This window comes from Triturus cristatus, chromosome 5_2, assembly GCF_964204655.1.
Source record: "Triturus cristatus chromosome 5_2, aTriCri1.1, whole genome shotgun sequence".
Classification (NCBI taxonomy): domain Eukaryota; kingdom Metazoa; phylum Chordata; class Amphibia; order Caudata; family Salamandridae; genus Triturus; species Triturus cristatus.
Genome location: NC_140588.1, coordinates 334,115,779 through 334,649,474, shown reverse-complemented (window position 1 = coordinate 334,649,474; position 533,696 = coordinate 334,115,779). Strand labels below are relative to the sequence as shown.

Sequence of the window (533,696 nt, the reverse complement as noted above, 5' to 3'; positions counted from 1 at the left end):
TAGTTAGTTCAGCTAAATATAACTCGCGCGACCGCAATCCACTGCTGATGACGTCACATATTACATCACTCATGACATCACTCATGACATCACTGATGACATTATCCAGTGAATATGTGTCTTTCTGAAAAATAAATATTTTTTATATATGTATATCTAAAGGTTAATGGAAGAATAAATGGGTAAATAAGTGTCGAAATGGATGTTTTTTTTGTAAAATTAATTGTATAACTGACTTATTAACAGTACCTTAGTGAATACAGTGATGTAATATGTGACATCATCAGCAGTGGATTGCGGTCGCGCGAGTTATATTTAGCTGAACTAACTATAACGGGGGAATTTCAATGGTTTTTTTACAAGTGAAATATCCAGCTAACTATAACATGTGTGAAACCTATGGTTTTTTCAGTGAATTTGCAAGGTTTTTAAAATGCTAATTCCTAACTATAACGTGTGTGAAACCTATGTTTTTTTAGTGAATTTGTAAGGTTTTTTAAATGCTAATTTATGTATGTATTATTATATTTTTTATATATTTATTTTACAATAAACTACCTATGTATATAGTTATAGATTGACTGTATCCTGTAATATGGAATGGCTTGTTTAAAATGTTTTTATTTTTTTCTAAGGGTTTTTCACCGTGCGCGCATCGAGCGCGCACCCCGCGATTTTTTGGAAAAAAGTTTTAAAAAAATTTCACCCTTCGGGGTCCTTCAGGGACCCCCTGACAAAGGCTAGGGGGTCAGGAACTCTCTACCCTGCCCCCTTTTCACGTTCTCCACCTTTGTTTTTCACTGCCACACACAAAATGGCGTCCGACACTTCCTGATTTCGACCGATTCGAATGTTGACTGACATCTAACCACCAATCAGAATTACGCTCGCGCACGGCACCGTGCACGCACGGTGCGAGCATATAGATATTTATGTACTTTTAACTGCAATTTTCTCAGGAACTACTGAACAGATTGACACCATATATGCAAAAGGCACATCCCTGACCTGAGGACTACCTCTTTGCCAAATGTCAAGTAATTCTGTTCAGCCGTTCGGGCTGTACCTTCGACTAAAGGTCATATGGAAAAATGCATGGGGAAAACGCGTTTTGGGACCCCCTTGACGAATCACCCCGAGCCCGAGACTTTCAGGGTAGGAGCTGAGCGGAGCGCCCCATTAGTTTCACGAAGATTAGTCAACCGGCGCCAAAGTTATTCAAAATAGAATTTTCAGATTTCCTATGGGAACTCGGTCCTAACTATAACTATCTACTGGCGACCGCCAGTAGATAATATATAAATATGTATGTATATATATATATATATACACACACACACACCCTCACTGGTCACTGTCACACACTCATGTATGCACTCTGAAAACACATACACCCATTAACATACCCCCTCACACACTTAATATCCAGTCACATACCCACTCAAATACTTATGCACTGACTCACATACCCATTCAGGTACTTATGCACCCACTTACAGACTCAGGGGCTGATTCCGATCCGGGTCGGAAGGGCACCGAACGCGATCCAGCCGGAAAAACTACGAGCCGTACGCGTGTTTCCGCCCAACTCGTACAGCTGTACGAGCGAGCAAGTACGATGCGAGCTAACCGTGGCGTGCAATGGATGTGATTCACGACCGAGCCAGTACGATGCACGCGTCAGACAGCCTGTGCAAGCCGGAGCCGCGCATTCAGCGGGTCTGCAGTGGCAGAGATAAAGAGACACTGCACGAAGGATGAGTCTGATCCACGGGTGTTTATTTGGTCTGCCTGACTACTCCTGACATACCCACTGGGGTAAGATTTAACATTTTAATGGAAACGGCGGAACCCACAGTAGTTTTATTCAAAGTGGACTGCAGAGACCAGCATGCAACCGTGTACACGCCCACTGGGGCGGGATATTTGAATGTACACAGGTGGTTCACTTACCGCCTCTTCCAGTTGCCAGTGATCAAGGGCGGTGGTTACGCCCGAAAAGCGTTTGGCTATGTATTTGTGCTGGGAGCATTGATGGACTGTACCCTTGGATTAAATGGGCAAACTCATCCTGTGTGGCTTCTTCATTTTGGGCATTTTGGGATTCCTGTTGTTGGTCCATAGCCGAGGCCCAGAAGATTCCAAGCCCCGAGGCCCCCAGTCATCACGGGGTGGTGCACGCCGCTACGGCCGGGCCAGCCGCATATAAATTCACGCTCCAACTTGCCCTCAGGCACGGCAGCACTCTCCAACAACACCCTCGGATAAAAGCTCAATTCACACTCTGTATTCTTTCTGTTCTCATGTCGACAATTACTGCCTGACGCGTTTCTGGGCATCCGCCCTCATCAGAGGCTTCGACAAACGAGATTGTGCATGTAGACACGCCCACCTTTATTCATAATTAACCGCCCATGGATGGGCTCACTCAGGTGAGTGAAACGCTTTGACTTGTGGGTCTTGTAGTGTCTATAAATTAGTTCCTTGATGGTTGCACAGATATTGTCCAAAATAAGGTCCTGAATGGGCCCCCAAAGTGTGAGTGAGCCATAGATTCCTGTTGTTGGTCCATAGCCGAGGCCCAGAAGATTCCAAGCCCCGAGGCCCCCAGTCATCACGGGGTGGTGCACGCCGCTACGGCCGGGCCGGCCGCATATAAATTCACGCTCCAACTTGCCCTCAGGCACGGCAGCACTCTCCAACAACACCCTCGGATAAAAGCTCAATTCACACTCTGTATTCTTTCTGTTCTCATGTCGACAATTACTGCCTGACGCGTTTCTGGGCATCCGCCCTCATCAGAGGCTTCGACAAACGAGATTGTGCATGTAGACACGCCCACCTTTATTCATAATTAACCGCCCATGGATGGGCTCACTCAGGTGAGTGAAACGCTTTGACTTGTGGGTCTTGTAGTGTCTATAAATTAGTTCCTTGATGGTTGCACAGATATTGTCCAAAATAAGGTCCTGAATGGGCCCCCAAAGTGTGAGTGAGCCATAGATTCCTGTTGTTGGTCCATAGCCGAGGCCCAGAAGATTCCAAGCCCCGAGGCCCCCAGTCATCACGGGGTGGTGCACGCCGCTACGGCCGGGCCGGCCGCATATAAATTCACGCTCCAACTTGCCCTCAGGCACGGCAGCACTCTCCAACAACACCCTCGGATAAAAGCTCAATTCACACTCTGTATTCTTTCTGTTCTCATGTCGACAATTACTGCCTGACGCGTTTCTGGGCATCCGCCCTCATCAGAGGCTTCGACAAACGAGATTGTGCATGTAGACACGCCCACCTTTATTCATAATTAACCGCCCATGGATGGGCTCACTCAGGTGAGTGAAACGCTTTGACTTGTGGGTCTTGTAGTGTCTATAAATTAGTTCCTTGATGGTTGCACAGATATTGTCCAAAATAAGGTCCTGAATGGGCCCCCAAAGTGTGAGTGAGCCATAGATTCCTGTTGTTGGTCCATAGCCGAGGCCCAGAAGATTCCAAGCCCCGAGGCCCCCAGTCATCACGGGGTGGTGCACGCCGCTACGGCCGGGCCGGCCGCATATAAATTCACGCTCCAACTTGCCCTCAGGCACGGCAGCACTCTCCAACAACACCCTCGGATAAAAGCTCAATTCACACTCTGTATTCTTTCTGTTCTCATGTCGACAATTACTGCCTGACGCGTTTCTGGGCATCCGCCCTCATCAGAGGCTTCGACAAACGAGATTGTGCATGTAGACACGCCCACCTTTATTCATAATTAACCGCCCATGGATGGGCTCACTCAGGTGAGTGAAACGCTTTGACTTGTGGGTCTTGTAGTGTCTATAAATTAGTTCCTTGATGGTTGCACAGATATTGTCCAAAATAAGGTCCTGAATGGGCCCCCAAAGTGTGAGTGAGCCATAGATTCCTGTTGTTGGTCCATAGCCGAGGCCCAGAAGATTCCAAGCCCCGAGGCCCCCAGTCATCACGGGGTGGTGCACGCCGCTACGGCCGGGCCGGCCGCATATAAATTCACGCTCCAACTTGCCCTCAGGCACGGCAGCACTCTCCAACAACACCCTCGGATAAAAGCTCAATTCACACTCTGTATTCTTTCTGTTCTCATGTCGACAATTACTGCCTGATGCGTTTCTGGGCATCCGCCCTCATCAGAGGCTTCGACAAACGAGATTGTGCATGTAGACACGCCCACCTTTATTCATAATTAACCGCCCATGGATGGGCTCACTCAGGTGAGTGAAACGCTTTGACTTGTGGGTCTTGTAGTGTCTATAAATTAGTTCCTTGATGGTTGCACAGATATTGTCCAAAATAAGGTCCTGAATGGGCCCCCAAAGTGTGAGTGAGCCATAGATTCCTGTTGTTGGTCCATAGCCGAGGCCCAGAAGATTCCAAGCCCCGAGGCCCCCAGTCATCACGGGGTGGTGCACGCCGCTACGGCCGGGCCGGCCGCATATAAATTCACGCTCCAACTTGCCCTCAGGCACGGCAGCACTCTCCAACAACACCCTCGGATAAAAGCTCAATTCACACTCTGTATTCTTTCTGTTCTCATGTCGACAATTACTGCCTGACGCGTTTCTGGGCATCCGCCCTCATCAGAGGCTTCGACAAACGAGATTGTGCATGTAGACACGCCCACCTTTATTCATAATTAACCGCCCATGGATGGGCTCACTCAGGTGAGTGAAACGCTTTGACTTGTGGGTCTTGTAGTGTCTATAAATTAGTTCCTTGATGGTTGCACAGATATTGTCCAAAATAAGGTCCTGAATGGGCCCCCAAAGTGTGAGTGAGCCATAGATTCCTGTTGTTGTTCCATAGCCGAGGCCCAGAAGATTCCAAGCCCCGAGGCCCCCAGTCATCACGGGGTGGTGCACGCCGCTACGGCCGGGCCGGCCGCATATAAATTCACGCTCCAACTTGCCCTCAGGCACGGCAGCACTCTCCAACAACACCCTCGGATAAAAGCTCAATTCACACTCTGTATTCTTTCTGTTCTCATGTCGACAATTACTGCCTGACGCGTTTCTGGGCATCCGCCCTCATCAGAGGCTTCGACAAACGAGATTGTGCATGTAGACACGCCCACCTTTATTCATAATTAACCGCCCATGGATGGGCTCACTCAGGTGAGTGAAACGCTTTGACTTGTGGGTCTTGTAGTGTCTATAAATTAGTTCCTTGATGGTTGCACAGATATTGTCCAAAATAAGGTCCTGAATGGGCCCCCAAAGTGTGAGTGAGCCATAGATTCCTGTTGTTGGTCCAACAACAGTAAAATCAATGTGGCTGACACGAACCACCTTTCCCATAAGACATTGCAAGGATTCACCTAGCAAAGCTCATCTGAGGGTGTTTAATTACTAAAGGTGTGGGCGTGTCCACCGCAACAATCTCATGTCGAGCCTCTGAAGAGGGCGGAAGCCCAGAAACGCGTCAGGCTCTACTATCGTTGACACGAGAACTGTAATCACAGAAGGACGCAGTGTTGACTTTACCCTGAAAATTGCTTCGAGAAATATGCTCGTAACAAGCTGCTGGGGAGTGCGGCCTTGCCTGAGGGCAACTTTGGAGCTTGAATATATATATATATATATTTATATTTATATAATATAAAGAATTCTTTGTACAGAACTTGTTGGGAGCTGTAATGGCTTCCGTCCAGAGAAGTGGGTGGGTTGCTTATGATAACGATCAGGATTATCTAGAAGAGAACTAGGATTACAGGTAAGCAATTTGTCCTTCTCTTCCAGGGGATCCTTATCAATAGTCATAAGCACTGAATAGAATAACAAGCCCATCCCACAGTGTGCAGACTCAGAAACAGAAAACAGCTGTAACCTTTAACCAAAAATATACATTAATGAAGACTTTCCTACTGCCTTAGCATCTGAATCGAGGCTGTAATGCCTAGTAAAGGTATGGGCAGATTTCCAGGTAGCGGCTTTACAGATTTCAGAAATTGGCACATTTCTCAACAGAGCTATTGTAGCAGCTTTTCCTCTGGTAGAGTGAGCTCTAGGCCTAGCTGGCAATGGACTTTTAGCTAACGGATAAGATAAGCCATCTGGAAATTGATTGTTTAGAGGAGGCTGGACTTGTGTGTACTGGACCATAGCCAACAAGTGATCTGATTTCCTGATGATTTGGTGTTGTCTAAGTAGAATTTCAAGACCCTCTGAACATCCAATGAATGCAAAGAGTATTCAGCTAAGTTTGCGGGATTATGAAGAAAGGGAGGTAGAGACATTGTCTGCTTGATGTGAAACTCTGAGACTACCTTTAGGAGAAAACTGTGGTGAGTCCTCATAATTACTCTATTAGAGTGAAAGACAGTATAGGGTAACTAAGCTGCTTTCCTGGTGAGATGCACAAAGAGGCTTTATGGATTGGCTCAAATGGAGGGCTGCCAATTTGTAAGGTACAATGTTGAGTTCCCATGGATGAGGGGGATTCCTGACTGGGGGAAACACCTTCTTAAGCCCGTCGAAAAAGTACTTTACAACTGGGATTTTGAAAACGGAAACTTGTGAGGAAGATTTCCGGTAAGCTGTAATACCTGCAAGGTGTGCTCTGTTGGAAGAGAACTGCAACCCTGATTTGGCCAAGTGAAAGAAATAGGAAATGAGTACATTTTTTTGGCAAGAAATTAGATAATTTTTATTTTGTGTGCACCAGAAATAAAACATTTTCCACTTAAAGGCCTACACCTAATGTCTAGTGGAAGGTTTCATAGCCTCCTTAAGAATGTCCATATGCTCCTTGGAAAGTCCTAAATGCCCATATTGGAGGAATTCAGGAACCATGCTGCCAAGTGCACGGGCAGAGGTTGGAATGTAGAGGCCTCTCCCAGAGATGTAGGAGGTCTGTGAACCACCATTGGCAAGGCCACTCTGGGGTTATGAGACTCATCCTGGTGTGAAACTGGTACAGCTTGAGCATCACAGTGGGAATTAAAAGGGATGTTGGTGGAAATGCATAGAGAAATTTCCCTCATCAACCTATCAAAAGGGCATTCCCCTCTCTTCCTGGTTTGGAGTATCTGGACGCGTAGTCATGGCACTTTTTGTTGTGGAAGTCTATCTGAGGATACCCCCACTCCGGAAATATTTCTTGCAAGACGACGTCGTTGAGAACCCAATCTTGGTGGTCTTGGAAATTGCGACTGAGGTGGTCTGCTTGCTCATTTTGAGTTCCTGGAAGATGGATGACCGCTATTGTAGGATTTCTGGCTAGTAGCCATTTCCAGATGGTCTGAGCCTCTTGGGAGAGAGGACAGGAGTGAGTTCCCCCTTGCTTCTTCTGTTAATGCATGGTAGTCATGTTGTCGGTTTTGACAAGAATGCTGATGGTCGTGAGTGTTGGAAAGAAAGACTTCAGAGCCAGGTGGACTGCTCTGAGTTTGTCTCAAAAAGAGGGGCCCCTTCTAAACCAAAGGGATAGGGCACTATACAGTAAGTCAAAGAAGTATCCTTTGGACTAAATAATTGAGTAAATGTCGAAATTATCACACACGTATCTTGACTCAAATCCAGTGCTCTCTTTCATTCATCCAAGCCCCAAGAGGATTGTGATACATGCAAACAAGAATGCATAAAACAGGACTATAAGCTGCTGAAAATCAGGCTAAAAAGATACATTTATTATTTATTCAACATATTGAAAGCAAATACATGATTACATAGAAATAATGATTAGTCATCAAACAATAAAAAACTGACAATAAAAATAAACAACCTAAGTTTATCACAATACAGGATGGCCTGCCCGAATTAAAAGAGGTACAGACCAACTACTGTGCCAGTTCTTGATGTTTTTTAATCACTTTATGAGAGTCATCAATTTCGTCTTGATAAAGATGGAAACATAATCAAACCATCGAAACGCGTCGACGCCTATTTTTCCTACACCAATCCGTTTACATGGGCGATTAATAACGAGTACTAAGTGTGAAAGTACCAGGTTTTACGTCCCACATACTGCTGTTACGGATGTGTAGTATCTTTGATGACAGAGTGTTTTTGTCTATATTAGTGACTCTCATTTTTTATGGCTTTTATGTTATTGTGATAAACTTAGGTCGTTTATTTTTATTGTCAGTTTTTTATTGTTTGATGACTAATCATTATTTCTATGTAATCATGTATTTGCTTTCAATATGTTGAAAAAATAATAAATGTATATTTTTAGCCTGATTTTCAGCAGCTTATAGTCCTGTTTTATGCATTCTTGTTTGCATGTATCATAATCCTCTTGGGGCTTGGATGAATGAAAGAGAGTACTGGATTTGAGTCAAGATACGTGTGTGATAATTTCGACATTTACTCAATTATTTAGTCCACAGGATACTTCTTTGACGGACTGCTCTGAGTTCCAGCATGTTGATGTGGTACATTTGTTCATTGCGTCTGAAGAGTACCCATGTGAGATCCTCATCCCTGAAAGGAGGCATCAGTAAACAGTGTTTGACTGGGTAGTTCCTGATGAATAAGCACCCCCACCATGAGACTGTTCCTCTGAGACCACCATGGAAGAGATTGCAATGCCGCTTGTGAGAGTGTAAGTTTGTCTTCCCAGCTGTTGGAAAGCTGCTTCCATTGAGCCTTCAACCACTGCTGTAGAGGTATCATGTGCAACCTTGCGTGGGAAACTATGAATATTGAAGAGGTCATGGACCCCAGAAGGATGCTATCTGCCTTGCAGAAGGATGAGGAGACTTCAGAAGAGTGCAACACCTCAGTGTGATGGATGATAGTCTCTCCTCCGAAGGATACTTTCTTACAGACTGAGTATTCAGTGTAGCCCCCGAGTAGTGTATAGTTTAGACTGGTTCGACTGTTGATTTCTGGAAATTGATGTGAAGACCCAGGTTTACCCAGTCGTTACACAAATACGAAAATGCTCCTTCGTTTGGTACAGAAAGGAGCTTTGTATTAGCCAGTCGTCGAGGTATGAGTAAATGAAGGTCTTTTGACTCCTTGGGAACACTGCAACGATGGGCATGCACTTTGAGAATGTTCGTGGCACAGATTTTAGGCTGAATAGTAGCACTTTGTATTGGTAGTGCTGAGATCCCACCGCAAAACGGAGGAATTTTCGATACTTGGTGCAGATTGAGATATGTAAGTATGCGTCCTGCAGATCGACCGCACATATCCAATCCCTTTGCTGTAGCTGTGGATATATTTGGTGTAGAGCCAGCATCTTAACTTTTCTCAGCATATGTATTTATTCAGCTCTCTTAAGCCTAGAATGGATCTGAACTCTTGTTTCCGGCCTTTCTTTTGCATCCTAAAGTAGCGGGGATAGATTCCCGATCCTCTCTGATGAAGAGGACCCTCCTCTTTTGCATTTAGGTGGTCACTTCTGATTGCAAAAGAGGCAGTTGGGATTGTGACGTTTGTGCCCAGGGAACTGACTATCAGGCAGTTTTATCGCTATGTGTGTAATAAAGGGTCACTACAGGCAAAACAGTAAATCACACTGACACTCCTATTATTGTACACTAACATTATAAGGCCTACCCCAGGTCAATATCTAATCTTGCAGAGTCCCCTCTTCACTAGACTACATGTGCGCAGTTACTGGGCTGCGCACAATAGTTGCCTCCCACGTGCAGCCCGCACTCATGTGCACATGCGAGTGTGAACATGTGCATGTGTAACCAGCCATGTGCCCCTTACGTTTACTGTGTCGCAGCAGCCTTATCTCAAAAGGCGGACATTGGTGGTGGTAAACACGTGCAGTCCATTTGTCATGTGGTTACCGGGAGTGAGACACAAGTAGTGACACTCACCCACAGTAAGCGGTCCAAAACAGGGTGGTCAAAAGAGCAAAAAAAATCCAGGGGTACTGAATGAGCAGAATCCAACTGCAACAGCAGCTGTCTGCCCTAATGCTAGTATAGAAAATAAAACACCATGCCCATTTTGTACAGTAAGACAGTCATAACTGTAATGCAGAGGGCTTCTCACACTCCTGGGCACCAGAGCCCCTGCATCTACTTCACTAATGAAAGCTATTGGTTTGCAAAGGGGGAAGTCTCCTCTGGCATTTGTTAAAAGCTAGGACCCCCTTCTTGCTTCATCCCCCTCGCTGCCATCTCTCTGATGCCCAGCTAAGGTGTCTCCTCTGGTTCAATTGTGCCAAACCTGGCACAGCAAAGGTACACTAGACCACAATGCGTGCATGGAAGGAGTGCAAAACAGCCATAATTGAGGTTTATTTGCTCCTGACCCTCTTGTCTCTAGTGGCCCTGCAACTGCAGAACCATTGGGACCTACAGCCTTGCGAAGCAGGCTGTATCATCTGCCCTTTCCACTGGGCCATCACTCCTAGGCAGGGCCTTCTCGGTGGGCCGGAGGGTGGGGGCTGGTTTTGGACCGGTGGGGTCCTTTTTTTTTTACTGGGGGGCTGTTTTGCAATATCGGCCCCTGTAACAAAAGCAGCAGCAGCAGTGTAGCGGCAGCAGGGTTTCCACCAGCTCCCTCCCTCCCCCCACCGGGGGGCCGGTTTGAGTAAATTGCCAGGGCTGGTTTGAACTCCCACTCCGGCAGTGCTCCTAGGACAGAGGCCCAACGCAGGCTTCCTGCTCCTATGTGTAAAAGAAAGCAGGAGAAAGACCCACATTTCCCCCCTGTTGCTTGGGCCTTGTTCCCAGCGCAGCAAAGGTGATCTAGGCCCTAATGCAAGCAATGTAAATGGGCCTAACCCCTTTTGCTAATTACACAGTCATAATTTGGATGTAGTGGCCCATCAAACCCTTGACTTCGGTGCCACTGCCCTGCTGCACTAATGGCAGTAATTTCTCTTTCAGAACGAATGCGGCCCAATATTCCATCACCTTCCTCGGGGCACCCCTCTGAGGAAGCAATCTCTGTCTATTTGTAAAAGAAAATTGCCCAACATAGCATCCACTCCTCTGGACCATCTTTTTAACTCGATGCATAGCTCTTGCTATTTACATCTTTCTACTGGGACATTACAATGAGGTCCCAGGAGTCCAGACTATCAGAGCTCTGGGTCTGAATGTCACTCTGTTGGTCTCCTCCCTGTCATCATTCCCCTCCATTCACCCCAAAGGACATCTGGACAGAGGTTGCAGTGGGTGAGATCTATTGGGAACCACATGCCCATGCTTTTTTGATTTTACAAAACCAGGTTGCATACTTTCTGCTAAAAATCAACCCTTAGTGGTTAATGTGGACCTTGAGATGTCTCTGTGTGAAAATAAATGGACGACGGGTGGTAGAGGGTTTGGGGGTGTCTAGTGCTGTGAAGCCGAATAAGGGACAGAGATCTAAAGGAAAAACAGGCCTTTTCACCAGAGTGCTTGCTACTTTAAAGAAATGTGTGCATTTTTTATTTAATCACCAAATGCAATGACTGCTTAGGACACAATGTAGGCTTTAATCAGTGGAGTGAGGTGAATTTATATGATGACAAATATATTTATATATCTTTGATAGTTAATGTAAGAGTGTTATCAGCTGAGTTCAGGAAATAATATTTTTGATGGACACTATAAAAATGTCTGCACTATGTACAGTTTACTTTTACTTAAATGTATACTTTAAAAGCATGTGTTTTTATCTTAAAGACTAAACCATTTTGTATTATATGCTGTGTGTAATACATTTTTAAAATAATGTCTTACATTTTCATAGTGCTTTTTGTTCCAAGGTGGGACCTCACAGCACTATAAACACACAAGTCAATATTCCCCACCTCACCAATCAGGATTCAGTAGTTTGGGTCTCTGACACTTACAGACATCTGCTGTGATTACAATAACCAACTGAGGTGTCATACTGTAAAAGAATGCATTTCCTACAGATTAGTTTAACTTGACTTTTTATTTTGCATTTAAGCTTTGTGTGTTTTCATATGCAGGTATCTGAAGGTGTAAATTCAATAAAACAGAATATTTTTAGGTAAGTCTTTGACCCCTGCCAGCATGGCATGGCCAAACAGTCCCGTGCACTTAGAGGAGTACAAACCACTCCTCCTCTACTCTGGTGTCAGGGTGCCAGCCCAGCCCGACTCCCAAAATAAAAAGAAAATGATAATAATGTCTTGCTATTATCATTTTCTTTTTCTTTTTTTCACTGCTGCAATAGCAGTGGGGCAACGCTCCTCTGCTTTCGCGGAGGAGCCGCCACTGATCCTTGGAAAGCTCTGAATAAACAAAGTTGCACTTCCAGGCCATCTTCATTTACAAGTATTTATAAAGGCATTTGCGCCCACCTGGGAATGTAGCCACAAACTCCCGAGGGGCACACTCCACAGTTTGAAGACTTCTATCTTATACTGTGTGTGATAGATTGACATACATATTCACATTGCGTTCTGTCACACTTCTAGCACTATAAATACACAACACAATTCACCAGTGCACCAACCAGGATTTACATTAGTAACTATCCAGCTACACACTTAGATATCTGACGTGATCGTATTAACCACCTGAGCTGTCTGCATGTATGCATTTTGCAAAAGATAAGTTTAACTTGCACTACATTTTCACTTAAGGTGTGTGCATTACATGTTATATGCAGTTTCCTGCAGGTAAAAGGCCCACAAAATATTACTGAATTTCTTGTTCTTTTTAGCTACATGTTCAACCCAGTCCCTAACCTCACTGAGCTGCCCCCCTTCTTTTAGGTACTACAGTTCCCATACTTTTTTTATGCACTTTCACCGCTGCTCACAAGTCAGTAAACTGCTCTAGCATTAAGGGCAAAGCAAACTTAACAGGATTAGAAGAATTGTTTTGATCTGTGCAGCATATTCCAGCTAAACACCTAGATATTCTACAAAGGCAAGACAAGTCAGGCACTGAGTCCTAGGGCTGTCCTCACTGACAATTTAACAGTGAGGGGAGGGGTCTTGCAAAGGGCATACTCCTCCTCCCTCCCAAGCTTGGCGCCCAGTGCAGCATCACTGGTCATAACGCCCTAATGGTCGCAATTGTATTTTTCTACTTCATAATTGCGCACCACAACTATGATTAATTACACAGCACTAAACCCTACGCAAGAGTCTGGGAGACTGGCGGGTCAAGGCATTAATTGTTTTGAGTGTTTGTGAATATCAAGGCTCAGTACGAAGCACTAGGGTGCAGTTCTCAAACCCACCCCTTCCCTTCTGCTATACCTTGCGAACAAGGTAGGAATAAGTTTCCTAGAATATGCTAAATGTAGATAAAAAAACGAGTTACTTACCTGTACACTATGGTTCTCCAGTATTATCTTTCATAGATTCACATGCTTGTATCTTCCCCGTTGTCATGGTGGGAGTCTCACGGTAACAGAATGACCACAGCAGTACTAGAAAAAACTGCATAGCAAAATCCCATATGGAATCATATTATTTGGTAACCAAACCCCATCATTATTTGGTCCAAAACTCAGCCAATCAGCTGCCAGCCCTGACATCACACTCCCCAGCAGAGCCATCCTACCTCAGATTTCCAGCCCCGAGTGAGAGACGAGGATATATCTAGAGATAAAGAGGTTCTAACTGAGAAATGGGGAGGTGGGCAGGCCGCATGTGAATCTATGAAAGATAATACTGGAGAACCATAGTGTACAGGTAAGTAACTAGTTTTTTCTCCAGTATTCAATCTTTCATAGATTCACATGCTTTTATCAGAATAGCGAGCAGTACTTATCCCAAACTGCATTTCCAGGATAGAACCCCAAATAGTCTGTGGGTTCTGCTCTTCTGTGTAGACCATTAACGTATATTACAGGTTCCAAAATATATCAGAAAATAATTTGTTGAGAAGACATATAAACATTTGTAATATGTGAACCAAAAAATTTACCTATATATATATATATATACATATATACCTATATATACATCCATATATATTTTAATAAATACCTTATTGAAATAGATGCCATAGAACTGCCTGTCCCACCGCTGCATCCTTTTTCCATGCTGCGTCTAGACAATAGTGTCTAGTGAAGGTGTGCGCATTTTTCCACGTCGCAGCCCTGCAAATGTCCGGCAACGACACTCCTGCAAATAGAGCTGTAGAAGTTGCTATCTTTCTTGTGGAATGCGCATGTACCTTGGCTTGTAAAGGTTTTCCAGCCTTGACATGACACCAGGAGATCGCCGAAGTTATCCACCTTGAAATACTGGATCTGGAGAGTGCTAAACCTTTCCTGGGACCAGAAAAGGCTACAAAGAGCTGGTTTGTTTTTCTGAAAGATTTTGTTTTATCAATGTAGAATTTCAGACATCATTTAATGCCTAAAGAGTGTAGTGCTCTTTCTGCAGATGATGAAGGATCTTTAAAAAACCACCGGTTCATTCAGATGAAAGTTGGAGGGGACCTTAGGAATGAACTTTGGATTCGTTCTCAGAATAACTCTATCTTGTCTAAATTGTAGAAATGGTTCTGCAATTGAGAAGGCTTGGATCTCGCTGACCCTTCTTGCCGACGTGAGAGCTAATAATAATGCCGTTTTCCATGAGATAAACTGTAAATCCGCCTGGTTCAAATGGCGGTTTCATGAGCTGTGCAAGAACCGTATTAAGCTGCCAAGTAACCACTGGTCTTTGTACTGGGGGAAACATCCATTAAAAGCCCTTTGAGAAATTCTTTAATAACTCTTTGAGACCATTGAGATGGGCGGTCAGGAACTCTTGTGTACCTTGAGATAGCGACCAAATGTACTTTTATGGACATATGAGAAAGTCCAGATTTGGCCAAATTTAATAGATATGGAAGAATTTGTTCCGAGGAGACGTGAAAAGGATGCAGATTTTTAGATGCACACCAATGACAAAATCTCTTCCATTTAGCCGAATATGTTTTATTTGTAGAGATTGCTCGAGATCGTGACAGAATCTCGCAGTATTCCTGAGGGCTATTCAAAAGTTGGAACTCATGTTCGTGAGGTTCCATGCCGACAAGTTCAGCGATTTCAAATTTGGATGCAGAATTTGACCGTTGTTCATAGTGATTAGATCCTGCACTAATGGAAACTGTATCCTGGGTGTCACTGATAATCTGAGAATTTCTGAGAACCACGCTTGTCTCGGCCATGCTGGGGCAACTAGAATCAAATGGCACGGCTCCGATTTCATCTTTCTCAAGACTTGATATTAGCGTGAAATGGCGGAAATGCATACGCAAACATCCCTGTCCAGCACATCTGCAGAGTATTGCCCCACGACCCTTTTTGTGCAAACCTGCTTGCAAAGTGTTTGCATTTTGAACTGTGGCGGTCCGTGAACAGATCTAGCGATGGAGTGCCCCATAGCTGGAATACTCTGATAAGCTGTCATTGGTCCAATTCCCACTCGTGAGAAACCTTGGACGATCTGCTCAGAACATCTGCTCTTGTGTTGTCCACTCCTGGAACGTGTTGGACTTGAAGTGATATGTTGTGATTCAGAAGCCACTTCCAAATTTCTTGCGCTTGCTTCGACAATATTTTTGATTTTGTACCCCCTTGTTTTAGAAGGTAAAGCATCGTTGTTGAGCTGTCTGTCTTGACAAGTACTGTCGAATCGTGAATCCTGGGGAGAAACGCTTTTAGACCCAAGAAAATTGGGTTTCAGCAAGTTGATGTGGAGCTGAGCTTCGCGCTTTGACCAGTGACCCTGAATTTCGAGCTCCTGGAGATGCGCTCCCCAACCTTATAGTGAAGCGTCCGTCATCATCACAAAACTGTAATTCTGTGGTTCGAAAGTCAGTCCTTCCGTTAAATGATCTCTGATCTTCCACCATGACAGGGCCTTTAGGATCTGAGGAGTGATAACTCTTCGATCTTCGAAGGGTCACTGAGACTGAATCCATTGCTTGTCTAGCAGTTCTTGAATAGGCCCCATGTGAAGTCTGCAATTGGAAAGTAGGGGAATACAGGAAGACATCATCCCCAGCAATGATTTGTAGATTCTCACTGAAACGTACTTTTTTATTTGCAAATGCGACGCCAGATTTATGATTTTTTGAATACGCTCCTCTGAAGGATAAGCTTCCATGCACACTTGTAGAGAATGTTGGGGTTACCTGAACGAAGGACCTTTTATGAGCCAATCGTCTAGATAAGGGAAAATTTGGTGACCTTGAAGTCTTAGATGTGCCGCTACTGACGCCATACATTTTGTAAAGATTCTTGGCGCCGACTTTAGACCGAAAGGCAATACTTTGAATTGATAATGGGGCCCCGCCACCATGAAACGAAGAAACTTTCTGTGATTTATATGAATTGGGACATGAAAATAAGCATCTAAGAGGTCCAGGGATGCCAAATAATCTCCCTTGCAGACCAGTAGCAGTATTTCCTGCAGGGATAACATTTGAAAAGATTTCTTTTTGATGAATTTGTTCAAACCTCTCAGGTCCATTACCTGCCTCTATTTTGATGTGTCTTTTTATTTATTAAGAAGAAATGCGAATAAAAGCCTTTCCCTCGTTGAAGGCGCGGAACTTCTTCTATTGCTTCCTTTTGTAGAAGAGATAAAATTTCCGCCTTGAGGGCTGAAAGGTGTTCTTGTCTCCTGCGTATAGGAGGATGATTTGGAGGCTTTTGTATGAACTCCAGGGTATGGCCTTGTTGAATCACATCCAAAACCCATCTGTCTGTTGTTATCAACAGCCAAGCTGGATAAAAGGAGGAAAGGTAATGATTGTTGATGTTTGAACATATGGCGGGCGCCTTGACAGAGTCACTGTTGTCTATTAGATTGTTGCGATTTACCTCTCGCAGATGATCTCCCTCTGGACTGTTGCTGGTATGTGTTTGAGGAACGAAATTGTTGATTACTGGAAAATTGGTGATACCCCTGCTGATTGTTCGGCTGATATCTATTGGATTGGAAAGAAGATCTTTGCATATATTGCCCTCTAGATCCTCTCCTCCGAAAGGACTGGATCCTGCCCTGCTGAAGAGACCCCAACGCACGCGCTGTATCCGTGTCAGTTTTGATACTTTGGAGGGCATCATCCACATGTTTTCCAAATAGGTTCTCTCCGTCAAACGGCATGTCCACTATTTTCGCTTGCACTTCTGGTCTAAAAGAAGTGGCCTTAAGCCATCCTTGCCTTCGTAGGGCCACTGCACCTGCCATTTGCTTGAACGCCACTGAAAACAAATCCATCGCAATGTCTATGGATTCCGAGGCCGCCCTAGCTCCATCCTGTAAAATGGCGGCCGCTTCCTCCTTTTTATCCTCTGGCAGATGAGCCAGTAAAGGTGCTATATCTGACCACATCTGCCTATTATATCTGCTAATGAGAGCTAACGCATTTGCGGCCTTTATGGAGGACGCTGCCATCACAGCAAAACGTTTCCCCGCACCATCCATTCGCCTCCCTTCCTTATCCGGGGGAGCAGCAGAAGTGGAAACTGGATTTTTGTAGTGTCTTTGAGCGGCTTGCATCACTACAGATTCCGGCCGCGGATGTCCAATTAAACAAGCAGGAGAAGATTCTGGGGCCCTATATTTCTTCTCTATCCGGGGCACCGAGGCAGCTACCGAAGCCGGGTTCCTCATTATTTTTAATCCTTTATCCCAAATGTGAGCAATAATTGGAATAGATCTAATGGATTTCCGTGAATCCTCTTTGAAATCATAGAGGAAACACTCAGCTTCTTGTACTGGAAGCGGAAGCTCAAATCTTCTTGAAGCTTTCTCCATGATATCATGGAAACCTCCAATATCTTGTGGCGGAGAGTTCGCCCGTGATGGAGATGGAGACGGAGTAGTTGGAAGAATGTATTGATCCCATTCATCCCCAACCTGAGAATCCTGAAGAAGTTCCCCTTCTTCCGGTTGATCTGCGTCACTCTCCTCTAAATCATCCCTAATTGTAACAATAGGGGGAGATTGTATTTTCTGAGTTGAAATTTTGGGAGAGGAATGAGGTGGTTGAACTTGAGCAGGCGTAGATGAAGTTTTAGAGGTCTGAGTGTTAGCGTCAGGAAAACGTCGATAATAATCGTTTATAATAAGCCATAAGTCTGTTACTAGAGAAATTGGCATTGAAATAGTGTCCTCTCTCAAATCAGATTGAGGTTCTTCCTCCTCCTTGTAGTCATATGACTGCTGAAACGACTCATATCTTTTTGATTCTTGTGCAGGACGATTCTGGAAAGAGAATACCTCCTGAACTTCCTGATATTCTTCATCGTCAGTCTCTTGGCTCTTTATTTGAAGTTGAGACGGACTATATGCCACTCCTGATGACTCTTCATCTTCTGACTGTAATTCCAGCAGATTAGATGGAGGAAGAGGAGAAATCTTTGTCCAGTCGGTAAAATCTGAAGATTTCTTCATCGTCGACGATGGAATAGATTTTAATGAAATTGTCGTCTTTGCCTTGGGAGACTTAAAAGATGCCGTCGACGGAGCTCCCATCGACGGAGTTCTCGTCGACGAGGAAAGATGAATTATCATCGACGAGGTGGTCGTCGACGAAGTCATCGTCGACGGAGTCGTCGTCGCTGTCGCTGACGATTAAGTCATCAACGAGGTCGTAACCGGCCTCCCCGTCGATGGGGTCGACGACGGGCCTTTCTTCGACGACGATGTCTTAGTCGTCGCCGCCTACGCAGTTGTCGTCGCCGATACGGTAGTCGTCTACGGAGTCGTCATCGACAGAGCTGTCGACGTTTTTATTGAAATCAATGTCGGCGACGCCCCAATTTTCGTCGACGGAGCTGAAGAAACTTCTCTGGACTCTGTAGATTTTTTAAGAGGAGTATGAGGAAGCAAAGACGAAGAAGCCTCTTTGTCTTTCGTTTTCTGCTTTTTAAGCTCTATCTTCTCCTCAGAAGCAGAAGATTTTCTCTTTATAGATGATTTGGATTCCTCTTCAGAGTCAGAATCTGAAGTGACCTTCTTCTTTTGAAGCCACAACAGTAGCCGTGCCTCCCTGTCACGCAGGGTTTTCACAGAAAAGGTTCTGCAATGCTTACAGTCCTTAGGCACATGTTTAGGGTGCAGACAATACAAGCAGTCCTTGTGAGGATCTTCAGAAAACAGTCTAGGTTTTCCACAGGATCTGCAGGGCCTGAAGAGCCTCTTTTTAGAGCTTCCAGCCATAGTAAGCAAAAATATGAAGCACAGTACCTCAAATCCAGTAAACAGAAAAAACTTCCAGTTGAACAAGAGGTCAAAAGTTCACACAGGAACAAAACTGAGCAAGGCTCAGGGAGACTCCTCCTCACATGAAGGCGGTTGGAAATCTGAGGTAGGATGGCTCTGCTGGGGAGTGTGATGTCAGGGCTGGCAGCTGATTGGCTGAGTTTTGGACCAAATAATGATGGGGTTTGGTTACCAACTAATATGATTCCCTATCGGATTTTGCTATGCAGTTTTTTCTAGTACTGCTGTGGTAATCTGTTACCGTGAGACTCCCACCATGACGACGGGGAAGATACAAGCATGTGAATCTATGAAAGATTGAATACTGGAGAATAATGGGGTAGAAGAGAGCAAATAAAATTCATATGTCAATGGACTCCAGCACACTTGTCACTGGCAAGGCTAAGCAGGTGGAAACTACATTTCAACCAGTGATGGCTCCTCCGCTAAGGCGGAGGAGCGTCGCCCCACTACTCAAAAGGAAAAGGAAAATGCTAATAATGCATCGTTATCATTTTATTTTTCCTGTTGAGTCAGTGGCACGTGGGACAGGGCTGGCCAGATCAGGTAGAGGAGTGGTTTATGCTCCTTAAGTGCTCTTGAATGCTTGGCCGGCCCTCTCGGGCTGGCCAAACAGTCCAGCGCACTTTGCATCTTCCCTACCAGGCTTGCTTTACACAGCCTGGTGAGGAACATGCAAAGCCACCCATTCCCGTCTGAGCCCCAATTTATGGCGCTCAGAGTAATCACAACGCTGCATTGCAGGCCAACCAGAGCCGCCATGTACCAAAACCCGGGGTACCGGACCCCTTGCAGCATGCTTGGTTCAATCCAGACTCCAACGCCTCAAAGACTGAGCAGCCGACGAGGGACGTCAGCACTGCAGAGGCCAGCACCAAGATTGGCCCAGCTGTACTGTTATGTCCCCCTTTGCAGGTCTAACTGAGATACGTGGATGCCTTTGATGCATGGGCATCAGCCGACCAAACCCCTCTGCACCCGAACTCCCCAGCCCGGGGCCATGACAATCAACGGTGCTCTCCTGCTCCTAGGACCCCAACAAACCGAGGCCCCCCATTGGGAGCTCTCTGACTTGTCTCCAAAGCCCCTTCTGAGTAATCTCTCACTCTGGCGATAAATCCAGGCCACTAGCCTCTTTCAACTCTTCAAACAGGTCATCAGACTCCATGAGCTCACCCTCTTCCATCTCCTCAACCTGGTACCTGTGCTCTTCCAGGACTCTTTGAGCTTCTCGCCTGGACCTAATCCTCAGGACCGGCGTCGGCGGCGCCGCAACTGACTCCGACGGCGCCGGAGCCGGCGTTGAACATGGGTCCGGAGGAGCAGCCGGAGTCGAGTGAGGTCGAGCTGGAGCCGGTGAAGATGGAAGTGGCATCGAGGTCCTCGGCGCCAGGAAATGCCAAGACGGCGTCGCCTGGAAAAAAGGCATAAATGGACCCTGAGCGTAGGCTTGAGGGACCCCCAAATTAAAAGCCAGTGGACCCATGGGACACGAAGGTGCTCCAGAGGGGTACATCGCTCTTGTGAAGACTCCATACATCGCATTCAAATAATGCGATGGATCTTGACCCGGGCCTGGAAAGGGGGGATATGGCTCAGACTGAGGCATAACCGGACTCGGGCCGATCAGCGTCGACGGTGGAGCCAACGGAGTCGAAGACTCATCAGGAGCCGGATCTTCTTTAACTGGAGCCAGAGAAAGAGCTGGCATTGGAGATGGAGCCGGAGCCGGAGAATGCTCCGGTGAAGCCGCAGGCGAGGTTAGGCCAACAAGAGAAGCAGGAATAGAGGCAGGAGAAGGAGACACAAAGTCCTTACGACGTCGAGTAGGCGAAGTTGATCTCGGAGCCGCTTCTTTATCCGAACGGTATCGAGAACCATGCCTCTTCTTCTTTTTGTGCTTCTTGGACTTCGAAGCATGCCCCGGAGTCGACTTTGACGCCGACCTCGACCTTGACCTCGATCTGGATCGTCTTCGACCTCTCTTCTCTTTTTTCATTCTAGCAATAAACAACTTGGCTTCTCTTTCTTTTAGGCCTTAGTTCTCATCTTTCGACAGCAAGAGCATCCCTCGACGTCGTGATCCGACGACAGGCACCAGACACAGTCCTCGTGCGGATCCGTGATAGACATGTGCTTACCGCACTCCCTGCACGGCTTGAATCCGGACGTCTTTGTCGACATCTTTAACAGGAAGCAAGAAGAAAGAGAGACACCAGCAGAAAAATAAAGTAACTAGCCAAAGCTACGGAGAGTCCCAGAAAACCGTTAGCGTCGACGGCGCGGAAAAAAGGGAACTGACGTCATCACGCCGACGAGGTCCTCTTATGGATCCAGTGACGTCAGCAGAGCCGCGAGCGGAGCCGTGCTTCTGTGACGTCATCCTCGTCGGCGTGGAGAGCTACAAAAGTTTCCGAATGTTGCTGGTGCAGGGGATATTCACAAGGTGTGGAATCCACTGGAAGATGTATCCATCAGAAACAACCTACATACTCTTGTGGTCTCGGTTTGTAGAGATACCGACGGAGAGAGCGGTGCCTCATGCCCTGAGTTGTTGCCACGTGAGGTGATGCGTTCACCCGTACACCACAGGTGACATCTGTATCCTTGTGATATCTCTACAAACCGAAACCACAAGAGTATGTAGGTTGTATTTGTTCCAACCATATATAAGTTTTTTTATTCAATGGCTTCAAACCCCTACCCTCCACCCAGACTTACGCTACAATTGGGTGTGGATATTGCTATGTCGTACCATCAAATCTATGCAAGAAAGCCTTCAACTCTTCGAACCATTGAGAAAAAACTCTCTTCAACTATAATGGGAGTTCACTGTGCCCAACCTACCAAAGAGAAAACATGAGACCAAGTCAGGAGTTGACCATAACTAGCAGCAGAGCGATTTTTGGGAAGAAGCGTAATACCTTCATCTGGACCACATTGGCATGAATGTCATTAGTAAGGCCATGTGACCTGCATCTCATTTTATTGACTATTTCATCTTTGTCAATAAAAGATTATAATTTCATTACAATGTGAACAAGAGTCTCTCTTCTATTTGTAGCGTGCTTCAAGTGCAGCCTTAGCACCAAACATCAGGACTCAGGAGTCCCCGCATTCCAGAGTCTATGTTCAGAAGCACAAGCTTCAGAAGTGCTTGAAAACAAATCAAACTTTTTGGGATGGTGGGCATCAATATAACCCGCTAGAAGACTTAGGGTAACTTCAGCAAAACTTTCCTGAGAGGTACCCCAAATAGCGGGCAAAATGTTGTTGGTGTCCCTGTCCCCTCTGGGGCACCACAGAAACCCAAAAATGCAAATGCTCAAGCTGATCGGACTCGGTGTACACTTTGATGTCGACGCAGGCTTCCCTTTTTGTTTTTATTTTATTTCTCACTCAAGTAGACTCGAACCACACTTTATATATGTTTTAAGTGGCAGCCTGGTTGGTGGGGTCCTGGGACTGTGCTGGGTTGGAGCCACGTGGGGAGCTCACTCCCACGAGGCCCTGTTGGCTCCCTGCCTGGCCAACACTGCTCTATGCTGACACAGAAGTCAGCATCTCGTCATTTTCCACCCATAGCTGAGCAGGCAGCATGGACGGCGTATTGTTGGAAGTGTGATCCCTGCTCCCCACAGAGACAAGCATGAAAAGCAGGGGAGGCACACCGCTTTGCTGCAGGAGTACTCCCTTTCAATTTAGGGTGACCAAATTTTGAGAAGCAAAACCGGGACAGGCCAGACATAAAAGTAGGATTACAGCTTTTAGTCTTACTTCTATATCTGGCCTGTCCCGTTTTTAGGTCGAGCATTCTAGACCTCTTAAATATACTTTAGTATATACTTATTATATTCTTATAAGTATATGTACTTTGTGGGCCCTGGAGATCAGCCTTAGGACTTGTCTGCTTCCGCTTAGGGACTTCTTTTCTGTTCAACTGCTTCTATTTAACTGTCTTGATAGAAAACGACCAGCAGAGGTCAGTAAAATACCAGAATTGCTTTCAGCTGAGGGACTTTCTTTTTTTTATTTTTCTGGCAACTGCCTCTATTTAACTTTCTTGATAGAAAACGACCAGCAGAGGTCTGTAAAATACCAGAATCACTTTAGCATTCTCTAGATTCTAGTCCATAGAAATTATCTTCCACAAGCATCTGTAGACAATAATATTTTTTCAAACCTTGTTTTTCAGAAATATGACCACCGAAGGTCCTGATTTTATATTAAAAACAGAGCTTTGGACTATCCCATTTCCCACTGAAAGGCAATATTTCTCTCCATGTGTTCCTACACCTGGTGTGTCACGCAGTTTGGTGCTTACTTTCCCTCCATGTTAAAGACCAGTAGATGTTTCAGCAGCCAGGCTAATGTGTTGCACAGCTAAATACATATAAGATCCCAAAGGCGAGACCGATTGCATTGCAAATGCTTGTTTGCATAGCCTTGCAAATAAGTGCGCATGCGTACATATACACACATAGGCTTGCAAATGTATGACTTTGTACATACATACATACATATATATATATATATATATATATATATATATATATATATATATATATATATATATATATATATATATATATATATATATATATATATATATATATATATAAAAATATATATATATATATATATATATATATATATGATGTGAACTCTGCTGCAAGGACACCTTCCTTCCATAGATACGGACACGGACCGAGTTAGGTGCTTCAGGAGTGTTTATTTACCCGTCGCCATTACGCGTTTCGGCTCCGAGGAGCCTTGATCACATGACATGGTTACAAGGGTTCGTGCAATATTTAAAGTGAACAGTGCCCACAATATGGATATCACATGATCATGGAAATAGACAACATTTATGTATACGCTCTGCAATTGTACCGGGCATTGTTTATGATACATCCAATTCTCAGTGTTTAGGAATCAATTAGATCAGCTTAAACTATTTTAAAATATTATAAAATTGCAGTGTTTTAAGAATTTCATGCTGGTAAAATACCTGTTAACTCCCATTTATAGAACGTATATCATAACATAATTTGCGGATAAATCCTAAATTCTCAGTATGCTGATGCTCCTTGGCTATGCTCATATCCTGATATGTGCTCTAAAATCTAACTAGTGCTTAAGTGTAAAGTGCAATGTGCTAAATCAAAAATTACTTCACAAATGTTTATCATAGTAGTTTCCGACATGATTTCACTTCTTACGTTTCAGACTGTCTAATTTCAACTGAAATATTTTGTTCCTGTTGTTACTGTGCAAATTTGGCTGATGTTTTGTCAGGCATGTGCAAATAATAGTCATAGTTGGATTCTGTGCAAATGGACAATATTCATAAATAATTTCAGGTTAATAAATACTTAAAACCCAAATATAAATACATAAATATGACTGTAAATGTAGACATAAATATATAAATATGTAAATAATATTGCCAATAAATATAAGTAAAATACTAAATATTCCATTGGTTATCATTACATATGTTTGTCATCTAGCAATTTGTTCCTTAACTATAAAAGCACATATCTTGATTAAATTCTCTATTTCCACCTTAAAAACATGAATGCTGTTGTCTTGAACCACTTGATTAAAAAAGCTGAGCTGTTTATCCCGAGCATGTATGCAGATCCTCAGTTGCATTAAGCCCCGATGGAAATTTAGAGTCTAGTGTAAAATATATCTTGTTTTCAACTTTCTAAGTTTGTTGACTCTATCTCCCCCACGTCTACTCGGTGGGACTGTATCTATTACAAAGTATTTGAGGTCTGTATTGTTAGACTTGTGCTTTTCTTTAAAATGGCGGGCCACAGGATAAGTATTATCTTGATTGGTGATGGCACGCAAATGCTGGAGGATGCGCTTGTGTACCTGCAGAACTTTGCTGCCTACGTATTGCAAAACGCAAGGGCATAGCAGCACATAGACAGCAAATTACGTTCTGCAGGTCAATAGTTTGGTGATCTTAAAATCTCTGTCACTAAAAAGGTGTTTTGAATGTGCTCTTATTTATACCATGCGAGGATGCCTTGCACGTTTTACATTAATAAAAACCTTTCCTCATATGTAACCAACTCCCACTCTCAATAACCTCAGGGCTTGTTCTGACTATCTTATCTCGTGTTGAGGGTGCTCAACTATACGTGATGGACACTCTCTGCGGGAGCAGGGGTCCAATCACTGGATCGCTGAATACCATGGCCCAATTGTTCTGTATGATTTTTTGTATGGGTCTGTATTGATTATTATATTTCATAATCATACGGAAAGTATTGGCATCCTGTCTTTTGGTTTCACCCTGTTTCTCTTTCAATGCTCTAATGACTTGCATGGATTTTGAGATGGCTTTGTCTATTTTTTTCACCTGATATCCTCTGTCTAGGAATCTTGTTTTGCAATTCTTTTAGCTATTGCTAGATCCCCTTCATTGCTGCAAATCTGCCTTAGTCGCAGCATCTCTCCATATGGTATGCGGTTCATAAGATGCTTAGGATGCATACTACTCGCATGGAGAGTCGAGTTCCCTGCTGTCATTTTCCTGAAAAGCCTTGTTTCCATCTTGTGATCTTTGATGTAGACTTGGGTATCTAGAAATTCGACTGAAGTAGAGCTGATAGTAGCAGTACATTTTAAATTGATGCTGTTCACATTCAGGGCATGCACAAAGTCAATAGCTTATTTCTCAGTCCCTTGCCACACTACAAAGAGATCATCTATGTAGCGTAGCCACTTTTTTACATTTTTCGTCATATATTGGTCATAGTCACCCATGAGGACTAGCTCCTCCCATCTGCCCATGTGCAGAGAAGCACAACTGGGTGAGAAGCTGGCCCCCATAGCAACTCCTCTAATCTGCTGGTAAAGCAAGATATTGAACATAAAAATTTTATTGTACAGACAGAATTTTATCACATATACACACACGCGCTAAGCTTGTAGCTGTACGTGCATATGTGTGTATGTGTGTGTGTGTATATTTATATATATATATATATATATATTACCTACTGGCGGTCGCCAGTAGGTAGTTATAGTTAGGACCCTGTTTCCATAGGAAAACCGCAACATTCTATTTTGAAAAACTAATGGGGCGCTACGCTCCGCTCCTACCCTGAAAGTCTCGGGGGGATTCGTCAAGCGGGGGCTGAGATAAAAGGGGGGTCCCAAAATGCGTTTTTCCCATGCATTTTTCCATAGGACCTTTAGACACAGCTACAGCCCGAACGGCTGAACAGAGTTCCTTGAAATTTGGCAGAGAGGTAGTCTACAGGTCAAGGAAGTGCCTTTTGTAGGTTTGGTGTAAATCTGTTCAGTAGATTCTGAGAAAATAGCCTTTAAATCAATATATATATCTGAGCCAGCTTACAGTGCGCTTACGGTAAGCTTACCGTACGCGTACGGTGACGTGCGCGAGCGCGATTCTGATTGGCTGTTAGATCTTAGTAAACATTCGAATCGTTCGAAACCAGGAAGCGGCGGCCGCCATTTTCTCTCTCGCACTCTTAAGGGGTGAGGAAAAACAAAGGGAAAAAACATGTAACGGGACTGTTTAGACAGCTCCTTACCACCTAGCCTTGATTAATGGGTCCCCACAGTTCCCCCATGGGCAAAAATCCATTTTTTTTTTTTACGAAAAATCGCCGATTACGCTTACCGTACGCGTACGGTAAAAAAAATAAAAAATAAAAAATAAAATTATCCCCACTCTCCCCACCCCGTGTGCAAATGGTTCCCCTAGGGGCACCATTTGTGCATGGCATATAACTCTAATGTCGAAAAAGTAAAAGCTTACTTTTCACAGCGAAGCGCATAATATGTCCTCCATGTGCGCACGGTGCGCGAAGCGCATCGTGCGTACATGGCCCATCCACGGCACTAACTGCGTAAAGTGGGCGCGCGGTGCGCGAAGCGCACCGCGTGCTCACTGTGCACGCACGGTGCGCGAAGTGCACCGTGCGCGCACGGAACAAACTGCGTTAAGTGGGCGCGCATGCCACAAATGGCGTAAAGTAACTTAGCATTTAAAAAAACGTACAAATTCACTGAAAAAACCATAGGTTTCACACACGTTATAGTTAGGAATTAGCATTTAAAAAACCTTGCAAATTCAGTGAAAAAACCATAGGTTTCACACATGTTATAGTTAGCTGGACATTTTACTGATAAAAAAACAATGAAATTCCCCCGTTATAGTTAGTACAGGCAACTATAACTCACGCGACCGCAATCCTCTGTTGATGACATATGTGTCTTTATGAAAAAAAAATATTTGTAATATATGTATAGCTAAAATTTAATGGAAGAAGACATGGGCAAATAAGTGTCTAAATACAGTATTAGCATCAGCAGAGGATTGCGGTCGCGTGAGTTATAGTTGCCTGCACTAACTATAACGGGGGAATTTCATTGGTTTTTTATCAGTAAAATGTCCAGCTAACTATAACATGTGTGAAACCTATGGTTTTTTCACTGAATTTGCAAGGTTTTTTAAATGCTAATTCCTAACTATAACGTGTGTGAAACCTATGGTTTTTTCAGTGAATATAGATATATATATATATATATATATATACATATATATATATATATATTCACTGAAAAAACCATAGGTTTCACACATGTTATAGTTAGCTGGACATTTTACTGATAAAAAACCAATGAAATTCCCCCGTTATAGTTAGTGCAGGCAACTATAACTCACGTGACCACAATCCTCTGCTGATGACATATGTGTCTTTATGAAAAAAAAATATTTGTAATATATGTATAGCTAAAATTTAATGGAAGAAGACATGGGCAAATAAGTGTCTAAATACAGTATTAGCATCAGCAGAGGATTGCGGTCACGTGGGTTATAGTTGCCTGCACTAACTATAACGGGGGAATTTCATTGGTTTTTTATCAGTAAAATGTCCAGCTAACTATAACATGTGTGAAACCTATGGTTTTTTCAGTGAATTTGCAAGGTTTTTTAAATGCTAATTCCTAACTATAACGTGTGTGAAACCTATGGTTTTTTCAGTGAATTTGTACGGTTTTTTAAATGCTAAGTTACTTTACGCCATTCGTGGCGTGCGCGCCCACTTAACGCAGTTTGTTCCGTGCACGCAGGGTGGGCACGCGGTGCGCTATGCGCACCGCGTGCCCACGTTACGCTGGATGGGCCATGTACGCACGATGCGCTTCGCGCACCGTGCGCACATGGAGGACATATTATGAGCTTCGTTGTGAAAGGTAATGTTTGATTTTTTGAAGTGCAATGGTTGGGAGATATATATATATATATATCTGTGGCAGGACCCCTCCACCCTGAGCTCCCCCGCCCTCCTCCACACTCTCTCTCTGCTGGGAGCAGCAAGTCATTCCCCTACGGAGCTGTCTGACATAAACAAATAACTTTCTGAAAACATTTCAGTGTTCAGAGGCGCCTGTGAATACAGCGTCTATCTTTACAGAATGGCCTTACCTTTGTCCCAAAAATGAGGACATTTTCCTAGAATTAAGAAAAGTATTGGGGGGGGGAGGAGCCTAGCGCGCAACCAAGATGGCCGCGTAGGTGCGAGGCTCCCGAGGACCTCCGCGACCTCCTACATATATCCTGACAATATCCTGTCCTAGATGAGGGGACTGTGTTGGTGAGCCCGAGCTGAGGTGGCACCCGCTTTCCGCTTCCAAATTGGACCTCGGACTCCGGCGGTAGCACCGATTGAGATTTCCGGCCTTCTCCACGCCGGACCCCGGATTGGAGTTGTGGGGTGATCCGGAGGCAAAGTCAACAACAGCGGCGGGCTGGGCGCGGCGGCTCGCGTACCCCGCACTTTCACTTTCGCTTTTGCACCCTCCTTGCTGTCTCGGCGAGGTTGGGTCGCGGGGCACTGTGAGGTAGTGTGGCCCCGTTGGGGTGCCCTGCCGGCCCGCCGGCTGTGACTTGCCCCGTGGCCCAGTGGTGACCCCCCCCCGGATCCCGTGAACCGGCTTGCCCGCCCTTTACGACGTGCCTGGCACGGCCGTGGGACTGGAACCATGTCCACAAAGCAAGATGGAGATCGGGCAAAGGTGAAATCGACCCGACGTGGCGCAGTCCACCAGTCTAACAGCATGGACCGCTATACCCTCCAGAAGGGATCTCCCGAGGTGCCGCGTAGGTCCCCTGAGGGCCCGACTGATGCTCCTGCTCTGCCCGCGGACCTGACCCTGCGAGACGTGATGGGCGCCATCGCTGAGATGAAGGCCTCGGTGGACCAGCGTTTTGATACACTGGCGCAGAAAATTGACTCGGTCCTTGTGGATGTTGGCCTGGTAAGGGCCGATTTATCCAAGACTAATGACCGGGTCGATTCGTTGGCCCACACCACATCGGGCCTCACGACGGATGTGGCAGCCCTCCAAAAGGAGGTGCGCCGGCTTGGCCAGGCGAGCGCGCTGATGGATCGTCGCCTGGAGGATTCTGAGGGTCGGGCCCGGAGGAACAATGTCCGTATTCTCGGGGTGCCTGAGGGACGGGAGGAGGCGGCGGCGGATCTATTCGTGGAGGACTTGATTCTCACCCACCTCCAGCCCCGGGGACTGAGTAAATTCTTCGCGGTGGAGCGGGCCCACAGGGTTCCCGGGGGAAGGCCCAAGGCCGGAGCCCCCCCGAGGCCTCTCATCGCCCGGATTTTCAACTTTCGGGACAGGGACGCTATCCTGCAATCCTCCAGACTACAGGGGCCGGTCAGACTCGACAATATGGACATAAATTTTTATTCTGACTTCACCCCAGCGGTCCAAAAGCAGAGACTAAGCTTTCTCGGAGTCAAACGTCGTCTATGGGACCTAAATCTCAAGTACGCTATGCTTTTCCCGGCTAAGCTGCGGGTGGAGCTGGATGGCCGTACGCACTTCTTTGATCGTCCCGAAGCAGCCGGGGACTGGTTAGATACCTTGCCTGGGGATCGGGATCGGGGGGGTGGGGGGGGAGCGGTGGGGGGAGAGGGCCCGCCGGATCAGGACTGAGGGACTAATATTATGCCTCGCTCTGGACAAAATTGATGTCACTTTTGACTGTTCGCCTGTTCGAGTAAGTCTCCTCCTGTGGAGGTCGTGTGGGGTCTCTTGGGGGTTCTCCCTCCTCCTCTGGGGGTTTAGTTAGTTTCACCATCTATGGGGCGACAGGCACACTGCACTTTGGGGGGGCTGTTTGGGCTCATGCAGGGGTGCAGGGAGGGGGGAGTTCTGTTGGGGGGGGGGAGTTGGGGTGGGGTGTTGTTGTTCGTTTTTACCACAAGGCAAACCCTTTTCTGTATTGTTTTTAAGGTGCTCTCCGGGGGACGATTGATGGCTCCTGTGTGTGATGGGGGGTAGGGAGTTGACTTTGTTGTCTTGGAACGTTAATGGACTGGGGGATAGGATCAAACGAGGTGTGGTCCTGCAGTATTTGAAACGAATTTCACCCGATGTAGTCTTCCTGCAGGAGACACACCTTATTGGAAACTCTTTTTGTGCCATGAATCGGCGTGGCTATCGTTTGGTGGCCCACTCGGGCTTCACATCGGGCTCACGGGGTGTGGGCATTATGGTGAAGAACTCGCTCCCGTTGGAGATTGATGAGGTGCGCCATGATGATAGGGGACGCTATGCTGTTTTAGTGGGGAGAATGGAAGGCAAAGTAGTGGTTTTTGTATCGGTATACGTCCCACCGGGGTTACAGGCGACCACTTTTGCAGACTTGGGGCGCCTCCTCCTGGGCCTTCCGGGGGGACTCCTAGTGGTTGGGGGGGATTTCAATGCGGTGGTTTCTGGGACTCTGGATCGTCACCCCCCTAGGGACCTCCCCCGGGCCCAGGCGTGGCTATCTGGCCTCTTGGATACACTGGGATTGGTGGACTGCTGGCGCTTAAAACATCCCACGCAGCAGCAGTACACTTTCCACTCGGGGGCACATGGTAGCCTCTCACGGCTTGATCATGTCCTTGTCCCGGCGGCCTATGCTGGGAGTGTGGGGGAGGTGCGCCATCTGGCGAGGGGTATCTCAGATCATTCCCCGCTCCTGTTCCACTTTGATGTCCTTCCGAGGGGTGAGGGCAGGGTAGTTCCCATCAATGCCTGGTACCTGCGCGACCCCACCATTCGCGCTGCTGTGATTAAATCCCTGCAGCGATACTTTGAGGAGAATGTGGGGTCCGTCCCTTCGGCTATCTCCTTGTGGGAAGCCTTCAAGACAGTTCTCAGAGGAGAGGCCCTGTCCCTCATTTCCCATGCCCGGAGGCGCGAGCGGGAGGAGGTTACCCGGGTGGAGGCCGAAATTGCTGAATTGGAGGGTGATTTAGAGGGCGGAGTGACGGATGCTGCACTGCATGTCCTACAACTTAAGCAGGCGGCCTACAGGGCCCTCGTTACGGAGGCGGCCAGGGGCCTCAGTAGGGAGCAGCAGGGGCGACTGTATGATGTGGGTGATAAGGCGGGCAAACTGATAGCGTGGTTGGATAAAAAGGAGAGAGTGAATCGTGTGGTCCCGCTGATTGAGAGGACGGATGGTGTGAGTGTCACCGAGCCAGAAGAAATTGTCTCCTGTTTCGCGGATTATTTCCGCGAGGTGTATTCTCCGGTCTCTCCTTGCTCGGAGGAGGACTCCCATTCCCTGCTTAGGGATATCGCGCTGCCCTCCCTCTCGGAGGAGGACAGGGTGTCGCTGGATGCCGCTCCTACATCCGACGAAATTGCCCTCGCCATACGTTCGGTTGCCTCTGGCAAGGCCATGGGCCCAAATGGCATCCCTATCGAGTTATATAAGTTGCGACCAGATGTACTGGCGCCCCACCTCCGCGCGATGTTCCTGGCGGCCCACTCGCTGGGCTCCCTCCCGCCGGACCAGCGTCTGGCTACTATCGTGGTGATCCACAAGGAGGGGAGGCCTCGGGACCGGGTCACATCCTATCGGCCTATCTCGCTTTTGAATGCGGAGCCCAAAATTCTCGCCAAGGTGCTGGCCAATCGGCTGGTCGGCGTGGTGGGCGACCTGGTTCACCAAGACCAGTCCGGCTTTATCCCCCATCGCAATACAGCCCTTAATCTGCGGCGCTTGCACGGGGTGCTCGCACGTGTCCCATTTGTGCGGGAGCCGGCCATTTTGGCGTCCTTAGACGCCACTATGGCGTTTGACACGCTTGAGTGGCCATACATTTGGGCGATGCTGGCGAAGTTTGGATTCGGCCCGGGCTTCATCAGTTGGGTCAAATTGTTGTATTCGGGCCCATTGGCGCAGGTGGTGGTGAATGGAAGAGTTTCGGCCCCATTCGAGCTGGGCCGGGGCACGCGACAGGGCTGCCCCTTGTCGCCGCTCCTGTTTGCGCTGGCCTTGGAGCCCCTGGCGGAGTGGCTGCGGTGGCCCCCCTCCATCCGTGGACTCCGTTGGACCCCCGAATATGAGGACCGTGTGTCCCTATACGCTGACGACATCCTTTTGTACCTAGCCTCCCCACGTAAGTCACTCATAGTCCTGGTTGATGTTTTACGTTCATTCGGCCGGAACTCAGGCCTTGTCATCAACTGGGCTAAATCATGCGTGTATGTGCTCTCTGGGGAGGCTCCTGTCCTTCCGCGGGGTTGTCCGATTCAGATTGCCTCTCAGGGGTTTCGATACCTGGGTGTCTACATTACTCTGGACCCAGAGGCTCGCTACGAGCGGAACTTGCTTCCCCCTCTCCAGCGCTTGAAGGAGGACGTCGTGCGCTGGCGGCGCCTGCCGCTTTCGCCGCTCGGCCGGGCGGCGTTGTTTAAGATGATGTCGTTGCCACGTTTCTTATACGCTCTCCAGAACACTATGGACCCAGTCCCGGCGCGCTACTTCCGTGAGGTGGAGAGTTTACAGCGCCGCCTGTTCTGGGACGGGAGGCCGCGCATTGCCCTGGCGAAGTTGACGCTCCCATGGTATGACGGGGGGATTGCCCTCCCGGACATTAAACGGTATTACTGGGCCTCCCAGCTAGCTGCAATTAACCATGGCCTCTATGGGCCCGCCTTGAACCCGGCGTTTGAGATGGACAAGATGCTACTGCCCGGTGGCGACTACAATCGAGTGCTCTACTCTGGCGCGCCCGACGCTCGCTTGACGGGACCTACGCGTGTCATGGTCAGAGTATGGCATGCGGCTAATGCAGCTATGGGGTGGAAGGACCGTTTGACCCGGGCGTCACCGCAGTATGCGTCTGAGAAGTTGGGCTCTCTCTGGACCTCGAAGGGCTTCGCGAAATGGGACATGATAGGCATCAGTAAAGTGGGGGATCTCTGGTCGAGGGGAGGATTGAAAACATTCGAGATGCTGCAGGCGGAGTTTCAGTTGCAGGGCAGTGAATACTTTCGATACCTGCAGATCCGTCATGCACTGGGCTCCGTCTTCCCAGACGTCGCCTCCATCCCGGAGTCTTCCCCCCTGGAGGATAGAGTGCTAGATGGCCACGTCCCAGACAGTACGATCTCCCTTATTTATAAAAAACTGATTAATGATCGATCGGGCTTGCTGATTGGCCTTCGCGAGGCTTGGGTTGCCGACGGTCTGGAATTGGACGATGAGGACTGGATCTCCGCGGTGGCCTCTCCGAAGGAGGTGGCTATACCGGCTCGCCTTCGCTTCGTCCAGCTCAAGATACTCCACCGGGTCTACATGACGGGGCCAAGGCTTCAGCGCATGGGCTATACTGTGGATGGATTGTGTAAGCGTGATTGTGGTGCCGTGGCGACCTTTCTGCATATCTTATGGGAATGCCCGAAGGTGGAGCGATTCTGGCGCGGTGTGCACGAGGTCCTGCGAGTGGTTACGCGTGTTGCGCTGCTGCCGGAAGCGAGGAGATGCCTGTTGAATGTGTGGGAACCAACTGACTACTCGGCTCCGCAAACGTGGTGGGTGACTCTGGGATATATGATTGCTAAGCGTGACATTGCGCAACTGTGGGGATCCCAGAACCCCCCGACGGTGTCGGCCTGGAAAGAGCACATGGACTGGTGCATGTTTCGAGAAAAGGTGGTGTATGTGGCAAGGGGGAAGCCTGGGACATGGGTGAAAGTGTGGGGCCCCTGGAACGCCTACCGTGGGAGTAATTGCGCGCCACCATTGCTGCCTGCTGCCTCACCAGCCCCGTCCCCTTAGCTGACCCCTTCCCCTAGCCCCGGGCACAGGGTTCCCCCAGTCCTCGCTCTGTTTCCCTTCCCCTCCTTGGACTCCTCTGATAGTTGGGGTTCCCCATTGGGGAGCACGTGCTGCTACTTTCTACTGTAGGGTAGCCTTGTGGGTGTTGTTTTCTTGTTGTTTGTATAAAATGCAACCGTACTGTGACGTATTATGGCTGTGGCCCATGATGTTGATGACTCCTGCTTATGCTCCTTTGTAACGCCAAGTGTTCTATGAACGTATGCCATTTTGTTTCTGCCATTCCTAGCGGCCGGCCGGAAGGTTGTGGGCCCATACTTGTATATTCTTGAGATTTGTAATAAACGGTTTTAAAAAAAAAAAAAAAAAAAGAAAAGTATTGGGACACCGGCATAGTCCTCTTAAAACCAGGACTGGTGGGGAAATCCGGGACTCTGGTTACCCTATCTTAATTGTACCCTGGGGAGATGGGAGGGATCCCCAGGACAGTTTTACGTGCATCACTCCCCAGTGGATGAGGTCCCTGGGGATAGAGGTCCTCTACACGGAGAGGACCCTAAGCATGTCCCCTCCCAGTTTATCATTGCTGCACCAAGCCCAGGGACCTTGGGCTTCCCCAGCGGTATTTGTAGAAAAAACAGCGAAGTGCTACGCACTTAATTTCCGCCAGGCCTTTCCAGGGGACTGAAATCATTGTGTTGTTTTCTTTGGCCCCATTGGGTCGATTTATACAACTCCGGTGTCGTTTTACTTCTGGTGACCAGCACTAGTCACCAGGAGTATCTTCTCAGGCCACCTGGTCTCTAAATTGTATATTTCTTCATAGTGCTTAGTTGCACTGCACCTGATACTGACACTGTCGTCTGTCTGGGCTCCTGGTGCCAGCCTTCATCCAGGTCCTTCCTCTGCAGCCTCTCTTAAGTCTGCCTGGCAGAATACCCTCCTTGTCACATTCACCTGGCCCCTCGGCTTTTGCCGTCTTGCAGGGCACCTGTGTGTCAGCAGTGCAGTCAGTACTGCCCTCCTGATGGAGGCCACCCATCTGCAAAACCAGTTCACAGAATATCCAGAGGAACCCTCCAGGGTCACCCCTAGCAGGGCGATCCTCAGAGGTTGTAAGGGGGGCAGCATTTCTGGCCCTGAAGAAACACTCCTAATCCCTGGGTGCCAATGAAGTCCAAATGTCCTTAAGCCCATCCTTGAACTGGAGTCAGGTGGCTTCTCCTTCAATGTGAGCAATCCTCTGGCAACTTCACACCCAGGCACAGAAAGTTGTCAACAGTCGCTCCCTTGCGCATGGGATTTTAAGTGGGGTTCGAAAGTTACCGATGGCACCTCCGCCCAATTTTATGGTGGCACATCATGACTCCTCTCCTGTCCCAACCCTCCTGCAAAGCATTATGGTACATTTCAACATGGCGGCTTGAAGAGGTCTGCTGAAAGCCCATTTTGAGAGTCTAATCTCTACCCCCAACTACCACAATTGCCTGATTCCTTCCCTCCAAAGCTTCAAATGGGAGCTCCTACTGTAACTGCCTTTAGAGGTCTGGCTGTCATCCTTTATTTCTGTAGGAGTGAGCCAAGATGCATTGTGAAAGGTAAATAGTTCATGTAGATACTGTCCTCACCCTTTCCTTTCTCAGGAAAAAGCCAAAACATCGTCAAATGTCTCTGTTGTGTGGAGAGGCCTTTGATCCTCCTGTTGGTCAGCAGAGTATTCAACTTGGCCCAGTAAAGAGGGCAAAGGCCTGAAATCTAATTATTAATTGAGCCAGGGAATTATGTGTCATGGTTCTATTCCAAACTCCCAGGACTGGTTCGATGCTCAAATGGGTCCACCTCTCAACCGTCACAATTCTGGTAGCTATAATAGCACAGAAGGTTGAGGAGATCAAGCGAGAGAAGGTAAGGAACGGAACAGCAGGGAGGGAGACCTATAAAACAAGACACACCATCAGAAACCATAACAAGTATTTCTAACACTATGAATAACACTCCTGTTATAGGTCTCTAAGTACCTGTAAAGAAAATATCTGTCCTGGGCATTTACTAGAAGAGAAGAGTACATTCTTTCATGTCCTGATGCTTCTCTTTCATATTCAAACTAAAATAACTCCTGAAAATAGGAAGAATTACTGATCTGTTCGCATTTTATATTTTCTTATTTATGAAAGGTGTACACATTCTTACCCACCAAATAAATCAGAAGGTAAAACATCACAGGGGGTGTGACCTAATTCACACTACAATGAAACCCCTGTTAAAAAGAAAGGAAAATATTATATGCAAAAATTATTGAATTTCAGATTCTGAATCTTTAACACTTATTAGAACCATAGCGTATATATTCCATATAGAAGAAGGAGTCTGACGTTAATCTCACATCAGATCATGAGTGGTAAGAACAATTCCTGTATCTCCTCATACTTAGTACTATGTAAACAAGATATGTAACAATAGTCCCAATTTCAACTGAAGTTTTAATCCAATCACGGAGAGCTCCATAAGCAACTGTGATATGTTTGGGTTTCCTCACAATACTCCTCTTCTTTAGATAAAAAAAATATTGTCAATCGCAAAACAATGAGCGATTCATGTAAACTCTCCCACAACGTGAAAAATCCAAATATCCCCAACAATTCTTTGAGGCAATTCCTATCTATGATAGGCCCTTCACAGCTGTTCAAGGTTCTTTGGAAAAAAACTAAAATGAAACAGAATAGAATGCAAGTGGTAAACTTGTCACCCTTACTGCCCCGCAGTTTAACAGGATTTGTAGCACGCGCTTGACTGAGCTGCTTAGAACAGAATAAGCAGCAAGGGACCGACATCGAAACCGCTTCTTTATTCCTTCCGGTTCACGCCATCAACTTGCGCATCAGTTGTACTCGCATTGTCTAAAATGAATTGTAGTCCCAATCGCACCGATCTCTCAGGAAGCTGTGTGCGACTCCAACTATTGCCGGATATCATTACAATGTACTCCTGTCAACTTATCGGTAAGTGCCTTCACAGAATCCGAGGATACCGCACACCACAGACAGCATTCACTAGTATCCAATGCAGGAAATTTGATCAAGGTGTAACAAACCTCTCAGTGCCATAAGAAGTAGAGATGTCACCAAAATTATGTTGGATCTACAATTTTTACATTTTTACCTTGGGATTGGTACCCCACCTGCATCTGTAAATTTAAGTATGCCGAACATGTACTTCGGCTCAGGTTTCATCCATAATGTATATTCAGTTAAGCACACAGACTTTTCAGTAATCACTACAGATCTTACACTGTAAATGTATACTCACTGGGACATGGTCAGGCAAGATGGCCGTTCAGACACTCTAAACCCGAGCTCCGCAGCCTCATGATTTAATCCTGTATAATCCTTCCTGTATAGGCAGGTAACAACCTCAAACTGGGTCGCCGAAATCCTGCTCTTTACCACTACCCGATGTAGTGTCCGGCTGGACACGTTCTAGTGTTTTGCCTAGTGCTAACCCACACTTTACACCCACCCACCACAGGCGTCACCGGTCAGGTGACCCTGTAAATAAAAGGAGCTGTGAGCACCTGTCCTGGGCCAAATTCCAGTACCATACAACTGAGTGTGCGTGCCTTTTTCTGCAAGCATGTGGGCCTAGGGCTCAACACACCACAATGGCGATGAGCGGGTTGATTCCCGTGTGTGTGCCGTCGGCTATTTCATGGTTCGTTGTAGGGGTGTAATGTCCAGTGTCTGCAGCACCTCCACACCTATTCCTAGGACAAAGCAACTGGCACCCAACTGCGGTGCCCTACAACGCCCACCTGCAGCCCATCTGTAGTGACCAGCCGGAGGCCAGTGATCCAGAGAAGAGGGTGGAACGCCGTGTCCGTGGTGCAGACGTCTACCCGGCAGACACAGACCGCAAGAGGCAGACCCCCCTGCCCCCAAAGTGTGTGTGAGGTTTACGGTGCCAATGCTGTAGCGGCCGCTGTGCGGGAAGGTGGGGGGAGCACTGATAGGTAATAAGAGTCACCCCTGACCCCTGCAGCTATCTACAAAGAGCCCGCGAACAAAAGGCATGGACCACAGCAGTAGGAGGGCTGCCGTGGCCCTCATCTGAAAGTAGCCGCACCTGCAATGAAGGAACACCACACGGGAGTCGTGGCCCGGTACAGGTGGTAACTGCCCCCAGAAAAGGAAGAGTATGGCTGTAGCCCTGCCACGCTAACCCCACAGAGCAGAACCGGCATAGTCAGTTCACCGTGAGGCCCGCAGCGTCATTAAAGCTGCCGCGGCCTCCTGAAATGACTCTACTGCCACCCAGCGATCGTGCGTGGGCACCACATCTAATTAATTGCCCCGGCAAGGCAGCCCCCATAAAAGAAAAATACATGACAAGCTGCCAGTATAAGAGCCAGTCTCACCTTGTTCTCGGGGTGTGCTGCTCCTCCTGTACCACGATCGGAGACTAAGAGGCACTGTGGGCCGTGACAAGACAGGGGACGAGGTGAGGCCGACCGGCATTGAATGCCTCTAGTGGCCACTTGCCTGCTATTTCATCGGGAGGAGAGACTTCTCATGGCAGTGCAGCTATCCGAGAGCTGCTATCCTATACAGGAGTCAGAAACGCGGTCCCTGCAATGTGCCGACCGTTGCACCTCCACCTCCCAACAGGAGGGAGCCCACAGCATGAGTAGTACCGCCGTACCCCCACCCCCCCTGACAAACCCAGTGGCGCCAAGTGGGCCTGCAACATTAGGTGAGCTGCTGAGCCTCTCTGAAATCACCTACGGTGCCACACAGTGATGATGAGCGGTACTGCACGCACAAAATAAAAAGAAAAGAAAAGCACTCCTACCGTGTACAAGCGTCCTCCCCATGAGGCAAGACGGCCATCAGTGCCCTTTTGCAAACAGTGTTTGAGCAGCTGAGGTGAAACACTTGCAAAAGAAAAAAAAGGAGCTAACCATACATCAAGTATAGGGTGCTGCCAACTCACCCTAGCACAAACTGGACTACACAGTGTTCCCAGCCCCCACACTGCGGCCAAAGACAGTCAGTCCCTGCCAGGGCCCCACTCCACAGGCCACCAGCCAGCAAAATAGACACGACCTCAGACATTTGAAACAGGTCCAATGGTGCAACAAAAGAAAAGACTGGCATCTAAGAGGCAGCGCCGATTACTGAAGGGAAAAGCCAGACAGCAGAGAGCATCCTGTGAGGACTGGGCCCACCAGAACTGCACACTGCCCCACGCCTGCATCATCACCCCAGCATGGCTCTGCAGTGGCAGTAAGCTGGCCCGGCACCTGAACAATAGCCACAGTGCCCTGAGTGGGGGTGTGTGACATGGCACCTCAACAAGCTGGCACCATGCTCGCGGCAGGAGGAAAGCTGCTGAGGATTAGTGAAGTCACCTGCACAGTCAGCGGAGTGAAAGCAGCATAGGAGAAGTAGTTGGCTGCAGTGCAAAGGCTTCCAAGCCCCAACAAAGACCCCAACAAGTCCAAAGCACCCCAGGACACAGACTGGCCGCTTTAGCCAGACGGTGACACCCACTGAAGCAGTACATGAAGTGCACTGTACAAGCACCCCGAGTGGCTGTCTGATGCCACCACAAGTGAACAAACAGTGACACCGGTCCCTGGTGGTGACCGGCCACCACCACAAGGTCAGAGGTGCACAGAAGGCCGCGCAGCTGAACTTGACAGTAAGGGCAGGTGCCTGGAAGATAGAGACATCTGCAAACTGGCGAAGCACTGCTGAACACAGCAAGGAGAGCATCCATGTCTCCACCACACCAGCGAAGCACCGCAGTGGGCCGAAGATAGCTGAGTGCCCCCCCTCCCATTGCCTCAAGACAGAGTCACCAGTGGCCCAAGAGACGCAAGAGGAGAGTCGCACACTCCACGTGGCAAGCCGCCACCGCAACATGTGCTCCAACAACAGACGACACGTGGCCGGACGCCACATCACACAGAAAGGAGCACATCACTCGAAGTGATCACCACCGCCAAGCATGCTTGAACGGATGCAGGATCAAGTGCCATGACGGCGCAGCCTCGAGGCACAAGCACGACGCCCTCAAGTGAAGAGAAGAGGAGCACCACAAAATCCCTGAGGAAGGGAAGGTGCCCGTGCAAGGCCCCCAACAGGAAGAAGCAAGTCCTTCTGACAGGACAGACCTGCAACAGGTCGGCACGACAGTGAAGACCGTCCAAAGAACTGGACGCGACCAGAGGGATGTCCATGTGGCGCAAACATGAGACATGTGGCAGGATGACTCATTCAAGTGAGGACCTGGTCGGCAAGAGGAAATGAGTGTAGCAGGACACCACTCTGCAAAGGGAGAAAGAACAGTGGCACAATGCCACAGGGCAGACAACCAGCACAGGTGCGCAGGAGAAAAAGGAGCAGAGCGACAGGACAGAGGACTCGTACCACCCCAAGATGAGCACACCCAGAGACACCAGACAGCCATCAAGCCAGACCGATGTCCCTGGAGACAGCCCAATGGGAGAACCAAATGTAAGCCGCAGCTAGCGCAAACCGCGTCTCTCTCCAACGCTTCCCAGTGCGACCGTCCAGTCCAGAAGCCAGGCCGACGTCCCTGGAGACAGCCCAATGGGAGAACCAAGTGTAAGCCGCAGCCAGCGCGAACCGAGTCTCTCTCCAACGCTTCCCAGTGCGACCGTCCAGTCCCAAGCATTGGTAGTCCAAGTCAGACGGTATCCCTGCTTCTCACCGCAGATGCCACGGGTGAAGAACACCCTCAGCAAGATGAAGACATGGGCTGCAAAGTCCCTCCAGTCCTCCCCACTCCCCGAGGTCACCTAAAGCCAGAGATTGCCACCTGTTTGCCCAACTGATAGAAAATAACTATGTTCATCATCCAGGTGCATCATCACCAAGGAGCATCGCACCACCAGAGTGGATCCCCGCACTCCAGACAACAGGAGTTCAACGAGGAGAGCCCCAGGAACCTTCTGTGTGCCACCGTCAACCTAAAGCCTGCCGAGGTAGAGCATACCCAACCATTGGAATATCAACCCTTGGGATTATACAAGACATGGCCGTGGCCCTGTTGGGAGTTCTGCAGCGACCCCTCAGTGCGGCCTACGAAAAGGCCCACACAGCCCACGCGGTCACGTGGCAGTCCAGGGACAAGGGCCTCAAAGGAGTTCCTGTGAGAGGGGAATCCGAATGGGAGAGATGCTTCGGCAGCTGCTCCACGACAGGCACGGGAAACATGGAGGTCACAGTCAAAGACTGGTCACCCAAAGACCATCAGAGGAAGGCCCAGAACCTGAGTCCTGATGGCGAGAACATCTCGACAGAAACACCACCCTCTGAGGCTACATGAGCGACTTGACTGTGAGTCCTGTTGGCAGTTCCTCATCGACGCCTTCGCGCAGCCTACATGAACCCCGCACAGTCCATGGCAGCCCGGCAGGAAGGCACTCCAGGAGGCTCCAGTGAGAGAGGAGTCTAGACGAGAGAGAGGCAAGTCTGAAGCTGCTCATCCGTCAGGAGCTAGAAAGACCATCAAGCATGTCGCCTCCAAGGAAAGGCCTCACGCACCAAGATCATCCCCAGCAGCTGTAGGTTTGTCGTCCACCGGAACCTGAGCGCCTGCAAGATCTCCAGAGTGGACTTCACCACCGCTCCAGATGCATTGATATTTGGACTTTGTAAATAGACTCCAACACCACGAGACCAGGCCGGTCTGAAATACATCATCAAGGCGGACAAAATCATCCTGAGCCTGCGGTCCAAAGCTCCAGCGCTGCCTGGCTGACAGCCTGAAGAGACTCATCTGGTGCTCTTTATTGTTTATTTGTTTTCTTACAGGTTGGACTTTTGTTTGTTTCTTTTCATTTAAGTTTGGGAGGGATGTAGTGTCCGGCTGGACACGTTCTAGTGTTTTGCCTAGTGCTAACCCACACTTTACACCCACCCACCACAGGCGTTACGGGTCAGGTGACCCTGTAAATAAAAGGGGCCGGGCGCACGTGCCCTGGGCCCAGTTCCAGTACCATTCAACTGAGTGTGCGTGCTTTATTCTGCAAGCATGTGGGCCTAGGGCCCAACACACCACACTCAACCCCATGAAATCGGAACTCTGAAGTTCGGTGGAGAGGCACTGCAGTCTGGAAGGGTGGGTGGAAGTGCGGAGAGACTACAATGCCTGGTGGTGAAGCGCAGTGGTGAGGCGGTGCAGACATAGTGCCAAATTACCTTACTAACTGGGGAGGGAGCCCCTTGAAGTGTCCACCGTACTAGGAAGAGAGCCCCGTTGGCAAGAAATGGGAATCGGCCACAGAGCCGGCTGGGGCCCTGCCTGTGAGATGGAGTGTCGGGACACCGAGGAGCAAGCTGAACCTCGCTGAAAATGAAGGAGGGAGAGGCCAACTAGGACTTTCCAGAGCGAGACGAATCATGTTGGGTCCCCGGGAGGAGTCTTTGGCCTGGAACAGCTGTGTGGGTGGCCCCGGGGAGTTTGCCAATTGGAACTGGCTTGGGCGCAAGAGGCCTCAGAAAGAGTAACATCCTCAGCCACAGAGCCGACCTAGGTCCTGACGGCAAGATGAGCTGCCTCAAGGCCATGGGGGCGGCCTGGTGCATGAGGCCTAGCTGGAAGGTGGAGAGGCAGAGGCTGGGGCACTAGCAGAGAGTGCCAGCCTTCCTTGGGACTGCTTTGTGGAGGCCACAGAACACAGTAGGAGAATAAACCAGTGAGCACACTGGAGGGCCTAGAAGGAGCAGGTGATTAGGGGTGGGCTAATGCCCTGCGAGGTGATTCCACACAGTCCAGCGGAATTGACGCGGATGTACAATCTGCAGATGAGTGGCAGTGGGGAAGCTACCTCGATGGTGAGACATCAGGCAGAAGAGAAGTGCACTGTCACACAGCATTAAGGGACCACTAAACGAACGGTCTGAACCTAACGGGGCAATGACATGAAAGGGGCCAGTGGCAGCGAAGACCTGGCACACTTGGAGATGGGGCATGCAGTGCTGAAGGAGTGAGGAGCAACAGGTGTGAATGCTCCAGGTCCTTGACCGTCGGGAGTTGACAGGAAGCAAATAAGGAGTGGTAACGTGTTGGTGTGCTGAGTGAGTGTCGCCTGCGGGAGAATTAATCAGACGGAGAAGCAGATCTGCAACCCCGATGCCGACATGGGGAAGGATAAGAAGGCCACCAAAACAACACCCTCATCCAATATGCCATGTCGCAGGGCCTGCCACCTCACAGAATGCACAAAATGGTGCTCCATTGCCAGAGCCAGAGGAGGAGCCAATGAGAGTGGCTATCCTTGAGGGAATCCGGGGGTCCTGCAGAGCCCTGGAGGGAAAGATAGACACTGTTAAACTAGAAGTTAGGAGGTCCAGCCGTAATATTCTGTGACTGATGGTATTCCTTGAGCGGGCAGAAACAGAATTGACTGAGAGTTTCCTTTAGGAATGGATCACCCTCAGAACAAAGGGCTTATCACTCATATTTTCGGTGGAGAGGGCACACGAGAACCTGGTGATGAGTCCTCCACCGGGGGTCCCCCAAGAGCTCTGATTGCACAGATCTTTAATGACAGAGACTGTATTTTTAGGGCGGCCTATGAGTCAGGGGCATTAAAATACAAAAATCATAATATTGCCAATTTCCCAGATTTCACCAGCAAAGTGCAATCACAAAGTCCTTTCTCGAAGTAAAGCAAAACCTTAGAAACATGGGACTGTCGTACATGTTGTTGTTTCCTGCACAGCTACATGGGAAAACAACATTTTTTTAGACACCCGAGTATGTGCGGGCATTGCTCGAGCAATGGAACCAAGTGCTGGGACGTGAACATAGAACACTGAGAACGAGCAGCGGGGGGCGATTCGGGAGACCCAGGAACGTCAGCCGCAGTAAATACCAGGACCCGTCTGTAGCCAAGAACCACCTCACATGACGAATTTTTGCACAGGGAGATGGCACGCTTGCCGATGAGCAGATGTACTGCACTGACTTAACTTGCACCCAGGGTGGGGCTAACATGAGAGACATCTGAACTCCCTAAGAGACCACCAGCATCCAATCTGAGGGAGAATGAACCCTGGACTTTTGAGGCTGCCGTGGCTTATAGAACTGGTGTGTGAGTACCTCTTGGAGAACAGGGGTTGGAGTGCAGTAGCAAATCAGAGGTGCCAGTGAAGGACATGCGACTTATGAAAGACATGTAATGTTATGGCCCAGAACTGTACTGCCATAGCTGAACTCTATGAGGGGATCTATAGGGTTTAGTAGGACACCCGGAGTGAGACCTGGTGTGATGGTCTGCCCTATTTAATCAGATATGGGCCCCAGGACTGAGTAAACACAGTGGTACTATCCTATGGTCCTTAGGTACCAGGATAGCGTTAGTAACGAGTGGTCAACGTGTTTCGTGCCATCTACACCCAACCGTCGGGCGGCACTTCTTCAGGACCTTAGTGATGCCCCCTATTGGGACGGGTGGTCTACCCGCTACTCAATTTGAGGTGGAAAACCTCACGGGCTCCCAAATAGGGGATACCAGCACATATAATTAGGCCATCCTCGAGTAGCGGGAGACCACCGCCCCAATAGGGGGCATCACTGATCATTAAGGTCCTAAAGAAGTGCCGCCAGACGGTATCTGATTAAATACTTTGCCTATGGGCTCTTGTGCCTATTTTAAGTCACTTTTTATACACTAGAACTCACCACTCATACTGCCCACCTGCACTCATCATTTAAGGCGTCCTCAGACAAAGAGTACTCCGCTAAAGCAGCCACCAGGCATTGCACCGACAGCTTGACAAGGAGCACTCAATGATGAAGCATAACACCCCAACAGGTGTGTGAGGGCATTACAATCTGAACTACAGATCTCTCAGCGACACATACTTCAGCCAAATAGCACAAATACGTGCTTCTGTCTGACAGAGGAAATACTTCTCATATCTGATAAGCCTGATATTAGTCCCTGGAGGAGCACAGGAGTAGGACCTCACTAAAGATACGCTCTTCCGTCCCCCCTTTTTTGATTTAATGTTCTTTATTTGGTGCACAATATTTTATATGAAGCTCGGACGGTTCACACCAAGCCAGAATGTTGGGGGGAGGGGCAGAATGGAGGTGCGGCCAGCCTTGAAGAGATGGGGGAAGGCAGGTGCATTAACTGAGTAGCTGCGGTCTTAGGAGCTAGTCACATGGAACATCAGAGGCCTGGTAAATTAGGTGAAACAACACATGGTATTCTCTTACCTGAGGCATACTGGAGTGAGCATAGCCTGTTTACAGGAAACCATACTCACGGAGGAAGGAACAGGTAAATTGAAGAGAAAATGGAGAGCCCAAATGATATTCTCCACATACTCATCCTGAGCTTGAAGTGAGGTGGCTTAGGTGGCACTTGGGGTGCCCTTTAAGATGACAAACTCAAACACAGATCCAGGTGGATGCTACGTCCTAGTGCAGGGGACTCTAGGTGGCATAGATATGACTATACTGAACATATATGCCCCCAATGTGGATGATAAGGATTTGTTTGCACGTCTGGAGGTGCTCGTGACTGATAATATGACAGAGCACTTGCTGTGGTTGAGGGATTACAATTGTGTCCTTGACGCAGAGATGGATAGATGGCCCCCGTGCATTCACCAAACCTGGTATGACACAGACACTGACATATCCATGCATAAACTAGAGTGTAGGGACATATGAAGGGAGATGTACCAGACCAAAAAAGAATATTCCTGTCATTCCGTTACACATGGCACATAAAGCAGGTCGGACCGAGGCCTGGGGACTGCAGAGATAAGAGACACAGGCAACAACCTGTCTGGACCAATCTCTGTCAAATCACTCGCCCCTCCTCATAGAATGGGGGGGAGCAGGGTTACAGAAGAGGCAGAGAAGCTGGCAGTTGCTGGCAGATGCCCTGCTAGATGGACCATTCAGTCAGATGCTGGGGAAGATGCTAACAGAATATTTAGCAGGCAATTTGGGTACCACGGGTATTGGAAGTAACAAATGGGAGGCACTGAAAGCTGTTCTAGGGGGGGAATGCACGGGCAAGGTAAATGGTATCAGACGGAAATTGCAGGGAGACCTTAGAGACATGAAGAAAAGGCTTGCAAATGCCCAACGACGAGAGATGGACACTTGGGATGCAGAGGAGACATTAGTGGCTCCTAGCGACAGCTGGGAGACATGTCGGACAGGCTCAACAGGCTAACACAGCGGGAATACAGACAGAGGTTACATTGTGAGGGCGTTAAACCAAGTAAATTGTTGCCTTGGTTGCTCAAACGTGAGATAAGCAGAGCACCCATGGTGGTACTTTGATGGCGGAATGGGATTCTTGTCACGTCCCAGCGGGCTATTAATGACACTCTGTGGAAACACCTGCAGGGGTTATATGGGAGGGTGAGGCTGTGGATTTTGCAATGGTGAAAAGATACCTGGAACAAGTTGACCTACCAGTCCTGCCTCGTCTGCTGAGAGATGAGGTAGAGGTGGACATCAATCTAGAAGAGTTGAAGGAGGTGTTGGGCAAGATGAACAGAGGGGAAACGCGGGTAGACAATAGTTTCCCGATGGAATTTTATCAGGCGTTTGTAGTGCTGTTGGCAGAACCACTGCTGGAAGTGTTCCGGGAGGCAAAGGGAGGGGGAATTCTTCCCCCAACCTTCAAAGAGAGAGTGATATGTATTATCCCATAACCATAGGGAGATGAGATGTTCAGGTCATCTTATAGACCTCTTACAATGCTCAATATGGACGCCAAAGTGCTTTGAAAGGTGCTGGCAAAACAACTGAGGGGCATGGTGGGATCACTGGTGCATGAAGACCAATGTGGCTTTATACCTGCTTGCAGCACGGCCCTCAATTTGTGGAAGCTTGCGCATGTGACGCACTCAGTATGACAGAGCAGGAAAGACTTAGTCCTGGGGATGATGAATATCACCAAAGCATTTAATAAACTTGAGTGGGCATACCTGATGCAAGTACTGGAGAGGATGGGTTTCGGATCCCCACTTCTGCAGCTGGGTGAGGCTGCTGTACACAGCCCCCAGGGCCAGAGTGTGGAATAGAGGGTTGATTTTGGCGGAATGGGAAGTGAGAAGATGTACAAGACAGGGCTGCCTGCTGCCCCCCCCACCCCCCTCCTCTCACACCTTATTTCCTTGCATGCAGACAACATGCTATTCTATCTATGGCGACCTACTGAGGAGGTTCCTGAGCTGCTGTCACAGCTGGGGGACTTTGGAGCTGAAGCAGGTTTGCCTATAAACAGGCGCAAGTCACTGCTAATGGGTCGGCGTATGGAACCTAAAATGTTCAGATGTCTTGGTGTTATTGACTCGCAGTTGAGCACAATGACGAAGTCAGTTCACTTCTGGAATACACTGCCGCTGTCCATGGCGGGGAGGATCGTGGTGGCAAAAATGGTGTGTCCCCCAGGTGTCTCAATATTATTCAGAATGCACTCTATGCCCTGCCTTGCAGCTTTCTTAAAACCCTGGATAGACTCATGACTTCATTGATGTGGGCTGGGAAGAAGAGCAGGGTGGTGTTGCCAATACTCAAGCTGGACGCCTTAGAGGGAGGCATGAGCCTCCCAGACTTGGAGCTTTATTATTATGCCTCTAAACTAAAACACACGACTCACTGGGCAGCGGAAGAGGACAACTGGGAGAGGAACTACTGCAGAGTACCTACGGCACACACTCATTACTGGCGCTGCTTATGCGAGGGTCAAGGACACAGAGGGATGTCCCATGTGTAATATGACAGGTTGCAGCGATGGGGGAAAAGGGTGGTGACCACGGTCTTGAATATGCTGCTCTTTGCTAGAGACTTTGTTGTTTGGACATTGCTGCCTTTTAGTCATATTAGTGCAGATATGTCGGTGGTATGCTGGAGAAGAGGAGGTTGTGAGATGTTGGGTGACCTCTACCAAGGGTGAGAAGTTCCTTACACTCATGGAGACAAAGGAGGCTTTTGCAGTGGTGGGCGACAGTTCTACAGTATGCTAAGTTAGCGAGCACTGCACAGGAAATCTGAATGGATTTCCCTAATACAGTCAAGCAGACGGATATCCCTCAAATGATGTTGACGGCCGGGACGGCGAGGCACCTGGTAACGCTTCTCTATGGAGCACTTAAAGCGGATAGGGTCAGGACTGAGCCCATGGCGCGTTGGGCATGGAGGGAGAAATATGCAGCACCCCTGACTGACAAAGAGTGGAGTGTGAGCTGTGAGTTGATGAAACAGGTCTCATGCAATGCCAGGTTTAAGCTGGTGCATTTTAACTATGTTCACCGCATGTGCCTAACACCAGTTAAACTCAGTAGGATGTATAGAGACAGGGGTGCAGATTGCCTGAGATGTGGGGGAGAGTGTGCGTTCTTCTTTCATATGGCATGGACCAGCACCAGAGTGCACACCTACTGGTCATCAGTGGTCATTCAGCTATCAATAGTGACAGTGATAGAAGTTGAGCTGACATCTCTAGTGTGTTTGCTAGGCATTGTTAAACAACCAAGAAGGGTGGAGATGCACTGGAAGTTCCTTCAGCTGGCCTTAGTCCTGGCCGAGAGGAGGTTGGCTATAGATGGTTAAGTACAAGAGCCTCTTTGACTATGATGTGGTATAAGACGTCACGTAGTGGGCACTTGCAGAGGAAGTGCACACGAAATAGACAGGATGACAAGCTACAAGATGATTAAGAGGTCTGGACAACACTGTTGGCGGCCATGCAGACTGGAGCGTCAGGGGGAAGTGAGCTGGGATTGCAATCACAGGGCACTGAACACTCTGTCCATACATACCGACTAATGCCGGAAGAGGGTGTGAGGCGGCTCAACCCTGAGGGGCCTTTAGTGGTGGAGGTAGATAATGGGAAACTGAGAGGAGCAGTCCTCTACAACACACAACCAGGGACTCCAATGTATACATGGCAATGGGCTAATGATGAACATAGTGGAGTATATGATGGGAGTGGGATGAAGGGTTGACACTGGAGGGGAATCCAATCCATTACAGCTGACTGAAACTGGGGGTTAAGTGAACTCTGAGCGATTATGAAATATGTTACTGTTTTGTATTTGCGTTGTAAGGACTCTTTGTTAAATGTGAAAATGGCAATAGGAATGTTCAGGAAAACAACGAATAAAAAGATATTCTAAAAAACAAAAATGAATGCCTTCTCGCATTATAAGGCCTACACCACGTCAGCATCAATCCCTGAAGGGTCCATTGTGCGACAGGCTATACCGGGCTGAGCTAGACTATAGTCTCACACACTCAACTCACACAAGTGCACAGGAGTGTACTCATGTGTTCACGTGCAACCAGCCCAGAGCCTCTTATCAAGCTGTGCAGCAGAAGACCTTATCTTAAAAGGAGTGCACTGGCATCTAGTACTCTCAGCCCATTTAAACAGAATTTACAGTGAGTGAGACTAATTGGGTGAAAAAAGCAAAAAAATACAGGAGGATTAAATGGATGGAACTAATTTGCTACAATAAACTAAACAAAACTTAATTAACTTATAATAATATTTACAGGGGTCTAAACCTAAAGCAATGCTACGCCTTTGGATGTCCTCAGTTTGTCACATCAAATACCCTTTGCAGGAGGAGCCTAGCGCGCACCCAAGATGGCCGCGTAGGTGCGAGGCTCCCGAGGACCTCCGCGACCTCCTGCATAAATCCTGACCGAATCCTGTCCTAGATGAGGGGACTGTGTTTGTGAACCCGGGTTGAGGTGACGCCCGTTTTCCGTTTTCAATTCGGACCTCGGACACCGGCGGGAGCACCGATTAAGGTTTGCGGCCTTCTCCACGCCGGCCCCCCGTACTGGAGTTGTGGGGCGATCCGGCGACAAAGTGAATAACAGCGGCGGGCAAGGCTGAGCGACTCGCGCACCCCGCACTTTCACTTTCGCTTTTGCGCCCTCCTTGCTGCCAGGCGAGGTAGGGTCGCGAAGCGGTGTGCGGTGGTGTGGCCTCGTTGGGGTGCCCTGCCGGCCCGCCGGCTGCGGTCCGTCCTGCGGAGCGGTGGTCGCCCCCCCCCGGAGCCCTTGAGCGGGATTGTCTACCCCCTTTTTGAGGAGATTGGCTCGATTTGGGACCGCGACCATGGCCACAAAACAAGATGGCGACCGGGCTAAGGTGAAGTCGACCCGTCGTGGCGCGGCCCAGCAATCCAACAATATGGACCGCTACACCCTCCAGAAGGGATCTCCAGAGGCGCTGCGTAGATCCCCCACGGGCCCGACTGACGCTCCTGCTCTGCCCACGGACCTTACCCTCCGAGACGTCATGGGCGCCATCGCCGAGATGAAGGCCTCGGTGGACCAGCGCTTTGACACTCTGGCGCAGAAGATCGACTCGGTCCTCGTGGACGTGGGCCTCGTGAGACCCGATCTCTCAAAAACAAATGACCGGGTCGATTCTTTGGCCCACTCTACTTCGGGCCTCACATCCGACGTGGCGGCCCTCCAACAGGAGGTGCGCAGGCTTGGCCAGGCGAGCGCCCTGATGCATCGTCGACTGGAGGATTCTGAGGGTCGGGCCCGGAGGAATAATGTCCGCATTATCGGGGTGCCGGAGGGACGTGAGGCAGAGGCAGCGGATCTGTTTGTGGAGGAATTGGTCCTCACCCATCTCCAGCCTCGGGGGCTGAGTAAATTTTTTGCTGTGGAACGTGCCCACAGGGTCCCCGGGGGTAGGCCTAAGGTCGGAGCCCCTCCGAGGCCTCTCATCGCCCGGATTTTCAATTTTCGGGACAGGGACGCTATCCTGCAGACCTCCAGGCTACAAGGGCCGGTCAGACTTGACAATATGGATATCAATTTCTATCCTGACTTTACTCCGGCGGTCCAAAAGCAGCGACTGAGTTTTCTCGGTGTCAAACGTCGCCTACGGGACCTGAATCTCAAATATGCGATGCTTTTTCCGGCTAAGCTGAGGGTGGAGGTGGATGGCCGCACGCACTTTTTTGATCGTCCCGAGGCGGCCGGGGACTGGCTGGACACTCTGCCCGGAGAGCGGGGCCGGGGAGGTGGGGGGGAGCGGTTGGTGGGGAGGGCCCGCCGGATCAGGACTGAGGGACTAATGGTAGGCCTTGCTCTGGACTGTGTTATTGTCACCATTGACTGTTAGGGTAAGTTCCCCTCCTGTGGAGGTCGTGTGGGGTCTCTTGGGGGATCTCCCTCCTCCTCTGGGGGACTAGTTAGTTTTCTTTCCATGGGGCGACAGGCACACTGCACTTTGGGGGGGCTGTTTGGGCTCATGCAGGGGTGCAGGGTGGGGGGAGTTCTGTTGGGATGGGTGGGTTGGGGTGGGGTGTGGTTCGTTTCTACCGCAAGGCAAACCCTTTATTGTATTGGTTTTTTTGTGATGCTCTCGGGGGGACAAATGATGGCTTCTGTATGTGATGGGGGGTAGGGACCTGACTTTGTTGTCCTGGAACGTTAACGGACTGGGTGATAGGATTAAGCGGGGTGTGGTCCTGCAATATCTGAAACGGATTTCGCCTGATGTGGTCTTTTTGCAGGAGACACACCTCATTGGTAACTCCTATTGTGCCATGAACCGACGTGGTTATCGTTTGGTGGCCCACTCGGGCTTCACATCGGGCTCGCGAGGGGTGGGCATTATGGTCAAGACCTCGCTCCCGCTAGAAATAGACGAGGTGCGCCATGATGAGAGGGGACGCTACACTGTCTTGGTGGGGAGAATGGAGGGCAAGGTAGTCGTCTTTGTCTCAGTGTACGTCCCACCGGGGTTACAGTCCACCACCTTTGCGGACCTGGGACGCCTCCTGCTTGACCTTCCGGGGGGGCTTCTGGTGGTTGGGGGGGACTTCAATGCGGTGGCTTCTGGGACTCTGGATCGTTATCCCCCTAGGGACCTCCCCCGGGCACAAGCGTGGCTGTCTGGCCTTTTGGACACGCTGGGATTGGTGGACTGTTGGCGTCTAAAGCATCCCGCTCAGCTGCAGTACACCTTCCATTCGGGGGCCCATGGTAGCCTTTCGCGGCTCGATTATGTCCTTGTCCCTGCGGCCTATGCCGGGAGAGTGGGGGAGGTGCGCCACCTGGCGCGGGGTATTTCAGATCATTCCCCACTCCTGTTGCACTTTGATGTCTTCCCGAGGGGGGAGGGCAGGGTAGCTCCAATCAATGCCTGGTACCTGCGCGACCCCACTATTCGTGCTGACTTGATCAAATCCTTGCAACGGTATTTTGAGGAGAATGTGGGGTCTGTCCCGTCTGCCATTTCCCTGTGGGAGGCTTTCAAGACTGTGCTTAGAGGGGAGGCCCTCTCCCTTATTTCCCATGCCCGGAGGCGCGCACAGGAGGAGGTGACCCGGTTGGAGGCCGAAATCACTGAACTGGAGGGTGGTCTGGGGAGTGGGGTGACTGACGCTGCGCTGCACGTTCTACACCTTAAGCAGGCGGCCTATAGGTCCCTCGTCACGGAGGCGGCCAGGGGCCTCAGCAGAGAGCAACAGGGGCGATTGTATGATGTGGGTGATAAGGCTGGTAAGTTGATTGCGTGGTTGGATAAGAAGGAGAGAGCCAGTCGTGTGGTCCCGCTGATTGAAAGAATGGATGGTGTACGTGTCACTGAGCCGGAAGGCATTGTCTCTTGCTTCGCGGATTATTTCCGCGAGGTATATTCCCCGGTTTCTCCCTGCCCGGAGGAGGATTCCCATGCCCTGCTGCGTGACATCGCGCTGCCCTCCCTCTCCATGGAGGACAGGGAGTTGATGGATGCCGCCCCCACCGCGGACGAAATTGCCCTCGCCATCCGCTCGGTCGCTTCTGGCAAGGCCATGGGCCCGAACGGCATTCCTATCGAGTTGTATAAATTGCGACCGGACGTACTGGCACCCCACCTCCGCGCTATGTTCCTTGCGGCTCACTCGCGGGGCTCCCTCCCGCCGGACCAGCGTCTGGCTACCATCGTGGTTATCCACAAGGAGGGCAGACCGCGGGACCGGGTTACATCCTACCGGCCTATCTCGCTCTTAAACGCGGAGCCTAAAATCCTCGCCAAGGTGCTCGCTAACCGGCTGGTCGGCGTGGTGGGCGATTTGGTCCACCAAGACCAGTCCGGCTTCATTCCCCATCGCAATACGGCCCTTAATCTGCGGCGCTTGCACGGGGTGCTCGCGCGTGTTCCGTTCGTGCGGGAGCCGGCCATCTTGGCGTCCCTGGACGCCACCATGGCGTTCGACACGCTCGAATGGCCCTACATCTGGGCGATGTTGGCGAAATTTGGATTTGGCCCGGGATTCATCAGTTAGGTCAAATTGTTGTACTCGGACCCATTGGCACAGGTGGTGGTGAATGGTCGAGTGTCGGCCCCATTCGTGCTGGGACGGGGCACGCGACAGGGTTGTCCCCTGTCGCCGCTCCTTTTTGCATTGGCCCTGGAACCCCTGGCGGAGTGGCTGCGGTGGCACCCTTCTATCCGAGGTCTCCGTTGGACCCCCGAGTATGAGGACCGCGTGTCCCTCTACGCTGACGATATCCTTTTGTACCTAGCCTCCCCGCGCAAATCACTGATTGTCCTGGTCGATGTTCTGCGCTCCTTTGGCCGTAATTCAGGCCTTGTCATCAACTGGGCTAAATCCTGTGTCTATGTGCTTTCCGGGGAGGCTCCTGTCCTCCCTCGGGGCTGTCCGATCCAGATTGCCTCGCAGGGATTTCGATACCTGGGGGTCTACATTACGCTGGACCCGGTGGCCCGCTACGAGCGAAACTTGCTTCCCCCCCTCCAGCGCTTGAAGGAGGACGTCGCGCGCTGGCGGCGCTTGCCGCTTTCGCCGCTCGGCCGGGCGGCATTGTTCAAGATGATGTCATTGCCGCGCTTTTTGTACGCTCTCCAGAACACTATGGACTTGGTCCCGGCGCGCTACTTCCGTGAGGTGGAAAGCTTACAGCGCCGTCTGTTTTGGGACGGGAGGCCGCGTATAGCCCTGGCAAAATTGACGCTCCCGTGGTACGACGGAGGGATTGCCCTCCCGGATATTAAGCGGTATTACTGGGCCTCCCAGTTAGCTGCAATTAATCACGGCTTCTATGGGCCCGCCCTAAACCCGGCATTTGAAATGGACAAAATGCTCCTGCCCGGTGGCGACTACAATCGAGCGCTCTACACTAGCGTGCCCGATTCCCGCTTGACGGGACCCACGCGTGTCATGGTGCGAGTATGGCACGCGGCTAATGCAGCTATGGGATGGAAGGACCGTTTGACCCGGGCGTCACCGTTGTATGCGTCGGAGAGGCTTGGCTCTTTGTGGACCTCGAAGGGCTTCGAGAGGTGGGACATGATAGGCATCAGTACAGTGGGAGATCTCTGGACGAGGGGAGGATTCAAGACATTCGAGACGCTGCAGGCGGAGTTTCAGCTGCAGGGCAGTGAATACTTTCGCTACCTGCAGGTCCGTCACGCACTGGGTTCCGTCTTCCCAGACGTGGCCTCCATCCCGGAGTCCTCCCCCCTGGAGGATAGAGTGCTAGATGGCCACGTTCCGGACAGCACGATCTCCCTCATCTATAAGAAATTGATAAATGACCGCTCGGGCTTACTGACTGGCCTCCGCGAGGCTTGGGTTGCCGATGGGCTGGAGTTGGACGACGAGGACTGGATTTCCGCGGTGGCCTCTCCGAAGGAGGTGGCCATCCCGGCTCGCCTTCGCTTCGTCCAGCTTAAGATACTCCACCGGGTGTACATGACGGGGCCAAGGCTTCTGCGTATGGGCTATGCCGAGGATGGATTGTGTAGGCGTGGGTGTGGTGCTTTGGCGACTTTTTTGCATATTCTGTGGGAATGTCCGAGGGTGGAGCGATTCTGGCGTGGTGTGCATGAGGTCCTGCGAGCGGTTACACATGTCGCGCTGTTGCCTGAAGCGAGGAGATGCTTGCTGAATGTGTGGGAACCGACTGATTACTCGGTTCCGCAGACGCGATGGGTGACTCTGGGATATATGATAGCTAAACGTGACATTGCTCAGCTGTGGGGGTCTCAGAGACCCCCGGCGGTGTCGGCTTGGAAAGAACATATGGATTGGTGCATGTTCCGAGAAAAGGTGGTATATGTGGCGCGGGGTAAGCCTGGGGCATGGGTGAAGATATGGGGCCCCTGGAACGCCTACCGCGGGGGTATTTGCGAGCCGCCGTTGTTGCCTCCCGCTTCACCAGCTCCATCCCCATAGTTGACCCCCTCCCTCAGCCCTGGGCACATTGTTCTCCCAGTCCTGGATCAGTTTCCCTCCCCCCCTCTGGATTTCTTTAGATGGTTGGGGTTCCCCACTTGAGGAGCACATGTCGTCATTTTTGATCGTGGGTTGCCTTGCGGGTGTGGTTTTATGTTGTTGTGTTGTAGAAAACGAAACCGTATTGTGGGTTCAGAGTTATGTGGCCCACGTTGTTGATACCTCCTGCTTTATCGTCTATGCAAAGCCAAGTGCCTTATCGTATGTATGTCATTTGCTTTTGTCACTTTAGCGGCCGGCCGGAAGGTTGTAGGCCCATACTTGTATATATTTGAGATTGCAATAAACGGTTTCAAAAAAAAAAAAAAAAAAAAAAAAAAAAAATACCCTTTGCACTTATTTCCATTTGAACATTTTGTTACAAAGGTTTACTTGCACTCCATGAGGCTGATTCACAAAGGTAAACTTACACTTTTGTGTAAGGTTACAATTTGTTTAGGTATTCACAAACTACAGGTGTAGTTTTATTTGTAGTTTCTTTACGACTGCAGAGAAATGGCCATCAGAATGGAGAACTCTGCACATATGCAAGAAGGCATGTCCTTGGCTTCTTTGGCAAGTCCTATCTTTTTATGTGTGGAGTTCTCCACCTCGACTGCTGAGCAGGGGCGTAGCTTGGACAGTAAGAATGAGGGGGAGGGGTGGATGGGTGAGCTTCAGATTTCCCTACCATCACTCTGGCACATAATGTTAAAATACATTATAGGACAAGCAGGGTGCATAAGCAGGGCCTAAGGGACAGTGGAAAGGGAGAGGAATGTGGATTGGTGGTGGTACTAAGTGAGAGAAAGCACATTATTTTGTGAAATAACCAACATTATTGAAGTCTTTCCAAACATAGTGAGGGAGAGAATGTGTGTGCATTTTTGTCTGTATGTAAAAATTCCTGGTGAAAACAGACAGACTGAAAGCACCTGTACCTAACTATTTATCACAAAATGCATTTCTTGGGGGGTGTAACTTCCCAAACACATCCCCTGAAGCTACGCCCCTGCTGCTGTGTCTCCGCGGTCGTAAAGATACTAAACGTAAAACTGCACTCATTGCTTGTGAATACTAAAAGAAATCGTAACCTTACACAAAAGTGTAAGTTTACTTTTGTGAATAAGCCGCCATGTGTTTTAAAATTGATCTGGAAAAACATTTTCTTTTAGTAGGAACATAAAATGAAACAAAATTCTGTTAGTAGCGCTGTACTGACTTTTGCCTAGGATATAACTTATTCAACCATACGGTTATAGTGTAATTCTTAGCTCGTCCCTTGTCTCTGATTAATCCGTAGTGTTTACAAGGTTCAGGCCTTAACTTTAATGTCCAATAGCGCCCAGCATAATATGACTTTTCGGGAACAAAAAACATGCAGAAGAAGTTGATTGTTAGTTAATTTTCTAAAGCAGATAAGAGCAAACCAGAAATGTTACCTACTAACACTCACTCCCCACCCTGGGACATTTGTCTATGTGTTCTCCAAAGGGGCCATCTGGTGCGTGGCGTCGCAGTAGGTTTTGGAATCCAACCATATCCATACACCATCAGACAGAGGAACAATCCAGAACTCTTATTTTGTTAATTTGTGATGATGTAAATTCGGGTAAGAGGACAAGCCTTTAACTTTTCACTGGAGGTCCTCTTTAAAATGTAAGTTGCTGCCATTCTAATTCTGCATTGAACAGAATCATCTACATTTTTGGAAACTCTTGAAAATGATTCTGGCTACTCATCCTGAAACTAAACGAAGGGCAGCCATGCACTTTTTAAGTTAAGTATAACTTAACATGATAAGTGAGTCCTTGCCATGTTTTTCATGATTTCTGTGACTTTGCTCAAAGGGAGCAGAATCTATAATAGTGACAATAGTGCAGCTGTGAAGTCACAAGTATATTGCTGACCATTTTAATCCGCTTGGCTGACACCAGAATATATCTGTATTTTTGCTATTTTGGACCCATAACACAAGGCTTTCTGCTATGCCACCTGAGCTAGAGATAGCATTATTCAGAAATTAAGGTTCTGTATTCACATTATGACCAAAGGTATATCTTATATTTATGAAGATGATTTACCGCAATTCAGCTGGTGACACTTTGGCCACCGCGCTCAATTTTTATCATGCAAGTATAATAATCACGTGTAATTTTTTTAGCCGTTTCAGTTTGTCGTACACATTTCTTCTCGGAGAGGTTAGAGTAGATAAACTCAAGCTGCAAGACATTTTCTCCTCAAACCAGTCTCATGAGAATTTTGCTGACAAAGTATCGCCTACCATTTTCAGACAAGATACCAGCCAAATGCATTTTGCATAATGCTTGCAATTTCTTGTATTTTGTGTGAAAATAAGACTATTATAGGAGGGAAACATGCCGTAATTTCACAAGCAGAAATGTTTATGGGTGAGTGCTTGGAAGGATTGCGTGTAGTGGGTTGCTATAATGGATCTTACTTTGAATTTAATGAGAGCTGTCACATACCCTGTGGGAGTATGCTTAGAACTTTTGCAAACTAAAATGCAACAATTCGAGTTGAAATGATTTTAACTAGTACTATGTTAAATTTTGTTTTGAGGAAGTATAAATGAATACCTGCAATAATAATTAAATTTTTTGGCAATAAAAACACTCCTATCAATACACAGCTCACTGTTACTGACTCCGTAGGCAATAATACCCAGTTAAAAATATGCAAACAAACCAAAATGTGCACTTCTTAAAAATAATGACAAGTAGGACACTGGGCCTATGAGTAGAATTTATCATAAAACTAATTTAGTTCCTTTTCTTCCCATGTTGCTATTGCCTCTTTATTTTCTTATTGCAAAACAAAGCAGATCTTAGATTTATTTTTATCGGGACTGAATATGTGTTTGTTCGCTTGTAAAGCTGATAGACTAAAGGTCTGTAAATGCAGATGTCCCCCTAGTTACAAGACTGAAATGTATTATCCCAGCTGGATTCAATATGATGAGTACTTCAGAATGCTACCCAGGAGGGAATCACCTTAAGGAATTCATAGTAGCATAATTACATGTTCTGTATGTATGAACAAAACACCAACTGAGGCCAATAGGTTGATAACAAGACACCTGCCTATTTTCTCGCTTAGAAAATTACATGATAATTAATAAGACGATTCTGGGAAGAGATTGTGCGGTTAAAATTATACGGGTCGAATTTCATACATTGAAAGGACGCAAATCAGGAGCCACACATGGTTGTGCAAATATGCATTTGAACTTTTCACTCTTTTCAGCAATAGTGCTCAACTGTGCAATCATCTCAAATGCAGCGGTTCATGATCACGAGAACAGCCACAGGAAAGACTGGTGTTTTGGTGTGAGTGGGTTAATTCCACAATCCACTGGTAAACAAGAGAGAAATAAACACAATTTAAAAGGCATTTTAATGTCAAACTTCCAGCGCTGCCATTATATACATAGCATATTAAAACACAACGCAAAGAACAACATAGGATTACAGCCCTTAACATTTTACATTGAAACCGTTGTTGGTAAACAGCACTATAAAAAGCAGCATGACTCTACCACATTTGGTCTCACAGTGGATTAAAAAAAGTCCAGGGTTAGGCCATGGAGAAAGACAAAACACATTGCGCTTCTGTTAGTCCTACCAATGCATGCAGCATATAACCTATATGCTTTTTTTCTCTCTTTTGTGCATGGGAAATTCATCAGAGTAAATCTTCTGTATCTATTCAAAACTATGATTTATCAAAGTCTGACAGCATTATCTAAAAACTAGCAGCACTGTGTTGTGCAAAAGGTAAAATAATGTGCAATGCAAAATTGACAGAGAGTTGATCACTGTTGATGTCATTGGCGGCGCTAGTACAAAAGTTTTTTTTTGTGACACTAAACCTTTACCCAGAACTCAAGGGTGAAGAAAAGTGGGGTGTTGCATTAAATTCCTACTCAAGGGACATTCTGCCATACAAATATATGTGTTCAGACAAACTCCCTTAGGTAAATCGCTTAAAATGTGTAATTTTGTGAAAACTGCACCAGTATCGCTTAGGAGGTCATGCAATTTATCTATTGCCTAGGGTTTGCACCTACTTTCACTTCGCAACAGGATTTCACGCAAAGCCAGGTCATGTTTGCTTAGTAGATGTGGTATTTCGTGGAATCCTAAGGTGCTTGCACTGTTGCTGCCCAGCTACAATGGGCGTCAATTCACCAAAATGCCAGGGGTAGCAGACAAGACATCAGACGCACTTAGACCGTCACTTCCTGCCACACACATATATTCACACATAAACACGCATTCACACATTCACACACTACACACAATATACAGTTAAAAGCATTTTGTTGCTCACCTCTGTTGCCAGGGAAGTTCATATTCCAGCTAATTGAACTCCATTTTTTATTACACAAATAGTGAATAATGTAATATTACTCGCTATTAGTGTAATAAAAAAGTTTGACTGAAGAGAGTAGAGCCCCACCGACATCCATAAGGACAAGCTGACAATGTGTTCTGCCACTGATTTTGCCATCTCTGAGTCCAGGGGTGGGAAAGGATAAGTCACTTACCTGTGATCCTAGTTTTCTTCCAGGGGTATACTCATCAAAATCATAAGCACTGAATAGTCCTGCGCGGGGACCCCAGAGCAATAACAAATGAAATGCATATATATATATATATATATATATATATATATATATATATATATATATATATATATATATATATTCACTGAAAAAAACATAGGTTTCACACATGTTAAAGTTAGCGGAAATTTTACTGATAAAAAACCAGTGAAATTCCCCCGTTATAGTTAGTGCAGGCAACTATAACTCACGCGACCGCAATCCTCTGCTGATGCTAATACTGTATTTAGACACTTATATGCCCATGTCTTCTTCCATACATTTTTAGCTATACATATATTACAAATATTTTTTTTTCATAAAGACACATATGTCATCAGCAGAAGATTGCGGTCGCGTGAGTTATAGTTGCCTGCACTAACTATAACGGGGGAATTTCACTGGTTTTTTATCAGTAAAATTTCCGCTAACTATAACATGTGTGAAACCTATGGTTTTTTCAGTGAATTTGCAAGGTTTTTTAAATGCTAATTCCTAACTATAACGTGTGTGAAACCTATGGTTTTGAACAAATCTGTTTCTGCTTTCCTCCGTGACTATGGTATGGGTGCCATTTACCACAACAACTTGCGTTATGACATGCAAGACATTTATAGAGGAGATGGTGTGCACTTCAATGATGAAGGGAACAGAGTCTTCCTCTTGAACCTTAGACTCTGCATCGGTACTTACTTGTAGGTACCACTAAAAAAATGACTTCATAAACACAACAGCTCTTTTTAGAGCTCCCTAATTTCTAAACTCTTAAATCTGCTTTTCATTTTTTTTTTTTTATTTTTTTTACCGTACGCTTACCGTAAGCTTACCGTACGCGTACCCCGTGATTTTTTTTAAAATCAATAAATGTTTTTTTTGTACTTTTCTGTCCTTCTTTGACCCCCTTACAAATGTTAGGGGGTCTGTAACTCTCCTCATTGCCCCCTTTCCTTGTTTTCTCTGTTTTTTTTCTGAGTGAAACACACAAAATGGCGGCCGCCGCTTCCTGGTTTCGGCCGATTCGAATGTTTACTAAGATCTATGGGCCAATCAGAATCTCCTTCGCGCACGCCATGTTTCTTCCGTACGCTTACCGTAAGCTTACCGTACGCGTACCCCGTGATTTTTTTTAAAAATCAATAACTGTTTGTTTTGTACTTTACAGTCCTTCTTTGACCCCCTCACAAATGTAAGGGGGTCTGTAACTCTCCTCATTGCCCCCTTTTCTTGTTTTCACTCTTTTTTTTTCAGAGTGAAACACAGAAAATGGCGGCCGCCGCTTCCTGGTTTCGGCCGATTCGAATGTTTACTAAGATCTAAGAGCCAATCAGAATCGCGCTCGCGCACGCCACCGTACGCTTACCGTAAGCGTACGGTAAGCGTACCGTAAGCGGGCTCAGATATATATATTGATTTAAAGGCTATTTTCTCAGAATCTACTGAACAGATTTACACCAAACCTACAAAAGGCACTTCCTTGACCTAGGGACTACCTCTCTGCCAAATTTTGAGTAATTCTGTTCAGCCGTTCGGGCTGTAGCTCGTTCTAAAGGTCCTATGGAAAAATGCATGGGAAAAACGCGTTTTGGGACCCCCCTTTTATCTCAGCCCCCGCTTGACGGATCCCCCCGAGACTGTCAGGGTAGGAGCAGAGCGTAGCGCCCCACCTATTTTGAGAAATTTGCGAGGATTCGTCGACCGGCGCCAAAGTTATTCAAAATAGAATGTTGAGGTTTTCCTATGGAAACGTGGTCCTAACTATAACTACCTACTGGCGACCGCCAGTAGGTAATATATATATATATATATATATACACATATATATATATATATATACTCATATAAAGGTAATATGCATATATATACGTATGCAGCGTAAAAAACATATTACTAGGCTCAAACATGCCCAAAATTGCATTGTAAATTTGTTTACATTTGAAATAACAAAGAAAACATACACCATGATATTTTCATAATACATAGAAGAAAACTGCTTTCAGTTTGCTTTGAAATCATAGCCTTTATTTTCAAAGGTAAAAGGCATGATCATAGAGGCAGCTTAGCCTAGAGAGGCTGCATATAGAACAGTTGGAAAAAACTAGCGCCGTGCCTTTAAGACCTCCAGGAACCTCCAGGCTCCCATCATGCCCCACAGGTGACAGTTAGTTCAGTTCTTTTGGACGGTGTACAGCAGTGTAAGCACAGCATGGGTAACAGATACATATTTATGGACCCTGGTATTCGTCCTGGGAGGAAGGAGGGTTGCATATGACTTTGATTAGTATACCCTTGGATGAGAATTAGGATTACAGGTAAGTAATTTATCCTTCTCTTCCAGGGGATACTCATCAATAGTCATAACCACTGAATAGAGTAGCAAGCCCATCCCCATACCCTGCGGATCAATACCAGCATATCATAACATGTAAACAAAACATATATTACCCAAACAAGTTTCTCAAGGATGCTTGTCCAAAACGAGCATCTGCTTGAGTGTCAGAATCAAGGCAATAATGGCGTGCGAAAGTGTGAACCGAACGCCATGTGGCTGCTTTACATATTTCCTGAAAAGGTACATTACTAAGCATCGCTATCGCAGCGGTTTTGCCCCTAGTAGAATGAGCTCTCAGTTTGCCCGGGAGCTGCTTGTGTGCCAGCTGATAGGATAACATCATACATGACACTATCCATCTAGCAATGGACCTTTTAGAGGCAGGAAAACCAGTGTTTAAAGCCGGTCTGCCTTTTGTACACTCTTCGTTTTATCTAGATAAAATTTTAACACTCTTTTCAGATCTAGATAGTGCATAGCTCTCTCAGCAGGAGTGACAGGGTTTGCAAAGAAAGTAGGAAGAGTGATTGACTGGTTGATGTGAAACTCCGAGACCACCTTAGGAAGGAACCTCGGGTGAGTTCTTAGCACCACTCTGTTCGCATGGAAAACGAGATAAGGTTTTGACGAGCACAAGGCTTGTATCTCACTCACCCTGCGAGCAGATGTGATTGACACGAGAAATGCAGTCTTCCACGAAAGATGTTGAAGGGAGGCTTTGTGGATAGGTTCGAATGGGGGACCCATTAAATTGGAGAGGACCACATTAAGCTCCCAGGAAGGAGATGGAGACCTGACGGGTGGGTAGACCTTTTTTAGACCCTCCAGGAAGCCCTTAACAACTGGCATCTGAAAGAAAGAGACTGAGTGGGGGACTTTCTATATGCTGTAATCGCTGCCAGGTGAACCTTTATGGAGGAATATTGCAAACCTGCTTTGGCCAAATACAGTAAGTAGGGTAACAGTGCCTGTTCCTGACCTCGAATAGGGTCATGACCCTCAGCAGTACACCACATGTAAAAGCGCTTCCACTTAAAAGCTTAAGACTTTCTCGTAGAAGGTCTCCTTGCCTCCTTCAAGATCTGCATGCAGTCTTGAGAGAGACCTAAATGTCCATATTGGATGAACTCAGGAGCCATGCTGCTAACCTTAGGGATGGCAGGTTGGGATGGAACACCTTGGTCAGCAGATCCGGATGACATGGTAACCTCCTGTGTGGTACTTTGGACAGATGAAGAAGGTCCGGGTACCACCACTGGCGAGGCCACTCTGGAGCAACCAGGATCATCTTCGTCTTGGATTCGTACAGTTTCCTGATCACCAGGGGAATGAGGGGAACTGGTGGAAAGGCGTAGAGTAATGTCTCTGACCAGTCTATCAACAGAGCATTCCCCTTGGAGCCTGGTTGCGGGTATCTGGAGGCGAAGACGCGGCATTTTGCGTTTTCTGCATCCGCGAAGATATCTATGTCTAGTGTTCCCCAGTTGTGAAAAATGTCTTGCACAACTTCTTGTTTCAGCACCCAGTTGTGCGCTTCTGCGAAATGCCTGCTTAGGCCGCCCGCTTGGACCTTGAGGATGCCTGGTAAGTGAATTGCGGAGATCTTCATGTCCCGTGCTAGAAGCCACTTCCAAATCTCTTGCGCTTCCAGAGACAGGGGTCTGGACCTGGTGCCCCCCTGCTTGTTCTGGTAATACATTGTTGTTGTATTGTCCGTCTGAACAAGCAAAGCAGTCGACTTGATGGAAGGAAAGAACGCCTTGAAAGCCAGATGCACCGTTCTGAGCTCCAGCATGTTTATGTGGAATAGCTGATCTCTTTCTGACCACATTCCTTGTATCTGCAGGGACCCCATGTGAGCGCACTATCCCTGAAGGGACGCGTCCGTCACCAGAGTCTGCTTGGGAAGCTCCTCGTGAAAGGGGACTCCTATCAGGAGATGAGGCCGCCGCATCCACCATCTGATGGAGAGCCAGACAGATAGAGGCAGGGTTATAGTGTCCTCCCAGCAATTGGAGATTTGAGATCATTGATCCTCCAGAGTTTGCTGCAGAGGTCTCTTGTGAAGTCTGGCGTGTGGGACCAGAAAAATGCACGAGGCCATCGAACCCAGTAGAGATGAAACCTGTCTGGCCATGGGATGAGGTATCTTCAGGAGGGTCTGACACTTGTGGAGAATGGATGATAGTCTCTCCTCCGAAGGATATGCTATTGCGTTTACTGTATACAGAGTTGCACCCAGGTAATGTATCCTCTGAGTTGGATTGAGGATGGATTTTTTTTAATTGACGTGCAGACCTAAATGATGCAGTAGCTGAATGCAGCAAGCTAGGCGTTTCTGCAAAAGAGTTGGAGACGCCCTCTTGAGTAGCCAATCGTCTAGGTAAGGGTAGACGAAGATTTGTTTCCTCCTCAAGAACGCAGCTACTACTGCCATGCATTTTGAGAATGTGCGAGGGGCCGACTTCAGTCCGAAAGGCAGGACCGTAAACTGGAAGTGGTCTAACTGAATCTGAAATCTTAGAAACGTCCGATGCTTTCGAGAGATTGGGATGTGGAAATAGGCATCTTGAAGATCTATAGAACACATCCAGTCCCCTTCATGTAAGTGAGGGATTATTTGATGTAAGGCCAGCATTCTGAACCTCTCTCTCAGAATGAACTTGTTGAGAAGCCTGAGATCTAGTATAGGCCTGAACTCCTTGTTTGGACCTTTCTTTGGGACCAATAAGTATCAGGAATAGACCCCCTGTCGACGTTGGTGCCAATGGCCTCCTTTAGGAGTAGACCGGATACCTCTTCTCTCAGAAGATTTATGCGATGGATGACAGTTTTTCAAGGAGGAATAGAAGGTGGAGGGGACTTGAACCTGATGGAATACCCATTCCTCACAATACTGAGCACCCACTTGTCCAGTGTAATTTTGGTCCACTCTTCCAAAACAAAAAGGATACTTCCCCCCACTGGAGTTGGTAACAGAGCTAGGGGAAGAAAGCACTCACTGCTTCTGTTGTTGCTTGGCAGCAGGTGTGGACTATCTAGAGATTCCTCCTCGTCCTCTACCGGGACGACGCTGGTTTGAATGGGATCTTCCCTGATGTTTTTGGGAATACCACTGTGGGGTTTGAACCGTCTGGTGGTATTGTCGTCGGTCATAGGGACGATAACGTCGTTTGAAGTCTTTCCTCTTTTCCAGACCAACCGCCTTCATTGGTGTCTAGTTCAGTCTTCATTCTAGACATTTCACCATCAGCATGAGCACCGAAGAGCGATGTCCCATTGAAGAGGAGATTGAGGATTCGATGTTGGTCCTCTGGCTTCAAACCCGTCAGTCTCAGCCAGGAAGAGCAGCGGGCACAGATCCCATGTGAATATCCATGGGCAGCGAAATCAGTGGCATCCGCTGCCGCACTGATGACTTGGTTGGACACTAGACCCCCATCCTGGAGGATCTCCTGGAAGTCCTGCCTGTCTTCCTTCGGTAGCTTCTCTGTGAAGCGTTAGAGAGAGTCCCACAGAGAACGGTCATATCGACCCAGTAATGCTGAGGCGCTGGCCACTTTCATATAGGATGCCGATGTATTACACATCCTCTTGCCGAAGGAGTCCATGGCCTTACTGTCTTTATCTGGAGGTACCGCAGATGATGCTGCAACCGTCTGGTTCTTCCGTGCTGCTGACACGATGACCGAGTCAGGAGGAGGGTCAGCTCTCAGAAACAGTGGGTCCTGCTCAGGAGCCTTGTACTTCTTGGTGATCCGCAACGGAGCTGCTCCCACCGACGCTGGAGTCAGGAATTTCTGAAGAGCAAGCTCTAGCAGACCCAGGACCAGGGGAAGCAGACGCCTAGATGGAGACCTGTGGGGAAGGGCTTCGAAGATGACCGATGTGGAAGGGACAGAGACAGGCATCTCGATATTAGGTTTTGCAGCCCCCCTACACAAGACCTCGTTGAAGGTCACAATGTCATCAATGGGCGATACCCTACTCGGTGACGAAGAAGAGAGGGTTGGAGAGTAGTCTGCTTTTGAAGGTCTGGAGTCTGATGACCACGAAGAAAATCTGTGGCTGCGGCTTCTAGGAGAGCGGTGGTGAGGTCTTGATGACCGACTCCTAGGAGATCTTGATCTACGCCTTCTCAAAGTTGGCGACCTTGGAGGCGTGGCACGCCACTCGCGTCCCTCAGACAAGTGAACGGATTGTATGATCGGAGACCTGGACCTGCTAGGAGTATGATCCGGCCTTGAAATTCTCAGAATCTTCCACTCTCTTATGCTCCCCAGCCATCTCAGAGGGATGTTAGTTGGAGGGGCTGCAGCCGTTGGCGAAGTTTCAGGAGTGACTTGCACTATCCGGAGATCCGGGGAAGAAGAAACGCTCCTGGAGGTTACCACCTGGACATCCTTCTGCGTTAATTTGTCCCTCGACGTCACCCTAGGTCTCTTGGCAGGAGGGGACCTGTGACTGGACTGTGACTTTCTCGACGTCGATCTGGACCGCGATGTTCTCCGCGGTGACTGTGTAGGCCCCGATGGCGATCCGCGTGATCTCGACGTCGACCTTCTCGGTTATGGATGCTTCGCGGTTGACCTCCTCGGTGATGGATGCTTTGCCGCCGACCTCCTCGGTGACAGATGCTTCGATGTCGGCCTCCTCGGTGACGGATGCTTTAACGCCAGGTGCCACAGCGGCGACTTCCTCGTAGGCGATGTCAACCTACTCGACGGCGATCGCCTGCTTTGATGGTCAGTTGAAGAATGACTGCGTCTTACCGGCATCGAGTTCCTCGGAGTCCGGCTCAACGTCGATGCTTGTACCACTCTTAATGTCAGTGGTGCCTTTGACGTCATCACAGGTCCACTTGGAGGTGGGCTGTACTGTCGACGTTGATATGTCGACATCGAGCGACTGCCTCCCACCGTCGTAGGCGAGCCAGAACTGGACCGCCTACGAGATGGTGTCAACGTCGGCCTGTGATGGGACTTCGTACCTGAAGTCGTTCGCTTCTCCAGCGAATGGGGCCTCGATGTCGACTTTGACGCTGAAGGGGAGCACAAGGGTACCCTCGATGCCGATCTGTCCCCCTAAGGTGTATGAGACCGGTGTTTTCTCTTCTCACCCTTTTCTTTGCGCTCCAACCTTTTTTGAGAGGAGGGCGTCTTCGAGAGATGTTCTTCTCGGCCACTTGCTGATTCCTTTCCTCTCTCCTGCATAGCATGCAGTTTGATTTTCTCCCTTTCTCTAAGGGTTCTTCTAGAAAACTTTTTGCAGTGGTAGCACTCATCTGGTCTTTGAAATGAAGGTAGACAAACAATACAGACCGATTTAGCCATCTTTTTTCCACAGGCCGGGCACTTATTAAATAAGGCCGGCATTTTGACAGGAAAAAATTGACCAAATTCAGAAAAACAGAAGATTTAGTACCCCAAGTACTAAAGACGTCGAGTGAAATCCAAAAAAATCACTTTAGACCAACAATTAGTGTGAAAACCCCACTAACTGACGAGCTCAATGCTCCAGGATCCTCACAGAAGGAGCCGGAAAAAAGAACTGACCTAACTGTCACCTGTGGGGCATAATGGGAGCCTGGAGGTTCCTGGAGGTCTTAAAGGCACGACACCAGTTTTTTCCAACTGTTCTATATGCAGCTTCTCTAGGCTAATCTGCCTCTATGCTCTTGCCTTTTACCTTTGAAAATAAAGGCTATGATTTCAAAGCAAACTAAAAGCAGTTTTCTTCTATGTATTATGAAAATATCATGGTGTATGTTTTCTTTGTTATTTCAAATGTAAACAAATTTACAATGCAATTTTGGGCATATTTGAGCCTAGTAATATGTTTTTTAGACTGCATATGTATATATATGCATATTACCTTTATATAAGTATATATATATATATATACACATGTGATCAAGCTCCCAGGAGGAGCGAAACACATCATGGAGGGCACTTTTCCAATATTATCTTTTGCTGAATAAATTTCACTGCTTTACCCACTAATGCTGTGTGGGAGTCCGTGATTTCTTCCTCGGAGTTGGGAGGTCCGTGCCTGTGTTTTCCGCCGCCAAGAATTGGGCGGACAGGAAGATAGATAGATAGATAGATAGATAGATAGATAGATAGATAGATAGATAGATAGATAGATAGATAGATAGATAGATAGATAGATAGATAGATAGATAGATAGATAGATAGATAGATAGATAGATAGATAGATAGATAGATAGATAGATAGATAGATAGATAGATAGATGCATATAATTTGTTATTGCTCCGGGGTCTCCGCACGTTGGCGGGACTATTCAGTGCTTATGGCTTTGATGAGTATCCCCTGTAAGAGAAGGGTCACAAGGGGCAAGCCAGGGGTTGCATTTGTGACTCATAAATGAGGTGTGCAATGGCTGCTGCTGCCTCTTTGTACACATTAAAAGCAGGGGACAGCTTAGTCAGTGTGATTCCGATGAGGTGTGAATATCAAATCTCCCTACTAAAAAAGTAGTGGGCTGCAGATTTGAGGGATACCAAGGATCGGGATGGACTGTTTCCATGAGGAATAGGGTCAGCACTGGGGGTGGCACAGTGGGAGTAAAACCAATGGGCTTGAATGCCATCCCAAGCCATTGCCACTAGTTAGACTATTTTCAAGCATTCATCACATCACATTCTGGGTGTTTGATTACTACTGCCAATGTTTGTGATTTCCAAAAAGTATTAAATTTGCACCCATTGTAGGAGAACTTCTATGGGTGCAAATGTACTATTTTTTTGACAAACAAGTTACTATATGCATTTAAGTTTCCGCTCTAAAAAATGAGTACTTTAAATCTCTTAGCGAAACGAGAACCACAAGAAAAACCAACACAGATATAGTAGACCCGACTTAGGTCCCCCAGGCCCAACTACCAAGACAAGAATGCATTTATTTAGGAGGTTTCCCACCTGAGAAACTGCCCGAAGTACTTTTTACTGCAATAAACTTTAGAGCGCAAATGTTGATCGATGCTTTCATTTATACCGCTATGCGTAGCGCGAACAACAGGGGTAAAAGAATAGTTAATCTGGATTAAAGTATTTTTCCCAAGATCTTGATTACACACAAGCTGCTCCGGCCTATGTTGAAAACGTACGCTTAGGAAATTAGCTTCTCATGTGCAAGTCGAGCTCATGAAGACACTCCAAGAAACAAACTTAGAGATGCATGATCTTAAGGGCCTAAGTGGGGGAGGCCAAGAACCAAACAGCGACGGCTCCTCCACTATGGCAGAGGAGCATCGCCCCCCTGCCAGCAACCTTAAAAGTGAGAAAAATAAAACTATAATACAGCAGGTTTAAAACCCGTTTTAATATTGTTTTATTTTTCTTGTGACGAGTCTTGGGGTCAGGGTGATGACAGGCTTGAGGGGGAGTGTTGAGCACTGCCTTAACTGCGCATGTGGGTCTAGCCAACTGTCTCAGGCTTGCCAAACCCACATGCGCAGTGAAGCTCTCTCCAACTCAGCTGCATGCTGGGGATGGAGAGAGCAGGCACAGGCTCCCAGTCTGTCGTGGAGCGCAAATCGTCAGGCCAATCCTGTAACTGCTCATGGATGAGAACAGCTTCAGGATTGGCCGCAGGGCAGTCTGGGAGCCTGTGCCTGCCTGCAGTGAAGAGGAGTGGAGCAAAAGAGCGCTACGCGATGCTGGAGGTTGGCAGGTAAGTTATTTTTAATTTTTTGTGTTGGTCTCCCACGTCCCCCATCTGCCCCGCCTCTTTTCCCTGATACAAGCCGTTTCTGGAACCAAAGGTGGAGACTGAGAGAAGGTCATAAGCGATTGAGTCCTTTCTATTAGAAATAAACATACTTTTAGGTATTGTTGCCACCATGATTAGGAATGACTTTAGTACCCAGAGAATAAGCTGTCAATAGTGCTTGTGATATAAAATGTCACGAAAGGTCCCAGCCTCTCATACAGGCTGTGTGAAAGGTCCAGTGAAGCGGATTACTACGCATGCACTATAGACACCCATCTGCCTTTCCGTGAACAAACCCATGATTTGTCTGAGGCATGATGAAACACATGTTGCCAACGTACCTCTTGAAACACAGCAATTGATTCTGGGATGATTGCCTGTACTATAACGGTCAAAGAAAAAAATACAATTAAATAAACTTTATATATGAAAAAGTATCAAGGCTGTTATTACTTACGAAGGATAATTATTAAATGTAACAATTGAAATGGTATCTACCACCTTTTTTTGCGAGAACCCACCCTCCTCGCTGAACCATCACCCAAGAAAAAGGGGTAAATATAAATCACTTTCATATTATTCGTGGCAGATCACAGATACTGCATTACAGGACTGGTCATATGACAGGTACTCAAAACATACATACCTTCAAAAAACAAAAGTGAAGTTTCCTGAAATGTAACATGGCTTTCAATTTGTTCAAGAAGCTGGCAATGGCCGTAAGCAATGGGATGAAATGCCCTTCTGGGATTACGCATTCTCTGAAACACTCCCTCCACCTAGCACTGAAAATTGACCGACTTGAGGCATAGGGGATCACTGTTGTCACAAATATTAGCATTCCCACCATATGGGTTGGTCGTCCATAAAATAACGCGATTTATACTAAACATAGAGACTACATGCAATGAGTGGCACTGATCTAGAGAGTGCCCTAGGCAAGAACGCGATTATAGTGAAATGTTGTTATATTGAATTATCCACCAATGCACGTTTAGCTGCATTTATGGAAAACCGTTCATGTCTAAATTACAGCATTACAAATGTGACACCTCCTGAAATGCATAGCACATTGACCCTTATGATGCTCTGAAAGGCAAAGAGAAACGTAAAGGCAAGAAAATATTTCTCATAATTAGAGGCGGACCATAGGCTACCCATGCACACAGCCTGAGCAAGGGTGTAAGGGTTCAGGCAAGGTTCCCGTACTGCCCACCTAAAGCATGAAGCACACCTGCGGCTGCCTTTCCATATTTTGACAATTAAAAAGGCACACCATCAGAGGAGTACCCCAAAAAATGTATACTCCCCACTTTGAACCACATACACCGAGTGAAATAATCATGTGATTATGACCCATACTTGGAAGGTCAGCTGGAATACTATCAGCAGCAGGTCTTCTTGGTATTCTTCTTTGTGCATTGGAACGGCATACTATCTCCAAAACCAACGGCAAACACCAGATTGTAACTGGGATTGTAATATTGCTCCAGAAATAATATGCAGCAGGAAGGAAAAAACAAAAGACCAGAAAAACCTTCCAGCTCACTCTGCCAGGCAGCAAGGCAAAGAGCAAGAATGACAAACAGAAACTGGAGAAGGCGAAAAATCCACAGAGTTCAATGTGCAAGCAATCTAGCAGGAACAATTGCGATGCAACTGGACCCAAATTGCATCCCCCACCCCTTATATGGTGGTAAAAGAAGATGTTTGGACTTTAGAATGATTCAGCCATTTAAGATTGGGAATCAAATACTGATTAAATAAAACAGTATGGATTAAATATATGATAAAAAGACTCAAGAATATTAAACATATGAAAAGCGTCAATGAATACTTAAGCAACAGGTAATATGGCTCCTCAGAATGCTGTAATAGCAGTGACATCCTCCTGCTCCTTGTCAGGCTTGCCGATCAGACGTGCTCAGATTCTATTACAGGACCGGAGGCTTCGTATTATGCTTCTCTTTCTCATTTATTGCTACTCACAGCAGCCAATGAAAACTTATATTATGTTAAACAAACTACATTTCCCATGATGCATGCACCACATCACTTCCTGCAGAGCCCCATAAGAGCCAGCAATACCGGAACCTGTCCTCTTTCTTTGCTGCTCACGCAGAAAGTTAAGTTGCTGACATCGTTCTTCCTTTTACATCGCTAATTGATATGTAATGTAATGGATATCTTTATTACAAGCTTCACGACGCATTGTTTATGCTTAATTTATGCCTAGAGCCGCTTTGCTGTGTAATGTTTATTTGGTGTTTGACTTCCGTACTTAGCCGTGTACGCGTGTTGGTTACGCGCCCTTGGCGCTGGGAGCGGCAACGTTTGGCGGCATTAGCGACCCTGAATTTTCAAGTTTGGCGGCATTAGCGACCCTGAATTTTCAAGATCGGCGCTCGATGCGAGTGCATCACGCTCCTTGCTCGGAAGACGCGTTCAGCGCTTCCTCTAACAGACACAAAGGTACCGCTTCGGCGGACTATAATTAAATGCAGAAATAAGCGCAGAGGCTCCCCTCATTAGCCGTGCGCTGGGAGCCTGTCACTTTTGCTTTCTGTTATGTTCCCACGTGCGTAGGACAAGGAGGTGCGCAACAGACTGCGGTCTGAATGTCCCTGGCCGGATCTCTCGGACAAGGTGGCCGAAACGCCTGAAATTGATTCCAGCCTATTAACTTTCCTTAAAAAGTTTGCTAAGGACCCTAAGAAGGGTATAGATCGCGCCTGGCGAGGGTGTCAAGACAAGCTTCTTGATGTGGTCGGTCCTTTGGCCAAGATCTTGGAGATGGCTCTGGTGGCGTAGGAATCGGGAACCACCATTGACTCCCATGTGTTGGCGGACTGGACCCAGCGGGCCATCTGCCTCTTAGGTAATGCCAACTGCGCAATTTCCACGGAGCGCCGAAAGTCCATTCTTATGCGCATGGACTCGAATCTAACGGAGTTGACGGCGGCAGAGCCTGGGCCATTGGCGGACGGAAACCTTTTTGGAGACCGTTTCGTCAAAGATGTGGCGAAATACGTGGGCACTTTCCCAACCCTGGATAAAACACAGGCAGGAATCAAACGTGTGTTTCAAGCTGGGGTTTTCAACAGGGCCGGACGAGGTCGGAGACGCTCGTTTGGCCGCCAGTTCTCCCAAGGTCCTCAGCGAGGAGACTTCGGTCGTGGCAGTGGAGAGTGGGACTCTACCCACGGCGGCACCTTCTACCCCACCAGGCAGCGCTTCAACAAGCGACGCTTTAACAAAGGCTCCTATCGGGGAGGATTCCAGAACACCGAGTCTTCAGGTGAGAGCTCCAGACTTATTCCTTCTTACATTGGGGGGACGTATTCAGCAGTTTTATCACAATTGGGTTCAAATATCGCAGGATGCCTGGGTTTTGCAGACAGTTCAGGGGTTTCATCTAGATTTCTTCCAGACTCCTTATCAGGGTCATCGGCCCAGACAGCTTTCTTTTTCCCGATTAGAGGGCGATTTCATAGATTCAGAAATAGAAGGATTGCTGCAGAAACACGCGATAGCACCTTGCGACGAGGGCCCTCGCGGTTTCGGCAGCAATATTTTTCTGGTACAGAAGAAAGGCGGTGGTTACAGGTTGGTACTCAATTTGAAGGATTTCAACCAGTACATGACTTACAAGCACTTCCAGATGGAGGGCATCCATCTGTTGGCAGACCTCCTGAAGCAGGGGGACTGGTTGGTCCGTCTGAACCTGAAGGACGCCTATCTGTCCATCCCCATATTTCGCCCACATCGCCGATTCCTTCAATTTCAATGGCGGAACCGGTGGTACGAATATTTGGTCCTTCCTTTCGGACTTTCTTCAGCACCGTGGTGCTTCGCCAAGGTTCTGAAACCTGTAGTAGCTTACCTCAGGGAACAAGGGGTTCGCATGATTGTCTATCTAGACGACATGCTCATCATGGCGCAGTGCCCGACGTTAGCGGTTCAGCATTTGCGCATGACCATTCGTATCTTGCAGAACCTGGGGTTTGTGATCAATGAACCGAAGTTGATTCTGTGCCCCACGCAGACGATAGATTTTCTGGGGTTCGTCATAAACTCTCAGATGGCCCAGCTCAGTCTTCCACGTTCCAAACTTCGGGATATCAAAAAGGAGCTTCGCTCCCTCCTAACCAAACAAATGGTTTCTCTCAGGGTGATTGCCCGGATAGTGGGACTTCTTGCGTCATCCATTCAAGCAATATTTCCAGGACCCCTACACTACAGGGCCCTTCAACAACTCAAAATTCAACACTTGCAGAAGGGTCTTTCCTACACGGACTTAGACCCTCTTTCCCCGGAAGTGCGGGAGGAGATTCAGTGGTGGCTTGCCCACGTGGAAGCGTAGGGAGCAATTTTCGGCTCCCTACCGGAAGTGGTCATAGAATCCGACGCCATTCGTTGGGGCTGGGGAGCGCGCTGCGCAAATATTTCCACAGGGGGACGTTGGTCCCTGGAAGAGTTAAATCTACACATAAATTGTCTAGAACTCCTTGCAGGGTCATTTGCGATCAGGACCCTATCTCCCAGACAGGTCTCATGTTGCATCCTTCTTCGGATGGACAACATATCGGCGGTACGGTACATCGACAAACTGGGGGGCACGAGGTCCTCAATGCTGGTAGAGATAGCGAAGGACTTTTGGCATTATTGCCTGAGTCATCAGATTTCGGTCATAGCCGAATACATTCCGGGTCAGTCGAATGTAGTAGTGGATTGGAACTCACGCCATCTCAAGGACTACAGCGACTGGCAACTTCTCCCACGGGTGGTTCAGTGGTTGCAGGAGATATGGGGTCTTTGCGAGATCGACCTGTTTGCCTCCAGACTGAATCGTCAAATGACTAAGTTTTTCAGCTGGAGGCCGGACCCATTGGCTCTAGTGACGGATGCCTTTGCACAGGATTGGACCTCGACTTTGAATTATGCGTTTCCACCCTTCATTCTCATTCCTCGCGTATTCACACATGTGATGCGCCAGAAAGCGGAGGTGATATTGGTGACTCCCTTGTGGAAGTCGCAGCCTTGGTTCCCGTTACTGCTGGAGGCGAGTTGCGACTTCCCCAGGAGGATCCCATGGTCCTCGACAATGCTCCAGGACCCTCATGGAGAGATGCACCCGATGGTACTATCGGGGCAGCTGTCTCTGATGGCCTGGAGACTTTCCCGCAGCGTTGGCAAATGCCAGGTTTTTTGGAGCAAGCTTCAGGCTTCTTCAATAAAGCGTGGGCCCCCTCTACCAGGAAGCGATATTCTTCAGCCTGGGGGTGCCGAGTTCGTTGGTGCATGGGACAACATGTGGATCCCGTGGGGGCAGTATTACCCTTTATTGTAAACTTCCTGTCCAAAAAAGCGTCTGAAGGTTTAGCGTATCGCTCTGTTAATAATTTCCGTTCAGCCATCTCGGCGGGCCACTCTCAGATTGAGGGCAAACCTGTCGGGATGCATCCCTTAATATGCAAACTCTTAAAGGGTCTCAGAGTAGCTAATCCACCCAAACCAAAATATTCTTCCTTGTGGGATGTCTCGCTAGTTCTTTCCCTGTTTACCAGATAGCCCAACAACAATATGTTGTCCAGGAAACAATTATCGGCCAAACTGGCCATGTTGCTATGTCTGGCGGCTTGTAGACGTTCTTCGGATGTTAAGGCTCTAGATATTACAGGTAGAGTATTTACTCCGGAGGGAGTTTCGTTTAATATTACGTCTAGAACTAAAACCATGTCACGCAGCGGAAACTATCATGCTTTTCCTGACAATGCTAAACTCTATGTGGTTCAATGTCTTAAGGCTTAAGAAGAATGTACCAGGCCTACCAGGCCTGATGGTGTGGTACAATTATTGATTGCTTTGCAGAAACCGTACAAACCTGTTACTGCGGCTATTATAGCCAGATGGTTAAAAAATGTTATGCCGGAAGCAGGTATTGATACTCAGGTCTTTGGTGCACATTCTGTTCGAGGCGCTATGGCCTCTAAGACCTTCATGTTGGGTTCTACTGTTCAAGATATCATGCATTCTGCGGATTGGTCTTCTGAGTCAACATTTAAACAGTTTTATTATAAACGGGTGGATGACATATCCTCTGTAGTTTTTAATCAGCGTTAAACTAGCATAATACGAAGCCTGTAATAGAATAAAATAAAAAATTATCTAGCATTCGCGCCAAGAATTTTCAATACTATTAAGGACACGGAGGCGAGGATTATCCCACCCGGTTAAATTACAGTATTGTAATTATTGCCCACCCGTTTGCATATATATTCTGGTTATACAGAAGTTACGGGTTGTTCTATCTCTGCTTTTTTCAGGATCCGAAAAGAAGATGGATTAGTCGTAATCCTGCTTGAAGTTGACGTTCCTCCCAGCTAGTCTGGTTCTTCCAAGTTGGAAGATGTTGTTGGACTTTTTGTTTATATTAATGGACTTTAATGTTCGGAGCAAAGAAAGAGGACAGGTTCCGGTATTGCTGGCTCTTATGGGGCTCTGCAGGAAGTGATGTGGTGCATGCATCATGGGAAATGTAGTTTGTTTTACATAATATAAGTTTTCATTGGCTGCTGTGAGTAGCAATAAATGAGAAAGAGAAGCATAATCCTCGCCTCCGTGTCCTTAATAGAATTGAAAATTCTTGGCGCGAATGCTAGCTAATTTTTTATTCCCATCAAACTACCAAAATGGCCGGCCCGCTAGCATGCATGCGCGCGAGCTGGCGGGGGCAGTTAAAGGCTCTCTGATCCCGAGCGGTAATGCTCCGCGTCCTGCTATGGAAAACAAGCACTCTTCTTCCGGGCAAATTCTGTCACTTCCGGTTCGTCTGTTGGCGTACCCTTACTGAGTCGGGTCTTCGTTTCTGCATTGGGTGGCCACTTCTCCTGCAGTCTCGCTTTCTGCTACTTCCAGTCCCCCAGGTAGATTCTTCCTACCGCCAAGTATACAAAAAGAGAAAAGAAAGCCTGTTTTACTCACTCACGGGAACAGCGTAGCTGTGCTGATATAATTACGTATAATTTGAATAGTTTAATTTACTTATTTGACATGGGCTTCGAGTCTATGGAAGTCTGCTGCTGAGAATATTTTGATTTCCCTTTAGATTCCTTAAATGCAAGGAAATAGCTAGATCTGCCTAAATGTAAGGTGGATTATACCTTGCACAAAAAATAGTGTCTCAGAATACCTTATAGTACAACTTCCTCCACTATTTATACATCTTTAGGTGGGTTTCTGTACAGTTTTATTTTACAAGTTTTCCTAGTCATTGTTCTACTATTCAGAACACCTTATTTTTGTACTTTTCTTCATTGTAGGTTAACCACCCCTTTGCTTACACCTGTCTTCCAGAAAGTAAGGAAGAAGGGAATTATCCAGGTAGTTACATACGCACATAGAACAGACTAGATTATAGGATTAGAATCATATTACATACCTACCCCGTTTTTCTGTCTTATCTTTTAACAGAGAGTTCTCTTGGCTGACGGGTTTTTATTCCAGAGTGTGGTGCAACGTGGGACCTTTTGTTTTCCTCCTTGTTTTTCTCCCTTCTTTCCCTGGTTACTGTTGGTACTTTGACTTGGTTGGGTGCAATAGGTGACCAGGTGAGGTTGAGGACCTTTCATCATTTGCATGACGCTCCTGCGGAAACATGAGTAGAACCTGACACTCCTTGTGTTTTTGTTCTTTGCAGGGTTTAGCATTTGGCAGTCTATTAACATGTTTGGCTCCTTTGCCTGCATGTTGGCTATCCAATCCAAAGCAGTCTAATGGTATCTTCATTCATGCTGTGTTATTTATTAGTTTATGTTCGATCTTGTGGCCTGCGAGTCACAGATCAAAGTTAAGAAGGGCCATTATGAACTATTCAATTGGTCCAGTTGTACCCCCACTGAAGTTGGTATAGCCGGTGCTTTCCTTCGCCTTTGAGCTTCGTCTGTCACGGCAATGACAATTAAATGTTTGAATATTGTCAGCAAGTTTGGCCCCCTGAAGCCCCCACATAAAGAGCAGTCTTGCAGCAACTCCGTCACTGCAGGATTAAACCCCCCCTCTCCCTTATAATATCCTACATTTGCCCTCGAAGACGAATTTTCAATGTTTTGTGATCTGATTTTAAATTATTTGAAAGTCTGGCTGCAGCATGGATGTTGCCATGAGAGTGAGTCAACCAGAGCTCCCCAGTGCCTAATTTGAGCCGGTGGTTTCCGGTGCTCGGCACCAGTGCTTAATTGTCAACACCTATGATGGTCTGCAACATGGTGGCACTGTTTATCTTATTTAGAGATGAGTACAACCATAGCTGTTTATAAATTCAATATACATTGGAAATTACAAATACCGTCTGCCTAAGCCATACTTTTAACTTAGGGGGCTGGAATAGGGTCAATTGTCGCACTTGTAGAAGTGAGATAGCTAGTAGTTGTGTTTGTACTGTCATTGTCAGTGCTGGAAGGAGCAATGGGTGGTGCGAGTTGAAGTGGCCTCCTGACGAGGGACCCTGGCACTTATGTTTTTTTTTTTTTACAAATTAAGCACTGGGGCTCCCCTGGGGAAGCAGCGGGGGTGGTACATGCTTTGAGCTTATTCTGTCTCTTATGGTTGCTGCTCATATTTCTGAGATCGAAATAGAAACAATTAGGTTTGACTCAAATAACACAATAGTCCTGTAGTCCTTAATGCTTACAATGAGCATAAAACAGCCCATTAATCTGCACAGCAGAATAGCTGATGCTTAGATGCATAATGTTAAGTCCTCTTTAACAGCATACGTTTTACAAACTAAGGGCACTATTTGCTAATTGTGGGTCGCATCCTAGATCTTTGACCAGTATATGCAATGTGAACTGAGATTATTCTTGTGCTGCGACAGCGGTACTAATCTGTGACAGCACAAAAATGGCATTCAGTACTTTTTACAGAGTCCCTGAAATATTAATACTAACACGTGGATAGAGTCCTGCGAGAGACTGCAGACCCCCATTCTTGCAGTCGCATTTACAATGTTTTGCAGCTCACTACAGAAAGCATTGTAATTAATAGTGCAATGCATACTTGGAACGAGCAGGTTACTCACCAGTGATCTTCATTACTCTGTGTATATATCTTCCTGTCACAGTCCTTACACAGTGAGCAGTTCCCCTGCTTCACGGAACACCATTTCCAAGCCTAATAAAAGAAAAGTTCCTCCAATATGGCTCTCATACAAATAATGCAGGAATGGAGAAACTGGATATGACCACTGCCTGATGTTAGGAAGCTGAAAAGAAATCAAGATTAATCGCCACTCCCACAGGGGGGGGGGCTCAGGACTGTGACAGGAAGACCTGGACTCTGAGTAACGAAGGTTAACATAACTAACCAGGTCATTAGCTCCACTTCCGTCTTTCTGTACCAGTACTTACAGAATGACCCACTACCCATGCTGGCGACGTTTGATCAAGACATATAAAATAAAAAAAGCACACAAAACATAACATTGATGCTGCACCCGTGAGTTTGAAAAAGATGTACAAGAAATGAATGGTCATGACAATACATGAACACCAAATTCTGACAATGCTCTGCTCCCGAACTGACATCTATAATGCACCATGAAAGTTTAAGGAGAGGCCCATGTAGCTGTGTTGCAAATGTTGCCCATTATGAATTTGTACCTTGAGTAAAGTTAGGTTGCACAGGATAAGGTAATACTACTTTAGGTGCCTAACAGGGGTTAATTATTGCCAGCTTTGTGGGCACTAGAAAGCCCAGCAGCAAGATGGCGGCCACATAGTGAGGCTCCGCAGGTCGGAATACCTAATCCGGCTTTTATCCTACTTTGGGCAGAGCATCTGGGTGCAAGTCTTTTGGGATAAGTCTCTGACACCTCGCTGCATAACTGGACAGGCTTTGGTCCCATCCTGATGCCAAGAATGCCGCTGCCCGCGTCCCAAGCAGTGGGACATCAGCAGGGCAGCATTCTAGTGGCCGCCCGTCGGAGCCTTCCCCCTTGCTGCCTCGCGCGCGAGGCTACGCCCGCTAGGGTTATGACCTCCAATAGTGTGGAGCTGGAGGCAGGCCGTTGGGGGCGGGGGGGCGCGGCTTGCCCCCCCTACTTAGGAGGCCCCCTCGCCCAGTTCCTCCTCTGTTCCCTGCGCGCCGCTCCAGCCTGGACACGCGTGATGGCTCCGTTTAATCTTTCGGTGCAGTTTTCAGTGCAGGCCGTCGAGTTACGCGTTGTTAGAGGATCGGCGCGTGGTCTTTGATGGACGGTAGCTGAGGGATAGCAGGACTGCGGGTTAAGGAAGTGGAGAGCGGCGGCGTTCCCGTAGAGCCGGAAGTGCGGCGCAGCCTAGAAGGAGGTGATTTGGTGGTGTACTTGTGAACGGAGGTAAACAGTGCGGGGTTTCTTCGGTTGAGGGCAGGGCGGTTGCGGAGGTAGCCTTAAATTGTTTCGTGGTAAACGGGGTGCCCCCCCTTTCACGCCGATTGTCCCAGCGGCTGCCCAGTGCGCGATTGATTAAGATAACGCGCGTGGAAAGGATTGTTTGCTTTGGTCACCCTGCACCCTAGTTACCGATCGTTTGCCGTAAATGCGGCGGGGTAGGGTGCAGGGGACGCCGAGTGTGGGTGCGAGGCAGGGGGGGGGGTCTTTGTGGTGCAGGGCTTTCATGCCGCTGGTTTCCTGTGCCGCGCGAGTTCCTGTGCCCCTGCCTCCTGGTCTGGCGTCGGTCACGCGGTTTGTGCCCTTGGTCTGGCGCTGTGTTCATTGGGGAGTGCAGGGCAGTGCCGTCTCCCGTCTTTCCCCATACTATGTGGCGCTAGGCCCCAATTTTGGCAGTGTGTGTGTTGTAGGGGTTGAAGGCCCGCGATCGGGCACTGCCTTTGTGGTGTCTTTGGGGATCTCACACTCATGGTCACCAATCAGAGACGAGATTTCACTCTCAAATTTAGCCTCCTTTAGACTTGCCTGTAGATCATATTTTTCATCAATGCTTTGGGCCAACTGTGTGCTTGAATTAACCGTTTGATAGATATGAGATGCTATGTTAGAAAATTCAGACGATATTCCCACCAATTGTCTCAAAACGTGTGACCGTGGGCACCCAGAAGTTTCTCACAAGCCCGAGCCAGCTGACAACATCCAAGTGTATGGCTTTACCATCCCCCAACAGAAAATAAACCCCTTTCGCAAGAGGCCAGCATCCCCTCGATGACAGAATATCTTGCACAGCACTATTTACTCACAGGCACGCTGCCCACACGGGGAGTTTAATATGGGGGCGGGAGGTATCCGTCCAGCTATGTTGCTTTAATGTTTGTGCAGTGGCCTGCTCCCTTCAGGGCCCTTTCTGCCTCGATCCAAGACCAGCAAAGGCACACGCGGCGGGTACACAGTGTCCCTTTCACTTTGCTGACGTTGAGCTGCGGTGACTCCGTCAGTCGGATGTAACTGAGCTCCCGAATGGCATCAGAGATCACCATTAACGAGCAGGCAGAGACGGGAGATTTTAATCTTGAACGACAGCAGCCACGGCGGTAAGGGGAACTTAAGAGGAATTTGTAGGTCTCATTGCTAACTTACAGCTAACTTTAGCTGTGTGGCGCGAGCTCAGGTCATCACACAAGGGCGGTACTTCTTGCCGTTGGAGGTTCCATGCACGGTTGGGAGTGGTGGGACGTGCTTTGTCCCCGGCCCAGCTTTGTGTATCGCTATGCTATTATAATTTTGTTGTGGTGTAATGAGCGTCGGGTTGCTGGGCCCTATTGCATTTTCGATGCTTGTTGCAAATGTTTTGGTCGAGACTTGCTGTGCTCTGTATTATTGAGGAAATTGTGGAGCATCAGTCATGACTTCAAGAGAGGCTTTTAAAATGGTAATCTGAGGTCACTGCGTCGTTCAGGCAGGAGTGTGCGTCGGTCACTGAAGGAGATGATGCGGGCGCAGGAGGTTATGCTTCGGGCGTTGGAACGCCGTAGTCACATGACCCCTCGGTACACCTCTCCTCAGGGCCGGCTTTAGGGCGGTGCGACCGGTGCCCCCGCACCGGGTGTTGGCTTCCTGGGGGCGCCGTGTTTGAACGTTTATTAAGCTTTTTAAGCACCTGCTGCAGCGCTTCTTTCCCCCGGCAATTGTCAGGCCTCACATAATGTCAAGATAACTCCTGCGGTGAATTATCTTTCTGGAGAGAGATCAGCATTTTGGATAGTTGAGGTTTTGACTTAGGTGAAGTTAGTGCAGAGGGTTAATATGCCTGCTGCAAAGAACGTGTGCTAAGTAGATTACAGAGTGCATATGATGTAAACAGATCAGCCGGTTACTGCTTTCAAAAGGGACATCTGGTTACTTGCAATTTATAACTTAAAGTCCTAATATAGGATAGTGAGCTATCAACTTTCATCCTAGAACTGCATACACAATGCAAAGTATACATTATTAGAACATTGATCAGTGTTGCAAAAAGGGTTAATTTGGCTAGGAATCGATTCTTATTATAAAACAGAACTCCCAACTGTGCTGTTTCTTTTTAGACTCTGAGTTTGTGCTTCTCCATACCAAGCAGCCTTAAACTATACTGCCTGCCAGTAGGGATGACATGAGTCTCCTACACTTTGAGTCCTTTGGCTCAGGTAACATTTCCTGTACACAGATTCACATGCATATGATTGATTGGCCCGGCGGTTTTTTTGTGTGAGATGCAAAGTTCTCAGACACCCTACACGTGTATTCCAATGTGGTTTGGTTTGTCCATAAGGGCGCGTCTGCGCAAACCATTAGTATATTTAGAGGATGATTTAACAGCAACGGTACAAGCACCACTTCCATCAGGGTGGTCAGCCCATTCTACGGTACAAGCTTCTTTTACGCATATGCGTGTATGCGAGCTCTCTCTCTCTCAAGCAGCAGTGCAACCGTGAGGAGGGGCGGCAGTAGTGCAAGCAATATCAGATAATATTCCACTAAAACATCCTATGACACACCTACTATATCACTTTGTTGCATTATTTTCTAGGATGATTTACATGCCTGTAGTTGCTCTAATGCTTTTAAAATGGAGAAGATACGGCCTATCGGCTTGAGCTACGCTGCGCAGAAGGGGACACTATTTGCATAGGAAGGAGTCTCAATAGCATAGCTTGGAGCAGGAAGGAGTCTCAGTAACATACCTTGGTATAAACTACGCTTATCCTCGCCAGGCGAAGACTTCGTATCGGAATGTTGTCAGTTTTTGGCCCCAGGGCAAGATTGCTAGGCATGGTAATAAAGACACTTGTCTCTCTGCTCCGGACGTATCCTTGTTGAATTGCAATCGGTTTTCTCATTGGGGAATGGCATTCCATAATTAGATCCAATTTCGTTACAGTATCACATGTCCGTTTGATAGTTGATTGGCTCATTGAGATTCACATTTACATTCCATGTTCCGATACACCCTGCTAAAAAAATCCTTTATACAGAGTAGTGTTTAATCTTCAGCTAGTGACTGCAAGTGGGGCATACCGGAATACCCTTCTGGAGACATGACTATAAAGAAAGCAGGAACAATGTAGGTGCCGCTGGCAAAACAGTCGGATGTGCGGCGTTCCGGCCAGGCTGCTTTCACCTTAGGCTAGTCCAGAGCTTTGCAATTCAGTCCGTCCTGCAGCCATAACGTTCTCAGCTCATATGCCTTCCGGCAAGCTGTGAGGTGCCGACTGGGAGCGGTATGCCAGGTTCGAGTGCGCCGCCCGTTTGCGACATTGTTCAGGTCCAGCTTTCGAGGTTTTGGAGCGCGGTGGGTGCTCTGGGCGAACCGGTTGATATGCCTGGCGAGCATTCAGTTTGTATCCTAACTACAAAACGTAATAGGCAGAGGAAATAAAGCAATAACGATTGGTCACTCTAGTTTATGCTTTTATGGGGAAAAAAAGAGTGTGAGGATATATTGTACTTTGGAGCGTTTAAGTAGTCCCTGATACTTTCAATAAAAGCATTAACTTGGAGGTGGAATAATCCACCGAGCAGCCAGTAACATGATGTGAGTAACGCTGCTCTGGGGGAACCAACATTTTATCCCATTCCGAATTTTGAAGCATTTGTAGCTATAGGGTTATAAGAAAAATGCCCTGTCAAGCCAGATATCAAAAGGGCAAGAACCAGGGGCGGTCAATGAACATATTGGCCTTGAGCGTATAGTATAAGCAATCCACCCGTATTTATTCATAATTCCTTCCGTGTGAACCCCTCAACATATATTTTCTCGTGTTTGGAAATGGGGGACATATTTACTTTCTAAATCTCAGACTGCCACAACTCCTACAACAAATGCCGCTTCTCAAATAAGTTCACTCACTCTAGATGTGTTTTAAACACAAGTGGTGCTAGGAAAACCCATAATATCTAATCACATATAAGCGTGTTTTCATTATGTGGAAAGGCAATCGAACAACTCTGGTGTGATGCCTCTAGACAACTGTTGATTTGCATAAGAATAGAGAAGTCTCAGCGCCTTATCAATATGCAGTGATTCTGGAAAATCACTTAATCTCCCCGTGCCTAATAAGAAAAGTGTGTGTCCCTGGGGTGGCGTTAGTTGATGTGCAGGTAAAGCGCGCAAACACTCGATACCTTGCTGGTCGTGCAGCACTACCATACACTTTAAAAATTTACCTTGGAGGCTGTTTTCATTCCTGAAAGCCGTGAACCAGATGCCCCTTCACTATTCACACCATCGCCCCCAAGCTTTCCTCCGATTCCTGTCTGCATGTTGAACATACATGTCTTTGATATTGCGAACGTACCCCTTGCCAGCCACCCGCGATTTATTAAGGAAGTAGGCCTGGCTGATGGTGGATAAGATAGTCACATGAGATCGGGTAGTGGTTAAAATGTTTGGTCTCGGAATACGGATTTATTATTGTGAGTTCCACGCTTAGGTCAGGAGATGCTGCTGCCTTTCATCTTTAGCCTTGCTATTCGGAAACAGCTGGTGTAATGTTCAGCCTAGTCTATACAGGACAGTCAGCAGCCTGAGCTGTTTTAAGACAAGCGGAGGGTCTGGGTTGGAGTCATGCAAACCATCCGTAGTCATTCTCACGAAGTGACGAACCTTGTGTGTCCCGAGAGGGGCAACAGGACAAGGGAGGGGAGGTATATATAGGTGTGTATATATATATATATGTGTGTTATTATGGTAGCAGGAGTACAAAGGACAAAGGTATTTAGTAAGCACGAGGGGCGTTCCAAGCTCTAAAAGGATAGTTGAGACAGCCAAGTTAAGTTCATTTCGAGGCTTCATTTGGTGGGGCAATTCCAGGCGTAAGCATTAAGCCAGACAGCCCCAGGAATTAGGCAGGCGTACGATGAGCTCTGATTTGTTCAGACTGAGGGAGAGCATATCGACCACAAATAATTGTGAAGAAAAAAAAAAAAAAAAAAAATTTGCAATGCGGTAGAATGCTGGATGGATAAGCTTCAGGGATAAGGCCATGACCTTTCTGGAAGGGGCATTCTTCTTCGACCTGTGTCGAACTGGGAAAGGAAGGAAGGAGGGCTGGATAACTCTTTATTCTACCTGCGGTGGCACGTCTTGCCAGGAGTGATTGGCAAAGGTTTTGCCTTCAGCCAGCCTAGGTGAACACCCATCCCTACAAGCCAATTGTTCATGGTGGTATCGGGCCGCATTTACACAGCGCAGTATTTGGCCCCTGGGGCTGTCAGTGTCGCGAATTACTAAAATTCCCTGAACTGAAGGTGTGGCCGGGTTTTACACGAGCAGAAGTTTGGGAGTGCAAGCCTCCACCTAGGGGGTGGTTGGCTGAATCTGATGAACTACTTCAAACGGTTCACAGCACTGCACGTGGGAGAGTGGCAATGCCCTGTGCATACTTCACCCAGACACCACGGAATGTGTGTCAATTCCCTGTGCATACTTCAACCAGACACCGGGAATGGCATGCCCTCACCTACATGGGCGTATCACCTTCTGAAATAAGCAGGACCAGAGATGTGCTGCTCTCCACTGGCATTTGACAGGTTAATGGACAAGGCTAGCGGAAAAGCCAGATGTATTGTCATGAGTTAAGGTGGTCGTGACCGAGGCACTGGCAAGATAGAGACACTGCCAATTATGGGTTAGGAACGAAATTATAACTGGGGCTCACAACAAATTATTTGATAGCAATGAGAAGTTTCCTTTTCAAGCCATGATGTCGGTGCCACGACTTACCTACAGCACTGCAACACCGGTGTAACAAGGACTGTAGGCAAAGATATTAACTCCTTTCAGCAGCAATAGAGTCCAAAGCTAGCTGCTATTCAACAAGCAAGGAATTGGATACGCTGTCCCAGTGGAGAGTAAGGAAAGAGTGGGATAACAGCGGGACTAGTATAAGACTCTATCGTCCAATTTAAGGTAACTTAATTTGCAAGTAGAGAGGCCAAAACCGGGAGATGTTGCTAAGATATGGGCCGGTTTGTAGTAAACAATAGACTAATACGATGTGAAAGGGAGCAAATTTAGGTAACAGTGATGTCAGCTTGTGTTTATATACGTAGGTGAAGGGGTTAACTCACACGTTACCTTCACCCTGCTTATGGTGCTGTAGCTGTTGGGAACACAATTCCGTGCCAGGTGGCACCTAAGTTGGCCAATTGGAAAGTATTAAGGGGATGGCAGGTCCATAAGCGCCTATTTCACCAATGCCTTGTTACCTATGCCATATTTCCAGCCTGAAAATCAGATTTAGGTGTTACTCTTCTCGCCCAGCCTTTCCTTGGAGCCAGGGAGGGGGGGAAACGTTCACAAATTTGGGTCCTCGAGCTGAGCGATGTACCTTCGGCAGCTCAGTCAGCCATATCGGCTTTATCCGGAGTCATGAAAGAAGACGTCCATTTAGCAGTTACATAAAAATCATGCAATTCCCCGCAGCAGCAGCTGCTTTTTAGGTACCATGCCGCTATCTATACATCACCTTTGTAGACAAAGCGGAAATCAACACCTTAGTGCTAGGATATGAAGGGAAGCGATGGATTGACGAATTCAGCTATGGTTTAGTTCTGACTCCATTTGTAGGTGCTAGATCTTCCCATAATTACGATAGGATGATCTGCAGTGGCATCGCTTATAAGGCTAGTAACTCCAGTCACGCCTCAGCTGAGCGGCATTGGGGCCAAGAGTCATTCGTGGTTAGTCTGCCCTGGGCTTCTGAGTAATGTTGCAACTTAATGCCGTATATTTACGGTTACAGAACAGGACCCATTATTTAGCCCACTAAAAGCTGGCTCGCAGGGGCGGGCACCTATAAACAGCGAAAGGAGGAAGGGGGGCTCTGGCAGCGACGGTAGCCTCCCCAGAGCTGTGGCGGAGTTACAGGGCGATCTGGATGCAGACGGGTACAGTAAGGGTACCTCTGCGACAGGCGGTACAGTAAGGGTACCCCTGTCCGGCACAGTAAGGGTGCCCGAGCCAAGGTCCAGGAGCCGAAGGGGGTTCTGGGAAGACCGCGACGGCGCCCCGTTAGTCCTTCGGGCGGTTGGGGGGCCTGACCAACCGGGGGTGTGCCACAACACGCTCCGCCCCTGTCGGAAGGGGCGGGAGTAGGAGACAGATCACGTGACCCAGTGGATGATCTGTAAATAATTATGTGCCACACTGCCGGGCATCGACCCACCGTGTGTGCTGGCTCACCAGGCGGGCGGAGCAGCAAGGGGCTGCCTGCCCTGGATCGCCCGTAAGATAACCCAATTTTATTATCATACTGTGTTGTATGAAATAAACCTGCAGCAGTTCTTCACCCACAAATAAAGTGTCAGTGTAATCATTGGGTGACGTCTGTGTATGCGTGTTGACTGAAGCGGATGACGGTGTGGTCACTAAGTGACTCTCACAACATCGATTCCTGAGGCCTGAACACGTGGTTTAGCGGTCGGCCCTGGCCTGCTTGAGGTCCTGACGTCCCAGCACCGGGCTGTGGCGGATTCGAGAGAATTGCCGCTCCGGCCTGCACCTTTATTGTGGCTGAGCTGGAGGTACTCTTCCCCCACCCTCCAGTGCCCCACTGTGAGTTGGGGTGACAGCAGCGAGTCCTGCATGCCAGGTGGACTGCTGAGCTGCCAGACGAAGAGGGAGGCCTGCATCTCTGTTTTGCGTGTGGGTGAGCGCTGCCTCCGTTCGCGGCTACAAGTGGTGAGCCAGATGGGCTGGGCTCCCCTAGTTGAGGCCTGCGTCAACGTGCTGGGGGCCTACATCGGCAGGCCCAGCCCATCTCCTGCTTTGACGCCAGACCACCGGAAGCTGATTCCCACCGTTGGGCGTTTGGTGGAGTGACCGGCCCGGTGGCCCCTTGGAGACTGCGGCCATTCAGACTGCGGATAAAAGAATGCTGCGGTTGACCGCTGCGATAGGCGGGGTCTGTAGTGCGGCCCTTGGTTCAAGCAATTTATTGGTGACCTTGGAGACTGCTGTGGCACTGACAACTAAACAGAGATATTCATTCTAAAGGAACAGATCAGGTACCTATTGCGACTAGTGAGAGAAACAGAACTCAAATTAGAGATCTGGAGAAACAGATAGTTTGTTCATACATTGGTAAGGTAATAGAGTCCATCAGCCCATCCTGATTGGCGGAGCCTCGTCATCTGGACCTATAGGAGAACAGGAAACTGGCCACAATTTTTAGGCCAAAAGGCCCTACTGAAAGCCTGGCCCTGATACTCCAGTTGGAACACTTCACCAGATGTATATCCGAACTATGTGGACTCCGAAGTATTTAAATATAAATGTGTGCAGTGCTCTAGTGTATGTGCTAGTTAAAAATGACTACTGGGGCAAAAAACTAGGTTTATTATGAGTATGTCCAAGTGTCATGTTTAAAATCACCTAATAGTCTTGAACTATATAGACTAATTCCTAACTAGATGTTAATGTGGTCGACATGTTTCAGCCGGAAGGGTCTCTCGACCCGGCTTTCTTCAGGACCTAGACAAATGTGAGGAATAAACAAAAATTGGCTACTGCAAAATCAGCACAAACAGTGCGAGTGCATACACAAATCAAATCTACAAGAAAAAGTTTAATACATCTACTGGTCCAACAAAGATTGTGGCAATGGCCACCCTACCGGATGGCTGGAACCAGTAAGAGGAAGGTGAATGTCACCTGTTCTTTCCTAAAAGAAAAATTCAAACTATCACAAAACTGATAGTTAATCCAGCTTTTCGGCACCAATCACGGCGGGCTTAAATAGAGCTTCTCCCTCACCTACCGTCACCTCCCAGACTGTTCGCAGCCTGGCCTGAGGTACCGACGGATAGGTGAGTAAGCCCAGCACTTCAACTGTACAGCTATCAGCCGTATCTGCTGTGCCTGTTCGTGAGTCCCCCCCCCCTGCCCTCAGGCTTACTCTTAATTGGGATGGCGGGTCGAGGACAAGGTTAAAGTGGGTATAACTACCATGCCTTGCTGATACTCATTAATTTTAAACATTCCAATCTTGAGGGTGATATACCTTAGGTTTCCCAAGGGCGGGGGGTCCTCGAGGATTCAATACACTATGCTGGATCTGTCTTGAAGTACCCTTTCGTCTTCTGGGTCCTTTCTAAGTCTTTGCCCTGCCAAGCCATGCTATTATGGGGATTGTAGGTTTCAGGTGCTAGACCCTTTTGGGTTTTTAAAGTGTTTGATTTTTAGGTAGTGTTTGTAATCAAAAAGGTAGCTGTTGGCAACTTTTGTTTCTACTCTACCTACTTACAGAGCGGTGCCTCCTCCTCCGAGCAGTCAGCCGGGTGAGGTGAGGCGGTTCTCCCACATAAAGCTGGGTAAGTCCCTAATTTCGTAAATTTATTATATTCTTTTGGATAAACGCTGATCACTTTGGGGTCTTTCTTACAACATATTAGTGCACAAATCGGCATTAATGATCAGGTACTTCATGTGAAATGAGAGTTTTGTGATAGTTTGAATTTTTCTTTTAGGAAAGAACAGGTGACATTCACCTTCCTCTTACTGGTTCCAGCCATCCGGTAGGGTGGCCATTGCCACAATCTTTGTTGGACCAGTAGATGTATTAAACTTTTTCTTGTAGATTTGATTTGTGTATGCACTCGCACTGTTTGCGCTGATTTTGCAGTAGCCAATTTTTGTTTATTCCTCACATTTGTCTAGGTCCTGAAGAAAGCCGGGTCGAGAGACCCTTCCGGCTGAAACATGTCGACCACATTAACATCTAGTTAGGAATTAGTCTATATAGTTCAAGACTATTAGGTGATTTTAAACATGACACTTGGACATACTCATAATAAACCTAGTTTTTTGCCCCAGTAGTCATTTTTAACTAGCACATACACTAGAGCACTGCACACATTTATATTTAAATACTTCGGAGTCCACATAGTTCGGATATACATCTGGTGAAGTGTTCCAACTGGAGTATCAGGGCCAGGCTTTCAGTAGGGCCTTTTGGCCTAAAAATTGTGGCCAGTTTCCTGTTCTCCTATAGGTCCAGATGACGAGGCTCCGCCAATCAGGGTGGGCTGATGGACTCTATTACCTTACCAATGTATGAACAAACTATCTGTTTCTCCAGATCTCTAATTTGAGTTCTGTTTCTCTCACTAGTCGCAATAGGTACCTGATCTGTTCCTTTAGACTGAATATCTCTGTTTAGTTGTCAGGTTCTTGAGTGGGGATTTGAGATTTTTTCAGTCGTTAATTATTTTCCCTATGACCCTTCTGTATATTTTGTTGTTAGTGACTGCTGTGGCACAACATTGCTCTTTATGTCTGAAGGGATCCTTACCCAAATGTCCGATGCTAGATCCCGTGAAAGCTCAAATGGCCAGTCGCTGTAATAGCATATTAGCTGACCCCAACTGCTACTGTCATTGTGAATAGCCTGTTGTCCATACAGTGAATGCACGGAGGTGGAGGGAATCCCTACAACCCTGCAACTCATCATGATGATACTTGTTGGCCCTGCCGGAATTTTGGCTAAGATTGGGGTGATGTATGATTCCTGCAATCTTGTGTTGACTGCCATCACAGGGCAGTAAGACCTGTATGAGCCACCCACAGCAGGCAGGGTGTGGCGGGGTTCAACAACTGGGAAGCTGCTCCTCCTGCAGCTGTACTACATCTACATCGCTGGGAGAGCAGACTCAGACCCTGCTGGGCTGCTGCCTCTCACAGTGTGAGAGCCTGGGGCCTGCTCATGGCCCCCTATTGCCTGCCTGCGGGGTAGTGGCGGGGATTTGCTTGCAATTGCACGGAAGCAACCCACTAATGGTGAATGCGCATGATACTTGCATCATCGAGACAGATGGACGATGGGCAAAACGGATGCCAAACAAACCAAGCTTCCCTTCGAGAATCAAAGGCAAATTCGTACAATGGACCCTACCACCGATGACCCCTCTCCCCAACAGGGCCAGGGGAGCGTTCCTGTTTCATCACCAGAGCCCGATATCAGATCCATGTTTCTAGATCTAAAACAAAGCCTCACAGTGATTGACACAGAAATAGATCTCCTCGCTGACAGGTTCGACTGCCTCAAAGATCAAGCAGGCAAATATGACGATCAAATTGTCCAGCTTGATCGCAGAACCTCTGATATTCAAGACAGACAGTCAGTAGATAAAGAAAAATTACTTCAAATGAAGAAGGTGCTTGAAGTGATTCGCAACAAAAATGAGAAGCAATAAAAATGAGAAGTACGGTCAAGAAGAAACAATCTCCAAATACTTGGCATGCCAGAATCCACAGCTATGGAAGAAGAAATTATTTTTTGTTGATTAATAAAAATCATTACAAACAGAAATAAAGAAAGAAAAAAATCCTTTGGGTTGCGACAAAAGCATGTCATAACATATATAATGCATTAGGTTGAAAATCATATCAAGGTACATTATATTTCGGTTCCATATTTCATGCCGATTACATAAGACATCACTTCAAATTGGGAATAAAACAATTTTAAAAAATGATCTCGATAGAACAACCTACACTTCCCCAAATTATAAAATTCATATAATAATTAAAGTACAATAGTTAAGGTGCACTAGTAAAATGACTTACATTTAGCAGCAATGTTTACAGTCCACTTGATTATACCAATCCAATCCGTCTAATGGCGCATTTTTTAGATAACCGCTACCCACCTACACTACCCCATAATTTAAAATCCAAATTTAAAATACCATAATTAAAATGAAAATTGTTACAATGAACCTGTGTTCTGTTTGACATCTAGCAGCAATTACTAAGTGCACTTATGCGATTGCTTACATAACATAACATAACACGTGTATTTGTAAAGCGCACGTTCACCACTACGGGTATCTTGGCGCTGAATAACAGATGTTTATTGTTACCCAACTCAATAGTACTCATTTTATCGACCTCAGATGGATGAAAGGCTGAGTGGACCCGCCGGGATTTTAACCTGTAACCATGAGGTCAAACACAGGCCCCTGCAGCAGACGCATTAGTCCACTGAGCCACCAGACCCGCAGCTAACAGCAATAATTAAAGTGCACTCGTGCAATTTCTTAGGTAAGCATCTAGTATCTAAAGTCACACTCTGAGAATAGTGTTTTCCTGCGATAAAGATAAACTTTACAAACAATGTAGACAGGCGATACATGTTCCCAGAGAAACAATTTCAGACAAAAAATAAAAATAATAAAAGACCATGTTTAAAATACATGAAATAAAGTGTACCTGTGCAATGTTTTACATCGAGCAGCAATTGTTCAAGTGCTCTTGTGCGATAAATAAAGCATATCTGTGCAATCTTTTGCATCCAGTGCAATTATTAAAGTACTTTTATGCGATGACTTACATCTAGCAATGATAATAAAAGTGCACTTGGGCAATTACTTACATCTAGCAGAAAAAGAAAAAAATATATATATTTTCTCCCTGTTTAAAACAGGCCCACACTGAGCAAGTAATTAATTCTAAATTGGGATTTGCCCAATTTCTGCTAGCAATTAACATCTTTTAAAACTTCTGTTTCAAAACCATGCATAAAACTTCAAGTACAATGTGTGGGGTTACATTTTCCGTTTAGCGTTTGTGATATCCAATGAAATCATTCATTACTATTTTTTTTTTAGTTTGGCATTTTTTTTAGACTAAAAAAATAATCCTGTAAGACCAATCATTAATTCTCTAGGCAAGCATCTAATATCAGATTTCACACTCTGAAAAGAGCTTTTTTTCTGCGACAAGTATGTACTTTGCAAACTGTATAGTCAGGCGAGACGAGTTCCCAGAGAGACAAATTATAATGGCTTGACGACATGTTCTCACCCCTAATTCATTAAAGCTCTCTTCTAGCAGTAGCAGACAAGTGGATACAATATGCATAAGAGATTCATTATAAAAAACACATAACCGACAACTGCTTGTGGGCCAATTTAATTCCCATTTAGGAATTCCATCCTTTGTGGTGTATCTCCCAAATTGTAGCTGCATAAATCTGTTTCTTAAAGATGGTTTTAAATGTGTTGTGAGGTACAATTGTGGTTCCAATTTAATAAATGAGTTAATAACTGACCTAGAGTGTCTCTTTTTGCGAACTCATCCTTATCCAGAAGAATCTATAAGAAATTAGCTGAGCAATTTATTGTCTGTTTAAACACCACTTTACTCCGGGTTTCATCTTCGAAGGGTGGAGACTTAAAATTGTTTAAACTCTCAGTTAAATAAGCTTTCCAACCCTTAGCATACTCGTACCTCATTATCTCCTGCCAACATTGGTTCGCGAGAGAGCCCTTGTCTAAACAGAAAAAAGAATATAATGATTTTAAAAAAGCAGATTGTCTTGTCAGAGTTTGTCTTTTAAGACCAAATTCCAATCTGACATTGGCATGCCCGATATACTTTGGGACCCTAAAAACAGATTTAAAAACTTTTATTTGTAGGTTGTCAAGAGATTTTGAGTCTTTACCTTGAAAAATCACTGAGCAATAAGTCAAAGAAGGAATTTACTTCGTTTTCATAATCTTAAGTAAATGCTCATGGTTTGGACATGCCAACGTATCTCTCAACTGTCTAAAAGCAAAGGACAAGGCTGTAGCTTTTGCTTTTTGGTTGATAAAATGTTGTTTAAAAGACAATCTGTCATCAAATGTAATCCCCAAGCATTTATAAAATTTCACAGTTTCAATATGTAACCCGTAAATCTTCCATGCACTCTTGTCTAGTTTTGTACCACCAATCGTCATTATTTTTGTCTTCTTGGTATTCATTTGTAAACCACTAACAGATATATAGATATTAAATGAATCAACTAATCTTCTGAGACCTATATCAGTGTGACTTAACAGTATAGTATCCTCAGCATACTGTAAATTTTTAGTTTCTTGACCTGAGAAGATAGGCGAGTGGGCATTGACATCTTTTAAGATGTGACGGTAAGTCGGCCATAAAAATATTAAAAAGACAAGGTGCCAAAACGCAGCCCTGTTTAAGACCACTACTAGTTTCAAGTCAACGGGTTGTACATCTACCGTCTCTTACTTCAACCTGGACCAATGTATTAGTATACAACAATTTAATCATATCAAGCAGCTGATTCGGAATACCCCGTGCAGATAACTTAGCCCAGAGAAAACTACAGGGGACAGAATCAAAAGCGGCCTTAAGGTTAACAAAACAAATGTGTAACTTTTGCTTTTTATACTTTGCTCTTTCAGCAAGTAAAGTCAATACAGTCAAGTTCATGGTCGTTGACTCGCCCCTTCAAAACCTGGTTATATATGGTGGGATAAGATCTTCTTTTGTGGCCCATTCTTCCAAGTCGTTCGGCAAACAGCTAGAGAAGACTTTTGCCTCCACATCTGTTAAGGCGATCAACCTATAATTTGCTGGATTTTCTTGAGGACCACTTTTGAAAATTGGCTGTATTATACTTACCTGCCAGGACTCGGGGGCCTTTTTAGTTTTGACAACATCATTAAACAAAGGTGTTAAAATCTCTGTCCAAAGATCTATCTTTGCTTTAAAAATTGAATTCGGAAGTCCGTTGGGGCCTGGTGCACCATTCGAGCTTATCCTCCTTATTGCCGATCTTACTTGATCTATTTGCCATTCTAATTGACTTGTGGTTCAGCTTTAATATGATGTTGTTCATTCCGGAGTGTTCCACCTTCTTTAATGATCAGAGGGCTTAACTTTTGAAAAACAATGTTATTGGTAGAAGTTGTATCTGCAGAGGCCCCATATAGGTTAAAAAATAAAAGAAGCCCAGTGTTAGACCTGGCACCTTGGCGTGAGTTTCCCTTCCACTTTTTGATGGTGTGCCTCGACTGTTTTGCTGGTGTTGTCCGCTCAGGGCACTGCGCCACGGCTAATCCGTGCCGCAGTGCAAGTGCTCCCTAGATAAAGTGTACCTGTAATTGATGTTCACGATTGGTTTATTGGATTCACTGTCAGTCCCCAGTAAAGTGCACCAGGGGTGCCAGGGCTTGTGAATGCCAATGCTGCTGGTGGGCTTGCAGCGCTGGTTGCGCCACCCACGGAAGCGGCCTTGTAAAGTGTGTCTAGGGTCTGCCACCGCAGACCCTGTGCGCGGTCCGGGACCGTCGCGCTGACTGCGCTAGTGCCCCCACTTGCCAGTCCCTAAACCTTCCCTTACCTACATATTAGCCACCCCTCTGGTAGGCCCGAGGGCAGGGTGCATTGTAGGCATAAGGTAGGACATGCCCTGATGTGTGTGGCATGTCTTAGTAGTGAATTACAGCCCTTGTCGTTTTTCACTATTGAAGGCTACCTGCTCTCCATAGGCCAGAATGGGCTGCCGGAGTCACGCCAACGCTGTGACCCCAGTGGACTCAGAGAGCATGGTAGAGTGTCAAGTTTGGTATGCCTGAACTCAGAATAATAAAATACTTCTTGTAGTCAAGTTTATTTTAGTATCCTGGGTTTGTAAATACTACTTTTAGAAAGTTAGTATTTACTGACCTGACCATCTCAGTCCACCTCTGCTGTGTGTGTGTGTGTTCTGCCTAGCAACAGTAAGGAGCAGGGTGGGGGGATCCCCAGAGACAGGTTGGCTGCCAGGTGGTGGGTAGAGAGATTACACCTGGATGGGTGGGAGGAGTACACCTTGACCCTTGAATAGACCTGTGCTCTGCCACCACAAAGCCGGCGCCACCCCCTGTGGGGCGGCTGATGTCTCTGCCCTGCTGCTGAAAGGAAAGAGCAGAGTCACCATAACAAAGTGCTCCAGAACTGGACTGAGCCAGGCCTAGGCCCCCTGGCGCTGAAGAACAAAAGAATCATGGTATAAAAGTAGGAGCCTGGCTCCTAAGAAATCAGAATCCTGTTTACCACAAAGAACCTCTGCCCGACTAGAAGGAGAAGAAGACGCCGGAGGAGCTGGCCTGCTGCTTGCCTTGCTGAGAGAGGAGAGGAAGAGACTTACTGAAAAGACTTTGCTACTTTGTGCTTGAACATTCTCCAAGGGCTTGATCTGAGCTTGCCCCCTGAACTGAACCCCAGGAACAGTGGGTTCTCTGTGCTTTTGCTCATCCTCCAATTCGAGCCGTGTGTGCATCCCGCTGGAAAGAGACTGCGCCCCTCATCGCCCCTCCTAGGGCCGTGACACTCAGGAGCTCGCCTGCCGCAATCCCGTGAGAGCCCCGCTCCGACCGGAGCCGCTCTCTGCCCCCGGGCCAGGCCGCCTGCACCCCTGTCACCGCCTGCCATTGGAGTGCGCTGAACGCGCTATCACCCCTCCTGCCGGAAGCCGTCCGACGACTGTGATCTACGCCGGGTCATCCAGCTGCACTGACTGTGCCCTGTGACCCCGCTTCGCTATCCTCGGACATCTCAGGCCGCGCCGCCCCCCCTGTGGAGACCCTCCTGCACCGCCGTGCTAAAGGGTCGCGGGCCGCGCCTGCCTACTTGCCCCCACCTGCTGATTGAGGACCCAAGAACACTTCCCAAGCTGAGAGTCGCACCGACCTGTGCCGACTCTCCACATCACGAAAGAAGTTCCAGTATCGGGCTCGGGGCCCGCAACGCCTTATTTTCCCGTTCGCAGGAGTCGATCTCTGTGAGTACTGGAACTACAAGTAAAGAGACTACAAAGTATCCATTTGAAACTACGAACCCAGAACATTTGCCTGCTGTATAACCTGGTGGCCTAGCGAAAACGTTATTGGTCTTGTGATAAGTCTGTTGAGATATATATACCTTATTTTTACATAAAGAATCGTATTTTTATATATATCCAAGTCTGGTGTCCGTTTCTGGGGGGATTAATGTATTTACTGTGTGTATGATTGTAAGTGCTTAACCAACAACGCCTGAGGAATCGCCTTGGCTGCTCACGCCACGCACCTAGAGGGTGAGCAAGGGTCATTCGCGAGGGGTTATCCTGCGCCCTGACGTGGAGGAGAGGGTTCCTGCTTGACACAAGGGCAACCTTGCGCCAACCAGAGATCCCCGACTCTAACATTGTTGGCAGCGGTTGGGATTTCGGATTTGCACTTGTAATTTGCATACAGTGAATTATTAATCACCAGATAGTGAGAGCAGACCAAATAACGCAGCCACAGGTTTTTTTTTTTTGTTGAGACATCTGCCATTACTGCAACCATGCCTGGCTCGCACTCCGCTGGGAGAGCACTCTCTGTGATTTCTGGAATCGATGAGGTGGATTGGGAGAGACTGGAAGGCTACACGATAGAGCAATTGAAAGGCTACAGTGTAAAATTCCGAGTCCCCCATGCTGGATTCAAGAGGAGAACCCAGTACGCCAAGGCGCTGAGAGCCTGGAAGGAGTCACGAGACCCACGGAATGCGGGGGACATCGTTCCACCCGACAACCTTGAGGAGCCCAGCAGAGTCCGGTCGCCAGAGGAGCTGGCAGACAGGGCAGCCGACAGGGCGCATGCAATGGAGATGGCAAAGTTGGCAGGACAAATGGAAATGGAAAAGCAGAAGTTGGCCCTGGAGGCACAACAACGCCAAATGGATCATGATATCAGATTGAAGGAGTTGGAGCTGAAGGCGAAAAGTTTGGACACCGCTCCTTCTGGTGGCAGCACTCCACCAGCGCAGGTAGAGTCCAAGGTGTACATCCCCAAAGATGTAGTAAAGGAGTATTTCAGAAAGGATGACATAGGGCAGTGGTTTAGGGCCTACGAGGTGGCCATGTCCTCACACCGGGTCCCTGAGAAAGACTGGGGAGCGGGGTTGTGGGGAAGGTTCCTTGCGGAAGGGCGGGACACACTGTTAGATTTGCCCTTAGAAGTCCAGACCTCATACCCCCATATGAAGGAAGCTTTAATGACCAGGTATGGGTTAACTCCTGAGCTATATAGACAGAGGTTCAGGGAGACCAAGAAGATCCCTGAGAGTACGTATGTGGAATATGTGACCTTTTTCTGCAGAGCGCTGGATGGTTGGGTGAAGGGTAGCAAAGTGAATGATTATCAAGGGCTGCATGATTTAATTGCATGGGAGCACTTGTCCAGTCAATGTTTTCCTGAGCTACGCCAGCACCTGATTGATAGCAAGCTGTCCAACCCGAGGAAGCTTGCTGAGGAGGCGGACCGCTGGCTCAGCACCAGGGTCCACAAGGGTCAAGTGGGAGACTCCGCCAAAGGTGGGCAGGGTCCCCAGCAGAAGAGTGGGGGGGACAAGGGTAAACAGAAGGGGTTCCAAAAAGGCCCCCAAAGTAATTCCCAAGGGAACCAGCAGAAGGGTTCTCAGCCTCCCCCACCCCCGCAGCAGAACAGGGCCCCGACAGGAAGACCTGTTCCAAAGGGGCCCTTCAATTGTTATAAGTGTGGTGACCCGGGTCACATTGCCTCTGATCCTAAGTGTCGCCTGTTTGGTAAGACCGCACCCACTGGTGCTCCACCCCGGCAAGTAGCTAGTGTTAACTTTGGGGAGGAGGTAGCCGTCCAGGAGGGTGGGGGTCCCGGGCAGATGACCCTAGTCTCGCTAGGAGACAGTTAGATGGTCCCCGTAACCTACCTGCCCTCTAACACTAAGAAATATGGGCAGGTAGTGACCATCAATGGAAAGAAGGTTGAGGCTCTTAGAGATACAGGAGCCAGCGTGACCTCGGTGAGGCAACACCTGGTGTCTCAAGAGCAAATTGTACCCAATGCCTACTGTAGGGTTGTCAATGCTGACAACGTAGAGAGTCGTTGTCCAATGGCTCAAGTTCCCTTTGAGTGGGGGGAGGTCTCTGGTACTCTACAAGTCGCTGTGAGAACTGACATGCCTGTAGATTGTCTGCTAGGGAACGACCTGGAGAGCTCCCCTTGGGAAAAGGTGGAGAAGACCACGCATCTGAGGATGGTGGGTCTACCCGACTGGGCGTGCGTGACCACCCGGTCCATGGCAGCCAGTAGGGGTGTTGAGAGGGTCCTGGAGCCTGAGGGAGAGGTCCAGGAACCGGCCTTAGGGAGAAGGCGCAGGAGGCGCGGGAAACCGGCCCCCGAAGTTCCCACGGCCCAGGAGGAAGCAGACCCTGAGGGGGATGCTCTGGAGCCTACCGGGGAACAGATTGCCGAACTGGGAGATCTGCCTGAGCTGATCCATTGGCAGCAAGAAGGAGGTCCCTCCAGGGAGGAATTCTGCAGGGAGCAGAAAGAATGCCCTTCTCTCGTGGGTATGCGGCAACAGGCTGCAGACCAGGCCAATGGTGTTCAGGCCAAAACACACTACGTGTACTGGGAGAGTGACCTCCTGTATTCCGAGCCTAAGGCTGCTGAACCTGGGTCAGCCCGTGTGCTGGTGGTACCCCAGAAGTTCAGAACCTTCCTACTGGGGCTGGCTCATGATGTGCCGTTAGCAGGACATTTGGGGATGGACAAGACCTATGACAGGCTTGTCACCCACTTTTACTGGCCTCAAATGCATAAGAATTCAGATTCCTACTGCAGAACCTGTCAGACTTGCCAGGCAAGTGGTAAGAGCGGAGGGAAGCATAAGGCTCCTCTACAACCTTTCCCTGTGGTCGGTACGCCATTCCAACGAGTGGGTATTGATATTGTGGGGCCTCTGGACCCCAAGACAGCCCTGGGCAACAGGTTCATCCTGGTCTTGGTGGACCATGCCACCCGGTACCCTGAAGCCATCCCTCTGAGGACAGTGACGGCCCCCGTGGTGGGACGGGCACTGATGGGAATTTTCTCCCGAGTGGGATTCCCTCTAGAGGTGGTGAGCGACAGGGGGACCAATTTCATATCCACATATATGAAATCCCTGTGGAAGGAGTGTGGGGTAACTTACAAGTTCACCACTCCTTACCACCCCCAAGGAAATGGGTTGGTTGAGAGATTCAACCGAACCCTCAAAGGCATGATCATGGGCCTGGACGGTCCAATGAGGCGTAAGTGGGACGTCCTCTTGCCATGCCTGCTCTTCGCTTACCGAGAGGTGCCACAGAAGTCTCTAGGGTTCAGCCCCTTTGAGCTTCTGTATGGTCACCCGGTAAGAGGACCTCTAAGTTTGGTAAAGGAAGGCTGGGAGCAATCTCCCAGGAAACCTCCCCAGAATGTATATAGTTACATGCTGGCCTTCCGAAACCAGACTCGGCGTTTCAGGCAACTTGCTGAGGCAAATCTGGAAGCCAGCCAGGAGGAGATGAAGCGGTGGTACGACCGGAATGCCACTCTGGTAGAGCTTCAACCTGGACAAAAGGTGTGGGTCTTGGCCCCAGTGGAGCCGTGTGCACTTCAGGATAAGTGGACAGGTCCATTTGAGGTTGTGGAGCGCAAAAGTCCTATCACCTACTTGGTGGACATGCAGACTCCCAGGAACCCTTTGAGGGTCCTACATGTTAACCGCCTTAAGCCCCACTTAGAGAGGACCGAAGTGGGCATGCTGCTGGCCACTGATGATGGAATGGAAGAGGAGACCGAGCCTCTTCCTGACCTCTTAGTGGCCTCTGAGAAAGATGGGTCAGTGGATGGAGTTAACCTCTCACCCACCCTGACGCCCGAACAACAGGAAGACTGCCGCCACTTGCTGGGACAATTTTCCGACCGATTCTCCCTGGTTCCTGGTGTCACAGATTGGTGCGTCCATGATGTGGACACAGGAGACAGCTTACCTGTGAAGCACAAGGCTTACAGGGTAACTGACAGGGTCAGAGCTTGCATTAAGGAGGAGGTCTCCAAAATGCTTGCGCTAGGGGTGGTTGAGTCCTCCAGCAGTCCTTGGTCCAGCCCCGTGGTCTTGGTCCCAAAGGCTGCTGCGCCGGGAGCCACACCTGAACTCCGGTTCTGTGTGGACTACAGAGGACTCAATTCAGTCACGAAGACTGACGCGCACCCCATCCCCAGAGCTGACGAGCTCATTGATCGGCTGGGAGCTGCCCGGTTCCTCAGTACGGTTGATTTAACGTCTGGGTACTGGCAGATCGCCTTGACCGATGGGGCCAAAGAGAGGTCCGCATTCTCTACACCAGATGGGCACTTCCAGTTCCGAGTCATGCCATTTGGGATGAAGAATGCCCCTGCCACCTTTCAGAGGTTGGTCAACCAGGTACTGGTTGGGCTGGATGCGTTCAGTGCCGCCTACCTGGATGACATCGCAGTGTTCAGCGCCACCTGGCCTGAACACCTGCGCCACCTCTGGGAAGTGTTGATGGCGCTGCGCCGAGCAGGCCTCACGATCAAGGCAAGCAAGTGCCAGATCGGGCAGGGTTCCGTGGTGTACTTGGGACACCAAGTGGGGAGTGGCAAGGTGGCACCCTTGCAACCCAAAATTGAGACCATCCTGGCTTGGGAACCCCCCAAGACGCAGACCGCAGTGAGGGCCTTCCTGGGGCTCACTGGGTACTACAGGAGGTTTGTCAAGGGCTATGGAACGATCGTTGCCCCCTTGACAGAGCTGACTTCGAAGAAGCAGCCCAGGAACGTGATTTGGACTGACACCTGTCAGAAAGCTTTCGACACCCTGAAGACTGCCATGTGCACGGCGCCCGTGCTCTTGGCCCCTGACTTCTCCAAGGAATTCCTAGTACAGACAGACGCTTCAGAGCATGGTGTAGGGGCTGTTCTTTCACAGATGACTGAGGAGGGCTGGGACCAACCCGTAGCCTTCATCAGTAGGAGGTTACTTCCACGGGAAAGTAGGTGGAGTGCAATTGAGCGAGAAGCATTTGCTGTGGTCTGGGCGCTGAAGAAGCTAAGACCCTACTTGTTTGGGTCTCACTTCCGGGTTCAGACGGACCACAGGCCCCTCAGATGGTTGATGCAAATGAGGGGTGAAAACCCGAAGCTGTTGAGGTGGTCCATCTCCCTACAGGGTATGGACTTTACGGTGGAACACCGTCCTGGTACAGATCACGCCAACGCTGACGGTCTGTCCAGGTATTTCCGCCTTAGTGACGAGGAACCCCCTGGGCAAGGGTAGTTCTCCCCACATTTCAGCTGGAGGGGACACGTGTTAGACCTGGCACCTTGGCGTGAGTTTCCCTTCCACTTTTTGATGGTGTGCCTCGACTGTTTTGCTGGTGTTGTCCGCTCAGGGCACTGCGCCACGGCTAATCCGTGCCGCAGTGCAAGTGCTCCCTAGATAAAGTGTACCTGTAATTGATGTTCACGATTGGTTTATTGGATTCACTGTCAGTCCCCAGTAAAGTGCACCAGGGGTGCCAGGGCTTGTGAATGCCAATGCTGCTGGTGGGCTTGCAGCGCTGGTTGCGCCACCCACGGAAGCGGCCTTGTAAAGTGTGTCTAGGGTCTGCCACCGCAGACCCTGTGCGCGGTCCGGGACCGTCGCGCTGACTGCGCTAGTGCCCCCACTTGCCAGTCCCTAAACCTTCCCTTACCTACATATTAGCCACCCCTCTGGTAGGCCCGAGGGCAGGGTGCATTGTAGGCATAAGGTAGGACATGCCCTGATGTGTGTGGCATGTCTTAGTAGTGAATTACAGCCCTTGTCGTTTTTCACTATTGAAGGCTACCTGCTCTCCATAGGCCAGAATGGGCTGCCGGGGTCACGCCAACGCTGTGACCCCAGTGGACTCAGAGAGCATGGTAGAGTGTCAAGTTTGGTATGCCTGAACTCAGAATAATAAAATACTTCTTGTAGTCAAGTTTATTTTAGTATCCTGGGTTTGTAAATACTACTTTTAGAAAGTTAGTATTTACTGACCTGACCATCTCAGTCCGCCTCTGCTGTGTGTGTGTTCTGCCTAGCAACAGTAAGGAGCAGGGTGGGGGGATCCCCAGAGACAGGTTGGCTGCCAGGTGGTGGGTAGAGAGATTACACCTGGATGGGTGGGAGGAGTACACCTTGACCCTTGAATAGACCTGTGCTCTGCCACCACAAAGCCGGCGCCACCCCCTGTGGGGCGGCTGATGTCTCTGCCCTGCTGCTGAAAGGAAAGAGCAGAGTCACCATAACAAAGTGCTCCAGAACTGGACTGAGCCAGGCCTAGGCCCCCTGGCGCTGAAGAACAAAAGAATCATGGTATAAAAGTAGGAGCCTGGCTCCTAAGAAATCAGAATCCTGTTTACCACAAAGAACCTCTGCCCGACTAGAAGGAGAAGAAGACGCCGGAGGAGCTGGCCTGCTGCTTGCCTTGCTGAGAGAGGAGAGGAAGAGACTTACTGAAAAGACTTTGCTACTTTGTGCTTGAACATTCTCCAAGGGCTTGATCTGAGCTTGCCCCCTGAACTGAACCCCAGGAACAGTGGGTTCTCTGTGCTTTTGCTCATCCTCCAATTCGAGCCGTGTGTGCATCCCGCTGGAAAGAGACTGCGCCCCTCATCGCCCCTCCTAGGGCCGTGACACTCAGGAGCTCGCCTGCCGCAATCCCGTGAGAGCCCCGCTCCGACCGGAGCCGCTCTCTGCCCCCGGGCCAGGCCGCCTGCACCCCTGTCACCGCCTGCCATTGGAGTGCGCTGAACGCGCTATCACCCCTCCTGCCGGAAGCCGTCCGACGACTGTGATCTACGCCGGGTCATCCAGCTGCACTGACTGTGCCCTGTGACCCCGCTTCGCTATCCTCGGACATCTCAGGCCGCGCCGCCCCCGCTGTGGAGACCCTCCTGCACCGCCGTGCTAAAGGGTCGCGGGCCGCGCCTGCCTACTTGCCCCCACCTGCTGATTGAGGACCCAAGAACACTTCCCAAGCTGAGAGTCGCACCGACCTGTGCCGACTCTCCACATCACGAAAGAAGTTCCAGTATCGGGCTCGGGGCCCGCAACGCCTTATTTCCCCGTTCGCAGGAGTCGATCTCTGTGAGTACTGGAACTACAAGTAAAGAGACTACAAAGTATCCATTTGAAACTACGAACCCAGAACATTTGCCTGCTGTATAACCTGGTGGCCTAGCGAAAACGTTATTGGTCTTGTGATAAGTCTGTTGAGATATATATACCTTATTTTTACATAAAGAATCGTATTTTTATATATATCCAAGTCTGGTGTCCGTTTCTGGGGGGATTAATGTATTTACTGTGTGTATGATTGTAAGTGCTTAACCAACAACGCCTGAGGAATCGCCTTGGCTGCTCACGCCACGCACCTAGAGGGTGAGCAAGGGTCATTCGCGAGGGGTTATCCTGCGCCCTGACGTGGAGGAGAGGGTTCCTGCTTGACACAAGGGCAACCTTGCGCCAACCAGAGATCCCCGACTCTAACACCCAGCATGATTCAGAGATATTAGCACTATTTGCTCTTTTATTACAATTTTCAAGATTATTTATTATGCCCCAAAATTCTTTCAAATTTTTTGTTTTGCAGGCAAAGTGCACCTTCCACAGCTATGGGAAAGATGGAGGACTATGTATAGGCACTCCATCAGGCCCTCTTTGGAGGTGCACTCTCCGCTATGTTCTCAGTGGAGTGCTCGCATCGATCTCTGGGACAGCGACCCCGCCGGGAGCTCCGTCTCGTCCTATTGCAGCCTGCTTCGTAAATTATCAGGATCATGATGCAGACCTTCGCATGGCAAGCAAGAAACGCCCGCTACAGTTTCAGGAATCTGAACTCTCAATTTTCCCGAACTTTACAATGGCTTTCCAGGCAGCTAGAAAAGACTTTATTCCAGTCAAGCGTGTTCTTCAGTGCATGGACGCAAAGTACAATCTACTGTACCCTGCCAAACTGTGAATACTTCACCACAGAAAATCACACTACTTTATGTACTCAAAGCTGGCGGCAAAGTGTGCTAAGACTATCCCAACAAGAGTGGGGAGCCCATCACCAGTGAATCACAAAGAAGGAGCAGGACATCTCAGTGACAATGATTGATTCCTGGACATTTTCACTGCTTATGATTTACAGACACCATATGGTGGATGTTGGCCCTTGCAGTGGTCCTGGAGCCCAACCAGGGCTGAACTTCCGAGGCACGCAGCGATCACAAGATAAATACAATTTCGAGCCAATATCCATATTAGGCCATAGATCCCTTGTTGGTTATGGGGTTTGATGTGGCAGCGAGAAGTAAGATGGTGACGGTTGAATCGGGATGAAATTGCTTTCTTTGTTATTTCTCCTTTTCTGAGGCACCTATGCCTTCCTATCTTTACTTACTCTGACCCCCAACTCTTTGCATTTGGGAGTCCGTCGGGCCCCGTTTGGCCCCTTGGGATGCCTGTTCGGCCCCTTGGGATGAGTCACTGGACACATACTGTAACATTTTGTTGGATGCTACATGGTGGTGGGATACTTGTATTTGCCCGATTGGGGGATCAAAGTGGGTGGTGGAGAGTTTGATTGGTATTCTCTACTGCTTTCAGCCAGTGGCTGCTTGTTTGCCCTGTGAGATTCCTTTCCTCAGCTCAAGATCACTCAGTATAGATGCAGTATGTGTGACTTGGAGAGTGTTGCACGAGTAGCCATGCACCAAGCCTCTAGAAGCTACACAGTATGCAATCTGTTGGGGTTTTTACTTGGAATGCTCAAGGTCTTAATGACCGTCACAAAGCGTGCAATTTTCTTGCATACTTGCGGAGGCAGTCATTAGATACATGCTTTCTGCAGGAGCTACATTTTACGGCGAGCTCCCAGGTCCAACTGTGGGCGGGATGGGTGGGTGAGAGGCATGTGGCGTTATATTCTAATTATGCCTGTGGCGTCGCCATACTAATCCAAAAGGAAGTGATGTGGCACCTGAGATGAGCAATATGTGACCAAAAGGGTCGACATGTTATACTTGCAGAAGTACTGCATGGTCATCCCATTAAATTAATTGCTGTATATAGGAAGGTGCCTCTTTTGGATATGGTTAGATCCCCCACTTTTTGCCTGGAAAATGATGTAATTTAGACTGGAAGTGCACATGTCTTCAGTACCCCTTGTAAGTCCCTAGTAAATGGTACCCATGTTACCTAGGGCATTGGCACTGAATAGGGACCCCAAGAGTAGCAGCATGAATTGTGCCATCTTAGGGTCCCCTCACTAAGGTCCTGCACACTGCCATTGCCGACTGCATGACTTGGTGCAGACAAAACCGAAGAGTCGACATGGCACACATTGCCATTGCCACAGACACTGCATGAGATATAGGTAAGTCACTCCTAGAGCAGGCTTTATAGTCCTAAGGCAGGTGCACTATGTCTCCTGTGAGGACATATCTGCATGAGCAGATCTGTCCCTGCAATATCCATGGCGATTCTTAGATATTTTAAATGAACAGGAAAGTCATAAAGAGTACATGGGCTGGACACTCATCAATACGAGTTCCCCAGCTCCACAATGGCTTCACTGTATTATGGGATGTTTGGTACCAAACATCTCATCTTAATAAACCTGCATTAAGTCCAGTGTCAGATTTATTAAAAATGGCACACACAGAACCCCTTAGAGGGGTCCCCTGAAAACCTACCAACCCTTAGTGTGGTCACCGACTGGTCTAAGCCAGCCTGTCACCACCAGACAGAGTTTTGACCTTATGAGGTGAGTGCCAGATCGCTCAGAGGTCGACAACAAAGCTTGTCTTGGGTGCAGGTGTTCACACATTCCCCCGGTCAGTAAGAGCCATCTGTGGCCGGAGGTGTCTAAGGCCTTGCCACCTTTGAAACGTGACCCCAGCCTCTCCTGATAGAAGGAGCAGGCCCCCCTCCTGTCCTTACCCCTTTTGGTGGGAAGACAGGATCGGAAAACTTAGTAAGAATAGGAGGTGTGCTCCCTTCTCCCAACTCCACCCCTCAGTTGTTGGAGAGGAGCTGAAGCACATTTTTCAGTGCCCACCATCTTGAAAATGGTCGGATTTATCCAATCAGGGCTAGGGCTATGTCCCCTTCCCACAGGAGGTGGGCATAATAGAGGGTGTAGACACCCCAGGTAAGGGGCCCATTGGCCAGTACATGTCACTCCCTTGTAAACGCCCCTAAATTTAGTATTTAGGTGGCATCCCCAGACCCTGAAACTAGATTCTACGAACACAATTAATTACCAATTAATAATTAACCATAACTTAATTAACAATTATAATAAATTAATTATAATTAATATAATGGTAAATTAATGAATCAAAAATTAATTACCAATTAATAATGAATTAGCAATAAATTAATAATCAAAATATAGATATTCTGGTCACCGATATTCTTGACATCGATATTCTGTCCCCACGATATTAAAAACTCGATATTATTGTAAGTCAATATACAAAATGCAATATTTTGACTGCGCACCGATTCCCATGCTATTAAAAATATTTCTGGGGGGAGGGTGGGTTTGTTAATTTCAATCATGTTTTGGGGTTGGAGTGGGTGAGTTTTGTTTCAGCTCAAATGTTTGGGTTTTCCTTCTCCCCACCATGTCCCCTGGACCACTACACAGCACGTTCCTGACCACTCTAGTGGCAGAATGCTATTGGTCCCCCCAAACAATACCCCAACACCCTATACCCACACTGCTCTGACCACCACTAGATGTCTGACTTGGAATATCCGAGGGCTTAATGATCACAGAAAGGCTAGACTAGTAGACACCTACCTCAAACAGGCACCACATAGATATCTGTTACCTCCAGGAATTACACCTAACACAGCATACAGCACCTAGGCTCTACGCAGGGTGGTGTGGTAAGGCCCACACATCCCTATACTCCAACTGTGCACAGGGGGTAGCAATAATGATGTGCAAAGGCATACCGTGGCAATTGAGGCAAGCCCTTTGCAATGATAACAGATGCTACGTACTCCTTGTTGGCACAGTACACAGATGCCCTGTCTTACTGAATATATAATGTTACATCACATATGCTACAACGCATGCGATTACAACGCGGACGCTACAACGACAGTGTTGTTACAAAGCAAGCCACGTTGTAATCGCATGCGTTGTAGCGCAGGCGATGTAAACGCTATTTCCAGTCTGACTAGCTACAATTTACAGCCACAACATAGACAGCCTTGACTTTTTTTCTGAGGTCTGGAGTCTAATTCACAGGTGGGCCCAGGGGCTGTCTTGTTGGGGCAGGGGGCGGGGGGGACTTTAATGTGACACTAGATGACCGGATGGACCAATGGGGCACCCCTAGAAGCCCTAATCTTAATGCTGCGTCAACTACCTCAGAGACATCTTGAGGTGTGCACATGAGACTAGCACAGAAGGCACTTGCTGTTGGCTGTGCTCCGTGCACGGTTGTGTGTGAGGCAGGGGTGGAGCAGCACCAGAATAAAGCCGGCTGAAGAGGGCGGATGGACGTTTTGCGTTTTAATTGCAGTTTGCATCTCTTCTGCCCTGTATTCCACTTACCTTTGTTTCCGGGTTACGTTACTATTGCATCCGCCATCCTTGTTGAGCTGTCGGCGGCTCCTTTCCCTGGAACTTCTATCTCATTCTTCCTAAATAATCCTGCAAAAAGAAAACAACAAAGAAGATATTTAAAGCTTCACCCTCCTCTCAGACGGTCACACGCTTTGTACGGATGTTAAAGCCTAGTTGCCTATACTTATCTGTAATTGCTCACAGCATGTTGGAGGTTCAATTTTGATTGTGATAGGTATCTCTTTACCTGTATAATAAGGAAGGAAAATACTTTAGAGATTCTTTAATCTCATGATACTGCAGAGTCTCCTGTTTTTTAGCCCTGCACTAATTTTTGTGCCCTAGTTTTTGGGTTTCCTACTAGGATTACACTTGTTTTTGACTTTCCAGATTTGGAAATTGTTTATGTTTTTGGGCTTTACTTAAACGCAAGACACAGAATGCTTTTAGGTACGTTGGGTGTTTATTCATTCATTTCCTATATCAATATGTTCCAAATGCATCTGTCTTCCGTGTTTTTGTTTTCATAGATTGTATACAAACCCTGTGTATGAAGCCATTCACTTAATTTCGAAACAGGGGAATTATACAGGTAGTTAATGCATGAAGAAACCATATATATAGTAGAGTATACTGGTATTGCATACATATAGGAAGGTTTCACACCTCCTGATATAATTTATTTTTTTCTTATATACAGGGAGTACATTTGGACTCTGCTTCAGGTGGGGGTGGAGGCCAGTTATCCAAGCAACAACTCCTCCGGCTACACCCTTAGCCCCTCCTGAACATTTTACGGGGATCCCACAAAATTTGCCACGTTTATTAATAAATGTCAGTTGCATTTCCTGTCCAAAGCTGGGTATTTCCCTACAGAACAGGCTAAAGTAGTGTTTGCTTTATCCTATTTGGGTGGCACGGCTGCCATGTGGTCAATACCTTTGGTAGAACGCAATGACCCGATGCTGTATGATTACACAGCTTTCAAGGATGAATTGAGAAGGTTATTTGACGAGCATTATTTTATGCAATCAGTTGATACAGAGTTATTGAATATTAAACAAGGTACTAAACACGTAATGACATATATATCTAGCTTCAATAGACTAGTTGCAGAAGCAGGATGGCCTGATGCTAAACGCAGCACCCTTTTTACAGAGGACTTAGGGAGGAATTAAAGCTTATGTTAGATCAAGCGGTACATTGTTCTGAGTCTTTTAGTGCATGATTGACTTAAAAGTCAAATTGGATCATTGGTTAAATGAAAGACTGAGAGAAAGAGGATGGTCAGATAACAGAATTCTTTTATATAAAGAGAAAAAAGTAGATCTTGAAAAACCGTCTGAAAAACCAGGACCCCAACAAATTGGCAACATAAAGGGGCCTTTAAGTGAAGGAGAGCGGCAGACGCAGAGATAAAAAGCTGTGTATCTACTATGGGAAGCAGGTGCATTTTATGCGTGATTGTTCCGTGAATCCCAGGAGGTGAAAGAATTCAGGAAACGACTGAGCCCAAAGCCTGTTGGGACAAGTGCTTCGGGTAGTTCAGGTTTAATGGTCTCACAAATGGTGGCACAGGAGAGTAGGTTGTTTTCCCAACATCACTTTTTTGTGGCTTCTCACCTCATGTGGGGAGAATTACAGACTGATGTCCAGATTATAATAGACTCAGGGGCTACAGGCAATTTCATGAACATTTAATGGACCAAGCGAATAAAAATTCCTTTTTGACAAAAAACTATGCAGATGAGGTGAAAAACATTGATGGCAGTGATATAAAATCAGGTCCCATAACAAATGCCATGGGAGACTTGATTCTGGCCATATATGACTCCCACAGAGAAATTGAGTTTTGATCTAATTCAATCACCCCAATTTGCAGCAATTTTGTGTATTCCCTGGCTAGTAAAACACAATCCTGGTATTGATTTGAGTAGTCACTCTCTGCCTTTCCGTTCTGTTTTTTGTAACACTCATTGTATTGAGAGAATAGACCATCAGAAAGAAGCAGCTGTAATCACTGAACCTGTGGTACCTGTACTGCCTTCTTTTTATTTGACGGAGGTCTACTGATATACAAAAGGAATCTTCTCTTCCGCCCTACTGACCGTTTGATTGCCACATTGATTTGATCACTAGAGCAGAAATTCCCTGCAACAGAATTTATGCCCTGACAGAGAAAGAAAATATTTATTTACCGTAAACCTGGCTGAAATGTAGTGAATGGGGTTTATTAGACCTTCACACTCCCAAGCTTCCTTGCCTCATTTATATACCCCTCAAGAAGATGGGCTCATGTGTTGCATAGATGACAGATCACCCAACGATATCACCATAAAAACAGATACCCTTTACATTAATTCAATCATTGCTTGACCAGGTCAGTGCCACAAAGATCTTCACTAAGCTTGTTCTTAGAGGAGCATAGCATATCATTTGGTAAGGGTACAAGAAGGTAATGAATGGAAACAGCATTTCGCACAAAATGTGGGTTATACGAATAACTAGTTAAGCCCTTAGGGCTTTGTAACGCCCCTGCTGCCTTTCAATTTTTTATAAATAATGTCTTTAGAGAACCATTGGATGTATACACTATCGCCTATATAGACGATATCTTGATCTATTCATTGTCAGTAGGGGAGCATGCAAGACATGTCAGGTCTGTCCTAGAGAAAGTAAGAGAAAACTTGTATGTGAAACTAGTCAAATGTAAGTTCCACACATCAAAATTCTTTTTGGATTTCGTATTATCCTCTGAAGGGGTGAACATGGGCTCATAGAGAGTATCAGCCATAACTTGCTGGTAGTCACCTCAATCTGTTAAGGAAGTGCAAAGCTTTTTAGGTTTTGCCAACTTTTATAGGCGCCTCATTGACAACTTTTCAGCTTTAGTGTCTCCAATTTCTAAGCTACTACATAAAGGGGTTAAATAGCAGTGGACCCCTGCGGCAGAGGAAGCCTTTCAAAAGCTAAATCAGGCATTTATCAGCACACTCATATTGAGACATCCTGATCCGTACCAACCCTTCATAGTTGAAGCTAATGCCTCTCAAGTGGCAATTAGGGGAGTACTGTCGCAAAGAGGCAAAGCATCGGGGTGTTTACATCCTGTTACTTTTTATTCACATAAGCTCAGTCCCACTGAGCAGAACTATTATGTAGGTGATCGAGAGCTTCTTTCCATAAAGAGGGCATTTGAAGAATGGCACGAGTATTTGTTGGGGCTTTACACAATGTCACAGTCCTTACATATCATAGGAATTTGACGTTTTTAAAGTCAGCATAGACATTGTCTATGAGACAACTGCGCTAGACTTAGTATTTCAGTGACTTTGATTTTGTAATTCAGTTCCAGCAAGGACAGAAACATGGGAAAGCGGATGCCTTATCAAGCGTAGGCTATGAGACACAGGAGACACCTAATGACCATTTCCCTATCATAGCATGGGAATGCATTCTGGGGGGTCATATGTTCTGAAGAAAAGTTCACAAATTAGATAATAAAGGCTCAGCAATCCAAGGAAGTAGAGACCCTTGAACACAAGCATAAGGGAGTGAGAGTGCAGAACCTCCTTTATATACAGGCAGGCTTAATTATTCCCGTAGCACCCTTACAGCAGCAAGCCCTTGTGTCACACAAATATACATCCAGGGCATCCAGGATATAAAAAGACTATTGATATTCTAAAGTGGTATATCCGGTGGCCTACAATGGTAGCGGATGCAAAACAATACATTCAAAAGTGTCATGTATGTGCTCAGAGCAAAAGCTCCCATGTGGGGCCGTTTGGTTTATTGACCCAATGCCCACCCCCCTTAGTCCATGGAATTGTATTTTAATGGACTTCATTGTAGAATTACCCAAGACTAAACAAGGATTCACAGTTATTTTAGTGGTGGTTGACAAGCTGACTAATATGTCCCATTGCATTCCCATGAAACAGATACCCACAACCAAGGAGTTATCTACAGGGGTTCTATAACATATAGTACGTTTGCACGGCCTTCCATCCGTTGTGTTTTCGGATAGGGGACCCCAGTTTGTGTCTAAATTCAGGAAAGGGTTAGGCACTCTATTACAAATGGACATATGCCTCTCGTCTGGCCACCCCCCTCAAACAGATGGTCAGACTGAGATAGTGAACCAATGCCTAGAACAGAACTTGAGATGTCAGTTGCTACACTCTTCTTCAAAATGGGATATGTTTTTATGGGCGATAAAATTTGCTTTTAATAAGGGTATGTATTCTTCCATCAATGTTTCTCCTTTTTTCTGTAATCATGGGTTTCACCCATGCATTTGGCTTTTGCCCCGTTCTGGCGTTTCTTCTATTCCAGCTGCTCAAGTACTGATAGATCATGTAAATAAAGTACAGACAAGAGCTCAGAACAATCTAGACATGGCAAAGGCTGTGTACAAGAACAATGCAGATCTTCATTATTGCTCCAGTCCTGCTTATGTTCTAGGGAACATGGTATGGTTGTCTATGCAGAACACTGCAGTAAAGGGAATGCGTACATTTAAGCCACACTTTATTGGCACTTACAAAATCATCAAAGTGATAAATCTCGCTACCATGAAATTGAAACTCCCCTCCACCCTCAAAATACATTTGGTTTCCCATGACTCATTATAGAAACCTGTGTGATGGTGGATGGCCAGAACAGGGGAGATTGGGCACGCCGGGCATGGCCCTCTATGCACTAAGTGCTCAGGCACAATACATTCACTTCTGGCACTACCCTTCGCAAGTCCAACCACACACTGCCATCGAGGCGGACCATGTGGCGCCCTGCCCTCTGACCACAGCCCTTTATGCACCCTACAAACCGCCATGAGCTGTAGTGGAGTGCGTACTCTACTAGTGGAATGGCATGAGGGGGTGCGCTGGACTCCCGTGCCTCTATGTGCCTTTGATGCACATTGGAAACAATCCTCTCCTGCCGCCCCTGTAAGACGAGTGTGTGCGCGACTTCGTAACCTTTGCGGATCTGTACCCAGATGACCACTTCTTTTCCCCATTTGCGGCCGCTGGTACGGCACATCCCACTCTGCTTGAGATCCTACTCTACCTTCAACTCTGTGTCGCTTACCATGTGATACACGCCGATTTCCCTACACTCCGTCCCATGCTACAAGCACTAGAGCACACCATCACTTCTCCCTCACCGCCCAAACTGGTCACTAGCATGTACTCTATCATGCAAACCACTGCATTGTGAAATAGACATGCACCCCCCATCACAGAGGCTCAGTGGTCCTACTGCTGTGGCCAGACAGCAGTCCATTCCCCTAACTTCAAACTGCGTCTTATACTCTTTAAGTTTATCCATCTGCTCTATCGTACTCCAATGCAGCTTCTTCAATTGGGTTTGGTGATGGATGTGCGCTGTCTTCAGTGTGCTACCCCTCAGGCCTCCTTGTTACACTTGACTTGGGAGTGTCCACTTGTAACAGATTTCTGGGTCAGAGTATTCTCCGCCATACACACCATCACAGGTCACTCCCTACTGCAGACTTCCATAGTTGGCCTACTGGGATATGTTAATGACATTACTGGCGGAGATCGCGGACTAACAGCCATGCTCTAATCCTGGCCAAACGGTGTGTGGCCGTGCACTGGGGAGGATGGCCCGCCCCCACCACAGAGGCATGGCTGCAAGATGCAACAGCATTCCAGGAGCAACTATCCAACTACTGTGAACTAATGCCACCACATAATCGCCCCATGGAGATTGGGAACCTCCATTAACCTTTCTACGAAAAAGTGACCAGTTGCAGTTGAAATGTTTTTCAGCTGAGATGGCTCGGTGAGTTAGGAACAATCACGCCTTTCATTACCAGAATGTTGTAATCCTTGTTATGTGAATCTCAAATATTTTTTTTAAAAAACATTAAACATTTAGTCTGGTTCATTTTATTTCATGCAAAAAATAAAATAAAAAAAACTCAGTATAAAATTATAAAGGGAATGAATTTAAAATGAAAATTACCAAGATTTTGGATGAGCAAACACAACAAAAACTTTACATAGGATTTAAAAAACAATTTAAAATATTTTGGTCACTAAGCAAAGACATACATGTTGTTTTATTTGCCAGTATACTGCTATTTGTTGGCTCCATTGACTTGTATGAGAGGGTGTAACAGTACCAGGGTTTGACCATGTGTGGTGATAGTCATACACCAGATCTGAACTGGAGTGCATTTACAACAATTTTATGAGTCCTTTCTGGCTGCAGAACGTTTAGTATTGCGGTCTGTAAATAACAATGGGATTACTCTTTTGTGGCTGAGTCTTTGACCATCCTATAACACCTCCTTACCCATCCCTTAACCCCTCCCATTTTGTGGTAAGTATTGCTTTTTTTCCAGCCACTCCCCTCTGTGCCTCCCACATTTACTACAAAAATGTATATGTGTGCAGAGACTCCACAGTCGTAGTGGAGATCTCTGTACAGAATAGGATAGGAGAGGCATAATATCCACAGGCACATTTGTGAATTGCATATTGTAGTGCGTTTAGTAGTACTATTGTATCACTACTTAGAATACTACAAATGCAATTTGTGAATAGATCCCTAAATGTCTAGGTGCCCTCATTCCCTTCGGGATCATCCAGTTATGGAATCGTTTGTTTATTAGCATGGTTTAATGTTTGAATCCTAAAGGGTCGTTCCTTTTTGTTACTTCTATGCATTCACTTGCAAAATGAAACCTTATGAAACTATGCAATGTAAAAAAAAAATACAAATGTTCTTATGAATATAACTGTTCTTATGTAAAGTGCTTTGATATCCAGTAGGCCTCATTTATGCTATCTGAGGCGGCAAAATTATAAATAACTAAATATCCCAGGTATGGTCCGTATGAAGACTTGCAATCAGACCTGTCAGAGACTTGGCAGGTATTTGTATGTGGGCTTCCGTTTGTCAGCCCCAAGAAAGTGCAGACGCACACACACACACAGAGTCTGGCATCTACAGATGTTTAATATACACTACCCTAGTGCAGAATATATATAGTATGATTACTGTGATAATAGTTAAATTATCAGCACAAGGCTAAAATTGGAAAAGTGAATAAAAGTAATACATCAAACAATGTCCTAGAGTCTGCCGTGTTGACAATTGTAGCATCACTTCCATATACCTGTGTTAGGCTAAATGCAGCACACACCAGAGCAGTCCACAGAGGTCCATGAGATGCCCACTGATGTCAGGCCAATGTCCTTCAGATCAGCACCCTGGATTAAGATGCTCCTCTCTGCTCACCAGGAAAATAACATTACCTTTTGCATTGGCTCAAACAAGGTAAGGTGGGTGCAAACGTATACATGAAACGGTTAGTGTGACATTTTCACTCATGTAGGGTACAGCAAGAGCAATATGTTCCTTATAGATAATATACATGGAAACGTTATGACGAAACATTGGTAAACATATGGTAAACATCACAAATAAGTAAATTCTTGTAATACATGAAAAGCCTAAGATAGATGGATATGTCATGAAATAAAGGGCACATGTTTTAAGGTATAAGGTCATACGTTAAATGTCAAGATACCAACATGTGGCTGAAACTAGTAAGAGGTTGCTAGTCCCACAAAAGCAAAGGAATTTCCTGGGGCAGCTAGCCCAAGAGGTAACCTTACAGTCAAGCATCAAGCCGTAATGAAAATTGAGAACTGGTTTTTATCTCTTTGGCACTGGCCTAACATGGGGTCAGGATATGATGAGGTTCTGCTGGACTTGCATAGCTTGTCAAACTAAACCAGCAAGACAGGTCAGGGCACAACTATTATCTATCTTTACCAATGATTGGAGAGTATAGAAATCAACATTGTTAGACCCTTTGACTCCCCCTCTACCTCGAGTAATCTGTATATTCTTAGAGTGGACAATGTCACTAGATATTCAGAGGTAGTACCCTTGAGGAACATTACCACCTCTCCCATGTCTAGAACTCTCCATGGTATCTTTTGTATGGTCAGATTTCTTATGACTGTGGTTTCACACTGACAGATCAATTTTATCTCAACTGACATGAGAGCCATGCGGGAAGAAGTCGGTGTGTGGGAACACTACTCCACAGTGTACCACTTCTATACCAGTGGCTTGGTGGAATGCTTTGGCAAAACCCTGAAGGGCACTAGAAGCACACTAGTTGAATTTTTACGGTGAATGCTGTATACTTACGCAAAATGGCTTAATTTCAAGAATCTTGCTTAACAAACATAATACGAAATTCATTAAATTGTGCACATTACGCCAGCATAATTTAAATTTCACCCAAACCTATTCAGCACCTGAAGAGTAAGTGGGATATCCCATTGCTATGGAAGTTATCTCAGATCCTTTTACATTTTGTCTTTTCATTTTAGGTGCCATTTACGATGAATCAGGCGTTTCACTTTACACTAGTTGCCATCTTGAGTTGTACTCGCGTTCTAGCCAAGACATAAGTGATGATCTTGTCTTCTCTTTCCCTGTATCATGTTTTCACCGACTGTCAGGTCTCTGGAAAAGACCCCCCACAAGCGAGTCAGAAAACTTCATAGATAGTGGAGAACGCAGAAATGGAAACTTCAATCATGGTGGACAAAAACTTCCTGGCTTGAATCTAAACCACAGTGCCCCAGCCACTACAGGGCCCGGAATCTGACTTCCAGGTTAGATGAGGCAGAGCTCTATATAAGGCTCATCTGAACCACAGACTAATGTCTTGCAACATAAGTAGTTTTGACTCCTTCTCTTTCCAAAACCAGTTTGCACAAGTCTGTATTCAATCCCTTGTCTTTGTTGTTTTCGTTCTTGTCACTTCCCTGATTTTCCCTGTGTTTTCCATCTCCTTGTAGTTCTTTGTGTCCCTCTTGTTTAACCAGTTTATAAACATTTGCTTTGGCCTATCTTCTGTGTATCTAACACAACTCTGCTTCCCAGTGCAATGGAGCACTTCCCTCTATGGTTCTCGGGCAATATTCAATTTTTGCCTGAGTGCTAGATAGGGTGCGGCTCCTTGCTTCACCTGGTAAGCATTCCATGTGTTTATTACTATCTCTATGGCTTGTGAGGCTCTTGTTTGTCATCACATACTTACTGTGTTCAGTCCTCCTACCTTGACAGATTGGCTATGCTCCGTACCACGCTTCTGTTATGTTGTGTCATCCGTAACCCAGAGAGCTCTGTCTAGGTCTAACACCAAAGAGCTTGATGGAACAAAGTATCTGTCTCCCATACCCACTATTCCCTTTCAAAAAGGTTTTCTCCACGGTTCTGGAGTTGAAAACAGGACGTGGGATGATCTACAGGTGAAGAAAATGCTATCTGAAAGCAAAAGATCCAAGGGTCATTAACACTGGCGGACCAGTAGTTAATCACCAGGTCCACATGCAGTGCATAGACATCTAAAGGTGGTAGGAGGCAACAGATGTCCAGGTATGACTTTCCTATATGAGCTTACCACCCTGTGCTTTCTTTACATGTATTTTGTGACTTGGGGGTCAAGACTCTGTCGAGTAGATGGGTTCTGGATACTGCCCTGCCTCACATCTCTTTTTGGACATTGCCTCCATCTGGCATGTACAGGTTTAGCTCATGCATCAATCAAAGTACACTTAACGGCTATCTCCTGTTTCTGGAGATCATCTGAGATCCCATCTTTGTGGTCTAGCAGACTAGTAAAGCAATTCCTTAAAGGACTCTTCAGGACCTTTCCACCTGAGAGGACTCCTCCTCCGACGTGGCAACTCAACATGGTGCTTGCACAGCTAATGAAGCACCCTTTTGAACCTATACACAGAGCTGATGCAAAGTTCCTGTCCTGGAAGATCCCTCTCCTCCTGGACCTTACATCTGGAAGGAGAGTTGGTGAACTCCAAGCTTTCACTATCCAGGAACCATTTTTAAAATTTAAACACGATCGGGTCATTCTACGGACCAATCCTAAGTTTATTCATAAAGTCCCATCGGACTTTCATCTTAACGAACCGATTGTGCTAAAATCTTTTTTCACAAATCCTTAAACAGCAGCTGAATGTGCTTTGCATTCCTTGGATATGAAACAATGCCTAAAGTTCGATCTGGACAGAACCAAATCCTTCCGCAAATCTACTCAATTGTTTGTAGCTTACAGCGACCTAGGAAAGGTTTCCCTCTCACAAAACAAAGCATCTCTAGATGGATCTCTAGTGCAATCCTCTTCTGCCATCGACAGGCAGGCCAGCCGCTGCTGTCAAAAGTCCGTGCTCACTCTACTAGAGCCGTGTCTACTTCTATGGCGCTGTTTGCCTGTGTGTCCCTATCAGACATCATTAGGGCAGCATATGTGTAAAGAACAGAGGGTTACCCCTAATTGTTTTTCCTAAATCAGGGTAAGAAAGAACTGGATGCGAAAAAACATAGATTTAGGAATGTAGGTTAAATAACGGAAAGCAGCATTACTCTTGAACTCAAAATTAGTGAGAACTAAAGTGCTTTTTATGCATCATTTTATTTTTATAAATTTGTAGAAAAAATATATATATCCATATTTACAATTGCATATTTTGAATTTGCTATTCCTCTAAAAATAAATCACAATTCTTCAAATGGTTTGACATGTGTAAAGATATTTGACACAGTTAACATGGGAAATCTCCTCAATGTGAACTAAAATACAAAGGTTACATATGTAGTAAGCAGATATTCAAAGACTGTTAGACAAAGGGTTGAGCGTTGATATGGCCTTAGGATGTATCCACAATCCTACGCGCGTTTCGGCATGTGCCTTCATCAGGGGCCCATACAAAGTTTTTCACCGGTACCTAGGTGAGAATATGAACAACCATCAAGAGTATGCTGCGTAATAATGTTAACAAACAAACCAGAGATCATAATGAATCTCCTATCGTAACATTTTCTATGGCAGAACAATTAAAATCACTAGTCAATCACATCTTGTTGGACAATTTCTAGTTGTGAACTAAAAAATTGCTGTTCACCTTATCAAATCCCATCACCAAAATGTGACTTTTTGATTTAAATGATGTATTGGTGAGAAGGTGTCTAAACTTGAATGCTAAAGGTTTGGAAAACATAAGGAAGAATAACGAATAAAGAGAAGATAGCTATGTCCTGACACTTGGTTAAGTCACCTGGAAGAAATAGAGACTTACGAGTGGAAGATGGAAAGAGGGGAACACACTCAAACGTCCTACTCGTGTGTCATGAAAGTTCTCAGTTCCTCGGTGAGTTTATTACTAAATGAGGTCTGAATTAAACAAAAGAAAAGGAGAAGTGTAAAATAAAAAAGCGAAGACCTGCATATTCAGTGTACTATATTAAAGAAAGGATAACGCTAACCTGGATGCTGGTAGACAGGATATATAGACTCGTTATGTAGACTTTAATCAAAAACATGTGGAATGGGGTGGATGGTTTAATGACCAATCTGTTTAGGGGGACTGCGACCCTTTCAATTATCTAGGAGGAGGAGAATAAAATAAATTAAAATGAATGGTTCAGAACCGGTCTTGAGGATCTGTTCGTAGGTTGTATCCTAAGTTATAAGAAGTGACTTACAATTTTTAGACGAATCCGGTTTTCTCTGAATTTCACGTGAAAACGGATTAAGGAAGTCTAATGGTGGAAAGAATGAATAGAAAAAGTACATGTAGGTAAGTGGTTATGACTAACACAATAGGCGGTATTGGACGACAGATTAAATTGGCTCGTGTTAGTTGACTTACTTTAGAAAAGTGTCCAGATTCACACTAAGCGGTCTCGGTGTGATGAGTAGAATGGAACGGAGAGAGCGTAATTCCAATCGATTTATTGGGCGAACTTAAGAGACGGTCCTGAAAGTCTAGTAAGGGACAACAGCGCAAATGCATTTGTAAGTGTGCGTGTCTCCTCTGTGGGTAATATATTATCACGAACGTGAATGCAATTGCACTTACTTTGCATTGAATTAGAGGTCGACCTAGATGGCGTGCTCTGGTGGCGTCGATGGGTAGACTAGCGTCTAGTTCTTTAAAGATCTAATGAAAGACGGATAGCGTGCAACAATGCATAAGTCGATATAACTTATCTGATGCGATAATAATCACTAACAAATAAGCGTGTACTTACTATGCGACATGTGGACTACGCGACCCAGAGAAACGTCATGGTTCAATCGGGTGTCTCCGGTAAGACGCCTTGCTGCTCTCGCTTTGTCGTTCTGTCAGGTTTTGGTGCAATACCTGAAGCCTTTCATATGGTGGATGTGTCTTTTGATTGGACGATGGTGCAGTTTTAACAGAAATGGAGAGAGGACTGACGTTTACATGGATAGTGCAAGATGGTAATAGTGGCGGCCATCTTCAAAGGGAGCTAAAAAACCAAGGACTATTGAGTGTAGAATGTATGGAAGCGATATGACCACAATAAAAGTGAAGAGTATTACGTGTATTTAAATCATAGATAGCGGTCTACAGCTTAATTGTTATTTTATTTAATGACTTGTTCCCACGGTATTTCACTGTTCATACCCTTATGGTATGTATTGAGATAAAAAATCCAAATTACTTCTCTTTTTTTGCGTATACTTGTACCTGTGTTGGTGGAATGATTTCTGATTTTCTCTAAGATGAGCCACCGTATTTGGTTGGGTGTGTGGTTTGCTTCCATGTAGTGGCGCACCAGGGGGGCTTGAATTTTCTTAGTTCGTATTGCTGACCTATGTTCAGTTAGTCTAGTGGACAGCATGCGAGCTGTCTCTCCAACATAGCCTTGATTACAATGACATAGTAATAAGTATACAACGTTGGTGGTCTTACAGTTGGTGAAACTCGTGAGTGGTATACTTTTATTGTTGAAGGTAAATTGTTTTGTTTCTATGGCCGAATCACATGCTGTGCAGGACATGCATTTGAAATTGCCTACCAGTTTGGTAAGGCCTGTACTGCAGATTTGTGTTTGAATGCCTGCAGGTATGTTTGGTAACCGCGATCTTACTACCAAGTCTTTGAGGTTTTTATTTTTTCTGTATGCATACAGAGGTTTGGGTAAGGCTTGATCTTTGGATTTAGTTGCATTTAGGATATGCCAATTCGAATTGATGACATGGCGTACTTTTGCATTCATTGTTGAGTGTCTTGATATAAAGACCAATCTAGAATTAGGGGTTCTATGGCGGGGTGTGAGTAAGTATTGCCTGTCATAGAATCTTGCTCTCTTGTATGAGTCTCGTATTAGGCGTTTTGGATAGCCTCTGGTTAGGAATTTTTGTTTCATTTCCTCAGATCTTGAATCAAAATCTCGCAGGTTAGTGCAATTACGGCGGAGCCGCAAGAACTGACTGAAAGGTATACTGGTCTTTTGCATGGAGGGATGGGTCGCGTAGTCCACATGTCGCATAGTAGGAACACGCTTATTTGTTAGTGATTATTATCGCATCAGATAAGTTATATCGACTTATGCATTGTTGCACGCTATCCGTCTTTCATTAGATCTTTAAAGAACTAGACGCTAGTCTACCCATCGACGCCACCAGAGCACGCCATCTAGGTCGACCTCTAATTCAATGCAAAGTAAGTGCAATTGCATTCACGTTCGTGATAATATATTACCCACAGAGGAGACACGCACACTTACAAATGCATTTGCGCTGTGGTCCCTTACTAGACTTTCAGGACCGTCTCTTAAGTTCGCCCATTAAATCGATTGGAATTACGCTCTCTCCGTTCCATTCTACTCATCACACCGAGACCGCTTAGTGTGAATCTGGACACTTTTCTAAAGTAAGTCAACTAACACGAGCCAATTTAATCTGTCGTCCAATACCGCCTATTGTGTTAGTCATAACCACTTACCTACATGTACTTTTTCTATTCATTCTTTCCACCATTAGACTTCCTTAATCCGTTTTCACGTGAAATTCAGAGAAAACCGGATTCGTCTAAAAATTGTAAGTCACTTCTTATAACTTAGGATACAACCTACGAACAGATCCTCAAGACCGGTTCTGAACCATTCATTTTAATTTATTTTATTCTCCTCCTCCTAGATAATTGAAAGGGTCGCAGTCCCCCTAAACAGATTGGTCATTAAACCATCCACCCCATTCCACATGTTTTTGATTAAAGTCTACATAACGAGTCTATATATCCTGTCTACCAGCATCCAGGTTAGCGTTATCCTTTCTTTAATATAGTACACTGAATATGCAGGTCTTTGCTTTTTTATTTTACACTTCTCCTTTTCTTTTGTTTAATTCAGACCTCATTTAGTAATAAACTCACCGAGGAACTGAGAACTTTCATGACACACGAGTAGGACGTTTGAGTGTGTTCCCCTCTTTCCATCTTCCACTCGTAAGTCTCTATTTCTTCCAGGTGACTTAACCAAGTGTCAGGACATAGCTATCTTCTCTTTATTCTTTATTCTTCCTTATGTTTTCCAAACCTTTAGCATTCAAGTTTAGACACCTTCTCAACAATACATCATTTAAATCAAAAAGTCACATTTTGGTGATGGGATTTGATAAGGTGAACAGCAATTTTTTAGTTCACAACTAGAAATTGTCCAACAAGATGTGATTGACTAGTGATTTTAATTGTTCTGCCATAGAAAATGTTACGATAGGAGATTCATTATGATCTCTGGTTTGTTTGTTAACATTATTACGCAGCATACTCTTGATGGTTGTTCATATTCTCACCTAGGTACCGGTGAAAAACTTTGTATGGCCCCCTGATGAAGGCACATGCCGAAACGCGCGTAGGATTGTGGATACATCCTAAGGCCATATCAACGCTCAACCCTTTGTCTAACAGTCTTTGAATATCTGCTTACTACATATGTAACCTTTGTATTTTAGTTCACATTGAGGAGATTTCCCATGTTAACTGTGTCAAATATCTTTACACATGTCAAACCATTTGAAGAATTGTGATTTATTTTTAGAGGAATAGCAAATTCAAAATATGCAATTGTAAATATGGATATATATATTTTTTCTACAAATTTATAAAAATAAAATGATGCATAAAAAGCACTTTAGTTCTCACTAATTTTGAGTTCAAGAGTAATGCTGCTTTCCGTTATTTAACCTACATTCCTAAATCTATGTTTTTTCGCATCCAGTTCTTTCTTACCCTGATTTAGGAAAAACAATTAGGGGTAACCCTCTGTTCTTTACACATATATTGCTCCACAGCCTGTCTGTGCGAGGGTTTCGTCAAAGAGGTATAATTATTCTATAATATACCCCTAACCTTTCTTATATTTATATATATATATTTTTTTTTTCTCACTAGTCTTACGTCCAGAATAAAGGTCAATATCACCTATTTCCCTTTACTTCCCTTTATATATAACCTCATTTTCTCTTTCTCTTGTCCTGACTATTGTCCTGTTACACACAGCACATATCCTAAGTCGATTTCCACAACTTGATCCCACTTTATTTACCAACATGGATAAATTACCTACCTTTGGATTTACTGACGAAGACTTTGCTTCTCTGGTAGGACAATCGACGTCCACTATGACTACTTCCACAGCCTCATCTTGGCAAAGCAATACAGACACCCAAAAACTCTTAGCACTTATGAAAAAGACCAAAAGAATCGAACTCCATGGACGATTCATGCTAGAGTATTTGAAAGCAGGGGTCATACCCCAAGGCCTTAGAGTACGCAACATTCCAGGCCTATTTGTTCAGATACGTAAATTTCTAGAACGTTGGTCGTTAACCTCCAATAGATGTTCACGGAACTATATGATCCTAATCGTTGAAATAGCTAAGGAATTAGTCCAAACACTACTCACAGAAATTGCTGAACTGGAAGCTAAACTAAAAGACAGTTACGCAGTAGAAGAAGCCAAAATTAAATTAACGGAAGTAGAAAAAGAAATGAATTCCTACAATGATTATCTACTCAAAAGAAAGACAGATAAACTTAATAGAGACATCAAATTCTTTAGTCAAGAAAAAGTATACCCTTATCTGGCGGAGCATTATTACCAACCAGAGCCAAGTGGAGAGTCCTTTGATTCATATACTGCCAATTGGTCCCACAAGAAAGTAGTTACTTTCTCGGACACTACGGATTCAGATAGTGAGGCACCCCATCAACATCAACCAAGTGGCCCCAATAGAGCACCAAATAGCAGAGGAACATACATCCCGCCTTTTTTATCCAGGCGCAGGAATTCCCAACCACGTTGGAGAACACGATACCAACCCAGACACAGGGGCAATTTTCAACAACCACAGAATCAACAATACCCCCCGCCCCAAAATTACCAACAAGTTCCCCCACCACCGAACCAACAATATCCCTCGCCCCAGAACTACCAACAAGCTCCTGCTACGTATACCAACCAGAATCAATATCTGGTGACCAGAAATGCACAGTACTGGCGCGACTAACAGAAATTCCAATTTTCAATTTGAGTAGTCACCCCCTAGATAACATCACGGAAACACTTCTCTCTAAGGGTCTTTCTTTTGTTCCACATAGTAACATCAATCAATTTGAATTATTCAAAGACATGATGGCCTTCTTCCGCAAAATAAGACTACAGAATTTCTTCGAAGACAATCAAGAAGAATCCCCAGTAGTAAACAGATCAGGCCTTAAGCCGATTTCTACCTTTCTTCCATCTTTAGAACAGGTGGCTCCGGAAATCTCAGTTTTTGAACATGTCGTGTTCAATAAACTCTCTGCAATTACCAAACATATTGTACCACCTCAATATAACATCACGTACGAAGAACATCTAGCATTAGAATCACTAAAACATAACAAAGACCTTGTTATTAAGAGTTGTGACAAAGGCGGAGGAATAGTCATTCTTGACAAATCCCAATATATCCAGAAAATGGATCAAATGTTGAATGACCCCTGTCATTACTCCAAGATCACTAAAGACCCTACTAAAAGGGTACAAAACACCATACTTCAGCTTACCACACAAGCTCTTGAACAGGAACTAATTTGTGAAAAAGAATGGGAATTCCTTAACATCACAGAACCCAAAATGGCAGCCATTTATGGTATCCCGAAAATACATAAGGATAGTACTAATCCACCGTACAGACCAATAGTGACCACCATAGGATCTGTTACGGAACCACTCTCGAAATATGTAGATAACATATTAAGACCATTTGTATCGCAGATTCCATCTTACATTCGGGACACCAGTGATATCATCACTAAAATTGAAAATCTACCCTTTAATGAAAACACGCACCTCCTGGTTACCATGGATATCACAGCTCTATACTCCAACATTCCACAAGCAGGAGCCTTAGAAGCAGTAGCCTGGTTCATGGAGATGTTTAACATTGACTGCCCAAGATTATTCATCTTGGAGTGTTTAGAGTTGATACTCACAGAGAACACCTTTGAATTTAATGGCTCCCTATACAAACAAACGAAGGGAGTCAGTATGGGAGCATCATGTGCTCCCACAGTGGCTAATATTTACATGGCTTTATATGAAACACGTTTCATATATAATGAAATTGCACCCTTCAGTGAATCTATAACAACATGGTCCAGATATATAGATGATGTCTTCTTCATCTGGACAGCAGATCCTGAAGACCTTCCACAATTTGTTTCCTGGTTGAACTTATGCGATAACAACATTTTCTTCACAGCTAACTCTAGTAATGTCAAAGTAGAATTCTTGGATATACAAATCCAAAATAACAGCGATCACCTTGAAGTTGATCTCTACGTAAAACCTACAGCGCGTAACACACTCCTTCACTTTGACAGCTTCCATCCCTCCATGCAAAAGACCAGTATACCTTTCAGTCAGTTCTTGCGGCTCCGCCGTAATTGCACTAACCTGCGAGATTTTGATTCAAGATCTGAGGAAATGAAACAAAAATTCCTAACCAGAGGCTATCCAAAACGCCTAATACGAGACTCATACAAGAGAGCAAGATTCTATGACAGGCAATACTTACTCACACCCCGCCATAGAACCCCTAATTCTAGATTGGTCTTTATATCAAGACACTCAACAATGAATGCAAAAGTACGCCATGTCATCAATTCGAACTGGCATATCCTAAATGCAACTAAATCCAAAGATCAAGCCTTACCCAAACCTCTGTATGCATACAGAAAAAATAAAAACCTCAAAGACTTGGTAGTAAGATCGCGGTTACCAAACATACCTGCAGGCATTCAAACACAAATCTGCAGTACAGGCCTTACCAAACTGGTAGGCAATTTCAAATGCATGTCCTGCACAGCATGTGATTCGGCCATAGAAACAAAACAATTTACCTTCAACAATAAAAGTATACCACTCACGAGTTTCACCAACTGTAAGACCACCAACGTTGTATACTTATTACTATGTCCTTGTAATCAAGGCTATGTTGGAGACACAGCTCGCATGCTGTCCACTAGACTAACTGAACATAGGTCAGCAATACGAACTAAGAAAATTCAAGCCCCCCTGGTTCGCCACTACATGGAAGCAAACCACACACCCAACCAAATACGGTGGCTCATCTTAGAGAAAATCAGAAATCATTCCACCAACACAGGTACAAGTATACGCAAAAAAAGAGAAGTATTTTGGATTTTTTATCTCAATACATACCTTAAGGGTATGAACAGTGAAATACCGTGGGAACAAGTCATTAAATAAAATAACAATTAAGCTGTAGACCGCTATCTATGATTTAAATACACGTAATACTCTTCACTTTTATTGTGGTCATATCGCTTCCATACATTCTACACTCAATAGTCCTTGGTTTTTTAGCTCCCTTTGAAGATGGCCGCCACTATTACCATCTTGCACTATCCATGTAAACGTCAGTCCTCTCTCCATTTCTGTTAAAACTGCACCATCGTCCAATCAAAAGACACATCCACCATATGAAAGGCTTCAGGTATTGCACCAAAACCTGACAGAACGACAAAGCGAGAGCAACAAGGCGTCTTACCGGAGACACCCGATTGAACCATGACGTTTCTCTGGGTCGCGTAGTCCACATGTCGCATAGTAAGTACACGCTTATTTGTTAGTGATTATTATCGCATCAGATAAGTTATATCGACTTATGCATTGTTGCACGCTATCCGTCTTTCATTAGATCTTTAAAGAACTAGACGCTAGTCTACCCATCGACGCCACCAGAGCACGCCATCTAGGTCGACCTCTAATTCAATGCAAAGTAAGTGCAATTGCATTCACGTTCGTGATAATATATTACCCACAGAGGAGACACGCACACTTACAAATGCATTTGCGCTGTTGTCCCTTACTAGACTTTCAGGACCGTCTCTTAAGTTCGCCCAATAAATCGATTGGAATTACGCTCTCTCCGTTCCATTCTACTCATCACACCGAGACCGCTTAGTGTGAATCTGGACACTTTTCTAAAGTAAGTCAACTAACACGAGCCAATTTAATCTGTCGTCCAATACCGCCTATTGTGTTAGTCATAACCACTTACCTACATGTACTTTTTCTATTCATTCTTTCCACCATTAGACTTCCTTAATCCGTTTTCACGTGAAATTCAGAGAAAACCGGATTCGTCTAAAAATTGTAAGTCACTTCTTATAACTTAGGATACAACCTACGAACAGATCCTCTAGACCGGTTCTGAACCATTCATTTTAATTTATTTTATTCTCCTCCTCCTAGATAATTGAAAGGGTCGCAGTCCCCCTAAACAGATTGGTCATTAAACCATCCACCCCATTCCACATGTTTTTGATTAAAGTCTACATAACGAGTCTATATATCCTGTCTACCAGCATCCAGGTTAGCGTTATCCTTTCTTTAATATAGTACACTGAATATGCAGGTCTTCGCTTTTTTATTTTACACTTCTCCTTTTCTTTTGTTTAATTCAGACCTCATTTAGTAATAAACTCACCGAGGAACTGAGAACTTTCATGACTCACGAGTAGGACGTTTGAGTGTGTTCCCCTCTTTCCATCTTCCACTCGTAAGTCTCTATTTCTTCCAGGTGACTTAACCAAGTGTCAGGACATAGCTATCTTCTCTTTATTCTTTATTCTTCCTTATGTTTTCCAAACCTTTAGCATTCAAGTTTAGACACCTTCTCACCAATACATCATTTAAATCAAAAAGTCACATTTTGGTGATGGGATTTGATAAGGTGAACAGCAATTTTTTAGTTCACAACTAGAAATTGTCCAACAAGATGTGATTGACTAGTGATTTTAATTGTTCTGCCATAGAAAATGTTACGATAGGAGATTCATTATGATCTCTGGTTTGTTTGTTAACATTATTACGCAGCATACTCTTGATGGTTGTTCATATTCTCACCTAGGTACCGGTGAAAAACTTTGTATGGCCCCCTGATGAAGGCACATGCCGAAACGCGCGTAGGATTGTGGATACATCCTAAGGCCATATCAACGCTCAACCCTTTGTCTAACAGTCTTTGAATATCTGCTTACTACATATGTAACCTTTGTATTTTAGTTCACATTGAGGAGAATTCCCATGTTAATTGTGTCAAATATCTTTACACATGTCAAACCATTTGAAGAATTGTGATTTATTTTTAGAGGAATAGCAAATTCAAAATATGCAATTGTAAATATGGATATATATATTTTTTCTACAAATTTATAAAAATAAAATGATGCATAAAAAGCACTTTAGTTCTCACTAATTTTGAGTTCAAGAGTAATGCTGCTTTCCGTTATTTAACCTACATTCCTAAATCTATGTTTTTTCGCATCCATCATTAGGGCAGCAACCTGGAAGACGCAACACACATTTAATAAGCATTACTGCTTGGACTCTGAGGTCATGAGAGATGCTGCACTGGGACAAGCGGTGTTGAGACATCTGTGACAATGAAGGTGAGCCTTTCTTTTCTTCACACCATCCATTTTTACTCAATACATAGTTACTTACTGTTTGCATAATTATTTATATATATTTACATATTTATGTATATGTATGTATATACATATGTGTATATCTTTATTATTACATAGCGAAATGTGCTAATTACTGCTCTTGACTCTGATTCAAGCATGTGGATCTATGAAAGTTCCAATACTCGAGTAAGAAGATAAGTTACTTACCTGTAACTGTAGTTCTCCAGTATTGGAATCTTTCATAGATTCACATGCAACTCATCCACCTCCCCTACAAAGGCTCATCTTTGTCTCTCAGTTACTTCTATTTGTACATACTGTGCTTAAGAAAATCTGAGGGACTAGAGCTTCTCTCAGGAAGGTTATACAGGGTGGTGTCATCTGATTGGTTGTTTTCTAAATAAATAATGAGGCCTTAGGCCTTTAAGTCCTATGTCTATTGTAACATTACTTTTTAAATATACCTGGGACTCCCATCTCGACAACGGAGAGTATTTCAAGCATTTGAATCTATGAAAGTTCCAATACTGGAGTAACACTGTTAATCCCTTTAACTCCCCTCTACCTCGGGTAACATGTATATTCTCAAGGAGGACAATGCCACTGGATATTCTGAGGTGGTACCCTTGAGAAATATTACCACTTTGCACATGTCTAGAATTCTCCGCAGTGTATTTACTATGGTCAGATTCCCTAGGACTGTGGCTTAACAATGACCGATCAACTTTATCTCATCTTATATGAGAGCCATACACCACTTGAAGTGGTATATATATAATTCACATAATTAAACACATTTCTCACACTCCTAGTGCTCCACCACGGCCCATCATGCTCTTCAGTGTTTTGTTAAAGCATTCCACCAAGCCACTGGTATAGAAGTAAGGAAGTAAGGAAGGAGGTTCTGCCTTATTTCTCTTAGTTTTAGCTGCCATCATCGGTCGTGCTCAACATTCATGTCAAGGCTTCGGTGCCCTGTGTCATGCATTGAACGTGAACCTTTTATTTAATCACTAGGACTGCCTGATAGTAAGGCTGCACAGTGGGCGAGTCGGCGTTGTGCCAGATGTACTATAAAGGCAAGCCAATCTTTGCCCGTCGTGCCAAATCTGTGTGTTCGCTGTGAGATGTTGGTAGTTTCACCTCCATATTTCCCCTGAGCAATGCTAGCAAGAGTTAAATGTTTTAAAATAAAGAACACTGGGGGGTGGGGCCAAAATGGTGGCCAGGGCCAAGATGGCAGCCGTGTAGGACGCACGATCTGGCTCCTACGGATGCCTGCTGCATCAAGAGCGCCTGGTAGGGGTCCTGGTGACCCAGCAGTGCCCCCCAGAATGACTGGATCCCCCAGGCTGTGCCTCCCCCGAAGAAACTGCTTTGCCACCAGTGGAGGCACTTTGGGCCTGGTCCCTCCATGGCTCAAGATGATAGCCGCCATGCGGCTCTGTTGCGTCTCTTGGCTGGGGCCCATGGGGGCTGTGGCGGCACCAGTAAGCAGGCTGGTGGGGGCCCCTGGCCGGAAGTTTGAAGCCCTGAGGAGATATCACCTAGCCTGAAGATGGAGGTTGGGACCCAGCGTGTACAGTGTGGAGGTGAGCACAGACGAAGCCAGCGTCAGCGTAGGGCAGCAAGAGAGTGACCCTGAGCCAGTGGGAGGCCTCAGTGACAACAGAGGGAGACCAAGACTGTTGGAGGATATTGTGCCTCTCTCTATGATTGCTATGTGGACCCTGGAGGCTGCAGAGATCTCATTCCTTGAGACCCTTCAGGAACTTCCGCTCCCCCACTAACCCCGCCGGGGTATTATTGGCATGGCAGCGGAATGGGGGGAGAACCAACACTAAAAGAGATGGTCACCAACTCCACAGACCCGGTAGTGGACAAGGACTAGCAGCAGCATGGGCCCCCTATTACATTGGAGGGGGGAGATAAAGAGGCCCCATTACCTGGGGTATTTTTTGGAGGGGTTATTTGTGTCCCTGCGAGAAGACATCCAATCTGTGAAGCAAGACCTCTCAAGGATCCCAGAGAGGTCAGACGCAGATGTGGGCAATAGGGTTTCCACCCTCGAGGACAATGAAAATGTGAGGGGTGAGGATCTCGAACATTTACACCATGAAGTCCTCTGCCTGCAAGAACAACAGGCCATCCTAGAAACCCAGGCGGAAGATCTCAAGAATCGTTCTAGGGGGCGCCGCCAGGAGCTGAGGGTTTAAACATCTTGGACTACATCCTGGCCCTGTTCTGGCATATCTTGTGGCCGACTATGGAGGCCAACATACAATTGGATAGGGTCTACAGGGTTTGCCACCTGACTCCGGGGGGGCCATCCCCTGTATATCCCATCCTGCATTTATGATTTCTAGCTTAAATCCTCCACCAGGCCAAAGAGATGCACCCGAGGCCACCAGCTAGCTTTGTACGATGACCTTCCTACCCTAACCATCCAGAAACATTGAGCATTCCACCCCAATATGGAGTCCCTCTAAAAGAAGGAGGGGTCTCTGCCTTTTTTCAGATTGGAGTAATCACTGCATCAGATGAGGACAGTGTGTTACGTTTGCATTCTTAGTGTTTTTGCTCATTCTCAATTCTGTATGATGTAAGTTAGATGTTCTGATTGGAATGTGTTTAGGTCATTATAGAATGTATCTTTTGAAGATAGGGAGTCAGTTACTTGTGATGAGGAGAACTGTTTGTATGCTGGTCAGCTCTTCGACTTATTAAAGGATATTACTACTATTGGTGATCCTGCATCTTTATTACACTGGCGACGGGATGTCGAAGAGCGGATGAACCCACATCAACCTCGGATTTCGAATTAACGAGGATTCGCTAAAGCCGTGATCTGAAGGTGATTTTACTTTTGACAAATGCCAATAGGGAACATCAGAACACACCGGAGTCGACACGGGAATTGAATCCTTGTGAGTACTGCAATTTTAATTAATCTCGGATATTCAAAGGGAAAGGATTTATTAAAAGAAAAAAAAAATCCTACCGCTTTGTCTCGAGCGCGATCGTCAACCCCGCTCACTCGCGCAGCCTGCTTCTACATTGAGCGCGATAGCAACGTACGCACACGTGATCCTGCGTACGTGTTGCTGGGATACCGTTCGTCTAAAGAACAACAAGAATGTTACGCGCACACATCGCGGCAAGTCACGTCGCGTAACCAACGCAGCGCCATATTTGTTTGGGGCATTTGCAGTTATTTTTGGATGTCAACGCTACGATTTTACTAAACGTCTCAGCGCTGTCAATACTTCTATTTTCACCAGTTCAACAGCGCGTCGGATGTGCTTAAGAGTCTGCTAGCACAAGCATAAGTTTATTCATTTTATTATTACTTCCAGCACAAACAGCGTATGTACTTTTCCTTTAATTAATTCTAGTTTTAAAGAAGAATACTTTTACTTAGTCATTCCAGCATTTATTCAATTTTCATTTTCACAGATTTCATTAACAATTTTACTTAAGCAATTTCAGTCGAAGCAAGAAATAAATTAATACATTATGAGTCAACCTAATTATAATATTACTCCTCCACAAGCATTTTGGATTTCTGGAACTGAACCTCCTTTGAAATGGTTGGAATGGAAACCTTATTTTTGTAACTGTATTGATGCATTGGATGAAGACGGAAAAATGTCTCACGCACAAAAGAAAAGATTACTGTTACATGCTTTGGGTCCAGTTGGGTGAAAAGTTTATGAAGGGATGTCCAAACCTGGTTTTCCAGGTGACTTAAACGTGTATGCTTTGACTTTGCTTCATTTGGATACTTATTTTGCACCTAAAGTCTGTATTGGCGTTACTAGATATAGATTATTTTCCAGGAAACAAAATAAGGACGAAAGTATTGATCATTACTTGGCAGATCTTAGGAAAATGGTTTTAGACTCCAAATTTGGTGTGTTGCAAGATGACTTAATAAGAGACCAAATAGTAATGCATGCCTTTAACCCCACTATACAGGATAGACTTTGGATAAATGGTGATGCACCTCTGGATGATATTCTTTCTATTGTGCGTAAAGCGGAAATTTCTGGCAGATGTGCTAATTTTCTCAAACAGGATAATAGTACCACTGATGTTGTGAGTAAAGTCAAAGTGAATGAAAAAAAAAAAAGGTACTATGAACTCTAAAGATAATTCGAGTTTTAAACTTGCTTTTACTAGATACGCACCTTCTACTGGATCTAAACCAAAATGTTACAGATGCAACAGTTTGGAACATTTAGCTGATAACAAAACTTGTCCTGCACTTAAATTCAAATGTACTAATTGTGGACTAAAGGATCATTTTGCCAAAGCTTGTAGAAGGCGTAAGAATAGCGTTAGGTTTGTCAATAACACGGATGAAAACATTCAATGTGCAAGTGAGACTGAGGAAATGGGAAATGATGGTGGTTTAGTTATGAATATACATGATAAATTAGTACTAAATATTGATGAGGGAACTATGGTTAACAAACCAAATTGTTTAATGGATATTGGTGGTGTAGATATCAAAATTTACGCAGATTCAGGCTCACCTTACACAATCATAAATGAAGAAATTTGGAAATCTTCCTTTATACAAAAGGTGGGGGCACAGTTATTGGAACCTGACATTCACCCTGAAGGTTATGGTGGAGAAACCATTGATCTTCTTGGTTATCGTTGGTTTGTTTTCAAGTTCAAAGGAAGAGAATGCAGAGGGAAATTATATATTGCAAAAAAGGGACCACCAATTCTCGGCTGGTTTGACCAAAAACAGTTACATTTTATTTTGGACCCCAACAGTAAAGAACAAGTGTTGGTTGTGGATGACAGTAAGGCAGTTAGCAATGAAATTTTAAAGGAATTTCCAAACTTTTTAGTAGTGTTCTAGGTAACCTTAAAAGGTTTGAACACAAAATTGTTCTTAAACAAGATGCGTCTCCCAAAGTACACAAATGCAGGAATATTCCTATTTTGGTAAGGGAGGAAGTTAGTAAGGAGTTGGATAAATTGGTGTCTAATAACATTATTGAACCTATTGATGCCTCAGATTGGGTTTCCCCGATCGTCGTAGCAAGACGCAGTAACGGAAAAATTCGGCTCTGTGTAGATTTAAAGTACCTGAACAACAATATTGTTGTTGATAAGTTCCCGTTACCAAAAATCAATGAGATGGTTTCAAATTTAAACAATGCCAAATGGTTTTACACCATAGATCTGTCATCTGCATATCATCAGATCTCATTGTCCCCTGAATCAATGAAATTCACATCCTTTATCACTCCTTTTGGGTGTTTCCAATATAAGCGCATGCCCTTTGGCTTGGCTTCAGCCGCTGCTGTTTTACAGCGGTTGATGTTCCATCTTTTCAAAGAGGAGCAAGGTGTATTGTTTTTTCAAGATGATATTCTTGTTTTTGGCTGTGATGAGGAATAACATATGTCTAGACATAAAAAAAGTTCTAAGCATATTGCAGAGTAATGGCCTTACTGTTGAGCATTCTAAATGCAAATTTGCACAAAAGAGTGTAACCTATTTGGGTCATGTTATTGACGAGCAGGGTGTGAAACCGAAACCTTACTTGGTTTCTGCTATTTTTGAAGCCCCTATACCTTCCAATAAGGATGATGTTAGATCTTTTTTAGGCATGGCAGAATTTTGTTCGAAATACGTGCCAAATTTTGCCACCAAAACATACAATATTCGTCAACTTAAAAAAAAAAAATGTACATTTGTGTGGTCACAAGATTGTGACACAGATTTTAAAGTCATTAAAGTAGCTATTGCAAAAGCAACTGCTCTTCATAGTTTCGATCCTTCATTAAATAGTGTAGTTACCACGGATGTTAGCAACAAAGGCCTTGGTGCAGTTTTGTCACAAGTTAACGGCCAAGGCAGAGAAAATATTATAGCTTACGCATCCAGATCTTTGTCTCCTTGTGAGGAGAAGTACCCAATAATAGAGAGAGAAGCATTAGCCTGTGCATGGGCGTTAGAGAATTTCAAATCTTTTATTTGGGGGAAACCATGCATTCTTCGCTGTGACCACAAGCCATTGGTTAAGATTTTAACTACAGAAGGTGCAATCACTGCTTCAGCGAGATTAGCTAGGATCTCTATGAGAATGCACATTTTTTTATATAAAGTTATTTATGTACCTGGTAAAAATAATATGGTTGCAGATTTCTTATCAAGAATGCCTTTGATGTTGGAACATTGTGAAAACAATGAATGGAATGAATTACACATTGCCTTTGTACAAGATTGGGGTTTTTCTGCATTTAGTAGAGAGGAGTGGGACAATGAATATTTGGAAGACAATATTCTCCAGGCTGTCATTTCTTTTATCATTAATGGCTGGCCCAAGGAAAAAAAGTTATTAAATGCAAATTATAGACCTTATTGGGAGGTTAGATCTGAATTCTCTATTTCTCATAATACCCTCCTGAGGGGTGAGAGAATAATTCCCCCAGAAAATTTACGAGAAGGAATTGTGGATTTATGTCATGAGGGTCATCCGGGAATTGTTAGGACTAAGTCTTTCGTTAAAAGATTGTTTTGGTGGCCAAACTTTGATTCCCAAATTGAGAGAGTAGTAAGAAATTGCATTCCTTGTTCCTCTTCGGATAAAATGTTGCAAACCTGCCGTCCTCCAATGACTAGAGGTTTCATTCCTAAAAATCCTTGGGAATGTATTGCAATTGACATCATGGGACCTATTAGTGAAAAGGATGGTTCTCATTGTTACCTACTTGTCTTCATTGACCTATTTTCTAGGTGGCCGGTTGTTAAAATTGTTAAAAGTGCAGTAACGGATTCGGTTTTACTATTTTTAGACGAAACATTTGTGGCTGAGGGTATTCCTTCATATGTACTCACTGATAATGGGGTACAGTTCCTATCCTTAAAAGCTAGGATGTATTTAAAAAAATTAGGAATTACACACAAAACCACTTCACTTTACAACCCTAGTGGCAATGGAATGGTGGAAAGATTCAATAGATTCATTGAATGGTAATCTTGATTGGCCAACTCAAGTTGGGAAAACCGTGTGGAGTTATTGCATTACTGTAAATGAGTCTACAGGATTCTCCCCCTTTATACTTTATACTCATGAAAGGGAGAAATCCTAGGTCAAAAGCTATTCCCACATGGTTATTTTCAAGTGAGGTACAACCTTGGTCCAGGGAAGAAGTGTGTACACGTATGGAACTTGTGCATGATAAAAGCAAAGCTTACTATGACATGAAACACAGTACTAAAGAAGTTGTTATAAATGTAGGTGACTGGGTACGTATAAAAAAACTTACAAGGTTCAGAAAGGTGTTTCTCAATTTTCAGAACCCATTAAAGTAATTGAAATTTTACTTAATTCAGTAAGGGTTAGTGATGGTAGAGTTTGGAATTTAAACAGAGTTGCTTAGTGCCAGAATAACCTTGCTCATTATAATTGGATGCCTGATGACTTTGATGATAATGTCTCTAGGAATGTTCCTTCTACTTATACTCCAGACAATAGCTCAAATACTACTATGTCAAATTCTAATGCAGGTACTGGTGTTTCTTCACAAGGCTCTATTAGTACCTCGCAAACATCGGATTTCGCCACTCCTTCCTCCTCCTCTTCGAATGATGAACCAGATTCTCTTCGTCATTCGTTGAGGAGGAAGGTGGTGCCTTCCTGGCTAAAAGATTACATTGTTACCAACAAGTAAAAAAATTACATTATTACCAACAAGTAGTTACTGTTATTGAGTGTCTAATAACACTTAGGTTATTGAGTGTCCAATGACATTTAGGTATAGTATTATGGTGTTAACTTTTAGAATTATTATTTTTTTTTTATTTTTTTTTATATTTAGTTATTTTTAGCATATATAAAATGTTCTCTTTTGTTACTTTTTCTTTTGTATTTATTGTTTTGGAGAAAGGGGGATGTGTTACGTTTGCATTCTTAGTGTTTTTGCTCATTCTCAATTCTGTATGATGTAAGTTAGATGTTCTGATTGGAATGTGTTTAGGTCATTATAGAATGTATCTTTTGAGGATAGGGAGTCAGTTATTTGTGATGAGGAGAACTGTTTGTATGCTGGTCAGCTCTTCGACGTATTAAAGGATATTACTACTATTGGTGATCCTGCATCTTTATTACACAGTGGCTGAGGTCTGTCACCTTTAGAACTTTCCTGATGTTTCAGTCCGCAGCTCCACGCGTGGGACTCCCACGTGTGACGGACAACAACCCCCACAGTGGCAAAAAGTGAGGCGCCCCATCCTGGGGAACTTGCTCAGACTCTGCAACAATGGCTATGGAGAGACAAGCGGTCATAAATAACCTGGTGGAGGACCCACAGAAACAGAATGCTACTCCGCATTGACCAAGTGTCTGAATCTCCCAGCGGGATCCCAGACTTGTAGTGGGTCCTGACTGCTGTTGTAGTGGTGGGGGCAGCGGAGGAGCAGGAGACTTTGGGGCACATTGCCGGTAGCAGAGTGTCCACCCCAACCCTGGAGCTAACCGGGGCAACATTGTGGCAATTAACAATCTATGTTGGAATTTTCATTTGTTTTGTCACAATTCAGGGCTAGGCTGAGTGGCTGGCCACCAGCTAGCTGAAGTGTGGGTTCTCATTTTAAAAAAGCCCACTCTCTGACCCATGCACCAGCACCTGTGTGTGTGTATCAGCATCTGTGTGTGTGTATCATACATGTTAGTCAACTCGCATATGTTTTTAGTGCACACTCTTTATTTATTTATGGTTTATGATGTTTCACTATTTGGTTGTACATCCTGTTGCGAAAGGTAGACCATTTTATTATTTCACCAGCACTGCATGCACGTAGTCTTTGTTTCCTTTGTTGCCAGGAAAGGTAGACCATTGTGTTATTGCCCCCTGCACTGTGTGCTTGTACTCTTTGAGTGTGGTTTCCCTACTTCAACCACACCCAAACATTCAGAAGCCACTTTCCCTCGAGAATTCCAGAGAAACAACACCTGCACAGCCAAGGAGCACCGAAAGCCCTGAACTTACCAGCAAAGAGACTGCCCTCGCCCAAGAACACCGGAATAGCCGCTCGGCCTTCCTGAACCTGCACAGCAACCAGAACAGCTCGGTCTGTTTGGCGAGTGAAGAACGGGAAAGCTAAAATGCTGGAATAAGATTTAAAAAAAATAAAGAGGTGCAGACGAGTGTTGCCGCCTTATGTTGCTTCCCTTATTGAAGAACGCTGTAAATTGATAAAACAGGCTGGAAAGTTTCGAATTCACGAAGGAATTCATGGTGCAACTTTTGTCCCGAGGATGGTCTCGGTGATTTATCTTTCAACAGTGAGACCGAAACTGTCGACGCAACGACACTTCTTTTATACAAACAATCATCACTTGACGCTAACAAAAATCATATTTGTTTGAACTAACTGAATTCAACATATGGCCAAATGTGTATGGCCCATATCCGTGTGTAAAAAGTGTCATTTACTACTGCTTATGTGATCTAAAGTGAGACAGTAATGTTATGTTGCCATTCATGAAATGATAAGTGGATTGTTTCATTACTGTATTGAATGAAATTATTGAAATATAGCAAATGATTCAAATTTCGATAAAATAATATAAAAAATGAACTTGGGTCATTTTGAAAGTTTCTTCTCTTTTTTGAGTTCTTAGAAATTATGCTCACTATGGTGACTGTTTAAATAATTAATATAAGGTGAATAAATCCTCAAGGTTTATTTTTGTTTGAGACAGCAACCAGAACAGTCACCGCTCGGCCTTCCTGAACCTGCACAGCAACCGCCATAGTCTCCGCTCCGCCTTCCTGAAATTGTGAGGAAAAAATAAAATAAAACCTTCACAACCCATGCTAGCGCACGCGTAAGTCTAGCTCTCTGTAAGTGATGCAACTTACATAGCATATCACCAGTGCCCTTTAACTTGCCCCATCATTGCTCTGGAACCTGTTTTGTTTGGAACCTTGTCACCTGTGGTCAATTCTATTTTCTGAGGTTCCAGCTTCATGATATGGATCTTCTCCTAGAAGGACAATTTTGGTTACCTCAATTCCACTACAACACCGTGACCAGTCTCTGTTGCCGTCTAATTCATGGAGCCAGCAAAGGATTCAGAACATTCTTTTGTGGAGCTTAGCCGGCCTTAAATCTAAACTCATAGATCCGGACTGAGTGATTTTCATTGACTAGTATGATATCTATATGTTCCAAGAGACATGGTGTGTGGAGCCAGTGTACAGGTCCGGATTTACAACTTCCAGCATCTTCAGTTGGAAGGCTTTGGCCTGCTGGAGGCCTGATTGTGTGGTTCAAAAATTCTTTAGCTCTCCACATCAGGAGACAAGATATAAATTCCACAGATGTTATGGGGCTGTTCCTTGCTGGGGGTGGACCCACCTGGTATGTTTTTAACTTTTACAACAGTCCGAGTGGGGTAAACAGAGTTTCTAATACTCTGGGCATCTTAGAAAAAGCCATAGATTTCCAGCCACAAAATGATAGGATAATCATTGCCAGAGACTTCAATGTTACCTTTGAACCATTTGGCCCTGATCTCTCTAACCTTACTGAAGACGAAGATGCAGCTTGGGGGGGTCCCTCATCTAGACCTAGGCCCCGCTGCAAGATGCTCTCCCATTGCTGACCAATTGATGAGCCTAACCCTTCCCTTTGGTCTTAGGGCTTGTAACGGTAGGTCATGTTCAGACCTTAGTGGTGCCTACACCTTCAAGCACACATCGCAAAAGAGCTGTATTGATTACATATTCCTGTCCCTACTGCTATGGCCATCCCTCATAGACATGATAGTTGTTGAGCGCTATGACAGTGACCATAATGTTCTCTATATATCCCTAAGTGAGGAAAAATCTACTGCTGGTCAATGTGCTGCCCCGGACTCTGTGGTTGTGATGTCAATTTTAAACAACAAGTGGGCTGTTTGTAAGGACCCAAAAATGGTGGCCCATATATACGAACGGGTGCCAATACCCTGGATGCACTGAACACAGTGGAGTCATCTAGTATAGTTCATAATTCTACTGGTATATCTCATGGACGTTTTTTTAGCTCCATTAAAGCCATAATTAGCAAAGATGTCCGCAAAACCCAAAAGGTCCAATCCCATGGTACCTGGTTCAATTCCAGTTGCAGGAACTCTAGAGGTACCCTTATAAAATGTCTGAAAAACGGAAAAAATCCTTTACTATAGGAAGGAATATAAAGCAATACTCAACTAGACCAAAATTAAGTGAGAAAAATAGATGTAGGAGGACCTAGTAGCTGCAGTGAAGGCAGGGAATGTTACAGCTTTCTGGGGAACTGTGGCTCACGGCAGGAAATGCCACTACCAGTGTCGATTACAATTTACAGCCTCAGACCTGGGTGGACCATTTCCAAAAAATGTATGTAGCCAAGCCCAACCCGGAGTATGCGTATTCAAGAAATGCCCCTAGTTGAAGGTCTCCCTTTATCCTTCCAAGAATGTAATGGTGGCAATAATGTTACTTCCAGCACATAAAGCTCCCGGTCCAATTCCCTACCCAGTTCAGAATCTTTCATCTGGGCCACATACTTCCAGGCACTGTTCCATTCTATACTTGCAGGTGGCCCAATCCCCAGTTCCTGGCTGACTGCAGAGATTGTCCCGATTTACAAAAAAGGGCCCAAAGAATACCCTGGCAACTACAGGCCTATTAGGCTTATCAACACCTCACAGAAACTATTTTGCCGCCTCATATTGGACCAACTGCTTGATTGGGTAAACAGCAACTCTGTTTTCTCAGAACTCCAAGACGGTTTCAGAAACAGGATAAGTACGGTGGATCAAATACTCTGTTTCTGTGCCCTATATTGGAAAACAGTCTCACTAGATAAGGGCCATCTTTATGTGGTCTTTGTCGACCTGAAGGCAGCTTTTGATTCTATACCTAGGGCCAAGCTGTGGGAAGTTCTGGAAAAGATGGGTGTCCCCCGAAACATTCTTGCTGTCCTTATCAGGTTGCATGCACTCAATACTGTCAGAGTCAGGTATGGTGAGGTATGGTCATGGTGTGCTCACAAACCCTTTTAAGATTGCAACTGGTGTTCAGCAGGGCTGTGTGCTGGCCCCAACATTGTTTACTCTTTATATATTTATGACTTAGTGCACGCACTTGATTTTCCCAGAAATGATGCACCCAAACTTGGCCCTCATAAAATTGCGACGCTACTTTTTGCAGATGACACGCTCTTAATTTCCAAAACCTCGCGTGGCCTGCAGGCACTACTTGACCGATTTTTAATCTTCTGTAGCGAGCATGGTGTTGAAGTAAACATCAACGAAAATGTATGATTTTTAATCCATATAAATCTGTTAGAGCAACTATTTGGGTGCAGTGCATTGCTCTGGAATAAGTGCAGGAGTTTGTGTATTTGGGGGTTTCCTGAATCATAAAATGAGTTGGTCTTCTCATATCAAGAAATGTTCACTAAAACTTCAACAAGAAGCTGGTTCCGTAGTCAAATTGCACAAACGGGCCCATGCATATTCTCTAGAACCAGCGGTGGAGATCTACAACATCAAAGCAAAAAGCTCAGCCATATATGGTGTAGAATTATGGGGACACATCAAAGGGAATGATCTTGGTAAACAGCTTCTATATAAACTGGGGCACACAGTATTGTAGCTCTAATGTGTGCTCCGTATCCAAGTCAGCGGAAGAAACTCTGCATCACTTCGCCTTTTTTTGCCCAGCCTATGTTAGACCACGGAAACAATGGAGGAGGCCATTGTGTAAGCTTTTGGCCTTATGCCATTATGCGCAGACATTAAGCAGTTTACACTCAGACATCGGAGAGGTAATTGTTGTTGGGGGTGACAAAATATCTGCACGCTGCCTGGATTACTTGCATGTGCATTGTCAAGTCCCCAAGCAAAGATACCTAATAGCAAACCTTCCGACATTACTTATACTCTAGATGCAGCTCCCTCTTCTTTGAAATCACCCCTTTACACACGACTGCACTTTACATTTATCTTCCCTGATCTTATTGTGGGACGAGGTTTTATGAGATCTGTGTTTTATGAAATGTTGAATATACTGAAGTTATTTATTTGTTTATCTAGTTACTTGCTATACTGTGTTTTATGAATCTTTGCATCCGAAATAAACAATTTTATACAAACAAAAGGCTTGCCCTAGGTCTGCAAATCTATGCCTTGCTTCAAGTGTGCAGGTGATTGTACATTTCGCAAGAGTGACTTAATAACTTGGGACATTTGGCATAAGTGGCTCGATAACTTGGTGCTATGCATATTTGCCTCTGATGAACATTTCTTTAGACAGTGCTGACAAATCTTTGTATTAAGGAACACATAAAGCTGTGGATCAATACTTGCCACCTGTGGATCAAGCAGCCTCAAAGGTCTGAGAAGAATGGAACGTATGGTGTCAAGATCCTTGTTAGATCACTTTTTCTGAAACTGTATGAGCAATATCCATAGTATCAATACATGTGTTATTTCGTTGTAGATTGTACATTCACAAGTTAAGTCACCATTGTCCCTCCAGAGACAAATCTGCATGGACAGTGTCCGAGGACCACACAACTGACGTCATGACAGACTTAATTGTTTGCAGGTAGGTGGGGGGCTAACCACTAACCACGCCACAAGAAGCACACCGGAGTGAGTACATCACCAGTGCTCAAAGCCACAGTCCTCTCTTCTCTTTATGGTTCAACAACTATCCCCTCGGCACCAATGACAACGTCCAATCCAGGCCCTTCTCCTAGACTCTACCCCACCTACCTTTTGGAAAGTCACATCACAGGTAGAAAAGGTAGTGTATACCCAGCTGGGTCCCTAACGTCTCTGCGAAGCAGGCAGTTTGGCTGTCAGTTAAGCGGCGTATTGTTGTGATCTTACATTGTTGGCTTATTTATGTTCTTTTGTTTGTTGGAGGTTTTAGAGGTAACGGTACTCACCTTCCCATTGATCGCTTTGCTGGGGTAATGGTGCCTTCGCACTCGCTTGCCCAGCCATTGCACTTAGCTCCGATCTGGCCCCCAACCCTACACGCCACATCTAAAAATTTACAGAACGCACCCCGATACTCATTCCTGCCCATTCTGATCTGAAGGTCATAGCCTTAATGTACAAGGCTTATATAATCCTACTAAGTGGAAGGCAATCCTGTCCTTCCTGGAACACAACTGGGGGAACATCTGCCTCTCCCAGGAGACACATCTCCTGTCTCGAGACTGCCATCGATTAAGATCCAGAGCCTACCCTCACCAATACCTCTCTTCCAATGTTACCAAGAGAGATGGGGTGACAATCCTGGTTGCTCGCTCCTTGAGGGGGACAATATAGCTGATACACAAGGAAGACTGTTAGCGTACCGGGTGCATGAATGTGGGTCCTCCTTCACCATAGCCTCAGTCTATGACCCCCACTGAAAATCAGAAGCGATTTCTGAAAAGAATCACTATGGCATACTCCTTTGTCACTGGACCAGGAGTTTATCACCATCTCTACTGCCAAAAATAAGTCGCGAAAGGTCAGGTTTATCACCATCTCGACTGCCAAAAATAAGTCGCAAAAGGTCAGGAGGGGGACACTGGAGATGTAGGTGCATGAATTGGAGGCCATTCACAAGAGGACTGGTGCTCCCAGAATTTGGAGGCAGATGGAGGCAGCCCGGGCCCACCTGCACGGACTAGATATGGATAGGGCAGAATATGTCCTTCTGCATCTGTGACACACTTTCCATGTCTGAAGTGACAAAAGCGGCAGACTCCTCGTCCATAAGCTCCGAGACAAGCATCAGGCTGAATGGGTTAGCGAACTCCTGAACTCAACTGGCGTGACAGTTACAGGAGTCATACCCATTGCAAACACCTTTCGGGACTTCTATAAGGTTCTGCATGAGGCCCAACACTCACAAGCCACTGATACGACTGCGTATCTACAGGGGCCCACACACCGTCGCTGACCCCACAGCACGCTGACTCTCGTGACAAACCCAAAAGAATAGAAGAAGTCTCTTCCGCATTAGCATGTTTGAAGTTGCTAAAATCCCCAGGCCCAACGACTTCTTTTTTATAAGACCTTTCGCCAGGTTCTTGCTCCACTACCACCAGGTTCTTTAACTCATCTGTCAACTCGGGTACTTAACCGAAATCTATGCTGGGGGTTTCGATATCAGTGATCCCCAAGCCTGGTACGGACTTGTGTCACAGCTGCTCCTACCGCTCTGTCTCACTCATTAAGGTTGATGCTAAATTATTTCCAGGTATTCTGGAGGCAAGACCTAACCCCCTCATGCCAGAGCTGAAAAACCCTGACCAGTCAGGGTCTATCCCTCAAAGACAATGCAGGGATAACACCAAACTGATCTTCCACCTCATCGACAGAACCAAACGGACGTGTCAGGAGATAATACTCCTGGCAATTGACACTGAGAGGCGTTCAATAGGGTGCATTGGCCATACATAGACACAACCCTGAACCATTTTGATTTCAGGAATAGGTTCCACTCCTGAATCTTAAACAGTTACAGAAATCCCAAAGCCACTGTACAATCAATGGAACGTTCTCGTCCACCTTTCCAATCTGTAGAGGCAAAAGGCAGGGATGCCGCTGTCTCCTCTTTTGTTCGCACTCTACATAGAGCCCATGGCCCTGAGAGTCTGCTATGATCCACGGATCACAGGGATGAGATTCGGGGGCGACGACCATGCTATCAGTCTATATGCGGATGACGTACTAGTTGTTCTTGATGACCGGATATACTATTTACCGCCCTTTATGGCCATTCTTGAAGTATTCAGTAGAGATTCAGGCTCCTGCATCAATCTCCTGAAATCACAGAATCTTAACCTGTCAGCCACACTGCACATCCAAAGTTTCCTAGCGGCCCAGCATTCTCGGACGTATTGTGACTCCTTCATTTCTTATCTGGTGATACGAATTTCCCTGACGATCATGGACACCATCACCATTAACTACCGCACCTTGCTATCCCAGATAAAGGCGGACTTGGCCTCATGGCAGTGCTACCACCTCTCCTGGCTTTAGAAGAATTGCGGCTCTAAAAAGGACTGTGCTTCCCAGAGCCCCTTTTTTGTTCCAAAGCCTGCCTTTGACCCCACCAGCGGGGGTCATTACAGTACATCAAGTAAGGTTCAACTACTTTATCTGGTGGGGGAATCATCCATGCATGTGCTGAAACCAGACGTACCGCCCAACAGTCAAGGGGGGACTGGGTGTTCCCAACCCCACCCATTACTACCAATCAGTGCAATTACGATTCTTGGTGGAGTGAAACCGCCCAGAAAGCGATAGCTGGAGATCACCTATGGAAGGTCCCTTGGCTGGCAGGCAGACACAGGGGCTGGGGCTTCTATTCCTCACCGGTCACCAGGGCCACCCTCGCAGTATGGGAGACCGTGGCTCCTCAGAAAGGATGGACATTCTTCCCCTCACCTCTCACGCCTATATTAGGAAACCCGGTGTTCTACAAGTGGCAGCATTTGCGGCATGACAGAACTCCAGCTGCAAGTCAGCGGGCCAACTTTTTGACACCTATAGACTTCTCTCATTCAAGTGCCTAAGAGTCGAATAAGGCATTGCGGAACAAGAACGCCACTGTTACCTCCAAGTCCCACACTAAGTAACCCATCCTGCTATGCTAGAACGGGCACAGAGACCACTTACAACATATGAAAAAAAGCTCCTGACCAAGCACAATGATAGATGCTTTATCACTGAACTGTACGTCCTATTGATACACTCATCAAAAGCGGAAAAAACTCTGTGGGCGAAGTGGTGGAAGCACAAGATGGGGCGAACTCTTGCACATAGGCAATGAGAAGACGTCTACTAAAGAGCACGACACACAGTGCACTACACTGCCTTTGTGGAACCAGCTACCAAGATAGCGACATACTTGTACCTCACCCGTACCTGGCTCCACAGAGGCAACCACTCCAGCACCTAGTGTTGCTGGCGAAGTTGTGGGGCGCCAGGCACATTGTTACACATGCTGTGTTCCTGTCCAAAAGTATCCAGATATTGGGAGGCAGTCATGACAGATCCTGAAGCTCATTTTGACACACAACTCCTGCGCTTCCAGGCATACAGTATCTTAGGACTTCCAAACCCTTTCACGTTTCCACAGAAATCACGCCAAATTGGGTTGACACTGGGGCTGCGCTCCAGGCAATACTTTCCCACTGGGGAACAGAGAAAATCCCTACCCACTCAACATGGTTACACAGTATCTGGCATATCGTGGGCATGGAGAAACTGACAATGGCGAACAACACTGCCAAGCTCTGAGACACATAGGCTTTGTTCATAGCGTTCCTCTCTTCAGAATTTAATGACCAGATTTGCCCTAGATACTTATGGATTTTACTGTTGACAGTCATGGGAGGCAATACATCTGCGGCAGAGAACGCACGTTAACACTAGAAAAGGAGGGGTGGTGGGGTCAAGGCTTGTCGGGCACACACTGTCCCAGAGTAAGTACAAGTGGGAGAGGGAGGGGAGGGATGGGATGGGAGTTGATTGGAGATTTGCTGATTCCACAGTATTCTACAGGGTGGCTGAGCATAGATGTTCATCTTGGAGATGGCCTCTAATGACAGTGGTTGTTTTTATTGCTGTTTATCTTCTGAAATAATAAAACTGATTTAAACCATAAATGGATAACACTCACTCCAAATACTGAGATGCTACATTAACTTCTTGGGAATAAGTAGTAAATCATTCATGGACAGCCTTCAAGCCCAGGCCTAGGCCCAAGGATCAGGCCTCGAAAAATCATTAAAATGGTACCAAGACCTGCAGGGCTAGTGCTTTGAATAATCTACTCAACCTAACTGTAATGCTCTTGACCCATAAACTGTTCTCAAATTGTGTGATCCTGGGCAAATATTTTATTTCACCAAGCCACCTTTTTATTCATTATCACATATGAGAGCATCCTCACATTTGAGATTTGGGTGTATCTGCTGCACAAAATAATATTTTGTTTGATTTACTATACTAAACTTTGCTGCATGTATAATACAAATCTAGCCCACATATAGGGTACACTTGACCACCTGACTTGCATCTGAGTTCATTAACAGTATTGTCCTCATTGTGGGAGCAAGAATGTTTCTCAGTTCATGTTTGAAAACTCTATCTTTTAATAAATATATTGTTAAAGCACAAAGTGATAGCGCACTGTCATTTACAGTCCGCACATTTTTCTTTGAAATGGCCAAGACAATTTCCTTAGACATTCAGTTTTACTAATAAAATTATATAACGTACAAACAATAATGTTTGGAAATCGGATTGCTGCAAATACTAATCATTGCACATGACCAAGTAAAGTGTTCTGATTTATTTTGATCCTATGAAATCTTTGTTTATCATACTTGTGAATTAAAAAACAAAATATGCTTTCCTAACTGCTGATATATTTTGGAATATTTGTCCTGTTCAATTGCAAGCTATTTAAATGGTGTGTGTTGGGGAAAGAACTGACACCCTAGAGACTTTTGTTTCACAATGATGGTTAGAGAGTTCAATTTGTAAAATCCTCTAACTTTTTCCAAGGTGTTGGCCCTGAGTCTTTCGGAGCGACACCAAAGGGTATAAACTTCAGAAGTTGGTGTGGAACCACTGGCTCCGAGCGGACGCCAGTTGACATCGCAGCCTTCAAGAAGATAGAATACATGGCATTGAGGAATGCTGCCGGGTCCAATCCTAAGGTTAAGAACTCGGGGATGGTCGGTGTCGACATCGGAATCTCAGGCGGTGGGGGTGCCAAAAGTCCTGGAGGGCTTGGTGGACGTTACGGAGCAGGGTCCAGTGTTGAAGCAGGGCTGCACAGAGGTCGAGTCACTGGAGTCAAGTCAACCAACTCCAGCTCCAATGATGAAGGTCCTATGGGAGAAGGAGAGTGACGAGGAGACTTATCATTGTATTTCTTTAGTTTCTAGCACTTCTTTTTCTTATCTGGGAAGGAGGAGGATGGGGATCTCAACTGATGTCTTGATCATTTGCAGCATCGATGGTCCTCTTTGGCCTCTTCTATGGCTATAAGTTGAGGGAAGAAGAAAATGACCGGGGGGCAATGCTCGACTCCTGACTCAATGCAGGTCAGTAATGGACATTTATGCCTAACATTCCCTACAGGGTTTGCACCTTGATTTCCTGGAAGGAGACATGGTATTGTTCTGTGAGAAGATTTTTGATGAGGAGATTCCTAAGAGCGAAGCTCCAGACCCGCATCGAAGGTGTGAAAAAAAGGGAACTGGCATCATTGCGCAGGGGCTGGCACCTTATGGCCTCAGTGACACTGACTGATGTCAGTTCTGAAGTCCACCAAGTCTGGTGCCCTCTACCAGCAACCTAAGAGCTTTAAAGTTTTCCGGATCTAGTCTGATGCCTGGGATTGTTCTACAGGTGAGGAATCTTTAGTTAGAAGTATCCATCATAACCTAAGTGCTACACAAAATGGCTTTCAAGGCCAAATACATTTTTATAACCTCTTGGAACAACTCTGCAAGCAACCACTTATAAGTTGTTTTCTATTGTAGACACCTTTATATCTCCTGACAGCTGTGCCTCCCATGTTAGTCCAACTCAACCTCTTTGTGACAAGATAGCATCGTTATCAGCAAGATGTCAGAGATATATCATAAATTAAAGAGCTCTTGGATTGAGCCCCATACAAGCACCACCAAGTCTGTTAGGAAGTCATCACTGAGGTTTTCTGCCTGCCTACCCTGACTCTCGATTAGGTCAGGGCGGGTCTATTCTTACTTAAAACAGGCACCCCAGTAATCCAAGTCCAGTATCAATCTGGCAAGCACTTGAGCCAACCATTGAACCGCCTCTCCATGAATGTATCAGTGTATTTTAAGAGAAGTAGTTATGCCTCCTCAAAAAATCAAATGTGGACCCCAACAATTTAAAGAGTTAAAGGACAATAACATTGTTGCATCTTCTAAAATCAACAAGCACCATCTTGCTGGCTGGCAATCCCATTTATCACCTTAAATATCCTGGATTTGGTCCCACGCTGGGTGTCAAGCCAAATACAGTATGGAGCCTTCCTGGAAGACCTGTCAGTTATTAGGGACTCCAGTGAGGAGGCTGACTTGATCCTATTACATTTCTCCATTGCATTCAATATGGTGAATCATAACTTCCAAATTGGCACCCAGAAAGTAGCAGGGCTTGCTGGTCTGACTTATTTGAGGTTGTTTTTTCCCAATTACACTTGGTCATACTTCTCTGTTTTCACACTGTTTTGATCTGATTTCTTGATGGGGGAGGTTACCTGCGGCTCTGCGTGCCTGCCCATACTTTTCAATATTCATTTTCTGCTGCTGGGGTAGTTAATCAGATCTTATGGATTTCAAACTGTTGTGTGTTTTACCAACAGTCGGTGAAAAATAGCTGGCATTTGTGGGATTGATTTTCAACAGTTTGTGACTGCACGGACAACATTTTCCTCAAACTTAAAAGGGAAAAATTGAATCTTGATTGTAGCAACGAATCCTCAGCCTGGACACCCAACCTCTGGCCTGACATTATAAGCTACTTCCTGATCCCCATCATCTCATTCAAAAATCTATTAACAAGTTAGGCCTGGCCCCTTAATATACCTCCATAAAACAATTGTTGTCCAGAGATTTTCATTTTTGATTTGTGTTTTGTATTATTAGAGAAGTCATTTTTCTTGGGTAGACATTGCTAATCCGAGCTGAATATTTTTGGACGACATTTTTAAAAATGGCGGATGTGTTGCAGTGATGATGTCATTTTTCAGGAACCATGAAACCTATATACTTCATTTTTGTGTCAAAACATAGGTTTGGGGGATCAAGTAGTATTATAGAGACAGACAATAACTCCTCAGGGCAACCCTTCCAGCACCAAAACGGCGGCTCTATAATGATGTGTTTTGCCATCATATTGGTAATATATCTTGATATTGTTTTTGTTTCAGGTTTTTTGTTGATTCAAATTCGTAAACATGAGTGAAGCAGATGGTAGCAGAAGATCTTTACCTCCTGACAGAGTGTTGCTAACTACAAAATCTGAGAACTCCTTCAACAAAGAAAAATGTGTCATATGCCAAACTAGTCCAAATGAAAAGCTAACATCAACTGCGGCTGGACAGAAGAGAGTTCAAGATGCTGCAGAAATACAGCAAAACGAAGGTCATTAAAGATTGAAACTGATGGGATGAAAATATTTTATCATTGTAACAACAAGTGCTACAAGTCATACATGATGGAAAATATCCTGGAAAAAATTAGTCAAAAAATTGCATAAACCAGTGAATCACAACCAGAATCCGAGTTTTCTGACAAAGCAATGACAACCAAACCCAATGCCCAACCCCTTAGAAGATTGATGGCTACCCCTTGTCCACCTCCAACAACTGATCAGAAAGCAGAGGATCTTCAATGTGTTTTCTGTGGTTTAGCCAGAACAAGAGCCAAAGGATTGACGAAAGAACAAAGTACAGAGTATGTGAGTCTCAAACGGCAAAAATGTTTTTTATCTGTAGCTAGTTTCTTCAAAGATGATGTTTTCAGCCGAGTGGCTGATCTAAATAGCGATGTGAGTGTATTTGCAGTGGACTTGTATGCCCATCCGAACCTCATGCGTGTATACATTCAAAACTATAAATGTACAATCAGCTCCCAGCAGCAACGTAACTTCCAGCCTTCAATTAAGTTTGCACTCTTTGGAAAATGCAAATTAAGTTTTAAAGCCACTCTTGAGTGCTGGCTAGGGGTTCACACTCAGTGAGATCAGAGAAATAATGGTCAACATTGATGAAACTGTACTGATCAATAATAATGAAATTAAGATTTTTCGGTGAGAATGTACAATGACAGAATTAGTTTTTGTCAGTCTAATAATAAGGATGTGCTCTCAGCTGATTTGACTCCTGAAGTTCTTACTGGTAAAATAAGATCACAGGATGGAGTGATATCAGAAGGAACCATTTTAAGAAATGTAGTGAAAGATTTCGATTTTTAACTTAACCCCTTCGCTGCGGCGGAAATTCCGCCGCAGCGCTGGGGGGTGCGGGGGGGGCAGCGCGGTGGCCCGGTGCTCATGACGGAGCCACGCCGTCATGAGCCATGGTTGGGCTGTGCTCATGACGGAGTGGTTCTGTCATGACTCCGCCCACAGCGCTAATCGCCCGCACAGGCGGGAAATTAGCTCCGCGTGGGCGGCGCGGCCGCCAACGGCCGCAGCATGACGGAACCACTCCGTCATGAGCACACGGCAACCGTGGCTCATGACGGCGTGGTTCCGTCATGAGCACGGAAGGAGTTAATGACAAATTTTGTGATGCCCCAGAGCTCCGCAAATCATAGGAGTCAACAACCATGCATGATGTTGTCTTAACATTTTGTTTAATATCAGCAAAGCAAAACTGTTACAAACTAAAATTCTTGAGTTCGGAACAGAAGCCAACAACATTGATGATGGTTTTGAAAATATAAGCAAAGAAGTGGAAGACAATCCCATGAACTGGCTGGCTTATGCTGTGTAAATGCACTATCTTTTCAAAATCATGTTTTATGAATTATATCATGCAAAAGGAAACTCCGCCTCACATGGTGACTGCCCATGCAATCTATGACAAGTACAAAAGTAGAAAGCTCCGGAAGGAAATAGTGGACGAGGGCATGTACCCATACTTCGCACTTGAAAGCACACACAGGGTTCTGGCGTGCTCTCCACCCCCGGGGGCACAGCCTCGGCCGGCTGCTGGATAGCCGGATGGATGAGCTGGGCTCCGAACTGGATACCAGGTGCACAAAATCACATGCAGGTTCTCCTGCAATTAGCTTCACCAAGTTTGTATGGTGGGTTGTTGCCTGTTAGTACTGGGGAGATGAGCTGGAATGTTTGTTGGGAACTGTACGAATGTACCATGTTAGGATGCACCTGCCGCAATACTAAGAATGTGGGGAGATTGAAATGGATTACATGGTTGGGCCCAACAGAGGCACTGGAATGGCTATCAGTAGTATGCACACATGGAGAATGACATGAAATACAAGTTGCTATCACGGAATATCAGGGGCATGCACACAATGGCAAAAAGATATAAGGTCTTTTCCTATTTAAACAGTAGCGGTATCAATGTAGCGATGCTCCAGGAGAAACACTTAACAGCTAAAGAGGGAGAGGCACTGCAGAGGAGGTGGAGGGGACAGGTATACTATACAGCTTACTCAGCCTTTGCTCCAGGCACGCTCATATAGATCAGGAGTGTGGTGCCTTTCCAATGCACGGGACATGTAGTGGATACAGAGGGCAAATATGTTGGAGTCTGGAGGCAAGTGACATCACTTTCATTAGCATTTATACACCCAGTGTAGTTCAAGGAGCTTTACTGGTAGACCTTTCGGGACCACTAGCCCCTTATCTTCCCCATTCTGCCATAATAGAAGGCGATTTTAATTGCATGGTGGATCCCGATTTAGACTGGTCACACCCTCTGTTGCGGGAAGCCATAACATTTAAGACAACCCGGACATTTAACGGATGACAAACTAAACGGGGCCTGATACATTCATGGCGCAGACTGAACCCACAAGCCAGAGATTCTTTGGTCGAGTATACATGACCTGTTTGTTTGATTGGCAACCTTTCTGTGCACCCCAAATGTCCACTCGGTATCCAGAGATATAGAGTATCTCTTGTGCACTATTTTAGACCATAAACCCATGCTTCTTATTTTAATATGGGTGCAGACACACCCATCAATTCCCACCTAGAGGCTTAAACCTGAATCCCATGAAGACCCCCTATTTCAGGAAACGATTAGTGTTGCCATCCACCAATATTTCGTTGATAATGCGGGATCGGCAACATGGGATGCACTCAAGACAGTCTCAAGAATGCCAATCTGAATCAGTGGGTGTGAGGCGTACTTTACTACAGGAAACCAAGGTAGCCGAGTGGGCACTGAGGGAGGCAGAACAGGATAAGCCTGAACAACCGCCTCCATCAAAGATTACTGGAGTGCAAGGAACAGCTAGCAGAACATGTTGAGCACCTCAGATGTTTCGATTATCGAAACTACATGATTAAGGAGCATGCAGAACGGGACTGTACGGAAACCTTATTGGCGTGTGTTAGAAATGGGGGTCTCTAGTTGGCAATGGTTTGCACCTTGTCCAAGTAGGGACCCTTCCTTCTAGTCAGGATAAGGGAATTACACTCCTAAAATAACCCCTGCTCACCCTCTTGGTAGCTTGGCACGAGCAGTCAGGCTTATCTTAGAGGCAGTGTGTAAAGCATTTGCACATAACCAACAGTAATGCAGTGTAAGCACTACAAAAGGACACCACACCAGTTTAGAAAAATATCATATATTTTAATATACATAAGTCAAGACCAAAAACGATAAAAATCCACAATACAGTACTAAGAAATCTTCAGTTATAAATATAACCTTGAAAAACAGTTCCTTGAAGTTGATAGTTCTGGGTTTATCACGGCGTCGTGAACAAACAAATCCAAACAGTTCTGGCTGACCGCCGCGTCGGGGGCCAGCTACGGTGTCGGGAAGACCCGCAAAAGAGTACCTTTGGAAATGCAGGGTGTCGGCGACCTCTCGTTGAGCTCTCGAAAGCAGGCGTCGGTTCTGGAGGTCGGTGCAGGGGTTGTCGGGCCCTTGAAGTCATATGCATTGTAGATCGAACTCCTCGCGGTTGAAGTCAGGAGCACTGGCGTCGGCAGGCTTTGGGTGCTGCAGTGCGAAGTGCATCGGTGCGGCGTGCGATGCCCTCAGGTCGAGGTGTGAGCAGCGGATTGGTGGCGGCGTCAGATGGCGGTGAGACCAGGGTCACAGTGCGAAGTGATGCAGTGTTCGTCGCAATTCTGGCAGGTCACGGTGCAAGCAACGGCGTTGTCGTTGCTGAAGCACTGTCTTCAGCTGACGAACTGGAGTCGATGGCGCCAGCGTTGGTAGGCCAAGGTTGCGGTGTGGGATGAGGGCGGTGCAGCTTTACGAGCGGTGCTTTTGCACCACAGTGCAAGCTGCAGCATCGACTTCAGTGTGGAGCGTTGTCGTCGGGGATACCACAGCGGCGTCGTGAAGCAAGGTGATGCAGAGTGCGGTGCCCACAGGTCGCGGTGCGAGCTGTGGCTCGGTGGAGGCATCATCTTCGGTAAGACCAGGGTTGCGGTGCTGCATTGTGGCGGTGCCCTCTTTGGTGCCTTCAGGACACAGAGTTGGCAGCGGCATTGTAGACTGCGTTGGGTTGCTTTTACCAGTGCTGAGGGCAGAAGAACTTGAAGTCTTTGCTGTTCCTGAGACTTTGTGTACAGGGGGCAAGCTCTAACTCAAGCCCTTGGAGAAACTCACAAGAACAGATTGCAGAAAGTCCAGTCCTTTCACTGCCCAAGACAGAAGCAGCCATTGCAGGGCAACACAGCAAAGCACTCAGCAAAGTGGTAGTTCCTCCTCACAGCTTCTCCAGCTCTTCTTCTTGGCCCAAAAGAGTTCTAAAGTTCTGGGGTCTGGGCCCAAACCAGTCTGTCCTCTGAAGGCATAGAGTGTCTGTACCCAGTCCAACCAGTTGTGTCCTCTCTGGTGAAGATTCCTGGCAGGAGGTGGAGACAGCATTGTCCTAGGCAGACAGGGCCTATTCAGGTGCAAGGGAACTCTCCTCCCACCACTCTAAATGCAGACTGGGCCTATTCAGGTGCTAGTGACTACTACTCCCACTACTCTGAATGCAGCCCATGTCTATTCAACCCAGCCCTGACTCATTCAGGAAAGATAGGACACACATCAACCCCCCGATGGCCGTCTGAGAGAATACACCTCCCCAACTCCTGTCGCTCTAGAGCCAGACAGTCAATACACATCCTAGCAGAGGCACACAGGATCACTAAGCAAGAAAAAAAACTACTTCCTAAAAACGGCATTTTCAAACACAGAATGTAAAAATCACCTTTACTAAAAGATGCATCTTTAGATTCTGAGTTCAGGCATACTAAACTTTATTTTCCTATCTGGTCCGAATGGGAAGTTATATTTATAAGATATCATAAATTAACTCCCATGCTTTAATATGGGCAAGATAGCCTTTCAATAGTGAAAAACGCAATTGGAAGTAGTTTACTATCAGGTCATGCCACACACACCAGGGCATGTCCTACCTTTGACATACACTGTACCCTGCCCACAGGGGTATCTTGGGACTACCTTAAGGGTTGACTGACAGGGAGGAAAAGGGAAGGTTAGGACCTGGCAAGTGGGTACACTTGACAAGTCGACATTGCAGTCCCAGACTGCACACAGGCTCTGCAATGGCAGGTCAGAGTTACATTTACAGGCTGCTTGTGTGGGTGGCACAATCAGTGCTACAGCCCACTAGCAGCATTTGATTTACAGGCCCTGGCACGCTCAGTGCACTTTACCAAGGACTGAAAAGTAAATCAAATATGCCAATCATGGAAACACTAATTCATAACACAATGTACCCAGACAGCATATGCACTTTAGCACTGATCAGCAGTGATAAAGTGCCCAGAGTCCTAAAACCAACAAAGACAGGTCAGGAAAAAATAGGACGAAGGAGCAAAACGTTTGGAGATACCCTGCAAAAAGGGCCATTTCCAACAGCGTGGCTAGCCAACCCAGCAAAAAGGGGGTCTGTAATAGTAGAGATTCGGGCAGACGAAGACACCATACTTTGCAGACAGCAGGTGATTAACTTTTTTTTTTTAACTAGTATAAAAGACTATACAGAAAGACTATCCGACATGACAAGAAGCCATTTCTAGCATACTTAGATCCACTGCCTCTAGCTGTCGTCACGGAGGAGGAAGCAGAGGACCTGGGAGCTGACACTACATCCCAGGAAATCAAGGCAGCATAAAAGGCCTCCCGGTAGAATTCAACGCCACATATCAAACAGACCTTGCTCCTCGCCTAGAAAACATGTTTAAATCAGTTAGAGAAACCGGCCCCTTCCCTTGCTCCTCCAGAGAGGCAACCATGATTCCTTTGCTGAAGCCGGGAAATCCGGCAAACGACTACATGGCATATCACCCCCTATCAATGTTTAATTTAGATTACAAATTACTCAGCAAGGTCCTGGCAAACCGGCTTCTTCCCCATATGCCAATACTGGTGCACCCAGATCAGGCCGGCTTCATTCCATGCCATAATACAGTCCATAACATGCATAGACTCCTGACCATACTAGAGGATGGTACACATGATCACCATCAGGTGGCTATCCTGTGTGGATATTGAGAAGACATGTGACAGTCTACAGTGTTCATTTCTATAGGCGGTAATAGAACGCATGCAACTGGGGCAAGGATTTACAGCCTGGAAAAAGCTACTATATGCCGTCCCAACGGTGAGGGTTTACACAGGGCAAATAATTTCTTATAGTTACGAGATTGGGAGGGGCACGAGACAGGGATACCCCCTGTCTCCGCTTCTGTTTGCACTGGCAACAGAGCCTTTGGCCGCTGCGGCTAGGGACGGAGATGGATACTAGGGAATTCATATTAGAAACCACCATCACCGCATCGCCCTATATGCCGCCGATCTCTTGAACTTTCTGTGAAACGTTAGGGAGGACCTGAAGGGAGCTAAGACTATACCTAGTGTGTTCGGGGACATCTCATAGACTCAACCGGTTGAAATCTAGCCTCTTTCCGGTAGTAGCGGGTCACGACCCCCCCCCATGGGACCTTGATAGATTTAGATGGGAGCCACTATGTCTGCAGTATCCGGACGATCTTTCTGAAGGAAACTTGGGTAATGCCATTAGGACTTTACGGAATAATATTGACTTTTGGAATTCACTTCCCCTCTAAGTGGCCAGGAGAGTGCCATTGCTTAAAATGGTGACCCTCTCCCGCCTGCTCTACTTTTTCACAGTGCTACCACTGTGGATACACAGAGCGTGGTTCCGAGAACAAGAAACCCTGATCACCGGGTTTATATGGGGAACGGGCTGTCAAAGGCAAGGCCTGGCCACATTGCAGCGTCCTATCACGGAGGGAAGCTTGTCAGTACCAGAATTTGAAACTTACTATTTGGCTGCACAGTTACAGTGGCTCACACAATGGCTGGCTAGCAGATAGAACCCAGAGAGAGAGATAGGGTGTTTTGTCCCCCAGTTGGACTGCTTAATCAATCTGATCCTGCAGACGGGTAGTAGGGTAGACGGCGACACAAGCGAACATTGGGTAGTGCGTAAATGCTGGGCCCGATTCTTGCAGAAAACCAGGCGGAAACTTTCTTACTCTCCATCTCTTCCCATCACCATGCCAGCGACGCTGCCTCATGGGGGGAAATGAAGTGCACTGATGGACTAGGTTTCAACCGAGGTGACAGCAATGGGCGACCTATTCCGTGACGGAGAATTACTCCCATACGAAAGCTTCAGGCTGGAATTTGATCTACCACTACCATTTTCTGTTACACGGAGCGGTGATGGCAGCTTTTCGTAAACATTGGAAAAAAGGCCTTACAGAACCGCAGCCACACATGATGTGCCAATATGCGGTGACGGCGTCAGGGACTTTCAGAGTGGTAACAGAGTTATATCGGACGATTAGAGGCAATGTCCTCTTACCCCTAGACACTCTCAGAACTAAATGGGAGGGGGAACTGGATACACAAATCCCGGAAGGCACCTGGACAGAAATTCTGTACAGAACATCCAAGGTATAAAGAAACGCCACATTCAAATTAATTAATACGTTTATACTACACTTGGAATACCTCACTCCTGACTGCATTAATAAATATTTTAAGACCACAGATGCTGCTTGTCCCAGGTGTAAAACAGTTGATGCAGATTTCATCCACATGCTATGGCACCGCCCACAGCTGGGGAGACGTAACAACACTAATCACAAGGGTTATGGGAAAAGACGTCACCTGCACTAGAGGGCACTGTCTATTGGGCTTTGTTTCCCCACTCTTATAAAATTTGATTACTAGTAAATCCCAGGATTTAGCAAATGTACTGACAAAATGGGAAATTACTAGACATTGGAAATCCCCAGGAGGTACCCGCATCATTACCTGGCAAACAGAGCTCAGGAGTTGGGCTAGTTATTAGAGTGATGTATTGATGAGGGAAGCCCACAGAGGCATTGGAAGTATAGATAGAGCCTGAGTATGGGAGGCCCTGGTAGACAGCTTGAAAAACCCAGACTCACAAATGAATGACCAAACACCGGAAGTCTCCCTCTTCACACACCTGAGCACATGGCTGCATTGGTGCAGTAGTATGAATAAACACACACTGACGGCTGTCTCCACTAGGCTTGGTAATGTTACCTCTGAGCTAAGATGTGCCCTACGACAGTGGAGAGAAGCGATAGTGAATGGCTGTGCACACTGCTAGGCCCATCCCTGAATCTGATTGAGAGTGCATCTTAGAGGTGAGATGGGGGTAAAAGAGAGGGAGGGGGGACATAGGAAGTTGGGGAGTTTAGTTTAGATAGGGTGCGTGACATGGCATAGACCAGTCAACTACTAAATAGTAACAATCTGAGGGATTATCTTCTGAGTGAAAGTTGGAAGCCTGCTGCACATAGGCTTAAAAGGGCCGACATGTGGCATATTAAAACCCAGTAAAATGATGTGTTTAAAAAAAAAAATCCAGTTCCTCCATGGGTTGGAATTCATGCTCTGATCTCCCAGAATACAATCCCTCTGAAGAAGGTTGGGTTTTTGCCAGTAATACCATCTCCAGTCACAAACAGCATACACAGCTCTAAAAAAATTCCAAAATGTGCATGCTCAGCTTGAAGCCCAGCATATCCTGCCAATTTTCTGCCATTAAGGTCTTTTCTATATCATAGCTGGCATTTGTATAAGCAATCCAGTAGAATGTGATGAACTTTATCCAATAATGGGTGTTTTCCACCTGACAAAAGTTGTGTTGTAGTGTGCAGGACGTTATCTCAGTGAATGTGGTATAAACAATGCACTTATTGAGGCTGAAATCTTTGGAAGCAAAACTGTTCAGTGAGTATTGAGCAGAACTCATGTTTGTTCGTTACAAGGTATGCTCATGAATTCTGAGGCTATAGAAACATTGCATTGGAATGCTTTTTGGAACAAGAATTACAAATTAGGTATTTCAAACTTATCTCAGAAGTGAACAAGGCACAGGGTGCACTTCATTCAAAAGACATAATGTACAGCCAGGCAATGTTCAATACACTCAGTTCAAAATCAGGAAACCTGAAAACCAAGTTCATAGAGTTTGTTGAAGAATGTGAATGTAGGAAAGTAGGATTTGCTTTCATAGTTACCCACACTTTTTGCTGGTGTTATGCTGTTTTTCTGACTAGTCTGACTGGGATCCTTCTAATCAGGACCCCAGTCACTGTTCTCTCTCCCTAAATTTGACAATGGTAAGTACTTGGGTACCTCCACAATTGGCTACTGGTGCACCCTTGTAAGTCCCTAGTATATGGTACTAAGGTACCCAGGCCATAAGTACACCAGGGGACTCTTGTGAGCGGTAGCATGTATTATGCCAGCCATGAGAGACCACTCAATCTCTGACTACAGGCCTGCCTTTACAGACTGTGTGAGTGGGTGCTTGCACCCCTCACAACAGATATAATTTTCCTTATATCGGAGGTCACTACATTTAAAACCCATAAGTCACCCCTATGGCATGCTCTTCAGTCCTGAGGGCAGGGTGCTTGGTTACAAGTGTGAGGGTGTCTCTGCATGAGCAGGGTGCCCCTACAAACCCCGGCATCAATTCTCCAGGATTTGTAAGTATGGTCAGCCATTTAGTCAATTACAAGATGTCCAACTACATATTTGCTGCACTAAAAGCAGTCATGTTTGGTATCAAACATGTTGGAATCATACCCTAACACCAATTCCAGTGCTGGATGTAGGATCCAATGTACTGGGGAGCTACCCTAGGGTGCCCTCTGGTATTCTCTGTAGCAGCCTTTCAGGGTCTAACAGCAAGCTAGTGCTCCTGTCGACCATGGCACGTTGCTGCCCTCCTGCTGCTGAGCTGAGCTTGAGCAGGGGAAGGCAGAATAATAGGTTTTCAACCACAGGGAGGTGTGACCACCTCCCAGACAGGACTTAGTGTATTTAGTAGGGGTGGGGTGCTTGCCAGCACCATCAGACTGCTTTGAAGGGACCATGTGGTGCCCTCCTTGCATCCTCCAGTTTGAGCCAGGTCAGGGAGCCCTTGGCTCCCGTTCTGGTGTGAAACTGGACAAAGGACATGGGAGTATCCTCCCCTCTGTCCAGCCCCTCCTCTGGGAGGGATCCTTGAATCATCCCAACCCTTTCCCTAGGGTACTTAAGGGCTTACTTGTGGGTGGCTCTTCAGATTCGTTGTGGGACAAGATTCAAACTTGAAACTAATTCAACTTCAACAGTCTGCGCACCTTGGACTGCACTGGACTTCGCCTGGATCCAAGACTGCACAAAGGAAGAGTCCTGCTGCTCCTGGTCTCGCTGTTCTGCAAGTCTTCTTCGTTGTCTGTGCCTGTGCTTTATCCAGGTTCTTCTCCAGGTCTGTGGGCATCAAAGACACCCAAAGGAATCTCCCTTGGAGTGAAGGAGTCACTCCCCTGCATCTGGAGGCACTGAAACAAAGCTGACCAGTCAGCTGCTCCTGATGTCCCATGGACTACGAAAGGCTCAGCAACACAGGTGGTGGTTCTTCAACTCCCTTGAGGCCTGACCTGTCCTCGCAGCAAGTTTGATGTCAGAATCCCTCGTCAGAACCGCTTAAACAGAACCCCTGTGCACCGCGTCAACTTGCCATTGCCAAAGCTCTTTGGCTCTGTCCTCCAGAGATCTTCGGGCTACAAGAAGCTCCAGCCTTCAGTATCTCTTCACTGTGGGACTGCATCATTGATGAGCTGCTCGAGGTTCTCTTGCGCCTCCCGTGCCTTTGGCCTGTGGGTCCTCTTGAGGGCCTTCTCTGGCTTAAGTGTGCTTCCCTGCTTACTCAGGGCCTGCTCTGACTCTACTGCACCTGGTGAGTCCCTTGGACCTTGCTGGTCCCAACGCTGAACCTTTTTCGTTTACCTCTGTTGCTGCTGCCAAGGCTTGTTGGTGCTCTTGCCGGACACCGTCCCCTGGTTCTTGACTTCTGATGTGGAACAGCTGAATAAATGAATATATTTATGAGCATAAGTTAACTAAAACCATTGCAACACAAATTAAAAAGGAAAAACATTTTCTTGTAGGATAAAAAAGTTGATAAGATACGGTTCTTAAGTGCCAGCAATTGTCCCAGGTCCTGTTTTCAAATTTTAGTCTGACCGTTGCACTGTGGCCCCTCCCATGGGAGATTGCCACCACCCAGAATGTTCAGGCTCTGGGGCTACTTTTAATGCCATACCTCTGGTTTACAGATATTTCTTGTGTGAGGTGCTCTTACATTGCTAATTCATGACCTGGTAAGTCAGATTTGTATATGATCACGTATGACGTATGAAAGCCATCTGGGGACACAGCGCTGTGGACTCATAGTTTTGATTGTCCGGTGGCTGCGACCAGCAAGGTGCGAGGGGAACTTTAGACTCGAATGCTGCTTCCTGGGCTTGATCTGTTCTCTTTCGAGGACCTTTGTTTGAAGTAATCCGGGATCAGCGTTTGGACCGTTCGAGGGCAAGGTGCAGTTGCAGGGCGGGGGTATATGGCTTGCCTGATTGTTTGTGCAAATCTTCCACAGCAGGCCAAGATGTTGGGTTCTCTTTGTGTGAAACATATATAGCACAGGCTTCGAGGCAGGTGTTTGCTTTTTCACTTAGGCATAATTGGTTGTTAGGGCCGGGCAGCAGCACAATAGGTGTAGCCAAGACTCTCGCTTGTAGTTGCACAGACGGCATGCCCCTCCTGTGCTTTGTTATGCCCAAACTTAGCTAAAGTCCGTGATTGGCAATGCCAGCAGCCGCATGTACATGATCTCTCTTCTGATTTTGGGGTTCAGCGCGGCGGCAAGGTAAGCCTGCAATTTGTTTACCGTATATGAGTCATTCAGCGGGATAAGGAAAACTGAAGCTTTTAGTGCTGCCTGGTCTTGCTGGAATGAGACTAGTTGGACTTGTTTGTTTATTCGGATTTTCCATGTGGTGTATGAGATATGAGGCAGGGCGAGTGCTGGTTCATTTATATCTATGGAAGCCAGGGCTTTCCTGAGTTCAGAGTTCCGTGGCGAGCTAAATTTTTCGGATATATCTCTGAGATGGCTCTTTAAGATTCCCCCTGCACTTTTAAGATTCGAATATAGTATTTCAAGTAGTCGGCCTCAAGGGTAAGTGAAGGTTTGACTAGCCGAAGCTCCAACCTGAGTCTTGCCCTGGAGAGGTGTTTTGGTAGTTGAAAGATTTTTTTGTAGGCCATGAATTAGGCCCGCTCCAGGGTTTCCGAGCAGGCGCCCGGAAATGCTTAATGCCCATACGCAAGTGCAGGAAGAAGCGCAGCTTGGGTAACTTCCCTGATGCTCTCTGCTGAGGGATTTGTGAGCTTGTTGTTTAGTTTTATTAAACGATACTTAAAAGCTGCTGATTTTTTGGTCAGATCTTTTTTGTGGGCCATGGGTCTTGCAGTTTCTGTGAACCAGAACCCAAGTACTTGTATTTCTACACACAGTTAATTTTCCTAGATCCAATAGTGCATGTAATGTATTTTTTATGCTTTTGCCGACCTACTACTACGATCTCGGTCTTATCCGAGTTGATAATGAGAAGGTTCAGTGTGCTATATTTGTGTAAGCTGGTCAAGGCGCGTTGGAGGCCCACTTTGGTGTGGTCCATGATGACAATGTCATCCACGTACTGCATGATGTGTAAAGGTCGGTTACTTAGTCGAGGAGGAGCCAGGATGCTGTAAACTAGCGCATTTCCCAGGTCCGCTGTATACAGATTAAAGAGGAGGGGGGCGAGAACACACCCTTTTTTCAAACCTCTTTTTTGAGTCTTGATTTTCGCCGACAGATGTGGGACCTGTTTTTATCCGTACCCAGGTTTCTGAATGGAGTGATATTATGGCCGTTAAAAGTGAGGGTGGAATGCTCCAGTTTGCAAGTTTCTTCCAGAGCGAAGGTCTGTCAATCTTATCGAAGGCTGCGGTTATGTCGACAAAGCAGCACCAAAGAGGAGGCTGTAGCGGCTGAGTGGTTCGATGACAGAGGGCCGATAGAGCGATTAGGTTATCTGTTGTTGCGGCTCCTCCAAGAAAGCCAGTTTGAAAGAAGGGGAGCAACTCTATATCTGCGGCCCAGTTTTCCAGTTTTTCTAAAAGGATACGGGCATATGCTTTAGCTTCCAAGTCTAATAGTGCTATTAGGCAATAGTTGCTAGGGTTTAGACAGTCTCCCTTTTTGTGAATCGGGCATGATATTGAGTCCCCTCATGCGTCCGGTGTCCTTCCGAAGGTGTAGGCGGTGGTGAATAGCAGAGTCAGAATCGCTGCCCAAGCCTCTGGGGTGGATTGAAAGATCCCGGCAGGCAGTCCGTTTGGACCTGGCGCCCCGCTTGGTTCAATAGATTTTATTAGTCTTGTAATTTCCCTTGGTTGGAACGGTGTTTGTAAATCTTCTGTGTCCGATGAGACAGAAGCCGTAGTAACTTTGTTGGTGGGCAAAAACGGGCTTCTCACATGGTTCTCCCATGCTGCTGCTAGAACTGCATTAGATCTTGGAGGTCCAAGGGGTTTTAAGGAGTTCGGGTATTACCAGAATCTAGCTAGAGATCCTTCTTTGAGCATGAAAAGATCTTGTTCCATTCCTTCTCTTTTTTGTGAGCATTCCTCGCTTCTTTTACTGCCAAAAGGTTTTCAGATGTTGGGTTTTGTTTGAGCTGGCAGGTTTTCTTCCTCAGATTCCTTTGCGCGAGTGTAATGCACTGTAACACCAGTGGTTTGTTTGGGAGACTTGTTAGGCATTGAATTCCCTTTCCAGGGCCACTTTGATCCTGACGTAACAGTCCCCCTCTCTGGTCTTATGGAGCGAGACTCCCAACTCTCTGGTCAGCTGGTCCCAATTTGTTAAAAGGAAATTCCTGCGTGGTCCTGAAGATGGCTTCTCAGGTCATCAAGCCATTTGACGACCTGGGGCGGTGGAACAGGTGCCACTGGATTCTTTTTACCAGGAACATGAGTTAATCTCCTTCGAATGGCCATGGTCTTGGCCTGGATCTGCTATCTGGTAATTTAGATTCAAGCCTGCAACCAGATCACTATCTGTGCTATTTACAATGTCGAAGCTCTGTAGCCACTTGACATGAAGATATAATCAATTGTCGAGATATTCTTAAACGTGGGGCAAGCGACCAACGGAGTCTGGTCTGCTGATTTTAGATCAAATGTGGTAAGTTGTTAAATTGCATTTGTTCATTATTTCTTTGGGCGGGGTTGTGACGAAGGCCCCTGTGTTTGGTGTTGAAGTCCCCTACCAGCACAATTTCGTGAGTGTTATAGGTTTCAATAATTGCCTTGATGTGCGAGCACAGGGCCGCCATAGCACGTGCTTTTGATATTTTGCGTGGATTTAAATAGCAGTTTATAAGAATCAAGGAGAAGAACTTCAGGCCGCTTTTCAGGCCTTCGATGGATAACGCTTGTACGTTCTTCTGAACCTGTGTGGGGAAAAGAGATCGTTGCTTTAACTGTTTGTTTCAGAAAGATAGAGAGGCCCCCCGAGGGCTGCCCAAATACACTTGTTTGCATTGCCGGTTGGAAGACTTCGTAGAACCCATAGATTACCATGGAGGTCCGTGACCATGTCTCGAGCAGGCAAATAATCTTGTACCTGTTTAAAAATTCATGCCCTTATTGGAGCGGTGTGTTGAGGTCAGCCCGGCGATGTTCCAGGAGAGGATGGGGGTTCTCATGGGCTAGGGGGTCATACAGGTGCTTTTTCCCCCTAGGATTTGGATGCTGGAATTATCCCCTCATGGTTCCCGGCTACTGCTTGCCATCTACTGATCCACACCTTTTCACCACAGAGGACCGTTAAGGGGTTTGTAGTTGACATGGCTAGCGTTGGTGCGGCGGGCCTGGAAGGGTACGCGTAATGCCCGGTTTCAGCTAGTACAGTTTTTTACACTGCACAGGGCATACCTGACGCCAGTCAAAATATTGCAATATTTTGGGGGCACACATTCTCAGTGCCCGCGGTGTGGGGGAGATGGGGCTGATTTTCGCCATATGTTTTGGTCTTGCGCAGCGCTGGGTAGTTACTGGGAAGACGTCACGGAATGCCTGAACCAAGTGACAGATCGCACCATCGATTTTGAGATGGGGGCCTGCCTGTTGCTTTGGTTCCCCCACACCCGCCGCACGAAGGTTACTAGCAAGTTCTGTGACTTAGGGTTGATCATGACCAAGAGGGAGCTAACCATGCATTGGAAGTCAAGGGTGGGGCCTAGCTTTCTGAGGTGGCGGACGGCGTTCGCGAAATGGGCAGGCGCGGAGGGCACACTTCGCTTGCAATTAGCGCATAGGAGGAACGACGAAAAGGCGTTAGCGACGGCCCGTGCCTGGGAGTCACTGGTGGTTGAACTTCAGGGGCTGATGTCAGAAAACATAGGGGAGGGGGACCTACCCGACCGCCATGAGGGTGCGATAAGCGGGGAGTAGGAGGGGGGTCACTATGATAGGTGGACACATTCAACGCGGCTGAACCCAGGGGAACGCCCAAGCTGACAGAGACAGGATTGAATACCCCTACATGTATCATAGTAATAGGGAGGGTCACATCAGAGGGAGGATAGGAAGGCGGGGGCACACTGACAAGGGTTGCGGGAGGGAGTGGGAGGAGGGGGCCCAGGCAGGACGGGTAACTTTTCTAATGCATAACTGGTTGAAATGTTTTTGGTGAGCTGCTTGGGCACTTGTGGGAAGTGTATTGGTATGTTGGTAAGAAAACAATAAAAAATGTTTAAACAAAAAAAATAAGGGGTTTGTAGTCAGCGATGAGCTTACTAACCAGTCGCCCCAAGTTCCCTTCGGTGTGCATCGTCTGGGGGGGGATCTATGGTCCTCAATTAAGACGTGTTGATATTTCTGTGGGCGGGCGGGTGCTAGTTCTATGCCCCATTCGTCAAAGGTTGAGGCCTCTTTCAGTATGGCATCATTTGTTGCTGTTAAGTCCCATTGTGTGATGGTAGATTCGAGGGCCCTTGTACCAGGTGTGACAGCGACGGGATGAGATGAAGTAGTTTTAGCAGGTTCCCTCTGTTCAGAATGTCTGCGGGGCCACTGGAAGGGTAGTGAGCGATAAATATTAGGCCAGCCTGGTTATTTTCTGCCCTGTGTTTTTTTGCCAATCCCTGTTGGGACGGGGGTGAGAGGATTCTCTGGGTTGCAGTTTTTGAAGTGCACAGGTTTCAAGTTCTGGCAGGCCAACACCCTTATTATCTCTTGGAGCTGGAGTCCGGGGCACACGTTTTTGGTTAGACCACTCTTGTTTGTGGAGCAGGGGGCTACAGTTTCTTGTGGGATCTCAAGTGTTTTATGGATTGAGGCAGACCGGGACTTCATGTGAGGACCTGGGGTGGTTGTAGTCCCTTGTGGATTCGGCCATGGTGATCATTCAAGTTCCCCGAGACAGTTCGATTTGAATAATCATCTGTGATTTCCCGACAGACACTGGAGGCTGAACAGGGGTGGTGGCGGCCCCATTTGAAGTGTCGGCTCTAGAGAGGTGGCCAGAGATTGTTGTTAGGCCTGCGCTTTTCTCTCGACTTGAGAGGGAGCATGTGTACTCATCAGTTGAGAGGTTTCCTGAGCCGGCAAGGGATGACGACGAATATTCTGCCATGCATCCAGGCGCGGCTGTTATTAAGGTTAAGACGATGATGTGTCGCGTGGCATGCCATGAGCGAAGTCGTTGTTGTTTGGTGATCTTTGCTGGCTCTGAGTGACTACTGGAGTGGGAGGCGGTTCCTTTCTCTGGTTGCCGACCATTGTTTCCTTTTCATCTGAGTTGATTAGATTAGATCTGATGCCCGGTTTGAATCTCTTGTTAAAGATTGGAAAGAAATTGATCAGATTTTCTTGATCTTTGGTAGCGTTTTGGCTTAGGCATAGGCCAGGGCGTATGGCGCCCCTGGTGTTTTTTTGTAGGCGATGCTTTTTGGAAAGTTTTTTCAGGTTGTTTTTTTTCTTTTCCTCATATGACCTCCGTAACTACAGCCGCCTCTCGACCTGGTCCACCTCTGGCGCATATAACTTTGGTGGTTCTTAGTCTCAGCTGGATTTTCCTTACGGGTAGTGCCCGTTTATACGCAACTTGAGCTGACCCAGAGGTTTTAATCAATGAAACTTATCCTGTACCTTGACGTATTCTAAACTAATCGCAAAATGGATCATCCAACCAATTCCAAAACAACCCAGAATCTGGCCTCTCTCTAGATACATTTACCCTCTGATCTAAAGCTCTGAAGTACTTAACGGAATTCCACCAGGCATTCCAATTAGGAGGAGCTTCCCGACGCCACAATTTACAAATCTCTCTCCTTGCCAACAAAATCAAGTACAATACCAATTTATGTTGTAGCCCAGTCTGGTCTTGTACCCCACCCATCATGGGTACAATGCCAAATAAAATAAGAGTTGGGCTTACCTCCACATCAGCACCCATGACCCTGGAAATAGTCTTACCCACATCACTCCAAAATTCTTGTATCTTAGGGGAAGAAGTAAATACATGAACATCATCTGCGTTCTGAAATCCACATCTCCAGCATCTAGCTTCTCCTTCACCCTTCATTCTGGATATTTTAAGGGGGGACCAATATATCCTGTGGAGTGTAAAAAAGTGGTTTCTTCTGAGTGCAGCCGATTTAAGCAAAGGGTAAAGCATGTCAATTGATACTTGCCATAACTCTTTCCGCTCTTCACTCAGCAAGTAATCCTCCCAGACCCGATGTGGCTTATCCATCTTTCTTTCTGCTGCAGCCAGGAGATAGTTATACCATAGAGCAACTTCTTTCTTCCTTGGGGCCTGGTTTTGTAGTTAATTTTCCATAGGATTGTCCTCCAAGAGAGACCAGCATTGACTCTTGCACCAAGATGTAAGCTGATAAAATTTAAATCTAGACAAGGCTCCATTCGTAGTATGGCTCCAAAATTCCCAAGGGTGACATTTGTTACCCACTACAACACCCTTCCAGTGTGAAACTCCTGCTTCTTTTAGTGGCTGAGCTAGAGCGTCCAGAAGGTACTCTGGAGTTCCAGGGGAGTCCCACACCGGTTCCCAATCGCTATAGTAGGTAAGCCCCAGGCAGTCTCGACAGTCTGACCATAACTTGGCCGCCATACGCAACGTCTTCAGGCGGATTTTTAAATGAAATGTAGGAGAGCCAAATTTATACATAAAGCCATACTCCCCTACCCCATCTAACATGGCTTTAAACATGCTGCTAATCAACGAGTCATCTGGAGTAAGCAGTAACATCCTGGCGTTTTTTAATTGGTAAGCCCAACAATAGAGCTGAAGATCTGGTAAACCCATACCTCCTTGCGTTAATTTGCACCTACGTTTTTTCCAGGACTACATAATCCCTTTGCCTGCCCAGATAAATGAGGAAATCTTGCCCTGAATTTTAAGAATCTCAGCTTTTGCAAATTAATTCAATTGGAATATTATTAAAAAGATAAGTGTATTTCGGGAGAACACACATTTTAATCAGGTTAACCCGGCCATAATGGGAGAGTGGTATGTTCTGCCATGTTTTTAATAGGACCTCAACTTCCTTCGAAACCCTATCTAGGTTAACTTTTGGAATTTCTCTCGGGTCTTGGGTTATTGTGATTCCAAGGTATCTAATCTCTGTGGCAAAGGACCCCTCCTGATTGGCAATGTTCCATGCCATGATCTCCGTTTTATCTTTATTTATTTCATAGCCAGAAAATTTTCCAAAAGTTTGAGTTTCAGTAATAAGTTCCTGGAGTGTAATATCTACATTAGAAGAGAATACAACTAGATCATCCGCATAAAGTGCTATTTTCCTCACAAACCCACCTACTTTAAAAGGAGCATTCTTTTTATTTAATCTTAAACTCTGAGCCAAGGGTTCTATATAAATGTCAAATAAAATAGGAGACAATGGGCAACCTTGCCTAGTGCCACGTTCTATATTAACGACAGGAGAGAGGCTACCATTAACCAGGATCCGAGCCCGTGGTGATCTATAAATTTTTTAAATAACCTGCAGTAAAGCCAAAGGCGTTCAAGGTCCTATCCGAAAAATGCCAGTTCACACGATCGAAGACTTTGGCTGCGTCGACCGCAATAATTGACAGAGGGAGGCCCTATGATGACACCATATCCACTGCTCCTACTAAGGTATATACCAAATCTAACATCTGCCTACCCGAGAGAAAGCCCTTCTGATCCTCATGGATTATTGGGCCTCTGATCTTACAAAGTCGATTATTTAAAATCCCTGCAAAGACCTTGTAATCGACGTTTAATAAAGAAATTGGTCGATAGGAATGGCACTGAGAAGAGTCCTTGCCGCGCTTCAGGATCAAGGTGATAACTGCATCACACCATGAGTCAGGCAAAGAAGATATACCCCTTAGTATTTCATTAAAGAGTTTCAGCCAAACTGGAATAATTTCCTCCCTCAACATGGAGTAGACTTCAATCGGGATTGCATCCGGGCCAGCGGCTTTCACTTTTTTATCAGAACCTAACACAGCTAATATCTCGCTCCCTGTTATTTCCAGAGAGAGAAATTCTTGACTAGCCTCAGTTATTTTTGGAAGCTGTTTCTCTTTAAGCCACCTGTCAATATACTCCTCCACCCCCTGAAGATCTTCGTGATATAAATCCTGGAAAAACTGTGCGAAGCCTGTTCTATTTTCTCTTTCTCCTCTGTCATTTGTGTACCCACTTTGATCTTACTTATGTAATTATTGGCTCTATCAACCCTGGTCTTCATGGCAAGAAGCTTACCACAATTCTTCCCTTGGGCAAACTCCCTCATTCTACTTGTCTCCCATTTTTGGTGTAAAATCACTTCTGACTTAAGTCTAAACTTTAACTGAAGCTCCTCCACTCTCTTTATCCAACTATCTTTCTCAGGATCATCAGGACGACTCGCCTTTAAGACGGCTTCTGCCCTGCTATCTGTTGTTCTAAGTCGGCCAGTTCTTCCCTCTCAGTCCTTGCCCACCCCACTACGGCCCCTTTTAGTATCCCCCTTAATCAGGCCTTAAAGGTATCCCAGACAATGTGTAGGGGGGCAGACCCTACATTGTTTTGAAAAAAGGTATCAGTTTCAAACTTCAGGAAGCCCGGGGTAGAGGATAACAAGAGGAATCTCCTATTTAATGTCCATCTCCTAGTAGTGAGCTCTGGAGGAAGATCCATGTTAAAAACTATGGCTCTTTGAATCGATAAGTGAATAGGCAAATATTTAATTAGACTAACTTTATCGAGTTCCGAGTGCTCCATGAATATGTAGTCAATTCTAGAATAATGAGAATTCTTTTTACTACATAAGGAGTACTCCCTAATCTCTCCATTGTTATTTCTCCATACGTCACAAAGGTTAAAAAAAATTAAGATATTCAAAAGATGTGCTTTAACCCGAGGAGCTGCTATCTGTGTACGAGGAGAAGACCTATCTAGCTTATTATTTAAGACCATGTTAAAATCCCATCCCAAAATCAAAGGGGCCTGAAAGTCAGCCAGGGCAAGACAAAGGTTATTTAAAGGTGTGGTATCATCTTCATTGGGCCCATAGTAGCTGACTAAGGTATATTTGACCCCCTTATTTTTGATTTCCACGATAGCCCATCGTCCTCTATCATCTACCTGCGACTTAGTGACCTCTACTCTTGAATTCAATTTTAGTATAATAGCAACCCCTTTGAACAACATTGCTGATCAGAGGCTATGATTTTGTCGACCCATCTTTGTTTTCCAAATAATGCCTTACATTCTGCTTGTAAAAGATGGGTCTCCTGAATCAAAAGAATCCTAACTGAACTATTTTTTAAATATTGAAGTATCAGGCGCTGTCTTCCTTTGACAGCTTAAAAATTCAAGGTGTTGATTCCCTCCCTGAGTAGGCCTATCCCCCACCATAATCCTGACTCCACCCTCTGCTGTAGCTACTGAAGGTTATTATGTCACGTGAGTTTAATGATACTTTAAAAAAAATTCTCCCAATGCTCCCCACCAAAAAACGTGAAAACCCCTACCCCTAAAATCACTTCTTGGGCGTTATCTTTGACCTCCAGCCCCAGTTCCACCACTTTATGTTCCAGAGCTTCCATCCTGTTTGTCAGTGCCATTAGGTTTTCGTCTAAACCAGTACAGGTATCTTGTATTTTTTTTTTGGTTTGCTTCAGAGGTAGAGAAACGAGCTCCAATTTCTATTGTCAACTGCTTTAGCATCCCATGTACTGTTTCCAGGCTCTGAGTAACAACCTCTGATAGCATATCCCTTGCCTCCCCTCGTTCTTCTTATCCGTCCCCCGGTGTAGAGGTCATTATGCTCAGGGGAGCGAAACGATTAGAGAGTGTAATGGAGGGAGCTACTTGCAGGCTTTCTTCTCCTACAACTACTGTCCCGCCCTATTTTACAAAATCCATGTTGCCCTGTGAATTGTCCAAAAAATAGGACCTAAGTGAGGGGGTCACCTTTACCGGGATCAAGTTGTTATTTCTCTTCTGGCTCTTTGCTGGAGTAAGCTTCGCCGGTTTATTAGGAGCTGCCTTTGCTTATGCTTCTGCCTACTTTCACCAGTCTCAACAGCTTGACACGGCTGCGTTGCAGGAGGTTCCCCCCTCAAAAAGGTATGTGATCTTAATTTATATCTCTTGCCCAATAGTATCTCAGTGATAGGGGCGATAGTAGCGGCCCCAACTCCATAGATGTCTGGGTTTGACTGACCCTCCTTAATGGCCTCGGTATGTCCAGATTGCTGAATAGCTACTTCCATGGAGTAGAGGGCAGGCACATATCTCAGCTTTGTATCCTGATTTAACCGTGCACAAGGTGTGACAAGCCTAGCCACTAAAAGACTCTTCTTACTGCCCCTTTTGACTCTATACCAAACTCAAACTCAGTCTCAAGCTTAATCTAAGGATTAATCTCAGGGTTGATCTCAAAGTAGCCCTTGCCTAACATGGGGGTAGCACTGGCCCTACACTGATTGACCTATAGTCAAAATGACAATCATGTAAGGTGCCACAGGTGCGACGGCGCTCTGCTAGCGCCCACACTGCCCTAAAAAGAGTAACCACAGCAAAGTCACGCATCTAGTGCCAGAGAAGAGAAATTGTTTTTTTTTTAAAATAAAATAAAAAAACACACAAAAACTGTCTCCTCTTACTTCTCAATCTGCGTTTTCTACAACCTTTTCTCCGGGCTCTCTGGGCTCTCCACGCTAAATACTTCTCTCCACTCTACACCTCCCCTCCCCCGCCTCCTACACCACAGGAAGCCAGAGCGATCAGACCACCATCCGGCGCCAGCGCTCGATCAACAGCAGGGAGCGTGAATCTCCACTCTCCGTCCTCAGCACTCTCCAGAGCAGAGACGCCGCGCAGCACAGCCGCGGCCCTCAGCAACCCCACTCAACCATCCGGTCCCGACAACGGCAGCTCCCAGCCGGGAGAAACAAGGAAACAGAATCAGCAGTCCAGCACAAGGTACGAGGTACGATAAGCCCTGAGATCAGCCGAAACTCCACATATTCAACAGAGAGTCAGCATCTAAGCCGGCAAAAATTGACGTTTTCCGGAGTGCTCGGCTCACGACCGGCTTTCTAGCTGGTCGCCATGGTCCCCTCCTAGCTGGCCGCCATGTTTCCCTCCTAGCTGGCCGCCATGTTCCCCTCAGTTTCTTTTTTGCTCTTCTGGAGAGAGGAAGCACCCCTGCAACAGGAGCATTAGGAACTTGATGGGGACTGAGGGCAGGCTCTTTAGAGGCATGGGCAATGAAGGCTAGCTGAGTAGTGCTCGCGGATGGCTGTTAGTTTGTAGAAACAATTACGTTTTCCTTGGAACGGATATCTGTGGCATGGCGTGAGTTTGTCAACTAAAGTGCTGCTGAGGGTCTAGTCACAGCCGCTCCCTTTTCTTTTTGGTTACTTGCTGTTGAATTGTTATTCTTGACGTTGTCTAGTTAGGTCCATAGGATTTCCAAGAGTAAATCCAGTTTGTCCATTAATTGGGTGCACAAGCAAGATTGGCCTGCTTCTGTCCGGTCAAGTTTGAATTCTAATGTGGTTAGCCTGCTCCCTACGCCCACTAAGCTTGTTGCTATCGATTGTATGAGGTCAATCTGGAGCTCCATTTTTTGTGACTGCCACAATAGGGCTTTGGCTATTATGTCTTGTTTATGAAAGAGGAGAGACCCCCTGAATAGCAGCTGTCGGACTAGACGGGGCGGCTTGTCATGCTGTTGGAGTATCAGGTGAAGCTCGCTGTTTGTGACTTGTGTGCTTGCTGACAATAGCTTTTGAGCTAGGGACGCTTCCATTTGTGCATCTATTTGGGCTTCTCGGGTGGTTAAGAATCCATTTGATAGGGGCCCTGGGCAAGATCTAGTGTGTTCCAAAACCTTTGCTCCTCTTTTGAGGAATGTGCCCCGGGGGGACGCTGCTGGGCTTACTTGACTGAGAGCACCCTGTACTGGGTGGTTTGTGTGGACTTGCGCTGTTGTGATAATGCAGTTAGTTTCACCCACAGATCTGTGTAGGTCGCAGATTTGATTGAGAGTTTGGTGGGAATTTGATTGCCTAAGGGCTCCCTCCGCGAGTTGGAATGGCTCTGGGCTCAGTGGAACTGACCTACTTAAAGATTGGGGGCACCTGTACATGAACTTTTTGCCCTTCACGTGGGTTCCGGGTGAAGTAGGCGTGGGATTGGTAATAGGGTTTGGGGTCATCGGGGGTATGATTCTTTGGAAGTAGCTTTGGATTTTCCCCCGTGGGAGGGAGCACGGGGGTATATCTGAAGTATTTGGTGGTGCTTCCTTACATGGGCTCTGATACTGTAGGTTGTAAGTTCCTGTTGTCTGTTCAATTGTGGGATGGCATGGTAGCTGGGTATTGCTAGTGTCTAAAAATTCTGGTAGTGGGCTGTCCTGCCCTCCCCCCCCCATCTGCCAGCCATACGGCCGCGTCTGGACTTTCGCACATGTAATCTGTTTGTCTTTTTTTGGGGGACGCTTTTGCCCTGGCCTCTCTTTTTGACCATGCTTGGTCTTTCTTCCTTGTGCTTAGTAGTAAGCCCTTTATTTTTATTATTTTCTTTTTTTTTTACTATTGTCCTTTGTTGCCCTTTATTACTCCTGGAATATGTGAGGTGAGCCCGAGCTTCTGGAGTACTCTGCGTTGCCAAGCCAGTGCTAGCGTTGCTGGTGTTGCTAGCGTTATGCTGAGCAGAAGAGGTGCTTAGGCTCACTCTCGTGCTCTCGCGCTCTAAGAGTCAGTCCTTCACTTGTCTTGACAGGGTGTAGAAACTCGTGAAACGTCGTATTGGTTGGTGGGGGCTTACCCTGGGCCATGGACCACGGGAAGGATAGCCTCTGCTCCCTTTGCCTCCCCTCCTCGACGGGCTGCCTCTGAAGCTACCTGCTAGGCTTGGCTGGCTTATCTGGCTGCTTGGCAGCCTTTGCACTCTTGATGACAAGAGAGACAGGGGTGGCAAGGGAGATGACAAGGGCTAGCGGGGGTAGCTGTGGCCATAGGCATAGGAGAGATTGCGGGGGGAGTTGGGCCAAGTGGGGTACTACAGGTGGATGCAGACTACACCCAGAACTAACCGCCTCCGCACCCACCTGAGGCACGCTCTCAGCGGCAGCCGTCTGACGGCGGCCGCACTCACCTCTGCTGAAAATGCACTTACTGGAGACCGTGCTGAGATCCGAACCGCAACTCACCTGGTGTCGCCTGGTGTCTTAACCCAGCTTGACCCAAATTGCTGGAAGGCAGCTGGCAGAGAGTCCGGTAAGTTTGGCTGCAGCCCTCCGCGTCTCTGCTCCCGTCTCTACTCCCGGCTCTCGACCCCGCCATCCTCCTTGCGTTACAGCGTTACAGCCCGTGACTGGCTACTGGTCTACCACAGTGTCACCTGGTCCTCACAGCTGCAGTGACAAGGTAACCGTCATCACTCCTGCATCTTCCGTCATCGGTGATCATTGGTCTAACGTCTCACTTCCGAGTAGTATAGACTCAGTTCCCTCTGCTTGCAGGTACTTCTCTTCAAGTATCCATCCTTGGATGCCAGCGGACTCTTCCACATTCCTTGCCAGCAGCATCATTCCTGAAGTCCTCCATTGTGGTCTACGGCGGTTTCCGAGTTCACTTCACACCTATTCACCTGGCTTGATTGGTGTAGGTATCCTGGTTCCTGGAGTATCCACGAGTGGGGTGACTCTCCATCCTTCTGTCTTCCACAGAGTTTCTTCAGGGTCCACTGAAAAGTGTACTTCTTCTTGAAAACTGCAACTGTGACTTTCACATTGACTTTCATTGAGTACACAGCTGTGTTCCACTCTGCACACAGTCTCCGTGGGGTTCCTGGGTACTTACCTCAGTTGGTTACTTGTGTCCCCAGCTCTTCTAAGTCTTCTGGTCCAAGTCCCTACTTCGGTCGCAGTTCGCATGACACTTTAGTATATGGTTTGGTCTCACCCTGGATACCACTGTGTATTTGTGCTTAATTAACTGTTTACAATTGAAGTATTGTGTGTATTATGTTTATATCTCCGGGTAGGAGATATACCAATGTGTTAATGAGTGTGTATAATAAATATATCCATTTTTATACACGTTGTGGTTCTTTTTCATTTAACCTACACTACGTGGTAAAAGAAGCTGCTTAACACTCCTTCTGGACTAAGCTTGAAGGCTGTTCTCCACAGCTACCACTAAAATCACCATAAGGATTGTCTGGATTGGTGCAAGGTGCTTCACGTAAATAAGTGTGCAGCATATACTAAGCCAGCATCCTGCAGTGAAGAAAAATCTAAAAATTGCAAGTACTGGGGAAATGTTTTACACATGATAGATTTAGTGAAAAACTTGGTACGTGCTGATCGGGAGCTGCATGTCCAGACTATGGAGTCACTGATTCCTGCGTTTCACGAATTTGGGTCCTGGTATGTGAAAAGAGTGAAGAAACTAGAGGTGGTAAACACATACCTCTACAGAAAATTCACCCAAAGACAGTTTACCATGAAGTTCTTTCTATTTGTAATGTTTTCAGTGAGATGACAAATTTTAAATTAACGGACCATCGTGAAACTGCTCTTTGCCACAAACAAGAGAGGGGAACGTTTTAATAAATATGTTGGCAGCCTTCTTCATTTCATGCAGCAGCAAGGAAACCTCTTTAAAATGACTAAGCCTATGAAACTACACAACTTCGTGACCAAATAATATGTGGATAACGATATAAAGACACTACAGACTAGATGTCCTGGAACATGGATCGAAACTATACACAGAACTTAAACATGAGAGATTTGTATTGAAAGAGAAAAAACTGTTTGACATAATCACTAAAGCTAAACTTCCACGCTTTAATTGCCATAGTAAGAGTTTCATCCAACCAGCCACTAAAAAACAGGTTAAAAAAACACAACTTTTGCAAGCACATAGAGAGATGGATGTAGCAAAAGAAAGGGTTGGATTTATTTAGAGCATTCTGTCAAATGATCTTCTTCCAACAAACGCATTATTTGATGGAGATGCTGCAACCAAACCAGTGAAGCACAAACTCATACAAGAGCTAGAAAAAAAACTTTCACCTGAAAAATTTCAATTCGAAAAGGTGTCATCATTGAAAACTTCTGTTGTTCAGGACTATATGTCACAATTGTGAATGGTCAAGATTTCATCCATACAAAACATCGAAGAGGTTGTTCAGACTGTTCTACAGATATCAAAGTCAGTGTGCACCTTGCAAGAACTGCACATTGTCTTTGACAGTTAAGAATGTGAGAGAATCAGACCAATTTCTATAAGTGGAACAATTGACCTTGCCAGTATCAAACATTCGACACCTATACCTGTTCAACACTGAATTTCCAATAATTGTAAGTGGAATGATTGTCAATGAGGAGTTAGGGCTTGCATAGATATATTTAAAAGCTACGGGCCATACTGTTCAAGAACTTGATAGCAAATTGGAGAAAGCTGACCATCTTGTTGTGCCGCATGTTGAATGGGCTGTCCGAAATGGATCCAGTCGAGACATTGAAACTGTCAAATGACACAGATGTTATTATTGTGATACTTAGAGGATTGTCAGAGTTATGGATACATTATGGAACAGGTGAGAAAAGATACTTAATCCTGCTTCATATTCTGCACAAGAAACGTGACCCAGAGATGCCCAGTTTATTTAATGAGGCAAGTATTCTTACGGGTGATGACACTATGAGCAAAATTGGAAAAAAAACTTAGAGCTTTAACTACTGAACCTGTAAAGTTTCTAAAAAAGAGTAGCTGAGACAGAAGAAGACTATGACTTTAAAGACGTAGAAAAATACCTTGTACATGTGTGGAAAACAAGTTCTGACTGTCACACATTTGACGATCTTCTGTAAAGTGAGTTCAAGAGATCAGTCCTGCTAAGTGAACTTCCACCGACATAATGTTCTGTGCGTGCACACATTAAAAGAGCGCTCTACGTGATCAGAGGATGTGTAAATATTTTGGATTATGCATATGTAGAGAAAGATCAATGTGAATTTGGTTGGATAGACATTGTTGGGGCTGCTAAAACCTACAAATTTTCTAAAGTCTCTACCCAAGGAACTTACAGGTACATGTACTTGCAAAACCTGTGCTACAAAAAGATGTCCCTTTTGATATGCTCTTCTCAAATGTTCAACATTCTGCAAATGTACCATGAGCGATTGCCAAAACAAATAAAGGGAACAATGAAAATGTGTCTAAAACAGGAGTGCTAAACATTTTTTTTCATATGCAGATCATAAACATTGTTTGGTGTATACATAAAAGGATTAAAAAACATTATTATTTGATCCATTTCTATATATGCCTCTTCTTCCTTTATTATAGCCGCCATTTTGGAAAATAGCAGAAGGGTTGATCTGAGGAGTTATTTTCTGTCTCTATAAGACTACTTGGCCCCCCAACACCTATGTTTTGGCACCAAAACAAAATATATAGGTCTCATGATTCCTAAAATAATAAATCATCACTGCAACACATACTCCATTTTTAAAAATGTCATTAAGAAATTTCAGCCAGGATCAGCAATGTCTACCCAACCTAAATTACTTCTCTAATGATCCAAAAACAAAAATAAAAATCTCTGGACAGCAATTTTGTTTATGGAAAATCTCTGGACAACAATTTTTTACAGAGGTATATCAGGGGGCTGGGATTAAGTGTTGTCTTCTAGCTTCATTATGCTGTGGGTCTCAAGAAAGCTTTTCTATTTTATAGACAAAAAAAGACAAGCAGTCATACTGGATGCATCATATCCCAACCAGACCACGGAAATGCTGCGTAGCTCAGCTTGCCAGAAGCTTCAATGGGGAAATTCCAAGGACTTCAAAATCTGGCCTAGAGGTTAGCATGTGTGCTCAAAAAATGTGATCCTGCCCATAAGGCTCGTTGATCACTATGCTGGTTTCCAATGAAACATTGCATCCTCTTTAAGGGTCTGTGACTTGCACATCACACTTTCTATTGCACTGGTCCACTTTTTATGACAGAATTGGTAGTATCTCAACTGCCAGCCACAAACCCATGCTCTTGCAGCCATGCCCTTTAGGAGATTCCTTGGGCATGCAGAGCAAGATGTAGTTCACCATTACAGCAATGCCTACTCAGGGAATTCAATCGGAAAGGGCTCTTAAAACCCTTCTATTTTCTTAGAGCTTAACACCTTTCTATTTTGTTACAGTTCCCTTTTGTTTCTGGCACACCTTTCGCCTACCTCAGTCTCTTTTCCTTCCTGACTCACCCATTCTCCTTAATATTGTTTCTAGCACCAAGATACCATTTTTTGGTGAAAGTGCACTCTAGAAGAACATAAATTAGTAAATACATAAATACATGTTCTTCATTAAAAAGGAGGTAACAAAACAATGCTTACGTTTTTGCCTCTTTGGGCTTATTTCTGGGCATCCTACCCAAGGTCCCCATGCTTTGGTAACTGACGGCTGAAGGATAACCCTAGGATACCAACCCATGTTGTGGATTATGTGCATGATCTATCTTATGTCCAAAACAAAGAATAATATTTAAGTCAATCGAGTATCAGTGATGATCACCCTACACTGTTGTCAAGAAGACTTCTAATGTTAGCTTTGTAGTTGATATAGGTGGCCCACGTAAGCCTCATGAGTCTACTACATAAATAGGCTGAAACTGCACCGCCACCGTGAGCATATGGCAGCTATATATGCAGTCTATAAAGAGGGCTGGGAGTATAAGGAACTCCTCCATGACTGGCTGCAATTAGAGGAGAAAGATGACTGAATAGAGGAATTACCAAGGGCTGACCATCTCATCTCCCGAGCCGGTGGAAAAGTTGGGTGTAGAAAAGTATCACAGTACTTTTGATCTTATCAATGGCTACATGAGATTGCCTTGATGTCTGGTGTCAATAAGAACATTCAACACCCCAAAGAGTACCTACCAATTTAAGTGATGCCATTCGAATTAAACTCCTTACAGTGGAGAACAAGATGTTCATGCCTTCTGCAGTACTTCCCCAATGAGTGAACATCTCGTCCTCTGTGCAGGAAAAGAAAATCCTTCTTGCACCAGAAGGTTTTTCTTTTTCCAAAATACTTGCAGCCTGAGGTCATTTTTATTTCATTGTGTGATGAGCATTGTGTGCCCATGTCACCTACTATGAAAGTGAAAGCAATCTGCCCCATTAGACGTTGGCTGCTTTCACTTTGATCGGTGATATATCTCAACACCGAGTCCTGATCAAAGCTGGAGAGAGGGGCCCATTGGTAAGGGGACAATGACCCTATTCCAACCGTACCTCTCCCTAGTGTATCCCTGCTTGGTGAGCACCCTATGAGGGCAATCCCCAAGTAGAGATGCACCCACTAGAGACCAGGGGGAGGGAGGCCCAGTAGGCATAGGCAAGTGCTCTTCTCCAACAAACAAAAAATAAATTCAACCTTTCGGCTTCCCTGAGGAGCAGGGTAATTGGAGGGTCTTCCCCCAGGAAACAGAAAGCCCACTAGGATCAGGGATTATGTTTTTTAACTAATGGGGTGGGGGTTGGCCTGTCCTGGCATGAGTTCATTACCCCAACCACTAACAGCCTCAACATTCTTTCACCCCCAAGGAGGGCATATTGAGAGATTTACCCCAATCCGCCCCATGGAGGGACAGAAAGCCCACTGACAGTGATGGGTTTTTTAAAACCAAAGACTGGGGTGAGGAGAAGCCTGCCCCACCACTAAACCCCCAACAGTTTTTCTGCCTCCCTGGGGCCTAAAAAATCCCCATTACAATTGCAAGTGAGAGGACATCTGGATTCTTTTTGGTGTAGTTTTGAAAAACGGGCTGGCAGAGAGGGGGTTAACCCCCCACATTCTGCCTTCCTCTGGTGGCAGAAATACTGTTTGGTGTCCAGGGATGGGGGATGCAGTGCAGTACCAGGATGAACAAATCCCACACCCTACCTTCCATAGGATGGGCAGATGGGTATTAAAAACCCTAATCTGCCCCACCCCAGGGGGGACAAAAGTACAACAGACAGCCACAGGAAAAAGTGATAAATGGAATGGAGACAGGAACTGCACCATCATTAGACATTAGTCCCAGCTCCTCTGCACCAGACAGTATTTCTGCTCCAGAAAGGCAGAAGGTGGGGTTTACTCCCTCTCTGCCAGCCAATATAAGTCAGTCGGTAACCAGATAACTTTCCCAACCCAGGGCATTTCTGAAAATCTAGAGACCCAGGGTAATGCAGGGTGGTGTAGTATGAATTGATCCTAGTACATTTTCTAATCCAAAATTCCTCGCGGGTGTCAAAGTATGGGTTAAAAAGGCTATTTTCCCATATTTATGTTACAGAAATCCCAGCACTTTCAGTATGTAACCAAAGTCCTACCACTTGCGTGCTCACACACCTGATTGAAATGCTGCTTCCCATGTGTGGGTAGACCTAACACACCATTGGAACAGACCAACATTATAACCATGTGAACACCTCTGTGGCACCACATTGACTTCATATAGTCCAGGTTTTGACTGGTTCCTGTTAGGAGGTAACAGTAGGGTACTGATTTTATCAGGAGAAGATTTTGGAAAAGATTTAAAATGTGGAGGATATTCTGGGTAAGAGAACATAGTGGGCTCAAACCCAATCACACCTCTTTGGACCCAGTATGTGTCTTGTTTTCAGAAATGTCTGGGTATGGTAGGCTTTCCTGAGTGGCAGACTGGTCCAGGCCCCAAAAAACAAGTTGTTTACCTTCAGTTCTGCTTTTTCTGGTGTTCCTCAACATTTGAATATCCCCAATTGTCAGCTTGGACTGGACACTTTCAATAGCTCTCCCACACCGACAGGGGGCACTGACTCCATCGCAGCTCTGCACATGGCAGCAAACACGTAACATCACTGGAACCAAGGAGCACCACTTCAGTGTAAAGACATCAGTTTTCATCTATTTTTTAACATGCCTCTGAGGAGAACAGATTAAACTAACACAAAAATTATAGGTGCAGTTTTCATTGCAGTAAAGATACAAATGAACAGATGAACAGGATTGTTTGGTATACCCAGTCAAGCAACAAGGAGGAGGGTGGGTCGGTGAGGAATCTGCAGGTAGATACCTTATCCACCATAAGAAGCATTACCGAAGGTAAGTAGCTTGTTCTTCTGAAGGATATATATACCTGCAGATTCTTCTCTGTTTGAATAGAAACCTCAAGCAGTCCCACACCCAGAGATGGGTGCATGTCAGTTTACACCAAACACTCCTACAAAAAACAGTGAGTAAAGTGTCCATCCATCTGCATTTCAGAATCAAAGCAATAATGTTTTGCAAAGGTGTGAAGAGACGACCAAGTTACTGTTCTGCTAATGTCTGCCAAGCGGACTCCTCTAGCAAGGGCTCAGGTTCAAGATTTCACCCTAATAGAATGGGCACAAATACCTTCTGGAGGTTCTGTGCATGCCTTGGTGGAACAGATCTTGATGTATAGGATAATCTACCTGGAAAGAGTCCGCTTGTGAACTGCCTTGCCTGTCCCCTTCCTAATGTACCCTACAAGGAGCTGGTCATTCAATCTGAAATCACATGTTTTAGCCATGTAGAAACTAACAGTTCTTTTGGGCTGAGATGATGAAGGCTTTCTTCCTCGTTAGTTGGATTGGGAGGAGGATAAAACATTGAAAGAGTGATGGATTGGCCTAAGTGGAAGGGGGTGACCACTTTTGTCAGGAAGGAAGCCCTGCTCTCAACACCAACTTGTCGGGAAAGAAGAAGATGAATGGAGGTTTCATACTCATGCCTCGAATATCACTAACTCGCACGGCAGACATGATGGCAACTAGGCAGATTATCTTAAATATTACTTGTCGGAATAGACAACTGTGAAGGGGTTGAAGCGGGGAACAAATGAGATATATAAAAACTAACTTAAGATCCCATTGAGGCATAATATAGGGAGTGTTGTAATTTGTTTGTAAGCCCCTTAAGGAATCTCAAGACAATAGGAGACTTAAACAGAGATGGTTGATCAGGCAAACATATAAAAGCCAAAAGGGTTGATAAATAACAATGGCAACTGCACAGCCCTGCCCAGGCTAAAGAAAGAACAAAATGAAGAATGTTAGAGAGATGAGCTTTAGGAGTATCCAGCAAACTGTCCTTGCACCATTTAGCAAATCTAGCCCTTCTGCCAGCATAAATAGATTTGGTGGAGTGTCTTCTGGAAGATAAAATAACGTCCACCACTTCAGGAAGAAGTGAAAAAGAACTCAAGTTGCCCCGTTCAATCTCCAGGCATGTAGGTGGAGGCTCTGGAGGTAATGGTGTAGAACCAGCTGCTGCATCTGTGAGAGGAGGTCTGCTCTGTAAGGAAGATAGAGCAAAGGCTACAGGAAGAGGTGGTCTGTCCGGGGCTACTAAAATTACTTGGGCCCAGCTGAGGCGAATCTTCAACAACACCTGAGGAATCAAGGATATGAGAGAAGACACATAAAGAAGTTGAGAGCTCCAGCTAAATTGAAACGCGTCCCCGATGCTCCCTGCATCGGATACTGGATGGTCCAGAATGTGAGGCAGTACGCATTCTCCTGAATGGCAAACAGGTCTATCTGAGGAGCCCCCCACCCCTCGTCAAAAGATGATTTAACTACTTCCAGATGGAGACGCCACTTGTGATTGGCTAGATGACGGCTGGACTGCCTGCACATTCGCTGACCATCCAGCCAGGTGATTTGCTAATGCTAATGCAAATCTGATGGCCCTGAACCCAGGACCGGAGTCGTAGAGTTTCTCTGCAGAGAAGAGATGACCCTACTGCCCCTTGCTCGTTGATATACCTCATCTCGGTTGTTTTGTCCGTCAACTGCAAAGGGAAGGGAGAAAGCACTGAAAGTTAAATGTATGGCCCACAATTCCAACAGATTGATGAGTAAAATTTGTTCTTCAAGAGACCAGAGGCCTCTGATCTCCAGTCCTTCCACATTGGCTCCTCACCCTAAGGTGGAGGCACCTGTCATCACTGCTGCTACTGGTGGAAGAGAGTGAAACAGTATTTCTTGAGAAAGGTTGAAGTCCATTCTCCAGAATTGAAGATCCCCTGCAGTGTCCCTGGATTTCTTGATGCATGCTTGTGCTAGTGTGCATGGGTGACCAATAGAATGTAGGAGGTTAGCAGACCTAGCAGGCGCAAGACCTTCAGGACTAGTATGATCGCTACACCCTGAAACATCAGAATTGTAACCTGAATGTCATGAATCCACTGAGAAGAAGGAAAGGCTTACTTTAAAGTGGTGTCCAATACTGCCCTTACAAAGAGGATGTGCTGAGAGGGCACCAGATGAGATTTGGGCTTGTTGATGGAAAAGCCCAGGTTGAACAACAGCTGAATTATCAACTGCAAGTAGTGTAGCACATCTACCGGAGATCTAACCTTTATGAACCAATCGTCTCGGTTATGGAATACTGGGATTTCTTATCTTCTGAGATGGGCCGCTAGCACCATCATCACCTTCATGAAGACTCGTGGAGAGGAAGTGAGGCAAAATTAAAGGACTGCAGAAAAATCTGAAATCCTCTTATATGGAAAATTTCCTCCTCATTTCAGAGACTCACTCTGGCCGTCCGATTCTACGATGCTAGCCTCAACAGGGCAACCCGCCAAGAATCTGGGGGTCTGGTTTGACGAGAACCTCACGTTTGTGACCCAGATCAAGAAGTTAGCTGGGAGCTACTTCGGGATACTCAAGAGCCTTCGAAAATTTCCTCCCATTGCTCCCTAGAGCCGCTAAGGAAACAGTTCCGCGAGCCCTGATTTTATCCCGGTTGGATTAAGCCAATGCCTTGTCTGCTGGCATCCCGGGATACCTGATTAACAAACTTCAGGTTGTTCAGAATGTTGCGCCCAGGTTTCGCCTCATTGTTCCGGCAAGAAGCAGCGTGCGACAACATCTGCACACATTGCACTAGTTGCCCATAGGCGAAAGGATAAAATTCAAGTCCTTAGTTATAGCACACCGTGCTCTTTACGCCTCTGGTCCTATCTATCTTCGAAAGCGCTTCTCTTTCTATACGCCTGCAAGACATCTACGCTCTTCCAACCAACTTCTGGCGCATGTCCCTCGGTTTCGGCTGCAAAGGATGGGTGGCAGCTCCCATGCTCTGAAAGCCGCCCTAGCCTGGAACTAGCTGCCCTTCGCTCTTTGATGCATTCAGGATCCCATTCTGTTAAGAAAGACCTGAAGACCTGAAGACAGGTTCGCGCAGGGACACTCCTCGGAGTAGCCGCGCGTGTTCTTAAATAGAAATAACATAACATAACACTCTTACTTCCTGTGCGACTGTAGGACATGGATGTAGAATAAGGCACCTGCAGGTTGACAGACACCATCCACTCTTCCACCAGTGGCGTAACGGACACCCCCGCAGCCCCCGCAGTGCGGGAGGCCCCTACTCTTCTATATATGAAGGGGGGCCCCCTCAGCCTGTTTGTCCAGGGTGTGTGTCTCGTCTTCTGTAAAGCAGATGCTGTTTGCATCCTGCTTTGAGCCTCTCTGTGCTGACAGGGGTTGACTCAGAAGAGAAGAGAAACAAAATAACACTCCGAGCCTGCCAGGCCCCTTACAAGTGCAGATACCCCCCTCCCACTCCTCCTCACAGAAAGCATCTTCCTTGGAGCACTGCTTGTCTGAGAGGGGAAGAGGCTGCATAGAACTTATTGGGGCAGAGATAATGTTGCTACCTTTAATTGCAACAGTCAAATATAGCCATCTGTTCACAATTTAACATTCTGTAAAGGCCCCAGTATGGTTCTGAAATAGAACTTTATAGGAAATCATTGTTATTCATTTCAATATGGCCTTTCTGTCTTTGTCAGTCAGGGGTCACTAGGGCAGCTTTACAGCACACTTAAAGTGTTCCTTGTTACATTGCCTGTTAAACTATGAACTAATAAAGGGAAAAAATACCAATCTGATTTTTCTAATTGGTTTACCGGTCGGGACATTAAAATACAGCTCATGCCCATATAAAACCAGTTAGGTGGCAACCATAGGAAGACGATGTGCGCAAGCCCAGAAACATACCCAGGACTCTACTTAGGGGCAATGGAGGGACAAAATATAGCTGAAATGTTGAATGTGTGGTGAATGATGTGGAGGAGTGATTGCATATGAGTGATTGTGGTAGGTGAGCGCTAAGGAAGTGGACCCCCTCCCCCAAAAGGCTCTCCTACAACACCAGCCTTTTTTTTCTCAATGACAAGCACAGTTGTGCCTTGCACAGGGATCTTGTTTTGTTAACGGTCTGCTGTAAGGGCACAGGGATAGCATTTTTGTAAATAGTTAAATGAAGGCATGGTGTCCTCTGCACCCAAGGGGTGTTGTTGTGTGCAGTGCATAGCTTGTAAAATATTAAGTGCCAGGGCCCTGACCAGGAGGCCACTGCAGCTTTGCACCACCCACACACTGCCCCTGTCATTGCTGCAAAAATAACTACTAACCATCTCTCTCGCCTGCAAGTGCGACAGTTCATACTATTCCAGGTCCGCGGAGCTAAAGGAATTACTATGGCGGCAGATATTAGTAATTTTTAATGTATATTGTATTTATAAACAACTGTTGTTCTGCTCATCTCTAAATTAGATGAGCAGTGCCACTATGTGGCAGACTGTCCTAAGTGTGGTGTTAACAATTACGTGCTGGTGCAGAGCACTGGAACCAATCCATTGTTGAGCACCGGAAACCACCGGCTCAAATTAAGCACTGGTTGTGTGGGGACGTAATATATTTCAACCCAAGCAGGTAAATTGAAAAGGTAATTCAATTACAAGTATTTTAAATGTATTACCCAAATCAGCAATTACCCATACCTGAGTGTACTATCACATACATCTGCACTATTTTCTCTATGCTTTTTTTATTATATGCATTGTCTAGAATATCACTAGTGGAACTATCTGTAGTGTCCTTAGAAGCAAATTGTAGGGGCGCATATATTAGGCCATAGTTAAACTGGTGGCTGTACTTTATGAGATAAAGTAGCCCCTGCCATACATTATAAGGATATTGCAATTCACTGAGGAGTTCCATGACCATATAGCGCTGTGGTACTCATAGTACGGCCCGCGGGCCGCCAGCGGCTCGGCAAGCCTTCCTTGGCGGCCCACCGACCATGAAGGTAACGTACCCATGGCCTCCCAGAGAGAAAGAGAGAGAGATAAAGAGAGAGAAAGTGTAGAGAGAGTGAGAGTAGAGAGAGAGAGTAGAGAGAGAGAGTGTGGAGAGAGAGTGTGGCGAGAGAGACAGTAGAGAGACAGTAGAGAGAGAGAGAGAGAGAGTGGAGAGAGAGTGGAGAGAGAGTAGAGAGAGAGAGAGACTGACTGACTGAGATACTGACTGACTGAGAGAGAGACTGACTGACAGAGAGAGACTGACTGACAGAGAGAGACAGAGACTGACTGACAGAGACTGACTGAGAGACTGACTGGCTGAGAGAGAGACAGAGACTGACTGACAGAAACTGACTGAGAGACTGACTGGCTGAGAGAGAGAGACTGACTGGCTGAGAGAGAGACTGACTAACTGACAGAGAAACTGACTGACTGACAGAGAGACTGACTGACCGAGAGAGAGACTGGCTGATAGAAGGAGACTGACTGAGAGAGACTGACAGAGAGATTGACTGGCTGAGAGAGAGACTGACTGACTCACAGAGAGACTGACTGACAGAGAGAGACGGACTGACAGAGAGACTGACTGAGAGAGAGAGACTGGCTTATAGAAAGAGACTGACAGAGAGACTGGCTGAGAGAGAGACAGACTGACTGACTGACAGAGAGACTGACAGACAGAGAGAGAGAGAGACTTAGAGAGAGAGACTGGCAGAGAGAGAGACAGAGACTGACTAAGAGAGACTGACTGACAGAGAGACTGACAGAGAGACTGACTGACTGCGAGACTGACTGAGAGAGACTGACTGAGAGAGAGACTGACAGAGAGACTGTCTGACTGACAGAGAGAGACTAACTGACAGAGAGACTGACTGACTGACACAGAGAGAGAGAGACACTGACTGACAGAGAGAGAGAGACTGACTGAGAGAGAGAGACTGACTGAGAGAGAGAGACTAAGACTGACAGAGAAACACTGACTGAGAGACTGACAGAGAGAGAAAGAGAGAGAGAGACTGACCGACTGAGAGACTGACTGACAGAGAGAGAGAGACTGACATAGAGAGAGACTGACAGTGAGAGACAGAGACTGACTGAGAGACTGACTGGCTGAGAGAGAGAGACTGACTGGCTGAGAGAGAGACTGACTAACTGGCAGAGAGACTGACTGACTGAGACTGACTGACCAAGAGAGAGATTGGCTGATAGAAGGAGACTGACTGAGAGAGACTGACAGAGAGACTGACTGGCTGAGAGAGAGACTGACTGACTGACAGAGAGACTGACTGACAGAGAGAGACGGACTGACAGAGAGACTGACAGAGAGAGAGACTGGCTTATAGAAAGAGACTGACAGAGAGACTGGCTGAGAGAGAGACTGACTGACTGACAGAGAGACTGGCAGACAGAGAGAGAGAGAGACTTAGAGAGAGAGACTGGCAGAGAGAGAGAGAGAGAGAGAGAGAGACTGACTAAGAGAGACTGACTGACAGAGAGACTGACAGAGAGACTGACTGACTGAGAGACTGACTGAGAGAGACTGACTGACTGAGAGAGAGACTGACAGAGAGACTGACTGACAGAGAGAGACTAACTGACAGAGAGACTGACTGACTGACCCAGAGAGAGAGACACTGACTGAGAGAGAGAGAGACTGACCGAGAGAGAGAGAGACTGACTGAGAGAGAGAGACTAAGACTGACAGAGAGAGACTGACAGAGAGAGAGAGAGAGACTGACCGACTGAGAGACTGACTGACAGAGAGAGACTGACAGAGAGAGAGAGAGAGACTGACATAGAGAGAGATTGACAGTGAGAGACTGACAGAGAGAGACTGACTGACCGGGAGAGAGACTGACTGACCGGGAGAGAGACTGACTGACAGAGAGAGAGAGAGAGACTGTCTGACAAAGAGAGAGAGAGAGACTGACTGACGGAGAGAGAGACTGTGATGGAATTGGGGTCAAAGTGTGTATGAAGCTATGCAATGCCTCTTAACATTGGTATTGTCTGCTAATACAAATGTATTATCAAAAAGTGCTCTTTGTAGTTACATCTGCTTTTGAAATACAGCATTGTCTAATGTTTTGAAGCAAGTTAGATTTTTTTTACTCTAACCCCGCCCCCCACTGACCCCGCCCCCCTATCACTGACCCCACCCCTAGTGGTGCGGCCCTCAGTCACAAACCTCACTGTAATTTTGGCCCCCGAAAGAAAGTTTGTGAGTACCCATGATATAGCAGAACGAGGCCGAAGGTGACTTACAGTATCATTATCTACGGCAGCTCGTACTTTATTCCATGTAATACATGGTAACACCATCACCTTTCCCACAAGCCATTTAAATCCTTGGTGTGTAGCTATTGGTGTAACAATAGCCCCTGCAGCACCCATGGTGCGGAGGCGCCCCGGGCTCCAGGGTGCCCCCTCCTGGACTATGCACGGGCGGTGAGGTCCCTGTCCTTAACCCCTTCCCCGCTCATGACGGAACCGCTCCGTCATGAGCCACGGTTGCCGTGTGCTCATGACGGAGCGGTTACGTCATGCCGCGACCGTTGGCGGCCGCACACCCCCCAGCGCTGCGGCGGAATTCCCGCCGCAGCGAAGGGGTTAAAGCTACTGACTGGGTCCAGGGCGTGGGGGGGGTGCCCTCTGTGAAATTTGCAGGGTGTCCCCCTAAGGTTTCGTTACGCCACTGTCTTCCACTTCCAGTGCATGAAGGACCTGAGCTATGAACAGCATTTTGAACTTTTCCTGTTTGAGGAACCAAGTCAAAATAAAGAGGTTGAGGATCAGAGGCAAACCTCTGTCCTTTTTGGGGATCAGAAAAACAGTGAGTAGCATCCCAGACCCCGTTCCTGCTCTGGAACCAACTCCACTGTGCCCTTTAGGAGTAAGGAACGGACCTCCTGTTGGAGGAGCTGCTGATGGTCGTGGAGTAGTGTGAGTGTAATTGGGAAGGAAAGGTTGGGGGGCTACTGGAAGGGTAGAGTATACCTCTTTTCACAATTTTTAATACCCAAACGTCCAATGTTTTGGCCCTTCATCGATGTGGAAAGAAGGGGACTTGTCTTCCCACCGATAAATTGTGCTCCAAGAAGGGAAAATTAGTGCTGCTTTCCTGCATTGACTGAGAAAGAGGAGGAGGAAGAGGATGGAGAAAGTGGCAGGGCTTGTGTCTTCCTCTAGCACGACTTCTGTAACTTTTGTAAAGGTCAGTTTGGCTGCTGCACCACATAATGTTGATGTCCTCGAAATAAAAATCCCCTGCTGCAGCCTCTAAATCTCTTACACTGCCAGTAGTCCTTAGAATGTGACTGAAGGCCAAGTGAACAGGCTGTGGCTTTGCTGTCTTTAAACTGTTTTAGTGCAAAATCCTCTTTGGCTGCAAAGAGATGAGACCCATCAAACAGCAAGTTCATGAGGGTGTTCTGAAGGGCTTGGGAAAAACAGTTTCTGAACCACGTGACAGACTGACACTGAAGTGCCCATTGCTCTTGCCACCAAGTCAGCAGTATCAAGTTCTGATTTCATGACTTGTTGAGCCCCTGCTTCACCATCAATAAGCAGCTCAGTAAAGTGAGATTGTAGGTTTGTCGGCAATTTAGGGATGACAGTTTATGCCGAGTCCAGTCGAGCATGAATCTATCTGCCAAGGAGGCAGGTGGCATTTACGGATTTTAGAGCCATATTGCCAAAATGAAAAGATCTTTTTGGCAGATTGTTCCCTTTTTAATGTCTCTGTCCCAATGTGTGGATGGAAAGGAGTCAGGGGTTAATTTTGAGGAGCAAATGGCCTCGACTACCAAACTTTCTGTGAAGGGATGTGCTGATAGGAAGACGGGCTCCCCAGGTGTAGTCTTGTAATGTTATTTTATGTTAAATAATGTATATAGCACGGCTTATACCCGAGGGTGTCTTGGTGCTGATAGCTACAGATTACGATTATTCTAGAGACAGCTGTGGCAGTTGTAGGTTTGGCCCAAATAGCAGGGATGGGCTTTGTCAAAGCCTAACTAAAGGGCAGCAGAGGTTTAGAGGGTTGTGAGGCAGATGGTGGAACCTCAGTCAGTATGTTAGACTTCAGTTTGATGGTTAAAGGTAAGTCTAATATTTCTTCTGTCTTGCGAACAACTGAGTGGTATGAAGTCACCTCTGGAAGTGGAAGACCTGTAGGGGACAGTTGTTCTGACTCCAGGGATGTATCCAGAACACTTGATTCCCTCCCTTCAATGTCAGGGTCCAATGAGTGCTGGTCACCGCCATCTCCAGCATCTTCTTGAGGGTCATCTTCCCCAAAGGTGAAATATTTTTCTTCCATCAATCTCTGAGCCACACTCCAGGAACAGTGAGGCATTACTCGTAATGGATTCACTGGCAGTGAAATTATCAGCTGTGGCACCGGTAGATCTCTTGATGAAGGGTGGGGCACTGGTGGCATCGATAGCGGCGTTGGGGGAGATGGTTGTGGCGTTAGTGGGGTTGACTGCGTCACTGATGGTGTTGGCTGCTTTGCCGGTGAAAACTCCATGTCCAGGGATGAAGAAAGAACCAGCTGAGGCAGCGGCGGATTAGGCATCGGGTTAGCCGGACAGTTGAACTGTACTATCAGCATGATTGGAAGGAAGGGTGCCTGCTGGTAAGGCACTGGAATGCCTTCCAAGTAGTAGGCCAGAGGACCCATGTGGACTGCAAGCACAAAAGGTAGATGTAATGACAAACTTTAGATCTCCCCTGGACCAAGGAATGTACCGTCACTTTCCCAGGTAGAGAATATCAGTTCCAAACTTATGGAATATAACATATACACAGCACGTCCTAAGGTGGGCAAACTTTCAACACTCCCCCAAAGGCAAGGCAAGAAAACAATATATACACAGACTTTGCACATCACTTGCCAGGATTAGACCAACTTCCTATAACACAATTACCTGCTAGAAGGGAATTCACCCATCCTTCTACAACAGAATACTTGGCCAAGAAAAGTCCACACCTCCTGCTACAAGGAAAAGACGAATTGGTATATCTGGGATGTATTTATTAGTAAATAGCCCCACACAGTAAGCCAAATGCACCTAACATAGCAGACTCTAACATATCAATAGTATGATTGAAACACAATCAATGCAAATATATATATGTAGAAATATATATGTATGGATATAAGAATCAGAAATAAGAAGGAATGGAGAGAATCTGTAAAGAATCAAGAGACAGTTAGTAGCAGAGACACCTCACCTAGTGCTCCATCATTGCACCCCACTTTGTTCAAGGGGAGTCCATTGCTTGAACCGTCTGCTCCACGGATGAACTTCCACCAGGCCAGTGTAGACTCCCCTTTTTAATACACATTCAAAGACAGCGAAGCTTCTAGCAAGCTCTGCCCCTAGTTCTCATGAGAGCCGTACCAGCTTGCTCCAAGGTCACAGCAATGGTTGATCAGGCCCTTGCTATGGCTACGAGTCAATCCATGTACATTCCTCTGATAAGAACCAGTTCTCTCTAGTCAGAAAAATGCGAAAAACAGGAGAGATCAGAACATGCCCTCTTCTTCGTGCAGGCACAGAAAATGGCTTCAGTATGAAAATGGAGTTAGTTAAGCCATGCACACAAAGGCCCAAAGCAAGATGGAATCAGAAAAGCAAGGATGACATAAAACCATGTCAAAGGAGCACATATAATTCTCATAAGCAAGGTAAAGTCAGAAGGCAGAATGACATTAGACCACGTCAAAGTCAATAGGTCAAAGTCATAATTCACCTAACCCAAATAACATTATACACTTAATCCCTCAGTATATAACATTGAGCACATGTGTGCACCACCACCCATAACACGGCACCTCAACATCCCATACCTTCTATTCTTGGAAAGACTATTCCACTAAAAGGCAGAAGAAAAGCAGGCATATGCAAACCCATCCTACATTAAGGCTAAGGTAACATAACACACTTAAGTCAGTACAAAATGGTGGTGGTTGAGGGTCATCATAGGGTGTCAGACCACAAAAGTGGCTCATTCACCACAGTAGACTAAATATAACTGCTCAGGAGTCATCTGTTATCAACTCCTGTCTTACATCTCCTTACCATCCATCTGGCCAAAAGATCAGGACCTAACTCCTAAACATCACCTCACGTAAGGAATCTCGGCCTCAAACATCCCCTTGAGTCCAATGAACTCAGTTATGAGGGATTTCTTTTACATGATGAGATGCCTATATTGTATCTCATTTTACCTAGGACTTCCCCAAAATAGTAAGAGCTACTATAAACCTAGTAATATTCCATCTAGATTATGCCAATGGTGTGTGAGTTTCTCTAGAGCAATCGGTCTCTAGAAGGGCACTTACCTGGGAGATGCTATTTCTTCCCTGGCAGCGAAGTAGGGTTAGAACACAACAGCTGTACCATGTTGGGTTTTAGAAGATGTGGCATCTGGGAACAAAGTGATGCATGGGGTGCTGCCCTCTAGAATGAGACTAGAGGTGCAGGCGGGTTACGTACGGAAGTGTCCCCTTCCAGGTTAAACATGGCAGAAGATGCTGTCTGACAACATTGCACATTGCATAAGGTCTTCAAATACTTGTTACAATTGGCTTAACGTTTTGCACGTTTGTTTTGTTTCTCCTCATATGGTACCCTTAGACTGTCGGCCACTCGTTTGTGACGTATTGGTGTGTTGTCCTTTTTGTGTCTCCATTTAATTGAGATTACCTACGGCCAGCTCCTAATTTTTTTTAAACCACCGTTATTGCAATGTTGAAACAGCGTAGCATAACTATTATTGCAGAATGGGACAATTGTGTAAGTATTCAAACATTGAAAGCATATCCGTGGAGGATACAATAAAGCATATCAATATAGAGAATAACAACAGTGTCAAACAAAAATACAATAGCAAGCCTGATCTTGATGTGCATGGTTCAAAGGGAGATTATGGTGGTCTTAGAGGTGTAATTTGTTTATCTAGGAGGCCTCTCGCCCCAAACTATAGCTTGCCCTTATGTAATCTGTAAGAAAATGGGTTTTTGTTGCAGTACTACCCCACTTTTTGACTGTTATCTGGTGCAGCTTTGACTGAACGTTTGCATGGGTTCCTGCTCATCAGGACTCAGCACCAGTGTTCTTTCCCTAAACTAAACAATTGTTCCACAATTAGCAACCCCTTTAGTGCCCTGATAAGTTCCTATTAAGTGATACTCTTGGTCCCTAGGGCATTGGACCTAAAGAGGGTCTATAAGGGCTGCAGCACGAATTGTGTCACCCTAAGGGACCCCTCACCAAGCTCATGCAAACTGTCATTGCAGCCTGTGTGTCTTGGTGCAGTGAAAACTGAAGAGTCTACATGGCACACATCCCTGTGTACCATGTCCCTTATCACTGCATATGATATTTGTAAGACATCCCTACAGCAGGCCTGACAGCCCTAATGCAGGGTGCTTAATATTATATGTGAGGGCTGTAGGAAACCCGCTCGCTATATACTATACCAAAATGAGGTATAGTGTGCAGAGAGTCCAGTTGACCCCCTGAGGCTTTACAGATTCTGTAGTACATAATACTAATGCTCTCTTTTGTGGCAGTGTGGGCGAAGAGGTTAGGCTTATCAGATGTTAGTATTAAGCATTTGTAAACACAGTGGCAAAAAATGAGACACACACTCAATGACTAAATCTGAGACCATTTTATAAAACATAATACTTGGTTATATTTATTTTGGAGATCCACAGAACGTCGTCTCAGTTAAATACATTTTGCAATAGAAATACTTTTCAATGTAAAATGTGGACACAGTGCAAATTTCAGACTTTGCAATGTTAACCTATGGGAGGAAGAAAACAGTCAACATATGTATAGGCAACATCGGCTTACAAGACCCGTCTTCTGAAGTTAAGGCCAGTGTTGGGCAAGGTTCAGTTCAGCACCAACAGTAGACCACCAGCGTCACAGGGGTGGCCCTTTGCAAGTTTGTGGTCGGGTGCCCAATACAAATCAATGGGAACTGGTGCGGGCGCCCAATACAATCAATGGCAACTGGGGCAATCGGACAGAGGCTGCTTACAGGTAAGTAGGAGCAGCTTGGGGCACCAGTCTCCGGGGGTTGAGGCCTACACTGGACAGGGCCCAAGGCAGCACCAACACTACACCACCAGCGGCACAGGGGCGGCCGGGTGCAGGGTGCAGAATACAGTGTTGGGTATCCAATGAAAAGCAATGGAGACAGGCCAAATCGTAAAAGGACTGCCGACCTAGGCCAGAAGGCCGGTTGAGGGAAGCCAGCAGCTGCAGAGGTAAGTTGCTATGCTCAGGGAAGTAGGGATACCTTTTGTCCTCTTCAACAAGGCCCAGGACGGATGTGTGCAGGGGGGCCTTTTGGTGTCGGAAACGGCTTACCAGAGCATGTCGCAGTTGAGGGGGTCTCCGTGCAGAGACTGCAGGCGACGTCGAGGAGTCCAGGAGAGGTCATCTCACAGTGGACTTGGGCTCTGGAGCACTGGGCAACCTTGGACCTAGTGGGCCACTTAGACTCGAGGCGTCGGGTGCAGAGGTTGAACTGGGGGTAGGCTTCACGGTTCTTCAGGTCAGAGTCTTTACTTTTGAAGATGGTTTCTTTGTGAACAGGTCTGCTGTTCTCAGGAGATCTTGGTCTTTATCAAAGGCAGGCAGTCCTCCTAAGGTTCTGGAGGTCACTGGACTACAGAACGAGTTGTGTTTTGGTGCAGGATCGTCAAGGGCTGCAGACAGTCCGGTAGGGCTGGGGCCAAGTCAGTAGTTCTCTGCAGTTTTCTCTGCCGGATGCAGCTTTGCGGTGTCCTGCTCTTCTTAGATCGCCAGGCACTGAAGTTCATGGTCTAGGGCTGCCACCTAAATACTAGTTTTAGGGACATTACAAGAGAGTGACAGGTAGTGGCCAATGGTCCCCTTTCCTGGGGTGTCTACGCCCTCTATCATGCCCACCTCCTGTTTCCCATTTCTTCAAAGAGAATTGTTTTACCCCACAGGCGCTACACAAAGGTTGCTACCGGATTTTATGAATGCATTGTGATCACCATTAAGTAACGTACCTTCTACCCGACAGAACCACTTATTGTTTAACTGATACATACCCAGGGTCTGAGGGACACAGGGTTACCCCATGATTGTTTAATCCCTCTAACAGGAGAGGCTGGGGTCGCATTACAAAGGCAGCAAGGCCTTTGAAGCTCTCAGCCACAGATGGCTCTTCCTGACCCGGGGGAGGTATGAACCCTCCACCCAGGATAGGAATTGCTCTCGACCTCAGAGCACACTGGCACTATCCCCATGAGGTCAGAACACCTTCTGGTGATAGCAGGCTGGCTCACAATAACAACTACTCCGACAAATCCAACAATCAAAGCTACATAAAAATTGCCCTCAAATTTCGTTCACTGCATCCCCCTCTTATGCACCTACTAAAACTCGCAATACTCACTGTTGCACAGCTGTTTCATTTTTCGCGTTTCGCACGCAATCCCTGTTGATACTCACGCCGTTGTCACCTTGTCTCTCAGGAAACAGGAGCTGGTTGAACTGGGTCAATTTAGATCTCGAAGCAAACCGTCTGGATCACGAAGGTGCACTACCTGGTTTACAGGGAAGCACTTGTTTCTTTGAGCGCTCAATTGGAATGCATGCTTTTTCTTGCTCTATGGCTTGTGGCTACTTCCTCCCTCAAATCCCTGCCCCCCTCCCCAACCTTCACTCTAAGTGTTACCGTCCCCTCCCTTCCTACCCAAGTAGTTCATTGCTCAATTGTTTCTCCTACCCCTAAACCTTTTAATGTTTTTTAACCTCCTCGCCGCCACCTCCAGCAAAGCACCTGTGTTGCTCCCTTCCACCCACTCAGAGTGAACTGCCAGTAGAGGAAGTGCTATCCAGACTTTGATTTTATATAGATTCATTGTAGCTAATTGGGGACACATTTTAAAAAACAAACGTAATGAAATCCTAGTGCAAAGAAAATCAGAAAATCTTAATAACGATCTTAGATGGGAAGGTCTTGTATAGCAAGTTTCTACGTTCATGAGTATTTTGAAGTTTTAAAAATGAAATACATTGACTAAGACAAGTATCGGCTCTGAATCTAGCTTTTATGACTGCATATAACGAGATACATACGTACAAAAATATTAGACAGGAATACATACTATACGATTGGTATGGTGACAATCTGCACACGCACGTTTTCTTTATGAACAGAAGAACGCCAAGTAACTACTCGCTTGTCTGTGTTATTGCATCAAATCCCTTTTTTCCTCCACCTCCTACTTCATACACCTGTTTATAACTACTTTCTCTTAATAGCTGTTTTAGGTGGTGGGCATGAGCGAGGTGGACTAATGAAGTTTCTCGAGATGGACTAAAGACGCTCACGCAGACTAAGGGCCTCATGTAGGTAAATAAATTTTACCGGTTCATAAATACCGAGCCGTACCGAATCGGTAAATTAGAACCGGTAAGTTATATGTAGGTAAAAATTCGGTAACAGTTACCGATTCGGTAACATTCGGTAAATACGAATCGGAATTCACCGAATCGGTAAATACCGAGGTGGTATCCACCGAATCGGTAAATACCGAGGTGGTATTTAGCGAATCGGAAAATACCGAGGATACTACCACCTTCCCTTAACTAAGTAGCCAATATCATAATCATGTCATTATAGAAGGTCTCTCAGGCTTGAATAGGGGACCCCATACCTCAAAGATCAGCTTAGTGAAATCACATCACAGGAGCATCAGGAGTCTCCTCGCAGGAAGGCTCGTCTTCGGTCTGAATAATAAACATGATGTCTGAGATATGAAAAGCACCAACTGTCAGGTATGTGCAGCTGCGCGTGTGCCATGGCTAAATCGTGGGTCGAACAACCTAGAGTGGAAAACATGCATTGTGTAAAATTCCAGACTGTGTGTCACAGCATGTACAGACCAAGGTCGCTGCGCAGAGCTTGGGATGGGAACAACAGAATGCACTCGTCTGAAGGAAGTCTCGAGTCAGCAGTTTATTCAAGAAAGAACATGTAAACGCAGTGTCGTGTGCAAAGACACAAATATGGCTACATAACATTCAACGTGGTTATGCCAACTGAACAATGCATGTACGTATTCAGGGAGAACTCACTACACGCCCCCTTGAGCGAAGCAATATGTAATAGGCAAGAAAAGAGAGAACGCAGAGTTCAGTTTCGTCAGAGCAGAACAGGGCGTAACCATTGCAGCGCCAAAGTCCTACAGTCCAATTAATTGCAGCATACAATTCCAAAAAACACAATGCAAGTATAGTAAAAAACTCAAGCAGACCATCAGGAAGAGAAAAACGAGAAATAAAAGAAATAAATGTTGCGCCAGGGTGCTGTCCAGTAGCACAGGCGCAATGGACGACAATCCAGTTAATCCATGAATGTATAGGCAGCATATGTGGCCACGGCTTCCAACAAGCAATCGTTTCCAGGGCCACTAAAAGTCTCAGCCATCCAATTGAGTAAAGAAAAGGAACATACGTGTTCTCCAACCAACGGAGCCTCTAGCACAATCAGAGGGCACCCGGAATGTTCCTCCAAATAGCTCATGGACAAGAAGTCGTAGGCTGGCGCTGAGATGTCCCAATTACCCAGGATACCATGCGCCGCTCCACACGCCATGATCCGGACACCAGAACAGGACAACTCGTGAGACACTAAGGGCCGCATCAGTCGATCGAAATCCGGCACCGGAGACACCATGTTGGTCAAGCACAAATCCAGAGGCCATTCAAAGGGACAATCCAGGCAGTGTAATACAGGTTGTACGCAGGTGAAGTAGGAATACCTGAAGGATAATCCATAAGCCAGGCTCAAAGTCGCCAATGGCAAAGTACCATAGAAGTCAAGCATCCTATCACGAAGAAGATGCAGACGGGACAGGTGCTCGTGTGGCACAGAAGGAGCAGCCATTCCGTAGTATGAAAAGTAAAAGCAGCACACCTGCCACCAGCGCCAGAAGCAGCGGAACACCTCCAAAGATGCTCGAGAACAGTGAATGAACAAATGCCGGAATTACACCAAAAATAGTTTGGAAAGAGGTCACGAGACCCGAGCCCCACATGTTAAAAAAAATTGAGCCAGGCCGGTCGTGGACGAGGCATTGATAATACTTTGGATCAAAGAGCCGAAATGCAGGGGGAGGTCAGTATTCAGAGGCGCCTGTTCCTCAGTGCGCGTAGTAGCAACGTGAAGGACAAATATTTCACGAGAGGAAGTCAAAGGCACCTCTTTGTGGGACAATGGCGCTCTATTCTGCTCAACTTGTTGGACTCTGCTTTCAAGGTTGGAATCGAAGGCCAGATGGAAACATCCCGCCGCCCATGCGGGGGTGGAAAAAGAACAGTATTGCAGCAGACAACTTCATGCGAGACAGTTATGTACGGGATTACCACTCACATCCCGCAGCAAACTTCATTAATCATAATTAAATGAATACCGTTTGCAAGCACAGTGAAAGAAGGTGTAATCACAGGCACTGGGATACCTCGTAGGACGCACGCCAAAATCGGGGCTTGTACATTGCATGCGCCGTGTACTTGCATGTGCCTATTGTCTCATGTATGAATCCTAGAAGTGAGAGTGCTAGAGCTAATATCTATAACGGCTTAGGCCTTCTCCATGTTTGCTTGGTCAATAGCTCTCAGTCTGGAAGCCGCCTCACTGTGCGACAACTTGCAGACCTCGTTGTAAATAGCATACGCGCACCTTTTGGTTCTGCCACCCACGGGACCATTCACAACATCATTCCATTCGGTATGCACATTGATGGAGTGGGTGGACTTCCTGATCCTGTAGATGTGCTCTGTGTCAGCTGGTGGACAGAGTGGGATGTGTGTCCCATCAATGCAGCCAATATAATGGTGGAAGAAATTCCTGAAGGAACGGGACAGGCAACTCTGGGATACACCACCCACCGCAGCTGTCACCACCTGAGAAATGCCGGATGCCAGCAGATGTGGGCTGCAGAGCACCTGCACATGTGGGGGTATGGCGTGCGCCCTTCTTATTGGCTGGTCCAGGAGTGGGTGCGGGTCCCTGATTGAGTCCATGATGGTTTCGGGGTGTAGCCTGTACCTCTCATGTATCTCTGCATCAGTCAGCTGGAATAGTGTGATGCGCTGTCTGTGGATGCGTTCCTTCCGTCGCCAAACCCTCAGTCCTGCTGCCTGTAGACGTAGGCGCCTTGCAATGACGTACATAGCTGCCAGGGTGTCCACGCTGTTGCATTTTGGGATTGCTTAGCTGCACTGTTGTTGGTTACCACCTGCTTTCAATCCGTGTTAATTACCGACTCTTATTTACCGATTTTCTTGGATTTCTTAATTACCGAGTGCTCCTACATGTCATTTTAACTTTTTACCACTTCATATTTACCACTTCATATTTACCGATTCGTTAATTATGTATTCGGTAAATATGAATCGGTATTTTAGCATTCGGTAACTATGAATCGGTATTTACCGCCTCATATTTACCGAACAGTGGTTTTTGGACTCCTACATCTCACTTGTCTGAATACCGGTCGGTAACGGCATATTTACCGAAAATCGGCCGTTACCGACCGGTATTTCGCTACCTACATGAGGCCCTAAGAATTAAGCAGTTCTAGACAGAATCCTGACAACATTGTAATTCTTGTTGCATCAGGTTTGTTGCAAGCACAGATATCCCATGGTCCTTGATATTCTGATTGAAGGTCCTGGAGGTCCAGTGCTTTGTCTCTCTCCATTCATTTCACCAAGCCTCTTTATGAGCTACTTGGTCCACAATGGTACTCTCTCTATTGTGTGGGATGGATTAACTGTAAGTTGGAGGGCAGGTTAACGTCTGATCCTGTTGCACTTAAACTAAGAAAACAACCGTGAATCCAAAACATACCTGTGAGAGAACTCATTAACTGTAAAATCAATCTGAGTATTTCACATGTATTTCAATTTTTACACTGTCTGCATGCCTGGCTTATTGCCTTCAGAGCAATGCGCATAGCACATTGTACCATTCATGGCTCCCCTACCTGCTTACTTCTGCAAAAGCTTGGCACATACCACCAATACAGAGCTCTCCATGATACACTGGCTCCACTTTTATCTCGCCCCTCCTTCAATAAATATTGTACGGGAAGACATTCCTTCTTAGTACAAACTGGTAAGATATGGAATTCACTCTGCAGGGACAAGAATAACCAGCAGCCATTTTGCTTTCCGAGAGTACAAAAACCCTGGTTCTCCCCATGTTTATAAATACCATAAGATAATCAGCCAACAATCATGTAGTTGTTTGCATGGTGGCTGCATCTATTATTACATTACGTGCTGCACTTCATTAATTTATTGAAAGGTGATTTATAAAGCATCATATGCCACAGAGCTGTTTTAAAGTGCCGACAAATGGAAGCGGGAGAGGAGACTCGAGACAGAAAGCGGCAAAAGAAGTGCAGGGAGCATAGTCAAAGGAAGGCAGCAATGTAAATGGGATCAAGTTCGATTCGCGGTGCATGTGGAACATTCTAGAACCAGCCAGGGAAGAAAGATGGAGTAAAGTCCCTACAATCGAAGGAACAATCCAGAAGTCAAGATGGAGGAAGGGTGGGGAAATTCACTGCAAGAGAGATGCAGGGCAGTACATAGGAATGTAGGCACATTCTCTGGAAAGGCTTGGATGAATGCACTTCAATTCTTTCCTGAATTTGATCCTGATGCATGCGTTCCATGATGAAGATCGACCAATGATCGGCCTTTTCCTTCCAGGTCCGTTTTTGCTGAATGGTGCTATGGTAATCCTATGAAAATCTAAGCTTTGTGAAAGCTTGTAACTGGAAAAAAAGGTTTTGAAAAGTATTTTGGGCCATAAGACCAGTATGAGTAGTTTAAAGGTGGCGCGTGTGTATTTAACAATTGTTGTGTATTTTATGTCTATATTGGTTTTTAGCTAAATGGTTTTCATAAAAAGGTGTAACACCTATGAACTATCTATTGATGCAGTGACTGCTGTTGTCTTTTAAAATGTCATTTATGACTGTTTTTATATGTATTCTCTTATGCTTCTGAAACAAAGCAAATAAAGATACTAGACTGACTGACCAGTATGCTCTATGAGTGGTGCAGAACAACTTGAAGATTCTAGGTCAAAACCAAAAGCTCTGATTATGCCTTACTCTTTTTACTGTTTCTTTACAGCAGTCAGTAAAAATGTCTAAAAATGCATAAACATGGCATATTAACACGTGACCACAACAACCAATACCATCTTCCATAGTAGTGTATAATGAAAATCCATCATCACCATGTGCTCTTTCTTTGATGCTTACGGCAGGCACAGCTAATCCCTTCTTCATACTTATTTTCATGATAAACGTTTATTCAGGGTTCTTATTAATGGATGTTGATATTAGCATTTCTCAGGTGATCGCATTGTGCCTCTGATGTTTTTTTTTGCTATTTGCACGCGCATGAGCACACCTCTTCTCAGCTGCCATTTGGATCGGGAATACCCAACATCTCCAATCAGACACCCCGACCTCCAACGTGACTGACAGTAGTAGACACACAATTGGGGGAGCACTTGGAAAGAGCACAGCAGCGCTCGAGTCAGAGTGGGCGGTGCATGTTGAGGAGCATGCCACCCAGAGAGACAACAACCATTCAATCGGCAAGTGATTGCCCTCACCTTTTTGAGTTGCATCAGTCATTTTGTGATCTGCCAGCACGCTCGATTCAAATTAACAGCGCAACAGGCATGGAAATCCTTTGGGTTAGGCCAATAGGGCAATATGTATGTTGGGTAATGCCAACGGTGCCCTGTCTACATAGCAAAGACACTCTATACTATTGAGACTGGAATCTAAGTTCAGCGAGTTTGCCTTTACAGAGGCAGGCAAAGATGCAAAGGGGAACCTGTTTGGGGATTCCTTTGTAAAGGACACAAATTTAAATTTGTTCGAGCCTTTACTGCTCTAGATACAGTGCAATCCTTTCTTAAAAGAGTATTCACCCTAAAGTTTTTGGATGGGCCAGATGTGGCCTTGGATGCTTGTCTTGGGCCTCCTTCAATCAAGGTCCCAAATACTCGGACTGATCAGACCAAAGAGATTTCTTACCATCGTTCCCTCAAGAAACAAATTTAACAGATGATTTTATTTATTTATTTATTTAATGAGTTTTATATAGCGCTGGCTAGACCTGTAGGTATCAGAGCGCTGTACATTAGGTTACACAATGTTACAGAAAATGATAACAATTACACATTACATCAAAAATAAGCAACACATTGAGAGAGGAAAGAAAGGTGAGACAAATAGAGCGGAGGGGGGAGGGGTAAGTGTGAAGGGGGTGGATGAGGCAAAAGACTGCAAGAGAGACGAAAGGAAGTCTGCCCAAAGACCGACTGGATAGGTGACGTCCGGGGAGGGAATCTACAGCCCGTCTCCCCTATAGCTAAACAAGGTAGCTCCATCGTGCATCAGTCAAATAGCTAGGTCTCAACTGACGAGGGAAAGTTCACAGAAGAAAGTCCAGTGGATAAACAGGATGGTAACAATTAGCAAGGACGGGTGGGGGCAAAGGTCAATAGCTGGAAAGAGGAGAAGAGTAGAGCGGAGAGGGGAAGGGGGTAGGGTGAAGGGGGAGGAGGGAGATAAGGTCAGGAGAGACGCAGGAGAGTTTGCCCAAAGACCGGCTGGGTAGGTGATGGTCAAGGAGGGAATCCATAGCCCATCTCCCATTTAGCTCGCGAGGTAGCTCCACCGGGCATCAGTCAAAATGGCTAGGTCTCAGCTGTCGAGGGAAAGTCCTCAGAGTAAATGCCCTAGTGGGTGAGCAGGAACAGGGTCGGGTGAGGGCTGATCAAGATCAGGACGATGACCAATGATTTTAGACCAGGAGAGATAGAGCATTGAGGAGGGTCCCACTAAGGCGGCCATCTTGAGGTCAGGCAAGGGGATGAGTGCTTGAAGTTTGAATTTAGTCGGTCCCCATTATTCTCTATAACCCTGAAGGAAAGTGAGTGTAAGCTAAGCAGTGGATCGGCAAGGGGACAAAACCAGGGTACGCATGTCTTCAGAAGGGGCGTGTGATGTCGAGAATATCCACCCGTGTAAGAGACAGCCGCCATTAGCAGGTCAGGCGGGTTGCCTCCGGTGTCTTTCTTATTCATAGCGCCAATCAGGGTCATCCCCAAAGGTCAGAGCAGTAGTTGCAGTTTCAGATCAATTTTGCGGCCTTTACGGGGGGGGTCTCCCTTGGGTGTTGCTATGACCCCTGCTGACGATCGACTGCAGGCGCCCTTTTGGAGTCAGGCGCGATACGAAAGCGGCATTCGATTAAAATACTTTGCCCAAAAGGTCTTAAGGAGGACAAGGTCAGGAGCCCCAGCCTCCTGGGCTCACCATTCGGACTCCCAGTGCTCCCGGTGATGTTAATAATGTCCCCGCTCACCGTCTTCCATCTCGCGGTGAGTGTTAGAAATGGCGGGCGGGATCCTCAGGGGAACGGTGTTGTCTCCACTCCGTCTTGTGAGCGTCCCCAACCTACCGGCAGGCTTCTCACTGTGCCTCCACCGTGTATCTCTTTGGTGGGCCGCTGTTCAATAGAGAGCGATGGTGCTGCGCTCCAGTTCCTCCGTTAGCTCCGGACAAAACGAGCCCCGCCGAAGTCGATATGCCGTCAGCACTAATATCTCCGCTATGATAGATCGGAGAAGTTAGCTCCAGGGGATCCTCCTGTGTTCCGGTTGCGGAATTGATGGTTTAGGTGGCAGAATGAGGCGGCGGAGCGCTTCTCAGGAGGATGAAAAGAGAGTTCACTATGGAGCTACAGCTCCAAGCGGCCATCTTGCTTCAGGCCAGGCTATGGTGGCAGATGCATCGACTGTGGTGGCGGGAGTGGAACTAATAATATCACATATACATAAGGTAGAGCTCTTCAATCTTTTTGATGCCGAGGCCCGCCAGGCAACATTTTTTAGGTGTAAGGACCCCCTCCTGACAAACATTTCTAGAACACGGTACTCCTCATCATCGGCAAAAATAAACGCTCTCATTTCCCACTGCAAATCATTTTTACAGTGAGGAAGTAATTTTAAATACTGTTTAGCAAACCAAAGGTTTATGGGAGACTGTGGTTCGGCTTACTACATAGTTAAAAAAAAAGTCTCCAAAAAGAATTACCTAAAAATGCACAATGGTACTTTATTTTCACAAACAAAACATAATTTGACCAAACGTATTCCGATGATGAAACCTTTTTGAACTAATGTGATGGGTGTGCCTGTTTTGCTCCAGTGAAACGGTCAATCTGTTGTTTCACCTCATTAGTACCAGTTTAACACCCAAATATAGCAATAAGCAACAAAAAATTGACCAGTCCAGCTCTACAAAGAGTCTTTTACTGTGCAGCAATGCATGCCACTGCTTTTTAGTAACTTTTGAACCACTGAACCACTTGAGTAATTAAAAAAAATTTTTTTGTTAAAATCAGCAGATTATGCAGCAGATGATGGATTGTGTAGTAAATGCAACAAATCTATAATTATGCTAAAATCGCCGCGGCCACACCATCGCATATTTCCAGTGACCCTGGGTATAATAGCTGTAATGCATGTGCTGCAACTTTAGTGCAAGGCATTTGTGGAAAACCATACTATAGTTCATTGGATGCTGACAGCTTGGCTTTTACATGTGCATGGAACTGGAGGTTGCTGAACATCATTCATCATAATTAAAACATACCATTTACAATCATTAATGATGAACTGTATGGTTTAAGTAGGATGCTTACTTTAATTCTAGGGGAGGATGTGGTCCCTTAATCTTCTTTCACACTGTTTTTCAAAAAAGGTTATTATTTTTAAGACTATGAAAACAGACGCTTAATTTCTTAGAAAAAAACGACTCCTGGTTATATGAGTTTGCTGCTATTGTTGACCTCAGTCGTGTTTGGGTGAGGGGGCTAGAGGGCCTTGAGTGTCTGAACATTGGGCGAGGTCAAAGATGTGGCTAAAAATAAAATATTCTGTACGTTTTTTAGGTCTTTGACCATCAAGTAGCTACATATAAAATAACAGGCGGCTTGAATGAACAATAAATGCATATAAAAAAGTGTTATTCAGTGGGAAATGCACTATAGTACATTATGAAATCCTCTATTAGTTAATGCACTGCAGAGGTCTGTGTGTAACCAGAGAATCACAGAATTAAATCTTGGTGGGTGCAGTGGGGAATAGTGACCTGTGTAGATTTTGTGCTATGAGGTCACACCCTGTGATGGAAAGCACTGTGAATCTGTAAGTCATTATTTTATACTTGCACTACACACAGTATAAGAGAGAGTGCTACAAAACGTGCACATTTTTTTACGATAAAAGGTCCTTCTAGGGGAGGAGCCTAGCGCGCAACCAAGATGGCCGCGTAGGTGCGAGGCTCCCGAGGACCTCCGCGACCTCCTATCATTATCCTGAACATATCCTGTCCCAGATGAGGGGACTGTGTTGGTGAGCCCGAGCTGAGGTGGCGCCCGTTTTCCGTTTCCAAATCGGACCTCGGGCACCGACTTTACCACCGATCAAGGTTTGCGGCCTTCTCCTAGCCGAACCCCGGATTTGCGTTGTGGGGCGATCCAGTGACGAAGTGAATAACAGCGGCGGGCAGGGCTTGGTGGCTCGCGGGACCCGCACTTTCACTTTCGCTTTCGTACCCTCCTGGCTGTCTATGCGAGGTTGGGTCACAGGGCTTTGTGTGTTGGTGTGGCATCTCTGGGGGGCCCCGCCTGCCCACCGGCTGTGATCCGCCCTGTAGATCGGGGGTGGCACCCCCCCGGAGCCCGTGGACCGGTTTGCCTGCCCGTCACGACGTTGCTGGTGCGATCGTGAGACTGGGACCATGGCCACGAAACAAGATGGCGATCGGGCAAAGGTGAAATCGACCCGGCGTGGCGCAGCCCAACAGTCCAATAGCATGGATCGCTATACCCTCCAGAAGGGATCTCCTGAGGTGCCCCGCAAGTCCCCTAAGGGCCCTACTGATGCCCCCGATCTGCCTCCGGATCTGACTCTTCGGGATGTCATGGGCGCCATCGCCGAGATGAAGGCCTCTGTGGGCCAGCGCTTTGACACACTGGCGCAGAAGATCGACTCGGTCCTCGTGGATGTTGGCCTGATAAGGGCCGATCTCTCCAAGACCAACGACCGAGTTGATTCTTTGGCCCACACCTCATCGGGCCTCACGACGGATGTGGCGGGCCTGCAAACGGAGGTGCGCAGACTTGCTCGGGCGAGTGCGCTCATGGATCGTCGCCTGGAGGACTCCGAGAGTCGGGCCCGGCGTAACAACATCCGTATCATCGGGGTGCCTGAGGGACGTGAGGAAGCGGCGGCGGACCTTTTCGTGGAAGACCTGATCGTCAACCATCTCCAGCCACGGGGGCTGAGTAAATTCTTTGCTGTGGAGAGAGCCCACAGGGTCCCCGGGGGACGGCCTAAGATCGGAGCCGCTCCGAGACCTCTCATCGCCCGGATTTTTTATTTTCGGGACAGAGACGCTATCCTGCAATCCTCCAGACTACAGGGACCGCTTAGACTTGACAATATGGATATTAATTTTTATCCTGATTTCACCCCTGCGGTCCAGAAACAGAGACTAAGCTTCCTTGGTGTCAAGCGCCGTCTTCGGGACCTAAACATCAAGTACGCCATGCTCTTCCCTGCTAAGCTGCGAGTGGAGGTGGAAGGTCGCACACACTTTTTTGAACGTCCCGAAGCGGCCGGGGACGGGTTGGATACTCTGTCTGGAGATCGGGATCGGGGTGGCGGGGGGGGAGCGGCCGGGGGAGAGGGCTCGCCGGACCAAGACTGAGGGACTAATATTAGGCCTCGCTCGGGACAAAAATGATGCCACTTTTTGACTATATGTCGGATTGTTTAATTTCCCCTCCTATGGAGGTTGTGTGGGGTCTCTTGGGGGTTCTCCCTCCTCCTCTGGGGGTCTAGTTAGTTTAACTATCTATGGGGCGACAGGCACACTGCACATTGGGGGGGGCTGTTTGGGCTCATGCAGGGGTGCAGGGAGGGGGGAGTTTTGTTGGGGGGGGTGGGTAGGGATGGGGCGTTGTTTGTTATTTCCACAAGGCAACCCTTTTTTTGTGTAGGCTCTACTGTGCTCTTGGGGGGACAAATGGCGGTCTTTGTGTATGATGGGGGGTAGGGAATTGACTTTGTTGTCTTGGAACGTTAATGGACTGGGGGACAGGATCAAACGAGGTGTGGTCATGCAGTATCTGAAGAGACTCTCGCCTTATGTGGTCTTCCTGCAGGAGACACACCTTATTGGCAATTCCTTCTGCGCCATGAATCGGCGTGGTTACCGCCTTGTGGCCCACTCGGGCTTCACGTCAGGCTCCAGGGGTGTGGGTATCATGGTAAAGAACTCGCTCCCGTTAGAGATTGATGAGGTGCTCCATGATGACAGGGGACGTTACACTGTTTTGGTGGGGAGAATGGAGGGCAAAGTGATTGTCTTTGTGTCAGTGTACGTCCCACCGGGGTTGCAGTCGACCACCTTTGCAGATCTGGGGCGCCTCCTCCTTGGCCTTCCGGGGGGGCTTCTGGTGGTGGGGGGGGATTTCAACGCGGTGGTTTCTGGAACTGTGGATCGTCACCCCCCTAGGGACCTCCCCCGGGCACAGGCGTGGCTCTCCGGCCTTTTGGATACACTGGGATTGGTGGACTGCTGGCGCTTAAAACATCCCACGCAGTCGCAATACACTTTCCACTCGGGGGCCCATGGTAGTCTCTCACGGCTTGATTATGTCCTTGTCCCGGCGGCCCATGTTGGGAGGGTGGGGGAGGTGCGCCATTTGGCACGGGGTATCTCGGACCACTCCCCGCTATTGTTGCATGTTGATGTCTTTCCGAGGGCTGAGAGCAGGGTGGTCCCAATTAACTCCTGGTACCTGCGCGACCCCACCATTCGCGCTGACTTGATTAAAGCCCTCCAGCGCTATTTTGAGGAGAACGTGGGGTCGGTGCCTTCAGCTATCTCCCTGTGGGAGGCCTTCAAATCAGTACTTAGAGGGGAGGCCCTATCCCTTATTTCCCACGCCCGGAGGCGGGAGCGGGAAGAGGTGACCCGGGTGGAGGCTGAAATAGCGGAGCTGGAGGGTAATCTAGAAGATGGGGTGACTGACGCCGCACTACATGTCCTCCAGCTCAAACAGGCGGCGTATAGGGCCCTCGTTACGGAGGCGGCCAGGGGCCTTAGTAGAGAGCAACAGGGGCGGCTGTATGATGTGGGTGATAAGGCTGGTAAACTGATAGCGTGGTTGGATAAAAAGGAAAGAGCGAATCGTGTGGTCCCACTGATTGAGAAAACGAATGGTGTGTGTGTAACGGAACCAGAAGAAATTGTCTCCTCCTTCGCGGAATATTTCCGCGAGGTGTATTCCCCGGTCTCTTCTTGCTCCGAAGAGGATTCCTGTGCCCTGCTCAGAGATATTGCACTGCCTTCCCTGTCCGGGGAGGACAGGGTGTTGCTGGACGCCGCTCCCACCTCCGACGAAATTGCCCTCGCCATACGCTCGGTCGCTTCAGGCAAGGCCATGGGCCCGAATGGTATCCCTATCGAGCTGTACAAGTTGCGACCGGATACATTGGCGCCTCATCTCCGCGCAATGTTCCTTGCGGCCCACTCAGAGGGCTCCCTCCCGCTTGACCAGCGTCTGGCTACAATCGTTGTGATTCACAAGGAGGGGAGACCTCGAGATCGGGTTACTTCTTATCGGCCTATCTCACTACTGAACGCGGAGCCTAAAATTCTCGCTAAGGTACTTGCCAATCGGCTGGTCGGTGTGGTGGGAGATCTGGTTCATCAGGACCAGTCTGGTTTCATTCCCCATCGCAATACAGCCCTTAATCTTCGGCGTTTGCATGGGGTGCTTGCGCGTGTCCCGTTCATAAGGGAACCGGCCATTCTGGCTTCCTTAGACGCCACTATGGCTTTTGATACACTTGAGTGGCCATACATCTGGGCGATGCTTGCTAAGTTCGGGTTTGGCCCAGGATTCATCAGTTGGGTCAAATTGTTGTATGCGGGCCCATTGGCACAGGTGGTCGTGAACGGGAGAGTATCGGCCCCGTTTGAGCTGGGCCGGGGCACGCGGCAGGGCTGTCCCCTGTCGCCGCTTCTTTTTGCGCTCGCCTTGGAGCCCCTGGCGGAGTGGCTGCGGTGGGAGCCTTCCATCCGTGGTCTCCGTTGGACCCCCGAGTATGAGGATCGCGTATCCCTATACGCTGATGACATCCTTCTGTACCTAGCCTCCCCACGTATATCACTTATAGTCCTAGTTGATGTTTTACACTCGTTTGGTCGTTACTCCGGCCTCGTCATCAACTGGGCTAAATCGTGTGTGTATGTCCTCTCTGGGGAGTCTCCTATTCTCCCGCGGGGCTGTCCGATCCAGAGGGATTTCGGTACCTGGGTGTCTTCATCACTCTGGACCCGGAGGCCCGATATGAACGGAATCTGCTTCCCCCTCTCCAGCGTCTGCGGGTGGATGTCGCACGATGGCGGCGCCTGCCGCTTTCGCCGCTCGGCCGGGCGGCATTGTTCAAGATGATGTCTCTGCCGCGTTTTCTATACGCTTTGCAGAACACTATGGACTTGGTCCCGGCGCGCTATTTCCGTGAGGTGGAGAGTCTGCAGCGCCTCCTGTTCTGGGACGGGAGGCCACGCATTGCTCTGGCAAAACTGACGCTCCCCTGGTTTGACGGGGGGATTGCCCTCCCGGATATTAAACGGTACTACTGGGCCTCCCAGCTTGCTGCCATTAACCATGGCCTCTACGGGCCCGCCTTAAACCCGGCCTTTGAAATGGACAAGATGCTCCTGCCAGGTGGCGACTACCATCGGGCGCTCTACTCTGGCGCGCCCGATGCTCGTCTGACGGGCCCCACGCGTGTCATGGTGCAAGTCTGGCGCGCGGCCAATGCAGCTATGGGGTGGAAGGACCGTTTGACCCGGGCAACACCACTGTACGCGTCTGAGCGGTTAGGTTCCTTGTGGACCTCTAAGGGCTTTGAGAAGTGGGACATGATAGGTATCAGTAAAGTGGGGGATCTTTGGACGAGGGGAGGATTTAAAACGTTCGATATGCTGCAGACGGAATTTCAGTTGCAGGGCAGTGAATACTTCCGGTATTTGCAGGTCCGTCATGCGCTGGGTTCCGTCTTCACGGATGTTGCCTCCATCCCGGAATATTCCCCCCTGGAAGATAGAGTGCTGGATGGGCATGTCCCGGACAGCACGATCTCACTTATATATAAAAAGCTGATAAACGACCGCTCGGGCCTGTTGACTGCCCTTCGTGCGGCTTGGGTTGCTGATGGGCTGGAGCTGGACGACGAGGACTGGACCTCCGCGGTGGCCTCCCCGAAGGAGGTGGCCATACCAGCTCGCCTTCGCTTCGTCCAGCTAAAGATACTCCACCGGGTCTACATGACGGGGCCAAAGCTTCTGCGTATGGGCTATGCCGGAGATGGGTTATGTAAGCGTGGGTGTGGTGCTTTGGGGACCTTAATGCATATTTTGTGGGAGTGCCCGGAGATAGAGGGGTTCTGGCGTGGTGTACATGAGGTGCTGCGTCTGGTTACGCATGTGACGCTGTTGCCTGAAGCGAGGAGATGCCTGTTGAATGTGTGGGAACCGACTGATTACTCAGCGCCGCAGACGTGGTGGGTGACTCTGGGATATATGATCGCCAAGCGTGATATTGCTCAACTGTGGGGATCCCAGAGGCCCCCGACGATCTCGGCCTGGAAAGAACACATGGACTGGTGCATGTTTCGCGAAAAAGTGGTGTATGTGGCGAGGGGTAAGCCTGGGACATGGGTGAAAGTGTGGGGCCCCTGGAACGCCTACTGCGGGGGTATCTGTGCACCACCGTTGCTGCCTGATACCTCGCCAGCCCCATCCCCCTAGCCGACTCGTTCCCCTGCTGCCGGGCATTGGGTTCCCCCAGTCTTCGCTCTGCTCTCTTCCCCCTCTCTCGACTTTTACGGATAGTTGGGATCCCCCCTCTAGGGGAGCACATGTTGCTATTTTCGATTGTGGGTTGCCTTGTGGGTGTGGTTTTCTTGTTGTTCTTAATTTAAAATGAAACCGCATAATGGGGCCTGGATGATGTGGCTTTTCGACATTGCTATCTATTGAGAAATGACCCTCCTGTAATGCCGCGTTTTCCATGTATATATGTCATGTGTTCCTACTATTGCTAGCGGCCGGCTGGTAGGTTGTGGGCCCATACTTGTATACTTTTAAGACCTGTAATAAACGGTTTAAAAAAAAAAAAAAAAAAAAAAAAAAAAAGGTCCTTCTAAAATATAGATTTTAGTAATACCCAGACCGAAAGTAATGATATTTTATTTGACATAACTGTTGATTTAACACCTCCTCACTGACAATCAAAAGCACACACTTCACAGCTCAGTTGTTAACGCTTTGCATAACAACTCAAAAAAAAGCTTCAAGTGATTCAATCCATTAAAGCCAGTACTGGCTCCCAAATTCCTTTACATTTACAGATTTCTCTTCACAATTGCAGATTAAGTCGTTGTGCACCTTGGCATTTCTTTCAGGCAAGCGGCACACTGGCAGAAAGGTGTGTTTATCTGTCTGCCAGGCTTTAGTTTTACAGTAAAGGAGAGTCCCTGAGTTACACTTCAGCTGAAGAGGCTGAGGAATGACTCCACGGCCCTCTGGGTGTAGCACCCCACAGATTGAAGACTTCTGACATGAGGTAAAATCACATGTACATAAGGAGCAGAATTGCAGTGTGCCTGAGAAGATGGGAGGAGATTGCCTCAGATGCATGGGTTCATCAAATAGCGCAAGGGTTCCAGACAGAGTTTTAGGGACCTGAAAACAACGGTAAGACTTCATCTAATTTTGTTTTCGGAGGAGGCCTGCAGGCCTCGAGCCAATCGGCCGTAAGGAGGCGGAGGCAGAGGCGGGGCCCAGGCACAAAAGCTTGCCTCAGCGCGGGAGCGGGCAATTGTTTGTATTGTCGCGCGGACCTGCTGCGAGTAGCGAGCTGTGTAGAATTTTTTTAAATTGGGAACTGTGTGCTCTAAAACTGCTCAAAAGATATTTTTAGCCTCACTTGTATATTTTGCCAGCTCACTCGGCGTAATACTCCTTTGTCACTCCCCTCCCCAGGCCTCTAGCCAATCGTCCGTAAGGAGGCGGAGCCAGAGGCGGGGCCCAGGCACAAAAGCTCGCCTCAGCGCGGGAGCGGGCAATTGTTTGTATTGTCGCGCGGACCTGCTGCGAGTAGCGCGCTGTGTAGAATTTTTTTTTAATTGGGAACTGTGTGCTCTAGAACTGCTCAAAAGATATTTTTAGCCTCACTTGTATATTTTGCCAGCTCACTCGGCGTAATACTCCTCTGTCACTCCCCTCCCCAGGCCTCTAGCCAATCGGCCGTAAGGAGGCAGGCCCCGCACAAATGCTCGCCTCAGCACGGGTGCGCAGCGGACGCGCGCAGCGGGAGCGCCAAAGGTAAGGCCGTCTGCGCCCGTCCGCAACCAGGGGCCATAAATTATGGCCAAATTTTTTTTTTTTTTTTTTTTTTTTTTTTAAAAACCTTTATTTGTGCATCTTAAAAGAACAAATACGGGCCTACAACCGTCAGGCCGGCCACGATGCAATGAGGCACTGATACCCACATTAAAACCCCCGTGCGTCAACAGTCAGGATTAACAACAAGTTATGGATCACATACTGGAGATATCTTTGACACCCGGGGAAGGAGAAGTGAAGGTTAATTTTAAGTTTTTTAGATAATTTTATCAAGAAAAAAGTCAATGAAGGATAGGAACAAAGGAGATTCGAGTCCGCAAGATAGCCTCACCACACGGGAGAGCAGCAACAGCAGTAAGAACAACAATTGAAGTAAAAACTCAAACAGTGAGGCGGTGCAGAAATATAACAGGATAGTCACATGAGCAAGTACGCACCCCTCCGGAGCCGCCCCCACTCGATCCACCCCACACCCGGACCCCGAATCGAAGAAAGTAGAACGCAGAGACATAAAGAAAAAAAGGCCCATAGAACTAATTAAGAACAGAGTATTACCCCCCCACCCTACACCAATGCGGAGGCTACGGCCTACCCCCCCCCAGCATAGTGCCTGTCGCCCAATGAACCCGAAATATAGAGGAGAAAGAAAGTAGGAATAGAAGAAAGAAAGTAAGAAAACAGAAAAGAAGGCGGGGAGGAGCCCACGGGACACCAGAGCGCCCCAAACCATCAGCCAATCATGGCCCCCACACACTGAGAGCCCACTACGCCAAAAAACGGCATGCGAAGATACCATGGCACCACAGTGTAAGCGAAGGGATACAAGTCGCAACGAGTGCGCGCATAACATACATACAGTTCCAGTCCCAGGCCAGCCCGTCCATAAACCATGGCAATAGAAGTCAGTCTAGCCCTGGCCCGATCGCGGGCTTGGGATTAAACCAGCCCCTGCATGAAGGCCCCGTGTCCCGAGCAAACAAAAACAAGATGGTCGCTTGTGAAAGGATGGTGAAGTAGGATCACGAAATGGCCGCCGCCCATCGATTAAGGTCCCTCTTTGCACCACATAAAATCCAAACCTGGCAAGTAAGGTACAGGAGTTCCACAAAAAGTCAGCAGTGGGCCACCGCGAACGGTTCCTCGAAGCCGTTAGGCATCTCTCAACAGGATAGTCCAGTGGACGCGGTGAGGCAGGCAACAATGAAGCAGGCAGCCATGACCAGGGGGACAAAGCATCCGCAGTTGAGGTGTAGAGCGGTGTACCCTGGGCGCAGGGAGCGCCAGGTGAAGGCACCAGTGTAACACAGTCACACACCGCCGTTGCGTCCCTGCAAGCGGACAAGAGCACCGGGAGACCCACGCCCTGTAGATGGCACACAGTGCGCTCACGACCCGCGGCCGACAGTATGGGGTCAAACCGCTCACTCAGCGCCTGCAGGCCAGCGCACATCTGTAGTTGGAAGTCCCGCAGGGCAGCCAGAACGGAGCCGCGTGTAAGCGGAGGCTGGGCCCCCACAGCGGCAGCAATCCGGGACGGCACCGTGGAGCTGGTGTCCGGAAGAGGGGGAGCGAAGTGGGCAGCGGGCGAGACCGGAGTATCGCCCCCCAGCCGCAAGCAGGCACTAAACGCCATGTTTTGCCGCTATACGGTGCAATGGCCGGGGGGGGGGTCGTAGCAAGGAGTCAATTCCCCTCAGGTCTACGCCGCAACGGGAAAGGCCGACAGTCGCTTCTCTTCTCGCAGGTTCCCTCCGCCGCTGGCTAGGCAAGAGGTGAAGGGGGCAGCTGCCTCCCACAGCGCGGTCCTCAGAGCGGGGCAGGGGACCCGCCGCACCGGGGCCCACCCCACAGCTCCAGCCCGTCCGGCACAGGGTGCAGAAGGTGTCCGGCCGTCCCTCTCCGGGCTCGTCCGGCAACGATCCGTGGTGCGAGGTGAAATCGGGACCGCGGGGCTCAGGTTAGCGCTAGCTGGTCCGGCAACTGCGGAGCTTCCAGGGGGCCAGCAAAGGCCGTAATGGCGCAGGGTTTCAGTGCAGAGGACAAAAGCACCCAGAACTCGGGCATCCGGGCGGGCTGAGACTCCGGGAAAGCGGCAGCGCGGTCAGCGCGTCTTCGCACACGGTGCACCTCGAAAATCGGCGAGGATGGGCATCAGGATAGTAGTCCGAGGCCACGGACCGACGGAGCCGGGCGCTCAAGCGTCTGCTCCGGTCGCCATCTTGGCTCCTCCATGGCCAAATTATTAAATATTCTTCTGAGACACTTCGCTCATTAGCCAAGCGACGCTCCCCCCTCACCCAGACTTCTTACAATCTCCTCAGGGAATACAGTATATACTCGGAACAGTGCCACCATGCGGCTCCCCTCACTCCACGCCCCCATCATCCTCCTACCGTTACCCCGAAAACTACAACTCAGACCGCTCTGCGCATCTTCTATCTGAATACTCGCTCCTTGGTTAAACACCAGCTAGACATCTTCTTGTTGCTTAGCTTTGAGAAACCAGATGTTCTTCTGATCACAGAAACCTGGCTTACCTAGGATTCTGCACCAGATATTCTAGCGGCACTCCCCTCGGAATACTACATCCTAGCTGCAAATCGGCCCCCGGGTAAAAACGATGGCGGAGTTGCCGCTAACATTCACAAAGACGATGAGTTTACCACTCTTACTCCTCTTGTCCTCCCGGAGGTGGAGAACTTAGTTATCAAGTTAGATGTCACGACTGGCTCTATCATTTTCGTGTTAATCTACCGACCCCCTCAGGCTATGCCTGTCTTTCCGCTCTCCTTAAGCGGACAAATGGCCAACCTTGTCATGAATTACGCAAGTGTCATGCTTATAGGTGACCTGAACCACTGGTTCAACGACGCCCTGGGCGGGCCACATGCCGCAGAGTTATCGGAATTACTCTCTAACCTGAACCTCGTTCAACATGTATCCTCCCCTACCCATGTAAAAGGGCACACCCTGGACCAAATTTGGTCCTCAAACCTCACACTATCAGCGCCTACTATCTCTCCTTGCATATGGTCCGACCATCATCTAATCAACTTTACAGTCACTACTAACTCTAAGACTAAGACTCCCTTAACTGGCGGAGGCATGACTAGGAAATGGAGGTCCATTGACAAATTGGGATTCACCGACACCTTAGCCAGGTCTATACCCACCTTCAACTCAGACGTTAACACCATGGACGATAATATCTCGGAATGGCTATTAAAGGCTTGCGATACCCATGCCCCACTCACCAAATTCACAAGCACTCGACACATAGATGCTCATAAATGGTTCTCCACAGAGTTAAAAAAACAAAAGCTCGAGCTCCGTCAGAAAGAAAGAAAATGGAGGCTAAAATACTCCATGGAGGACAAATTACAGTTCTCTTTAGCTCGTAAAGACTATAAAAGAGCTATACGGGAAGGCAAAGCGACCTACTTCTCGGCGAGAATACTAAACGCCCATAACAAACCAAAAGAAATCTTCATCATAGTTAATGACCTCTGCAATACCGAAAGAACCCATCCCAATCAGACACCTACTCAAGATTTTTGTAACTCTCTGAATACCTACTTTCTGGATAAAATATCCATTATCAAAGCCGGCATTCCCACTACCCTCTGTACGGAAAACCTGGTCACCTTGCCAACAAACCCAATTATTATGGATCATTTCCCCGCCATATGCCCCCAGACTCTTTCAGATCTGTTGGCTCGTGTCAAATCTGGCTCCCCTAATGACTGCTGTCCCCCACACATTCTAAAGGACGCTTTGTCCACCCTTCCTCATAGCGTGCTTCCCTTTCTTTTTTTTTTTTTTTGAAATTTTTTTATTCGAAACCGTTAGCACACAATAAAATACAAACAAGGGCCTACAACCACCAAGGCGGGCCGCTATAGAGCCCGAGGGCCCACAATGTAGCGCCACACACTCAGTTAAACCATAAGCAAGGCGCCCGGCAGTTCGTAAGCACATAGAACAGGCCGTGGCCAAAGGCCAAGAGCAATTAAAAACAACAGTTTCATTTTGTATTATATATAAAACACACTCAAGGCAATGAGAGTCCAAAGTAACAGCGCGCTCTTCCCGGGACGGGGAAGAAAATATAAAGTCCAAAGCAGTACCTGTCCGGAAGCTGCAGAGGGGGGCCACGGGAAAACAAAGCAGGGAGCACACCTCAAGCACTCCCACGGAACGCACGGCTAGGGGGTCAGAGCAATATCGACCTCTAATGGCAGAGGCGGGGTGCAGATACTTCCCCGATATAGATTCCACGGACCCCATACCCTAGTCCATTTCCCAGGCTTACCTCTCGCCACATACGCCGTCTTTTCCCTAAACATACACCAGTCCATATTCTCCTTCCATACATCAATCGTGGGTGGCCTCGGGGAGCCCCATAGCTGTGCAATGTTACGTTTAGCCACCATGTTCCCCAAGGTCACCCACTGCGTCTGTGCCGCATTGCAATCATTCGGTTCCCAGACATTCAACAAACACCTCCTAGCCTCTGGCAACAGGGCCACGTGCGTGACCCCCTCCATTACGGTGTGGACACCGTTCCAGAATCGCACAATCTCCGAACATTTCCACAATATATGAAGAAACGTGCCCGGCAGGCCACATCCACGCTTACACAATCCATCCGTCGAATAACCCATACGTAACAAACCGGGCCCTGTGACATACACTCTATGGAGGATCTTCAGCTGTACAAACCGTAGGCGGGCCGGGATCGCCACCTCTTTCGGGGAGGCCACCGCCGAGACCCAATCCTCATCATCCAATTCCAGGCCATCGCTCGTCCACGCATCCCTCAAACGGAGCAGCAAGTCCGCGCGATCGTTAATGAGTTTCTTATAAATCAGGGAAATAGTGCTGTCGGGCACATAGCCATCCAACACTCTGTCCTCCAGTGGGGAATACTCGGGGATAGCAGTAGCATCCGGAAAGACCGAACAAAGCGCATGGTGGATTTGAGCGTACCGGAAGTACACTCTATCATTTAATTTATATTCAATTTTGAGCATTTCGAACGTTTTGAAAGCACCCTTCGCCCATAGATCACCCACCTTACATATACCGATCATATCCCATTTCTCAAAGCCTTTCGATCTCCACAAACAGCCCAACCGCCCAGAAGCATACAACGGCGTCGCCCGAGTCAAGCGATCCCTCCACCCCATCGCAGCATTCGCCGTGTGCCACACCCGTACCGCCACACGCGTGGGTCCCGTCAAACGCGTGTCCTGGGTCACCGAGTACAGAGCTCTATTATAGTCCCCACCCGGAAGCAGGAGTTTATCCATCTCGAAAGCCGGGTTTAAGGCAGGACCATATATCCCGTGGTTTACCGCCGCCAATTGAGACGCCCAATAGTATTGTTTAATATCGGGGAGGGCGACCCCCCCATCATACCAAGGGAGCGTCAACTTGGCGAGAGCAATCCGCGGCCGCCCGTCCCAAAACAGTTGGCGCTGAAGACCCTCCACCTCCCGGAAATAACGGGCCGGCACGACATCAAGAGTATTTTGCAAGGCATACAAGAAACGAGGCAGCGACATCATTTTAAACAACGCCGTTCGTCCGAACGGCGAGAGCGGGAGTCGTCGCCATCTCGCCACGTCAACCTTCAATCGTTGGAGGGGAGGTAGAAGATTTCGCTCATAGCGTACCGCGGGATCCAGTGAGATAAAGATTCCCAAATATTTGAACCCCAGGGTAGCAATCTGAGCCGGGCAACCCCGCGGCAGAAGGGGGGCATCCCCCGAGAGGACGTAGACGCACGACTTGGCCCAGTTGATGACCAGGCCGGAGTTGCGGCCAAAAGAATTCAGCACATTCACCACTACAATTAGCGACTGCCGGGGAGACGTAAGATACAGGAGGATATCATCCGCGTACAGGGAGACACGGTCTTCAAATTCCGGCGTCCATCGAATGCCTCGCAACGACGGCTCCCAACGCAACCAGGCGGCGAGAGGCTCCAAAGAAAGTGCAAAGAGAAGGGGCGATAACGGACACCCCTGCCGCGTACCTCTCCCCAGTGCGAAGTGAGCCGACACCCTACCATTCACCACCACCTGAGCCAGTGGGTCGGCGTAGAGTAATTTTACCCAACCAATAAATTCCGGGCCGAACCCAAATTTCGTCAACACGGCCCAAATATACGGCCACTCCAAAGTGTCAAACGCCATAGTAGCATCCAAAGATGCCAATATGGCCGGCTCACGTATGAATTCCGCTCTAGCAAGCACGCCGTGCAACCGCCTCAGATTTAGAGCGGTATTCCGATGGGGTATAAAGCCAGATTGATCCTGATGAATCAAGTCGCCCACGACCCAAACCAGTCGGTTGGCCAACACTTTAGCCAGAATCTTGGGTTCTGCATTCAACAGCGAGATGGGCCTATAGGAGGCGCAGCGATCTCGCAGCTTCCCCTCTTTGTGTATCACGACTATGCTGGCGAGGCGTTGATCAGGGGGGAGGAAGCCCGCCGCCCGCGCCGCCAGAAACATGTCTCGAAGATATGGTGCTATCTTATCGGGACGCAACTTGTAGAGTTCGATGGGAAGACCATTAGGACCCACCGCTTTACCCGAAGCAATCGAACAAATGGCCAAAGCTATCTCATCTGACGATAACTTCGCCTCCATCAACACCGCGTCCGCCTCCGCTAAGGTTGGCAATGCAATGTCTCTAAGCAGGTTGTGGGAATCCTCCTCCGACCGCGCCAAGACCGAAGAGTATACCCCGCGGAAGTGAGCCGCGAAGCAGTCAACGATCTCAACCGGATCAGTCACACGCACTCCATCACTCCTCTCCACAACGGGCACCACCCTGCTAGCTCTCTCCTTCCTATCCAGCCAAGCAATCAATTTTCCGGCCTTATCCCCCACATCATACAACCGCCCTTGCTGCTCTCTACTCATCTCTTTGGCAGCTTCCGTAACTAACGCTCTGTAATCTGACAGTTTGAGGCTAAGAACATGCAATTTCTCCTCAGTAACCCCACTCTCCAGGTCCTCCTCCAGCACCGCTATTTCCGCTTCCAGGCGGACCACCTCCGCTCTCTCGCACTTCTTGGTATGGGAGATAAGGGACAGGGCCTGCCCCCTGACCACCACTTTATAGGCCTCCCATAGGGAGACAGCCGATGACACCGACCCAACGTTATCAGTAAAGTAGTGGTCAGTGGACTTGACCAACTCCGCGCGGATCTTAGGGTTACGAAGATACCAGGAGTTAATGGGTGCCACTCTCCCCTCTGCCCCAGAGACAACCCTCAGCTGCAACCATACAGGGGAATGGTCAGAGATACCTCGGGCCAAGTGACGCACCTCCCCGATCATTCCAGCATGGGTCGCCGGCATAAGCATATAGTCAAGTCTCGAGAGACTCCCATGGGCCCCCGAGTGAAAGGTGTATTGCGCCTGGCCCGGATGCATCAATCTCCAGCAATCTACAAGTCCCAAAGTGTCCAAAAAGCCACCCAACCAGGCCTGAGCCCTTGGGAGATCCCTGGGAGGGTGGCGGTCCTCCAACCCGGAGACAACGGCATTAAAATCTCCACCCAGCACCAGAACCCCCCCAGGGAGTCCCAGGACCAAACGCTCCAAATCAGCGAACGTAGCCGTTTGTAACCCCGGAGGTACATACACGGATACGAGCGACACAGTCCTGCCCTCCCATCTCCCCACCAGCGCCACATATCGCCCCCTGTCATCGTGAAGCACCTCGTCCACCTCCAGTGGGAGAGAGGCCCTGACCAGAATGCCCACTCCCCTAGAGCCAGAAGTGAAACCAGAGTGAGCGGCAAGGCGATAGCCCCGCCTATTTAGGGCCTGGAAGGAGTTCCCAATCAAATGTGTCTCCTGCAGGAAAACAATATCGGGCGAGGTTCGTTTCAAGAACTGCAACACCACCCCACGCTTGATCCTGTCCCCCAGACCGTTCACATTCCACGAAAGGATTCTCAATCCCCTACCCCCATCCCACTCCCGCACATGGTACACACATCCCGGAGAGCGCAACCCGGAAAATCCAACAGAAAACTTCACATTGCCTTGCAAAACAAAAAAACAACCATCCCCAACAACCCCCCTCCCCCACAATCCCAGAACAACAACTCCCCCCTCCCTGCACCCCTGCTTGAGCCCAGACAGCCCCCCCAACTTGCAGTGTGCCTGTCGCCCTAACCTATACCACAAAAAGAACCCCAGAAGGAGGAAAGGACTCCAATAAGCTCCCCACAACCCCCAGGCACTTGAAGGGCATGATGTACCAGATGAAAGTACAATTGTGCCAAGGTACCAATTCTCGCCAGTCTAGTCAATCGCCATGAACCAAGTTCTAGTCCCGCTCCACCACATCCCGTTCGGTTTCCGTCGTCCGACTGTCTCGGTCCTGTCCCCGCGGCAGGGTATCCAACCAGTCTCCAGCTCCCTCTGGCCGGTCAAAGAAGTGGGAACGACCCTGGAACTCAACCCGCAGCCTCGCCGGGAACAACATCGCGTACTTCAACTCCATGTCCATCAGGCGCCGTTTCACACCCAAAAATCCCAGCCGCTGTTTCTGGACCGCTTGCGTGAAGTCCGGGTAAAAGCTGACATTAGAGTTTTCAAACTTCAGCGACCCCGCCACCCTCGATGCCTGAAGGATAGCGTCCCTATCCCGAAAGTTGAAAAACCGGGCAATTATAGGCCTCGGGGGAGCACCCACTTTGGGTGCCCCACCCGGAATTCTGTGGGCCCTCTCCACTGCAAAGAACTTGCTCAATCCCTCAGGCGCGAGATGATTGATCACCAGATCCTCCACAAATAAGTCCGCGGCAGAGTCCTCCGATCTTTCCGGCACTCTGATGATGCGGACGTTATTCCACCTAGCTCTGCTTTCAGAGTCCTCAAGTCGACGATCCGTCTGGTCCCTGGCCAGCCGCAGCCGGCGGACCTCCGTCTGCAGGGCTGCCACATCCACAGTTAGGCTCGACGCCGCTTGAGACAAAGAGTCGACCTGATCGTTGGTCTTGGATAGGTCTGCCCTGACCAAATTCACATCAATAAGGACGGCGTCCAATCTATGCGCCAGGGTATCAAACCGCTGACCCACCGCAGCCTTCATCTCCTCAATGGCGCCCATAACGTCCTGCAGGGTCAATTCTGACGATGGGCCCAAAACCTCTTTAGCCCTCTCAGGCGATTTGTGCAATCCACTGGGGGATCCCCTCAACTGCGCATACCGATCCATATTGTTGGCCTGTGCATAGGCACCCCTCCGAGTTGACTTGGGTTTCGACTTGTCACCGTCTAGTTTAGTCGCCATCGTCCGGGGGCCACCAAGGTTGGCCCTCGGAGAAGCCGGGGGACAGGGACCAGTTGACCAAAGCAATCAAAAACCACAGTCGCGGGCAGGAAGTCCGTGTGTAGCCCGGGAGTCAGGCCAGACACTTCGCCGTCCGCTCACCACTGAGACACTGAGGTCCCTCAGCCGATCTCAAAAAATCCCTTCGAAAACGAAAGTGAAATTGCGGGGTACGCGGCGAGTCAGGCTCGGCCTGCCGCTGTTGTTCACTTCGTACCCGGGCACCTCACCCACTCGAGATCGGGACCTAGGCAACAGCAGGCCGCAATAGTCGGAGGGCGACCATTCGGGTTCCCGGCGTCCAATCTGAATTTGGAAAACGGGTGGCACCTCAGCGCGGATGCATCAGCAAAAGCCCATCAAGTTTACCAGGATTTAGTCAGGATAGACGTGGGAGGTTGCGGAGGCCCTCGAGAGCCGTAAGCCTATGCGGCCATCTTGGTTGCGCGCTAGGCTCCTCCCCCCTCGTGCTTCCCTTTCTTAACGAATTTCTTCTCCAAGGTAAGGTTCCCACTGCCTTCAAGAACGCGATAGTGGTCCCTCTACTAAAAAACACCTGGGGCTGACCCACTGAATCCCTCCGACTACCGCCCCATTTCCCTTCTTCCCTTTCTGGTCAAGATTCTAGAGGCCCACGTCGCTAGGTCCCTCTCTAATTGTGTCGAACAGTCTGATCACTTAGAGCCTAATCAAGCTGGTTTTCGACCCGCCCATTCAACTGAATCAGTTATCCTCGCAGTACTGGATAGCTTGAGAGCAAACGCAGATAGGGACGTTCCTCAGGCGCTTGTACTTCTGGATCTGTTGGTCGCGTTCGACACGGTCGACCATAACATTTCTGTTGGCCCATGTCGAACAGGCCGGCATACAGGGTTCTGCATACAGCTGGATTAAGTCCTTCCTTGACGGCAGAACACAAGCAGTCCGACTCTGCCCTTTTACTGCTCCTAAGATCGCCACCTCTTGCGGTGTCCCCCAGGGTCACCTATTTAATCTGTACCTTAAGCCCTTGATCAACTCCTTAAAAAACAGGAAGATAACCACCTTCAATTATGCGGACGATCTTCAACTCGTCTTTACACTGGATTCCCCGGACTCTGCCCTGGAATTCCAAGCCACTATGCTTCACATCCAGCGATGGATGAACCTTAACCATCTTAAGCTCAACCCCGGCAAGACAGAATTAGTCCTGCCGGGAAAGAGCGAGATCGCGTGGGGCCCACACTTCTGGCCTACTTATCTTGGACCAACCCCCACTCCCTCTTCTTCAGTGAAAAGCCTGGGAGTCACTCTAAATTCCGACCTCTCGCTCAGGGGACAGGTGGGGACAGTAGTCTCCTCATGTGTTTTCCAATTGAGGAAAATAAGAAAAATTGCCCATTTGCTGACTCATTCGGCCCTCATTCAGGCTGTGATAGCCCTCGTACTATCGCGTCTCGACTTCTCTAATTCCATCTATCTCGGTCTGCCTATGTTCCTACTCAAACGTCTACAAATAGTACAGAACCTGGCAGCGAGACTGATATTTTAGCAACCTAAATGGCAATCCGCCGGCCCCCTGCTTCAAGACCGGATGCTTGATTTTCAAGGCCTTGTACTGCAGGAGCCCCAAATACATCATTCATTTGATTGTAAAACATGTCCCACGCCGTAACCTACGGTCTGCCCATCTTAGATTACTAACTATCCCGGTCATCAAACTTAAACGCCAGGGAGGGTGCAGGTTCTCCTACCTTGCCCCGAGTTTCTGGAACTCTTTACCATTGGACATCAGGATGCAGGACAACTTGATGGGGTTTAGAAAGGCTCTCAAGGCCTGGCTATTTGCGCAAACCTACGCATAGCTTTTCCCGCCGTGACACACTTAACAATTAGCGCCATGAAACCTTACGGTGACTGTGCGCTTTATAAGCTCTTATTAACATAACATAACATAACATATTATAGACCAGGAGGTACAAGAGCTAGAAAGCAAGGGTACAATCAACTGATTCTTTTTTTGGTCCAAGAGAATTTTTAACCAATATCTTTGTAGTAAAAAAGAAGGACAAGGGTGTTCACCCAGTAATAAACCTGAGAGAGTTCAATGGTTAGCTGATTTACAGGCACTTCAAGACAGAAGGTATCCATATTTTGAGGGAACTTCTCTGTCAAGGCAATTGGATTATCAGGTTGGATTTAAAGGATGCCTATCTCACAATCCCACTTTTTCCACCACATCGGCAGTTTCTGCAGTTCTTCTGGAGAGACCAAGTATAGAAGTTCAAGGTTCTCACCCTTCTGGCTAATGTCTGCCCCGTAGTATTTATCAAAGCTACTGAAACTACCAGTTATGTGGTTACATGCATAGGGATGAGGACTGATAAGAGACCTGGATGACGGGAAACAGCGTTTACAACCCATGCTTTAGATCGCATGCCATCACAACACGGTTGTTACGACCGCATTGTTACAACGCGAACCATTACATCGCAAGTCGTTACAACGACTTGCTGTAGGGGGCAGAATTGTAAATCCAACACCTTCCCTGCTGTTGCACAAACTGGAGTAGGAATAGTAAATTATACTATTCCTAAGTCAAGCACACCCCCTACAGCGAGTCGTTGTTACGACTTGCGATGTAATGGTTCGCGCTGTAACAACGCAGTCGTTGTAACGACCGCGTTGTAATGGCATGCCAACTAAAGCAAGCATTGTAAAGAGATATATTCCTGGATGACATGAGTCTCATGAAATATTTATTTGAGTCAAGCTAAAGTGGTCACATCACTTTTGGAGGATCTGGATTTTACGATCAATCAAAGCAAGTCAGGTATGATAACAAAGGACAGAATGGAGTTTCTGGGAATTAAGACTGACTCTCAGCAAACAATCCCTGATTTACCTCTGAACTAAGTCAACACAAGCAAGAAGGAAATGAGAATATAAACTACGACAGAATGGATTTCCCTAGGTACTCTAGCAAGAGTCGTGGGACTTCTATTATCATCTATACAGATGTTTTTTTCCTGGGCCACTGCATCACAAGGCCCTGTAACGTTTGAAGATCAAGACCCTGCAGAAGGCATCTCCTATTCAGAGAAGGTGGCACTTAAGTAAGATGGCAGGACAGAGATGACCTGGTGGTTGAACCACATGGCAGCGCGTAATGGCAAAGCATTCTCGAGCTCAGCCTGAAGGTCATCATATAGTTGGATGTCAACTTATGGGACTGGGAAATCAGATGTGGAGAGACATCCACAGGTAAAAGATGGTCCGAGGAGGAACTGTATCTCCACATAAACTGGCTGGAACTGCTAGCGGGATCCTTCCTTATTCACTATGGACAACGTATTGGTGGTGCAGTACGTCAACAAGCTAGGAGGTACAAGGCCCTGGGGGAGATTACTAAGGACTTGAGGCATTATTGCTTGGAAAAGGAAATATCAGTGACAGCAGTTCACCTACTGGGAAGTTCCAACAGCATAGCAGACTGGAACTCCAATGACTAGAGGCTGAAACCCCAAGTGTTTCCAACTGTTGTGCCAAAGATAGGGTACCCCACCAGAGAAATATTTGCATCCAGACTGTATGCTAAAGTATTACAGTTCTTCAGTTGGAGACTATACCCAAAGTCCACTCAAGCAGATGTGTTTCTACAAGACTGGTGCGAAGAACTTGAACTACACCTTTCCTTTGTTCATCATTATAACCAGGGTAGTGACACAGGTCAGGGGTCAACTGGTGGTAACTAATGACTCTAAGCTTGAGAACATAACTGTGATGGATTCCGACCATCTGACAGTCACGACGACGGCGGCGACCAATCCAATATGGCCGCCGCCGACACTCCAGGAAGGGAAGTCAGCGGTCTAGCTGACATGGGAAAGGAGGCGGACGTGCCCACTACAAAGAGCCGGTGGGAGGTGACTGCCGGATGTGACACGGCGGAATCGAGTGTCACGGAGGGAGAAGAACGAAACGCGAGGAACCCAGAGGAAGGAGTGTGGAGCGCGAGCGTCGAGGAGGGAGAAGAGTGGAGCACGAGCGTCACGGAGGGAGAAGAGTGGAGCGCGAGAGTCACGGAGGGAGAAGAGTGGAGCGCGAGCGTCACGGAGGGAGAAGAGTGGAGCACGAACATCGCGGAGGAGGAAGAGAAGAAGGACAACGACCGCTCGTGGAGCACTGCCCCCGAGACCACTGCTCTCCCTGAAGGCGAGGAGACTGGGTCTCCCAACACCACAGCCCTGGAGAGTCGTGGAAGCAGGCAAGTGCTGGGCGGGTATTCCTCATTTCTTAAGGGACTATGGGGACGCATGAAGGGCACCCACGAGGGATCACAAACTTCCCCTGTGCACTAGACACCTCTTCACAGGCAGCAGGGCTCTGGTGACGGTCTGCACTACCCCACCCCTATTCTAAAAAAAGGACAAACAGATAGTCTAAGTCTGTTTTGTTTTTCTTCTTTATTTTATGTCCTTGGGTCCACGAGTGCCTGTCTGAAGAAACCTGGGACATCGAAGAAGCCCAAGGAGAAGAACCCGCAAGATACAAGCCCTATTCCTGTAGCCCTCATAAACCATACTGTTTCCTTCAGCATATGTGGAGCTAACATATGCAAATATAGTAATCAAAGAAGGGAAGAAACCTTATCTCGTTGTGTCTAACATACTTATCCAGGAGAGGGCAGCGGAGTGGAAGCTCACCACAAGGGAACCACAACAGAAAGTGGTGTCAGAAGTGGGATATTTCTGTCTGGGAAAAGACAGGACCCTGACATGGAGGCCATAATTACCCAACTAGCAGAAGGGCAACGCCACCAGTAGCTTGTTTTTGAGGAACAGACCAAACAGGCACAGCGGGAAAGAGAGGCTCTACAGACTGCCTTAAAGGACCAAGCAGCCCTCTTAACCGCCAACCAACAAGTGCAAGACACTGATGTTTTACGCCTTACAGACGCTATAGCAAGCGCCCGGGTACACCTGAACGTACCGGGTTCAGTGCTCCAGAAATTCCAGCAAGGGGATTATCCGGATTATTTTTTTGTAAACTTCGAAAGGGTTGCTTCTCAGCCGCGTGGCCACCAGAAAGATGGGGACAATACATTGCACCTTTACTATCAGGGGAATTACAGGCCGCCTATCAGGCTGCCAACCCGGCCGTGGTCACTAGTTACGCGACATAATAAGGGCCATCCTTGAGCGGTTGGGTTGTGACCAGGAATACTATCGGTCCCAATTCCGAAAAGAAAAATGGACTATCGGCGACAACCCGAGGGCCCTGTATTATCGCATAAGGGATTTAGGGAATCGGTGGTTGCAACCCACCACCTCCTCCATTGACGATCTCACAGAAAAAGTGTACCTAGAACAGTACTTAGAAGCTCTACCCTATAACACCAGGGCGTGGATCAAGCAACACCCCAATCTTTCTGTTACGGTAGCTGTGGACCTCGCTTGTGCACACCACCGTTCTCCTGAGTTCAAAGCCCCTACACACAGATCTCAAATAGGACCCCTAAAGCCACCAAGTAAAACAATCACACCGTCCACAGAGCAAAGAGGTCAAGCATTCACCCGGCCCCTGCCCAAAACACCCCCCTCCGGACCGGTCCCGCCTGGGCCACAGTGTTTTCACTGTGCCGAGTGGGGGCACATTGCCCGGCACTGTCCTTCCCGCCCTTCCCCTCAAGAGCCTATGGAAGTAGGGTATACTCGGGGACGCGTATTGGTGACAGGAAAAACTCTGGACCGATATAGAAAAAAAATACACGTAAACGGAAAACCGGTTCTCGCATTCTTAGACACAGGGTGTCACCATACAGTAGTCGACAAGGCTCTAATACGCGACTCCCAATTAGTAGACGACGAGTGCATACAAGTAACCTGTGTCCATGGAGAGAAGAAGGTGTATCGACTGGCTGAGGTACTGTTAGACATAGAGGGGGAGTCCCTGTTGAGAAAAGTGGGGGTGGTACCGGACCTCCCTGAATCAGTCTTGCTGGGAACAGACCTTCCCAGGTTTCACAAATACCTACAGACATACACCCTTGCCCCAACCCCAGTGACATGGTTGCTTAACGCCCCTTTTCACAATGAAGAAATACAGGGAGTATCCCCTAAGACACCAAAAACACGAAGAGAGAAAAGAGGAGAACGGGCCAGGTATCTATCAGCTAAGCCTGTCTTATCCTCGCCTATCTTTGCCTCATCAGACATGCCTCAAGAAGCAGGACGAAGCTTCTGAGCAGCCCAAAGAGACGATACCACACTACAAAATGTTTGGTAGCAGGTCCAGGAAGAGCAACCGGATAAGGTAGGACCCTTCTTTTGTGTAAAAAGGGGGCTTCTGTATAGGGTATCACAAGAAGGGGATAACCGAAAGGAACAGTTGCTGGTTCCCCGTCCTTTTAGAGAACAGGTATTGGCCTTGGCCCATAGCCAAACTGGGGGTGGACACTATGTTAAAGAGCACACCTTACGGTATCTATTGCCTAGGTTCTATTGGCCAGGGGTCTACCAAGAAGTAGCCAGGTACTGTGCAGCCTGCCCCCGTTGTCAGTTGGTTAATGTCCCTTCTATCCCCAAAGCCCCGCTCCAGTCCCTACCTATAATAGATGTGCCATTCAAAAGGGTAGGGATGGATCTGGTAGGACCCCTGATCCCGTCTGCTCGGGGACACCAGTACATTTTAGTCCTCGTAGATTACGCCACGAGATACCCAGAAGCTATACCTCTGACTTCCATAACGACTACAGCGGTTGTCCATGCTATGGTCTCCTTCTTCTCTCGAGTAGGGTTTCCCCTGCAACTGTTAACGGACCAAGGAACCCCGTTCATGTCCCGTTTAATGAAGCAGGTGTGTACCATACTCAAAGTAAAACAGATACGCACATCGGTCTACCGTCCCCAAACAGATGGGTTGGTGGAGCGGTATAACCGTACAATAAAGACCATCTTGCGGAAAAGCATAGATAAAGCAGGAAGGGATTGGGACCGACAACTACCCCTCGTCCTGTTTGCCATCAGGACACATGAACAAAGATCCACAGGGTTCTCATCTTTCGAGCTTCTGTTCGGAAGACGTCCAAGAACACTCTTGGATATGGCCGTAGAACAGTGGACAGAGGGAGAGGATGAAGGAAAGCCCCTACTCCAATATTCTGCCTCCCTGAAGGACACATTGTCCTCCCTGTGGGAGGAGGTCCATGCCAACATGGAGAGCGCACAAAACAGACAAAAGCAGCAATACGATCGACACGTTAAACTCTGGGAGTTTTCTCCTGGGGATCTGGTACTTATCCTTCTGCCGAACTCCGAAAAAAAACTCCTAGCCGCCTGGCAAGGCCCCTACAAAATACTGAGTAAAGTAACCCCTGTCACCTACCGGGTAGCCGTACCACATAAAAAAGACGCGGGCCAAATATACCACGTAAACCTCCTTAAAGCGTGGGAGGAACCCACTCCCATAACCCCAGTCTCAGGAATAGCCATCCACCACATCACCGTAGATAGACCGATAGAAGTGACCCTCCCTCCCCAAGAATGGAAAGGAGAGACTCACGTACAACTAGGAACCCAAATGACGGAAAAACAAAGACAACAAATACTAACGCTCTGTGCCAAGTATTCCTCTGTCGTATCAGGGACCCCAGGGAGAACGACCTTAGTAGAACACGACATAATCACAAAAACAACCCAACCAATCAAACTACGGCCCTATCGTATCCCCGAGGCCCGGAGACAAGCAGTGGGCCAGGAAATACAGGACATGCTGAAGGCTGACATAATTGAGCCTTCTCATAGCGCTTGGTCTTCTCCAGTTGTCCTAGTCCCAAAACCTGATGGTAGCATCCGATTCTGCATAGATTTCCGCCGGGTAAACTCTGTGTCCAAATTCGACGCCTAGCTCATGCCAAGAGTAGACAAACTAATTGAGCGATTGGAAGGCGCTAGAGTAATGTCCACCATAGACCTAACAAAAGGCTATTGGCAAATTCCATTGTCTCCAGCGGCCAAAGAGAAAACGGCCTTCTCAACACCATCAGGCTTATACCAGTATACGGTTCTGCCCTTTGGCCTCCACGGGGCCCCTGCTACGTTTCAACGGTTGATGGATACCATCTTAGCCCAGCATCAACGCTTTGCTGTTGCCTATCTAGACGACATTGTAGTGTACAGTCCAGACTGAAACACCCATCTAACTCATCTAGAAGCGGTCCTAAAAACATTAAAAAAAGCGGGCCTTACGCTCAATCCAAAGAAGACCACATTCGGCACCAACCATATAGAGTACCTAGGTTACGATATCCGGGACGGGTGTATAAGACCACAAGTCAACAAAGTAAAGGCCATCGCAAACCTACCCCGACCCACCGGTAGGAAAGGTATCCGCTCCTTCCTTGGGCTGGGGGGCTATTATAGGAGATTCATACCACAATTCTCTGAACTCGCTAGTCCCCTTTCCGAACTGCTTACTAAAGAACATACAGGAAAACACCTCCACTGGTTTGGTCCTCAAGAGAGCTTTCAACGGCTAAAAAGAGCCCTGTGTACTGCCCCTGTCCTTCTCTGTCCGGACTTTCAGAAAACCTTTGTCCTTCAAACAAACGCCTCGGGGAGAGACCTTGGGGCAGTACTATCACAACCAGATGAAACCGGTGATTTACGCCCCGTCCTATACCTCAGTAGGAAGTTGTTTCCCAGGGAAACCAAATACGCCACGATTGAAAAAGAGTGCCTTGCTCTTAAATGGGCGATGGAAGCTCTCCAGTATTACCTTTTGGGACGTCCCTTCCTTTTACTAACTGACCATGCCCCTCTCACCTGGCTGTCAATCCACAAGGACTCCAACCCCAAGGTCTTACGTTGGTTTCTTTCTTTACAGCCCTTCACCTTTGAAGCCATACATATACCAGGAAACCTCCAAACGAATGTAGACTATCTTTCCAGGTTTCCTGTCCTCGAATGGCCCGACCGTCCATTCCCGGGGGAAAGGCAGTGTGATGGATTCCGACCATTTGACGGTCACGACGACGGCGGCGACCAATTCAATATGGCTGCCGCCGACACTCCAGGAAGGGAAGTCAGCGGTCTAGCTGACATGGGAAAGGAGGCGGACGTGCCCGCTACAAAGAGCCGGTGGGAGGTGACTGCCGGGTGTGACACGGTGGAATCGAGCGTCACGGAGGGAGATGAACGAAACGCGAGGAACCCAGAGGAAGGAGTGTGGAACGCGAGCATCGAGGAGGGAGAAGAGTGGAGCGCGAGCGTCACGGAGGGAGAAGAGTGGAGCGCGAGAGTCACGGAGGGAGAAGAGTGGAGCGCGAGCGTCACGGAGGGAGAAGACTGGAGCACGAGCATCGCGGAGGAGGAAGAGAAGAAGGACAACGACCGCTCGTGGAGCACTGCCTCGAGACCACTGCTCTCCCTGAAGGCGAGGAGACTGGGTCTCCCAACACCACGGCCCTGGAGGGTCGTGGACGCAGGCAAGTGCCGGGCAGGTATTCCTCATTTCTTAAAGGACTGTGGGGACGCATGAAGGGCACCCACGAGGGATCACAAACTTCCCCTGTGCACTAGACACCTCTTCACAGGCAGCAGGGCTCTGGTGACGGTCTGCACTACCCCACCCCTATTCTAAAAAAAGGACAAACAGATAGTCTAAGTCTGTTTTGTTTTTCTTCTTTATTTTATGTCCTTAGGTCCACGAGTGCCTGTCTGAAAAAACCTGGGACATCGAAGAAGCCCAAGGAGAAGAACCCGCAAGATACAAGCCCTATTCCTGTAGCCCTCATAAACCATACTGTTTCCTTCAGCATATGTGGAGCTAACATATGCAAATATAGTAGTAAAAGAAGGGAAGACAACCTTATCTCGTTGTGTCCAACATACTTATCCAGGAGAGGGCAGCGGGGTGGAAGCTCACCACAAGGGTACCACAACAATAACCTTGGTTCCTGCTACTTCTGGATATGTCAAGCGAATGTCCGGAGATATTTCCCACTTCCAAAGACAACCTTCAGGGAATAGGAGGGGAATTTCATTCAATGACTTTAAGCAACTTTGGCCTACCTGATCTCAGGCAACGATGCAATCTGTCAGGGCTTTTGCAAACAGCTTCATTCTTCATGGAACAAGCATGGGCTTCAGGAACCCCCATAAAAGATATGTCTACCTATTAAGCTTGGTGCAGTTGGTGAGTGGAAAGACACATGTATCCCTTGGAGCCGATATTGTATTCATTCTGAATTTCCTTTCACAACTGGCGAAACTGGGTAGAGCATACTCCACCATTAATTAATTTAGGTCTTCCATCTCAGTGGGGCAACTTCTGATGGCAGGTACCCGAGTGTGCTCCCACCCCTTTATCTGTAAGCTCATAAGGGGTATCAAGCTTTCTATACCCTGAGGGCCCAGAGTTACCAAAACATGGGATGTGAAAACGTTTATTTCAAGTTTGCCTGATAATTCCGACCTTTCTAAGAAGCAACATTTTGAAAAGTTGACCATGCTGCTCATGTCAAAGAGTTTTGGATGTGCAGGTAATAGACTAGTCAGGTTGATCATTTACCCCAGAAGGGGTAATGTCTTCCATCACTTGACACACAAAGTCTAACAGGTGGACATTTTATTATTTGACCTTTCTTGAAAACCCCAAATTGTGTGTGGTGCAATATTTGCAAGAGTACAAGAGTGTACCACATGAACTCAGGCCCAAGAGGTCAATCAATTGTAGGTCTCTATCACAAAACCCCAGAAGGCACGTTTTTCACCTACTATGGCTAGATGGGTGATGCAAGGAGAGGAGATTCACATGTCAGTGTTTTGGTGCGCATTCAGCTAGGAAACTGCCATGTTTTCTAAGGCCTTCCTTTTAGGGGCCAGGTTGGAAGATATCTTAGGAACATCTGACTGGCCATCAGATTCCACTTTGAAGACGTTCTGCTTTATTTCAGTGACACATGGCTTCACTGGTGATAAGTAAGCTTTGAAAGTGCATAATCAGTGCCTCTAGTCCTGACATAGAAGAAATGTTTCTAGATATCATGAAGAAAAGTTTAAATTTTATAAAGGACATGGAGGAGAGTTTAGAGTTTATTTATTTGCATAGTTACCAAAAACCATTGCAATACAATAAAACACCAAATAAAACCATTAGTGCACATAATATTAAAATACAATGCTGGTAACTTATCATAAAACATTCTGTTGATTGCTTCAATGTGTTTAAAAAAAATCAGTCTTGTCAGTTAACATATCTTAACATGCGCCTCGATGCCTAGACGGATTATAAAGTGCTCTTAGTGCGAAAGTGCTTAAGGTGGTTTTAAATTACTAATCTCATGTTTCGCTTTAGCATGCTTCGCTCAGGCTGAATGGAGTTAGTCGGGCTGGGTGTGATGTATGGAACTGCCCCCCACTAAGAGTGCAGACTACCTGATAGGTAGGTTGGATAGAGCAAATTTGCTGCATGGTTGGCAGGACCGGACTGGGAATCAAAACCGGCCCTGGCAAAGTGCTCGGCCGACACCCTCCACCCCCCCCCCCACGGGGGGTTGGCGGTGTTGCAAGCTCTTTGCCAGGGCCGGTTTCCGGCTGATTTTGTTACAGGGCTGTTTTTGCAGCTATGCTGCAAGAACCGCCCTGTAACAAAAACAGCCCCAGGGGCCCAAAACCAGCCCCCACCCGTGCGGCGCTTCGGGGGATTACCCGGTGCCCGCTACGGCCAGTCCGGCCCTGATGGTTGGTGAATACTCAGTGCATTAAGGGCAAGCAGTTTACAGTCTGAATGATGCACAGGGTTATAAATGCGCAGGATACATATTTAAAGAAAGTCAATTGAAGCCTCATCTTCTGTTTCCTTGCTTGGTAGTGTTGTACTGTGGTCACTAGATGGATATAGTGCGTCGTGAGGCCCAATGCTGACTACATGGAAGACTGCCTTTGATTCAAAGAAAGATTCCCTAGGGTGAAAACTTGTCTGTTGTTTGGCATTTTTTTCCCACCAAATTCAGAAACTTCACCAGGCAGCCATTCAACTGTGGGTCATTAGGGGCAAAGCAAGCCAGCACAGCTTTTCTCCGAGTATGAATCCCTCGTTGATTGAAATGAGGTTTTAGTAATTGTTACCTTTTTTCCATGAAATCTTAGCATGTGCATAGGAGATGCAGCAGGTCTTCTGGTGCTGAGCCGCAAAGGCGGCAGGTAGAGCTCGCTTTTCCCTTAAGCCATTGAGGGAAGCGCTGTATGCAGGGCAAGAGGCCTAGCCGGTACTTCAAAAACCTAATTTTGGTGGCTTTGGTGTACCCCAGGTCAAAGTATTTTTGAGGCGTGCGAGCAGGGTAAGTGCTCAAAGTCATCCAGCCTTGGGCCCTTTTTGAGAGAGCAGCTTTGTCCTCAATCCATGAGAAATGTTTGACCTTTTTCCATACAAGTTTTTTTAATGTAGTATTGTTAGCAGGTGTACCCCAGAGCAGAGTTGGCCCATGGTTGATCAGGCTATTGTTAAAATAGTTTGAAGCGGGTGATACAGCTTGCTGTTCTAGCTCTTTCCATAGGTATTGGTTCAGAGTTCGTGGTGCGACTTTCCGGACTTTGTCCCAGATGATAATATATGCCCCTTGTCTTGCCAATGACTGTTTCTGCAGACCGAAATCTAGCCTAATCTGTGCATGCCCTGTATATTTAGGCAGGCCGAGAATTATCCTGTACGCTATTGTGACTTTATTGTCCAGTACTTTTGAATCCCTGCCCCTCTGTGCTTCACTGCCATAGGCAATTGTTGATAGGAGTTTGGCACATGCCACTTGAGCCAGGGGAGGTATCGATGGGCCACTCAGTTTGGAGTTAAGAGCCTTTAGTGAGACTGCCAGAGCGAAGCCTTTAAATCTGATGGCATTTTTCTGGGCAATAAAGTGGCCGTCTTCATCAATAATCATACCTGGATATTCATTTTGTGGTGAAGATTCAATGTGTGTGTTGCCCCAGAACCAAGTCTGAGGTTTCTTTAAGTTTTTCCTGATTGTCATTGTCCTTGTTTTGTCCAGGTTGATGGTTGGACCATTGGCTTCAGAATATTCCTGCGTGGTGGTGATGAGATTTTGTAAACCCACCTGTGTGTGACTAATCAGGACTATGGCGTCCGTGTAAAGGAGGCATGGCAATACTAAGCCTCCTAGTCTTGGTGTGTGTGAATTTCAGGCATTCAGTGCCAGAACGAGGTCTGCTAGAAACAGATTGAACATCATTGGGGCTAGAACGCATCCCTGTTCGAGCCCCTTCTAAGTTGGTATGCGTCTTGAAATAAGGAATCTGTCGGTCAGCTTTATCTGGATCCATGTATCTGTGTGCAAATTGATTATCAGATTCATCAGGGTCTGTGGTATGCCCCAGTTTGCCCGCTTGGTCTACAGATTGTTGCGATTTGCATGGTCAAAAGCGGCGCTGTAGTCAATGAAACATAGATGTAAGGGTATTTTTGTTGATTCTGCCTTGTCGATTAGCATTGCCATGGCTAGGATATTAGTTGTTGTTCCGACAGATTTTGCGAAGCCTGTCTGGAGAGTCTCTGCAAAGACTTTTGCCTCATTGTCCAGGAGAGCCACTAAGTGATAGTTTTTTGACAAAGACTTGTCTCCTGACTTGAAGATTGGGGAGATTATCAAGCCTCTCCAGGAGCGTGGTAATATGCCCAGTAACCTTAATTCAGTGAAAAGAGTTTCGAGTGCCTTGGCCCAGAGGTCTGCGTCTTGTTTATACAGAGCCGGTGGAATTCTGTTGGGGCAAAGGGCCCCTTCTCTCCTACCCATTCCTATTTGCCACTTGATTACCCAGGTGTTGTTGCTTGAAGGTGCAGACATTGGCAGAATCCCCCTCTGCTGCTTAGGGTTCTGGGACACTCCATTTTTGTCAGATGGGTTGTAATGGAGATATCTCAACGAGCGATAAATTGCCTTTCTAACTTCAAACACTGCCTTACCGCAATCATCCATTGGATGAGAGAGAACCATCTTAGATGCAACACGGACTAAACTGAAATCCTCCCTATAGGGAAGAACTTCATATTCCAGCCTGGTAAATGGTGGCCAGAAGGGACACCACCCCCCCCTGACACAGTCAAGGTAGCTAAAAACAGTAAAATTTGACACTGCGCTCACGTTCCTCCCGCATACCACGGCAGTAGCAGGGACCTGCTTCAGCCTTATTAAATCTCTAAAAAATTCTTTGACCTAATCCCCCTCACAGCTAGGAAATCAGTGGCAGTTGCCCTGATACTCTCCTGTCTTGATTACTGCAATAGCTTATTGGCAGGATCCAACAAATCCACTTTAAAGAAGCTGCAAGTTGTCCAGCATGCCGCAGCTCGACTTGTTCTCAAACTCCCAAGAAGATCCTCAGCATCCGCAGCTCTACAAGCCCTTCATTGGCTCTCTGTGCACAAAAGAATTCTTTTTAAAATCCTTCTAATTACCTTCAGAGCCAAACACAAACTTGGACCCAAGTTTCTCTCTGCAAGATTCACCCCCTATACCACAACTAGAAATCTCAGATCCTCCACTGCCAACCTCCTCAAGCCACCCACCTTCAAATACAAAACTAGGGGCGGTAGAACAGTGGCTGTTTTGGGATCCAAAGCCTGGAACCTTCTACCACTCCACCTGAGATCGCTGGATACAGAGACACTTTTCAGGAAGGCGCTAAAGACTTGGATATTTGCGGCCTCTGAAGAGTTGTGTCTCTCCCTTATTTAGAAACGCTAGGGCCCCCCAGCTTACCTCCAATCACCCAGCGCCAGGATGCTCCTTACGGAGTGACAGCCCACGCTATATAAGAACCACCTTACATTTACATTTACATTTTCTGATAAGCTTGATTTCAGTTTTTTGTGATTCTAACATAAGCTTCATGCCAAATACTCGAAACCGACTTCAACTAAAAAAAAAACAAAAAAAACAGAGAAGGAAACATGGCAGACATCATACATCTGCCCCAAGAGCATCAGGAAATGAAATGTGCTCTCTGCCCTCAAATCAACCCAAGGCCACTACGACTGGAAACCCAGGCACGGAAACAAACACCCTCAGGTTTATACCTGAATACACATCAGAAAGCCCCTATGCATTTTTGAATCGAGGAAACATACTCCGCTTACTGTCTCACATGCCAACTCTGACAGGTGTAATAACTTCAGATCTGGATTCAAATGCATTAATTTGACACAAAAAACCCTTGGAGGGAGAAGACACAAAGACTACATGGAGAACGTCATTCATTGCACAAAAATACTCTCAGAAAGCTGCATCTTCAAAAGTTGGGAAATAACAATAACTCCATTCACCGAACCTGGCTACCCAGCCTTGCTAATCACAGAGATCAAAAATGCTGCTCAAGCGGACGCAAAAAGCACAGCAACATCATTGCTCAGTGGAGCAGCAGTGTTACAGCAAACAAATGATGGACGGAATGCTGACAATGCAAACATTCTTCCCCAGTCAAAATATCTGGGTTAAATCCATCGTTCTTTTGCCCACTACGCCACCCCAGTTTGGACCCAGCCATATGCAAATCAGTCTTGACCTTGTGCCCCATGGGAACAGTCCAGACCGAACTGCCAGGCAAGGTCCTCGCTGGACCGGAAACAAGCATTCTGGGACCGGTTTCAAGGTATGTCACCCTTCTTCAGCCAGGCTAGCTTGAATCCAGTGGCACAGTGAGCAGTGGAGCAGCAGGGCACACTCCAACCAACAAAGAGCATGCTCAAGACACTAGTAGAAGCTGATCGGAACCTGAAATGCCACTGACCTGGCGGGCAGACCTGAGACGGTTCTCAAGGACAATCAATAATCCAAAAAAATGACAATACAGCCATCAATCACCAACAACCAGCGCCAATAGCTCCCTACGCCTATGTTCATGGAACATAAATGGACTGGATAGCAAACTGTCAGATCCAGTTTTTACCAACTACAAAAGGTCATTCAACATCATAGCACTACAGGAAACCTGACTGACAGACCCCCCCGCACCTTCAAGGATGCCTGCGTTTCTTCAACCCAACTGTCAAGGGGGTGAAATATGGTCACCTGCAGGGCAGTCTCGTAATCTATGTCTCCAGCACCGACATCATAATAATGAATGCCTATGTGTACCCAAAAAGGAAAACCAAGGCAGTAAAGAATCTGAGCGACTTCGTGGAGGCATTCATAAGTGAAGTTGCGACAACAGACATCATTCTCATGGGGGACTTAAACCTTAATCTAATGGGCACCTTGACATCTGATGAGGTGTCCATTCAAAGCTCGATCTGGAACATCCCACTGCAGGGAATAAACCCCATCAGGCTGCCCAACTATTGTTATAGTTTCTTGCGTTGTCTGGTCTGATGTCTGAGATGATGTTGGCCTAAATAGGCACAAGAAACCTTCCTGGTTTGAGTTCAGTTTTTGGTTGCGGCCTTTCCTCCTTTGGGCGTGTCTTTGCTGTGTGTTTATTTTTGTGTCCTGTGTGTGGCTGGAGAAAGGACCTGCAGGTTGAGTGAGTGCTATTTCTTTTTTGCCTCTGTCTTTTAATACATTGTATTTGACTGAGTTCCGGGGGAGTGGGGCCTATCTTTCTGGGTTGTTGCATGGTATGTTGCCATGTTTTCTTGTGTCACTGTGATTGGTTTGTCTTCTGGGTGTGGTGTGTTTGAGCGATGAGATGCTCTTTTGAGTAGTGAGCACAGGTTGCCCAGCAAGGGGGGGAGGGAAGCTAGTTTATCCACAATTGGGCTGCATACACCGCTTGTTTTTTGGGCTCGCGAGTTGTCCAATATGGTTTGAAGAAAAGTGTTTAAAGCTCCTAGATTCACCTCAATGGCTACCACAAAGACTGCCAATGTGTTCAATAGAGCTAGCTGCATGTCCATTTTGTCCGATTGATATTGAAGAGACTCCACCAAGAGTTGCACTGTTTTTAGCAGGATTGTCCAAGCACTTCCTGGTTCTGTTTTGGCCGTCCCTCAGATGGCCCTACTGACCCTGTGTCTGTTATTGGATCTGCCACCTCCTGGTTCTCTCCTACTTCCTTGCCCCTTGTGCTTCCAGGTCTCCTGACGAGGTGCCTCTTGTTTAGTTGGCGAGTCCTGAGTGTATGTCGCCAGCAGGCCCTCTCATTCTTTCGTGCCGAGGTACGAGAGTTGTTCTGGGTCCTCAGGCTGGTATCTTTGCATCCTGTCTGGTTTGGTTGGTGATTTTTGGTTTCTGTGTCAGAGCCATTAGTTGGTAGTGCAGCTTTGTGTTTTGATTCTTCGGAGGAGGTCCATTTGAGTTTCTGCTGCAGTTTGTGCGCCACCAGGCTGTCCAGTTCCTCTATTTTTATTGCCACGGTTGTGGTGCAGTTGCCTCCCGTGTTTCTGCTGCAGAGCGAGCTTCCAAGAATGTACTGCTCTGCTTCTCTGCCACTGGCCCGCTCGGGGTAGGGACGCATCACTTGCTTCGGGTCACGTTCTTGGGTTACCGTTGCTTCAACCACACCTTGCTTGCCCTTAAGCTGTGTTTTCTGAGATCGGGATGCGGTTTGGTTAAGGGTGCTCAGTCCAGAAGCAGCTGCCGTGAGTAGGTTGGCCTCAATGCCTGGGCTTTCCCTGTCATTTCCCCTGCCCGATGGTTGGAGCGATTGAAGAAATGTCTGTAGGCCTTGAACTGCGGTGGTGCTTGAAAGGAGAGTATCTCCCACGTTTTTCAGAAAGCAAAAATTCGTGTGGATCTTTGGCTGAAGAAGGGTAGGGTGAAGCTTTGGGGTTTGGCTTTTCCCCCTCCCGTGGATGCACCGTTTAGGTTTCCTGTATCGGGATATATTTCTATTAGAGAGCAGTCTGGCTGTGTGCCGGGTTTTCAATTTCAATTGTGGTTCGTCCATCGTGCCCTCAGGAGACTGGGGCTTCCTTTTGCGCTTGTTTGAGTTGGTTTTGAGGGTGGGGCCTCTTCATACACAGCCTGATCTCATGGTTTGCTGTAGCGATCTGCAGTGATCGGGACTTGGTGTGTTCTTAACAGCTTGCTTGCTGGGGTAAGGGATAGGAGGAGGAATGGTTGAGCGGGATTTGAGGAGTTCGTAGAAGCAGGCCAGCCTGACCTAGTTCTGACCTCCTCTACCCCTGCGGAGTACCCTTTATGGGGGGCAGTTTAAGACTCAGGGGGGTTCTGAGAGGTCACACTCCCTGTTCCGTCTCTGCCGCTTCATTTGGTGTTCGCTTCTCCTAGAGCTGGGCTGAGGTCCTATGGGTGAGAGGTGCTAGGCGGGTATGCAGGCAAAGCCCAGTTCATGTTGCTCTCCCTCTGTAGTCATCTACTGCACTGGCCGGGCTTTGCTGGCCTATCTTACTGTTGGGGAGGTTGGTACCAGGGGCCCAGCTCAGGGCTGCTTTGTTGTGGCAGCATCTGGGACTGCAGGGGTAGGTCTGGTGGTAAAGATCTCCCAGAGAGTGAAGGGGAAGGGCTATCTTTCCTTCGCCCTGTTCCCTGTTTCCGCCGTTTGTGTTTGCTTGTTGCTGTTGCTTGTTCCTGCAAGTCAGTTGTGAGGAGAAAATTGGGCTGTAGAACCATGGGACTGAGGTCCCCGGGCAAGAGGGGCTCATAGGGCAGGACTGCATCCTGCACCCAACCTAGTTGGGCTGCCTCTGCTGTTCTGTCGAGGGCTCACTCTCTCAACAGCCATCAGCTGCTAGCGGCTATGCTTACCCCTCTTGAGTGGTGGTATGTGCGTGGTGACGGCAAGCGTCTTGCATTGTTGAGGGGTTGGTGCCTGGTACCCGCAGTGCCCAGCTCCAGACTCTGGTGTGCAGCAGTGTGATTATGAGGTGGGATGGAGGTGGAGCACCTCAGGTTCCGTTTCTGGAGGAGTCACTGAGGCTGTGGGAGGCTATGGTAGTGATAGAGATCAGGGTACCTAAAATAAACCCACTACCACGGATAGAGTAATTTCACAGTTACACGCACATACATTCATCATACGCTAGGGCCCATTTCACTAACATACGCTCAAAAACTCTACCAACATAAGACCTGTGGGAAGAAAACCCTGCATCTATATCTAGGACGATAGGACCTAATTATAGTGGTTATCCTTAATCATACTCTATACAATCTATACAACAATGATCAAAATGCACTCAATAATTGACAAGAAAGAATATTCAACACCATGTTTAAAAGTTATATTGCTTTATCTAAAATTAGTCAAAGTAAATCAGAATAAATCATTTCTCATAGTTACCTATTCTAACTAAGTGTCAGAACGGGTCAGGATCAGTCTCTCGGTAAAGTCTCTCAGGACAGAGTCCTCAGCATCGATCCTCAGCAACGCGTGAAGGTGGCCAAAAGAGTGGGGAGAGCCCTCCCTAAACTAACAGTTTTTATAGTGAAAAATACAATAGAAACACACATAAAGATGGCTGAATAAACTGTATCACTGAGCAGAACGAGAAGGAAGAAATGTAACATTGCTACATCTGGAAATCTCCGCTCAGGGAAAATCACAAGACGTGAACTACGGAACAGGAACCAAGAAAATAAAACATGTATCATATTTAATCCAGTTTCTCCTCGGCCATCGAGCCACAGCTCAGAGTTTCCCTCTAAGGCTCCTTTGTCTTTCAAGATTGCCAAGGACACTTTCACTTTTCTTGGAGAACACCCAAAGCTGCTGCCGTCCTCATGGAAAATTTCATAGAAGGACCATGGTCAGTTGTCTTCAACCTTTTTCCAGCAGGGGTCTCTCTTGCCACGTCTTTCACATATTCACTCGAGGCCAGGCTCTCAAAATTAGCCATCATGGATTAGGCCTCCATAGGCCACAATAGACCATCTCAATTAAAAGAAATAAAAACAACATTACTACAGCATAATAATTAAACAGTGTTAACCCCACTAATACCCTTATGTGTATGCATTTATCTAGCTTTGCGACATAAAAAGCATTAATTCAGACAGCGTTTTGTGCTCAAAATAAATAGCACACAGCAACGTTTAAACATGAAAACTTGCACGTTATTGTAAATACAAGAACAGCACAAATAAGCTAACCCTCATGTAACTTTCTCTTGTGTTAGGACAAACGGGTTGATTAGTAAAACACACTTGCACAAGACAAATAATTAATTGTTAATTATTAATAAATTAATAAAACGCATAGACATGCCAGAGCTTCAAAAGCCCCAGAATTTTCTAAAAGAAAACTCTGCTCCAGCAATCCCCCCTTTGGTGATTTTATCACCAAATAAACCCAAAAAAAAAAAATTTAGTGAAAATTTAGTCCCATTTTAGGAAATCAGAAATGTCTCTTCCCCTTAGACAACATTAAACACCAGTCACTCTTTCATCATCTCTCTTTGTCTCTAAATAAACACTCTCCCTCAATTCTTCTAGTTCAATCTCTTCTGGTTCTCTTTTCGAAATTTTCGAATTCTTGTTTTTCTTTTCATTTCTCAATTTCTCTTTCCCTCTCCTGTTTTTACAACATACACACACCAATCTTAGTATCAGTAAAGCAACAATTATACAAGACAAAGGAAACAATATTCTACCTATTATAGTACTACCTATTTTTGCAATAAAATCCTTAACAGCTATCATCTTATTAGCTATTTTAGTCCATAAACTCCCAGTTTCAAGTGGTACTAATTCTTCATGCAAATCAGTAATATTTTTGATATAGACCTTCAAGTCTTTACTTTCGTCAGGAATGTAAGTGCAACAATGTTGAACTTTCAAAATTCCACAGACTCCACCCTCCTTGGCCAAAAGAATATCAAGGGCAAGTCGATTTTGCATTGAAATGGCACGTACGGCACTTAATTCCGTATTCACCAAAAGAAACCCTCCTGCGGTATTTGTCGATAAGCGATCAACCACTGTGGACAGTTTCCGAATTCCATAAGCATTCAAAGAAATTCCCACTGCTGGAATCAAAACCCCAAAAATATCACCCACAATTTCAGACCAAGTTTCTCTCTTAAAACGTTTTAATAAGTTAATATCTTCTACATCTCTTATTTTATCTGTATGAAAAATCTTAGGAAAAACCAGGCCCACATAACACGTGCCATACCAATGGTCAGGCAACTTGTAATAAGCCTTGTTCCCACAAACATAGTACACTCCTGGAAAAATCGTATCTTCTCCACCTCTGAAACCCCAACCTGTCGCAATGAAGTATGTATCATGGCACTCACTAGTTCCCACAAAATATGTATCATATTTGGATTTCCTTCTGGTAATGCATAGTTTACCCTTCTGCGGTGCATCTAGAACCAAAGTCGGACTAGCCCCATTTCTCAACTCTTTTCCCATCTCAATGTCCCAAATTGTCTCACTCACTTCATATTTTCCCTCTTTTTCATGCATGTTCACTCTCCTTTCCTCAACCATATCCAGGAAAGCTTTCTCCTCTTCTTTCAGACTGCAAGTTAAATTATTCTTAAAAATGTAATCTAATGTTAGTCCTTTTTCTTCAATAAAAATTTCACCAAAAGTGTTAGCTTCTTTAGCTGGATTCAGCTCCTTGTTCATTGGCAAGTGCCCAAAAATACTATCTCTGTTAGACATCTTATAATCTATTTTCCCTAACAAATAAAAAATACTACTTAAAATACTAGAAGAAATACCATATGTAGCTGGCAAATGGTGATAAGTAACACCCTCTGAAACGGATGCAGGTAACTGCATGCAGACATAGCAATCCCTTACTTCCATTGTCTTCACATATTCATATAACAGTTTAGAAAAAACATTACTAGAAAAATTATTAATCGACCTATCTTTGTGTATGTAACTACTACTTCTAATTGGAACTACTTTTTGTGAATTCTTTTCTATATTAGTCATGTTTTCTGTGTCCATTCCAAATTCAACCTTAAAAGTTACTAATAAAATTAAAACACCCCATAGAAGCATTAATAATCCAGTACAACAGCAGCACATTCTGCACCACCTCTTAAAAAAGGCACATCTATTTCTATTTTCTTCTATGTTAGCCATTTTAGTTTAGCCTCTACTACTCCACTACTGTTTGAACTTCTTCAATTCTCCAACAATTCTTCAGCTTTCAGTTTATCCAAATGATCTCCTCGTTCACTTGATCCAAGTGAATCCTTCTTTCACTCAGTTTGGATACTTGTCATTCTTCACTTCAATTTCTTCAACATCAAATTGTATCAGATCTCCAACATCGGAATCCTCAGTACTCGACTCTTCTCCAATGTCAGTCAAGAGTACTTTCAGAATTTCACCAGTATCTTCCTCAACCACTTTTCTCAAGACCACTTCCGGATTATCTCGAGTCACTGTTTCTTCTTTTCCTTCTTCAGACAGTGTCACATAAGACCATTCCGGTGATCTGTACTTTTGGTTGGGTCTTTTAACTCTTCTTATTTCTACTGGTTCTTTTGATTTCTTTGATTCTTCTTCTTCAGCTCTCGAAGTTTGGCTTGATACTTCATTCACTTGTTCAGCTTTTGATGAATTTTCTCTTATTACTCTGTATCTCACCCTTTTCACTCGGTTGTTAGGCCAACGATCTCCTTTCACAACCTTTTTCGGCCTCAATTCTTTAACACTCTTCTCTCCAATCGAAGTTCTCTTTCTCAGAACTCGACCTTCTGTTTGTTCATCTTCATCATCTGTTTCAAGTGCCTCTTGTTTCCGTTTCCCAGTAGCTTTTCTTTTCTCCACAGATTTTTTCACCACTGTTTGAGACTTCCCTACTTCTGTCCCTCCTCGGGTCTCCGACACGCAATCTTCTTGCTGTCTACTTGTCCCTTCACCTAGCTCCTCATCAATGTTCCCTACGCCTCCTCGGGGGTCTTCCGCAATCTGCCCCTCTCTATCTTCCTCTGACCCTGTTTCTTCAAGAATAATCTCAAGTGGTTCTTCAATCTCCTCCTCTTCTGATTCAGGAGTTGTCTCTGTGTGATTTCTTTTTTCTTTTCTTTTTTCTCCACTGCTACTCGAAACTTCAGGCTCCGTAACAGAATTTGATTTTCCCTCTGATACTCGCAGTGAATCTCTTGAAGCTCTCTCTGCTTCCTTTCTCACTGATTCCGTATCTTCAGGATCTTCACCATCACTGGAATCTGACTCTTCATAATACTCTTCACCAGTTCCCTCTCTCGGGCTTGGAACTCTCAGAGTATGACTTGCATGTACCCAATGCTTTACTCCAGCACACTTTACTGCAGTCGTTGTAGTCAGAATGACTTGTCTCGGCCTTCCCCACCTTGGAATCAAGCAATTTCTTCTTCTGTGCACCTTAATCCTCACCCAGTCACCTGGACTCAGATCATGGGCTTGCTTCTTCTCAAGTGTGGTAGCTTCTTCTCCAATCTGGTGAAACACAGAATGAACTGCGTCAGCCAGGCCTTTACAGTAATCCAAAATCATGTCATCAGTTATTGCCACCAATTTATTTACAGGCACGAATGCATGGCGCATTGCACGTCCCATAATTATTTCATGCGGGCTCAAACCAGTAGTTCTATCTGGAGTATATCTCATTGTCATCAGGACTAGAGGTAACACATCTGGCCATTTCATGCCAGTGGCTAAACACATCTTTCCAATTCTATTCTTAATTGTGCCATTGATCTGCTCAACCACACCAGAAGCCTCTGGTCGGTATGCACAATGTAGCTTCTGCTGTATTTTCAATGCTTCACAAATCAAACCAATGAGTTCATTTTGAAAGTGTCTACCTCTGTCAGACTCAACTGTAACTGGAAACCCGTACCTAGGAATCAATTCCCTCAACAGTAATTTTGCCACTGTTAATCCATCATTTCTTCTAGTCGGGTAAGCTTCCACCCATCTTGAAAACAAACAGACTACCACTAGAACATACCTCAGTCTGTTCACTTGGGGCATCTCAATGAAATCAATTTGCATTCTTGTAAAAGGACCTCCTTCTTTGCCTATTGTTCCCAAACTCACCACTGTCTTTTTCCCAGTGTTAAATTGCTGACAAATTAAACACCTTTGACAGATGCTCTCCGCAATTGTCCTAAACTTTGCATTGTACCAGGTTTGTTTAAAGGACCTTACCATCGCGTCCCTCCCCAGATGTCCCTGGCCATGATACATCCTTGCCATTGACGACAAAATTGAGTTTGGCATTACTGGTCTGCCATCTCTGTAGACCCAAACATGGTCTGTTTCTCTTGGAGCACATCCTGCCTTAACCCAATCTTGTTTCTCTTCTTCTCCTGCCTCATCTTGTAACTGCTTTACTTCATCCCACGTTTCTAGGACATTAGTAAACATCACAGAAAGAAAAGACATTTCTTCCATCCTATCCCTGTTAATCGATTGGTTTGTTTTGGCGCAATACTGCGCCACATCGTTGGCATACCTGTTACCAACAGTGATAAAATCATCCCCTGAACCATGTGCAGCACATTTTACAACCGCTAACTCCTTAGGCAGCTGTATCGCCTCAAGCAATTTTCCAATCAACTCAGCATTCTTTATCGGAGTTCCACCCGATGTCAAGAAACCTCTTTGTAGCCACAGTTGGCCAAAGTCATGCACCACTCCAAATCCATACTGACTATCAGTCAACACAGTTGTTCTCAAGTCTTTCCCAATCTCACAAGCTTTTGTCAATGCCACTAGTTCAGCAACTTGCACAGATTTCACTCCTTTCAATGGTGATGCTTCCATAACCTCTGAAACTTTGCACACTGCATATGCTGCACATAGCACTCCATTATCATTTCTCAGGCATGATCCATCCACAAACAACACATGGTCATTCTCAGGTAAGGGAAGATCCCTTATGTCTGGTCTCGGTTTTGTACAGTACTCGAGCACATCCAAACAATCATGATCATCTTCCATCTTTATACCCACATTTTCAATATCCGGCAAGAGTGTCGCTGGATTCACATTCACACATCTCTCAAGAGTCACATTTGATGCTCCCAGAATCACTTTTTCGTACTTAGTCAGTGAGAAAGGGAGATCTTAGATCAAAACCCCAAGGGTGTGGTCACTGGCCCTCAAGAGTGAGAAATACCCTCCGTGGGTGATCGCAGGCACCAACTCGACAGTTACTGAAATGAGGAACAAAGTAGTGAGCTGACGCAGTGGCATTTATTTTGGAGTGGCGTAGTTTATTTAACTAACACAAGCATGCTAAATATATGAAACAATGTTCACGTTGTCTTAGACTAAAACATCAGCAAAAAACCTGGCTTCACTCTGCCAGGGAAAAGCATTTGAGCATCACAGCACACACTTTTATGCAATATACTGGCTAAGGATGAATGATAAGATGGATCAGTTAGAGAGAGAGAGAGACGCTTAATGATTATTGACACGATGTATTTAAACCCTAGGAAGGTTTAGATGTTCATGTAATGCATTCTTTTTGCAGATAATCATTTGAAATACAGCTATGTCTGTGAATAAAGATCTAGGTGGCTAAGACATTTCATGGTGACTACATTTGCTACGGCTAAGACCTTAAAAATATGTTTAAGACAACTTAAATGGAAGCAAAAGCTATTCTAGGAAAGCATAGTGCCCAGAGGCAACCTCAATTTAAGACAACTAATCCTTAAAACTTAATTATTAGAAGCTGAAATGCAAGGGAATGGGTGTGGATCAAAAATGCAGAGCTAAGGAGGATATCTTTAAGAGATAAAGGAAAATCCCCAAAGAGGGGGATGTTCTACCTGAAATAGGCTGTAAGGTCCCAAATCAGATAGGCAGCCGGCTGGAGAACAGGCCTGTGGACAGCACAGAAAAGTTCTACCTTCCAACTGTCGTGTTGGATCTTAAATATTTTGATATGGGGAACCAGGGGTGGACCTGACGTATTTTCTGACGCCTTTGCCAACAGGTGGCTTGACCGCATGTGTTCCAAGATACAGGAAAGGGTCAACCGCATGTGTTCCACGGCCGTGGGTGGGGTAAGGCGGCCAGGTGGCACAATAGTTGATAGGTCATGCCTGACCGCAACGTATAAACAAAGGAAATGTTGTGATCACGTACATTTCTTACAGTATGCATGTGACCAACCCCCACAAGGCAGGTGCAGTTTTCATCAGACATTGCGGTTTATCTTGAGCAAGCTAACTTCCAAAAATAGGGTTTCAGTGATGATAAACAATGTCAACTTATACCAGCTGAGTTTCTGTGTACGTGTGGATGTGCAATGGCCTTGTAACGGTGGAAAGTTACTGGGTTTTTTCTAGTGGCTTGGGCTTCCTCGTGTTTTCTGGTGCAACTGAAATGCAACTCTGGAAGCCCTGGGCCTAGTAACTTCTGAATGTTACATACTGATATCATGGGGCGGTGGCCTTTGGGCCTTGGGCCTCCTATTTGGGCTTATGTACGTTGGGTTCTACAGGTGCTATGGACTTCTATGTGTCTTACTGTGCTCAGTGGGAATAAGGTAACTTAGCATGCTAGCAGGTTTTGTGTCGGGGAGCAGAAGCCTGACATCAACACTTTATTTTGTCAGGGTAGGTTAGGGAATGGTATTTAAGTTATTAAATGGTGGCTCGAGACCCTCCATCATCAGCCGACTATGTGACATATGCTGAGTTCTGCTTCTTGTCAAAAGAATTGCCACATTGTGAGGTACGAATACCCTTACAGGATACCCCATTATGATCCCCTCACTCTGTTCCAGGCTTCTGCATGTCGCAGCTACAGCTTTCAGACAACCTGGTAACCCCACGGCTACAGTGTCAAGTGTCGATGAGAAGTATGCAATAGGCCTTCTCAATTGTCCATGTTTCTGGATTAACACTGAAAGTGCACATCCATTTCTCTCACTGCAGTACAATTCAAATTCTTTTTCGTAGTCAGGCATACCCAAAGCTGGGGCCTCACACATTTTAGTTTTGAGCTCTTCAAATGCTGCCAATTGTTCTGCATCCAGATCCAACGGATCTGTCATTTCACTTTTTGTCAATTTAATCAATGGCTTTGCTATCAGGGAAAAATTAATTATCCACTGACGACAATATCCCACCATACCCAGGAACATTCTCACTTCTCTCTGGGTTTTTGGAGCTTTCATTTCTTTGATTATTCTGATCCTGTCAGTAGTCACTTTTCTCAGACCTTTTTCAATATTATGTCCAAGATAATGCACCTCTTTCTTGCAAAATTGCAATTTGGCTGGAGATACCTTTAACCCTCCATCTGCCAGATGATTCAGTAAAGCTATGGTATCCACTTCACAAGCTTCACGTGTCTTTGATGCCACAAGTAGGTCATCAATATACTGTACTAGTACTGAGCTCTCAGGCATGATTAGACTTTCCAACGATTTTTTCAATAACTGATTGAATATCGAAGGACTCTCCGTATACCCCTGTGGGATACGACACCATGCTAAAATACGCTGGCCAAACCTAAATGCAAAAATCGGCTGGCTGTCATGATGCAATGGAATTGAAAAGAACGCATGACACAAATCAATCACTGTATACCACTCAGCATCATGTGGAATTTGATACAGAATCACTGATGGATTTGGCACAATGGGACAACATGCCACTACAATTTGATTAACTTTTCTCAGGTCCTGCACGATCCTGAACTTGCCATTGGGCTTTTTCAGTCCCATTATCGGTGAATTACACGGACTACTCAATAGTTCTCTTAGGACTCCTTGCTGAATCATTTTCTCAATTATAGGAGTTATCCCTTCAATTATTTCTGGTGTCATTTTGTACTGAGGAATGTTAGGATATGTAATTCCCTCTTTCACTGCAATTTTCACTGGATCTACATTATTCATTAATCCCACATCCTCTCCTGTAAAATCCCAAACTACTCTTTTCACTGTGTCTCTCAGCACTTGAGGCAAATCCTCTGGATTGAACACTGGAAATGCACCAATTAACTCATTTTCTCTATTTTCTAGAGTCATTCGGTAGAAAACATCATCATCTGGTGTCTCAAAAGCTATTCCATCTGGTGTACAAAAAATTGTGCAATTCATTTTACACAATAGGTCCCTACCTAACAGGTTCACTGGACTCGTGTCACAGACAATAAATCTATGCATGTCTGAAAATTTCCCTATCTGTACTCTTACTGGTTCAGTAAGACGTGTTCTGATTTGTGTATTGGCTACACCAACTACTTGGATTACTTCATCCGAGAGAGGAAGATTTTTAACATCTGTTGACCTGACAGTTGATCTTGTCGCACCTGTGTCTACCAAAAAAGTAACATTCTCCTTATTTATTTTCCCATCCACAAATGGTCCTGCCTGGTCTATTTCTAGAGTTGCACCAAGTATGCACTCTTCTTCCTCTCCTCGGCACCGTCAATAATCACCCTCAGACTCACTCCCTTCACTCTTTAACAAGTACTGCTGTACTTTGTTAGTACGTCTCGGTTTGTTTACCTGCTCATCATTGAAGAATCCTGAGTCCTGATTGTACTTTTGTACCCCTCTATTCTGCGGTAAGGGCGGTTTTGGCTCTTGACTCTGCTGTCTCACAACTTTCTGCTGTTGTTGCTGCTGGTTATTCCCATCATTCTGCACCTGTTGATTTAAGGATTTACCCTCATTTAATGGTGGATTAGGACATTCAGATCTCCAATGTCCCAGTTGGCCACAGTTGTGACACGGGAACTTCTTTTTGGCTTCCTCAAGACTTCCCCTTCCTTTTCCTGCAAATCTCGGTCTATTTCCTCCATTATTTCCTGGATTATTTGCCTGTTCCACCAACTGTGCTTCCTGTCTTTCTGCAACTTTCACTTGTGCCCACATTGCTTTCTCTTTCAGCTTTCTTTGTTTTGCTTCAATTTCATCACTAAAGTATTTTGCATGTCTCAGGATCTCATCTACTTTTTTACTCTGCCAATCCACTGTGTGTTCACGAATTCTCTCACCAATTTCAGGTCTTAAACCATATACAAATCTGTATACAAAGTGACTCAAATCTTTGTCACCCAGGTGTTCATCTCCACTGAATTGTTTAAAAGCCAGTATCAGCCTCTCGTAAAAAGCATGAACTGATTCTTTCGCTTCCTGTTGTGTTCGATCTATCTTAACCCAGTCTGTCTCTTTTGGAGGAACTTTACTCTTCAGGTATACCATCACCTGATCATACTTCCTCATCACTTCTGGATCTGGTGCCCCTGTTCTTGAATCTCTTGGATATTCCTCAGTAGGCCAACTCACAACTATTTTACACTCAGTCCACAAGTCTGCTGGAACAATTATATCAAACAGACTATTCAGGTCAACCCACAGCACTTTTGACAATTTCACAAACCTATCTACCTGCCTATACCACTCGACGGGCTTTTCTCTCAATCGAGGGAAATCATTCGTAAATGATAAAATATCCTGTCTGGTCCATGGAACATGTACATATCCCCCTCCAGGTATTTCTCTCATGGGATAATTCTCCACTGGTTTCTCCTTTTCTCTCACTGGAAATGCTGAATAAGTTGTTCTATCTTCAGATTCTTCTCTTTTCTTATACCACCTATCCTTCCACTTTTCTACATCACCCCATCTTCGCAATAATGCTACCATTTCTTTAATCTGTCCTGTTCTACCAGAAGTATTCAAATTTTCTATATCCTTTTCTGTGAAATCCATCCTGTACGTTTTCTGCAAAGCCTTTACTCTATCAATGTCGACTCCTTGCTCATTTGCTATTGCTCTTAGTCTATCATGAGTATTTCTCGCTCTCCATGTTATGCTTTTGCACATGAACATTAATTCACCATCATGATGACTCTTCAGGATTTCTGTTGGAACTGTTCCTGTCACAAGCTCTTCTAATTCTATACGTAACTTAACCACATCAATAACTTGTGAATCCTTATCCTTTTTCTGAAGAACCTTCATCCAATCATTCAAATCATCAACTGTTATTTCAGCAGTTTTTCTCACTGGAACCACTTTTTTCTGCGGTTCTAAAATCGGCATCCCTGAACAACTAGGTTCACTAACATCCAATAGTTCACTACATGTATCATGTCTGGTTTGTCTCAGGTCACTTCTCCCTGTTCTTTTATCTGAATCTCCTGAAGGACCAACTGAATTTGTCGATTCATTTGCAATATATGGAATTACCAGTCCTTTCTCACCTGCTCTCTGTTTATCAAACACAGGCATAACTGGACCTATTGTTACAGGTACCGTAACAGCTTCCAGATTCTTCGTTAACTCCCTAATTTTCTCAGTCAGTTCTGTTGTCGTCTTTGCTAATTTTCTAGCATTTTCCTCACTACCTCGATTCTCTCTCTCCCTGAAAGAACTACTACCTCTTGATTCAGGTGTCATTTTTTCTTTCTCAACTGTATCTCTTATCGGAGAAACAACTGGTGTACTCTCATCTGGTTCTGGTCTATATGGAGGTGGTCTCTTGTAAATCATGTCATTTAAGACCTCATCCTCATACTCTCCATATCTTCTCATATCTGACTCAGAAACTCTTTCTGTCGAAGGAGCAGAAGCTTCAACTGTTCTCATTGGATATAATCCCTCTGTCATACTAGCATCTCGCCATCTTTTCATTCGATCATGATGTGTTTCACGATCATGTCTCCTCCCAAACATGTACCTGTAATACCCTCCAGATCTTTGCTTTTCTCGGTCATGAACTTCCTCTTCCCATTCCACTAAAGCCTCGAACTGCGTAGGTCTCGGCTTCGGGTCTAAGCATAACATCTTTTCCCGTAAATTTCTCAACACGGCCAAATTAAATGAACCATGTTCTGGAAATGCTAGAACACCATCTTCTTTAGTATACCTAACCCAATTCTGCAACCAAATACAGGTATGTAATCCATATTTCGCAACCATGAAGGATGCAGGTGTTTTCGCTGGAGGTAGCAACTCACCCTCTCTCGTTTTAACCTCTTTATCCTTGCTAAACCACTTTTTAACTTTTCCAAAAAAGGTTTTCTTCTTTTTCTCCTCTTGATAATACATTTTAGCACTTACTAAAACTCTCTACTCTCTCCGTATTATAAATATACAATACGAGGTTTCTCAACCAATAGCAGCGCGAATCACACTAACGCACCAATCCTAGAGCGTCTACGTCACTAAACAGCTCTTCCAATCCCTGCGCGACCCACACTAACGCACCAATCCTAGCGCGAACCCTATTCTGATTCACTATCCAATCAGTGCGCGGACCTTCTGACGTCAACAGTCGCTGCAGTCTCTGTCTCCTGTCTCTGTCACTCGTCTACCCCTCCTTTACAAAAAACTCTCAGTAGACTTCGTGTGTCAAAACTTCTACAAAATCTATTAGTTACAACATAAAAACATCTCCATTGTCTGCTTCGCTAACCACAGAATAGTAAAAAAGAGTCTATTTCTCAAGAATCAACAACTTTCATACATCGCATAACTGTTTCCTCTAGGACTTATCCAAAGAGTCTTACAGTCAATAAATGTATATGCATTCACACACATTCATACGAGAAAAATATAGTACATGCACAGAGAATCCTGCTTCTCGAGAACAGCACAATCTGTCTCTGTACAGAATTATAACAACAACTAAGCAGCTTACCTCTGCCCAGTTCCTCAAACAAGCTCAGAGAATACCTATTATTCCTCCCGCGATAAGCTTTAACGGAAATCCTTACGGATCCCTGGGACTTAAGACCAGAGTTTCACAGATAACCTTCACTACGATACACACTCCTTACATACCAGAAATATCTAATAGTAACATACGACGATGTCACTGATTCCGAACCCAGACAATGTGAACGCGCAACTTCAATTGTCACACGTAATTCCTTACGATCCCGTCTTTCCCGAGAGCAGCATATACACCTTCCTCTGCCCTACTACGGAACTGCTTCCAGCTTCCAAGTTCCAGAAGCACTACATTTAACTCAACATTACGACTTCAACATATAGTATTAGTACATATACCAACAACATCAAAATAAGTCAATAATCAATAAGCCAATATACAAGCAATCTTATCTTATCAGATCAAGACAACCATCTACAACCATCCTCTGCTACCAGAGAAATTGATAGAGATCAGGGTACCTAAAATAAACCCACTACCACGGATAGAGTAATTTCACAGTTACACGCACATACATTCATCATACGCTAGGGCCCATTTCACTAACATACGCTCAAAAACTCTACCAACATAAGACCTGTGGGAAGAAAACCCTGCATCTATATCTAGGACGATAGGACCTAATTATAGTGGTTATCCTTAATCATACTCTATACAATCTATACAACAATGATCAAAATGCACTCAATAATTGACAAGAAAGAATATTCAACACCATGTTTAAAAGTTATATTGCTTTATCTAAAATTAGTCAAAGTAAATCAGAATAAATCATTTCTCATAGTTACCTATTCTAACTAAGTGTCAGAACGGGTCAGGATCAGTCTCTCGGTAAAGTCTCTCAGGACAGAGTCCTCAGCATCGATCCTCAGCAACGCGTGAAGGTGGCCAAAAGAGTGGGGAGAGCCCTCCCTAAACTAACAGTTTTTATAGTGAAAAATACAATAGAAACACACATAAAGTTGGCTGAATAAACTGTATCACTGAGCAGAACGAGAAGGAAGAAATGTAACATTGCTACATCTGGAAATCTCCGCTCAGGGAAAATCACAAGACGTGAACTACAGAACAGGAACCAAGAAAATAAAACATGTATCATATTTAATCCAGTTTCTCCTCGGCCATCGAGCCACAGCTCAGAGTTTCCCTCTAAGGCTCCTTTGTCTTTCAAGATTGCCAAGGACACTTGCACTTTTCTTGGAGAACACCCAAAGCTGCTGCCGTCCTCATGGAAAATTTCATAGAAGGACCATGGTCAGTTGTCTTCGACCTTTTTCCAGCAGGGGTCTCTCTTGCCACGTCTTTCACATATTCACTCGAGGCCAGGCTCTCAAAATTAGCCATCATGGATTAGGCCTCCATAGGCCACAATAGACCATCTCAATTAAAATAAATAAAAACAACGTTACTACAGCATAATGATTAAACAGTGTTAACCCCACTAATACCCTTATGTGTATGCATTTATCTAGCTTTGCGACATAAAAAGCATTAATTCAGACAGCGTTTTGTGCTCAAAATAAATAGCACACAGCAACGTTTAAACATGAAAACTTGCACGTTATTGTAAATACAAGAACAGCACAAATAAGCTAACCCTCATGTAACTTTCTCTTGTGTTAGGACAAACGGGTTGATTAGTAAAACACACTTGCACAAGTCAAATAATTAATTGTTAATTATTAATAAATTAATAAAACGCATAGACATGCCAGAGCTTCAAAAGCCCCAGAATTTTCTAAAAGAAAACTCTGCTCCAGCAGTAGGCAGAGGCTGATTGCGCTGCAGGAGACAATAGACAGCAGTGGAGGCTTCAGAGACTATGGATAATGTGGGGGGCTGTGGAAGGCTGTAAGGGGCAACCGGTGCCCTGCTGTGCTGCTAATTCTTGTTGGTTGTTAACTGTTGAATGCTGCTTCGGATGGGTCTGCAGCCTGCATCATCGCGGCTGTCGAGGAATGTCCCCTCACTTGTCCAGCCTCTGCCCGCTACGTCCACTCAAACCTGACAGTCTTGCTGGTCCTTGCGAGCACCCGCCCTGAGTGCGAACGTGCCTGGGGTGATGCATCTCAGCTCGGCTCGCCTCACTCGATCGCCTTGCTCCGCTCTCTCCTCGTCCTTCGGTGCTCGCCGATGCCGGTATGCTCGTGCAGCCTGTCAGGCAGCGGTCGCCTGAAACTCTAGCCTTTCCTTGCCTCTCCTCCCCGCGCCTCCTTCGCCACCTGCAGATGCCGCACTTCCTCGCTTCCCCTCACTTCCCTGCCGAACTCTGCCAGAACTGGAAAGCATCAGACAAAACTCGCATTCGGAGACATGAAGGAGAGGATTATCCCACCCAACATCATTTGAGGTGGCCCACCATAATTAAGAGTGACGAAATCTATGTTGGGTATAAGTATGTTTTTAAATACACTTGTATTGTAATATGCAATGTTCTGGTTTGACAACACACAGCTTGTTATTATGCTTGAGTTATGTTTTTATAAAGTCTGATATGACTAGACAGGTGTAGGATGATGAGATCTAATTAGTGTTTCATTCTTGTAGTTACCGAAGAAAAATAGTTATTTTCAAGAGAAGATGAAGAGGATTTTATCGTTATCTTCTGCGCAAAGAAAGAGGATCAGGGGGTAAAGGATTGGCATTACATAGTACTATGCAGACTGCTACTGGTTGTTGTTGTCACACGTTGACATCTTGTTTATGCATTCATGGGAGTTGCAGGCTTTTTACTGGCTGCTGTAAAGAAAACAGTAAAGAAAGTAAAGCATAATCCTTGCCCCTATGTCCTTAACAAAATTTAAACTTTACTGCTCGATAGCTAGGACATTTTTCATGATCTTTTGTTTGATGGGAAGCCAATGAAGGTAGTTGAGGGTTAGGTAATGTGCTCTGATCTTTTAAGACTAGTTAAGTCTTGCAGCTCAATTCTGGGCTATCTGGAGTTCCAGTAAGTCCATTTTGCAATACCAGTGCACAGATGAGGTCTACTTTATGACAGAAGCATAATAATGGTGCCACTTAAGAGAGCACATTGAGATGAAAGTGTACCTTTCTCACTGAATTTGCTGAATTCGTCTAAGAAGAAAATGGCATTTTGTGATCAAAGACTATATCCAAGTTTCTTGGATTGTGAACTGGAGAGAGAAGTTCTCCTAGTGAATATGGCCATTTGAAAAGCAGAAGAACTGTGTCATGGTTGCCAAAAATTACAACTTCTATTTTATATCAGTAAAGGCACCAACTAATTTCATCCGCTCTAAAGTGGACAGGGAACATAATGTCATGCCTGGTCTCTTGATGTTTTATCTTGGAGCATGACCAGGATCTGAGTGTTGTTAGCATAACTCTAGAACGGAATTCTGAATTTCTTGATGTTATTCGACATGGGGTGGACGCAAGCACTCAATAACAACAATGAGAGACAAACCCAAGAGAACCCCAGAAGGAATGTGTCTGATATCTGATGTGAACTTTCCAAGAATGATCACTGCTATGCCATGATTAGAGGACATCTTCAAAACTCATGGGCCTCGTCCACACCTCCCATATAGAAAAATCTACAAAAAAACTGTTTTAATCCATGGACTCCTAACAGTGCCCAAGAACATAATGCAAATTAGAATGCTTTGCAATCCCTTCAAGAGTAGGAAGAGCTAGATACATTCTACGATACACCGACACACAAATACATGCACTGCATCTATCGATGTTCATATGCAGAACAGAACATCTGCATAGCGGCCAAGGTTTCAGATTGCTTATGTGTAACATTTTCATAATTTCAGTGTAATTATGAGTGACATTCAATAACTGAGCGACACTTTCTCATGAGACAAATCAAGCAATGAAGACGAGTGAAACATAAATATTTATATAAATTGGTGTAATATAAATTACACCAATGTGAGCAAGGAGAGACTCTAAGGAGATCTTAAACTGCTGCAAAGCACCAGAAATGGAAGGCCAGTAAACTAGTGCTCTTGTAAGCTGATCGTCCTGTTAAACAAGTGCAGCTGAGTTGAGCAGTTCACCTTAGTTGGCATGCACTGCTACTGCCCAGCTTTCCTGCAGCTGCAGTAACATGGATCTCAAACCAGTCAGCCACAGCCTGTGCTGTCACAGAGTGACAAGCTCTGCTGATGCCGCTGTGCATTCGGCACTGAAAAAAAAATGTGTTAAAGTAGTACTAGTAGTTGGACCGGCACGCTGCACCACAGGAGCCTACCCCGACCGGACACATAACGAGTTAGTGGAACTAACGGGCTAGTCGTGAGGTCAGAGCACAGATTGACGCTGACTGTACTAGTGTGAGACGGCAGAGTTCAGCTAGCCTATAACAAACACAGTACACGTACAGGAGCTGAGATGAATCATTGACCAGAACTAAAAAAGCACTGTTAGAAATGGGATTTCTGGTTGTGTAGGGCTTGCGCCTAAGCCAGGCAGAAACCACCACTCTAGTCAGGGCAAGGGACTTACACGCTGAAGACAACCCCTGCTCATCTCCTTGGTAGCTTACACAAGCAGTCAGGCTATCCCAGAGGCAATGTGTAAAGCGTTTGCGCAACACACACATACAGCCGCAACACACTAGGCACACCACAAAAGGATCCCCACACAAGGTTATATCGAAAATAGCCTTTGTATTATCCAAAACACATTAGAATCATAATCACACATATACACTGTGCCAACTGGCACCAGGTAATAATTTACAGGGGATTATATACATGACAGGGCCAATCGGGCCACTGTCAGAACCATCACAAAGCACAAGTAGTAAACAAGCATTGGCATAGCCAATAGGTCTCGCCTTTGGGACCTTATAAGTGTTTGCCATGCAACAGTTGATGTTGTTGCACCAAGGATATTGTTCTGGATAACTAAACACTTATAAGGTCCCAAAGGTGAGACCTATTGGCTATGCCAATGCTTGTTCCTAGATGCACTTGTATACTGGGCTCAGTTTCCTGTTAGTGAGTGGAGTGCTTTACGACAGGCCTGGTAGTCGGCGGTGAAGATTACCAATCAGCTACGGGAACTATATAATCTTCAGTTTCAAGGAAAAGGGACAGTAGCAAATTCCAGTTTCTAACACGAAGAGAAAACAGTGGTCTGGTGCTTAAAACAGTGAGTTCTGAAAGGCAGACGGGACACATAGGTATTTTTGAGACCCGAGAGCGTTTATACTGCTTAAACAATATTTAACTAAGATCGCTGTAAATTATTTGTTTTGATGAGGTGCTAATATAAGAACACGTATTCAAATACAATTGTACAGTTTAATGGTTCCTGCTCAGAAGAAATAGTTCATAAAACGTGATGTATTGAAGGGCTGTAAAATAAGCATTTTGTTTTTGGTATATGTAACCATCATCACGTTAAAAATGGCGGGAGGCTGCAGCATTTCATATTCGTGACTTTTCGCTTCATATTCCGAAACCTGTTGAAGAAAATATTATTCTTAACACGGTTTTAAGATTTGTGAAGACTTGGGGGGTAAAGTGTCCCTTTCCTGTTCACGTTGATGGAGCATTTGAAGGTGTCTCCATCTCTGTGTGTGTCTCTGCCCGTCATCAACCCATACACAAGGCGGTTTATTGAGTTCGCAAACACGAAGTTCATTGAAATGTGTCTTTCCTAGATACCGGTGAAACGCCCGCTACTGCTGAAATACTGGCATTTGGGCATCGGTCCTACTTTTATCCTAGAGCAGATGACGAACATTGGCCTTGCCAGTCTTATTGCTAATTCTTGATCTCCATCAGTAGCCGAGTGGCTTCGATTTTGCTACAAGAGCAATGTCACGGAGCTGGGGTGCCTCGAAGTGCGACCATTCATTGTCAACACTATACCTAGAACTTGTTTCAAACAGGAAGAGCTGAGTGAATAAAGCAATTGAGGTGGCTAGACGTCTGGGCCTAATGAGCTTATGATACGGAGAGGAGCCTTTCTCTGAAAACACTAATTTTGAGGTTTCTGTCTGTTCAGAGGAAAACACAAAAGTACAGACAAACCTCCTCCTCAGGAATCTGGCCTGACTGACCATAAAAGCTAATATTTACACCAGGACTGAGAAACAAATCAAGGGAAGCCGTTTAGAACGGAAGAATAATGGTTGGTCTAGTATTTATTTCGCCACTAGAGGGCAATGTTGTTCCATTTTTATTATGTGCTAGTTCTGTGTGTTGGCGATCGGAGCAGTTTCTTTTCATTCTCGTGTCTACGTTAAACAAGCCACCCATGATGCTGGGCCATGAAGAGCCGAAAAACCCCACCGCTTTATTACAAGCGCGCTGAGCTACAAATCCGGGCTGCCAAGGGAGGGGGTGGCAAATGGTGATCACTTTCGCGGCCGCTTTGATGTTCTCAGTGGCCGCGCGGCTCACTGAGAACATCAAAGCGCCCGCGAAAGTGATCAGGCAGGCTGACAAATGGTGCGCGCGCCCTGCGCACATGCACTGTATTTGGAGGCCTGAAAAGCACTAGTTTGCACTTCCAAATGCCCGTTTACTAAAGCTCTCGCCAGAGCAGCGCTAAAGCGCTGACTCGGGCGAGACCTAAAAATGACACAACCAATAACTACCGGTAAAATACTGTACTCTGGAAACACATTATGCATAAACATCATAGCATGACATTAGGCATCAACACATTGTGCATAAATCACATTTTGGCGTGCACCTTAGTGACATTCCCCAGGTGCATACATCACCTTTGGCATAAAAGCATTATGCACAATCTCTGGGCCTTGCACCCTACCAGGACACAAAACTGACCCCAGGCCAACTGGCCTTCTTTGGGGCTCAAATGCCCTCTGTCCCAAATGTCAGGGCTTGCAATTATAGGGCATCCCAAGTAGCCCTCTCAAAATAAACATGCCCCCATCGTTGCAGCTGCCCGCACTCTCTGAGGAAATTGGTTGTGGCACCACTGTGCCTCTGGAGCCCCCCTCTGGGACTCCTAAAACAAAATTGCCTCCACGTTGCAGCGGCCCGCGCTCTTGCGGTGCAGCTGGAAAAGGAGAATGCAACTTGCACCAACGTGCCCAATTTGAGCCCCACTCACCAGGGCTGTCTCTCTCCTCCTCCTTATCGGCAGTAGGATGGCACCGACAATGTGCCTTGACAGGCCTCTGCTCCCGGGGCCTCTCCTCACTTCTCCGGTCTCCCTGGGGAGGCTCCTCACTGCGGGGTAGGCTCCCGCCCACCGGCAGACTTTGTTCTGCTTCCTGGAACACGGGGACAGCTTGGTGGCATTTCTTGGCTTACGGTCACGGAGGCGGAGTAGGCTTCCGCCCACCACCAGGCACAACTCTGCCTGTCTTCTGGACGGTGCTTCTTTTACGGCCCAGCCAACAACCAGGCAAGATGCCTGACTTCCTGGCCAGCCGCGCTTCTCTTCTCCAGCTCACAAGTGCGGGGTAGGCTCCCGCCTTTAAATAAACACACATGCGGGGTGGGCTCCAGCTCAGAGGAGCACGAAAATGCGGGGTGGGCTCCCGCTCAGAGGAGCACAAAAATGCGGGGTAGGCTCCCGCCTCACCCCTGGACCACGGGAGAATCCCCATGCCGGGATTCCCTCTCAAGCACTTTGCAGCAAAGCGCTGCAGGGCACCACGCTTCTCCCGCCCTGGGAGAAAGATATAGCACTCACGAGGCGCTCAGTCCAGAAAGCAGAGCGGGGCCCAGGCAGGCCAGCTCACTAGGGCCCCCGAGCAGAGAGGCAGTTCCTTGTGGCAGTTCCTCCTGGAGCACAGCAGTTCCAGCACCCAACACAGCACAAGGAAGCACACTTTCATGGGGTCACAGCCCCAATATTTATACAGCATTTCTCTTTGCCTGCCCTGGCACAGGGCTTGGGGGAACCAGTCTCAACTGGTTCTGGGGGGTGTTGAAGCATTCTGTTTACCAGGCTTCCACCCTCCTTTGTCAGATGGGGCTTGGTCCTTAGACACACCACATTTACACCTGAGTCATGGCACAGGCAGCCAGGGCCTCTAGTCACTGCTGGAACTTAGTGCCAATATCAGCAACACTCCCCATCCCCCCCCCCCCACAGCAATATCCTGGCGAAATAAACAGACAAGACACCTTCTTTGTGGAGAAAATTGCTGCAGGTTTGTTTGCATAACAAATATGCCAACATGGTGGGTTATCTTACGGGCGATCCCAGGGCAGGCAAACGTCGTCAGGGCAGTGGGCAAAAGAGGACGCTCCGTGGGCTGGAGAGGTATTTGTACCTCGCCCCCCACCCACTCATGCCCAGAAGTGACGCGGGCATGCAAACCCTTAGGGGGTCGCAAACACTGGGCAGCTGTCTTGTGTGCCCTCATGTGGCACTAAGGGGGGGCCGCCCTCTTAGGATGGTCCCCTTCGTGAACCCGGGGCAGCCCGCAAAGTCAGGGCACAGGCAGCGAGGGCTTCGAGGCAGGCGCACCGTTACAACCGAGTTTGGGAACAACAATGATAGCAAATAAACAAAGCTAAGAGAAACAACCACAGGCAGGGCTGTATCTGTCCGATTCTCGTCTGTAGAGTAGCTGACATTCCTTCAGGCACAAGAGTACTTTAACCTTTTCATTTGTTTAAGAGTGCATTGACAATGCTGCAGTCATTATAACCCCCGCACTGCGCCCAACCGGTGGTACATATTCTCTAGCCCCCAGCCCCCAGCCCCACTGGCATCCCAAGAAACTCAGCCAACAAGGATGGTAATTTTTTGTGGTCGTTGTTGGCCGCAGATTTTATTATGGTTACACACAAACTGGTTATCCGTCACATTGGGGTTATTTGCGAACTGCCATGTCTTTGGTCACAGAGCCTTGTCCACATTGCATTAGCAGCTCCTATTGTGGTACATCCAGTTCACCCAACCAGTTCTGTTGTTAGTCCTTGGTAGTCCTCTTTTGTCCTGTTACCACTGGGACCACCATTTGGTTGGTCACCCACACCCTTTGCGTGTAGGGAGGGGTAGCTTCTCCCCCGGAGTTAGGCCCCCAACTCGCTACCTTTTGTGCTCTGCCGACAGGCCGAGTCTGGGCCGCGGGCGCCGTCTCCGTTTGCTACCCTCCTCGCTGGCCCGGCCACCTCACCCTGCCGTGCGGCATCCCAAGGTGAGAGGGCCTACTTCTACACACCGCCCTGTCGGTGTGTCTCCTTAGCCAACCATTGTACAGTTTTTCCGCTAACGCTCGTGTTGCTGTCCAGCACTGCGACACTGCTGCTTCGTAGGTGTGGGTGGGTGGGTACCGAAAATTCTTCCAGGTGCGCCGCTCTCCCTGCTCCACGAAGTTAGGAGCTACCTGGGAGAGCGGCTGCTTATATCCCCCCCACGTTTCCCGCTGTTTGTGCAACGCGCCCCCATTGGGGGGTTCGAACCTCGCTTCGCCCCCCCATTGGACGAGGTGGGGGGAGTTTGTCGCCACCGCGATGGCCCGGGGCTCCCACCTGCCGCCTCTGGTCGCCGTAGGCACCCAGAACCGGTTTCTCCCCACCTTTGGCGCGGCGTGGGTTATGGCGCCGGCCCCTGAGCCCCTCTCCCCCTTTGGGGGAGCCCGGCGGCCTCTGCAAGAAACATTACTATATTAAAATAACTTCAAGATTGTTATCCAGATCTACAGTGGTACTTTTTAAATAAAAAGGATATGTTTTGATTATTGTATTTAACATCGCTTCTCTGCTTATAACATTCTAGTTAGTAGTTGCCATATATAACAAAGCAACAAGTTTACATTCTTGCACCTGTGCATGTAGTGAACTCTGAAGTGCAATGTCTGTGAAGGGAGATTAGTTTAAGTATAAGCTATTATAATAGCACAAACCAAGGCAAGTGGAGCGCTGTACAGGGTCAAAGGCAGGAGTACAGTCAGCGAGTGATGGGAGAGGTACCTGGGTTCTTTGAGGAGATGTGTAATATTACTGCATTGTGCTGCCGTATTCCTTAAAAAGGTGCGTCTACCACTTTTTCCGAAGTTGGAGCAATGTTGAGGCATTCCTGATGGATACAGGGATGTTTTTCCCGATCCTTGCTGCATAGATGGAGAAAGCCAATTGTCTGTTTTATCAGTTTTTAGAGTTTTTGATCACCAGTCTGGTCCACACCCGTTTAGCTTAACGACGTGTGTTTGAACACATGGTCCTAAAGACAATCTCATTGCTCAAATAGGTGTAATTTCTGATATTTATATGTTTTCCTCATTGCTTGAGTTTGCTCGCGGGAAAGTGTCACTCATAGTCGTTGAAATGTCACACACAATTGTTCATATGTCACTCATAATTACACCGAAATTAAGACTATGTCACACATAGCAATCTGAAACCTTGGCAGCTATGCATAGCCTGCCCTCATCTGTACACTAGCTCAGCAAATTGTGAACCCCTTCAGCCACTCGAAACATTCTTACTGCTCTCACTCACCCGTTCTACTATTTACTCATTATTTCACCCTTGAATCATTCTAACTTTCATCCATCCACATAACCCAAGACACCAACGGTGCACTTTCACTTATATAAAAAGCCGGATAGGTTGGCTTTCTCGTGGATTGTAAAGTACTCCTTGTACGAAAATACCACGTAATAGTAGTGCTAATAGCAGTTGATTTTACTCATACATGCATGCATTGCAAAAAATTGCAGTACTTTTGCTGCGTAATTCCAAACATAATACGTCCCCAAATAATATGAATGGACGTTTCATGCATTTCCGCCACAAACTCGCATCCGTCACAGTAATTTTGAAAATGTGACAGTGTCATTCGAGCTTCCGTCTCGTCGCAATATATATATTTTTTTCTCCTCTACAAGGCGGGGTACAAGTACGGCTCGGCGTGACGCAGCCCGAAATATACAGATCACTACCTACAGCAACTAAGGTTTGCGGCTCCTCCTCCTCTCCCGCTATTGGTTACCTCATTTCCCGCTCGGCTCTGGGACCGCCATTTTAAAATTAAAAAAATATACATACGCTGTAACGCTTGGCTGCTATACTGCTGTTTGTCGTGCCAGAAAAGGCTCGGAGGATTAGAATTCAGAGCTCCTGTCACCAGCGTGAGACCAGCCAGAAAAGGTGAGCGACTAATGACGATTTCTGTGGCGGAAATCGCAGCGGGTTTGGGACTCCTGGCATCCACCCCAGGACAGCGCCATGGCGTCTCTCTGTCAGGCTCTGCTGCCCGTCCCTCTCTCAGATATCTGTCAGCGCGAGGCCGTTTACTAAGACCAAAACAGATCGCGCGATCTAGGTTAAGTTCTGGAATTTTCCCGCGCGCTGGTGCCTTACGCCTCAGACCCTGTGCCTAGTCTGCGAAGCTCGTGGTGGCGTAGCCATGGAGGGTAGCGTTCTGTGACAATTTGTCTTCTTAAAGATGTGCGCTGCTTGTCCATCGGACACACTAGTCGCACTGACGCTTATCCAGTTTCGCCTTCCTAAATCCTGTTTTGATTCAAGTTGATTTGGGCCAATGTGATCGTAAAATGCATTTGTGAAGAAACAGAAATCCAGTCTTTGAAGATACACTTGTAGCAAAAGCAGAGGGTTGAAGTAATAACTGCATGGATCTGGGAAAGCCTACATTGCAGGATTCGGGCGTAGTACAACGATATCATGGTTCAAACATGCTCTTGGAGGGAAGGCCTTTGTTAATCGCATGCCATAAGAGGGTGAAGTCATTTGGGGCGGGTCAGAAAGGTAGCTTTCAACCTTACAAAGCGGGACTGAGGGAGGCTGTTAAAAAATAATGTTCGTCCATTTAGTACTCGTGTTTATTTATTTTTTTCTTTGAAATTGTCACAAGAGGAAACGAATCATTGAGTGAAAATTACTTCCACCCAGAAATTATACAAGTGCGATAATTTCAAATCGAAGGGATGCAGATTATGTGGCACATGCATACGATTAAAAAAAAAAAATCCCTGTTGCGATAAAGGCTGAGGGATATTTGTGGGTTTTTTTGGGTCGGGGGTAGCTGAGCCAGACAGTAGCACGATGTTAGTTCCGTGGCGCAAGTTTCTGAACACCGACAAAATACAGCTGCTCCCCTGCCGATATTGTTTCACTTTCCAGAATGTCCCCAGAGCAGTGTTCACCCTGCACAGCATAGTAATTGCCTGTCCCAAGAGGCACCTGTTCGTGTTGCTTTCGCAGGCTTTTCCTTTGAGGTTTGAGTGAGAGTTTTCGGTATCGGCCGTTTCCTCACCCCACTTTTGTTTTTAGGTCTCGCCTTACCCAGCGCATGCGCTGGTCTGGCGAGACTTGTTGAGAGGGCTCCAAAAAGTGCTACCAGGCCAGCCTAGAGCTACAGTGCGCGGGCGCGCGCTTGACCGTGATTACTTGTAATCACGGTAGCACGGCCGCTTTGATGTTTGATCGCGATCACTTTCGGCCGCGAAGGCATAGCCAATAGGTCTCGCCTTTGCAACAGTTGGATAACTAAAAACTTATAAAGGCGAGACCTATTGGCTATGCCAATGCTTGATTAGTAGTCTCAAATGCTTGCCGCTGGATAATTGCTCGTTCTACTCATGCGTACAGTGTGATCGGCGGTTCTTCGGGCAAGCATTTATACCAGCCATGTCTGTACTGTTGCAGAGCTGCGTGCGCCTAATGCCTACTGTTGCTATGTCTGCAATGGCAGATAAGATTAAATGTTATAGGAGCCATCATACAATCAACGCCAAGTGTCAAGTTGTGACGGTTATTGTACGTTTCCACAACTCGAAAACACCCATGCGGTAGTGACGTAGACTTTGTATTTACACGTTGAGGGACAAGGCACGAAAGTGTCCCAAAAGAAATTCCGCTACATTAAAATGATAAAAGAAGTTTTGTTGGACTTCGGTAAATATGCTTTAAAGTTTACAAATTATAGCGTCCTCCCCAGCACTGTACAGTCTCTAATGACTACATCACAGGCGCAGAGTTATTCACGTCTTTATTCTTAAGCATGTAAAAACAACGTTCTAAACCTGCATTCACCTTATTTCCTTCCAGCGCTTACATAACACGTCTACGGAGTCCACCCGAACCAAAGTTCAGTCATAATCCAGCATGCTTCAGTTTTCCGTAGAGTACTCGTGAATCGTTCTACAAGGCCATTGGTCTGGTGCCAAAGAGAAGTGACTTATCCAATTCTTTACATTGAGTGTCTGAACTCTGCTACTGAAAGGCAGGCTGGTGTCCGATTTCAAGATGAGGGAGGGGTGTGGCGCAGCAGCCAGAGTGGCTGCCTCCGGAGCACGGGGCTTACTCTGTGGCAGCTCAGCATCACGTGACTTAATTTTTTTTTTTAATATCTTTTAATTTAACAAACATAAAGGTACAGTTCCACAACAGTCAATAGAGGGGATTACATTGAAATCAAATATACATACAGATAAAATAGAGTAGTTCATTGGAAATCACGGGGAGGGGGGATCATCACAATCAAAATTACAGGGAGGAGTTAATCTGTTGCCACGGTATTCATTCCAGGGGGCCCATATCTTGGACCATATTCGGGGGCAGCCTCGGGCCATGTACACTCTTTTCCCTTAGCATACACCAATCAAGGTCTTTTTTCCAATCTGTAATCATGGGTGTGTGCGAGGCCCCCCAGAGCTGAGCGATATTCCTCTTGGTGACCATGCAGCCGAGTGTGACCCATTGTTTGGTGTAAGTGTTGAGGTCGGTAGGCTCCCAGATATTAAGGAGGCATCTGGGCGCTTCTGGCTTAATTTTGACCTCCAACGTTTCGCTCATTACTTCGTGTATCTTACACCAATATTCCTGGATTGGTTCACAGTGCCATATTATGTGCATGAACGTGCCCATTTGGGTGTATCCCCGCCTACAAGAACCGTCCGCTGGCCCACCAATGTGTGTCAATTGGGGACCTGTTATGTAAATTCTGTGCGGGATCTTTAGTTGCACCAGTCGGAGACGTGCTGGGATAGGAACAGTTTTGGGGGAGGAGACCGCCGTTTGCCAGCTTTCATCATCTAATTCGATGCCATCTCTGGTCCATTTTTCTCGTAGCGACAGTAGGGGGTCTTCCATATTATTAATACGTTTGCGATAAGTTAGGGAGATAGCCCTTTCAGGTAGATGGCCATTCAGTAGTCTGTCCTCTAATGGGGAGATATCTGGTGGAGAAGAGTTACGGGGCAACACTGTTTGCAATGCATGTCAGACTTGCAGGTATCGGAAACGCTCCGAATCCGCCAGTGCATATTGGTGTTGGAGGGTGTCGAAGGGCTTTACGCCCTCTGTATTCCAAAGGTCCCTAATGTGGGAGATGCCAATAAGATCCCATTTGTCAAAGCCATTGGAGTTTCCCAAGTCTCCTAGTTTTTGTGAGTCCCACAAAGGTGTGGCGAGATTCAACCTATTGTTCCAGCCAAGCGACTTGGTTGCCGAATGCCAGGTTTTAACTGTGTGATTGGTAGGGCCAGTAAGTGGGTACCGGTCTGGTTTGGAGTATAGTGAACGGGTGTAGGTCCCGTTTGGAAGAAGCCACCGATTCATATTGAACCCCGGGTCGTCAGGGCGACTGTAAGTGCTGTGGTTAATTGCGGTAAAATGTGCTGCCCAGGAGTATTTTTATTGTCGGGTAATCAGATTCCACCATCATACCAACTGAGCGTGAGTTTTTGCAATGCAATACGCGGTCTCCCGCCCCAGAGAAGGTCCCGCTGGAGCCTTTCTATTTCTTTAAAGTATGAGTTTGGGATAGGGTCGGCCGAGTTTTGTAGGGCGTATAGGAAACTGGGTAGGGACATCCTTTTAAAAAGGGCCGCCCTGCCCAATAGAGAGAGCGGGAGTGACTTCCAGTTTGTGATATCACGTTTGTCTTTGTAATGGGGGAAGCAAGGTTACGGGCATACCGGAGAGCGGGATCAAGGGAAATGAATATGCCTAGGTATTTGAAGCCTTCTGAGACTATCGGTATGGGGCAATTCCAAGGTAGCGATGGAGGACCCCCACAGATGACATATAGGAGAGATTTTTGCCAGTTGATACGAAACCCAGAATATCTGCCAAAAATGGCCAGGATGTCGAATACAGCAAATGGGGATCTTTTGAGGGATGTGAGATATAGAAGGATATCATCCGCATATAAGGAAATACGATCTTCCCAGTCTGCCGACCATCGCATTCCACAAATCATTACATCTCTAAGGATCCATGCTGCAAGGGGTTCGAGGGCTAATGCGAATAGATCACGTGACTCTTGACAATAGCTCACTTAATCTCCTCTGCGGCCCCCAGCACCTTGAAACCTTGTTTGCGCTTTGAAAGTATGTATTATTAGTAAGATAGGGGGACACCCCATGCCGCAAAACTATATAATCCCATCAAACACCTTTTCATGAGTAATGAATGAAAGATCTACCAGCAGTCGTAGTCATCAATAATGACAGTTGGCTGATGTCTATTCTCGAGAGGACCAAAGGAATCGACAGCTATTCTCTTCCAAGCATGGTTAGGCAATTCTGACACGTTTTAAGGGTGCTGAGTAACGTGGGGTGAGACTGTTGCCTCTTTACTCTCTTTTAACCCTTTCATCGACATTTTTGCCTATACACCTTGCATGCTCTACCCCCAGGAGGAGATCCCAGCTACAGGCCCAGTACTGATGAAGGTCGCTCTCACACACTGTAATTTGGCTCTCAAATACACTGCTCAGGCTGTTCCCTATGTCCCTAATATACCACTCCCAGGTCTCTACTCCAACAGGTGCATTGACGCGAAGACGGCTACACTCATGGGTGACAATAGGGGCACTGTTTGGGTATGGTATACTACTGAACCACATGGACTTTGTACATACACAGGGTCTTTCATACTCCCTATTTCTTACACATGTAAATTTTGTACACTACATAAAATTACACAGGGCCCCAGACGGTACGGAACCAGCCTCTCAAAAATGCATACATTCCGTCCACTTAATGGGAAACGGCAGACACTTTAACACGTTGACTGTACCAAGGACTAAGATTTCACATAGCTGTACCCCGACACTATTAATGGATAGGTGGGGGCACCAATTGGGGAGGGAATTGCAGGGCAAGGAGTGGAGTGCCATCCTAGCACTTCTGAAGTAAGCCTCAAGTAATTCCAGATTTAAATTAACACATTACATGGTGTTACACAGAGCCTACCTCGCACCAGACAGGCCGCAGGTTATGTTGCCGAAAGTGTCGGTGTCATGTCCCAGATACAGAGAGCAAGATGCAAATCTGTTACATATGCTATGGGCCTGCCCTCACCCTACTGGGCACTAGTAACAACTACACTAAGGGAGGTGGCGTGGGTTAGCTTGAATACACCCGAAAGCGGTTTACTGGGGCTATATCCCCCGCCCCCAAAAGTTACAGGGTGCAGTCAAGGTTTGCAGATTTGGCACTCCATGTGAAACGCTTCATTACAAAACGGTGGAAATCCGTATTTTCTGGTAATTCGACTTGGCGAGATGATTATCTAAAATGGGGGAGGGTGAAAAGCAGGGGCGCTTGGTAGAGAAAAGTATGGGGGTTACAAAAAATACAGATGGCAAAGCCTTCAAGACCCTAGACCTACCGATACCTGAGTACTTGCACTTGAATTAGTCACTCATACTTTAAAGGCTTTGTTACCCGACATCATACCCGAATGCTATGCAACTGACAATTAATATATAAACATATGGTTCTCCCCCATACACGCCAGAGGTACCACCCCGGATGAATCTATATGTCATACTGTGTTTAAGACACTGCCCTGTATGGCTCCATCAGGAGAATACAGACCATAACACTGAGCCTACCCAGGTCTCATGAGGGTTTTGGGCCTGGGGAGGTTGCACCCTAGTTGCACCCTAGAGCACATCTAAGTTCTGATCACGAGTTAGTCTCAGCCCCAGAAATGTGTAGATACTAACTAGCATCCATGGCCTACCCTCTAAATTCTCTTGAGTTGACTTATCTTTTTATTTTATTTTATTTTTTTAAATAATACTGCAAATGGAGGTTAAACCGTGTGGTGTATATAATAAAACTGAAGGTGGCCGCTAATGCCCATATGCTAGCTCGTCTGCAAATCATGTGAGAACTTGAGTATAGAGATACAGTGGGGACTTTAAAAAGCAGACTAAGCTAATTCTGCAGTTTCTCACTTACCGTTGCCAGTTTCAAAATGATGCTGAGCTAATTTGAGCAGTCTGGCTAAATGTGCACAGCATGAAAGTTAACTACTTGAATGGGGTGAATACATGGCCCTTTACAGTGATCTGTGAGGATTTGCAGATCCTCTGAGAACTCATCAAAGCAGCAATGGGGGAAAACTATATGGAAAATTGGGTTTTTTGCCTTGCATTCATGACTTGAAGAATCAGTTATTAAAACTTTATAAAGGAAAACATATGTATAAAAAAAGTTATGAAGAAAGGTGGCTTAGAAAAAAGCCTTTGTATTCATGTGTTTTGTGAAGACTCATAGATAAAATTGAATACATTTCCCTAGGTTGTTTAACAAGATCGTATTTCCTTCAATGGTGGAATGGGCACCCTCTTTATGGAAAATTACACGCATGTTGAACTTATGGTGGTGTTTGTGTTGTTTAGGTCTCGCTGAGCCCAGCGCATGGGCGCTGGTTCGGCGAGACATTTTGTATGTGGGCTTTTCAAAGTGCTGCTGGCTGGCCTAACGCTTGCGTTCACCCGGCCACCAGCAGCACTTTGAAAGCTCGTGCGTCATCGCGATCACTTTAGATTTCAGAGCGATCACGATGACGCACGCGCGCACACAACTCCCGCTTCTCCCCCTCCCCCACCACATATTGCATCTCCGGCCGCTCGCGCGCGTCCAACGCTTGTTAGGACTTGTGCCCAGCACTGCTGCACATCATAAAAGGCTTTGAGAGCAGAAGTCTCTTTGCGTGTCTATTTCATGAGTCCATCATAGGAGTGCTGTGGATATCTGTATGTCTTCTGTCGGTTTTGTCTCTCGTATTTCTCCATGTCCTCATTTGCAAATCGTTTGCATCTCTCAAACCCTTTTACCCCCGCCTGCATATCGCACCTGTCAATCATATGCAGTCTTTCCAGCTTTCCATCCTAGTGTACTTCTCTCTTAGCCTGTCTCTTTATATTAACAAAACGCTATCCTGCCCTTATCACTTCTAGCATCTGGCTGCTATAGCATGAGCCTGGGCTCTTCATCGTCATCCTAGATTGATGGCATGTTACCCATCTAGAGGCTGCAGTTGATATGATGAAAGCCGTCCGCCATCCTGTTATACCTTCACATAGCCTCTCCGTGTCTCCCTCTATTGCTCTGTACTGTGATATTCTTGACTCTGGAGCTTGGAGGCAGAAACGCATCTCAGAGCCACAAAAGCCTCCTACCCTAAACCCCCCCCCCCCCCAATGCTTGGGCTGTGGGTCTCTCCATGCTATCCGTGATTTGTTTGTATTTTTGAACCTAAAGTGACCTGGAACATGCACACGAGTTCTGCTTGAGATTGAGCCTTACTTTAGGTCTGACTGGGCAGTGTCTTTAAGAACTTACTGTTAAACATAGTTTCGGTGCTTTCCTTCAGGATAGTGGCAGTCATGAGCTCCACTTCGCTTCACCAAATAACTCTGCCGACCAAACTAAGAATCGCCTTTGACATCCTGTCCTTCCAGAATGTGTTGTGAAAGGGGATAAATTACACCTAAAAACAACTTACCAATGTATTTTTTCTGTCATGGGTTGCACCCATGAGAGATACAATTGTTCACTATTCCGATGTTGTGCTTCCACCAATTTATAAATTGACTAACTTTGTGTAGAATTCTTTAAAAAAAAAAAAAAAATTCTGTTTATTGAAAATAAAAAGAAGACAAACACAATAATGGTGCAGTTACAAGACAAAAAACAGTAACGAAGGACTGCAGAAAACATAAATGAAACCGTACAATATTTTGGGTCAAAGGAAAAACACTCTAATGTCATCAATTTGTGTAGAATTCTTAGAGAAAGATTAAACATCTACTTAAAGCCTTTATGAGAAAGCACATGACAGATTATTTCTAGTTCGGTGTCTGCCCTCAATGGCGCGCAATATATATGGTCTTAGTTATGGAAGAGAAGGTATGCCAGCCTATTTAAAGGAGCTGTTTAGGTCTCGCTGAGCCCAGAGCATGGGCGCTGGCTTGGAGAGACATTTTGTATGTGGGCTTTTCAAAGTGCTGCTTGCTGGCCTAACGCTTGCGTTCACGCGTGAAGCCGGCCGCCAGCAGCACTTTGAAAACTCGTGCGTCATCGCGATCACTTTCGCTTTCAGAGCGATGACGCATGCGCACACACCACTCCCGCTCCCCCCACCACATATTGCGTCTCCGGCCGATCGCGCGTGGCCAACGCTTGTTAGGACTTGTGCCCTGGTCACACAACTTCTCTTTGAATTGTGCCGTTTTTGTTCCATCAATTATCATTTCAGTAGCTAATTATTATTAGGGTAAGAACTGCATTTCTGACCCTGTAGACATCGGTGACTGTGGACTGGAACTCTTGCTCGGACTGTTTTCTGTTCTTAGAATTAGCTACATTTACTTTCAAGTGCTTTCGGGTCCTAAAAGCAGCAGTGTTCGCGCTGTCTACGAATCTTGCGCAGGGATGTTTTCATCCCTTATTTTCATTGTATTTCTCATGTAAGTCGCCCACACTTTTACTGTGTTTGTGCAGATTTATACAGCGCAAGCTCGACCCGAAGGTTTTATAGCGCTTAACACGAGCACATTCATATTTTTTAGGTGCGGGCAGATGAAGTTGTTGCCCAGAACCACAGGATGCTGAGCGCCCCTATCGGGGCTTGTTTAAATTCGGCACTGTCACTGTGTTTGGCAAATAGCTCAATGTTTTCGCGTCGCAATGATAGAGATCAGGGTGTATATAATATTCCCACTACCACGGATAGAGTAATCTCACAGTTACACGCACATGCATACATCATACGCTAGGGCCCATTTCACTAACATACGCTCAAATACTCTACTATCAATAAACCTGTGGAAAGAAAACACAAACACCCTGCATCTATATCGAGGCCGATAAGACCTGGTTTTGTGACTGTCTCTAAGCTTAGTCTATATAATATATACAACAATGATCAATAACGCAAACCCAATAATTGACAAAAATGAATAACCAACACCATGTTTAAAATTATATTGCTTTATCTAAAATTGGTCAAAGAAATTCAATCCGAATAAATCATTTCTCATAGTTACCTATTCTAGCTAAATGTCAGAACGGGTCAGGACAAGTCTCTCGGTAAATGTCTCTCAAGACGAAGTCCCTTCAGCATCGATCCTCAGCAACGCAAGTTCATCACGCAGCAAAGGCAAAATGGCAAGTGGCAAAAAGGGGTGGGAACCCTCTCTAAGCTAACAGTTTTTATAATAAATTGAACAAAGGAAAGATACATTGGAACATAGGAAAAATCATAATGTCCGCTGGACTTGCTGAGCAGAGCGAGAAGGAAAGGATGTAACATTGCAACATTTGTGAACCTCCGCTCAGGAAAAATACACATAGCGAAAACTACGGAACAGGAACCAAGAAAATAAAACATGTATCACATTAATCCGGCTTCTCCTCGGCTATCGAGCCACAGTTCAGAGTTTCCCTCTAAGGCTCCTTTGTTTTTCAAGATTGCCAAGGACACTTTCACTTCTCTTGGAGAACTCCCAAAAACTGCTGCTGTCCTCATGGAAAGTTTCTCGACAAGGACCATGGTCAGTTAGCTTCAAAACCATTTCCAGCAGGGGTCTCCCTCGTCTCAGTTTTCACATATTCACTCGAGGCCTGGCTCACAAAAACAGCCATCATGGACTAGGCCTCCATAGGCCACAATAGACCATCTCAATTAAAAGAAATAAAAACAACGTTACTACAGCATAATGATTAAACAGTGTTAACCCCACTAATACCCTTATGTGTATGCATTTATCTAGCACTTGCAACATGGAAAAGCATTAATTCAAAAGCGTTTTGTGCTCAAAAAATAAACAGCACATAGCAACGTTTAAACATGAAAACATGCACGTTAATTTTAGTCAGCACATTTATGCACACTCACGTGTAACTCTTTCTTGTTAAAGACAAACTGATTGATTAATATAAACACACTTGCACAAAACAAATAATTAGTTATTAATTATTAATAATTAGTACAACGAATAGACATGCCAGAGCTTCAAAAGCCCCAGAATTTTAAAACTGAAAACTCTGCTCCAGCAATCCCCCCCCTTTGGTGATTTTATCACCAAATAAACCCCCAAAAAAAATTAGTGAAAATTTAGTCCCATTTTAGGAGAAATCAGAAATGTCTTTTCCCCTTTACACAACATTAAACACCAGTCACTCTTTCATCATCCCTTTTTGTCTCTAAGTAAACACTCTCCCTTAATTCTTCCAGTTCAATTTCTTGAGGTTCTCTCTTCAACCTTTTGTTTTTCTTTTCTTTATTCAATTTCTTCCTCCCTCCCCTGTTTTTACAACACACACACACCAATCTTATTATTAATAAAGCCACAATTATACAAGACAAGGGAAACAATATTCTACCTATAATAGTACTACCTATCTTTGCAATAAAATCCTTAACAGCTATCATTTTGTTAGCTATTTTAGTCCACAAACTCTCAGCTTCAAGTGGTACTAATTCTTCATGCAAATCAGTAATATTTTTGATATAGACCTTTAGGTCTCTGCTTTCGTCTGGAATGTAAGTGCAACAATGTTGAACTTTCAGCATTCCACAGACTCCACCCTCCTTGGCCAATAGAATATCAAGGGCAAGTCGATTTTGCATAGACATGGCACGTACGGCACTTAATTCCGTATTCACCAAAAGAAACCCTCCAGCGGTATTTGTCGATAAGCGATCAACCACTGTAGACAGCTTCCAAATTCCATAAGCATTCAATGAAATTCCCACTGCTGGAATCAAAACCCCAAAAATATCACCCACTATTTCAGACCAAGTTTCTCCCTTAAAACGCATTAGTAAATTAACATCTTCTACATCTGTTACTTTATCTATATGAAAAATCTTTGGAAAAACTAGGCCCACATAACACGTGCCATACCAATGGTCAGGCAATTTGTAATAAGCCTTATTCCCACAAACATAATATACTCCTGGAAAAATCGTATCTTCTCCACCTCTGAAACCCCAACCTGTTGCAATGAAGTATGTATCATGGCACTCACTAGTCCCGACAAAATACGTATCATATTGGGATTTCCTTCTGGTAATACAAAGTTTACCCTTCTGTGGTGCATCTAGAGCTAAAGTTGGACTAGCCCCATTCTTCAACTCTTTTCCCATCTCAATGTCCCAAATTGTCTCACTCACTTTATATTTTCCTGCTTTCTCATACATGTTCAATCTCCTTTCTTCTACCATATCCAGGAAAGCTTTCTCCTCTCCTTTCAAACTGCAAGTTAAATTATTCTTAAAAATGTAATTTAATGTTCATCCTTTTTCTTCAATAAAAATTTCACCAAAAGTGTTAGCTTCTTTAGCTGGATTCAGCTCTTCGTTCATTGGCAAGTGCCCAAAAATACTATCTCTGTTAGACATCTTATAATCTACTTTCCCTAACAAATAAAAAACACTACTTAAAATACTACAGGAAATACCATATGTAGCTGGTAAATGATGATAAGTAACACCCTATGAAACGGATGCAGGTAATTGCATACAGACGTAGCAATCCCTTACTTCCATTGTCTTCACATATTCATATAACAGTTTCGAAAAAACATTACTAGAAAAGTTATTAATTGACCTATCTTTGTGTGTAAGCATTACTAATTCTAATTGGAACTACTTTTTGTGAATTCTTTTCTACATTTGTCACATTCTCTGTATGCATCTCAAACTCTACTCTAAAAGTAACTAATAAAACTAAAACACCCCATAGAAGCATTAATAATCCAGTACAACAGCAGCACATCCTACACCACCTCTTAAAGAAGGCACATCTATTTCTATTATCCTCTGTTAGCCATTTTAGTTTAGCCTTTACTACTCCACTACTGTTTGAACTTCTTCAATTCTTCAGCAATTCTTCAGCTTTCAGTTTATCCAAATGATCTCTCCGTTCACTTGATCCAAGTGAATCTTTCTTTCACTCAGTTTGGATACTTGTCATTTTTCACTTCAATTTCTTCAACATCAAATTGTATCAGATCTCCAACATCAAAATCCTCAGTACTCGACTCTTCTCCAATGTCAGTCAAGAGTACTTTCAGAATTTCACCAGTATCTTCCTCAACCACTTCTCTCAAGACCACTTCCGGATTATTTCGAGTCACTGCTTCTTCTTTTCCTCCTTTAGACAGTGCCACATAAGACCATTCCGGTGATCTGTACTTTTGGTTGGGTCTTCTTACTCTTTTTATTTCCACTGGTTCGTTTGACTCCTTTGATTCTTCTCCTTCAGCTTTTGAACTTTGACTCGAAACTTCATTCACTTGTTCAGCTTTCGATGTATTTGCTCTTATCACTTTGTATCTCAGCCTCTTAACTCTGTTGTTAGGCCAACGGTCTCCTTTTAACACCTTTCTCGGCTTTATTTCTTTATTACTTCTTTCTCCAATCCAAGTTCTCTTTCTCAGAACTCGACCTTCTGTTTGTTCATCTTCATCATCTGTTTCAAGTGCCTCTTGTTTCCGTTTTCCAGCAGCTTTCTTCTTTTCCACAGATTTTTTCACCACTGTTTGAGACTTCCCTATTCCTGTCCCTCCTCGGGTCTCCGACACGCAATCTTCTTGCTGTCTACTTGTCCCTTCACCTGACTCATCAAGAATGTTCCCTACACCTCCTCGGGGGTCTTCCGCAATCTGTCCCTCTCTATCTTTTTCTGACCCTACTTCTTCAAGTATAATCTCAAGTGGTTCTTCAATCTCCTCCTCTTCTGATTCAGGAGTGATCTCTGTGTGATTTCTCTTTTCTTTTCTTTTTCCTTCACTGCTGTTTGAAACTTCAGGCTCTCTTACAGAATTCGATCTCCTCTCCGATACTCGCAGTGGTTCATTCGAAGCTCTTCCTACTTCTTTCCCCACTGATTCTGTATCTTCATCATCACTGGAATCTGACTCTTCAAAATACTCTTTACCAGTCCCTTCTTTTGGGTTTGGAACTCTCAGAGTATGACTTGCATGTACCCAGTGCTTCACTCCAGCACACTTTACTGCAGTCGTCGTAGTCAGAATAACTTGTCTTGGCCTTCCCCACCTTGGAATCAAGCAATTTCTTCTCCTGTGAACTTTTATCCTCACCCAGTCTCCTGGACTCGGATCATGGGCTTGCTTCTTCTCAAGTGTGGTAGCTTCTTCTCCAACCTGGTGAAACACAGAATCAACTGCGTCAGCCAGGCCTTTACAGTAATCCAAAATCATGTCATCAGTTATTGTCACCAACTTATTGACAGGCACGAATGCATGGCGCATAGCACGTCCCATGATTATCTCGTGCGGACTCAAACCAGTAGTTCTATCTGGAGTAGATCTCATAGTCATCAGAACTAGAGGCAAAACATCTGGCCATTTCATGCCAGTGGCTAAGCACATTTTTCCAATTCTATTCTTGATTGTGCCATTAATCTGCTCAACCACACCAGAAGCCTCTGGTCGGTATGCACAATGTAGCTTCTGCTGTATTTTCAATGCTTCACAAATCAAACCCATGAGTTCATTTTGAAAGTGTCCACCTCTATCAGACTCAACTGTTACTGGAAACCCGTACCTAGGAATCAACTCCCTTAACAGTAACTTTGCCACTGTTAATCCATCATTTCTTCTAGTCGGGTAAGCTTCCACCCACCTTGAAAACAAACAGACTACCACTAGAACATACCTCAGTCTGTTTACTTGGGGCATTTCAATGAAATCAATCTGCATTCTTGTAAAAGGACCTCCTTCTCTGCCTATTGTTCCCAGACTCACCACTGTCTTTTTCCCAGTGTTAAATTGCTGACAAACTAAACACCTCTGACAGATGCTTTCTGCAATTGTCCTGAACTTTGCATTGTACCAGGTCTGCTTGAACGACCTAACCATCGCGTCCCTCCCCAAATGTCCCTGGCCATGTTACATCCTTGCCATTGACGACAAGATGGAGTTCGGCATCACTGGTCTGCCATCTCTGTAGACCCAAACATGGTCTGTTTCTCTTGGAGCACATCCTGCCTTAATCCAATCTTTTTTCTCTTCCTCTCCTGCTTCATCTTGCAACTGTTTCACTTCATCCCAGGTCTCTAGGACATTAGTAAACATCACAGAGAGAAAAGACATTTCCCCTTCTCTGTCCCTGTTAATGGACTGATTCGTCTTGGCACAGTATTGCGCAACATCGTTGGCATATCTGTTTCCAACCGTTATAAAATCCTCCCCTGGACCATGGGCAGCACATTTTACAACTGCTAACTCCTTAGGCAGCTGTATCGCCTCAAGCAATTTACCAATCATTTCAGCATTCTTTATTGGAGTTCCACTCGATGTCAAGAAACCTCTTTGTAGCCAAAGTTGGCCAAAATCATGCACCACTCCAAATCCATACTGACAGTCAACACAGTCGTCCTCAAATCTTTCCCAATTTCGCAAACTTTTGTCAATGCTATCAATTCAGCAACTTGCGCAGATTTCACTCCTTTCAATGGTGATGCTTCCATGACCTCTGAAACTTTGCACACCGCATATGCTGCACATAGCACACCATCATCATTTCTCAAGCATGATCCATCCACAAACAACACATGATCACTCTCAAGGGTAAATCCCTTATGTCTGGTCTCGGTTTTGTACAGTACTCAAGCACATCCAAACAATCATGACCATCTTCCATTTTCACACCCACATTTTCAATGTCTGGCAACAGCGTCGCTGGATTCACATTTACACATCTCTCAAGAGTCACATTTGATGCTCCCAGAATCACTTTTTCGTACTTAGTCAATCGACTATGTGACATGTACTGAGTTCTGCTTCTTGTCAAAAGAATTGCCACATTGTGAGGTACGAATACCCTTACAGGATATCCCATTATGATTCCTTCACTTTGTTCCAGACTCCTGCATGTTGCAGCCACAGATTTCAGACAACCTGGTAAACCCACAGCTACAGGGTCAAGTGTCGATGAGAAGTACGCAATAGGCCTTCTCAGTAATCCATGTTTCTGAATTAACACTGAAAGTGCACATCCATTTCTCTCACTGCAGTACAGCTCAAATTCTTTCTCATAGTCAGGCATACCCAAAGCTGGAGCCTCACACATTTTACTTTTGAGCTCTTCAAATGCTGCCATTTGTTCTGCATCTAGATCCAATGGATCCGTCATTTCACTTTTTGTCAGTTTAATCAGTGGCTTTGCTATCAGAGAAAAATTAATTATCCACTGACGACAATAACCTACCATACCCAGGAACATTCTCACTTCTCTCTGGGTCTTTGGAGCTTTCATTTCTCTGATTATTCTGATCCTGTCAGTAGTCACTTTTCTCAGACCCTTTTCAATATTGTGTCCAAGATAATGCACCTCTTTCTTGCAAAATTGCAATTTGGCTGGAGATACCTTTAACCCTCCATCTGCCAGATGATTCAGTTAAGCTATGGTATCTACTTCGCAAGCTTCACGTGTTTTTGATGCCACCAGTAGGTCATCAATGTACTGCACTAGCACTCTCGGGCATGATCAAACTTTCCAACGATTTCTTCAATAACTGTGGGATTCGACACCATGCTAAGATACGCTGGCCAAACCTAAATGCAAAAATCGGCTGGCTATCATGATGCAATGGAATTGAAAAAAACGCATGACACAAATCAATCACTGTATACCACTCAGCATCGTGTGGAATTTGATACAGGATCACTGATGGATTTGGCACAATGGGACAACATGCCACCACAATTTGATTAACTTTTCTCAAATCCTGTACAATCCTAAATTTCCCATTGGGCTTTTTTAGTCCCATTATCGGTGAATTACACAGACTACTCAGTAGTTCTCTCAGGACTCCTTGCTGAATCATTTTCTCAATTATAGGAGTTATCCCTTCAATTATTTCTGGTGTCATTTTCTATTGAGGAATGTTAGGATATGTGATTCCCTCTTTTACTGCAATTTTCACTGGATCTACATTATTCATCAATCCCACATCCTCTCCAGTAAAATCCCAAACTGTCCTTTTCACTGTGTCTCTCAGCTCTTGAGGCAAATCCTCCGGATTAAATACAGCAAATGCACCAATTAACTCACTCTCTCTGTTTTCTAGAGTCACTCGGTACAAAGCATCTTCATCTGGTGTCTCAAAGGCTATTCCATCCGGTGTACAAAAAATTGTGCAGTTCATCTTACACAACAAGTCCCTACCCAATAGGTTCACTGGACTCGTGTCACAGACAATGAATCTATGCATGTCTGAAAATTTCCCTATCTGTACTCTTACAGGTTCAGTAAGACGTGTTTTGATTTGTGTATTCGCTACACCAACTACTTGGATTGCTTCATCCGAGAGAGGAAGATTTCTAACATCTGTTGACCTGACAGTTGATCTTGTCGCACCTGTGTCTACCAAAAAAGTAACACTCTCCTCATTTATTTTCCCATCCACAAATGGTCCTGCCTGGTCTATTTCTAGAGTTGCACCAAGTATGCACTCTTCTTCCTCTCCTCGGCACCGTCAATAATCACCCTCAGACTCACTCCCTTCACTCTTTAACAAGTACTGCTGTACTTTGTTAGTACGTCTTGGTTTGTTTACCTGCTCATCATTGTAGAATCCTGAATCCTGATTATACTTTTGTAACCCTCTATTCTGCGGCAAGGGCGGTTTTGGCTCTTGACTCTGCTGTCTCACAACTTTCTGTTGTTGCTGCTGTTGATTATTTCCTTCGTTCTGGTTCTGCACCTGTTGATTTAAAGGTTAACTCTCATTACTCACTAATGGTGGATTAGGACACTCCGATCTCCAATGTCCCAATTGGCCACAGTTGTGACAAGGGAACTTTTTCTTCGCTTCCTCAAGACTTCCTTTTCCTGCATATCTAGGTCTATTTCCTGCATTATTTCCTGGATTATTCGCCTGTTCCACTAACTGTGCTTCCTGTCTCTCCGCAACTTTCACTTGTGCCCACATTGCTTTCTCTTTCAGCTTTCTTTGTTTTGCTTCAATTTCATCACTGAAGTATTTTGCATGTCTCAGGATCTCATCTACTTTTTTACTCTGCCAATCCACTGTGTGCTCACAAATTCTTTCTCCAATTTCAGGTCTAAGGCCATATACAAATCTGTATACAAAATGACTCCAATCTTTGTCACCCAGGTGTTCATCTCCACTGAATTGTTTAAATGCCAGTATCAGCCTCTCGTAAAAAGCATGAACTGATTCTTTCGCTTCCTGTTGTGTTCGATCTATCTTTACCCAGTCTGTCTCTTTTGCAGGTACTTTACTCTTCAGGTATACCATCACCTGATCATACTTTCTCATTACTTCTGGATCTGGTGCCCCTGTTCTTGGGTCTCTTGGGTATTCCGCAGTAGGCCAACTCACAACTATTTTACACTCAGTCCACAAGTCTGCTGGAACAATTATATCAAACAGACTATTCAGGTCAACCCACAGCACTTTTGACAATTTCACAAACCTATCTACCTGCCTATACCACTGGACGGGCTTTTCTCTCAATCGAGGGAAATCATTCGTAAATGATAAAATATCCTGTCTGGTCCATGGAACATGTACATATCCTCCTCCAGGTATTTCTCTCATAGGATGATTATCCACTGGTTTCTCCTTTTCTCTCACTGGAAATGCTGAATAAGTTGTTCTATCTTCAGTCTCATCTCTTTTCTTATACCACCTATCCTTCCACTTTTCAACATCACCCCATCTTCGCAATAATGCTACCATTTCCTTAATCTGTCCTGTTCTACCAGTAGCATTCAAATTTTCAATGTCCTTCTCTGTAAAATCCATCCTAAGTTCTCTGTAAAGCTTTCACTTTATCAATGTCAACTCCTTGTTCATTTGCTATTGCTCTTAGCCTGTCATGTGTATTCCTTGCTCTCCAGGTAACACTCTTACACATAAACATTAGTTCACCATCATGATGACTCTTCAGAATCTCTATTGGAACAGTTCCTGTGACAAGCTCTTCTAGTTCTACACGTAACTTAGCTACATCAATTACTTGTGAATCTTTATCCTTTTTCTGTAGAACCTTCATCCAATCATTCAAATCATCAACTGTTATTTCAGCAGTTTTTCTCACTGGAACCACTCTCTTTTGCGGTTCTAAAATCGGCATCCCTGAACAACTAGCTTCACTAGCATCCAATATTTCACTACATGTGTTATGTCTTGATTGTCTCAGGTCATTTCTTTCTGCTCTTTTGCCTGAATCTCCTGAAGGACCAACTGAATTTGTCAGATTATTCCCAACATATGGAATCACCAGTCCATTCTCACCTGCTCTCTGTTTGTCAAACACAGGCATAACTGGACCTATTGTTACAGGCACCGTAACAGCTTCTAGATTCTTCGTTAACTCCCTAATCTTCTCAGTCAACTCTGTTGTAGTTCTGACTAATTGTCTGGCATGCTTATCAAGGTAATGATCACTCCTTACCTCAGGTGTCTCATTTTCTGTCTCACTAACACAAACTGTATCCCTTATCGGAGAAACAACTGGTGTACTTTTGTCCGGTTCTGGTCTATATGGAGGTGGTCTTTTATAAATCATGTCATTCAAGACCTCATCCTCATACTCATTAACTCCATATTTTCTTATTTCTGACTCAGGAACCCTTTCTGCTCCTCCTTCAACTGTTCTCATCGGATATAATCCCTCTGACATACTAGCATCTCGCCACCTTTTCATTCGATCATGATGAGTTTCACGATCATGTCTCCTCCCAAACATGTACCTATAGTACCCTCCAGATCTTTGTTTCTCTCTCTCATGTACTTCTTCTTCCCATTCCACTAAAGCCTCGAACTGTGTAGGTCTCGGCTTCGGGTCAAGACATAACATCTTTTCCCGTAAATTTCTCAACACGGCCAGATTAAATGAACCATGTTCTGGAAATGCTAGAACACCATCTTCTTTAGTGTACCTAACCCAATTCTCCAACCATATACAAGTATGAAACCCATGTCTCGCAGCCATGAAGGATGCAGGTGTTTTCGGTGGAGGTAACAACTCGCCCTCTCTTGTTTTAACATCTTTATCCTTGCTAAACCACTTTTTAACTCTACCAAAAAATGTTTTCTTCTTCTTCTCTTCTTGATAATACTTTTTATCGTTTACAAAGAACTCTCTACTCTTTCCGTATTATAAGTATACAATACGAATTTTCAACCAATTGCAGCGCGACTCACACTAACGCACCAATCCTGGAACGTTTACGTCACTAGATAGCTCTTCCAATCCTTGCGCGGCTCACACTAACGCACCAATCCTTGCGCGAGCACTATTCTGATCTACCATCCAATCAGAGCGCGGGTCTTTCTGACGTCAACAGTCGCTGCAGTTTGTCGTCTCTGTCTTCTGTCACTCGTCTACCCCTCCTTTACAAAATCTTTTCAGTAGACTTCGTGTCAATTTCTACAAAATCTATTAGTTACAACATAAAAACATCTCCATTGTCTGCTTCGCTAACCACAGAATAGTAAAAGAGTCTATTTCATAAGAAACCTTTCATTGACACAGTAGCACTTCTACTCTGCCCTACTAACATACATTCATTAACTGTTTCCTCTAGGACTTGTCCAAAGAGTCTTACAATCCACTAAATGTACAAACACTCACGCACATTCATACAAAGGAAATATAGTACATATGCACAGAATCCTGCTTCCCGAGAACAGACAATCTGCTCCACTACAGAATTATAACACACATTAACTAAGCAAGCTTTCTTTGCCCAGTTCTTCAAATAAGCTCAGAGAATACCTATTACTCCTCCCGCGATAAGCTTTAACGGAAATCCTTACGGATCCCTGGGACTTAAGACCAGAGTTTCACAGATAACCTTCACTATCATTCACACTCCTTATATACCAGAAATATCTAATAGTAACATACGACGATGTCACTGATTCCGAACCCAGACAATGTGACGCGCAACTTCAATTGTCACACGTTATTCCTTACAATTCCGTCTTTCCCGAGAGCAGCATATACTTCCCTCTGCCCTACTACGGAACTGCTACAACAGCTTCCAAATTCCAGAAGCACTACATATAACTCAACATTACGACTCCAACATATAGTATTAGTACATATACCAACATGAACCAATAATCAATAAAAACAATCTTATCTAATCAAGACAATCATCAAAAACCATCAATCTCTGCTACCAGGAAATTGATCGAGATCAGGGTGTATATAATATTCCCACTACCACGGATAGAGTAATCTCACAGTTACACGCACATGCATACATCATACGCTAGGGCCCATTTCACTAACATACGCTCAAATACTCTACTATCAATAAACCTGTGGAAAGAAAACACAAACACCCTGCATCTATATCGAGGCCGATAAGACCTGGTTTTGTGACTGTCTCTAAGCTTAGTCTATATAATATATACAACAATGATCAATAACGCAAACCCAATAATTGACAAAAATGAATAACCAACACCATGTTTAAAATTATATTGCTTTATCTAAAATTAGTCAAAGAAATTCAATCCGAATAAATCATTTCTCATAGTTACCTATTCTAGCTAAATGTCAGAACGGGTCAGGACAAGTCTCTCGGTAAATGTCTCTCAAGACGAAGTCCCTTCAGCATCGATCCTCAGCAACGCAAGTTCATCACGCAGCAAAGGCAAAATGGCAAGTGGCAAAAAGGGGTGGGAACCCTCTCTAAGCTAACAGTTTTTATAATAAATTGAACAAAGGAAAGATACATTGGAACATAGGAAAAATCATAATGTCCGCCGGACTTGCTGAGCAGAGCGAGAAGGAAAGGATGCAACATTGCAACATTTGTGAACCTCCGCTCAGGAAAAATACACATAGCGAAAACTACGGAACAGGAACCAAGAAAATAAAACATGTATCACATTAATCCGGCTTCTCCTCGGCTATCGAGCCACAGTTCAGAGTTTCCCTCTAAGGCTCCTTTGTTTTTCAAGATTGCCAAGGACACTTTCACTTCTCTTGGAGAACTCCCAAAAACTGCTGCTGTCCTCATCGAAAGTTTCTCGACAAGGACCATGGTCAGTTAGCTTCAAAATCATTTCCAGCAGGGGTCTCCCTCGTCTCAGTTTTCACATATTCACTCGAGGCCTGGCTCACAAAAACAGCCATCATGGACTAGGCCTCCATAGGCCACAATAGACCATCTCAATTAAAAGAAATAAAAACGTTACTACAGCATAATGATTAAACGGTGTTAACCCCACTAATACCCTTATGTGTATGCATTTATCTAGCACTTGCAACATGGAAAAGCATCAATTCAAAAGCGTTTTGTGCTCAAAAAATAAACAGCACATAGCAACGTTTAAACATGAAAACATGCACGTTAATTTTAGTCAGCACATTTATGCACACTCACGTGTAACTCTTTCTTGTTAAAACAAACGGATTGATTAATATAAACACACTTGCACAAAACAAAATTAGTTATTAATTATTAATAATTAGTACAACGAATAGACATGCCAGAGCTTCAAAAGCCCCAGTATTTTCAAACTGAAAACTCTGCTCCAGCAGCAACACCAACATCTATCACTCAGTGTACTCTGAGATCCCTCATTTTCACTGTATTTTTTACATCACAATAAGCCCTCGTGCCCACTCACCCGAACTCTCAATGTCAAGATAGAAGATCACTCGAATTTACTGCCCTCATAACAGAACCCTTGCAGTAGCTCTCGTTGTCCACTTACCAGATCCCTCGCATCTTCCCAGGCAATCGCCAGATTACTCACTCACCATGACTCACTCTCTCCACCCATTCATAAAAAACCACTCAAACTTGCTTTTCTCTCACTGGGAACCTCACATTTACTCTCACAGTCCGGTTACCAGATTCCTACTGCTGTTGTACCAGATCACTCACTGTACCATCATTCAGTGTCCCATCATTAGAGACTTACTTCACCCTCATGTTCATACCAGATCCTTCACATTCATTCCCACTGTCCTCTTACCAGATCACTCACTCACTGCCCAAGCAGACACTGGTAAATCCTCCTGTGACTTATGTCAACAGTTCCCTTTCACACAAAGCCTTCGCAGAGCCCAGGCATTCACTTTCCCCCTCACACCTTTTCTCACACCTCCTGCTTCTCATACAAGCCCTAGCAGCGCACTTCTTGCACTAAGTCTTCTCATTTTCACTCGCGCTTCATTTCCCTTTTGTTTTTCTGCCCCAATAATCATCCTTTGACTTGTAAAAATTACTCTCCCACATTCCCTGGCACATACACAATTTCTGCCTAACACTCCTCTTCGCCATCCCTCCCTTTCACCCTTCTGGCCCCTCTCCCTCCTCCTACACATCCCTCCCCTGCAAATCAAAGTACTTGGCTGAACTGACATGCACCCCCTCCGGCTCACATTCAGCTTCTGTGTCTCCGGAGCAGCCGTGCAGCAGGGCCAGCAGCCCCCAGATGCAGCAGTGCAGGGTTCTGTGCAGTGCCATGCTGCAGTGCCATGTTCCTCGTTCTTTTTTCTCACTCACTTACCCTCAATTCCCTTTGCAGCCTCAGCCTCCCTTTTCATTCACGTGCTCCCCATTCTCTATCTACCTTTGTCCTCCTGCACATCCCACCGTTTCACTGATTCAGTTCCCCTGACACCCTTGCACGCCTTCTCTCCAAACCCCAAAACATTTCTCGCCTTCCCCTCACACTACTTTTCATCTATACTGTTTCCCTCTTACATTTCCATCGTTCCCTTCCTAGGGCGTTTCACATCCTTTCTCAGGCAGATAAAAATTGCCAGCATTGAAAGGACAAAAACACTCAAGACATTTATTGTTAATACTTTTTTAATATATTCGTTCAGTTGTACATAATGCTTCCTTGGTCATATATAAGATAACAAAATTGCTTCTGACACTTCTTTATTATAACTTGTCAGCATGCCGCGGACTTCTGTACAGCACAGCTTAAAGACATAGGCAAAGTCAATATCTCTGGCTAAACACTAAAAGGTCCCAAAGGCGAGACCTATTGGCTATGCAATTTGCATGTAATTTTGTCTGTTTGTGGACGGAACTGGTTGGATCATTTACACTTTAATCTTTGACTTATCTGAATATACAAAGACTGTGTGGAGGAAGAGATGCATTCACTTTGCAAAAGTTTCTTAAACGGTTACGATCCTAGACCAGAGTCTGCTGTTATCTGACGTCGTGCGGGCTGGAGGAAAGGCCCTGTGCCCAAACCTTCCCTGTGCATAGCCAAAGGCCATGCCCAGTGGGGTCATTGGCTGCCTATTGCTTGTGGCGTTGGCCTGAGCCAGGCCTCTACTGTGCTTGGGTGTGTACAATGGGATCTTGCTGCATGTTTCCTGAGGAGTTAGGGGTATCCTGAAGTTTAACTTTTTTGTGTTTATTTTTTATTAGATTCAAAGTGTCCTTATAGTTGTGTTGAAATTCTCATGCATGACATGCTAAATGAATTAATTGAGGACATCACTAATTATGTCTTCAGTCACTCTCGGCATCCTGTGGACGTGACGTAGTAACATGCTACACTACACATGTGGCCCATTTTCTAGCACCAATCACATGACCATAATTCTAATTTTTGACCACATGCTATGGACATTGCATATCTGTCAAGTAAACCATCTCGGTGGATGGTACCCTCCGTTTCCTGGTATTCACCTAACAAAATTACTCCATAGATTTTAATTGAGGCCCCCCCCCCCCATTTTTTAACCCTTGAACATCCTCCAAAAATGTGTACTCTGTGCACCTTAGCAGTTTTACCCTACTCCCCACAGACTTCACGTGACTCGCAATGTCCAGTGAAGTGTTTGAGTAGGCATTGGCCACGGAAAACCCCTTCTGTCAGGCCCTATGGGCAGTCCTCTGTTATTTGGTAAAATACACTTCATGCATTCCTGAGAAGGGTAAAGTGGCACGCTCCTGGGTTTATAAGCATAGCTTTAAGTAGGACACAACTAAATAATTCAACAATTTGCAATGCCTCAATCTTAGGAAGTTTCTTGAAATAAACATCCACACCGTCTAAAAATATTTGTTAGATAAAAAATGTGTCAATAGCGCTGTAGTACAACTATTTAACTCTAGCACATGGTCTTTTATCCACTGCTGGATATTTTATTGTTATGATGCTCTGGCCCTTCTTTCAGATTTTAGGCTTTGGCTTTAACTCCCAACTTATTCTGAAAAATATATCTGCAACCCACATATTGCACACTCAGATTTTACCGTGTTTAATATCCACACTTGCCTTCGGGTCTTAGGCTAGTTTGAGCTGTGCACCCACATGTGTGCGCACAGTAACTGTTCTGTGTATGGCTATCAGTGATCTCATTTAGCATGTCATGAGTGATGTTATATTTGAGGTCATAACCTGTGCATGTCAGGGGCACAAGTTAGTTAACAGTGTGTGAATTTCAAGGTTTGTTTAGAAGTGTTGTTGTTTTTTTTTTTTTTTTTTTTTTTTTTTTTTTTTAACTCCTTTAACCCCTCCGCTGCCAGGCCTTTCCCCCTCCTGTGCCTTTCATTTTTTTTGACTATTTGGGGTAGTGCGCGCTGAGGCCCCTGTAACATTTTGACCACATAAGGTATCCACGCCAAATTTGCGTCCTTTTCTTCCAACATCATGGGGATTCTAAAGGTACTTGGGTCTTGTGGATTCCCCTGGAGGGGTCACAGAAATGAGCCAAAATACAGGAACCTTTTGTTTTTTTGGGGAAAAATGGGACAAACAGGCTGCAAATGAAAGCATCTGGGTTTTTCCCTGCAAATGTTATCAAAAAAGCGTTTGTGGGGCTGAAATCACCATGTTCGAGGCATATGAGCTGCAGATTATACACTGTGCATAGATCGCCATCCGGTGTTGGGCCCGGATGTTTGCAGTTTGTGTTTCTTCTTGGACAATGTTTGGAAGTCACGAGTTCGGTGACTCCTCCTTCGGTCCGTACTGCGCATGGGCTTCGGCTCCATCCTCAGATTGTTTTTTTCCGCCATCGGGCTCGGATGTAATACTTCGTGCTCCGGCTTCGAACCTTTCCAGTTCGACCTTCGACGAAAAATCCTCGTCCATCGAGATTCTTCAGACAAAATCATCTTCTTTATCTCTCTCTTCGGCACTTCCTCGATTCCAGGCAGCGGCCTTCGGTCCTATCTCGACTCCGGTCTCGGCCGATGGAAAGGACTCCCTTCAAAAAGTGCCCAAAATGTGGGTGTAAACTTCCCCACACCGATCTCCATCAGGTGTGCAACCTCTGCCTCTCTCCCGAACACGAGGCCCGAGACTGCCCCGCCTGCAAGTATTTTCGATCGAAAAAGACTATTCGGGATCGACGAGCTCGACGCACCATGGCGCACTCATCGACCTCTGCTCCACCTAACATCTTCGGAGAAGACATCGGAGCTTCAGGACAGCAGCACACCGAACAGGAAGACGACCTCATCAGTGCTTCCGAGGCCGACAACTCAGACGTGGAGGAGATCACACCGGCGTAGAGGGTCGTGAGTACTCTACCCCCTCCCACTCACGCGCCCATACCGAAAGAGACTCCGGTTACACCTTCGCCTCCGGGCCTAGGCAAAACCAAACATTACCGCTTCCCTCACCCCACCTTCGGGCCCGGTGAAGAGGCATCATAAGTCTCCCTGCGGCTCGGGCTCGAGCCAGCCTACTAGCGGCACCGAAAAACACCCTTCAGCACCGAAGAAAACCACACCAAGCTCCGTTCCGAAGCCATCGGTGTCGAAACCTGGCCTCTTGGTGCCGACCAAACATAAATCCCTCGGCACCGACGCTCCCGTGCCGAAGCCTGCCTCGGCACCGAACAAAAAATCGGAGGCCCCGAAAAAGCATGGCATGGATAAACCAAAGAAGCCGCCGGCCCCGAAAATCTGCACCGACAGATGAATCGGTGCCGGAGGAGCTATTCACGCCAGATCCTCGACAAAAGACTTTAACAAAGGATCCAAAGACTGGACATTTGACTTTGTCTTCAAAGAAAAGACATTTAGACAAGCCAGCTCCTCCTCCACCGCCAAAACGGAAGGACTCTGCCACATCCCCTTTCAGAGTACCCTCCCCACCTCCCCCATCTCCGCCTCCACCTTCTCCACCCTTGCCTCATCGCTCTCCAACCCCATCTCCAGACCCTGATGACCAAGGGGATCCATACTATGATCCAACAGATGCCCCACAGGACCCCACCCCTCCGGGCACACCAGACCCATGGGAGGATTATCATAATCCAGATGTCCCAGATGTGCCTCAGGATGATCTTTATCCATCCAGGCCATCTCCACCAGAGGACTCCCTGGGGTTCCACCACTTGTTGCAATGGGCGGCACATTATCATGGGGTGGTGTTACACAGTGATCCAGTTGAGGAAGACTTCCTACTTGACACTTTTGACATCGCAGATAAATCTACTGCCATATTACCCATGCTTAAAGGGGTGACCAAACATGCGGCAGAGGTTTTCAAAGACCCAGTCAGGGCTAGGGTCTTAAACCCCAGAATAGAGAAAAAAATATAAGGCAGCCCCCACAGATCCTGCCTATATTAAAGGACCTGCGCCCTTAGACTCATTAGTGGTATCCAAAGCTAGGAAGCGATCCAATTCTTAGTCATCGGGTGAGGCTCCGCCACCCGATAAGGAGTCCAAGCTCTTAGATGCGTCAGGCAAACGCACTGCCTCGCAAGCTGCCAATATGTGGCGCATCGCCAACACGCAAGCGCTGCTGGCACGGTACAACAGAGCGCACTATGATGAGGTGGAGACTATCATGCAACATCTCCCAGAAAAATATAAAAATAAGGCTCATGAACTAATACAAGAGGGAAAGATCATTACCAACACCTCTATTAAATGTGCACTTGACGCAGCAGACACAGCTTCCAGGGCTATAAACACCAGTGTTCTGCTTCGCCGCCACGCCTGGCTCAGAATCTCAGTCTTTAAGCCGGAGGTCCAAGCATCTATATTGAATCACCCTTTTGACCAACACTTATTTGGCCCAAAAGTAGACGATGCCCTGGAAAAAACAAAGAAGGATACAGATACGGCGAAGTCTATGGGAGCATTACAATCCCACACTCCTAGACGCTCCTTTCGCCGCTCCTCCTTTCGAGGCACTGGCAGGGGTTACTCTGCCAATAACGCCTCTACGTCCTACAAGTCCCCTCCTCAGACTACCTTCACAAAGGGCTATCAAAGAGGTGGATATAGGGGAAACAATAATAAAGGCAGGGGCAAAACCAACACCGCCCGTTCTGCCACACCGCCCACACAATGACTTTCCCCCGCTCCCCCTAGACCATTCCACTCCAGTCTGGGGCAGACTACGAGACTTTTTTCAAACCTGGGAGACCATAACCTCAGACAAATGGGTGACCTAAATTATTCGGTCAGGGTACTGTCTCGAACTAACATCTACCCCCCCAAATATTCCACCCAGGCACCGTACAATGTCACAAGAACATACCACACTGCTGAAACAAGAGGTAATATCCCTCCTGCAAAAACAAGCTATAGAGCAGGTCCCCATCAATCAACAAAATTTAGGGGTCTACTCTCTGTACTTTCTGATACCAAAAAGAGACGAGACTCTACGGCCTATTCTAGACCTCTGGCCTCTAAATGCATACATACATTCAGACCATTTTCACATGGTAACTCTCCAACAAGTTCTCCCACTCCTCTGCCAGAACGACTTTCTCACTACACTGGACTCGAAAGACGCATACTTTCATATTCCGATACACCCTTCTCACAGAAAGTACCTCAGATTTGTAGTGGACGGCCAACATTATCAGTTCAAGGTTCTCCCCTTCGGGGTCACAACCGCACCAAGAGTGTTTACCAAATGCCTAGCAGTAGTGGCGGCACACCTCAGAAGACAACACATTCACGTCTTCCCTTACTTGGACGACTGGCTAATAAAAGCCATGTCCTACAACCAATGTGTGCAACATACAAACACTACCATCCAACTACTCCACCAGCTAGGTTTCACGGTGAACCACCAAAAGTCCCAGCTGATACCGTCTCACACAAAGCAATACCTCGGTGCCACTATAGACACCTCAAAAGCTATAGCCTATCCCAATTCAGCCAGAATCGCAAGCATACAAGCCTTGCGCCAAAGATTCATTCTTCAGCACTCTCCCAGCAAGAGTGTTTATGAAGCTAATAGGGATGATGGCATCTTGCATCTTCATAGTGCCTCATGCAAGACTCCACATGCGTCCACTCCAAGAGTGCCTAGCACGCCAGTGGAACCAGGCCCTGGGGCAACTGATGGATCTGGTGTTGGTGGACGGCCGCACCCATCGCTCTCTGCAGTGGTGGAACACCACAAACCTTTCCAAAGGGCGACCGTTCCTGGACCCGGTTCCTCAGGTAATTCTAACAACGGACGCATCGCTCTCCGGCTGGGGAGCGCACCTATTAAACCTCACAGTGCAAGGTATATGGACGCCACAACAAAAGTTACTCCACATCAACCATCTGGAGTTATTGGCGATCTTTCTAGCCCTGAAATCATTTCAGAAACCAATCTCAGCCAAAGCAGTCCTCATTCGCACAGACCATATGACTGCAATGTACTACATTCAAAAACGGGGGGACACACTCTCCACAGCTCTCTCGGTTAGCACAGAGCATATGGAGATGGGCAATTCCACAAAACATCTTTCTCCTGGCACAACACGTCCCAGGTATACAAAACACCATGGCAGATCTGCTCAGCAGACAAACGCAGCAAATGCACGAATGGGAACTACATCCACAAGTTCTTCACCCATTCTTTCACAAGTGGGGACATCCTCAGATAGACCTCTTCGCCACCCACGAAAACAAAAAATGCCCAAGCTTGCCGCCAGATACCCACACCCATTGTCCAAAGGCAATGCGATATGGATGAACTGGTCAGGCAAATTTTCATACGCCTTTCCACCTCTCCCGCTAGTTCCATTAGTGGTAAGGTAGCTACAACAGCACTCCCTCACACACATTCTGGTAGCTCCAACATGGGCCAGGCAGCCGTGGTACACCACACTACTACAGCTCTCAGTGGTACCACACCAAAAACTGCACCTGTCCCCATGCCTCCTAATCCAGAACCATGGAGAAATCAGGCACCCGGACCCAGCTCAGCTCAACCTGGCGATCTGGCTCCTGAAATCTTAGAATTTGGATACCTTAACCTTCCCCGCTGATTGCATGAACATTATCAAGGAAGCCAGACGTCCTACCACTCGAGCATGCTATGCCGCAAAGTGGAAGATTTGTTGTTTACTGCCGTAACAATACAATCGACCCTTTAGATTTATCCATACAGCACATCATATGCTACCTGCTCCATCTACAAAGGTGTAACCTGGCATAATCATCCATCCGTTTACACCTAGCAGCAATTGCTGCTTACCTGCAAAACAGACAGCATTTATCACTTTTCAGAGTGCCTGCTATTAAAGCTTTCATGGAAGGCCTTAAAAGAGTAATTCCGCCCAGGGCACCACCCTCACCTGTGTGGAATCTAAACGTAGTTCTTACAAGGCTGATGGGACCGCCTTTCGAACCAATGCATAAATGTGAGCTGCAGTTCCTTACTTGGAAAACAGCTTTTCTCGTAGCTATCACTTCCCTTAGAAGGGTTAGTGAAATACAAGCGTTCACTATACAAGAATCCTTTCTACAGATATATCACAGTAAGGTGATACTTCGCACAAATCCAAAATTTCTGCCTAAGGTCATTTCCCCCTTCCAACTCAATCGGTGGAATTATTGTTTATTTTCTCGCAACCTCAATCTGTTGCGGAAAGGGCTCTACATACACTTGATGTTAAAAGGGCTCTACTTTACTACATCCAAAGAACGCAATCTTTCAGAAAGACTAAACGGTTGTTTGTCTTGTTCTCTCCACCACATAAAGGCAACCCCATCTCAAAATCGGGGATAGCTAGGTGGATTGTAAAGTGCATACAAATTTGCTATCGCAAAGCAAAAAGAACATTATCTGTTCCACCTAGCCCACTCTACAAGAAAGATAGGGGCTTTTCTAGGGAACATACCCTTAGATAACATCTGCAAGGCAGCCACATGGTCAACACCGCACACCTTCACAAAACATTACTGTGTAGATGTGCACTCCAAACAACAAGCTAGTGTGGGCCAGGCTGTACTAAAGACACTGTTTCAAACCACTGCAACGGATACCGGTGGTCGCCGCTAGGGTTGGGTACTGCTATATAATCTATGCACAGTGTATAATCTGCAGCTCATATGCCTCGAACGGAATATGCTACTTACCAGTATGCATCTGTTCTTGGCATGTAGAGCTGCAGATCTATACACGCCTTCCCGCCTACCTGTATCCGTTCCAGTCTATCTTATTTAGATACAACACACATGGGTTTCTTTACTATATCACTACGCTCCATCTTTTCCCTGCTGGCGAAAAACAATCTGAGGATGCAGCCGAAGCCCATGCGCAGTACGGACCGAAGGAGGAGTCACCGAACTCGTGAATTTCCAAACATTGTCCAAGAAGAAAAACAAACTGCAAACATCCGGGCCCAACACCAGATGGCGATCTATGCACAGTGTATAGATCTGCAGCTCTACATGCCAAGAACAGATGCATACTGGTAAGTAGCATATTCCTTTCCCAGCTTTTAGGGGATACCAGACTTTGGTCAGAAACCCAACATTTTTTACACAGTTTTGGCATTTTTCTGGGACATAGCCTATGTTTGCTATTTTTTGTGCTTTCGACCTCCTTCCAGTTAATGGTAGAAATGGGCCCAAAAGCAATAATGGATCCTGGAAAGCTATGCATTTTAGAGAAGTAGACACAATTCTGAATTCAGCAAGGGGTCATTTGTGTAGATCCATCAAGGTTTCTTTATAGAAACTAACCGTTAAATATAGGATAAATTGAAAATTAGCTGAAAAAAACAGACTTTTGTGTCAACGTTTTCACCTGTAACTTCGTCTAATTATGACAGCTCTTTGAAAGCAATATACCGTTACATCCGCTGGACATTACTGGTTGTGGGGATATATAGGACTTGTAGGTTCACAAAGAACCCAACGAACCCAGAGCCAAAAACTAAGCAGCAACCTGCAATGGTTTTTTATTATGTACCGGGTATATAGTAATTATTCTGTAAAAATGTGTACATGGAAAAATCGGTATGAAAGACACCTATGTATTTCTGAAATGGGAACAAAATATAGAGTTTAGAAACAGTAGATATTTGCACATTTCCAAAATTGGGAATGCTCCTACTAGCATGAGAATTATCAGTCATTTTTTAAAATGACTTCTTTTTGTACACAGTCTTTCATTTGGAAGGCAGAAATGCATCAAAAATCAATAGGTAATAACAGTTCCTTTACAAATCTGAATTACCCTAAGTCTCCCGATAAAAATGGTACCTCACTTGTATGGGTAGACATAGTGCCCACGACAGGAAATGGCTCAAAACCCAACGTGAACACACCACATTTTCACAATGCAAAATTATCCTTTTTTTAGCAAAGTGCCTAGCTGTAGTTTTTGAACCGTAGCACTGCCGGCACCTAGGGAAACCTAGCAAACCTATACATTTTTGAAAACTAGACATCCAGGGGAATCCAGGCTGGGGTGACTTGACTGCCTCCCACCAGGTTCTGTTACCCAGAATCCCTTGCAGACCTAAAAAATTGCCAAAAAAACCCAAATTTTCCCCACATTCCTGTGGTGGAAAGTTCTGGAATCTGCGTGGATCCACAAATTTCCACCCACCCCGTGTTCCCCAAAGTCTTCAGAGAAAAATGGTACTTTACTTGTGTGGGTCGGCCTAGTGCCTGCGACAGGAAACGGCGCAAAACGCATCGTGGACACACCTCAATTTCGCATTGAAAAAGGAACCTTTTTTTGGCAAAGTGCCTAGCTGTAGTTTTTTAACCCTAGCTCTGCCGGCACCTAGGGAAACCTACCAAACCCACACATTTCTGAAAACTAGACACCCGGGGGATTCCAGGGAGGTATGGCTTGTGTGGATCCCCCAATGTTTCCTTACCCAGAATGCCCTGCAAACCTCAGCTGAAAAAAATCACCTTTTTCACACATTTGTGTGGAAAAGTTGTGATATCACCGGGCTGACACAAATTTCCTACCACCCACTATTCCCCCGGGTCTCGCCTCACTCGTGTGGGAGGCCTAAGGACCAGCCACAGGCAAGGGTCCAAAACGTAGTGAGGCGCACTACGTTTAGGACCCTTGCCCTTGGAAATTTGAGGTTTGCAGGGCATTCCGGGTAAGGAAACGTGGGGGGATCCACGCAAGTCATACATCCCTGGAACCCCCCCCCCGGGTGTCTAGATTTCAGAAATGTGTGGGGTTAGTAGGTTTCCCTTGGTGGCTGCCGAGCACCGGACCAAAAACCCAGGTATCTAGTGGGCTTTCCGCCCACCCCCCGAAGGATTTCCCAGGGGATGCCTCATGACGAGCTGGACTCGTCATGGGCACACGAGAACTGTGTGCCATGGCGAGTCCAGCTCGTCATGGGCATTCAAGGGGTTAACCCCTTGGGTCCTCATGACAGAATGGTTCAGTCATGAGCACCTGTGCTCATGACGGAACCACTTGTGCCCAGGCGCACTAAATCCCTCTAATGCAGACAGAAGAGGGATATCCTTTTTTTGGCCTCAGGAGGTAGGGAAGAGCTTCCCCCAACCTCCTAAGCCGCCTTTTTTTTCCCCCTTCAATGGAATGACTATTGCGTGCATGTGAGTGCTGATGTCATTACATTGAAAATTAAACTTAGTTTCAGTTTCAGTGCTCATGAGGGCTATCTCAGCCCCTAGCACCGAAACATATGGGAGAGGTATCGTTGGAATCTCCCCTTTCCAATGGTACCCTTCCCTAGTGGATCCCTACTTTGTGATCGCCCTAGGAGGGTGATTACTCAAGCAGGGAAGCGCCCACTATACACCAGGGAGGGGGGAGTTGCCCCTTGCTCCCCGTTAAATTCCGATATAAGCAGTGTTTCTGCCCCCCATGGGGAGCAGAACGCATCCTATACACCAGGGACTAATTCATTTATGTGCCAGGGGTGAGGGCTGCCCAGAAATATGCTGAGAAACGGACTGCCCCTTATTCGGTTATTTTGGGTGAGTTTTACATTAATTTGTCATTTGAAGTGTCCTATCTGATGATCCATGTGCAGGAATTTGCAATGGTGCATACTTTGAGCACACCCCACAAGGAGGCCCCCAGTTTGCTGTTGAAAACTTCAAGAACTTTTGTAAACTAAGTGCTTAAATAATTTGAACCTGGGTTAATGGCATACACAGGTAGATCTTCCACAACAATGGGATTGTCAGAGCCAATTTTAAGATGAAGGCTTTCTCGCTAGATCCATCCAATGATATCTCAACCTTTGATTACAACATAAATATTTGTTTGCGTCCTTCTTTAAACATTCAAGAGTACTGAAGAAAAATCCCAACATTTCCATATAAAATTCCACAAAAGCTTTGGAAATGACATTAGTAACATATAGTACAGTATCACTTGGCCAGTATTTACGAAATGTCGTGTCCTCTATAATTATGGGTGCTCCTGAGTCTGCCATTACTTGTATGGTAACACCTCCAATTGTGGCTTCACAAACTGGACCCTTAATATTCTTCAAATCCATTTCTAATACATTAATATCTCAATCTGTTGTCAAAACAAGAACATTCATCCTCTTATGACACTTTTTGATCTCCACATTGCAAACTTTCGTGTTATTCCTGACACTTTAGGATATGGACTGAAAGTGATGGATTTTCTTGCGGGTATTGCACCTTTTCCCTGCTGCTGGACATGTTCGGTTATTTCCTAAGTGTTTTCAAACCGCACCTATACCAAAATGTAGTTTTCTTTTGCAAACTGTTCTTGGAAAATTTCACAACTCAAACTTGCTCACAAAACTAACCCGTGAGTGTCCTTCTGCCACAGACCACACTTTGGTTAAAACCATTGACCTCCCAGTGCTTTTGGCCAAGTCAGTCGCTTCAGTCAAAGTGGGATTCCTGCAAAAAAAGTAACCTGATCGAACAATCGATCCAAAAAAATAAAAAATAAAATATATATATATATATATATATATATATAATATTTTGTAACTGATTTTTTAAAAAAATTTTATCTGTTGAAATTTTAGTCAGACATTGACATGGTATGAGCACATTAGTATGGTTACACTTTACAGCATTACTCAAATTCACAGCATCATAGACAGTATGAGGGTTCAATGTAAAATGAAAAGCAAGTACGTTACTTCATCTACACAGTGTACAGAGTTATTACATTTTGGACTATTGCTATTTCTGCTGTGCGCTAGACCAGTCCAGTAGTTTGAGACGACACGCGGGGGTGGGGGGCAGGGGATAAGAGGTTGGGCATGTTCCACAAGATCATATATTATACTTTGAGCAGACTCGTATGCTTTAGGAGTATGTACACAGAGTAGTTGGTGTTAGGACAGACATTGGGCCAGCGCCCGTTCAGTGGAGTCGCCATCATTAAGAAAAGGGAAATGTGGATGGTGCGCAACTGGGGTTGAGGATGCGTATAGTGGTGGGGCCCCAACACGCTTTTTATTTTTTATTTTTATAAACCTTCGCAGGCCCAACACAAGGTTTCCAATGTTAATTTTGTTTGCCTGTCTGTGGTATGGCTTGTATACAGCCACGTACAGAGGAACAGGGTCCGTCACAGCTGTTTCAATTGCCACGTGCGGCTGGAACGGAGTGGGATTTACCCAAAAGTGAAGAAATTGGGCTTGGGCACATGAAGCGTATGATTCGAAGTCTGGCACCCCTGTTTCGCCCTCCGAGAGCGGGCGAGTTAGCAATTCCCAGCTCGCGCGAGGCTACCCGCCCAGACTAATGTAATCCGGGAACGCAGGGAGTTAAAGGCTTTTGTCAGAGGTATGGGTATATTAACAAATCGATGTAATAGAATAACACGCACCGACAGTTGGGTGCGTTTCCTTTTCGCTGCCATTTGACTGATGCCCGTATGCGAATAACGTCGTGACAGATGTAAATATACTCCCTGTAGTCTGTTTAGAATACGCGGAACAGTTTTAGATTTAACTGTAGGATACAAGAAAGATTCATAAATGAGTAAACATCGACGTATAGCTTTCTGCTTACTTCGCGGCGAGCACAGCTATTCATAAACGTTTTAGGCATCCGATATGCCATTTAGTTTGGGTACGCCTTTATGAAACTATAAACATTTGGTAATGCTCGGCTGTTTATAAAGTGACACGTCTGCTCTTTTAGGTCACAAGTAAATGGTGAGATTAGCTTGAAGTCGCCTCGGATAACTCTTAAAATATAATGAAATAACCAATAGGGCTGGTTAGTTATAAAATTGATACACTGCTCATTAGAACTCTGTCGGCTGTTGCTTTAAAAGACACGACACCCTATTGGCAACATGGGATTCTCAAGCCACATCAAAAGATTATTGGCACCTCTTCATCTACATTATAGGTGCGAGCGGAACATCTAAATACCGCCCACCACTTCTCTCTCAAATTTAACAATAATGGTTTCAAGGAATGCACTTGTTGGCTCTAAAGACAACCAGCAAATTCCATTTTTATAACATGCCAAGTGTACTAGTGACAAAAAGATTAGTATATTATTTTGTTTGTGTTCTAGAGTTACTGTCAAGACTCCCTAATTGGAGGCTGTTTGATTTCCCTCTGAAACTGTTGCTATCGTGCTGGACTGATCTTGATTTTTAGATCCGGTATGTTGTGAACATAAACTGTTTGTAGATGTATCGTCTATACGAAACTAGCATTATTTAGCTCAACTATATAACTATACTCCTATATTTTAATTCTATAGTGATGGCTCCGCCATTGAAATTGCGGTGTGTAATTTACTTCTACGAATCAATCGTGGTGAGTTCATTCAGTAAGAAAAGTAAGCACAGGAATGTTTCTAAGGAATACATCTTTAATGTTGGTCTGGTGGGAGACACTATGCATGTTGCTATCTGTTCCCCAAAATGAATACAAATTATGGTACTATATGGAATGTTGGTTCAATTGGGTTACCACTTTGGAATTGTTTTTCTTTGTTTGCGCACAGGTTATCTTGATTGACTGTATCTAATGATCACAGTTAAATTGTGTTTACATAAATGTAATAATTTGCATTATGTTTATATAGGGGTCTTTGTCATATGCAATATCCACTGTCCTGAAGATGGACTGATGCCATTAAAGACCGAAACGTCGACTTTACCATCTACTTCCAAAACACTTAATGTGCATCTACTTCCAAAACACTTAATGTGTTTAAGTGACCATTATCTTTATCAGGAGAAATGTAATTTGTGATTCTATTGGAATCGATGTTTTTATTCATGAACTGTAGGATAAATTGCACTACACCTTTCATGATTTATTGCTGAATATTTTGTTCGTTTGTACTCCCTTTTTAATTTGATTTAGATTATAATATATATACTTAACAAAAGATATTCCTGTGTTTGTGCTGTTCTTCTTTTTACTCATTTACTGATTGTTTTAACTGATGACATTTTGGTTTGTGATCTAATTAGACTCAACCACTGAGCAATTCCTTGATAAACTACAGAATATATATTTGTAAGTAAAATCCCTTGTAGGCACCTTTGCTTGCTATTGTTTGAATTGCCCAAGCCTCCAAGGGTGTACTGGGTTTCCCCGTTCTTACGCTTTCTTGGATGTTGTGGCTGCTCTAAAAACTTATCCTGTTGAAAAGCCCATGCTACACGCCCGTTCAGTGGCGCCGCCATCATTAAGAAAAGGGAAATGTGGATGGTGCGCAACTGGGGTTAAGGGTGCGTGTAGTAGTGGAGCCCAAACACCCTTTTTTTTAAACCTCTGCAGGCCCAACGCAAGGTTTCCACCGTGTTAATTTTGTTTGCCTGTCTGTGGTATGGCTTGTATACAGCCACGTGCAGAGGAACAGTGTCCTTCACATCCATTTCAATTGCCTCGTGCGGCAGGAACGGAATGGGATGTACCCAAAAGTGAAGAAATTGGACTTGGGCACATAAAGAGTATGATTTGAAGTCTGGCACCCCCGTTTCGCCATCTGAGAGCGGGCGCGTCAGCAATTCCCAGCTCGCGCTAATGTAATCACCAGGGAACGCAGGGAGTTAAATAAAAAAGGCTTTTGTCAGAGGTATGGGTATATTAACAAATGGAAATTTGGGAAGAACTATCGCCTTGATGATGGCGATCCTGCCAGCTGGAGATGGAGGCAGAGCAGCCCAAATTGTTTATCTGCGCTCCAGCCAGTCTAATAGCTTGCCTAAGTTCATACACTCTGTAAGTCCCTACTAAGCCATATCCCCAAGTATTTAGGTCTCGCCTAAGCCGGCGTATGCGCTACTCCGGCCAGACTTTTAGTAAGTGTGCCTTTGAAAATGCTTCCATGGTCTAGAGCTTGCGGTTACGAGCGTGGACGATTAGGCGCCATCTGGCTTTCCACCCTTACACTCGCAGCAGCTTTCATCGCTCGTGATTACTTTCACGGCTGTGTCACTTTCACGGCCAATGCTTGTTTACATTTCCAAATGAGCCCTCCATACGAGTGCATGTGTTTGTCTTCTCACTGCACCGTATTGCCATTCAGGAGGCGTTTCTTTGTATTTATTCATTATGTTGGGTCTTTTATGTAGAGCAAACATGAGCCAAAAGTATTGGAGTGCTTTTCACCCACCAATGTTTTGAAAGACAGACCCACCCCCACCCCTGCTTTTAACCCATCACGTCCTTAAGATCCCGCGACTAACCTTATGGCCACCCTCCTCTCTCAAGTCCTTTTCATTTCCATGCAGGCACTTTGACTTTTTATTTTCTCACTCTTTTGCTGCAGTTATGTATCGCCAACTATTCCGATGGTATTTGAGTCCTTTACATGAGCACCACTTACCTTACACAGGAACACTTTCATTTTGAAAGCATATTGCACAGCGGTGTTATCTGCCTTACATTATGGTTTACAGTTTTTTTTTTTTTTTTTTTTTTTTTTTGAAAAACCTTTATTGATATTTCAATCAATTACACGTATGGGCCTACAACCCCCGGGGCCGGCCGCTAAACAGTCAGAGTCACAGAAGACAATTTTATCACAGTCAGCACCTCGGGGAGCAGAATCTCCACGCTAGCCTACTCTCAGTCTCTGAACAGCCCAATTAGGAGATCAGGATAATAAAGGTTTACATTTTATAATAGAGGAGGATGGAAGGATCAGGTGCCAAACAGTTTCCCAGCAGCGAAAAATGGCAGGCAGAATGATGAACGTAAACAGTAAACAGCAGTCTATCTAAGCAATGGCGCTGAAACAGGAAGTTCAGGATGTGGAGGAATATCAAGGCCATTTGCGCCTGCAACCCCCTGCCCTAAGACCCAGGAAACACCACGGAAATTATGGCACACAGGAAACAGCAGTGATTAACGACAAAGGAGTTCCACCATGCTGATCCCAGAAAAAACAAAGAAGAATAAGAGAAGAAAAGGAGGCCATGGAAAAAAAGGGGTTAAAGACTAAAGAATCCCCTCCCCCAACCCCCCACCCTGCACCTCTGCAGATGAGTACGGCCCCCCCCCCCCCCCCCCCCCCCCCCCCCCGCAGTGTGCCTGTCGCCCCGGAACCAGACCCGAAATATAGAAGAAACAGAGAAAAAGGAGTAAGAAAAGAGCCCCCACCAGACGGGGGGGTAGAGAGAGTATTAATAAACTGGAGGAGGGCCTGCAAAACATGCCCCCGGCTTCTCCCTCCCGCACCATATGTTTCCCCGCAAAGCATACAATAAACAACACAAAATCGACCCTGTCAAAGGAAAGTAAGGAGCATTATGCACTTAGTACACTAACAATTATGCCGTGAGAGCACGCAACCCCCGAGCCCGCCCGCCTATTAGATGACCACCTCTGAAGGATCAGCCTTATCCTTGGCCACTCTTTGCAAATCTACCCATGCATACCCATCGACCCAGTGCCATGTCCAATGTTACAAGGAAGAGGAGCGTCCAATAAAGATCAGGAAGCGACACACACAGGTAGGGTAGAAAGCTCTGAAGCTCGACACAGTCAGCTCTATGGAGGGTCGTCTTTCCCAGTGCTGCCCCAGGATTTACACTGCACACCAGGTCAAGGAAGGCGGAATCAGCCTGAGTCGCCGGAGGCCGCGCACGGGACAAGGCCGCCACCCCCCACTCAGGTCCAAAACCTCCGGAACAGACCAGACCCACAGCCCGCTGATCGCACGTTAGTATACCGTCCGGAGTGTCCAGTTGTGCACTATTCACAGGGGCGGCCACGACACTGTCCTCCCGTGTGCAGTGTAGGAAGTCCCAGCGTACCTGGGGACAGGCAGGCCGCATCTGTTCCGACGCTGTTGTCACTCCATCGAGCTTACTCCCCAACACCCAGGCGCCGTGAACCAAGGTGGAATGAAGGGCACCGAGAGCTTCGAGAAGGTCACCGTACCCCAGTACAGCTCCCGGCGCTCGCTCCGCTACGCTCCTCAGTCGCACCCTCCCTATCCTGCTGCAACCCAGTGTACAGGATGGTGGACTCTGTCATACCAAAATGGCCGCTGGGTAGGTCCAACCCAGATTGGGACCGGGACTCAGGCACAAGCGCCTCGGGTTCCATGGCACTGGAAACAGGGTTCCGGGGGCAGGCAAATAATGTGTCCGGTGTGTGGTCACGGGCCACAGTCATCCCCACCACGGACCAGCGCCCGCGCAAATCCAGGAGCAGCCCGCAAGAATCAGGGCGAGTTACGGGCGGCGTCCGGGCAGCTCACCCGCGAAGGCTGAGGCAATCACCGGAGAGTCTTGGAGTTGCCACCTCGGGCATGCACTCATTCCGCTACGCTTAGTGGTAGGAACGACCACTGCGAAATGTAGGCCGATATTCGCACCGCTCCGGTAGTCCGACTCCACCCAGTCACCAAAGGCCGCTGTTGTTGAACTGCCGCCCGGCCATGGTGTCCACTCGAGGTCCCGGTTCCAGGGTTGCACAGGCCGCAAACTTCAGACGGACATTTCTCCGGCGGTACCGCTGCCAAAAACTTCGGGGTCACACGATCGGGTGCCACTCTCGTTCACCAACACGGGCAGATAGCGCAGGCTAAGGATCTCATGCAGGATATCTGTGCGGGGTGCGGAGGTTCGCGGAGCCGGGAGCCTACGCTGCGGTTCCGGTCGCCATCTTGGCTCCTCCCCCCGGTTTACAGTTTTTAAACCAGCATTGGCATAGCCAATAGGTCTCGCCTTTGGGACCTTAGAAGTGTTTAGCCATGCAAAAGTGGCATAACTAAATACTTATAAGGTCCCAAAAGCAAGACCTATTGGCTATGTCAATGCTTATTTACAGTCCCATCAGCCCATTTAAGTGGGAATTCCAAATCTGCTTTCAGCGGGGCTTCAGTCAGGGGTGAAATGGAGGATTTCGACCAGTTGATCTGTATGCCAGACATTTCCCCCCAAAGCGTAGTACCTTTCTGAGAACGGGGTTAAGGTTCTCGTCTTGTTTACGGATTTGTTATATCGTCCGCATACATTGATATGATCAGTCCTCTGTGAATCCCAGCCCCCGGGCAGTATGGTGTTGACGTCTCGCTGCTAAAGGTTTTTGAAAATGCAATTGAAATAAACTGATCTTTGATCTAAATGTCACGAGTGTATGACATCACACGTAGATGTTAGAATGCATAACGCTGCTATGTATTCTTCTACACTCATCACTGCCTTGTTTCCTCTTGAAGTATCTCCAGATTCACTTTAGGGCACTAGAGCTGGTGGAAGATTGTCAAACTCTGACTTGCTTGTTCTAAATGACTAAATAATAGAGCTGTTTTCCTTGGTGCATCAAATTTAGCTGCATCAATACCCACTAAATGTTTTTTTAAAAAATGCATAACCATTCTAACCAGCTTATGTTCGGTTTGCCTGGTAACTGTAAGAAAGGTGGAGCTTGGGGTGCTTGTTGAAAAGAAGCCACGACGAGTAACTAAAATACAAAGCACCAAAATCGGGAAAAATAATGTACTAAATGAAGGGTACGTCAAAGAGATGCATATGTCTATTGAAGAAAAATTACCGTCTGAGAAAACAAAAATATGAAGTGCTCAATTGTCCGCTGCTGCTTCCAGCAAAACTTCAAAATGCCAAAAATTCAATAGAGTAACCCTTGATTTTTACCCTTCAAATTCTAACGCAATGGAAAGAGCGCTCCAACGATCATAAATCAATACATTCCTCTGTCAGTTGAACCTTCCCTGAACAGCTTTATTAAATATGAGGAACTCCGCTGAAAAGAAGATGGCAGGACAGAAATGCTGAATGACTTCAGGCACAGAAAAGAACCTCAAAGGCTGCGAACGAGTGACTTGTAGTTTACCGTGAGGCGGCACGTTGAGGGATGAAGCCTATAGGCTAGACTTCGCAGCACCCACATGAAGCTGTGCTGATCCCCACAGGTGCACAACAGCCACAAAACCTGGTGAGTGGGCTAAAGAGTAGCATATCCTTGCCGCGCTGCTACCGAGGCTCAAACTAAGCAGTGTCGGGATTCTGCAAAGATAGTTACCCTTGTTGAATGGCTAACACAAGCAGATACTGAAAGGAGGTTCAGTAGTGAAGTCTGTGGGCTCACACTCCTAGTCGTCAAATGTAGTAACGCCACGAGACTACAACGTAGTTTTCATGCCTGGAGTGAATGAATGAAACATTTATAGAGTGCGTGCTCAACCGAAGGTATCCCAGCGCTATTAGCAACACTTCCCACTTGGAGCCATCCTCAAGGGAAAAGATGAGTTTTTAATTCCTTCCGAAATGATAGATGATCATCCTCTAGGCGAACATGAAGAGGCAGAAGGTTCCAGAGCTTAGCTATGTTGTACGAGAAGTCGTCCCCCCACTACGAACTCTACTCATTTTTGGGACCGTAAGTAAGCGTTTGTTTCCAGACCTCAATATTCTATTAGCGAAGTAGGGCTGGATAAGAGAACGCATCAAAGGTGATCCTTTACCAGAGATTGCCTTATGAGCAATACATAGAGCCTTAAACCGGACCCGTTCCTTGATGGGAAGCCAATGGAGGGCAGCAAGGGCTGGTTTTACGGAGAGCCGCCTAGGGGTATTCAACAGCAGGCAGGCTGCACAGTTTGGACAATCTGAAGACGTCTAATCGAGGAAGACGGGGCACACAGATATAAAGCGTTGGAATAATCCAACCGAGAAAGAATCTGTGCCTGAACCAACAGCCTATTAGCACCAAAAGATAGAGGCTAGATCTTTCTGAGCAGCCTCAACAGTCCATAGCAGCTGGCAGCAACCTTGCGGGCTTGTTCTTTAAAATCTAACTTGCGGTCCAGCCACACCCCAAGGCTCTTAATATGGTCCTTGGGAATAGGAGCAGGACCCGGACAGCTGGGCCAAAGATGATCAATATTAGATGGAGCCAAATTACCCAGTAACATAAGCTCTGTCTTGGTCCCATTAAGCTTTAAATATGATGCATCCATCCACTTAGAGACGGCTGCAAGACAGGATGACAACCCAGCCGAAGAGCTGTCTTGCTGGTTGATGGAAACCACCAGCTGGGTGTCATCGGCGGAAGTTATTATTTGAACCCCAAAAGGCAATACTATTTCCGCCAACGGGCCCAAATAAATATTGAGCAATGTGGGGCTCAGGGAAGACTCCTGAGGAACCCCACAGTTCAAAGGCAACAGATTTGACATAGTGTCATCTTCTCGGACTGCAAAGGATCGGTCTTCAAGAAAAGACTGGAGCCATTTTAGAGCATTTCCTGACACTCCCACCTGACAGTCGTTGAATCAGAAGCTGATGGTTCACTGTATCGAAGGCCGCGCTGAGATCTAAAAGAATAAGGGCAGCGCAGCCTCCGCCATTAAGGATACGTTTTGTTTCTTCCATCACACTGATCAACGCAGTTTCCGTACCCTGCTGCTCTCTAAATCCAGTCTGAGTAGGATGGAAAGAGGTGTTAGTTTCCAAAAAAGCGGAAAGGATAGAATTAACATGTCTCTCAGCTATTTTACCAACCCCTGGTAACAAGGATATAGGGCGATAGTTTCCCAACTCCTCTGAATCCAAGTTAGTTTTTTTTAGGAGGGCTTTAACCATCGCTAATTTCCACGCAGGGGGGACGATTCCCGTCCTCAAAGATGCGTTAATTAAATCCAGCATCACTGGGGATATCACCATTTTAGCTTGTTTTAGTATGGAGGGTGGGGCAGGATCTAATGGGAACCTGATTTCAAACGATCCAAAATCCTGTGGAAGGACAGCATATCCACAGGTGGGAATTCTTCCAGATGACCTAAGTGGCTAGGAGAAGTAAAGCCCATCGTGGAGTCCATTTGAGGAATTGTATTCATGGCAATGAGCCCACGACCACCTCCGTGTCCGGTAGTCTTGAACGATCAGCACCTGGCCATTCAGAACCACGGACACCACTCTGGAAGTGGAATGTAAATCACACATGCAACAGTGGAATGTAGAATACATACTCTTAACATTTTGACCGAATAAAAGAACGGAAGAATTTCCTTGTGGCTTTTTTTTGTGTGTTTTTTTTTTGTTTAAAGAACGCTGCCTCACGTGTACCAAAGCAATCCACGCTAGTTCTGTAATAAGAAGCATAAACTTGACATGCACATTCGTCGTAATCTGCGCTCACGTTTTAGAAGTATTCTATGTGAGGAAGTAGGAACAATAATTGTAGCGCTGACGGGGCTAAAGTGTCCGAAGACTGGGAAGATGGGATCTCCCTGTAAACGGACGACATCCTCCTCTGTGGCAAGCCCTTATTCCACACTTCACAGGATACTCCATATATTTGACCTATACTTAAAATTTTGGGGCTACACTATAAAATGGTACAAATCATTTATGTGATGGAAAGGTGCTGCAACTCCCTAGATCCTATACAGCACGAGAAAAACCATTCAATTCGGCCTGGAAGTTAATCACTCACCTAGCTATACAGCATAGGTGGTGGCAGAGGGATATAAATATCTGTTACCGGGACTCCAGGTTTTCTGCAAACTTAATTTAGGATCGCAAAAGACGGGAAAGGGGGAATGGAATATTTGCCTCTCGAACCTGTAAGCGGACGACATCCCCTGTGGCAAGCCCTTATTCCACACTACACAGGATACTCTGTATATTTAACCTATACTTCCAATGTTTGGGCTACACTATAAAATGGGTCAAATCGTTAATATATGTCCTCCATGGAAAGGTGCTGCAACTCCCTAGATCCTATACAGCACAGGTGGTGGCAGAGATTTTAATATCTGGGTGTTTGTTAGCGGGACCCAAAGGTTTTCTGCAAAGTTAGTTTAGGATCACAAAAGACTGGGAAGGTGGAATGGAATATTTGCCTCCAGAACCTTCAATGTCCAGAGAGGAGTTATGCTGTGATTAAGAGATGTTGGCCTGCCTTTGGCTGTAGAATATTTTTCGAGAATGATGTATGATGCAGTCCACTGTTACTACTCAGTCCTAGCTAACCTGGTGGGAATACGGTCTCTGGGCGGGGTTTGGCATTCCACTGCTCAAATTGCCGGGTTGACACCAAAACTGCAAGTTTATTGCTTCCAGATTGAATTAGTTAGTACTGCTAATTGTCGGGGCTTCTCATGTTGGGGGAACCAATGGTAATCTAAACCGATTTGGAAATGATTAGTCCTGTGAGAATTCATTGTATTTCTTCTTCAGCTGTGTCATTGAGGAGTAATGGAAGGAAGCATAAGTTAGGCTCCTGAGTGTGAACAGGTTGGTCCGAGTAGAGAAATGTACGTCCAGAAAGCATTCTAGATCTGGAACATCTCCAGTAAACTTTAAAAAGTGGGAAAGAACAATGTTCAAGGCAGGCGAGCGTGTTCCTCCAAATCCTGACTGTTCTAAAGAGGTTAAGTGCCTCATGAGGGGCCTCATGAATGTCCTCAATGAAAAAGGTTATTGCAGGAGCGTTTTTGGTGGCCAGATTTCAACAAAATGGCTAAGTGGGTGAATTTTGGAAATGCTTGTATAACGGGAATAAATGCACATGATTCAAATGACCAGGATGTTTTCTGTGAAAGGTCTTGTTCTACCGCATCACACCTGCATCAAGTAAATCGGGCCATTTTAAATTGCATAAAGGTGTGAACCAGCTTTGCAGTTGTAAACATTGTTGTTTGGGGCATGGTTCCTTGCTAGGAATAACTTGTTGTATGGACTGCATTATGGCTGTAATCCAAATGGGTTGTGTAACTATTTAGCGCGCTTTGTATAAAAAAAGGATGGTTTTCTTTGGCAAGTGGGTATAAGGGTTTCTAGGAAACCAGTCCAGATCAAATTGTGGTTTGATAAAGGAAAAGTACACGTACCAATTTTTAAAGTGGGCTAGTGTCAGGATTCTGAAGCTTGGGTTTGTCCCGAAATGGTGTTCAAAGTGTGGTAAAGCCTTTGAAGTTTAACTTGCTGTTGTGACTCCAGATGGAAGGATTTAGAATGCCACACATGTGAAGTGAAGAGGGGGCGGTCATGTAGCTAATGATGTACCTTACCATTTTTTTTAAAATAAAAATAGATGATTACCAACCCTGCCCAATTCAGAAGTCCAGGCCACACCACATGCAGAGGCCAATGAATAGTTTCTGGATTCCTTGAATTTGGAAAATAGCTTTTCTGGCTTTGGTACAATTACTGACCGAATCAAACTGATAATTAGGATTAGGGCCATGTCTGACTCTGGCTATATGTAATGTTTCGTTCATTGAGACCTGCAATATGCTTGTCTTGTGATAATTGTTTATATGTGCACTTCTATCCTTTCTTATAGTGTTATTTCTTTAGGTATCGCCTGTAGGATGTTGGCTCATTTTTTACTATACCAAACTAAGATAGTGTGAACAGAGTCCAGGGGATCTCCAGAGTTCTAGCAGAGGCTAAATGAAGTGATCACTAACCGCTCTTTGTGGTAGTGTGAGCAAGCAGTTAGGCTTATCAGGAGGGTGTTTTAATCATTTGTTTTCACTCCATCAAGGACTGATTACACACACTCAGAATCCAGACTAATTGGGCAAGTATAAACAAAGGTATACTTGTGTTTTATTTCTAGAACCAAGCAGGAGTTGGTACAGGTAGGTAAAACGTACTTCCAATTGTAGAACTTTACACAGAATTGGGGAATGGGTTTCCAATCGTTACATGTTTGTATATGCTTTAAAAACAGATTGAATTACATAGAGATTACTTTTGATCACTTTTTTTGCTTTACTTTTGGATTGAACCAACCACTCGGGGCGGTACGCCTAGATACCACACTGTGGATCTTACAATACAAGGTAAGTAAGACTTTTAGAGGTTTAAAATAGTTACTTTTCTTCCATAAAAAACACAGGTCAACACATTGTTAGGAACAAAACCTTGCATCATTTGTTCCTGTGGGAGAAAGTGTCAACAGTTCACAGGTAAGTAAACAACCGGAGAGTATGGCTTTTGGGGGTTAGGGCTAAGGTTCCCTTAAGTCCAGTTAGGCACTCCAATTGCTCCACCAGCGGCACAGACAGCAGAGTGCAGGGGCCCAATGTTAGCTAAGGGGGCCTTCGCTCAGGGACTGCTTGCGAGCAGGTCACTAGGGTGCGCGAGCAAAGCCCCTGGGGTTAGGATCAGCACTGCAGGGGCCAAGAATCTGCACATGAGCTGCACCATCAGCAGCACAGAGGCAGCCGGATGCAGAGTGCCAAGGAGACGTCTGGAGCCCTGTGGTTTACAATGGAGATCTCCGGTTCACAGAAAAGGCTGCAGGCAGGGGGCTTCCTGGGGGCGACCACCGGCTGGTGAGGTAAGTTGGGTTCTTGGAGAGGCCTGGACACTGTCAGTTGGGCCACCCATGGCCATGGGGTGTCTGGTGCAGGGGTGTCATTAGGCGTCTGATCTTACTAGCCCCTGTCACGGTTGTGGGGACCACTCAGGTTGAGGCTGCAGGTGTCTCCTTGAAGCTTGAGGTACTCCAAGGATCACAAGATTCTAAGTCTGGATTGCTGGGGAGACAACCTCGTGGTGTTGGGCCACCCAGGCCATGGCCGTTTGGTGCAAGGGGTGCAGACCAGCGGAGCCGCCTGCATCAGGGTTCTGTGTTTGAAGTCTTTGCTGAGCAAATCTGGTGCTCACAGGAGACAGTTGTTTAGGTGAGTGCAGGGCATGTCCTCCAGGCTCGGGGGGGGGGGGGGGGGGGGGGGGGGGGTTGCTGGCTGCGGGACATGCCGGGGTTTCGGCTGTAGTCCGGTCAGAGTCTGGACAGGCTGGTAGGGCTTGTGCCACCGCAGTTGGTGTCCTCTTCTTCCTGGGTCAGCACTACTCTTTGGTCCTTTCTTCCTAGAGTCTGAGGAGGCAAGGTTCAAGGTTGCCCCGGAATACTAAGTTTAGGGGTGTTTGCAGGAGTGTGCAGATCAGGACCAATGGGTACCTTCCTTGGGGTGGGTACACCCCCTATTATGCCACCCTCCAGTGGGAGGGGAGTATTAGCCTCTCCCTAATTGGTTGGGTCCCCTCATCTTCAAGATGGGGTGGGGGCTGAGATGGGTGCTTCACCTTGCCTCCCACACCTGAGGGGTGGGGTTAACAAAAGTCTGCACCCCTCTCCTAACTCTGTTTTACCTCTGATTTTCCCCCGCCCAAAGTGAAGGCCAGAACCGGTGGGAGCCAGTTGCTGGGGGGAGCAAAAGGCAGGGATCACTTACAAAGGTGGCAGGCCTTTGAAGCTTTCCCTTTCGTAGACCCAGCCCATCCTGGGGGGGGGGAGGCATGACACCTCTGCCCATGATGGGCTTTGCTTCTGGACCCAGGGGTTCAGGACCCACGCCAGGGCTGGTCGTTTTTCAGAGGTCATCTCTAAGATGCCCTCTGAGTGCATGTTACACTAAATCACACACTGGCATCCGTGTGGGTTTAATGTGCTGGGATGTTTGCTACCAAACTTACCAAGTTTCAGTGAAGCCATTATGGAGCTGTAAAGTTTGTAATGTCCAACTCCCAAACCATACACTCTTTATGGCTTTACTGCTCTTACAATGTCTTAGAATGGACTTAGACACTGTAGGGGTACAGTGCTCCTGCAACGGTATTCTCACCTGGGGGCTAGTGCACCCTGCTAGAGGGGTAACATACCTAGGCCCTAGGCAGTGGGTTGTAGGCATGGCACACAGGGATGTGTGCCATGTCGACTTTTCCCTTTTCTCTGCACCAAACCATGCAGCCTGGAACGGCAGTGTGGGTATGTTAGGGTGCAGGGCCCCTAAGGGTGGCACAATAGGTGCTGCAGCCCTTAGAGGCCTTCCCATGGTACCATTTACAAGGTGCTTACCTGTGGCCAGAGATGTGCCAATTGTGGGTACAAAGTTACAGTTTTGGGAAAGAAGACGTGCCCTGGGAACCTGATTGGCAGGGACCCAAGGCACATCAAGTCAAAATGCATCTCATGTCAGGCAAAAAGTGTGGGGTAACCATGCAAAAAGGGTCACTTTCCTACGTTGCCTAGGCAGTGTTTGCTCTGTCTCATCGAGAAATGCTGTATTCTGGATATGGGCATGAAGCTCTGTCAATCTTTTTAATTGGCTCCCGTCACTGTCCTTAGTAAATGGTGACTTTTCATTGGTCAATAGACCTAGTAGTCCCTCCTTAGTACTGCCTTTTCTCTTCTTGTAACCTCCCATGAGGACTACCCCCCACCCCCCCCCCCCCCCCCCCCCCGTTGCATGTGTTTCTACTCTGTACGTTTTAATTATAGCCTTGGAGCACCATTTACTTAAATGCCTTGACACGCTTTCCCGCAACCTTTTACTATTTTATTTATTTTGCCAGCGTGGCTGATAGTGTTAATTTCGATTGACAAAGCGGCAGTATTCTTTTTTAGGTCTCGCCTGACCCAGCGCATGCGCTGGTCTGGCGAGACTTATTGAGAGGGCTCCAAAAAGTGCTACCAGGCCAGCGTAGAGCCACAGTGCATGTGCGCGGCGCTGCCCTTTACCACCATTACTTTCGGTATCGCGGCCGCACGGCCGCTTTGATGTTTGATCGCGTTCACTTTCGCGGCCGCTTTGCATAGCCAATAGGTCTCGCTTTTGGGACCTTATAAGTATTTAGTTATGCAACTGTTGCATGGCTAAACACTTATAAGGTCCCAAAGCCGAGACCTATTGGCTATGCCAATGCTTGTTTACTTTTGATACAATGGCGGCATCCATGCTTTAGCTTTAAGCATCTTAAGCTAAAGGGCAGGTGCTGCAATTGTTACAGAAGTAAAGACAAAAAAAATATTTCTATTCTATTTCTTTACATATGAAGCAATCGCAGCACCTGCGCTTTAGCTTAAGATGTTGACACATGGGTGCCACCATTATAACAGAAGTCCACAAATGGAAAAAGCACCATTTTCTTAAATTTAAAATAGGTGTAGTTACTGCCAGCCTGGCTTCTCGTAAGCAACAATGATATCTACAAAGTTCGTGTTTACGCACCGTTTGCTGGTTTTCAAAACGCATAAATAAGAGGCATTGTCGTTTACAATTACAATACCGCAAATGCAGGACCTATTGCATTGCAAATGCTTGTTTATTAATGGGGAAGGTGTGTTACATGTTTTTGTTATTGCAGTAGGTATGTCTTTAAGTATTACATTCTTTAGTTTCCTTTACTGGTACATACACTGCTTATGTTGCGTGAGCCGTTGTAAGTTTTTGTACTGTTGGCACTGTGTTGGAAAAAAACTGCTTACCTTGGTCACTGCTGTCTTTGTTTTTTAAATTGAGCCTTGGTTGGGTATTTTTGAGGTAATATTAAAACCTGTACTCTAATTCTATCCTTTTGGAGGGACTCTTGCTCTAGAAAGTAAAGTAAGTTACTTGCCAAGGTAGGTTAGCAGCATGTGCTGTAGATTCACATGGTGTGAGCTCTGCTGACGTCTTATGGGATTCGGAAAATATTGCAACTTAAACTTTTTTTATTTGTTCTTTCTCGGTTGACCGTATCTCCAGTCCCACCACTCCTCGCCTTCATCTGATGTAAAATGACCTCTCAGTTCACTTATCATAAGCTTTGCATCGTAGCAACAAAGTTTTAAAGCCACAGGAAACTTTTGCTGGGTGCTGCTGTTTAAACGTACGGTTAATGCGTTTTTGTTAAACCATTCCAAGTGCTTCAGAGACCTGGTGTCTAGAATACTTCTCTGGTTCTTAATTGGGGCTCATAGCCCCTCACGTGGACTATTGCAACAGGTAAGTAACTTAGCCCTACAAGAAAGGCTTGGTTAAGAGAAAACGTTTTTAGGTCTCGTGCCTAGCGTTGCAGTGCGCAGCAAAAGTCCTTTTGTCCGGGGTTCGGAAACCGAGCCTGGAATTGCACACGCTCGTGCGTTGGTTTTTACTTTCCTGTTCTGCTATTTTACTTGGCGTGCGTGTTTGTTACTTAGACTGCACGCAATAGGCCCAATGCGGGCGCATTACTCCGCCCATGGCCTATTGGTGTCTATTACGCGCACCAAAGGCCATGTGGTTTCAATTATCGTGCCCAGACATTTAGATTGACAATTGAAACCACATGGCTCGCTGTGGCGCACGCACCACTCGCAGCTTTCAATGTTTCCAAAAGCTATCGCTTTCACTTTTGCGATTGCTTTACTTGTGGTTTTGCTGCTTTAAGTGCCTAGACTCTCTAGACATTTCTGTTTAAGTTAGCTAATATGTTAATCGTTTTATAACAGCAGCAGCATTTCCGCTTAGTTCACTAGGGAACGGGCTATTGTACCAAACCGCGCTTCCTTGAGGGCTAGCGCAGCGATGTATACCTGGCAAGTGTTTGAGGAGCGATATTAGTTTTTTAACGGCCATGTGGTGGTTTACACCATTACATTGTATTCTGGGGCATGTAGTTTTCGTTTCCGGTTATGTGTACGCCTTGATATTGGCCGTTGGCTAACGGTCCATGACTGGTTACAGGGCGGGTCCACTCGCAGTCTTACATGATAAACGATCACCAATATTTTCGGAAACAGCTGAAAAGTAATGGTTTAGAATGCTGCGTTGGTTAGATGGTCCGCGCTAAAGATGCACACATTCCTCAAAGAAACCAAGCAGGTTGCGGTGTGCGCGGCGCTGTGCAAACGCTCTGAATTACATTACTGATCTTAAATTATAGATAAACTTGATGATTTATTTATTTTTGTCACAGGAAGTGGTGATATTGCCTGTCAAGGGCATGTGGCTGGGGGTCTGTGCAGCCAAGCTTTGTGCCGCCTGCATGGGTGAAGGCTAGGTTAGCTTCTGTTAATGGCGGGTTAGCAGCTTGAGTGGATCGGGGCAGCTGTGAGGGACAGCTGGGATCTGTGGTGGGGCCCTATGCGAGTCTTGGTGGATCTGTGAAGTTGTGGGTGTGTGGGTTGCAGAAGGGATGGCATGTGAGGAAAGGAAGGCCCTGAGAGAGAACAATCGGGACAGTGACGCAGGAGTCTACGTTGGTGGATAACAATGCCACACTTGGAAGAGTTTTTGGGGATCAGCCTTGCTCAAGTGTGTTTCGTGCAAATACCTTTGGGACTTTCCAGTCCGGATCTCGGAGAGCTAAAAAGTTCAGTTTGTGTGCTGCATGAATTCGCTAGCGCCAGGCAAACTACAACTGCTGTAGATAGCTAATTAAGCAGCTTTCCCTTCTTTGGTGCGGATCAGTTTCAGGCCTTGGAGGCTACCCCCTGTGTGTAAATAAATGTAGGTTTGACTTAAACCGGAGTCTAACAACACCAGCGCTCCAGATATTTTGCTACGCAAAGTTCTGAAGTCTTGCTCACCGGCTGCTATTCATTCAAGCCAGAGGGTTCTCTTCCCTGGGTACACCAGGGGAAAGAGACTCGTCCTCCTTCCATCATTTCGTTTTCTGCAAAGGGTAGCTTCTAGTCAGTTCAGTGAATGAATGACTGTGCACAGCAAAGCTACACCTGTCCGCCTGAGGAGGGATGGCTTATCCAAGATTGACTGACTGATAGTGTGGAAAAGGCTGCTTTAATAAAATAGGTGCACACGCTTTATACCTACCTTGACTCTACCCTTTGCATAGTAACTCAATCTTGCCTCCCTATGCATTTGTATAACTATCCAAATCCTCCTCCCCTAAGCAACTCTACCCAACCAAACACAATCCAGTTCCATCTCTCCTGACTCAAACTCCCTGCATCCAAACCTCGTGCATACAGCACTGTTGCCACTCATTCCATTAATAAGCTCTGTCCCCCCCCCCCCCCCCCAAACTTGAACTCGAACTGCACTAAAAAAAATGTCTCCTGGGTGCAATACCAGGAGGCTGCCCTTCACCAAAAGATTTAGTTTTTGACCTTCCGTGCCACCTTGCTGACTGAATGTGCCCCTCTGGGGGCAAAACTGACCGCACTTGGAGCAATCAAGCCGATATTAGCAATGCTCCCACAAACAATGTCCCCAATTGCTACCAAGGCACGCCCGCTCCCCTCTTGTCCCCGACCTGCCCCATTTACCCCTACCTGTGTGGAATGCCCTCGCAAGGGCTTGTAGGCCAGCAACTCATTTTATAAGCCGGTGGGGCTAACCGCTTGGGCGTCATACTCTGAAGAAACAACTCATTGTCTAGCTGTCCCCAAAACTCCATCTTTCATTTCAGCGTGCAACCAACCTTATGCAGATCTCTGCTTTGGTCTCTCAACATGTGGGCCACCCGCTGGCTGCAGGGCCCCCTCTGCTAGCAGGTCCAACCAGCCTGCCTCCTGTAATACCTGCAGAGCCTGGCCCCCCTGGTAAATCCATGACTAATTCCAAATTTCTAAACTGTGTATAAAATCCACTGTACAGCAACTCAACGAAACCATTAACAAATGTTAAACTGTCCCTACCAGCCGGGGTGTACCACTCACCCTAAAATGGCAACGAAACCCAAGCGACCTATACCTAAATGACGCTTTTAAGCACTCCCCCAAGACCCCGGGACCAGTCAGGCTGCCCCTCCCTCCTGGACCCTACCACCTGCCTCAGGGTTTCCTGGAGGGTAGGGCATTCTGCCCACCCTTCCAAAACCCTATAACAAAACCTAAAGGGTCGGATCACAAAACATTGACTGAACCCAGTGGTCTAGGTGGGCGAGATCTGAGGTGCACAATGTGCCTACACTTTCCTTATTTAAGAACAAGCATTGGCATAGCCGAAAGGTCTCGCCTTTGGGACCATATCAGTGTTTAGCCATGCAACAGTTGATGTTGTTGCACCAAGGATATTGAGCTGCATAACTTATTACTTATAAGGTCCCAAAGGTGAGACCTATTTGCTATGCCAATGCTTTTTTAGTCTGTAAACACTATGGTCTTTAATGGGTTTCTGTTATTGCAGGCACCACATGCTTTCTTGCAAGATTCAGCGCGCCATAAGTGCTTTCACTTTCCAAGCAGCCCAGGACAATGGCGGCCGCTTCTTTGAATACATCTTGCATTTACAAGAGTTTGACCTATTGGCCTTGTAAACGAGAGTGCCTTTTATTTTTATGTTAATTAGCAAAACAGGTAAATAAAAGGCATTGTCATTTACAATGCCAATAGCTTAACCCCTTCCCCGCTCATGACGGAACCGTTCCGTCATGAGCCACGGTTGCAGTGTGCTCATGACGGAACGGTTCCGTCATGCCACGACCGTTGGCGGCCGCTCCGCCCACGCGGCGCTGTTTCCCCGCCTGTGCGGGGGGACAACGCAACTGGGCGGAGTCATGACGGAACCGTTCCGTCATGAGCACAGCTCAACCGTGGCTCATGACGGAGCGGCTCCGTCATGAGCACAGCGCCACCGCGCTGCCCCCCGCACCCCCCAGCGCCGCGGCGGAATTCCCGCCGCGGCGAAGGGTTTAAACTTGCAAATGCGAGACCTATTGCATTGCAAATGCTTGTTTTATATTCCTCCGATACCATAGTTTTTCGTAGACCTTGTTAATTTGTGCTGGCTAGGGTGGCTCCCAAGGCAATAGTGTAGGACTGAGGGAGTTCTTCTTTCTAATAATATTTTTGTAATTAGTTGGTGTACTGCCTCTACTTTGAATTGGTTTAGTAAGGGGTTGCTTAAAGTGGGGAGGATTTCGCACGATGTGTGGAATTAATTTACCAAACGCTTTTAAATGAGTGGTTTTGCATTGCAACTCCTGTCGGGAGACTCTCCCCTTTTGGATTAATCCCCTGGAGTGATCGCTCTTAAATCTCTTGTCCTCCAAAAAGACCGGAGTATTCATGGATTGAATTCCAGGCGGTGTCTAGATTGTTCTGGCTAGATCTAACTTTTTTTTATTTTTTTATTCTGTCTTTAGTTATGGCTTCCATACTTGCATCAGAAGGTATTGTAGATGCAGAAGAATCTGAATTGAAGGGGACATCAGAGAATGAAGGTGGTGGTGAGGAGGAGCAGGAGCAGGAGTTGGAGCAAAAAAATTATTCGTCAGATGAAGAGGAGTCCAAGCACAAAGCTGATTCTGAAGAGGAAAGCATTGAAGAGGGTTACGATGAGGAAGAAGAAAAGGGTAAATGGTTTCCAGCCCCCCTATTTTTCCTACAACACATGTTATGCTTGATCAGCTGTTTTTGTAAGAGAACATCCTATATCAAAGAGCAACAAAAATCGTCTTCGGAGGAAAAACTGGGGGTGTATCAAACATAGTAAATGGTTGGTTAGCGGATGCACAGATGCAAACAAGTTGGTGTTATTTTAAACTTCTCAATGACTACCACAAGATGACCCTGATGTAGAATTTCAGGGCCAAAGGTTTGTAAGTGTTTAACATGTTAGCAGCCCTGTTTGACAAAGTTTCAGGCTAAATGATACGGCTTATCCCTTTTCATTTGTTGTATAATAAGCACGTCACATCATAGCATGCTTTTACTTTCCCACTTCTGTATTTAGGATGCTTACTTTTGTAATTCATTAGCGTCATTTTTATGTAATGGAATTAAAACTTAAAAAGCACTCAACACTTTGATAGTGCCCTGGCGAAGACTAGCTTTCACATTAGGACAAAACTCGGGGTCTCACAGTTGCTGTTTTTGTTATATGCCCTGGGAGCTTGCATACAACTGTCTGTGACCTCTTCCATTAAGCGTTACTTCAGAAACTGAATGCCATTAAGTACTTTGTACTGTAGGTAGTTTGATGTCCTTAACTGGACTGAAGATAAGTTTTAAAAAAATGATGCAGAATGCTATTTCAAGGCCATGCGTTTTCAGTTTATGTTCAACACTTTAAGCTTCTTGCCCATGTTGGTCAAAGAGCTGTATTTGCTACACTGTGTGGGTTTTTATAGGCTTGGATGAATTTATTTTATTGCACTGCATTATACATAATGACTTCTGTTTTTATTTCTCTTCCAGAAAAGAGCCTAATTGTTGAAGGGAAGAGGGAGAAGAAAAAGGTAGAACGTCTGAGTTTGGAAATGACTGTACAGAAAAAACCAGAGGAGGTGGTTGAAGGCAAGTTTCAATACCGTTGTCTATTGGGCCATACTAAGACTACTTGATAAATCAAGCTTTTAATGATCAACTAGAGGTCCTAGGTTTCCATCCAAGTGCACCAACCAGCAGTATACAGTGGTTACATTTTGAAAAAAAAATATAACAGTAGGAGACGTGCACACTTTGGATCTGTTTGTAATAGGAAATCATTGTGTATGTAAAGACCAATGAGGATAGAAATGTGAGGGCACAGCATGAACAACTAGCACATGAACCACCCAGTAAGTGGCAATCATCCAACAATCTTAAGTTTATACATTTTCTGGGTGTCTTTCAAGAACACGGCCCAAGAATGGAGCTTCAAGCCCCTCTGGTACAAAGTATTTAGTCCATGTACCAGCCTTAGTCACAAAACCAGATAGACTGTTTAATATCTGGTAATTTTGGCTATAAAAAAATCTCACCTAACAAAGCTTCAGGCATTGACAGAATATCTGCCGATTTATATCGGCCGAGCATCGACACGTGGGGGGCCTTACTTTTTAGCACCGTTTTATGCCGTTATGGAAGGGGTGCTGGCTCCACGTTCTTGATCGGAGGCTGAGATGAAACCTTTTTTGTTTGTATATAGAAAAGGTGTCCCCCTGTCCCAATCCAATTAAAGAGCCATCAGTCTCATTAATATTGTCCAAAAGACATTTAGTAGAATAATACTGTGAAGACTGCAAGAATAGATGGTCAAAAAGGCCCCCCAGCGCCCCCCTCTCCCCCATTACTCCTTCTACTGGCTGTTTTTTTTAACTCTACCTCGACCGTTGACCAGGGTTTTAGATTACAACTTTTCTGCAGGAAAACTGTCGCCTTGGAGAAAGGCCAACAATATATGGTGTTTGTTGATTTGAAATCAGCATTGGACTTGGTCGTGAGAACAATTTTTATGGCAAGTCCTGGCTGATATGGGAGTTTCAACCTACCTTTGTCCAATTATAAATGAGACTACATGTGCAGAACTATGCTTCGGTCAGGAGCATCTGGCTGGCGGATGATACTACTTTACTGGTAATGGGAGCGTATCCCTCTTTATCAGGCTGACTCCCCTTTATCTACTATAGTTTCCTTCCCAGTCCGGAGAGGGACTGGTGCTGTTTCCAGTAACACAATTTCGATAAGTGTTCTATCCAAGTATCTGCTTCTATGTTTTCTATAGTAGCAATGTTTTCTCTATTCCCTGTGACTGATATTCCAACAGGAGGAATGATCATTATGCTTAACTGCGGATAGAGATTTCCATCTGCCTTGCTCCCATGCCTTTTTGGGAGTGTTTATCTTTTTATAAGCAGCTCTCATGTCTTGTATTTTTGTCCTGTCTTTGGCCTTGATTGCATGAAGATGGGACTTTATGCTTCTCTGCAAATGTTGTTGTACCAAGATAGATTCCTCCGGGCGGTCCTATTTTCTGATTCTGTGTAAAATATATTTAAGATCATCCTAGATTTTTGAGCGAATATCTCTGATCTTTGCCCCGGGGGAGACCAGACCCTGGGTGGGATACACGTTAATTTGCTCACCCAGGGCCTTTTCCACCATATAGTAAATGGTTTTTGTGTCCCTATTTTGCTTAATGACACTCCATTTGATTGCTCGTCTGTTTGTTGTCAGATGGAGCCTATTACTCAAATGGGCAGAACGTGGAGGAGTTGTTGAGTATACTGGAATGGGCCTACAGGATTATGCCTTCTGTGACAGGGTATAGTTATTTCTGTGTTGAGGGTAAGAAACCTTTCACCAAGGACAACAATACTTGGATGCCTTCAGAAGTTGAGGAAATGGTCCCAAAATGTGGTCAAGGATTACCTAGAGTTGGCTCCGAAAACTTACAATGAGTACTAGGACGAGGCATGCTGTGAAGGATGTTGTGTTGTAAAAAGGAGTTTGGTTGAGAGTGAAATTTGATTGTAAAAATAAGCTAAACCAACTTTCTCAACCGCTCCAAGTAGTGGAAGTGTGCACGTGTTCAGCCAGATTGAATGACGAGAACGTATGGCATTTTAGTAAGTTGTCTAGGTGTAACCACATTTTCTCTTGAAAGCAGTATATGAGAAGGCAGTGTGGAGATATTGAAGGCAATGGGTTGTGGGAGGATATTGTTGCAAGTCCACTTAATCGTAACCAAGGAACTGATGAAAATGTGGATGAAGGTAGTAGTCGCTGGATGATTGTGATACTGTGAAAGATGCTTATATTTGAACTCCTCTACTGCTGAAGATTTAAGAGGTTGCAGGTCATTAGTTACTAATCGTGGGAGTGCCAAATTGACCACTAAATCGGGAAGGGTAGTTTCTCTTACTGCAAAGTTAAAGGTCTTTAGCGGAGTGATTGGTTATTTTTGGTTTTTTTTTTCCTTAGGTTTTTTTTTTTTTTTTTTTTACAGTTCTGTATAAAAGACAAATGTTTAGAAGAAATGTTTATCTGTTTTAATTCGCCTGTACAATTATAGTAACCTCGTAGCTTGTTGTGTCAGTATAGTGCTACATTTCCTTCCTCCGTTTTGTTACATCAGTATAGTCTTTTAAATTAAAATATTCAGGTTTTTTAATGTGTGAGTTAAGGGGGACGTGTGGCATATGTGTAAACCAAATGCCATAAATACCAGTTTCCCAGGTAGCAGTGCATTCTATAATGCATGGCTAGACCGTTTGAGAGAGCTTGGATGTGTGTAGATGATGTTTCAAGTTTTATTTAAAATCCATTTATGCTCTCCGATTTTCCTGTCTTTTTGTTGGGGATTGAGAAGTCACCTGTGTACCTCTGTACTTGAGTTAATCATAGCAAGATGTATATTTTCGACCTCCACCTTCCTAAATGTGTTCATGCAGATGTCTTGGAGGCACTTTTTTTACTAGGATTGAGACCCTCCATAAACTGTGACTGCCATCAGCTTGCTGAGCTACAGAGGACTGATTGTGGCAGCAAGAAAACCATAGAGGCAAGGCAGGTCTTTTACCTGTGTGGGGCGAGGGTCACTGGTCTGCCGTTCTTCTGCAACTTGGTCTTATCCCATCTGTTTGAGGCACGGTTTTGTATGTGTGCGTCATTGTGTGGATGGGTTGTGTGAACAGTGTTTAATTTGAGCCCGTGCTTTCTGGTGCTCAGCACATGATTTCCCCCAGACTCGCAGGATGTTGAGCCACACCGAGACTCGAACCAGGTTCTCCAGCTCCGAAATCTGCAGCTCTACCCATTAGGCCCAGTACTCTCCAGGTTAGGAGGCAGTTTGTACCAGCACATTTCTCCTGTTAGTGCTGCCTCCTGAGGAGAGCCTCGGCACCTTTTATTTTACAAATTAACCACTGGGTGTGAATCAAGCCTTATGTGGTATTCGTGCCATTAGCATGCTGCAGTCCACTTTGCTACATCCAAGATGTACCAGAGTTGGAGCAGGACCAGGCAGCAAATGAGACCTTCCAAGATCCTTTGTAGTTGGCCAGACTTTTAGGTGGAAGGGAGTGACCGGGTCTCTTTAAAGATTGGGATTTTTCCTTGACCTTCTGGTCCATTCTCTACTGGATGGGCCAACCCCCCTATAGCTTAATGGGGAGTGAAGTAGAGCAGTCTCTTACTTTTTACTGTTTTTTTTTTTTTGTTTTTTTTAGTGTCTATTGACACCCCATTTTTCTACCACTACCATGTTAAAACTGGCTAGACTAGTCGTGTGTGGAGCAAGCAAAAGTGATAAACCTGTCCAGAACAAGTCTGAGCTTGCTGTTGTAACACAACTTCTGACTACAATTCTAATATCTAGATGGTGCAGAAATGTCAGCTGATGTGTTAAGGTTGCTGTATGAGGAATCTGGGATTTCTATACCAGTAGTGACTGAGGAACTGCTGTCCAGGATTGGGGTATTTACCACCAACTCCCCTTACTAAGTTTCGGAACCAATAGGCTCTGAATTCCCTCAGTCCTCCCCAACCACAAGAGAAAAACCGAGTGCTGGAGGAGGAACACATTAGGATATTGCATCGTTCACTAGTGCAACCATTGGTGGATTTTTTTTGGGGGGCGGGGGTAATATCCTGAAGTTCAGTCCATCGTTCTGAGACTACCCAGAATCTTACCTTTTAAATGGGTCCCCAAAGATTGATTGCAAATTATTGCACGAGTTACCAAAGATTTTAGGAGGGTGATCAGTGCACACATCCATTATAAGCAATGTATGCCAATTAAACATTATTTCATTAAACCTATCGCTCATACTCCATTCATGTTTTTCTAAAAGGGGTTCCTCCATTCACATCTTTTTAGGTCTCTCCCCTAGCGTTGCAGTGCATAGCACTGCTCGTGCATCGAGAGACTTCTTGTAGGGGGTTTCAAAACTAACCTAGGAATCTCACACGCTTGTGCGTGTGCTTTTCCTTTTGTGCCATGCTGTTGGCCTTTGCGTGTGTCTTTTTTATCAAAGACAGCACGCAATTGGCCAAAGGTGGGAGCATTTCTCCCCCCTTGGTTGAGGCTTTCTTGCTCCCTCCCCCGCACCTAGGCTTTGCCTTCAAGCCTCTCCCAAAAAACAGCTCCCCTGTTGCCGTAAGTGTAAAGAGCGGTTGAAAAACAAATGTAATCCAGTCGTGGATCTTCGACTGTATAAAACTTGCAAACGGGCAGCTGTTAGGAAATTGCTACATGGTAGAACATATTGAAGTTAAATGAAGGAATAGTTTGTTTAATCCTTATTGCACATAGCCTTGTTGGTATAGCACAAACTAGCATCCACATGAATGTCCCCCTCTGCTGTGTTGTACTTCTGGGGTTATGTTAAAGCGATGCATCACCAGGTATGGGAGTTGTGTGCTGTGCACGATTTGCCTCCATGTTTGCATGCTGAGCAGTGCGTGCATGTGTGTGGGTGTGTGGCATACTGCGTTCTGGACCAAGACATACTGATGTGCTGCATCATGTTTGGTAGTTGTTGCATCCCTTCCATGCTGAGGTGCTTTGTAGATGTGCAGCACACACTGCTGATGGTGCACAGCTGCACATGCCGATGTATGTTGAGCCATGGTTTGGACTCCCACTGCATCGTGTTGTCTCAAAACAATGTCAATGTTGTAGCCATGGTCAGTGTCGCCTCCCACACCGTCTCAAGTTGCTTGAACCTATCTTTTAATACACTAGTGTCTATTTATCTCATCTTGCCTTCACCCTTTGTGAAAGTTTGTTTTTCCATCTCTTGCCCTTAGTAAATATTTGTTGTGGGGGTGGCAGCCACCAGCGTAAATTAAGCACTGGTTCAGTTCGCATATCGTTAGCAGTTGTACAGATGAGCCCAACTCTGCTGGTTCCTGCACAAGTGCCCTCCTTTGGCGCGCCTTCGATCACTGCCTCAGCTCTCCCGCCCGGTCACGCCTCGCCAGCTGTGGCCTGTGGTTGCTGCGCGAGCTGAGATCCCCGACAGGCAGTGGTGAGAATTTTCCAGCACTCCCGTGGCTTATTTTTGTTATGCGGTTATTTACACGCAGTTGCTTGGATGCACCGAGAATAAGCGCTTGGTGCAGGCAGCTCGAGCTGAAGTATTTATTCTGTTAGAGGTACATGGACCTAGTGAGAACCCCATTTCACCAACGGTAGGTTAAAATACATGTAAAGCTCCACTTAGCACCGTGGTGTCGGCACACCGTGTTTCCAGTCGTACAGCTTTATTTGATATCTACGGGAGATGTAGTTTTAAATTTGTTTTATATGCCGCTCCTATTCGCTTTCCCATTTGCTAGCTCACCCCTTCCCATACAGTCTCTCCATCCTCCATTCTGTGCCAAGGCTGGTCAAATGCAAACATTGCTATACACAGACACTGCATGTGTTTTAAGCCACTATTAACAAGCATTTGCAATGCAATAGGTCTTACATTTACGCAAGTTTGAGCTATTGACGTTGCAAATAACAATGCAGTTTATATTTTGTTTTCGTTTAAAAAAACTAAATAAAAGGCACGGTCATTTACAATGCCACTAGCTTTAACTCGTGTAACTGCGAGACCTATTGCATTGCATATGCTCATTTATTTTTATAAAGGCTTCCAGTGTAGCCAATGCGTTTTGTCTCGTAAAAGACTTCTTCAGGGTGTATAATATAATAGCACTTATGTTGACTAGAGTCCACATGATTGGATGATCGTTCAATTAGTAGAGCCTTCTAACTTATTTTTAAGGTCAAATTATGATATCTTATTTCTCTGGATTATTTTGCTCAGTCCATACTGTATTGTCAATAGTTGCATGTGTGGTTCAAGCCTATGTCTTCATTCAAATTTGTTTGAGCCACATCCCACAAAATAATGTGCCGTCAACAAGAAGTATAAAAACAGTTACCAAAGAGTTTGTCCCTTGGAAATAGCCCAGCTGTTATCCCGGTGATAGTTGAAAGTCCACCCCAGTATAAGTTTGCTACTGCCCAATGTGTCAGATTGCCTTATGAGTAAACACATTTTTCATACAATTTAAGTACTAGCTGTGCATCGAATGATTGACTTCTTGGTGTGTATTTAGTTCTTAGTCTCAAGTCCCACATAATTAAACAGAGTAAGCCTTGGACTCCTTGGTATCTCCTATAAGAGGGTGTCCTGCACTGGAGTCTCCATATTCTATATCTCCATGCATGGACTTAAAGCAGTGTCAGTGAAATGACTTTGATTTGGTGGCTTCAGTAGTCTACCAAAGTCCATCTATGCTGCACTCATCATACTGTCCCTTTGCAGTCCAAACTTTCCAGTGTATATTTGTTCTGGTGTTGGCCCACCAATACCTCTAGTGGGCACAGTTTAGGGTTATCAGTTGGCTCTGTCAGACTTTTAGTGTTAAGCTGATCAACCCACTCTAAGTTTTTTTTAAACATTTGTTTTTATTAAGTTTTTCAAGAGAAACTAAGAAAAAAAACAAATTACAACCAGATTGTGGCTAAATAACACAGTAGCTATCATCCCATTCACAGGGGGGTCTCGATTTATTATGTAAAGCGTCCAACTATTCACAATTTAGCTACCGTTCACGAAAGCATAATAATCATTACAAAACAAACAATGGAGCAATCGTGCATATTATATGATGGTGAGCTTGCATCACGTATCTGTTTGTGTGCCCAGTTAATTAAGGTCTGTCTCGCATGTTTCCGCAGAAGCAACTTGTCATGCCACGTTGGGATTTGGCCTTCATGTTTTCATTTATTATGTGCATGCCTTTCTAACTGGTTCACAACTGCTCACTGAAACTGCTAACTTTCAAAACAACTTTCTGGATTGCCATTACCAATGCGCACTGCATGAATGAACATTCCAAACTACTGTATTCCCCTTAAGTGATCCATTGGAACACAAGTGCGTTTTCTGTGGCGATGATGGATTAGATCTAGGCAATTGGCAAGTTAATCACTTTTTCAGAGGGGCTCGACGTTCTCGAACTTTTCCCAATGGTTGAATTAACTTTGCTCGATTATCTTCATTACAATCTACTTTATGAAAAATGTATTGAACCTTCATTCCAATTATCTTATTCCTGCAGGAAAGGGAGTAAAACTTGTAGAGATTGAAAGGATACAGTACTTTCTGAAGAAGAGGAAGTCTGACGAGCTAAGAGTTTTACACAAAATACTTTTCAACAGGCTTGGAACAGTAAGTGCTGCATGTTCATTTGCCCATTCATGCTCTGGAGTTTTAAATCTGTTTACCATTAGTAGTATCGCAGTGCAATGTGGGCAACCTGTTATGCAGGACTGCCATTGTACAGTGCGTTGGAATGTTGGTTGTAGTTCAATGAAACTGAGGGACCGTGTTGGGATGGGTTAATTTATCTATATTGTGTATAATGGTGATGTTCTTAGGGGATTGCATGGCTTTGGATCTGTTCTATTTTTAATGGTATTGAGTTTGACTAAATCAGCTGTTTTTTCTTTTTTTCCCCAGCCTGTAATCATGGTTTGATTCAAATGCTTTCAATTATTCATTATATCAAGACTTTTATTAGTCATCATTGAAAACGTAATTGTTTTTTATTCTTAGAGTAATCTTCTAAAGAAGAACATTTACCAGTTCAGCGGCTTTCCATTCGAAAAAGACAGTGACCAGTATAAAAAGAAAGAAGAGATGTTAAAGAAGTAATTTCTTTTCTTTTTATGAATGCTTTTATTGTTGTGTGTGGCTAAAATAGTTTGGTGTTTAATGTACTTTGTTCTAGGGACAGTACTTTAAATTCTGCAGACCCATTCCATACTAGCTTGGTTTTGTCAAAATTAGCTAGTTAATTCTCACATGTTAAACAGCTGAGACATAGTCATATTTCTTGCTACTTACTATAAAACCCAAAAGTTTGTCCAGGCAATGCAAATTTGTCCTGAAAGAAAAGGCACTTCACGCACGTGTTTTCCATCTTGGAGAGAGGAGCTTCCTGTTTGATTTAAGGTACCAGGTTACTCCTAGACCTCCATTTCTCGCGCACTGGACCCCACCACTCTGTTGCAATTTTACTTTTTTTTTAATATGCAGACTCTGCTTTTTGTATAAGTCTCCTCTTTTTCCATGCTGGGGTATTTACTCCTGATAGTGGAGGCTAATGCTGTGATTTATTCATTATTTTTACCCATGCGTAGGTCTGTCTCTTTAAAACATTTTAGCCTGAGTATACTGTAGGCTGGCAACTGACCTTAGAACTACAGTCATTTCTAATTTACATACCCTTTTATTCTGGACAAGACTGTGCACTGCACTAAAATAATTTCATAAATGCTAGCTTCTACTTCAAGGAATCTTTCTCAGTAGTCCAATTTGATACATTTTCTCCATGTACAGGATTCCCTTAGGAGGTGTGGTGGGGAATCTCAAACCCAGTGCCCCCCCTACCCCCACCCTCCTCCCACTTGAGGTAAGTGTTGCAGATCACCCCTGCTTTTGCCCAGTCCCTACCCTCCCCACCACACCCTGGTCATATTCGCTCAGCATATGAAGAACACGTTAGAACGCTGGCAAGTATTCCTCTGGGCTTCTTTACTATGTATGAAGGGAGAATGTCGATAAACCTGCAGGCGGGTTTAGAATGGTTGGCAGTGAAGGTTGTATAGAAAATAACAGGACTCTGGCTATAAATAATTTTTGTTTTAGAACAGAACTATGGTCTCTAAGTGCGACACTTCTCTGATGTATTGTAAGGTGTAGGAAAGTAGGATCTGCTTTCATGGCTACCCCCACTTTTTGCTGTGGGGGGGGGGGGGGTAATATGTTTTTGACTGGTCTGACTGGTATCCTGATAACCAGGACCCCAGTCACTGTGCTCTCTCCCTAAATTGACCATGGTAAGTACTTCTGTACATCCACAATTGGCTACTGGTATACTCTCATAAGTTTGAGTATATTATGGTACTAATTTACCCAGGGCATAGGCACACAGGGGTCTCCCATTGGACTGCAGCATGTATTGTTCCAGCAGTGGGAGTCCACTTAAACTGTGACTGCAGGCCTGCCATTGTAGCCTGTAAGTTGGTGCTTGCACCCCTCACTACAGATGTTTCCTTATGTCTTGGGTCTCTACACTTAAAACCTATGTCACCCCTATGGTAGGCCCTTCAGTCCTGAGGGCAGGGTGCATGGTTATAAGTGTGAGGGTGCCCCTGCATGAGCAGGACACCCCTACAAACCCCAGTGTTTCTCCTGCCTTTGTAAGTTTTTTCAGCCATTTTAACACACATAGTGGACATCGGTCATTACGAGATATCGAACTGTATAGTGGCTGCACCGAACCCAGTCATGTTTGCTATGGAATATGTTGGAATCATACCGCGACACCAATTCCAGTGTTGGAAGTATGATCCATGTAGTGGGGCGCTCCCGTGGGGGTAGCCGCCCCCCCCCCCCCCCCCCCTGTTCTACTGGTAACAGCCTTTCAGGGTCTAACAGTTCGCTAGTGCTGCTGCTGACCACAAACCGTATTGTGTCGTCCTGTTTCTGAGCCAAGCTCGAGAAGGTAGAACAATCTATTTTCTGGCACAGGGAGTTGTGACCACCTCCAGACAGGACTTAGTGCATTTGGCTAGGGTGGGGGTGCTTGCCAGCGTCAACGGGCTGCTTTGAAGAGCACATTTTGTGCCCTCCTTGCAGCAGTTCAGGGAGCCCTTGATTCCTGCTCTGGTGCGAAACTGGACAAAGGACATATGTTTCCTCCCCTCTGTCCAGCCCCTCCTCTGGGAGGGATACTCGAGCCGTTCCACCTCTTTCCCTAGAGTACTTAAAAGCTTACCTGTGGGTGGTTCCTCAGATTTGTCGTGGGGCAAGATTCTAGCCTGAATCCACGTCCCTCTTCGACCGTCTGGACACTTGGACTTTGCTGGTCTTCGCCTGTAACCAAGACTGCACCAAGGAAGGCTCCTTCTGCTCTTGGTCTTGCTGTTCTGCGAGTCGTCTTCGTCTGTGTCTATGCTTCTTCCAGGATCTTCATCAACCCTGTCTGCATCAAGGGCACCCGAAGTAATCTCCCTTGGAATGAAGTTGCTCTCCTGCATCTTCAGGCACCGCAACGAATCGGAGTGGTCTGCTGCTCCAGACATCCCATGTACTTTGAAAGGCTCAGCAACACAGGTGGTGGTTCTGAAACTCCCTCAAAGCCTGGCCCATCCGCTCTGCAATTTTGAGGCCAATAACCCTTGTCTGAACCGCTGGGACAGCCCCTGTGCACTGTGTCAACTTGCTGTTGCCAAGGCTTGTTGGCACCTCACTCCAGAGATCTTCAGGCTACCAGAATCTCCAGCATCTCTTCCTGCCAAGTACAGCGTCTTCTCTGCATCCTCTGCAACGTAGGCCTTTCTTCTTGGAGAGCTGCTTGAGGTCCTCTTGCGACTTCTGTGCCTTCGGCCTGTGGTTCCTCCTAAGGGTCTTCTGCTTCAGTAGGCACCCGTGCTTCCTCGGCCCTGCTCTAACTCCCTGAGTCCCTTGGACCTTGCTGTTCCCAACGTTGCTCCTTCGTTTTCCACAGGCTACCAAGGCTTGCTGGTGCTCCTGCCTGACAGACTACCTGGTCACAGATATCCGACATGGGACAGCTCGTGCACGGCTCCTATTCCTCACAGCTGCAGTGACCAGGTCACAGTCAACACTTCCGAACAGTCTGACATCGGTGGGCATTGCTCTTCAGTGCGACCTGGTCACTCCTGTTGGGCATAGACTCTAGCCCCTCTGCTTGAAAGTTCTTTACTTCCAGAGTCAACCCTTGGATTCCACCGGTCTTCTTAACCTTCTTCTCATTGAGGTACTTTTCTCCTGGTCTTCCATTGTTGTCTACGGAGGTTTTGATGTCTCTCCACCCAAAGGCACTTGGCTTCCCTGATGTAGGTACCCTGGTCTCTGGGGCATCCACGGGTGGGGTGACTCTCCAACCATCCATCCTCAAAGGGAATTCTTAGGAGTCTTCTGGAAAGGTTCCTTCTTTAAAACTGCTATTGTATCTGCAACTTCTCCATTTACTTCCAGTGGGCATGCTGCTATGTTTCCTCTCTTCACACAGCCTCTGTGGGATTCCTGGGTACTTGCCTTGGGTGGTTCCTTGCGTTCCCGGCGTCTTGAGTCTCCTGGTCTAAGTCCCGTCCTCCTTTGCAGTCTGCATTCCACTTTCTTAGTATATGGTTTGGTCTCCACCTGGAGACCACTGTATTTTGTACCTACTTGATTGCAATTGAAGTATTGCTGTGAATTGTTTCTCTGAGTAGGCGTTACACCAATGTGTTAGTGAGTGTGGTCTTTTTTCATGTAACTTGCACTAATGATTAAACGGGTAAAACAAGCTGCTTAACGACGCAAGATAAGCCTGAAGCCTGCTCTCCACAGCTACCACTTTGAGAGCTTTCTATGGTTATCAAAGACCACTAAAATCACCATAAGGGTTGTGTGGATTAGTGCAAGAAGTTTCACTTAGTGTCCAACATACTAAGCCAGCCTACTATAGAAGGCATTTATGATTTACTTGGGGGTAGGATAGTGGCCTTGGAACTAGGACTGCAATAGTCACTTTGAGTAACGTTTTTACTTTCTAAGTTAATAACTGTTTTGAAGGAACAATGTGAACTCTTACACTATACTTTGAGTTGCAGGTTTATAATTGAAGGTTTACTCTCTGTGCAGATGCAAGAAAGCAATGTTGAAGATTATTTGTGAAGTTCTAGATTTGGAGAGATCTGGATCGAATGGTGAACTCGTTACGAGAATTCTGAACTTCTTAATGGAGCCAAAGCCTTCTGGAAAGGTGAGCTATAGAAAATATTTCAGTTTGCTGATAACTTTAAAGGCAGTAATTTTAGTTTTTTTTTCTTTTTATTCGTGTATGGCAATTTTATACTGCTAAGAGAACCTCATCAGAAGTCTGTTGGATGCAATAAGACTTAGAGTAGGTCTGTTATTGCATACATTGTTCCTGCAGGCCCTTTCCAAAAGAATCCTGGGATTTCCTCAGTCAGCAGGTCGGAGAACAAGTGCACTTTGGCCCTGTGAGATAGGTCTATGTGAGACCGAAACACGTAGGGCAATTTTCATCTGAGCCCTGTAACATGGTCCCATTGATTGTGGACGAGAGAATAATAAATGGTTCTCTTCCAGGGGATCCTCATAATAGTCATAAGCATTAGAATATTCCCTCCCATGTGCGGGATCCCGGAAACAGTATATTATATGTGCCCCACATATATATATATATATATATATCTCCATACATATATACCTATATGTATACACAAGCAATTGCGGCCCATAACACCCTAGAGCTGAACCATGCTGTAAGGAATTTCCACTATACATAAGAAAATAGCATTATAAACATGAGAAACAACATTATAACTTGTTTGGAAACTGTTTTAATGCTTAGAAAACAGCAGAAATTCTTAGAAAACACTGAAAGCATAGGAAGCTCCCAGGCTGCATTGCAAATACCCAGTCTAAAGACTGAAAAGCTAACTAATAGCTGCATAGCAAAAAACTGACACCGTGCCTTTAAGGCACACCTGACCCCCACCTTCCCATCATGCCTCAGGGGTGGCAGTTAGGCCAGTTGTTCTTTCCGGCTCCTTCTGGAAGGATCCTGGCAACAGAGCTCCACTTTTTTCTGAGTTTGTCAGAAAATATTGTCTGTTTTTCAACTGTTTTTTCCCTTACTTCGACGTTTTACATCTAAGTCAGTAAGAGGCTGTCTTTTTTAGGCAGTTTTGGGCATTTTTCCCAACTTGAAATGCCTTCTCTTTTCGATCCTTGCCCTGCTTGTGGCAAGAAGAAGGCCAGGACTGACTCTCATAGGGTCTGTATCCTGTGTCTACCGGAGGATCATGATTCCAAGACATGTACTCACTGCCAGAGCCTGTCCAAGAGAACTTTGAAGGACAGAGAGCGAATTCGCATTTATGGCCTGGTGAGGAAGGGCTCCAAGAGGCCTAGAGATAAATCTAGGAGCAAGTCCTCTCGTCCTTCCGCCTCAGCGTCTGGATCGGCGCTGAGGAAAGATGTTCCGGTAGGTCGTGTTTCCAAGAAGAGACTTTCGACAGCGGGCTCGCCGTCGAGAGCAGGTACGTCGTCTACGTCGAAGTCCAGACCGCCATCGTCAACTTGGCGTCGAGATCTAGAGCCTCTCCGCTGTCAACCCGGCGACGATCGGCATCGAGGAGCAGAGAACCTCCGCCGTCGCCTACCCAGCGGCGATCGGCGTCGAGGAGCAGGGAACCTCCGCCGTCGTCCTCTCGACTACTATCGGCGTCGGAGTGTCACCCCTCCGTCGTCGAGAGCATAATCCCCTCCGTCGTCGAGGCTCCATCAACGTTCGACGTCGAGAGAGCAGAATCCTCCGCCGTCGTCATCCAGACGGCGTTCGGCGTCTGTGGACAGAGCTAGTCCCCCCAGGCCAGCACGTCAGAAGTCGCCGGACAACAGGCGACGCAGATCGCGCTCCCCCAGGCGGGAGGGGCGTTCATCCGGATCACGGGCTCGTGATCATCGCCGGGAGCGGAGGTCTCCATCATCGTCCTCGTCCAGCAGGTCCTCCATCAGGGACTATTCACCCACGCTATAGGGCAGCCCAGTGTCCAGGGTCTCGCCCATAGACGACTTCAACACCTACCAGGAGGTGCTGCAGCGGGGAGCGCAGAAGCTGGGGATTGAGATGTCAGTCCCCCAGGTCACCACGTCGGTGATTTTTGAAACACTTCACCAGAAGTCTGCCTCTCGTCCACTGCTGCCTTTGGTCTCAGGAATCATGGAACCAGTCATGGACACCTTCCTCACCCCGGCGACCGTCAAAGCGGTTCCGGCTCGTATCCTCAAAAAATACAAGCCAGCCACCTCTGACCCTGTCTTTGTGAAGATGGACCCGCCTGCGGACTCCGTAATAGTGGCGGCTGCAAGAAACGGTCAGACGGCGTCTGCCCCCTCTTCCGTTCCTCCAGGTTTCTGCAGGTGAGAGCCCGCACTCTGAGTACAGAAACAATGACTATTCCTGCTGGAGGTACTGTCACTGCCAAAACCAAAGGAAATGATGGACGGAGTGTTGAACATTGCAAGCACTCGCCCCCAGTCAACTGATCTGGGTTTAATCCATCACCGTTCTTTAGCCCACTCTGCCACCCCAGTTCAGACATGGCCATATGCAAATCAGTCTGACCCTGTGCCTCATGGGAACAGTCCAGCCCGAACTGCCAAGCCATGTCTTCCCTGGACCGGAAACAAGCTTCCTAGGACCGGTTTCTGGCATTTCGGCCGTCTTCAGCCAGGCTTGCTTGAATCCAGTGGCAAAGTGAGCAAGGGTCTCGCGTCTGAGCATTCCCTGCCAACTTATGGCGAACAAAGCAAAAACCAAAGGAAATGATGGACGGAGTGTTGAACATTGCAAGCACTCACCCCCAGTCAACTGATCTGGGTTTAATCCATCACCGTTCTTTAGCCCACTCTGCCACCCCAGTTCAGACATGGCCATATGCAAATCAGTCTGACCCTGTGCCTCATGCAGATCAGTTGACTGGGGGTGAGTGCTTGCAATGTTCAACACTCTGTCCATCATTTCCGTTGGTTTTTGCTTTGTTCGCCATAAGTTGGCAGGGTATGCTCAGACGTGAGTCCCTTGCTCACTTTGCCACTGGATTCAAGCAAGCCTGGCTGAAGACGGCTGAAATGCCAGAAACCGGTCCTAGGAAGCTGGTTTCCGGTCCAGGGAAGACATGGCTTGGCAGTTCGGGCTGGACTGTTCCCATGAGGCACAGGGTCAGACTGATTTGCATATGGCCATGTCTGAGCTGGGGTGGCAGAGTGGGCTAAAGAACGGTGATGGATTAAACCCAGATCAGTTGACTGGGGGTGAGTGCTTGCAATGTTCAACACTCCGTCCATCATTTCCTTTGGTTTTTGGTACTGTCACTGCCTCCTGACAGGATGGCTTAATCAGTATATCAAGGCAGGAGGCTTCAAAGGCCTCTGCCGCCTTTGATGTGACCCAAGGCTTCCCCAGACTGGGGAAATGTCACCCTCTACCCGGGCCCACTTCGCACCAGGACAGGTGGGAAAATTAGCTAGTTAGGGGTTTCCCTCTCTCAGGAGAGTAGAATCCCTAAGGTCGGCTACCTAATGTGGACATTACTTTTAGAATTCCACCATCTTGATTTTGGTGGAGTAAGGCTCTTTGGGTCTGGGTTATGCCTACTTCCCATAGGAAATGGTCAGAGTGTGGATAACCTAAAGGTAAGTAGCTACTGCCTGTCACTCCCCTTAATGCCCCTAAATTGAGTAGTTGGGTGCCGCCCCCCCCCCCTTCCACCCCTGTGACTCTAGCACCCCGTTGGGAGCTCCTGGACTACTGCCAAAGTTACCCATTAACCCCCAAAGTCTTTTTGCAGGCCTCTCACCCTTCTTCCTACAGGTATAGTGCGCACAGGTACCAACCAGACCACAACTTCTGCAACCAGACGCCACAGGGCAGGTAATGAGACTGCTGGGGTAATTTGGACCTTACTGTGAGAAAGTGGCTCTGTATATACTGTTCCTTAATAGGTACAGGGTGTACAGAGTCCACAGACCCCAAGGGTTTAACAGAGGTTAAAGTTAGATATAACCTTACTCTCTAAAGTGGTAGCTTGGTCGAGCAGTAAGGCAGTATCAGAGGACAGTGTAAAGCATTTGTTGTACACACTCAGTCAGCAAATGGTTCCACACACTCAATAACTGAACTCTAGGCCAATGGTTTATATATAAAAAATATATGCTTGTTTTATTTTAGAAACAACTCTTGGAATTAAAATATACTGAATTAAAATATACTTTCTCGACAGGAGATGTTTCATATAAATACTTTTCTATATGCAATAGACTTTAGTAAAAAGTTACAAGTAGTTGAAGTAGGCAACTCTATTTCTAAACACAACAATACATTGAGCTCAATGATAAATTCAAGTTATTTGCAACAGATTACTTTTTAGATTACTTTTGTAATTCCAGGCCTGGATCCTAGATTCAGTCCTGGGTCAGTTCTCAGAATCAAGTGATGAAAGTCGACTTAATTACTGTGGTGGTTTTTTTTTTTTTTTTTTTTTTTGAAACCGTTTATTGCAATCTCAAATATATACAGGTATGGGCCTACAACCTTCCGGCCGGCCGCTAAAGTGACGATAACAAATGACATACATACAATGAGGCACTTGGCTTTGCATAGACACTAAGGCAGGAGGTATCAACAACGCGGGCCATATGGCTCTGAGCCCACAATACGGTTTCATTTTATACAACACAACAACATAAACACACACCCGCAAGGCAACCCACGATCGAAAGTGGCAGCACGTGCTCCTCAAATGGGGAACCCCAAACCATCCACTGAAAACCCCCGAGAGGGGAAGGGAAACAGGTCCGGGACTGGGAGAACACTGTGCTCGGAACTGAGGGAGGGAGTAAACTAGGGGGATGGAGCTGGTGAAGCGGGAGGCAATAACGGCGGCTCGCAGATATCCCCGCGGTAGGCGTTCCAGGGGCCCCATATCTTCACCCATGCCCCAGGCTTACCCCGCGCCACATACACCACCTTTTCTCGGAACATGCACCAATCCATGTGTTCTTTCCAGGCCGACACCGCCGGGGACCTCTGGGATCCCCACAGCTGTGCAACGTCCCGTTTAGCCACCATATAGCCCAGAGTCACCCATCGCGTCTGCGGAACCGAGTAATCGGTCGGTTCCCACACATTCAGCAAACATCTCCTCGCTTCAGGCAACAGCGCGACATGCGTAACCGCTCGCAGGACCTCATGCACACCACGCCAGAATCGCTCCACCCTCGGGCATTCCCACAAGATGTGCAAAAAGGTCGCTGAAGCACCACACCCACGCTTACACAATCCGTCCTCGGCATAGCCCATACGCAAAAGCCTTGGCCCCGTCATGTACACCCGGTGGAGTATCTTAAGCTGGACGAAACGAAGGCGAGCCGGGATGGCCACCTCCTTCGGAGAGGCCACCGCGGAAATCCAGTCCTCGTCGTCCAACTCCAGCCCATCGGCAACCCAGGCCTCGCGGAGGCCAGTCAGTAAGCCCGAGCGATCATTTATCAATTTCTTGTAAATGAGGGAGATCGTGCTGTCCGGAACATGGCCATCTAGCACTCGGTCCTCCAGGGGGGAGGACTCCGGGATGGAGGCCACGTCTGGGAAGACGGAGCCCAGTGCGTGACGGACCTGCAGGTACCGAAAGTATTCACTGCCCCGCAGCTGAAACTCCGCCTGCAACGTCTCGAATGTTTTAAATCCTCCCCTCGTCCAGAGATCCCCCACTGTACTGATGCCTATCGTGTCCCACTGCTCAAAGCCCTTCGAGGTCCACAGAGAGCCCAACCTCTCAGACGCATACAGCGGTGACGCCCGGGTCAAACGGTCCTTCCAGCCCATAGCTGCATTAGCCGCGTGCCATACTCGCACCATGACACGCGTGGGTCCCGTCAAGCGGGAATCGGGCACACTAGCGTAGAGCGCTCGATTGTAGTCGCCACCGGGCAGGAGCATCTTGTCCATTTCAAATGCCGGGTTTAGGGCGGGCCCATAGAGGCCATGATTAATTGCAGCTAACTGGGAGGCCCAGTAATACCGTTTAATATCCGGGAGGGCAATCCCTCCGTCGTACCACGGGAGCGTCAACTTTGCCAAGGCTATACGCGGCCTCCCGTCCCAGAACAGGCGGCGCTGTAAACCTTCCACTTCACGGAAGTAGCGCGCTGGGACCGAGTCCATAGTGTTCTGGAGAGCGTACAGGAAGCGCGGCAGTGACATCATCTTAAACAACGCCGCCCGGCCGAGCGGCGAAAGTGGCAATTGCCTCAGCGCGCGACATCCTCCTTCAAGCGCTGGAGGGGGGGAAGCAAATTTCGCTCGTAGCGGGCCGCCGGGTCCAGCGTAATGTAGACACCCAAGTATCGAAATCCCTCCGAGGCAATCTGGATCGGACAGCCCCGCGGGAGGACAGGAGCCTCCCCGGAAAGCACATAGACACAGGATTTGGCCCAGTTGATGACAAGGCCTGAATTGCGGCCAAAAGAGTGCATAACATCGACCAGGACAATCGGTGATTTGCGCGGGGAGGCTAAGTACAAAAGGATGTCGTCTGCATAGAGAGACACGCGGTCCTCATACTCGGGGGTCCAACGGAGACCTCGGATAGAAGGGTGCCACTCTGCCAGGGGTTCCAAGGCCAGTGCGAACAGGAGCGGCGACAGGGGGCAACCCTGTCGCGTGCCCCGTCCCAGCATGAATGGGGCCGAGACTCGACCATTCACCACCACCTGCGCAAGTGGGTCCGAGTACAACAATTTGACCCAGCTGATGAAACCCGGCCCAAAGCCAAATTTCGCCAGCATCGCCCAGATGTACGGCCACTCGAGTGTGTCGAACGCCATAGTGGCGTCCAAAGACGCCAAGATGGCCGGCTCCCGCACGAACGGAACACGCGCTAGCACGCCGTGCAGGCGTCGCAGATTAAGAGCCGTATTGCGATGGGGAATAAAGCCGGACTGGTCTTGGTGGACCAAGTCGCCCACCACGCCGACCAGCCGGTTGGCGAGCACCTTGGCGAGGATTTTAGGCTCCGCATTCAAGAGCGAGATAGGCCGATAGGATGTGACCCGGTCTCGAGGTCTCCCCTCCTTGTGGATGACCACGATGGTAGCCAGACGCTGGTCCGGCGGGAGGGAGCCCCGCGAGTGGGCCGGCAGGAACATTGCGCGGAGGTGGGGTGCCAGTACATCCGGTCGCAGCTTGTATAACTCGATAGGAATGCCGTTCGGGCCCGTGGCCTTGCCAGAAGCGACCGAGCGGATGGCGAGGGCGATTTCGTCCGAGGTGGGGGCGGCATCCAGCAACTCCCTGTCCTCCACAGAAAGGGAGGGGAGCGCGATGTCACGCAGCAGGGCATGGGAATCCTCCTCCGAGCAGGGAGAAACCGGGGAATATACCTCGCAGAAATAATCCGCGAAGCAAGAAACAATGCCTTCCGGCTCAATGACACGCACGCCATCCGTCCTCTCAATCAGCGGGACCACACGACTCGCTCTCTCCTTCTTATCCAACCACGCAATCAACTTGCCCGCCTTATCACCCACATCATACAATCGCCCCTGTTGCTCTCTGCTGAGGCCCCTGGCCGCCTCCGTGACGAGGGCCCTATAGGCCGCCTGCTTAAGGTGCAGAACTTGGAGCGCAGCGTCAGTCACCCCACTCCCCAAATCACCCTCCAATTCAGTAATTTCGGCCTCCACCCGGGTCACCTCCTCCTGTGCGCGCCTCCGGGCATGGGAAATAAAGGAGAGGGCCTCCCCTCTCAGCACTGTCTTGAAAGCCTCCCACAGGGAGATAGCCGACAGGACTGACCCCACATTCTCCTCGAAATACCGTTGCAAGGATTTAATCAAGTCAGCGCGAATAGTGGGGTCGCGCAGGTACCAAGCGTTGATTGGAGCTACCCTGCCCTCCCCCCTCGGGAAGACATCAAAGTGCAACAGGAGCGGGGAGTGATCTGAAATGCCCCTCGCCAAATGGCGCACCTCCCCCACCCTCCCGGCATAGGCCGCAGGGACAAGGATATGATCAAGCCGCGAAAGGCTACCATGGGCACCCGAATGGAAAGTGTACTGCAGCTGAGTGGGATGCTTTAAACGCCAGCAGTCCACCAATCCCAGTGTGTCCAAAAGGCCCGACAGCCACGCCTGTGCCCGGGGGAGGTCCCTAGGGGGATAACGATCCATAGTCCCAGAAACCACCGCGTTGAAGTCCCCCCCCAACCACCAGAAGCCCCCCCGGAAGGTCAAGAAGGAGGCGTCCCAGGTCCGCAAAGGTGGTGGACTGTAACCCCGGTGGGACGTACACTGAGACAAGGACGACTACTTTGCCCTCCATTCTCCCCACCAAAACAGTGTAGCGTCCCCTCTCATCATGGCGCACCTCGTCTATTTCTAGCGGGAGCGAGGTCTTGACCATAATGCCCACCCCTCGTGAGCCTGACGTAAAGCCCGAGTGGGCCACCAAACGATAACCACGTCGATTCATGGCACAAAAGGAGTTACCAATAAGGTGTGTCTCCTGCAGAAAGACCACATCAGGCGAAATCCGTTTCAGATACTGCAGGACCACACCCCGCTTAATCCTATCCCCCAGCCCGTTAACGTTCCAGGACAACAAAGTCAGGTCCCTACCCCCCATCACATACAGAAGCCATCATTTGTCCCCCCGAGAGCAACTCAAAAACACCAGTACAATAAAGGGTTTGCCTTGCGGTAGAAACGAACCACACCCCACCCCAACCCACCCATCCCAACAGAACTCCCCCCACCCTGCACCCCTGCATGAGCCCAAACAGCCCCCCCAAAGTGCAGTGTGCCTGTCGCCCCATAAAAAGAAAACTAACTAGTCCCCCAGAGGAGGAGGGAGATCCCCCAAGAGACCCCGCACGACCTCCACAGGAGGGGAACTTACCCTAACAGTCAATGGTGACAATAACACAGTCTGGAGCAAGGCCTACCATTAGTCCCTTAGTCCTGATCCGGCGGGCCCTCCCCACCAACCGCTCCCCCCCCCGGCCCCGATCTCCGGGCAAAGTGTCCAGCCAGTCCCCGGCCGCCTCGGGACGATCAAAAAAGTGCGTGCGGCCATCTACCTCCACCCTCAGCTTAGCTGGAAAAAGCATCGAATATTTGAGATTCAGGTCTCGTAGGCGACGTTTGACACCCAGAAAGCTCAGTCTCTGCTTTTGGACCGCCGGGGTAAAGTCAGGATAGAAATTAATATCCATGTTGTCAAGTCTGACTGGCCCTTGGAGCCTAGAAGTCTGCAGGATAGCGTCTCTGTCCCTAAAATTGAAGATCCGGGCGATGAGAGGCCTCGGAGGGGCGCCGATCTTAGGCCTACCCCCGGGGACCCTATGGGCCCGTTCCACTGCAAAGAATTTGCTCAGCCCCCGAGGCTGTAGGTGGGTGAGGACCAGGTCCTCCACGAACAGATCCGCTGCCTCCGCCTCTCGTCCCTCCGGCACCCCGATAATGCGGACGTTGTTTCTCCGGGCCCGACCCTCGGAATCCTCCAGTCGACGATTCATCAGGGCGCTCGCCTGGCCAAGCCTGCGCACCTCCTGTTGGAGGGCCGCCACGTCAGTTGTGAGGCCCGAGGTAGAGTGGGCCAAAGAATCGACCCGGTCATTTGTTTTAGACAGATCGGCTCTCACGAGGCCCACGTCCACGAGGACCGAGTCGATCTTCTGCGCCAGAGTGTCAAAGCGCTGGTCCACCGAGGCCTTCATCTCGGCGATGGCGCCCATGACGTCCCGGAGGGTCAGGTCCGTGGGCAGAGCAGGAGCATCAGTCGGGCCCGTGGGGGACCTACGCAGCGCCTCTGGAGATCCCTTCTGGAGGGTGTAGCGGTCCATGTTATTGGATTGTTGGGCCGTGCCACGACGGGTTGACTTCACCTTGGCCCGGTCGCCATCTTGTTTTGTGGCCATGGTCGCAATCCCCAAATCGAGCCAATCTCCTCAGAAAGGGGGCAGACAATCCCGTTCAAGGGCTCCGGGGGGGAGGCGACCACCGCTCCTCAGGACGGATCGCAGCCGGCGGGCCGGCAGGGCAGCCCAACGAGGCCACAGCACCGCACACCGCCCCGCAACCCAACCTCGCCTGGCAGCAAGGAGGGCGCAAAAGCGAAAGTGAAAGTGCGGGGTACGCGAGCCACCCAGCCTTGCCCGCCGCTGTTGTTCACATCTGAAAGAAACACGTTAGTTAGATTCCTCACCTTAGAATATCCCCAGGCGTCAGACTGGATCCGGAAGATTTTTCGTCAGCAATACCCCTTGCGCGTCGCTAGGCGTCGTCTGCGGCTCCGCGTCCGTCGTCGGCGTCGTGCGCCGGGATGACGTCGTCGGAGTACTTAGACGCCGCCCTCGCGCGCTGACGTCAGTTCTTCTTTTTTCCGCGCCAGTAAGCGCAGATCCGGGAGAGCTACCCCTTTTAGTCTTTTTTGACTAAATCTTTTTGATCATTTTTGATCCTTGTCTGTCGACATCTGGTGCCGGTAGGATGCCTGGGTTCAAGGCTTGCGAAGATTGTCATCGACTGATGTCGGTAACCGATCACCACCGCCGGTGCCTCTACTGCTTAGGCCTCGACCACGACGCGGAGTCGTGCAACGACTGTCAGGCCCTGACTTCGAAGGCTAGGCGGGAGCGGTCCCGCAAGCTTCTCGAGCTTCGCCACTCGGCTCCGCGTCGTGCGCGATCCCGGTCCAGGAGGAGGTCCAAGGATCGCTCGCGGAGCCCTAGCCGACGCCACCATCGCTCGTCGGGCTCTAAGTCGTCGGGTAAGTCCAAACACTCTAAGAAGTCCAAGCGGCGACATCGCTCTTCGGACTCCCCTCGCCGGTCGCGCGACTCGGCCGAGGGTCCAAGTGGTTCCACCCCCGCGGCTCCGGCGGAGCCGCAGGCGCCGCGTCCGCCCCCATACCTTCCGGTCCCTGGGGCTGACGCGGCGCCGGCGGAGATCAGTGCCTTCCTCTCGGCCATGAGGAGCCTGGCCCCGCCGTCGACGCCCGCTGGCGCGCCTTCGGGCCCCGCGGACTCGCCTGGGCGACCTCGCGTGCCGGCGGCTCCGGCCCCGGCGCCGTTGACGACTCCGGTCTCGACGCCGCAGGTCCCCGCGGGGCCCTTGCCTGGGCCCCAGTCGACGCCGACGCCTGAACCACCGACGCCGTCACCGGCGCCGCCGACGCCTGTGACGCCGACGCCCCGGTTTAGCCCTCATCCGGACCCGACGCCGGCACGGCATCCGACGCCGCTTGAGACCTACCATCTCTACAGTCCGGTTCCGATCATTCCTCCTGTTTATCAGGAATCGGAAGAAGGGGGCGACTGGGAGGGGTTCGAGGACCCTCTGGCTGTTCAGTCACAGCTTTCTCAGGACTGGGCAGATGAACTGGGGGAGGCCAGCGGGCTGGACACCTCGCCAGACGCTGGATTCACTTCTCCTCCGACCGTGGCTTCGGAGGAGGGTGCAGCATTTTCTGTGGTGCTGCGCAAGGCGGCTGAGGCCCTTGGGCTCGAGTTGCCTGCCGTGGCTGTGAGGACCAACATCCTCACTGAGGTGCTTCAAACCTCAGCAAGCTCCACTGAGCCTCTGCTGCCGTTCAACGAGGCCCTCACTGACGTTCTGCAGGGCACCTGGTCCAAGCCCTCCACAGTTCCTCCTGTGGATAGGAACGTTGCCAGGCGCCACCGCCCTGCTCCGGGCGACCCCAGTTTCCTGTCCCAACACCCCACCCCCGAGAGTCTGGTTATCCAGGCCTCTACTTCCCAATCCTCCTTCCCGACCGCTCCGCCGGACCGGGATTCCAAGAGACTCTAGCAGTTTGGCAAGAAACTGTTCTCATCCCTTAGTTTGGGCCTGCGGTCCTTAAATACCGCCTGTCTCTTGGACCGTTATTCCCATTCCCTGTGGGATACGGTGGAGGACGTGCTGCCCCTGTGTCCGGAGGAGGCCCGGACGCGTCTTACCCAGGCTTTGGCCGATGGGAGGGATGCAGCACGGCACGCCATACGATGTGGGCTTGACACCACGAACTCGCTAGGTCGGGCGATTTCCACCACGGTGGCGCTCCGCCGCCACGCCTGGATGCGGTCCACGTCATTTTCCGGGGATGTCCAGAACACCCTCATGGACATGCCCTTTGATGGCACTCGCCTGTTTGGTGAGAAGGCGGACAGTGCGCTGAACCGCTTTAAGGACTCCCGGGCTACGGCCAAGTCCTTGGGCCTCTCGGCTCCGCGGGCGCACACCTCCGCTTTTCGCCCCTTTCGTGGCCAAGGAAGGGGCGCCTCCTCACGTCCGCAAAGCCACCAGCCGCAGAACCAACCTGCGCGCGGTCGCGGACGTGGCTTCCGCCGTGGCGGAAATGGAGGCCGACGTGGTCAGCCCACATCCACCCCGGCAGCATCCGCCTCAAAGCCTTCCTAGTCCGAGCTTTCAGTCCCATACCACGCCAGTGGGCGGCAGAGTTCGCCATCACCTGCTCCACTGGCGGTCCATAACATCGGACAGGTGGGTGCTGCAAATCGTCCGAAGGGGCTACTCCCTCCCCTTCGAGACGACCCCTCCAGCCATGCCACCGCAGCACCACCGTATCTCGGGGGATCATTTGGATCTTCTCCGCGAGGAAGTTTCGGCTCTCTTGGCCAAGGGGGCCGTCGAGCGCGTTCCGAGTCCAGAAGTAGGTCGTGGTTGTTATTCCCACTACTTTCTGGTTCCCAAGAAGGGCAAGGGGGGCCTGCGCCCTATCTTGGACCTCCGGAACGTCAATGCCTTCCTCCGAAAGGAAAGGTTCAAGATGCTAACGTTGGCTCAGGTTTTAGCTGCCCTAGACCCTGGAGACTGGATGGTAGCGTTGGACTTGCAGGACGCATATTTCCATATCCCCGTCCTGCCGGCCCACCGGCGTTACCTGCGGTTCACGGTGGGCCAAGAGCACTTTCAGTTTACCGTGCTCCCCTTCGGCCTCACCAGTGCCCCTCGGGTGTTCACGAAAGTGATGGCGGTGGTCGCAGCTCATCTGCGCAGATCAGGGGTCCCAGTCTTCCCCTATCTCGACGACTGGTTGTTGAAGGCGGGCTCGCCCCAGGCAGTAGTCTCCCACCTCCAGACTACGGCGGATCTCCTGCATTTGCTGGGGTTTTCCATCAACGTGCCGAAGTCACACTTGAGTCCCTCTCAGAAGCTCCTCTTCATCGGAGCGGTTCTCGATTCGGCGCAGTTCCGGGTCCATCCACCGGAACAGCGGGTCCGGGATATACAGGCCCTGATTCCCATCTTTCGGCCTCTATCCCGGGTTTCGGTCAGGCTAGTGTTGCGGCTTCTGGGGCTGATGGCCTCCTGCATCCTACTAGTGCATCACGCCAGGCGGCGCATGCGGGCTCTGCAGTGGGACCTGAAGTTTCAGTGGGCCCAGCATCACGGCAACCTGTCCGACCATGTCTTGATCTCGGAGGGTACTGCACAGCAGTTGCAGTGGTGGCTCACGGACCGCGAGTGGGTCAAGGGCAAGAGCCTCTCCCTTCCCCAACCGGAGCATGTCGTAGTGACGGATGCGTCCCTCCTGGGATGGGGTGGCCATATGGGAGAGGCGGAGATCAGAGGCCTCTGGTCTCCGGCGGAGTCTCGTCTCCACATCAACCTCTTGGAGTTGAGAGCGATCCGGCTTGCACTGAAAGCCTTCCTTCCCTCTGTCAGGGGAAGTGTCGTGCAGGTGTTCACGGACAACACCACCGCCATGTGGTACTGCAACAAACAGGGCGGGGTGGGGTCGTGGACCCTTTGTCAGGAGGCTCTGCGCCTCTGGACATGGCTGGAACACCAGGGCGTCACCCTGGTGGTTCAACATCTGGCGGGCTCTCTGAACGCCAGAGCAGACGAACTCAGCCGCCGGTGCATGATGGATCACGAATGGCGTCTGAACTCCGAAGTGGTGCAAGGCCTCTTTCAGCAGTGGGGAGAGCCTTGGTTAGATCTATTCGCCACCGAAGAGAACGCGCAATGTCAGCAGTTCTGCGCGTTGGAATTTCCAAAGCGGCACTCGCTCGGCGACGCTTTTCGTCACGAGTGGAGTTGCGGTCTGTTGTACGCCTTTCCGCCTATACCACTTCTGCCCAGAGTGCTGAAGAAGATCAGGCGCGACCGGGCCCAAGTCATCTTGGTGGCTCCGGATTGGGCACGAAGATACTGGTATCCCGAGCTACTCAGTCTGTTGACCGATCCCCCGATAAGTCTGCCCCTTCGGGAGGATCTTCTGTCGCAGCAGCAGGGGACGGTCCTCCACCCGAACCTGTCCAGCCTCCACCTCCATGCGTGGAGATTGAGCGGCGGCAGTTGATGCCATTTGACTTGCCTCCTGAAGTCTGTGATATCATTCTGGCAGCCAGGCGTCCCTCCACAAAGTCGGTATACGCCTGCCGGTGGAACAAATTTGTGGCATGGTGCACAGCAAAGTCTGTGGATCCCCTTTCCGCCCCTCTTTCTGAGGTTCTCCTCTTCCTTCTTTCTCTGGCCCGGCAGGGCTCTGCCCTGGGCACCCTGAAAGGTTATCTTGCTGCCATCTCCGCCTTCTTGCGGCTTCCTGATCAGCCTTCTCTTTTCAAGTCCCCTGTGGTTACACGCTTTCTCAAAGGCATTACACACACGTTCCCTCCTGTCCCTTTTGTAATGCCTCAGTGGGACTTGAATCTGGTTTTGACATTCCTGATGTGCGCTCCCTTTGAGCCTCTTCACAATTGCCCTCTTCGTCTTCTAACTCTAAAGACTGCTTTTCTGGTAGCCATCACCTCGGCTAGACGGGTGAGTGAGCTCCAGGCTTTATCTTCAAAGCCTCCTTTTCTATCTGTTCATCCGGACAAGGTTGTCCTTCGGCCTCGTCCCTCCTTTCTTCCTAAAGTGGTGACTCCATTTCACCTTGGGCAGTCTGTCACCTTGCCCACCTTCTTTCCGCCTCCTTCCAAAGAGGAAGAGAGGCTCCACCGTCTGGACCCAAAACGTGCGCTCTCCTTTTATCTGGACCGCACAAAACAGTTCCGGGTGGACGACCAGCTTTTTGTTGGGTACGTGGGCGCTAAGAAGGGGAAAGCTGTGCACAAACGAACCATCTCTCGGTGGGTCGTTTTGTGTATAAAAATCTGCTATTCCTTGGCTAAAAAGGACCCTCCTGTTGGGCTGCGCGCCCATTCTACTCGGGCCACGGCGGCTACTACTGCCTTGGGACGGGGAGTCCCTTTGCAGGACATCTGTCAGGCGGCGACGTGGGCTTCGCTACACACGTTTGCCAGGCATTATTGCCTTGACAGCCAAGTCCGGAGGGATGGCTTCTTTGGCCGTTCTGTCCTCCAGGACTTTCTGGTGTGATCTTGGTTCGCAGACCCACCACCGGGGATGGTATTGCTTGGGTATCTATTCTAAGGTGAGGAATCTAACTAACGTGTTTCTTTCAGATGAACAAGTTACTAACCTTCGGTAACGATGTATCTGTAAGAAACATTAGTTAGTTAGATTCCTCACCGACCCTCCCATCCTCCCCGTTCTGCGAACTGACATCTAGGGTTAAGGTTGTCCTTTCAGGCCCCTAGATTTTATTTTTGGCACCAGTGTCGGTCTTTGCATGGCTCTGCGTTCCTGGCGCGGAAGGCTATGTACAAGAACTGACGTCAGCGCGCGAGGGCAGCGTCTAAGTACTCCGACGTCATCCCGGCGCACGACGCCGACGACGGACGCGGAGCCGCAGACGACGCCTAGCGACGCGCAAGGGGTATTGCTGACGAAAAATCTTCCGGATCCAGTCTGACGCCTGGGGATATTCTAAGGTGAGGAATCTAACTAACTAATGTTTCTTACAGATACATCGTTACCGAAGGTTAGTAACTTGTTCTTTGTGTCCGGATCGCCCCACAACTCCAGTACGGGGGGCCGGTGTGGAGAAGGCCGCAAACCTCAATCGATGCTCCTGCCGGTGTCCGAGGTCCGATTTAAAAACGGAAAACGGGCGTCACCTCTGCTCGGGCTCACAAATACAGTCCCCTCATCTGGGACAGGATTCTGTCCGGATTTATGCAGGAGGTCGCGGAGGTCCTCGGGAGCCTCGCACCTACGCGGCCATCTTGGTTGCGCGCTAGGCTCCTCCCCCCACTGTGGTGATTTTTAAACAATTTTTAGCTATATCAAAAGTTGACACTTAAAAAATATTTCGGAGAAAACAGTCAATGATTCCCTATGGAAGAAAATTCAAGTTGCAGGTACAGTATGTTCTCGTTACTTTTGTAATCCAGTACTGGGTGCCTAGACTCAGTACTGGGACCTTTATCCAAAACAGGTAAGTCATTACGTTTTCAGATATTATACGATTTTTAAGGAATGTTTAGAAATTGCAGAAATTGTCACTTAGAAGAAATTTCACAGAAAAACAGTCAATGGTTTCCTATGGAAGAAAATTGAGGTAAGGGTAAGTTAAGTTGTACAGATTTTTCAGAGTCAGTGCTGGGCACCAAGATCCAGCACTGGGAGTTCATCTAGGAACAGGTGAGTAAATTCGTTTTTGTCACTTGGCTGATTTTTGGTGAATATTTGAAGATTTGAAAAGTCCACACTTAAAAGAAATTTCAGGAAAAAGCCAGTCAATGTTACCCTATGAGGAAAATAGTTTGCGGTTTAAGGGTAAGTACTCGACTGGCATAGTTGAGGTTCTGGGCACAGACTCGGGGGTCTCCCAGGGTCAGGTAGGTACAGTTGGTTCACCCTCCGCGGCTCTAGGGCGGCCGGGTGCAGAGCGAGTTAGGCCCAATGTTATCCTATGAGGGATAGGGGGGCCTTGTTTGGTGGCTGCTGTCTGGCGAGCCACGCGGCTGTTGGAGCTGGGCTCCTGGTCACTTTGAGCCTTCGGGCGCTCAATGGATTTCAATGGGAAATCTCCGGTTTGGAAAAAGACTGCAAGCTCGTGGAGGAGGACTCTTCAGGTGCCACCACCACTTCGAGAGGTAAGTTGGGTAGTTGGAGGATAGGTAGGTACCCTGGGATTGGACACAGAGGGCCGTGGGGCGCCGGGTGACGGTGCCTTTTGGTGTCGGAAAATCTTACCCTCTGTTGATTGCGGTTGGGGTGGCACACTGTTCTGAGGCTGCAGGCTTCTTCAGGATTGTCGAGGGGGGTCCTTGGGTGCCGGACTCGGGGTCACAGTTGCCGTGGGGTCGTCCTCGTGGGTTTAGTTCTCTGGCACTGGCCAGGCTTGGCTGGTGCAGAGTGGGCTGGGATCGCGGTTCCGGGCTGCTGCCAGGGGTGAAAGGTAGGTTCTGAGTAGAGCCTCTACTCATGGGAGTCCCAGGGAATCAGAGTTCAAAGGTAGCCAGGTCCTCCGGGGTTTCTGAGGTTGCTGGCCACAAGAGATGCCGCGCTGGAGCAGGAGCAGGTTCGAGAGCAGACAGGCCGGTAGGGCTGGGGCCAAAGCAGTTGGTGTCTTCTTCTTTTTAGCAGCTGCAGGGCAGGTCTTTGTTCTTCTTGCTCTTCTTGTAGTTTCGGATCTGGGGAAGGAAGGTTCAGGGTGCCCCTAAATTCTAGATTTGGGGGCGTTACAGGTAGGTGAAGGGCAGGGACCAATGGGTCCCTGTCCTGGGGTGCGTACACCCCCTATCCTGCCTCTCTCCTGTGGGAGGGGGGCAGTAGCCTAATCCTGATTGGGTAGGGCTTCCCATCTTCAAGATGGCGAGAGCCCGGGGATGTGCTTCACCTCGCCTCCCCCGCCTGAGGGGTGGGATTGGCAGGCTGGCACATTCCTTGCCCTTATTTGGGGTTCCCGGCCAAGCTTCCCGCCAGAGTGGGGGGGTTGCAGTGGCCTGGTGTGAGAAAGTGGCTCTGTATATACTGTTCCCTAATAGGTACAGGGTGTACAGAGTCCACAGTCCCCCAGAGGCTGATAGAGGTCAAAGTATGACCTTACTCTCAAAAGTGGTAGCTTGGTCGAGCAGTAAGGCAGTGCAGTACCAGAGGACAGTGTAAAGCATTTATTGTACACACTCAGTCAGCAAATGGTTTCACACACTCAATAACTGAACTCCAGGCCAATGGTTTGTATATATAAAATATATGCTTGTTTTATTTTTAGAACCACAAAGGGGGTAAAAATATACTTTCTCAGAATGAGAGGTTGAATATAAATACTTTTGTCTTAAGCAATACATTTGTGTAAACAGTCACAGTTGGTTGCAATAAACAATCCTATTTCCTAAACATAACAATGCATTGAGCTCAATGGTAAATTCAGGTTATTTGTAATAAATTACTTTTCAGATTACTTTTGGAACCTAGAACCAGCCTTGGGCCAGTATTCAGAATCAAGAGATGAAAGTCGACTTAATAACTGTAATGATTTTTAAATAATATTTAGCTATTTCAAAAGTTAGCACTTAGAAAATATTTCAAAGAAAACATTCAATGGATCTCTATGGCAAGAAATTCACATTGCAGGTAGAGTACTTTATCGTTACTTCAGTAATCCAGGACTGGGTGCCTAGACCCAGGACTGGGGTCCTTATCAAAAGCAGGTAAGTAATTTCGTTTGCAGAAATGGTACGATTTTAAAAGAATATTTCAAATTTGCAAAAATAGACACTTAGAAGAAATTTCACAGAAAAGCAGACAATGGTTTCCTATGGGAGAAAAATGAGTTAGAGGTAAGTATAGTTGTGAACACTTTTCAGGGTCAGGGCTGGGCACCAAGATCCAGCACTGGGAGCTCACCTGGGAGCAGGTGAGTAAATTCGTTTTTGTCACTTGGCTGATTTTTGGTGAATTTTTGCAGTTTTGAAAAGTTCACACTTAGAAGATTTTTGAAGAAAAAGCCAGTCAATGTTACCCTATGAGGAAAATGAAGTTAGCGGTTTAAGGGTAAGTACTCGACTGGCAGAGTTGAAATTCCGGGCATGGACTCAGGGGTCCCCCAGTGTCAGGTAGGTACAGTTGGTTCACCCTCAGCGGTTTCAGAACGGCCGGGTGCAGAGAGAGTTAGGCCCAATGTTATCCTATGAGGGATAGGGGGGGCCTTGGTTGGTGGCTGCTGTCTGGCAAGCCACGCGGCTGTGGGAGCTGGGCTTCTGGTCACTTACTCAGGGCAAGTGGGGAAGTAGGTTAGTGTAGAGAAAGCACTGCCAGGGCCACTCGGGCGGCTGGGTGCAGGGTGCTTTTGAGCCTTCGGGCGCTCAATGGAAATCAATGGGAATGTTCCGGTTTGGAAAAAGGCTGCAGGCTCGGGGACGAGGATGTTTCAGGTGCCACCACCACTTCGAGAGGTAAGTTGGGTAGTTGTAGGTTAGGTGGGTACCCCGGGATTGGGCACAGGGGGCCGCAGGGCGCCGGGTGCAGGGGTGCCTTTTGACGTCGGGAATCTTACCCTCTGGTTGATCGCGGCTGGGGTGGCACTTGGTTCTGAGGCTGCAGGCTTCTTCCGGGATGTCGAGGGGGGTCCTTGGGTGCCGGACTCTGGGTCACAGTCGCCGTGGGGTCGTCCTCAGGGTCTTTGTCCACTCCGGCACTGGCCAGGCTTGGCTGGTGCAGAGTGTGTTGGGTCCGCGGTCCCGGGCTGGTGCCAGGGATAGCAAATAGGTTTCTTGAGTAGAGCCTCTACTCGTGGGAGTCCCAGGGGCTTAGAGCTAAAAGGTAGCCAGGTCCTCCGGGGTTGGTGAGGTTGCTGGCCACGAGAGATGCCGCGCTGGTGCAGGTTCGAGAGTCGACAGGCCGGTAGGGCTGGGGCCAAAGCAGTTGGTGTCTTCTTCTCTTTTTAGCAGCTGCAGGGCAGGTCCTTGTTCTTCTTGCTCTTCTTGTAGTTTTCTATCTGGAATCTAAGGAAGGAAGGTTCAGGGGGCCCCTAAATACTAGATTTAGGGGCGTTACAGGTAGGTGAAGGCCAGGGACCAATGGGTCCCTGTCCTGGGGTGGGTACACCCCCTATCCTGCCTCTCTCCTGTGGGAGGGGGGCAGTAGCCTAATCCTGATAGGGTAGGGCCTCCCATCTTCAAGATGGCGAGAGCCCGGAGATGTGCTTCACCTCGCCTCCCCCACCTGAGGGGTGGGGTGGGCAGGCTGGCACATCCCCTGTCCTTGTATGGGGTTTCCGGCAAGCTTCCCGCCAGAGTGGGGGGTTGCAGTGGCCTGGGGAAACTCCAAATGGCGGCCTGCCTTTGAAGCTTCCCTTTGCTCATCCTGGGGGACGAGATTTCTCACCTCACCCAGGATGTGCATTGTTGCAGGCCCTGGAGAGCAGGGGCTCTCCCACCCAGGGGTCCAGCAACGTGTCTGCTGTGTGGCAGCCTGGGCAGCCTCAGAGCAGACGTGGATTGTAAGTTAGCTGTAAGGGGGCATCTCTAAGATGCCCTCTGGGGTGCTTAGTACATTAAATCCTACACTGGCATCAGTGTGGGTTCAATGTGCTGAGAAGTTTGATACCAAACTTCCCAGGCTTCAGTGTTGCCAATATGGTGCTGTGGAGCTCGTGTTTGACAAGCTCTCAGCACCATGCACTCTTAAATGACAGCACTGCACTTACAGTGCCCAGGAATGGACCCGGGTACTGTAGGGGCACAGGGCTCCTGCTCCTGTGCCCACACCATAGGCGTAATGCACCCAGCTAGAGGGGTGGCTGACAAATGCCTTGGCAGTGTAGGTGATGGGCATGGTACACAGTGATGTGTGCCATGTCGACTCTTTGTTTTGTCCTGCACCCAGACACTCAGCCTGCAAGGGCAGTGTGTGTGTAAGGGTACAGGGCCTCTGAGGGTGGCACAATGAGTGCTGCAGCCCTTAGAGGCCTTCCCTGGCCACAAGGCCCTGGGTACCTAGGGTACCATTTACTAGGGGCTGACATGTGGCTAGGGTTTGCCAATTTGGAGTTTGTGTGGTTTAAGGAAGGAACATAGGCCCTGGGCACCTGATTGGCAGGAACCCAGGGTACACTCAATCGAAGTACATGCAGCAATTTAGCAAAAAGTGGGGGCATACCATGCAAGAAAGATGGCACTTTCTCACACCTGGGGAAACTCAGAGGCGGCATGCCTTTGAAGCTTCCCCCTGCCCATCCTGGGGGAGGAGATTTAGCACCTCGCCCAGGATGTGCATTGTTGCAGGCCCAGGAGAGCAGGGGCTCTCCTACCCAGGGGTCCAGCAACATGTCTGGTGTGTGGCAGCCTCAGCACAGACGTGGATTGTAGGTTAGGTTTTAGAGGGCATCTCTAAGATGTCCTCTGGGGTGCTTGGCACATTAAATCCCACACTGGCATCAGTGTGGGTTTAATGTGCTGAGAAGTTTGATACCAAACTCCTCCATCTTCAGTGCTGCCTTTATGGTGCTGTGGAGTTCGTGTTTGACGAGCTCCCAGCACCATATACTCTTAAAGGGCAGCACTGCACTTACAGAGCCCAGGAATGGACCTGGGTACTGTAGGGGCACAGGGATCCTGCTCCTGTGCCCACACCATTGGCATAGGGCACCCAGCTAGAGGGGTGGCTGATGTATGCCATGGCAGTGTAGGTGTGGGCATGGCACACAGGGATGTGTGCCATGTCGACTCTCTGTTTTGTCTTGTACCCAGACTGTCAGCCTGCAAGAGCAGTGTGTGTGTGTTAGGGTACACGGCCTGTAAGGGTGGCAAAATAAGTGCTGCAGCCCTTAGAGGCCTTCCCTGGTCACAAGGCCCTGGGTACCTAGGGTACCATTTACCAGGGGCTGACATGTGGCCACGGTTTGCCAATTTGGGTTTTGTCTGTTGGGCAGTTTTTAGGGAAGGAACACAGGCCCTGGGCACCTGATTGGCAGGAACCCAGGGCACAACAAGGAAAGTGCATCAGCTATTAGGCAAAAAAAAAAACGGGGGGTTACTGCAACAAAAACCCACTTTCCTACACTTACCGAAGGCGAAACCTAGAAACTGAACGCAAATAACTGTATGCTGTACATGCCTTTTCTCCTATATGAAAGCATTGTGTGTAAAGATACATTTTACTTACCTGCTAACATCCATATTTAAAAATACTTACCTGATAACTATATTCTTGGTAACATTTATATAACATTATGTTGGCACTACCCTCTGATGTGTCTAACTGATCCCTCCACACTACCACAATAGAGGATTTGGTACATCATTTGTGCCTCTGTAAACCAACGGGGGTTTTCCTGGACTCTGTTCACAGTGCACCTCTTTTTGGTCCACTATTTAACGAGCTAGCTTCCTGCAGTTATTATTTAGGCATGCTCAAAGGGTGACACAGGAAATATACAAATAGGCAGTTCAAAACATTTATTGAAGCAATTGTATTTTTGTGTTTTTAAAAAAAAAAAAGAGCTGCAGTTACTAGCAGGAGGAAACGCATTGTAACAAGCATTACAAGAGTGGTGAAAAAAACCGTTTAGCTGTTCATGTTAGTGATTGCATGAATATATGTGGATATATCATACTTGTACTCCTACCTACACTGTAGAGAGCATAGGGAGTACTTAACATGCAAGAGTTCCAGGATAATCCGAAGTGCTCCTCCGAGGAACCTAGTTCAGGGACCGTTTATATAATCAAAGCACAGTTCAATTCACACGGCCAGCTACAATGCTGATGTGATTGCCTTTCCAATTTAGAGCGGTCTCCCAACTAGAAAACAACAAGCATTTGCAATGCAATAGGTCTCGCATTGACGCGAGTTTGAGCTATTGACATTGTAATTAACAATGCCTTTTATTTTATTTTTTTTAAACAAAAATAAAAGGCGTTATTTGCTCAAACTCGCGTCAATGCGAGACCTATTGCATTGCAAATGCTTGTTAAATGTGTCGCAATACCGGGCATACATTAACGGTGAAATATTATGCATACTCGTCCTGAAAACAAGCAAAACAGAAAGCAGCTCCACGGCCGGGAGGAGACCTGGGAGGGCGACGGCAGCATGCGCGGTACCTGTAACTTTCGCGTGCCCAGTGGCGGCCGGTGCAGGCAGCACCTGTCCCCTTCCGGGGCTCCCGTGGTGAAGAGGGAGCCCCAGAGGAAGTGTGGGAACTGAAGTCCCGGGTCCCAGGAGGGGGCCCGGGTGAAAAGCGGCAGATAGCAGTGCAAGGCTCCCATGTCTAAGGAGAGAGCCACGCGTCGTGCTGGCAGAAGTATAGAGGAGCTGGAGTGCTCCAGAAGCGCGCCGCAGCCAGCCGCCGTTCAGGAGGATTTCCCCCGCAGACCGGGTGAGTGGGGGATTCTCCATTTTTCCAGTGGTTGTGCCGATGAAGGCAGTGTCAATGTTTATTTCCTGACCGGATCTGCCGTTGCGGGCCGCTCCAACGATGGGGCGAGACTTAAAAAAAAGAAAGTGAAACTGCATGCTGGCTTGCGAGGACGGAAGGGGGACAGGAGATGTGCACACCTCACAAGTGCGTACACAGGCTCCAATCCGCCAAAAGCCCGCGCGTGCCCATCTCCTGTCCCACTTCCGAGGCAAGTCAGCAACAATAGATCTCGCTGGCGACAGCGCTTCGCGCTGCGTTCGCCAGGCGTGACCTAAAAAGCAAGGGTAGCATGCTCAGTATATCTTCACCTTGGACAGAGTGTAAGAGTCATGATAAAATGCTTATGAAGAAATGTGCTCCAAGCAGGCTATTTTCTAAGCACATTACCATGTACATGCACAGCATGCAAAAAGTTACCGTCTTAAAAAGATGTAAAGTTTTTAAACCTGTATTACAAAGTGGAGGCTTCTGTGCACTGGCCCTGTTTAACCCCACAACAAGAAGATTGTCCGTTAGAACAACAGATTCTGGTTTGTCCTACTTAAAAAAATTAGCTGCATAGACCAAGTCAAAGTGTAGTTTGGGCCCAGATATTGCCCACTTAACCAGCAATGGTCTGCTTTCAAGAACCGGGATCCCCAAGACAACTATTCCTTAAATAGGGTTACAAGGTGGTATAAGCGGGATCCCATGAAGCACTTATTTTTTACTGCAAGAAAAATCATGCAAGCCCACCAGTATGATCGGTGTGTGCTCAAAACAGCCCTCGGCCAGAGAATGGCTACTGATCTAAAGGATGCTAGGGGAATGTTTGTATCATAACTGGCACAGGGGAAGGCTGGTCATACACAGAGGCATGTAAACTGGTTTTGCTCTGAGCTCTTAAACCTCTTGTCCATCTCATGTGTCAAAATACAAAGTGACTTGGAGGAAAATGATTTGGATCTAGTGGAAGAAACCCCAGGGCTCTTACAGGACGAGGGGTAGTGATCGGGGCTAGTAAGAGTATGGGTTAAGATGCGGATAGAGATGGTTGAGGGGTTGGGTATGATGTCAAAGAAGTCTTGGGACACTGATTGGCAGGGTGCCTTAAGCAGAGTTGGTACGTTTTGCAATTTCTGAATGGAACAGTCGCTGCAAAGCACTTTCCTAAAATGCACCCTCTCTTTATTCTTTGGCTAGTGTTCTAATCTGTGATTCTCTAGAGGTTTGCAGTGTTAGTTCTTCCTTATTTTAGTGTCCTCTAAACTGACCTTTGCAAGAGATCTTTCAAACGGTTAGAAAAGTTTGTGTTGCCTACCTCAAATGTAAGTCTTTGCTCTGTACTCTTATTTAAAGGGGTGTTACTTTGCTGAGTTTATCGGTTATAGTGCATTTGAAGCATTGGGTAGAAAAAAGGCAAATCCAATGCAAAGGACATGCTCAGAGTCCCAGGGAGGGATTTCGAGGCTAATAGCAGTGTACACCCAAACATTATTGATGTGAGGTAACACAGGAACTTAATCACTGCCCTCTCCACGCAACAGGGAAAGCGGGCGTCTTCACACCCTTTACACTCCCTCTGCAATTCTTGCAGGTTCCTCATTTTTAACACCTTCCTATGTACTGCATGGATACATATGCATTCAGCAAAGGTGTATACCTGTAACTAGTCAGTTTTAGTAGTTTACCTGAGGTCACCTTTCTTGATTTCTCCCCCTCACCCCCTGGTGTTAGTGAAAAATTACCAGGCTCCTGTGGAGATGTGGCCCGATGACTAGATTAGGACTTGTCAATAAACTAAGCATATCTTCTAATTCCTATTTCATTTAACATGTGTGATCTTGGGCAAATATTTTATTTCCCAATGCCTCCTGACATTATATAAAATCTAACCCCTTGTAGGAAGCACTACAGAAAATGAATGAATATTTAAATTGTAATGTTGATTAACAATAAAGCATTATTGGGTTAACCAGGATACAAATGGTGTTCCCACTGAGACCTTGTGCAACCCCCTATTCCATTTTAGGGCTGTAGGTTGACTATCACTTAGGAGATATTGTCCCAACTGATTTGTTGTGCCTTCCAGCTCTCCAAGAAATCACACTATCTAAATGTCCAGTAAGGCGTGCTTAGCCCTACACAAAAAAGCTCCTAGAGCTCACTCCACGCGTGATAAAGAAGTCTCTATGGCTTTCCTGGAAAACATCCCACTAGCGGATATTTGTAAGACTGCTACATGGAATAACCCACATACATTCACAAAACACTATTATGTTGCTGTCTTAGCTAACCAACCAGCTAGAACAAGCCCAGCTATGTAAACTTTAAAGTATCAACATCGACCATTAGCTAGCCAACTCTTTTGAGGAGCACTGTTTTACATTCGATGCTAGGCATATGTATCTACGGCCAACACATGATGCAGATAGAATGTTACTTGTCTTGTAAACATTTATTCTTAGCGTGTAGTACTGTAGAATCATATGCACCCACCCATGTCCCTGAAAGCTAATGGTGCATGTACACACGATTCATAAACCCTCATCCTTATCAAACTATACCTTGCACGCTCATCTTCACTATCTCTCTACTGCTCCTATACCAAGCTCACCGGATGAGCCAAAAGAAATCCTAACAATGGAACCGATGACCATGCACAATATAGACTAGAGTCACCATACCTCAGGACTTGAAAGACTTCAAAGAAAAACAAGTTGCATACGTGCGACCCCAACACTAGATGGCAGAAGTATGCTACGCATATGAATCAAAGTACACTACATGATACAAATAGTTGCTTACAGGGTAAGTAAAGTATTCCTTATAATATGGATTAAAAGTCGAGATTCTCGGCTGGAAAATTACTGTACAGTTATGAACCTGGTGGAGGATGCCCTTCCTGTAAAATAAGTCCAAGTTAGCTATGCTTTTCTCTTGAGAAATTTGCCTTAATCCATAGAGGGTACTGTTTCTGATTTTGTTTTTAAATAACTGTTTTTCTTACTAGCCTCTACCAAAGTCTGCTAAAAAGACACCGCCTTCCAAAGGTAGTAGAAAGGAGCGAAGCAGCTCTGGATCTTCAAAGAAGAAGCAACCTAAAGACAAGAAATCCAACGTCATTCTTTCAGATGAGTCTAGCAGTGAGGAAGATAAAAAGGACACATCAGACGAAGAAAAGGAAAGTGAGGAAGAGGTAAAACAATGTATTCAATATAGTTGGCTTAACGTGGAATTTCAGTGCTAGTCCTTGATATAATTGTGTTTGCTCTATGGCCCTCTTTTAAGCCCTCAACTTATTGAGTATGTATACTACATCTTAAGGAAATTGTCAGGAGCTCTGTGATTTGCTGCACTTCGGTTTTTGGAAATAGTCTGCCCAAACTTGTACTCGTTTTGACATGGGTGCTAGCTGGTTGAAGGCAGATGGTTGATATTTGTGGGATTTGGGCATTTGTCGTCCTCCCACATTTATCAGGGAGGACTACTGACCCCCTGCTCAATCACCGTACTTTGCTCTTGGCATTGAAGTCCCCTGCATGGCTTTGTGATACTGTGCCACTTTATCCTTGAATATTTTCCCTTTGTGAGCTTAGCAGTCATGAAGCCCATTAGATGCACTACCTTTGTTTACAGTTTGACATCTGACCAGGATTCTGGCGGTTTAGACTTTGCCTTTTGAATGACTACTGTCCTCTCAACCTAGTCCTAGATTGTGATGACTGGTGGTGGCAGCCTCCTTATTGTTGAGCTCACATACCTTTGTAACTGTTCCCCTGTAAGGAGACTGACAATTTACTTGTACTGTCCATTTTGTACTATTAGGCTGTGAGTATGCTATCCTGCACCGACCGCCACCATCTCCTCATTCTGAAACTGGTCTGTTGTGGTCAGTGAAGAGGGAGGGAACAGAGCCATTGCTATTTCAGAACAGCTCCTATTTAGCTAAAGCAACCAAATTGGTCTCCAAACTGGTCCCAAGACCTCCCTGATAACAGCTAAGACTATTTGTGGGTTGATCATGTTTTTAAAAAAAACTAATAATGAAAATCTTCACCCTTTTGATTTTGAATGCTCCTTCCCTTTTCCCTCCTTCCTGTCTTAAACCAGTAATGGGATTGTTTAATGTGCGGACACCTTTCAGCAGGCCTGGGGGTCCAAGCACCTGCATCAAATTAAAGCCTAATTACCAGTATCTCTGTAAATCCCCACCAGATTTTTAAGAGACACAGACCGGAGCCATCAAATCATCCCATATAGTATAAATGATTGGAAGGCTCCATGTTAACATGCCTAGACAGTGTCCAAAACCTCCATATCTTGGAGATAACCTGGACTCCTTGCCCTTACTATGCTTCAGAGCGTTTTGTCTCAAGGGAGTGAAATTGTATTGTGGGAGGCTCCAGTGATAACCTACCTGCCACTATCCAGTAACCCTAAGGAAAAGGTTGATTGATCCACAGTTGGAACTTATGGCTTTATCCAAAACTGCTTGCATGTGGTATGAAGGCTTACTTTTGCTATAAGCTAGGGATTCCTTGTATATTGGTAACCTCAAAAAGGTTTCTTGGTTTCATTCTGATGGATACTCGGAAGTCGTATACAGACTACGAACACCCCCCGCCCCCACCCTCCCATCCCGACTGCTAGATTGGATCTGGAGATTTTTTCGGGAATGCCGACCATTTCCTGCCCTTAAATTAATGGGAATGAAGTCTCTAGTAAGCACCACTCCTTGCACGCTGATAGCAGTTCTGTTTCCTCACCTGACGTGGATCTGGTGCTCTGCTCTCAACTATGTCCGTCTTTGCATCCCAAAAAGGTTTTGCAGTGAGCTAGGGAGCAATGCCTCCACCAAAGACTAGATTCAAGCTATGCAAAGACTGCAGAAGGCAGTTATCTTTCACTGATCTGTATGAAGTGTGCTTTTGGTGCCTGGGTTCTGGCCACAACTGTCACATGACCAGTGTGCCCTTCTGCCCCCAAAGCCAATACAAGGCCAGGTGGTAAAGTTCTACATTGTTGAGCATCGCTTTCCTCACACAGGTCCAACTGTTAAGTTGCAGGCCTGGTCACGGCCTCTAGGTTGTTACTGTGACCACTCCACTTCTGCTCTAAACATTCATGGAAGTTGAAGTCTGTTCAAACACAAGCCAAAAAAATAAAAGGGGAAGACTGACTTTCCACTCCCATCACTCTTTTGGTTCAGAGAAGGTGCAAGGGCATCAAAATGCAAGTCTCATTCCTTCACGGCACCAATATCTCAGCTGGTCCATCATGCCCAGAGTTCCCCAGAATCAGTCGACCTGGCAGCAAATTAAGGCTTTCAAGGATGCCACACTAACTCTTTAGTACTTTTTCAGCTCCTTCTGGAGAGCCTTATGGCCCCACAGAACCATGGGGGTTTCCATTCAGGTTACTGCCAACAGGTCCTCCCTGATGCAGCCTTCACCTGTGGGATACTCTGGGTTACTGACTCCACTATATATGTCCACACGAGCCCCAAGATCCATGCCTATACAGCCCCTTCCGGACGCTGAACAGACATTTGACTGAGTTAGACTGATGTTGCGCTAAGATCACATAACCCCTGCCAGTTATGCAGCTGAATAACCCAGTTCCCTTTTAAGGTTCAGAGATGACCTTAACAGCAGTTCCACTCAACTGTTCTGATTGGGGAAGGGTCAAGACTGATTGGTGTATGGCTAGGTCCAAACTCTGGTGACAAGGTGGGCAAACGAACAGTAAGTTGTAATGCTAGCAAGATTGGCAGTGGTTTGACTTGTTGCAAGCATTCCTCCCACTGCTTTTGTGCAAGACCCAGTGCCTATACCATGGGACAGCTGTCCACAGATAGTCCATTCTGTTTAGCTTGGATTCTGATACTATGCCAGAACAAGGAGCCCCTCCGGATAATAATTATCATGGTAACTGGGTTGGCTTGCTTCCCCCTCATTATACTGTTGATTGCCATTTAACAAGACCTTAACTGACACTCATGGACGCTTGATTCAAATCTTGCACTTACCCCCACCCCCCAGTGAACTGACCAGTGTCACTTCTACATAGTCCATCTCCTGGTGACCCTGCCTTTCCCATGCACCCTACGCCAGAGTCTGGTGGTACAGGCCTCCACTAGCGGAGTTAATCCCAATTCCTTCCCTACTACCCTGATGAACAGGAAGCAATAGAGAATTGAGATGTTTGGGAATAGGAGTAAACGCCAGCTGCTTGCTGGAAGAATACTCTTGACGCATTATGGGACTCCATTGTAATTTTATCTGCATTTCCCACAGAATTTAGAGGCAGTTCGGCACAGACCATTCAGGATGGGGCCAAGTATGTTATGCGCTCGGGACTGAACATGACAGACTGCCTGGCAGAGCAGTTGGCACTAGCATGGCTCCCCAGCGCCACAAGCTTTTTGAGTGACAATTATATGCCACTCATGAATGTATCTTTCGAAGACTCTCCCCCTTTTTGGTGAGAAGGCCAACTCTGCCCGTGAGTGCATTAAAGAGGGCAGAACAGTGCTCTTCCCTTTTCCTCACCTGCTGTGTAATATCCCTATGGTGCCATGAAAATTGCACAGTTCAGTCAACTTATGCTACCCCTCTTTGAGCAGATCTACAGCCCTTATGGTGAAACATCTTTTATGGTATACAGCACTCCTCTGGACATCAGCTAAAAGAGCAAGAGTGCTCCAAGCTTTTATAAAAATGAAATCTTATTTGCACTTCACAAAGAACAGTAACCATGCTCACTAACTTGAGGTTCATACCAAAGATACTTTCATACTTGCACTTCAACGGGTTCTGCTTAATTCTTGCTTTCCCAACCCTTTGACATCAGCTGAAAGCATTGTGATTGTTAGATGTATGCTGTGGCATCAAATGTTACATGGTGAGCAGTCATTGTTCGTTCTCACCAACTGTCTTCTACAAGGAAAAGTGGCTCCCCTTGAGGTAGGAGGACTGCGCACTCCACCAAAAGCGGGTCAGTGACAACTTCACCCTTTAGTAGTGCCACCCCTGAACATCTGCCACACAGCTACTTGGAAGAATTGCCACACTTTTTTGCTTGGACTTGCATACAACAGCGGACTCTTGAGTGGGCCATGCAGTCCTACACAACGGAGACCATGTGGGTTCCTTCAGGCTACCGATACGTTAATTGTTATAAATTTGAGCTCTTTACTTTAACGTGACTGACCATACAAAGTTGACTGCCTGTTGAAACCCTGCGTCCTAAAAAACCAAATGATGCTGGTTATATGACATGCAAACCTATCTTAAAGTACATAATGCCAGTCACAGGCTTTTTTAAACCGGTTTTATAATGGATATGTTCGAGGCATGTGGGCTGCTGAATTCATATCTGTGCATAGATCGCCGCCTAGTGTTGGGTCCGGATGATTGCACATTGTTGTCCTGGAAGAGTCTTCGAAGTATCACGAGATAGGTAACTCCTCCCCTGGACCACAGTGCGCATGGGCATCCTCTCCATCCTTAGATTGTTTTTTTGCCGCCATTGGGTTCGGATGTGCTTATCTTAGCTCAAGTTAGGAAAATTCAGTTTAAGGCCAAAAGGCCTTTAGTTATCGTCGGTACTGTTCCCGTTCGGTATCGACTAGTTTCTTTAGTGCTTTCGCACCTTCTTCCAGCTTTTCGGATCCGCTTGGTCCGAACATCGAACTTCGATCGGCGATGGAATCGAGGACTCCATTCAAACGGTGTCCTTTATGCCAAGCGAAATACCCACACATCGACGTCTACCCGGTATGCGACAAGTTCGAGGCATGTGGGCTGCTGAATTCATATCTGTGCATAGATCGCCGCCTAGTGTTGGGTCCGGATGTTTGCACGTTGTTGTCCTGGAAGAGTCTTCGAAGTATCCTTGGATAGGTGACTCCTCCCCTGGACTACAGTGCGCATGGGCATCCTCTCCATCCTCAGATTGTTTTTTTCCGCCATTGGGTTCGGATGTGCTATCTTAGCTCAAGTTAGGAAAAATTTTGTCGAGGCCACAAGGCCTTTAGTTCGCGTCGGTACTGTTTATCGATCGGTTTTCGATACTCTCTGTTAGTTTACTAACTTTCAGCACCGACTTTGTTCGCATTTACCTGTCCATCAACTACTTCGACGATGGAATCGAGGACGCCATTCAAAAGGTGTCCGGTATGTAATGCGAAGTACCCACACATCGACGTCCATCCGGTGTGCAACAAATGCCTTTCGCCGGACCACGACGAGTCGACATGTATGGCCTGTGCCCGGTTCCGTTCAAAGAAGACTCTGCGGAATCGTCGAGCGGCGAGGCTCGAAGCGCAGCACGCGGCACCGGCCCCAGCTGACATCTTCGACGACGCGGACGACGTCGAAGAAGTAGAAGTCTTACCCTCCAGTCCCGTTTCCGACCAAGAACCCGGATCGGACGAGGCCGACGAGTCACTCTTCCACAGAGGTGAAGACGACACCGAGGTAGGAGACGACGAGGAGGCCTTAGGGGCCGAAGAGAGTAGCTCCGATGATGAACAAGGCCTACCTGTTCAAACCGAGAATTCACCAGTGCCACAGACTATGGCTCCGGTCGAGGGATCGCCTTCGGGCCTTACCCGAGACCTATCACGCAGTCCTTCGGCCCCGCCCTCGGGCCCGGCCTCGGACGTTCAGCGGCAGCCATTACCGCTTAAGCCAGCTGGTTTCCCTTCCACGAAACCGAAACCGAAAGCTGCTCAGGTTCCTACGAAACCGAAACTGAAAGTGGCGCTAGTCGGATCGAGGCCTTCAACACCTTCGACGCCGGCGCACCGTGTCGGCACCGACCGCACCAAGGGGGACTTCGGTGCCGAACTCGAGACGGGCGACATGGGAGTCGACAAACGGAAGAAGGCCATCGGCGCCGACAAACCTGCTCGGTTACCGGCGTCGACGCCACCGACACCGAGGGCCGTCCCGCCTGCTACGCCTCGCAGCACTCCCTCGACGACACCGAAACCTCACGTGTCGAAGACGTCAGCGGTGATCTTCGCACCTCGGCTCGATGCACCACGGGCGCAGAAGATATCTGCAGCCGCCTCGACGACCCTGGCGGGGGCCACGACCTCTAAGGCGCCCCGAGTACGGACTGGCGCAATGCCAGGCTGCAAAACCAAGGCTGCCCTCCAGGACCAGTCGGGTTCGATCGATCCAGCGGTTTCGTCGGTGCCGACCAGCATTACCTTCGGCTTGCCTCCATCCACAATCCCGAAGGCGTTTCAACTCAGGACACAGGCCACCAAAACTGCGGTTACGCCTGTCGAGCCGTCTCCGTCACGCGTCATCGACGCCGACACTGGCAGGATGATTCTCCACGACCGAAGGATAACTTCGGAACCGCCATTGGAACCTTTCAGGATCCCGCTGAAGAGGAAGCTGCCTGTGGACACAGAACCTCTCCTGTATGAACCCTTTCATTCACCCTACCAGGATCCACACCGGGCCTCCCCCACACGCTCCGACACGGATGCATTGGAGGACTACATGGGTGAACAAGTCCCCTACCATGTGGACACGGACCCTGATGACCAGCAGGACCCTGACCAAACTTGGGGCGACCCTGCAGACCCCAGTGCACCTCTTGATGCACAGGACCCACAACTATTTGGGGCAAAAACGTCACCCACAGAGGATACTGCGGCGTTCAACGCTCTGATTGAACGAGCGGCGAACAACCATGATGTACAGCTTCACTCTGATATCATCGAAGATGACTTTCTAATGGACACCTTTGCATCCTCAGAAAGACATGTAAAGACTCTGCCAATGTTGAAGGGGGTCCTTAAGCCAGCCACTGACATTTTCAGGGAACCCACCAGGGCACGAGTGATAAACCCCAGGATCGATAAGAAATACAGATCAGCACCTGGGGATCTTACTTACATCAGAGGACAATTACCACTCGACTCCATCGTTGTGGCGAATGCCCGCAAGAGGGCACACTCGCAGACAACGGGTGACGCTCCTCCCCCGGACAAGGAGTCCAAGGTGCTGGAGACCTCCGGCAAGCGAGTTGCCGCACAAGCTGCAAGCATATGGCGCATAGCTAACACTCAAGCGCTCCTCGCTCGCTACGATAGGGCGCACTATGACACAATGGAGCAACTCCTTCAACACCTCCCTGACCCCTACAAAGAAGGTGCAGAAATCCTTATCAGAGAGGGACAGCTACTCACAAATGCTGCCATCAAATGTGCACTAGACGCTGCTGACACGGCTGCCAGGGCCATCAACACTAGCGTCATCCTACGACGTCACGCCTGGCTACGTATCTCAGGATTCAAGCCTGAGGTACAAAACAATATACTTAATCAGCCCGTCAACCCCGACTTTTTGTTCGGGCCTGAGGTTGACGCCACCCTCAAGGATAAAAAAGGACACGGACACTGCAAAGTCCATGGGCGCCCTACAAACTCAGTCCTTTCGGAGCGGCTCCTTTCGTCGCCCCGGAAACAAGGGAGCAGGCAGAGGACAGGGGTCACAACAAACATATAACAAGGGTAATACGCAGACCACCTACGATAAGAACACCCGAGGTGGCTATCGTGGCTCCAGTACCAAGGGCAGAGGACGTGGCTACGGCAACACCAGGTCCTCCCCCAAGAACAAGCAGTGACGCCCTCTCCCTTCCTCCCGACCACATAACACCTGTCGGGGGAAGGCTACAACGGTTCCTGTCCACGTGGAACTCCATCACCACGGACAGGTGGGTCAAAGATATTATAAAATACGGTTACTGTCTGGAGTTAACTTCCACTCCACCCACAATACCACCAAGAAACCGTCCTATGTCCTCAGAGCACTTGACGCTCTTACAGCAAGAGGTAGAAAGTATGCTTCTAAAAGGCGCTATCGAGGTCGTACCCGTCCACGAGCGGGGCACGGGGGTTTACTCCCTCTACTTCTTAATTCCGAAAAAGGACGGGTCGCTCAGGCCTATATTAGACCTGAGACCCCTGAACCAGTACATTCTTTCGGAGCACTTTCACATGCTCACTCTACAGCAAGTCCTTCCGCTTCTCCAGCAGGGAGACTTCCTAGCATCACTGGACCTCAAGGATGCGTATTTTCACATACCCATCCACCCCTCACACAAAAAATACCTCAGGTTCACTGTTCAGGGGCAGCACTATCAGTTCAAAGTCCTTCCCTTCGGCGTGACAACAGCGCCCAGGGTTTTCACAAAGTGCCTAGCTACGGTGGCGGCACATTTACGGAGACAGCACATACACGTCTACCCCTACCTAGACGACTGGCTCGTTCAAGCGAGATCAGCCCAGCAATGTGCAAGCCACGTGTCCCGTACCATTCACCTTCTTCACAGTCTGGGATTCTCACTAAATTACCCAAAGTCTCATCTCCAGCCCGCACACGTACAACAGTACCTAGGTGCGACTATAGACACTCTGGCGGCCACAGCTCAGCCAAATTTAGTGAGGATCAACAGCATACAAGCGCTGATCTCCAAGTTCAGACCCAACCACTCGCTTCCAGCGCGAGTGTTTATGCAGTTGATAGGCATGATGGCCTCCTGCATCTTCATAGTCCCGCACGCGAGATTACATATGCGCCCACTTCAGGAGTGCCTAGCACGTCAGTGGAATCAGGCTCAAGGACAGTTGAAAGACCTAGTGTTGGTGAGCGGTCGGGCATACAACTCTCTGCATTGGTGGAATCCACAAAACCTTTGCAAGGGCCGACCGTTCCAAGAGCCTGTTCCACAAATAGTACTGACAGCGGACGCGTCTCTCCAGGGATGGGGAGCTCATGTACTCCACTACACAGTGCAGGGACTATGGACGACACAACAGAAGAAGATGCACATCAACCTTCTGGAACTGATGGCAATCTTCCTAGCCATGAAGGCTTTCAAAGTACATCTGTGCAACAAGGTCGTGTTGATCCGGACGGACAACATGACCGCAATGTACTACATACAGAAGCAGGGAGGGACACACTCTCCACAGTTGTCTCATCTGGCTCAGAGCATGTGGAAGTGGGCCATTCAGAGGAACATGTTCCTCATGGCGGAACACCTCCCCGGCAAGGACAACCAGATGGCGGATCTGCTCAGCAGACACAGCCACCAGATGCACGAGTGGGAGTTACACCCATCGGTACTCCAACCGTACTTCCAGCAGTGGGGTCACCCAGAAATAGACCTATTCGCGACAAGCGAAAACGCAAAATGCCAAAGCTTCGCCGCCAGATTCCCACACCCGCAGTCGCAGGGCAATGCGATATGGATGAACTGGTCCGGCAGATTTGCGTACGCTTTTCCCCCAGCACCGTTGATACCGCTGGTGGCTCGCAAACTCCGACAACACTCCCTGACACTCGTCCTAGTTGCTCCCACGTGGGCACGCCAGCCGTGGTACACCACCTTCCTCGAACTTTCCGTGGTACCGCATCAAAGGCTGCGGATCAAACCCGCGCATTTGACGCAGAACCATGGAGAGGTTCAGCACCCAGATCCGCAACAGCTGAACCTGGCGATCTGGCTCCTGAAGTCCTAGAGTTTGGCTATCTCAATCTGCCACCTGACTGTATGGACATCATCAAGGAGGCCAGGAGACCCACTACAAGAGCTTGCTATGCAGCCAAATGGAAACGGTTCGTCATTTATTGCGGTAATAATGACATTAACCCGCTGGACGCATCCATCCACAACATCATATGTTACCTCTTACACCTATACCGATGCAATCTGGCGTACACCTCTATACGTGTCCATTTGACCGCAATATCAGCCTATCTGCAAACCAGGCAGCACCTCTCTCTCTTCAGAGTGCCTGCCATCAAAGCATTCTTGGAAGGACTCAAACGAGTCATTCCACCTAGTCACCCACCGGCTCCAATGTGGAACCTCAACTTGGTCCTCACACGCCTGATGGGTCCACCCTTTGAACCTCTACACTCATGCGAGATTCAATTCCTTACCTGGAAAGTAGCCTTCCTGGTAGCGATCACTTCCCTAAGAAGAGTTAGTGAACTCCAGGCACTAACCGTTCAAGAGCCATTTATTCAGGTTCACGCCAACAGGGTCGTACTACGTACCAACCCCAAATTCATGCCCAAGGTAATATCGCAGTTCCACATGAACCAGACTATTGAACTGCCCGTTTTCTTCCAAAACCCACAAACTGTTGCAGAGAGGGCATTACATACACTAGATGTACGGAGGGCCCTCATGTACTACATCGACAGGACTAAACCCTTCAGGAAGACAAAACAACTGTTCGTTGCCTTTGCCCCACACCACAAAGGTAACGCCATCTCCAAAGCAGGGATAGCCAGATGGATAGTTAAGTGTATTCAAATCTGTTATCAAAAGGCAAAACGCACATTAACTATTCCACCACGAGCCCACTCAACACGCAAGTTGGGGGCTTCCATGGCCTTCCTAGGAAATATTCCCCTGCATGATATATGCAGAGCAGCCACATGGTCCACTACACACACATTTACAAAACACTATTGCGTAGATGTGCAGTCAAAACAGCAGGCAGCTGTAGGACAGGCTGTTCTCAAAACACTTTTTCAGACCGCTGCAGCTGGCACGGGTAGCCGCCGCCAATAGAGGGCACTGCTATGTATTCTATGCACAGATATGAATTCAGCAGCCCACATGCCTCGAACTGAATATGCTACTTACCAGTGTGCATCTGTTCTTGGCATGTAGGGCTGCTGACATTCATATCGCCCTCCCTCCTCCCCGGCGCCTGTCGCAGCTGCAGCTCTCAGAATTATTGCAAGCATGGTCATCATTTTCTGTATCTACTCCATCACTGCCACAATGGCGAAAAACAATCTGAGGATGGAGAGGATGCCCATGCGCACTGTAGTCCAGGGGAGGAGTCACCTATCCAAGGATACTTCGAAGACTCTTCCAGGACAACAACGTGCAAACATCCGGACCCAACACTAGGCGGCGATCTATGCACAGATATGAATGTCAGCAGCCCTACATGCCAAGAACAGATGCATACTGGTAAGTAGCATATTCAATTTCTCTCACCGGATCACAATGAGTCGAAATGTATGGCCTGTGCCCGATTCCGCTCGAAGACTCTCCGGAATCGACGGGCGGCGAGATTGGAGGCGCAGCAATCGGCGCCTGCCCCGGCCAACATCTTTAGCACCGAAGACGAGGACGCCGAGAGCGTTGAAGACGTAGACTCCAGCCCCGCTTCCGAACACGACTCCCAATCGAAAGACGACGATGAGGTGATCTTTCAGAGAGAAGAAGTCGTCGAAGAGGTAGGAGACTACGATGAGGCCTTTGGGGCCGAGGGGGATAGCTCCAGCGAGGAGCTAGGCCAAACCGTCGATACGGAGGCCGAAAACATACGTCGTCATGAGGCTCAGGTCGAGGGATCGCCTTCGGGCCTTACCCGAGATCAATCTCACGGTTCTTCGGCCCGGCCTTCAGGCCCGGCCTCGGAACATTTCGCAAGAGCCATTATTATCGAAGACTACTGGATTCCCTTCAGCGAAACCGAAACCATCTATCGCACCAGTTCCATCGAAAGTGAAACTGGTTGTGATCGGCTCGAAGGCCTCGAAGCCCTCCACTCCTTCGACGCAGGCAAAGGTCGTCGGCTCCGAACGCGCAAAAAGGATTTCGGTGCCGAGCTCACCGCAGCGGATACGGGTGCCGAGCCAAAGAAGAAGGCCCTCGGTCCCCACAAGGCGCCTCGGCCTCTGGCACCGAAGACATCGGCCCCAACCACAAAAGTCAAGGTGGCCACCCCGTCTGCGTCGACGTCGAAGACAGCGGCGCCTGCCAAGTCATCGACCCCCAACATGCGTCGATACCTCCCTTCGGATCGATGACCCCATGGCTGCAAAGAAGTCGGGTGCCGCTTCGACGCCTACCTCCAAAGTGCCGACCGGCTCCAAAGAGCCATCTGCATTCACCGTGCAACAGGTCTCGGCATTGTTGCAACGCATCAGAGAACGGGCAGCCCTCCACTCTATGTCGGGTCCCGACACGCACAAGGCTTCGAAAGCATCCTCTGCGCCGACCAACATCACGTTTGGGTTGCCGCCGCCCACGGCGCTGAAACTGTTCGAGATTCGGACACGTGTGTGCCAGACACAGTCCCCATCCACCGGACAACCAAATTTCGAGCCTTCCCAGCCACAATTTATCGACGCCAACACTGGTAGGTTGATGCTCCGCAAGTGGAAAATCACGCCACAGAGGGGATTGTACTCCTACAAAATTCCTCTCCAGCACAAATTGCCGGCAGGGTCAGAGCCAGTGCTTCCTGAACGCTTTCAACCCTTCCATCAGGATCCATCGTCCTTTTCTCCTACGCCTTCAGAGGCAGACGCAGTAGAGGACTATGTAGGGGATGATACCCTGGGGATGTCGATCCTGATGATCACCTGCAAGACCCAGATCAGGCATGGGATGACCCCACCGACCAGGGTACCGCACCAGATACCCATGACACGCAGCTTTATAACATAAAGACATCTCCCACAGAGGACACTGCTGCCTTTAATGGCCTCTTAGAACGGGCTGCTGCCAATCATGGAGTAGAACTCCATTCTGACACTGTCGAAGAAGACTTCTTGGTGGACACTTTCGCCTCTTCCGAAAGAACTGTCAAAACTCTGCCCATGTTAAAAGGAGTTCTCAAACCTGCAAAGGACATTTTCAAAGAAACAACCAGGGCACGGGTGGTAAACCCCAGGATTGAAAAAAAAATACAAGCCTGCACCCGGAGACCCTATGTACATTGGGGGTCAGTTACCTTTGGACTCCATGGTGGTTGCTAATGCTCGCTAAAGAGCTCACTCACAAACAGTTGATGCTCCTCCCCCAGACAAGGAGTCCAAAGTGCTGGAGACATCAGGCAAACGGATTGCAGCGCAAGCAGCAAACATCTGGCGCATTGCCAATACACAGGCACTCCTGGCCCGTTATGATAGATCCCACTACGACACACTAGAATCACTACTCCAACATTTGCCAGATGAATATAAAGAGGCTGCGGAGCTCCTCATCAGAGAGGGACAACTCCTTACCAATGCATCCATCAAGTGCGCACTGGATGCAGCCGACACAGCGGCGAGGGCAATCAACACAAGCGTCATGTTGAGAAGGCATGCATGGTTGAGAATCTCCGGCTTCAAGCCGGAGAGTCAGAACAATATCTTAAATCAACCGGTCAACCCAGACTATTTACTTGGCCCTGAAGTTGACACTACCCTCGAGAAAATTAAAAAAGACACTGACACTTTGAAATCAATGGGGGCCCTGCAGACGCAGCAGTTTCGTAGTGGCTCCTTTCGTCGCCCCGGGAATAGAGGAGCAGCTAGAGGTCAGGGGTCACAGCAGCAGTACACTAAAGGGGGCACACAAAGTACCTATGATAAAACCAACAGAGGTGGATATCGTGGCTCCAGCACCAAGGGCAGAGGACGCGGTTACGGCAACACCAGGTCCTTCCCCAAAAGCAAACAGTGACGCCCTCTCCCTTCCCCCCGACCACATAACACCTGTCGGGGGGAGACTCCAACGGTTCCTGTCAGCGTGGAAAACCATCACCACAGACAGGTGGGTCAGGGACATTATCCAGCACGGTTACTGTCTCGAATTAACGTCCACTCCACCCAACATACCGCCAAAGCACCGTCCTATGTCCGTAGAGCACTTGGCATTATTGCAGCAGGAAGTGCTAAGTATGCTGCAAAAAGGTGCAATAGAGGTCGTGCCCGTCAACCAGCAGGGGACAGGGGTGTACTCTCTGTACTTCTTAATCCCAAAAAAGGACGGGTCGCTCAGACCTATACTAGACCTGAGACCCCTCAACCAATACATTCTCTCAGAGCATTTCCATATGCTCACCCTACAGCAGGTTCTCCCGCTACTCAGTCAGGGAGACTTCCTAGCCACACTGGACCTAAAAGATGCGTATTTCCACATACCCATACACCCATCACACAGGAAATATCTCAGGTTCACTATTCAGGGACATCACTATCAATTCAAAGTTCTCCCCTTCGGAGTAACAACAGCACCCAGGGTCTTTACCAAGTGCCTAGCAACAGTGGCTGCACATCTACGGAGACAACACATTCACGTCTTCCCTTACCTGGACAACTGGCTTGTTCAGGCAAAGTCAGCCCAGCAATGTGCCAGCCACATGTCCCTCACCATTCACCTTCTTCACAGCCTGGGATTCTCACTAAATTACCCAAAATCACATCTCCAACCCGCACACGTACGACAGTACCTGGGCGCGACCATTAACACTCTGGCAGCCACAGCTCAGCCAAATTTAGTGAGTATCAACAGCATGCAACTGCTGATCTCAAAGTTCAAACCTCAACACTCCCTTCCTGCGCGAGTGTTTATGCAGTTGATAGGCATGATGGCCTCCTGCATTTTTATAGTCCCGCACGCGTGACTACATATGCGCCCGCTTCAGGAGTGCTTAGCACGTCAATGGAATCAGGCTCACGGGCAATTAAAAGACCTAGTGTTGGTGAGCGGTCGGGCATACAACTCTCTGCATTGGTGGAATCCACAAAACCTTTGCAAGGGCTGACAGTTCCCAGAGCCTGTTCCACAAATAATACTGACCGCGGACGCCTCTCTCCAGGGTTGGGGAGCTCATGTACTCACTTACACAGTGGAGGAACTATGGACAACGCAACAAAAGAAGATGCACATCAACGTTCTGGAACTGATGGCAATCTTCCTAGCCATGAAGGCATTCAAAGTACACTTGTGCAACAAAGTCGTGTTGATCCGGACGGACAACATGACTGCCATGTACTACATACAGAAGCAGGGAGGAACACACTCTCCACAGTTGTCTCATCTGGCTCAGAGCATGTGGAAGTGGGCCATTCAGAGGAACATATTCCTCATGGCGGAACACCTCCCCGGCAAGGACAACCAGATGGCGGATCTGCTCAGCAGACACAGCCACCAGATGCACGAGTGGGAGCTACATCCGTCAGTTCTCCAGCCCTACTTCCAACAGTGGGGTCATCCAGAGATGGACCTATTCGCCACAAACGAAAACGCAAAATGCCAAAGCTTTGCCGCCAGGTTCCCACATCCGCAGTCACAGGGCAATGCGATATGGATGAACTGGTCCGGCAGATTTGCGTACGCTTTTCCCCCAGCGCCATTAATACCGCTAGTGGCACGCAAACTGCGACAACACTCGCTGACACTCATCCTAGTTGCTCCCACATGGGCACGCCAACCATGGTACACCACCTTTCTAGAACTTTCCGTGGTGCCGCATCAAAGGCTGCGGATCAAACCCGCGCTTTTGACGCAGAACCATGGCGAAATTCAGCACCCAGATCCGCAACAGCTGAACCTGGCAATCTGGCTCCTGAAGTCTTAGAGTTTGGCTACCTTAACCTGCCACCTGACTGTATGGAGATCATCAAGGAGGCCAGGAGACCCACTACCAGAGCTTGCTATGCGGCTAAATGGAAAAGGTTTGTCATTTACTGCAACAACAATGACATTAACCCGCTGGACGCATCCATTCAAAACATCATCTGTTACCTCCTACACCTATACCGATGCAATCTGGCATACAACTCAATACGTATCTATTTAACCACGATAGCAGCCTATCTCCAAAACAGGCAGCACCTCTCTTTATTTAGAGTGCCTGCCATCAAAGCCTTGGAGGGACTCAAACGAGTAATCCCCCCAAGACACCCACCGGCACCAGTGTGGAACCTCAATTTGATCCTCACCAGATTAATGGGTCCACCCTTTGAACCTCTCCATTCATGTGAGATTCAATTCCTCACCTGGAAAGTAGCCTTCCTGGTGGCAATCACTTCGTTAAGAGTTAGTGAACTCCAGGCACTAACCATTCAAGAGCCATTCATACAGGTTCACGCGAACAGGGTTGTACTACGTACCAACCCCAAATTCATGCCCAAAGTGATATCACAGTTCCACATGAATCAAACTATTGAACTGCCTGTTTTCTTTCAAAATCCACAGAATGTCGCAGAAAGAATGCTCCATACACTAGATGTAAAGAGGGCCCTCATGTACTATATAGACAGAACTAAGGACTTTAGGAAAACAAAACAACTTTTCGTTGCCTTTTCTCCACAACACAAGGGCAACGCCATTTCCAAAGCAGGTATAGCCAGATGGATCGTTAAATGTATTCAAATTTGCTATCAAAAGGCTAAACGCACATTAACGATTCCCCCACGAGCCCACTCAACACGAAAGTTAGGGGCGTCCATGGCTTTCCTAGGCAACATTCCTTTACAGGAAATATGTAGAGCAGCCACATGGTCCACTATACATACATTTACCAAACACTACTGTGTAGATGTACACTCAAAACAGCAGGCAGCTGTAGGACCGGCTGTTCTCAAAACTCTTTTTCAGACTGCTGCAGCTGGCACTGGTGGCCTCCGCTAATGGAGGTACTGCTATGTATTCTATGCACAGATATGTATTCAGCAGCCCACATGCCTCGAACTGAATATGCTACTTACCAGTATGCATCTGTTCTTGGCATGTAGGGCTGCTGACATTCATATCGCCCACCCGGCGCCTGTAGCGGCTGCAGCACTCAGAATTACTGTATAGCATGGTCATTACTTACTGTATCTACTCCATCACTGCCACAATGGCGAAAAACAATCTAAGGATGGAGAGGATGCCCATGCGCACTGTGGTCCAGGGGAGGAGTCGCCTATCTCAGGATACTTCGAAGACTCTTCCAGGACAACAATGTGCAATCATCCGGACCCAACACTAGGCGGCAATCTATGCACAGATGTGAATGTCAGCAGCCCTACATGCCAAGAACAGATGCATACTGGTAAGTAGCATATTCAATTCCATTGCTTGACTATTTTTTGCAATATAAATGACTGATCTACACGTTTAGTTACCTGTCCCTGTGATAACATGTCGACCCGAAGTGCCAAACATATTGTGTTATAAGATTGTAATTCAGTCCTTACCTCAATTGTACTGCACGCACACTTAACACATTTGATTTTTGATTAGGTTTGTAATATATTGTATGCTTTTATGATTTATTTTTAAAGTGAAAACAAACATTGTTTGAATTGACTGCCTAGTGGGAAGTTCATTGGCGGATTTGCTTAGCAAATTGCGTCTCTGGTGTGGTGTTGAAGACCCAAATTAACATATGAATATATAGATAATGCAAGGCTACTGGATATAAGAGTTCTCCTTACTTGCAAATGCGTTCAGTGTATGGGTGCTGGGATACCCTTTATTCCTTTCCACTAAATGTCAGCATGCTTTCCACTATTGGATTTTTGTTATACTGCCCGCTATTCTGATGTGAGGATGTAAATCTGTCATGGGCCTAGTGCTGGAGAAGAAATTAGTTACCTGTAACTACATTTCTCCTGCGTTTGGACCTTCCATATGTTCACATACTTGAATCATTCATTGTCTGGCTTTGTGTCCCCGATTATCATGAAAAAGAAGTAAAAACTCTCTGCCATCTCATTTGAAATAACCCACACTTCAGCCAGTGAGGTGGAAATGCTAAGCTCTCTACTCACCTAGCAGCCATTTTAGCTCCGATTTGTGCTGCACGTTGTGTGTGGGAGTCCCCTAGAAGAAGAGTTCTAGTCTAACCAAGCGACAGTAACATGCTCCTTTCCGGATCTGCCCTGGAATTGAACCAGCCCCACCATAATATTTCAGAGTACAACGTAGCTTTTTTGGAATACTTTTCTGAAAAAGCTCAATTTCCTGTGCCAGGCAGGCTTCTTAGGTTACAAACTGTCATGATTGACAGAAAAGCCTTATCAAATCCTTCTCTGAACTACAAAGATCTGTACTGATGACTCGCAGGAGCAATATGTTTATTACCTTAAACCTGTGCGTAAGGGTTCATGTTCCAACATTTGGAATGCCTTTCCATCCAGTGCTGTGAAGTATGGAGAGAGAGGAGGTTGGGAATTGTTACTGGAGAGGAAAAAAGCAGTCCTAATAGGACTTTCCCCTTGTTCTGGAGATGATTCTGTGAAGTGCTCCACCAGGCACACCCAAAAAGTAGTACACAAAGGAAATGTGGGCTTTCCAGAGCTGGACTTGCCTAAAGCACCATCAACCACCTCACATGAAGGGGGGAAAAAAATGAAGTTTCCTTAGTAAACCAATTCTAGAGAGGAAAAATGCCAAACTGCATTCAGCTAGCTTTTGATTCAGTGACTGTACTGCATTCCACAAGGGTAATGTCTGTCATCCTCGACATATCCGCTTTCTTTGAAATTCCCATTGTCACCTATGAGACAAACCTCATCTGACTGTGAATGTGTCTTTGTCGACGACAAGGTGCATATATTAAGTAAGTCTGGCCATTTTAACACTGTTGCTATTTTATATTTACCGTGGATTCCCTCCATGATTGAGAATAATTCAGACATGTCTCTCATAGATGGCAACCCTCTCATGGTATTCTTTATGTATAAGAACCATGGAATTTAAAACCCAAGATCCATGCTCAGGCAATCACTTAAGAATAATTTATTAAACCTGAGCTCTCCCTTCAGCCAGACGGAAAGCCACAGGAGCTAAGGGCAGAGACAGATAAAGTCTGAAATGAATCCCAATCCTACCTCTTTGTCCACAGTGTCGGAAGGGATACATTAGGGGATCTTGAATAGGTTTTTCTGAAAATTCTTTTTAGGTGGCATCTGTGGCTGTAGATACACATGCTCTGCATACTCCTGCCATCTAGTGTTGGGTCTGGAGTCGTGCAGGTTTTTCTTTGGACAAGTCTTTAGTCACAAGACTGAGTGACTCCTCTCGTGAAATTGCACATGGGCATCGACTCCTTTGTTAGAACGATTTCTCTCTGCCTTCTGCTTCAGACATTTGTGCCTCTGCTCCATGTTTCGACTCTGTTCAGTACATATCTTCAGTTCTTTACTGTCTTCTGCATTGTTTTCAATTGTGCTTTTTCATTTCTGCGATGCTCTTGAATTTTGTCTCTGGCATACTCCCACATGCACTCGCTTCCATCGAAGATGCTTTTCTGATGGAATGCTTACAGTCCAGATTTTGCCTGCGTTGCCACGTGAAATATCTGCATACGAGTACTATGGTCCAAGATCCTGCTCCAGTGCCCAAGCAGGCCTCCAAACATTTGCACATAGAGGTCGCTAGACCCCTCCCTCCCCACCCACTGTCTTCTGCCCAAGGTTGGGTCCGATAAACAGTTTCAGGCACCCCACCCTTTAGCTTGCCACAGAAGATTGATACCAAGGCCAATACTTCAGCATCCACTTATGCAGACTGAGAGCGACCTTCGGTATCGAGCCAGCAACTGATAACATCTACCTGGGTGCCGAGCAAAAACACGTTTTCCACTGGAAGCTTCAGCACCAAAAATTAGCAGTGCAAGTCTGTAAACCTTCTTCAGCTTCCATGTCTCCGGTTGAGCCCATTCTCCAAAAAACTTACATTTGCCAAGGAAAATTCAAGAAGGTACGGCGCATATACTTGCTTCACCACCAAAGAGGAAGCTGTCCTTTCTAGTGGCACTAGACAATTCTGTTCCTCAAAAAAGGAAGATAGCCAGCAATCCTATACACCAGCCGCCACCACCACCAGTCCCTAGAACATGACTTTTTGTTTGACACCCTCTTTCGCTCACTGGAACACCCAATATTTGCCCATGCTTCCCAGCCTGATGAGATCTTTTTGAAGAGCTGGTCCGTGCCCAAGTTATCACCCCACGGTTGGACCAAAAATATAAGGCACTTCCTTCAGACCAGGAGTCAGGTTCCACCAGACTACTTCGTTGCAACTACTGCTCTTAAGAGGGCGAACAGCCAGGCTACTGGAGATAATCCACCTCCTGAAAAGAAGAGTGAGCGGACCGATGTAGCTGGGAAAAAGGTTACAGCACTGAAGCTAGTCTGCCCGACCGTGCCAGGAACCCTGCCCCTCCTGACTCCCACAGCTACACTGCCGCAAATCTCAGTGCCTTAGACCCCATGATGAAACCACAATTGCTGCCTCTTATCGCCTCGCTCCACCGTAGGACCATTCACCTGCTGCTTCCTCTGCTTCACCTCCACCTCTGGTCTGACCTTCCAGGAGGTCACATTACGCGGGCCGATTGCCCCCCGCACATCCACCAATGACAAACCCACGCCGTTTATGGAACTCTTGAACTTCCCGCTCCATACCAATGACCACCACCTTCAGAAGAACCCTGGCATACAGACCTCCAGGGCCACGAACAGACATCGGTGACACCATCACAAAATGTCTTACCTGCTGGCCTTCGCATCCAAACACTGCGTTTTCCTAGGAGTCTTCAACTTTCACCTAGATGACCCACGGACACTAACTTCAGCTTCACACAGCTGGTCCCCAGACCCATGCACAGAGCTGGACACATGCTGGAACCCATCTACACATACAGCAACAGTCCACTAAGGCCACACCACGGAACTCCACTGGTCCTACCATTTTATCGTACACGTTACCATTACGAGAACTCTGCCGCCAACCCCCTTCCCCCCCGCACTGTCCCCAACCACCAAAATGCTCCCCTTCCCGCAGCTGTACCAAGGTCACGCAGCACCAATGTACTGACACCGCAAGTCTCTCCCAGCCCAACACGTTCACCAACCTGAATTAGACTGTGGAGAATTTCAGTGCCTGGATTACCTGCGCTGGCGACTGAACCCACCTAACCAGCCAGAACACATGGACCCCCTAATCCCCTCCCCCAAACAAGTCAGCTGGTACGCCCCTGATCTCAGCGCGGCAAAACGCAGATGCAAACAACTGCAAAGAAAATGGCACTCTGCTAAAACGAGGGATCAAGCTATTTTCAAGTATGTCCTCAACAACTCCCACTGCTTACTCAAAGCTGCTAAAAAGAGGGCCCTGACGCACTGCTTCGAGGCCAGCGCCAACCAGACCAAGGAACTCTTTGCCATTGTCTGAGTTCACCTGTCCATCAGCCACAGAAAACTCGATCCCCCACCTCACAGGAACTTTGCAAAGCTCTTGCAGACCACTTCGACAACAAGATAGCCACTTTTTATAGAAACTTTGATCCCCAAGCCACTGACCTTACCATTCCCACTTTCGCAGAGACTGCCGCCGGCCACCCGCTTCCTACATGGGGACAACTCGGCACAACGGACCCCAAGGGCCTAGTGTACTCCATCCACTCTGTAGCACCCACCAACACATTGGGATCCTCCGCAGACCTAAACGACCTCCAGAACTATCGTCCCATCTCTTTGCTCTTGTTTCCCGCCAAGGTCCTGGAGAAGGCGATCCACCTCCAACTCATTGAACACCTGGAGAAAAACATCCTTCTAGGCCCTTCCCAATCCGAATTCAGAGCCAACCACAGCACAGAGACAACCCTGATCGCTGCGACAGACAGCCACACCCCACTCTACAGAGAAGAATCATCCGCCTTGATAATTGACCTCTGCTGCTTTCGACGGTCTCCCACCACACACTCGTCAATTAACCGCAACAGATCGAAATCCAAGACAATGCTCTTCGATGGATGGCATCCTTCCTTGCGCGCACAGAGGATTTGTCTCCCTTCTTTCACATCACAGCCCAGGTACACCATCTGCGGCACAGCAGCTCCCATTGAAAACAGGGCACCAGACGCAAAATCGGCACCCGGCCACCCCTGAGGGTGCACTTTGTGTGCTAAATCGGATTCCCCGTTGCCCTGAGCTAAACCTTAGGAGCTTTACTCCCACATCAAAGTGGCGTTCCTGCAAGCAGCCACCAACTGGAGCCCCCTTAACCCCATTTGCTAAAATTGGACCTCAGCACCCGGCCACCCTAGTGCCGCTGAGGGTGTTCTTTGAGTGCCTCCTTGACCCTGGGGGAACCCTGGTTCTAACCCCAGAAACCCAACTCGCAACAGATTACTCCCCTTTATATTGATAACCTGTTTTTCTCTCATAGAACTGCATTTACTGTTTTTCTGTGGAAAACATTTTAAGTGTGAAGTCTTCTACTTTGCTTTTCAACGTTGATGGTAGAGGTTGAGAGCGTCTTTGTATGTGAATCTTGCAATGGTGTTTTTGCAGAGTCTCCGTTTTCTCAAGTTGTTTGCAGAGGCGCTCCCAGGGTTAGTTTGTGTAACAGCTTGGTTGTTAGTTGTTTTTGTAGGTCTTAATTCTTGTGGTAGCAGTGCGCGTTGCAGTCAGTGAGCCATTTAATGAAAAGTTTGGTGTCGACATACAGCTTTCCGGTGTGGTTGGGATGTGTGATATGCAATTTTGCATGTTTTTTTTTTTATGTTTACTTAGGCTTGCTCTTTCCCAGCAACTTTTCCTTTTTAAATATTGCACACCAGTTCAGAGATATGGTTTGTGGAAAAATTATATATTCGTAGTAAATGTGGCCTATTTATGAACCAGGTTTTCCTTGAAATGTTACTGAAATATATGTGGATGTTATAATTTTCAGAAATGTACTTTTTAATTAGGACTATTTGTACTTTAAGCTGCCTTTAAATTCTTTTGGCCTGTTTTGAGCAATAGTTTTTCTTTTTGATGCATTTTGTTTCTTTTAATAGCCCCCTAAGAAGAAAGCAAAGAAGGAGAAGGAGAAGGAAAAAGAAAAAGAAAAAGAGAAACCAAAACGTAAAAGAGCTCCCAAAACTACTCCAAAAGGCAAAAAAAATGTCAAGTCTGCTCATGTTAAGAAAGCAGATAGCAGCACAACTAAAAAGAATCAGTCCAACTCAAAAAAAGGTAACTATGTTTGTAAATTGTTGTTAATTGTATTTGCAAGGCCTCTGAGGTTTTATAAAGATGATAAAAGAAATCTGATATCTAGACTAAATTAATGCTGTTTGTTTTTTTGATTTTTGTATACAGATTACTGACTCTTCCATAGTTAGAGACTAGACCGCATTTCTCCTTCAGAGACCACCTTTATTAGTCTTAAGTACATATTTGCCTTGTCTGTGCAACGAATCCTGAAGCATTTTTTTAACCAAAAATATGAATGTATCTAGCTATTTAAGTTTTTTTTTAAAGGATTTTTTTCTTCAAGAAAGCATTTTAAAACCACCTATAAGACTATTGATCAGTCTTCACCTGTATTACTTTTTATTTTTGATAATCCACTTTATTGATTATAGAAAACAAAGAAAAGTTAGCTGTGACAGCACAATATACAGGTTTGCATATTGGAAATGAGAGCATCTGTTTGGAATCATACAGTAAGCATAATGATCAAGCATTTGACATAGCGAAAAGAAAGTCCACCCTTGCAGACCCCGTCAACCCATTTGATCAGTCCACTTACCCCATACCCCTGGTCTCAAAGGTTTCTTTTGGGCAGCGCACCAGTCCACCTCTCTGTGCCATCTAGCTTTTTTGTGTGTGGGGGGGGGGTGTCAGGTTGTGTCTAGGCAATATCTCGTTTGGCCACTATGATGGCCGTCTCCAGGAATAATTTGTCTGCACGGGACTACTATTTTATTTTAAACTAGAAATGTGACTAAACTTGCCCAATTTTTTTTCCCAGATAGTGTTAATGTAGCGTAGTAGGCCAAAGCCTGTAAGACTTGAAGAGAGTGCCACCAGTATTCTATATCCTATTTATACTGTGTACATATGTTTTTTCTGGCCCCTGCTAATAGAATCTTGGAGCACTGAGCTTGACCGTTTTTAAGGTCTCTTTCGAAAACACCACACCCCAAAGAACTTTTCTCGTTGTCTTTAGAGACGGTCTGCAAATTTTTCCATATTCTGACATTAAAAAAAAATGTATCTTCATTTTTAAGACTTGGGGAAATCTTCTTCCAGCAGATCTCACCGCTTATCTGCGAAATGGGTCCGTAGGATGAATAAGAGTACCAGGCACACCAGTCTACTGCAAGTCTTACTCGCTGTCCAGAGGTGACGGCAGTAGTAACCCTAATCCTCTTCATCAGCTCACACTTCATAGCATAGGCATTCACTGTATCTCTGCTAGGCCCCGTCCTATTTTCCTTGCAACACCTTTGTTGCCAGCAAGAGCTTTGCCACTGCCTTCTACAGATGCACTCTGTTTGTCTGGAGTGTTAGGTCTTCATGAGGTAGATCCAGAACTCCAAGAGCCTTCTAATTACAGAAGACCTAACCAGTCATGTTACTCCAGTATTGGAACTTTCATATATTCCCATGCTTGTATCATTCCCCGTCGTCGGAATGGGAGTCCCCGGTATACATAAAATAGCAATAGAAACCATTACCAAAACAGAAACTAGGCCTAGGCCCATTCTTGTTTTCCAACCTATCCACCTCTTTTTGTAATAGACCAAATAAAGTGAATAACCAATCAGATTGGCCTCACCCCTTAGAACCCTCCTGGGAGAAGCTCAGAACCTCAGATTTTCTACCGCATGTTGTGCGAGGAAGTCTCCACTGAGGTCTGCTCAGTTTTTTTCTGTTAACCTGAATTCTAGATTTTTTTTTTATTTTATTTTTTTATTTTTTTTCCTGCTGTTTTTTTCTTCAAAACCTGCTTGGACTTCGTGTCAAGATGTCTGATAAGGAGAAGAAAGCCCTCTTTACAGCCTGTGCCACCTGTGCTAAGAGGGTATATGTAGAGGACAAACACAAAGATTGTATTTACTGTCTGTACCCAGACCATATGGCAGCAGACTGTAAAATATGTCACACTTTTTCCACGAAGACTCTGCGAGACCGTGAAGGGCGTCTGCTAACCTGGCTCCAGAAACTCAAGTCAAGAAAGGAACCTGTATCCAGTGACAGTGTGGAGGGATCTTCTGCTTCAACTTCTAGGTCTTTAAAAAGGGGTAGAGTGTCTCCTTTGCCTTCTGAAGAACGTCCTGGTAATGCCTTAAAGACCTCTCATAGGTCTGAAAGGCGTAGTCCTGGTGAATCTCCTCACCAAGGTGTAAAGGAGGGAAGGACTATCGAAAGGAGTGATGTCTGCGTGGAAATCCAGCTCTGTTCCTCCATCTTCTCCTACGGCTCCAAAGACTTTCAAAAAGCCCTATTCACTCTATTCTGAGGTAAAAACTGTGGAGAAATTCTCATCGTCTACGACGACTCCGTCAATAATCTTCAAAGGTACAGTGTTCTCCTTCGGCTCTGTCGACGGGCTCGTCAACCGATTTCATCGTCGCTGGCGCTTCAGGGTTCCTCGTCGACGCCAGTGGTGGCTATGTCATCGTTTATGGTGTCGGCGAGGTTGTCAACGACTGCTTGCATGTCGACAGCGACTGCTGTGGTGATGACTGTCTCGACGACGTCCATTTCTGACGATTCTCATGTCTACGATGGAAAAAATTTCTATTTCGGTCAAGCACCAGATTACACCTACGATGACTTCTCCCAAGAGGTTGACTGCATTCTCCTTGAAGAAGAGGGTTCTGGGGAGGATGATCCGTTTGGCTACGCGGACAGCCCTTCTCAGTTACTTGTCAAGTGTCGGGACACAGATTCTGACGTGGAATACGTTGAACAGCGCTATGATCCTTCCTCAGACTATCAGGAGGACTACCAACAGGAGATGGTTTCTATGCCTTCCTCACTACTAGCAGACTTGCCGTCTATGCTTCTGGACTATAGGAAGAGATATGCAACGCAGTCTCCGGCTTAAGGTGTGTAGCCACTTCTTTTCTGTTCCTCATTCTCACCCTCCCACCCCTCAATTGCCTCAGCCGATGCCTATGGCCCAGAATGCACCACCTATCGTGTCTCTTGTTTAGGATGACACCTCTGAGGACCAGGGCAACTGACATACCGGATCCAGACACAGAATGGGATGACTGTCATTCCTGATCCGGCTTCTCCTTCGCCAGCACCTGTTGATTCCCCTCCTGTGGACATAGGGGGTTTCCATAATTTGATGGCGCGAACGGCTAAAATACCAACTGCCCATGTCCACGGTGCAGTCGGAGTGTTTCCTTTATGACTTTAAGGAGCCTTACAAGAAGTCTGTCCAATCAATACCTATTATTGGTCACGTCTGGGATGAAGGATTAAAAGTGATGCAAAATCCAGCCACGGTCATGCCGGTACTACCTCGCCTGGAGAAAAAAATATAAGGCTCCAGATGATAGCCCGGCCTGTTTGGTCAGCCAGCCTAAACCGGACTCTGTCATCTCTCAAGCTGCCCAGAGGAAGTCCAAGAATCCGTCTGCTCCCCTCATGACTCCTCCGGATAAAGAGGGCTGATTCCTTGATAATGCGGGCAAGAGATTTTCCTCCATGTCCTGCCTGTTGATCAGGGCTGCTGTGAAGGCCTTAGCTATACTTGGCTGCTACAAACGCCAAATGTGGTGTGACCTTTTCCCCTATCTGGACCAGTTGCCAGAAGATGGGAAGAAGGAAGCTAAAAAGATTCTTCAAAAGGGCGAGATAACATCTGCGGAAGTCCTTGTCTGTGCAGTGGACATTGCAACGACTGCATTCCGCTCCCTGGCTAACGCTGCTGTCCTTCGTCTGGAAGGTTGGTTGCGGGCTACGTGATTCTGTCCTGGGGTCCAAAACCAGATCTTGGATCTTCCCTTTGGGGGAAGCGATCTTTGGCATGCATGTGGATGATGCACTCCAGGGTATTAAAAAGGATACGGAAACCACCAGATCCATAGCGACTCTGCAGTACCGCAAGGTTCCCTTCTGAGGAACAAGAGGGAGAGGTAACACCACGTACAGAGGAGGATACCAACAGCCGCGGTATTATTCGTATGGTTCGCCGTCACAATTCTACCGGCCGAACTACAACCAGCGTCAAAATCAATCTTCTTTCTCGCGATCGAACAACCGAGGAAGACCAGGATGCCAGGGGAGGAACGCCTCTTAGCGTCAATAGCAGCTTGCTGGCTCTGACTACTGTCCCTTCTCCTCCTGCGACATCAGTGGGAGGCAGAATTTCAAATTACCTCCACAACTGGCAGTAAATAACATCGGAGTGTTTGATGCTTAAGATCATTCTATGCTGCCATACTTTGGAATTTATCCAAACACCACCTTCCAAGCCCCCTCGCGCCACTGCATAGATTATGACTTTGATGAGTATACCCCTGGATGAGAACTAGGATTACAGGTAAGTAGCTAATCCTCCTCGTTACTTTTGTAATCCAGTACTGGGCTCCTAGACTCAGTACTGGGACCTCAATCTAAAACCGGTAAGTAATTAAATTGTGACAGTTGGTACGATTACATGGGGGGAGGGGGGGGGATTCTCCCAGGGTCAGGTAGGTACAGTTGTTACACCCTCAGCGACACCGAGGCGTCCGGGTGCTGAGTGGGTTAGGCCCAATGTTCTCCTATGGGAGGCAGGGAGGCCTTGTTTGGTGGCTGCTGACTAGCCGGCCACGCGGCTGTGGGAGCTGGGCTCCTGGTCACTTGCTCAGGGAAAATGGGGAAGTAGGTAGGAGTAGAAGTTGCACTGCCAGGCCCACTCGGGCGGCTGGGTGCAGGGTGCTTTTGAGCCTTCGGGCGCTCAATGGGAAAGCTCCAGGACCAACAAAGGCTGCAAGCTCGGGGACGAAGATTCTTCAGGTGCCACCACCACTTTGAGAGTTAAGTTGGTTAGTTGGAGGATAAATAGGTACCCCAGAGTCGGGCACAGGGGGCTGAAGGCGCCGGGTGCAGAGGTGCCTTTTGGTGTCGGGAAATCTTACCCTCTGTTGACCGCAGTTGGGGGTGTCCCTGAGGCTGCAGGCGTCGTCGGGAGCATCGAGGTGAGTCCTTGGGTGCCGGATTTGGGTTCACAGTCGCCGGGGGGACGTACTCTGGGTCTTTGTTCACTCCGGCACAGACCAGGATTGGCGGGTGCAGAGTGTGCAAGGTTCACGGTGTGAGAAGTTGGCCTGATATGTAGTGCTCACTATTCTAGTGATCACTGTGTATCATTCCAAACGACCCTTATTGATGATTGGTTGTAAGTCAACCTTTTAGACCAGCTATCCTAGTAGCGTGGATACGAGCAGTCTTAGGCTAAACTCTAGAGGGCGTGTTAAGCCAGCTGTTTACCATCACATATACCCCTTGAACACCAAGTGAAAGGACACCACACAAGTTGTTATGAAAATAAAGGATATTTATTTATAACAGGACTACCCTGGCTCTTTATGAGTCAGGGAGCTAAGCACACTACAAAACTCTTAGGAAAATACTTCAGTTGCACAATTTACACAAATGCCCGAGGGGCACGAGAAACCACCTACACTAACAGTGAAATGCGAATGGTTAGAGTCTGGAGATACTGATCCCGGAGTGATCCGATCAGCGGGACTAAACGAAAAAGGAACTGGACACTTGTAGAGCGAACCTGCGATGGAGCACCGAGATGCTCGAGTTACCTAGCCCGGAGGCTGCGGCTGCGTGAAGTTCGTCAAGATGTCGGGAGTACTCGTGTAGTCTCAGGAGCCTGAAAGAAGAAGTTGCTGGCAGGCGACCAGTGACGATGTTCAGAGCGATCCAAGCCTGGATCGGTGGTGAAGGAAACCTGAAAGCAGAGGGGACTCAGTTCTCAACCGCTAGCCAGCGATCGTGTGGGTTCCAGGAGGGTACCGGCGGAAGTCACCTCGACCAGGTGAGTGGGTGACGTCGGACTCGGCTGTTCCTCGGACCAGGAGGCGCGGCGGCGACCAGGATGGAGGGCGAGCTGTCCCACGAAGGTGTCTGCTGTCGATGATGCTGGGCCCAGGAAGGGGCAGCGGATCTTGGCAGTGGCCACCCAAGCGGGGGAGTCAAGATGGCGTCGGGAGTGGACCAGGAGGGTCCGGGGTACTCCTCTGTTGAAGGGGAGCAAGAGCCAGTCTGGAGCAACCAGACTAGTGATGAAACAAAACGTGGTGCGTCGTGAAGCGGGCCACAAGCCGGTCGGCAAGTGGTCGGACAACGCGGTGAACAGCAAGGAGCGGAAGGGCCCCCACGCAGATCTCGTGGATGCTGGGGAGACAGACTTCGATGCTGGAGCTGCTCAGGGTTTAGGGTTTCTCAACCCTAGGTGCACTCACTCGAGGGTCCCTCGGTGGGCGTGCTAGATAAGCGTCGTGCAGGTCCTGAAGATAGCCGGTCCCGCAGGTCTCGTCACACCTACGACTCTCAGCTGAGCTGATGAGGGAGGTAAAAGGTCAGAGATGGCAGGGAACTCGGGTCTCGTCGAGCTGGGCAGTCTTGATCCGTAGGAGAGACTTACAGCAAACCGCAAGCGCTTAGGTGGTGCCTGCTGGTGCAGGGTGGCTACTCCTTAGCCACAAGGGAGAGTCTTCAGAAATAGTCAAGAGTTCCTTTCGTGGAAAGTGGTTCGTGATTCGGAGGTATCCGATTATCTGATTATCCAATTTGGGAAGGGGACTCGCTCCTACCTTTATTCTAAGAAAAGGGGCTGGCCCGTGACTAGGTTCTACCTATGGGTGGAGCCAGGAGGGGGGTGGTTACACCCCTATCCTTTGTCTGGCTTCGCGCCAGCTCAGGGGCCGGTGTGCCCCCGAAACTGGTTTGAGCCGGGCTATGCACAGTGAGCACCGGGGTGCCACTTGCAGTCACCTTCCTTTCAGCCCTGCCCACCTGGGATACACAAACCCTGTCTGGGACGGTGCTAACACCGCCCTCGACAGGAAACCCTTTGTCCAAGCTCCCTTTGCTGGAAGGTCCCCCAGCAGCGGGAGGTCAGACTTGTGTCTGGTGGCAGCATCCATTTTGTGATGCTGAGGCTTGAGTCAACTTTAACCGGGGTTCAAGGTTACTTCCATGTCGTGTCCCTCTAAAAGGGGGGGAATGCCAACCCCGTCACCCGGACTGGCGAGGGGTTCGTATTCCCATTCGTATGACACCTTACTCGACATGTGTAGGTGATGCGAGGCCAAAGTTAGCAAATAACCGCTAGGATTATAAGGCATTAAAAGTAGTTGGCCCGCGTCACCATGGAACGGCTATTAGGACTTGGTTCCACAAGCCGTCGACGGGCTCAGCTCGCGCCAGAGCACCGTCCCACATGATCCCCTGCACTCTGCCTTCAGGATTGATAAGGCCTGCCATAGGAGTGACTGATAGGAACCCATGTGTCCATGTTAGGGTTTAGGTGTAGGAATACTACACCTACAGCAACGGGTGATTACACCACGTGGCCCCAGCTGTCGTGCAGCCAGTTGTGTCAGATTTGGGCGGCCATTCCAGGGGTGGCATAATACATGCTTCAGCCCCTGGTAGGCCCTGGGTACACCGATGCCCTGGATACCTGTGGTATGCTGAGACAGGGACTGACAAGGCGGCCCAGTTCCAATTAGTGGATGCACCTAACGTACATGTGTGTTAATTTCGAGAGAGAACAGCTAGGCTGTGGGTCTGATTGGCAGGCCCACAGCCGGAGAAAGTCGTAAACCAATGAAGCAAAAGCAAAAAAATCTGGGTGATCATAGGATTGCAGACCCTACTCTCCTACATGACCCCCCCCCCAAACTTTGGGACAATAAGCTAACCTTGACCAGGTGAGTCTTCTTGCTCTAAGTGGAAATACCTGGAGAGCCCATCTGCATTGCCATGATCAGTGCCAGGTCTATGCTCCACTGTGAAGTCCATCCCCTGTAGGGAAATGGACCACCTAAGTAGTTTGGGGTTTTCACCCTTCATTTGATTTAGCCACAAGAGGGGCTTATGGTCGGTCTGAATCTTGAAGTGAGTGCCAAACAAGTATGGCCTCAACTTCTTCAGGGCCCAAACCACAGCAAAGGCCTCCCTCTCAATAGCTGACCAATTCTTCTCTCTGGGGGTCAGCCTCCTGCTAATAAAAGCTATGGGCTGGTCATGACCATCAAAATTCAGTTGCGATAGAACAGCTCCCACACCCAGCTCCGAAGCGTCTGTTTGGACAATGAATGGTTTGGAGTAGTCTGGACTCTTTAGGATAGGTGCTGTGCACATGGCCTGCTTTAGGTCATCGAATGCCTTCTGACAGCTTGCTGTCCACTGTACTTTTTTTGGCATCTTTTTACTTGTCAGGTCGTTTAGCGGGGTCACAATGGATCCATAATTTCTGACAAATTTCCGGTAATAACCAGTCAGGCCCAAGAAAGCTCGAACCTGAGTCTGGGTGGTTGGAGGAGCCCAGTCCTGGATGGCCTGTATTTTGCTCTCCAATGGTTGAACCTGGCCTCCACCTACAAGGTGGCCCAGGTATACAACCTGTGTCTGCCCTATCTGGCACTTGGTGGCCTTGATAGTGAGGCCTGCCTTCTGCAGGGCCTCTAACACTTTCCTCAGGTGGACCAGGTGATCCTCCCAGGTGGAGCTAAAGACAGCGATATCGTCCAGATACGCCGCACAGAAGTCGTCCAACCCAGTGAGAACTCGATTCACCAGCCTTTGGAAGGTGGCAGGTGCATTTTTCAACCCAAAGGGCATTACCACGAACTGATAGTGCCCACCCGGGGTAGAAAATGCTGTTTTGGGCTTGGCCTCCTCAGCTAACCTGATTTGCCAATACCCAGCTGTCAGGTCAAACGTACTTAAGTAGCTGGCCGAGGCCAACCGGTCGATAAGTTCGTCTGCTCTTGGTATCGGGTGGGCGTCAGTCTTAGTGACTGCATTGAGACCTCTGTAGTCCACGCAGAACCTCATCTCTTTCTTACCGCCCTGGGTGTGAGGTTTCGGCACGAGCACTACGGGACTAGCCCAGGGGCTGTCCGAGGGTTCAATGACTCCCAGCTCCAACATTTTCTGCACCTCTGTCTTGATGCAGTCTCTGACATGATCAGGTTGCCGATAGATTTTACTCTTGACGGGCAGACTGTCCCCAGTGTCGACCTCATGGGTACACCACTTGGTCTGACTGGGTGTCAGAGAGAACATATGTCGAAAGGATTGAAGAACCTGTTTACAATCCTCTTGTTGATGTCCAGAGAGGCTGCCACAAAAGACAACACCATCTACTGATCCATCGTCAGGGTTCTGAGAGAGCAGGTCTGGGAGAGGGTCACTCTCCTCCTCCTGTCCCTCATCTGTGGCCATGAGCAAGCCCATGCCCTCCCTGTCGACATATGCCTTGAGCCTGTTTACATGGAGCACCCTGTGGGGGCTCCGAGGAGTTCCCAGGTCTACCAAGTAGGTGACCTCTCCCTTTTGCTCAATGATCGTGTGGGGCCCAGACCATTTGTCTTTGAGTGCTGCTGGGGCCACTGGCTCCAGCACCCACACCTTCTGTCCAGGCTGGTACACAGTCAGGACAGCCTTTTGGTCGTGCCAAGCTTTCTGTAATTCTTGGCTCGCCTCCAGGTTTTTAGACGCCTTTTCCATGTACTCCGCCATCCGCGAGCGGAGACCGAGCACATAGTCCACAATGTTTGATGCCGGCTTTCTGAGAGGTCTCTCCCATCCTTCCTTTACCAAACAAAGGGGTCCCCTTACAGGATGTCCGAACAGAAGCTCGAAAGGGCTGTAGCCAACCCCCTTCTGTGGGACCTCTCTGTAGGCGAACAAGAGGCAGGGTATCAGGACATCCCATCTCCGCCGAAGCTTTTCAGGTAGTCCGTGAATCATCCCTTTTAGGGTCCGGTTGAATCTCTCAACCAGCCCATTGCATTGTGGGTGATAGGGTGTGGTGAACTTGTAGTTGACACCACATTCCTTCCACATAGCAGTCAGATATCCCGACATGAAGTTTGCACCTCTGTCTGAGACGACCTCCTTAGGGAAGCCCACTCTGGAGAACACTCCAAGTAGGGCCCGTGCCACCACAGGTGCTGTAGTGGTCCTAAGGGGAATAGCTTCAGGATACCTGGTGGCGTGGTCCACCACCACCAGTATGAACTTGTGCCCTGATGCTGTCTGGGGTTCCATTGGTCCGACAATGTCGATTCCCCACCCGTTCAAAGGGTACCCCCACCACTGGCAGTGGTATGAGGGGGGCCTTTGTCGTGCCACCTGACTTACCACTGGCTTGGCAAGTGACACAGGAGCGGCAAAACTCCTTCGTATCTTCGGACATGTGGGGCCAGTGAAAGTGTGGAACAAGTCTGTCCCAAGTCTTATTCTGGCCTAAGTGACCTGCAAGGGGAATCTCGTGGGCCAAGGTGAGAAGGAAACCTCTCAGAGACAAGGGGATGACCAACCTCCTGGTCGCACCAGGTTTGGGGTCTCTTGCCTCGGAGTACAGGAGTCCATCGTCCCAGTACACTTTGTGGGTACCTGTGGCGTTCCCTGCAGCCTCAGCAGCGGCCTGCTGTCTGAGGGGTTCAAGGGAGGGGCAGTCTAACTGTGCCTTCCCCAGGTCTTCCCTGGAGGGTCCCCCTGAGCCCAGAAACTCAACCTGACCAGGTTCAAGCTCTTGCGGCTCAGTTTCCCTCAGTTCTTTAAGGTCAGCCTCCTCGGAGACTTGATCCACGACCTGGGGCAAGGGGGAAGGCGAAGCCTTACCCTTACTGCTCCTTTTCTTGGAAGGTGCCTGGTCCGTTCTTCCAGGATCCAGCACCGGTTCAGTGGGGCATCTTTTGGCCTGTGACCTGGTCACAGCAAGGACATGTGCTGGCAAGCCTAACATCTCCATGTGAGTCCTCTGCTCCACCTCTGACCATTGTGACGTTTCCAAATCATTGCCCAACAGACATTCTACGGGGAGGTCTGAACTAACCACAACCTTTTTCGGGCCACTTACCCCTCCCCAGGAGAAATCAACAACTGCCATACTGTGATTGGTAGTGACGTTGCTGGCATTGGTCACTAGGTAACTGGTACCTAGCATGATCTGTCCAGGGTCCACGAAGTTAGGCGTCACCATGGTGACACTGGCACACGTGTCCCTGTAGGCCTGAGCCACTCTTCCATTTATCAAAGGTGTCTGTCTGTATTTGCCCAAAGTATTGGGACTGGCGTCTGGGGACATATCCATATCCCCTGTACAGACAAGGACGGCCTGAGTGAGCGTGCCGACTAAGTCGTCACTCCCCTCGGTTCCCAAGGTTAACCCAACTAATGCCTTGGGAGGCGCACTACCACTGCTGACTGTACTAGGGGGTGCAGGTGCCTTAGGGGCTGCAGTGGCAGGAGTTTGCCCTCCTTTCTTGGTGCACTCACTAAACCAGTGAGTCTTACTTTTACAGTATTGGCACCACCTTTTTGACTGGCCTTCTTGAGTCTTCTTCTTCTGCGAAGCCTGACCCCCACCCTCTTTGGTTTGTTGGGGACCTGTCGAAGACTTCTGGTCATTTTGTTCGTTCTTGTTACCCTTCTGGTCTGCTTTCTTCTGACCACCCTGGTTCTGATTCTGGTTCTGCTTGACCCTTGTTCTGACCCATCTGTCCGCCTTCTTTCCCAATTCTTGGGGAGAGGTCAGATCCGAGTCGACAAGGTGCTGATTGTGAGAAAGTGGGTTTCTGTTGCAGTAACCCCCCCTTTTTTTGCCTAATAGCTGATGCACTTTTCCTTGTTGTGCCCTGGGCTCCTGCCAATCAGGTGCCCAGGGCCTATGTTCCTTCCTTAAAACACACAAACTCCCAATTGGCAAACCCTGGCCACATGTCAGCCCCTGGTAAATGGTACCCTAGGTACCCAGGGCCTTGTGACCAGGGAAGGCCTCTAAGGGCTGCAGCACTCCCGGTGCCACCCTTAGAGGCCCTGTACCCTTACACACACACACTGCCTTTGCAGGCTGAGTGTCTGGGTGCAGGACAAAACAAAGAGTCGACATGGCACACATCTCTGTGTGCCATGCCCATTACCTATACTGCCAAGGCATATGTCAGCCACCCCTATGGCTGGGTGCCTTATGCCTATGGTGTGGGCACAGGAGCAGGAGCCCTGTGCCCCTACAGTACCCAGGTCCATTCCTGGGCACTGCAAGTACAGTGCTGCCTTTTACAAGTACATGGTGCTGAGAGCTCGTCAAACACGAACTCCACAGCACCATAATGGCAACACTGAAGACTGGGAAGTTTGGTATCAAACTTCTCAGCACATTAAACCCACACTGATGCCAGTGTGGGATTTAATGTACTAAGCACCCCAGAGGGCATCTTAGAGATGCCCCCTTACAGCTAACCTACAATCCACGTCTGCTCTGAGGCTGCCCAGGCTGCCACACAGCAGACACGTTGCTGGACCCCTGGGTGGGAGAGCCCCTGCTCTCCCGGGCCTGCAACAATGCACATCCTGGGTGAGGTGAGAAATCTCCTCCCCCAGGATGAGCAAAGGGAAGCTTCAAAGGCATGCCGCCAGTTGGAGTTTCCCCAGGCCACTGCAACCCCCCACTCTGGCAGGAAGCTTGGCCGGAAACCCCATACAAGGACAGGGGATGTGCCAGCCTGCCCACCCCACCCCTCAGGTGGGGGAGGCGAGGTGAAGCACATCTCCGGGCTCTCGCCATCTTGAAGATGGGAGGCCCTACCCTATCAGGATTAGGCTACTGCCCTCCTCCCACAGGAGAGAGGCAGGATAGGGGGTGTACCCACCCCAGGACAAGGACCCATTGGTCCCTGGCCTTCACCTACCTGTAACGCCCCTAAATCTAGTATTTAGGGGCCCCCTGAACCTTCCTTCCCCAGATTCCAGATAGAAACCTACAAGAAGAGCAAGAAGAAAAAAGACCTGCCCTGCAGCTGCTAAAAAGAGGAAGACACCAACTGCTTTGGCCCCAGCCCTACCGGCCTGTCGACCCTCGAACCTGCTCCTGCTCCAGCGCGGCATCTCTTGTGGCCAGCAACCTCAAAAACCCCGGAGGACCTGGCTACCTTTGACCTCTGATTCCCTGGGACTCCCATGAGTAGAGGCTCTACTCGAGAAACCTATTCCTAACTCCTGGCAGCAGCCCGGAACCGCGGACCCAACACACTCTGCACCAGCCAAGCCTGGCCAGTACCGGAGTGGACAAAGACCCTGAGGACGACCCCACGGCGACTGTGACCCCGAGTCCGGCACCCAAGGACCCCCCTCGACATCCTGGACGAAGCCTGCAGCCTCAGAACCGAGTGCCACCCCAGCCGCGATCAACCAGAGGGTAAGATTCCCGACGTCAAAAGGCACCCCTGCACCCGGCGCCCTGCGGCCCCCTGTGCCCAATCCCGGGGTACCCACCTAACCTACAACTACCCAACTTACCCCTCGAAGTGGTGGTGGCACCGGAAACATCCTCGTCCCCGAGCCTGCAGCCTTTTTCCAAACCGGAACATTCCCATTGACTTCCATTGAGCGCCCGAAGGCTCAAAAGCACCCTGCACCCAGCCGCCCGAGTGGCCCTGGCAGTGCACTCTCTACACTAACTTACTTCCCCACTTGCCCTGAGTAAGTGACCAGGAGCCCAGCTCCCACAGACGCGTGGCTTGCCAGACAGCAGCCACCAACCAAGGCCCCCCTATCCCTCATAGGATAACAGTGGGCCTAACTCACTCTGCACCCGGCCGTCCTGAAACCGCTGAGGGTGAACCAACTGTACCTACCTGACACTGGGGGACCCCTGAGTCTATGCCCGGAATTTCAACTCTGCCAGTCGAGTACTTACCCTTAAACCGCTAACTTCATTTTCCTCATAGGGTAACATTGACTGGCTTTTTCTTGAAAAATCTTCTAAGTGTGAACTTTTCAAAACTGCAAATATTCACTAAAAATCAGCCAAGTGACAAAAACGAATTTACTCACCTGCTCTTAGGTGAGCTCCCAGTGCTGGATCTTGGTGCCCAGCCCCGACTCTGAAAAGTGTTCACAACTATACTTACTTCTAACTCATTTTTCTCCCATAGGAAACCATTGTCTGCTTTTCTGTGAAATTTCTTCTAAGTGTCTACTTTTGCAAATTTGAAATATTCTTTTAAAATCGTACTATTTCTGCAAACGAAATTACTTACCTGCTTTTGATAAGGACCCCAGTCCTGGGTCTAGGCACCCAGTCCTGGATTACTAAAGTAACGATAAAGTACTCTACCTGCAATTTGAATTTCTTGCCATAGAGATCCATTGAATGTTTTCTGTGAAATATTTTCTAAGTGCTAACTTTTGAAATAGCTAAATATTATTTAAAAATCACTACAGTTATTAAGTCGACTTTCATCACTTGATTCTGAATACTGACCCCAGGCTGGTTCTAGGATCCAGACCTGGAATTCCAAAAGTAATCTAAAAAGTAATTTATCACAAATAACCTGAATTTACCATTGAGCTCAATGCATTGTATGTTTAGGAAATAGGATTGTTTATTGCAACCAACTGTGACTGTTTACACAAATTTATTGCTTGAAACAAAAGTATTTATATTCAACCTCTCATTCTGAGAAAGTATATTTTTACCCCCTTTGTGGTTCTAAAAATAAAACAAGCATATATTTTATATATACAAATCATTGGCCTAGAGTTCAGTTATTGAGTGTGTGAAACCATTTGCTGACTGAGTGTGTACAATAAATGCTTTACACTGTCCTCTGGTACTGCCTTACTGCTCGACCAGGCTACCACTTTTGAGAGTAAGGTCATACCTAACTTTGACCTCTATCAGCCTCTGGGGGACTGTGGACTCTGTACACCCTGTACCTATTAGGGAACAGTATATACAGAGCCACTTTCTCACATTGGTGGATCAGCGGTGGGATACAAACTTGCATTTGTTGGACTACTTGGTTACCATCTGATCACACGACAGAGCTCTTAAAAATTGCCTTTAGAATTCTGATTGGTTTTTCCAAAATTACTAAAAGTCTTGCTAGGGCCTTGCTTAAGTCCCATTAGAATTTTAGAAAAATAAAAGTCACTATAGTCAGGGTAGAGGGTTAGAACTGTCAGGTTAGAATGTCTCAAACAAACCCAGCTATTAGTGATAATAATAACATGGACCTGGTGGAGGAGCTCGACCTCACACCTTACTTACACTTGTCTTTCAAGGAATTGAGGTCCTTATGTAAACTCAAAAATTTACAAATGGGTCATCATCCAACCAAACAAGGGCTCCAGGAGCTCCTGGCTGAGTATGCTAAAGACCACCCATCTGAACATGGTGATGGCCAGTCAGATGAGGAAAGGGAAACAGGGGAGGAGGACAGCAACCTCCCCATACTATTCCCTAGGGAGGAGATGGCACCCATACCCTCCAACTCAAGACATAGCATCTGGGCACCTAGAGACCACACAGGTGGCTCTGGTCCCAGAGACAACACTGGGGGTCCCCCCAGTGAAGAGGACAGCCTTATGAGGCTGGCCAAAAGAATAGATCTAGAGTCCAGGCTCCTGGCTCTAGAAAAGGAAAGGAGAGAGATGGGTTTAGCACCCATCAATGGTGGCAGCAATAATAAAAACAAGGATAGGGAGGAAACTTCTGACCTTAAAATCCCCAAAGGGATTGTCCCTAAATTTGAGGAAGGTGATGATATCACCAAATGGTTCACAGCCTTTGAGAGGGCTTGTGATATCAGGAAAGTAAAGAAACCTCTCTGGGGGGCACTCCTGTGGGAACTGTTCTCTGGTAACTGCAGGGACAGGCTTCTGACTCTCTCTGGGCCAGAAGCAGGATCCTATGACCTCATGAAGAAAGCTCTGATTGAGGGATTTGGATTCACCACTGAGGAGTATAGAATTAGATTCAGGGGGGCTCACAAAACCCAGACCCAGTCCTGGATTGATTTTGTAGATTTCTCAGTGAAGACACTGGATGGTTGGTTAGCTGGACATGGTGTGCAGGATTTTACTGGATTGTACAATTTATTCATGAAGGAACATATTTTGAGTAACTGCACAAATGAAAAGTTGCATCAGCATTTGGTAGACCTAGGTCTAAAATCCCCCCAAGAATTGGGAAAAAGAGCAGACCACTGGGTCAAGACTAGGGTGACTAGGACGTTCACTGGGAGGGACCAGAACCAAGGGGTCCCAAAACCTCCCCAGAAGAAAGAGAGTGAACCCCTTGTGGATAAAAGAAAGGAGTCCCAGGTAGCCCCCCAAAAACCTGACCAGGAGGGTGGGCCCAAAGACACCTCACAAACTAAACCAGGGTACCAAGGTAAGAATTGGGATCCCAACAGAATATGGTGTTTCAACTGTCAGAAGGCTGGACACCACACCCAGGACTCTAGCTGTCCTAAAAATAAGGTTCCTAGTACAGCTCCAGGGGTGACAAGTGTAGCCCCAGGGGTTGCCAGTGTAGCTTGGGAGGGAGGGTCCTCAGATGAGGAAGTCCTCCTAGCTTTCAACTGGGGAATGGGCCCAAGAAGCAAGCTGGAGATCCCAGAAGGAAGTAGACACTTCCACCACCTACTGGTGAATGGAATCCCGGCCACTGCCCTGAGAGATACCTGTGCCAGTCACACTGTGGTACATGACAGGTTGGTATTCCCACACCAATATGTCTCAGGGGAAACAAGAAGGGTAAGAACTGTCCCAGGGGGAGTCACTGTTAGGCCTGTGGCTATAGTGCCCCTAGCCACAGCTGGGTCCCTTAGATGGAGGAAAGTGATAGTCAGTAAAAACCTCCCCCTTGATTGTCTCTTGGGGAATGATCACTTAGATGTGGAACTGAGCCAAAGAGAGGTGCTGGCCCAATGCCAGGCCTCGCCCAAAGAACCTGTGGGGGCTCAACCTGCAGTCAGTGCAGCTGAGTCCCAAAAGAATGAGAAGAAACAGGGTAGGAAAGGTGGGCAACTGTTAGCCACAGTTCCAGAGAGCCAGGGAGATGCTATCCCAGTAAGGGAAAACTCCCACAATGGCACTGGTAAAGCCCCCCCTAGCCAACAGCAAGACCTGACTAGTCAGGCAACTGTCCAGCCTGAATTAGTGGCTCCTCAGGTGGCAGAACAAGGGGTAGAGGAGGGGTGTTCCCTACCAAGGGTGAGGACCCCCTATCCTCAAACAGACCAACAGCCAGGACCCAAAGAGAACTATAAAATAGCCCCCTCACTTGCCAGTCAGGAGCTAAAGGTATGGTACTGGGCACTGACAACTGTCAGCAGCCTCTGCTGGGTGTTAGCCTTCATGGCAGCCCTATCCTTGGCATGGTGGCCTAACCCCCTGCCAAATAGCAAGTCAGGCCCCCTGACCTTATTGGTCATGGTGGGGTTGCTCAAGCTGTGGGTAGCCTCTGTGGGTAAGCTGGGCCTAGCCCTGGCTAAGTTAGAAACTACCGAGGTATACACCTCTAAACCCAAAATAGAAAGATGGGACCAGGACAGTAAAAGACAAGGAGAGGAGCCTTGGGAGTTAGGTCCTGAAACTAATAAGACAGGCCAGCTCCCCAAAGGGATTGACCTAGGCAGAAGGATGTAAGGCAGAGTAGGCCCTGCAACTTTCAAACCACTTCCCCAACTCTTCCTCGCCTGAAAGACTAGGTAGACTCTCCCAGCTTTGGCAGAAGTCTCCTGGCCTTTGGGCTGGGGGGGGCTTGTGTGAGAAAGTGGGTTTCTGTTGCAGTAACCCCCCCTTTTTTTGCCTAATAGCTGATGCACTTTTCCTTGTTGTGCCCTGGGCTCCTGCCAATCAGGTGCCCAGGGCCTATGTTCCTTCCTTAAAACACACAAACTCCCAATTGGCAAACCCTGGCCACATGTCAGCCCCTGGTAAATGGTACCCTAGGTACCCAGGGCCTTGTGACCAGGGAAGGCCTCTAAGGGCTGCAGCACTCCCGGTGCCACCCTTAGAGGCCCTGTACCCTTACACACACACACTGCCTTTGCAGGCTGAGTGTCTGGGTGCAGGACAAAACAAAGAGTCGACATGGCACACATCTCTGTGTGCCATGCCCATTACCTATACTGCCAAGGCATATGTCAGCCACCCCTATGGCTGGGTGCCTTATGCCTATGGTGTGGGCACAGGAGCAGGAGCCCTGTGCCCCTACAGTACCCAGGTCCATTCCTGGGCACTGCAAGTACAGTGCTGCCTTTTACAAGTACATGGTGCTGAGAGCTCGTCAAACACGAACTCCACAGCACCATAATGGCAACACTGAAGACTGGGAAGTTTGGTATCAAACTTCTCAGCACATTAAACCCACACTGATGCCAGTGTGGGATTTAATGTACTAAGCACCCCAGAGGGCATCTTAGAGATGCCCCCTTACAGCTAACCTACAATCCACGTCTGCTCTGAGGCTGCCCAGGCTGCCACACAGCAGACACGTTGCTGGACCCCTGGGTGGGAGAGCCCCTGCTCTCCCGGGCCTGCAACAATGCACATCCTGGGTGAGGTGAGAAATCTCCTCCCCCAGGATGAGCAAAGGGAAGCTTCAAAGGCATGCCGCCAGTTGGAGTTTCCCCAGGCCACTGCAACCCCCCACTCTGGCAGGAAGCTTGGCCGGAAACCCCATACAAGGACAGGGGATGTGCCAGCCTGCCCACCCCACCCCTCAGGTGGGGGAGGCGAGGTGAAGCACATCTCCGGGCTCTCGCCATCTTGAAGATGGGAGGCCCTACCCTATCAGGATTAGGCTACTGCCCTCCTCCCACAGGAGAGAGGCAGGATAGGGGGTGTACCCACCCCAGGACAAGGACCCATTGGTCCCTGGCCTTCACCTACCTGTAACGCCCCTAAATCTAGTATTTAGGGGCCCCCTGAACCTTCCTTCCCCAGATTCCAGATAGAAACCTACAAGAAGAGCAAGAAGAAAAAAGACCTGCCCTGCAGCTGCTAAAAAGAGGAAGACACCAACTGCTTTGGCCCCAGCCCTACCGGCCTGTCGACCCTCGAACCTGCTCCTGCTCCAGCGCGGCATCTCTTGTGGCCAGCAACCTCAAAAACCCCGGAGGACCTGGCTACCTTTGACCTCTGATTCCCTGGGACTCCCATGAGTAGAGGCTCTACTCGAGAAACCTATTCCTAACTCCTGGCAGCAGCCCGGAACCGCGGACCCAACACACTCTGCACCAGCCAAGCCTGGCCAGTACCGGAGTGGACAAAGACCCTGAGGACGACCCCACGGCGACTGTGACCCCGAGTCCGGCACCCAAGGACCCCCCTCGACATCCTGGACGAAGCCTGCAGCCTCAGAACCGAGTGCCACCCCAGCCGCGATCAACCAGAGGGTAAGATTCCCGACGTCAAAAGGCACCCCTGCACCCGGCGCCCTGCGGCCCCCTGTGCCCAATCCCGGGGTACCCACCTAACCTACAACTACCCAACTTACCCCTCGAAGTGGTGGTGGCACCGGAAACATCCTCGTCCCCGAGCCTGCAGCCTTTTTCCAAACCGGAACATTCCCATTGACTTCCATTGAGCGCCCGAAGGCTCAAAAGCACCCTGCACCCAGCCGCCCGAGTGGCCCTGGCAGTGCACTCTCTACACTAACTTACTTCCCCACTTGCCCTGAGTAAGTGACCAGGAGCCCAGCTCCCACAGACGCGTGGCTTGCCAGACAGCAGCCACCAACCAAGGCCCCCCTATCCCTCATAGGATAACAGTGGGCCTAACTCACTCTGCACCCGGCCGTCCTGAAACCGCTGAGGGTGAACCAACTGTACCTACCTGACACTGGGGGACCCCTGAGTCTATGCCCGGAATTTCAACTCTGCCAGTCGAGTACTTACCCTTAAACCGCTAACTTCATTTTCCTCATAGGGTAACATTGACTGGCTTTTTCTTGAAAAATCTTCTAAGTGTGAACTTTTCAAAACTGCAAATATTCACTAAAAATCAGCCAAGTGACAAAAACGAATTTACTCACCTGCTCTTAGGTGAGCTCCCAGTGCTGGATCTTGGTGCCCAGCCCCGACTCTGAAAAGTGTTCACAACTATACTTACTTCTAACTCATTTTTCTCCCATAGGAAACCATTGTCTGCTTTTCTGTGAAATTTCTTCTAAGTGTCTACTTTTGCAAATTTGAAATATTCTTTTAAAATCGTACTATTTCTGCAAACGAAATTACTTACCTGCTTTTGATAAGGACCCCAGTCCTGGGTCTAGGCACCCAGTCCTGGATTACTAAAGTAACGATAAAGTACTCTACCTGCAATTTGAATTTCTTGCCATAGAGATCCATTGAATGTTTTCTGTGAAATATTTTCTAAGTGCTAACTTTTGAAATAGCTAAATATTATTTAAAAATCACTACAGTTATTAAGTCGACTTTCATCACTTGATTCTGAATACTGACCCCAGGCTGGTTCTAGGATCCAGACCTGGAATTCCAAAAGTAATCTAAAAAGTAATTTATCACAAATAACCTGAATTTACCATTGAGCTCAATGCATTGTATGTTTAGGAAATAGGATTGTTTATTGCAACCAACTGTGACTGTTTACACAAATTTATTGCTTGAAACAAAAGTATTTATATTCAACCTCTCATTCTGAGAAAGTATATTTTTACCCCCTTTGTGGTTCTAAAAATAAAACAAGCATATATTTTATATATACAAATCATTGGCCTAGAGTTCAGTTATTGAGTGTGTGAAACCATTTGCTGACTGAGTGTGTACAATAAATGCTTTACACTGTCCTCTGGTACTGCCTTACTGCTCGACCAGGCTACCACTTTTGAGAGTAAGGTCATACCTAACTTTGACCTCTATCAGCCTCTGGGGGACTGTGGACTCTGTACACCCTGTACCTATTAGGGAACAGTATATACAGAGCCACTTTCTCACACTGATGCAACAATTGGTTCTGACAGTTGTTTAAAATCTGTTCTCTCATGATAAGATTGTACAATCCTGTGTAATCAGTAACCTTGCTACCCAGCAACCAGCCTTCCAAAGCCTTAGTGGCACAATCGACAAAGTCAGCCCAATCCTGAGACTGAATTTTCTGGGTGTCCCGGAACAGCACCCGGTACTGTTCCGTGGTTAAGCCGAACCCATCAATCAGTGTGTTCTTCAGGACCTGGTAGTTGTTAGCATCCTCAGCTCTTGTAGTGAGGAGCTTGTCCCTTCCTTTACCTTCAAAGGAAAGCCACAGTATAGCTGCCCACTGACTTGGGGGGACGCACTGGACAGTGCAGGCCCTCTCCAAGGCAGTTATCCACTTGTGGATGTCGTCCCCTTGTTTAAAGGGGGGCACGATTTTACTCAGGTGTCTAGTGTCTATACCCCTGTCTTTCTCTCTAAGGAGAATGCTGCCACCAGTGGGATCTAACCCACTTAATTTCTGTTCTCGGGCCAAGGCAAGTCTTTCTTTGGCGAGGGCAAGTTCTTCCCGCTCGATCCTCAGATTGACCTCCCGCATCTTCGCTTCATGCTCCCTCCTCTGAGGGGAAGTCATTCCTCTCTGAGAGGATGCCTGAGAGACATGTGTATGAACCGATCTGCCAGAGCCTCTGGAGGGAGACCTAGCTCGTCCGTTCCCAAGGTTAAGCCTGCTTGAGCGTGGGCCCGGGGCTCCCCCAGTTCCATTCTCATGCCTGCTTAAGTTGGTCCTTGTAAGCCTGCCGACTACCGCTGGACCTTTGTCTGCCTCGTCTCCCGATAACTCGTCCTCCTCCTCTGTGTGAGGGTCGAGGTCCGGGTCACCGAGGGTTCCCTCTAAGGGCGGCATGTTCCCATCTGCACTGGGGGGACCTGTGTTAGAGGACCTCCTAGCATCGTACGCCTCTAAGAGACCTATCAGTATTGCGATGGTAGGGTTAGAACCCTGGTTTAGCTTCCTGGAGGCACACAGTTGTCGCATCTCCTTGAAGCTAAAAGTTGCATATCGTGACACGACCTGTGGAGGGTCACTGACCACTAAGGGAGTCTGCGAAGACTCTCCGTGGATCGACATGCTTTTCTAGTGAGGTGTAAGTGTTGCACCTACCTACACTATGGGTTTACCTACTGATCCCTTGCTAGGAGTTGTAGTCAGGGTGTGCTAAGCCCTGTTACACTACAACAGCCGGTTCAGTAGAACTCTGAGTATTCTAAGTTAAGTTATATGTACCTGGGTACTTATGTGATCTTTCACTGCGATATTCTTAGGATACGTGTGTGGTAAAACAACAGCAAGCTCAAATCCCAACCGCTGCTCACCAATGTGAGAAGTTGGCCTGATATGTAGTGCTCACTATTCTAGTGATCACTGTGTATCATTCCAAACGACCCTTATTGATGATTGGTTGTAAGTCAACCTTTTAGACCAGCTATCCTAGTAGCGTGGATACGAGCAGTCTTAGGCTAAACTCTAGAGGGCGTGTTAAGCCAGCTGTTTACCATCACATATACCCCTTGAACACCAAGTGAAAGGACACCACACAAGTTGTTATGAAAATAAAAGGATATTTATTTATAACAGGACTACCCTGGCTCTTTATGAGTCAGGGAGCTAAGCACACTACAAAACTCTTAGGAAAATACTTCAGTTGCACAATTTACACAAATGCCCGAGGGGCACGAGAAACCACCTACACGAACAGTGAAATGCGAATGGTTAGAGTCTGGAGATACTGATCCCGGAGTGATCCGATCAGCGGGACTAAACGAAAAAGGAACTGGACACTTGTAGAGCGAACCTGCGATGGAGCACCGAGATGCTCGAGTTGCCTAGCCCGGAGGCTGCGGCTGCGTGAAGTTCGTCAAGATGTCGGGAGTCCTCGTGTAGTCTCAGGAGCCTGAAAGAAGAAGTTGCTGGCAGGCGACCAGTGACGATGTTCAGAGCGATCCAAGCCTGGATCGGTGGTGAAGGAAACCTGAAAGCCGAGGGGACTCAGTTCTCAACCGCTAGCCAGCGATCGTGTGGGTACCAGGAGGGTACCGGCGGAAGTCACCTCGACCAGGTGAGTGGGTGACGTCGGACTCGGCTGTTCCTCGGACCAGGAGGCGCGGCGGCGACCAGGATGGAGGGCGAGCTGTCCCACGAAGGTGTCTGCTGTCGATGATGCTGGGCCCAGGAAGGGGCAGCGGATCTTGGCAGTGGCCACCCAAGCGGGGGAGTCAAGATGGCGTCGGGAGTGGACCAGGAGGGTCCAGGGTACTCCTCTGTTGAAGGGGAGCAAGAGCCAGTCTGGAGCAACCAGACTAGTGATGAAACAAAACGTGGTGCGTCGTGAAGCGGGCCACAAGCCGGTCGGCAAGTGGTCGGACAACGCGGTGAACAGCAAGGAGCGGAAGGGCCCCCACGCAGATCTCGTGGATGCTGGGGAGACAGACTTCGATGCTGGAGCTGCTCAGGGTTTAGGGTTTCTCAACCCTAGGTGCACTCACTCGAGGGTCCCTCGGTGGGCGTGCTAGATAAGCGTCGTGCAGGTCCTGAAGATAGCCGGTCCCGCAGGTCTCGTCACACCTACGACTCTCAGCTGAGCTGATGAGGGAGGTAAAAGGTCAGAGATGGCAGGGAACTCGGGTCTCGTCGAGCTGGGCAGTCTTGATCCGTAGGAGAGACTTACAGCAAACCGCAAGCGCTTAGGTGGTGCCTGCTGGTGCAGGGTGGCTACTCCTTAGCCACAAGGGAGAGTCTTCAGAAATAGTCAAGAGTTCCTTTCGTGGAAAGTGGTTCGTGATTCGGAGGTATCCGATTATCTGATTATCCAATTTGGGAAGGGGACTCGCTCCTACCTTTATTCTAAGAAAAGGGGCTGGCCCGTGACTAGGTTCTACCTATGGGTGGAGCCAGGAGGGGGGTGGTTACACCCCTATCCTTTGTCCGGCTTCGCGCCAGCTCAGGGGCCGGTGTGCCCCCGAAACTGGTTTGAGCCGGGCTATGCACAGTGAGCACCGGGGTGCCACTTGCAGTCACCTTCCTTTCAGCCCTGCCCACCTGGGATACACAAACCCTGTCTGGGACGGTGCTAACACCGCCCTCGACAGGAAACCCTTTGTCCAAGCTCCCTTTGCTGGAAGGTCCCCCAGCAGCGGGAGGTCAGACTTGTGTCTGGTGGCAGCATCCATTTTGTGATGCTGAGGCTTGAGTCAACTTTAACCGGGGTTCAAGGTTACTTCCATGTCGTGTCCCTCTAAAAGGGGGGGAATGCCAACCCCGTCACCCGGACTGGCGAGGGGTTCGTATTCCCATTCGTATGACACCTTACTCGACATGTGTAGGTGATGCGAGGCCAAAGTTAGCAAATAACCGCTAGGATTATAAGGCATTAAAAGTAGTTGGCCCGCGTCACCATGGAACGGCTATTAGGACTTGGTTCCACAAGCCGTCGACGGGCTCAGCTCGCGCCAGAGCACCGTCCCACATGATCCCCTGCACTCTGCCTTCAGGATTGATAAGGCCTGCCATAGGAGTGACTGATAGGAACCTATGTGTCCATGTTAGGGTTTAGGTGTAGGAATACTACACCTACAGCAACGGGTGATTACACCACGTGGCCCCAGCTGTCGTGCAGCCAGTTGTGTCAGATTTGGGCGGCCATTCCAGGGGTGGCATAATACATGCTTCAGCCCCTGGTAGGCCCTGGGTACACCGATGCCCTGGATACCTGTGGTATGCTGAGACAGGGACTGACAAGGCGGCCCAGTTCCAATTAGTGGATGCACCTAACGTACATGTGTGTTAATTTCGAGAGAGAACAGCTAGGCTGTGGGTCTGATTGGCAGGCCCACAGCCGGAGAAAGTCGTAAACCAATGAAGCAAAAGCAAAAAAATCTGGGTGATCATAGGATTGCAGACCCTACTCTCCTACACACGGTTCCGGGCTGATGCCAGGGGTTAGAAGCTGGTTTTGAGCAGAGCCACTGCACCACTTCACTCACTGGACATTCAGAGGTGCTTGAAATTCTATCTCCTGCGTACTAAGAACTTCAGGAAGTCTCCTCAGCTATTTGTCTTTTAGTGGTCCTCGTAAGGAGTTTCCCCTTTCCAAGCAGGGGATTGCTAGTTGGATTACCAGCGCTATCCAGTATTTTCACAGAGCAGCAGGTAAGCCCCTGAAAGGGCGGGTCCATGCTCAATCCACAAGGGCGATTTCTTCTTAGACAGCCCTCGTTGCCGGAGTTCCTATCTGGGAGATCGGCAGGGCAGCGACCTGGAGCAGTGTTCATACATTTACATGGCATTACTGCCTGGATTCTGCTACAAAGAGTGACGCAGCAGTGGGCCAGGCAGACCTGGGGAACCTCTTTCAGTAGCAGTGAGCTTTCCCTTTCATCCCTCCTTCCATGTTACTTTTTTTACAGCTCTTGCACATTTTTGTACCTCATGTCTTTATTTAATATGGTTTCTAAGAATGTTGATTGACCATTGAAATTGTCATTATGATGCGTGTGCTATGGCTTTGTTCTTGATTTTATAATGGTCATGGTTCAAAAAAAATGCTGATAGCCATGCTTGTATCAGAGTAGCTAGCAGTTATCTATGAAAGTTCCAAAACTGGAGTGAGAAAACAGTTACTTACCTGTAACTTTGGTTCTCCAGTATTGGAAACTTTCATAGATTCCCATGCGACCCACCCTCCTCACCTGGGAAAGCTCAGCCTCTAGTACAGTCAGTGGTGGGGCTACACAACGGCTACAAAAATCTGAGGTTCTGAGCTTCTCTCAGGAGGGTTGTAAGGGGTGAGCCTAATCTGATTGGTTGTTCACTTTATTTGGTCTCTTACAAAAAGAGGTGGATAAGTTGCAAAACAAGAATGGGCCTAGGCCTAGTTTCTGTTTTGGTAATGTTTTCGATTGCTATTTTATGTATACCAGGTACTCCCATTCCGACTACTGGGAATGATAGAAGCATGAGAAGCTATGAAGGTTTCCAATACTGGAGAACCAAAGTTACAGATAAGTAACTTGTTTTCATCCCAGACATGCCATTTCTATCACGTTATTGTAGATCTCACTGCTCCTGCCGATCTAATCATTCAAGAGCTCTGTAACAGTATAGCTTTTCTCAGAGTTCAAAAGCTGCTCATTTCATTTACTCCTTTTCTTCTACTGCATCACTGTCAATTTTCTCACACTTCCTCATTCTCCACCTGTGAGGGTTTCACCTATAGATTTCACCAGCTTCTAGTGAAGCCTCGGTAAGCAGTGCTGCCAAATGTATATTCGCTATCACACAAACCCAGCCAAAGTCTTCTGTCATTTTTGAAACTGCACCTTAGTTCTGGTGCTAAACCTTTACTTCCCCGGTTCCAACTTGTAGAACCTACAATTGTTTTTCCTACACCACAGAAGTTTCCACCAGCACGCGTAGCTATATAAGCTTACTCCACCTGACTGTCATAGTGGCTGCTTGGAATGAAAGACAATCCCACGTTTCCAACTTTAACTGTCTAAGGAAAAGGAGAGCAGGGAACTGGATGCAGTTGGCAGAAAGTTCTGTGGTGCATCAGTAACTGCAATGACTCCAGCAAGCTCCTCTGCCCTACTTGGGTGGTATGAGGGGGTCACTCGGGAGATTGGTAATTTCATGAAAACTGGCTGTAAGTCTGGCATTTCTCAGTGGTGTAGCAAAGTGCCCCTTTTTAACATGGTTGCCCCCACTTTTTGCCTGGTATTCGATGCAATTTTGACTGGAAGTGCACTGTGTTCCTGCTATCCAGGTCCCCAGTGTCGGATCTCTTTCCCAAAACTGTAATGACCCAGGGGTAGGTAGCTCACTGTCTACTACCCTAGACTCCCCGAACACTCCTAAATGTAGTATTTAGGGGAGCTCCAGGCACCAGAAAATCAGATCCTGGAGACATATGCCAAAGTTGCAAAAACAGAAGACCAGCAACAGGCTTGGCGCCAAAACTGCCGGCCTGCCTGCTGTCCTCGACAATTGCTCTATAGACTACTCGCCTGCAGCTGCCTGTACCTCCAAGCCTGGGAGGACTTCCAGCCTTGAACTAAAGACGCAGAAACTCCCGTAGAGTAGCAGAGCTGCTCCCCCTGCATCCTGCAGGCTCCCTAGAAGAGCTGCTAGGACTCAAGACTACAAAAAACCAGACAACAGAAAGCCCCAGTGTCCCTCTGTTGTTCAGTCTGACTGCCCCGGGGCCACTTCCAGTCCAAACCTGTAGCCTCTTTCTTTTCGACTGATACCCATTGACTTCAGCGGGGCACCTGCACTGTATTGCACCTCTGCACCCGACTGCCACATACTGCCAGTGGTGACCTGTTAGTGCTACATTGGACCTTGTCCCATACTCGCCATAAGTCTAGGAGATTGGTCTTGTAAGTCGCTGTAATAAACTTATATGCAGTATTTGTTTTTTCTCCATAGATTACCCTTGCCGCCTCTGAAAATGTTAATTTTGAAATGTGCAAATATTTCTATCTTGAACCGGAGAGAGTGGAGTGCTAGTGCAATTTTGTGTTTTTATTTAATTATACCTTTTTAGGTCTCGGCTCAAAGGCTGCGCTTGCGCAGTCTCGCTCCGAGACTTAATGTTTTGTAGAAGAGGGGCTTGAACCCGCCCCTCTTCTCCATTGGCTGGCCTCTTGAATGCTGGCCAGCCATTGGAGAAGAGGTTTGTCTCTCCGAACAGGCCCTGTCCTTTTCGGATTCGGGGGCGTGTTTTTTGCTACTTTTCTCATTATCTCCTCCAGCCAATGGCAAGAGGAGAGAAAAGAAAAACACGCCCCCGAATCCGCAAACACCGCTGCCTTTCTCTGAGGCATTTCTGCTTCGCCTCGGAGAAAGGCGGCGGTGTTCATTGCTGGACACTCATTTATGGAACAGTAAGGTAGAAAGCCCCCAGGTTGTCTGCTCTCCCTGACACCCCCTGGGTGAAGAACAGAAAGCTCAGACTGCCTTCTCACCACGGGTAGACCTCAGTGAGGTACAAAGATCCCAGGCTGCCTCCTATCTCCCAACACATCTCAGTGAGGTACAAACACCCCAGTGTGCCTGTTCTGCGGGACACCCGCTCGGTAGGGTACAAGGACCTCCGTTTACCTCCCATGTCCAGACACAACTTTGGGAGGTAGAAAGACCTCAGGCCAATCTGTCTGTTCTCCAGGACACCACCTCAGCGAAATACAAGGACCCCAGGCTGCCTGCTCCCCCGACACCCCTCCCCCCACTCAGTGAGGTAGAAGGACTCCAGTCTGCCTATTCTACCTGCCAGCCTCGGTGAGGTACAGAGACCCCAGACTGCCTGCGCCCCCCGGACCTCTCCCCGGCGAGATACAAAGACCCCAGGCTGCCTACTCTCTCGGACACCCGCCTCGGTGAGGTACAGAGACCCCAGACTGCCTGCCCCCCGGACACCCCTCACCATGACATGCATCGCGGATTTCTTCACCTACGAGACCACAAAGTCTGTGGTGGTGAAAAGCTGGACCATCGGCGTCATCAACAGGGCCGTGCACCTCCTCATCATTGCCTACTTCGTCGGGTAGGCGCTATCTGTCCGTTGGTGGATGTGTGGTTCTGTCCTTGTGTGTGTAGATACTGATGTGTGCATGTTCCATTGCCGTTACTGTTGTGATTATTAACACTGTTGGGTCCGTCGCAGACCAGTCCAGGCGCAGCAGGTGAGAGGGAAGCACAACATTGTTAGGGTCACAAGCTCGCCCTCGCGTGAGGGGATGCGCACAGGGCAGTGTGTGAGGGCAGTGTGTGAGGGCAGTGTGTGAGGGCAGTGTGTGAGGGCAGTGTGTGAGGGCAGTGTGCGAGGGCAGTGTGCGGGGCAGTGAGGAGTGTGACGCACTCATCAGGGGTCAGTGAAGAGTGTGACACACACCAGGAGGGCAGCGAGGACTGGGACACACACCAGGAGGGCAGCGAGGACTGGGACACACACACCAGGAGGGCAGCGAGGACTGGGACACACACACCAGGAGGGCAGCGAGGACTGGGACACACACACCAGGAGGGCAGCGAGGACTGTGACACACACACACCAGGAGGGCAGTGAGGAGTGTGACACACACACACCAGGAGGGCAGTGAGGAGTGTGACACACACCAGGAGGGCAGTGACGAGTGACGGCCCCATCCTCTGTCTCAGTAAGAATTATAACCGTGCCAGCCCAGGGAGTTCTGTCTTTTCTCACCGGGGGTGGTTTCATGAAGGCGCTCAGGGGAGGGGGGGCCTGGTCACCCAGAGATTTGCAGTCATGCGCCTGTCGTTTCGAGGTCCGTTGGTGGATATAGTGCAGACTGCATCTAAACTTCCTGTTTCCAAATATCTGTAGTACTATCTATATACACTGAAGGTGGGAGGTTACAAGGGGGCAGTTTGGTGGTTGTTGCAGGATTTGAGGGGAGCGTGCAGTAACTAGACAGACTGTCCGAGCTACTTCGCACATATATAGATTAACAAACACACAAAAAGCCATGTGGGGGCGGCCGGTGGGACATAAATAGCCAGGCGGGGGACGGCCGGTGGGTTGCTAAATGCACGGAAGTGTGAGAAAACTGCGTAAAATGTAATTGCCTTCGGAACACCTTCGCATCCAAGTGTTCTTTCCAAAACAAAACTAAATATTTTGAATGACATACATCAAAACAGTAAAGAGAAGAACGTTATAAATATTCACTGCTGATTATCTTGTGCAGCCCCTCTCATCAAGAGCTGCTTAGGGTGAGAGGGCTTCGTTGCCGGAAACGCCTGTGCTGTGTGTGCTCAAATCCCCTCCCCGCACACCAGGCAAGCACTTCAGTCACATGCAATTTGTGAATGCACTTTTCATGCTGCTCCGTAAGAATTGACATATGTGTTAGTGAGGGGATATGAGAGCTGTGTAGGGAAATGAACCCGCAACTGGCGTGAGCACATTTCCTGTCCGAATGAATCACCGACGCCTGTGAAATGCTGCCGGTATAGGGCATTAAGCACACAATGACCTGTTTCACTGCCTCCCCAGCTCCCAACCACACAACAGTCACAACCGCTAGGGGAATAAGAAAAACTCCTCTAAAGCACACATCTCGCCAAATCTTAACAAGTGATATCTGAAATGTGGCGTCATAATGCTTGGAAGTTAGGTTATTGGTCGAATGCACACTTAGTATATGTGTCTGCAGTGGATGAAGTGGCTGTTCGTGTGTTCATCACTGTGCAGTTCACCTATGCACATCTTCCCGACTGTAGCAAGGTATTAACATCAGCACCACATCCAGGCGCACAGAAGCCTCAAATGCAGCAATAATTCACCTCGTATTATTTTTTGCGGAAAAAGAGAATAATTTACTGTAAAGTGTGGGTTGTAGTTGAAGGCAGTGTGAGTTTTTCTCAGTGGGACAGTATGGTGTTCAGTGGGGGAGACGATGTGGCACTATGGCCAGAGCTGCTGAATTTGGAACTGGGAAACCAGGTTCAGCCTTAATAACCAGTCCACCAGACGACTCTCCAGTGAGAGCACAATCCCATGCTAGACCTTAGAAGACTTCGCAAGACCTTAGAAGCACTGGTGTCTTAGCACCAGCAGGTGGACCCTAGCAAGTCTGGGTTAACCTTCAAGGTTTGTCCACCACAATCCATACTGAAGTTCACCTCCAGTCTTGCTAGCAGGCCTATGAAGCAGCACAGCCAAGAACAACAGTGACTGTCACTGAGGTCACAGGGCCCTTGAGAAGGGCCAGCTCTAGGGCAGTGCAACCAGTGTGACCGGGTGCTGACTTTGGGTGGAGACATTATGTTTGCAAGTAAATTAAGGGTTCGAGGCATATGAGCTGCAGATTATACACTGTGCATAGATCGCCATCTGGTGTTGGGCCCGGATGTTTGCAGTTTGTTTTTCTTCTTGGACAGTCTTTGGAAGTCACGAGTACGGTGACGACTCCTTCGGTCCGTACTGCGCATGGGCTTCGGCTCCATCCTCAGATTGTTTTTTTCCGCCATCGGGCTCGGATGTAATACTTCGTGCTCCGGCTTCGAATCTTTCCAGTTCGACCTTCGACGAAAAATCCTCGTCCATCGAGATTCTTCAGACGAAATCGGCTTCTTCATCTCTTTCGGCACTTCCTCGATTCCAGGCATCGGCTGCGGCCTTCGGGCCTATCTCGACTCCGGTCTCGGCCGATGGAAAGGACTCCCTTCAAGAAGTGCCCAAAATGTGGGTCTAAAATTCCCCACACCGATCTCCATCAGGTGTGCAACCTCTGCCTCTCTCCCGAACACGAGGCCCGAGACTGCCCCGCCTGCAAGTCTTTTCGATCGAAAAAGACTATTCGGGATCGACGAGCTCGGCGCACTCATCGACCTCGGCTCCACCTGACATCTTCGGAGAAGACACCGGAGCTTCGGGACAGCAGCACGCCGAACAGGAGGATGATGTCGTCAGCGCTTCCGAAGCTGACGACTCCGACGTGGAGGAGATCACACCGGCGCAGAGGGTCGTGAGTACTCTACCCCCTCCCACTCCCGCGCCCATACCGAAAGAGACTCCGGTTACCCCTTCGCCTCCGGGCCTAGGGAAAACCAAGCATACCGCTTCCATCACCCCACCTTCGGGCCCGGTGAAAAAGCATCACGTCTCCTGGTGGCTCTGGCTCGAGCCAGCCTCCTAGCGGCGCCGAAAAACACCCTTCAGCACCGAATAAAACAAGCTCCGTTCCAAAGCCATCGGTGTCGAAACCTGGCCTCTCGGTGCCGACCAAACATAAATCCCTCAGCACCGACGCTTCCGTGTCGAAGCCTGCCTCGGCGCCGAACAAAAAATCGGAGGCCCCGAGAAAGCATGGCGCGGATAAACCAACGAAGCAGTCGGTTCCGAAAACATCGGCACCGATGGAGGAATCTGTGCCGGAGGAGCTTTTCACGCCAGATCCTCTTCAAAAGACTTTAACAAAGGATTTAAAGACTGGACATTTAACTTTGTCTTCCAAGAAAAGCCATTTAGACAAGCCAACTCCTCCTCCACCACTAAAACAGAAGGACTCTGCCACATCCCCATTCAGAGTACCCTCCCCACCACCTCCTCCACTCCCCCATCTCCGCCCCCACCTTCTCCACCCTTGCCTCATCGCTCTCCAATCCCGTCTCCAGACCCTGATGACCAAGGAGATCCATTCTATGATCCAACAGATGCCCCGCAGGACCCCCCGCAGGACCCCACTCCTCCGGGAACACCTGACCCATAGGAGGATTATCACAATCCAGATGTGCCTCAGGATGATCTTTATCCATCCAGGCCATCTCCACCAGAGGACTCCCTGGGGTTCCACCACCTCTTACAACGGGCAGCACATTATCATGGGGTGGAGTTACACAGTGATCCAGTTGAGGAAGACTTCCTACTTGACACGTTTGACATAGCAGATAAATCCACCGCTATATTACCCATGCTTAAAGGGGTGACCAAACATGCGACAGAGGTTTTCAAAGACCCCGTCGGAGCTAGGGTCTTAAACCCCAGAATAGAAAAGAAATACAAGGCAGCCCCCACAGATCCTGCCTATATTAAAGGATCTGCACCCCTAGACTCATTAGTGGTATCCACAGCTAGGAAGCGCTCTAATTCTCAGTCATCTGGTGAAGCTCCGCCACCCGATAAGGAGTCCAAGCTCTTGGACGCGTCAGGCAAACGCACTGCCTCGCAAGCTGCCAATATGTGGCGCATCGTCAACACGCAAGCGCTGCTGGCGCGGTACGACCGAGCGCACTATGATGAGCTGGAGGCTCTTTTGCAACATCTCCCAGAGAAATATAAAAATAAGGCTCATGAACTGATACAAGAGGGAAAGATTATTACCAACACCTCTATTAAATGTGCACTTGACGCAGCTGACACAGCTTCCAGGGCTATAAACACCAGTGTTCTGCTTCGCCGCCACGCCTGGCTCAGGATCTCAGGCTTTAAACCAGAGGTCCAAGCATCTATATTGAACCACCCTTTTGACCAACAACACTTTTTTGGCCCAAAAGTAGACGAAGCCCTGGAAAAAATGAAGAAGGATACAGATACCGCGAAGTCTATGGGAGCACTACAATCACACACCCCTAGACGCTCCTTTCGCCGTTCCTCCTTTCGAGGCTCTGGCAGAGGTTACTCTTCCGATAACGCCTCCACGTCCTACAAGTCCCCTCCTCAGAATACCTTCACAAGGGGCTATCAAAGAGGTGGATATCGAGGAAACAATAATAAAGGCAGGGGCAAAACCAACACCGCCCGTTCTGCCACACCGCCCACACAATGACTTTCCCCCGCTCCCCCCAGACCGTTCCACTCCGGTCGGGGGCAGACTACAAGACTTCCTTCAAACCTGGGAGACCATAACATCAGACCAATGGGTGACCCAAATTATTCGGTCAGGGTACTGTCTCGAACTAACTTCTGCCCCCCCCCTCCCCCCCAATATTCCACCCAGACACCGTGCGATGTCACAAGAACATACCACACTTCTGAAACAAGAGGTACTCTCCCTACTCCAAAAACAAGCTATAGAGCAGGTCCCCGTCAATCAGCAAAATTTAGGGGTCTACTCTCTGTACTTTCTGATACCAAAGAGAGACGAGACCCTACGGCCCATTCTAGACCTCCGGCCTCTAAATGCATACATACATTCAGACAATTTTCACATGGTAACTCTCCAACAAGTTCTCCCACTCCTCTGTCAGGGCGACTTTCTCACTACACTGGACTTGAAAGACGCATACTTTCATATTCCAATACACCCTGCTCACAAAGTACCTCCGATTTGTGGTGGACGGCCAACATTATCAGTTCAAGGTTCTCCCCTTTGGTGTCACAACCGCACCACGGGTGTTTACCAAATGCCTGGCAGTAGTGGCGGCACACCTCAGAAGACAAAACATTCACGTCTTCCCCTACCTGGACGACTGGCTCACAAAAGCCGCGTCCTACCACCAGTGTGTGCAGCATACAAACACTACCATCCAACTACTCCACCAGCTAGGCTTTACGGTGAACCACCAAAAGTCCCACTTGATACCGTCTCACACAAAGCAATACCTCGGTGCCACTATAGACACCTCAAAAGCTATAGCCTATCCCAACTCAGCCAGAATCGCAAGCATACAAGCCTTGCGCCAAAAATTCCTTCTTCAGCACTCTCTCCCAGCAAGAGTGTTCATGAAACTAATAGGGATGATGGTGTCTCGCATCTTCATAGTGCCCATGCAAGACTTCACATGCGTCCACTCCAAGAGTGCCTAGCACGCTAGTGGAACCAGGCCCAGGGACAGCTGACGGATCTGGTGTTGGTGGACGGCCGCACCCATCGATCTCTGCAGTGGTGGAACACCACAAACCTTTCCAAAGGGCGACCGTTCCTGGACCCGGTTCCTCAGGTGATTCTAACAGACGCATCGCTCTCCGGCTGGGGAGCGCACCTATTACACCTCACAGTGCAAAGTGTATGGACGCCACAACAGAGGTTACTCCACATCAACCATCTGGAGTTATTGGCGATCTTTCTAGCCCTGAAATCGTTTCAGAAACAAATCTCAGCCAAGGCAGTCCTCATTCGCACAGACAATATGACTGCAATGTATTATATTCAAAAACAGGGGGGGGGACACACTCCCCAGCTATCTCGCTTAGCACCGAGCATATGGAGATGGGCAATCCCACAAAAAATCTTTCTCCTGGCACAACACGTCCCAGGCATACAAAACACCATGGCAGATCTGCTCAGCAGACAAATTCACGAATGGGAGCTGCATCCACAAGTTCTTCACCCATTCTTTCACAAGTGGGGGCATCCTCAGATAGACCTCTTCGCCACCCACGAAAACAAAAAATGCCCAAGCTTCGCCGCCAGATACCCACACCCATTGTCCAAAGGCAATGCGATATGGATGAACTGGTCAGGCAGATTTGCATACGCCTTTCCACCTCTCCCGCTAATTCCATTAGTGGTAAGGAAGTTACAACAGCACTCCCTCACACATTCTGGTAGCTCCAACATGGGCCAGGCAGCCGTGGTACACCACACTGCTACAGCTCTCGGTGGTACCACATCAAAAACTGCACCTGGCCCCATGCCACCTAACCCAGAACCATGGAGAAATCAGGCACCCGGACCCAGCTCAGCTCAACCTTGCGATCTGGCTCCTGAAATCTTAGAATTTGGATACCTTAACCTTCCCCCTGATTGCATGAACATTATCAAGGAAGCCAGACGTCCTACCACTCGAGCATGCTATGCCGCAAAGTGGAAGAGATTTGTTGTTTACTGCCGTAACAATACAATCAACCCTTTAGATGTATCCATACAGCACATCATATGCTATCTGCTCCATCTTCAAAGGTGTAACCTGGCGTACTCATCCATCCGTCTACACCTAGCAGCAATTGCTGCTTACCTACAAAACAGCATTTATCACTGTTCAGAGTGCCTGCTATTAAAGCCTTCATGGAAGGCCTTAAGAGTAATCCCGCCCAGGGCACCACCCTCACCTGTATGGAATCTAAATAGTCATAAGCGCCCGCCCTCCTCCCCGGTGGAGGGATACTTATTCATATGAAGAATGCTACAGGTCTGGCGTGCTACGCCTTCAAAAAGAACTGAACGTAAATGGGACCTGCTGGGCATTCTGGGATACTGGGGAAAGTTCTGGAAAACTGGAAAGTTTTCTTAAAGGCACAGTATCCTGTTCCAAGCCACATAATGGCAGCCTATGGGGCTTGTCTGTCCACTCCTTCCTCTCTATCATTCCAGAGGCTTTTGCTGGTAGAGGCAGGGTTTTTTCCTATGTGGAGAAAAACTAGACAGGCAGTGCTGTTTGTGGATGTTGGTGGAATTCTAGTTGAAGTACTGGACAGTGTAGCCTGTGGGTATAGGCTGCATTATCTGTCTTTAAATTAAATTCTCTTAAAGGTGTATGCAGGTCTGCATGATTTGTCACCTTTTAGAGATTATTTTGATTGCTCCGGGGTCCACGCACATGGGCGGGAGGGACTATTCACTAGATTAGGACTATAACAGAGATACCCCTACTACAGAACTGGAGTTACAGAAAAACTACTACTCCTTACAAGTCTAATGGGTCCGCCTTTCGAACCAGTGCATCAATGTGAGCTACAGTTCCTGACTTGGAAAACCGCTTTCCTCGTAGCTATCACTTCCCTTAGAAGGGTTAGCGAGATACAAGCGTTCACTATACAAGAACCCTTTTTACAGATACATCACAGCAAGGTGATACTTCGCACATCCAAAATTTCTGCTCAAGGTCATTTCCCCCTTCCATCTTAATCAATCGGTGGAATTACCGTTTTTTTCTCTCGCAACCTCAATCTGTTGCGGAAAGGGCTCTACATACACTTGATGTTAAAAGAGCTTTACTGTACTACATACAAAGAACGCAACCTTTCAGAAAGACTAAACAGTTGTTTGTCTCCTCTCCACCGCATAAAGGCAACCCCATTTCAAAATCAGGGATAGCTAGGTGGATTGTAAAGTGCATACAAATTTGCTATCACAAAGCAAAAAGAACATTATCTGTTCCACCTAAAGCCCACTCTACAAGAAAGATAGGGGCCTCTATGGCTTTTCTAGGGAACATACCCTTAGATGACATCTGCAAAGCAGCCACATGGTCAACACCGCACACCTTCACAAAACATTACTGTGTAGACGTGCACTCCAAACAAGCTAGTGTGGGCCAGGCTGTACTAAAGACACTGTTTCAAACCACTGCAACGGATACCGGTGGTCGCCGCTAGGGTTGGGTACTGCTATGTTCGAGGCCTGTGGGCTGCTGAATTCATATCTGTGCATAGATCGCCGCCTAGTATTGGGTCCGGATGTTTGCACGTTGTTGTCCTGGAAGAGTCTTCGAAGTATCCTGAGATAGGTGACTCCTCCCCTGGACCACAGTGCGCATGGGCATCCTCTCCATCCTCAGATTGTTTTTTTCCGCCATTGGGTTCGGATGTGCTTATCTTGACTCAAGTTAGGAAAATTTAGTTTCAGGCCAAAAGGCCTTTAGTTTTCGTCGGTACTGTTCCCGATCGGTATCGACAGTTTACTAGCTAGTTTAGCAAACTTATCAAGTTTTTTCGGATCCGTTTAATCCGACCATCGACGATGGAATGGAGGACCCCATTCAAACGGTGTCCTGTTTGCCACGCCAAATATCCACATATCGACGTCCACCCGGTGTGCAACAAATGCCTCTCACCGGATCACGACGAATCGAAATGTATGGCCTGTGCCCGATTCCGATCCAAGAAGACTCTCCGGAATCGACGGGCAGCGAGATTAGAAGCGCAGCAATCTGCACCGGCCCCGACCAACATCTTCAGCACCGAGGACGAAGATATTGAAAGCGTGGAAGACATAAACTCCAGCCCCGCTTCCGAACACGATTCCCGATCGGAAGACGCTGATGAAGCGCTTTTTCTCAGGGAAGAAGCCGACTATGAGGTAGGAGACTACGATGAGGCCTTTGGGGCCGAGGAAGATAGCTCTGGTGAAGAGCAGGGCCTACCCGTCCAAACGGAGGCTATCAAAGTGCGTCAGTCTACGGCTCCGGTCGAGGGATCGCCTTCGGGCCTTACCCGAGATCAATCCCGCAGTTCTTCGGCCCCGCCTTCTGGCCCGGCCTCGAACATCCAGCGAGAGCCATTATTACCGAAAAAGACTGGTTTCCCTTCAACGAAACCAATCGTCGCACCGGTTCAACAGAAACCGAAAGTGAAACTGGCAGTGGTCGGCTCGAAGACCTCCACTCCTTCGACGCCAGCCAAAACCATCTGCTCCGAACGCACAAAAAGGGATTTCGGCGCCAAACTCGCTGCAGCGGATGTCGGCACCGACCCGAAAAGGAAGGCCATCGGTACCACCAAAGCGCCTCGGCCCCCAGCACCGAAGCAATCGGCCCCGACCACCAAGGTTAAAATGGCCGCTCCATCGGAGTCCACTTCGAAGGCAGCGACTAGGGTCCAGTCATCGACGCTGTCGACCGCTACTACCTCTCCTCGACTCGATGACCCTGTGGCTCCGAAGAAGTCCACGCCTACCTCTACAGAACCACTCGGCACCAAAGAACCTTCGGCGTTCTCGGTGCGACAAGTTGCAGCGTCATTGCAACGCATCAGAGAACAGGCAGCCCTCCAGTCCACGTCGGGCTCCGACCCGAAAAAGGCTCCAAAGGCACCTTCGGCACCAACCAACATCACTTTTGGTTTGCCGCCGTCCACAGCGCCAAAAATGTTCGAGATCCGAACACGTGTCACCCAGACAAGGTCCCCATCTACTGGACACTCTCCTACTGGGCCTTCACCGTCCCAATTCATCGACGCAGACACCGGCAGACTCATGCTCCGAAAACGGAAGGTCACGCCAGACCAGGCTTTGGACTCTTACAGAATCCCTCTAAAGCAGAAACTGCCAGCAGAATCGGAACCGGTTCTATATGAACGCCTGCACACCTCCTATCCAGATCCCCAGTCCTTTTCTCCGACGCCCTCCGACACGGACGCAATGGAGGATTACATGGGTGATACCACCTACCCCAGGGATATAGATCCTGAGGAGCAGCAGGATCCAGATCAAGCTTGGGATGACCCTGCAGACCCGGGTGCTACAACAGATACCCAGGACACGCAGCTTTACGGCGCAAAAACATCTCCCACAGAGGACACTGCTGCCTTCAATGCCCTCATAGAACGTGCTGCAGCCAATCATGGAGTGCAACTCCACTCTGACACAGTTGAGGACGACTTCTTGGTGGACACTTTCGCCTCCTCAGAGACTGTCAAGACTCTGCCCATGTTAAAAGGTGTTCTCAAGCCAGCAAAGGACATTTTCAAGGAAACAACCAGGGCACGGGTGATAAACCCCAGGATTGAGAAAAAATACAAACCTGCGTCCGGGGACCCTATGTACATTAGAGGTCAGTTACCTCTGGACTCCATGGTGGTTGCTAACGCTCGCAAACGAGCGCACTCGCAAACAACTGGTGATGCTCCTCCCCCGGACAGAGTCCAAGGTGCTGGAGACCTCTGGCAAAAGGATTGCAGCCCAAGCAGCAAACATCTGGCGCATTGCCAATACACAGGCACTCCTAGCTCGCTACGATCAATCACACTATGGCACGCTAGAGTCACTACTCCCAACATCTACCAGACGAGTACAAAGAGGCAGTGGAGCTCCTCATCAGAGAGGGACAACTTCTTCCAAACGCATCCATTAAGTGTGCACTAGATGCTGCCGACACAGCTGCGAGGGCGATAAACACCAGCGTCATGTTACGCCGACACGCTTGGTTAAGAATCTCCGGATTCAAACCTGAGATTCAAAATAACATCCTAAATCAGCCTGTCAACCCCGACTACTTATTCGGACCAGAAGTTGACACCACCTTGGAAAAGATGAAGAAAAAAAACCACTGACACTGCAAAGTCAATGGGGGCTCTGCAAACGCAGACATTTCGTAGTGGCTCCTTTCGTCGCCCCGGAAATAGGGGAGCGGCTAGAGGACAGGGGTCACAGCAAACATACAATAAAGGGGGCACACAGAGTACCTACGATAAAAACAACAGAGGTGGATATCGTGGCTCCAGCACCAAGGGCAGAGGACGCGGTTACGGCAAAACCAGGTCCTCACCCAAGAACAAACAGTGACGCCCTCTCCCTTCCCCCCGACCACATCACACCTGTCGGGGGGAGACTCCAGCGGTTCCTGTCCACGTGGAATACCATCACCACGGACAGGTGGGTCAGGGATGTTATCCAGCACGGTTACTGTCTCGAATTAACCTCCACTCCATCCACAATACCGCCAAAGCACCGTCCTATGTCCTCAGAGCACTTAGCATTATTGCAGCAGGAAGTGCTAAGTATGCTGCAAAAAGGTGCAATAGAGGTCGTGCCCGTCCACCAGCAAGGGACAGGGGTGTACTCTCTGTACTTCTTAATACCAAAGAAGGACGGGTCACTCAGACCTATACTAGACCTGAGACCCCTCAACCACTACATTCTCTCAGAGCATTTCCATATGCTCACCCTACAGCAGGTTCTCCCGCTGCTCAGACAGGGAGACTTCCTAGCCACACTAGACCTCAAAGATGCGTATTTCCACATCCCCATACACCCGTCACACAGGAAATATCTCAGGTTCACTATTCAGGGGCAGCACTACCAATTCAATGTCCTCCCCTTCGGTGTGACAACAGCACCCAGAGTTTTCACCAAGTGCCTAGCTAATGGCAGCACATCTACGGAGACAACACATTCACGTCTACCCTTACCTGGACGACTCGCTTGTTCAGGCAAAGTCAGCCCAGCAATGTGCCAACCACATGTCCCTCACCATTCACCTTCTTCACAGTCTGGGATTCTCACTAAATTACCCAAAATCACATCTCCAACCCGCACACGTACAACAGTACCTAGGTGCGACCATAGACACTCTGGCAGCCACAGCTCAGCCAAATTTAGTGAGGATCAACAGCATGCAGATGCTGATTTCAAAGTTCAAACCTCAACACTCCCTTCCTGCGTGAGTGTTCATGCAGTTGATAGGCATGATGGCCTCCTGCATTTTCATAGTCCCACACGCGAGACTACATATGCGCCCGCTTCAGGAGTGCTTGGCACGTCAATGGAATCAGGCTCACGGGCAATTAAAAGACCTAGTGTTGGTGAGCGGTCGGGCATACAACTCTGCATTGGTGGAATCCACAAAACCTTTGCAAGGGCCGACCGTTCCAAGAGCCTGTTCCACAAATACAGACGGCGGACGCGTCTCTCCAGGGATGGGGAGCTCATGTACTCAATTACACAGTGCAGGGACTATGGACAATACAACAAAAGAAGATGCACATCAACCTTCTAGAACTGTTGGCAATCTTCCTGGCAATGAAGGCATTCAAAGTACACTTGTGCAACAAAGTCGTGTTGATCCGGACGGACAATATGACTTCCATGTACTACATACAGAAGCAGGGAGGAACACACTCTCCACAGTTGTCTCATCTGGCTCAGAGCATGTGGAAGTGGGCCATTCAGAGGAACATATTCCTCATGGCGGAACACCTCCCCGGCAAGGACAACCAGATGGCGGATCTGCTCAGCAGACACAGCCACCAGATGCACGAGTGGGAACTACATCGGTCAGTACTCCAACCGTACTTCCACGGTGGGGTCATCCAGAGATAGACCTATTCGCGACAAGCGAAAACGCAAAATGCCAAAGCTTTGCCGCCAGGTTCCCACATCCACAGTCACAGGGCAATGCGATATGGATGAACTGGTCCGGCAGATTTGCGTACGCTTTTCCCCCAGCGCCATTGATAGCGCTGGTGGCACGCAAACTGCGACAGCACTCACTGACACTCATCCTAGTTGCTCCCACATGGGCGTGCCAGCCATGGTACACCACCTTTCTAGAACTTTCCGTGGTGCCGCATCAAAGGCTGCGGATCAAACCCGCGCTTTTGACGCAGAACCATGGAGAAATTCAGCACCCAGATCCGCAACAGCTGAACCTGGCAATCTGGCTCCTGAAGTCCTAGAGTTTGGCTACCTAAACCTGCCACCTGACTGTATGGAGATCATTAAGGAGGCCAGGAGACCCACTACCAGAGCCTGCTATGCAGCTAAATGGAAGAGGTTTGTCATCTACTGCAACAACAATGACATTAACCCGCTAGACGCATCCATTCAAAATATAATCTGTTACCTCTTACACCTATACCGATGCAATCTGGCATACACCGCAATACGTATCCATTTGACCGCAATAGCAGCCTATCTCCAGAACAGGCAGCCCCTCTCCTTGTTCAGAGTGCCTGCCATCAAAGCTTTCTTGGAGGGACTTAAACGAGTAATTCCCCCAAGACACCCACCAGCACCGGTGTGGAACCTCAACTTGGTCCTCACCCGACTAATGGGTCCACCCTTCGAACCTCTCCACTCATGTGAGATTCAATTCCTCACCTGGAAAGTAGCTTTCCTAGTGGCAATCACTTCGTTAAGAAGAGTTGGTGAACTCCAGGCACTAGCCATTCATACAGGTTCACGCAAACAGGGTCGTACTTCGTACCAACCCCAAATTCATGCCTAAAGTAATATCACAGTTCCACATGAATCAAACTATAGAACTGCCTGTTTTCTTTCAAAATCCACAAAATGTAGCAGAGAGAATGCTCCATACACTAGATGTAAGAAGAGCCCTCATGTACTATATAGACAGAACTAAAGTCTTTAGGAAGACAAAACAACTTTTCGTTGCCTTTTCTCCACAACACAAGGGCAACGCCATTTCCAAAGCAGGTATAGCCAGATGGATCGTTAAATGTATTCAAATTTGCTATCAAAAGGCTAAACGCACATTAACTATTCCCCCCGCGAGCCCATTCAACACGTAAGTTAGGGGCGTCCATGGCTTTCCTGGGAAACATTCCTTTACAGGAAATATGTAGAGCAGCCACATGGTCCACTATACATACATTTACCAAACACTACTGTGTAGATGTACACTCAAAACAGCAGGCAGCTGTAGGACAGGCTGTTCTCAAAACTCTTTTTCAGACCGCTGCATCTGGCACCGGTGGCCGCCGCTAATAGGAGGTACTGCTATGCATTCTATGCACAGATATGAATTCAGCAGCCCACATGCCTCGAACTGAATATGCTACTTACCAGTATGCATCTGTTCTTGGCATGTAGGGCTGCTGACATTCATATCGCCCACCCTCCTCCCCGGCGCCTGTAGCAGCTGCAGCTCTCAGAATTACTGTATAGCATGGTCATCACTTTCTGTATCTACTCCATCACTGCCACAATGGCGAAAAACAATCTGAGGATGGAGAGGATGCCCATGCGCACTGTGGTCCAGGGGAGGAGTCTCCTATCTCAGGATACTTCGAAGACTCTTCCAGGACAACAACGTGCAAACATCCGGACCCAACACTAGGCGGCGATTTATGCACAGATATGAATGTCAGCAGCCCTACATGCCAAGAACAGATGCATACTGGTAGGTAGCATATTCAATAATCTATGCACAGTGTATAATCTGCAGCTCATATGCCTCGAACGGAATATGCTACTTACCAGTATGCATCTGTTCTTGGCATGTAGAGCTGCAGATCTATAAATCTATACACGCCCACCCGCCTCCCCGGCTACCTGTATCCGTTCCAGTCTATCTTATTTAGATACAACACACATGCGTTTCTTCACTATTATCACTACGCTCCATCTTTTCCCTGCTGGCGAAAAACAATGTGAGAATGGAGCCGAAGCCCATGCGCAGTACGGACTGAAGGAGGAGTCACCGAACTCGTGACTTCCAAACATTGTCCAAGAAGAAAAACAAACTGCAAACATCCGGGCCCAACACCAGATGGCGATCTATGCACAATGTATAGATCTGCAGCTCTACATGCCAAGAACAGATGCATACTGGTAAGTAGCATATTCCTTTTAAAAGAGCTTGCTGCCTCCTTCCTGGCCTCCAGCAATTTTCGGCAACAATAAAAATGCCATGAGTCTAGGGTTTAATGCTCTTCCTAGAGAGAGAACGGAGTTTTGTCTAGTGGAAGTTTTGACTCCTGGAAAGGTAGCACATAGTCTTAATGTGCCTGCAGCAAAGAACATGTACCGTGCAGATCACAACGTGCACATAATGTAAATACGTCAGTGGGCTTCTGCGTGTGTGTGTAGGTGGCTCTGTGGGTTGCTCTGTGTGTGTGGGTGGCTTTGTGTGTGTGGCTCTGTGTGTGGCTGCAAATGCAATAGGTCTCGCATTTGAGAGTGATTAAGCTATTGACATTGTAAATAACAAGGTCGTTTCTTTAAATGTTTTAAAAACAAAAACATAAACAAAAATGTCATGAGCAATGCCAATAGCTCTAACTTTAACAATGCCGAGACCGTTGCATTGTAAATGCTTGTTTATAAATTGATGTGGCACTCCTTAATGAGCCGCTTGACTGTTTTGCAGATGTCTAACACTTCTTTCTGATAAGCCTAAGGCTGCTCAACCACACTACCCCCTAAGAGAGCACCTTGGAATTGCGAGAACGACCTACTGTCTGCTTATAAGAGATACCTGGCCAAGTGTGCCTCTTTTTGGTAAAGGGGCAGCTTCCTACAAGAGCTATTACAAGAGAGGCCGGTATTTATCCAAATCATTCGGCTGCTGCTGTTTTTGAAGACCTATCGCCCATAGCTGTCGTCGTGGTCTGGCCCTTAGTCATTTCTCATACATTTGCCGTACTGCTATTTGTTGCCGATGCAGACTGAATACAGAGTAAGATTGAGCTGGAAACACCCTGTGGTCTTTTGCAAATGAAATGAGTACAGAAAACATCTGTAAAAATATTACGACTGGTGTTTAACACAGGGGTTCTAATTACACAGTGGTCACAGCAATATTGCCACCAGTCACATCACATCTTTTCAACCTCGCAAGAACACTTATGGAAGAGGCATCTAGCAAATGCCAGCTGCCATTACAACCAAGAGGTGGAGTAGTCAAAGCAGTAAGCTAGGCGATGCCAATTGGGTATAAGCCTCCGCTATGTACCCTTTTAAGGGTCGAACCACATGCACTGAATCCGGATTAGCAGGTAGAGCCCAGGGCATTTCAGACACATTACACCAATTCCTAGTAGTTGAAAATTGGGGTAAAAAAAAGGGGGGAGCCTGCAAAAAGCTTGTTTCAGCTCACAAGTACAGTACACCTGTCAGGCTGCAACATGGATGTCCTTCCATCCGTTCACCAGACGCTACTACCTTGACAATCTAGTCCGTTGTAATGGATACTTGCATGCTCGGTCCTCCAAGACTTTTTGGTCTAAACCAGTTCGCAGATCCGCGTCTGCGGAGTTTTTGCCTTGGTATCTATATTATAAGGTCAGGAATCTGTGACTAGGTCTGTATCAGATGAGCAAGTTAAGCACCTTCCATAACGCCTTATCTGGTAGAGACTATATCTAGCTGCAGATTTCTTTCTGGGCCTCCATGTTTCTGCGAACTGGTCTTCTACCTAAACAAGCCCTTAGTTTCTGCATACTGGCCAGTCAACCTTCAGATGTGGCTCCATGCTTATGGTGCAAAAAGAGTTGCATTAAGTTGTTTGCATGCTGGGGTGGCGCCTATAGGCACTGCGTACTCTATGCGTGGTCGATCAGTGCAGCTTACCAGTGCGCAGAGGGAATGTCAAAGATCTTTCCGATCCAGTCTGATGCCTTTGGAATATTCAAAGGTAAGTAATCTGTGGCTAGATAGTCCCTGCCAGGTACGTGTTACGTTACTTAAGGTAAGTAACTTGTTTTGTCTTGGAGGAATCTCCATTGATAGTCATAAGCATTTAAATAGTTAATACCACGTGCAAGAATTCTGGAGCACTTCATAGAATATCTCAAGTGTAGAAATTCGCCTTAGTTCAGGAAGGCCTGCAGAACACTTAAGAACATAATATGTAGCATAAAACAGGCTACAGTGATGAAATTCTTCAGATTGTAGTGAGAAAAGGGTCAATGTACCCATATATATGTTTAATGTGGGTATTTTTACAAAATGGCTTCAATCTCTTACACAAACCCTTCTCTTTAAAATTGAGAGACAGAGTAGCCCCATAAGCTGCTATTATGTGAGTTTCAAACCATGTGTGTGCCTTTTAGGACCCAGACCACCAGTATCCCATCATGCTTAGCTGGTGGCAGTTGCCTTGGTCATCTGCGCGCTGGTAGGTGGCATCATTTGGCTCCACGTGTCTGCACCGGAAGTGACTTCTAGGGCCCCGATATAGGCCCCACCTAGGCATGTTAACATCAGTAGTTTTCTTTCCACGCCAGCCAGTGCTGATCTGGAGAAAAGCTACCCCTTAAGTCACTGTTTGACTTTTTTTTTTTTATTCTTTTTTTTTTTTTTTTACTTTTACTGACTTGAGGTTTTTCTTCCTTGAGTGCCAGGGAAGTCCTCCAGGAAAGCCAGCTCCAAGCCCTGCGGAGCCTGTCATCGACCGATGTTGGTGACTGATCCGCATCTTGTATGCTGTGGGGTCTCGAACACGACTAAAGTTGTACTCAGACTGTTGCGCCATAAATCCTAATGCCTTGTGGGAGGGGTCCTTCAAGCTCATGGCGCCACTCTTGGTCCCGCGCAAGGGAAAGGTTGTGGTCGTGGAGTCACTCGTTCCACTCCAAATCCTCAGGACATTCGTGTAAATCTCTACACAAGAAGAGTAAATTGAACAGGTCTTTCGACTTCTGCTCGGCCGACGAGGGAGCGTCTACTTTCAAGGCCTGGCTCCGCTAGAGACCCTGAGCTGACTTTACACCTCCCTGACTTTACACCCAACTAAGAGTTTCATGAAGCAATGAGCCTCATATAAAGGCGACCCGACCGCCATGCCTTTAGGCCCTGCAATGTCGAAAGGCTGTCTTATCTAGTTCTTCCCTGGCAGCTGTGGCCCCAGCGCCAGTCAGGCCCTAAGGATCCAAACCGGCAGCAGTTGTACCATCTCAATCTTCCCTGATGCCGGCGTCCCAGAGTTGCACCATGCTTGCTCTGATCCCAGACTCCGATCTGACACAGTTAGGCGCTTTGCCTCACAATATAAGGAAAAATATTGAATCAGTGTCAAAGTGTATTCTTCAGAAGTTCTTCTTTTATTTAGACTGGGTTAAAACAACTATCTGGATGAATTAAACAGCCAACGCTTTTCGTCCATACACATGGACTTCTTCGGGGCATAGATAGTTTGGATGCAATAGTAGTTAAGCCAAGGAGTTCCACGAAGTGGCTGGTATGGTAAAGTCCTTTTCACTTATTTTTTTAAAACATAGAATAACAAATCGCATGTATTAAGCGAAAAGGGTGCGAGGTTAATCAGGTCAGACTGTCTTTGCCACATGGGGTAGTTAACCATCCAAAAGGCTATTAAGTCGAGCTTGTGGAGAACCCTTAATATGGGTAAAGTACACAAGCTGGGGTCAAGTCGTGATGAGCATAGGTCCACCCATGTATCGTGGGCCCAATATTAGTGGCTGTATGCTGTAACCGGCCTCAATAACCCGGGGTATGCGGTCGAACGTCTCCCGCCAGGTAGCGTCCGGACGAAGTTAGTCACGACTTGACCCCAGCTTGTGTACTTTACCCATATTAAGGGTTCTCTTAATACATGCAATTATGTTTTGAAAAATAAGTGAAAAGGACTTTACCATACCAGCCACTTAGTGGAACTCCTTGGCTTAACTAGCATTCCCTATTGCATCTAAATTATCTATACCCTGAAGAAGTCCATGTGTATGGACGAAACGCTTTGACTGTTTAATTAATCCAGATCGTTGTTTTAGCCTTGTCTAAATATATAATTAAAAAACTTTTGAATACGTTTTTGGACACAGATTTAATATTTTTCCTTGTATAGTGGTGCACCGTTTGCTTTTGTTCTAATTGTGACTTTCCTGTTTTTGGATTGCATTGTGGCAGTGGGTGCGTGAACAGTGTGCACACATCTGGGTACTCCCAGTGTATATACATAATAGAAGGGATGTCAGGTCAGGTGTTCTATAGGGTTCCACTGTCTAAGCTTTTCTCTTGAAGAGCTTTGCCTCCTAGCTGAAAGCCTGAGCCCTATTCCTTGGGTTACAACTTGAGGAGGAAAGGGAGGGGTAGCTGGATCCTGAGGAATACCAGCTATATAAAGAAAACCTTAACATGGAGTGGTGTGAGCAACTGGATGAAGCCAGTAGACTAAATACCTCTCCGGATACAGGTATGCTTTATTTTCCCCTACCGTTGCTATGGAAGAGGCCAATTATTTTGAGCAGTGGTGGTGTGGAGGGCGGCTGAGGTTCTTAACCGCCAGTAGCAGTCAAGACTAATGTCTTGACAGAGGTGCGGGAACAGGTAGTCCTCCCTTCAGAACTACTGCTGCCATCCAGTGACTTCCTCACTGATGTCCTTTTGGGGACTTGGTCCAAACCCCACATAGGGGCACCTGTGAATGAGATGATTGCCTGGTGCTACTGCCTTTCCCTAAAGGCCCCAAACCTCCCATCCTAACACTATTGTGCAGGTGCTCACAACAGTCCCAGAGGAGGCCCGGGCCATACTGTGACTGTTGCAGATAGGAGAGGTGGAGCGAAGTTCACTATTTGTTGTGGGCTTGACACGACTGACTGAGCAGATCGTGTTTTTTCGACCGTGGTCTTGAGGCGCCACGCATTGTTGAGAACGACTGGATTTTCAGGGGATGTTAAATCCTCTTATAGACGCGCCCTTTGATTGCACCAGTCTCTTTGGACACAAGGCAGATTCTGTGCTGGAGTGCTTCAGGGCAGGTCCTTGGGCCATTCTATGCCCCCCACGTCATCCTCTGCCTTTCATGGCTATGGAAGGGGCTTCCAGCTGCACCAATTCCCTCCCCCACACCAATTGCCTCCCAGCCACTAAGCTGTGCATGTTCCCCAGCATCTGCTTGCTGAGGGAGTGGTAACCACAGCCCTCGTGGGTCTGGCAGCCCCTTCCCAGTCAACACAGCACTCTCCTCCCTGTGACAAACCCACCCTCCAGCCTCCAAACCTTCCTAATGTGCCCCATTGCCAGCATGGGATTCAAGTTGGTGTTAGGATTTACCATCTCCTGCCCCGCTGGCATTCAGTATCTTTGAACCGGTGGGTTTTGCAAATCCTGCCAAGGAGCTACTACCTCCTCTCCATAATTATCCGATCAGGCTTCTGACGATAAAAACAGCCTTCCTTGTGGCTGTTACATCTACCTGTAGAGTAAGTGAGCTGCAGGCTGTGTCATCTATGCCGCCTTATTAGTCTAGTCTGACAAACTGGTACTTCGCTCAGGGAGCTCTTTTCTACAGAAGATGGCTACTGCATTCCACATGACCAAATCCATCACTTTGCCTACCCTTTTATGTTCTACCTTATACTCTAAATAAGAGGAGTGACTCCAAATTTTGGACCTAAAAAGAGCTTTGTCGTTCTACCTTGACCGCACACGAGAGTTCCTAGATGGACGACCAACTCTGTGGGGTATGTTGGTGTGAAGAAAGGCCGGGCTGTGCAGAAGCTGACCATCACTAGATGGAACGTGCTCTGCATTAAAATCTGCTACGCATTGGCCAAGAAGCAAACTCCAGAAGGTTTGCAAGCTCATTCCATCAGAGCTAAAACTGCGACTACTGCGTTAGCTTGCAAAGTGTCCTGGACATCTACCAGGCAGAAACGTGGGCTTTCCTGCACAGGTTCACCAAACATTACTGTCTGCACTGTCGGGTGTATAGTGATTGGCACTTTGCCCATTTAGTCCTTTGGAATTTTTTTTGTTTGAAATTGATCCGCAGACCCACCACCAGGGATGGTATTGCTTGGGTATCTATTCAAAGGTAAGGAATCTGCAGCTAGAAGTATCTATCAAATGAACAAATTACTTGCGTTCGGTAACATCTTAACTGGTAGAGACTAGATCTAGCTGCAGATTCCTTACTGACCCACCCATCCGCCCTGCTCTGCGAACTGATTTCTAGGGACGTGGTTGATCCCTTTCAGGGCCTTAGTTTTCCACACCTGTGGTCTGTGTTCTTCATGGCTTCGTGCTTCTGGCATGGAAAGTTGTGAAAAACTGATTTCAGCGTGCCTAGGTTATACCTATACAGGTGCTGTGGACGACTGACCACACATGCAGAGTTGAAAGACACCACCTACTGACTTGCAGAGGTACTGCTCACAAATCTTCCAAATCCAATCTTGTGCCTGGGAAACTCAAAGGTAAGGAATCAGCGGCTATATATAGTCTATACCAGATGGGCATTACAGGAGGTAACTAACTTGTCCTTAAAGTGCTATAAACCTGCTGATAAGTACTTCGAGCTTCAATTTAGCTTGTCACCAGCACTTAAAGTAATGGAAGATACCCAATGTCTGCCTTTACTACGAACTGATTTAGGAGGGAACCTCTACATTTTCTTAGCCTGCATTAGAACAAGGTAGTATGATTTTAGGATGCGTCAAGGTTCCCATAACTGCTGACCTTGTTTTTCATTTTTAATTATAGAAGAAATTCCAGAGTCTGAAAGTGAGTCTGACAGTTCAGATGATGAACCTCTGATCAAAAAAGTGAAGAAGCCGCCTACAGACGATGAGATAAAAGCTACTGTAAAAAGGTTATTGGCTGATGCAAATTTGGAAGAAGTCACAATGAAGCAGATTTGTAAGAAGGTAAGCCACAACTTAAACCAGTTTCTCAAATGATGCAACAGTCTTTGTAAAGTGAACTTTGCTTGCTTTTGTTCCCCATTCCGATAGTCGCCCATATTCTTATGTCCGATCTCATTTCCTCCTTATTTCCAGGCACTGAAGAGAAACTTAGCTGATTTTAACATGCATAAACCTGCTTCATTTAAAAAAAAAAATGGATAGCTTGCAGAGTGAAGTCCCTGTATACTGGTCTCCTTCCCAAACCGAAATACTTAACCTTCTATCTAATACATCAGTTATAACATGTGGGCTAACAACAAAGGGTTTATCCTTTCAACAACTTGCTGTAAAAACTGAGATCTGTCTTCCAAAAATAGTTGAATAAGCTTACCCTAGACATTAACCCTAGGATAGAAGTTTTTTTAGACTACTCTGTGAACCATCCCTCTGTGAACTCATTGAACATAAATTGATGCTGCTTACCTCACAGCTTCAATAGCCTAGGTGTTTACAGTGAATAGCTTTTACGACAGTCTACAATTTGAAGTGCCTCTGTTTTTGTTTACTTTTTTTCCTCTCCAGTGATGGACTTGTATTACTGTCAATCTTTTTGATTAATAGAGATTTTTGGTTCCCTGCAGTGTTTAGAAATATTTTGAGTTCTTGCCCTTGAGCGGATAGCTTGAAATTTTTGTTACAAATTTCCAGTCAGTATTAGTACATGATTTCACATGTTGTCATTACAAATAAATGTTAAAAGCCTTTGTAGGAAGCTGGCTCTGTGTATACTATACCAAAGTGATGTATAGTGTGCACAGTCCAGTAGAACCCCAAAGGTAGGCAGAGGTAAAAGTAGATGGCACCGTACTATCTTGTGGTTGTGGTAGTGTGGGCGAGCAGTAAGGCTTTATCAGAGGATAGTGTTAAGCATTTGTTGTACACTCTCAGGCAGCAAATGACCAATTTATTTTTATACAAATATTTAGTTATATTTATTTTCTAGTCCCTAGTCCCAAACAAGCTTGGTACAGGTAAGTGTAAATGCTACTTTTCAAGGCAGGTTGAACAATACAAGTAAGCTGAATGAAAATTACCATTACAAGTTTGTAAGTACTTGGAATACAATTAATTTAACTTTTAGATTACGTTTGATTACTGTATGGATTACTCTTTCCATTCGGTGATATATGCCCATATATCACACTGGGGCATTTCCTAGAGAAAAGGTAAGTAAAGCAGTTTTTAGATATTTGCAGTTTTTCAAGTTCTCATACAAAACCAACTCCATACTTGAAACAATTTTCACAAGAAAGCAGTCAATGCAGTGCTATGAGAAGAAATGTGGTTATAGGGTTTGGAAGTTGGTTTTCTGGGGTCAAGAATGCCCTCGCTCCAAGCACCCTCAGGGGCAGTTGGATGCAGAGTGCTGAGGCCCAATGTTATCCAAGGGGGGTAAGGGGCCTCTGGTTGGTGGCTGCTCACGAGCAGGCCAAAAGGTTGTGGTAGCAAAGCTCCTGGTGATTGGCTCAGGGCAAAGGGGGTTCAGAGTTAGCACTTAAAGTACACCCGCAGGGGCGGCTGGGTGCAGGTTGCTGTTTTGGCGTCGGGTGCCCTGTTGATTTCAGGGGGAATTCTCCAGTTGCAACAAAGACTGCAGGCTCGGGGGTGAAGATCTTCTGAAGGTGAACGCTGGTTGGAGAGGCAAGTTGGGATGCTGGGACACCGTTGGTTGGGCCACCCAAGGCTGTGGGGTGTTGGGTGCAGGGGTGTCTTTAGGCGTCTGGTTTTCTTACCAGCTCCGGTTGGTCAGGGGGATCCTCCTGAAAGAAACTGCAGGTGTCATTTGGCGATATGAGGCAGGTCGGATCACAAGAGCTAAAATCTGGATCGCTGGGGAGACCACCTTGTGGTGTTGAACCACTAACTTGGGCCGTGGGCGTCGGGAGCAGAGTGGCACAGACTCACGGTTTTGGCTAGGGCCGGAGTCTGTGGTTGAGCAAATCCGGTGTTCATGGGAGACTGCCTTTGGCTTGGAAGGCAGGGCAGGTCCTCCCGGTGTCTTGAGGTTGCTGGATGCAGGACACACAGGATTTAACTGGAGAAGGTTCGAGGTGGGGACAGGCCCGTAGGGTTGGGGTCAAATCAGTGGGTATCCCCCTCTTCTTAGTTCAGCACAGCTTCTTCGGTCCTTCGTCTTCTCTTCTTGTTGATTCTTTTCTGAAAAGGCAAGGTTCGGGGTTTCCCCTAAATACTAGCTTGCGTTAAAGGCAAGTAAAGGTTGGGACCGGTGTGTGCCTTCCCTGCGGTGGGTACACCCCCCTATTATGCCACCCTCCAGTGGGGGGGGGGCATATGCCTCTCTGGTTGGCTGGGTGCCCCCCAATGCAAGATGGCATGAATGGAGTTGTGCTTACCTCTCCTCCCCCACCTGAGGCATGGAGTTAGCAAAGTTGGGCACGTCACCCTTCCTCACTTGGTTTTCCTGCTGATTTTTGAAGTGGGGATCAGGACTGGTGGGAGCCAGTTGCTGGAAGCAGCAAAGGGCTGGGTTAGCTCACAAAGCCGGCAAGCCTTTGAAACTTCCCCTTCGTGGACTCTGTCCATCCTGGGGGAGGAGGCTTGGCATCTCATCCCAGGATGTGCATTCTTTCAGACCTCGAGAGCAGCAGACTCTCCACCCAGGGGTCCAGAAACATGTCTGGTGGTGGCAGCTGGCAAGCAGCTGCAGGAAGCTGGCTCTATATGTTCGAGGCATGTGGGCTGCTGAATTCATATCTGTGCATAGATCGCCGCCTAGTGTTGGGTCCGGATGTTTGCACGTTGTTGTCCTGGAAGAGTCTTCGAGGTATCCTGGGATAGGTGACTCCTCCCCTGGACTACAGTGCGCATGGGCATCCTCTCCATCCTCAGATTGTTTTTTTCCGCCATTGGGTTCGGATGTGCTATCTTAACTCAAGTTAGGAAAAACTTTATCGAGGCCAAAAGGCCTTTAGTTCGCGTCGGTACTGTTTTCTCGATCGGTTTCGATACTCCTTTGTTAGTTTAACAACTTTCAGCACCGACTTTTCGCTTCTTACCTGCCCATCGACGATGGAATCGAGGACACCGTTCAAGAGATGTCCGGTATGCAATGCGAAATATCCCCACATCGACGTCCATCCGGTGTGCAACAAATGCCTTTCGCCGGATCACGACGAATCGACATGCATGGCCTGTGCCCGGTTCCGTTCCAAGAAGACTCTACGGAATCGACGAGCGGCAAGACTCGAAGCGCAGCACGCGGCACCGGCCCCGGCAGACATCTTCAACGCCGAGAACGAAGATGTCGAAGAATTGGAGATCCTACCCTCCAGTCCCGTTTCCGAACATGACTCCGGATCGAACGACGTCGACGAATCACTCTTTCGCAGAGATGAAGACGACACCGAGGTAGGAGACTACGATGAGGCCTTAGGGGCCGAAGAGAGTAGCTCCAATGACGAGCAAGGCCTACCCGTTCAGACTGAAGAGAGCCCAGTGCCACAGTCTATGGCTCCGGTCGAGGGATCGCCTTCGGGCCTTACCCGAGACCTATCCCGCAGTTCTTCGGCCCCGCCCTCGGGCCCGGCCTCGGACGTTCAGCGGCAGCCATTATTACCTAAACCGGCTGGTTTCCCTTCTTCCAAACCGAAAGCTGCACTGGTTCAATCGAAACCAAAAGTGGCGCTGGTCGGATCGAGGCCTTCCACACCTTCGACGCCAGCGAAACGCATCGGCACCGAGCGCACCAAGCCAGACTTCGGTGCCGAACTTGAAGCGGCCGACGTCGGAGTCGGCATACGGAAAAAGGCCTTCGGTGCCAACAAACCTGATCGGCTCCCGGCGTCAACGCCATCGACTCCGACACCAAAGGTCACACTGCCGGCGGCGTCTCACATCGCTTCCACGGCAACACCAAAGCCTCATGCATCGAAGACGTCGACGGCCATTCCCGCTCCTCGACTCGATGACCCGCCGGCGCCGAAAAAGTCGACGACCGCCTCTACAGACCTGGTCGGCGCGAAAGCCTCAAAGGCGCTCCAAGTGCGACCTGTTGCAGCACAAAGCAGCAAAACCAAAACGGTCCTCCAGGACACGTCGGGCTCCGGCCCAATAAAAGCTCCAGCAGCCTCTTCGGCACCAGCCAACATTACTTTTGGCCTGCCTCCGTCCACGATCCCAAAAATATTCCAACTCAGGACACTGGTCACCCACACCACAACTACACCTGCTGAGGCGTCTCAGTCACATGTCATCGACGCCAACACCGGCAGGATGGTTATCCACGAACGGAGGATAACTTCGGAGCCACCTTTTGGACCCTTTCCGGATCCCACTAAAAAGGAAGCTGCCTGTGGACTCAGAACCTCTCCTAAGCGAATCTTACCACTCGCCCTACCAGGATCCACAATCATTCTCTCCCACACACTCCGACACGGATGTGTTGGAGGACTACATGGGTGACCAAGTCCCCTACCACGGAGACATAGACCCTGATTACCAACAGGACCCTGATCAAACTTGGGGCGACCCTGTAGATCCAGGTGCACCTCTAGATGCACAGGTCCCACAACTCTATTGGGCGAAAACATCTCCCACAGAGGACACTGCAGCGTTCAACGCTCTTATCGAGCGTGCCGCAAATAATCATAGAGTGCAGCTTCACTCTGACACCATCGAGGACGACTTTCTTATGGACACCTTCGCATCCTCAGAAAGACATGTAAAAACTCTGCCCATGTTGAAAGGGGTCCTCAAACCAGCCAAGGACATCTTCAAAGAACCCACCAGGGCACGAGTGATAAACCCCAGGATCGATAAGAAATACAGATCGGCGCCTGGGGACCCTACTTACATCAGAGGCCAATTACCACTAGACTCCATTGTCGTAGCGAATGCTCGCAAGAGGGCACACTCGCAGACGACAGGTGACGCTCCTCCCCCGGACAAAGAGTCCAAGGTGTTAGAGACCTCTGGCAAGCGAGTTGCCGCCCAGGCTGCCAACATATGGCGCATAGCCAACACTCAAGCGCTCCTCGCTCGCTACGATAGAGCGCACTATGACACATTGGAGAGCCTACTCCAACATCTCCCTGACCAGTACAAACAAGGTGCAGAAATTCTTATCAGAGAGGGTCAGCTACTCACAAATGCTTCCATCAAGTTTGTACTAGATGCCGCAGACACGGCTGCCAGGGCCATTAACACAAGCGTCATGCTGCGACGACATGCCTGGTTGCGAATCTCCGGATTCAAACCTGAGGTGCAAAATAACATACTCAACCAGCCTGTCAACCCCGACTATTTATTCGGACCGGAGGTTGACACCACCCTTGAGAAAATAAAGGACACGGACACCGCAAAGTCCATGGGGGCTCTCCAGACTCAGTCCTTTCGGAGCAGCTCCTTTCGTCGTCCCGGAAATAGAGGAGCAGGTAGAGGACAGGGGTCACAGCAGACATACAACAAGGGCAATACACAAACCACCTACGATAAAAACACCCGGGGTGGATATCGTGGCTCCAGTACAAAGGGAAGAGGACGCGGCTACGGCAACACCAGATCCTCCCCCAACAACAAGCAGTGACGCCCTCTCCCTTCCTCCCGACCACATAACACCTGTCCGGGGAAGGCTACAAAGGTTCCTGTCCACGTGGAACTCCATCACCACGGACAGGTGGGTCAAAGATATTGTCAAATACGGTTACTGTCTAGAGCTAACCTCCACTCCACCCACAATTCCTCCAAGAAACCGTCCTATGTCCTCAGAGCACTTAACGCTCTTACAGCAGGAGGTGCAAAGCATGCTTCTTAAAGGCGCAATAGAGGTCGTACCCGTCCACGAGCAAGGTACGGGGGTGTACTCCCTGTACTTTTTAATACCGAAGGACGGGTCACTCAGACCTATATTAGACCTGAGACCCCTAAACAGATACATTCTTTCCGAGCATTTTCACATGCTCACTCTCCAGCAAGTCCTCCCGCTACTCAAGCAGGGAGACTTTCTAGCCACACTGGACCTCAAGGATGCGTATTTCCACATACCCATTCACCCATCACACAAAAAATACCTCAGGTTCACTGTTCAAGGACAGCACTACCAATTCAGAGTCCTTCCCTTCGGCGTGACAACGGCACCAAGGGTGTTTACAAAGTGCCTAGCTACTGTGGCGGCACATCTACAGAGGCAGCACATACACGTCTACCCTTACCTGGACGACTGGCTCGTTCAAGCGAAGTCAGCCCAGCAATGTGCCAGCCACATGTCCCGCACCATTCACCTCCTTCACAGTCTGGGGTTCTCACTAAATTACCCAAAATCCCACCTCCAGCCCGCACACGTACAACAGTACCTAGGTGCGACTATAGACACTCTGGCGGCCACAGCTCAGCCAAATTTAGTGAGGATCAACAGCATGCAAATGCTGATCTCCAGGTTCAAACCCCAACACTCACTTCCAGCACGAGTGTTCATGCAGTTGATAGGCATGATGGCCTCCTGCATCTTCATAGTCCCACACGCGAGATTACATATGCGCCCGCTTCAGGAGTGCTTAGCACGTCAGTGGAATCAGGCTCAAGGACAGTTGAAAGACCTAGTGTTGGTGAGCGGTCGGGCATACAACTCTCTGCATTGGTGGAATCCTCAAAACCTTTGCAAGGGCCGACCGTTCCAAGAGCCTGTTCCACAAATAGTACTGACAGCGGACGCGTCTCTCCAGGGATGGGGAGCTCATGTACTCCACTACACAGTGCAGGGACTATAGACGACACAACAGAAGAAGATGCACATCAACCTTCTGGAACTGATGGCAATCTTCCTGGCCATGAAGGCATTCAAAGTACATCTGTGCAACAAAGTCGTGTTGATCCGGACGGACAACATGACTGCCATGTACTACATACAGAAGCAGGGAGGAACACACTCTCCACAGTTGTCTCATCTGGCTCTGAGCATGTGGAAGTGGGCCATTCAGAGGAACATGTTCCTCATGGCAGAGCACCTCCCGGGCAAGGACAACCAGATGGCGGATCTGCTCAGCAGACACAGCCACCAGATGCACGAGTGGGAGTTACACCCATCAGTACTCCAACCGTACTTCCAGCAGTGGGGTCATCCAGAGATAGACCTCTTCGCCACAAGCGAAAACGCAAAATGCCAAAGCTTTGCCGCCAGGTTCCCACATCCGCAGTCGCAGGGCAATGCGATATGGATGAACTGGTCCGGCAGATTTGCGTACGCTTTTCCCCCAGCGCCGTTGATACCGCTGGTGGCTCGCAAACTCAGACAACACTCCCTGACACTCGTCCTAGTTGCTCCTACGTGGGCACGCCAGCCATGGAACACCACCTTCCTCGAACTTTCCGTGGTGCCGCATCAAAGGCTGCGGATCAAACCCGCGCATTTGACGCAGAACCATGGAGAGATTCAGCACCCAGATCCGCAACAGCTGAACCTGGCAATCTGGCTCCTGAAGTCCTAGAGTTTGGCTACCTCAACCTGCCACCTGACTGTATGGACATCATCAAGGAGGCCAGGAGACCCACTACAAGAGCTTGCTATGCAGCCAAATGGAAAAGGTTCGTCATTTATTGCAGTAATAATGACATTAACCCGCTGGACGCATCCATCCAAAACATCATTTGTGACCTCTTACACCTATACCGATGCAATCTGGCGTACACCTCTATACGTGTCCATTTGACCGCAATATCAGCCTATCTGCAAACCAGGCAGCACCTCTCACTATTCAGAGTGCCTGCCATCAAAGCATTCTTGGAAGGACTCAAACGAGTCATTCCACCAAGCCACCCACCGGCTCCAATGTGGAACCTCAACCTGGTCCTCACACGCCTGATGGGTCCACCCTTTGAACCTCTCCACTCATGCGAGATTCAATTCCTCACCTGGAAAGTAGCTTTCCTGGTAGCAATCACTTCTTTAAGAAGGGTTAGTGAACTCCAGGCACTAACAGTTCAAGAGCCATTTATACAGGTTCACGCCAACAGGGTCGTACTACGTACCAACCCCAAATTCATGCCCAAGGTAATCTCGCAGTTCCACATGAATCAAACTATTGAACTGCCCGTTTTCTTCCAAAACCCACAAACTGTCGCGGAACGAGCACTCCATACACTAGACGTAAGGAGGGCCCTCATGTACTACATCGACAGGACTAAACCCTTTAGGAAGACAAAACAACTGTTCGTTGCCTTTGCCCCACACCACAAGGGTAACGCCATCTCCAAAGCAGGGATAGCCAGATGGATAGTTAAGTGTATTCAAATTTGTTATCAAAAGGCAAAATGCACATTAACTATTCCCCCACGAGCCCACTCAACACGTAAGTTAGGGGCCTCCATGGCTTTTCTAGGAAATATTCCCCTGCATGATGTATGTAGAGCAGCCACCTGGTCCACCACACACACATTTACCAAACACTATTGTGTAGATGTGCAATCAAAACAGCAGGCAGCTGTAGGACAGGCTGTTCTCAAAACTATTTTTCAGACCGCTGCAGCTGGCACTGGTAGCCGCCGCTAATAGAGGGCACTGCTATGTATTCTATGCACAGATATGAATTCAGCAGCCCACATGCCTCGAACTGAATATGCTATTTACCAGTATGCATCTGTTCTTGGCATGTAGGGCTGCTGACATTCATATCGCCCTCCCTCCTCCCCGGCGCCTGTAGCAGCTGCAGCTCTCAGAATTACTGTAAGCATGGTCATCACTTTCTGTATCTACTCCATCACTGCCACAATGGCGAAAAACAATCTGAGGATGGAGAGGATGCCCATGCGCACTGTAGTCCAGGGGAGGAGTCGCCTATCCCAGGATACCTCGAAGACTCTTCCAGGACAACAACGTGCAAACATCCGGACCCAACACTAGGCGGCGATCTATGCACAGATATGAATGTCAGCAGCCCTACATGCCAAGAACAGATGCATACTGGTAAGTAGCATATTCAATACTATACCAAAGTGCGGTATAGTGTGCCCAGTGTCCGGTGAAACCCCAAAGGTAGGCAGAGGTAAAATTTAGATGGAACCTTACTCTCGATTTGTGGTAGTGAGGTCGAGCAGTAAGGCAGTATCAGAGGACAGTGTTAAGCATTTGTTTTACACACTCAGTCAGCAAATGAATTCGCACACTCAGACTGACCTTCAGACCAATTGTTTTTGTATAAAAATATACTTTAGTCATTTTATTTCTAGAACCAAGCAAGCCTGGCACAGGTAAGCAATAAATACTTTACAGTAGTAAATGCTGATTTTAATACAGTTCAATTGCATTTGTAAATGTACTATGGTTTTGACTTGGATTACTGTTTCAGAGAAATGCATTCACTTGTAAATACAGTACATAGACTTGAATAGTTTTTTTTAGTAAAATAGCAGGTAAGTAAGTTTTGAGATTACTAGGCTTACACTGAGTAGTTGTGAGAAAGTGCCATCTTTCTTGCATGGTATGCCCCCACTTTTTGCTGAATGTACTTTGACTGAGTGTGCCCTGGACTCCTGCCAATCAGGTGCCCAGGGCCTATGTTCCTTCCCTAAACACACAAAACCCAAATTGGCAAAACCTGGCCACATGCCTTCCCATGGTGAATGGTACCCCAAGTCCCCAGGGCCTTGTGACCAGGGAAGGCCTCTAAGGGCTGCAGCACCCCTTGTGCCACCCTTAGAGGCCCTGTACCCTTACACCCCCCCCCCCCCCCCCCCCCCCCCCGCAGGCTGAATGTTTGGGTGCAAGACAAAAACAAAGTCGACATGGCACACATCCCTGTGTGCCATGCCCATCACCTACACTGCCATGGCATACATTAGCCACCCCTCTAGCTGGTTGCCTTATGCCAATGGTGTGGGCACAGGAGCCCTGTACCCCTACAGTGCCCAGGTCCATTCCTGAGCACTGCAAGTGCAGTGCTGCCATTTAAGAGTACATGGTGCTGAGAGCTCGTCAAACACGAGCTCCACAGCACCATAATGGCAACACTAAAGACTGAGGTCTGGTATCAAATTTCTCAGCACATTAAACCCACACTAATGCCAGTGTGGGATTTAATGTACTCAGCACCCCAGAGGGCGTCTTAGAGGTGCCCCCCTTAAACCTAACCTACAATCCACGTCTGCTCTGAGGCTGCCAAGGCTGCCACCCAGCAGACATGTTGCTGGACCCCTGGGTAGGAGAGCCCCTGCTCTCCTGGGCCTGCAACAATGCACATCCTGGGCGAGGTGCTAAATCTCCTCCCCCAGGATGGGCAGGGGGAAGCTTCAAAGGCATGCCGCCTCTATGATCTTCCCCAGGCCACTGCAACCCCCCACTCTGGCGGAAAGCTTTGGCCGGAAACCCCAAATAAGGACAGTGGATGTGCCAGCCTGCCAACCCCACCCCTCAGGTGGGGGAGGCGAGGTGAAGCAAATCTCCAGGCTCTCGCCATCTTGAAGATGGGGAGCCCTACCCTATCAGGACTAGGCTACTGCCCCCCTCCCACAGGAGAGAGGCAGGATAGGGGCCCATTGGTCCCTGCCCTTCACCTACCTGTAACGCCCCTAAATCTAGTATTTAGGGGCACCCTGAACCTTCCTTCCCCAGATTCCAGATTCAAAACTACAAAGAAGAGCAAGAAGAAAGAAGACCTGCCCCGCAGCTGCTAAAGAGGAAGACACCAACTGCTTTGGCCCCAGCCCTACCGGCCTGTCGACCCTCGAACCTGCTCCTGCTCCAACCCGGCATCTCTTGTGGCCAGCAACCTCACCAACCCCGGAGGACCTGGCTACCTTTTGGCTCTAAGCCCCTGGGACTCCCATGAGTAGAGGCTCTACTCAAAACCTACCTCTAATCCCTGGCAGCAGCCCGGAACCGCGAACCCAGCACACTCTGCACCAGCCAAGCCTGGCCAGTGCCGGAGTGAACAAAGACCCCGAGGACGACCCCGCTGCGACTGTGAACCCAAGTACGGCACCCAAGGACCTCCCTCGACACTCCTGAAGAAGCCTGCAGCCTCAGAACAAGGTGCCGCCCCCCCTACCGCAATCAACAGAGGGTAAGATTTCCTGACACCAAAAGGCACCCCTGCACGTGGCCCCCTGTGCCCAATCCCGGGGTACCTACCTAACCTCTAACTACCCAACTTACCTCTCGAAGTGGTGGTGGCACCTGAAGAGTCCTCATCCCCGAGCTTGCAGTCTTTTTCTAAACCGGAGATTTACCATTGAAATCAATTGAGCGCCTGACGGCTCAAAAGCACTCTGCACCCAGCTGCCCGAGTGGCCCTGGCAGTGAAAACTCTGCACCTACCTACTTCCCCACTTGCCCTGAGTAAGTGACCAGGAGCCCAGCTCCCACAGCTGCGTGGCTTGCTAGTCAGCAGCCACCAACCAAGGCCCCCCTATCCCTCATAGGATAACATTGGGCCTAACTCTCTCTGCACCCAGCTGCCCTAGAGCCGCTGAGGGTGAACCAACTGTACCTACCTGACCCTGGGGGACCCCTGAGTCTATGCCCAGAACTTCAACTCTGCCAGTCGAGTACTTACCTTTAAACCGATAACTATTTTCCTCATAGGGTAACATTGACTGGCTTTTTCCTGAAAATTCTTCTAAGTGTGGACTTTTCAAATCTTAAAATATTCACCAAAAATCAGCCGAGTAACGAAAACGAAATTACTCATCTGCTCTTAGGTGAGCTCCCAGTGCTGGATCTTGGTGCCCAGCACGGACTCTGAAAAATACTTACAACTGTACTTACCCTTAACCCAATTTTCTTCCATAGGAAATCATTGACTGTTTTTCTGTGAAATTTCTTCTAAGTGTCGATTTCTGCAATCTTTAAATATTCTTCAAAAATCGTATAATATCTGAAAATATAATTACTTACCTGTTTTGGATAAAGGTCCCAGTACTGAGTCTAGGCACCCAGTACTGGATTACAAAAGTAACGAGAACATACTGTACCTGCAACTTGAATTTTCTTCCATAGGGAATCATTGACTGTTTACTTTGAAATATTTTCTAAGTGTCAACTTTTAAAATGGCTAAATATTGTTTAAAAATCATTACAGTAATTAAGTCGACTTTCATCACTTGATTCTCAGTCCTGACCCAGGACTGAATCTAGGATCCAGTCCTGGAATTCCAAAAGTAATCTAAAAAGTAATCTGTTGCAAATAACTTGAATTTTCCATTGAGCTCAATGCATTGTTGTGTTTAAAATAGTGTTGCCTATTGCAACCACTTGTAACTGTTTACAAAAGTCAATTGCATATTGCAAAAGTATTTATATGAAACCTCTCATTCTGAGAAAGTATATTTTAAATCCAAGTGTTGGTTATAAAATAAAACAAGCATATATTTTTTTATGTTCGAGGCATGTGGGCTGCTGAATTCATATCTGTGCATAGATCGCCGCCTAGTGTTGGGTCCGGATGTTTGCACGTTGTTGTCCTGGAAGAGTCTTCGAAGTATCCTGGGATAGGTGACTCCTCCCCTGGACTACAGTGCGCATGGGCATCCTCTCCATCCTCAGATTGTTTTTTTCCGCCATTGGGTTCGGATGTGCTTATCTTGACTCAAGTTAGGAAAAATTTTTCCAGGCCAAAAGGCCTTTAGTTCGCGTCGGTACTGTTCCCGATCGGTATCGATAGTATCTTTGTTAGTTTACTAACTTCCAGAACCAACTTTTTCGCATCTTACCCGGCCATCGACCCGACATCGACGATGGAATCGAGGACACCATTCAAGCGGTGCCCTGTATGCAATGCGAAATATCCACACATCGACGTCCATCCGGTGTGCAACAAATGCCTTTCACCGGATCACGACGAATCTACATGTATGGCCTGTGCCCGATTTCGATCCAAGAAGACTCTCCGGAATCGACGAGCGGCGCGACTCGAGGCGCAGCAAGCGGCACCGGCCCCGGCCGACATCTTCAGCGCCGAGACCGAAGAAGTGGAGAACCTACCCTCCAGTCCCGCTTCCGAACATGACTCCGGATCGGAAGACGTAGACGAAACACTCTTTCGCAGAGATGAAGACGACACCGAGGTAGGAGACTACAATGAGGCCTTGGGGGCCGAAGAGAGTAGCTCCGATAACGAGCAAGGCCTACCCGTTCAGACTGAGGAAATCCCAGTACAACAGTCTATGGCTCAGGTCGAGGGATCGCCTTCGGGCCTTACCCAAGACCTATCCCGCAGTTCTTCGGCCCCTGCCTCGGACATTCAGCGGCAGCCATTAATGCCAAAACCAGCTGGTTTCCCTTCTTCGAAACCAAAAGCTGTATTGGTTCAACTGAAACCGAAACCAAAAGTGGCGCTGGTTGGATCGAGGCCCTCCACACCTTCGACGCCAGCAAAACCCGTCGGCACCGAGCGCAACAAACGAGACTTCGGTGCCGAGCTTGAAGCGTCCGACGTCGGAATCGACATACGGAAAAAGACCTTCGGTGCCACCAAACCTACTCGGCTCCCGGCACCCGGCACCGACGCAATCGGCTCCAACCCCAAAGGTCAAACTGCCTGCCGCGTCTCCCACCGCTTCGACGGCACCACCAAAGCCACACTCATCGAAGACGTCGACTGCCATTCCCGCCCCTCGACTCGATGACTCACCGGCGCCGAAAAAGTCCACGCCCGCCTCCACAGAACCGGTCGGCGCAAAGGAATAGAGGGCGCTCCAGGTGCCACCCGTTGCTGCGCAACGCACCAAAAACAAAACGGTCCTCCAGGACTCGTCGGGCTCCGAGCCAATAAAAGCTCCAACAGCCTCTTCGGCACCAGCCAACATTACTTTTGGCCTGCCACCATCCACGGCCCCGAAACTGTTCCAAATCAGGACACGGGTCACCCACACCACGATCACGCCTGCCGAACGCTCTGCGGAGACGTCTCCATCGCATCTCATCGACGCCGACACCGGCAGGATGATTATCCACAAAAGGAGAATAACTTCTGAGCCAGCTTTGACTCCTTCCGGATCCCACTCAAGAGAAAGCTGCCAGTGGCTTCGGAACCAGTTCTTTACGAACCTTTCCATTCACCCTACCAGGATCCACAATCCTTCTCTCCCACACACTCCGACACGGATGCGTTGGAGGACTACATGGGTGACCAAGTCCCCTACCCCGGAGGGATGGACCCTGATGGCCAACAGGACCCTGATCAAGCTTGGGATGACCCTGTAGACCCAGGTGCACCTATGGATGCACAGGACCCGCAACTCTATGGAGCAAAAACATCTCCCACAGAGGACACTGCCGCGTTCAACGCTCTAATTGAACGTGCTGCGGCCAATCATGGGGTGCAACTTCACTCTGACACCATCGAGGACGACTTTCTTATGGATACTTTCGCATCCTCAGAAAGGAATATAAAGACTCTGCCCATGTTAAAGGGGGTCCTCAAACCAGCAAAGGACATCTTCAAGGAACCCACCAGGGCAAGAGTGATAAACCCCAGGATCGACAAAAAATACAGATCAGCGCCTGGGGACCCTACTTACATTAGAGGCCAGTTACCTCTGGATTCCATTGTCGTTGCGAATGCTCGCAAGAGGGCACACTCGCAAACAGGTGACGCTCCTCCCCCGGACAAAGAGTCCAAGGTGCTGGAGACCTCTGGCAAACGGGTTGCCGCCCAGGCAGCTAACATATGGCGCATTGCCAATACTCAAGCGCTCCTCGCTCGCTACGATAGAGCGCACTACGACACATTAGAGCAACTACTCCAACATCTCCCTGACCAATTCAAAGAAGGTGCAGAGATCCTCATCAGGGAGGGACAACTGCTCACAAATGCATCCATTAAGTGTGCACTGGATGCCGCAGATACAGCTGCCAGAGCCATAAACACTAGCGTCATGTTGCGACGACACGCCTGGTTGCGAATCTCCGGATTCAAACCGGAGGTACAAAATAACATCCTCAACCAACCTGTCAACCCCGACTACTTATTCGGGCCGGAGGTTGACACCACCCTAGAGAAAATAAAAAAGGACAGACACTGCAAAGTCCATGGGGGCCCTACAAACGCAGTCCTTTCGGAGCGGCTCCTTTCGTCGCCCCGGAAATAGAGGAGCAGGTAGAGGACAGGGGTCACAGCAAACATACAACAAGGGCAACACGCAAAACACCTACGATAAAAACACCCGGGGTGGATATCGTGGCTCCAGCACAAAGGGCAGAGGACGCGGCTACGGCAACACCAGGTCCTCCCCCAAGAACAAGCAGTGACGCCCTCTCCCTTCCTCCCGACCACATAACACCTGTCGGGAGAAGGCTACAAAGGTTCCTGTCCACGTGGAACTCCATCACCACGGACAGGTGGGTCAACGATATTGTCAAATACGGTTACTGCCTAGAATTGACCTCAACTCCACCCACAATACCTCCAAAAAACCGTCCTATGTCCTCAGAGCACTTAACGCTCTTACAGCAGGAGGTGCAAAGTATGCTACTAAAAGGCGCGATAGAGGTCGTACCCGTCCACGAGCAAGGTACGGGGGTGTACTCCCTGTACTTTTTAATACCGAAAAAGGACGGGTCACTCAGACCTATATTAGACCTGAGACCCCTGAACCAGTACATTCTTTCCGAGCATTTTCACATGCTCACTTTACAGCAAGTCCTCCCGCTGCTCAAGCAGGGAGACTTCCTGGCCACACTGGACCTCAAAGATGCGTATTTCCACATACCCATTCACCCCTCACACAAAAAATACCTCAGGTTCACTATTCAAGGGCAGCACTACCAATTCAAAGTCCTCCCCTTCGGCGTGACAACAGCACCCAGGGTGTTCACAAAGTGCCTAGCTACTGTGGCGGCACATCTACGGAGGCAGCACATACACGTCTACCCTTACCTGGACGACTGGCTCGTTCAAGCGAAGTCAGCCCAGCAATGTGCCAGCCACATGTCCCGCACCATTCACCTCCTTCACAGTCTGGGTTTCTCACTAAATTACCCAAAATCCCATCTCCAGCCCGCACACGTACAACAGTACCTAGGTGCGACTATAGACACTCTGGCGGCCACAGCTCAGCCAAATTTAGTGAGAATCAACAGCATGCAAATGCTGATTTCCAAGTTCAAACCACAACACTCCCTTCCCGCGCGAGTGTTCATGCAGTTGATAGGCATGATGGCCTCCTGCATTTTCATAGTCCCACACGCGAGACTACATATGCGCCCGCTTCAGGAGTGCTTAGCACGTCAGTGGAATCAGGCTCAAGGACAGTTGAAAGACCTAGTGTTGGTGAGCGGTCGGGCATACAACTCTCTGCATTGGTGGAATCCACAAAACCTTTGCAAGGGCCGACCGTTCCAAGAGCCTGTCCCACAAATAATACTGACGGCGGACGCGTCTCTCCAGGGATGGGGAGCTCATGTACTCCATTACACAGTGCAGGGACTATGGACAACACAACAAAAGAAGATGCACATCAACCTTCTAGAACTGATGGCAATCTTCCTGGCTATGAAAGCATTCAAAGTACACTTGTGCAACAAAGTCGTGTTGATCCGAACGGACAACATGACTGCCATGTACTACATACAGAAGCAGGGAGGAACACACTCTCCACAGTTGTCTCATCTGGCTCAGAGCATGTGGAAGTGGGCCATTCAGAGGAACATGTTCCTCATGGCAGAACACCTCCCCGGCAAGGACAACCAGATGGCGGATCTGCTCAGCAGACACAGCCACCAGATGCACGAGTGGGAGTTACACCCATCAGTACTCCAACCGTACTTCCAGCAATGGGGTCATCCAGAGATAGACCTATTCGCCACAAGCGAAAACGCAAAATGCCAAAGCTTTGCCGCCAGGTTCCCACATCCGCAGTCGCAGGGCAATGCGATATGGATGAACTGGTCCGGCAGATTTGCGTACGCTTTTCCCCCAGCACCACTGATACCGCTGGTGGCACGCAAACTCAGACAACGTTCACTGACACTCGTCCTGGTTGCTCCAACGTGGGCACGCCAGCCATGGTACACCACCTTTCTCGAACTTTCCGTGGTGCCGCATCAAAGGCTGCAGATCAAACCCGCGCATTTGACGCAGAACCATGGAGAGATTCAGCACCCAGATCCGCAACAGCTGAACCTGGCAATCTAGCTCCTGAAGTCCTAGAGTTTGGCTACCTAAACCTGCCACCTGACTGTATGGACATCATTAAGGAGGCCAGGAGACCCACTACCAGAGCTTGCTATGCAGCCAAATGGAAAAGGTTCGTCATTTATTGCAATAATAATGACATTAACCCGCTAGACGCATCCATCCAAAACATAATTTGTTACCTCTTACACCTATACCGATGCAATCTGGTGTACACCTCTATACGTGTCCATTTGACCGCAATATCAGCCTATCTGCAGACCAGGCAACACCTCTCTTTATTCAGAGTGCCTGCCATCAAAGCATTCTTGGAAGGACTCAAACGAGTCATTCCACCAAGCCACCCACCGGCTCCGATGTGGAACCTCAACTTGGTCCTCACACGCCTGATGGGTCCACCCTTTGAACCTCTACACTCATGCGAGATTCAATTCCTTACCTGGAAAGTAGCTTTCCTAGTAGCGATAACTTTACGAAGAGTTAGTGAACTCCAGGCACTAACTGTTCAAGAGCCATTTATACAGGTTCACGCCAACCGGGTCGTACTACGTACCAACCCCAAATTCATGCCCAAGGTGATATCGCAGTTCCACATGAATCAAACTATTGAACTGCCTGTTTTCTTTCAAAACCCACAAACTGTCGCAGAAAGGGCACTCCATACACTAGATGTGAAAAGGGCCCTCATGTATTATATCGACAGGACCAAACCCTTTAGGAAAACAAAACAACTTTTCGTTGCCTTTGCCCCACACCACAAAGGTAACGCTATCTCCAAAGCAGGTATATCCAGATGGATCGTTAAATGTATTCAAATTTGCTATCAAAAGGCTAAACGCACATTAACGATTCCCCCACGAGCCCACTCCACGTAAGTTAGGGGCCTCCATGGCTTTCCTAGGTAACATTCCTTTGCATGATATATGTAGAGCAGCCACCTGGTCCACTACACATACATTTACCAAACACTATTGTGTAGATGTGCAATCAAAACAGCAGGCAGCTGTAGGACAGGCTGTTCTCAAAACTCTTTTTCAGACCGCTGCAGCTGGCACTGGTAGCCGCCGCTAATAAGAGGGCACTGCTGTATATTCTATGCACAGATATGAATTCAGCAGCCCACATGCCTCGAACTGAATATGCTACTTACCAGTATGCATCTGTTCTTGGCATGAAGGGCTGCTGACATTCATATCGCCCTCCCTCCTCCCCGGCGCCTGTAGCAGCTGCAGCTCTCAGAATTACTGTAAAGCATGGTCATCACTTTCTGTATCTACTCCATCACTGCCACAATGGCGAAAAACAATCTGAGGATGGAGAGGATGCCCATGCGCACTGTAGTCCAGGGGAGGAGTCACCTATCCCAGGATACTTCGAAGACTCTTCCAGGACAACAACGTGCAAACATCCGGACCCAACACTAGGCGGCGATCTATGCACAGATATGAATGTCAGCAGCCCTACATGCCAAGAACAGATGCATACTGGTAAGTAGCATATTCAATATAAACATTGGCCTAGAGTTCAGTTATTGAGTGTGTGAGACCATTTGCTGACTGAGTGTGTACAGCAAATGCTTTACACTGATCTCTGATAAGGCCTTTCTGCTTGACCAACCTACCACTTTAGAGAGTAAGGTTATGTTCGAGGCATGTGGGCTGCTGAATTCATATCTGTGCATAGATCGCCGCCTATTGTTGGGTCCGGATGTTTGCACGTTGTTGTCCTGGAAGGGTCTTCGAAGTATCCTGGGATAGGTGACTCCTCCCCTGGACTACAGTGCGCATGGGCATCCTCAGATTGTTTTTTTCCGCCATTGGGTTCGGATGTGCTTATCTTGACTCAAGTTAGGAAAAACTTTTTACAGGCCAAAAGGCCTTTAGTTCGCGTCGGTACTGTTCCCGATCGGTATCGATAGTTATTTGTTAGTTTACTAACTTCCAGACCAACTTTTTCGCATCATACCCGACATCGACGATGGAATCGAGGACACCCTTCAAGCGGTGCCCTGTATGCAATGCGAAATATCCCCATGTCGACGTCCACCCGGTGTGCAACAAATGCCTTTCACCGGATCACGACGAGTCCACATGTATGGCCTGTGCCCGATTTCCGATCCAAGAAGACTCTCCGGAATCGTCGAGCAGCGAGGCTCGAAGCGCAGCAAGCGGCACCGGCCCCGACTGACATCTTCAACGCCGAGGACGAAGATGTGCAAGACGTGGAGAACCTACCCTCCAGCCCCGCTTCCGAACACGACTCCGGATCGGAAGACGTCGAAGAACAACTCTTTCACAGAGACGAAGCCGACACCGAGGTAGGAGACTACAATGAGGCCTTGGGGGCCGAAGAGAGTAGCTCCGGTGACGAGCAAGGCCTACCCGAACAGACTGTGGATATCCCAGCGCGTCAGTCTGTGGCTCCGGTCGAGGGATCGCCTTCGGGCCTTACCCAAGACCTATCCCGCATCCATTCGGCCCCGCCCTCTGGCCCGGCCTCGGACATTCAGCGGCAGCCATTACTACCCAAGACGGCTGGTTTCCCTTCATCGAAACCGAAAGCCGTATCGGTTCAGCAGAAACCGAAACTGAAAGTCACACTGGTCGGATCGAAGCCCACCACACCTTCGACGCCAGCCAAACCCGTCGGCACCGACCGCACCAAACGGGACTTCGGTGCCGAGCTTGCAGCAGCCGACGTCTGCGCCGACGCACGGAAAAAGACCATCGGTAAATGTAAATGTCAAGGTACTTATAGAGCGCACTGTCACCAGACGGCCACCTTGCGGTGTCGCCTTTGCGGTTTCCTGGCGCTGATACTCATACCGCTGTGGAACCCCTCCTGGCTTTCCCTGTGAAGTGTCCACTCCTGGGCACCCCCAGGGTGAAGCCAGGCATCCTTAGCGCTGTTGGGGCCGGTGTGGAGGCCAAGCAAGCTATTGCCCAGAGTTGCAGCGTGGGGCCCGTGATTAGAATAGGCACCGAGGCGAGAATAGACCGGTCCGAGGAAATTGAGCCCGAGCCCCGCCGAGGCGGGAATCGAACCCTGGTCCCTGGCCAGAACTCTGCTTCAGGGTCTGCCGCTCTAACCATTGAGCCACACTACTGCCAAGCCGCCTCGGCTCCCGGCACCGAAACAATCGGCTCCGACCACAAAGGTCAAAATGGCTGCTGGATCTCACACCACTTCGAAAACAGCACCAAAGGTACAATCATCGACGCCGTCGACCGCTACTTCCTCTCCTCGACTCGATGACCCCGTGGCACCGAAGAAGTCCACGCCTGCCTCAACGGAACCGGTCGGCGCCAAAGAACCGTCGGCGTTCCAGGTGCGGCAAGTTTCAGCATCCCTGCAACGCATCAAATATAAGGCGGCCCTCCAGGACACATCAAGCTCAGAGCCGAAAAAGGCTCAAAAAGCTTCTCCGGCCAACATCACTTTTGGCCTGTCCCCATCCACGGCGCCAAAAATTGTTCGTATTCAGAACACGTGTCACCCACACCAGGATCACACCTGAAGAACACTCCTACGGAGACGTCGCCATCACACATCATCGATGCCGCAACAGGCAGAATGATGCTTCACAAGAGGAAGATAACTTCCGAGCCAGCTTTGGACTCCTACCGGATCCCACTAAAGAAAAAGCTGCCAGTGGATTCGGGACCAATTCTTTACGAGCCTCTCCATACCTCTTACCAAGATCCACAGTCCTTATCTCCGACACACTCCGAAACAGACGTTTTGGAGGACTACATAGGTGACCACGTCCCCTACCCCGGAGAAATGGACCCTGAAGGCCAACAGGACCCTCACCAAGCTTGGGATGACCCTGTGGACTCAAACACACCTATGGATACGCAGGACACGCAGCTATATGGTGCAAAAACGTCTTCCACAGAGGACACTGCCGCATTCAACGCCCTCATTGAACGTGCTGCGGCCAATCATGGTGTTCAACTCCACTCTGACACCGTCGAGGACGATTTTCTCATGGATACTTTCGCATCCTCAGAAAGACATATTAAAACTCTACCCATGTTGAAAGGTGTCCTCAAACCAGCAAAGGACATTTTCAAAGAACCCACCAGGGCAAGAGTAATAAACCCCAGGATCGACAAAAAATATAGGTCAGCGCCTGGGGATCCTACCTATATTAGAGGGCAGTTGCCTCTGGATTCCATAGTAGTCGCGAATGCTCGTAAACGGGCGCACTCGCAGACGACTGGGGATGCCCCTCCCCCGGACAAAGAGTCCAAGGTGTTAGAGACCTCCGGCAAACGGGTTGCAGCCCAAGCAGCTAACATATGGCGTATTGCCAATACTCAGGCGCTCCTGGCTCGCTACGACCGAGCGCATTATGACACACTAGAAACCTTAATACAACATCTCCCTGACCAATACAAAGAGGGAGCAGAGATCCTCATCAGAGAGGGACAACTCCTCACAAACGCATCCATCAAGTGTGCACTGGATGCCGCAGATACAGCTGCCAGAGCCAAAAACACTAGCGTCATGTTACGACGGCACGCCTGGTTACGAATCTCCGGATTCAAACCTGAGGTGCAAAATAACATCCTCAACCAGCTGGTCAACCCAGACTACTTATTCGGGCCAGAGGTTGACACCACACTAGAAAAAATAAAAAAGGACACAGACACTGCAAAGTCCATGGGGGCTCTCCAAACGCAGACCTTTCGGAGTGGCTCCTTTCGTCGCCCCGGCAATAGAGGAGCAGGTAGAGGACAGGGGTCACAGCAAACCTACAACAAGGGCAACACCCAAAGTACCTACGATAAAAACACCAGGGGTGGATATCGTGGTTCAAGCACAAAGGGCAGAGGACGCGGATACGGCAATACCAGGTCCTCTCCCAAGAACAAACAGTGACGCCCTCTCCCTTCCTCCCGACCACACAACACCTGTCGGGGGAAGGTTGCAAAAGTTCCTGTCCACGTGGAACTCCATCACCACGGACAGGTGGGTCAAAGATATTATCAAACACGGTTACTGCCTAGAATTAACCTCTACTCCACCCACAATACCCCCAAAACACCGTCCTATGTCCTCAGAGCACTTAGCGCTATTACAGCAGGAAGTGCTAAGCATGCTGCAAAAAGGCGCAATAGAGGTCGTACCCGTCCACGAGCAAGGTACAGGGGTGTACTCCCTGTACTTTTTAGTACCAAAAAAGGACGGGTCACTCAGACCTATACTAGACCTGAGACCCCTCAACCGCTATATTCTTTCGGAGCGTTTCCACATGCTCACCCTGCAACAAGTCCTCCCGCTGCTCAAACAGGGAGACTTCCTGCCCACACTAGACCTCAAAGATGCGTATTTCCACCTACCCATTCACCCATCACACAGGAAATATCTCGGGTTCACTATTCAAGGGCAGCACTACCAATTCAAGGTTCTTCCCTTCGGCGTGACAACGGCGCCCAGGGTTTTCACAAAGTGCCTAGCTACTGTGGCTGCACATCTACGGAGGCAACACATTCATGTCTACCCCTACCTGGACGACTGGCTTGTTCAGGCAAAGTCAGCCCAGCAATGTGCCAACCACATGTCCCGCACCATTCACCTTCTTCACAGTCTGGGGTTCTCACTAAATTACCCAAAATCACATCTCCAACCCGCACACGTACAACAGTACCTAGGTGCGACCATAGACACTCTGGCGGCCACAGCTCAGCCAAATTTAGTGAGAATCAACAGCATGCAAATGCTGATTTCCAAGTTCAAACCCCAACACTCCCTTCCTGCGCGAGTGTTCATGCAGTTGATAGGCATGATGGCCTCCTGCATTTTCATAGTCCCACACGCGAGACTACATATGCGCCCGCTTCAGGAGTGCTTAGCACGTCAATGGAATCAGGCTCAAGGGCAACTAAAAGACCTAGTGTTGGTGAGCGGTCGGGCATACAACTCTCTGCATTGGTGGAATCCACACAACCTTTGCAAGGGCCGACCGTTCCAAGAGCCAGTTCCACAAATAATACTGACAGCGGACGCGTCTCTCCAGGGATGGGGAGCTCATGTACTCAACTACACAGTGCAGGGACTATGGACAAAACAACAAAAGAAGATGCACATCAACCTTCTAGAACTGATGGCAATCTTCCTGGCTATGAAAGCATTCAAAGTACACTTGTGCAACAAAGTCGTGTTGATCCGGACGGACAACATGACCGCCATGTACTACATACAGAAACAGGGAGGAACACACTCTCCACAGCTGTCTCATCTGGCTCAGAGCGTGTGGAGGTGGGCCATTCAGAGGAACATGTTCCTCATGGCGGAACACCTCACCGGCAAGGACAACCAGATGGCGGATCTGCTCAGCAGACACAGCCACCAGATGCACGAGTGGGAGCTGCACCCATCAGTACTCCAACCATACTTCCAGCGGTGGGGTCATCCAGAGATAGACCTCTTCGCCACAAGCAAACGCAAAATGCCAAAGCTTTGCCGCCAGGTTCCCACATCCGCAGTCGCAGGGCAATGCGATATGGATGAACTGGTCCGGCAGATTTGCGTACGCTTTTCCCCCAGCAGCATTGATACCGCTGGTGGCACGCAAACTCACACAACACTCACTGACGCTCGTCCTGGTTGCTCCAACGTGGGCACGCCAACCATGGTACACCACCTTTCTCGAACTTTCCGTGGTGCCGCATCAAAGGCTGCGGATCAAACCCGCGCATTTGACGCAGAACCGTGGAGAGATTCAGCACCCAGATCCGCAACAGCTGAACCTGGCAATCTGGCTCCTGAAGTCCTAGAATTTGGCTACCTTAACCTGCCACCTGACTGTATGGACATCATTAAGGAGGCCAGGAGACCCACTACCAGAGCTTGCTATGCAGCCAAATGGAAAAGATTCGTAATTTATTGCAATAATAATGACATAAACCCGCTAGACGCATCCATCCAAAACATAATCTGTTACCTCTTACACCTATACCGATGCAATCTGGCATACACCTCTATACGTGTCCATTTCACCGCAATATCAGCCTATCTCCAGAACAGGCAGCACCTCTCTTTATTCAGAGTGCCGGCCATAAAAGCATTCTTGGAAGGACTCAAACGAGTAATTCCTCCAAGCCACCCACCGGCTCCAATGTGGAACCTCAACTTGGTCCTCACACGCCTGATGGGTCCACCCTTCGAACCTCTGCACTCATGCGAGATTCAATTCCTCACCTGGAAAGTAGCTTTCCTAGTAGCAATCACTTCTTTGAGAAGAGTTAGTGAACTCCAGGCACTAACCGTTCAAGAGCCATTCATACAGGTTCACACAAACCGGGTCGTACTACGTACCAACCCCAAATTCATGCCCAAGGTGATATCGCAGTTCCACATAAACCAAACTATTGAACTGCCTGTTTTTCTTTCAAAACCCACAACCTGTCGCAGAAAGAGCACTCCATACACTAGATGTAAAGAGGGCCCTCGTGTACTATATCGACAGGACTAAAGTCTTTCGAAAAACAAAACAACTTTTCGTTGCCTTTGCCCCACACCACAAAGGTAACGCTATCTCCAAAGCAGGTATAGCCAGATGGATCGTTAAATGTATTCAAATTTGCTATCAAAAGGCTAAACGCACATTAACGATTCCCCCACGAGCCCACTCAACACGTAAGTTAGGGGCCTCCATGGCTTTCCTAGGAAACATTCCTTTGCATGATATATGTAGAGCAGCCACCTGGTCCACTACACATACATTTACCAAACACTATTGTGTATATGTGCAATCAAAACAGCAGGCAGCTGTAGGACAGGCTGTTCTCAAAACTATTTTTCAGACCGCTGCAGCTGGCACTGGTAGCCGCCGCTAATAGAGGGCACTGCTATGTATTCTATGCACAGATATGAATTCAGCAGCCCACATGCCTCGAACTGAATATGCTACTTACCAGTATGCATCTGTTCTTGGCATGTAGGGCTGCTGACATTCATATCGCCCTCCCTCCTCCCCGGCGCCTGTAGCAGCTGCAGCTCTCAGAATTACTGTAAGCATGGTCATCACTTTCTGTATCTACTCCATCACTGCCACAATGGCGAAAAACAATCTGAGGATGGAGAGGATGCCCATGCGCACTGTAGTCCAGGGGAGGAGTCACCTATCCCAGGATACTTCGAAGACTCTTCCAGGACAACAACGTGCAAACATCCGGACCCAACACTAGGCGGCGATCTATGCACAGATATGAATGTCAGCAGCCCTACATGCCAAGAACAGATGCATACTGGTAAGTAGCATATTCAATCTAACTTTAACCTCTGTTAAACCCTGGGGGACTGTGGACTCTGTACACCCTGTACCTATTAAGGAACAGTATATACAGAGCCACTTTCTCACAATCCGCATCAAAAAGAGGCCGCTGGACAAGCCTTCCCCGGCTCCACCTCCAAAGAAAAGGGACTGTGGTACCTCCCCGTTGAGACTACCGTCGCCCCCCCCTCCTCCTCCACCTCCTCCGCCTCCCCTACCTCATCATTACCCCGCACCCTCTCCAGTTGAGGAGGATTATGTCTGACGACATAGGGGAGGGGCCCCATGACCAACCCACTGGAGACCCCACTCCTACAGGCTCCCCAAAACCATGGGACAGCTACAACATCCCAGACGTCCCTAACGTCTCGCAGGACGACATTTACCCTTCAAGACCGTCTTTCCCCCACCCCCCTCTCCATACAGACCCCGTGGAGGAGGACTTCCTCCTAGGCACTTTTGATACCACCCACAGGGCCACTTCCATTCTGCCCGTGCTTAAAGGTGTTATCAAACACGCGCCAGAGGTCTTTCAAGAGCCAGGGTCATCAACCCCCATATTGAAAAGAAATATAAGGCCGCCCCTACAGACCACACCTACATCAGAGGGCCCGCACCACTAGACTCCCTCGTAGTCTCCACTGCAAGGAAACGTGCAAACTCCCAGGCATCAGGCGAGGCACCACCACCTGATAAAGAGTCCAAACTCCTAAATGCCTCTGGCAAGCGAACAGCATCTCAGGCGGCCAACATATGGTGCATTGCGAACACCCAAGCGCTTTTAGCACGATACGACAGGACGCATTATGATGAGCTAGAAGCAATCCTGCAGCACCTCCCTGACAAGTACAAGAATAGAGCCAACTAGCTAATCCAGGAGCGAAAAACCATCACCAACACCTCCATACGCTGTGCCCTCGATGTTGCCGACACCGCCTCTAGGGCAATTAACACCAGCGTCGTCCTCCGTAGGCATGCCTGCGCTTTTCCGGTTTTAAACTAGAGGTACAGGCTTCCATCCTTAACCACCCCTTTGACCAAGAACATCTCTTTGGCCCAAACTAGACGTAGCCCTTGAAGATGAAGAAAGACGCCGATGCGGCAAAATCTATGGGAGCCTTACAGTCTCCCTCCTAGACGCACCTTTCGCCGTTCTTCCTTTCGAAGCACATCTAGAGGCTACTCCTCCGACATCTCTTCTATGTCATATAAAGCCCCTACACAATCCACCTTCACTAGGGGTTACCAGAGAGGTGGCTACAGGGGTAACAACAATAAAGGCAGAGGCAAAACTAATACCTCCCGCTCTGCCTCCACTCCTACCCAATGACTTCCCTTCACTCCCCCCAATGACTTCCCTTCACTCCCCCCAGATCATCCCACTCGGGGGCAGGCTACAAGATTTCCTTCATGTCTGGGCTACTATCACCTCAGACAAATGGGTGACACAAATAATTCGGTCAGGCTTTTACCTCGAACTAAAATCAATCCCCCCTAACATTCCACCAAAACACCGCCCAATGTCACAGGGACATTCGTCACTTCTTAAGCAGAAGGTAATCTCCCTCCTACAAGAGTGCGATAGTGTCAGTTCCTACCCAAAACAAAATATGGGAGTTTACTCCCTATATTTCCTCATACCAAAAAGGGCCGACACTCTAAGGCCCATCCTGGACCTCAGACCCCTAAATCACTATATACATTCAGACCATTTCCACATGGTCACACTTCAGCAGGTACTTCCCCTGCTTCCCAAAACGACTTCCTTGCCACCCTAGACCTCAAGGACGCCTATTCTCACATTCCCGTTCACACAGCTCACAGAAAATATCTCCGGTTTGTAGTGGACGTTCAACACTATCAATTCAAAGTGCTCCCATTCGGAGTCACCACAGCACCACGAGTGTTTACCAAGTGCCTAGCGGTCGTGACAGCACATCTGCGAAGACAACACATACACGTCTTCCCATACCTGGACGCCTGGCTAATAAAAGCCAGCTCATACCACCAGTGTGTACAACACACTTCCGCAACTATACACCTACTTCACCAACTGGGCTTCACAGTAAACCACACGAAGTCCCATCTGCAACCGTCCCACCTAATAAGCAATACCTAGGTGCCACGATAGACACCTTAAGAGCGCTAGCCTACCCCAGTCCTGCCAGGATAGCAAACATTCAGGCCCTACGTGCAAAATTTCAGCCAGAACAATCCAGATGCGTCCTCTCCAAGAATGCTTAGCGCGCCAATGGAACCAGGCCCAGGGTCAACTGACTGATCTGGTGTTGGTAGACGGTTGTGCCCATCGCTCTCTGCAGTGGTGGAACACCAAAAACCTTTCCAAAGGGCGACCGTTCCTGGACCCTGTTCCTCAGATAGTACTGACAGCGGACACATCGCTCTCCGGCTGGGGAGCTCACCTACATCACAACATGCAGGACAGGTGGACACCTCAGCAAAAGTTGCTCCACATCAACTATCTGAGCTACTAGCAATATTCTTAGCACTAAAGGCATTTCAGACACACATCCGGCAAGGCCATCCTAGTCCGCACAGACAACATGACCGCCATGTACTATTTACAAAACCAAGGTGGCACACTCTCTGCAGCTCTCATCTAGCACAGAGCATATGGAGATGGGCTATACCCCCAAAAAATCTTCCTCCTAGCCCAACATGTCCCAGGAGTCCAGAACACTATAGCAGATCTGCTGAGTAGACAAACGCAACACATCCACGAGTGGAAACTCCATCCACAAGTTCTTCACCCGTAAATGTGGGGGCATCCACAGATAGACCTCTTCGCCACCCACAAACGCCAAATGCCCAAGCTTCGCCGCCAGATATCCACACCTATTGTCCAGAGGCAATGCGATATGGATGAACTGGTCAGGCAGATTTGCGTACACTTTTCCGCCTCTCCCTCTCATTCCCTTAGTGGTGCGCAAACTACAACAACACTCCCTCACACTCATCCTAGTAACTCCAACATGGGCCAGTCAACCGTGGTACACCACACTGCTGGAACTATCTGTAGTACCGCACCAAAAGTTACACCTCTCTCCAAGCCTCTTAACCCAGAACCATGGAGAGATCAGACACCTGGACCCAGCTCAGCTCAACCTTGCAATCTGGCTCCTGAAATCCTAGAATTCGGATATCTGAATCTTCCACCTGACTGTATGAATGTCATTAGAGAAGCTAGGCGACCTACCACTAGAGCTTTCTATGCAGCCAAGTGGAAACGTTTTGTGGTCTATTGCCACAACAATAACTTCGATCCCCTAGATGTGTCCATTCAACACATCATAGGCTATTTACTACACCTCCAAAGATGCAATCTAGCCTACACGTCTATTAGACTGCACCTTGCAGCCATAGCAGCTTACCTGCAAAACAGGCAACATCTATCACACTTTTTGAGTACCTGCCATAAAAGCCTTCATGGAAGGCCTCAAAAGAATAATTCCCCCCAGAGTGCCACCCTCACCTGTGTGGATCCTAGATATCGTTCTCACTAGACTAATGGGGCCACCCTTTGAACCTCTACACAAATGTGAACTTCAATTCCTAACATGGAAATTTGCCTTTCTTGTAGCCATCACTTCCCTCAGAAGGGTCAGTGAAATACAAGCACTCACCATTCACGAACCTTTTCTGCAAATGCACCATAACAAGGTTGTTCTCCGTTCTAATCCAAAATTCCTCCCTGAAGTCATTTCTCCTTTTCACTTAAACCAATCTGTGGAGCTACCTGTATTCTTCTCGCAACTACAAACCGTTGCAGAAAGAGCTCTCCACACATTCGATGTCAAACGAGCCTTACTCTACTACATCGAGAGAACACAACCCTTTCGTAAGACCAAACTGTTCGTTTCCTTCTCACCACCACATAAAGGCAACCCCATCTCCAAATCTGGGATAGCTAGGTGGATTGCCAAATGCATTCAGATTTGCTACCGCAAAACGAATGCTATCTGTTCCCCCCTAAAGCCCACTCTACACGTAAGATAGGGGCTTCCATGGCATTCTTAGGGAACATCCCCGTAGATGATATCTGCAAAGCAGCTACATGGTCAACACCGCACACTTTCACTAAACACTATTGTGTAGCTGTGCAGGCTAAGCAACAAGCTAGTGTGGGCCAGGCTGTACTCAAAATATTGTTTCAAACCACTGCAACAGATATTGGTGGTCGCCGCTAGGGATGGGTACTGCTATACAATCTATGCACAGTGTGTAATCTGCAGCTCATATGCCTCGCACGGCAAATGCTACTTACCAGTATGCATCTGTTCTTGGCATGTAGAGCTGCAGATCTACACCCGCCACCCGGCTACCTTCATCTGTTCCAGTATATCTTATTTAGATACAACATACATGGGCATCTTCACTGTTTATTACTACGCTCCATTTTCCTGCTGGTGAAAAACAATCTGAGGATGGAGCCGAAGCCCATGCGCAATACGATCCAAAGGAGGAGTCGCATACCTCGTGACTTTCCAAGAGAAAAAAAACTGCAACATCCGGGACCAACACCAGATGGCGATCTATGCACCGTGTGTAGATCTGCAGCTCTACATGCCAAGAACAGATGCATACTGGTAAGTAGCATTTGCCTTCTACTCTCTTTGGCCCAGCAGGGCTCTGCTCTGGGCACATTGAAGGGCTATTTTTCTGCCCTTTCTTCTTCGGCTACCTGATTACCCCTCTTTTTCAAATCTCCTCTGGTGCAGAGATTCTTGAAGGGGTAAAACCATTTGTTTCCTCCTTCACTTTTTATTGTGCCACAGTGGGAACTTAATTTGGTTCTCACCTTTCTGATGTGTGCAGTTTGAGCTGCTGCACAACTGCCCTCTGTGGTTGCTCACCACCAAGACAGCTTTTTTGGTGGCAATACCCTTTGCCAGGAGAGTAAGTGAACTACAGGCACTATCTTCACAGCCACTGGTCTTTCCCGACTATGGCAACTTTTCTGCCTAAGGTGATAACACCCTTCCATCTGGGATAGTCTGTTATCCTGCCCACCTTCTATGCACCATCGCACTCTTCCAAGGGAGAGGAGCATCTCCATTGACTGGACCCAAAATGAGCGTTGTCGTTCTATCTCTATCACACTAGTGAGTTCCGGGTGGATGACCGCATCTTTATAGGTTACGTGGGTGCAAAGGGCTGTGCTGTCCAGAGAGGACTGTATCCCAATGGGTTATCCTCTGTATAAAATTTTTATGCCTAAGCAAAGGAGCCCCCTGAAGGCTTGGGGTCCATTCCACCAGGGCAAAAGTGGCCACCACGGCTCTTCAGCGTGGTGTTCCCGATATCTGCCAAGCTGCAACGTGTTCATCCCTGCACAAGTTTGCCAAATACTACTGCCTGGATTCCCAGGTTCGCAGAGAAGGCCTGTGCGGTTGCTCTTTTTTGCAGGATTTTCTGGTTTAGGCCATTCTGCAATCCCTCCGGGGATGGTATTGCTTGGGTATCAGTTCAAAGTTAAAAGAATCTACGGCTAGATGTCAATCAGGTAGAGACATGATCTAGCCACAGATTTCTTACCTACCTACCGACCCACCCACCCATCCTCCCCGCGGAATAGGTTTTAAGTGTCAGGGATGTTCCTATGCAGGGCTCTAGTTCGTTTTTTTTCGTTTTTTTTTTTAAACACCATGGTCAATCACTTCATGGCTTCGCGCTTCTGGCTTGGAAAGTCGTGAAAAGTACTGACGTCCGCGCACCGGAGTGGCCGTCATATTGACTATGTGGATGTCATGCCGCCACATGGAGTCGGCACACTCGATCTACCAGCACGCACGGCTACTGCTAAGAAAATTCCGGATCCAGCCTGACGCCTGGAAGTTCAAATGTAAGGAATCTGCGGCTAGATCAGGTTTCTACCAGATAAGGCGTTACCAAAGGTAAGTAACTTGTCCATCTAGATGCTCATCATGAAATGGCATAATAGACTAAAGGCTTGGTAACAAAATAACATTTGCATTGTTGCTTAAAGTCCCTTTTACGGATTGCTCCCATCATCCCTACTCCCATGTCATTTATTGTGCTTTTTACAACAAATTAGACTTAAACATGTGATGGGACAAAGTTACTGCAGATTGTCTGCATGTAAATACTTTTCAGTTGGGTTTGTATTCTTACATGTGAAGTGGTTTGAGTTCTTAATGCTGAATGACCACACTGTACATGAATGTGTTTGGAAATGGAAAGGATGAAATATTTTAATGCATATATCCTGCTTTGTGGAGTTTACATTCTGATTAGACTAGTTAAAGGTTTGTAAGTGATAATAGCACATACTAAGTGGTTCCCATTACCTTCTGTAATGGTCATTTGAAAACATCAAATTAATGTGTTTAGTCAACATTTATTTTACTGCGCAGTTTTTTTTTAAATTTGTTCAGAGAATGCTAACACCCTTTGTCTTTTGCAGGTAAATGAAAACTATCCAAATGATGACTTGTCATCCAGAAAAGACTTTATCAAAGCAGTAGTAAAAGAGGTAATACGCGTAGTCTTACAGATAATTTAAGTACATGGTTCGTTTGATCATTTGTAACATTAATACCCCCCTCTTCTAATTAATGTCCCACCACAGTTTTAACTATTCATATTTTTTTTGTTATTTAAATAACCATCGTAAAAGTTTGGACACCTTGGCCTGCCTTAAATTATGTTTTCTGGTAAGTTTTTGTATTTGTTTTTTCCTTGCTTCATCTGATTGACTATTGATGCTGGAGTGCTCTTTGGAGACATGCTGGTCCCAGCCCTTGTTGAGCATTCTTGAGGTCTCTTTTCACCTAATGTGGCCTCTCAAGACTTCTTTCTAATTGGTGCATTGGGCAGAGTGGATGTTTGCCTAAAAATGCAGCGTTCTACAAATCTTGAGCTCTTTCCCCCCCCCCCCCCCCCCCCCCCCATCTCTGGAACACCTGCCTTTGCAGCGAAATAATGCTAGCATACTCCATCTCCCTTAACCACTTTCACCTTTTGAACCCAAGACCCTAACACATGAGCTGTTTCCTGTTAAAGCGGAGGAATGTCAATTGCCTTCTGAGATTTACAAGCATCTACCTTTTTATTTACAGGTTTTGTTTTTTGCTCAACAACTTTTAAGGAGTGAAGCGCGTGAAAGACATTCTAATAGATGACCCTAAACAGACATGAGTGTATGGTATCTTATTTCACTCAGATTTTCAAAACATGCAGGTCCTTTTTGCATTCGAAGGCAGTCTGCAAAAGTAGCAAGTCCGGTTAAAGAGTAGGAGCAAGTAGCTATCTTTACAAAATCCCAGAGTACTGCTTCGTAGGATTATCAATGATGGTCCTAAACGTAGATTAGTCCTGTGCTTGCATGGACTTCAGAACATACGTGTTTTGTGGTCCCTACAAAAAAACACACCAGAAATGCAAGCATGGGTCTCCTGCATCCCGCCACTCCCACCATTCAGAGTCGTGCAACGCTTTAGCCACCTAGGTTCTGGAGTCATTCTCCCACTGGGGAACTGTGACTACTTCCACAGCTTGAGTGCCTACGCTGATACCGAAGCCAGAAAGGGAAACATTACTTTTGTTGGACTCTGAGACCCATGCCCCACTGACCAGACTTAAACATTATGCTCAATCTGAATCAGACTATGCCCCCCACCCACCAGTTAAATATTGTGGACCTTGACCATAACATGATTCAATATTGTTGACTACCTCGAGGATGCCAGTGGCCTGAATACTTTACCAGGCATTTGCCTTCCTTCCCCTAATCCCAGTGTGGCTTCTGAGGAGTCCTCCTCCTTTGTAACAATAATCCGGAGAGTGACTGTGATACTTGACTGTAAACTAATTTAAGAGGTCAAAACTGTGTTCTCGGAGGTCCTCAACCCAACTAGTAATATGCTTTGCCTTTTACGGTGCTCTGACTGATATTCTGATGGGCACCTAGGCAAAACCAAGATTTTGCCCCTCCTCCTAGGGAAGTGGTGAGGCAGCACAGATCTGATGCTAGAGACCCAGACTTTCAGCTGCAACACCCTACTCCAGAGAGCTAAGTGGTGCAGGCATATTACAGCTGTTTGAACCACAGTTCTTACCCTACAACTCCACGTGACAGGGAATCTATAAAAATTGAGATCTTTGCGAAATAAATGTTCTCCAGTATTGGATCTTTCATAGATTCACATGCTTTGAATCATTCCTCGTCGTCTAAGTGGAAGTCCCACAGTACCATAATAAAGCTGTATCACTATCTTAGGCTAAAATGGCAATAAAAAGCCAGTTTAGTAGCCTATGTCTTTTTAATATATTTTTTTTTAAAGGGGGCCAAACCCTCTAGAGCACTCCCAAGAGAGGCTGAGTCCCTCAGATGTTCTAAAGCGTGTTGTGTGAAATAATTCTCCCTGAGCTCTGCTCAGTTTCCTTAGCTATTACTACTTTTTGGCTCATCCAAGATTAAATTTCAGGTTTAATTTCTTTTCGACCCTGGCACTAGTATGTCAGAGTAGCAGAAAACAAGGTAAAGGACTACCAAATATGTCTAACCTTTTTCTCAATAACTCGCGTTCAGAGAGATGAGTCGATTATTGAGACTACAGAAACTTCATTTATGACCGTGAGGATTCCCTCAACTCCCAGGTGAGGTAGAGCCATGGGTCTCAGAAGGAGCACAGAACAGCCGTTAAGACTTAACATGAGTCTTCATAAGGCACTTCTTACAACAGAGAAAATTGGTAAGAACGTCCTCAAAGGCAGACTGTACAACTCCCTATTCAGCCACAAAACTACATTAAGGAAATCTCATAATTTGACAGTGAGACGTCTATGGCAAAACCGCAGTCAAAATCATTGTTAACAAAAGTTACAATGACTGCTTCCACATCCATGTCAACTATTACTGCCTTATCTAGATTTATGAATGGCTGTAGGAAGCTGTCTCTGTATATGGTATACCACTAGGTGGCTACACCGTGCGCAGTGTCCAGGGGTTCCTCAAGTGTACAGGGCTCAATGTAAAACCCAAAGTGGTAGTATGGGTGAGCAGCCTTGGGTCTAACAGAGTGTAAGACATTTATTGCACAACATTGACCAGTAATGGACACAATAAAAGCAAGCATTGGCATAGCCAATAGGTCTCGCTTTTGGGACCTTATAAGTGTTTAATTATGCAGCACAATATCCTTGGTGCAACAACATCAACTGTTGCATGGCTTAAGGTCCCAAAGGCGAGACCTATTGGCTATGCTAATGCTTGTTCTGTAAGGCTCCCAAAACCGATGTATCGCTAAGGCCATTTGATTTTACTAAAATGAATAATCTGATGCACGTGCTTATAGGGGCTTTCAGCCAGCACTCTTTTAAGCATCTGTTGTCATTCACATGCCCTTCTGCCTATTACACCATACAGCATGGGGGTGGTAAGTCGGCCACTGCAGTCACTAGCTAACTTCACTGTGGGTGACTATATACTGCTCTTTCACAAGGAGCACATCTGCAAACAAAGTAATTCCTTTCAGTGCAGGAACAAGTACGGCAATAAAAGGTTTTTTTAATACTTCCAATATATTTGTGCATTCAGCCTATGTATTTTTTATTGGTGATGGCCTGGCAGGTCCCCTAATACTAAAGTCTTTTTCAAACCATGACATAAAAAGCTAAATGCCAAAGTCCAAAGGCTGATTTAAGTTTGAATTTAGCCAAGACCTTTTCGTCTAATTTTATATTTGCAAAATTGTATTTACTTATAAGGACTTTAGGCCAACTGTTCAAATACACCAGTTAATTCCCTGCAGCACCCTTTTACATTCCCACTTTTCTTCCACCCACTACGCCATACACCAGCGGGCAGCCCTCTTCAGCCATTGGCTAACTTCACCGTGAGCATGTTATGCAGGCCTCGCACAATGAGCACATCCAGACCAAAGCAGCTCTCTTCAGTGCCAGGGCTGCAGTGGCAAGGTGTGCTTTTTGAAAAAACAAAAAAAAGTGGTGAACACATGTGTAGCAGCCAAGGTAACTTTTTTTGCAAAACTTTATTATAAAAACCGTTTTAGATGGCCGCCTATGCTTGCGCATAAATGAGCACGCATGTACACCCATCTTTATGATGGTTTTATAAGGTCTCGGCAGTGTTGCAATACTTTCATTCCTGCTGCTGGACACATCGTGCTGTAGCTCCTTCCCCATAAGGTGTGCGTATTTGCACGTGTAAAAGTTGCCAACAATGGATGCCTTTTCTCGTGAGGGTGATGAGTAGGCATGCATGAGTAGTTGAGCAGTCTAACATTTCTTACGAGTGCAAGCAGTCTCTCCATCCACATGTTTGTGTGTATATGAGAGCAGCTGGAGCCCTTCCGTGTGAGATGTGTGTGTGTGTGAGCAGGTTGTGTACTTCCTAATGAGAGCTGTCATTATGAGAGTGAAATGTGAGCAGCTGGTTTTAGTACTTGAAGTTGTATGCGTGTTGTAAGTGTAAGAGACACCAGCCTGTATTCATTCTAGTGAGGTGTGTGCGCGTGCGTGCAGTTTGTGTACTTCCTAATGAGTTGTGTGTCTTCTATATGAGTGAAATGTGAGCAGTTAGTACTTGATGTTGTATGTGTACCTGTGTGAAAGAGCGACCAGTCTGTATTCTTTCTAGTAACATGTGATTTTAGAAGTGTGTGGGCGTGCGCATGAGCAGTTTGTTTACTTCCTAATGAGGGCTGTGTGCCTGTCTATCTGTGTGGGAGGGACATGTGAGCAGTTCTGTTAGTACTTATGAGGTGTATATGTTCTTGTAAATTTGTGTATGGTCGGTCTTCACCCTTCACCGTGAGCTTTGCTTGCTTGTTTGTGTGCAACATTGAGGATTTATGCATAACACTGCACCTGTAAGGTGCCCTGTGAGTAAAGGGGTGGGGGCCATGGGTGGGGGCGTTCTGGGGAGGGAAGCAGACAGATTCTCAGTCGCAGATATTTTGCTCAGACCAGCGTATTCCTCTGTGCGGAAGTGACATGGATTTAATTTCACGGTTGGACATGCCAAGAAGGGGCTGCATGGGAGGATGATCGAGATGGAAGGGGGTGTCGGCAGTGTGCGTGGGTGGATCGGCCTCTCCTCATGAGGGCTGTGTAGGGGAATCACACAGTGCGGCGATACAGCGACGACTTCCAGGGGCAGATGAGAAACAGAGGAGACCTGATGGAAGATCGACTGAATGTTGCCGATAGGGAGCAGTGAGACGAGAGAAAGGGAGGAGCCACCGGGGGGGGGGGGGGGGGGGGGCTTAAAAGCTGAGCAGGACAGTTAGGGTTGCGGCTGGAGTAAATGAACCTGGGGCAATACAGAGAGCAAGGGAAAGGGATGTGAAGGGGATGCAGCACACAAGGGAGAGAGGCTGAGTGCTGAAAGCAAAAGGAAAAAAAAAAGCCACGAAAGTGATCGGACGGAGGCAGAGGGGAAAGCTAATGACCCGTGACGGAGGAGATAGATGCCGGCTGAGCGCGCGCACTTGCACGCAAGCTTCAGGCCGGCAAAAGCCTCTGGTAGCACTTTGAAAACCCCTTTACTAAAAGTCGACCTAAAAAAAGATCCACACTAATTTTAGAAAAATAAGCTGTTTGTAGTTTATTTTAAGACTAGCATCTTCGCAATAAGTTGAATTCATGTTCGAGGCATGTGAGCTGTAGATCACATGCTTAGCATACTACTGCCATCTAGTGTTGGGTCCGGATGTTTGCACTTTGTTTTACCATTGAAGTCTTTCCTGTCATGAGGTAGGTTACTCCTCCTTTTTTTTGATAGTGCGCATGGGCATCGACTCCATTGTTTTTTAGGTCTCGGCTAGCGAAGACTGCGCTTGCGCAGTCTCGCTCGCGAGAGATAATGACTTGGAGAAGAGGGGCTTGAACCCGCCCCTCTTCTCCATTGGCTGGCCTCTTGAATGCTGGCCAGCCATTGGAGAAGAGGTTCGTCACTCCGAACAGGCCCCGTCCTTTTCGGATTTGGGGGCGTGTTTTTTGCAACTTTTCTAATTATCTCCTCCAGCCAATGGCAAGAGGAGAGAAAAGCAAAACACGCCCCTGAATTCGAAACCGCCGCTGCCTTTCTCCGAGGCATTTCTGGCTGACCTCGGAGAAAGGCGGTGGTGTCTCCGTATGTTCTTTGCACTTATCTAATGTGTACTTGTGTATTTTGTATTTCAGCTTGGGGCTCGGACTTCACGCTCTTTTAGATTAAGCTCTGAAGCCAGTGGCCGACAGGAGGACGTCTGGCCCTGCTAAATGGAGATAGGGGTGTCTCCTGAGCAGACGCCGTCTGAAAGCACAAAGCGCCTGCAGTTACTTTTTGGGGACACTTTAGTTGCGTCACATGGTTAGGCAGGCTGTCTGTTAACTTCCAGACCCGAGTGCGGTGGAGCTGATTTTTAACCCATCTAGCGCACTGGGGGGATTCCAGCGCCATGTGCGTGCCTCTGTGAGTGACCACTGAATACGTGAGCAAGGCGCAGTGAATGGCACGCTCTTGGCACATCCACAGTGCAGGTCCCCACCGTGGGAGCGCCCCAGGGCACTGGGTCAGCGCGCGCACTCTGTGTGACCCCTAACAACCCCAGCTCGTTGATGCCGGGTCCAAGTGTTAGTTCACATTTGAACGTGAACACGCACGAGTGCCACCACAGTTCATCCAGGAGGCAGTGCGTGCCTTGGCATCCACCTCACGCGTGGGAGGAGGCTGGTACTGTTTGAGATACTGAAACTTGTAACGATAGGGCGGGGGCGCCCTGCTGAACCACCCTCGCAGAGCGCCACCTCCCTCCCCTCGAAGAAAGAAGAGCAGAGCCGGTGTGTGTATTCGGAGGCGTACTGTGAGGGCAAGAGGAGGTGGGGACTCCGAGCCCACTGCTGCTGGAGGCTGCCGGCTACACTTGGGGGCGGGATCCGCACCCCCAGGTGCCTGCGCACCGGGCCCCTCTCCGAGACGGTACCCACGCCTCCCGCTCAGACTCCTGAAACCAGTCGGGAAACGCGCCCCCTCGACAAAAAAATCTTATCACGCCTTACATGCTGAAAGCAGGAGCCATCTGGCAACAAAACAACAACAAACCAGCAACCTTTTCTCCTCCCACCCTTTGAAATAACATTACACCTTCAAAGTTAATGGCATGATACAATAGAACGAGTCACCGCATCACATCCCCCAAATATCAAACACCGTAGTGATAGGCGTGGCGTGAGAAAGCTTGTATCCAAACATGTAATGTATTTCACTGTCAAGGCAGATATGAGACTTGTAATGTGTGCCTCTTACATAGTTCTGGGCCACACAAAGAAAATACAAACTGCCAACCCCACAAGTAAAACCGTCTTCCCAGCGAATGTGAACCTAGGCGATTAAAAGGTGAGAAATAAAAGCGGAGGGGAAGACATTCTTCTGAGCTGCGAGGGGGTGGGGTATCAAGGCATGCCAGGGGCACATCAGGCAGCGAGAAGATTGTAAGTTTGGTATGTACAGTTCTTAGCAAAAAAAATCACAAACGGAAAATCAACTTTACACTAGAAGAATAGCAGTAACGAGAGCGCGCCTATGTGGAAAGAATAAGCATACGGGGAGATAGCTGTGTGCGCAGCTGCGGCGGGGGTGGGTTCTGGTAGGGGCTACTAAAAGGCAGCCAAAAACATGGTAAACAAGACAAGGGAAGTGGGCAAAACAGGGGTTATAAGGGCTGACCTGTGAAGCAAGATCGCCGAGTACATGCATGGAGGCAGGAGCGCCTGTGCGGGAGACTGCGTGCAAGTGTTAGAATGCAAAGAAATACATAAACTTCCAAAATAAGTTAACAGGGCATTCATCTGTAGTAAACTTAAGGTTCGAGGCATGTGGGCTGCTGAATTCATATCTGTGCATAGATCGCCGCCTAGTGTTGGGTCCGGATGTTTGCACATTGTTGTCCTGGAAGAGTCTTCGAAGTATCCTGAGATAGGTGACTCCTCCCCTGGACCACAGTGCGCATGGGCATCCTCTCCATCCTCAGATTGTTTTTTCCCGCCATTGGGTTCGGATGTGCTTATCTTGACTCAAGTTAGGAAAATTTAGTTTTCAGGCCAAAAGGCCTTTAGTTTTCGACGGTACTGTTCCCGATCGGTATCGACAGTTTACAGGCTAGTTTCGCGACTTTAACAATTTTTCGGATCCATTAAATCCGACCATTGACCGAACTTCGACGATGGAATCGAGGACCCCATTCAAGCGGTGTCCTGTTTGCCACGCCAAATACCCCCATATCGACGTCCACCCGGTGTGTAACAAATGCCTCTCACCGGATCATGACGAATCGAAATGCATGGCCTGTGCCCGATTCAGATCCAAGAAGACTCTCCGGAATCGACGAGCCGCGCGACTGGAAGCGCAGCAACCGGCACCGGCCCCGACCAACATCTTCAGCACAGAGGACGAAGATGTCGAAAGCGTGGAAAATATACCCTCCAGCCCCACTTCCGAACACGGTTCCCGATCGGAAGATGTCGAAGAGCTTTTTCACAGGGAAGAAGCTGACGATGAGGTAGGAGACTACGATGAGGCCTTGGGGGCCGAAGAAGGAGCAATGCCTACCCGTCCAAATTGAGGATATCCCAGGGTGTCAGTCGACGGCTCCGGTCGAGGGATCGCCTTCGGGCCTTAACCAAGACCAATCCCGCAGTTCTTCGGCCCCGCCCTCTGGCCCGGCCACGGACATACAGCAAGAGCCATTGTTACCTAAAAAGACTGGTTTCCCTACCACGAAACCAATTATCGCACCGGTTAAACAGAAACCGAAAGTGAAACTGACACTGGTCGGCTCGAGGACCACCACACCTTCGACGCCAGCCAAACCCGTCGGCTCCGACCGCACCAAAAGGGACTTCGGTGCCGAACTCGCTGCAGCCGATGTCGGCGCCGACCCAAAAAGAAAAGCCGTCGGTACCGTCAAAGCGCCTCGGCCCCCGGCACCGAAGCAATCGGCACCGGCCACCAAGGTGAAAATGGCCACTGCATCGCTGTCCACCTCGAAGGCAGCGACTACGGTACACTCATAGACGCCGTCGACGGCTACTACCCCTCCTCGGCTCGATGACCCGGTGACTTCGAAGAAGTCCACACCTGCCTCTACGGAACCACTCGGCGCCAAAGAACCGTCGGCGTTGCAGGTGCGACAAGTGGCAGCGTCCTTGCAACGCATCAGGGAAAAGGCAGCCCTCCAGACCTCGTCGGGCTCCGAACCAAAACGGGCACAGAAGGCACCTTCGGCACCGGCCAACATCACCTTTGGTTTTCCGCCATCCACGGCGCCGAAAATGTTCGAAATCAGAACCCGCGTTACCCAGACAAGGTCCCCATCTACCGAACACTCGACTACTGGGACATCGCCGTCCCACTTCATCGACGCCGACACCGGCAGGCTCATGCTCCGAAAGCGGAAGATCACTTCAGGGCAAGCTTTGGACTCTTATAGGATCCCGCTAAAACAAAAAATGCCGGCGGAATCGGAACCAGTTCTTTATGAACGCATCCACACCTCTTACACAGATCCATCATTCTCTCCAACGCACTCCGACACGGATGCAGTGGAGGACTACCTGGGTGACGACACCACCTACCCCGAAGACATAGACCCTGAGGGACAGCAAGACCCTGATCAAGTCTGGGATGACCCTGTAGACCCAGTTGCCGCTCTGGATACACAGGACACGCAACTTTATGGCGCAAAAACGTCCCCCACAGAGGACACTGCTGCATTCAACGCACTCATTGAACGTGCCGCAGCCAATCATGGAGTGCAACTCCACTCAGACACTATCGAGGATGATTTCTTGGTGGACACTTTCGCATCCTCCGAGAGGACTGTAAAGACTCTGCCCATGTTGAAAGGTGTCCTCAAGCCAGCAAAGGACATTTTCAAGGAAACCACCAGGGCACGGGTAATAAACCCCAGGATCGAGAAAAAATACAAACCCACACCTGGGGACCCCACGTACATTAGAAGCCAGTTGCCTCTGGACTCCATTGTAGTTGCCAATGCTCGCAAACGGGCACACTCGCAGACAACTGGTGATGCTCCTCCCCCGGACAAAGAGTCCAAGGTTCTAAAGACCTCCGGCAAACTGATTGCAGCCCAGGCAGCAAACATATGGCGCATCGCCAATACACAGGCCCTCCTAGCTCGCTACGACCGCTCACACTATGACACATTAGAGACCCTACTCCAACACCTGCCAGACGAGTACAAAGAGGCAGCGGAGCTCCTCATCAGGGAGGGGCAACTTCTCACAAACGCATCCATCAAGTGTGCACTGGATGCCGCAGACACTGCTGCAAGGGCAATAAACACCAGCGTCATGCTACGACGACACGCCTGGTTACGAATCTCCTGATTCAAACCTGAGGTCCAAAATAACATCCTCAATCAGCCGGTCAACCCCGACTACTTATTTGGACCGGAGGTTGACACCACCTTAGAAAAGATAAAAAAAGACAGACACTGCGAAGTCAATGGGGGCTCTGCAAACGCAGACATTTCGTAGTGGCTCCTTTCGTCGCCCCGGAAATAGAGGTGCAGGTAGAGGACAGGGGGCACAGCAAACCTACAATAAAGGGGGCACACAGAGTTCCTACGATAAAAACACCCGAGGTGGATATCGTGGCTCCAGCACCAAGGGCAGAGGACGTGGTTACAGCAATACCAGGTCCTCCCCCAAGAACAAACAGTGACGCCCTCTCCCTTCCCCCCCGCCCACATAACACCTGTCGGGGGAAGGCTCCAGCGGTTCCTGTCCACGTGGGATTCCATCACCACGGACAGGTGGGTCAAAGATGTTATCCAACACGGTTACTGTCTCGAATTAACCTCCACTCCACCCACCATACCGCCAAGGCACCGGCATATGTCCTCAGAGCACTTAGCGTTATTACAGCAGGAGGTGCTAAGTATGCTGCAGAAAGGCGCAATAGAGGTCGTGCCCGTACACCAGCAGGGAACAGGGGTGTACTCTGTACTTCTTAATACCAAAAAAGGACGGGTCACTCAGACCTATCCTAGACCTGAGACCCCTCAACCACTACATTCTCTCAGAGCATTTTCACATGCTCACCCTACAGCAGGTTCTCCCACTCCTCAGACAGGGAGATTTCCTAGCCACGCTAGACCTCAAAGATGCGTATTTCCACATACCCATACACCCGTCACACAGAAAATATCTCCGGTTCACCATTCAGGGGCAGCACTATCAATTCAAAGTCCTCCCCTTCGGAGTGACAACAGCACCCAGAGTTTTCACAAAGTGCCTAGCTTACGTGGCTGCACATCTACGGAGGCAACACATTCACGTCTACCCTTACCTGGACGACTGGCTTGTTCAGGCAAAGTCAGCCCAGCAATGTGCCAGCCACATGTCCCGCACTATTCACCTTCTTCACAGTCTGGGATTCTCACTAAATTACCCAAAATCACATCTCCAACCCGCACACGTACAACAGTACCTAAATGCGACCATAGACACTCTGGCAGCCACAGCTCAGCCGAATTTAGTGAGGATCAACAGCATGCAAATGCTGATTTCCAAATTCAAACCCCAACACTCCCTTCCTGCGCGAGTGTTCATGCAGTTGATAGGCATGATGGCCTCCTGCATTTTCATAGTCCCACACGCGAGACTACATATGCGCCCGCTTCAGGAGTGCTAAGCACTTCAATGGAATCAGGCTCACGGGCAATTAAAAGACCTAGTGTTGGTGAGCGGTCGGGCATACAACTCTCTGCATTGGTGGAATCCACAAAACCTTTGCAAGGGCCGACCGTTCCAAGAGCCTGTTCCACAAATAATACTGACAGCGGACGCGTCTCTCCAGGGATGGGGAGCCCATGTATTCAATTACACAGTGCAGGGACTATGGACTACACAACAAAAGAAGATGCACATCAACCTTCTGGAACTGATGGCAATCTTCCTGGCTATGAAAGCATTCAAAGTACACCTGTGCAACAAGGTCGTGTTGATCCGGACGGACAACCTGACTGCCATGTTCTACATACAGAAGCAGGGAGGAACACACTCTCCACAGTTGTCTCATCTGGCTCAGAGCATGTGGAAGTGGGCCATTCAGAGGAACATATTCCTCATGGCGGAACACCTCCCAGGCAAGGACAACCAGATGGCGGATCTGCTCAGCAGACACAGCCACCAGATGCACGAGTGGGAGTTACACCCATCAGTACTCCAACCATACTTCCAGCAGTGGGGTCATCCAGAGATAGACCTATTCGCCACAAGGGAAAACGCAAAATGCCAAAGCTTTGCCGCCAGGTTCCCACAGTCGCAGGGCAATGCGATATGGATTAACTGGTCCGGCAGATTTGCGTACGCTTTTCCCCCAGCGCCTTTGATACCGCTAGTGGCACGCAAACTGCGACAGCACTCATTGACACTCATCCTGGTTGCTCCAACATGGGCACGCCAGCCATGGTACACCACCTTTCTGGAACTTTCCGTGGTGCCGCATCAAAGGCTGCGGATCAAACCCGCGCTTTTGACGCAGAACCATGGAGAAATTCAGCACCCAGATCCGCAACAGCTGAACCTGGCAATCTGGCTCCTGAAGTCCTAGAGTTTGGCTACCTAAACCTGCCACCTGACTGTATGGAGATCATTAAGGAAGCTAGGAGACCCACTACCAGAGCTTGCTATGCAGCCAAATGGAAGAGGTTTGTCATTTATTGCAATAACAATGACATTAACCCGCTAGACGCATCCATTCAAAACCTAATCTGTTACCTCTTACACCAATACCGATGCAATCTGGCATACACCTCAATACGTATCCATTTAACCGCAATAGCAGCCTATCTCCAAAACAGGCAGCACCTCTCTTTATTCAGAGTGCCTGCCATCAAAGCTTTCTTGGAGGGACTTAAACGAGTAATTCCCCCAAGACACCCACCAGCACCAGTGTGGAACCTCAACTTGGTCCTCACCCGACTGATGGGTCCACCCTTCGAACCTCTCCACTCATGTGAGATTCAATTCCTCACCTGGAAAGTAGCTTTCCTAGTAGCAATCACTTCGTTAAGAAGAGTTAGTGAACTCCAGGCACTAACCATTCAAGAGCCATTCATACAGGTTCACGCAAACAGGGTCGTACTACGTACCAACCCCAAATTCATGCCTAAAGTAATATCGCAGTTCCACATGAATCAAACCATCGAACTGCCTGTTTTCTTTCAGAATCCACAAAATGTCGCTGAAAGAATGCTCCATACACTAGACGTCAAAAGAGCCCTCGTGTACTATATAGACAGAACTAAAAACTTTAGGAAGACAAAACAACTTTTCGTCGCCTTTTCCCCACAACACAAAGGCAACGCAGTCTCCAAAGCAGGTATAGCCAGATGGATCGTTAAATGTATTCAAATTTGCTATCAAAAGGCTAAACGCACATTAACGATTCCCCCACGGGCCCACTCAACACGTAAGTTAGGGGCCTCCATGGCTTTCCTGGTGTGAGAAAGTGGCTCTGTATATACTGTTCCCTAATAGGTACAGGGTGTACAGAGTCCACAGTCCCCCGTCCCCCAGAGGCTGATAGAGGTCAAAGTTAGGTATGACCTTACTCTCAAAAGTGGTAGCTTGGTCGAGCAGTAAGGCAGTACCAGAGGACAGTGTAAAGCATTTATTGTACACACTCAGTCAGCAAATGGTTTCACACACTCAATAACTGAACTCTAGGCCAATGATTTGTATATATAAAATATATGCTTGTTTTATTTTTAGAACCACAAAGGGGGTAAAAATATACTTTCTCAGAATGAGAGGTTGAATATAAATACTTTTGTTTCAAGCAATAAATTTGTGTAAACAGTCACAGTTGGTTGCAATAAACAATCCTATTTCCTAAACATAACAATGCATTGAGCTCAATGATAAATTCAGGTTATTTGTAATAAATTACTTTTCAGATTACTTTTGGAATTCCAGGTCTGGATCCTAGAACCAGCCTGGGGTCAGTATTCAGAATCAAGTGATGAAAGTCGACTTAATAACTAATGATTTTTAAATAATATTTAGCTATTTCAAAAGTTAGCACTTAGAAAATATTTCACAGAAAACATTCAATGGATCTCTATGGCAAGAAATTCAAATTGCAGGTAGAGTACTTTATCGTTACTTTAGTAATCCAGGACTGGGTGCCTAGACCCAGGACTGGGGTCCTTATCAAAAACAGGTAAGTAATTTCGTTTGCAGAAATGGTACGATTTTAAAAGAATATTTCAAATTTGCAAAAATAGACACTTAGAAGAAATTTCACAGAAAAGCAGACAATGGTTTCCTATGGGAGAAAAATGAGTTAGAGGTAAGTATAGTTGTGAGTACTTTTCAGGGTCAGGGCTGGGCACCAAGATCCAGCACTGGGAGCTCACCCAGGAACAGGTGAGTAAATTCGTTTTTGTCACTTGGCTGATTTTTGGTGAATTTTTACAGTTTTGAAAAGTTCACACTTAGAAGATTTTTGAAGAAAAAGCCAGTCAATGTTACCCTATGAGGAAAATGAAGTTAGCGGTTTAAGGGTAAGTACTCGACTGGCAGAGTTGAAATTCCGGGCATAGACTCAGGGGTCCCCCAGTGTCAGGTAGGTACAGTTGGTTCACCCTCAGCGGTTTCAGGACGGCCGGGTGCAGAGTGAGTTAGGCCCAATGTTATCCTATGAGGGATAGGGGGGCCTTGGTTGGTGGCTGCTGTCTGGCAAGCCACGCGTCTGTGGGAGCTGGGCTCCTGGTCACTTACTCAGGGCAAGTGGGGAAGTAAGTTAGTGTAGAGAGTGCACTGCCAGGGCCACTCGGGCGGCTGGGTGCAGGGTGCTTTTGAGCCTTCGGGCGCTCAATGAAAGTCAATGGGAATGTTCCGGTTTGGAAAAAGGCTGCAGGCTCGGGGACGAGGATGTTTCCGGTGCCACCACCACTTCGAGGGGTAAGTTGGGTAGTTGTAGGTTAGGTGGGTACCCCGGGATTGGGCACAGGGGGCCGCAGGGTGCAGGGGTGCCTTTTGACGTCGGGAATCTTACCCTCTGGTTGATCGCGGCTGGGGTGGCACTCTGTTCTGAGGCTGCAGGCTTCGTCCAGGATGTCGAGGGGGGTCCTTGGGTGCCGGACTCGGGGTCACAGTCGCCGTGGGGTCGTCCTCAGGGTCTTTGTCCACTCCGGCACTGGCCAGGCTGGGCTGGTGCAGAGTGTGTTGGGTCCGCGGTTCCGGGCTGCTGCCAGGAGTTAGGAATAGGTTTCTCGAGTAGAGCCTCTACTCATGGGAGTCCCAGGGAATCAGAGGTCAAAGGTAGCCAGGTCCTCCGGGGTTTTTGAGGTTGCTGGCCACAAGAGATGCCGCGCTGGAGCAGGAGCAGGTTCGAGGGTCGACAGGCCGGTAGGGCTGGGGCCAAAGCAGTTGGTGTCTTCCTCTTTTTAGCAGCTGCAGGGCAGGTCTTCTTTCTTCTTGCTCTTCTTGTAGGTTTCTATCTGGAATCTGCTGAAGGAAGGTTCAGGGGGCCCCTAAATACTAGATTTAGGGGCGTTACAGGTAGGTGAAGGCCAGGGACCAATGGGTCCTTGTCCTGGGGTGGGTACACCCCCTATCCTGCCTCTCTCCTGTGGGAGGAGGGCAGTAGCCTAATCCTGATAGGGTAGGGCCTCCCATCTTCAAGATGGCGAGAGCCCGGAGATGTGCTTCACCTCGCCTCCCCCACCTGAGGGGTGGGGTGGGCAGGCTGGCACATCCCCTGTCCTTGTATGGGGTTTCCGGCCAAGCTTCCTGCCAGAGTGGGGGGTTGCAGTGGCCTGGGGAAACTCCAACTGGCGGCATGCCTTTGAAGCTTCCCTTTGCTCATCCTGGGGGAGGAGATTTCTCACCTCACCCAGGATGTGCATTGTTGCAGGCCCGGGAGAGCAGGGGCTCTCCCACCCAGGGGTCCAGCAACGTGTCTGCTGTGTGGCAGCCTGGGCAGCCTCAGAGCAGACGTGGATTGTAGGTTAGCTGTAAGGGGGCATCTCTAAGATGCCCTCTGGGGTGCTTAGTACATTAAATCCCACACTGGCATCAGTGTGGGTTTAATGTGCTGAGAAGTTTGATACCAAACTTCCCAGTCTTCAGTGTTGCCATTATGGTGCTGTGGAGTTTGTGTTTGACGAGCTCTCAGCACCATGTACTTGTAAAAGGCAGCACTGTACTTACAGTGCCCAGGAATGGACCTGGGTACTGTAGGGGCACAGGGCTCCTGCTCCTGTGCCCACAGAATAGGCATAAGGCACCCAGCCAGAGGGGTGGCTGACATATGCCTTGGCAGTATAGGTAATGGGCATGGCACACAGAGATGTGTGCCATGTCGACTCTTTGTTTTGTCCTGCACCCAGACACTCAGCCTGCAAAGGCAGTGTGTGTGTGTAAGGGTACAGGGCCTCTAAGGGTGGCACAAGGAGTGCTGCAGCCCTTAGAGGCCTTCCCTGGTCACAAGGCCCTGGGTACCTAGGGTACCATTTACCAGGGGCTGACATGTGGCCAGGGTTTGCCAATTGGGAGTTTGTGTGTTTTAAGGAAGGAACATAGGCCCTGGGCACCTGATTGGCAGGAGCCCAGGGCACAACAAGGAAAAGTGCATCAGCTATTAGGCAAAAAAAAGGGGGGGTTACTGCAACAGAAACCCACTTTCTCACACAAGCCCCCCCCCCAGCCCAAAGGCCAGGAGACTTCTGCCAAAGCTGGGAGAGTCTACCTAGTCTTTCAGGCGAGGAAGAGTTGGGGAAGTGGTTTGAAAGTTGCAGGGCCTACTCTGCCTTACATCCTTCTGCCTAGGTCAATCCCTTTGGGGAGCTGGCCTGTCTTATTAGTTTCAGGACCTAACTCCCAAGGCTCCTCTCCTTGTCTTTTACTGTCCTGGTCCCATCTTTCTATTTTGGGTTTAGAGGTGTATACCTCGGTAGTTTCTAACTTAGCCAGGGCTAGGCCCAGCTTACCCACAGAGGCTACCCACAGCTTGAGCAACCCCACCATGACCAATAAGGTCAGGGGGCCTGACTTGCTATTTGGCAGGGGGTTAGGCCACCATGCCAAGGATAGGGCTGCCATGAAGGCTAACACCCAGCAGAGGCTGCTGACAGCGTCAGTGCCCAGTACCATACCTTTAGCTCCTGACTGGCAAGTGAGGGGGCTATTTTATAGTTCTCTTTGGGTCCTGGCTGTTGGTCTGTTTGAGGATAGGGGGTCCCTACTCTTGGTAGGGAACACCCCTCCTCTACCCCTTGTTCTGCCACCTGAGGAGCCACTAATTCAGGCTGGACAGTTGCCTGACTAGTCAGGTCTTGCTGTTGGCTAGGGGGGGCTTTACCAGTGCCATTGTGGGAGTTTTCCCTTACTGGGATAGCATCTCCCTGGCTCTCTGGAACTGTGGCTAACAGTTGCCCACCTTTCCTACCCTGTTTCTTCTCACTCTTTTGGGACTCAGCTGCACTGACTGCAGGTTGAGCCCCCACAGGTTCTTTGGGCGAGGCCTGGCATTGGGCCAGCACCTCTCTTTGGCTCAGTTCCACATCTAAGTGATCATTCCCCAAGAGACAATCAAGGGGGAGGTTTTTACTGACTATCACTTTCCTCCATCTAAGGGACCCAGCTGTGGCTAGGGGCACTAAAGCCACAGGCCTAACAGTGACTCCCCCTGGGACAGTTCTTACCCTTCTTGTTTCCCCTGAGACATATTGGTGTGGGAATACCAACCTGTCATGTACCACAGTGTGACTGGCACAGGTATCTCTCAGGGCAGTGGCTGGGATTCCATTCACCAGTAGGTGGTGGAAGTGTCTACTTCCTTCTGGGATCTCCAGCTTGCTTCTTGGGCCCATTCCCCAGTTGAAAGCTAGGAGGACTTCCTCATCTGAGGACCCTCCCTCCCAAGCTACACTGGCAACCCCTGGGGCTACACTAGTCACCCCTGGAGCTGTACTGGGAACCTTATTTTTAGGACAGCTAGAGTCCTGGGTGTGGTGTCCAGCCTTCTGACAGTTGAAACACCATATTCTGTTGGGATCCCAATTCTTACCTTGGTACCCTGGTTTAGTTTGTGAGGTGTCTTTGGGCCCACCCTCCTGGTCAGGTTTTTGGGGGGCTACCTGGGACTCCTTTCTTTTATCCACAAGGGGTTCACTCTCTTTCTTCTGGGGAGGTTTTGGGACCCCTTGGTTCTGGTCCCTCCCAGTGAACGTCCTAGTCACCCTAGTCTTGACCCAGTGGTCTGCTCTTTTTCCCAATTCTTGGGGGGATTTTAGACCTAGGTCTACCAAATGCTGATGCAACTTTTCATTTGTGCAGTTACTCAAAATATGTTCCTTCATGAATAAATTGTACAATCCAGTAAAATCCTGCACACCATGTCCAGCTAACCAACCATCCAGTGTCTTCACTGAGAAATCTACAAAATCAATCCAGGACTGGGTCTGGGTTTTGTGAGCCCCCCTGAATCTAATTCTATACTCCTCAGTGGTGAATCCAAATCCCTCAATCAGAGCTTTCTTCATGAGGTCATAGGATCCTGCTTCTGGCCCAGAGAGAGTCAGAAGCCTGTCCCTGCAGTTACCAGAGAACAGTTCCCACAGGAGTGCCCCCCAGAGAGGTTTCTTTACTTTCCTGATATCACAAGCCCTCTCAAAGGCTGTGAACCATTTGGTGATATCATCACCTTCCTCAAATTTAGGGACAATCCCTTTGGGGATTTTAAGGTCAGAAGTTTCCTCCCTATCCTTGTTTTTATTATTGCTGCCACCATTGATGGGTGCTAAACCCATCTCTCTCCTTTCCTTTTCTAGAGCCAGGAGCCTGGACTCTAGATCTATTCTTTTGGCCAGCCTCATAAGGCTGTCCTCTTCACTGGGGGGACCCCCAGTGTTGTCTCTGGGACCAGAGCCACCTGTGTGGTCTCTAGGTGCCCAGATGCTATGTCTTGAGTTGGAGGGTATGGGTGCCATCTCCTCCCTAGGGAATAGTATGGGGAGGTTGCTGTCCTCCTCCCCTGTTTCCCTTTCCTCATCTGACTGGCCATCACCATGTTCAGATGGGTGGTCTTTAGCATACTCAGCCAGGAGCTCCTGGAGCCCTTGTTTGGTTGGATGCTGACCCATTTGTAAATTTTTGAGTTTACATAAGGACCTCAATTCCTTGAAAGACAAGTGTAAGTAAGGTGTGAGGTCGAGCTCCTCCACCAGGTCCATGTTATTATTATCACCAATAGCTGGGTTTGTTTGAGACATTCTAACCTGACAGTTCTAACCCTCTACCCTGACTATAGTGACTTTTATTTTTCTAAAATTCTAATGGGACTTAAGCAAGGCCCTAGCAAGACTTTTAGTAATTTTGGAAAAACCAATCAGAATTCTAAAGGCAATTTTTAAGAGTTCTGTCGTGTGATCAGATGGTAACCAAGTAGTCCAACAAATGCAAGTTTGTATCCCACCGCTGATCCACCAATGTGAGAAAGTGGCTCTGTATATACTGTTCCCGAATAGGTACAGGGTGTACAGAGTCCACAGTCCCCCAGAGGCTGATAGAGGTCAAAGTTAGGTATGACCTTACTCTCAAAAGTGGTAGCTTGGTCGAGCAGTAAGGCAGTACCAGAGGACAGTGTAAAGCATTTATTGTACACACTCAGTCAGCAAATGGTTTCACACACTCAATAACTGAACTCTAGGCCAATGATTTGTATATATAAAATATATGCTTGTTTTATTTTTAGAACCACAAAGGGGGTAAAAATATACTTTCTCAGAATGAGAGGTTGAATATAAATACTTTTGTTTCAAGCAATAAATTTGTGTAAACAGTCACAGTTGGTTGCAATAAACAATCCTATTTCCTAAACATAACAATGCATTGAGCTCAATGGTAAATTCAGGTTATTTGTAATAAATTACTTTTCAGATTACTTTTGGAATTCCAGGTCTGGATCCTAGAACCAGCCTGGGGTCAGTATTCAGAATCAAGTGATGAAAGTCGACTTAATAACTGTAATGATTTTTAAATAATATTTAGCTATTTCAAAAGTTAGCACTTAAAAAATATTTCACAGAAAACATTCAATGGATCTCTATGGCAAGAAATTCAAATTGCAGGTAGAGTACTTTATCGTTACTTTAGTAATCCAGGACTGGGTGCCTAGACCCAGGACTGGGGTCCTTATCAAAAACAGGTAAGTAATTTCGTTTGCAGAAATGGTACGATTTTAAAAGAATATTTCAAATTTGCAAAAATAGACACTTAGAAGAAATTTCACAGAAAAGCAGACAATGGTTTCCTATGGGAGAAAAATGAGTTAGAGGTAAGTATAGTTGTGAGTACTTTTCAGGGTCAGGGCTGGGCACCAAGATCCAGCACTGGGAGCTCACCCAGGAACAGGTGAGTAAATTCGTTTTTGTCACTTGGCTGATTTTTGGTGAATTTTTACAGTTTTGAAAAGTTCACACTTAGAAGATTTTTGAAGAAAAAGCCAGTCAATGTTACCCTATGAGGAAAATGAAGTTAGCGGTTTAAGGGTAAGTACTCGACTGGCAGAGTTGAAATTCCGGGCATAGACTCAGGGGTCCCCCAGTGTCAGGTAGGTACAGTTGGTTCACCCTCAGCGGTTTCAGGACGGCCGGGTGCAGAGTGAGTTAGGCCCAATGTTATCCTATGAGGGATAGGGGGGCCTTGGTTGGTGGCTGCTGTCTGGCAAGCCACGCGTCTGTGGGAGCTGGGCTCCTAGTCACTTACTCAGGGCAAGTGGGGAAGTAAGTTAGTGTAGAGAGTGCACTGCCAGGGCCACTCGGGCGGCTGGGTGCAGGGTGCTTTTGAGCCTTCGGGCGCTCAATGAAAGTCAATGGGAATGTTCCGGTTTGGAAAAAGGCTGCAGGCTCGGGGACGAGGATGTTTCCGGTGCCACCACCACTTCGAGGGGTAAGTTGGGTAGTTGTAGGTTAGGTGGGTACCCCGGGATTGGGCACAGGGGGCCGCAGGGCGCGGGGTGCAGGGGTGCCTTTTGACGTCGGGAATCTTACCCTCTGGTTGATCGCGGCTGGGGTGGCACTCTGTTCTGAGGCTGCAGGCTTCGTCCAGGATGTCGAGGGGGGTCCTTGGGTGCCGGACTCGGGGTCACAGTCGCCGTGGGGTCGTCCTCAGGGTCTTTGTCCACTCCGGCACTGGCCAGGCTGGGCTGGTGCAGAGTGTGTTGGGTCCGCGGTTCCGGGCTGCTGCCAGGAGTTAGGAATAGGTTTCTCGAGTAGAGCCTCTACTCATGGGAGTCCCAGGGAATCAGAGGTCAAAGGTAGCCAGGTCCTCCGGGGTTTTTGAGGTTGCTGGCCACAAGAGATGCCGCGCTGGAGCAGGAGCAGGTTCGAGGGTCGACAGGCCGGTAGGGCTGGGGCCAAAGCAGTTGGTGTCTTCCTCTTTTTAGCAGCTGCAGGGCAGGTCTTCTTTCTTCTTGCTCTTCTTGTAGGTTTCTATCTGGAATCTGCCGAAGGAAGGTTCAGGGGGCCCCTAAATACTAGATTTAGGGGCGTTACAGGTAGGTGAAGGCCAGGGACCAATGGGTCCTTGTCCTGGGGTGGGTACACCCCCTATCCTGCCTCTCTCCTGTGGGAGGAGGGCAGTAGCCTAATCCTGATAGGGTAGGGCCTCCCATCTTCAAGATGGCGAGAGCCCGGAGATGTGCTTCACCTCGCCTCCCCCACCTGAGGGGTGGGGTGGGCAGGCTGGCACATCTCCTGTCCTTGTATGGGGTTTCCGGCCAAGCTTCCTGCCAGAGTGGGGGGTTGCAGTGGCCTGGGTAAACTCCAACTGGCGGCATGCCTTTGAAGCTTCCCTTTGCTCATCCTGGGGGAGGAGATTTCTCACCTCACCCAGGATGTGCATTGTTGCAGGCCCGGGAGAGCAGGGGCTCTCCCACCCAGGGGTCCAGCAACGTGTCTGCTGTGTGGCAGCCTGGGCAGCCTCAGAGCAGACGTGGATTGTAGGTTAGCTGTAAGGGGGCATCTCTAAGATGCCCTCTGGGGTGCTTAGTACATTAAATCCCACACTGGCATCAGTGTGGGTTTAATGTGCTGAGAAGTTTGATACCAAACTTCCCAGTCTTCAGTGTTGCCATTATGGTGCTGTGGAGTTCGTGTTTGACGAGCTCTCAGCACCATGTACTTGTAAAAGGCAGCACTGTACTTACAGTGCCCAGGAATGGACCTGGGTACTGTAGGGGCACAGGGCTCCTGCTCCTGTGCCCACACCATAGGCATAAGGCACCCAGCCAGAGGGGTGGCTGACATATGCCTTGGCAGTATAGGTAATGGGCATGGCACACAGAGATGTGTGCCATGTCGACTCTTTGTTTTGTCCTGCACCCAGACACTCAGCCTGCAAAGGCAGTGTGTGTGTGTAAGGGTACAGGGCCTCTAAGGGTGGCACAAGGAGTGCTGCAGCCCTTAGAGGCCTTCCCTGGTCACAAGGCCCTGGGTACCTAGGGTACCATTTACCAGGGGCTGACATGTGGCCAGGGTTTGCCAATTGGGAGTTTGTGTGTTTTAAGGAAGGAACATAGGCCCTGGGCACCTGATTGGCAGGAGCCCAGGGCACAACAAGGAAAAGTGCATCAGCTATTAGGCAAAAAAAAGGGGGGGTTACTGCAACAGAAACCCACTTTCTCACACCTGGGAAACATTCCTTTACATGATATATGTAGAGCAGCCACATGGTCCACTATACATACATTTACCAAACACTATTGTGTAGATGTACACTCAAAACAGCAGGCAGCTGTAGGACAGGCTGTTCTCAAAACTCTTTTTCAGACCGCTGCAGCTGGCACTGGTGGCCGCCGCTACTGGGAGGTACTGCTATGTATTCTATGCACAGATTTGAATTCAGCAGCCCACATGCCTCGAACTGAATATGCTACTTACCAGTATGCATCTGTTCTTGGCATGTAGGGCTGCTGACATTCAGATCGCCCACCCTCCTCCCCGGCGCCTGTAGCAGCTGCAGCTCTCAGAATTACTGTATAGCATGGTCATCACTTTCTGTATCTACTCCATCACTGCCACAATGGCGAAAAACAATCTGAGGATGGAGAGGATGCCCATGCGCACTGTGGTCCAGGGGAGGAGTCGCCTATCTCAGGATACTTCGAAGACTCTTCCAGGACAACAACGTGCAAACATCCGGACCCAACACTAGGCGGCGATCTATGCACAGATATGAATGTCAGCAGCCCTACATGCCAAGAACAGATGCATACTGGTAAGTAGCATATTCATTACTGGGCGTCAGATGGCACGGGTGTGCAAGTTACAGTTGTTTTTTCTGGGTACAAGCGCGCGCGGAGAGGGGCTCGGATACACAGCAGCGAGGAGAGGGGTGATCGCTGGCAACCCGCAAGCAGGAGGCGCAAGAACCAGGTGAGGGATTCGCCCTCCCGACCGGGCTTCACGAGGACAGGCCCCCATCTGGTGTTAGAACGGAGAGCGCGGCGGCGGTCCTGGTAGGCATGGCGCAGGCTTGCAAAGCAAACACGGGGCGAAAGAAACACGGGCTGTCAGGGCACCCAGCTGCAGGGACAGGCGTGAAGCCAGCAAGCCGGCGGCTGCCTGTCAGAGGTGAGGGCCTCTTGAGATGAGGAGGACTGGGGGGGAAATACCCCTCGTAGAGAAACAGAACCAGGCAGAAAAAAAAACACAGGAGCCAGCAAAAATAAACAGCGAGACGATAAGAATGCACCTCACGGGGGAAAAAGGCTGCTCTGCAACCCTGGCGCAATGCAAACACGCAAAAGCAACTTTAAATACGAGGGCGTGCATTGTTTTTGGCAAAACGGAGGCGAGTGCTTCAAAAAGAAACTAAAAGCTGACCCCGCTCTCGCGCTGCCCTCATGTTAAGTGTGCACATCCAACAACTTCCAATGCTCTTATCCATAATTCTTACAAATATGTAACGGGGGCAGTGGCGAATGGAGATGCATGAAGCACATATATGTTGAATAGTAATTTACTAGCGTAAGTACAGTAGGCTGACGCCTCTAATCCTGGTATTTATAGGAAGGACTCGACTATTAGTGGAAGAATAGTACAGTTCCATAGAGAGAGCACACCTCCCGCTCTTTTTGAGTTTGAAATGAAGGTGGGAAGGGGGCTCATCTGCTGTCTCTCTAAGCTGTGGCACAAGGAGCGTCTGGAGAAGCCACTTTGGGAGGGAGGTGATTCCGTACCAAACCTTCGGTGGTTGCAGACCTCGTGTGACCTTGGCTAGGATCGACATATACGGATATTTAGATATTCAATGCTAAAAAAAAATTCAAAATGACACATCAAGGCCCCCTGGCTCATGCTCCCTCAAAAGCAAAAGACGGGGTTCAAGGTGAATGATATGAAAGTTAGAAAACAAGCCTTGTCAGCTACTCAGCGCGAGTACTGGTCCATGCCCAGACCCCACTTCCATCTGTAACGCCAGGTCTCACCCATTCTCTGCCCCTCTTCCCTTGGGGGCTCTTTGCAGCATGGTGGCTGCATGCGCCAGACAGCTGTCCAGCAGATGGCCCCCTACAAATCAAGTGCATCGCCAGACTCCACCACCTTGGCCCTTTGATCGTAATGTTCCCATGTCCCCAAAGCCCCTCTCGTGAGACATTAACGGTTTTTTGGGGCCTGGGATTTGTTGCATAGGCCCCCTTCTGTGCGTTACACAAGACTTTTGTTCAATTGAGCGCCTTGTTTAAAGACTGCGAATTCTGGGCATCTGCCGCACACCGCGTCCCTCGAGCCCCTCTCTCCCGTGTCCCTCTGAAGTCCAGAGCGTGCAGAGGGGGAGGGGTGTTGGAGGGGGGTTGAGGGTAATTATCACAGGGCACGGAGTTAACGACGCGGCTGTTGGTACACGCCGCGAATTAATTTGTTACACACATCACCCTCCTCCCCCAGTCTGGGGAACTCCCCTGCCTCCCTCCTAATTCAGATACTCTCTGGCCCCAGAGCGCCAAAGTCCCACCCAACGTTTCGTAGAGCTTGAGCAGTGTGTGCGTGATGCATACGTGTGCTTACCGTTGGGGTGCGTGTCTGTGCATATGCAGGTTTGTGTATACACGAAAAATCTGCAAAGAGAATTATCGCGCGTTTTACCAAAAAAAGAGGGGGCATATTATCAAGCATTCGGATGTAGTCATCGGATTCATGGCTGCTCAATACGACGCATAAAGGCAGAGTGATTTCACAAATGCCCGCCACTGCCTGCCAGTTGTACATTTTGAACTCAGACTGCATATTGGCATCAGATGTTTGCTACCAAATCATATGTCTTCGGACAAATACACATTCAGGTCTTGGGCAGTTCCAAAATGGGCTCTTTCTGCACATTTTTAGTTCAAGGGAGTGTCCATACTAATTTGAGAGTGATTAAGCTATTGACAGTGTAAATAACAATGCCGTTTCTTTAAATGTTTTAAAAACAAAAACCTAAACAAAAATAATGTCCTGAGCAATGCCAATAGCTCTAACTTTAACAATGCCGAGACCGTTGCATTGTAAATGCTTGTTTTTCCACCATCGGGTTTGGACGTGAATTGCTGCACTGTGGTTCGACACCGTTTCTCAGGTTCCCCTCGGTGTGCAATCCACTTTTACCCTTGATGGTCTTGTTGTTCGATCGCGTTTCCCATTCTCTGCATATCGAATTGATTCAGAAAATCTCTTTGGATCGGAAACTTTGTGGAAGGTCATTGGGCCTAGCTGCGTCGGGCCTGCTAGCAGTCGATGGACTGGACTTCATTTAAATTCTGTCCTCTGTGCCGCTCCAAGTATCCGCACACCAACTCGCAGGAAGTGTGCAACTTGTGTCCATCTCCGGAACCCGACTAACACTGTGACGTGTGCCAATCTTTCTGCTCCAAGAAGACGCTCCCTGACCGTCGGACTAGACATCACGAAATGCATCTACAACATAGCAACTCCGCTCTGGATCTATTCGGAAAAATTCCAGACACAATGTCTTCGATGATTAAGGAGCTGAGCAAGAACACATTTCCCTGTTGTGAGAAAGTGGCTCTGTATATACTGTTCCTTAATAGGTACAGGGTGTACAGAGTCCACAGTCCCCAAGGGTTTGACAGAGGCTAAAGTTAGATATAACCTTACTCTCTAAAGTGGTAGCTTGGTCGAGCAGTAAGGCAGTATCAGAGGACAGTGTAAAGCATTTGTTGTACACACTCAGTCAGCAAATGGTCTCACACACTCAATAACTGAACTCTAGGCCAATGGTTTATATATAAAATATATATGCTTGTTTTATTTTAGAACCAACACTTGGCATTAAAATATACTTTCTCAAAATGAGATGCTTTATATAAATACTTTTGCAATATGCAATTGACTTTTGTAAACAGTTACAAGTGGTTGCAATAGGCAACACTATTTTAAACACAACAATGCATTGAGCTCAATGGAAAATTCAAGTTATTTGCAACAGATTACTTTTTAGATTACTTTTGGAATTCCAGGACTGGATCCTAGATTCAGTCCTGGGTCAGTACTTACAATCAAGTGATGAAAGTCGACTTAATTACTGTGATTTTTAAGCAATATTTAGCTATTTTAAAGGTTGACACTTAGAAAATATTTCAAAGAAAACAGTCAATGATTCCCTATGGAAGAAAATTCAAGTTGTTGGTACAGTATGTTCTTGTTACTTTATCCAAAACAGGTAAGTAATTACGTTTTCAGATATTATACGATTTTTAAAGAATATTTAAATATTGCAGAAAGTCACAGAAAAACACTCAATGATTTCCTATGGAAGAAAATTGGGTTACTGGTAAGTACAGTTGTAGGTAGTTTTCAGAGTCCGTGCTGGGCATCAAGATCCAGCACTGGGAGCTCACCTAAGAGCAGGTGAGTGTTTTCGTTACTCGGCTGATTTTTGGTGAATATTTTAAGATTTGAAAAGTCCACACCTAGAAGAAATTTCAGGAAAAAGCCAGTCAAGGTTACCCTATGAAGAAAATAGAGTTATCGGTTTAAAGGTAAGTACTCGACTGGCAGAGTTGAGGTTCTGGGCATAGACTCAAGGGTCAGGTAGGTACAGTTGGTTCACCCTCAGCGACTCTAGGGCGGCCGGGTGCAGAGAGAGTTAGGCCCAATGTTATCCTATGAGGGATAGGGGTGGCCTTGGTTGTTGGCTGCTGACTAGCAAGTCACGCGGCTGTGGGAGCTGGGCTCCTGGTCACTTACTCAGGGCAAGTGGGGGAAGTAGGTAGGTGTAGAGGTTGCACTGCCAGGGCCACTCGGGCGGCTGGGTGCAGGGTGCTTTTGAGCCTTCGGGCGCTCAATTGATTTCAATGGGAAATATCCGGTTTAGAAAAAGACTGCAATCTCGGGGACGAGGATTCTGCAGGTGCCACCACCACTTCGAGAGGTAAGTTGGGTAGTTGGAGGATAGGTAGGTACCCCGGGATTGGGCACAGGGGGCCGCGGGACGCCGCGTGCAGGGGTGCCTTTTGGTGTCGGGAAATCTTACCCTCTGTTGATCGCGGTGGGGGGGGGGGGCACCTTGTTCTGAGGCTGCAGGCTTCTTCAGGAGTGTCGAGGGAGGTCCTTGGGTGCTGGACTCGGGGTCACAGTTGCCGTGGGGCCGTCATCGTGGTCTTTGTGCACTCTGGCACTGGCCAGGCTTGGCTAGTGCAGAGTGTGCTGGGTTCGTGGTTCCGGGCTGCTGCCAGGATTAGAGGTAGGTTTTGAGTAGAGCCTCTACTCATGGGAGTCCCAGGGGCTTAGAGCCAAAAGGTAGCCAGGTCCTCCGGGGTTTGTGAGGTTGCTGACCACAAGAGATGTCTGGTTGGAGCAGGTTCGAGGGTCGACAGGCCAGTAGGGCTGGGGCCAAAGCAGTTGGTGTCTTCCTCTTCTTAGCAGCTGCAGGGCAGGTCTTCTTTCTTCTTGCTCTTCTTTGTATTTCGGAATCTGTAATCTGGGGAAGAAAGGTTCAGGGTGCCCCTAAATACTAGATTTAGGGGCGTTACAGGTAGGTGAAGGGCAGGGACCAATGGGTCCCTGTCCTGGGGTGGGTACACACCCTATCCTGCCTCTCTCCTGGGGTTGGCAGGCTAGCACATCCCCTGTCCTTATTTGGGGTTTCCGGCCAAGCTTCCCGCCAGAGTGGGGGGTTGCAGTGGCCTGGGGAAGCTCACAGGCGGCATGCCTTTGAAGCTGCCCATCCTGGGGGAGGAGATTTAGCACCTCGCCCAGGATGTGCATTGTTGCAGGCCCAGGAGAGCAGGGGCTCTCCCACCCAGGGGTCCAGCAACATGTCTGCTGTGAGGCAGCCTCAGAGCAGACGTGGATTGTAGGTTAGGTTTAAGGGGGCATCTCTAAGATGCCCTCAGGGGTGCTTGGTACATTAAGTTCGAGGCATGTGGGCTGCTGAATTCATATCTGTGCATAGATCGCCGCCTAGTGTTGGGTCCGGATGTTTGCACGTTGTTGTCCTGGAAGAGTCTTCGAAGTATCCTGAGATAGGTGACTCCTCCCCTGGACCACAGTGCGCATGGGCATCCTCTCCATCCCCAGATTGTTTTTTTCCGCCATTGGGTTTGGATGTGCTTATCTTGACTCAAGTTAGGAAAATTTAGTTTTCAGGCCAAAAGGCCTTTAGCTTTCGTTGGTACTGTTCCCTATCGGTATCGACCGTTTACAGGCTAGTTTAGCGACTTTAACACTTTTCGGATCCATTAAATCCGACCATCGACCAAACTTCGACGATGGAATCGAGGACCCCATTCAAGCGGTGTCCTGTTTGCCACGCGAAATACCCACATATTGACGTCCACCCGGTGTGTAACAAATGCCTCTCACCGGATCATGACGAATCGAAATGCATGGCCTGTGCCCGATTCAGATCCAAGAAGACTCTCCGGAATCGACGAGCCGCGCGACTGGAAGCGCAGCAAGCGGCACCGGCCCCGACCAACATCTTTAGCACCGAGGACGAAGATGTCGAAAGCGTGGAAAATATACCCTCCAGCCCCGCTTCTGAACACGGTTCCAGATCGGAAGACGTAGATGAAGAGCTTTTTCACAGGGAAGAAGCCGACGATGAGGTAGGAGACTACGATGAGGCCTTGGGGGCCGAAGAAGGTAGCTCTAGTGAGGAGCAGGGCCTACCCGTCCAAACGGAGGATATCCCACTGTGTCAATCGACGGCTCCGGTCGAGGGATCGCCTTCGGGCCTTACCCAAGACCAATCCCGCAGTTCTTCGGCCCCGCCGTCTGGCCCGGCCACGGACATACAGCGAGAGCCATTATTACCTAAAAAGACTGGTTTCCCTTCCACGAAACCGAAACCAATCGTCGCACCAGTTCAACAGAAACCGAAAGTGAAACTGACACTGGTCGGCTCGAGGACCACCACACCTTCGACGCCAGCCAAACCCGTCAGCTCCGACCGCACCAAAAGGGACTTCGGTGCCGAACTCGCTGCAGCCGATGTCGGCGCCAACCCAAAGAGAAAAGCCCTCGGTACCGCCAAAGCGCCTCGGCCCCCAGCACCGAAACAATCGGCACCGGCCACCAAGGTGAAAATTGCAACTGCATCGCAATCCACCTCGAAAGCAGCGACTACGGTCCAATCATCGACGCCGTCGACAGCTACTACCTCTCCTCGACTCGATGACCTGGTGACTTCGAAGAAGTCCACACCTGCCTCTACGGAACCACTCGGCGCCAAAGAACCGTCGGCGTTCCAGGTGCGACAAGTGGCAGCGTCCTTGCAACGCATCAGAGAAAAGGCAGCCCTCCAGACCTCGTCGGGCTCCGACCCGAAAAAGGCGCAGAAGGCTCCTTCGGCACCAGCCAACATCACCTTTGGTTTGCCGCCACCCACGGCGCCGAAAATGTTCGGGATCAGAACACGTGTTACCCAGACAAGGTCCCCATCTACAGAACACTCTCCTACTGGGACATCGCCGTCCCACTTCATCGACGCCGACACCGGCAGGCTCATGCTCCGAAAGCGGAAGATCACTTCAGGGCAAGCTTTGGACTCTTATAGGATCCCGCTAAAGCAAAAAATGCCGGCGGAATCGGAACCAGTTCTTTATGAACGCATCCACACCCCTTACACAGATCCACAGTCATTCTCTCCGACACGGATGCAGTGGAGGACTACATGGGTGACGACACCATCTACCCCGGGGACATGGACCCTGAGGGCCAGCTGGACCCTGATCAAGTCTGGGATAACCCTGTAGACCCAGGCGCCGCTCTGGATACACAGGACACGCAACTTTATGGCGCAAAAACGTCTCCCACAGAGGACACTGCTGCATTCAACGCCCTCATCGAACGTGCCGCAGCCAATCATGGAGTGCAACTCCACTCAGACACTATCGAGGACGATTTCTTGGTGGACACTTTCGCATCCTCCGAGAGGACTGTAAAGACTCTGCCCATGTTGAAAGGTGTCGTCAAACCAGCAAAGGACATTTTCAAAGAAACCACCAGGGCACGGGTAATAAACCCCAGGATCGAGAAAAAGTACAAACCCGCACCTGGGGACCCCACGTACATTAGAAGCCAGTTGCCTCTGGACTCCATCGTAGTTGCCAATGCTCGCAAACGGGCACACTCGCAAACAACTGGTGACGCTCCTCCCCCGGACATAGAGTCCATGTTTCTAGAAACCTCCGGCAAAAGAATTGCAGCCCAGGCAGCAAACATATGGCGCATTGCCAATACACAGGCGCTCCTAGCTCGCTACGACCGCTCACACTATGACACGTTAGAGACCCTACTCCAACACCTACCAGACGAGTACAAAGAGGCAGCGGAGCTCCTCATCAGGGAGGGGCAACTTCTCACAAACGCATCCATCAAGTGTGCACTGGATGCCGCAGACACAGCTGCAAGAGCAATAAACACCAGCGTCATGCTACAACGACACGCCTGGTTACGAATCTCCGGATTCAAACCTGAGGTCCAAAATAACATCCTCAATCAGCCGGTCAACCCAGACTACTTATTCGGACCGGAGGTTTACACCACCTTAGAAAAGATAAAAAAAAGACAGGGACACTGCGAAGTCAATGGGGGCTCTGCAAACGCAGACATTTCGTAGTGGCTCCTTTCGTCGCCCCGGAAATAGAGGTGCAGGTAGAGGACAGGGGGCACAGCAAACCTACAATAAAGGGGGCACACAAAGTTCCTACGATAAAAACACCCGAGGTGGATATCGTGGCTCCAGCACCAAAGGCAGAGGACGTGGTTACGGCAATACCAGGTCCTCCCCCAAGAACAAACAGTGACGCCCTCTCCCTTCCCCCCGACCACATAACACCTGTCGGGGGAAGGCTCCAGCGGTTCCTGTCTACGTGGAATACCATCACCACGGACAGGTGGGTCAAAGATGTTATCCAACACGGTTACTGCCTCGAATTAACCTCCACTCCACCCACCATACCGCCAAAGCACCGTCCTATGTCCTCAGAGCACTTAGCGTTATTACAGCAGGAAGTGCTAAGTATGCTGCAAAAAGGCGCAATAGAGGTCGTGCCCCTCCACCAGCAGGGAACAGGGGTGTACTCTCTACTTCTTAATACCAAAAAAGGACGGGTCACTCAGACCTATCCTAGACCTGAGACCCCTCAACCACTACATTCTCTCAGAGCATTTTCACATGCTCACCCTACAGCAGGTTCTCCCGCTGCTCAGACAGGGAGACTTCCTAGCCACGCTAGACCTCAAAGATGCGCATTGCCACATACCCATACACCCGTCACACAGAAAATATCTCCGGTTCACCTTTCAGGGGCAGCACTACCAATTCAAAGTCCTTCCCTTCGGAGTGACAACAGCACCCAGAGTTTTCACAAAGTGCCTAGCTACTGTGGCTGCACATCTACGGAGGCAACACATTCACGTCTACCCTTACCTGGACGACTGGCTTGTTCAGGCAAAGTCAGCCCAGCAATGTGCCAGCCACATGTCCCGCACCATTCACCTTCTTCACAGTCTGGGATTCTCACTAAATTACCCAAAATCACATCTCCAACCCGCACATGTACAACAGTACCTAGGTGCGACCATAAACACTCTAGCGGCCACAGCTCAGCCAAATTTAGTGAGGATCAACAGCATGCAAATGCTGATTTCCAAGTTCAAACCCCAACACTCCCTTCCTGCGCGAGTGTTCATGCAGTTGATAGGCATGATGGCCTCCTGCATTTTCATAGTCCCGCACGCGAGACTACATATGCGCCCGCTTCAGGAGTGCTTAGCACTTCAATGGAATCAGGCTCTCGGGAAATTAAAAGACCTAGTGTTGGTGTGCGGTCGGGCGTACAACTCTCTGCATTGGTGGAATCCACAAAACCTTTGCAAGGGCCGACCGTTCCACGAGCCTGTTCCACAAATAATACTGACAGCGGACGCGTCTCTCCAGGGATGGGGAGCTCATGTACTCAATTACACAGTGCAGGGACTATGGACAATACAACAAAAGAAGATGCACATCAACGTTCTGGAACTGATGGCAATCTTCCTCGCCATGAAGGCATTCAAAGTACACCTGTGCAAGAAAGTTGTGTTGATCCGGACGGACAACATGACTGCCATGTACTGTATACAGAAGCAGGGAGGAACGCACTCTCCACAGTTGTCTCATCTGGCTCAGAGCATGTGGAAGTGGGCCATTCAGAGGGACATATTCCTCCTGGCGGAACACCTCCCAGGCAAAGACAACCAGATGGCGGATCTGCTCAGCAGACACAGCCACCAGATGCACGAGTGGGAGCTACACCCGTCAGTACTCCAACCGTACTTCCACCAGTGGGGTCATCCAGAGATAGACCTATTCGCCACAAGCGAAAACGCCAAATGCCAAAGCTTTGCCGCCAGGTTCCCACATCCACAGTCGCAAGGCAATGCGATCTGGATGAACTGGTCCGGCAGATTTGCGTACGCTTTTCCCCCAGCACCGTTGATACCGCTGGTGGCACGCAAACTGCGACAACACTCACTTACACTCATCCTGGTTGCTCCAACGTGGGCACGCCAGCCATGGTACACCACCTTTCTGGAACTTTCCGTGGTGCCGCATCAAAGGCTGCGGATCAAACCCGCGCATTTGACGCAGAACCATGGAGAAATTCAGCACCCAGAACCGCAACAGCTGAACCTGGCGATCTGGCTCCTGAAGTCCTAGAGTTTGGCTACCTAAACCTGCCACCTGACTGTATGGAGATCATTAAAGAAGCTAGGAGACCCACTACCAGAGCTTGCTATGCAGCCAAATGGAAGAAGTTTGTCATTTATTGCAATAACAATGACATTAACCCGCTAGACTCATCCACTCAAAACATAATCTGTTACCTCCTACACCTATACCGATGCAATCTGGCTTACACCTCAATACGTATCCATTTAACCGCCATAGCAGCTGTAAGCGGGTCGCACAGAGGACACGAACACGGGAGGATGGGGTGAGGCGTTTTATTGAAGGTTCACAATAAAGTTCGCGATGGGTTCTCCCTCGGTGGTAGGATGTCCGGGTCGGGGCGCTGTTCTTGGTCCTCGTGGGCTAGCGTCCCTCTTCTCTCTTCTCCCGGTTTCCCGTAAGGAGGGCTCTCGCCGTGCCAATGGAAAGAAAGAAGGAGAGGTGGCTGTTAGGAACGAGTGTTCTGTTTATCACGCTGTATAAGGGAGGGGAGTGAGGGTAATAGACTCGTGATAAGGTGCTCTCCAACGAACGGTCGTGAAGGGGGTGAGTGAAAGGGAGGACGTGCAGTACTAGGTACGGCGGTAAGCGGCGGCGTTCAGTGGCGCTCTCTCCTCTCCCGCCTCCCGACCCAACCCGTGAAGCGATCCCGTACCTATAGCCACGCACCTCCTCCTGGGGCGTGGCTCGGCGGAGCGTGAATGCCGCGGTCTCCTGCCTCCGGCCTCGGCTCCTCCTCGCGTCCTCTGCTCCTCTTCGGTCCTTCGCTTCGCTCTATCCCGTCTTCTTCCTCCGGTTCACCGTCGTGCTCTGTCTCCTTCCGTCCTCCGGTGTCGTCACACGCCACTGTCTTCTTCTCGCGGGTTCTTATTGGCGACTGGCCGTCTACGGTGGAGTAGAGGGCGGGGCTATCCTGGAAGACGTCCCAATTAAAGGCACAGTGTTCCGTGCTAGTGCCGTCTGACGTCTCTGCTGGCCACGGGTCGTCCTGAGGGACACAAAACAAGTCACTGGTCAGTTCAGGAGGGGACCACCATTCTCCTCCTTCCAGTACGGAGTCCGGGTGGTCCCCGTGACAGCAGCCTATCTCCAAAACAGGCAGCACCTCTCTTTATTCAGAGTGCCTGCCATCAAAGCCTTCTTGGAGGGACTTAAACGAGTGATTCCCCCGAGACACCCACCAGCACCAGTGTGGAACCTCAACTTGGTCCTCACCCGACTGATGGGTCCACCCTTCGAACCTCTCCACTCATGTGAGATTCAATTCCTCACCTGGAAAGTAGCTTTCCTAGTAGCAATCACTTCGTTGAGAAGAGTTAGTGAACGCCAGGCACTAACCATTCAAGAGCCATTCATACAGGTTCACGCAAACAGGGTCGTACTACGTACCAACCCCAAATTCATGCCTAAAGTAATATCGCAGTTCCACATGAATCAAACAATTGAACTGCCTGTTTTCTTTCAGAACCCACAAAATGTCGCTGAAAGAATGCTCCATACACTAGACGTCAAAAGAGCCCTCATGTACTATATAGACAGAACCAAAAACTTTAGGAAGACAAAACAACTTTTCGTTGCCTTTTCCCCACAACACAAAGGCAACGCCATCTCCAAAGCAGGTATAGCCAGATGGATAGTTAAATGTATTCAAATCTGCTATCAAAAGGCTAAACGCACATTAACGATTCCCCCACGAGCCCACTCAACACGTAAGTTAGGGGCATCCATGGCTTTCCTGGGAAACATTCCTTTACAGGAAATTTGTAGAGCAGCCACATGGTCCACTATACATACATTTACCAAACACTACTGTGTAGATGTACACTCAAAACAGCAAGCAGCTGTAGGACGGGCTGTTCTCAAAACTCTTTTTCAGACCGCTGCAGCTGGCACTGGTAGCCGCCGCTAAAAGGAGGTACTGCTATGTGTTCGAGGCATGTGGGCTGCTGAATTCATATCTGTGCATAGATCGCCGCCTAGTGTTGGGTGACTCCTCCCCTGGACTACAGTGCGCATGGGCATCCTCTCCATCCTCAGGTTGTTTTTTTCCGCGATTGGGTTCGGATGTGCTTATCTTGACTCAAGTTAGGAAAATCTAGTTTCAGGCCAAAAGGCCTTTAGTTTTCGACGGTACTGTTCCCGATCGGTATCGACAGTTTACAGACTAGTTTCGCGATTTTAACAACTTTTCGGATCCATTCAATCCGACCATCGACCGAACTTCGATGGAATCGAGGACCCCATTCAAGCGGTGTCCTGTTTGCCACGCCAAATACCCCTATATCGACGTCCACCCGGTGTGTAACAAATGCCTCTCACCGGATCATGACGAATCGAAATGCATGGCCTGTGCCCGATTCCGATCCAAGAAGACTCTACGGAATCGACGAGCCGCGCGACTGGAAGCGCAGCAAGCGGCCCCGGCCAACATCTTCAGCACCGAGGACGAAGATGTCGCAAGCGTGGAAAATGCACCCTCCAGCCCCACTTCCGAACACTGTTCCCGATCGGAAGATGTCGAAGAGCTTTTTCACAGGGAAGAAGCCGACGATGAGGTAGGAGACTACGATGAGGCCTTAGGGGCCGAAGAAGGTAGCTCCGGTGAGGAGCAAGGCCTACCCGTCCAAATGGAGGATAACCCAGTGAGTCAGTCGACGGCTCAGGTCGAGGGATCGCCTTCGGGCCTTACCCAAGACCAATCCCGCAGTTCCTCGGCCCCGCCCTCTGGCCCGGCCACGGACATTCAGCAAGAGCCATTGTTACCTAAAAAGACTGGTTTCCCTACCACGAAACCGAAACCAATCATCGCACCGGTTCAACAGAAACCGAAAGTGAAACTGACACTGGTTGGCTCGAGGACCACCACACCTTCGACGCCAGCCAAACCCGTCGGCACCAAACGGGACTTCGGTGCCGAACTCGCTGCAGCCGATGTCGGCGCCGACCCAAAAAGGAAATCCATCGGTACCGTCAAAGCGCCAAGGCCCCCGGCACCGAAACAATCGGCACCAGCCATCAAGGTGAAAATGGCCACTGCATCGCTATCCACCTCGAAGGCAGCGACTAAGGTACATTCATCGCTGTCGTCGGCTCCTACCCCTCCTCGGCTCGATGACCCGGTGACTACGAAGAAGTCCACGCCTGCCGATACGGAACCTATCGGCGCCAAAGAACCATCTGCGTTCCAGGTGCAACAAGTGGCAGCGTCCCTGCAACGCATCAGGGAAAAGGCAGCCCTCCAGACCTCATCGGGCTCCGAACCGAAACGGGCACAGAAGGCACCTTCGGCACCGGCCAACATCACCTTTGGTCTGCCGCCATCCACGGCGCCCAAAATGTTCGAAATCAGAACCCGCGTCACACAGACAAGGTCCCCATCTACCGAACACTCTACTACTGGGACATCACCGTCCCACTTCATCGACGCCGACACCGGCAGGATTATGCTCCGAAAGCGGAAGATCACTTCAGGGCACGCTTTGGACTCTTATAGGATCCCGCTAAAACAAAAAATTCCGGCGGAATCGGAACCAGTTCTTTAGGAACGCATCCACACCTCTTACACAGATCCATCATTCTCTCCAACGCACTCCGACACGGATGCAGTGGAGGACTACATGGGTGACGACGCCACCTACCCCGAAGACATGGACCCTGAGGGCCAGCAAGACCCTGATCAGGTCTGGGATGACCCCGTAGAGCCAGGTGCCGCTCTGGATACACAGGACACGCAACTTTATGGCGCAAAAACGTCCCCCACAGAGGACACTGCTGCATTCAACGCCCTCATTGAACGTGCCGCAGCCAATCATGGAGTGCAACTCCACTCAGACACTATCGAGGATGATTTCTTGGTGGACACTTTCGCATCCTCAGAGGACTGTAAAAACTCTGCCCATGTTAAAAGGTGTCCTAAAGCCAGCAAAGGACATTTTCAAAGAAACCACCAGGGCACGGGTCATAAACCCCAGGATCGAGAAAAAATACAAACCCGCACCTGGGGACCCCACGTACATTAGGAGCCAATTGCCTCTGGACTCCATTGTGGTTGCCAATGCTCGCAAACGGGCACACTCGCAGACAACTGGTGATGCTCCTCCCCCGGACAAAGAGTCCAAGGTTCTAGAAACCTCCGGCAAACGGATTGCAGCCCAGGCAGCAAACATGGCGCATCGCCAATACACAGGCCCTCCTAGCTCGCTACGACCGCTCACACTATGACACGTTAGAGACCCTACTCCAACACCTGCCAGACGAGTACAAAGAGGCAGCGGAGCTCCTCATCAGGGAGGGACAACTGCTCACAAATGCATCCATCAAGTGTGCACTAGATGCTGCAGACACTGCTGCAAGGGCAATAAACACCAGCGTCATGCTACGATGACACGCCTGGTTACGAATCTCCGGATTCAAACCTGAGGTCCAAAATAACATCCTCAATCAACCGGTCAACCCCGACTACTTATTTGGACCGGAGGTTGACGCCACCTTAGAAAAGATAAAGAAAGACACGGACACTGCGAAGTCAATGGGGGCTCTGCAAACGCAGACATTTCGTAGTGGCTCCTTTCGTCGCCCCGGAAATAGAGGTGCAGGTAGAGGACAGGGGGCACAGCAAACCTACAATAAAGGGGGCACACAGAGTTCCTACGATAAAAACACCCGAGGTGGATATCGTGGCTCCAGCACCAAGGGCAGAGGACGTGGTTACGGCAATACCAGGTCCTCCCCTAAGAACAAACAGTGACGCCCTTTCCCTTCCCCCCCCGACCACATAACACCCGTCGGGGGGAGACTCCAGCGGTTCCTGTCCACGTGGAATTCCATCACCACAGACAGGTGGGTCAAAGATGTTATCCAACACGGTTACTGTCTCGAATTAACCTCCACTCCACCCACCATACCGCCAAGGCACCGTCCTATGTCCTCGGAGCACTTAGCGTTATTACAGCAGGAAGCGCTAAGTATGCTGCAAAAAGGCGCAATAGAGGTCGTGCCCGTACACCAGCAGGGAACAGGGGTGTACTCTCTGTACTTCTTAATACCAAAAAAGGACGGGTCACTCAGACCTATCCTAGACCTGAGACCCCTCAACCAATACATTCTCTCAGAGCATTTTCACATGCTCACCCTGCAGCAGGTTCTCCCGCTCCTCAGACCGGGAGATTTCCTAGCCACGCTAGACCTCAAAGATGCGTATTTCCACATACCCATACACCCATCACACAGAAAATATCTCCGGTTCACCATTCAGGGTCAGCACTATCAATTCAAAGTCCTCCCCTTCGGAGTGACAACAGCACCCCGAGTTTTCACAAAGTGCCTAGCTACCGTGGCTGCACATCTACGGAGGCAACACGTTCACGTCTACCCTTACCTGGACAACTGGCTTGTTCAGGCAAAGTCAGCCCAGCAATGTGCAAGCCACATGTCCCGCACCATTCAGCTTCTTCACAGTCTGGGATTCTCACTAAATTACCCAAAATCACATCTCCAACCCGCACACGTACAACAGTACCTAGGTGCGACCATAGACACTCTGGCAGCCACAGCTCAGCCAAATTTAGTGAGGATCAACAGCATGCAGATGCTGATTTCCAAGTTCAAACCCCAACACTCCCTTCCTGCGCGAGTGTTCATGCAGTTGATAGGCATGATGGCCTCCTGCATTTTCATAGTCCCACACGCGAGACTACATATGCGCCCGCTTCAGGAGTGCTTAGCACGTCAATGGAATCAGGCTCACGGGCAATTAAAAGACCTAGTGTTGGTGAGCGGTCGGGCATACAACTCTCTTCATTGGTGGAATCCACAAAACCTTTGCAAGGGCCGACCGTTCCAAGAGCCTGTTCCACAAATAATACTGACAGCGGACGCGTCTCTCCAGGGATGGGGAGCCCATGTACTCAATTACACAGTGCAGGGACTATGGACAACACAACAAAAGAAGATGCACATCAACCTCCTGGAACTGTTGGCAATCTTCCTAGCCATGAAGGCATTCAAAGTACATCTGTGCAACAAGGTCGTGTTGATCCGGACGGACAACATGACTGCCATGTACTACATACAGAAACAGGGAGGAACACACTCTCCACAGTTGTCTCATCTGGCTCAGAGCATGTGGAAGTGGGCCATTCAGAGGAACATATTCCTCATGGCGGAACACCTCCCTGGCAAGGACAACCAGATGGCGGATCTGCTCAGCAGACACAGCCACCAGATGCACGAGTGGGAGCTACATCTGTCAGTACTCCAACCGTACTTCCAGCAGTGGGGTCATCCAGAGATAGACCTATTCGCGACAAGCGAAAACGCAAAATGCCAAAGCTTTGCCGCCAGGTTCCCACATCCACAGTCGCAGGGCAATGGGATATGGATGAACTGGTCCGGCAGATTTGCGTACGCTTTTCCCCCAGCGCCATTGATACCGCTGGTGGCACGCAAACTGCGACAGCACTCAATGACACTCATCCTGGTTGCTCCAACATGGGCACGCCAGCCATGGTACACAACCTTTCTGGAACTTTCCGTGGTGCCGCATCAAAGGCTGCGGAAACCCGCGCTTTTGACGCAGAACCATGGAGAAATTCAGCACCCAGATCCGCAACAGCTGAACCTGGCAATCTGGCTCCTGAAGTCCTAGAGTTTGGCTACCTAAACCTGCCACCTGACTGTATGGAGATCATTAAAGAGGCCAGGAGACCCACTACCAGAGCTTGCTAAGCGGCTAAATGGAAGAGGTGTGTCATTTATTGCAACAACAATGACATTAACCCGCTAGACGCATCCATTCAAAATATAATCTGTTACCTCTTACACCTATACCGATGCAATCTGGCATACACCTCAATACGTATCCATTTGACCGCAATAGCGGCCTATCTCCAGAACAGGCAGCACCTCTCTTTATTCAGAGTGCCTGCCATCAAAGCTTTCTTGGAGGGACTTAAACGAGTAATTCCCCCAAGACACCCACCAGCACCGGTGTGGAACCTCAACTTGGTCCTCACCCGACTGATGGGTCCACCCTTCGAACCTCTCCACTCATGTGAGATTCAATTCCTCACCTGGAAAGTGGCTTTTCTAGTAGCTATCACTTCGTTGAGAAGAGTTAGTGAACTCCAGACACTAACCATTCAAGAGCCATTCATACAGGTTCACGCAAACAGGGTCGTACTACATACCAACCCAAAATTCATGCCTAAAGTAATATCGCAGTTCCACATGAATCAAACTATTGAACTGCCTGTCTTCTTTCAAAATCCACAGAATGTAGCAGAGAGAATGCTCCATACACTAGATGTAAAGAGAGCCCTCATGTACTATATAGACAGAACTAAGGTCTTCAGGAAGACAAAACAAATTTTCGTTGCCTTTTCTCCACAGCACAAGGGCAACGCCATTTCCAAAGCAGGTATAGCCAGATGGATCGTTAAATGTATTCAAATTTGCTATCAAAAGGCTAAACGCACATTAACGATTCCCCCACGAGCCCACTCAACACGTAAGTTAGGGGCATCCATGGCTTTCCTGGGAAACATTCCTTTACAGGAAATATGTAGAGCAGCCACATGGTCCACTATACATACATTTACCAAACACTACTGTGTAGATGTACACTCAAAACAGCAGGCAGCTGTAGGACAGGCTGTTCTCAAAACTCTTTTTCAGACCGCAACAGCTGGCACTGGTAGCTGCCGCTAATAGGAGGTACTGCTATGTATTCTATGCACAGATATGAATTCAGCAGCCCACATGCCTCGAACTGAATATGCTATTTACCAGTATGCATCTGTTCTTGGCATGTAGGGCTGCTGACATTCATATCGCCCACCCTCCTCTCCGGCGCCTGTAGCAGCTGCAGCTCTCAGAATTACTGTATAGCATGGTCATCACTTTCTGTATCTACTCCATCACTGCCACAATGGCGAAAAACAATCTGAGGATGGAGAGGATGCCCATGCGCACTGTGGTCCAGGGGAGGAGTCGCCTATCTCAGGATACTTCGAAGACTCTTCCAGGACAACAACGTGCAAACATCCGGACCCAACACTAGGCGGCGATTTATGCACAGATATGAATGTCAGCAGCCCTACATGCCAAGAACAGATGCATACTGGTAAGTAGCATATTCAATCCCACACTGGCATCAGTTTGGGTTTAATGTGCTGAGAAGTTTGATACCAAACTTCTCAGTCTTCAGTGTTGCCATTATGTTGCTGTGGAGTTCGTGTTTGGCGAGCTCTCAGCACCATGTACTCTTGAATGGCAGCACTGCACTTGCAGTGCTCAGGAATGGACCTGGGTACTGTAGGGGCACAGGGCTCCTGCGCCCACACCATTGGCATAAGGCACCCAGCTAGAGGGGTGGCTGATGTATGCCATGGCAGTGTAGGTGATGGACATTGCACACAGGATGTGTGTCATGTTGACTTTGTTTTGTCTTGCACCCAGACACCCAGCCTGCAAAGGCAGTGTGGGTGTGTAAGGGTACAGGGCCTCTAAGAGTAGCACAATGAGTGCTGCAGCCCTTAGAGGCCTTCCCTGGTCACAAGGCCCTGGGTACCTGGGGTACCATTTACCAGGGGCTGACATGTGGCCAGGGTTTGCTAATTTGGGTTTTGTGTGTTTTAAGGAAGGAACATAGGCCCTGGGCACCTGATTGGCAGGAGTCCAGGGCACACACAGTCAAAGTACATTCAGAAATTCAGCAAAAAGTGGGGGCATACCATGCAAGAAAGATGGCACTTTCTCACACCTGTCAGAAGGTAACTCTGACCTAGACATCCCGCAGGGTCAGCGTACCGTGAGTACTGATGCTCCTGTGCCCCAAACTCTGCCCAAGAAAAAGGCTTCGGTCCTTTCTCTGCCTACGGGCCAACGTCTGCACAGGGAACAGGTTTCAGACGTTCTGCCTTCGGGCCCAGCACCGAAATGAATAGCAAAGCCTTCCAGCTCAGGATTTAGTTGGCCCCGTTCGGACCCAGAGCCGAAACATTCTGCACTGAAACTGAAGCATGTTATCATTACAATCTCTTCGGTACCGAAATAATCTTCGGATCCCAACACTTATACGCCTAAAACGCCGGCTCTAAAGATATTGGCACCAAAAGAAAAAACATCTCCCACTCCATCCAAGGAGCATCGATTTGATGTCCTACCTTCCAACCTGGACCCAAAACAAAAAGAATTGGTCATTAATCCCAAAACTGGTCCGATTCATGCAAAATTGCTAGTTGAACGCAAGCCAGAAAGGAGGATATTTACCACATTCCTCTTAAAAGGAAAAGCGTTGGTACTAACCCTTCTCCTCTAATACAGTCTTTCCCACCTAGCCCATATTTGATATAACACCCACAAATTCACCACAATCACCTGACAACCAGGATGATGGGGATGGAGCAGATGACAGCAGTTCTGATCCATGGTATGATTATAATAGGGACCCAAATACAGACTATGACCTAGACTTAAACCCTTGAAAGCCCTCTCCACCTTATGATAATGTAGAGTATATAGAATTGATTAATAGGGCTGCTGAATATATGGAGTTCAGCTCCACAAGGAGTCTCTTGAAGAGGATTTTCTGTTTGAAACTCTTAAGCTTGTCACAAAGGTCCTCTCATAAACTGCCCATGTTTAAGGGTATGCTTAAATATGCAGACATTTTTAAAGATCCTGTGCCTGCAATAATCCTTACACAAAGGGTGGACAAAAAATATAAACCAAAACCTACAGATCCAGTTTATATCAAGGCTCAATTACCATTAGACTCCAGCAGCTACTTCCTTGGTACAGTCTAGAAAAAGTATCATGGCAGCATCATGTGTGCTGGATTTTCTTGACCAAGAGCTGTTTCCAAAATAAAAATAATCTAGCAGTAATTGTAAATCCTTTCCTGATGAAGTGTCTTGGAAGGCATGTGCTGTCGGATTCACAAGTTGATTCAGCATGAACTGCTAACCAGTTCCTGCTCCGTACTATGTCGTATAACTTGATACACCAATCTTCTTCTTTGAAGTGATAAGCTTTCTACCTTGGCACTTGTCATAAATTGCGTGGGCGGAGTTTTCTTTAAGCCGTGTTCTAATTCATACAACATCATTTGGAAAAGACAGTACATGGATTGTCTTCCACTTCTTTGCTTACATCTTCAAAGCCATCATCCATGTTATCCGCTTCTCGTTCTGAACTCAAGAACTTTAGTTTTGAACAGTTTTGCTTTGCTGTTAACAATGATGTAAAAAATGTTAAGACCACATAAGGCATTATTTTTGGTGGGTTGCAGGGCTCTGGGGCATCACAAACGTTTTAATTCAGTCCAAAATCTAAATCTTTCAGGATGTTTCATAAAATGGTTCCTGCTGATTTTACTGCATCCTGTGATGTTATTTTGACAGCAAGAGCGTCAGGAGTCAAATCAGCTGAGAACACCATAAGTGGCTCATTCTTTTTATTAGACTGACAAAAATGAATTCTGTCATTGTACATTTTCAGCAGACAAAATCTCAATTCCATTATTATGGATCCATACAGTTTCAGTGATGTTGACCATTATTTTTCTGTTCTCAGAGTATGAACCTGTAGCCAGCACTCAAGGGGGCTTTAAAACTTAATTTGCTTGCTAAAACAAAGAGTGCAAACTTAACTGAAGGCTGGCTGCTGGGAGCTCATAGTACATGCATATTTTCAAATGTATGCACGCATGCAGTTCGGTGGGCTTACAAATTTGCTGCAGTTACATTCACCTCCCTGTGTAGATCAGCTACTTGTCTGAAAATGTCATCTTGGATGAAAGTAGCTGCAGCTAAAAACCTGTTTGCCCTTTAAGACTCACATGCGCTGTACTTTGTTCTTTCATCAATCCCTTTGGCCCTTGCTCTGGCCACACCACAGATAACACATTGAAGATTCTCTGCGTTTTGATCAGTTGTTGGTGGACTAGCGGTAACCATAGATATATTTATTTTTTGTAATTTTGTTTTCTTCCCAATTAGATAGGCATTGGGTTTGGTGGTTGTTGCTTTCTCAAGACTCCGATTCTTGTTGTGATTCACTGGTTTCTGCTATTTTTTGACAATTTTTTCCAGCTTTATTCATTGAATATGACTTGTAGCGCTTGTTAGGATAAAATATTTGATCCTCTTGACCCATCAGTTTTAATCTTTTGTGAAATTAGTCTTGCTGTATTTCTGCCGCATCTTGAGCTTTCTGCCCAGCCGCAGTTTGTGGCTATTCTTCTGGCTTAGTATGACATATGACTGATATTTCTTTGATTTTGTAGTTGGCAACAGTCTCAGGAGGCAAAGATCCTCTGCTGCCACTCATGTTAACGAATTTGAATCCATGAAAAACCTGAAACAAAAACAATATTAATTACAATGTGATGGTTAAAACACAAAATGGAGCCGCCATGTTGGAAAATGGTAGAAGGATTTTCTGAGGAGTTATTTTCAGTTTCTTCAGTATTAGGGTGTCTATCATAGATTCACATGCCTGAATCATTCCCCGTCGGAGTGGGAGTCCCACGGTACATAAAAAAGCAATAATGATGCATATAATAACCAAAAAACCTTGGTAACATAAAACCAGGAATTAAAGTAGCCCTAAGCTACAAGGCAAAACTTCCACACTTAGGACTATCATAGTCATAATGTACAGTCCAAACTGCAGCCAATCAGGCGACAGCACCCACCAGAATGTTCTCCGCAGAGGCTCAGGTTCTCAGATTTTCTACCGCACGTTGTGTGAAGGAAGTCTCCCTGAGCTCTGCTCAGTTCTTTACAATTTTTTTCTGTTTTTTTGCTTCTCTTCAAAATGTCATCTTCTAAGATATCTCTCTTTAGGCCTTGTGAATCTTGTGGGAAGCTCCGGCTATTTTCAGAAGACCCCTCAAAAGAAGTGCATTTAGTGCCTTTATCCGGATCACGAGGTGAGAGATTGTAAAATCTGCAGGACCTTCCCTCAGACTCTCCGAGATAGAGAAGGGCTCCTACTTCTGTGGCTACAGAAGATTAAAGACCAGGATAGCTCCTTATCTGAGGTGCGGAGTGCGGCCTCTGGTTCATCTATGTCCTCTAAAAAGAGGATGGCTGATGAAGATTTATCATCTCCTGGGGCTAAGGTGTCAAAGTTCAGCTCACTAAGGGTTCTAGCTTGCCTTCAACTTCTTCAAAAAAGACTTCTCCACCTTCAAAGTCTACGCCTCTTGCGCCCCCGAGAAAGACTGGAAAGTCTCTGGTGTCAAAAAGACTTCTTGAGAAAGATTTCCCTCAGCAAAAAGTTTTGTCGTCGACGGCTCCTCCGTCGACTATTATCATCGTCAACGGTTTCCTTCTCGTCGCAGAGACCCAAGATGATCATGTCATCCGCTTCATCTCCGCCGACGCTGGTCTCTGTTGCTGTTCGACCCATCTCGTTGACGGAGATTTCATCTATTGTCAGCGCTCCGTCGACGGCAAAAGTTAAGAAGACCTCGTCGACGGATCGCTTTGTCAACAAACTTCCTCGTCGACTGCCACCTCGTCGACGGCGGCCTCCTCGTCAACAAAGATTGCCTCGTCATCGGCGGCCTCCTCGTCAACAAAGATTGCCTCGTTATCGGCAGCCTCCTCGTCAACAAAGATTGCCTCGTCATTGGCAGCCTCCTCGTCAACAAAGATTGCCTCGTCATCGGCGGCCTCCTCGTCAACAAAGATTGCCTCGTCATCGGCGGCCTCCTCGTCAACAAAGATTGCCTCGTCATCGGCGGCCTCCTCGTCAACAAAGATTGCCTCGTCATCGGCGGCCTCCTCGTCAACAAAGATTGCCTCGTCATCGGCGGCCTCCTCGTCAACAAAGATTGCCTCGTCATCGGCGGCCTCCTCGTCAACAAAGATTGCCTCGGCGGCCTCCTCGTCAACAAAGATTGCCTCGGCAGCCTCCTCGTCAACAAAGATTGCCTCGTCAACAAAGATTGCCTTGTCATCGGCGGCCTCCTCGTCTATTGCCTCGTCATCGGCGGCGAAGATTGCCTCGTCGACGAGTATTGCCTCGACAGCACACTCGTCGACTCCTCTTTTGTCTTCTTGCACAGACTTGCAAGTTTGGTCTGCAACATCGGCTACTGTCTCCTCTGCCCTGCCTACAACGACGGCTTCTTTGCTACAAAGACGTGGCTCCTCATTGGAAGCTCTAAACCCATTGAAGTTGCCTGAGCAATTGCTGGATTCTGAGGAGGAAGAGTAATCCGGAGAGGATGACAGATTCCGCACTGCTAGAAGTCCATCGGAATTGTTTATAAAGTATCAAGACGAAGACCAGGAGGAAGAACCTTTCCTTGAGCCTGAAGCTCCAGCTCCTGTCACGGTTCCTGCAGCGCAAATGCCTTTGGCCTTGCTTAATAATTTACAATATATGTTGGAAGACTATTATCGTAGTTTTCCTCCTTCTGAGTCGGCGAAGTATATTCCATCAACGCCCATGCCAAGGGTTCCTGTATCTTCTTTAAGATCGCCTAGACCACCTTCTCCAGTACCAAGTAATCATTCCCATGATGCTAATACCACGGAATATGACAGGGAAGAGGGGGAAGTGGATGATGGGTCTGTTCTTTCGGAGTGGGATGAATACCAAATTCAAACTCCATCACCGTCGGCTCCAGCTCCCGTTGACTCTCCTCCTGTGGACATCGGAGGTTTTCATCTCCTTATGGAGAGGGCGACAAAAAGGTTTCTCATACCTATGGACGCAAAGAAAGATGATTGCTTTCTTTATTTTAAAGATCAACCACGAAGCCAAATGAGGACAATTCCCATCATAGACTTCATCTGGAAGGAAGGGTTGAAGATCATGGCAGCACCAGCTTCCTGCAGTCTTGCCTCGGTTAGACACAATTATAAGGCACCAAGCAACTCGCCTGCATGCCTCATAGGTCAGCCAAAAGCTGACTGTCATCGACCAAGCGGCGCATAGACGGGCCAGGAACCCCTCTTCGCCTATATCCGCTCTGCCAGACAGGGATGGAAGACGGCTGAATTAGATTGGGGAGAAGGTTTCCAATATGGCTGCGACGACTGTCGGTGCTGCAAATTCCCTAGCCAAATTAGGGAGATATGATAGGCAGATGTGGTCAGACATCTCCCCCTACATTAACATGCTGCCAGAACCTTTCAAGTCCGAGGCCTTAAAGATTTTACAGGAAGGAGAGTGTACCTCTGCGGAAATAATTGACGCAGCCGTGGATGTTGCATCCACAGGATACAGACAGTTAGCGGGTGCAGCAGTACTAAGGAGACACATGGTTGGCTGAAATCTACATCTTTTCGCCAAGAGGTCCAAACCAAAATTATTGACATGCCGTTTGATGGGGAGTCACTTTTCGGCCAACATGTCGATGAGGCCCTTCAGGCTATTAAAGACACGGAGATGGTGAGATCTCTTGGTAGCCTTCAATTTCGAAAGTCATCCTTTCGAGGTGCTAAAGGATGTGGATCCTTCTCCAATAGGGGAGGTTACAATCAGCAAAGGTCATACCAAACCTCTCGGGGTAATCAAAGATATCAGCCCTACAGGCAGCAGTCATATGGACAGCGAGGTAAATCCTACTCGCAATCAAAAAGAAAGCCCTCCTATCGTGGACGGGATTCAAATAAACAATGAGATCTGCCACCATTTCTGCCGTTTTCCCAGTCAAAAGTTGGAGGAAGAATATCCCAATTCTACTCGAACTGGTACGCAATTACAACAGACAAGTGGGTTCTGGATATTGTGGCCAGAGGCCATGCTCTGGAGTTCACAAAGATTCCCCCAAACTCTCCTCCCAAAGGACCACCACCTGCTCATCTCAAGGAGCCTTTTTCCCAAATAAATCTGATGATTCGGAAAGGAGCAATCCAAAAGGTCCCTCCTTTACAAAGAGGAACAGGATTTTATTTGAGATTTTTCCTAATACTAAAAAAGTCGGGAGAATGGCGCCCCATCCTCTACCTTTGCGCCCTCAACAAATACCTGAAATTTTTTTATCTTTCCGAATGTTCACACTTCAAGAAATCCTTCAACTACTTTCAGCGGGTGATCACATGTCCACCCTCTACCTCCAAGACGCTTATTTTCATGTGCCAATCCTACCCAGACACAGAAATTTTACGGTTCAGAGTGGCTGGCAGAGACTTTCAATTTAGTGTCCTTCCGTTTGGTCTACGATCAGCACCCCGTGTGTTTACGAAGGTCCTAGCACCGTTGACCGCACACCTTCGTCTGCAAGGAATTCAAATTTTCCCATACTTGGATGACTGCCTTATCAAGGCGAATTCTTTTCAAACCACAAACGCACATGTTCAGAAATGTCTGTCGCTGTTCCAATCTCTGGACCTCGCCATAAATTTCAAAAAATCTCATCTGATTCCATCAGAGAGACCTTTCTGGGAGCCACATTGGACACCCAGCTGACTCAGTCCTTCGTCTCAAAAGATAGACAACTCAAGATCTGCAAACTAGCTCGCTTATTGATCTGGTGCCGGTAGGAATGCCTGGCTTTAAGGCTTGTGACTCCGGTCACTGACTGACGGTCACGGACCGCCGGTGCCTCTATTGCCTTGGGCCCGACCACGATGCCGAGTCGTGCCTCGACTGTCGGGCCTTGAGCTACTCGAGTACCGCAGCCACCACCGCTCGTCGGGGTGAAATCCGGTAAGTCGAAGCACAGCAAGAAGTCGAAGAAGCGACATCGCTCTTCGGAATCCCCTCTGCCGGTTGCGCGACTCTGCTGAGGGTTCGGGTGGCACCACCCGCGTGGCTCCGTCTGAGCCGCAGGGGTCCCGTCCGTCCCCATACCCTCCGGTCCCTGGGACTGACGCGACTCCAGCGGAGATCAGTGCCTTCCTCATGGCCATGAGGAACCTGGCTCCGCAGGCTCGACTGGGAGGCCTAGCGAGCCGGCAGCTCCGGCGCCGTCTACTCCGGTCCCGACGCCGCAGGCCCCTGGGGGATCCAGGCCTGGATCACAGTCAGCGCCAGTCGACCCTACAACCCCTCCGCCGGTGCAGACTCCTCCGGTGCCACCCCCTGCGCTGTCCCCGGACTACGCCATTCCCCCGTTTAGTCCCGGTCCGGGCACAGAGTCGGAGCGACGATGGGTGGCAATTTCATCTTCTGCCCGGCTCCGATCATTCCACCTGTATACCAGGAATCGGATGACTGTGACGACTGGGAGGGGTCTGAGGACCCTCTGGCCCGGCAGGGCCAGTTATCTTAGGACTGGGCAGACGAGCTGGGGGATGCCAGTGGTCCGGAGGAGGCCCGGACACAACTCGCCCAGGCTCTTGCCGAGGGGGGGGGGGGGGGGGATGCGGTACGGCATGCTATCCGATGTGGACTGGACACAACAGACTCGCTAGGCAGGGCAATGTCGACCACGGTGGCGCTTTGTTGCCACGCCTTGCTGCGGTCCACGAGTTTTTCCGGGGATGTTCAGAGCACCCTCATGGACATGCCCTTCGATGGCAGTCTCCTTTTTGGCGACAAAGCGGATAGTGCGCTGGAGCGCTTTAAGGACTCCAGGGCTACGGCCAAGTCCTTGGGTCTTTCTGCCCCGTGCCCGCAAACTTCCGCTTTTTGACAGTTTCGTAGCCAAGGAAGGGGCGCCCCCTCGCGTCCGCCTAGCCACAGAACCAACCTCCACGCGGATGTGGATTCCGCCGAGGGGGTACAGGGGGACAACGTGCCGGTCCGTACCACATCTACCCCAGCAGCATCCGCCTCAAAGCCCTCCTAGTCTGAGGTTTCAGGCCCATTCCATACCAGTGGGAGGCAGAGTTCGCCATCACCTGCTCCACTGGCGTACCATCACATCAGACAGGTGGGTCCTGCAAATCGTCCGAAGGGGCTACTCCCTCCCCTTCAAGGCGACCCCCTCCAGCCATGCCACCTCAGTGCCACCGAATTTCGGGGGATCACTTGCAACTTCTGCTGGAGGAAGTTACGGCCCTCTTGGCCAAGGGGGCCATCATGCACGTCTCTGGTCCAGAAGTAGGATGTGGTTGTTATTCCTACTACTTTCTGGTTCCAAAGAAGGGCAAAGGGGGGCCTACGCCCTATCTTGGACCTCAGGAGCGTCAACACCTTCCGGAAGGAGAAGTTCAAGATGCTCACCTTGGCTCAGGTTCTGGCTGCCCTAAACCCTGGAGACTGGATGGTAGCGTTGAACTTGCAGGACACTTATTTCCACATCCCAGTCCTGCTGGCCCACCGGCGTTGCCTGGGGTTCATGGTGGACCAGGAGCATTTTCAGTTTACCGTGCTCTCCTTCGGCCTCACCAGTGCCCCTCTGGTGTTCACTAAAGTGATGGCAGTGGTCGCAGCTCATCTGCGCAGATCGGCGGTTCCAGTCTTCCCCTATCTCGACGACTGGTTGTTCAAGGCGGGCTCTCCCCTGGCAGTCGTCTCCCACCTCCAGACTACGGCCAACCTCTTGCATTTGCTGGGCTTCTCCATCAATGTGCCGAAGTCGCATCTGAGTCCCTCCCAGAAGCTCCTCTTCATTGGAACGGTTCTGGACTCTGCGCACTTCCGGGCCTATCCTCCGGAACAGCGGGTCCGGGATGTTCAGGCCCTGATTCCCATCTTTCGGCCTCTATCCTGGGTTTCGGTCAGGTTGGTGCTGCGGCTTCTGGGTCTGATGGCCTCCTGCATCCTGTTGGTGCATCATGCCTGATGGCGAATGCGGGCTCTCCAGTGGGTCCTGAAGTTTCAGTGGGCCCAGCATCTGGGCAACCTGTCCGACCACGTCCTGATCTCGGAGGGCACTGCAAGACAGTTGCAGTGGTGGCTCACGGACCGCGATTGGGTCAATGGCAGATCCCTCTCCCTACCCCAACCGGAGCACGTAGTGGTGACGGATGCATCCCTTCTGGGCTGGGGGGGGCCACGTGGGAGAGGCAGAGATCGGAGGCCTCTGGTCTCCGGCAGAGTCCCAGCTCCATATCAACCTTCTGGAGCTGAGGGCGATCCGACATGCACTGAAGGCATTCCTTCCCTCTGTCCGGGGAAGTGTAGTGCAGGTGTTCACGGAGAACACCACCGCCATGTGGTATTGCAACAAACAGGGTGGGGTGGGGTCGTGGACCCTTTGTCAGGAGGCTCTGCGCCTCTGGACATGGCTGGAACATCAGGGCATCACCCTGGTGATTCAACATCTGGCAGGCTCTCTGAACGCCAGAGCAGACTAACTCAGCTGCCGGTGCATAATGGATCACGAATGGCGTCTAAACTCGGACGTGGCGCAAGGCCTCTTTCGGCAGTGGGGAGAGCCTTGCTTAGATCTATTCGCCACCAAAGAGAACGTGCAATGTCGGCAGTTCTGCGCGTTGGAGTTTCCAAGGCGGCACTCGCTCGGTGACGCCTTTCGTCGCGAGTGGAGTTGCGGTCTGTTGTACGCCTTTCCGCCTATACCACTTCTGCCCAGAGTGCTGAAGATCAGGCGCGACCTGGCCCAAGTTATCTTGGTGGCTCCGGATTTGGCACGAAGATACTGGTATCCCGAGCTACTCTGTCGATCGATCCCTTGATACGACTGCCTCTCCAGGAGGACCTTCTGTTGCAGCTGCAGGGGACGGTCCTCCACCCGAAGCTGTCCAGCCTCCACCTCCATGCGTGGAGATTGAGCGGCGGCAGTTGATGCCATTTGACTTGCCTCCTGAAGTCTGTAATGTTGTTCTGGCAGCCAGGCGTCCCTCCACAAAATCGGTATACGCCTGCAGGTGGAACAAATTTGTGGCATGGTGCACAGCAAAGGCTGTGGATCCCCTTTCCGCCCCTCTTTCTGAGGTTCTCCTCTTTGTTCTTTCCATGGCCCAGCAGAGCTCTGCTCTGGGCACCCTTAAAGGTTATCTTTCAGCTATTTCTGCTTTCTTACGGCTTCCTGATCAGCCTTCTCTTTTCAAATCCCCTGTTTCTTGCTTCTTTAAGGGCATTACTCACATGTTTCCTCCTGTCCCTTTCGTAATGCCTCAGTGGGATTTGAATCTGGTATTGACGTTTCTGATGTGCGCTCCCTTTGAGCCATTTCATAATTGTCCCCTTAGTCTTCTCACTCTTAAGACTGCTTTCCTGGTTGCCATCACCTCTGCTAGACGGGTGAGTGAGCTCCAGGCTCTCTTCTAAGCCTCCTTTCCTTTCTGTCCATCCGGACAAAGTTGTTCTCAGGACTCGTCCTTCCTTTCTCCCTAAGGTGGTGACTGCCTTTCACATCGGACAGTCTGTTACCCTGCCCACCTTCTTTCCCCTCCGCATCCCTCGAAAGAGGAGAGGCTCCACCGTCTGGACCCAAAGCGGGCGCGGTCTTTCTATCTAGATCGCACCAAACAGTTCCGGGTGGACGACCAACTCTTTGTTGGCTATGTGGGCGCTAAGAAGGGGCGGGCGGTGCACAAACTAACCATCTCTCGGTGTCGTTTTGTGTATTAAGGCCTGTTACTCCTTAGCTAAAAAGGAACCTCCTGTAGGGCTGAGGGCCCATTCCACTCTGGCCACAGCGGCGACCACTGTCCTGGGCCGGGGAGTCCCCTTGCAGGACATCGGTCAGGCGGCAACGTGGGCCTCGCTGCGCACGTTTGCCAAACACTATTGCCTGGACAGCCAAGTCCGGAGAGACTGCTTCTTTGGCCGTTCTGTTCTCCAGGACTTTCTGGTGTGATCTTGGTTCGCAGGCCCGCTACCAGGGTTGGTATGGCTGGGCTATCTATTCTAAGATGAGGAATCTAACTAACGTGTTTCTTTCAGATGAACAAGTTACTTATTTTCGGTAACGATATATCTGTAAGAAACATTAGTTAGATTCCTCACCGACCCACCCATCCTTCCCTTCCGTTCAGCGAACCGATATCTAGGGTTGAGGTCATCCCTTTCAGGGCCCTAGAATTTTTTGGCACCAGTGTCTGTCTCTTGCATGGCTCTGCGTTCCTGGTGCGGAAAGCTATGGACAAGAACTGACGTCAGCGTGCGAGGGCGGCGTCTAAGTACTCGTCATTCCGGCGATCACAACGCCGACTGACGCGAAGCCGCAGGCGACGCGCAAGGGTATTGCTGACAAAATCTTTCCGTATCCAGCCTGACGCCTGGGGATATTCTAAGGTGAAGAATCTAACTAACTGTTTCTTACAGATACATCGTTACCGAAGGTAAGTAACTTGTTCTACACCGCCATGCTTGGAGATTGATCAGCGGCAGTTGACTTCCTTTGATATCCCTACCAAAGTGGTTAACGAGAAGGATAGACTTCATTGGTTGGGTTGTCCTTTGAATTAAAACTTTTCTGATAGACTTCTAGCTGCAGATTCCTCACTTTTTAAATATTCCACAGGCATCAGACTGGATCTAGAAATTTTTCAGCAGGTCCTCTGCATGCCGGTAGGTGGCGCCTTGCTGCTCGGCACTGATTCAGTTCCTCTCCAGAATTGTAGGTGCTACTCCTACGCGCGGTCCGTTCCTTTCTTTCTGCACCACCAGACGTGGATTAAGCACACTCGTCTTTCAAACCCTCAAATCAATATTTTGGCCAAATTTGCTCAGTGTGCAAGGGATGTCAACCTAAAAAAACAGACCCTACAGGGTTTAAAACCAGACTCCAACAAATGTCTGGCAGATCCCTATCTGGTGTGCCGGAGGTAGTCACTCAAGGCCTGCAGTGACTGCATGTCTAACCTGAAAGCCATCCAGGACCGTGAAGTGGAGCTTTACATCCTCAACGAGATTGATTCAAGTTGCAGTCCAAGGTTCAGTCCCATTCCCGCTCCAGAAGCCCATCATTATTGTGATCCAAGTCATCTGATGAATCCAAAAAGAAGCGCAAGAAATCGAAGCGTGATTTTGCACTTCCATTCGCCTGGGCGGCACCTTGTCTCCGTTTGGCTCCCAAAGTTTCGCTGCTTTAAAGCGGATGCGACAATTGGTTCTTGAGCAACCCGTTTCTGCGGTAGTCTGCTAATCCAGACTGAGTGAATAGTTATTTGCAGCGTTCGAGGCATGTGGGCTGCTGAATTCATATCTGTGCATAGATCGCCGCCTAGTGTTGGGTCCGGATGTTTGCACGTTGTTGTCCTGGAAGAGTCTTCGAAGTATCCTGAGATAGGTGACTCCTCCCCTGGACCACAGTGCGCATGGGCATCCTCTCCATCCTCAGATTGTTTTTTTCCCCCATTGGGTTCCCCCATTGGGTTCGGATGTGCTTATCTTGACTCAAGTTAGGAAAATTTAGTTTCAGGCCAAAAGGCCTTTAGTTTTCGTCGGTACTGTTCCCGATCGGTATCGACAGTTTACTAGCTAGTTTAGCGACTTTAACAACTTTTTCGGATCCATTATATCCGACCATCGACCCAACATCGACGATGGAATCGAGGACCCCATTCAAGCGGTGTCCTGTTTGCCACACCAAATATCCCCATATCGACGTCCACCCGGTGTGCAACAAATGCCTCTCACCGGATCACGACGAATCGAAATGTAGGGCCTGTGCCCGATTCAGATCCAAGAAGACTCTCCGGAATCGACGAGCCGCGAGACTTGAAGCGCAGCAGGCGGCACCGGCCCCGACCAACATCTTCAGCACCGAGGACGAAGATGTTGAAAGCGTGGAAAACATACCCTCCAGCCCCGCTTCCGAACACGGTTCCAGATCGGAAGACTTGGATGAAGAGCTTTTTCACAGGGAAGAAGCCGACGATGAGGTAGGAGACTACGATGAGGCCTTAGGGGCCGAAGAAGGTACCTCTGGTGACGAGCAGGGCCTACCCGTCCAAATGGAGGATATCCCAGAGCGTCAGTCTAAGGCTCCGGTCGAGGGATCGCCTTCGGGCCTTACCCAAGATCAATCCCGCAGTTCTTCGGCCCCGCCGTCTGGCCCGGCCTCGGACATCCAGCGAGAGCCATTGTTACCCAAAAAGACTGGTTTCCCTTCCACGAAACTGACACCAATCGTCGCACCGGTTCCACAGAAACCGAAAGTGAAAATAACACTGGTCGGCTTGAGGACCACCACACCTTCGACGCCAGCTAAACCCGTCGGCTCCGACCGCACCAAAAGGGACTTCGGTGCCGAGCTCGCTGCAACCGATGTCGGCGCCGACCCAAAGAGAAAAGCCATCGGTACCGCCAAAGCGCCTCGGCCACCGGCACCGAATCAATCGGCACCGACCACCAAGGTTAAAATGGCCGCTGCATCACAATCCACCTCGAAAGCAGCGACTACAGTCCAATCATCGACGCCGTCGACGGCTACTACCTCTCCTCGGCTCGATGACCCTGTGGCTCCAAAGAAGTCCACACCTACCTCTACAGAACCCCTCGGCGCCAAAGAACCGTCGGCGTTCCAGGTGCGACAGGTTGCAGCGTCCTTGCAACGCATCAGGGAAAAGGCAGCCCTCCAGGCCACGTCGGGCTCCGAGCCGAAAAAGGCTCCAAAGACACCTTCGGCACCGACCAACATCACCTTTTTGCTTGCCGCCATCCACGGCGCCGAAACTGTTCGAGATCAGAACACGTGTCACCCAGACAAGGTCTCATCTACTGAACGCTCTCCTACTGGGACATCACCGTCCCACTTCATCGACGCCGACACCGGCAGGCTCATGCTCCGAAAGCGGAAGATCCTTTCCGAGCAGGCTTTGGACTCTTACAGAATCCCGCTAAAGCAAAAACTGCCGGCGGAATCGAGACCAGTTCTTTATGAACGCCTCCACACCTCTTACCCGGAACCACAGTCCTTCTCTCCGACGCACTCCGACACGGACGCAGTGGAGGACTATATGGGTGACGACACCACCTACCCCGGGGATATGGACCCTGAGGGCCAGCAGGACCCTGATCAAGTTTGGGATGACCCTGTAGACCCAGGTGCTGCTCTGGATACACAGGACACGCAGCTTTATGGCGCAAAAACGTCTCCCACAGAGGACACTGCTGCATTCAACGCCCTCATTGAACGTGCCGCAGCCAATCATGGAGTGCAACTCCACTCAGACACAATCGAGGACGATTTCTTGGTGGACACTTTCGCATCCTCAGAGAGGACTGTAAAGACTCTGCCCATGTTGAAAGGTGTCCTCAAGCCAGCAAAGGACATTTTCAAAGAAACCACCAGGGCACGGGTGATAAACCCCAGGATAGAAAAAAAATACAAGCCCGCACCTGGGGACCCTACGTACATTAGAGGCCAGTTACCTCTGGACTCCATCGTAGTTGCTAATGCTCGCAAACGGGCACACTCGCAGTCAACTGGTGATGCTCCTCCCCCGGACAAAGAGTCCAAGGTGCTAGAGACTTCCGGCAAGAGGATTGCAGCCCAGGCGGCAAACATATGGCGCATTGCCAATACACAGGCGCTCCTAGCTCGCTACGATCGCTCACACTATGACACGTTAGAGACCCTACTCCAACACCTACCAGACGAGTACAAAGAGGCAGCGGAGCTCCTCATCAGGGAGGGGCAACTTCTCACAAACTCATCCATCAAGTGTGCACTGGATGCCGCAGACACAGCTGCAAGAGCAATAAACACCAGCGTCGTGCTAAGACGACACGCCTGGTTACGAATCTCCGGGTTCAAACCTGAGGTTCAAAATTACATCCTCAATCAGCCTGTCAACCCCGACTACTTATTCGGACCAGAGGTTGACACCACCCTAGAAAAGATTAAAAAAGACAGACACTGCAGAGTCAATGGGGGCTCTGCAAACGCAGACATTTCGTAGTGGCTCCTTTCGTCGCCCCGGAAATAGAGGAGCAGGTAGAGGACAGGGGTCACAGCACACCTACAATAAAGGGGGCACACAAAGTACCCATGACAAAAACACCCGAGGTGGATATCGTGGCTCCAGCACGAAGGGCAGAGGACGCGGTTACGGCAATACCAGGTCCTCCCCCAAAAACAAACAGTGACGCCCTCTCCCTTCCCCCCGACCACATAACACCTGTCGGGGGAAGACTCCAGCGGTTCCTGTCCACGTGGACTACCATCACCACGGACAGGTGGGTCAAAGATGTTATCCAACACGGTTACTGCCTCGAACTAACCTCCGCTCCACCCACAATACCGCCAAAGCACCGTCCTATGTCCTCAGAGCACTTAGCGTTATTACAGCAGGAAGTGCTAAGTATGCTGCAAAAAGGCGCAATAGAGGTCGTGCCCGTCCACCAGCAGGGAACAGGGGTGTACTCTCTGTACTTCTTAATACCAAAAAAGGACGGGTCACTCAGACCTATACTAGACCGGAGACCCCTCAACCACTACATTCTCTCAGAGCATTTCCACATGCTCACCCTACAGCAGGTTCTCCCGCTGCTCAGACAGGGAGACTTCCTAGCCAAGCTAGACCTCAAAGACGCGTATTTCCACATACCCATACACCCGTCACACAGAAAATATCTCCGGTTCACTATTCAGGGGCAGCACTACCAATTCAAAGTCCTTCCCTTCGGCGTGACAACAGCACCCAGAGTTTTCACAAAGTGCCTAGCTACTGTGGCCGCACACCTACGGAGGCAAAACATACACGTATACCCTTACCTGGACGACTGGCTTGTTCAGGCAAAGTCAGCCCAGCAATGTGCCAGCCACATGTCCCGCACCATTCACCTTCTTCACAGTCTGGGATTCTCACTAAATTACCCAAAATCACATCTCCAACCCGCACACGTACAACAGTACCTAGGTGCGACCATAGACACTCTGGCAGCCACAGCTCAGCCTAATCTAGTGAGGATCAACAGCATGCAAATGCTGATCTCAAAGTTCAACCCCAACACTCCCTTCCTGCGCGAGTGTTCATGCAGTTGATAGGCATGATGGCCTCCTGCATTTTCATAGTCCCGCACGCGAGACTACATATGCGCCCGCTTCAGGAGTGCTTGGCACGTCAATGGAATCGGGCTCAAGGGCAACTAAAAGACCTAGTGTTGGTGAGCGGTCGGGCATACAACTCTGCATTGGTGGAATCCACAAAACCTTTGCAAGGGCCGACCGTTCCAAGAGCCTGTTCCACAAATAATACTGACAGCGGACGCATCTCTCCAGGGATGGGGAGCTCATTTACTCAATTACACAGTGCAGGGACTATGGACAATGCAACAAAAGAAGATGCACATCAACCTTCTAGAACTGCTGGCAATCTTCCTGGCAATGAAAGCCTTCAAGGTACACTTGTGCAACAAAGTCGTGTTGATCCGGACGGACAACATGACTGCCATGTACTACATACAAAAGCAGGGAGGAACGCACTCTCCACAGTTGTCTCATCTGGCTCAGAGCATGTGGAAGCGGGCCATTCAGAGGAACATATTCCTCATGGCGGAACACCTCCCCGGCAAGGACAACCAGATGGCGGATCTGCTCAGCAGACACAGCCACCAGATGCACGAGTGGGAGCTACACTCGTCAGTACTCCAACCGTACTTCCACGGTGGGGTCATCCAGAGATGGACCTATTCGCGACAAGCAAACGCAAAATGCCAAAGCTTTGCCGCCAGGTTCCCACAGTCGCAGGGCAATGCGATATGGATGAACTGGTCCGGCAGATTTGCGTACGCTTTTCCCCCAGCGCCGTTGATACCGCTAGTGGCACGCAAACTGCGACAACACTCACTCACTCATCCTGGTTGCTCCCACATGGGCACACCAACCATGGTACACCACCTTTCTGGAACTTTCCGTGGTGCCGCATCAAAGGCTGCAGATCAAACCCGCGCATTTGACGCAGAACCATGGAGAAATTCAGCACCCAGATCCAAAACAGCTGAACCTGGCGATCTGGCTCCTGAAGTCATAGAGTTTGGCTACCTAAACCTGCCACCTGAGTGTATGGAGATCATTAAGGAAGCTAGGAGACCCACTACCAGAGCTTGCTATGCAGCCAAATGGAAGAGGTTTGTCATTTATTGCAATAACAATGACATTAACCCGCTCGACGCATCCATTCAAAACATAATCTGCTACCTCTTACACCTATACAGATGCAATCTGGCGTACACCTCAATACGTATCCATTTAACCGCCATAGCAGCCTATCTCCAAAACAGGCAGCACCTCTCTTTATTCAGAGTGCCTGCCATCAAAGCCTTCTTGGAGGGACTTAAACGAGTAATTCCCCCAAGACACCCACCAGCGCCAGTGTGGAACCTCAACTTGGTCCTCACCCGACTGATGGGCCCACCCTTCGAACCTCTCCACTCATGTGAGATTCAATTCCTCACCTGGAAAGTAGCTTTCCTAGTAGCAATCACCTCGTTAAGAAGAGTTAGTGAACTCCAGGCGCTAACCATTCAAGAGCCATTCATACAGGTTCACGCAAACAGGGTCGTACTACGTACCAACCCAAAATTCATGCCTAAAGTAATATCGCAGTTCCACATGAATCAAACGATTGAACTGCCTGTTTTCTTTCAGAATCCACAAAATGTTGCTGAAAGAATGCTCCATACACTAGATGTCAAAAGAGCCCTTATGTACTATATAGACAGAACTAAAGACTTTAGGAAGACAAAACAACTTTTCGTTGCCTTTTCTCCACAACACAAAGGCAACGCCATCTCCAAAGCAGGTATAGCCAGATGGATCGTTAAATGTATTCAAATTTGCTATCAAAAGGCTAAACGCACATTAACGATTCCCCCACGAGCCCACTCAACACGTAAGTTAGGGGCATCCATGGCTTTCCTGGGAAACATTCCTTTACATGATATATGTAGAGCAGCCACATGGTCCACTATACATACATTTACCAAACACTATTGTGTAGATGTACACTCAAAACAGCAGGCAGCTGTAGGACAGGCTGTTCTCAAAACTCTTTTTCAGACTGCTGCAGCTGGCACTGGTGGCCGCCGCTAATTGGAGGTACTGCTATGTATTCTATGCATAGATATGAATTCAGCAGCCCACATGCCTCGAACTGAATATGCTACTTACCAGTATGCATCTGTTCTTGGCATGTAGGGCTGCTGACATTCATATCGCCCACCCTCCTCCCCGGCGCCTGTAGCAGCTGCAGCTCTCAGAATTACTGTATAGCATGGTCATCACTTTCTGTATCGACTCCATCACTGCCACAATGGCGAAAAACAATCTGAGGATGCCCATGCGCACTGTGGTCCAGGGGAGGAGTCACCTATCTCAGCATACTTCGAAGACTCTTCCAGGACAACAGCGTGAATGTCAGCAGCCCTACATGCCAAGAACAGATGCATACTGGTAAGTAGCATATTCATTACTTCCTCTGGCGTGCCATAGAGGCCCCAAGATTTTCCTATCTGGAGCACAATCTATTGGTTCATCCTCTGTGCCATTTGGACTCTCCGAACAAGTCACAACGCCTCCAATCCAGACCCCACCTCTGGTTCCATGACCCACGCACAGTTCCTAGGACTTTGTTGCTGAAGCCAAAAGATGCCTTCCTGCCCTCCCTTTGCTTCCAGTCTGTCCAGATGTTTGTAAACTAAACTTGGATGTCGTACATCAGCAAGGTGTTTGGGGTGGGTGTAGGTTTGCAACTTCTCTGCCAGAAAGCTCTGCAGCTCTGGTCCGGGTCTGTGTATCCTCAGATTTGGTTGGTAGCATACCACGTGGTTGGTTTGAATGTTCCAGCATACTGTCTTAATTGGTGTCATTTTGTAGACCACGACTGGTGCCTTCTCCCATGTTTACGGTTGGGGCACTCCTCTTGTGGCTCTTTGGCACTCAAGGTGACACACACTGGTTGAAATGCTGTGCTCTCCAGTTTCTTTTGCAATGATCACTGTGGAACATGTTTTGCTTGAGTGGAACTTTCAACTTCACTACAACTTTCATCCCATACACTTGATTCCTCGCATCTTGAGGGAGATCTTCCTCAACAGGGCCCAGGTTATTCTGATAGCCCCGGATTGGTCATGAATGGTTGATATGCAGATCTGATGCACCTCTCCCTATACACAGGCTCCAACTCCCTCACAGGCTAGAACTCTTCTGGCAGCAGCCGATTCTGCACCCCCAATTCCAGAGCCTCCGCCGTCATGCCTGGACAGTAAGTAGAGTAACCTAAATACCCTTTACCTCCTGATGTAGTAAGTTTTACCTTGTGCGCCCGCGGACACTAAACAATCGCGGTGTACACTGGGAGATGGAGGTTTGTGAAGTGGTGCTTGGACAACTCTGTAGACCCTCTGCATGGCCACTTATCTGACCTTTTACCTTTCACTTTGTTGCCAGCTCAACAGGGGTGTGTAATAGGCATAGTCAATGACTACTTATTGACTGTGTCTGCCTTTCTCTTGCATTGATCAACAATCCCTCTTCAAATCTCCTCTAGTTATTAGGTGTACGAAGGGTCTTAACAAGTTTCTTCCTTCACAGTTGTACAATGGCATCTAGATCCCGTTCTTGCGTTTTTGCTAGGTTCCCTTTTTGAGCCTTTCCACAGTTGCAATTGCTTACTTTCAAAATGCTTTTTTTGGTTGCCATAATGTTGGCAAGATGTGAGTTGCCAGCCTTGAACGTCCAGACTCCCTGAGCTACTTTCTTTCCTGACAAGCTGGTTCTCGCAGCCAGGGCTGCTTTTCTGCCAAAGCTGTTTATGCTCCTTCATTTAGGTCAATCCATCAGCCTGCCAACCTTCGTTCCTCGCCCCACATTCTACGAAATACTAGGAGAGACTTCATAGCCTGGACCCCAAGAGCGGTCAGCTTCTCCATCCACCGAATCAAGGCGTTCAGAATTAACAAACTGTTCTTTAGGTATTTAGGTAAGATGAAAAGCATGCAGTCCACAATAGAACATTATCACTGTGGCTCATCTTGTGCATCAAAATGTGCTATTCCTTGGCTTGAATTAGGGCTCACTCCACCAGAGTTCAGTGTTCTTACTCAGTCTTGTCAAGGGGAGCTCCAGCCATGCGAGAAGCTAACCTGAACTTTTCCATACTTTTTGTAAAGTATTACTGCTTGGACACAGAAGTGTAAAGGTAATCTCACTCCACACCTCTAGGATTTTGTAGTAGAACCAGCCATTTTCCCAGTTCCTGGGAAGGTACTGCTTGGAGAATCAATTTAAAAGGTGGGTAATCTACAGATGAAAATTAGATGCCAGTTCTATGATTTGTACTGCACATGATTTTTCATCTTAAGTCATTCTCATCCTGCTCACTTCAACGGCATTTAAAAATGCATTGGAAACTGATATTTGATAACACGCTGGCGTCTGCATGGAGCTAGCCCCTTTTACCAGCATGGCGAGATATTAAAAGGTTTCAGGTTTTAGTCTGACACCTGGGATATTCAAAAAGTGAGAAATCTACAGGCAACTAGAGTATCCACCTGAAAGATAATTACCAAAGGCGAGTAATGTTTTCTTCTGCGCATTGTGAATGGAATGCACTTAAGAGAGCTACAAAAATTATATGCAAGCATCTTTGTCATTGTTTGCTTTTAACAACTTGTCTGGTCAGTAGTTTAAAACTGTATACTGATTTCTGTATCATGATATTTTCTTAACTGGGATCATTAAAAAAACCTTCTCTTTTCAGTTAATTTCGTGATGATGGATCTCTTGTTTTGACAATTAATGGAGACAAACTGAAGCATACTACAACTCATCAAAAGCTGTAAAGATCCAACACCAGCAACAAATTGTATATTCTTTCGTTTTACCACTTGTGGTATAGCATTGAATTTTAGGCAGTTGATTTTCCATATTGTTGGGGGGTGGGGGAGGGGGGGAGAATGTGCGCATTTGTATATTGCTTTATTAAACCTTTCATTTTTTTATAGTTGGATATTTTAGTAATATGCATGTTTCTCTGCAAGGACACTCGTTTGCTTACTGATTTCAATTTTGTACATGTTTCCTTGTTTGGTAGGTCTCAATGTTTTCATTGTTTATGGGTTTATAGATTTTAATGTTCACAATTTGACCAGTTGGATAATTTCAGTTCAAAGAAAGATGTATCATGTTGCCTTTGTGCACATGGCATATGTATTGATTACTGCAGTATTTCTAATTTGGTAAATTTTGAATATACCACTACAGTTTTGAGGGGAAGGAAGTGAAATGTTACATTCATTTATATCCAATATTCTCAATACTCATTGTACATGCCATACATTCTCCAAATTAATCAAATTTCAGGATTGTTAAACTATAACCTAGCTGCATTTTCTCAATGAGAACTTGTTCAAACATAGTTGAACTAAGCTTTAAGTGTTGATATTTTTGTACTTTTTTTTAACGTTGTGTGAATGTGTACATAAATATAAAAAAAATTAAGTGTTTGAGGGATGGGGTGGTCCTCCCCTTTTTTAATGTCTGAAAGGTTGAGTGATCTTGCAGTATTCAGCTGTAAAATGGCAGTAGAAACTGAGTTAAATATTATAAAAGGTATCCTTATACTACCATTTTATCAGTTGCACCTGGATTTGTTTGTGAAACACCTGCATATTTTACAGTTCAGTACATGTTTTCTTTTTGACTGTACAAGATACTACAAATGCTTTGTTCATTGGTGTTGATTAATAAAAAAAAAAGCTTAATTTTACATCTTGTCTCGGTCTTCAGAATAATTTTTAGAGTAGCTTGGAGGCTTTGCGTAGCCAAACTTCACAACCTAGATTGTACCAAATGTTCTTATTAACCAACTGGTATATCTGCTTTTGCAGCGTGAATGTTTCTGGGTTCTCTATGCTGTGCATTATTCCGCGATCTTGTGGTTGGGTCCGGATTCGTAGTCTTTTCTTTGTTTTTGTTTTTTTTGTAGCCCAGGTGGGCGTCGACGACCACCATTTGGTGCACCTCCCGTGACGTCGTCGTGCTTCCTGCGGAAGTCCCACCTTTGGGGCGCCATCTTCAGATTCTTTTTTCCGCCGTTGGGTCTGGATCGTCATCGGGAAGCTCCAGAATTACACTCTAAGGAAGAAGAAAGAAAAGCGAGTTTCGTCGATAAATACTAGAGGATATCACAGGAAAGGAAGAGATTTCATCAGGAGCGCGAAGAAAGGAGGTTCAGCGCCCTTTTTTCTTCGACGACCTTGGAGAATGCGCACTCAGAGGCCCTGAGCGCAATGGACAAGACGCCATTCAAGTTCTGCCCAAACTGCCACCACAAGTTCGCGCAGAAGGACCAGCATCCGGTCTGCAACCTCTGCCTACCGGTCGAGCACCAGAGTAAGGACTGCAACGCCTGCTCAGCCTTCGCGCCGAAGACGCTCAGGGTGAGAGATCGGCAGAGAAGAGCCAACGCCAGCATGGATGGCAAGGGTAAGGCCCCGTCGCTCTACGATCTGGGCCTCTCCACGGACGACTAGGACAACGTCGCCGAGACAGCCGAAAACTTCATGGTCGTAGAGACCGACAAGAAAAAAGAAGACTAGGTAAGAGAATCGTCGAGCGCAAAACAGAAAGTACCTCAAACACGAGGGTGACTCGAGAAAATCAGAGTCTAAGTCCACGAAGGGAGCCCCGGCGCCGTAAACTTCGACGACCAAAGGGGGAACCATGGACAAGAGGCCGAGCGGATCCTTAGAAAAGGACTCCCTGGTGCCGAAAGACGCCGAAAAGCAAGAGTCGTCGAAGACAACCCAGGAAACGGGCCGATAGACGCTGAAAGAACGTTCGACGTCGACGCAAGTTTCATCGAAAAGGCCCACGGTCGACGCCGAAAGCATCTCCGAGATGGAGAAAAAGAAGAGGCGGCTCGAGGCCGAAATGGAGAACATCCTTCAAAGGAAGAAGGAGTTCGACGCCAAGATGAAGGAATTCAAGATTCCAACGGTTTCATCGGCGGACGTCGTCTAGGTCGAGGACGAATTCGACACCGAAGGACTAACAAGGGACCTCGAAGAGGAAGAAGAGGCCTATTATGATGGAGAAGCAGAGGAAGAAGACCAACAGTCGTTCTACGACTCGGCGCCATCTACCAGCCACGACATCGAATGGCAGGATCTCGACACCGAAAACCCGGAGGAGCCCGTGGGCACGTACCCTTCGAGGCCTTCGCCACCCGACGACATCGGGGTGTACAATATGGTGGTCAGGAGCGCAGCAACAGCCTTCGGCGTCAAACTCGACGAGGAGAAGCCGAAAGCCGATTTTCTCCTCAAGACCCTGCTCCCCATCCAGACAAGGAGCCAGTTCCTCCCTATGCTACAAAGCGTGATGAATCGGGGGAGAGAAGCCTTCAAGGAACCAGCGACCTGCCGGTCGATCACGCCCAGGACAGAGAAGAAATATAAGCACTCTTCCCTGGACCCCCCTTACATCAAAGGTAGCGTTACCGCCGACTCCATCATAGCTTCCACGGCCAGGAGAAGGGCCAACGTACCAGCAACTTCGGGCCCACCACCTGATAAGGAAAGCAGGAGGATAGACCTCACAGGAAGAAAGGTAGAGAGGAACGCCGCAATGCACTGGCGCATGGCGAATTCCAATGCACTCCTCAATAGACACCAGTACCAGCACTGGGACGAGATGGGGGAGCTAGTAAAGCACCTCCCCGAAGAATACCGCCAGAGAGCCTCACACCTGATAGACGAAGGCAAGAACATCGCCAACTCCTGTATAAAGACGGCGTTGGACGGGGCAGAGACTTCAGCAAGACTCATGGCCATAGGGGTCACCGAGAGAAGGCATGCATGGCTAAGAATCTCGGGATTCAAACCGGAGGTGCAGAACAACATCCTTGGCACCCCCTTCAACGGAGAGACTCTGTTCGGAGCAACAGTGGACGAGAAGCTCACCCAGCTGAAAAAAGAAAACGAAACAGCGAGGTCCATGGGGGCCCTACAGCTGAGGGGAATGAGGCGAGGCAATCCCTCGAGGAGACCCTACGGTAGGGGAGGAAGCCAGCAGGGGCCGTCGCACCAGACGTTCCAGCAGGGTGAAAGCCACGGACAAGGTCAGCAGAAGCAAAACTGGCAGTACCAACCTCGGGGCCAGTCCTTTCGCGGGAGAGGGAACGGACGTGGCCAAAGGAGAGGGGGCGAACAGCCCTCATCAAAGTGACTCAGCACGCAAGAGGACGCCTACCCTCGTCATACCCCCAAGGGTGAGGCGCAAAAAAGTAACGTCAGGGGGAAGAGAATATTCAAAAGCCTACGAGCTTACAACACCAGTAGGCGGAAGACTGAGGTTCTACCTTCAGGAGTGGCGGCGTATAACCACAGACAAGTGGATACGGAACATCATGCAGTACGGATACTGCGTAGATTTGGAGAAAAGACCTCCAAACAGGAAACCAAAGGGAAGACAGATCGGCCCAAGAAGTGGCACTACTCAGAGAAGAAACACAAACTTCTAGAAAAGAGAGCCATAGAGGCAATGCCGTTCAGAGAACGCAACAAGGGGGTCTACTCAAACTACTTCGTGGTCCCGAAAGTAGACGGAAACCTCAGACCCATCCTGGACCTGCGTTACCTAAACAAGTGCATCAGAACGCAGAAGTTCAAAATGACTTCGCTGCAGGAGGTACTACCACAAATAGGAGAAGGGGACTTCATGGTCACCGTGGACCTCAAGGATGCCTACCTTCACATCCCAATAAACAGAAGACACAAGGGCCTTCTAAGATTCAACATCGAACAGGAACACTACCAGTGCACAACCCTGGCCTTCAGATTAAAATAGGCACCAAGGGTCTTTACAAAATGCCTGTCGGCGGTCGCGGCCCACCTACGAAGACGGGGAATCCATGTCTACCCCTACTAAGACGACTGGCTGGTCAAGGCAAACTCACGCGAGAAGTGCGAGAGGCACGCAAAACGCCTAACAGACATCCTCACAAAAATGGGTTTCTCGATCCACTGGGGCAAGTCATTTTCCTGGGGGCGAAAATCAACTCCCTCAACAGTACAGTAGTGCCCAGCGACAGGAGGACAGATGCACTACTGAAGGAGACGCGGCTCTACCAGAAGGGGCGAGCTCTGACAGTGAGGGCTGTGAGCAAGATGATGGGACTGATGGCGTCGTGTATCCAGCTGGTGCCGAATGTACGCCTGCACATGAGACCATTCCAGGAATGGCTACAACAGCAATGGTCACAAGCAAGCGGAAGTTGGGAGGATCTAGTGGTTGTTACGCACGCAGTGTAGGAGGAGATAACTTGGTGGAACAGAGACAACATGACAGCAGGGAGAAGCCTGACACCACCAATCCCAACAGTGACCATTACCACGGACGCATCGCAAAAGGGATGGGGAGCGCACATGGACAACCTCAGAGTGAGGGGTCTGTGGGCTCCGGCAGATGCGGTTCGCCATATCAACTACCTCGAGTTGAAAACAATCCTGCTAGCCCTGAAGGCATTCCAGAGGCACCTGTACAACCAGAGGGTGTTGGTCCAAACAGACAACACCACGGCAATGTTCTACATCAACAAACAAGGGGGGACACAGTCGTTCTCTCTCTCCTCTCTAGCTCAGGAGATTTGGAGATGGGCCATACCTCTCAGGATAGATCTACTGGCAATTCACCTACCGGGGAAGGACAATGTGGAGGCAGACTGGCTAAGCAGGCAGACCTCGGCATCGCACGAGTGGGAGCTCAATGGCCAGGAAACTGAGAAACTCTTCCGGAGATGGGGAACTCCCACAATAGACCTATTTGCAACACGCCACAATGCAAAATGCCAAAGCTTCGCGTCCAGGCAACCAGATCAGCAATCCCAGGGAAATGCCCTATGGATAAGCTGGTCGAGGACATTTGCCTACGCCTTTCCACTGATACCCCTGTTGCACAGAGTGCTCGACAAGTGCAGAACCAGCAACATGACTCTGATCCTAGTGGCTCCGCAGTGGGCGAGGCAGACATGGTTCTCACAAATTCAAGAAATGGCACAAGGCAATCCATACAAGTTCGAGAGGAGGAAGGACCTGCTCTCAATGCAAAACGGAGAGGTCCTGCACCCAGAGCCAGAGACCCTCAACCTGGCGGCATGGCTCCTGAAGACCTAGAGTTCGCACACCTAAGGTTGCCTCCGAGCACTATGCGAGTGCTACGGGAGGAGAGGAAACCAACTACACGAAAATGCTACAGCGCAAAATGGAAGAGATTCACTGTGTGGTGCCGGAAAAAGGGCCTGCAAAACAGAATGACAAGAGACAACAGTACTGAGGTACCTCACACACCTTCTAAAGAGTAACCTCTGCTCGAGCTCCCTAAGGGTTCTCCTAGCGGCAATCATGGCCTACACAAGAGGTGGAAAGGGTGGAAGTTTCTTCACCTCGCAGGTGGTGAAGAGATTCATGGAAGGAGCCAAAAGGATAACCCCCCCCCCCCCCCCCCCCCCCCCCCCCCGAAAAGGTTGCTGCCGCCGGCATGGAATATGAACGTGGTTCTGACGGAGCTCATGAAGGCACCGTTTGAACCCATTCACAAGGCCACACTGCAGATGTTGACGATAAACGGCCTTTCTGGTGGCCATAACCTCACTACGCAGGGTGAGCGAGCTTCAAGCACTAACACTACAGGAACCCTACATTCAGATTCACAAGGATAGAATAGTCCTGAGAACAGACCCACACTTCATGCCCAAGGTGGTGTCTGCGTTCCACATGAATCAGAGTATTCAGATACCAAGTTTCTTCCAAAACCCGACTTCAAAGGCAGAAAAGGCCCTGCACACCCTCGACGCAAGAAGAGCGGTGATGCACTACATTGAGAGAACCAAAGAACTCAGGAAGTCGAAGCAGCTGTTTGTGTCCTTTGCTACTAGCTTCATGGGTAGGCCAGTGACTAAGGGCACCATCGCTAGGTGGATTGCGCTCACTATTCAATTCTGCCACAAACAGGCTGGACAGGAGCTAGCGGAGGGGCCTCAGGCTCACTCCACAAGGAAGAAAGGGGCCACCGTGGCCTTCCTGGCGAACACGCCCATCC

The 533,696-nt window shown here is 47.8% G+C and overlaps 1 protein-coding gene, 1 long non-coding RNA gene and 1 pseudogene across 2 annotated transcripts; all 3 read left to right on the top strand.

Annotated features, from left to right (window-relative positions):
* Window positions 1–67,032: 67,032 nt before the first annotated feature.
* On the top strand, window positions 67,033–78,011 carry LOC146822945 (uncharacterized; annotated as a pseudogene).
* A 3,472-nt stretch (window positions 78,012–81,483) lies between these two features.
* LOC146822944 (uncharacterized) lies at window positions 81,484–151,726 on the top strand. The gene is made up of 3 exons (XR_014962098.1): window positions 81,484–81,761; window positions 129,656–129,769; window positions 150,784–151,726. It is a non-coding gene; the product is annotated as an uncharacterized LOC146822944 (long non-coding RNA).
* Window positions 151,727–266,108: 114,382 nt separating this feature from the next.
* Window positions 266,109–528,363, top strand: DEK (DEK proto-oncogene). The gene is made up of 11 exons (XM_085607095.1): window positions 266,109–266,265; window positions 320,857–321,066; window positions 321,911–322,009; window positions 329,540–329,649; window positions 330,037–330,131; window positions 334,138–334,258; window positions 360,324–360,509; window positions 382,935–383,112; window positions 433,008–433,171; window positions 465,024–465,092; window positions 527,356–528,363. The coding sequence occupies exons 2-11, from the start codon at window positions 320,859–320,861 to the stop codon at window positions 527,365–527,367; spliced, it is 1,242 nt and encodes a 413-aa protein (XP_085463221.1). The 5' UTR covers window positions 266,109–266,265; window positions 320,857–320,858; the 3' UTR covers window positions 527,368–528,363.
* Window positions 528,364–533,696: the final 5,333 nt, after the last annotated feature.

Coding starts and splice junctions, on each gene's coding strand:
- DEK (XM_085607095.1), top strand. CDS start 320,859: ATGGCTTCCATACTTGCATCAGAAGGTATTGTAGATGCAGAAGAATCT. Junction 330,132..334,137: donor AAAGAAGAGATGTTAAAGAA/GTAATTTCTTTT, acceptor CTCTCTGTGCAG/ATGCAAGAAAGCAATGTTGA. Junction 433,172..465,023: donor TGAAGCAGATTTGTAAGAAG/GTAAGCCACAAC, acceptor TGTCTTTTGCAG/GTAAATGAAAACTATCCAAA.